Below are 576,716 nucleotides of genomic sequence, written 5' to 3' on the forward strand. Positions count from 1 at the left end.
AAGTGGAAATATCTTAGGATTACACAAAGCTTTAGCTCACAAGCTATCCAGCTCTCAGTACAATCCCTCACTGCTGCTCATAAACAGAATAAACAACACATATGCCTTCCTCTAGTCCTCCAAGCCTCCTATTTCCTTGTACAATTTCTCCTGGGTCCTCTGGCTGCCACTTGTGTGAATTCACCTCTCACACAACTCACCAAACTCAGAAATAATTGCGCAATCCTCAAGGAATGAATTCCTTCTGCATGCAAGAGATATCCTCAATGGAATATTCCTGCAATTGATAGTACACTGTCCCATCCTCTAATCTCAACTGGGTCTCTGACTGAACTGACATGCATGAGTTATTTATGAGAGAATATTCAGTTATCTGAAGTACACTAGTTACATGCATGCATGCATTAACTAACTGAACTCACAATCAGTTCCACAAACTGTTGGAACTAATCTAACTGGACTTAACTCAGTTAACTGAGCTAACTAATTACAACTCAAAGTACAACTCATTCTGATCTCCTTAATTAAGGGATAACTTCCTCAATCAAGGGGAAAACTGTTGCATGTCTTCACATAGACTTCATGTTTGATTTTCTCCAACTAATTAACTCAAGATGAGTTAATTAATTATTTTTCAAACAACTGCTAAAATCAAATTCGAATTTTAATTCTCAATTTTAGTTTAGGGACTAACTAAAATTGAAATGTATCCCGAAATTCTATTTATAGCAATGCTATTTTTAGCACTTCTATATTTAGCATTTCTTATTGCTATTTTCAATAGAAACATTTTAACTTAAGTGGCACATACCACTTCCAAATCCACTTGAACCATTCTGACCTAAGGGGGCAGAGTTATTGAAGTAGAGGTGAGGAGATAAATCTCTTTAACCAATATTGATTGTGAGGATCTCCCATACCAGATTAAAGAGTCAACCCTATTTTTGAAAATGATCCCAACTTCATATAGATTTTGTATATATGCATCCCATAACTCCGCCATTTGACCATCTAACCCTAGTGCCCCAGAACTAATCAAAATAGGATAAAGACCCAATGGATCATCTTCTACATACAACTGATGTAATTTATAGATCCCTAACTCATGGATATGGAGAATAGTCTCTTTGGGTAAGATATGATTGTCTCTAAAACCCCAGATGGGATCTAGTCCCACCACCACCATAGTGCCCGATCCAATGTCCCAATGCAGATTGCCAAGAAACCAATGTTTGAGCTTCATGATGCTGTTCCAAATATGAGAGCAATTTTTAGTAGAGCGCACCCCTTTACGTATCCATATCTATAAAGGCCATGCTTTCAAGTATTTATCATATATGATATCCTGTCAAAGCCCCATTCCAAATATTGCCTTCCAAAAGCTATTAGTAATTAGAGCCCACCCAAATGCTCTAGGTGTTTAATGCCCCAACCCCCATTATCTTTGTGCCTAGTGAGGGCCTCCAATTTCACAGGGTGTAGTTTATCTTGGCCCCGGGCCCCAGACCAAATAAATTGAACTATGATGGAATTAATGCAATTAATGACCTTTTTGTGGAAAAGGAATAATGCATCCAATATACAAAGATGCTCTATAAAATCAATTGAGTAAAAGTCAGTCTTCCACCCATGGACAACCATCAATGTGACCATGTCCTTAATCTTACCTCAAACTTATGAATGAGCCACTGCCAGTCCTTAATTCTGTATCGGTTTGGTTTCAAAGTGAAACCAAGGTATTTAAAGCCATTTTGCATATCCGATATATTAACAGAAAGGATGGAAGCAATCTTTGCAATCCTTGCTCGATCCTTCGAAGCATAAACGAGAATAGATTTTTCCTTGTTCATGTACAAACTCGAGACGTCCCCAAAATCATTTTGACCAATTAAATTTTGTTAGTTGTTGACTCTATGCTTTAGTTTACCTGATTTGATTTCCAATAGTAAACCAAAAACAATAAAACTCATATACCTAATATAAATATTTAGTATTTCAATGCAAAACTAACTTAAAAACAATAAATTTAAAAATAATATATTATTAATAATAAATAAATTACAGTCTACTTGGGGTAGCTCAAGTGGCGTCATTGTGGAATGAAGTCTCACCAAATCGAAGATCTTGGGTTCGAATCTTGTGCTACCCTCCCCTGTAGCGAAGTGAATAATGAACATGTAAACATGAAAATCAAAAAATCCCTGCATACTTAACAAAAAATAATAAATAAATTACAAATAATATTATATATCTATATCTATATATATATATATAATTTAATCAATTATAAATTAAAATAAATTTACCCTAATTAAATTATATAAAAATCCCACCATACTTACCAAAAAAATAATAAATAAATTACAAATAATATTATATATATATATAATTTAATCCATTATAAATTAAAATAAATTTACGCTAATTAAATTATATTTATTCACAATCTCTCTAACAATCTTATAAACTTTTATACTTACTACATTAATTTTTCATAAATAAAAATAATAAATGAATTTTAAAATCATAGTCAGGTTGGACGAACCACCTTGTTTATGAGACGAAGATCCTATGTCCGCACAAGGATTTAATTGCTAAAATCCAAAAATATACACATAAAAAATAAATTTATTATTTTCCAAAACATCAAAAAACTTGGTACACATGCATTTTAACTGATACCTGAACCGCCGGGATCAAACTGACGGTTTCCGCCAAAGGTTCGCAGTGACCCACCATTGCTTGTCAACAACAATCGAGTCCATTATAGTTTTATACAAAACTAATACCAAAGTCGTGAACATATATGAATGTCAGATATGTTAGAGGTGCAAGGGCGAGCATCTCGTTATTTTTCATTTATTTTGGCTGGATAAAATTTGTAATTTAGGGGAAAATGCCACAATATTCATTGGGTGAGAGCCATAGAGCGGCAGCGGCCCAAGACTTCTCCCAAATCCTTTTACATTCTCCCACAAATTTTCCTACCAAGGTGATCGAGATGACCTCCGCTCTCTCCAGTTCGCTCTACCTCGGCATAGATGTCGGCACTGGCAGTGCACGAGCAGGTTTTGTTTCTCCTTCCTATGCATTTGTCTCTCTTGGTATTAGTATGTTCGTTTTCAAATTTCAATCGACCCCAGAATTCAATTCGATGTGAATTGATTAATATGGACATAAAAATATTTTGGTGGCATCTCATCTCAGCTATAGGAAGTTATACTAAATTTTAACTGGGCAGTCATGGTTGCCTAGCCCTTCTAAGAGTATTTCGTGTGAATTGGGCCTGGCCTATTGTTGAATGCCACAAACAAATTTGGATGTTGATTCCTTCTTGTGGATTGATAGCAAAAAATGTGGTCCATAGTAGGGGGATTTAAGGTATCCCCGTCAATCCGGGTTCAATGGCTCAATTTACAGGAATTCATGCCGTAAAAATTATATAGGTATCAATTGCTGATTGGATGAACTCAGTTGGCGAGTGTAGCGTCATTGTTCAAAACAAAATTGGTTGTGTAGGAACTGTGCAAATTAGGTGTTCTCGTGATCGACTTTCAAAAGGCTTTGAGGATATATTAATAACGCCTATCATGAAATATTAATATTAAAAATGAAAATATTTGAATCAAATGGATATAAATTTTTCCTCTTAAAAATAACTTACTGAAAATTTGAGGCACTGCCTCTTTGAGGATGGTACTCAGTATAAAACATGTGACATTGACTTAGTGTGCCTGACCCCAACTGGATTACTGGCAACAACTTGGGAAAAGTGGCATCAATCAACTGTAACCCTTGTGGCTATCAAAAGAGAAGATATAAATGATATAATTGCAAACGTACACAAGAAGTTACGAGGGATATAATTGCAAAGATACACAAGAAGTTAATAATTCAACACAATCAAAATGAAAAATGATTGGTTTTCCAACTATGATATTGTCGAGTGGCATACTCATGATTGAACTTCACTGGCTAACACTACTCCAGAAAAAGCCTACTTTATTTGGGATGGCTTTTTAATTATCTGCTTCCAGTCAGCACACAACAGATTGGTAGTATGACGATCAAACGAAAAGTTGTTGAGAATGCTGGAGAAGCGTTATTGGATGAAGATCTCTCTGGGCTTTTCTATTACCCAGCTAAAAGAAAACAGAGTTGGAGTGGTTAGAGTTAGGAAGTAAGGTGAATGGTTTGTTATTTATAATGACAAGGGAATAGGGATAACCCATGCCCAAGTGGGACTCAAGTCTGGCCTGTCATCCATGCTCTTAGTTTGACACCAAACATCGAAGCTTCCTTTATCAAGTGCAAAGTGGAATTATGTTGGTTCACTCCTTTTCTTCTCAAGGTCTCTGAATGATGTTATATGAGAGAATGATTTCATTTTCTTGCTGGGACACACGAAATGAAAGAGAAACCACGCCCCCCATATAGGTTATTCAAGATTGGTGTCGTGTTATTGAGTCAAAGTTCCAGTGGAATTGCTTGTTTGTTTCCGGATAGCTTATCATCCATGATTCATGTGGACGGGTCTAGATGCTTTTGGATATTTGTTCAAATTAATGTTGCAACTTGTTATGTTCCTCTTGCATACTCAATCTTATACATTTCCACAGATGGGGACTCTCCCTTTGTGGATTTGCATTCAAAAATCTGTGATATCCCTTATTTCATAAAGTTGCTAAGTGGTGCAAATTTTTGTAATTTTTTGCATTGGAGGGAATTTTTGGCAATTTTGGACTTAGGAGATGTGGGTAAATGGGTCCCACGCTAAAAAAGGAGGCAATACGCATCCCTTAGAGAGAGAGAGTGCGGATTAGTGGGAAGTGGGGGCCACTAAGGGGGACGCATGTGCCAAGAGTATATAAGGCAAAAGGGAGGCATTTCCACACCGTCTTTTTGACTATTACACTTCAGAATTTTACCTCTCTTGGAGCTGTTCAACGCAAGGGTTGGAGCACAAGAGTTTCAGGGGAAATCTACACCAGTTTCGTAGAACTTCGAGTGTCTCCCTAGCTGGGAATTTGGGGAGTCCATTTCGGGGCTTCAGGGTGATATTTGCAAAAAATCGAACCAGTTCTGCGCACTTCCTGGGCGCAGAGTGTTGAGTTACCATGGCACTAAAAACTCTGGTTTGGGTCTAAAAATCTCAAACACAAACACACTCAAGTGCTACAACACTTCTACTTTGCACAATGAAAACAATAACAGTGAATCAACTAGTACACAATACACAAATTTTCAACCAAACATTGTTATATTACAAAGTTTTAATACAACAGTCTAGGGCTCCCGTACTAGGGATCATGGCCCTTACAATCAACCCTGATACAAGACAAATAGGGCTTGCTATCAATAACACTTATGATGACCAATCTACCTTGAAAAAAGTACAACTGACCTACTTCTGTTGGTGCACATCCACAGTCCTTTTGGTCCACGTACCTTGAATACTTCTGGTGGTCCTTTGCCTTCCAATCTGCAGCTCCTACAATCTGCCACTGTCAATGAACATAGCTCCTTTAGGTCACTAAACTTTGGCTCAATCAATTTGCCCACTAGTTGCTCCTTCTTCCTTCAAGGGCACTAGCACATAGGGTCTTCACAGTGCTGCCCACTTCTGCTTCTTTGCTGCTCCAATGAAGACCGACCTTAGGGCTTTGGAGGCTTCCCACTTCTCACTGAAGGTGGCCTTTGCAACACAGTGAACTAGGGCTCAAGCAACTAACCCTCTTGGATGCCCTTTCTTCCTTCAACGGTCGACCCTTAGAGCTCTCACCTTCCTGTCCACTAACAACTCTTGTATCCTTCACAATAGATTGCACTTAGGACTACACAAACAACTCTCTAACAACCCTCCACCTGTACACAAGCTGCTCCAAATTCTGTCCCAATCTGGACACTATCAACCTAGCAAAACATCAATCTCGGAAGGACAAATACAGTCCTTAAGTCCTTGGGTCTGTGCACTGTATCTTTAGGTTTTTCTTGGCCCTGGTTAGGGCTTCCTGACAGTCCATGTCAACCTTAAATTCAACCCTCAAAACCTCCTAAATTCCTGCGCTTTTCCTCCGCTTCAAGCTTTCTACTCCTGCGCTGTTGCTCTAGGTGATTGGGACCTAGGTTTAGCTACCTTCTAGGCCTCTCGATCCTCCAAAACAGAGATCCGTCCACCTGCAATTGCACAGAACAACCTGCGGCCTGTACAGAGAAAGAGCAGCCTATACTTGCATAGAAAACTTGCCCATAACTCATCCTTTCCACTCAGCCAGCACCCTGCCTCACTTGGCCTAGACCTGTCATAAGAAAGAGACGCCAAACAGACCTTTATCCACTTTGGCTAGTCCTCTTCGAGGTTGCGACTACCTCAGATGCTTCTCCTTTGATGTTATGCACTTGTGATGTATCAAATGAGGTCTCCATCCTCTTATATTATATGCTTATAAGGGTGCAACGACTTGCCCTCAAAGGGCACCTCTACAAGCCTAGCTGACTTGTCATGTTGTTAATTTGCCCTGCTCATATAAACAAAAGTTATTTTCCTCCATTTGACCAAGTCTTCCAAGGTTGCCTTAGTTGCCCCTTGCTCCATTAAGGGTGCCACACATGCAACAATAGTCCAATCATCAAAATAGCTCTTGGTTTCACGCCCACAACTTTGGGTGCAAAACCCACTGCTTGGGTACTTTGCCCACAATTCGCTTTTGTGGTGCCAACTCACACAAACCTCGTACCTAGGGTTGTGCAATTTGGAGTACCTCCCAAGCTACACAAATCAACACTCTCTCTTAGGGAGGGAGGTACTTCTACCACTAGGAAGTATCTCGTCATCAGCATCACTAATGGTGATACTAGCCCGACTCTTGTTGTTCACCGTTCTAGCATACCTTGTAGAATGAACTAATCCCTTCTCGGTAGTGTCTCTGCCACGAGAAGCTTCCTGCTTCTTCTTCTCTTGAAATGATTTCAGGCTATCCCATGGTTCCTTCTTACCAGTTGTAGAAGTATCCTTACTCCCTTTTGAACTTGCATACTCCCACTAGAACTTGGTTCCATATGAGCCTTAGGAACCTGCACTTGCTTCTGCTTCTCATGATCTATAGACTTTCTCGTCAGCCTGTATAGACCATGTTCCCTAACTCCGATGACCACTCCCATAGAGTTAGAGCCTTTGGGTCTGTGTCTCGCTTTCCCATCTTATAAAATCATGTCAAACCTCTTCTGCTCGATCACTGAGACATACAACACGTTATTTATGAGCTCTGATCCTAATAGTACATCCTGAACTTGCATCATCCGATCTGACTCCATCTTGAAAGGCACGATACCTGATCCTCTGATCTCTTTCTGATTCTTGTCACCCACCATTATGTGCAACTTTGAGTCCCACTTAGTTAGAGTCTTGAACACATCAAGCGGACTTGTCATATGCTTCGACGCACCACTGTCCACGTACCATGCAGTCTCGTCGATGGCACCTTCGGAGAAATTAGATACCAGAGCAAAATCTTCACTCTCCAATCTTCTTGAGAGTTCATCCAACTCAGAAGAGGTAGCAACACCTATTATCTCCTTCCTCTGATTCTTTTCATTATCTCCCTGCTTCTTTTTTGAACACTTCATCGAATAATTACCATATTCGCCACAACTAAAACACTTCAGCTTACTCATGTCCTTCTTCGGCTTGCCATTCATTCTCCTTGCGAGAGCCACGTTATCATCTTAAGTCTTCTTCTTTGTATGAAGGTCCTCGTCTTGTAGTTCCTCTTGAATGAGGTCATCCCACAACCTGTTCCAGTCAGGGAGCTTCTCTCGTGCAACAATCCCTTTGATGAAGGGCTTCCATTCTTCGGTGAACCCTTTCAAAGCAATCCTCACCATCTCAGAATCTGTAACGGTCTCACCGATGGTGGCAAGCTCATCTAGAACCTAAGACAATCTCATGAGATACGATGTCACTGCTTCACCATCCAACATCTTGGTGCTCTTCAACTTGTCCTTCAATACCAACAGCGGGTTCTCGTTCTTATTTTGGAACAGATCTTGAAGAGCCTTCCATATGTTATGGGCACTGCTCTTCCCTGACAAATGAGGTATCAAATGATCCTTGACACCACCTAGGATGATCAACCGCCCCTTCGTATCCAACTCCTCATATACTTCCAACTCCTTAGGGTCAGTCAATTTCTTGATTGCTTTGTTGGCAAAATCATAGATCTTGTTCACCATCAAGACCAACTTGATCCTTTCCTTCCAAGGACTATAGTTGGACAACCCATCCAACCTATCCTCAAATTGCAGACTAATCGACAACTTTGCCATTGCTATTAGTCCTTCAACAACAATGGAACCAACTCCCTCTTGAGCTGTACTCTGTGCTATGCACACTTTGATTCAATGGCCCTTCAAATTTGGCTCTGATACCATGTTGAGCTATGAAGACACTCAAGAATTTGGTTTGGGTCTAAAAATCTCAATCACAAACACAAGTTCAAATGCCACAACACTTCTACTTTGCACAACGGAAAACAATAGCAACGAATCAACTAGTACACAATACACAATTTTTCAACCCAACTTCGTTATATTACAAATCTTTAATACAATAGTCTAGGGCTCCTGTACCAGTGATCATGGCCCTTACAATCAACCTTGATACAAGATAACTAGGGGTTGGTATCAACAACTATGATGACCAATCTACCCTGAACAAAGTACAACTGACCTACTTTTGTTGGTGCACACCATAGTCCTTTTGGTCTACGTACCTTGAACACTTATGGCGATCCTTTTCCTTCCAATCTGCAGCTCCTATAATCTGCCACTGAACACAACTCCTTTAGGCCACTGAACTTTGGCCCAATCAGTCTGCCCACTAGCTGCTCCTTCCTTCAAGGGCACCAACACATAGGGTCTTCACACTGTTGCCCGTTTCTGCCTCTTTGCTGCTCCAATGAAGACAAACCTTAGGGCTCTTGGAGGCTGCCCACTTCTCACTGAAGATGACCTCTGCAACACAGTGAACTAGGGCTCAAAAACTAGCCCTCTTGGCTGCCCTTTCTTCCTTCAAAGGTCAACCCTTATAGCTCTCACCTTCCTGCCCACTAACAACTCTTGTAGTCCTTTACAGTAGACTGTACTTAGGGCTACACAAACAACTCTCTAACAACCCTCCACCTGTACACAAGCTGCTCCAAATTCTGTCCCAATCTGGGCACCATCAACCTAGCAAAACATCAATCTCAGAAGGGCAAATACATACCTCTAGGACATCACCTTTTGTCCTTAAATCCCTGGGCTTGTGTATTGTATCCTGACGTTTTTCTCCATCTTGGTTAGGGCTTCCTGACAGTCCACATCAACCCTAAATTCTGCCCTCAAAACCTCCTAAATTCCTGTGCCTTTCGTCCACTTCAAGCCTTCTACTCCTGTGTTGTTTCTCTAGGGGATTGCGGCGCAGGTTTAGCTACCTTCTAGGCCTCTCGATGCTCCAAAACAGAGATCCATCCACCTGCAATTGCATAGAACAATATGCGGCCTATACAGAGAAAGAACACCCTCTACTTGCACAGAAAACCTGCCCAAAACTCATCCTTTCCACTCGGCTAGCACCCTGCCTTATCTGGCCTAGACCTATCACAAGAAAGAGAAACCAAACAATTCTTTCTCCATTTCGGCTAGTCCTCTTCAAGGCTGTGGCTATCTCAAATGCTTCTCCTTTGATGTTATGCACTTGTGATGTATCAAATGAGGTCTCCATCCTCTTCTATTTATATGCTTCTAAGGTGCAATGACTTGCCCTGAAACGACACCTCTACAAGCCTAGCCGACTTGTCATCTTGTCAATTTTCCCCACTAATATAAACAAAAATTCTTTTCCTCCATTTGACCAAGTCTTCCAAGGTTGCCTTAGTTGTCCCTTGCCCCGTTAAGGGTGCCACACATGCAACAATGGTCCAATCATCAAAATAGCTCTTGGTTTCACGCCCACAACTTTGGGTGCAAAACCCACTGCTTGGGTAATTTTCCCACAAAGTGATTTGTGGTGCCAATTCACACAAACCCAATACCCAGGGCTGTGGAGTACCTCCCAAGCTACATAAATCAACACAGAGGCAGTACAAGCTAGTAGTTATCCGGCCAACTTCAGTGATTTGGGTGTGCAGAAAATTGCAGGAGCATTTCCCATCTTGAAGCCAAGATTTTGCTGTTGTTTTGTAGGGCTATTGTTGGGCCATTCTTGAGGGCTGAATTCACCTATTTCTGGCAGTGTGCGGGCCTTTCTAGGCAGAGTCTGCACATGCGTAGGAGTGGGATAGATCGAAGGGCTAAGGGGCTGAAGGATTTTGGCATTCCGGAGGGAGACTTCAATTGGTTGGGGGAATTCTTCCGTAGAGGGGTTGAGGGTTGCTTCAACAGAGAATTTCCACAATAGTGAGCACCAGTGGCCAGTTGGGCAATTCACACCACTTGGAGAGCTCCCTCACTGCTTGGAGTTGGGCCAAACCCTTTTTGGGTTTTTGTGGGTTTTTGAAGAGGAGTTTAGGGGTGGAGTCTTAGGCTGATTCCGGACAATATTTAGAGCAGAAATCATCATCTCAGTTGGCAGCTAGCAGCATATTACTCACTGGGCAGTGCACATTTCTTGTCCCGAGCTATTTCTCATCTGGGTCAGAGATATCTTTCTGGGTTTTGCACAACTTGCTTGGCAAGCCCAGGTTCTATCATTTCATCTCATTCTATGTACCCAGTTCCAGTTTATTAATAAAATTGCTCAGAGTATTTTGCTGGTGTCCCTCGTGTTCTAATTTTTGTGCCTGTGTTCTTTGTTTACTTGCTGTTCCAAGTTACTGTTTTGGTATACACTGTTAATTTTTCAATTAGGAACATTAAAAAATCATAAAGTTCTTTGTGAAAAGGGATATTCTCTTGGCTGGTGACTTCAATGCTTGGATAGGTCAATCTCAATTTTCAATGCTTTATGTAAATATCTATTTAGAATCCCTAGGATTCTATGAGATAGCAACGAAGAGCTAGGTTCGATATGTAGTCAACTTACCTTGTTATCTCACCTTGTGTCTGCCATTTGATTAGTCTAGACAAGTCTCATCATTTGGTTATCATTAGTGGTATATCTTGTTTTCCTCAATTAGGTGTCTTGTTTACCATTTACTAGTGGGGTCAATGTGGTGGATTGTATCTTCATTGATTTCTCTTTAACCAAATCTATTAGAAATTTCCAGGTATTTTTTTCTCCAACACCTTTAGTGGATGACGTTGCCATATCTTCCATGTCCCATCAGCCTATTACATACTATCTCTTATGCTAGTCATCCACAACATTCGACTTCCATCCATTTTGATCACTCCTTTGATGACATTTACATTGAGAAGCCCAATGCCTATCTCCTCCTTGCTATTCATTCTATGCAGGCCCCCATAGTGAGCATTATAACTCATTGTCATGAATCTTTAATGATACAGAATGCTACCTTCGAAGTTTTTCCATAGTGAGAGCATTATAACTCATTGTCATGAATCTTGAATGCTACAGAATGCTACCTTCGAAGTTTTTCCATATACCATCCATATCTCCAAATGTTGTACCTCTGGCCATTGTTTGCGGGATCCTTGGTAGTGTTCAGTTTGCAGAAGTCTTTCTAACTCAACAAATTTACTAGAACACATATATTTTCTAGAGTCAAAGCAACTCATAATGCTTGTCGATGTCTCTAGAGAAGAATGGAGTGTCATATACAAAGAGAAGAAGGGTTCTTAACTTCTTATTCACCAATTTAGGTTTAAAATCAAGGTGTACAGTTTATCCATAGAGATCCATTTATGTCATTGTTGACCCTAACTATTGGTTCATTCATAGTTACTGGACTTGGCTGGTTTGACTTGGAATTAGTGAGTCTACTTAACCCAACCCCCCAAAACAGATTGGTTTAGCTTGTGACTAGAAACCGCCTTGATGATTCAAACTAGGGTCGGACTGCTTTGGCTTAGCTGATTCTGTTGGTTCAATGAAAAGCTGTATAACTCGGTTGATTTCTGAAAAAGCCATTTGACTTGTCACACATAATTTCTTGTTTTCCAAGTCAAAACCATTTTTTCAGAGTTTCTCCATGGGTTTTTTGAGAAGGATTGTGCACTAGCTTACTAGGTTTTCCAAGAACATTAAGACGGGGAACATTAAAGAGGATATGCAACTTTTCCATTATAAGCATTGGAATTTTTCATGTCTAATTTAAATTTAATATAATGCATTTTTTATTATTTTTCTTGACAATCTATTTTTATTTTTTTTGGTGTTTCCTATATGTGGAGTAATTTCTGATTTTTCTAGTGAGTTTTGCTCTGTCATCAGTCAAGTTTGATGAGTGGGCCAAAACAAGTTTCTAGTTGACTTGAGTTTGGTAACTTTGCGTTCAATTATGTTTCCATTCTTTACGACATTCCTCATCTAGAGCCAACGATTTTTGAACCTAGACCCATTACAAGTTTGGTTAGTGAGACAAAATGACTGTCAAGTCAACTTCAGTTTGGTAATTTTGTGTTCAATTATGCTTCCATTCTTTATGACATTCCTCACTTGGAGCCAGCTATAATTGAACATATACTCACTCACTGTCACTTCTTTGTTGATCACATGGTCATGATGAGATAAGATAATATAATTTTATTAATGTTCAACAAAAGATCACAAAATTGGTAAAAAAAAACTAAAAAGGTACAACCAATGTTAATACAAAGTGGGAGTGACACGACATCTCATAGAACAATCAAAAAAATAAAATAATGATGATATTTAAGATCTAGGGGATGGCTCAACATAGCTAACTAAATAAAAGCTAAAACACTAAAAGAGAAAGTATAAGAGAAGTGTTGATACAATAGAAGGGCTATAGACTAAAAAGCTAAAAGAGAAAGTATAAGATAAATGTTGGTACAATAGAAGTGCTATCAACTAAATAGCTCTTTAAAGATGTCAAGGATATCTGGATTTGGTGGTCAGGTGGTCTGTAAATGGTTAGGTGTATGGCCCGTGTTAGAAGATGTAACTAAGTTCGGTCTTCATAATGATCTTTGTACTTATATCATTGTATATTTTTATGTAAGAGAAAAAGAAGAAAATGAAGAAAAATAATTTTTATTATTATTGTTTTATTAGATAGGCATGTTCATCATGCTTCTAGGATTTGTTGAGTCAAAGAGATAAAGTCCTATTTGGACCTATTGTAGAGAAAAAGGAAAAATAATTTATAAATATGTAATTTGGGTCAAAAACTGCTCTAGATGCCAAGTCGGCCCTACCCCAATGGACATGTCTCTGGACAGTATAAATAGAAGGAGAGTTGAGCTCATTTGGACACACAAAATACACACGATCTGATCTGAAATTTCACAGAACGAAGGAGGGTCGAAATCTGAAAGAACATGAGCTTGAGTTTGTGGAAGTTCTGCCTTGACGTTTCTCTTGTTGAAGATCTATTTTGATGACGAATATGCTGCTGGTCTCTTGCTGTTGATAAATTCGCTTTGAAAGAGGGTTCATGTAATGACCCACCTACAATTACAAACATAATGTGAATATTAGCATACATACGGGGCACCCATATGATAGAATATTGGAAAATATCTATGCTTAAGTTAATAAATTGATTATGGCCTAGGACAGCGTATTAGGTTCTTTGTTAGGGCAGCGTTAGGGCTTTATTAGGGCAGTGTTAGAAGCCTATCTTCATAACTGTGTTAGGCCTTCATCTCCATGCCAGCGTTAGGAGCTAGGGCATCTTCTTTAGGGCTGCATAGATCCTTTTTTTCCATGACAGCTTCTAGGGCATCTCCTCTTAGGGCAGCGTATCATCTTAAGATCTCTCCTCCCACAAAAACCCAAAGACAAGCGGAGAGGAAGAGATCACAAGAGGTGTGTGCCAAATGACTTGTAAGCCACCTCTTTTTATAGTAAAATGTTGAGGATAAATGGGGGCAATTTGGTTGTTGGCCGACCTTGATGAATTGTCGCATAACACAAATAAATTCATATCTCCATGAATACATGTCGGAATCGGATGATCTTTAGATCAATCCTACACCTCTTGACGAGAGGAATCCAAATAAATTCATATCTCCATGAATACATGTCGGAATCGGATGATCTTTAGATCAATCCTACACCTCTTGACGAGAGGAATCCAAGAAAAATATTAGCTACCATAAATAAGAAGACCGACATGGAGTTTGGTCCTAGTTGCCAATTTTAACACCTCTGCTAGCACGACTTTTCACTGGCAGAGTCGACTTGGTCTTGGAGGTCAATTTGACTTTCTAGTCTCAAATATAAATTCTTTAACATGTTACAACTTGCCCAAATGGGTCTTATACAAAAAATAACGACTTTCTTGACTCATGACAAATATGCTTTTGACTTGACAAACCCTAGGAGCATTAAATGCATGCTTGACCTATATGAGCATTCAAATGGAGCATGAAATCCATGCTAGAAAATAATATTTTTCTTTCTTCTTTTGCTTGTTACATAAGATATGCATAATGATATGAGTACAATGACAATTATGAAGACCAAAACTAGTTACATTTTCCAACACTCCCTCTTAACTAGGGAGGCATTCATAATTGTACAACCAGTACAAGGATTCTTTCAAATTGAAATATTCTCATAAGAAGAATCATATTGATTTGTCATCTTTATGTATCAATATCATAACCAACATTGTCGACATAGTAAAGCCTTAACTGACAAACTCTTCTTATATCAAAGCATGATGCTGGGAGGCTTTACGTGAGAGACCACACTACCTCTTAAGGCACATACTCCATCCAGATGTTCACTAGGTATGTCTTTTAGGACTATTCTTTTCTTGGATTTCCAATCTTCAAAGAATATTGATCCTCTTCAACCACTCTTGTCTTGGATACATGTCTAATGCTCAAAGAGTGTTGGTCTATTTCCTATTTGTGATTCTCTATCCTTAAAGAAATCTCAGATGCTTATCCAATCCTCCATTCTCCTTCCTAGTGCCTTCACTTAGACTTATAACTATTAGTCCTAGTCTAGTGCATGACACATGGAGAATATGATGTCTTTAACATCATTCCCTCTCAACCAGAGAGGAGATCCTCATTCCCTCTTGATTAGGGAATAGATCCTTGCTCCTTCTCAAACATTTAAGGAGACTTCTTACTCCCTCTCAAACATAGAGGAGATTCCTAATTTCCTTTCAATTGGGAAGTCATAACCACATGTCTTTATCAACTCTGTTTTTCATGGAGATATTCAAGTAGTAGCGGCATGCCTCCTCCTCCCCTTGGCATCTCATATATTGAGATTTTATCTTTCTGGATGTAATGGAGCCAAATCTTTTCTTCAATTTGTGACAAGGTTTAGGTCACCAACTTTCATATCACTTTCTTCTTGTCATCATTAACAAAGGCATTATATTGAGCCAATCGAAATAGAGCTTAGTCATAGCTTCCTCTAATTATGAAAGTGATATTCATTAACATTAGGTACTTCTACCTTTCAATCCCAAGATGATGTAGACTTCTTGATCACATAATCCTCCAAGGATTATCGAAGCCATCCACTCAATTCATGTATTCATTGAATTGAGTTCAAAACAAACAGTTGTAGGTTCACTAGCCTCAATTGCCATGATGCATTTCTGCAACATTTTTCTAGGTAGCAAAATCATATACTAACCAGATAACCAATACCAAAACATCAATAACATAATTACCTCATCATGATGGCCTTTTGTCAAGATATCATATTTTGCTTACTTGTTTTTTTTGAGATCTCGAACTGCTCTCCTCGACGTCCTCTAGAGAAACTCGGTCTCTATCCTTCACACCGCTTCTTCTCGGCTTTCCCTAGAAAATCTTGGTCTATAGGCTTTCACTGGTCTCCTCTAGAGAATTTCGGTCTCTATCTCGCTCACCCAGAGAATCTCGGTCTCTTAGGTTTATCCTAGAATAGAAACCCTAGTCTTCTTGATGCAACAATAGATTCTTCCTTCGATCTTCTTATGATGTCTTCGTTTCTTCTTTCTTCGTACTAGAGAGAGTATATAACCCAAGACAAACCCTAGAAGAATCCTTCCTTCGTTGACCCCAGAAGAATTCTGTCTTCACTATCCCCATAAGAAACCTTCCTTCGCTATATCCAAAAGAAACCTTCCTATCCTTTCTTCGCACCTCTGCTACTGAGCTCTTCCTCGCACTTCTTCTTGACCGAATGCTAGTCAAGTTTCTTGCCTCTATGTGAGGTTGAGTGTGGCTACTTATACACCTCTTCTCATGTCCCTTAGGCCAACATGATCTCAAGTAGGTAGGCTGACATCTTCTAGCAAGTTCTTTCTTCATTGTAGGCCGACTTGAAGAGGATAAGTGACAAGGTCTTGGAGGATACTTTACATAGAAAAATTTGACCTTTTACAAAGTGTAACATGACTTCATTACATGACAATGACTCTATCATTTTATGACTAGATGACAAATAATTCCTAAAGACTCTCAATGGGAGTTTTGACTCAAAAACAAAATCTTTTGCTCATGAGACCCATGAAGCAAGTCAATACAATAATTTTATTTTTCTTCTTTACATCTCATTACAGAAAATCAAAATTACATGTTGTTGACCACTACCGGTCAACTACCCATGCAATACCCCCCCTTTTCTTCGCAAAAAGGGGTAGCACTTGATCGACATGTCCGTGCCATTCTGCAGTCATCGACAGCTTCATCAATTTATGTTGTAAACCCAGTCTGCATGTATAAATTGTAAATAGTCTTAGCAGATATAAGTCATGCCTGTCAATTGCCTAGGTGGACCTAATTTTCTAAGTGATAATCTACGTCCCGGAAGGTTTTTCGTCTCACCGATCCATGATCGGCAGAGTTTTCCTTCAACCTAACCCCAAAACCGGGATTGATTTTGTCACTAGAATCTTAGGAGAATCCTAGTGTGTTAATCTGCTAGATTATAGGTTGTGTCGCAGAACTGGGTGGTTTATGAGGGTCTATGTCAAATGGGTTTTCCCCCTTGAGATGTAAATTGTAAAAGTCATGATGTAAAGTGTCTTGAGGGTTGGAAAATGTTGTAAATCCCCTCATGAGTCCTAAGTCCTAGGTCCTAGGTGATTTTTCCAAAGGCTAAGTTCGAGGATCCATTTAAAAATGAATTAAAAATTAAAAAAATTTGAAAATAAATAAATAAATAACTGAAAAAGAAAATAATAATAAAATAAAAATAAAAATAATAAAAAATAAAAAATAATAAAAAATTATAAAATAAAGCAAAAACCCTAAAAAATAATAAAATAATAATATTTTGAGTAAATACATGCAAAATTTCATTTTTTAATGAATTAATAATTTCGACGGATGAGATTAAGAGATGTCTTGATCCTCATCGACGGTCGAGATCATTTCGACATGGATCACTCGAACTAGCCGTTGGGATCTTTTCCTTTAAATAGGGTGCTAGGAGTCATTTGAGATCATTCGATCTGTGAGTCTGGTACTGAAGAAGCTCTCTTGCAATTTGTTTCTGGTTAATAAAAGAAGACTTTGGGGTCCAAATCTTGATGGTGTTACTCTCTGGAAGTGCTGTGAGCTGTTTTATTTTCTGCATATTTTATTTTTCAACCATTAATAATAGCTTATTGTAGAGTATTGTGAGCACAGGTATCTTGTTCACTTGCTAGGGTTTGAATGGTATTAGGGTTTCTGGAGTAATGGCAGGTATCTCCATTGCTTTCTGAGATCTAGTATTATTTTCTCTCTCTTTACTGATGGCTGAAGTGAGCTGTGCAGGAAACCCTTATTGAAGAAGATTAGCGGGTGTTTGGGGAAGTTCTCGGCTGAACCAGCCAACTCCCGCAAGCAATTTTCTTGTTGAGCCCAGCTGGTTTTGATCCTGGGTCTATCATTCAGTTTATTTTCTCCAAATTGCATGAGAGATTTTCTGAAGTTCTTCACAGTAAAATCTGAAATTTTCTGAAAATATTTCTGTTCTTATTGCTAAATCTGGCTGTCAAAAGGGGCCAAAATCTGTAAATTAATCAGCTGTTTTGGGGTTTCAAAATTTTGCTTTATACACAGGTTTAATTAGGGTTTTCAGTTTTGGTTTTAGACATATATCATTCCTTGGGTGATCTTGTCCATTTCAGGTTACAGGATTGTTAGAGATTTCTAAGGCCCTCACCCACACCTTATTTCGCCAGCGGATACAGTCCTTCCACGCTCAGCTCGAGGATCAGATGCCCTAGGGCATTACATATTGTGCTGATCTATCATTATCTGGTGAGCGACCAATAAAACAAGAACTCCTTTCGGGGTATACGCTGGTCAAGCCTGCATTACAAAATTTAGCATCCAGCTGCTAGAATTTGTACAAAGACAGTAAGAAATATTTACAGGCCAATCAGGAAAGAGAAACATCAATGCATTTTATCAATTGCTGCCATTACGTGAGCCTGTCAGAGGCTGCAACGCATACACCGAATAATCCTTAGTGATATTTTTGGGTGCATTGACTGAAAATCGTGTTCTTGTATCCAAAAGCGTTCAAGTAAATTAGCTCAGAGCATTTCGTGTGGAGGCTTTGGGTCGAATAGGTAGCATTTTTATCTGCCATATGCACTGTCGGGCCAGCGTAAGTATCCGCAGACAACAGTGAGAAATTTTCGTGCTGAAATCGTCAACAGTGGGAGCTCCGGGTTAACCAGGTAATACCTGAAATCGTGAGTATTCCGCCATATTCACCGTCGGCCCAGGTATTTACTCTGCAACGTCTCCGCATTTTATTTTATCATCACCATTTGGTCGCTGGAGGCTGCACGTCTCAGACAATGGCGTAAGGTAGAGTACGCAGACATAATGTGTGAAAGCGTCAGGTAAGAGATGCAACATTTGATAGCCTTCGACGTGATCCATTCCTCGCATTAACCAATCTCAGTCGAAATTGTTCCATCCAGGTAAGAAGATTTGATTTAAATCGAAGTCTTGCAACTCAGCATCCTCAGGTAATCTCTGAAACAGTTTTGAATGATTGATCTCCGCTGAAAATTCGTTTTACGACCATCATATTTTTGAGCCCGAGTATAGTCAGCACGCCCAGGATCGGTCCGCAGGCCCGTCGAGCGTCCCGCAGTCATCTGAAACTCACGCTGAATTTTTTTTAAGAGGCTGACGCGTTCATTCATAGCTTAGCTCTTTGTCTTAGGTTTAGGTTTTCTTTTTTGACTTCGTAGATTACTGAAAGTCGTAAGGCATATAAATAATAAAAATAAAGAGGTAGCGTTTAGTTTCTTTTTGTTTTCTTTAGTTAGGGTTTTTTTTATATATTTTGTTTAGATTCCTCTTTTTTTTTTAGATTTTATTAATAAAAGATTTCAAATTTAGATTTGATTTTTATATTGCTTTAGATTTAGAATAGACTTTAATTTAGGATTTTAAAAAGTTTGGTTTAGAAATCTAATTTCTGATTTAGTTTAATTTGATTTTATAGTTAGATTTTATTAAAAAAAAAAAAAAAAATCAAAATTTTAAAATCATAAAAATTTTCTTTTAAAGAGTAGAACTGGATTTTGTTTTTTTTTTAATAATTAAAAAAAAACATAAAAAGGCATTGTGGGAATTTTGTCAGGATTTAGTTTTTCTCAGAAAATTGTCATGCTGGAGATTTAAATTTTCAAGTTATGCACACGAATGATCATCTTGAAGATTTAGCTGCATAAATATGATATCTGGTTAATGATTTATGATTTGCGTGGTTGTTTAAAGCATTCATCTCTTCAAAATTCTCAGTTACTGGATATCGTTATTGAGCTTTGGTCATTATAAGAGCATTGTTGTTTTAACTGATATCTTGCACTGTTCTAAATTATTTGATGACAAATGATTGCTGTTCATGGTTTATATTTCTATATCATCTAACAAGTAATCGTTTTAACACCAATCTCATAAGGCACTGGTCTGCTAAATCAATTAAATCATTTTAGTGCTCATCATATCGTGTCTCCCAACCAACTGGTCGACAGTTGGTCTTCGTCTTTTCATAGGGTCTACCCCCCCTAGCCGCGGGAGACAGGCTTAAACGGAGAGATCGGGGATCAAAGTGACAGCCCCCCGATCTGAGCGTTGTCATGTCAATCTGTGCGACAACACATGTCATTATGAAGACCCAACCTAGTTACATTTTTCAACACTCCCTCTTAACTAGGTAGGCATTCATAATGGTACTTGGTCATTCTCAATCTGAAGAATTTCTCATAAGAAGAATTTGGATTGGTAACTCATTTGTATAACATCATATCAACCAACATTGTTACATAGCAAGGCCTTGACTAACAACTCCATCTCTCCATAAGATCTGAGCTTAATGTTGGCGAGACCAATGATTTATAGACACTTTCATCATTGTCTCTCTCGGAACATCCCTTACTCGGGTACTCAGGGTGTGTTCCATGAGGACTATTCTTATGTTGGACTCCCCAGCCGTCAAAGAATATCGGTCCTCCACAACTACTCTTTTATTGGATGCCCTATCTCATCCTCAAAGAGTATCGGATTACCCAATCCTCCATTCTGTCTTCCCAAGTGAAGACCAGAATGATGTGTCTATCTCTCCCTCTCAGATAGGGAGGACATAGTCCAATAAAAGAATGTACTCATTCCTACAAAAAGAATGTACCTAAGCTCCCTCTTGCCTTAGGAATTTCCAAGTTTCTTCCAAGTAAGAAACTTTCCAGGCTCCCTCTTAATTAGGGACCTACAACAACTTCTCAGGTGGATATGATGGGAGACCAATGATTTATAGACACTCTCATCATTGTCTCTCTCAGAACATCCCTTACTTGGGTACTCAAGGTGTGTTCCATGAGGACTATTCTTATCTTGGACTCCCCAACCCTCAAAGAATATCGATCCTCCACAACTACTCTTCTATTGGATGCCATATCTCATCCTCAAAGAGTATCAAATGCGAAATGATTACCCAATCCTCCATTCTGTCTTCTCAGGTGAAGACCAGAATGACGTGTTTATCTCTCCCTCTCAGATAGGGAGGACATAGTCCAATAAAAGAATGTACTCATTCCTACAAAAGGAATGTACCTAAGCTCTCTCTTGGCTTAGGAATTTCCAAGTTTCTTCCAAGTAAGAAACTTTCCAGGCTCCCTCTTAATTAGGGAACTACAACGACTTCTCAGGTGGAGATGATGAGACAACTAGCTGCTTGAAGAACTCCTATTTTCTTCGATGTCATAAATTTCTTTTGTCATGGAGTTTTCATCTTTTGGGGACTTCTACATATGGCACAAATCATCCATCACTTTCATCCATGAGTTAGTCATGTCCTCATTTCATCAGAAAGTGATCCATCAATTTTCCATCTGGCTTTGCTTCATGTCATGCTGCTTTCTTTATGCCATATTTTCCGAAAGGATCTTACATCCTTCAATATGGTCTTCTTGGAAGTCATCCACAGATCTTCCCTTTGGCAATCCTACATAAGCCCATCCAGATATTAGTTCAAAAATAAGAAATGAACACTTAAATCAAAATTACCTTTGTGATGGTCTTTCTTCATGACATCTTCCTATAGGTATCAACATCCTGCATGTAGATTGACACATCTCCTAAAGATATTCATTGTCAAGGGTCTCCATCTTTTTTCGACTCATATCAGAGTCTTCATATCTTTCTGGGAGATATTCTAGTCAATTCTTCTTGGTCGGATGAAGAATGCCTTCTACCTTTGTTACATATTTTACGATCTCTTCCTTTCTCTTCACACGTCATTCCCAGGAGCTTCTAATCAAAGTTCCGCAATTGTAGTTAGCATCATGATTCATATGAGAACATATTATGTTGATTTCATCTAGTGCGACTTATGATTTTCTGCAATCTTTCAGAGGAGGAGATCCTTTCTTCTTTTGATCATGTTTCCCAAGATGGAAATATTGATCCATATTACCTGCAACCATATGACATGACTTTCATAATATCCTATGTAAGCATACATACCTCATCTTTCCTTTCGTCATCTAGACTTCCTGTAGTAGCTTCATTTGAACGAAAGAACTTTATCCTTTAGACTTGCTTCTTCGTTATGTCATCATACCATCATCCCTTAAATCCCATGAGTTGGAATTCTTGATGAAACATTTGCTTTCTTTCTAGATCGGTGAATCCTCTGATAAGGATTCCATCAGAGAAACTTGAGGATCTTTCATATCCTCACCCAACTTATGTTTCCTCGATTATTGTATGATGATCCCAGTCGATGATGACCTCTACTTCTTTCTATAACTATTATTTCAGATTTCATTGAGGTTTCCAAGAGCCCTTATTCTTTGTAATCAATAGAATCTATTCCAGACATTCTTTCTGCTTCCCATATCAAGAGCTCTTGCTTCTAATGCTTGTATGATGATGCTATTTTCTAATCAGATGCGTCCTACCTTATTTACACTACTTCCTATCTATGTAGAAAGTACCTTCTAGTGAAGAAGATCATCTCATTCATAGTAGAGATCTTTTACTTCTTGCTTCTTAAGCTTCTTTCTCTTAGGTTCTTTCACTTCCTCAGTGATATGGGCTTCTTCCCTATCTCTCTTCTCCTTATTACATTTATGACAATCTCTTCTATAGTGCCCAAGTTCCTGACATCCATAACATCTTACCTTAGCCATGTTCTTCCTTTTCTTTTGAGGACCAAACTTTCCAAATTTCCCTTTTCTTCTTGCCATAGCAACATATGCTTGATTCTGCTCATTTGGTCCAACATCAACCTTTTCCTTTAGTTTGGTTTCTTCGATCTTACAGAGTGACCATAGATCTTGAAATGGAGTAGTCTCTTTCTTCCCATATAAACTTGAGTTGAAGTTACCCCATTCTTCCGGTAGTGTATTCAGTACCGCTGTGGTCATCTCTTTATGAGACATGACTTCTCCTAGCTCTTGTAGTTGATCTCGAATTTCTGATATCCTCATGAAGTATGAGGCTATTCCATCTTCCTTGGACATCTTTAGTTTGTAGAGTTCTTGCCTTAATGAGATTACTTCTCCTGCAGTACTTACAGAAAACAACTCTACCAATTTGTCATATATGGCTTTTGCAGTCTCCAACTTTGATACATATGGAATTAGAGAGTCTTTTATAGATTCTATAAGAATCCTCTAGGCTCTCACTTCTCCCTTCATGAATCTAGCATGTGCTTGAGTATATTCCTTTGGAGGCTGGGTTATCGACCCCTTGATGTGATCCATGACCTCATCCTCGATAAGATTTAGGCCTGTCATTTTCTTCCATGCAAGGAAATTTGCAGCCCCAACCAATTTATTGCTTTCCTTGCAAAAGACATTTTGTGATTATCAGATATAGTCATAGACTTACTTTAGAAATTGATGCTTGCTTCCTCCTTAATCTTGATGTTGATAGAGGATTTTCATTTTGAGTGATTGATGAGAGAGAGCTTGATTCATGATCCTTCTTTAGTGTTTTAGTCTTCCTTCTTTCTTGAAGATGGTTGCAAGACTCTTGTTGGTGTAGATTTCTTCGATCTAGGGTTTTGAAGATCTTGACCTTGGTAGCCCTTGAATCTGCTACGATCCTTCTTCGTGGCTTGGTGTCTTCTTGAATGCCCCTTGTTGACTTCAACACCTAAGCTCTTATACCATGTTGAGGAATCTAGGGCATGAGTAGTTAAAAGATTTCTCTGTTTGATAATTGCTTGTGATATACTTTTACTTCTTAGCTTATAGTCTTCTCTTCGTTATATTATTATTATGTTCTTTTCATCAAGACAATTACCAATATGCACAATAGAAGACAAGTGACACAGTATGTAGGCTATTCAGCCAGGGCCAAAACCTCTCACTTCTTGAGAGGAAAACCCGATCAAAATTCTTCTTATAGATCTTCAATTGACGAATACCAAGACCATGACAAAGACCCTTGACACAAGAATCCTCCCAAGAACCTTGTCACTAACCTTGATGCTCTGCCTCTTTCTTGTGTCGACTTCCTCTAGAGAAACTATCTCTATCCTTCACACTGCTTCTTCTCGGCTTCCCCTAGAAAATCTCGGTCTCTAGGCTTTCACTGGTCTCCTCTAGAGAATTTCGGTCTCTATCTCGGTCACCCAGAGAATCTCGGTCTCTTAAGTTTACCCTAGAACAAAAACCCTAGTCTCCTTGATGTAGCAATAGATTCTTCCTTCAATCTTCTTATGATGTCTTCGTTTCTTCTTTCTTTGTACTAGAGAGAGTATATAACCCAAGACAAACCCTAGAAGAATCCTTCCTTCGTTGACCCCAGAAGAATTATGTCTTCACTATCCCCAGAAAAAACCTTCCTTCGCTATACCCAGAAGAAACCTTCCTATCCTTTCTTCGCACCTCTGCTACTGAGCTCTTCCTCGCACTTCTTCTTGACCGAATGCTAGTCAAGTTTCTTGCCTCCAAGTGAGGCCGAGTGTGGCTACTTATACAACGCTTCTCATGTCCCTTAGGCCGACATGATCTCAAGTAGGTAGGATGACATCTTCTAGCAAATACCTTCTTTGTTGTAGGCTGACTTGTAGAGGATAAGTGACAAGGTCTTGGAGGATACTTTACATAGACATATTTGACCTTTTACAAAGTGTAACATGTCTTCATTACATGACAATGACTCTATCATTTTATGACTAGATGACAAATAATTCCTAAAGTCTCTCAATGGGAGTCTTGACTCGAAAACCAAATCTCTTGCTCATGAAACCCATGAAGCAAGTCAATACAATAGTTTTATTTTTCTTCTTTACATCTTATTACATAAAATCATAATTACATGTCATTATGAAGATTGAACCTAGTTCCACTTTTCAACACAAAGACGTCCTTTAATAGTAAAGAGCCTTCAAGAGAAAGATAGATGTTCTTCTTCAAGATGAAGTAGTGCACTAGAGAGCCTTCAGATTTCAGATCTTCTTCCTTCGCTTGGTCTTTCTTCTTGTTTCCTAGTCCTTCGCTCTTCTTTCTTCCTTCTTGTTATTGCAGATCGAACTTGTGAAGTGTGTCCAAATGAGTCAAACTCTCTTCCTTTATATAGCCTTCTCATGAGGTCGAATAGGCCTCTCCCAGGCCGACTTTTCACTAGCAGGGCTGACTTGGTCATAGAGGTCAATTTGATTTTCTAGACTCAAAAATAAATTCTTTTACATGTTACAGCTTGCCCAAATGGGTCTTATACAAATGATAATGACTCTCTTAACTCATGACAAATATTCTTTTAACTTGACACACCCTAGGAGCATGAAATGCATGCTTGAGCTAGTTGACCATTCAAATGGAGCATGAAACCCATGCTAAAAAATAATAGTTTTCTTTCTTCTTTTACTTGTTACATAAGATATACATAATGACATGAGTACAATGACAATTATGAAGACCGAAACTAGTTACATTTTCCAAAAAACCCTAGATTCTTCAGGGCACAAATGGACAAAAATGGGGAGGGAGTGATTGTTGTCATCACCAAGCCATTCTTTCAGGGCCTCAACGAATTCTCCTTCCCATTTTCCTTTTCTCTTGGTTATTTTTTTACTGCTGCCCAAATTTCCTTGGTGAAATGGCATTGCATTGCATTACTTCTGAGAGAATATTCCAAAAGATAATCTTACTGTGTGTTATAGGCATATTTTTAACGATGGGAAAGCTCCAGTATCCTGTTTTCTGTGGTACTCTGCACGGGTGCTTTCTTTGCTTCTTCTCCTTAAAGTTTTAGTTGGGTGAAAATGTACCTTCAATGTTCATATCTCAAAATAATTTTCATCGCTTAATATAACAAGCATAATCCGGAGGTTTGTTTAATGCAGGGATCTTTGATGAACATGGAAAACTTTTAGGTTCAGCCAGCAGTCCTTTACAGATATGGAAGGAGGGAGACTGTATAGAGGTAACGAAAGTAACAACTACACAGCTCGTGTTTCAGCATCAACATCTTTAGTACCTTTTTTCCTCTATGTAATTTAGTACTTGTTATATAATTGTGTTGAGCATGAACAACCGATAATAATTTGTTGATGTTAAAACTGTTAATCCATCTCAACTTGTATAACAAGAAAATTTGCTTGGGTTAAAATCTATAGAAATTTGTTGACAGCTAGTTGCTGATATTGTCACCCTGTCCAAATTAGCAATCATCAACAGATATATGGCATGCAGTCTGTGCAGCAACCAGAGCAGCATGCAAATTGGCAAAAGTGTCTGGTGAAAACATTTCCAGTGTGGGTTTTGCTGCTACGTGCTCTCTTGGTTTGTAATCTTTCATTTCTATTCTTGTTACATGGAAATAGGATAAGGAAAAAGAACAGGGGAAGAAAATATTCTTTTTGTTGTCCTTTTGCTTTACCCTGCAGCTGCAAATGATTTAAATAAAATAGTATTTATTCTGCATGATTTATCTTATCGGGCATTTCAAGGAGCGTTGTATTATTTTTCCTTACTTGCAGTTGCTGTGGGTGCGGATGACTCTCCTGTTACTGTTTCTTGGAGTGGTGATGCAAGACGAAACGTAATAGTTTGGATGGATCACAGAGCTGTAGAACAGGCAGACCGCATCAATGCATGCAATTCACCTGTGTTACAGTATGCTGGTGGTGCACTTTCCCCAGAAATGGAACCTCCTAAGGTATGATGCGATACAAATTACATTGAATGTTAGGAGTAGCTGCTTCACTAGTGTTTCTTCTACTCGTACACTTTCTGAACACTGAAGCTACAAAATATCATGAGGGTCAGAGTCTAATTTGCATGGGAATCTTGTGATACATTTATTAAGTGATTTTGTCTCTCTCACTAATGGTCTAGGTAGTGATATGTTTCTGAATCAGTTATCATAAGTGTATTGCTTTGCACATTGGTGTAAAATCCATGATGCTGTTGGAGTGATTCACCAAAGGGTTTTTTAATCAAAGAGGTTTATCTTTTCTTATTTGAGCCTAGAAATCAGACAAGATTATTCAATTTCTATCTTCATGAAGAGGCATTGAAGTAGTGGATAATTGGTGGATCCTGTAAACCATCATAAGGGCTTGGTAGATCCTTTCACCAATTTGAGCTAGTATATCTGGTGAATGACCTCAATCAGTTGGTCGATGGGAACACAAGGGCAATAAAAATGTGTAAAAACCCATATGCTTGGTAGAAAAGAGAGGAAGTCAAGGCATGCTGGAATTAAATGTTGGAGCTGAGTTAGGGAACAAAGAAGCAAGTTCCTCAGTAGAGTCATTGATCAGTGTGAAATGATCGTTGCACGTTTGAATGATGTCATGTGGAGGGTATCTGGGGTTTGGGGGGCTTGATTGTATGATCTTGGGGGGAGCACTGGAGTGAGAGGGTCCATTTCTCCTGACATCCAAGGCTGTGGGGTAGAAACTTTGAATGGAGGACTCATCGTTTGTCGTGACACGAAGAGTAGTATTATGCGCAGGGGGATCCTTGTGAAAATCCCTACACTGAAGGAACCCCTACTGCAGCAAATCTGAATCTACTTCTCCTACTTGATTTTTAAATTACATTCGTCAAGTTATTCTTCTGAATACTGAAGCAAATTACTTTTGCAACCTACATTAATTAAATATTTGATCTCATGAAGCAAAAAACAGAGCAAAGAACCAAATACATAGGACACACTTATTTCTGGACACAATAGTCCCCGGAAAAACCCAATGTGGGAAAACCGGTACAACAGTTCTGAGGGTTTATTATTATGCAAGAGAAATATCTGAATACAAATCTAGGATGCTCATCTAGCAATCCTTTACAGAGAAAATACTGGCGGAAAATCTGAGTGAGTTTTACCTCACTTCACCTAGTAGAATTCCCGTTGATCTGGCACAGGACTGGCTAACCTTGACTATTTCTGCGCTAGCCCTGCATTAGCCTTTCAGGCTCTGCATAAGCCTTGTGTCACCTCTTTTGCCCTCTGCGTCAGCTATCCCGACTATTCTGACAATTCCCGGCAGTTCTGGCTTCTACGCGATAGGCAACTTTTCCAGCTTTGCGCTGGCCCTTCTGGCTCTGCGTTAGGACTGCGTGGGCCCATACTGGCCCGACGTTAGCTCTCCCTGCTACTGCGCTGCTTCTCTGCAAGCTCTCTCCACCTCTCTGTCAGTATTCTTCGGAAAGTCCTCTCAGATTCTCACTACCCCTCTACTGCTGAATGATCACTTAGTTCGAATTTCTCAGCTTCCTAGCCCTAGAAATCGAACTCTAGATCAATTCATTCTCTCCGTGTGTGTTTGCAAATGAACCCCAAGCCTCCATTTTATACCTTTCCTATTGAGTCTTCAACGACCGAGATTAAGTCTCTAATCAATGACTAAGATTAAAACATGACTTGATCTGCCTTCTAGATCATTCTCACCCATATTTTGATTAATACCTATTAATATTTTAATTTCCTTAAGCTTAGACTTAGGAACTCCATTAAAAATATTAATTATCTTAATAAAATACAATCTGGGTGGAATTTCACCAAACGGTTTTTGGGTTCTTTAGAACTCACGTGCCTTAGCCTCTTCACTAATTTTCAAGGCTATAGCACTTCCGATGATACCAAAAACTAACAATCCTAACTCTCAAATCTCCTAGAGTTGATTTACCTGTTGGTTTCTGTCTTGAGATTTGGAGAGTGTTAGCCCTCATGGGTCTCAAGCAATGTTTTAAAACTCCGACTCCGACTTCGACTTTGCCAAGGGTCGACTCCGACTCCGACTCCAACTTCGACTCGGCCGAGGGTCGACTCCGACTCTGACTCCGACTCGGTATCGACTCGGTCGGCTTGGTTTCAGTGACTCGGTCGTTGTAAAAAATACATTAAATATTTATTTTTTATAAAAGCACATAATTTTAAAGATTTTCATTCATGTTTCCAAACACACAGCGTTAGAATATAGATAGAAGACAACATATGATCAAAGTAGGCTCATGAATATATCCATTATATCAAAATGGCACCCAATGCACTGTCCAATACATACACGCTGATGTTATAGAGATCAAAACAAAAACACATAACCAAGGAGGTTATAAATGGCCTCTACAACAAAAGTTTGTGACCAGTACTACTGGCTACTGCTAGAGTTGCCAACATCATTTGGCTCAGTGTTACTTGGGAGCGGGAGCGAAAGCGGGGAGCGAGAGCGAAAACGAGAGCGGGAGCGACATTTTCAGAAGCTCCCGGTTTGGGAGTGAATCCTAGAGGAGTTTGACAACCAATGTCACTAACATCAAGGTACATAGAGGGATTGGTGTTCTTGATTAAATATGAGTTCCATACCCTAATACATGACAAAATTCAATGGAAACATTGCAATCCTCCAATCTTGAAATCTTGAAAAACCGATAACTCTGCTGGATTTTGAATGAAATCTAAAATTCTACTTTCTCCATATGAAACCCAATGAGGCCGGAACCGCTCTCAAACATCCTGAGTCATTTCATGGTAATGTTAAAAATTCAAGTAAAAGGATGAAAATGAAGATTAAGGAAAATGTCACTTTTACTTTAAGAATTTAACATTACCATGAAATTTGAATAGCATATCAATACTAGGAGAGGGGAATGGACCCCAAAGACCAAAAAACCAATTAATAAAACTATTTGGAGTCCCCCACACTCAGAAAAAACATAAAAAAAATTGCATTTTTGGGGTTTACTGGCTGCATGAAGTGACCCGGTCGAGTTGATACAGACTCGGCCGACCGAACCAGTTCGACGGCCGAGTCGCAAATTTTTTTACCGGCTCGGACCAACATAGCCGATCGAACCGGTTCGACAACCGAGTCACAAATTCTTTTACCGGCTCGGACCAACTCGACCGAGTCGGTTCCGAGCCGACCGGCTTTTAAAACACTAGGACTCTCAAGGAGGTTAGTTGACTGTGGTAGGACCAAGAGGAATCCTGGATCAAGAGGAAACACAGGGTCTTCACGGGGTCATTGGATCTCTGCCTATTGGTCCTTAGTTGATTGGACAACTGGGAAGAAAGAGGTGATCCTCTTGTTGATCTTTGATTGGTTTAAGGCACAGGTTGTGATCCATGTCCAAGAATATCTCTCATGAAGAGAGCTAGGAACCTCTGGTTGGGATAGAAAAAGAAAGTGGAGACAAAGCTCCCAAAAGTTTGATAATGGTATTAATAGCGACCTCTCATATCATGATAAATAAGGCATTGGAAAATAAGATGCTCCTTTGTATTAGTCTCCTATAAGTGGCATACGTTGGTAGAGGACCTAACCACTTTATTTAGGGGTAAAAAGAGAATTCAACTATAAAGAAGATCCAAATTTAAAATGCACTTTGACTTCAAAATTATATATGGTTATGTGAGGTGTGAGGTCATCAAGAATGGCAAGTCTATGGTCAGAGAAATGTGCAATGTATCCAAGATCATTCTCGAAGCTCTTTATTACTTGTACAAAATCAATGTATTTTCATGTCAATCTTGTTGTGATAGCTAGAACATGTTTTAGTGCAAATGTTTTCCAAAATAAAATCACAAATCCCGTTAAGTAATTTGAAATTGTGTTTGGAGATACCTTTGGATCAATGTTTAGGTCACAAGAATTATTTGGAAACGCTCAGTTGATGAAGTTAAGGTATTATGATGTGATGTTGGGCTTGGCCAACTCAATGCCTTTGGGTGTGTTACCCCTTAAATTGGCATCAAGGTGGCCATATTTATTTTACTAGATTGTTCCAGCATCTGAGTAGATCCTAAACACATTTTGTGATGATGTCTGAGCCCAACATTCGTTGGGTTATTCTACTTTTTCATATAGTAGTTAGGATAACCTTGATACAATTAATGACGGGTTTGCGATTCTTGCTTTATGGGCCCATGGTATTGGGTAACCCATGGTATTTCATATGATGATGGCTATATAATAGATTGGAATACTCCATTGTAAGATGCCTCATGTTGGCTTGTAGAGGCTTATTAGGCATTCTAGTCCTGGAGTGCAAGGTGTAGGTATGAAGCTCATTGCTGAACACTCTTGTTGATGTTGAAAAATGTGTAACTAGGTTCGATCTTCATAAATATGAAATGTACTTTTGATTCTTGTATATTGTAAAATGAAAGAAAAAATTATTATTGTTATTTTTGAAGCATGGGTTTCATGCTCAAGGTCTTTTATTTTAGAGCTCAAGCACCCATTGAGTGCTTCTAGGGTTTGTCCTAGTGTTAAGAAATCAAAAGAGTCATTTTCATATGAAGAAGATCCCATCGGGCACATTGTAACTTGTAAAAATAATTATCTTGTCTTAAAAGAGTCAAAATACCCTCCAAGACCAAGTCAGTCTGGCAGCTAAGAAGTCGACCTCAATTAGGGCATTTCGTCCACCTTGGAAGCCTATATATAGGATGAGACTCGACCTCCTATGGACATCATTCATTTCCTCATCATCCAAGCGAAGGAGAAGAAGAAGGAGGCAAACTAAGAAGGAAGAAGGACAAGTGTTTGGGTTATTTCTCTCTCTCTTTCCACACATGCGAAGGAAGGGGGCTAGGGTTTTGCTGCTGCGAGATCGAACTTGGATAAATTGTAGAAAGAAGGTCGAAGGAAGGTCTATTAGGTCATCCTTAAGCCCTAGAACAAGGATAAACTCAAGTGAAGGTCAAAGGAAGCCCTAGATTTGCTCACACGCGTGGAGGCAACAATTGTTTTAGGGGCCGAAAATTTCAGACCTATAGTAGAGGCCGGAATTCTGTAGCTGGGGGTTAAAGTTGTGTAGCTGGAAGAGATTTGATTGGGTTTGACTTGGACAATGGAAGCACATCATCAAGAAGGTCAGACTTGGTCTTGGAAGGGTATTGGTCTTGGTCTAGAGGTCTTAGAATTCGTCATTTGAAGAATCTATAATAAGAGAAGAGATTTGTGGGGTTTCCTCTCAAGTGGAGAGGTTTTGGCCCTAACGTGCAAACCTATATCCTGTGTTCTTGTGTAATGTTGATCTTCTTGTTTTCATTGTTGTTTGATGATAAGAATAACATAATAATAAGAGAAGAAGCTAATAAGTAAAAAAAAGTAAATAGACATCACAAGTGGTTATAAAGTTTAAGAGAAATCATCCTAATTATAGCCCTATAGATTTCTCAACATGGATTCAGAGCTAAGATTGGCAAAGGGCATGATGAAGATCATTACATCCGTGAAGAAGTCCTTAAAGAAGTGTTCTATGGTAGCAAGTCATCTCAAGGAAGGTATCAAGGCATTGTGGAATCTCCTATTATCCATCAAGGACAATATGACCAAGACTTCTACAAAGGACGAAGGGTTATTCTCAACACTTATTGGCACATTTGAAGATGAGAATATTTGGGTAATCGACAGTGGAGCATCAAGGCATATGATAGGTGAACACAAGCAACTAAAGAACTTATCAAGAGGAAAATCCTCTTACTCCGTTGAGCTTGGTGACAAGAAGAGCTATCTTGTAAGGGGAATTGGATCAACCTCACTGGAGCTAGAGAATGGAGGAAACATTCATCTCAACAACATCCTATTTGTTCCAGGTTTGCATAAAAATCTACTTTCTGTTTCATGTCTAGAAGATAAGGGAGATAGAGTCGTTTTTATAAATGGAAAGGTTGTAGTATGGGATAAAAACTCTAGCATTGAAAATGCAAAGATCATTGGGATTCATGAAGGAAGACTCTACAAATTGCTGACTCCTCTCTCAAGCTTTGGTTCACATTGAAGTAAGTCCATGTGAACTTTTGCATAGAAGGTTTGGTCACCTTCACTACAAAATCTTACCAACTCTAAATTCAATGGTGAATGGCATCCCTGAACTCAAGGAGGATAATGAAGGAGTATGCAAGGGATGTGCATTAGGTAAAATTGTTAATAGACCATTTGGAAGCAGTGCTTCAAGGTCGAAAGAAATCTTGGATCTCATTCATTCTAATGTTTTTGGTCCTATGTCTACAAAGTCTCTTGGAGGTGATCTATATTATGTAATGTTCATTGATGACCACTCAAGGAAAACTTGGGTCTATTTGCTGAAATCCAAGGATGAAGTATTCAACAAATTTCAAGAATTCAAAGTTGAAGTAGAGAAACTTATGTTGAAAAATAGTGTATCTAGGTTCGGTCTTCATGATGACAAATCTTGTTAATTTTAGATATGTTCTATGCTAGAGCAATTTATTTCAATTTCTTTTCCACATTAGCATAAAGTAAACTACAGATAGAACATAAATATAAATCGTAGAAGACAAGCCAAGACAAGAGGACACAAGATGTGGCGCTAGCTAGGGACAAACCCCAATGTGGGGAAACCCTTGATCAATTCTTCTTTTATGTTCTTCAAAGTTCAACAGAGAAAGTGAGAGAGAGTACATTTACAATAGAAGTCAATCACTTTGACTTTTGATATCGGCATGAGATCAGTTGAAGACATATTGCTTCAACTGATTCTCTAAGGTGACTCGTTCACCTATCATAGTGCTGCATCTTGTCTATTTGCTGCACATTACCGTGTGACACCTTGATGTACTGTCACGTGTTGAACCTTGATGACTGAGTTGCTCTCATCTTCATGCTACTCGTCATGTTGCATCTTCCATTGTCTTATTCATCATCAAGCTGCCAATGCTCATGATCTCATTCATCATTATGCTGCCCATGCTCATATCATCATGCATCATTATGCTGCCCATGCTCATATCATCATGTTGCTTATTATGCTGCCCATGCTCATATCATCATGTTGCTTATTATGCTGCCCATGATCTCATACATCATGCTGCCTTCCTTTAGAGACAGATGATCCTGCTGTTTTGGCAGTTCTTGGTAGTTCCAGCGTTTTCGGCAATTTCGACATTTCCAGCATTTCCAGCTTTTCCGGCTTTTCCGGTATTTTCGGCTTTTCCGGCAGTTCCAGCTTTTCCGGCTTTTCCTTTGGATCTCTCCTCCTACTAAAACCCAAAGACAAGTAGAGAGACGAAGAGATCCAAGTGTGTGTAGAAATGACTTGAAGTCCTCTTCTATTTATACTAAAACGTAGAGGTGAATAGACATAATTGTTGGGCTTCTGAGCCTACATAAGTTGCTGGTCGACTTAACAATTTGTCCATAACATAAATAAATTTATAACTTCATAAATACTTATCTGAATCGGATGATCTTTAGATCAATCCTACACCTCTCAATGAGAGGGATCCAATAAAAATATCAACTGCCATAAATAATATGACCCACATGGAGTTTGGCCCTAGTTTCCAATTTTAACACTCCCTCTCAACTAGGGAGAACTCCATCCGCTGATCCATATATCCAACTGTACTATCTCTTCTATCAGTGCCCTGCACTGCTCTGCTCAGCTCTGCTGGCTCGGATCTGCTCTGCTGGCTTTGCTCAGCTCTGCTGGCTTTGCTAGCTCTGCTCAGCTCCGCTGGCTTTGCTGGCTCTGCTTAGCTCTGCTGGCTCTGCTATGCTTTGCTGGCTCTGCTCTGCTCAACTTAGCTCTACTGAACCACGAAGAAGAAGAATTGATCGAGAATGTGTCATACCATTTTCCACTGACCCGAAGTTAGTCTTAGAGTGTGTACCACTGGTCCCAGACCAGTCCTCAACTGACCCGAAGTCAGTGTCATAATAGGTACAACTCCTACCACTGGTCCCAGACCAGTACTTTACTGACTCGAATTCAGTCTCAGAGTATGTAACACTGGTCCCAGACCAGTCCTCAACTGACCCGAAGTTAGTGTCATAGTGGGTACAACTCCTACCACTGGTCCCAGACCAGTATCATTGATCCCAGATCAATGAAGGTCATCCTAGCATAGGGAGTACGGTAGATACAACAATGCATCCATCGGTACTACTATGGTCCCTATCGTCATTTCCCTGCTCATTAATCAGATGAGAGGTACTTCCCATGAGTCCCAGACTACATGGGTAGGATGCCTCAACAGGAGAACTTAATCAATCCTGTCCTCATAGGAGAACTAATCATCCTGCTACACAATCGCCATGGAGAACACATCATCCAGTTCTCACAGGAGAACTAATCATCCTGCTACGCAATCGTCATGGAGAACACATCATCCAGACCTCACATGAGAACTAATCATCTCGCTACACAATCGTCATGGAGAACACATCATCCAGACCTCACAGGAGAATTAATCATCTTGCTACACAATCGTCATGGAGAACACATCATCTAGACCTCACAGGAGAATTAATCATCCCGTCCCAGTGCGCACCACCAGGGGAGGGTGAGTCACCCTGTGGTCGTATGTTGCCCCAGTAAGAACCACAAGCCCCCAGAGCTCCCAGAGCTCAATGTATACAACATGTAGGACCCTTGTACAAGGGTCTCTTGACGACTCCAAGTCGTTTGGGAAAATCACAGATTTGATCTTTCCCTCGGGGCTTAGACAAAGTGTAGCGACCTATACATCATCTCATAGCGATGGAGCTTCCTTGCTCATAGACTTACCATATCCCAGATAAGGTAGTATCTGATGTCTATTTGTTGGAGCAATCGTCGAATATGGGATTCCTCAATAATCGAATCCCACCTCTGGTTGTCACAGAGAATCATAGTGGTACAAACAACTCACTTGAAGAGCTTCCCCAACCAGGTAGCTTCATATGAGATCATACTTGTAGATATGTATCCGGTCTCAGCGGTGCTTATAACAACCGACTTCTGCTTCCTGCTCATCCATGATATCGAAGCATAATCCAAAGAGAAACAACACTAAGAAGTGCTCTAGTGATCCTCCACATTGCCTGCCCAATCAACATTCGAATAATCATGCAGTTTCATATTTCCGGCAGTGTATCTCAATCCATGAGAGATTGTGCCCCAAAGACATCTCAGAAGATTCTTGGCACCAATCCAGTGAGGTTCAACCAAATATGAGCTCACCATGCTAACTGCAAAACATATGTTCGGACGGAAGTTCACCAAGAACATCAACACAAATGAGTTTATGAGATTCAGAGGCATTTCCCAAATCTGGTCCGACATCACTACCATATAACTTCTGAAAGTTAAGATCCTCGAGGTAGTCACAGGCTTGCAGTTCACCATTCCACATCTGGAATCCAACTCCCTCTTACTTCTGCAAATGAGAGGGTCTGCACCTGTTAGAAGTAGGTCGTCCTCATAAGGTGCTGGTATGAGAGGTTTATCATCCACAACCTTTGGATGGTTTGGACCCGTTTCACTCCTAGTGAATCTTAGCTTTATCAGACAGCTATCGATCCTCTCATACTATGCCCGGGGTGTTTTGCTTCAAGCCATAGAGGGCTTTCTTCCACCTGCATATGCGAGATTCCTGATTATCAATCTCAGACCCCTTGGGTTGTTCTAGACCTGTGGACCTGCTACATGAGGGGAATGGTCCCCTTGTAAGATTTTCCTTCGGTACATCTCATACATGTACTTTCATGCTCCTTTTGAATTCAGGCATCCCTGTCACCATCTGACTCACAGACCTTCGGTGCTACGTGACAATGGACATGGTCTCCAGTGGACCTCTTGCAATTTGATACAACCTTGAACTCAAAAACATCTTTGAAAATTCTATTTCCAAACACGTACCTTTCCATCAATGAGTGCCACCCTGAAACCTTTGACTTCCATTTCCGAGATGGACACCAGGTTCTTCTTGCGATCAGGTACATAAAAGTGATTCGGGGTTCCTTGCTTTCTTTGAAGAGTCGACCATTTCCTTGATGACCTGCATTACCTTTGGACACTCCTTCGCATAATGGCCGAACTTATTGCAACCAAGGCATCCGCCTTTCCTTCCACCCTTAGATCCGAACTTCCCAATGAAGTGATCTTTAGATGGGCCATCAGAAACTTCCGCTACACCATTCTGATAATATGTTCTGCTTCGACTTCACCCTTTGTGAACTTAGAAGATAGATGTGGAACCCATTGATCCTTTTGTCTTGTCCCTATTGTCTTTGGTGATTGCTCTTTCACTCTTGCTTGGGCATTGTCTTCACCTCAGCTCTGATACCATGTTAATTTTAGGTATGTTCTATGCTAGAGCAATTTATTTCAATTTCTTTTCCACATTAGCAATCACATCAGCATAAAGTAAATTGCAGATAGAACATAAATATAAATCGCAGAAGACAAGCCAAGACAAGAGGACAGAAGATGTGGTGCTAGCCAGGGCAAACCCCAATGTGGGGATACCCTTGATCAATTCTTCATTTATGTTCTTCAAAGTTCATTAGAGAAAGTGAGAGAGATAGTACATTTACAATAGAAGTCAATCACTTTGACTTTTGATATCGACATGAGATTAGTTGAAGACATATTGCTTCAACTGATTCTCTAAGGTGACTCGTTCACCTATCATAGTTTTGCATCTCATCTATTTGCTACACATTACCGTGTGACACCTTGCTGTACTGTCACATGTGTTGAACCTTGATGACTGAGCTGCTCTCATCTTCATGTTGCTCATCATGCTGCATCTTCCATTGTCTTATTCATCATCAAGCTGCACATGCTCATGATCTCATTCATCATTATGTTGCCCATGCTCATATCATCATGTATCATTATGCTGCCCATGCTCATATCATCATGCTGTTTATTATGCTGCCCATGATCTCATACATCATGCTGCCTTCCTTTGGAGACAGATGCTTCGGCAGTTTTGGCAGTTTCCGGTAGTTCCAACTTTTTTGGCAATTTCGGCTTTTCCGGCAGTTTTGGCAGTTTCTGGTAGTTCCGGCTTTTCCGGCAGTTTCGGCAGTTCCAGCTTTTCTGGCTTTTCCGGTATTTTCGGCTTTTCTGGTATTTCTGGCTTTTCTGACAGTTCTGGCTTTTCCGGCAGTTCCGAATTTTGTTGCTTTTCTGGCTTTTCCGGTATCTAGCTTTTTCGGCTTTTCTGACAATTCCGGCTTTTCCGACTTTTCCGGCAGTTCCGACTTTTCCGGCTTTTCCGACTTTTCCGGCGGTTCCGACTTTTCCGGCTTTTCCTTAGGATCTCTCCTCCTACTAAAACCCAAAGACAAGTAGAGAGAGGAAGAGATCCAAGTGTGTGTAGAAATGACTTGAAGTCTTCTTCTATTTATACTAAAACATAGAGGTTGAATAGACATGACTATTGGGCTTTTGAGCCTACATAAGTTGTTGGCCGACTTAACAATTTGCCCATAACATAAATAAATTCATAACTTCATAAATACTTATCGGAATCAGATGATCTTTAGATCAATCCTACACCTCTCAATGAGAGGGATCCAATAAATATCAACTGCCATAAATAATATGACCCACATGGAGTTTGGCCATAGTTGCCAATTTTAACATAATGTTATAATTTTGTATCAAGAATTTTTTTTATTATTACTTGAGTCATGGGTTTCATGCTCAAGAAGTTCTTGGTCTAATTATGGCTCCCATTGAGAGCCTTAGGTTTAGTCATGTAAAAAGAAGACAATCATGTATTGTTACACTTGTAAATGTAATTATTATAAGTCAAAAAGTCCTCTTAGATCATCAACGAAATCCTCCAAAATGTACCCACCGAATTGATGCAAAGAAGCCGCTTGAAATAATTTATTTAGACAATTCTAGAAGCCTCCTATTATGTCGGCCTAACCAAGGGATCACGTTGGCCTAGTGATGAGGAGGCAAGCCTATATATTGGCAATGATGATGCCTCCTCATAAGCACATTCATTCTCACTCATTCATGAAGAAAAGGCGAAATGAAGGGGTTGAAGAAGAGGTGGCCGCAGTCAATGAGGAAGTCTGTTCCCTCATCCGAGTTCATCAACAAGTCGGTTCACACATGCAACATTCTGATCTGATCTAGGGCATCACTTTGTATGAACATGTTATTTGGTTAGAAGTTCGATCTAGCAGCAGTTTGAAGGAGGAAGTCATTGCCAAGGAGATCGAGGTCATAGAAGGGCTAGAAGAGCGCTAATCCTCCTCGCATGTGTGTCACATTCTGAAGTGGATGGTTCTTTCCTCGCTGCCCTAGAACAATTACTCTTTCGGCATCACGAATTCTCATATCGAGCTCAAATCAAAGGGTTATAATATGTATGATTAGTCTACAAGAAGAGTGAGGATAAGAGAAGGCTAGATGAGCCTATCCTAAACCATATTCGCTTACTGTCATACTCTTGTTGCAAACCTACTATGTTGTTTGAAGTTGCAGAAGGAAACAACTTGTTTGGGTACATTTTGGAGGGATTGTCATTTTGATGTTGAAGGCATTCTTGAGTCAAAGTTTGGGTCTTGGAATTCATCAATAAAGATTCTATAAGAAAGAGTTTAAAGGGTTTTTCCTCTCACAATTTGGAGAGGTTTTTGCCCTAGCTTGGTGCCAATATCTTGTGTACTTGTGCATTGTTGATCTTCTTGTTTTGATAGCTGGTTGATGATAATAACACATGTTAATAATAAGAAACAGAATATAAAGAAATAATATCACAAGCAGTTATCATAGTTAAGAGAAATCAAATTATTAAATTGCCATAAATTTCTCAACATGGTATCAGAGCGAAATTCTACAAAGGGCATGAAGAAGATCACCTCCCTCGTGAAGTAATTGGCAAGCATTGGATTAGTTATGATGAGCTTCATCAATCAAAAGATCAAGCAAGTATGGATTAATCTTATCTCCAGAATCGATAGATCTACAAAAGTTGATGGCTTATTCTCTGCACTCTCTAGCACGTTTCAAGATGAAAATATCTGGGTAATCGATAGTGGAGCTTCAAGGCATATGACATGACACCATCATCAACTCAAGACTCTCTCCAAGGGATAGTCCTACTATTCTGTGGAGCTTGGTGACAACAAAAATTATCTGGTAAAAGGCATTGGATCTACCTCCATCAAGCTTGAAGACGGAAGCAACATTCATCTCAACAACATCCTTTATGTTCCAGGTCTGTGCAAAAATCTTATTTCTATTTCATCTTTAGAAGAAAAGGGTGATAGGGTTGCCTTTATAGATGGAAGAGTAGTTGTTTGGGCTAAAGATTCAAGCATTGAAAAAGCTAGAACTATTAGTGTTCGAGAAGGTAGATTATATAGATTGGCTTCTCTTGTCAATCAAGCACTTGTTCATATTGAAATTAGTCCATGCAAATTATGGCATAGAAGATTGGGTCACCTTCACTACAAAATTCTTCCAACCATAAATTCCATAGTAAATGGAATCCCGAATCTCAAGGAAGAACATGAAGTGTATGTAAGGGTCGTGCACTAGGAAAGATTGCAAAGAAACCTTTTGGACATAGCACAACTCGTGCTCAAGAGATACTTGATCTCATACACTCTAATGTTTGTGGTCCCATGACCAAATCTCTTGGAGGACATCTATACTATGTTACCTTCATAGATGATCACTCCAGGAAAACTTGGGTTTACCTTCTTAAATCCAAGGATGAAGTCTTTTCAAAATTTCAAGAATTCAAAGTTGAAGTGGAGAATCTCACGGAAAGAAAGATCAAGACTTTAAGATTTGACAACAGTGGAGAATACACTTCTAAGGAACTCATAGCCTTCTGCAAGGAGGTTGGGATTAAGAAGGAGCTCATAGTTCCATATAGCCCTGAACAAAATGGAGTAGTTGAACGGAATAATAGAGCCATAGAGCCATAGTTCATGACCAAGATCCACCAAAGTTCCTATGGGGCGAAGCAACGAAGACTTCTGTTTATATTCAAAATAGAAGTCCCCACATGTCTCTGGATAATCGAACTCCCGAAGATGCTTTCACTGGAAAGAGACCTACTGTGGACCATCTCCGAATATTTGGATGTCCAGTATATATCCACATTCCCAAGGACAAAAGGAAGAAGCTAGATCCATCTAACAAGAAGGGAATATTTGTGGGATATAGTAATTCATCCAAGGCTTACAAAAAGGAAGGACATCAAATAGAGGTAAGCCGAGATGTAATCTTTGATGAGAATATTGCATTCAAAAAGTCAAAAGATATTTCATCCGATTCCGATGAAGAAGATCTTCCTATATTTGAGGAAGAAGTCAATAAAGAAGAAGAAGATGCTCATCAAGAAGATGAAGGTCCTAGCGAACCTATCACTATCCCTGAAAAGAGGAAGAGACCTAATTGGTTGACCTCCACACTTCAAGATGCTGAAAGACACCAGGTAAGTGGAAAATTTAGAGAAAGCAAGAAACCTAAAAGGTATTCTGGGTATGCAGCCTACATGTCAAAATTGATAGAAGATGAGCCATCCACATTTGAAGAAGCTTCCAAGCACTCTGAATGGAAGTCTACCATGAATGAGGAATACCAATCTATAATGAAGAATGGTGTTTGGGAAATTGTTTCTAGATCGGAAAAAATTTTTGTGGTAACCTCGAAATGGATTTACAAGATCAAGCACGCTGCAGATGGGAGAATAGACAAATACAAAGCCAGGTTTGTGGCTAGAGGTTTCTCTCAAGAAGAAGGAATTGACTATGAAGAAACCTTTGCTCCTACAACAAGATATACAACCATTCGTTCACTGATTTCTCTGGCAACATCCATGAAGTGGAAAGTTCATCAAATGGACGTAAAGACAACATTTCTGAATGGCACCATAGATGAAGAAGTCTACATTGAGCAACCTTTGGGATTCAAAGTCAAGGATAAAGAAGGCTATGTTTGCAGGTTGAAAAAGGCTTTATATGGCCTCAAGCAAGCACCTAGAGCATGGTATGCCAGGATGGATGCTTATCTGCAAAGACTGGGCTTTATCAAAAGTTTGGCTGATCCCAACCTCTACATCAAAGTGGTAAAGGATGAACCTGTCATCATCTTACTATATGTAGATGATCTTCTACTAACAGGTGTAGAAGAACGTATTCAGGAATGCAAGAAACAGTTGACTACAAAATTCGATATGAAGGATCTGGGATCCATGCACTATTATCTGGGACTAGAAGTATGGCAAGAACCCAATGAGATTTACTTGGGTCAAGGGAAGTATGTAATTGAAATTCTCAAGAGTTTTGACATGATGGAGTGCAAGCCTATGACAACTACTATGATTACAAAGCTGAGACTGTTAAGAAACTCTGAATCTAGTCTAGTGGATCCCACAAGGTACAGGCAATTGATTGGATCCCTGATGTACTTGGTAAATACTCGGCCAGATATATGTTTTGCAATGAATGTTCTCAGTCAGTTCTAGATGGAGCCATGTCATTATCATTGGGTGGCAGCCAAGCATATACTGAGATACTTGCGAGGAACCATATATCACTGCCTAAAATATGAGAAAGGAAAAGATGTACTTTTGACGGGATTTACTGATTTCAATTGGGGAGGTAGCGAGAAGGATGGAAGAAGTACTACTAGAGGATGCTTCAGTCTAGGATCCTCGATGGTCTCTTGGATGAGCAGGAAGCAAGAGATAGTTTCCTTAAGCAGTGCTGAAGCCGAGTATGTAGCAACATGTGAAGTCAGCCAGGAAGCGGTCTGGTTGAGGAAATTGTTATCTGACTTGTTTGCAGGATCGTTGGCCCCTACAACTATCTATTGTGATAATACTAGCTGTATAAGATTGTCTGAGGACCCAGTGTTTCATGGGAAGACAAAGCACATAAATAACAAGTATCATTATATTCGGAAGCTGGTGCAAGATGGTGTGCTGAAGTTGGAGTATGTTCCCACTGATGAGCAGACTGCTGACATATTAACGAAATTGCTTCCGAACAAGAAGCTTGTGTATTTTAGAGACAAGCTTGGTTTGGTTGATATGTCATCCCTATTTGAGCGGGAAAGATAGACACTACATTTATGTCTTTCGAGAATGAAGAAGAAATGGAGGATTGAGTTATCATCTGGCATCTGACACTCTTTGAGGATGTGGTAGGGCATCCAAGATAAGAGTGGGCAAGAGGATCGATATTCTTGAGGGCTGGGAACCCAAGATAAGAATAGTCCTAGTAGGGCATACTCGGAGAACACCCGGGTGGGTATGACCCTAAGAGAGACAATGACGAGTGTGTTTATAAGTCATTGGTCTCACCAACATTGTGCTCTGATCTATTTGAGAGATAGAGCTGTTCGTCAAGGCCTTGCTATATGGAAAACAATGTTGGTTAAAATGATGCTATAACAGATGGATAAGTAATCCGACTCTTTGCTTATGAGAACTTTTGTATTGTGAATGTCCATGTACCATGTATGTATGAATACCTCCCTAGTTAAGAGGGAGTGTTGAAAAATAGTGTAACTAGGTTCGGTCTTCATGATGACAAATCTTGTAATGATGTAATTTTATATCAAGATTTTTTTTTTTTTATTATTACTTGAGTCATAGGTTTCATGCTCAAGAAGTTCTTGGTCTAGTTATGGCTCCCATTGAGAGCCTTACGTTGAGTCATGTAAAAAGAAGACAATCATGTATTGTTAAACTTGTAAATGTAATTATTATAAATCAAAAAGTCCTCCTAGATCATCAACGAAATCCTCCAAAATGTACCCACCGAATTGTTGCAAAGAGGCCGCTTAAAATAATTTATTTAGACAATTCTAGAAGCCTCCTATTATGTCGGCCTAACCAAGGGATCACGTCGGCCTAGTGATGAGGAGACAAGCTTATATATAGGCAGCGATGATGCCTCCTCATAAGCACATTCATTCTCACTCATTCATGAAGAAAAGGCAAAGTGAAGGGGTCGAAGAAGAGGTGGTCACAGTTAATGAGGAAGTCTGTTCCCTCATCCAGTTCATCAACAAGTCTGTTCACACATGCGACATTCTGATCTGATCTAGGGCATCACTTTGTATGAGCATGTTATTGGGTTAGAGGTTCGATCTAGCAGCAGTTTGAAGGAGGAAGTCATTGCCAAGGAGATCGAGGTCATAGAAGGGCTAGAAGAGCCCTAACCCTCCTCGCACGTGTGTCTGCGTTTTGAAGTGGATGGTTCTGTTCTTGCTGCCCTAGAACAGGTACTCTTTCGACGTCACAAAATCTCACATCAAGCTCAAATCAAAGGGTTATAATATGTATGATTTGTCTACAAGAAGAGCGAGGATAAGAGAAAGCTAGGTGAGCCTATCCTAAACCATATTTGCTGACTCTCATACTCTTGTTGCAGACCTACTATGTTATTTGAAGTTGCAGAAGGAAACAACTTGTTTGGGTACATTTTGGAGGGATTGTCATTTTAATGTTGAAGGCATTCTTGAGTCAAAGTTTGGGTCTTGGAATTCATCAATAAAGATTCTATAAGAAAGAGTTCAAAGGGTTTTTCCTCTCACGATTTGGAGAGGTTTTTGCCCTGGCTTGGTGCCAATATCTTGTGTACTTGTGCATTGTTGATCTTCTTGTTTTGATAGCTGGTTGATGATAATAACACATGTTAACAATAAGAAGCAGAATCTAAAGAAATAATATCACAAGTAGATATCGTAGTTAAGAGAAATCGAATTATTAAATTGCCATAAATTTCTCAACACCTTACAGAAAGGAGAATAAAGATTCTAAGATCTGACAATGGAGGAGAATACACTTCAAAGGAACTTGTAGCTTTTTGTAAGGAGGTTGTGATTAAGAGGGAGTTGATAGTACCATATAATCTCGAACAAAATGGAGTTGCTGAATGAAAGAATTGATCTATTGAAGAAAGTGTAAGAGCTGTATTACATGATCAAGACTTGCCAAAATATATGTGGGGAGAAGCAACAAAGACTGTTGTATATATTCAAAATCGAAGTCCTCATAGATCACTAGACAAAATGACTCCTAAAGAAGCATTCACTCGGAAGAAACGAAACGTGGACCCCATCTCCAAAAATTTCGCTGTCATGTCTATATTCACATTCTGAAGGATAAAAGAAAGAAGTTGGATCCTACAAGCATGAAGGGAATATTTGTTGGCTATAGTAATACTTCAAAGGCATATAGGATCTACATAAAGGAAGGACACCAAATAGAAGTAAGCTGAGATGTGATCTTTGATGAAAGTATTGCATTCAAGAAATCAAAGGACCTCCCAATGGACTCTGATGATGAAGAACTTCCAATATTTGAAGAAGAATGTACCAGGGAGGAAGAGGACTCAAATCATGAAGATGAAGGTCCCAGTGAACCAATGCAACCTGTGATCATCCCTAAAAGCAGAAAGAGACCTAATTGGTTGAAGTCTACCCTTCTAGATGTAGAAGGACATGGAGCAACCAAAGGCACATTCAGGGAAAGTAAGAAGCCCAAAAGATATTCAGGGTATGCAACCTACATGATGAAGTTAATAGAAGTTGAACCATCCACCTTTGAAGAGGTTGTCAAACATCAAGGGTGGAAAGATGCCATGAATGAAGAGTATCAATCAATAATGAAAAATGGAGTTTGGGAGATCGTACCTAGGCTCGAAGACAAATCTGTGGTAACTTCCAAGTGTCTCTACAAGATTAAACATGCAACAGATGGAAGTATTAATAAATATAGGGCAACATTTATGGCTAGGGGCTTCTTTCAACAGCAAGGCATCGATTATGAAGATACGTTTGCACCTACAACAAGGTAAAAACTATATATTTGTTGGTCTCTTTGGCAACATCAATGGGATGGAACATCCATCAAATGGATGTCAAGACAATGTTCTTGAATGGCACTATCGATGAAGAAGTCTATATAGAACAACCCTTGGGATTTGAAGTAAAATATAGAGAGACTTATGTCTGCAGGTTGAAGAAGGCATTGTATGGTCTTAAGCAGGCACGAAGGGCATGGAATGCAAAGATGGATGCATACCTACAAATATTGGGCTTCTCGAAGAGTTCTGCTGATCCAAATCTCTATATCAAGGTTGTGAAGGATGAGCCTGCAATCATTCTTCTATATGTGGATGATCTTCTCATGACAGGTGTAGAAGGTCGTATTCAAGAGTGCAAGAAATAACTAGCAACAAAATTCGTTATGAAGCATCTAGGGCTAATGCACTATTATTTGGGTTTGGAAGTTTGGGAAGGACCTCATGAGATTAATCTAGGTCAAGGAAAGTATGTGATTGAGATGCTGAAGAGGCTTGACATGATGGATTGCAAACCTATGACAACCCCTATGATCACAAACTTGAAAAAGCTAAGAAGCTTCGAATCAAGCCTGTTGGTAAATACTCGACCAAACATTTGTTTTGCAGTGAATGTTCTCAGTCAGTTCTTGGTAGAGCCTGTTATCACTCAAACTAGTAGGGGACCTAAAAGGGGTTCCTAAGAGGGTGATTGCTAGGTTAACGGCAACAGTGGAGGCTTAGCCCACTGTCACCATAACTAAGTCTCCCTGCTCTTTACGAATTTTCACCGATGGGAGGAGTCCCAGTAGTGTAGGGATCACTTGTAAAGTATATGTCAATGGATAGGTGGAAAGTGACCCTGGAAACCCTTTCCCAAGGATGGAGTGAAGAATGGAACTTGCTTGTTCTTTAAGCAAGGGACATGGTCCTCCAGGGGTAAGGGGTGAGGATTGGAGGGTTGAGGGAGAAGGAATAAGCTTATAGATGAGGTTCTCAATCCCTATAATCCTTGGGAAACTTGGATTCCCAAATGGTCCTTGACAAATAATCTTTATTGAGAAGTGGGACCACATGGGGCAAAGTGGAGCTAGTCCAGGTTCGGGGATGGAATGTAACAACCAATGATGTTCCTATCCTAGACAAGGTGAAAGGAAAGGACCAAACAAGAATATTTACTTCAAAAGGTTGAATTGATCCTGTTGAGGTCTAGCCTTGGGGATGCTTAGGCAAAATTCGATCCTAGAGCTAGGGCTTGGGATTCCCGGAGATTCTACCATTGGAATTGCCTCAAATTTGGAGGATAGGGAGGGGACCCACCAGCACAATAGCCTGTAGGAGATCAAAATTTTTCCTTGGGTCAATTCTCGAGATATTGATGCCCTAGGTGACCTAATGGGGCTAGACCTAGGAAAAAGGGGAAAAGGGTAAAAAGAGGGTTAAAATGATCACCCTTTTTGAGGGGTCAATGCCTAATTCACTTGGGGATATGGATTCAAGGATGGTGATGAGTAAGAACTTGGTTGCTTTATCAAGGAGGCTCGGAAAGTCAGCTTCATCCAATGTTGAGAGAAAGTAAAGAAAACTGCCCTTCAAGCATTTATACTTCAAAGCAAATGATGCAAGCTTGTCGAGACAAATAATCTCTAGGACATGTCATTCATATAACATTGGCCCATACATTAAATTAGCTAAAACATGCTTAATTCCACATTTCAATTATGCAACAACTAGCCCTAATTTTCACAGTATGCAACAAAAATAATAATGACGTCAAAATTTCCTTACAACGTTATAGAATATATCAAACAAACATTTAGTTTGTAAGACAAAGATCTAAGATAAGAAAAATGGCCCAAATCCATCAGTCAAAATTCATCCATTTCCGAAAAATATCCTCCAAGGAAAAAATGCGAAGTTCTCTATGATTAGAGAGATCCCAAGTCAAGTGATGTGCAAATAGAATCGGTATTGGTGACAAGCCCACCAAACTAGCTCACAAGTGTAAAAATAAGCCTCACAAGGGGCCAAATAATAATATGTACATGTCGTGGGGCCCTCCAAAGGCCTAATATTGTCATGAAGTGCCATACTGAGGAATAAATTCCGCGGAATATGATGGACAAAGGGTGGCCCCTTGTTCTCCAAGTAGTAGACCTGTGGTGCTCCCAGTGGGTTTGAGGGCACATAGATGACCCCATGGGTCTCCACATGAATCGGAGATGCCTGTAGATCCTCTGCAAACATTTGAGTGGTGGAATGAATCTTGCCATGACATCATACAAGTCCTAAGACACCTGCCAAGAGTGTGGGGCTCCTGTGGGGGCCTGCTGGGCATAATGTACCAAGCATATCACCATCATCCCAAAAGTGGATTGCTAATAGTCTCTGAGCATTGATGAAGATCCGCGGAGTGTTTTCTGCTGCGGTGGATGCCATTGGCTCTCTATGCACACCTTATATGTGCCAATGTAGACCTCGGGGGGGGGTTACGATCTCGTATAGGGAGACCAAACCCAAATTGAAACCACCTGTAATATTGCATAAGATCCAATGTGTCCCTTAGGCTTCCAATACAACCAATCATTAAAATAATTGTGTAAAAGGGTTTACAAACCATGGATAACAAAGTGGGCACTTCATAATGGCATGCCCTTCCGTAGTGGGCTTTGGCATGTGCTAGTGTCTCCAAGCTCCAAAGGGGGTTAACCAAGTAGCTTATTAGGTGGTTTCAACCCTTAAAGGGGATAATATTTCCAAGGTACATCCCTCTAATGGGGGTGGCAAGTGATAAATAAGTGGAATGGAGTAGGGAACGAGAGGGGCAATCCTGGGCTACATATTGGGGCATAGGGGTAGCTAGATAAGGGGAAGTCCACACTTGGGTATGTAATGTGTAGGAGGGAGCAATCATGGTTCATGAGGTGCCCCGACCTTGATTTCTCCACTCTTTTTTATGTGCCTTTTTTATGAATTTTCTTTAGTTAACTGCTCAGGGCTGAAAGACAAGAGTATGATTTGTAAGATATAATAGTGATTTACCCCTTTTAGGTAGGGCGGTTCATTGCCCTCCAGGGGTTGGGACAAGCATGGGTTCCTGAATGACAAAGGAAGCTCATCCAGGGCCTATGGAATTTTGATTTGGGGTAGCATTGGATGTGCTCTAGCCATGAAAACTGGTGGAGAGGCTAAAGCACATGAGATCTCCAAGACCCAGAAATGGTTTGGGCAGATTCTAACTGGTTTGGGAGATATTAAAATAATTAACACTTTTAATGGAGTTCCTAAATCTAAACTTAGGAAAAATAAAATATTAAGGGGTATTAATATAAAATTGGGTTAGAAGGGTCCAAAAGTCATGGATCAAGCCAAATCTAATCTTAGCTGTTGATTAGAGATGTAATCTCGGCCAGTGAAGGACCAACATGAAAAGTATAAGAGGAGGCTTGAGGGTCAGTTGGAAGATACACCAAAGTGATCAGTCATTCGATTTACTAGAGCGGGGTTTGCTAAGTAAAGTCGAATCAATGATTAGCAGCGAGGGGCAGTGAGTACTGGACAGAGAGGCAGAGATAGTGCTGAGAGACTAGCGCAGAGGCAGAGGCAGACGCAAAAGCTAGAGCAGACCACGTAGAGCCCAGCAGAGACAACGCAGAGGCTAGAGGGCCTGCGTCATCGACGCAGAGAGAAGTAGGAGTGACGCAGAGGGTCCCAGAGGGTGCGCAGTGCCTCAAAGGGCTGACACAGAGGGTTCTGAGGCTGACGCAATGCTTTAGTGTTGCTGGAGAGGGTTTCGTGGGGCAGGTTTTCTGAATACTTGCTTCTGAATAGAGAGGTATTATTGCTGGTTATTTTTCTCTGTCGGGTGAGCCAGTTTGGCACCCAGTTGTACTCAAGGATATACTGCATAATAATATAACCCTCAGAATTGCTGCACCGGTTTTCCTGCATTGGGTTTTTCCGGGGATGAGTTGTCCAAAAATAACAGTGTCACTTGTGTGTTTGTTTTCTTTCAACTGTTGATCTGTAGATGGTTGAGACTGTATTGTGTTTATTTCGTTATTTATATGTTTTAAATAACTTGTTCGTAATTAACAAGTACAAGAAATAAACCCGAAGAATACGGATTAAATTTCTAATGGGTAATATTTAGAAATTTGAACATGGTATCAGAGCGTGGTTGCAGATCACAGGAGAGTTGAAGGCATCAACTGAAGCAGAAATAGTTGTCCCGAGTGACAAAAGCCGTTCCTTGCAGAAAGCGACAGAAGAAGGGTTGATGCAGAGGGACTGTGTCATCAGTCCGGGCCAGAGAGAGGCCATCGCAGAGGCTGAGGAGGGCAGAAAAAGGCTCACGTAGAGACCAAAAGGGTTGACACATTTGGTTGAGGGAGTATTTTTGCCAGTGCCGGGATTGTGCAGAGCCTAGAGGTTCAATCCTTCAGTTGCTGGGGCATAAGAAGCTGTGGGTAGTTTGCGGGAGTGAAGCTGGTGGGGTATTGTGGGCAGAACAATACCTAACAGGGAAAAACCAAGGTAGAGGGAGTCGCTACCGAGGCAGATTTCTAGCCAAGAAATCCGGATCAATGTTGCAGGTGCACAAAACATCGGAGAGGTACGACTTGATGATTGGCAAGAGGATTTCTAGAAGGGAAATCGTGACTTAGAGGGAGTCTAGTAGAAAACTTCTAGGTGGGAAGTAGAGAGACTCAGCAGGAGTCGAAGAGAGAACTTCCGGAGGGAAGTAGAGAGACTCAGAGGAGTCGACAAGAAGAGCAGAGAGATGGCCATGAATGGGCTGAGGGATCAGGACAGGCTGGACGAGGCGTCCAACTTTGTGGTCTGGAAGGCCAGGATCCTGTCCATTCTAGATAGACATCGCATCAAGGCTTTCGCCTTGAGGACAGTGGCAATCCTAGTTGACCCGACCGATAATGAGAAGTACGAGGAGGCAATGACCAAGGCAAAATGCATCATCCTTGATGGGGTCAACGATCATGTGGTCCAACATATTGTCGAGAAGGAGACGACAAAGGAAATGTGGGACGCCTTGAAGAAGTTGTACCAACATACTTCCGTGCAAAGGAAGATGTTACTTGAGAATCAACTGCGGTCATACTAGATGCAGAAGGGGGAGCAGATAGTACACTTCATCGGGAGATTGAAGGAGATTCGGGACCAACTGACTTCCATAGGGGCCACGCCAGATGAGGAGATGTAGGTGAGGACCACACTGAACGCAGTCTCCGAAGAGTGGGAGACATTTGTCTAGAGCATACTGGGCAGGGTGAATCTTCTAGATTCGGAAGAATTGTGGGCAGCTCTTCGCCAAGAAGAGATCAAACAGCTGAGCAAGACGAAAAGTAGTAGCAAAGGAGTCCGGATCAAGAAGGAAGAGGAACAGGATGCGACTCTAGCATCTGCGAGAAAGAAGGAGAAGAAGAAGAAAAAGGACCTCTCTAAGGTCAAGTGCTTCAACTGTGGGGAACTGGGTCATTATGCGAACCAGTGTCCGAGGAAGAAGAACAAGGGAGAGGCGCCTGACTCTAAGGCAACACCAGTGAAGGCGGGAAAGGAGGTAGAGGAGGATGACGATTGTGCCATGAGTTCTCATGTACCTCTAGAGAAGAGGTGGGGAGACATCGAGCTGTAGTCAGGAGGACTACATGCGATGAGGGGTAGGATCCTTGAGGTACCCAACCTGTTGGATTATACCTTATTACGGGAGCCCTGAAAAGAGAGTAGCAGGACTGGCGGATGTCAAGTAGAGATGGATGCGGATGAAGCAGCGGAGAGTGCTACAGTGCAGGAGTCCCCAGGCAACGCGAGGCTAGCAGGCTGCAGCAGTGTGAGAGGCACGGAGAGTGTTGCAACAATGTAGGATGGCACAGAGAGGTTTGCAGCAGTGCGAGATGCAGGGAGTTGTTGCAGCAGTGCAAAGGCAGTAGAGGGAGCACTTGTTAGTGACAAAGAGAGCTTCAACATCGGGAGTGTTTCTAGCCTGACAGGGATGTTAGTAGTTCGGTGGATTAGTTACTTACTTCTCAGTAACTAAGTTGCAGTGCAGTAGCATTGCGCAGTAGCACGATGCAGTGTGATGAGAGGGGGTTGTCTTGTTGGGAGAAAGGACCAGCAGCAGAACGGATGCAGAGGGAGTTGTCGTACGGATGCAGTAGTGGCAGTGGTAGAGCCATGGGCCGCAGTACAGGATGTAACAGTGCAGAGGATGTTGGGCAGGGAGGCCTAGCATCAACACAGGTACCAATGTTGTATAATCAGAGTGATGCTCAGTGTGGAGTGATGCTAAGAGGGAGTGTTGATTTGGGATAGCGTCGGATGTGCTCTAGCCATGAAAATTGGTGGAGAGGTTAAAACACATGAGATCTCCAAGACCCAGAAATGGTTTGGGTAGATTCTAACTGATTTGGGAGATATTAAAATAATTAATATTTTTAATGGAGTTCCTAAGTCTAAACTTAGGAAAAATAAAATATTAATGGGTATTAATATAAAACTGGGTTAGAAGGGTCCAAAAGTCATGGATCAAGCCGAATCTAATCTTATTCGTTGATTAGAGATGTAATCTCGTCGTTGAAGGACCAACAGGAAAAGTATAAGAGGAGACTTGAGGGTCAGTTGGAAGATACACCAGAGTGATCAGTCATTCGATTTACTAGAGCAGGGTTTGCTAAGTAAAGTCGAATCAATGATCAACAGTGAGTACTGGACAGAGAGGTAGAGACAGTGCCGAGAGACTAGCGCAGAGGCAAAGAGGCAGACGCAGAAGCCAAAGCAGGCCACACAAAGCCTAGCGGAGACAACGCAGAGGCCAGAGGGCCTGCGTCATCCACACAGAGAGAAGCAGGAGTGACGTAGAGGGTCCCAGAGGGTACACAATGCCTCAGAGGGCTGATGCAGAGGGTTCTGAGGCTGACGCAGAGGCTAGGATGGCTGACACAGTGCTTCAGTCTTGTTGGAGAGGGCTTTGTGGGGCAGGTTTTCTGGATACCTGCTTCTGAATAGAGAGGTATTAATGCAGGTTATTTTTCTCTGTCGGGTGAGCCAGTTTGGCACCTAGTTGTATTCATGGACATACTGCATAATAATATAACCCTTAGAATTGTTGCATCGGTTTTCCCGCATTGGGTTTTTCTGGGGATGAGTTGTCCAAAAATAACAGTGTCACTTGTGTTTTTGTTTTCTTTTAGTTGTTGATCTGTAGATGGTTGAGGCTGTATTGTGTTTATTTCGTTATTTATATGTTTTAAATAACTTGTTCTTAATTAACAAGTAGAAGAAATAAACAAGAAGAATACAAATTAAATTTCTAATGGGTAATACTTAGAAATTTAAGCATGGAACCAGGGTGATGACCATGGATTGGGGTAGAGCTCATGTATTGGCTTTTGCCCACGTGCTAATTATTTTGCCCCGACCATCTTTTGCATTTTGTGTTACAATTTCCTGTTAAATATGGCCAATTATGCTTTTTTCTTTTTCTTTTAGCTGCTTCAACCTCCGGGGCATCATTCCAGGCCTGACCCAAGGTGGGGGGCAAGGAGATAGGGAGGCTAGCCCTATGTGGACCCGGAATGAAAATGTGGACCTAGGCGGGAGAAATGATGAATGGGGTATAGTGAGTGGAAAGGGAGTAATATATGCGGATAAAGGAGCGGGATCACGCACCCAAAGTCAGAGTTTCCCAAGTAGTACCACCCTAGAATCAAATGGTCAATAGAGGAGATCCCACAGGACTAAGATCCAAGGGTAACATCCAAAAGAGATCAAAGGGACAAGAGCACAAACTGAGCCCACCCTTTCCGCCAAATCCCCCATCAATCCATACTCATAAGTATCCATGATAAGTAAACCCAATACTCAATTACCAAATGACAAGACATACCTTTAGATTCGGGAGGCCCACCTTCAAACATACGATCAATACAAGTGGGTGAGGGACCACTTGGTTGGCTCTGGTGGCAGAGAAATGGCTCAACGAGCTAGTAGGAGGCTGGAAGGGGCTGCCAGCTGGGGTTCATCATGGAGACAAATTTTTCCTCGGGATATCATCCACGAAGTGGTGGGAAACATCTGGCTCCAATTGGGACGTGATCTCTCGAATAAGTCGACGAGGTTGCTTGAACGGGGGGTCACGAGAACTCCAACAATCTCTTGGTCACTGTAGACCTGTTATCTACGCATGTCAAAGATCAAAGCCACGGGGCAGCATGTTTTTTATGGTGTCTTATGATCACCCATGCTTAATGTCAGCACATAAACCAACAAGAAATAAAATATGCATTTTTTGTGTTTTGTTTTACTTAAATGCAATCTAATCTATCATGAGAAACATCATATGTGGTTAGTTCTAATGCAAAAATCATCATGCAATGCATCCTACCCTAACATGCATATAACAAAGCTATTATTAAGTGTAATCATAAAGTCAATGCAACCAACATATCATCAAGTCAATATAAATATGCCTACCTATATGATTACTCATGGAGTAAATCCCATAGTGAATGCAAACCCAAACACATGGAGGATGTTGAGGGTGGGAGGTGGGAAAATATGATGCCCACACATGGATGATTATGTGAGAAGAGGCAAGAAAAGGATGTAATCTAGTCCAGGAGATCTTCCCTTGCAACCAAAATATAGAGATGTCGATTACCAAGCTCATAAAATTTTGATGGATGGAAACCTCTGGCATATCACTTCCACCATTGTCCTTATTATTTACATCATGGCTTATGGCCTTTATTGGGTTATGATGGGTAGGAAAGGGAGGCCGACGAGATGGAGAAGTAGGTTGCACATGATGATTACACTGGAGAGGGGAGACTATGGAGTGATCAAAACCCTGAGGGCGCATCCAAAGAGGAAAAGTATAATCAATGAAGGGATTTTCCTTGACACTATACTCAGGAGGGGGAAAAGGCTCACATTTACTTGAGATCATATGACCAGGGGTGAAGGAATCACTTGATGAGGACTCAAGATGATGACCAATAGGAAAAAGGGAGAAAGAAGTATTGTATTCAACAGGTTGTGCTTTCCCAAAATCATAATCTAAAGGCTCAAGTGATTTGAACATAGAATCATACTTAGGAGAAGTGGGAGCCTTATCAATCTCCTTGGTATCAAAGATTGGGTATCTCCTAAAAGGAAAATTGATTACTTCCAACTACCCCTCTTTATGCAAAGGAAAATAAAGATTCTCCTTCCCAAGGGTATCAATGGGTATGTCCTAAGTCACTGAGTTCAGCGAATTTTATCCTTGGGATTCGAAATTCGCCGAACCTCAAACGATTTCAAACAAGTTCGATTATGTACGACGAACATAATGGTGAATTCAAACTCAAACACAGTGACAAATTCGAACCTGAACAAAATGCTGAATTCGAACAAAAAAAAACATTAAGAGGTAAAAAAATCAATTAAGTTTGGTTAAAAATTAAATTCGTTAAAAAAATTAAATTCGTGCTTTAGGTTTTTCGGTGGGTAAATCCCCCTGAGTTTTAACTACTCAATGCTCGACTCACGCTGACCAACGCCTGATGTAAAGTCGTCCGACGCTTGACTCACTACTCGACCCTCGCCTCACTACTCGACCCTCACTACACGGCTCGACGCTCACAGTTCACTACCTCAATCCCTCACTCAACGGCTTGACCGGTGACAACCACAAGCTACAACCTACAACCTACAACTCGATCCTCGTGCTACTGCTCAGTGCTTGGCGTCGACCCTCCTGCAGGCTCGTCGTGATTGTGTTCAAATGCTCCTTGCTTGCTGCTGCCTTCAGCCTTCAGATATTGTTTCAACATTGGATCAGGAATGACCTCCCGGTGCAGTAGGAAACAGAAGTCCATGGCTCCGAGCTCATCTGAGGCAGAGTATATGGCGGCAAGCACAACTTCGTGTGAGGCTATATGGCTTAGAAAACTGATTGTGAACCTATTCAGAAGGAATATGGAGGCGACCAGGATCATGTGTGATAATCATAGTTGCATCAAGCTCTTTGAGAATCCAGTGTTTCATGATAGGTCGAAGCATATTGATATCTGGTGTCACTTTGTCAGGGACTGTGTCCAACGAGGAGCTGTACAGTTGAGCTACACTCCTATAGGAGAATAGGTTGCAGACATCCTCACCAAGGCCCTTGGAAGGACAAAGTTTGACGACTTCAGGGAAAAGATGGGGATGGTAAAGAACCCATTTCAGTAGCAAAAATGGGAGTGATAATAGGAAGGATGCAGAGGGAGTTGCAGTGCAGATGTAGTGTTGGGAGAAAGGACCAGCAACAAGACGGATGTAGAGGGGTTTGTTGTACATATGTAGCAGTGGCGGTAGCAGAGCCATGGGCAGTAGTACAGGATGCAACAATGCAGAGGATTTTGGGCAGGGACTGATGCAGGATGATTAGGGTGATACTCAGTGAGGAGTATTACTAGAGCACAATCCTCGCTAAGAGGGAGTGTTGATTTGGGGTAGCATCGGATGTGCTATAGCGATGAAAATTGGTGGAAAGGCTAAGGCACATGAGATCTCCAATACCCAGAAAGGGTTTGGGCAGATTCTAAAAAGTTTGGGAGATATTAAAATAATTAATATGTTTAATGAAGTCCCAAGTCTAAACTTAGGGAAAATAAAATATTAATGTGAATTAATATAAAACTTTCTTAGAATGGTCCAAAAGTCATTGTTCAAGCCAGATCTTATCTTACCTGTTGATTAGGGACTTAATCTCGGCCGTTGATTTGTCAACGGGAAAATTATAAGAGGAGGCTTGAGGGTCACTTAGAGAACACACTTAGTGAGACCAGTCAGTTCAATTTCTAGAGCGGTGCTAGTTAAGAAATTGAACCAGTGGTCTCATGAGCAGTCAGGAGGCAACGAGCACAGAGCAAAGAGGCGCGATCAATCACTGGAGATTAGCGCTGAGGTAGGAGAGGCAGACGCAAAGGTAGCAGAAGACTGCGCAGTCACTAGTTGGGTTTGCGTGGGTGACGTAGAGAGGCCCAGGGCTGACACAGTCAAGCAGGGGTTGACGCAGAGGGTTTGAGAGCCACGTAGAGGTCAGCCGGGCTGACGTTGGGATTAGGAGAAGTGCTGGAGAATTATTTCTGTCTGTGGGTAAGCCAGTTTGGCACCCTGTTGTACTGAAGAATTGCTGAATATTAAAATCCTTCCTTGCTGCACCGGTTTTCCCACATTGGGTTTTTCCGGGGACTGTTGTCCAAAATATGTGTGTCAATGTGTTAATGCTTGTGCATATGTTTGTTTTTGTATTACGATATGATATCTGCAGCAGTATTTATTTTAATGTTTATTGAAGTAATTTCATAAATAACTTATTGTGGAATAAGTAGGAAAAATAAATTAGTTGTTGCAATGATAGAATTTTCACAAGGACTATATTGCTGCACATTGCAGACCTCGATCCCAACCAAACAAAGATGGGAAAATTGAGATAAAGCATGTGGTTTGTTTACCTCTTAGGACAATCCTGTTTATTATTGCTAGATTAGCTGGTAGTGCTACGTTGCATTTGGCTAACAGGTCCCAAATGCAGTATGCTTTAGAGTGCATAGAGTTGACAATATTTAACTAGAGCAAGGGAGTACTAGCAAACATGAAGGAACAACTCACCAAGGTGAAGGATGGGCGATTGAAAAACTTCGGGTATGGTTCCATTTTTATCTCATTTGCTTTGGAGCAGACTCCATTATTCCGACCACAACATATCTCACTCGAGCTTTCGGATCCCAGAATCCCACGAATGAGGCGATGGGTGGATCTCATGTCCAAACATGCAGGTCCATCTTCCATGAGTTTCACATCAGTCTTCTTCCGATGGCTGCGCATGCAACTCATTATGATCGAAGACTATCCATATGCTGGGATGGATTTCTGTGGAGACCCAGAGCTCGTGCTTCCTGATGGCGAGCGATGGGGTGCCATAGGTAAAACAAAATCATTTTGATCATTTTTTGATTTTTGAGTTTTACAATTTTTTTTGTATTTTTGTTGTATTTTTTATGTATCTGAGATTAACTATCGATTTTTACGTGCAAAAGTTGGACCTGTTGGACCAGTGGATTCATCCTATCTTCAACATGTTGGAGACCCACAACAGGCACCGGTTGGAGTACATGTTGCTACAGGGGGACGAGAGGTATTGCAGGATCTTAATGTGGCTGAGACTCTTGTAGAGGTTGAGCGACACATGGAGGGATAGACCTAGGGAATAGTTGAGAGTCGAGACTAGGGTCGATCCTATTCCTATGAGATTACAACGTCATACTATTGGTGTGCATGGTTGTATTAGCCGATTGCTGTGCAAGATGGCTCGCGCAATTGCTTGTTTTCATGAGCATCATCAGGATTAGTATACTAGGAGGCTATACAACCGTATTTTGATTGCATGTATATTTTTGATATGACAGGCTGTGTGGCCATGTGTCTTGGGCACAAGTTTTTGTAAAACCAAACTTTGATATATACAACTATCTACCTATCGGTGTTTCTTATGTGTTCTATTATCTTTTTCAATGTATGTGATGTGAATTGAATTTAATTTACATATGTTGCAAATGTCTGTCTAAAACATGATTTGCCAATGCATCTGTCAATGTATTTAGACTTCTAGAAATGTGTTGATATTGGATATAATCAAAATGTCTTTCCAGAAGGCGAACCCTTAAGAACATATGAAGCATAGTTGGACTTCTAACTGAATAGACATTAGTCAACTGTAGTACTACAAGTTGTGAGTCAAGTCTGATAACTATACGACGGATACCATGAGAAATAACATCAGACAATAGTTCGATCACTGCGCTATACTCAACGATATTATTGGTAGAGCGATTGATACAAATCCCTTGTAAACTCACTAACTTGCCACTCAGAGCATATATAGCCCATGTTGCGGAGGAAAGGTTCCAAGTACTACGACTAGCGCCATCAGCATAACCAACATATGGTTGAAGGGATGCCGACATCTGCAAACCAAATGTAAACATGATTAACAGAAACCGTAGGAAACTCCGAAGGGAATACATTGCAAACACACTCAACACACCTATATACAGTATGTACACAGTGAACTATGCAAAAATAACTTAAGCATGGTATTTTTTGAGGTACAACCCATTTCTAGGCTGCGCCAACAGAACTCCATCAAAATCAATAAGCTCGTAGGCCCCTTTAGCAAGAACACGTTTAACAATGTACGGGCCTAGCCACATTGGCTTGAACTTCCCAGATCCTAACTTATCAGACTCTTGGTCATACAACAGGACAAGGTCACCTTCCGAGAAGGCACGAGGCTTGACATTCTTATTGTATTGTGCCTTAATGCATTTCTTATGGGCCTCATTAGCCATCACGACATCACACCGGGTTTTGATCTAAGCGTGTCAGATGCAAGAGGCGCTCTTTTTCTGCGGAAGTGGCAGGGAGGTGTTCGAAAACAAGTTTTAGAGATGGAATTTCACACTCAAAAGGAAGGATTACTTCCAGACAATACACCAATTGAAATGGTGTGAATCCGGTAGCAGTCCGAACAAAGTTTCGATATGCCCACAAGGTTGCATAAAGGATAAGATGTCAATCCGATTTGTGGATCTCTATCATGCATTGAAGCATTGTTTTCAAAATTTTGTTGATTGCCTCAACTTGTCGGTTTGCTTGAGAGTAGTAAGGAGTTGAGCTTTCATGGTGGTGGCCCAACTTAGTAGTGAGTTTAGACATCATGTGATTACGGAAATGTTTCCCATGGTTTGTAACTATAGCTTATGGTACACCAAACCTTGTAATGACACGATTGAAAAGAAAAAGAGCAGCTGTTTCGCCGATGTTATTATATGTAGGCATCGCCTCGATCCACTTAGTAAAATAGTCCACTGCCATAATGATGTAGCCATGTCCCCTGTGAGGGTTACATGTCATAAAGTCAATGCTCCATTTCACGAAAGGTCCAACGACGATAACAGGTTGTAAAGGAGCTGGCGAGCATGGGTTTTACGATCGTATATATGGCAAGCATGACACTTTTGGACGACAAGGATACAATTCGTGAAACATAGTAGGCCAAAAGTAGCAACACGCAAAATCTTCTATGCGGTGGCGTAACTAGACATATGTCCACCATATGCCCCAACATGGCATTCATTTAAAGCTTTCTCAGCCTCCTCATGGGTGAGACACCTTTGAAAAATCGTATCGATACCACGACGATAAAGGGTATCACTAATCATAATATAGTTTTTAGCCTGATATTAGATACGTCGCTGGTCAGAGCAAGAGTTATCAGGCCAAAAAGTTTGGGTCTGGAGATATATGATGATGTCTCCATACCACGGGTCAGATAAATCTATCAGGAACAACGACTCGTTTGGAATAGAATTGTTAGATGTCATTTCTTTTTTGGTAGTGGGAAGGTCGCAAATCAGTTTGACAAAGACTAAGGATTTCTTCGACTTGGATTTGATGAACTCCAAATCGAACTCCTGGAGGATGAAAATCCATTTGGAGTACTTGCCCCCCAACAATTGTCGTGACAAGATGTATGTCATGGGGTTGCAATAAAAAACAACCATAGTCTTGCAAAGCAAGATATAGTGACGAAACCTTTGGACAACCTGGACAACTGCCAAAGCTAACTTTTCAACGTGAGTATATTTGATCTTGGTATCATTTAAGTTCCGACTCAAATAATAAATAGGATGTTCATTCCCTACATCGTCCTCTTGGACCAATACCATAGCGATGGTAGTAACTGCAACGGTGAGGTATAGGAAGTAATCACATTGGTAATCCGGGGGATACAACAATGATGCCTGAACCAGAACATCTTTCAAGGCATCAAACGCCTTTTGGGCAGTGTCATCCCAATGGAAGGGAACCCCTTTCTTTAACAAGTGAGTAAATCCTTTGGTCAATTCGGTGTAGTTGGGAACAAATCTCTGTAGAAAGTTAGCCTTCCCTTGGAGTTGTTGAAGCTAAAGAAGAGAGGAAGGAGTAGACAGATCTAGGATCCCTTGGACTTTAAATGGGTTAATACGAATTCCTTGCTTTGATACAACGAAGCCAAGAAGTCGACTGAAGCTTACACAAAACACACACTTGTGCGGATTGAGCCTAATGTTATAATGCTAACAACGTAAAAATATAGCCCTAAGATGCATTGGATGATCAACACGATGTTTTGAGTGAGCAGGTAGGTCATCCAAATATGGTTGTACGATGTGCTTAATGTCATGGAAGGCATAATTCATTGCCCTTTGAAAAGTTGTCCCAACATTTTTCAATCCGAAAGGGAGATTTCGATATGAAAATGTGCCCCATGGACAAATAAATGCAGTTTTATGTTGGTCCAATGGGAGAATGTTGATCTGATTGTAGCTAGAAAAGCCATCCATAAACGAAAATACTTCACTACCAGCACAATCATCAACAATTTGGTCGATAAACGGGGTAGGATAATTGTCCTTAGGACAAGCACGATTAATATCCCGGTAATCAACATACACGAATTGTTCCCTGTTTCTTCATGACAGGAACAATGTTCAACACCCAATCAGTTAGAGGTACTGGGTAGATGAAACCAACGCGTAGAAGTTTTTCAACTTCAGCCTTAATAGCAACAACCTTCTTAGGATGGACCAGACGTAGGCGTTGCCGAATTGGCTTAGCATCAGGATATGTTTTGATTTCATGTACAACAATGTTTGGGTCAATACTTAGCATCTCTTCATAAGACCAGGCGAAAACGTCTCTAAACTCCTAGAAAAGGGATTTATAGGTCTTGATCTCATCGAGAGAGCAAGATGCACCAATATGTACATTCTCAAAAATTCCGGGTTTGATCGAAATATCAAGAGGGATAGTCTCTTCAATATTTGACAAATTCTTCTCAGAATCAATATCATGGATAGATACAGAATTCACAGACATCTCAACGACATTGGGCCAATAGAGATCACTAAGATTATCCTCAGAGGAATCTGGCAAGGAGGAATGATGGTGATGGTTGTCCCATGACGCATCATCTGGCATCATGATCTCCATGATGCTCTCATCAGTAGAAAATGTACCAGAAAAAGGGATTAGAGGATGTGCCATAATCTAAGGAATGATCAACCCAATTGATCGAAGAGGAGAAATCAAAATGTGTTGCACAGGCCAAATATATGGTTTCATAGTCGAGCTCAATGGGACTGAGCGACATGCGGTCACCAAAGGTGTCAATATTAGATTCATCCGGTACTATCCAAGGATTAGATGGAGTAGTACAAGAAGATATCATGTTGACATAGGCAACCAGATTAGAGTTGTCGAGAAGGGGATGAGGAAAAGGAGGAAGTGAAAAGGTTCCCATGAGGGAAGAATCCTTAAGCAGTTCCACCTCGATATGCTAATACGGATGTGGGGTTTCTCCCAGAAGAGGGATATTTCCAGTAACTTGAGAATTGGTGGCAAAGAAAGTGAGCTGATCAATGGCTACTATATCCCCCTTATGAGGGAAAGCTATCATTATGAAATATGTTGAAACAACAACAACCATAACATAAACCTAGGTACGACCCAGTAGAAAGTTGTAATCTAAAGATTCGTCGATAACTTCGACTTCTACTAACACCGTCTTGCCACCTAATTCAACTTGTAATGAACTCAAAATTCCATAAGGCTTGAAGCCTCTTCCATCAAAGGCCTTTAGAGTAGTCGGTGACTGATTTAATTGAGGAGAACCAATGGTCTTCCAACACAAAAGTGGCATGATACAAGTTGAAGCTCCTTTGTCCACAATGGTTCGATGGATGGTCTCACTTCAAACAACAACCTGAATCATGGAAGCTAAGTCGAGGCGTATGATTCTCATGGTTAAAAACTACAAGATTAGAATATGAGGGATCAATACATCCAATTGCGGAAAGTAAAGCCTTCTTCTAGGCAGGACAATTTTGCAACACCTCGAGAGTTGACATAACTGAAGGAGCTTGAGCTAGATCCTCAACTATGTTATAATTATGAGTAGCTCTCGCACGAGGGTTGAATGCGGATTTATGGATAATGCCCTTGGGAGGCTTAATTGTCAATTCAATAGGAATCACATTTGGAGTAGGATCCAGTGGAGATGCGGTAGAACTAGCAAGTTGATCAGTAGCCTGACTAGTTGAGGGATTCAAATTACCGTAGTCTTTATTCCTGGTTGCCACCATAACGTCATTTTTTGGCTTGGTGGAGGAAAGCATCATAATCGAGGAAGAGGAAGTGGGATCCCGAGCAACCATGTTAGTCTCCTGATTAGGAAAGGGATCTGTCAACACAACAGGTGCAGTGGATGACTTAAGGAATTGATTTACTTCCGCCCAATGTGGACAGTCATGAGTGAAATGCTCCTCATTACAAATTAAACATGGATAACGAGGTTTCCACTTTTCTTCAGAAGACTGGTTATTTTGTTTGTCCTGCAGAGGATTATCTTTCTTCTTTTTACTTTGCCTTTATTCTTACATCTAGGTTGCTGAGATTTTCCTTTTGTGGATTGAACGACATTGATCTCAGAAGTAGAAGTCGCAGGAGTAGTGGAGGAGGGGTTTTGGGTAGCCACAATAGGAGTCAAACTAGATGGTTTACTCACCGACTGCTAGCTAGCAAAACCAATCACACCATCGATGACATGTGATTCTTTACCGGAAGATAGGGGAATAGTTTGTCCAAATCGTGGAGCATTGGGTATTTTATCGTAAAGCGTGCCAGATTATGTATAAACAAGATCCAAATATTGGGCACGAGCAATTACTTACTCTTCAGTCACAACTTTTCCCTTAGCAACATCTTCTGTGGTAGGTGCTAATAAAGACTTAGTGAACAATTCGACTAACAACGGATTAGGAACAAAGGTTTTAACCAAACGACGACGATGTCGCCAATCATGAATGTGATAAAAAATGTGAGTGGAATCAGATTGTTTGAAATTGGTCAAAAGTTCAGTTCCAGTCTCATATTGAATGGGTAACTGAAAATGAGTTAAGAATGTGGTCGCTAAGGCGCTAAAATTATTGAACGAAGCTCGTGGTAGTTCAATATACCATTTTGTTGTTGTACTGGTAAGTGTGTGCTAGAAAAGATGTAAATGGATAGAGTCATCATTTAGAGAGTTCGAAGAACACCATAAATGATAAGTCATAACATGTGTAGATGGGTCTTCTCCAATATTTCCATTGAACTTAGGGATATCACTGGGCAATTTCGTAGGAATAACCGACCACCAAGGAGAATGGCAAATGGGATCATTTGTAAGCCAGGTCAGATCTGGCAATTCAAGAGTTGCTACAAACGACAACTGCCTATTGAAGTCCGATGGAGGATACCCTGGGTAAGATGGGATGGCTTGAGCAACAGGTATCTGTGCTCCGAGATAGGGAGGATTCTGATAACCCGGATACACATAACCTTGCTGCCCAACTCCAGGATAACCTTGTAAAGGTTGAAATGGCTGGGTTTGGATTTGTTGACCTTGGTAAGGCATTTGAGGGATACCTTGATACGGTTGCCCTGTGGGATTTTGCATCATCCCAACATAAGGTTGGCTAGGTTGCGCCTACACCATACCATATACAGGTTGACCCACTTGGATTTGAGGAATAGCTTGACCAAGCAGTGGAGGTTGTAAGATACCTTGAAGAGGTTAGGTAAGTGGGGCCTGGGAGGCTCCAGATACTGGTAGAATAGGTTGAGTCAAAGATGCAGCCTACAAAGGTTGACTTACATTAACTTGAGCTTGAACAGGTTGAGGTATAGGTTGACAAGTAGGAATCTAAGATGTAGATGGAATAGGTTGAGAGGTTTGAACTTGATTCACAACCGAGCCAGGTTGTACGAGCAATGTAGGTTGCCAAGAATTGATGGCCATTCCTGGATGTGGAGGACTCGAATGAGTCTGAGTACTAACTTGTGATATTTGGCCAGGAGATTGGAGTATTTTGTTGAAGAATCTAGGGCACGGGGTTAATGAGATTCTTCTTTACATGATAACTATTAATGCTTAACTTGTTAACATTAGTGTGTCTTATTTTATTCATTAACTTGTGACTTCACTTATCATTTCACCGAAAATTCTTATCATCTATTTCCACTGAGGAGTGCACTGCATCAGCGATGCACCAAGGCTTGTAATGAGGAGGAGATTGAGACTTGTTTGCGAGATTTCAGGTGAGTCCAAGATGATATCAATATTGTACCCATTCGAGAGAGTGTTCCTTCAAAGTATGCGAAGTTACATACCTGCACCCATCCAAGCTTCTTCAGAGAGAAATGCGATGTATTTTTCTGTCCTTTTGCGGAGACTTTAGCTGCCTATTTATAGGTGTTGTGTCTCCATATCAAGATGACATTCCCAGTGAACCATTGTGTCTTATTTTGTGAACCGATATGACTCTTCTTTAATTTGTTTGCTAGCCGACATGACTGTGCTTTTCATTGTTTTGCTTGCTTGTCTTCAAGATGATTGTGCTGGTCTTAGAGGTGGTACCTTGTTGTTCTCAATCTGAAGAATTTCTCATAAGAAGAATCGAATTGGTAATACCATCTGTATAGCATCATATCAACCAGCATTGTCATAGTGCAAGGCCTTGACTAACAACTGCATCTCTCCACAAGACCATGAGCTACAATGCTGGCGAGACCAATGATTTATAGACACCTTCATCATTGTATCTCAAGGTACATACCCACTCGGGTGTTCAATGAGTATGACCTTCTAGGACTATTCTTATCTTGGGTTCCCAACCCTCAAAGAATATCGGTCCTCTTGCCTACTCTTATCTTGGATGCCCTACACATCCTCAAAGAGTATCGAATGCCAGATGATTACCCAACCCTCCATTCTTTCCTTCCAGGTGAAGACAAGAATGTTGTGCTTGTCATGTGTCTTCATTTCCATCCATGACCTTCACCTAGACTTATGACTGTTAATCCTGGTCTAGTGCATGACACATGGAATAGAAAAACACAACTGTCGCTCCTTTGTAATCAGGTGTGATCTAATTCAAGCTCCCTCTTGATCAGGGACCTTTCAATCATCAACAACTTCTTCGTGGGTCCTTCAACTGCTTGATCAACTTCTCTCCTTGATGTCATGAAAGTTAGTTGAGCTTCTTTCTTGTAGGGCAATAGTCATTGATCACTTTCCTCCTTAGTTTGTCATGTCATTCCTTTCTTCATGGAAAGTGGCCTTCTTGGTACATATCTGGAACCTTCTTCATCTGGCTACTTCTTTCATTTTCATGTTTCTTTCAGGAATTTCCATCTACCACATGAATGCTAGTTGTCCTTGCGCTTACAACTCTTGTTCTAGTAGCCCTGCATGAACTCATCCAGACATTATTCAAGAAATCAAGGCATAACAATAAATCAAATCATACCTTTTGAGATGGCTTTCTATCATGACATCATTTCTGTAGGTATCAACATCCTGCATACATGTTGACTCATTTCCCAAATATATATATATATTGTCAAGGGTCTCTATCTTTTCCAAACTTCCATCAGAGTCTTTGTATCTTTCTGGGAGATTTCCTAGTCAACTCTTCTTGGTCCTGGGATGTTGATTGTCTTTACCATGGTTGCATATCTTACGATCTCTTCCTTCCTCACACATTCCATTCCTAGTGGTTTTCTAATCAGAGTTATGTAATTGTAGTCAACCACCTCATATTTCATATGAGGACATATTATGTTGATTTCATCTAGTGTGACTTTATGTTTTTCTGCATCCTTTCAGAGGAGGAGATCCTTTTCCTTCGATCATGCTTCTCAAGATAGAGGTATTGATCTACAACCATATGACATGACATTATAAAACTTAAATACAAGTATACATACCTCATTTTACCTTTAGGTTGTCCAGGCTTCTTTCAACAACTTCCTTGATTGAAAGATCTTCAACCCCTTGAACTGCTCTTAGTCATCATATCATTATTCATGAATTCCACAAGTTGGAGTTTCTATTGAAACACTTGCTTCATCCCTGGATCAGTGAATCTTCTAGTGAAGATTCCATTAGAGAATCTTGAGGATCTTAAAGATCCCTATCCAACAGATGTTTTCCTTTTGTTGCATGATGAGCCTTATTTAAATGTTTGACTTCTGCAAAGTTGTTGCCTACAACTTGCCTTCTTTCATAGAAACCCTAAGATGTTGACTAAGGTATCTTACTTATCCTTGAACATTTAGTCACCCTTGTGATGATGTCACGAGATGATGTTACACCACATCCTATATTGTAGTCACATTCTATGTAGGATCTAGGAGCCCAAAAAGAGACTTATAGAGAGAGACTAACTTAAAGATTTCTGCTCCCTCTTATTCAGCTCCTTTCATCCTATCTAGTGACATGAATAATGTTCATGATTCCTCTACTAGCTTCCCTAATGCCTACCTTCATGAACTCAAAGGAGACCTTATTCAATGACTTCATTCATCTATGAGGACCATAACTATCGTCCTTATTTCATGCAAGGACCTTTTTATGAGGATTATGATTATCCTCTAGTATTTCCATTACCCTGCAAACCGAAGTCATTAAACCAAAAATTGATTAAACATGAGAGATACTTACTTGGCATGTGAAGAGGAGATCTTCACCTTGATGCTTCCTTTGCTTGAGCTGCCCATCATGAACCATATCCTTTTACCAAAAACTTCTTTAGAGACCTTCTAGCATTATGACATTTGTGATCTTGACATCACTGAAACTGCTTTATGATCTTGAGATCATCTTGACTCCTAATTCATCTTCAAGGTACTTTCGACTCCTACATTTGAACACATTGTTGTCATGCTAGAGATATTGCTATTCCACAAGTGAACTTTATCATGCTTAGTATTCCTAGGAGTGTATCAACAGACTTCTATATCGAGCATCATCCAAACTATGATGTAGATAGACTCATATTCTGATCCGAGTGCCATGCCATTGAGATCATGCTCGAAAAGTATATCACTGTGACATTGTACTTATGAGCACTGTACATACAAAGTATGTAGAGAGGCACTGTGATGTGAGCCCGAACTTGCCACCAAATAACATAGACAGAGATAGTAACTGGATTGTGTATAGAGAGACTGTCTTATTACCAAGACTGTCTTTTTCAACAATATTTTGTTTGACTGAGATCATGGTAGTAAGGAACCTGAGACTTACTCTTGTAATTTAGCATCAAAACTGAGATTATAATTTATGCCGAGACCATGAGTGCTTCAGTGATCCTTTTTATCTATGCGAGACTGTATACTCTGTCCCCACCCGAGATTTATTACTTTTGCAACTTCATTGCACTTTCACCGAAGACTTCATTATATTACTGAGGTCTTCATGAGGTCTGTAGTATGTACCTAGATCCACTGAGATAATGATTATTTCATCACACCATCATCATCATATTCATGCTTAAGCTCAGGACTGCAGAGTATGTTACTATGTGACTTTCTCCATCTGAATTGTACTGAGACTGAGTATGCTAATGTGGGATCCCCGAGATCCTTGTCATCACTGTTATGCAGAGATTGCGTTTTCCTTTCTATACCGAGACTTCCATAATACAAAGTGTTTCCTTCTTGTACCGAGACCCTTATCATGATGCTTATGCCAAGACTGTAGCCAGTTCAGCGACATCCATCTGAAACTACAGTGATGATGACCATCCGAAGTGACATCCATCTGTTCCTTGTTCGTGATTTCTGAGATATATATGAGGGTGTCACTGTGATTACCACAAAGAGGTATGCTATCCGAATTCTGTTCTTCATACGAAGTTGCAGAGAAGTCCCCCTTCACCTTTGACTGAGATTGATATTGACTTGTCTTGCTGTTGCTGGTCGAGGACTGATCTTTTAAGTGTCTCTTTTATGCCCTTCCTTAGACTGCAACCATAGCTCTGATACCATGTTCAAGAATCTAGGGCATGGGTTAATGAGATTTTTCTTTACCTGATAGCTATTCATGCTTAGCTTGTTAACATTAGTGTGGCTTCTTTTATTCATCAAATAGCTACCATAACAAAGAGACAAGAACACAATAAGTTGGCATTCTTCCAGGGCCAAAACCTCTATCTCTTGGAGAGGGAAACCCGCATAAAATTCTTCTTATAGAGATTCCAATTGACGAACACCAAGACCATGACCCTAGACTAACTAAGCCACTCCAAGACCAAGCCACCAATCCTCTTCTTCATACTGCTGAAATCATCATCTTCACTGCACCATGGAGATATACATTACTGCTGCAACATCACTGAGAATATTCCTGTACTTCCACTGAGAGACTCATCATAGCTATGAGCTTCATGGCTGCTGCATTACAACAGAGATCACATCGATCCTCTTCCTTATGAATACATCAAGATTGTGTGACTGTGATCATCGAGATAGTGACTGTGTCTATGATGTATGTAAGCTGAGACAAAGATCCTTCTTGCCGAGGGTGTATACTTGTGACTTCACTTATCATTTCACCGAAAATTCTTATCATCTCTTTCCACTGAGGAGTGGACTGCATCAGCAATGCACCGAGGCTTGTAATGAGGAGGAGACTGAGACTTATTTGCGATATTTCAAGTGAGTCTAAGATGATATCAATATTGTACTCATTCGAGAGAGTGTTCCTTCAAAGTATGCGAAGTTACAGACCTGCACTCATCCGAGCTTCTTTAGAGAGAAAAATGTGATGTATTTCTGTGTCCTTTTGCAGAGACTTTAGCTGCCTATTTATAGGTGTTGTGTCTCCATATCAAGCTGACATTTCCCAATGAACCGGTGTGTCTTATTTTGTGAACCGACATGACTCCTCTTTAATTTGTTTGCTAGCCGACGTGACTGCTTTTCATTGTTTTTCTTGCTTGTCTTCAAGATGATTGTGCTGGTCTTGGAGGGCCGTTCTTAGACATTCAGTTGACCCATATATATTACATAAATTCTCAAGAAGAGCTGATTGACTCTTTGACTTTCCTAGACCTATGGAATGAGCAAGAAACTCATTCTTATTATTTACAAAAATAATATTCCTTTCTCTTGACAGGTACAAAGATCAAAATTACTTTGACAAATACCGAACCTGGTTACACTTTTCTTCAACATATTCCAGCAACAAGTTGCTCCCCTACTGAAAGAGGAGGGGAATATTCCAGCAACTGCCCCCCGAGAGGAGGGTACCCAACATAATACAGATTGGGCTGTTGTAAGTGTCCATACCCATTGACGTATGAACCAGACTCCTACTCAATTGTAGGTTGAGATGGAGGAGAAAGCGCAGATAGTGTAGCGCTCATCAAAGAAGTGCCAAATAGGATTCCATAAGAGGATGACATGGGAGAAGTTCATGGACTAGATGTTGCACCAGAAAAGGTACCAGATAACGATTGGTAACTACGCGGGACAGATGGGCCACCATATAAATGTGTCTCTAGCGATGTTGCAAACATGGATGAAGTTGCAACATGGGTTGTCTTAGTCATAGCGGTAGATCCTGGTTGAGAAACCATAGCAGTCTCAGTCATGGTTAACTGTCCCAAAAAGGATTGCTGAGAGAAATTCACAAATGAGTTGAAAGGAGAGGAATTAGACAAAGGAGCTTGTGATGGAGTATGAGGAGAAGGGACTTGATAAAGACGAAGTCCTCTAAAATGAACAACGGTAGAAGTTTGAGGTTCTTCTTGAGGGATCTCCTCAATGCTCACAAGATCAGGTGGAAGTTGTTCACCGTCAGGTCCAAGATATATGGGTTGTGGTTTGGTCTAAGACAAAGGAAGAGAAGAAGGTCCAAAAGTAACAGGTGTAGTTAACTGAGGTACCTCAGGTTGTATAACCTCAGGATATAATGTTTCTGATTCAAGATGCTCAGTTTCAATGACCTCAGGTAATAAAATCTTAGGTGCTTCTGTTTCGACTATGTCAGACTCACCAGTAAATGAAGAAATGATCTCGGGTTCAATACTCACATGAAGAGATGATTATGAAGGAGTATTTTCAAATGGAGGACTAGAAGGAGTAGCTCCCAAAGTATTAGATTTGGTAGTTTGTGTCTTTTTGTTCTTGTGACGACGTCCAGGGGTTGCCTTAGGAGGAAGAGGAGACAATCTTCGCATCCTATGCGAACGACAGGGTTGAGGAGGTTGTTCTTCCATGTGGGTTTAATAAATTTAAAAAATTAACAACAAAACAAATAAATCAAAAAGGTTAGTCTAGGCAAAAGGGTTTACCAAGCAACTATGAACTACAATATACCACCTTGGTGTTGAATTTTTCAAGTCTATCCGTTACAAAATTAATCTGTATTTTGTTGGTTTATTTCTTCTACTTGTTTAAATTTGAACAAGTTATTCAATACTAAACACAATACAATCACAACATCTACATATCATCAATTGAAAGAAAACAAGCACACAAGTGACACCGTTATTTTTGGACAAATGTCCTCGGAAAAACCCAATGCGGGAAAACTAGTGCAACAATTCTGAGGGTTTATTTATTATGCAGTCTATTTGAGTACAACTGGGTGCCTAACTGGCTCACCTGACAGAGAAAAATACACGACAACAATACCTCTATATCCAGAAACAAGTATTCATAAAACCTATCCCACGAAACCCTCTCCGGCACAACTGAAGCTCAGTGCTGGCCCTTCTGGCCTTTGTGTCAGCCTTCTGCTGACCTGCGTCAACCCCAGGACCCTCTGCGTCAGTCCTTTGAGGCATTGTGCAGCCTCTGGGACCCAAAGCGTCACTCCAACAATCTCTGTCTGGATGACGCAGTCCCTCTGTTCTCTGCACTGTCTCTGCTGGGCTCTGCGTAGCTTGGACTAGCTGCTGCTCTCACTCTCTCTGCTTCTGCGCTGGTCTCCTAGTATTGTCTCTGCCTCTCTTCCTCGTACTCACTACCCCTCGCTGCTGATCACTGATTCAACTTTGCTAAGCAACATCGCTCTAGCAAAATGAATGACTAATCACTCTGTTGTATTCTCCAACTGACCCTCAAGCCTCCTCTTATACTTTTCCCATTGGTCCTTCAATCGCCGAGATTAAATCTCTAATCAACGGCTAAGATTAGATTTGGCTTGATCCATGACTTTTGGAACCTTCTAACCCAATTTTATATTAATACCCATTAATATTTTATTTTCCCTAAGTTTAGACTTAGGAACTCCATTAAAAATATTAATTATTTTAATATCTCCCAAACCGAGTACAATCTTTCCAAACCGTTTTTGGGTCTTCGAGATCTCATGTGCTTTAGCCTCATCACCAATTTTCATAGCTATATCACATCCGATGCTACCCCAAATCAACACTCCCTCTTAGCGAAGACTGTGCTCTAGTAATACTCACTGAGCATTACCCTGATCATCCAGCACTGGTCCTTGTGTTGATGCTAGGCCTCCCCGCCCAACATCCTCTGCATTGCTGCATCCTGTACTGTTGCCCATGGCCCTGCCACTGCTGCATCCGTACGAAAGCTCCCTTTGCATCCGTGCTACTGTTAGTCCATCCTCCCAACATTGCATTTGTACTGCTTCCCCCTCTCATCATGCTGCATCGTACCACTGCATACTACTACTACAATGCAACTTAGATATTGAGAAGTAAGTAACTGATCCACTTGACTCTGACGTCCCTGTTAGACTAGAAACACTCCCAATGCTGAAGCTCCTTCTGCCGCTAACAAGTGCTCCCCCTATTGATCTCTGTGCTGCTACAACAACTCCCTACATCTCGCATCGTTGCACACCTCTCTGTGCCATCCTACACTGGTGCAACACTCTCGTGCCTCTCACACTATTGCAGCCTGCTAGCCTCGCGCTATCCCGGGACTCCTGCACTGTAGCACTCTCTGCCGATTCATCCGCACCTGTCTCTACCCACATATGTCTGTCCTGCTACTCTCTCCTCGGGGCTCCCATAGCAAGGTATAATCCAAGAGGTTGGGTACCTCAAGGATCCTGCCCCTCATCGCCTATAGTCCTGACTACAGCTTGATGTCTCCCCACTTCTTCTTAAGTGGCACATGAGCACTCATGGCACAATCGTCATCCTCATCGACTTCTTTCTCCGCCCTCGTTGGCGTTGCTTTCGAGTCAGAAGCCTGTCCCTTACTCTTCTTCTTAGGACACTGGTTCGCATAGTGGCCCAGTTCCCCACAGTGGAAGCACTTGACCTTGGAGAGGTTCTTCTTCTTCCTCTTCTCCTGCTTTCCGCAGATGCCGCATCCTCTTCCTCCTCCTTCTTGATCCTGACCCCTTTACTGCTACTCACCGGCTTAGTCAGCCGTTTGATCTCTTCTTGACGAAGAGATGTCCACAGTTCTTCCCAATTTGGAAGACTCGTCCTGCCCAGTATGCTCTGGACACATATCTTTCAATCCTCAGAGACTGCATTAAGTGCGGTCCTTACCATTAATTCCTCATCTAGCGTGGCCCCTATGGAAGTTAGCTGGTCATGGATCTCCTTCAACCGACCGAGGAAGACATCTATCTGCTCTCCCTTCTGCATCTGGTATGACCTTAGCTGATTCTCCAGGAGCATCTTCCTTTGCACGAAAGTATGCTGGTATAATGTCTTCAAAGTGTCCCACATCTCCTTTGCCATTTCCTTCTCGGCAATATGTGGTACCACATGATCCTTGACCCCATCAAGGATGATGCACTTTGCCTTAGCCATTGCCTCCTCGTACCTTTGATTAGCTACTGGGTCCACTGGGATAGCTATCACTCTCAAGGCAAAGCCCTTGATACGATGTCTATCTAGAATGGACAAGATCCTGGCCTTCTAGACCACAAAGTTGGACACTCTGTCCAGCCTGTCCTGATCTCTCAGCCCATTCATGACCATCTCGCTGCTCTTCTTTGTCGACTCCTCCGAGTCTCTCTACTTCTCGTCTGGAAGTTCTCTTCTGCACTCCCTTTGAGTCTCGATTTCCTTCCTCGAAATGCTTCTGCCAACTGTCAAGTTTCTCCTCTTTGATCGTCTGTGCAACTGCAACACTGATCTGGATTCCTTGTCCAAAAATCAGCCTCGGCAACAACTCCCTCTACCTTGGTCTTGCCCTGTTAGGTATTGTTCTAACCATAGTAACTCACCAGCTTTGCTCCGCAAACTACCCACAACCTCCTATGCCCCAACAACTGAAGGATTGAGCCTCTTAGCTCTGCACAATCCCGACACCGGAAAAACAACTCCCTCAGCCAACTGCATCAGCCCACCTGGCCTTTGTGTGGCTCTGCGTGAGCCTGTTTCTGCCCTCCTCAGCCTTTGCGTTGCCTCTTTCTGGCCCCGACTGATGACGCAGTCCCTCTGCGTCACTCCTTCTCTATCACTCGGGACAGTTGAATCGTTGCAAATGCTCTGCTAAGCTGATGTCTTCAGTTTTTCGGTGATTTGCAACCACGCTCTGATACCATGTTGAATTTTCTAAGTCTAGCTGTTAGAAAATTAATATGTATTTTGCTGGTTTATTTCTTCTACTTGTTTAAATTCAAACAAGTAATTTAATAGATTTAAATATCGAAATAGACACAATACAGTCAGAACATCTACAAATCATCAACTAAAGAAAACAAGCACACAAGTGACACCGTTATTTTTGGACAAATGTCCCCGGAAAAACCCAATGCGGGAAAACCGGTGCAACAATTCTGAGGTTTTATTTATTATGCAGTCTATTTGACTACAACTGGGTGCCTAACCGGCTCACCTGAAAGAGAAAAATACATGGCAACAATACCTCTATATTCAGAAACAGGTATTCAGGAAACTTGTTCCACGAAACCCTCTCCAACACAACTGAAGCTCAGCGCTGGCCCTTCTGGCCTTTGCGTTAGCCATCTACTGACCTGCGTCAACCCCAGGACCCTCAGCATCGGCCCTCTGAGGCTTTGCGCAGCCTCTGGGATCCTCTGCGTCACTCCAACAGTGTTTGCATGGATGACACAGTCTCTCTGGCCTCTACGTTGTCTTTGCTGGGCTCTATGTAGCCTAGACTGGCTGCTACTCTCGCTCTCTCTGCTTCTGCGCTGGTCTCTCAGTATTGTCTCTACCTCTCTGCCTCGTACTCACTGCCCCTCGTTGCTCATCACTGATTCAACTTTGCTCAGCAACCCCGCTCTAGCAAAATGAATGACTGATCACTCTGGTGTATTCTCCAACTGACCCTCAAGCCTCCTCTTATACTTTTCTCGTTTGTCCTTCAATGGCCGAGGTTAAATCTCTAATCAACGACTAAGATTAAATTTGGCTTGATCGATGACTATTGGAACCTTCTAACCCAGTTTTATATTAATACCGAGTAATATTTCATTTTTCCTAAGTTTAGACTTAGGAACTCCATTAAAAATATTAATTATTTTAATATCTCCCAAACCGGGTACAATCTGTCCAAACCATTTCTCGGTCTCGAAGATCTCATGTGCTTTAGCCTCTCCATCAATTTTCATGGCTAGAGCACATTCAATGCTACCCGAAATCAACACTTGGAGAACCAAGGATTTACGTACAGGCAGGCAATCTCCCCGAATGCTGTGTTCGGTGTACCACAGTATACAAGGCGGTTGACTCAATTACCAAAGGTAAGGATAGCAACCTAGTGTGCAATCCCAAAATATACCCAAAAGTACGTGGAAGCAGAGTCCATGTTAGTGCTATCTAATGCGTAACCGTACGATGAGAGCGTTCCCATATACTTTTTATGTGTGGAGTGCCATTCGATATACCTGAAGATACGTGGAGAAGGTCCGATACATTTGCGTACGTGGAATGGGATATCACCCTCGGAATGCAATGCTGCCAAAAAATGACAGCTCCTATGTTTATAGACACTGGAACACGTCTCTAGCCTAGACCTCTAGATGTTTGCACTAATGTTTCAAATGCTCCTTAAGATTGATTCAACAAATTTTAAAGTTTATCTTGAATTATGTTTCGATTTCAAGGCTCACCACGAATTTCACTTGAATATCCCAAGGATGCAATCTAGCATGATAAAATGAAAAGATTATTTTCAGTGTAAATATATGTACGGGAGGGAAGAAAACAAAGAGAAATGCGACATATAAAATGCAACAAAAAAAATTGTTAAATCAATTCTCCTAATGCAACTGTTCCAATTTCCAATTTCGCACACAAAACCCTAAATACAATGCAAAGTACAAAAATAATGAGAATTTTCTTTTCAATCCTCTTAATTTCCAAATGAAATGAAAACTAAGATGCTTGCTAAATCACTAATAAGAGAAACCATACAGAATGATGACTGTAATATCAATTCTTTCAAGTAATCAATGATCAAGCAAAAGTTTTCCAATGACCTAATTGACAAGAACAAAGCAAAATCCAAACAAATTCTTATCAAAGGCTATTAAAACCAAAAGCAAACAAAGTGAAGGCTTTTCAAAGACCAAGACACACTCAGGGACAGAAGGAAAACCAGTTGGAACAAAGCAGATCAAAAAGCAAGGCAATAGAGGCAATTTTTGCATCTTATAGGGATTAGCCCAGGTGCAGAACAGGCACCAGTGCTCTGCAGTGCAGGTTCAGAGAAGGAGCAGGTGCAATGAAGCACTCTGTCTCCAGACCCGGGGTGCGCTAAAGCAAATTCGACCAAATTACGACACAAAAAGCAAATCAAGCTTAGAGAAGGGTTTTCCTAGGGTCAATCAAGGTTTGAGTGAGGCAATCAAGGTCGGTTCAAGAGGTGAAAAAAGTGCTAAGGTCAAGGAAAATACTAAGGGAAGAAAATGATCCCTAGTGGATTCGCCAATTTGTTACGAGGAATTTTCGATTGTAGGCAAAAGCAATTTCCCTAGACCTATTTTAGGAATACTTGTAAGTTTGATTCCAATTCTAGTGTGAAATCAAGTAACTAGTTGAAGGAGCATCCTTATGAGCACTGTTAATCACCCATGTGGGTAACCCCTAGGATAAAATTTTTCTCCTATTCTTTCAGCTTGCCATTCTATTATTCTCCTATCCTTGAGGCATTTCTTTCACTATCTAGGAGGGTCACAACTAGGAGGCTTTAATTGATGTTGTGTGTCGATGGTAATCCATACTCAACACTTTCCATCTCTCCCTTGTATTCACATCCCATCTTCATGTTGTTTGCTATCTACCACCAATATTTGTTCCCTATTTTCCTCATCCTTGAGCAGGGGCTTGGAAACTTTGCCCTAAGAGGTTGATGCAAAGAAAGAAAGGAAAGCACATAAGCGATAATGTTAAAATGCAAAAGATTGGCAGGAATAAATGAAAGTTCATGGACAAAAGCCCAACCAGAGCTCTACCCTCCTCATTAGCTCTCACCCAATCCTAGCTAATGCATGAGCTATTTAAATGAAAGGAACTTTGATTATCCCAACCTTAATGAGCAATCAAATGCTTCATCTTTAAGGGGTTAATGATGAATCAATCAAAGGTTGTAACCCAAGCTATGCATCTAAAAGTAAAATCGATGAAGAAAAAGGCACACAAGAGTGGTTGAAAAAACAGGTTGAGGAAAGGGGTAACTCATGCCCCACAATTGCTCTCCCTTCACATAATAAGGCTTAGTGATAATTGGATTTTCATAATTGGTACCAAAATGTGGCATTTTCCATGAAGTAAACTCCATTCCATGACATTGATCATGTTGATTTGGGGTAGCATCAAATGTGCTCTAGCCACGAAATTTAGTGGAGAGGTTGGGGCACATGAGATCTCCAATACCTAGAAAGGGTGTGGGAAAATTCTAGACAGATTAGGAGATATTAAAATAATTAATATTTTTAATGGAGTCCCTAAGTTTAAACTTAGGGAAAATAAAAGAGGAGGCTTGAGGGTCACTTGGAGATCACACCGAATGATCAGTCATTCTATTCTCTAGAGCGGGGTTTGCTAAGAGAGATAGAATTAGTGATCGAGAGAGCAACTGAGGGGCATTGAGTACAGAGGAACAAATAAGGCAGAGATTGTGTCAGGAGAGTAGCGCAACAGCCAAGGAGGGTGACATAGAGCCAGCAAGGGCTCACGTAGAGACAACCAAGTGCTGTGCAGAGCACCAGAGGGGCCAGCGTAGCTGACGCAGAGGTTCCCTGAGCTAACGCAGGGCCTTCTAGGGCTGACGCACGCCTAGAAAGGCTGACACAGGGCCAACGTGAGACGAAGAGGGGCTGACCCAATCCAGTTTGGGTAGACGCAGGGGTTGCAGGCGCAGTTTTGTGTTGAGGAGCTGCTAGAAAGATTTTCCAGGATTTCAGCCATGCTATTTCTCTTAAACTGTGAGGTATAGCTGCTAAGGAAATTCTCTGTTGGGTAGGCCAGTTTCGGCATCCAGATTGTACACTGATATTGCTTAATAAGAAAACCCTCAGATAGTTGCATTGGTTTTCCCGCATTGGGTTTTTCCGGGGACATTGGTTCAAAAATAATGGTGTCATGTGGTGTGTTTGTTCTTGTTTCTTTTAGTTGCTGATATGTAATATGTTGAACATGCACTGGTGTTTATATTCAGTATTTACTTTGTAAATAACTTGTTAAAGAAAAAATAACAAGTAGGTAGGAATAATTCAGAAAAAGTGCATGAAGGGTTTCTAACAAAGGAAAATTAGAAACTTCAACATGGTATCAAAGCGTGATTGCAGATCATAGGGGGACTAAAAGACATCAACCGAGCGGAGCAATAGCAACAGAAAATAGCTGTCCCGAGGTTATAGAAGCTGTTTCTAGTAGCGCAAAAGCCAAGGAAGTGTGATGCAGAAGAAGTCGGGAACTGCGCAAAGCCTCAAAGAGGCCAGCGTTGTTGACGTAGAGGGCTAGAGGGTTGATGCAGGGCATCCTAGGGTTGAGGTAGACCCATCCGTGGTGACACAGAGCCAGTGTGGGGCAGAGAAGGGCTGATGCAGTTCAAAGAGAGGCAGTTGCTGGAGTCTAGAAGGTTGCAGGAATATTGTATAGTGGAGCTGGTGAGGTACTGTAGTCAGAACAGTACCTGACAGAGCAGGGCCAGAGGAGTTGTTACCGAGGGTTTCTAGCCGAGGAACTTGGATCAACAGTGCAGTTGCATAAGACGATCAGAGTAGGGGGCATCACGACAAGTGACAGAAGGATTTCCAGGAGGGAAATCAAGACTCAGAGGGAGTCCAAAAGAGAACTTCCAGACGAGAAGTAGAGACTCAGAGGAGTCGATCAGAGAACTTCCAAGAGGGAAGTAGAGGAGCGTCATGGAACTTCACGGGGTAAGAGACCATGATAGACTGGACGGAGCATCGAACTTCGCAGTCTGGAAGGTCAGAATCTTATCAGTTCTTAACAGAAATCGTGTCAAGAACTTCGCCTTGAAGGTTATAGCTATCCGAGTTGACCCTAATGATAACGACTAGTACGAGGAGGTGATGGCTAGGGCCAAGTGCATTATCCTTGACGGGGTCAAGGATCATGTGGTAGCACATATAGCCAAGAAGGAAATGATAGTTGAGATGTGGGAGGCTCTCAAGAACCTGTACCAGCATACTTCTGTGCAGAGAAGAATGCTGCTTGAGAACCAGATGAGGTCGTATTAGATGAAGAAAGGTCAATCGATTGACTCCTTCCTCGGAGGAATGAATGAGATTCGAGATTAGTTGACTGCTATAGGAGTAACATCGGATCAAGAGCTTATGGTGAGGACAACCCTGAATGTTGTTTCAGAAGAGTGGGAAGTGTTTGTCCAGAGGATCCTGGGCAGAGGGACTCTCCTACCTTGGGACGAGATGTGGGCAGCTCTTCGCCAGGAAGAGATTAGACGACAGTCAAAGACAGGTAGCAGCAACAAAGGGATCAAGGTCAAGGAGGAGGAGGAGGATGTGGCCCTAGCATTTGAGGGAAAGCAGGAAAAGCGGAAGAAGAAAGATCTCTCCAAGATCAAGTGCTTCCACTATGGGGAGATGGCTCATTATGCGACCCAGTGCCCAAGGAAGAAGAGTAAGGGAGAGTCTTCTGAGACTAAGGCAGCGCCAACCCGGGCAGAGAAGGAAGTTTTGATAGACGATGATTGTGCCATGAGTGCACACACACCACTTGAGCGGAAGTGGGGAGACATCGAGCTATATTCAGGCGGACTACAAGCGATGAGGGGCAGGATCGTCGAGGTACCCAACCTCTTGGATTAGACCTTGCTACGGGAGTCCTGATGAGGAGTAGCAGGACTGGCTGAGTGGGTAGAGACGGATGCGGATGGAGCGGCAGAGAGAGCTATAGTGCAGGAGTCCCAAGACAGTGCAGAGCTAGCAGGCTGCAGCAGTGCGATACAGATAGGAGTGTTGCACCAGTGCAGGACAACACATAGAGGTGTGCAACGGTGCGAGATGTAGGAGAGTTGTTGCAGCAACGTAGAGGTCAGAGAGGGAGCACTTGTTAGCGACAGAGGGAGCTTCAGCACTAGTGGATGCTTTTAGCCCCACAAGGAGGTTAGTTGGGAGATCAGTTACTTACTTCTTAGTAACTGAGTTGCTGTGCAACAATGGGCAGCACAATGCAGCTTGATGAGAGGAGGTGTAGTGCGGATGCAGTGATGGGAGAAAGGACCAGCAACAGCATGGATGCAGAGGGAGCTGTCGTACAAATGCAGCAGTGGCAGTGGTAGAACCATGGGTGGCATTACAGGAGGCAGCAGTGCAGAGGATGTTGGGCAGGAAGGCCTAGCATCAACACAGGTACCAATGTTGGATGATCAGAGTAATACTTAGTGAGGAGTATTGCTAGAGCACAGTCCTTGCTAAGAGGGAGTGTTGATTTGGGGTAGCATCGAATGTGCTGTAGCCACGAAATTTGGTGGAGAGGTTGGGGCACATGAGATCTCCAATACCCAGAAAGGGTTTGGGCAAATTCTAAACAGATCAGGAGATATTAAAATAATTAATATTTTTAATGGAGTCCCTAAGTTTAAACTTAGGGAAAATAAAATATTAATGAGTATTAATATGAATCTGTGTTAGAGTGGTCCAAAAGACATGGATCAAGCCAGATCTAATCTTAGCCGTTGATTAGGGACTTAATCTCGGCCGTTGAATCGTCAACAGGAAAAGCATAAGAGGAGGCTTGAAGGTCACTTGGAGATCACGCCAGATGATCAGTCATTCTTTTCTCTAGAGCGGGGTTTGCTAAGAGTGATAGAAACAATGATTGGGAGAGCAGTTGAGGGGCATTAAGTACAGAGGAATAGAGAAGACAGAGATTGTGCTGGGAGAGCAGTGCAACAGCCAAGGAGGGTGACGTAGAGCCAGCGAGGGCTCACGCAGGGCCATGCAGAGGTAGCCAAGTGCTATGCAGAGCACTAGAGGGGCCAGCGTAGCTGACGTAGAGGCTCCCAGAGCTGACGTAGGGCCTCCTGGGGCTGACGCAGGCCTAGAAAGGCTGACACAGGGCCAACATGAGACAAAGAGGGGCTGATGCAGTCCAGTTTGGGTAGACACTGGGGTTGCAGAGCAGTTTTGTGCTGAGGAGCTGTTGGAAGGATTTTCTTGGGTTTCAGCCAAGAGATTTCTCTCAAACTGTGAGGTATATATGCTAAGGAAATTCTCTGTTGGGTAGGCCAGTTTCGGCACCCAGATTGTACTCTGATATTGATTAATAAGAAAACCCTCAGATAGCTGCATCGGTTCTCCCGCGTTGGGTTTTTCGGGGACATTGGTCCTAAAATAATGGTGTCATGTGGTGTGTTTGTTCTTGTTTCTTTTAGTTGCTGATCTGTAAGATGTTGAGCATGCACTGGTGTTTATTTTCAGTATTTACTTTGTAAATAACTTGTTAAAGAAAAAATAACAAGTAGGTAGGAATAAATCAGAAAAAGTGCATGAAGGGTTTCTAACTAAGGAAAATTAGAAACTTCAATGGATCACTTGCACTTGTTGATTGATGGGTTGACCTAGGAATTGTTCCTGCCCTTTGGCTTGGAAGCTTTGTGATATCCCTTCCATATCTAAGCATGATAATTTGTTTACAAATAATAAGCTAGAAAGATATTTGAATATGATGCTTGTGTAAATTACTTTGATGCCTTTATCATTAAATATGGCCCACTTGATACTCTTATGTTTCTTGCACCTTTGATGTTGATCTCACTTGATTCCATGAGTATGTGTTAGATGCTTGCTCCGAGGTATAGTTGCGATCGCTTGAGGGATTGTATGATGCTTCTTGAGCACTTCAGAGGGGACATCCAACCCCACTTAATGACTCTACTAGGCACTAGAACTAGGATGTTGGCCAATTTTTGAGGAGTGTTGACCTTGGGATGTATTCAACACTGTTGATGACACTCTCCTCTTCTTCCAGGATCTGAAACACTGCAAATCTGAGCTAGGGCATTGCTTAGAGAGCTGGTGTATCCTATAGATGATAGGATGCCCCCAAACTGACATTGCACCTTCTTGATGGATGTTTCCCTATTTTTGAGATGATTTGAGAACCTTTGGAGGGATGGTACACTTCTTTTCATGATGACGTCTTGTCGTAGCTCCTTGACAACCCTTTCATGTGGCTTGGATTGATGATGTGGGCTCATTTGATGATAACAACTTGTTGAGGGGGCCTTTCGCTTGATGATTGGATGCCATTTGAGGATGAGTATGACTTTTGGAGTGAGGAGCATCCCCTTGAGTCTTCCATGTGAAAATTCCTTGAACTATAACAACTGAGCATTATTCTCCTAACTTAACAATTTATTTGTCTTTCGTTAAATTATTAACGACAAATAGTGAATAAACCATACTGTATTTGTTCACCAAATAAAATATGTTGCGGAAATAAAACAGGAACTAAGAAATAGAGGCACACACACAATAAAATGACAATGTTATTTTGGACTAAACGTTCCTGGAAAAACCCCAAAGGGCAAATTGGTGCAACATATGAGGGTTTATGTTATTATGCATCAATTTGAGAGATTTACAACTAGTTGCCTAACTGACCAACCAATGGAAATACACTGGCAAAATATTTGGAGATAAAATATTTCCTTCTGCTATCAAATTGGCCTCCTTTGGATTGCTCGCAGTTCTTGCACTGTCCACTTGAAATGCACACTTTTGGCTGAAGGGAATTTCGTACAACTTGGAAACTGACTCTGGATGAGTTGTCCTGCATTCCTCTGTCTCTGGAATGAAATTTCTCTGCCTTCTAGACACTGATTTGGCCGCCGACTACTGAACCGATCCTCTTTTGGCAACTTGCACTGGGGTTTTTGGCTATTTGCACTAGCTGTAGCGACCCTCTTTGTAGATAATTCAACCTTCCTTCTCCTATCTCTTTGACACTGGAAAATCACCAAGAAACTCTCTGGAATTCTACTACTCCCAAATCTTTGTTGCCTCCTCTCTATGATGCTCTTTCCCTGGCTCAAACTGTGCTCTCACTGAAAGCTGCGTACTGGGTAGCTCGATCTGTGTTTCACAACTGATCACTCTGATGCTATCTCCAAGCCCTTTGACCTGCTCTTAAAATCTTGGAGTCTCAACGACCACAATTTAATCTCTATCGACCATTGAGATCAACTAGACTTCATTAATAAAAGTCTCTAGAGCAATCTCGAACATCCTTAATTAATTAACTTTAATTTACCACTTTTCCTAAGTTAGACTTCGGATATATTTTAATTATGGCAAATTAATTTAATTAAGGTGTTTCCCAAGCTTATCTCGGGAAACCTTTTCTGGGTTTTGGAGATCTCATGTTCCTTAGCCTATTAACATCATCTGAGACTAGATCACTTGTTCGATGCTACCATATCCATCAAAAATTAACAATCCATGGCACATTTTGATGAGAGACACACCTTTGGAGGATGATGTCACCTTTGGAGACATTTTAGCTCACACATGTGCTTAAAAAGGGCTTACTTTTATGTTTTATCATTGAATTAGCTTTCTTTGGGGGTCGCCTTCTAACCTGTGCAACTTGTAATAACATTTCATATTATTTTTATGGCTTTTAGTCTAATTTTGAACTAAATTGACTTGGTTGCCCTCATATAAGAAGATGGACGTCCACTTAGTTTTGGATGATTTTCACACTCACACTTGGAGTGTAGTGTGTACTAGCTTGTCCCTTTTCTCTTAGTTGCTCTGGGGCATTACATGAGCAAATTGTCTTGGGTAGGATATTGTGATTGGATGGTTCTTTCTCTTGGATGATGAATGATAATTCTATGATGATTTGTGTTAATTTAAATAATTTTTCACCAAATTATTGTTGAATTTTTTGTGGCTCTATCATCTCCTTGACAAGATTGTGGTCAAGTTTCTATTGAGGAACCTAAGTGTAGCTTCGTTCCATATCTCTCCATTTTGATTGAAGGACACTGGGGTTTGAGGAATTGAGAATCCTAAGTGTGACTTTCTGTCTATGTTTTAGATTGCGTCCATCAGTCCTTTTCCATAGATTTTATCCTTAGACTCCATTATCCCTTGATTGAGAGACACACTTGTCCATTCTCGTTTCAATCCTATAAAATAACAAAAATAAAACCCTAAGTTTTCCTTTTTATGTTTTCTATTGGTAAAGTAGGATTAGGTTACATGAAACTGTATATTGTTAAGCATCATTTATCTTGGACATGTTACCCCTCTTTCCAGTAGGGGTACCTATAGCAAATTTTCTCAACTGGGCTTAGAAAAGATACAGGTAAGACAATTGTACATGCTTCCATGGGAGAGATAATGACAACATGTGAGAAGATTACTTGACTGCTAGAAGAGAGGGAGTGCTAACTGAAACTAGAATGTAGGTGTTCTGGGACAAAATGTTGTTAAAAATGGGAGAATCCTTGTACAATGGTTTTAATGCAATAGGTTTGAACAAGAACAATTTTGGGTCTTGTTACCCACCCATGTGGGTGACCCTTAGGAGAAAACATTTTTTCCCTTTCTGTCTGGCTTGCCAGCCAACAACCCTATGTGATATATAGATAGATAGCCTCAAAGGCCCTCCATCTATCCTCTAGTCAATGCTTTGTGACATCTAGCTTACTTATTTGATGAAGGTCGACCATACATTATAAGGTACATTAACCATTTTTGTAATCAAGTTCTTTCATTTAATGTTTAAGAGCATATTCATATGAATCACAGGTTGAATTGAATGATTGATTGTTTTTGGTTGTATTCTTGTTTCCATGCTTTATGTAGGTGGTTATCCTCTGTGCCTAGTCCAGTGTGATCTTCTTTGAGGCCTTTCTTTCCATTGTCTAGGAGGGGCACAAATAGGAAGCATTGATTGATGTTGTGTGCTATGGTAATCCATGCTTATCACTTTCCATTTTTCCCTTGTTTCATATCCCAATATTTGTGTTGATTCTTATCTCTCACTAGTATTGGTTCCTCGATTTCCTCATTCTTGAGTAGGGGCTTGGAAACTTGTCCTTAGAGATTGATGCAATTGAAAGAAAATAAAAAGCATGAGGCATAAAGATAAAATGCAAAATATTGATTGGGATAATAAGAAAGTGTAGTGACAAAAGCCTAGCCTGAGCTCTACCCCTCTCATTAGCCTCTATCTAGTTCCTGGCTAATGCATGAACAAATCAAAAGAAAAGGAACTTTGGTATCCCAACCTTGATGAACTATAAATTGCTTCATTTTAAAGGGTAATAAATGCATAAATCAATCTTGTAGCCCAAGCTATGCAAGAAAAATAAAATCATTAAAGAAAAGGACTCACAAGAAGGATGGTAAAAATAGGTTGAGGAAAGGGGTAACTGAGGTCCCACCATTGATCCCTCTACACATTGTAACGCTCAAGTATGATGATATTGTTGAAGAAAGTGTAACTAGGTTCGGTCTTAATAAATGTAATTTTGATCTTTGTACTTGTAAAAGAAAAGAAATATTATTTTTGTAAATTATAAAAATGAGTTTCTTTTTCATTGCATAGGTCTAGCACATGTTAAAGTGCTATAGGAAAGTCAAAGAGTCAAAGTAAATGTTGAACACCCTTAAGGGCATGTTACACCATGTAAATTTATGTATTAGAGTCCAAGAAAGACCTCCAAGCAAAGTCACAAGCCTCCTCCATATGTCGGCCTCATAAAAAGGACTAATTCGAATCTCCAAAGACAAGTTGGCCTAAAGTGATCAAGTCGGCCCAAAAGAGGAGGACAAACCACTATATATAGGGTCACTCGTCCTCACCAAAGTGCAGCAAGTCACCTTTGAAATTAGCGAGGAAGAAGGAAGAGAAAAGGGTACGAAAAAGGACGAAGAAAGGTGTCTCTCTTACAGCGAAGGAGCGGGGATAGAAGACCGAGTTCACAAGGCATATTTCAGGCCTAATTATAGTCACATGTGCGAAGAGAAGGAGGCTCAATCTGTTGTCATAACTAACCTCCTAGTACAATCATACGAAGAGGCTTGGTTGGGCTAGAAAAAGAGTGCCAATTAGGCCTCTTTCTCAAGCGAAGGAAGAGACTCTCAAGTGAAGGTAAGAAAGCATGCAAAGATGCGATTCTTGTAGGTATCCTCCACACGTGCAAAGAAAGGGGAGACATACCATTTCTGTTCTAGATTTGCAACCATAGTGAAGAAAAGAGAACTCGGTTTGGTTAGTAACAAGGTCTTCTCCTTTATTAAGGAAGTCTCTATCTCAAGCAAAGGAAGAGAAGAAGTATATCTCTTCTAGGGCATACAAACTAGGGTTGCTGCGGTGAAATTGTCAGTTGCCGGAAGGAGGAGGATGAAGTGCTGCAAGAGGAAGTGATCTTAGGAAAGGCTTGACTTGTGCTTGGAGGATCTTCTTCTCAAGGGTCTAGGGTTTGGCATTTGTCAATTGAAGCTTCAATAAGAGAAACTTGCAGAAGGGTTTTCCTCTCTAGGAGAGAGAGGTTTTGCCCTGGCTAAGAGCCAACATCTTGTGTTCTTGTCTCTTTTGTTTTGGTAACTGTTTGATGAAGTAAGAGAACACACACTGATAATAATAAGGGAAGACTGTGGTAATAAGAAAAATAAAAAGTACTTCACAAATTACTATCATTGCTAGAAGAATCTCAATATAACTCAAATGCCCTAGATTCTTCAACAAATATTTCATAATTGTACATAGATGGTGGCATCCTTGATAAAGTAAACCCCCACCACCACCATTTACTTGGACCCGCTGATTGATGGGTCAACTTAGGAACTGTTCCTTTCCTTGAGGTTGGAAACACCTAATAGAACTGCTGGATAACCCCCTGCCATACCTAAGCATGGTAACTTCTTTACAAACCCTAAGCTAGAAAGACATTTGAAGATGATGCTTGTGTGAAGTACTCTTGTGCTTTTCGAATTAAATATGATCCACTATGATACTTTTATGGTCTCTTTACCTATGATGATAAACTCACTTGATTTTGAGGGTATGTTACAGATGTCTCCCAGACTCCCAGGTACAACTGCCATACCTTGAGGGATTGATTGAGACTTCTCTAGCTTTAACCCTACTCGATGATAATTCAGGGCATTGCAACTAGGATGTTGACCATTCAAAGAGGAGTGTTGACCTTGGGATTGATCCAACATTGATGATTACCCTCTCCTCTCCCTCTAGAGTCTATAATATTGACCAAAGAAGCTAGGACATTACCAAGAAGGATTGTGTACCCCAATGACCACAGGATGCCCCTAGGCCAACATTACACCTTTTCGATGGATGTTTCCTTGTTCATGGGCTAGTTTATGGATGATGATGAATTGGGATCCCTTTGGAAAGGATCCCATACCTTTCTTGATGATGACATCATACCCTAGCCTTATGACATCACCATAATAAGGCCTATAGTGATGACATGGGCTTGATTGATAGAGATACCTTGATGAGGAGGGTTTTGCTTGACCATTGGACTCCTTGTTGATTAGGAGATGGCTTTGATTGAGGAGCACTCATGTGACTCACCTTTACACCTATTTGATGGAGATTTTAAATTTTGGATGATGACATCACCCTTGGATGCCTTTGTACTCACACCTGTGGGGTAGGAAGAGGCTAATTGTTATGTTTTCTCATTTAAACAACTATCTTTTAGGTGGGCTTGTGACCTACTTGTAAACATTCAAAGTATTATTTTAGGGCTTTTAGTCCAATTTACCCTAAATTGAATTAGTTGTTCTCATATAAATAGAGGGAAGTCAAATTTAGGAGGATCATTGTCACACGCACATTAATTCTTTTGTGGAGTAGTGTGCACTAGCTTGCTATTTTTCTCTTGGATCCGAGATTCCGATGGATCACTAGGCTAGGAAATTGTTTTGGAGAAGATAAAATTGCATGAATGGACTTTCTTTGGATTGATGAAGCAATGCTATGGTAAATCGTGGTATCTTATTGTGAGTATTTTTCTTCTATTTTGCAAATGTTGTAGAGTTAGGGTTTCCTGAAGTCTTCATAACATTTTGAATACTGTATGGATCTAAAATCTTCCTTTGCAAGATTTGTCACCAACTATCCATCAAGGAAACTTAGAATAATACTGACCTTAAATCTCTTATTTACGAAAGTCACTAGGGTTAGATTGAGAGGCTTTCCTTTCTTTTTCTCTCCATTCAAGGTTTTCCATCTTTGACCTCGCCCTTTTGACTCGATGTACCCAATTAATTAAAGGCATTAGTCCTTGTGTGTTAATTTTTCATTTTTTTTTACCTTTTTTGTCTTTTTCATGGTAAAATACACTTAGGGTTTGGGAAAATCTGCATTAAATATCATAAAATACCTTAAAGGTTATAGTCCTAGGGTTAGGGTTTGCATCTATCAAATTGACATAGGAAAAACATAGTTTTTATGCATTTTTAGTCATAATTATAGGGCTGATGTCAAGGGTTTCCTAGCTATTTTGTGCATGTTTCAGCGATTGAAAAAAATGCTTTAATCTTTCTCTTGTTTATGTATTTAATATTCTTTGATATTTTATTGTTTATCATCACTTATAGTCTATTGTTGTCATAAATTTCCATGTTGTAAAGTATCTCTATCGCAAACCCTAATTTATAACAACAACCGTTTAATTAATGGTAGCATGTGTTTGGAATCTATTTGATCATCTCTAGGACTTATCTCAACCCTCTAGACTTAGCCATAACATCTTTGAACTCACTACCTCATTTTCACTTGGAGCCCTACCTTAGTAAATATATTTCTAGGGTGTCTAATTATTAGGTTCCTATGTGGGTAATTAGCTTAGGAATCTTTCGATTACTTAATATTTGAGATTTGTTGGGGAAGCCTCCCTTGTGGGAATAATATCCGTCCACAAAACAAGAAGGGAACAACCACTAATGTGACAGTGTTGGATGATCTCATTGTTTCCCTCGACTTAGAATGCCTAGTGAGACTTTGCACTAGGTTGCTAATTTTTTCGGTAATTGTTTTGGTGCTTGCTAGGGAAAAGTTGAGTCTTTGTCCTCGTGATCCGAAATCTATGCTTTAATTTTATTTGATGAGATCATCCCAAAGCCAAGATTAATAATTTCTCATATGGCGACTCGAAAGTCTTATTTTAGCTCAGGAACTTCTAGTCAAAGACTTAGTAAGAAAGTTAATATTCTTCCAAAAAGGAAAGTTGCCCCAAAGACTCATGTAGCCAAAAGTCTCTTCAAGAATCCCACCACCTCAACCACAATGACAAAGCCATGGCTTACAAATTCCCTCAAACCTTTGGAGATGAGCACCATTCAAAGATCTCCCAACAAAATTCTTGATCAATTTGAAGAATGGCTGCCAAAGTTCTTAGGAAATGATGTGTTTATAGTAGAAGAAAGCATTTATCTATTTCACTGGTGTGTTGATGGAAGACATATTGAAGAGGAAGATGTAGTCATGAATTTTTTTTCCCTACCTTTTGAAGGCGATGCTAAATCATGGTACCTGTTACCGCTCAAACTAGCAAGGGTCCTATAGAACAACTACTAGGTCAAGGGGCAACAATGGAGTGATAGCCCATTGTCACCTCAACTAAGGCTCCCTGCTCTTTACGGACTTTCACCGATGGGAGGAGACCCAGTATAAAGGGAATCACTAGGAAGGATGGATCAATGAATGGATAGAGAGTGATTCCCAAGGCCTATTCACAAGAGAGGCTCAAATAATTGGCTTGCTTGCTTTGAAAGCAAGGTGATTGACTCTCTAAGAAGGGCTATGGGGATACTTAGACCTAGGGTTGGTGAATAACTTTTAACAAGATGTATCCTAAACCTAAGAATCTTGAAGGAGAAATGGCTTCTATGTGACCCTTGCGGAATGTGAGTTACAAAGTTGTGGGACCACAAAGAACCCAAGTGGACCCAAACTAGGTCAAGGGTGTGGGGTTGATCATCAATAGATGGGCTTGACCAGGTTTGGGAGGAGAATAGGATCAAAGGAATAATTTTCTTTTGGAGTTTAAATGCAATGATCCAAATGAAGACACTAACCAAAGGGAACCTGTTAGCGCTTGAAATTTCACCTCAGGCTGAAAAAGGTAAACTCCAAGGCAACATCAAACCACTTAGCCTCGTAGCTAGCCCTACGGGGCAGGAGAGGGCTCTCTCCGGTCTATCTCGGCAAAGATCTTCAACGGGCAGAGATAACCAATAAAGAACACTGATTTTAGGCTAGTAAACTGATAAAAAGGTTTGATTTGGGATTTTTAGGGTTTTGGTGGAAAATTGGGGAAAGGCAATTTTGGGTGCGGGGATTGGACACAGTTTTCGCAGGGGGTTCTTTGGGGCAAGGTAGGAGACTGTATTGATGCCTTTGAAAGATTTGGATGGATGAGAATGACTGGTGAGGAGCTAAGGAGAGCAAGCAATCACCTTGAATTCTCCTTAAACAGCTGAAAACATTGATATTAAGCAAACTTAAAGGCAGAGCATAGCAACCATGAATTCTACCTTAACACTTCATTTGCCTAATTTGCAGAAGAAAAAGTAAGAAGATGATTCACATAACAAATTTACAAGTACAAAGAGAAACACACCATCAATACATGTAACCACAGGAATCCCAAAAAGAACTGCAAAACCCTGGTCTTTGCCAAAAATTTCAGAGATATAATGAGTAATACAATAGAAGCTTTTTCCCTCAAGAGTCCAACCATGAAAATGACTAAGAAAATACATAATATAGGCAAGCTAACACCTTTCCTTGCCTCTAGGGGTCGAGCTCATCATCCTAGGAGGTGTTTCAACCAATTCTAAACTGAGCACTGCAATCTAGGCAATCAAAACAACTTGCCTCTATAAGCTAGGAAACCAATTCATTCATTAAATGTTTGCTATTTCATGAATAAATCTTCTAGAAGAGATAAATAAGTGTCAAAGTATCATAAAATTACATCATTTACATCAAGGAGGATCAAAATCCACTCCAAAAAGTCAAACCTAGTCAAAATTGCGTTTTGCTGAGCTGTAGGTGCATTTATGTGAAAATAGCCTGATGCGTAGCGCCCTGAATCTCAACGCGTAGCGCGCCTTTGGGCCTGCTTTTGAGGCACTTCCCAGAGTCCAAATGAGGCAAAAGTAGGCTTGTTGGAAAGGTCTGGATGTCTACTTTCCAACCCAAGTGGAATTTTTCAATTTGGTGTCCATTTGCCCCTCCAAAATTGCAATCTCCCAAGACTGCTCCCTGTGTGTCCAAAAAGTGGCAGAAAGTCATTTTTTGCATGTTTTTTGACCTTCTGAGGGCTCAAAACTTGATGGAATCTCTTGGCAATTGCTGAGCAAGTGTATTTTTGCATGACAAATCCAAAAATGCTGAGTTTTCATGAAATGGAGTTGCCCATCTTCAGGGTAGCGCGCGGCGCGCTACGCGTTGGGGAGGAAAACCTGTTTTTTGCCCAAAAAATTCACAATTGACAAAATTTTCTCCAAATTTCTTGAAATTTGGGCTGGGAGTCCCCAATCAAGTACCATGCTCAGTCAAAGAGGCTTTGGCCAAAATTTGGAGTGGATCGGGCCTTTTCTGTCGTTTTAGTGCCTTGGCCAACCTCCTTGGATCTAGCGATTGTAATTTTGACATTTCTCTAAAACCATGACACCTGTGCAAAAAGTGAAGGAGGTTTTTCTTCCTTGGCATGTTGTGGACAAAAACCTCTCTCAGTTTTCAAAAATTCATCTTTGATTGCTCTGAAACATCTTTTGAGTGAAACTTATCCCGATGTGTGAAACAAGGAATTTTGTCGAAATGAAGCGAAATGAAGGGGATAAGAGGCTTCTAAATTCTTGGGGAAATTTTTGGAAATAGGGAGAGATGTTAGGAAGCAGGGGAAAGTGGAATCACGGAGATCGAGTGAGGGGAAGGGGTCCAAAAGGGCAAAACACAGGCCCAACCTAGAAAATTGCCAGGTTGTAGCAAGAAACTAGGGTTTGTGCGAAAATGAGGAATTTGCGGGATCTCAGAGATGGGAAGCATTTAATAAGGTACTTTAAGGATAGGGGAAGGTGTATGAACATCAGGATACAAGTTTTGTTGATGATTTGACCGTCCAAGAGAAATTGCCTTCAAAACCCTAGGAGAGGGAAATGACCTTACCTAGGCGCAACTGAAGTATGGACAAGGTGTAAAATGACTCATTAGACACTGAGATGATGATGAAAACCCTATGAATGATGATAGACTCAGCTGAATAGTGACATAGATTGGCATTTGGGCAACTTTGAAAAGAGTGAGAGCAAACCCTAGACCTAATGCCTAGTGACCAAATTTTGCTTGAAGACTCACTGAAATGACAAAATTTGACCTTGACACTTCAAAATCACTTTGTAAGAGCATATTTGATCACTGGAGGAAGGCTGGAAAGACTGACACTAACAGAACCTACGGAGAAGAATGATCCTTGAGCTAGGGCTTGCGATATCTCGGGATTTCACAGCGGGATTGAACTGAAATTTGGAGGACCCCTTAAGAAGACCCCAATGCAGTTGTGGACTAATTTTCATTGGTTTTGGATGGCTACAAATGATTTCGTGTGATGCCCTAGGAGGCCTTCTGGGGTTAGGCCTAGAATTGGGAAAAGTGAAGAAAAGAGAGGGAATTTTGACCACCAAAGGGATATGGGGATCAATGCCTTATTGCTTGGGTTTAATGGAGTCAAGATATACATAGATCGAAAATTTCGTGAGCTAAGGAGCCCTAATTGATCTTTGCTAGCTTCTCCAAGGGCAACAACTAGTTCAATTAGAAATTTATACTTCAAATTTGTCAAAGAGATGAAGTTTCGAGGCTCAAACCCTATTAGGTGCCTCTAAACATTCACCCACTCTCTTCAAGTACAACGCATGCATTAAATCACTTATTCAAGGTTCCCAGAAGAATTTCACATTTACTTTAACCCATACAAGAATAATGATAATCGTAAAATGCAGTAAACCAGTAAAATAACAAGAATGACATCAAAATTTGACTTACATGAGAGAGAGAGTATATCCATTCATCAATTTCGCATTAGAAAGAAGCTCCAAAGACAATAGCAAAAATCCAAACATCTTAGTGCATTAAGAAACTCCAAAAGGTTTACCAAGCAAAAAGTATTAAAATCTCTCAAGAGATACTAATCCAATCCAAGTGATGATGAGAGAAATGAATCACCTCTCATCTATTTATACAATCTCTAATGAGTTCAATTTTCCTAATTGGCCTAATTAAGCCCCAAACAAGCTCAATAACATAAGAATAAGCCTCTCAAGAGGGCAAAATGATCAATATAATGAGTCGTTGGGCCATTGAGAAGGCCTAATGAAGTCCAAAGTGTGCCATGATGTGAGAATGGACTCCAAACATAGTGGACAAGGGGTTGGCCCCTTGTTTTCCAAGAAAATCCTTATGGTGCTCCCAAATGGGTGTGGGGGCACAAAGACATCCTCATGGGTCTCCAAGTGGATCGAAAATTTCTATAAACCATCTGCAAGGGCCAGGATGATGACATAAGCGCTCCATTTGTCTCTTGCAGTGAGACACATCCTCATTTGGACCTTGGAACCTCTGCCAAGTGTGTGGTGCAAGTATGGAGCCAGTTGGGCATGGGGATCTAGGTGCATGATCCCCATCCAAAAGTTGGAACACGAGCGATCTCTGAAGGGTTCTGGGGATCCATGAAGTGCTCTCTGCTATGATTGAAGCCCATGGCTATCAACGCTCACCCTACAAGTGCCAATGTGGCTCTCTAGAGGGCTAGGACCCCATATAGGGAGACCAAATCCTAAATGGAGACCCATCTGCAATCCTGCATAAGATCCAATGTGTCCGCTTGCCCTCCAATACAACAAGTATAATTAAGCAAAAGAGTTTACAAATCATGGAATCAATGAGGCACTTCATGGTGTTTAATGGGCTTTGGCATGTACAAGTGTCTCCAAGCTTAATAAGAGGGTTAATGAAGGACCCTATTAGGTGGTTTCTACCATTTAAAGGGGGTGACATGTCCATGGTAGTGCATCAAATGGTAGGTGGCATTGATATAATGATGAGATGGAGTGGGGCCAATGGAAAAACTCCAAGCCACATGTTAGGGAACAAGGGTAGCCATAATAGGGGAAGCCCACACAGAGGTATATGAGTGTAGGAGGGAGAAATCATGGTACATAAGTTACCTTGACCTTTGTTTTTTCACCCTTATTCATATGCCTTTTGCCTTTTGTTGATTTTTCTTCATAACTGCTCGGGGCTCCAGGGAATGAGAGCATGATGTGTGGTATATAGTAGTAGGTACCCCCTTTTAAGGTGGGGCATTTCATTTCCCACCAGCGGCTGGGACAATCATGGGTTGCTCAATGTGGAGGGGACTCATCTAGGGCCCATAGGAACCAGGGTGATAGCCATAGATAAGGGGTAGAGCTTATGTTTGGCTTTTGCCCACGTGCTAAATTTGTATGTCCTGACCATATTCTGCATTTTGTGGTACATTTCATATTGAGAGTGGAAAAATTATGCTTTTCCTTTTCTTTTAGCTGCATCAACCTCCAGGGCATCGTTCCAGGCTCGACCCAAAGTGTGGATAAGTGGAAGGGGACGCAACCCTTTGTGGAACCAATGGACACATGTGGACCCAGATGGGAAATATGATGAATGGGGTTATAATGAGCGGGGGGAGTGATGTATATGGTATCGAGAAGCGGGACCATGCAACCAAAATCGGGATTTCCCATGTAGTGCCAGCCCTAAAGCCAATAACCAGTAAAGGAGATCCCACGGGACTAGGATACAAGGCTAACCATCAAATTGGGTAAAGGAGACAAGAGTACAAACGTAGACCACTCTTTCCGCTGAATCCCCCCACCAATCCATGCCCAAAAGTGTCCATGAAAAGTAAACAAAATTACTCAACTATACCAATGAGAAGCCATACCTTTGGGGTCGGGAGGCCCACCTTCAAACATACGATCATAACAGATGGGCGAGGGACCACATGGCTGGCTCAGGTGGCAGAGACAATGGCACATCGAGCTATCTGGTGGCTGTAAGGGGCTGTTGGCTGTTGACTGAGGACCATCTAGGATAATTTTTTTCTCCTATGCATACTACCCATAGGTGGTGGGTTATAGTTCTATATTTGCTTAATGGAGGAATTAAGAATTGGGAACATTTCGATGAAGCCATCAATAAAAGATGGGTAGTCATCAAAGATGGGAGGCAATTGATTGCTTAGTTTCAGGAAGCTAACAAGAAAGAGAATGAAAGTTTCTGGGGCATTAATCAATGGTTTGAAATTTTGGTAAATTAACTATCATCTAACTTCAAACCCAACACAGTTACAATTCTAATGCAATATGTTACTATATTTGATAAACACTCTGGCTATGTGCTTAGGGACAAGGAACCTACTAAGTGTAAACGAAGTAAAAACATTTGCTGTGAGTATTGAACATAACTGACAACCTCTAATGTAGACTCGTTCTGATCTAGAGTGGATCATTATATTGTTTTCCATCCATATTGATGCTTTTAGAGTGTAAAAAGTGGAGGAATAAGATCACATGACCATTTTTATTGGCGGGATCTAGCTTGGCAAATTGGGGTTTGAAACCTTACGGGAGGAGTACACCGCCGAATTTAGAAAGATGGCCATAATGTTGCGTATCTCTCCAAAGAACCCAAATTCACTCCTCAAGTATCTAGGGGGTCTACAAAGCCATATGTAGAAGAAAGTGATGCTGCTCAAACCTAGATAGATGGACGAGGTTTGTGTACATGCACGATACCTGGGGAAAATAGGCCAAAAGAAAGGGAAATCAAGTGGGTATAAGTGGTAGGAGTACCAAGAAGCTTCCAAGGAGAGGAACAAGGGGAAAAGGACAAGAAGACAACAACCACAACACACTAGTGCAAAGGTCCCAACAACCACTGTAACATTAAAAATCATACACAAAAGAAGTGCTGGAAGTTGCATCAACAACTCTATCTGAAGAGCAAAAAGAAAGATGCAAAGAAGAAGAACCTCATGGCCATTGATTCAAGCAACCAGGTTGAAAGCAACTTGAACATGGATGAGAAGATCGTCTATACATCACTGTAGAAGGAGGTGAATCTGAGTAGCCTTCAACAACAGGAAGAGAGCAAAAAGACCAAACTCTTCCATATAAAGATATAGGTGAAGAAGACAATGATTGATTCTTTGTTTGACTTAGGATCGCAAACAAATCTCATTGCAACATAGCTGGTCAACAAATTGGGATTCAAAGTTTGTGAGCATCCAAGCCCATATCCATTGGGATGGGTAAATAAGGATGCATAAATAAAGCTAACCAAACAATCCAAAATTAGTTTTGCTATCAATGCTGATTTTGTTATGAAGTAGAACTAGATGTAGTTCCCCTTGATGTTTGTGAAGTGGTGTTTGGAAGTCCTTATATGTAAATGCAAGATGCAATCTTCATGTAGAGAGCCAATTGGTACCGCCTCATCAAGGTGGAAAATCTTTCACTATCAACTCGCATAAGGGAAACTCCAAAATGTCGTTGGTAAGTGCAAACCAAGCCAAGAAACTAATTAGTTCTAGCAAGAAGTATGCTTTAACATTTTAAAGAGAAAATATGTTTGTAGAAGAGCAAGTGCAAAGGCATACTTGAAGGGGTGTACTAAGAAATAGAAACAACAACTAGAAGAGTTGCTATAGGAATATAGGGATGTGTTTGAGGAGCCTAAAGGGCTATCGCCCAAGAGGGAAGTGGAGCAGTAGTTCCAACTATTGCCAAAGGCCGCATTGCTAAACATTGGGCTCTATAGGCAATTCGTTATAGAAGCAAGTGAGATGAAGAAGCAATTGCAACAACGATAGGAAAATGGTGTCATTCGACTAAGTACCTCACCATGTGGGTCACCCATCATCAGTTGCAGCAAGCCAAATACTTCACCAATTTGGACTTAAGTCAGGATATCACTAGGTTCGGGTCATAGAAGAAGATACCTAGAAGACTGCATTCAAAACCAAGCAAGGTTTGTATGAGTGGTTAGTCATGTCCTTTGGCCTATGCACTGCACTAGCTACGTTTATGACATTAATGATTTATATACTATGCTCTTTTATAGATTCATTAGTTATTGTCTATTTGGATGATATACTGGTATACAATGCTACCTAGGAGGAGCACATCTCACATTTGACGCAGGTGCTAGAGACATTAGAGAAGCACCAAATATTGGTAAATCTCAATAAGTGTGAGTTTTCTTAGTAGCCTTTGGTGTACCAGGGTATGTGATAGGTGGAGGAGAGCAAAAGATATATTTTTCCAAGATGGAGGCCATCATGAAGTGGCCGGTGCCTACTAATTTTTCTAAGGTCAAGAGTTTCGTTTGGGTAGCACAACACCTAAGGAAATTCATAACTTCGTTTTCAACAATAGTAGCAGCGCTTCATGCCATAATAGCAAGTGTCAAGAGTTTCTAGTGGGGATAGAGTCAACATAGGGCCTTTGAGGAGTTAAAGAAGAAGATCAGTCAAGCACTAGTTCTGGCCTTACCGAACTTGCAACTTGCCTTCAAAGTGGAGATATATGTGAGTGGGTATGCAATGGGAGCAGTCTTGATATAGGGAGGAAGGCCTATATGCTATCATTTTAAAGTATTTCATGGCGCAGTTCTCAATTGCCCTACCTACAACAAAAATCTCTATGCCTTGGTGAGACAATAATCCACACATATGACCAACCACTACAATACTTGTAGGCCCAGAGTAAGCTACAACATTCCTTCCACAGACAAATGGGAAAACAAAAGTATTCAATATGACTTTGGTGCAACTTTTGAGGGGATACAATCAGAAGCATCCAAAGACCTAGGATGAAAATTTGGTATATATACAACACTCTTATAACAAAGCAGTCCACACTTTATTGGTAAGTCCCCATTCAAAACTTGTTTTGGATATTTGCCACCTTCACCTTTGGATATTGCAGATGGGCAACAAGGAAGAGAGAGGAAGGATCTTACAGGGGATGCCTTAAGAGCAAAAAAAATTAAGAGAAGTACAAAGCGAAGGATTATCTCTGTAAGAGGGAGAAAACTCTGAAAGGACATCTTATCAAGTACACTTTTGTTAAAATTTATTTTTATGATTTTTGTTGAAAAACATACTAGATGGATGTAGAGATAGACTTTCTCGATGAAAGAAGAAGTGTGCATAAGGGCTACCTTAGGACCTTGAGCTACATGAGGAGAAGATTAATGATTGAAGAAGAGTTCATTGGGCTTGGTATCTTTCATCAAAGTTGATCCTATATGATTTGACTCTAACATCTTGTCTGAAGGACTTATGTGTCAAAGGGAGCAGTCGTGGTAGAAAGATTTGATTCTGTTATAGATTATGAGGGAGTTGGCTGATGAATTTGATATAAAGGATTTTGTGTTTGATGGACTACTATTTGGGATTGGAAGTTTTGAATGATGGACTGTAAGTCCATGTATACTCCCATGGTGAACAATTTGAGAGATTCTGAGTCTGGGCAGTTGATTGGTTCCTTGATGTATTAGGTGTTGAAAAATGTGTAACTAGGATCGGTCTTCATTATTATGAAATGTATTCTTATATATATAAAATGAAAATGAAATTATTATTATTTTTAGAGCATGGGTTTCATGCACAAGTTCTTTTATTTTATAGGTCAAGCACCCATTGAGTGCTTTTAGGGTTTGTTCTAGGTATAAGAGTCATTGTCATATATGGAAGACCCTATGGGCACATTGTAAATTGTAAAAGAAAAATTATTTTGTCTTGAAAATGTCAAATTACCTCCAAGATCAAGTCGGCCTACATGAAGAGCCACATCCACCCTTGAAGGAAGCCTATATATAAGAGGAACTCGTCCTCCATTTGGATCATTCACTCACTCATCTCTCATATGAAGAAGGAAGAAGTAGAAGGACGAAGAAGGAAGTGCGAAGAAGAAGGACAAGAAAAGTCAAAGTGTTTTGGGTCTCTCTATTTTCTTCTGGGAGTGCGAAGTTAGGATTTCTGCATTGGGCAAGTCTATGGTTCGATTTTGAAGCAAGAAGAGCAAGAGGGCAAGCGAAGGTCTCTTGGGGTTTCCTACTAGCCCTAAGACTCAAATAAACACAAGTGAGGTCAAGGGAAGAGCAGTTAGAGGGAGATTGAAGTCTCCTAGTGAAGTAAAAGCGGTTGCTGGGGGCAGAATTTTAGATTCACTGGGAGGTCAAAGATATTGCAGCAGGGGGCCGAGGAAGACTTGATCTTGGAGGGTATTTATCTGAGTCTAGGTCATGGTATTCGTCAATTGAAAGATTAGAAAGATAAGAAGAGATTATTCGGGTTTTCCACTCAAGAGGAGGGGTTTTGGCCCTGGCTTGTAGCCTACATACTGTGTCATTGTTCTTACTGTTTTCGTAGCTGTTTGATGTATTTCACATTGAAATAAGAAAGGTTAAAGCTAATATAAAAAGCTAGCACAAGCAGTTATCAAGTTAAGAGTATTAATATATACATTGCCCTATTGAATTCTCAACATGGTATCAGAACTTTGGTTATCTAAGGGCATCATGAAGATCTTCTCTACAATGAAGAAGTTCATCAAAAGGATTGCAAGCCATCTCATGAAAAACATCAAAAGGGTATGGAGTCTCATATTATCTTCAAAGAAGGAATCAATCATAGAAAAGGATGAAGGACTCTTCTCTTCTCTCTCTGGGACATTTCAAGACGAAGACATTTGGGTAATTGATAACGATGCATCAAGGCACATGACTGGTCACTCTCACCAATTGAAGACCTTATCAAAAGGAAAATCCGCTTACTCTGTGGAACTTGGAGACAATAAGAGCTATCCCGTGAAAGACATTGGATCATCATCCATAAAGCTAGAAGATGGAAGCAACATCCACCTCAACAACATTCTGTTTGTTCCAGGTTTGCACAAAAATCTACTTTCTATTTCAAGCTTAGAAGATAAAGGAGATAGAGTAGCCTTCATTGATGGAAAGGTAGTTGTATGGGCAAAAGACTCAAGCATAGAACAAGCTAAAGTGATTGGTATCTAAGAAGGAAGGCTTTACAGATTAATATCTCCCGTAAATCATGCCCTAGTTCACACTGAGATTAGTCCATGTGAACTTTGGCATAGAAGGTTTGGTCATCTACATTTCAAAATCCTTCTAAGCCCTAAATTCCATAGTAGATGGAAACCGAATCTAAAGGAGGGTCATGAAGGTGTCTGCAAAGGATGTGCATTAGGCAAAAATACCAAGAGACCATTTGGAAGTAGTGCTTCATAGTCAAAATAAATCTTGGATCTCATTCACTCTGATGTATGTGGCCCTATGACTCCAAAATCACTTGGAGGACATCTTTATTATGTCACATTCATAGATGATCACTCAAGAAAGACCTGGGTTTACTTAATGAAAACCAAGGATGAAGTATTTATTAAATTTCAAGAATTCAAAGCTGAAGTGGAGAACCTTACAGAAAGAAGGATCAAAATACTAAGATCTGATAATGGAGGAGAATATACATCCAAGGAGATCATAGCATTTTGTAAGGACTCTGGGATTAAGAGGGAGCTGATAGTTCCATACAATCCCAAACAAAATGGAGTTACAGAAAGGAAGAACAAGTCCATTGAAGAAAGTGTAAAAGCAATGATACTCGATCAAGATCTGTCGAAATTTCTGTGGGGTGAGGCAACTAAGACAATAGTCTACATACAAAATAGATGTCCTCACAACTCTCTAGACAATAAAACTCCAGAAGAAGTGTTCATTGGGAAGAAGCCATCTGTTGATCATCTCAGAATCTTTGGATGTCCTGTGTATATTCATATACCAAAGGACAAAAGAAAGAAGCTGGATCTTTCCAGTGTGAAAGGTATATTTGTTGGGTATAGTAACTCGTCGAAAGCCTATAGAATCTATATGAAATATGGACATCACATTGAAGTTAGTCATGATGTCATATTTGATGAGAGCATAGCATTCAAGAAATCAAACGAACTTTCTATAGATTCTGATGACGAAGAACTTCCTATGTTTGAGGAAGAAGTTGACAAGGAAGAAGGATCTCACCATGATGGAGAAGGACTTACTGAACCTATTCAATCCGTGGTCACTCAAGAAACAAGGAAAATACCTAATTGGTTGAAATCTACACTACTTGATGTAGGAGGTCATGGGGTAGCTCAAGGATCATTTAGAGAAAGTAACAGACCTAAGAGATACTCAAGGTTTGCTACATACATGACAAAATAAATAGAAGCAAAACCATCCACTTTTGAAGAGGCTATAGAACATCGAGAATGGAAAGATGCCATGAATGAAGAATATCAATCTATAATGAAGAATGGAGTCTGGGAGATCGTACCTAGGCCTGAAGACAAATCTATAGTTACTTCCAAATGGATCTATAAGATCAAGCATGCAACTGATGGAAGTATAGATAAGTATAAAGCAAGATTTGTGGCAAGAGGGTTCTCTCAACTTGAAGGCATCGACTATGAAGAAACTTTTGCTCCAACAACAAGATACACCACAATTCGATCATTACTCTCTTTGGCAGCATCAATGGGATGGAACATCCACCAAATGGATGTCAAGATTGTGTTTCTGAATGACACAATAGATGAAGAAGTCTACATAGAACAACCCTTGGGATTCGAAATCAAAGATAGGAAGGCATATGTTTGCAGATTAAAGAAAGCATTATATGGCCTCAAGCAAGCACCAAGGGCATGGTATGCTAGAATGGATGCATATCTACAAAGACTAGGCTTCAAAAAAAGTTCTGCTGACTCAAACCTCTATATTAAGGTTGTAAACAATGAACTTGTAATCATTCTTATGTATGTAGATGATCTTCTCTTGATAGGTGTAGAAGGTCGAATTGAAGAATGTAAGAAGCAATTGGCAGCATAATTTGACATGAAGGATTTGGGGCTGATGCATTACTATCTGGGACTAGAAGTCTGGCAGGAATCTAATAAAGTCTATATAAGTCAAGGAAAGTATGTGATCCAAATTCTGAAGAAGTTCAACATGATGGACTATGAAGAGATGACCACTCCGATGATTACAAACTTGAAAAGAGTAAGGAGTTCTGAATCAAGCCCTGTAGATCCTTCCACATATGGACAATTGATTGGCTCATTAATGTACTTGGTGAATACTCGTCCAGACATATGTTTTGCAGTAAATATACTTTGTCAATTCCAAGTGAAGCCGAAACATGATCATTGGATAGTAGCAAAACATATCCTAAGATATCTGCAAGGAACCATCAACTACTGTCTGAAATATGATAGAAGGAATGATGTTCAATTGACTAGTTATATAGATTCTGACTGGGGAGGTAGTCAACAAGATGGAAGAAGCACTACAGGAGGATGTTTTAGTTTGGTATCATCTATGGTCTCATGGATGAGTAGAAAACAAAACATTGTTGCTTTGAGTAGTGCTGAGGCAGAATATGTTGCAGCATGTGAAGTTAGCCGGGAAGCAGTTTGGTTAAGGAAGTTGCTGTTTGACCTATTTAAAGGATCGATGAACCCTACGGTGATACATTGTGATAACACTAGTGGTATCTGTTTGTCTGAGGACCCAGTGTTTCATGGGAAGACAAATCATATTAACAACAAGTATCACTATATACAGGAGCTAGTACAAAATGATGTGGTACAACTACAATATATCTCCACTGATGAGCAGGTAGCTGACATATTGACAAAATCACTTCCAAACAAGAAGCTTGTATACTTAAGGGACAAGCTTGGTTTGGTGGATTTGTCCTCCTGGATTGAGAGGGAGGGATAGACACAACATTCTTGTCTTCACTTGGGAAGAAAGAATGGAGGGTTAGGTAACCATCTGGCATTCGATACTCATTGAGAATGTCGTAGGGCATTCAAGACAAGAGTAGTCATGGACCGATATTCTTTCAGGATTAGCTACCCAAGATAAGAATGGTCCAATGAGAGGTCATACTCTGGGAACACCTAGGTGGGGTATGTACCTTGGAGAGACAATGATGATGGTCTCTACACATCATTGGTCTCGCCAGCATTATGCTCTGATCTTGTGGAGAGATAGAGCTGTTAGTCAAGGCCTTGCTATATGACAATGTTGGTTATTATGATGCTAGACAGATGGGTTACCAATCCGACTCTTATGAGATCTCTTTAGATTGAGAATGACCATGTACCTCCTATGAATACCTCCCTATTTAAGAGGGAGTGTTGAAAAATGGGTAACTAGGATCGACCTTCATTAGTATGAAATGTATTCTTATATATATAAAATGAAAAAGAAATTATTATTATTGTTAGAGCATGGGTTTCATGGTCAAGTTTTATTTTATAGGTCAAGCACCCATTGAGTGCTTCTAGGGTTTGTCCTATGTGTAAGAGTCATTGTCATATATGGAAGACGCTACGGGCACATTGTAAATTGTAAAAGAAAAAATATTTTGTCTTGAAAATGTCAAATTACCTCCAAGATCAAGTCGGCCTACATAAGCTGTCAAGTTTGCCTACATAAAGAGCCACATCCACCCTTGAAGGAAGCCTATATATAAGAGGAACTCATCCTCCATTTGGATCATTCACTCACTCATCTCTTATACGAAGAAGGAAGAAGAAGGACAAAGAAGGACGAAGAAGGAAGTGCGAAGAAGGAGGACAAGAAAAGTCAAAGTGTTTTGGGTCTCTCTACTTTCTTCTGGGAGTGTGAAGTTAGGGTTTTTGCACTGAGCAAGTCTAAGGTTCGATTTTGAAGCAAGAAGAGAAAGAAGGTAAGCAAAGGTCTCTTGGGGTTTCCTACTAGCCCTAAGACACAAATCAAGGCAAGCGAGGTCAAGGGAAGATCAGTTAGAGGGAAGATATGGCTTGGAATGAGGCCTATGGAATTAGGATGTAGATGTCCTTTAGGGTTTGACCATGGTGATGGCAAACCTTGTGGAGTGAGGATTTGGATGTCCTCTAGGGATTGGCCAACCCTGTGAGGCTGGAATGTGGATGTTCCCTAAGGTTTGATTGTGGTGATGGCAAACCTGTAGGAGTCCATTTATCATGAAGTTGAGGTGCTGACCGGATCATGGTGATTAGTTGATATTGATGTTGTACCATAAGCTAAGTGTGCTAGCCTAGATGTTGGTACCTAGTGTATATTGATCATGTACCATAGGTTAGGTGTGCTAACCTGGATGATGGTACCTAATGGATATCGCTGATGTACCATAGGTTAGGTGTGCTAACCTGGATAATGATGCTGAGTGGATGCTATGATTCTTATAGGTCAAGAGTGTTGACTTGGATGATTATAATGTTAATGCTGTGAGTTGTGAAACCTTATTCTTAGAGAAAATATTTCAACAGAGAACATCTGGATAGTCATTATGAATACCTGCCTAGCTAAGAGGGAGTGTTGAATTTTGTAGCTATGCTTGTTCTTCATAATGTACAATTTGTACTTGTAAAGATAAAATATAAATTATACTAGTGATGAAATAAAAGTTATATTTAGCATGTTCTTCATGCTTGTGATAAAAGATAATTTATTTATTGAATTTTTAAATTTGGATTTTAGACACCACGAGACTTCAAGTAGGCCTACCTTATGATCAAGTTGGCTCTGCCCCAAGAGGCACCTATTCAGACCCCATTCAGTGCATATAAATAGACCATTTGATCTCCACTCCAAGGGCAATTCAGATCATCATAATATAACATCCTCTGTCTAGCCATACAAAGAAGTCTGAGGAGGAAATTGAAGGGATCAAGGAGCAAATTGAAGTATCTAAGGAGCAGACTTATTCTCTATGGAAAGGGCCAAGTCTTCTGTAGTAAATACTCTGTGAAAAGGACTGAAGTCTGGCATATTCTCTGTGGAAAGGGGCTGAGATTTTCTGTGACATATTCCTGTGACACAGTCCGAGTTTCCCGTGAAGAAAGACCTGTGATCTAGCCCGAGTTGTTGTGGTGTGAAGCCTGTCATCGAGTCCGAGTTGACTGTGGAATGAAGCTGTGATCAAGCCCAAGTTTCTCTGTGGTGTGACTGTAATCCAGCTCAAGATTTTCTGTGGAAGAAGAAGACTGAAACTCTGCCTTCATTACAGACCTTGACCGAGTTGCTCAAAGAGGATTTTGTGGACAAGTGAAGGAGGTTGGACTTGTCATCTTGTTGGTTGTCTTGTGGAAGCATCTTGCTGGTTAGTGTGACCATAAACATTGACTTTGATGTATCTCTAGTTGAACTGAATATTTCTCTAAGAAGAAGGTTGCTGGGTTTTTCCCCAAGTGGGTTTTCCCAGGGTAAATCTTGTCTCTTGTGTGTGCATTGTGATCTCTACTGCTTCATTGTCTCTATGGTTGAATTTCTGAATGTGTAATTGCTTAATGATACATTGGAAGTGCTAAATAAACATCTACATCATTGGAAGTAATTATCAAGTTTCAGAAGTAAGTGCTTTTATAATTTGCACTCGAGAAATCAACAAAGGGGTGAACTGTGTCATTGCGGGATTTGAACATTGGTGTGGGGAATATCACCACCTCCACTGAACCATCGAACCAAGACCCTGTTGACAGTCAACCTGGGATTTTAATGAACATCGAAAACTGTATTTTCTTGCTTTCTTTACTTTTTATAAACCAGCATTGTAACCTGTACTTTTATACCATTTTTCATGTATTCTATTGTAATTATTATAACCTTTACTTTAGACTCATTTGATGTTAATTATGAGATAAGCATTACTGTAATGTCATCACAAATTAATGTTAACGTCTTACTGAAGTAGAGATCTAGCTATTTTTATTTCAGCAAACAATTATGTATTTATGTGTTGTTCTCTTCTTCAAATTAAGTATGTTACATTTCGCATTTTTCCTACAGGAATCCTGTTTGCTGGAGTTTACAGTTTAGATAGATTACAGCATATTTTCTTTGTGTGGGGGTCTTTTAAGTTGGATTGTTTAGTTTAGATGGAGATTGATTGCATTGCAGGCATTTGTGGTTCAAACTTTATTTAATGTTCTATTCAGAATGCTAATTTTGGATATCCTTTGCCTTGGAGCATTGGTCAAACGATCAAAATATATCTTAACTATTGAATTAGTTTTGCAGCTTTTGTGGGTGAAGGAAAATTTACCAGAATCTTGGGCCATGGCATTCAGGTGGATGGACCTGACTGACTGGCTAACATACAGGTACTTAATAATGAATATTTTTCACATCTTAAAGTTTAATGCTGGGGGTTTGGTGCCTGGTTAACTTTTTCGGTTAACACAAATCATGTACAGTGGAATGCTCAGAACTACTACTACTACTTGATGAGTCATTTATAATTGCTTCTTTTTTCACTTATTGGATCATTAGGATACAATTTTAGATGATAGTCATCTTCGAAATTAATTTAATGCTTATATTGGTGTGAGTATGACGGTAGTTGCAAAATATCTACTATTAATACTATTACTACTACTACTTAATGAGTCATTTATAATTTCTTCTTTTTTCACTTATTGGATTGTTAGGATACAATTTTTAGATGATAGTCATCTTCGAAATTAATTTAATGCTTATATTGTCGTGAGTATGATGGTAGTTGCAAAATATCTACTATTAAATATGAGTATATGATCTAGCATGTGTGATTAATTGTTGGTCAGGGCCACTGAAGATGATACCCGTAGCTTATGCACGACAGTCTGCAAATGGACCTACCTAGGGCATGCTCACATGCAGCAGATGAATAGCAAGGACAGTGAAGCGATGGATGCATGTGGATGGGATGATGTTTTCTGGGAGGAAATTGGTCTAGGAGACCTTGTCGAAGGACGCTACACTAAAATAGGTATTCTCACATATATAATATCTATCTTGGAGAGTGGATACAAAGCATATTTATCCTTATTTCTACAATTTGTTTCCATTGCACAACTCTTGAATTTTCTCATCTATTTAAATTTTATAGTGAATCAACTTTTTAGTCCTGGACACTATAGCTTTTTTTCCTTTATATTATTTTTTAAAAATGTTTTTTTTTTGTGTAACAACCCAATTGAATGTTAACAAAAAGAAACCATGGATTCTCAAGTAGCTAATATGCTGCGTATAATAGTCAATGATTCTTTTGATAAAAGGAAAAAGGGACCACAGTAGACATAGAAGGTGCCCTTCATGTGACATGTGACTATTACAGTTTGTTGGTTTCTAATATGGCATGTGCCTATTACAGTGTGTTGGTTTCTAACATGGCACATGGATTTGTTACATTAGACCTAAAGTCATAAAATATAATCTAACAGCCTCCCTCAATTTTCAATGTTCACATGGAAAAAACTCGTCCAAAATATAAACGGAGTTGTCTTTAGTGCGACTTTTTGGAGTTTCCGGTGCCGGAATTCGGCGTTTAAATTTGTGGTGAAATCTTGATTTGTGTTATTTAAACTAGTTTTTTGAGTGTATATATGGATTCAACACCCTGAAAAACCCCTAGGGCACTTCTATTGTGCAGGGGTTACCCATCAAACTTGTGATTTCAATGAATTCCTGCCAGATTTTAGAGAAATTAGACCGGAATAATCCACCGGAAAAGCTTCCAAAAAGTCGCACTAAAGACAACTCGAATATAAACTTATCTGGACTAAGTGTGTCAAAAAAGAAGTCTGGAAGTCTGCCTTTGAGTTGTGAAACTAATCAACCCCTGAATATGATGATGGTGGGAGTTAATCCGTTGGAAAACCTCCAAACTTCTGTTCACAGTCTCACATCTTGATGTCTTGAGTACACTGCATGCTCCTCTCAAATGCACTCCAAAAATCAGATTTTGAACCTGCTGCAAAATAAGGGATAATACTGATTCCATATGTAACCAGCATGGCAATGCGGAATGTGAAAATTTGGATGCCCAAATTCCTACAACAGCAACTGATTACATTTCTCCTATTTGTTAATTACCGAACCAAATTATTTACTGTTTCCTACTGTAAACACTAAAACGAATACACTGCAACCTTCACCATTTAAACAAGAAACTGAACAAGAAAGAAATACACAACACGTCTACACAGTTATTTTTGGACAAATGTCCCCGGAAAAACCCAATATGGGAAAACCGGTGCAGCAGCTCTGAGGGTTTTATTATTATGCAGTAGTAATTTCTGAATACAATCTTTGGTTGCCTTCCCGACAGTCTAGTTACAAAGAATATGACTGACAGAGAGATAAGTGAGGTTACCTCACACTATCACTAGAAATTCTGGATGATCCAGCCACTGAATGAACTGCCCTTGGCTGCCTCTGCGTTAGCCTAGCGTCACACCCTCTGGGGACTGTGTCACTCCTCCCGGCTGATTGATTTGCCTCTGAGATTTTGTCTTCTTCTCTCCCGGTCTCACACCCCGACTTCCAATTACAAAAATCGATCTCCTCAACAAATTTTTGGACTTCCTCAAGGCTCTGTGCTGACTCTGCATGGCTCTGCATCAGCCACTCTGGATCTGCGTTGCCTCTGTTGGATCTCTCACTCTCTTCTCTGGTGAGTATTCTTTGACCGAGAAAGATTTCCCTCATTACAAAAGCTCACCACCGAAAATCTTTTCGGTAGCTGCTCTGCGTCAGATAATCGAACTTCTGATCTTCCCTCTGTGTTCTCCAAGTACCCGTCAAGCCTCTTCTTATGTCTTTTTGCTGGACAACCAACGACCCAAATTAACTTCTAATCAATGGCTTAGATCATTTTGGCTTGATCCTCGTCTTCTTCTAGAAGTTACACCCACAGTTAGATTAATACCCGTTAATTATTTTAATTTCCTAAGTTTAGACTTAGGGTCCCATTAAAAATAATTAATTATTTTAATAAAACTGTCTCCGGGTGGAATTTCTCAAAACAATTTCGGGGTATTGGAGAATGCATGTGTCTAAGCCTCCCTGCAAATTTTGAGAGTTAGAGCACATTTGATGCTACTAGAAATCAACACAGAAATGTTAAGTCACCAACTCTATGCACTCCAATTGACTTGTTTGCTGGATTAGAGTCAATGTTGGTTAATTATTTCAGCCCAACTACCATAGATGCAGAAGGTGATTTTACCTCCAATAAATGCCTCTTTTCTGCACCTCAGTAGCAAACTATATTAAACCTTTAAAATTAAGCCTTTGAAGTTTGTCATATGCTGTAACGATTCCTACCCACATGATTCTTACGATTCCTACCCACATGATTCTTCTTGTAAACTGCAACTCTTGTTTCTGATTTTTAATTTTTTACCACTCTTCACATCCAACCTGCTAAACCCCTAGCCAAACTGATTTCTTCCACTCACTTTTACCTTCTTTCCATCAAACTGGAGTTTAAAAGAGTTTATACCAACATGCAAATCAAGAGTGAACAAAACACAAGAAACTAGATGCCGCTTATCTCATCCTTTGGGTCTCGTAGTTACTCTTTTGTTGTCAGTCCCTGGAAGTTCATCCACATCTTCAGTCCTTCCCTTCTCCTTTATATGACCTGAATCAACACCGTTTCCTGCTTCCCTTAAATCATTTTTAGCATCCCTTGCCTCTTGTGCAACCTGCACATCATTCAATGATGTTTAGCTATCACCCTGCATTTATTCTTCTTAAAGAGCAAATGATTTTCCAGATTGAAAGCAGAAACCATCATCTATTTCAAAGGATAAGAAAACTTGATTCAGGTCTGAATTTTCATCTATTCTTACATCCCTGCTACAAACAACCTAATTTGAAGAAGGATCCAAAGGCCTAAACACTTTTGCTTTGGTTAAACTTAAAATATCCAACAAACAACTTGCTACTAGTGGCATTAAATTCACTCTTGCTTTCGTATGGAATTATCTTGTAACTATAAGCAAACCATTTTTTTTTTAAGCGGCCTACCTTTTGTTTCCTTATAGACCATGCTTGCTCAATCGTGACTCTCATCACTTATCTGGTGGGACTCCTGTTTAATAGATAGACCATTGTGTGCATTGTTTCTGCCCAATATGCGTCTGGAAGTGTTTTCCCTTGTGGTATACTCTTCATCATTTTTATCAGTATTGTTACCTCACAAACTAGCACTTTGAAAGTTACCAAAAGAGCATTGCTAACCCATGGGCAACTTGGATGGGTTATCCAATGTCACCACAACAACCCACTTCCGCTCTTTAGCTGGCTCTCCTCTGGCTAAAGTGGGGCTTCCCTAGACTAGGATTACTAGATTTTATGGTTCAATGTGAAAAATGAAGAGATAGCTTTAGTAAAACAAGTTGATAAAAGTTTACTAAATGAAATGGATGGGTGGACTGAATATTAGTGTCCTATCATTGAGAAAATGGGGTCAAGTCTCAATGGGAGGCTGTCCTAGTGAGGAGTAGTGGTAATTGATGCTGAAGTGTACAAGCTACTACAATCCATTCCCTTGCTATCCCAACTTACATATATGTAACTAGAGATTACTAATGCAGATAAACTTTAATACTTATGAAAATTATGATTATCTGGAATGAAATATATATGTGCATTTAATCACAAATAGAGAAATAATGCATTAGTAAACAACATTCCATGGATGACATAAAGGAAAAAGCAATAGGGGTACCGACTTCAAACTCCATAAGCATATGTCAAGGTTATTCCCACAATATAAAAGAGCATATGATCTACAAGACATTCTCATCCATTAATCAATCCAATCATCCTCGAAATACATCCAATAGGTGTTCAACTAAGCTCCATGGAATTTCTCCCATATCCAACCCTCCCTCAAATGGAGAGAGCAAACCCTTATATAGTTTTCAGCTCTATCTCCTCAACAATGAAGAAATATTTATTTTCCTAGATCGGTTAGTTCTCCAAGGAATACAAATAAAATATTACATTCAAACCTCTTCAGCAAATTCCTTACTCAAAATGGAAATGAGTTGTTGAGATGTACTTTCTTCTCCTAGAAGAAACAATAAAAATATTCAAGGAAAACAATACATTAATGCTATCATGTAACTATTACCCACCAAAATGTGGGTAACCCATAGGACAGCCAGCCAGCCAACAGCCCTATATCATCAATACATAACATGAAGCCAAGATCCTCAACTTGTTGTTCCGGTCAGATTTCCCTCTTCCATCTGGTGTTTCTTCTTGAAGGAAGGTGGGTCATCCATCGATAGGTACTTTAACCATTTTGCAATCATGTGCATTCACTTAATGTTTTGAGCATGCTAATATGGATCAATGGGTGAACTGAATGATTGGCTGATCTTGACTATATTTTTTTTCCTCACTTACCTGGGATGTCAGGGTTTCACCCTAGTCCAGTGGGACCTCCTCTGAGGCCTTAGGGTTTTAGGAAGGACACTATTGGGGAGGCTTTGATCGAAGTAGTATGTCCTTGATATTCCATACTTAACACTTTCCATCTTTGACATTATTCCATCTCCATTCTTTGGTTTGGTGGTCATTGGTCATGCGGATTGGCACCTTTTTATCCTCGTTCTTGAGTCTGGGTCGGAAAAACTTGCCCTGGAGGTTGATGCAACTAAAAGAATGTTAACAACATAAGAAAGCCACGATGATAGAAAAATATAAAGTGCAAAAGATGGCTGGGACATTTGATTAGCACGTGGGCAAAAGCATAGCATGACCTCTAGCCCCCTCATTAGCCATCATCTAGTTCCTTGAGTACATGATGCTCCATCTCGTGTATTGTTTCAACCCTGATGAATGATAAACTAACTCATCATTAAGGGTATTAAATGCTAAATCTCAAAAACCAAGCTTGGGCTTGTTGATTTCTGGAGCTATGGAAGGTCTTCTAGCTTTGTGTCTTAGCATGGAAAAAAGTTCGATTTTACATTTTGGGTGCTTGCATGCGAGGTGTAAGCGATTTTTGATTTCTTTCTTAAGTTTAACTTAGGAAAAGTTTAATAATTAATTATTGAGAATTATTAGGCCCAAGTCTAATGATAAGTAAGTTACTTTATTTAAGTGACTTAGACGATATAATCTCAACTGTTGATCTCAAGTGATCTTAGGATTTAATCCTAGCCATTGATCACTTAGGAAGTTAAGGTTAGGGATTTGGTCTAATGAAATCATTAAATAAACCCAATGATGAGGTGAAAGACACATTATTATTATTTTGCATTTGAGCAAGAGATTTTCTCAAGAGAGAGTCTAGACTTGATTGAGTAGGAAGAGGAGAAATTTGCTGAAGAGATTTTGAGAGAAATTTAGAGGAGTTGAATTGGAGAGAGAGGCCGAGTACAACAAGAGAAGGAAGGTGGATTTGCTGAGAGGAGGCCGAGCTTAACAGGTCGAGTCCACATGTGTGGTAGCTGCAGGCCGTGCATACATGTGTGGTAGCAAGAGTGCCATACAATAGGCCGAAAATTCTTGCAGGCCAATTTCTTCTCATTGATAGTGAATTTCTGAGGTTGATTTCAGGAGGTGTTTGAGTTACAGGTTTCCTTGCAATAATAAAATTTCTTTGTGGGTCTAACCCATATTTTCTAGATTTTAATAAAAGTAATGAAGAATTGTTTGGGTGAAGTTTCTACTATCGCATGTCTAATTTGTTAGGATATTCCGACACATAGGAAATAGTTAAGTATAAATTGGTCTAGTGTAGAGTTAGGTAAAGTGTGTTTCTTTGCTTTGTAGTTTTGTAACTTACAATTCGACGGTCACGATATGTTCTAGACATGAAGTGATCCGACGGTTCATTCTCTCCTCAGTATTACCGACACTTGATCCGTGGCTTAACATATGATTGGTCCATGATCTCTATTTAAAGAGCATGGAGGGTCATTTGTTAGGTGACTGTTCATGAGAGAGGCTTATGTAAATTTTCTTTCTTTCACATTAATAAATTGCCTAAAGTGGCCGCGTTGGCTTAGGCCGTGGACTGTTTCCCTCTTTGAGGGTTTTAACCACGTCAAGAATACTGGTGTACTGATTTGTAATCTGTTTGTGAGCGGTGTCCCTTGGTGTTCTATTTAAGGAACTTACCCTGTAAATTCCTACATGGTATCAAAGCTATTTGAGGGCTGCATCCATTGGTGATCCAAATCCGAAGTTGGTACAACTGCATCCGACTGTCATTTCCTAGATCTACTGTTTCTGACTGCTTTTAGGCTGAGAGGACTGCTATCTTGTGTTAGGAGCATTTGTTCCAGTGAGGAACCCCTTTTGTTTCACGCGAAAAGCTTTCTGGTAGCCCTAGCTACGTCATTTTTAAGATTTGGAGGTATACAATATTTATTTGCACTTTTAGTTATTTATTTCTCTGTTTATTTTGGTTTATTTATCTCTTTGTTTTTATTACCAGATCTATACCTTTCATTTCTGCGTATGCTCTTTGCCCTGCGACTCTGTGCAATCTGGGTAAATCAGAAACAGAAAGGAAGGAATTTTCTCATGCATATGCTCTTTTCCGCTGCGCCTTAGTGTGATCTTGGAAAATCAGAAACATTGAGGAAAATATTTAGTTTCCGGTGAAATCTAACTTTAAGTCATAAGGCTTGTTTTTTTTTGCATGTTCGTTCTGGGTTGTGTGTTTTTTTTTTGTTTTGTAGGCAAAAAGGGGTTTTTTCAAGTAAGCACACACTTCAAAGCTTCAATGAATTAAAAAAAATCCCCTTCCTCTTTTCTAGAAATTACTAACCTTTTAAACTAGCTCACTTGGTCCAAATTTACTTTATGAGAATATAGGTCTTTTGGGTTCAAGTCTTTCTTTTTGTTGAGTTACTTTTTCAAAGAGCACATGTAACATATGTTTAAAGTTACTTTATGTAAAAGTGTTCTCATCCATTATAAAAAGTGAGTCACTTATAATTCTAAAGTCACTTTATTTTTTATTTAAGTTACAATTTAGTGGGTAGCTCATAAAGTACTATTGTAATAGTGACCTTCACTTATTTATAAAAGTGGGTCCCATAGAGTAATCTTTTTTGAAAGTGAGCTAATTAGATTAAGTTTGGAAAGGGTTTTTTTTTTTTTGTTTTCATAAAAATATAACATTATCATTCACTTCCGAACATTCACGTACTTCGTTGGCATCTTCAACAACTTTTCTTCCAAAAATCATAACTTTATCCGGAAGCCGTTTTTTTTTAATCGGCCTAATTTTTTGAGAACTTTCTAGTGGAACACTTAGTTTTAGCATCTACAACTTCAATTTGTGTTAAAATGGAAAGTCCATGCCAAGTTATTCTTGACATTACCAAGTACTTCCAATGGTTGTCCTATATTGTGGATTTACTTAGAAGTAAGGGCCTTTATAGAATAGTCTCAGGCCAAGAGTCTAAACCTAAAGATGAAGATAAGCAAGCCAAATGGGAAAATAAGCAAGATCAAGCACGTGGGTTGATAGGGATGTCTATTTCTCCAGACTTTACATTCCATATCGCAGAACTTGATACCCTTGATAAAGCAATGAAACAACTCAATAAAATTTTTGGAATTAGAATGAAATTAGAGCCCATCAACTTGAAAATGGGTTGCTTATGTTGGATGATCTGGAATTTATCCAGGACAAAGAATTAAAGGTATTACAGACTCATGTGCAAGGATGGGCCTATGTTACTTTATGCAATGGATCGATAAGATTGCAAAATACATAGACACTGAGGTAGTTAGCGAAAACATAACAGGAAAACATGTAATGCAACAAGTTTAATAAGGAGTTCACCCAATACTCCTGGGCTACGTTTCTTGGTTCAGCTTTCAGTGGTGGCCTCTCTATTATGTTTTCAAAGCAGAGTTTCTTTACAACAGTGAGCTCAATTTGAGTCTCACTCAACAGATATGAATCAGTAGGATTTGAGTACACAAGCTCTTTTACTGGTACTTGACCTCTTCTGGTCATAGTAGTATGAGCCCAATCTGAAACTCAGACATGACAGGCCTATGCCGAGGAGCTCGCTTGAACCTCTCAAGCTTTTTTTGAGTGCACAGACTCTTTGACTCTCTCTGGCTCTGTCTGGCTCAATGTTGCCCTCATGTCAGCTCGGCTTCTTCTCTCTGTTCTCTTCTCTTAGCTTTCTGCGGCTAACTAACTCCTCTGTGTGTGTGTCTCTGTCTGTCCTCTGCTTTGTCAATTCATGGGTTTAAAGCCAATCTGCTTTCGGTCAGTTTGTTTCCGCTTCCCGGCGCTCTGGATTTCCTTCTTCTGTTCGTTCGAACTCCCTTGTTCTGTGTCATCATCACTGTGTAACGCTTCACAAGGAGGTGGCCACCTATTCTGCAACGGGTGAGTGTGTCAGGTTCCTTGGACACATTTGAACGATCATTATTTCTGTTTGCTCCAAGATGCCCACGAAACACGAATCGTCTGCCAAGTCATCGTCCACGTCGGACTTCAAATCCCATGTAATCTTGCTTTACAACCTTGTCAAATCCAGTCATTTATCGGGACGCGCCTCCGCCGTTGATCTGGGCCCCCCAAATCCTACAGTCGTCGTTCATATCGGGTGGGTAAGTAGCATGACGTTTACCCATTCGATGTGAGCGGTTCTCTCTCTCTTCCGCCGGACGTGTGTCACTTAGTGTGTGGCATTGGGCGGGACTCAGTCAAAACTGCTTACCGCCTTGAGGCCTTTTGATATCTTGCCGATTTGTGAAATCCACGGAACCGAATTTATTACTGTTCCGCATTTCATAGCCATTTCAGGTCCGGGCACTTCGGTGCTTTCCTTCATTGAGGGGGATGCCTTGCGATAATCGCGTATTAGAAACCTCCCCTGGTTTTTCCAGTTTGCGCCAGCATGCGTTACCATGGGCCAACAGTCTGCATGCTCGACCGAGGGTTCTCGTTGCTCTACGCTGATCACAATTGATCTGTCATGAGGATTCCTTCTGATAGCTTGATCTTTCTAAGACTTGAATTTGTTTGGCATAATTTGAATGAGTTTATAAAAACTTAGAGGGTGTTTAGGATCCAATTCAGATCACGACCTTCCTACTGAAAAAGCTTTTGGACCACCAAAAGATTTTTTTTAAGCATCAATCAAGTGAGGGTAATGATTCCTCACTTGCCCAATTTCTATCCATTTCGCACTGCTTGGCTTTGAACCTTTGAGTCCAATCCTGAGGTACTCAACGTCCCCTTTGCGCGTAGTTCTCACCTTCCTGTCCAGAATTGTATCTTCCTGCAATTCATTAAGATATTCAGGCAACAGATCATCAATAGAAGGCAATTGACTCTGCTCTTCGGGATCTTCAATTAATGAAGGTTCAAATAATTTCAAGCTGTTTGCATTAACAACTGAGTAGATGTGCATGTAAGCTGGTAAATCAAGGCGAAAAGCATTCTCATCAATTTTCTCAAGTATCTTGAAAGGTCCATACCTTATTGGCTTCAACTTCTTACCTTCACCTTGCATTCGGTCTTTGCTGATATACAGCCAAACTTGATCACCAACTTGGAAACTATGTTCCATCTGATGCTTGTCATGCCTTGCCTTGTACTTGGCTTGGCTCTTTTCTAGCTGTTCCTGTATTGCCTGGTGAATCTCTTGGATTTGTTCGTTGAACTTGGTTGCTTTGTCCACATCAATGTGTTCATCAACTGCTATGTCTTTACCAAAGACAAAATCCAAGGGAGACCTTGGTGTGAAACCAAAACAGGTCTCAAAAGGAAATCTCTGTGTAGAAAAATGTTTAGCTCGGTTGTAAGCATGCTGCACATAACATAAATGTTCATCCCAAAGCCTGGGATGCTTGCTGCAATAGCCTCTGAGCAACTGGATCACTGTCCTGTTGACCACTTCTGTTTGGCCATCTGTTTGCGGATGAAAAGCTGTGCTCTTCTTCACCCTGGTGTCCATCAATTCCCACAAACTTGACCAAAATTTCCAAACAAATCAGGTATCTCGATTAGATATAATGGAAGTGGGTAATCCAAAATGAACCCATACATGCTAAAAGAACAACTTTGCAATTTGTTCAGCTGTAATTTGTTTGTTACAAGGTATTAAAATACACATTTCGCTGAACCTATCCATGAGAACATATAAATAGTCATGACCTTTCCTAGATTTAGGCAGTCCTCCAACAAAGTTTGTGGAAACACTTTCCCAAGGATGAGAAGGAACGGGTAGTGGAGTGTACAAGCCAAGTTTTCTATTGTTGGGCTTGCTTTTAGCACACATGGTACACCCTCTTACATATCTAGAAACTGTCTCATTCATTTTTGGCCAATAACAAAATCTTTGCAGCTGTGCAACTGTTTTACTTACACCAAAGTGACCTGATATTAGAGAAGTGTGTGCTTCTCGAATTATCTTTACTCTTTCTGTTTGAGGAATGCATAACTTTCCCAAATGATACAAGAGTTGGTCCTTAACATGATAATCCAATTCTTCTACTTGTTTGCCATGACTTAAAGTTGCATATACATCTTTAAAATCTATATCTTGAGCATACTGTTCAATGTAGCTTTCATGCAATACTGAAGTATGCTTAAGTATAGTGGATGCATTTATGACTGGTCTGGACAACATATCTGCAACTTTATTGTGTATGCCCTTTTTATATCTGGTGACAAGATGAAACTGTTGTAGAAAACCCATCCACCTATAGTGTCTTGATTGTTGCAACTTAGTTTGTGAGTGCAAATATTGAAGTGGTTGATGGTCAGTATGTATAACTGTATCTTTGCCCATTAAATAATGTTTCGACTTTTTCACACTCTGTACTAATGCATACAATTCTTTATCATATGTGAGATAATTAACTACTGCAGAATTAAATGTCTCAGAATGATAACATATGGGTTTACCGTGCTGCAGCAACACTGCTCCCATGGCATAGTCACTGGCATCCGTTTCAATCTCAAATGGTCTTTGAAGATCGGGCAGTGCTAGTACTAGTGTTGTACTAATATTTTTTTTCAAGGTGTCGAAGGCTTTCTGCTGTTTGCCTCCCCATTGAAACACCTTGTTCAATCCTGTTAAAGCATGTAAGGGAGCTACAATTAAGGAAAAGTTAGAAATAAACTTTCTCCAATACTGTGTTGCTCCTAAGAAGCTTCTAACTTCGGTAGCAGATATGGGTTTAGGCCAGTTTACAATGACTGCAACCTTAGAGGGATCTATCTTCAATTCACCACCCCCTACAATATGACCCAAATAATTCAAACATGTTTTGCCAAATTCACATTTTGAGAGCTTAACATAAAAATTTTCTATTTTCAAAACATCTAGAGTCTGCTTAACATGCTTTAAATGTTCTTCCCATGTTTTAATGAATATAAAAATGTCATCCAAATATACAATGACAAAATCATCAAGAAAAGGTCTGAGTGCATCATTCATTACTCTCATGAAAGTAGCAGGAGCATTAGTTAAGCCAAAAGGCATAACCAACCTCTCATACAATCCATGCTTTGTTTTGAAAGCAGTCTTCCATGCATCTTGCTCTGCAACTCTGACCTGATAATAGCCACTATGCAAGTCCAACTTGGAAAAATAAATAGCTTCCTTTAATTGATCTAATAGATCATCTATGTGAGGAAGGGGATAACGATTTTTGATCGTTATCTTATTCAGTGCTCGGTAATCAATTCACATTCTCCATGAGCCATCTTTCTTTCTCACCAAGACAATTGGAGACCCACATGGTGATGTGCTAGGTTTGATGAACCCCTTCCCGAGCAGCTCCTGTACTTGCTTCTTGATTTCTGCATTCTCTAAAGCCGACAACTTGTACATTCCGATGTTAGGAAATGGAGCATCTTGCTGCAAATTAATATCATGTACTATTTCCTTTTTGGGTGGCAGACCTTTAGGTTCTTGAAATAATATATCTTATTCTGAAACAACTTTTTCTAAATAAACTTGCTATTTAGCATCACAACCCTCAAATACATTGGCTTTATCAGGTTTCTTTTCCTTTACAACCATCAGTAAAAATTGTTTGCATGAATTTACAATTCTTTTCATCTGCCTTGAGTTTATGAGAGTATAATTATTCTTGAGTTTATGAGCTCTTACAATATATTCGATTCCATATTTAACGAGTTGATACTTGTTCTCAGTTCTATAGAAAATAGCTTTTCTATCATACAAGTAAGGACTTCTTAAAACAATTCCACATATATCCAAAGGAACTATATCTAACTCAACCTCATCTACAAATGCTGACCTAAAAGAAAACCTAAGTTTACATTGTCTAGTCACTTGTAGTTGTGCTTTATCACATAACCAACCTAATGGATATGGCTTTTTGTGAGGTGTGGTTAGTAATCCCAACTTCTTTACAATTGCTTCAGAAATTAAATTTACTTGTGAGCCACTGTCAAACAAAGTATCAATCTTTTGATGCTTAGAAATAACTCGAATATGAAAAAGCTCATGTCTTTTCCTCTCATTTTCTTCATTATCAATAGATTGTGCAGAATTACTAGTAGATGCTTCAGAATTTTTACCTTTTATACCTATGGCTGCGATTGTTGTTTCATCTCCTGAGTCTGACCCCAAGTCCTTTTGAATAGCTGCAACAATCTTCTTCTTCTTGCCCTCGAACTTCTTGGGTCTCAGCTCCGAATGCAAAATCCAACAGTGTTCATCATCATGCCCATCCTTCTTACAGTGAGTGCATGAAGACTTGGTCTTTTGTACAGTATTGGCCTTCCTCTCTTTCCATTTCCGTTTTCTCTTTTCCTTGCTTTTGCTTGCCATGGGTTTTGATGATCCCCCAACTTCTAGGTTCGCATTCTTTCCTCTAGCTTCTAGATGTGTAGCTTGAATAGATACCTCATCTATGCTAGTGGGATTAAAAAGGAGAATTGTGTGCCTTAAGTAGCTGTGTAGACCACCTATATACTTCAGCAAAGTGTCAGGTGAGTGTAAAGAATTTCCGAGAATCAAAGCTCTTTTCCTAAATTCTTGAGTGTAACTTTGTACACTTTGCCCTTTTAATTGTCGTAGAGTTTGCCAGCTCATCATGGCTTGCTGCATATAGGCTAGTGGATAGAATTGCTTTTTAATTGCAGAAACAAATTCACTTCAGACAGAAAGAATCTTACCATGCTTCTTCATGTCAGCTTGTGTCCTACCTTCCCACCATACCAAGGCAGTGCCTCCAAGGCATAGGCTGGACAACTCAATCTTACTATTGTCTGAATCAATGCTCTGCACTCTGCAATAAACATCAATCTGTCTAATCCAATTATCCAGCTTCTCTGCATTCAACTCTCCATCATATATTGGTAAATCAAATTTAACATCTAATTTAATCAAAGATGTCTTCTTTTTGTTTTCAGGGCTACTAGGAGGTGTGGAAAGTTTTTATTCTTTTCCCTTGCCTTTAAGTTTAGAGTGATCATGGAGGAGAGATTCTTTTGCTCCTTTATCTCTTTTGGAGTTTGATGCATCTTCCTCTCTACCTTTCTTAAATTCTCTATACATTTCCTCTACCATGGCTCTCATGGTCATGAAACTATCCATGAACCGAGGATCTGATTCCAAGGGACTTTCTTCTGACATTTTCCTCTTAGGATAAACTCTTCCAATTTCAGGGTTAGTTTCAACCAACTCTCCTTCTCCTAATTTAAGCTTTGATCTAGTTAGCATTCAACAACAAAATCCAGCACAAGCTTGTCTAACCTTAGTAACCTAGAGCTCTGATACCACTTGATCTGGAATTTATCCAAGACAAAGAATTAAAGGTATTACAGACTCATGTGCATGGATGCGCCTATGTTACTTTATGCAATGGATCGATAAGATTGCGAAATACATAGACATTGAGGTAGTTAGCAAAAACATAACAGGAGAACATGTAATTCAACAAGTTTAATAAGGAGTTCACTCAATACTCCTGGGCTACGTCTCCTGGTCCAGCTTTCAGTGGTGGCCTCTCTATTATGTTTTCAAAGCAGAGTTTCTTTACAATAGTGAGCTCAATTTGAGTCTCACTCAACAGATATGAATCAATAGGATTTGAGTACACAGACTCTCCTTACTGGTACTTGACCTTTACTGGTCACAGCAGTATGAGCCCAATCTGAAACTCAGACATGACAGGCCTATGCCGAGGAGCTCGCTTGAACCTCTCAAGCTTTTTCTTGAGTGCACAGACTCTTTGACTCTCTCTGGCTCTGTCTGGCTTGATGTTGCCCTCAGGTCAGCTTGGCTTCTTCTCTCTGTTCTCTGCTCTTAGCTTTCTGTGGCTAACTAACTCCTCTGTGTGTGTGTCTCTATCTGTCCTCTGCTTTTGTCAGTTCATGGCTTTAAAGCCAGTCTACTTTCTGTCGGTTCATTTCCGCTTCACGGTGTTCTGGTTTTCCTTCCTCTGTCCGTTCGAACTCCCCTGTTCTGCGTCATCATCACTGTGTAACGCTTCATAGGGAGGTGGCCACCTATTCTGCAACGGGTGAGTGTGTCAGGTTCCTTGGACACATTTGAACGACCATTATTTCCATTTGCTCCAAGATGTCCGCGAAACACGAATTTGCCAACTCATCGTCCACGTCTGACTTCAAATCCCATGTAATCTTACTTTACAACCTTGTCAAATCTGGTCATTTATCGGGACGCGCCTCCGCCGTTGATCTGGGCCCCCAGATCCTACAGTCGTCGTTCATATTGGGCGGGTAAGTAGCATGACGTTTACCCATTCGATGTGAGCGGTTTTCTCTCTCTTCTGCCGGACACGTGTCACTTAGTGTGTGGCATCGGGCAGGACTCGGTCAAAACTGCTTACCGCCTCGAGGCCTTCTGATATCCTGCCGGTTTTTTGGAATCCACAGAACTGAATTTATTATTTGTCTGCATTTCATAGCCATTCCGGGTCTGGGCACTTCGGGGCTTTCCTTCACTGAGGGGGACGCCCTGCAATAATCGCATATCAGAAACCTCCCCCGTTTCTTGAATTAGCCTCTGGTTTTGCCAATTTGCGCCAACGCGCGTTACCATGGGCCAACGGTTTGCGCGCTCGACCGAGGGTCCTCTTTGCTCTGCGCTGATCACAATTGCAACTGTCACGAGGATTCCTTCTGATAGCTTGATCTTTCTAAGACTGAATTTGTTTGGCATAATTTGAACGAGTTTATGAAAACTTAGAGAGTGTTTAGGATCTAATTCAGATCATTGGACCCCAATAATTTTTCTTCCATCGAATATTTTTTGTCCAAGTTCAAGACCCTTAGACTTGTCTTGGAAGGTGTTAAGGTTAAGAAAAAAGATGGTAGCCTTATCTATTCCATTCTTACGAAGTTAGGACCAACCTACTCTGTGTTTGTTTCCACTTTCCATTTTACTAGAGTAGCCTTTATTTCTCAAGGACAAGCCTACAAGTCTCTCTCTTTCAATACCTTTTGTGATTCTTTAGTAAAAGAACAAGAAAAAGTCTTACATCTTGGTCTTCTTAATACTGGAAACTTTTCTAAGAAATCCTTAGTAGCCTAGTAGCAACCAAATTCAAGGAATCCTAAGAAGCTGTATCCTAAAAAGAATGGTCCTAAACCAAACAAGGGTCCTAAGCAATTTCAGTCTCAAAATGAAAAATCAATTCAACAAAATAATAAGGCAAATAAAAACAAAGGGAAGAAGATTGATAGACATTGCAACTTTTGTGTTCGAGATGGCCACTTAGAATTCAAATGTTCTCAGAAGATGGAAGCCTTGGAAGCAACAATAAAGAAGCATAACAACCATTTGGAGCACTCTTCAACTTCAACTTCAACTTGATCTTTAGGAATAACACTTTTTGCATGTGGTTATCAAGCATCTCTGTGTGGTTATGCACTAAATGTATCTACTTCTTCTCATTCTCATGAGTGGCTCATTGATTTTGGAGCTTCTTATCACATGGCCAAAAACAAAGCCATGTTTTCTTCTTTAAATGATTGTAACACCAAAAATATATATGTTGGTGATGATAGATCTCTTAGTGTTGTAGGGACTAGAACTATTCATCTAGAAAATGGTCAATTTAATGATGTATTATGTGTTCCTACCTTATTTGGCAACCTTCTATTTGTATATCAGATAACTCATTCAGGTGAAGGTAAAATCATTGAATTTTTATCTCATGATGTTGTAATTAAGGACCTAAGAGATTCTAGACAGATTTTAGCTACTAGCATTTCTGTTGATTCTATAAGGTTGTATATGTTTAACAACTTTGGGTCATCAACTCTTCCCTCGGTATTTGTTGCTCATAATGATGAACTTATGAAGTGAGCAAACTTTGGCATGAGCGATTTTGTCAATTAAACTATCGCTCCCTTCAAAATCTATGTAAAGAAAATATGGTGACAGGTCTTTCTATGGTATCTTACAGAGATGGTGTTTGTTCCAGATGTGTACTCGGAAAATATCATCGGGATAGTTTTGAAAAATTTGCCTCTTGGCACGCCTCAACCCCTTCACAACTTGTGCATAGTGATTTATGTGGTCTACTTCCAGTTGTTTCGTTCTCTGGCTACATGTATTTCTTAAATTTCATTGATGATTTCTCCAGACGCACTTCGGTATACTTCTTAAAACTCAAGAGTGAACTCTTTAACATGTTCTTGGCCTTTAAGGCCGTTGTTGAGAAGCAATCTAGACATCAAATTCTTAAGCTAAGATCTGATAATGGCGGAGAATATGTTAACAACAAATTCATCAACTTTTGCATTGAGCATGGAATTCAATTGCAACATACTGTTCCATATACTACACAGCAAAATGGTGTAGCTGAAAGGAAGAATCGCACCTTAAAGGAAATGGCTAATTGTATGCTTCAATCTAAAGGACTTAGTCTTAATTTTTGGGCATAAGCAATTACTGTGCAAATTACATAGTAAATCACACTCTTATTAAGGTTTTAAAGAATATCACTCCAGAAGAAGCATGGAGCTCAATTAAACTAGATGTAAGTCACTTTCGTGTTTTCGGAAGTGATGCATCGGCCCATATTTTAGATGAGAAACATAAAGCCTTAGAACTTAAGAGTGGAAAATGTATTTTTGTTGGATATTCTAAAGATGTCAAAGGATATAGACTTCTTCCACCTAAATCCAAAAATGTTATCATTAGAAGAGATGTAAAGTTTTCTGAAAATATATCGGCCTACGAGCCTAGTTCGACAGATGTGCCACCTCTCTCTATTCCTTCTACTTCTGAAAATATTTCTTCTTCAGATGATGACAGTGAGGATGACAATCCTCCCCCACCTTCTCGGGATCCTCCTTCAGTTCCTTAGCTTCCAAAATGGGTCCGCGCTACTCAGGATGCAGCAGGTGCTCTTGCAGGTGATCCTATAGATCAGCATCACATACATTCTTAGTTTGATAGAGCCTCTTCTTTACTGGCTCAGGCTTCAGTGAATTATGATCCTGACACCTTTGTAGAAGCTTCAGGCCATCCAGATTGGGATGCAGCTATGAATGAAAAATATCGTTCACTATTGGCAAATGATACATGGGACCTTGTTCCTCTTCCAAAGGGATGAACATTTGTTAGACGCAAATGGGTTTATAGAACCAAGTTTGGACCAGATGGAAAAATTGATAAACATAAAGCTCGTCTTGTTGCTCAGTGTTTTTCACAAGTTGAAGTCATTGACTATACTGAGACCTTCTCCCCTGTTGTCAAAATGAACTCTATCTGCGTTGTTCTTTCCCTTGTTACTTCTTTCAAATGGGAAGTCCATCAGATGGATGTTAAATCTGCCTTCTTGCATGGGGACTTGCATGAAGAAATCTATATAGAACAACCTCCTGGCTTTATACAAACAGACTCCAACCTTGTATGTCGGCTTAAGAAATCTCTTTATGGTCTCAAGCAAGCCCCTCGGGCTTGGTATGCCAAAATGGATAGCTTTCTTTTAGATACTGGCTTTTCTAGGTGTCATTCTGACAATACTATCTACACCAAGAAAGTGGGTAAGTCTCTTATCATTTTTGTTCTTTATGTTGATGATCTTATCCTTACTGGTAGTGATCCTAACGTTATAAACCATGTGAAGTCTAGCCTTAAAAAGAAGTTTGAAATGATGAACTTAGTATGCTTGCATTAGTTTCTTGGTCTTCAAGTCTTGCAATCCAAAGAAGGTATTTCCCTTTCCTAGTCCAAGTATGCCTGTGATCTTCTACGCCACTTTCACATGGAAGACTATAAACCAGCTCCTTCTCCCTTTCAGTCTGGAGCCAAACTTTCAGTTGCTTGTACTTCCCCTAAAGCTGATGCTACCTTATATTGTCAACTTGTAGGAAAACTTTTGTATCTGACCTATACCCGTCCTGACCTTTCCTTTTTTGTTGGCCTTATTGCTCAGTTTATGCAAAACCCACATGAAAGTCATTGGAAAGCAGCTAAAAGAATACTTCGTTATGTTCGAGGTACAGTTCAGTTTGGGATTCATTACAATGAAGAAGCATTTCTTCTATTGGTTGGTTTCACTGATTCCGATTGGGTTGGTGACCCTGATGATCAAAAGTCTACTGTAGGTTATGTCTTCATTCTTGGTTCTGGACCTATTACATGGGCTTGCAAGAAACAAAGTGCTATTTCTTTTTCTTCAGCAGAAGCAAAGTGTCATGGCGTTGTAGAAGCTAGTATAGAAGCCCTGTGGCTTCGTAAGATCTTGTCAGAGTTTGGCTTTCAGCAGTAGCATCCGACTACACTTTGGTGTGATAATCAAAGTGCCATTCAACTATGCAAAGATCCAGTCCAACATTAGTGCAACAAACACTTTGAACTACACATGCACTTCATCATAAAGCTCATTCATGACCATGTTCTTGAAGTGCAATATTGTTCAACCGATGATCAAGTTGCAGACATCTTTACAAAGGCTCTCACAGGGGCGAAGTTTACTAAACTTCAATTTATGGTTGGAGTTCAGGTAGTTGTCACTAAGGGGGGATAGGCTCTAATGTCTCCTTCCTTCTCCTATTGTGTCATATTTGTACATCCTTCAATCCTATCCCAAGTTGTTCTTAAGGGGGGATGTTAGGATATTCTGACACAGGAAATAGTTAAGTATAACTTGGTCTAGTGTAGAGTTAGGTAAAATGTGTTTCTTTACTTTGTACTTTTGTAACTTACAATATGACGGTCGCGATATGTTCTAGACATGAAGTGATCCAGTGATTCATTCTCTCCTTGATATTATTGACACTTGATCCGTGGCTTAACACCCGATTGGTCCATGATCTCTATTTAAAGAGCATGGAGGGTCATTTGTAAGATGACCGTTCGTGAGAGAAGCTTATGTAATTTTTTTTTCTTTTACATGAATAAATTGCCTGAAGTGGCTGTGTTGGCTCAGGCCGTGGACTGTTTCCCTCTTTGAGGGTTTTAACCACGTCAAGAATACTGGTGTACTGATCTGTGATTTGTTTGTGAGTGGTGTCCCTTGGTGTTCTATCTAAGAAACTTACCTTGTAAATTCCTACATAATTTCACACAATTGTTTTTTGCTAGAAATTATTTTCCAAGTTAGTATACCAACGTGTTTATTTTATCTGTAGTTTCAGAATTTATTTGAGATAAATTTTTTAAGGGTTTTGTTTAAATTGTTGAAATAAAATAGATCAAAGCTAGTGTAAAGAATTTAACATGGTATCAATGTTGACGTTTTATAGTTGCGAAAAGTGTTCTACACTGACTTTGTTTCTTAGCGCATGGAAGAAATTTGATTGCGCCTTTAGATGTTTGCTTGGTGGAGTAAGTGACTTTATTATTTCTTTCTTAAGGTTAACCTTAGGAAAAGTACAATAATTAGAGAAATTAATTATTGTGGACTATTAAGCAAAAGTTCTAAGGATAAATAAAAAATTTATTTAAGTGTCTTAGATTTAATCTCAACCATTGATCTCAAGAGAGGCTTAGGATCTAATCCCAACGATTGAGATTAGGGTTAGGGATTATTTGCTTAATGAAATGATAAAGTGAATCTAATGGAGAGGTGAATTCACCATCATACACATTTGAGAGAGTGATTTTCTGAAGAGGAGGGTGAGAGGCTCTAGTTGACTGAGGAAGATTGAGGAGGAATTGTTGGTGTCGATTTCTAAAGAAATTCAAGGGAAGCCGAGTAGGAAGAGGACCCAGTTGAGGGGCTGAGTTTTGTGGAGGGTTAGTTATTTCCTTGGGTTGATTTGATAGTTGCATAGGACGTATGATTGTTAGAGAGGGTGTGAGTAGGGGAAGAGGGCCAAGAGCACTCTAAGGAGGTTGGGTTTGTCTTGGGGAGAATTCTTGTTCAACATTTGAGTTTCTGGGCAGCCATAATTTCCCTGGGCTGGAGTTACAGTTTCCTCTTCAATTGAGTAATTTATGTGGGTCAAAACCCAATATTTTCTAGATTTAATTTTAAGTGAAGGAAAAGCCATTTGGGGAAAATTTCTACTGTTCTTGTGGCTGATTCTCTTGTGGTTTTTTCATTGCATTTTACTTGTGAAGTTAAGAAACACTAGAGTATTTATTTTCGTAGTTTATAATTTTATGTGTAAACAAATAATTTTCTAGTTATAAATAATTATTGGGTAAAATAAATGAGACTTGATATTTAAATTTAACATGGTATCAAAGCAATAAAAACATTGTGGGAGAGATTAGAGATCACAAGGTTTTTATGACAATGAATTATTTTATGGCAACATAATTTTTATTTTGCAGCAAGGGTTTTGTGGCTACTGTCTATTTGGCAATATGGCATCATCAAGTCTAAGGTATGAAGATAGGTTGGAGAGGGCTGGTAATTGTAGTCCATGGAAGGAATGTATCTCCATTGTTTTGAAGGTGAATGGCTTGTGGGAATTTGCAAGCTCAAAAATCCAGGTTCCTACAGACCTTATCCAAGCAGTCAAGCACAAGTTGAAGGATGTGAAAGCAAGGGGAATTATTTTGGATGGTGTGAAGGATCATGTGATCCCTCACATGACATGGAAGGACATGGAACATAAGATGTGGGTGGCCTTAACTAGTATATACCATAACACAAATGAGAACAAAAAAATGGTGCTAAGAGAGAAGTTGAACAACATTCGTATGAACAGATCAGACACTGTGACTTCATATATCACCAGGATCCAATGGGCTTGTGATGAGCTATTAGTCGTGGGAGAAGCTATGAGTGATTCAGAGCTAGTGCAGATAGCTTTGAAGAGTTGTGCTAAGCAATGGACCACCTTTGTGGAGGGGATCCTTGTAGAGAACAACTTCATGATTGGAGCTGGCTGTGTGATGATTTCATCTAGAAAGAAATTTGGGAGAGTTCAATAATTGGTGGAAAACGTAGGTGTGGAGGTGGGGACGAGGAACTTGCTCTTGCTGTGCAAGCTAAGAAGGCCAAGGGGAAGGCTAAGCAGAACCAGGGTGAAGGAGAATCGGTGCAAGGCAAGAAGGAGGAGGACATGAGCAAAGTTAAGTGCTTTGCATGTCACAAGTTTGGTCATTATGCTAGACAATGTCCAAACAAGAAGGAGGTCAAAGCGAAGACATCCACAACAACCATAACACAAATGGATGAGTTGGCTGAGAAGTTCAAGAAGAACTTTGCATTAGTGTCATGCCTTTTTAACATCGTTACTAGAGGGGTGTGGTTTGTGGACAGTGGAGCATGTCATCACATGACAAGATTTCATGATATCTTTGCCAATATGGCTAAGGAGAATAAAGATCTACATGTGGAGCTTGGTGATAACACCAGGTATGTAGTAGAGGGCATTGGAAGCATACATTTTTAGATGGACTCAAGGAGTATCATGAAGGTGAAGGAGGTGATGTTTGTACCAGGGTTGGAGAAGAATCTCCTTTTAGTTTCATCCATGGAGGACAGAGGACGAAAGGTCAACTCCATGAGAGGTGGAGTAGTTGTTAGGCTGAAAGGTGCTGATCCTAGTGTGAGGCGATTCATAGGGACCAGGGACAACAACCTATACTTGTTGAGAGGTTAGCTAGTGAAGGCCCTTGTTTATGATAGTGACAACCAGAGTGAGCTTTGACGTAGGAGGATGGGACACCTACACTACAAGGCTCTTCCTATGTTATGGAGGATGGTTACAGGTTTTTCGGAGATTAGGGTGGAGCAGGAGGGAGTGTGCAAAGGGTTTGTGCTCGACAAGCATGCCAAGCCAACCTTTCTTCATAGTGAGACCAGGTGCTAGGGAGTGTTGGACTTGGTGCATTTAGATATTTGTAGTCCTATGTCAGTGGAATTAATCACAAGGCCTAGCTACATTGCAACATTCATAGACGAATATTCTAGGAAGACTTGGATCTCCGGTTGGTTTCAAGAGCCCAAAGCTCTTGTGGGGAACTTGATTGGGAAGAAGGTTAAGGTATCGAGATCTGATAATGGGGGTGAGTATACCTCCAATGAGTTTTAGGATTTTTGCAGGGAGGTAGGGATCAAGAAGGAACTCATAGTGCCTTACAACCCTTAGCAGAATGGGATTGTAGAAAGGAAGAACGTGACCATAGTGGGAGCAACGAAGATAATGATCTATGATCAAGATTTGCTTATGTTTTTATGGGCAAAAGCCTGTAATACAACTATTTACTTACATAAAAGGAATCCCTATAGGGTATTGGAGGACAAGATTCCTGAGGAAATGTTTACAGGAGAGAGAACAAAGGTGAGTCATTTGTGCAACTTTGACAGTTCTGTTTATGTCCACATCCCTATAGAGAAGAGGACTATGCTGGAGCCCTGATCATAGAAGGGCATTTTTGTGGGCTACGGTGAGGTCTCAAAGGCCTATAGGGTCTACATCCAAGATAAAGGAGAGTCATTGTTAGTTGGGATGTCAGATTCGAGGAGGGTAGGACTTTTAGGAGACATTATGACATAGAGCTAGTAGGGGTAGAGGATCAGGAGCGGGAGGCTCCTAAGTTGAGCAGTGACCAACGACATCGACAATAAGGACATAGCCTATAGATCAGGAGGAGCGAGGGGCTCCTTCGAGGTCTACTAGGAGGAGGCTGAGATGGGCCGAACAAACCTTGAGGGATGCAGAGGAGCATGTGGAGGCTACTAGTAGGAATTTTAGGGAGAGTAGGCCGCCTGCTAAATTTTCTAGTTGTTTGGCCTTGATTAGAAACATTAGTGATTTTGAGCTTTCTATCTTTGAGGAGGCAATATATCAGAAGTTCTGGAGGGATGCCATGGTGGAGTATAGCTCCATCAAGAGGAACGATGTGTGGGACATAGTGTTGAGGTTGGAGGGAAAGTGTGTGGTCACTTCTCAATGGATTATATGATCAAGCATGCAATAGATGGCAGTATTGAGAAGTACAAGGGGAGGTTCGTGGCGAGAGGGTTCTCCCAAAAGGATGGAGTGGATTGCAAGGAGACCTTTGCACCTATCGTCAATTGATTCTTTGATGTATCTGATCAACACGAGGCCGAATATTTGTTTTGTTGTGAATACACTTAGCTAGTTCATTGTGGAGCCGAGGAAGGTTTATTGGGTGGCAACGAAGCATGTGTTGAGGTACTTGAGAGGTACAATGGAGTATGGACTGTGGTATGTTAGAGTTGGTGTAGTGGAGTTATAGGGCTATACAGATTTAGATTGGGCAGGGAGTGCAGTGGACATGAAGAGTGCATTTCGATGTTGTTTTAGCTTGGGATCAACGATGATCTCATGGTTTAGTAGGAAGTAGCACTTAAGGGCACTTAGCTCAAGAGAGGTTGAGTACATGGCATTGAGTAGTGAGGCCATATGGCTTTGCAAGATGCTCTGAGTGTTATTTGATCTTGAGATGGGACCCATTGTGATTCACAGTGATAATCAGAGTTGTATTAAGCTCTTTAATAATCTTGTGTTTCATGACAAGTCCAAGCATATAGAGATCATGTATCACTTCATTAGAGACATGGTCTAGGAAGCTGCTATGAGTTTGCAATACATATCTACAAGGGAGTAGGTAGTAGACATTCTTATGAAGCCTCTAGCAAAGGGGAAGTTCGTGTTCTGCAGGGACAAGCTAGAGGTGGTGGAGAATCCCTTCCTTGTTAGGAGAGAGTGTTGACGTTTTATAGCTATGAAAGGTCTTCTACATTGGCTTGGTGTCTTTAGCATGTAGGATAAATTTGATTGCCGCTTTAGATGCTTGCTTGGTGGAGTAAGTGACTTTATTATTTCTTTCCTAAGGTTAACCGTAGGAAAAGTACAATAATTAGAGTAATTAATTATTGTGGACTATTCACCAAAAGGGATAAGGATAAATAATAAAATTATTTAAGTGACTTACATTTAATCTCAATTAATGATCTCAAGAGAGGCATATGATCTAATCCTAGCCATTGGGATTATTTGCTTAATGAAATGATAAAGTGAATCTAATGGAGAGGTGCAGACACCGTCACGCACATTTGAGAGAGCGATTTTCCCAAGAGGAGGGCGAGAGGCTCTAGTTGATTGAAGAAGATTGAGGAGGAATTGCTGGGGGAGATTTCCAAAGAAATTCAAGGGAAGTCAAGCAAGAAGAGAAGGACCGAGTTAAAGGGTCGATTTATTGTGGAGGCCGAGTTATTTCCTTGGGCCGATTTGATAGGTGCACAGGTTGTATGCTTGCTAAAGAGGTTGTGAGTAGGGAGAGAGGGCCAAGAGCACTCCAAGGAGGCCGAGTTTGTCTTGGGGTTGATTCTAGTTCAACATTTGAGTTTCCGGGCAGCCATAATTTCCAGGGGGCAAGTTACAGGTTTCCCTTCAGTTGTTATTTCTCTGAGTAATTTTTTGTGGATGGAAACCCTATATTTTCTAGATTTAATATAAGTGAAGGAAGAGAGATTTGGGTCAAATTTCTGCTGTTGTTGTGTCTGATTCTCTTGTGATTTTTCTATTGCATTTCACTTGTGAAGTTAAGAAATACCAAAGTATTTATTTTCAATAGTTCAAAATTTTATTTGTGTAATAAAATAATTTTCTGGGTATAAATAATTGTTTGATAAAATAAATGAGACCTAGTATTTAAATTTTAACAATCAGAAATCTAAAAAGGAGATCATTGATTTTGACGACAATTTATTTTTGAGGGTTTTGCGGCTAAAGTAGATATGGTAATATGGCATCTTCAAATCTGAGGTATGAAGACAAGTTTGAGGGGGCTAGAAATTTTAGTCCATGGAAGGAGAGGATCACCATTATTCTTATGGCAAATTGCTTGAGGGGAATTGAAGGACAAAGATCCAAGTTCCTTCGTATGCTACCCAAGCAGCTAAACATAAGATAAAATATGTAAGAGGTAGAGGCATTTTTTTGGATGGTGTGAGGGATCATGATTTTGACGACAATTTATTTTTGAGGGTTTTGCGGCTAAAGTAGATATGGTAATATGGCATCTTCAAATCTGAGGTATGAAGACAAGTTTGAGGGGGCTAGAAATTTTAGTCCATGGAAGGAGAGGATCACCATTGTTCTTATGGCAAATTGCTTGAGGGGAATTGAAGGACAAAGATCCAAGTTCCTTCGTATGCTACCCAAGCAGCTAAACATAAGATAAAATATGTAAGAGGTAGAGGCATTTTTTTGGATGGTGTGAAGGATCATGTGATCCCTCACATAACAGGAAAGATACATCACATAAGATGTGGATGGCCTTGACCAACCTATACCAGAGTAGTAACCAGAACATAAAGATGGTGCTAAGGGAGAAGCTAAGCACCATTCACATGAATAGATTTGAGACTATGACTCCTTAACTCACAAGGATTCAATAGGTTTGTGATGAACTATTCGTTGTGGAGGAAGTTGTGGATGATTTAAAGCTTGTAAAAGTAGCTTTGAAGGGTTTTTCCAAGCAATGGACCACCTTTGTAGAGGGGATCCTTGCTAGGCAAGGAGCTTCTAGATTGGAATCAGTTGTGTGATGACTTTATGTAGAAGGAGTTTTAGGAAAGTTCAATGATTTGTGGATAGCGCAAGGGTAGAGATGAGGAGAACCTTGCACTTGCTAGGAAAGTGAAGAAGGGCAATGGAAAAACCAAGTAGAACTAAGGTGGGGGAACACCTTCGCAAGGAAAAAGTACATGAGCAAAGTTAAATGCTTTGCATGTCACAAGTTCAGTGATTATTTCACACAATGTCTAAACAAAAAGAAAGGAAAAGGGAAACTTCTATAGGAACAACAACGCAGATGGATGAGATTTTCAAGAAGTTTGAAAAGGAGTTTGCTTTAGTCTCTTGCTTTTCTGGCACCATCACTCGTGGTGTGTGGTTTGTGGACAATGGAGCTTCTCATCATATGACAGGATCTTGAGACTTCTTTACCAGCTTCGCTAAGGAGCACTGAGATCTCCATTGGAGATAATGCGAGATATGCAGTGGAGGGTCTTGGTAGCATATTGTTCCAACTGGACCTAGGGAGTCCTATGCAAGCTAAGGAGGTGTTATATGTAACTGGGTTGGAGAAGAACTTGCTCTTCGTATCAGTAATGGTGGATAGGGGACTTGAGGTCAATTTCATGGGAGATGAAATTTCTGTGAGGCCTAGAGGAGCATCTCCCAAGGAGAGGCATGTGATAGGGATTAGGAAGAGAAACTTATATGTGTTGAGAGGACAACTTGATAACGAGATTGAGGTTTGGCAGAGGAGGATGCACAATATGCTCACATGTTTATTTTATCTCGAGATAGGACCTATTGTTATACATTCTCATAACAAAGTTGCATCGAGTTTTCGGAAAATCCAGTGTTCTATGATAAGTCCAAACACATAGAGATCAGGTATCACTTCATCGGAGACATTGTCTAGAGAAGTGTTGTGAGATTGTAGTACATACCTATAGGGGAGAATATTGCAGATATTCTTAACACGCCTCTAGTGAAGGGGATGTTCGTCTATTATAGGGACAAGTTGGGGGTGGTGGAGAATCCCTTCCTACCTAGGCGGGAGTGTTGATTTGTTGCTGTGGAAGGTCTTCTTCTAGTTTTGTATCTTAGCATGGAGAAGACTTTGATTTGCCTCTTTAGGTACTTGTGTGTGAGGTGTAAGTGAGTTTTGATTTCTTTCCTAAGTTTAACTTAGGAAGAGTTCAATAATCAATTATTGGGAACTGTTAGGCCTAAGACTAATGATAATTAAGTTATTTTATTTAAGTGACTTGGACGATATAATCTCAACTGTTGATCTCAAGTGATCTTAGGATTTAATCCTAGCCATTGATCACTTAGGAAATTAGGGTTAGGGATTTGGCCTAATGAAATCATTAAATAAGCCTAATGATGAGGTGAAAGACACATTATTGTTGTTGAGCCTTTAATCAAGAGATTTTCTCAATAGAGAGGCTCAACTTGACTATGGAGGAAGAGAAATTTGCTGTTGAGATTTTGGGAGAAAATTAAGAGCTGAGTTGGAGAGAGAGAGGGCTGAGTACAACAAGGGAAGGAAGGTGAGTTTGCTAAGAGTAGGCTGAGTCCACATGTGCAACAACAACAGGTTGAGCCCACACGTGTGGCAACAACAGTCGGAGCCCACACGTGTGGCAACAATAGTCGAAGCCCACACATTTTCCAGCAACAGGCTGAGCCTGCACATATGGCAACAAGAGTACTGTAGAGCAGTCGTACAATAGGCCAAAAATTCTTGCAGGCCAATTTCTTCCATCTGACAGTGAATTTATGAGGTTGATTTTTAGAGGAGACCTAGTTATAAGTTTTCTTGCAACAATAAAATTTCTCTATGTAAAATTTTATTTGCGGGTTTAACCCATATTTTCTAGATTTAATAAAAGTGAGGAAAATTGTTTGGGTGAAGTTTCTGTTGTTGCATGTTGTTGCAGGTATGGTTTCCTGCAATTATTTATTGTTGCAAATTAATTTACTGCATTAAAATATCAATGTATTTATTTTACAACAATTTCAAAATTTATTTGCGAGAAATATTTCTAGGTTTTAAATTAATTGCCGAGATAAAATAGATCATGGCTGATATTAAAATTCTAACACTCAGGGACTGGATGGGTGACGTGGCACTATCTTTCTCTACTGTTGGGGTTCCAAGAGTGATTACAAGTCCTCCCTTGTCTAATGATAATTAAGTTATTTTATTTAAGTGACTTAGACGATATAATCTCAACTGTTGATCTCAAGTGACCTTAGTATTTAATCCTAGCCATTGATCACTTAGGAAATTGGGGTTAGGGATTTGGCTTAATGAAATCATTAAATAAGCCTAATGATGAGGTGAAAGACACATTATTGTTGTTGAGCCTTTAATCAAGAGATTTTCTCAATAGAGAGGCTCAACTTGACTATGGAGGAAGAGAAATTTGCTGTTGAGATTTTAGGAGAAAATTTAGAGCTGAGTTGGAGAGAGAGAGGGCTGAGTACAACAAGAGAAGGAAGGTGAGTTTGCTAAGAGTAGACTGAGTCCACACGTGCAACAACAACAGGTTGAGCCCACACGTGTGGCAACAATAGTCGAAGCCCACACATTTTCCAGCAACAGGCTGAGCCTGCACATATGGCAACAAGAGTACTATAGAGCAGTCGTACAATAGGCCAAAAATTCTTGCAGGCCAATTTCTTCCATCTGACAGTGAATTTATGAGGTTGATTTTTAGAGGAGACCTAGTTATAAGTTTTCTTGCGACAATAAAATTTCTCTATGTAAAATTTTCTTTGCGGGTTTAACCCATATTTTCTAGATCTAATAAAAGTGAGGAAAATTGTTTGGGTGAAGTTTCTGTTGTTGCAGGTATGGTTTCCTGCAATTATTTATTGTTGCAAATTAATTTACTGCATTAAAATATCATTGTATTTATTTTACAACAATTTCAAAATTTATTTGCGAGAAATATTTCTAGGTTTTAAATTAATTGCTGAGATAAAATAGATCATGGCTGATATTAAAATTCTAACACTCAGGGACTAGATGGGTGATGTGGCACTATCTTTCTCTACTGTTGGGGTTCCAAGAGTGATTACAAGTCCTCCCTTGTCATTGTGGGGATGACCATCATTATCTAGACTTCGAATCAAGCAATGGCTATCAAACAATGTCAAGGCCTGTCTGGGGGCATCCTGGGTCCTCTAGGCACAATATTATGTAAATCCAACATTAAGAAAGATGAGCTCAGTGTTTCAGCATCAGGGGTTATTCTGGGGTGTCAATCATCATCTAGAATCATTAAAGTTCCCATTGCTCTGCTCTGGAGGGGCAACACTGCATCTGCAAGGTCATCATTGCTCTCTGGAAGGTGCAAAATGGGTGTGCTTGGCTGTGCTATGTAGTGGAGTGATGTGATGTGCCCTCAAAGGCCTTTGCTGCTATGTGAAGAGCCACTTGGCAAAACCATCACAAGATTAAGTGAAAGCCACCAATCGTTAGGGACAATGACCATAGATGCATCATAGTGGACCATACTTAATTGTTAAGGCCATAATAACACTTTAAACTAAGGTCACCTTCAAATATCTAACTCTACAAAGTCCAATAAAAGTGTTCTCTACTTGTGTTAGGATGGCTAGATTGTCAACGCTAGTAGGTGTTTCCAACCCCTAAGGGGAGATGACATGTTCTAGGTCAACCCTTTAATCTATAGGTGCTTGTGATAATAGTGGCAATGGAGGGGAAGGACTTTAAGGCAAGGTTCCATGGCCATGGGACCAACTTATGGTGGTCCATCATCCTAAGTGTATAGATGTAAGAAGGGAGCAATCATGGAGGCATGAGTTATTCCATTCCTCAACTTGCTTTTTCTACCCATCTGGTGTGCCTTTTACTTATTTTTGATAATGCTTTGACAGGAAGCATAGCTCAAGAGCCTAGGTTGCTTTAATGATGTAGCATTTATTTACACCTTAATGATGAGTCAATTTATTGCTCATTAGGGTTGGGACATGCAAGGGTTCCTTCATTATGTGATGGAGTATCAAGTGCTTAAGGAACTAGGTGATGGCTAATGAGAGGGTTAAAGCTCAAGCTAGGCTTTTGTCCATGCGCTAATTAATGTCATGTCCATCTTTTGCATTTTAACTTTCTTTAGCTTTCATTGTGGCCATTTTATGCCTTTATAATTCTTTTAGCTGCATGAACTTCTAGGGCAAAGTTTCCGGTCCAGACTCAAGGATGAGGATAAGAGGGTGCCAATCCCAATGAACCAATGACCACAAGCCTGAAAAATGGAGATGAAATATGGGGTATAATGGGAAGCAGTAGGTATGGAATACCATGGACATGCTACTTCAATCCAAGTTTCCCAAATAGTGCCCCTCCTATAACCCTAAGGTCTCAGAAGAGGTCTTATGGGGTTAGGGTCAAATACTAACCTCCCTGGTAAAATGAGAGAACAGGTTTATAGTCAAAATCGGACAATCATCTAGGTCACCCCTTAATCCATGTTAGAATGCCCAAAGCATTAAGTAAAAGCACATGATTGGAACATGGTTAAAGTTCTTACCGAATGATGACTCGCATTCCTTCAAGAGGAATGTCGAATGGTGAGAGGTGTATGACTAGTGCAAATGATGCAGGACCATGGCATGTCATCATGTACTGAGCAATGTAGGGTTGCTGGCTGGCTGGCTGTCCAAAGGAGGAGAAAATATTTCTCCTATGGGGTTACACACTTTTTGGTGGGTAACAAGAACCATGGGATTGATGTTTTGGTATGTAGGCACTTTGGAGGCATGCCCATGATCTAGGAGCTACGTCTTGGAGTATGGACTACTTGTTGGCCCACATGACACTTACCTATGGCATTTAGAGATCATTTGGAGGATGACATCATGCTTGAGGAGGATTATCTCCCACACGTGTGGGCATTGTTGGTGTCTTTGATATGTTTTAGAACTATGAGGTTGGCTTGTATCCTCTATCTTGTGGAATGCTTAAAGTAAACTTGTGAATAGGGCTTCTTTAGTTGTATTATTGTAGAAATGAGTGGGGTAGATCTCATATAAATAGAGACCCCTTTCATTTCATTTCTTCATCATCAGACATTTGATTCTTTTTGTATTTAGGAGATAAGATAGTTTTATTAATGTCCAACGAATGACCATAAATAGGTCAATGGGACTAGGGTATAGGACGAGTACAAGTACAATGTGGGAGTGCAAATGCAATTTCTAGAAAATGCCAAAGCTAAAACTAGGAAAAAAACGAAGTTAAGAAGAATACAATAATAATAGGAAAACCTCGTGAACATATATATAGGAGATCATGTAGAATACTAAGTGAATAAGTCAAGGGCTGGAGGTCGATGATGTCAAGAATGCTCGAGTTTGATATTTGACGACAAGGGGTGCGACATTAGTGTTGGTTGGCTATCAAAGTCCTTTGCATCCAACGAGGAATTTGGTTGCACAATCCTAGGGGGATGAAGGAGCGAGGGATGTGCCTAACACTTGAGGCCAAAGGAAACAAGCTCTGTATAAGTCTCTGGCTACTCTACTGGGGCTGGGGAGGAACTCATTGGTGGGGGAGGGTGGTGCTACTTAGGAACCGTTTGGTACTAAACTCTATGACGCTATTGGCATGAGTGAACTAATGTGCTATTCGACACCTCCACAATGGTCTCGAGGGTATTGGTAAAGGTGTGGGGGGGCGGGACTGAGGGAGACCCAAGGTCTCCCCAGGTATCACTACTCTACTATCTAAATTACCCTGGCACTCAGCTTGTTACTTGTTGCTTCAATCAATCGAATCATCCTGAAAGTACGATGTGATTTTCCATATTCTCCTAGAGTAAGGCGAGGTATGTAGGATTTGAGATCTATGTCTAAATATCTCCTTGATGAAAAAGGCTAGGCATGTCTGGTCAGGATACTGGAAGGTATCATCCTTTGATCCCATAGTACATGGGGCACCAAAAAATTAGGGGCATCTCGGTCTCTGGCTCTAATAGGTGGCACACTTGGTAGACCCTATCAGATCGTGGTATATGGTGATTTTCCCCCACTTGAAGTCAATGGTACCCAACTCAAAACTGCCCTAGTGGGATCTTGAGTGAGTGCATCCAGTGCCTACGAGTATAGGGGGGGCAGATGATGAGGCCATCCTGCAGCTCCAAAAAGTGCTCTAGGTAGAAGCGCATCTTTGAGCTAAGGCTCCTTGAGGAGGATGGCCAAGTGACTTGAATGTATAATTTATAGATATCTTCTTTGATGGCCCGTGTTGGAATTTGAGTAGCAATGGATGGTATTTTTGTCATGAAGAATTTGGAAAAATTTTAATTTATTGTCTCCCAAAATTGCTCAAGTCAGCCTCCTATTATTCAGGTCGGCTGGGCCCTTTGAGGCACTTATTCAACCCCCTTGTGAAGTCTATATAATGGAGATCCCTCCTCATTTGGGTATCATCATCATCATCTCTTCATTATATCTGTTCTGCAAAGATAATAGAAGGAGAGGAAGCCGAATTTTGTGGAAGAAAGGAAGTAGGGCTTGATGGCTTGGCACTTGATCTTATGTTACTGGTTAGATGTTATCTTGATGTTTTGTTTCTGCCCAAATTGATGGACATTGAACTCTCTCTCTCATAAGGAAAGATTTCAGGTTTTCCGCTTGTGGGTTTTGCCCTGGCCATAGGGCTAAATCTCTGTGTCTCTTGCTTATTATCTCACTTTTATTACTATTACTCTATATTGTCAGTGGTTGTAATTTTTCATGTGTAATTGCTTGATGATTGGAATGCTCTAAAAGTCAAATTGAATTCTCTAAAGAAGTGAATTGTGTCATTGGAAGTAGTTACCAGATTTGAAAAATTGTAATAGGCTTCATTTCCCTAAGAAAAACAACATGGTATCAACATTGAGGAAGATTGAAGAGTAGTCTATGGAAGGATAGAGGGCCAAATTTATTGACAAAGTGATCCTTTTTGCCTCTTGCTCTAACTACCTTTGCAAATCAAGTCTTGTTTGAATTTCTGAGTTTAATTTTGGAGCTGAGATTAAGGACTATCACTTAGATCTGAGTTTTGAGAAGAATCCTAATTACTGTGGTTAATCCAAGATCAAGAGACTAAAATTATGTGAGTAATCTAATCTAAAGAGGTCTGAGTTTTGTCTTTGATTCGAGGGTCATCTCTGATCCAAACTAGAAGTGTATAGGCCTGTATGGTTCGAGCTTCTTTGGAAGACTTATTTTCGTCCCATGACAAGTATTTATGGTAAATTCAAAGTTGGAGACCAGAATTAGGTCAAGGGTATGGAGATGATCAACCAAGGAGGGGCTTGACCTAATTATGGAAGAGAAGAGGATCAAAGGACAAATGTTCTTTTGAGGATTGAATACAGTTATCCAAATGAGGACGCTAGCCAAGGGAAACCTAGGGCAAAACGGTTCTAGAGCTAGGGCTTGCTATATCTCAGGATCCCATCGTCGAAATTGCTTCAAATTTAGAGAGCCTCTAGAGGAAACCCTAGCATAGTTATGGACCAAATATCGGGGTGTTTTGATGGCTACAATGGAATTATGTGATGCCCTAGATGAGCTATTAAGGCTAGGACTAGAAAGAGAAAGAGGAGGCAAGAAATAAAAGCGTTTATCTGCTATGACAAATATCAAATAATTCACACTGTGATTTTCACAAATAAATTGCAGAAGAAAGTAGCATTGGAAACTGAGAAAATTCTAGCATGCACACATAAAAGTTAACACAGTAATTTTTAGACATATGTCCCTGGAAAAATCCAATTTGGGAAAATTGCTGCAGCAATTGAGGGTTTTATTATTTTGTAGCAGTGAAATTACCTGAGTACAATCTCGATGCTGAAATTTGCAATTCTGCAGAGAAAAATACTGGAAAAAATATACTGAGGGAAATTACCCTCACTCTGAGCAATCCCGACACTCAATTTCCACTGAAAAGAAAACCATCCAACTGGCCCTGTGTAGGCTCCGTGTCAACTTGAGGCTGTCTGCTACACGTATTGCTCGGATCATATGCTAATCAAACCGTCCTGCCTGTTGTTGATTGGGGAAATTCTTCTCCGACACTCTAGAACCTTTGCCCGACCTCTAGAATTGAAGACGTCTTCCCCACAACAAAAATCGAACTACCCTTTGAGGGGCTATGTTGCCTTTGCGGAGTCTCCTGGAGAAATCTCGACCTCTCTACAAATGCACTCGCTGGATTGTGAAATCTTCCTCCGGCTTCACTGTCTCTGCCCCTCACTGTCTCTGCTTCCTTACTGAAGCTCGAATTCTTTCAGCACTGCTGGTTCTCTAGAAAATTGAACCCTCCAAGGAAATCGAACTCTTTGTGGTTCTCACAAGTATATTCTCCATTTACCCATCTACTTCTTATAATCCTCTGTTGGAGCACCAACGACCAAGATTAGAACTTAATCAAGGGCCCAAATTAATAGCCTGTCAATCCATGTGAGTTTCTAGAGAATTCTCACCTCATCTCAATTTATACTGATTAATTAACAGTATTCCCTAAGTTTAGACTTAGGAAATATTTTAAAATCGACTAATAATCTAATTGAGCCATCTCTAGGTGGAATTTCCAAAACCAATTTCTGAGTTTTGGAGATCTCATGTGTTTTAGCCTCTCACAAAGTTTCGAGACTAGAACACCTCCGATGCTAGCAATAACTAACACTCTCTCTTAGCGAGGAAACTGTTGTAGTGCTGCAACAGTGTTGCTACGACACCCTGTCTCTGTATCACCCCTCTGTCACGCTGCTGATGTCTGCCCACTGCCCACCAACCACTGCGCAACTTTGATGCTGCATTTGTGCTATTGCTGACACTGTCATACTGGTGCTAACTCTACATCTACGCTGCAACTCCAACTAGAACTACCGCGACTGGGAAGCATCCAAAATACTGAATCAACTGTGTTCAATATGATGCATTGTCTCCTGAGCATCTGATTGCTACTAGCCACTGCACTGTCCACCAAGGAATCTGCGTTGCTGCTGACTATGCGTTGTGGCACTTTGCATTGCGCTTCCCAGCACTTGACTGCTACTAGTCTGCAACTGTCACTTTGGAATCTGACTACATCTCTGACACTGATCCATCTTGCTACTGAATACTGTGGGCCTCCGTAGCCAGTTGATGATCCATGAGGTGGACTCCTCAATGGACCCTGCCCTTCTCTGCAATCTTTGGGACTACAGATCCAAGTCGCCCCACCTCTCTCCTGGAAGTATGGCTGCAAACATGGCAAACTATTCCTCCATCACGAAGGACAGCTTGTCGATCTCAGAGGATGCTACTGCCTGGTCCTTCTGCGACTTGTCCTTCTTCTTGAGAGGACATTGCACACTGTAGTGACAGAACTCACCACACATGAAGCACTTGACCTTTGATAGGTCCTTCTTCTTCTACTCCCTCCGCCCTTGACTGAGACCTTTAGATGCTAGAGCCACATTCTCCTCCTCACTCTTTGGTCCTTTGCTGCTATTCTTGCTGATGTTACTCTTCAACAGAGCACTCCTCAACTCTTCCTATTGTAGATCAGACCACATCTTGTCCCACTTTGGTATGGTATCTCTGCCCAAGATACTCTGGACAAATACCTGCGAATCCTCTGAGACACTATTCAGTGCCAATCATACAAGCTCTGTGGGTTGGGGTTCCTCCCCAACAACTGACAATTGATCTCGGACCTCCTAAATCCGAGTGAGAAAGGTGTCTATGTTCTCGCCCTTTTGCATCCTGGTGTTCCTCAGGTTCTCCTAGATAAACGTTTTCTGTTGCTTGAAGAACACTGAAATAGCTCAGAAAGAGCATCCAACATTTCCTTGGCCGTTCCCTTGTCTACCACAGGTGAGACCAGATGATCTCGGACACCATCCTAAATCATCATCTTTGCCTTAGCCATTTCTTTCTTATACTCCTTCTACTGATCGGGGTCTTGGGGAACTATTACCACATTTTCTGTATAGGTCTTCAGGCCATGTTCATCTAGAAGGAAGGACTTCATAGCCTTCTAGATGACGTAGTTGGAGGCTCCCTCCAACCTATCCTGATCTCTGAGCCCTGTTGTGGCCATCTTTGAATCTGTTGAAAACTCCCTCTTTCCCTCTGCTTCGCTGCTAGATCTGTTATATGCACTCCCTAATGGAGTGAGAGAATTTGCACTCAGCTACTGCCAATCTGCTTGGAAAAATCAAACTTCTAAAACTCAAAGTCCCTTGAGAGAAATTTTCAATCGTGTGCGCTTTTCTCTTCCACCCGACGTTGATTTTGTTGCTTCAAAACCCTCTGTGTCTAACCAGAAATCCGCTCAAGAAAATCTGAGCTACTACTTCTCCCTCTGACTGCTGGAATCACTATTTTGGGCAAATCAATTTTTCTGCCAATTTGTGTTAAAATATGAAAGTTCTATGTAGAAAACTGAATGTACTTTGTAGAAATTTGAATGGAATTGAATGTATTTTGCAGAAAATTGAATGTACTTTGCAAAAAACTAAATTTACTTTGCATAAAATTGAATTTTCTATATTGTTGCAATTACTTAGAATGCAAATTTCTTCTTCAAAACTTTTCAGATCAACAACTGTAGGTAGAACATAAACTTAAGGATCATATGAAGACATCCAAGCACAAATATAAGACACAAAGAGTTATGTTCAATGACTTGGGCAAAACCCAAATGATTTTTCTTCTATTAGATTTCTTCAATTGTTCAATAGAGTACAGAGAGAAAGAAAAAATGAGAATGAATAAAGTCACCAATGCCTGATCAACTTGCAGCTGAAGTTCTCTTGCTCTTTGCTTGGGGATCTCCTTCTTTTGATTATATATTGTCCTTCACAGTTGCTTTAGCTCTTCCCTTGCTCTTAGTCTTCACTTGCTCTCACACTTCTCTTGCACACACTCAACATTAGCTCTCCTTCTTCACAATGAACATGTTACTCTCGACTCTCACTTGCTCTTGCTTAAATAGATGAGAAATGAGAGGAGTTACAAAACGAATTCATGCCTTGAGGCAATAATAGGAGAATCGAATTCCACGAGGGAGGAGTTACTTGAGGAGAAGTGTAATTCATCCCAAGAAACGAAAGATGTACATTTTTCTTAAGGAGTTACAATTCGAATTAGGGGGAGAGAGAGAGTTACACTTAAACATGAGAGAATATTTGGTGAGAGTTACAAATCGAATTGAATGAGGGAGTTACAAGTGCATTTAATGAGGAGTTACACTTTTGCCATACATTGAATTAGAGAGGGAGAGTTACATTCTCTTGGAGTTACTATTTTATTCCAAGAGAGAGGTTTGATTTTCCAAGTAATTGATTCTTAATTTAATTTACTTATTTCATGAGAGAATTTGTTTTAACTTTTTATTAATCCATTAAACGTGAATGACTTTAGTGTATTTTATAAATAATAGTATCATAATAATAATAATACTAGTAAGCATAAAAATATTAATTTTTGACTTGTATAATTGTTAAATTATGGTATGTTCTATGCTTAGAGCAGTGTACTTCTTTTTCTTATTATTATCCACAGATTAACAATCACATGTACATTAATTAAAGTGCAATAGAACATTAAACGATCGACAGAAAACAAGCCAAGACAAGAGACACAAGATGTGGCGGCTAGCCATGGACAAACCCCAATATGGGGAAACCCTTTGATCAAATCTTCTTTTATCTTCAATAATTCAACAAAGAGAAATAGTACAAATATCTGATTTATATCAGTAGCAGCAAACCCTAGATCAACCAAACTAGGGCAACAAACCCTAGATCGAATTTGTCAAGTCTCCACGGGTGAGTCGTTCACCGTGCACCAGTCCAAGATTTCGCCGCGCATCAGTGCAAGATTTTGCCACACACCAGTGCAAGATTTTGCCGCACATCAGTGCAAGATTTCGCCGTGCACCAGTGCAAGATTTCACCGTGCACCAGTGCAAGATTTCGCCGTGCACCAGAGAGAGAGAGAGATGTGATGATTAGTGTGTATGTCAAAATGAGGAAAAGACCTCCTGTATTTATACACAACTGTTGATGATTGAATGGATGTGATTGTTGGGCTTCTGAGCCTACATGAGTCGCTGGTCGGCTTGATAATTATTCCATAATCAAAATAAATTCATATCTCCATAAATACTTATCGGAATCGGATGATCTTTAGATCAATCCTAAACCTCTCGACGAGAGGAATCTAATAAAAATATTATCAGCCATGAATAAGATGACCCACATGGAGTTTGGCCCTAGTTGCCAATTTTAACACTCCCTCTCAACTAGGGAGAACTCCATCAACAATTCGTCTGTCGGTCGCTACTAGTCATCCATCAAATGCACTTCCCTGTATAGCTTGACCCTTGCTATACTCTGCTCTATCCTGCTTGCTCTGCTCTGTTTTGTTCTGCCCTGTTTTGATATGCTCTACTCTGCTCTGCTTTGTTCGAATTATGAAGAAGAAGAAATGATCGAGGATGTATCATACTGACTCTAGGTCAGTCTCAGAGTGTGTACCACTGGTTCCAGACCAGTGCTCAACCGACTTGAAGTCAGTGTCATAGTGGGTACAACTCCTACCATTGGTCCCAGACCAGTATCATCCTCCACTGACTCAAAGTCAGTCTTAGAGTGTGTACCACTGGTCCCAGACCAGTCTCAACCGACCCGAAGTCAGCGTCATAGTGGGTACAACTCCTACCACTAGTCCCAGACCAGTATCATTGATCCCAGATCAATGAAGGTCATCCTAGCATAGGGAGTACGGTAGATACAACGATGCATCCATCGATACTACTATGGTCCCTATCCTCATTTCCCTGCTCATTGATCAGATGAGAGGTACTTCCCATGAGTCCCAGACTGCATGGGTAGGATGCCTCGACAGGAGAACTAATCAATCCTGTCCACAAGAGAGCGAATCATCCTGTCCCACAAGAGAGCGAATCATCTTGTCCCACAAGAGAGTGAATCATCCTATCCACAGGAGAGCGAATCATCCTGTCCACAATTGCCATGGAGAACACATCATCTAGGCCTCACAGGAGAACTAATCATCCTGCTACACAATCGTCATGGAGAACACATCATCCAGACCTCATAGGAGAACTAATCATCCTGCTACATAATCGTCATGGAGAACACATCATCCAGACCTCACAGGAGAACTAATCATCCTGCTACATAGTCGCCATAGGGTATCACAGGGAAAGTTTGATTCTTTTTTATTTATTTATATTTTTATTTCTGTACACGTACACCACCTGGGGATGGTGAGTCACCCTGTGGTCATATGTCGCTCCAAGAAGTACCCCGTGCCCCCTGGAGCTCCTAGAGCTCAATACATCATACAGGACCCTCATCAGAGGGTCTTTGAACGACACCAAGTCGTTCTCGGAAAGTCAGGAATTTGACTTTTCCTAGGGGCTTTGTCAGGATGTCGGCGACCTGTTCATTTGTACCGATATGTTGGAGCCTTATTGCTCCTCGCTGCACCATATCTCGAATATAGTGGTACCTGATATCGATATGCTTAGAGCTATCATGAAATACGAGATTCTCTGATAAACGAATCCCACACTGGTTATCACACAGGATCACGGTGGTATCTAGTGTAAATCCAAACAACTCACTGAAGAGCTTCCGCAACCAGACTGCCTCACAGGAGGCCATGCTAGCAGCAATATCCTCTGCCTCAGCGGTGCTCAAAGCCACCGACTTCTGCTTTTTGCGCATCCAGGATATCGAACCAGATCCCAAGGAGAAATAGCACCCAGAAGTGCTCTTACGATCCAACACACTGCCTGCCCAATCAGCATCAGTGTATCCAAGTAGTCTGACATCTCCGGCAGTGTATTTTAGCCCATATGTAATTGTGCCACGAAGATATCTTAACAGATTCTTGGCACCAATCCAATGTATGTGATGATGTTCAACCATATGTTGACTTAATGTGTTGACTGCAAAGCATATATCTGGACGGGAGTTCACTAAGAACATTAATGCTTCGACGAGTTGCCGATACTCGGTAACATTTCGTAAAACAGGTCCAGCAGCACTACCGCTTGAAGTCAAGCTCCATCGGGGTAGTTATAGGCTTGTAGTGTACCATACCAAATCTTTCCAATATCTTCACCACATATTTTCCTTGAGATAGGAAAATTTCCCTTGGCTTCTGCCAGACCTCAAGTCCTAGGAAATAGTGCATCAATCCTAGGTCCTTCATTTCAAATTCAGAAGCCAACTCCCTCTTACATTTGTGAATGAGAGGATCTTCACCTGTTAGGAAGAGGTCATCCACATACAACACCAGTATGAGATGTTTGTTATCTTCAACCTTAAAGTAGAGGTTAGGGTCGACTTCACTCCTAGTGAATCCCAGCTTCATCAAGTAGCTGTCGATCCTCTCATACCATGCTTGGGGTGCTTGCTTCAGCCCATAGAGAGCCTTCTTCAACCTGCATACATGAGATTTTCAATCATAAATCTCAAATCCTTCGGGTTGCTCCACGTAGACCTCTTCTTTGATCGAACCATGCAAGAACGAGGTCTTGACATCCATCTGATGTAGTTTCCATCCTTGTGAAGCCGCAAGGGCTATGATCGAGCGGATGTGGTATATCTGGCAACAGGTGCAAATATCTCGTCATACTCTTTTTCTTTCGGTTGCTTGGTGTTAGCTTCTTGAGAGCTCCTCACTGTAGGAAGATTGTTCACCTTGCTGAGAGCCATATCTTTGTCAAAGGTGACATCATGACTAATCACAACTTCCCTTTGATCGGCTACATAGATTTTATAGCCCTTAGTATTTTCACAATAGCCCACAAAGATTCCTTTCTTTCCAGATGCACCCAATTTATTTTTTTTCTCTTTCGGCACATGAAAATATACAGGGCTTCCAATAATTCTAAAATGAGATATGTCAAGTTTCTTACCGGTGAACATTTCTTTAGGAGTCTTGGAACCCAATGCTTGATGAGGGCATCAGTTTTGTACATATACGGCGGTGCTTGTAGCTTCGGCCCAAAGAAACTTCGGAAGTCTTTGATCATGGAGCTTGGCACGGACAACCTCCACAATCGTATGGTTCTTCCTTTCCGCCACACCATTCTGTTCAGGAGTATATGGTGTAGTAGTATCCCTCTTAATGCCAGCCTCTTTACAAAAGTCATGAAACACGTTAGATTCATATTTAGTTTTATTATCAGTCCTTAAGATCTTGATCTTCTTTTCGGTTTGATTGTCGATCAAGGCTTGAGATGTGTCACAAGACATGACACCTAGCAGACTTCCTTCGACCTGATATAATGACTCAACTCGAAACCCAAGAGTGAAGGCATCTTTAATATTGTTTTTCCATGCACGTACCTTGCCATTGATGAAAGCCACCTTGTAACCCTTGTCTTCCATTACCGAAATGGACACCAGGTTCTTTTTGAGGTCAGGTACATATAATACATCCTTTAAGTGGATCGTATTACCTAGATTCAATTTAAGAGAGACATTGCCTACACCTTTCACGGGATATTTCATATTATCTCCAAGGACAATTTCCAGGTTAGTTTCTTTTTCTATCAGATTATGCGGAACTTCTTTGTAACCAGTGAGGTGCCTTGAGGCACCACTATCAATGAGCTAAATTCCCATTGAGTCCGAAGGAGCAGAGGTAGATAGAGCCGCTGGTAGATAATATTCATCCTGCTTATTTCTAAGAAACAAGACTTGATTTGCATCATTAACTTTAAATAAACTCACCAGTCTATTGTAGATTTCCTTGGAAGTGTTGAGGTCAGAGATGTAGGCCACCAAGCGCTTGTCGATAGAGTCTCGAATGATTTTCTTTGTTTTGACTTCACTGGTTTTCCATTTGTTCCTGGCAGCAGCGGGTGCATTTGATGGAGGCTCAACAATATTGCCTCTCACATGGTCCAAAACTCCTTGATCTTCTAAGGTTAGATCGATAGACATCTTCCATCCGTGATAGTCAGCTTTCTCACGAAGCTTATTTTCGGCAGGGAAGAGTGTTGAGGACCCCATAGTTCTTTTAGTATAACCTTGCCAATCTTCTCTACGGTGATTTCTCTTGCTCTTGCTTGGGATTTGTCTTCAACTCAGCTTTGATACCATGTTAAGTTATGGTATGTTCTATGCTTAGAGCAGTTTACTTCTTTTTCTTATTATTATCCACAAATTAGGAATCACATGTATATTAAGTAAAGTGCAGATAGAACATTAAATGATCGACAAAAAACAAGCCATGACAAGAGACACAAGATGTGGCGGCTAGCCAGGGACAAACCCCAATATGGGGAAACCCTTTGATCAAATCTTATTTTATCTTCAATAATTCAGCAGAGAGAAATAGTATAAAGATTTGATTTATATCAGCAGCAACAAACCCTAGATAAATGAAACTAGGGCAGCAAACCCTAGATCAAACTTGTCAAGTCTCCATCGGTGAGTTGTTCACCATGCACCAGTCCAAGATTTCGCCGCGCACCAGTGCAAGATTTCACCGCACACCAGTGCAAGATTTCGCCGCGCACAAGAGAGAGAGAGAGAGATGTGATGATCAGTGTGTATGTCAAAATGAGGAAAAGACTTCCTGTATTTATACACAATTGTTGATGATTGAATAGATGCGACTGTTGGGCTTCTGAGCCTACATGAGTTGTTGGTTGGCTTGATAATTATTCCATAATCAAAATAAATTCATATCTTCATAAATACTTGTCGAAATCGGATGATCTTTAGATCAATCCTACACCTCTCGACGAGAGGAATCTAATAAAAATATTATCAGCAATGAATAAGATGACCCACATGGAGTTTGGCCCTAGTTGCCAATTTTAACAATAATCATGATTGATTTGATTTTAAAGTGGGTTCCATATATCGAGATTTGGAAAATCACTTCCAAATTGAGATGTGACTTACTATTTTTGGAAAGTCATATTAGAATGGTTAGAAATGAAATTTTATTATAAGTGGTTCAAACATAATTGAAAGATATGATTTCTTCTAGGAGAAATTTATCTTTGAGCTGTCAAATTTTAACAATCCCTCTCAACTAGGGAGTAATTTCTTTCTACATCAAAGATCTCTGCTTCCTTTGATCTCTTTCATTCATCTTAGTTCAACTTTGCTCTGTAACATCTATAACAATGAAGTCACAATCTAAAGAAGAATCATCCACTTGACACAAATTTGGAAAGGAAAGGATCATCACATGTCACATAGACAAGGATTACACTCAACCAATTTTCATCTCAAAAATTAAGTGATAGAACACAAACATCACATAGACAAGACTCAAACAAGTCACACAAACAAGAATCAAACACAACCAAGTGTCAAGTGGTGGAACACTTGCATCCTAGACAAGTCACACAAACAAGTCTCACTACACCTATTGGCCATATAGGTGGCTCTTCCCACGTCCTAGACTATGGGTTAGATGCATACTGAGGCCTACTCTTGTGGCACACACTACACAAGAGGTCCCTCATCCTTAGGAGCTTTCCGACATCATTCCCTAATCTTGTGAGCTTTGACGGGGGGAAAGGCAGCTCAGTGTTATCGATTAACTGTGACTACTTCCCGGAAGGGTCACGTCCATAAGTCCAAGTTGCTCCCAAAAAACCAAGAACTTTCCTTTCGGTAAAGGTTTTGTAAGAATATCAGCGATCTGATCATCAATGGAGTTGTAATAGAGCGTCACTGCTCCTCTCTGCACCATATCCCGGATATAGTGATACTTGATCTCAATATGCTTGGACTTGTCATGAAACACAAGATTTTCTGCAAGACAAATCCCACTCTTATTGTCACAATATATAACTGTTGTGTCTGGAACTTGCTTAAATAGTTCCGCAAAAAGCTTTCTCAGCCAAATCGCCTCACAGCTAGCCATGCTAACAGTAATGTACTTAGTGCAACAAATTTCTGCTTTCTACTCATCCAAGCGACCATAGCAGATCCCAAGCTAAAGCGACACCCATAAGTGCTCTTTCTATCAGTAGAGTTACCTGCCCAATCAACATCGGTATATCCATGAAGTCTTACATTTTTAGCAGTATATTTCAATTCTAGATTGATAGTGCCATGCAATTATCTGAGTACAAGGTTTTCAGCAATCCAGTGGGCATGAAAGGATAAATCATATGCTGACTTAAAGTTTTTACAACAAAACATATGTCAGGCCTAGTGTTTACGAAAAACATCAAAGCACCAATGAACTGTTTATACTTTGTGGGATTTGCTAGACTAGGTCCTGCAACTTTTCCACATAATTTTTTAAAGTTCATTTCCATAGGAGTATGCATGGACTTACATTCTACCATAGCAAATCTTTCAAGAAGCTTAACAACATATTTTCCTTGAGAAAGATAAATTTCACCAGGTCTTTGTCAGACCTCTAGACTTAGAAAATAATGCATCAAACCAAGGTCTTTCATTTCAAATTCAAAAGCTAACTCCCTCCTACACTGGAGAATAAGTGGTTCTCCTCCTGTCAAGAATAAATCATGAACATACAATTCCAAAACCAAAGGTATACCTTGAACTGTCTTGAAGTAAAGGTTTGGGTCTGCATTGCTTTTTGTGAAACCAAGCTTTATCAAGTAGCTATCAATGCCAGCATTCCAAGCTCTTAGAGCTTGCTTCAACCCATATAAGGCTTTCTTCAGTCTGCATACATGAGTTTTCCTGTCATGCTCTTCAAAGCCTTGTGGTTGTTCCACAAATACCTCTTCCTTGAGGAAGCCATGCAAGATAGTAGTTTTCACATCTGTTTGGTGAAGAGTCCATCCCTGACTAGCATCTAAGGAAACAATGGATCGAATAGTAGTATATCGAGCTACAAGTGAAAAAATTTGATCATAATCTATTTTATCTGTCTGAGAGAAACCTCTAGCTACAAATATAGCCTTATATTTTTCAATGCTACCACCCGCACCATGTTTAATCTTAAGCAACCATTTGGAAGTGACAACAAATTTACCTTGAGGTCTAGGAACCACTTCCCAGACATCATTCTAGATGATGGATTCGTATTCTTTAGCCATGACATCTTTCCAGACTTGTTCTTTTGCAACTTCTTCAAAGGTGCATGGTTCGGCCTGAATGATGTTGCTCATAGCAACAACATACCCTTGAAACCGACTTGGCTTTTTACTTTCTCTGAACGTTCCTCCTAGGGCAGCGTGTTGTTCAACATCTTGCAAGGTATCTCACAACCATAGTGGTCTCTTTCTAGTAGGAGGATCATGTGGTGGAGGATCTAGAGGATCCATGGAGCCCATTGGATTATCAACAAGCTTATTCTCAGGTTTCGGTTCATACTTAGATGCAACTTTTTTCGTGAAAATTTCATCTATCATAGCAACTGGAAATTATTTTCCTAATTGTTAATTTATTTAACAATTTATTTGCAGTTTGCTACGACAAATATTAAATAATTTACATTGTGATTTTCACAAATAAATACCGCGAAAGAAAATAACACTAGAAATTGAGATAATCTAGCACATACAATATTAGAAATGACAATTATTTTTGGACAAATGTCCCTGGAAAGACTCAACTTGGGAAAACCAATGCAACAGATGAGGGTTTTATTATTATGCAGCAGTTAAATCTGAGTACAATCTATGGATGCCTAGTTGGTAATCCAAATAGTAAGAAAATATGACCAAAATTATCTAGGGGAATTACCCTTCTTCCACAAGCAACCCCGACACAACTTTCCTTCCGAAATCTCGTCCTCCTGGACCCTCTGCACAGTGCTTGCACAGGCCCTATTATGTCTAGCCTCTGAACTGCCTCTGATGATGCCTGTCTCTGCTGAGGAAATCGCATCTCCAACATTCTGGAACCTTTGTTTGACCTATGGAATTGAAAACGATTTTCCTTGTAGCTAAATCGAGTTGCTCTTTTGAAGAAACTGCGTAATCCTTTGCGTTGCCTCATTGGGAATAACTCAGCCTCCTTGCTGGTGCCTCTCCAGATTTGGAAAACTTCCTCCGGATCACGGTTTCTGCTCCTCATTGTCTCTGCTTCGATCTCTGGCTCTCTGACAACTGTTGCTACTCTCTGGAAATCGATCTGCCAAGGAAATCGAACTGCGCAAGTGTGTTCTCTATCAACACATTGATCCCTTTTTATATCTTCTTGTTGGTACTCCAACGACCAAGATTAAATCTTAATCAATGGCTCAGATTGTTTTTGGATCGATCTGTGTGAGTTTTTAGACTATTCTCACCTTGACTTAATTAATTATGATTAATTAACTAGTTTTCCTATGTTTAGACTTAGGAAACATAAAAAAAGATTAATGATCTAATTAAGTAATCTCTAGGTTGAATTTCCAGAAACGATTTCTAGATTTTGGAGATCTTATGCATTCTAGCCTTTCCACCAACTTTCGTGGCTAGAACACATCCGATGCTACCGAAACTAACATGTTTTTCATTAACAATTTGTCTTTCAGCAAATGGTAGGAGGAAGAGAGTTTCTTGCTTTTCTAAGAGCTGCATCTTCATCAAATGTTACGCCTCTGCTAAATTCTATAGTTCTTTGACCAGGTACATAAATTCTATAAGCTTTTGAATTATCACAATAACCTACAAATGTACCTTTCTTACCTGAAGCTTCCAGCTTGTTCCTTTTCTCTTTTGGTACAAGGAAGTATATAAGACAACCATAGATTCTCAAATGACTCACCTCAGGCCTTTTAGCAGTGAAGACTTCTTCAGGGATCTTATTGTTTAAGCCCTGATGAGGAGTTCTGTTTTGCACATAAATAATGGTATTCATAGCTTCTCCCCACAAACACTTTGGTAGATTTTGATCATGCAGCATGGCTTTGATCGCTTCCATAATTGTTCTTTTCTTCCTCTCAGCCACACCATTTTGTTGTGCATTGTATGGCATAATGGTTTCCTTCTTTATTCCAGTGTCTTTGCAAAGATCATTAAAATCATTGGAGGTGAACTCTCCCCCATTATCAGATTTGAAAGCTTTGATCAACTTCCAGTTCGATTTTCAATCAGAGCCTTGAATGTTAATTTTTACAGCTACGGTCAAATTCCACCTTGGACAACTCAAATGACAGAGATAATAATTGCATTAGATTCCTCATTTCAAGAGGACCAAAATCGACCTAAAGATCACCCAATTTGGTCAAGCGGAAGTTGAGTTATGAATTATTTTATTTGTACATGTATTATGGAATGGGTCGGCCCTAACCACAAGGGTAACTGCTTGGGCTAGCGTTAACCTCAAGTGGACCCTAAGGAAAGCCTATAAATAGAAGAGACATCAAGCTCATTTAGACACATTTGATCAAGTTATCTTCTCTTCTTTTTTGTCTTGGTTCACACATGTTCAACGAAAGGAGTTCGCGCAAGGGTCTGAAATCACAAGAGTGAGGTTCGCCCTGAGTTAGGGTTTTTTGGTTTTTGGACGCTAGCACAGAACATGAATTTTTAATCCCTGGACGCTAGCACACAATGGTTATGACAACGTCCAAAGAGCCTTGGACGCTGTCATAAAGGCTTATGGGATCGTCTAGGGCTTCAGAGGCAGATATGGAGGCGTCGGTTCTCGGACGCTCGCATAGAGTGGTCTTGAGAGCGTCCAGGTTGTCCTGGACGTATGCAGAGTAACTTGAAGGGAGCGACCAAGGTTTTTTGAGTAGATTTGATGAATTGGTCCCCAGATGCATGCACAAAATGGTATGGGATCATCTGGGCTGCCATAGTCGCTGGCACACAGTTTTTAGAGAGCATCTAGGGTTTGCTATAGACGCTTGTACAACTCTTCCTCCTTGCGTCTGAGACTCAAAGATGAGATTTTAGTATTTCAAAGTCTCCGCTCGATGATAACAGTGATTAGCAGTGTTTGGCATAGTGACATCAATATACAACATTTGACATCAGTTTGTGACAACACATTACAACCATCAGTATGAGGGTTTTTGATTTCTAGCATGATTAGATCTGTTTCATGGATATCATTATTGTTTTGTTGCATAGATAAAGTTATGGATCATTGTACTTTTTTTTGCTGCATCAGTTGATGACGATCTAAGAAAAAGAAGATTTGCAAGGGTTTTCCCCATAATGGGTTTCGCCCTGGTCTTGGACCACTCCTGGTGTCTCTATGTGTGTGCATGTTTTTCTTTTACTGTTCCTTTTATGTTCCGCTGCATTGATGATGATGACGTTGTTCTTTCTATATAATTGCGTATGATGATGAATAATGGCGTACATCTGAATAATGTAATGATGATATGGGGTGAACTTAATGTATTAATGATGAAATGAAATTTTCAAAGAAAAGAACAATGTTTCCCTATGAAAAATTAACAAATCTCTGAACATGTTAAATGCTTCCCCTTTCTTTTTCAAAAAGAATATCCATATCTTGCGAGAAAAATCATCAACAAAAATCATGAAATACAAGTAGCCACCAAGAAAAGTAACATGCATAGGTCCTCATAAATCAGGATGTATGAGTTGAAGTATCTGACTAGTTTTTGTTTTGCTTGAAGGGAATGGTCCCTTTATATGCTTTCCACTTGCACATCCTGGGCAAACTCCTTCATGATCCATTCTGATCTCAGGCATTCCAGAAACCATCTTCTTTACATGAGGCAAGGCTTTGTAGTGTAGGTGAGAAAATCTTCTGTGCCATAGCTCACACTGAAGATCAGTGTCATGTGACAGTGCAAGAATGACTTTACCATTGTCTTTGTAAAGCCCTTCACATATTGATCCAAGAGTGAAGGCTTATCTCATACTTGAGTTCAAAGGCCAGGTAGATCATTTCCATTAATAAAAACAACTTTCGTTCCTTCATCTTCTAGAGTAGATATGGATACTCCCATACTAGCCTTTGGTGTCCTTCCCGGAACTCGCATTGCCTGTTATTCTTTCTGGGCGACTCACTCCACCTTCTAGATGACCTTCTCTGGATTTGGCACATGGATAATTGACCCTGAAATTTGCATTGGCTGGATTGGCCAGCCTGCTATGGCCTTCTGTTGTTATAAATCACGACCCCCTTTCCTGTAATTGGAAAACTGGAAACCCTCTGAGAAATAAACTTGAAATTCCTTCTCGTGTGCTTTTCTCTTCATTCCCTGTGCAGATTTGTGACTGCCAACCCTTGTTGCAAATCTCTGTGCCCAGATCTACTTTGTGAATACTCTGATTTGCTCATCGAAACCCTCTCTTCGGCAAATCCACTGCCTGCTACTACTGTTTTGAGGCAAATCAAAGTTCTCCTTCACCCTGAACTGAAAGTCAATTTTCCTACCCCAACAATTCACACTGTTTGGTTGGCTTGCGTAGATCTGGAAATATTGTGCTAAGATCACCCTCTAAAACTACACAATATAACTTCCCTTGCTTCTGGCCTCAAATTTGATCAACAATTCTCTGATACCATGTGAAATTTCCACGAATTCATCAATTGTAGTTTATTCTTCTAACTTGTTAGCAGTTTATTTGTTTACGACAAATAACGATTAAATCGCTGATGAATTCTTCACAACAAAAATACGTTGCACAATTATAAATCGAGAATTGAGAAACAGAGGCGCACACACAATAAAAATGACACCAATATTTTTGGACTAAACGTCCTAAAAAAAACCTTGAAGGGAAAACCGGTGCAACAAATGAGGGTTTATTTTATTATGCAGCAAATATAGAGAATGACAACCCGAATGCCCAACTGGAAATCCTCCGACAATATATTTCAATTACAAAAATACGTTTCCCTCACAACAACTTGATTTGGCCCCCTCTAGCAAATTTGCGCTTCCTTGCTAATTCATACAACTGGATTGGAAATGCACACTATCTGCTCCAGAGAAATCGATCTGCCCTAGAAACACCTCCAAGCAAGTCATCTTGCCACATTCCGCTCCTGGATCCAATTCACTTTGCCTCTGGGTGTATATTCGGGATCTTGTACTTTGCTCTATAATCTGCACTTGCACTTCCTAGGCAACAAGGCAACTCGCACTATAGATTTTCGGGCTTCCTGCTAGATTATTCGGCGTCACTTTCCTGGATTTGGAAATTGGAAAACCATCTGAGAATTTCTCTAGAATTCTCATTGCTGCAAACCCCTGCTACTCTCTTTCCCTGGCTCGAACTTTGCCCTCACTGAAAACTACGAACTAGGTAGCTCGATTTACCTCTCGCAACTCAATCACGTTGATGCTATCTCCAATCCCTTCGACTTTGTTGACCACTAGAGTGGCACCTGAAGATTTTAAGAAGACTCCATGCCCAAGGATGTACCAAAGGCTGCTTATACCATCAAAGATCATCATATTACCAGAGTTTTTCAACTCTATTTCTTCTTCTTATAATTTTCTATTGTACTCAAATTCCACAATCCCTACGGGGACAATGTAAAAGTGATGCTAGTATGAGGAGTCGAGTCATGGAACAGGCCTAGGTAGCTCGAGACCTTGTCATCAAGTGAGTATTACTCTGGGAGGTTTTTATTCAGTGTTGCACTAATCGCCAAATAATCGCGATAATATCGTTTTATCGCAATTTTTTCAAAACAAAGATAAAATCGGGCGATAAAATCGTGGCTTTTTTTTATAGCTGATTTTTTCGAAAAAATCTCGATTTTTATCCAAAAAATCGTGGGAAAAAAGTTGTTGTTGTTATTTTTTTATTTTTATTTTTTTATAACGAGGAGGAGGTGACCCAAGCTACCCCTGTCACCAGTAGAGGACATGGTCTATCTCCTGTAGCTCGTAGGTCTTCAGCTTCTAGAGCACAACAGAGTCTACTGCCAACTCCACCGACATCTACATCTAGAGGGGCAAAGGAAATCATTAGTATTAGACTTTAGTTATTTGGTTCATTTCATTGTATATGACATTATGACTCATGATATGAGATACATTATTATATTTTTTATTGATATTTTGTGGCTGAGTTGGGACTCGGGAGTCAGGACATACTATTCAGGACATGATTCACTGTTATGTGTGATGTAGCGCTAGAAATGATATTAAACATTTTATATATTAGTTCTTTTATCATATTTATGTGTCAATGTATTTATTTTATATTGTAGATGGTTTAGATATTAAAAAAATTGAAAAAAAATGAATATTTTTGTATGTTACGATTTTTTCCCGATTATTACTGATTTTTCCTGATTTTTTCCGATTTTTTCTCCGTGCTGAAATTATTCTGATAACGATTAGTGCAACATTGGTTTTTTTCACTTGGTTAATTATCATATCCTTATGGGGACTTAATAATTAATTGAGTTTTTTTCTCCAAGCATACCCCCAAAGTCAGAGTACGACTTGATGGTGAGGCCTTGGGTGAGTCCTAGTGTCTAGGGCCATTGTATATTACCATACTAGATCACACACTTTTTTTTGTGGAATTTGATTAGGTCTAGGGTGTCATTTTTTAATTTTTAAAATTTCTCACAGAGTAGAAATTAGAATAAAATTTGTATATGAAATGTAATAAGTGATGTCTAGAAAAGTTGTATGGGGTGTGTGTGCTCAAAATTACACCTCTTACCCTCAACTTTCTACTATGACACACTATGAGGGGTAAAAAATGTGTTCTAGACTGTCAAAACCCACTTTTCCTAAGTTTAGTGGGAAATCTGGTAATAAATTAAACCAGAAATAAATTTAATTGTAGGAATTTACAGGGTAAGTTTTTGAAATAGAACACCAAAGGACACCGCTCATAAATAGATCACAGATCAATACACCATTATTCTTAACGTGGTTAAAACTCTCAAAGAGGGAAATAGTCCACGGCTTGAGCTAATGCGGCCACTTCAGGCAATTTATTAATAAAAGAAAGAAAATTTACATAAGCTTCTCTCATGAATGGTCACTCTACAAATGACCCTCCATGCTCTCTAAATCAATGTTTTAAAAAGCGGTCGGCTTGGAACCGACTCGGCCGAGTTGGTCCGAGCCAGGCCTCAATTTTGTGACTTGGACAAGTAACCGGTTCGGTCGGCTAGGTTAATACCGAGCCGGCCGAGTTGTCTAACAACTTGGTTGGCTCGGTATTAACCTGGCCGGCTCGACCAGGTCCGTATCAACCCGGCCGAGTTATGTATAGCGGCCCAAGCACCAAAAAAACTGCGTTTTTTATTTATTTTTTATTAATTGTTGATTGTAGGGGACTCCAAAGCACTTTAGTATTTGTTTTGTTGGTCTGTGGGGTCCATTCCCCTCTCCCAAACCCTATTTAATCCACTCAACCCCTCTCATTCTCTCACAACCATCTCATGCATTTGAGTGAGAATTTCAGTGAGAGTTTGTGAGGAGTTGTTGAGTTTGTTTTTGGAGCAGCAGTGAGGAGTCTTGGGCAAGCATTGTAGCTGGAGTGAGGAGCTTCTTGCGTAGCCATTTGGAGCAACATTGAGGAGTTGGTTTCTTGGAGCAAGCTTGAGGAGATAGTTTGTGTCTGGAGATATTTTTTTCACTTGTACAAATCTGTTTTTGCTTATTAAATTTTATGTGCAAATCGAAATCCTAAAGAGTGTGTTTTGTGAAAGAAATGAACATTGAATCAATGTATTTTTTTATTTTTTATTTTATTTTATTTTATTTTTATTTTTTTCATTTTCAGATTGTTTGCTTTCATTTCCAAGTCAAAAAATGGCACCTAGAGTTAAAGATGCTGCTTGGGCATATGTTGAAATAGTTGAAAGTCAAATGCATTGCAAATTTTTCCATAGGAAAATTAAGGAAGGCCCTGGGGGCATTAATAGGCTGAAACAACACTTGGCGAGGATTAGAGACCACATTACTCCATGCACCTCACTAGAAATTTGGGAGATTAGGAAGGAATTGTTAGCCAGCTTTGAGAAGTTTAAAGAAGATAAGGCTAGGCAAAAAGAGTTAGGGGCTGAAATTGGGGGGAAGAGGAATATACAAAAAATGATGGCTACCAACCTCCATTTTGATTTTGAGGGTTCTTTCTCTATCCTTTGTACTGATGCATCCAACCCCTTCTGATATGTTCCTCCCTCTTTTGAGTCTATTTAAGAAAAAGGAAAGGGTAGAATGAAAAAGGGTGATATGAATATCAAAAGTTATTTCACTCTCTCCTCTCCATCAGATGCACATGGTCCTCACGCTAGTAGAAGTTAAATGCAGCCCACTTTAGATGACCATTGGAAGAAAGAATTGAGAGAGTCTGCTTGTGATTACATAGCTAGATGGTGGTATGATGCTGATATCCCCTTCAATGCTTCCCGTTCACCATATTATGAGCCTATGTTTGATGCCATACATGCTGCTGGAAAAGGCTTCAAAGGCCTTAGTATGCATGAGCTAAGGGGGTATCGTTTGCAGAAAGAAATTTTATCCATTAATGAGTATTTGAAAGATTTCAAGGACTCATGGGTAAGAACAGGATGTACCATCATGTCAGATGATGGATGGACTAATCAAAGAAACCGTACCATCATAAACTTTCTTATCTTCTGCCCACAAGGAACCATGTTTCTAAAATTAGTTGATGCATTGATAAGGTTAAAGATGGGCAATTGTTGTTTCAGCTATTGGATCAGGTTGTTGAGGAGGTGGGGGTGGCTAATGTTGTTCAAGTCATCACAGACAATGCCTCTAACTATGTTCTTGTTGGTAAACTGTTAGAGGAAAAACACAAGACCATCTTTTGGAGCCCATGTGCTGCAAATTGCATAGACCTCATGTTGAGGATGTTGGAAAATTAGATTGGGTCAAAAACATTGTAGATCATGCCAAAAGCATAACAAAATTTATATACAATCATTCATGGATTTTGAGCCTCATGAGGAAACACACTGGGGGCAGGGATATTATTAGGCCCGCCATCACTAGATTTGCTACTCATTTTTTGACATTGCAGTGTATGCTTTCACAACATAGAAACTTGCAAAAGATGTTTTCCAGTGAAGAATGGAATCTAAGCCAGTGGTCTCACAAACTGGAAGGCAAAGAATTGAAAAAGAAAGTTAATGAAGAAATATTTTGAAGAAAGGCAGCAAAGATTGTGAAGCTTGCTAAGCCACGGGTTAAGGTGTTGCGGTTGGTGGATGGGGAAAGATTGGCTATGGGCTTCATTTATGAGGCTATGGATCAAGCAAAGGAGCAAATAAAGAGGGCATACAAGGATAAAGTGGCTAAGTATGGGCCCATTTGGGCAATCATTGATAAAAGATGGAACAATCAACTCCATCGTCCTATACATGCAGCTGGGTATTTTTTGAACCCACGGTATCATTATAAAGCTAAGGAGACGGGAGCTTTGAGGGGGGAGGATAGAGATGGATTGATTGACTGCATTGATCACATGATCTCATTGGAGTCTGATCTGCTGGAGATACACCGACAGGTCACGACCTTCACCAATGCCTCGGGTACCTTTGGGAAGAACCTAGCAAAGATTGCAAGAGAAGCAGATGAGCCAGGTAAACTAAAATTTCAATGTTCAAATTCTTAATAGTTTTTTTGTTAAATCGTTTATAATTTGAAAGTTGGATATAATTTGTAATTTTGTTGAGCTAACTCATTACACTCCTATGTTTTTTGCAGCACAATGGTGGGAGGCCTTTGGTAGCCATTGTCCTGAATTGCAGAAGTTTCCAATTTGTATTTTGAGTCAAACTTGCAGTGCTACTGGGTGTGAGCGCAATTGGTCTGTCTTTGAGAGGATTCACACAAAGAAGAGAAACCGTTTGGATAAAAAACGGTTAAATGATCTAGTCTATGTCTAATACAACCTCCAGCTCAGACGCAACCAATTGCTAAACAAAAGACCTGATTCAGATCCCATTGTGTTGGAAGACATTGATCCAACATCAGATTGGATAGTGGAGAGTCATCCAACAGATTTTGCTTCTGATGAGGATATGGATTTTGAATTGCAAACGATAACATCACTTGAACATAATGTTCAGTTGAATGCAGATCCTGATCCACTTGTACCAGCCTCAGCCTCACAGCCAGTAAGTCCTCCAGTTGCAGGCGCTACCTCTGCTCAACCATGACAGAAGCACGTATCTCGTCTATCTCAGCTTGCATCTGCTGCATAGCCTGCTAGTCCTACCACTTCTACGGTTGCAGTTGGGGATGATGATGAGGAGGAGCCATGGGGCCCCTGTTTGACTTTGATGATGATGCAAAGATTGGTCCACATGATCTTGGCTCCTCTGGTAGTAGCTACTAGCCAGTAGTACTGGTCACAATTTACTTTTTTTGTAGAGGCCATTTCTGGTCTCCTTGGTTATGTGTTTTTGTTTTGATCTCTATATCATGATTCATGATCATGTATGTATTGGACAGTGCACTGGGTGCCACTACCATTTTGATATAATGGATATATTCATGAGCCTACTTTGATCATATGTTGTCTTCCATCTATATTCTAATTTCTAATGCTGTGTGTTTGGAAACATGAATGAAAATTTTTAAAATTATGTTTTTTTATAAAAAAAATAAATATTTAATGTATTTTTTAAAATGACCGAGTCACTGAAATCGAGTCAGCCGAGTCGATACCGAGTTGGAGTTGGAGTTGACCCTCGGCTGAGTCGGTGTCGGAGTTGGAGTCGGAGTCGACCCTCGGCCGAGTTGTTGTCGGAGTCGGAGTTTTAAAACATTGCTTTAACTAGAGATCATGGACCAATCGAGTGGTAAGCCACAGATCAAGTGTCGGTGTATCGAGGAGAGAATGAACCGTCGGATCAGTTCATGTAGAACATATCGTGACCGTCAGATTGTAAGTTACAAAAGTACATAGTAAAGAAACACACTTTACCTAACTCTACACTAGACCAAGTTATACTTAACTATTTCCTATGTGTCAGAATATACTAACATCCCCCCTTAAGAACAACTTGGGATAGGATTGAAGGATGTACAAATATGACACAATAGGAGAAGGAAGGAGGCATTAGAGCCTATCTCCCCTTAGTGACAACTTTTTGAGCTCCAACCATAAATCGAAGTTTAGTAAACTTCGCTTCTGTGAGAGCCTTTGTAAAGATGTCTGCAACTTGATCATCGGTTGAACAATATTGCATTTCAAGAACATGGTCATGAATGAGCTTTCTGATGAAGTGCATGTGTAGTGCAATGTGTTTGCTGCGCTGATGTTGGTCTGGATCTTTGCATAGTTGAATGGCAGTTTGATTATCACACCAAAGTGTAGTCGGATGCTGTTGCTGAAAACCAAACTCTGACAGGATCTGATGAAGCCACAGGGCTTCCTTACTAGCTTCTATGGCGCCACGATACTCTGCTTCTGCTAAAGAAAGAGAAATGGCACTTTGTTTCTTACAAGCCCATGTAATAGGTCCAGAACCAAGAGTGAACACATAACCTGTAGTAGACTTCCGATCATCAGGGTCACCATCCCAATCAGAATCAGTGAAACCAACCAATAGAGGAGATGCTTCTACACTATAATGAATCCCAAATTGAATTGTACCTCGAACATAACGAAGTATTATTTTAGCTACTTTCCAATGACTTTCATGTGGGTTTTGCATAAATCGAGCAATAAGGCCAACAACAAAGGAAAGGTCAGGACGGGTATGGGTTAGATACAAAAGTTTTCCTACAAGTTGACGGTATAAGGTAGCATCAGCTTCAGGGGAAGTACAAGTGACTGAAAGTTGACTCCAGACTGAAAGGGAGAGGGGTCTGGCTTACAGTTTTCCATGTGAAAGTGGCATAGAAGATCACAGGCATACTTGGATTGGGAAAGGGAAATACCTTCTTTGGATTGCAAGACTTGAAGACCAAGAAAATAATGCAAGTGTCCTACGTATGTCTTTTCAAATTGCTTTTTAAGGTTAGAATTCACATCGTTTATAAGGTTGGGATCACTGCTAGTAAGGATAAGATCATCAACATAAAGAACAAGAATGATAAGAGACTTACCCACTTTTTTGGTGTAGACAGTATTGCCAGAATGACACCTAGAAAAGCCAGTATATAAAAGAAAGCTATACATTTTGGCATACCAAGCCCTAGGGGCTTGCTTTAGACGATAAAGGGATTTCTTAAGCCGACATACAAGGCTGGATTCTGTTTGTATAAAGCCAAGAGGTTGTTCCATATAGATTTATTCATGCAAGTCCCCATGCAAACAGGCAGATTTAACATCCATTTGATGAACTTCCCATTTGAAAGAGGTAGCAAGGGAAAGAACAAGGCGTATAGAGTTCATTTTGGCAATAGAGGAGAAGGGTTTAGTATAGTCAATGCTTTCAACTTGTGAAAAACCCTTAGCAACAAGACGAGCTTTATGATGGAGTTGTCTTTAGTGCGACTTTTTGGAGATTCCGGTAGCAGAATCCGGCGGAGAAAATTGAGGTTAAATCTTGATTTGTAATATTTAAAATGGTTTTTTAACTGCATATTTGGATTCAGCACCCTGAAAAACCCTTGGGACGCTTTGATTGTGCAGAAATTAGCTATCAAACTTGCGATTTCAATAAATTGCTGCCAGATTTTGACTGGAAAAACCCACCGGAAAAACTTCCAAAAAGTCTCTTTAAAGACAACTCCCTTTATGTTTATCAACGTTTCCATCTGGTCCATACTTTGTTCTGTAAACCCATTTGCGTCTAACAAGTTTTCATCCCTTTGGAAGAGGAACAAGATTCCATGTATCATTTGCCAATAATGAACGATATTTTTCATTCATAGCTGCGTCCCAATCTGGATGGCCTGAAGCTTCTGCAAAGGTGTCAGGATCATAATTCGCTGAAGCTTGAGCTAGTAAAGAAGAGGCTCTATCGAACTGAGAACGTGTATGTCGCTGATTTGTAGGATTACCTATTGCATCCCGAGTAGCATAGACCCATTTTGGAAGGTGAGGAGCTGAAGGAGGATCCTGAGAAGGTGGGGGAGGATTGTCATCCTCGCTGTTATCATCTGAAGAAGAAATATTTTCAGAAGTAGAAGGGATAGAGAGAGGTGGCACATATGCCGATCTAGGCTCGTAGGCTGATATATTTTCAGCAAACTTTACATCTCTCTAATGATAACATTTTTGGAGTTAAGTGAAATAAGTCTATATCCTTTGACATCTTCAGAATATCTAACAAAAATACATTTTTCACTCTTAGGTTCTAAGGCTTTATGTTTCTCATCTAGAATATGGGCCCATGCTTCACTTCTAAAACACGAAAGTGACTTGCATCTGGTTTAATTAAGCTCCATGCTTCTTCTGGAGTGATATTATTTAAAATCTTAGTAGGAGTGTGATTTACTATGTAATTTTCACAGTTAATTGCTTCTGCCCAAAAAGTAAGACTAAGTCCTTTAGATTGAAGCATACAATTAGCCATTTCCTTTAAGGTGCGATTCTTCCTTTCAGCGACACCATTTTGTTGTGGAGTATATGGAACAGTATGTTGCATTTGAATTCCATGCTCAGTGCAAAAGTTGATGAATTTGTTGTTGACATATTCTCTGCCATTATCAGATCTTAGCTTAAGAATTTGATATCCAAATTGTTTCTCAACAAAGGCCTTAAAGGCCAAGAACATGTTAAATACTTCGCTCTTGAGTTTTAAGAAGTATACCTAAGTGCGTTTGGAGAAATCATAAATGAAAGTTAAGAAATACTTGTAGTCAGAGAATGAAACAACTAGAAGTAGACAACATGAATCACTATGCATAAGCTGTAAAGGGGTTGAGGTGTGACAAGTGGCACGTTTTTCAAAATTATCACGATGATGTTTTTCGAGTACACATCCGAAACAAACACCATCTTTCCAAGATACCATAGGAAGACCTGTCACCATATTTTCTTTACATAGATTTTGAAGGGAGCGATAGGTAAGTGACCAAATTGCTCATGCCAAAGTTTGTTCACTTCGTCATTATGAGCAACAAATATTGAGGGAAGTGTTGATGACCCAAAGTTGTTAAACTTATACAACCTTGTAGAATCATCAGCAGTGGCAATAGCTAAAATCTATCTAGGATTTCTTAGGTCCTTAATTACAACATCATGAGGTGAAAATTCAACGATTTTACCTTCACATGAATGAGTTATCTGATATACAGATAGAAGGATGCAGGATAAGGTTGGAGGACATAATACATCATTAAATTGACCATTGTCTAGATGGATAGTTCCAGTCCCTACAACACTAAGAGATCTATTATCACCAACATATATATTTTTGGTGTTATAATCATTTAAAGAAGAAAACATGGCTTTGTTTTTGGCCATGTGATAAGAAGCTTCAGAATCAATGAGCCACTCATGAGAATGAGAAGAAGAAGATATATTTAGTTCGTAACTAGACCAAGATGCTTGGCAACCACATGTAGAAAGTGCTATTCCTGAAGATGAAGTTGAAGTTGAAGAATGCTCCAATTGGATGTTATGCTTCTTCATTGCTTCTTCCAAGGCTTCCATCATCTTAAAGCATTTGGATTCTAAGTGGCCATCTCGATTACAAAGGTTGCAATATCTATTAGTCTTCTTCCCTTTGTTTTTATTTGCCTTATCTTTTTGTTGAATTGATTTCTCATTTTGAGACTGAAATTGCTTAGGACCCTTGTTTGGTTTAGGACCATTCTTTTTAGGACACTGCTTCTTATGATTCTTTGAATGTGGTTGTTGCTGGGTAGCTAAGGCTTTCTTAGAAGAGTTTCCAAGATTAAGAAGACTAATATGTAAAAGTTTTTCTTGTTCTCTTATTAAAGAATCACAAAGGGCATCAAAGGAGGGGGATTTGTAGTTTTGTCCTTGAGAAATTAATGCTTCTCTAGTAGAATGGAAGGTGGAAACAAACACAAAGTAGGCTGGTCCAAACTTAGTATGAATGGAATAAATAAAGCTACCATCTTCTTTCTTAACCTTAACACCTTCCAAGAGAAGTCTAAGCATCTTGAACTTGGACAAAAGATCTTCAATGGAATAAAAATTATTGGGGTCCAAAGTAAGCAACTCATTTTCGAGTTGATAGACTCTAATTTAATTTTTAATTCCAAAAACTTTAGTGAACTGTTTCATTGCTTTATTAGGGGTATCAAGTTCTGCGATATGGAATCTAAGGTTTCGGGAAATAGACATCCCTATTAACCCACGTGCTTGATCTTGCTTATTTTCCCATTTGGCTGCCTTATCTTCATTTTTAGGTTTAGTTTCTTGGCCTGAGGCTATTCTGTAAAGAACTTTACTTCTAAGTAAATCCACAATGTAGGACCACCATTGGAAGTAGTTGGTGCTATCAAAAATAACTTGGTATGGACTTTCCATTTTAACAGAAACTGAAGCTGTAGATATTGAAACTAAGTGTTCCAATGGAAAGATTTTGAAAAATTAGGCTGATTAAAAAAAAACGGCTCTGAAAATGGCTTCCGGATGAAAGAAGTTATGGTTTTTTGAAGAAAAGTTGTTGAATATGCCGATGAAGTACGTGAATGTGCGGAAATGAATGATAATGTTATATTTAAAAAAATCCCCACCTTTCTAAACTTAATCTAATTAGCTCACTTTAAAAAAGATTTTATGTGACCCACTTTTATAAATATGTGAAAATCACTTTTACAATGGTACTTTATGAGCTACTCACTAAATTGTAACTTAAATAAAAGTTAAAGAGACTTTAGAATTATAAGTATCTCACTTTTTATAATGGGTGAGAACACTTTTACATAAAGCAACTTTAAAACATAAGTTACATGTGCTTTTTGAAAAAGTAACTCAGCAAAAAGAAAGACTTGAACCCAAGACCTCTATTCTCATAAAGTAGCTTTGGACCAAGTGCGCTAGTTTAAAAGGTTAGTAATTTTTGGAAAAGAGGAAGGGTTTTTTTTTCTAGTCACTGAAGCTTTGGGGTGCGTGCTTATTTGAAAAAACTCTTTTGCCTACAAAACAAAAAACCACACAACCCAACACTGACATGCAAAAAAAACCAAACCTTATGCCTTGAAGTTAGCTTTTGCCGGAAACTAAATATTTTCCTCAATGTTTCTGGTTTTCCGAGATCACACTAAGGCGCAGCGGAAAAGAGCATATGCATGATAAAAATCCTTCCTTTTTGTTTCTGATTTGCCCAGGTTGTACAGAGTCGCGAGGCAAAGAGCATACACAACAATGAAAGGTATAGATCCGGTAATAAAAAAAAAAAGCTAAATAAATCGAAATAAACAGAGAGATGAATAACTAAAACTGCAAATAAACACTGTATACCTCGAGATCTTAAAAATGATGTAGCTAGTGCTACCGAAAACCTTTTTGCGTGAAACGAAAGGTGTTCGTCCCTGGAACAGATGCTCCTAACATAATAGAACAGTCCTTTTGGCCCAAAAGCAATCCAAAACAATAGATCTAGGAAATGGCAGTGAGATGCAGTTGTATTGGCTTCGGATTTGGATCGCCAATGGATGCAGCCCTCAAACAGCTCATAGATCAATACACCAGTATTCTTGACGTGGTTAAAACCCTCAAAGAGGGAAACAGTCCACGGTCCGAGCCAACGCGGCCACTTCAGGCAATTTATTAATAAAAGAAAGAAAATTTACATAAGCTTATCTTATAAATGGTCACTCTACAAATGACCCTCCATGCTCTTTAAATAGAGATCATGTTCCAATTAGGTGTTAAGCCATGGATCAAGTGTCGGTAATACCGAGAAGAGAATGAACCATCGGATCATTTAATGTCTAGAACATATCGTGACTGTCGGATTGTAAGTTACAAAAGTATATAGTAAAGAAACACACTTTACCTAACTCTACACTAGAGCAAGTTATACTTAACTATTTCCTATGTGTCGGAATATCCTAACATTAATGGAGAGAAATAAAATGCTCCATATGACAAAATGACATGGAAATGATTTGGAAATTATTTCAAGTCAAAAGAATGAATCAAAGGACAAGTTGGAGGATGATTTGGCACCTTGCATCATAAGTACATAGCCCACTTGAGGAAATCAATTTTATTGACATAAATGCGACAACTAGTGACTTGGAAAATCGAATTTTTTGGAGATAATGCACGTGGGATATATTGGAAAGATATTGGTTGAGATATTCTTGGGACTTTGTCTCCACTTATTTTCCCTGTCCTTCACACTTGGCATCATCACCTCTACATCGAATTTGCTCAAGGAGGGACCACACAATTCCTCAAGGGATCTATGTTGAACTCATTGGAAGCATCTATATAAGGTGGCATGAAACGGTTTGTTCTTGGAGTTTGACTTGAGTTAGCTCCTTGATTTGTTCACTCTTGGATTTGCTCATGGTGTCACATATGGAATTCAATTTGCCTTGGTGTCTTTTCACTCCTCCAATTGGAATTCGATTTCCTCTCTTGGGATCTTCTCCATGGCTATTTGTCACTTGGTTGCTACATTGGGATTTGCTCCCATCTCTCTATATAATAGAACCTTGAGCTCTTATATTGTATCTTTTGTTATTAGCTATTGTGCTTGCAGAAGCGCAACTACTTTGTAAACTTTTAAAGAGCTTTAATAAAAAGATTTTAGAGGTTCATTCATGGGTGTTCTTCCTTTGGAGCATGGTGCATTGTGAGCTATTGGTATATTCTTTTATATGCTTTGAATCATTTTATTTCCATATATTCTTTTAAACTTGCTAGTGCAAAGCTATCTTGTGTTAGCGTTTGATTTGAAAGTAGGCTCTAGATATTGAGACTTCTAGTTTATTTTCAAATAAATTTCTAGAAGTTTCAATTTATTATTTGCTTATCTAAATCTATATGGACTAATGTGTGATTTGAGTATTGTAGAAGAATTTTTGTTGGATCAAGCGTGGGGAAGTCTTTGGGAGACCAACCCACTCTTGGAGCACCTCCAAAGGAACTCTCATTTGTTATATGGATTCACTTAGTTTATCTTACGAAAAATGTTTTGTTGGGATTCGTTTAGGCATAGTTTGTATGAAACAATCATTTTAAAATTTAAATCTCTTGAAATAATGCTTCATTGGTCTTAAATCTAGCTACTCGAGAGTTTTTTTCTAAACTAAACCAGGTGATGGGGTTCACTTTCATCACTTGATTTGGTTTCTTGTATATTATTTGTATTTTATTTAGTTGTTTTCATATTCTTTCTACACTGTTTTTTTATTATCTTGCAGCCGAAAGGTAGAGTGTTGGTGATAAGGGCATCAAGAAAGGATCACACAAACTCTAACATTTTTCATTGTAGGACCTCTCAACCCTCTCAAAGTTGATTTTTTGAGGAGGTCGTGGACAAAGAGGGGGGCTACCATTTGGGCAAGGCTGTGGGTGGGCACTAGAGGAGAATTAACTTGTCTTGTGTAACATTTCATTCACCACTGGAGGCAAGGCTTTGATACGTCAAGAGACATTTCACTTCTTCAATCTTGAGAGCTTTCTCATTATTCCTACTTCATTTTCTGAATTTGACTTTCAAGAAGGAGATCTAGAGCTTGAGAAACCTTATTAATTGTAAAGACTCCTCTTGAAGATTTACTTGAGACCTCTTGAAGGTTCCTCATTTTGTAACATCTAATAAAAGCTTAGTTTTTCTTGTGGGAGTTTGAGTTTTCACACAAGGCATCCATTTCTACTTTGTGCAAAAGGAGAAACATGTGGGTGGTTTGATCTTGAGCTTGTTTTCTTAGTTTTTCGTCTTGCATGCCTTAAAATTAACACAACATCACTTTCACAATCTAATTTTCTGAATTTGCTTTTGCTATTTATTTCCATTTTATGCTTTGCACTTCAAGTTTAGCTTCAAGTATAATTTTGAATTTTACCTTTTGAGCAAATTTATTTTATGCAAAGCATATCATTTCAAGTAGCAAAGTTTTTTCCCCAATTTCAAGTAGCAAAGTTGATTTAGTTATTCTAACAATTTTCTTTATATTGGCCTCACAATAGGCTCATTGTTTACATGCTCATTTATTTTATTTGCTCATTTTTGCAAGCATATGAATTGAAAACTTCATTGCTTTAGTTGTTTATTGGTTAATCATTTGTTAAAGCAATTATTTTGGAGCAATTTACAATCTCATATGTTCATGCGGCTTATGTATCTTGCATTGTCTTGAGCAATTATCCAAGGTATCTTTTTTTGGGCATATTTCCATTTACTTGAAGCAAAACATTTAGTAATCTTATTTAATTCATTTGCAAGCTAATTTCCTTTTTCAATTGAGTTTACATTTGCAATTTATGTTGAGCACCATTTCCATTATATTGAAAGCATTGCAAATTTCTATTTGGAAAACTTACTTGGATACCATATTAGGCATTTTAATATAGTTGCATCTTAACTTAATTTACCTCTAAGCATAAGCTTGGTTGAAAGATATTTCCTAGGGACCTATTTTTTCATCAACTTGAAGGGCATAGACCTTCGTATGTGGTTAATACGGTGAACTTGCAATCGTCAGAGCCACAATGTCTGCAGCGCCAAAGGCATCGGGTGTGTTGGGTAATCGAAGAAAGGTATTGTTAATATAGCCTTGGCTGTCTTTCTCCTGGGCCTCTTCCACAACTCACATAAGAGACTTGTTTCAAAACTGTTGGAAGAAAGGTCACATCTAGAATAAACATTTAGATTAAAAGTAACCAAGATAATTGCATTCAATCTTAGTGTAAATGCATTTCATGCTATAACACATTTTACTATTTTTACTTGCAAATTATTTCATGTACTTGTCATTGATGCAAATTCTTTAAATTGATGATCTTATTTATGCAAGTATCATCTTGTTTCACTTTTGCAAGTAAAGTTTAATTTTCCTTTGCAAGTTACTCTATTTTTCTTCCATACGCGCTTTTGGATTTATGAATAATTATATACTTTGAAAGCATTTCTTGAAAGAAAACTTTATATCTTGCATATAATATCATATCTTGCTAACATCTTTTGTTTGATTTGACATAGTTACTTGTGTTTCAATTTGAAGCACTTCATTTTTTGAACAATTTTTTTTTTAAGCAATATTAGAAGACACTAGTTGTATGTATGCAAATTTTTGATTCATGTGTTGATGGTTATTAAAGTTTAGTTTATTTCATATTGCTCACATTATATTTGCTCATAATCTTAAAAGTAATCCATTTCACTCTAACATCTCCTAGAAACTTCACATCCTTTCTAACTTAGTTTTCTATTTAGAGACCACCCCCCTTAGCTGACCTAGGAGAGAGCTTAAACAGAGAGAGTTGGGAATAGGTGGCAACCCCATCTCTTTAATTCACCACCAATGACACCTTGTGGGGTTAAGGGCTTTTCTCACTAACTTAGGTATGTGTGACAATCGACAAAACAATCATCAACAAATCCGCTTGTATAATCTCGTTGGAGTCTCAATGACCATGATTTAATCTCCTTGGATGGCTAAGATCAATTAGATTTCATTTCCAGAGCATTCTCGAACATCCTTAATTAACTTTAATTTACCACTTTTCATAAGTTAGACTTAGGAAATATTTTAATTATGGTAAATTAATTTAATTAAGGTGTTTCCCAAGCTTATCTCTCGAAACCTTTTTTGGGTTTTGGAGATCTTGTGTTCCTTAACCTCTTAGCATGATCTGAGATTAGAATACCTGTCTGATGTTACCACATCCATCATTAAAACTAACATTGACGACTTGGATAATTGGTGATCCAAGACTGGCTTTGACCCTAGAAGGCCAAAAGGTATTTGGCTAGTGGGACCCCAAAAGGCCTTTATCCAGTGGGTGACTAGATCCATTTGCAAAGGAGACTTGACTAGTAGGCAATCAGGTTGCTTTGCATGATACTGCTGCTAGATGCTTTCCATGTGGTTTTGGAGTAGAACATGAAGTGGATGGGTACATCAAAATAGCTAGCTCATTCAACCTTTTTCTTGGAATGGAGAAATTTTTCAACAAGAGAACATCTGAAGAAGTCAAAGAGAATACCTCCTTAGCTAAGAGGGGGTGTTGAATTGTGGTAGTTGTAGTCGGGTATTATTCAATTATAATAGCTCACAAAATCAAAAGAAAACGAAAAATATAAAATTGAATTCAAGTCAGCTCCAAAAGAGGGAAAATTAAAATATTGAAAATCAAATTTTTGCCTCCAAAAGTTCAAGCCGGCCAGCCTTAAAGCCACCAATTTGGGCTCATTCATCCACTATGTATTACCATTTGTCCTCTTCACTTGGAGCCAATTCAGATCGACAAAATCATCTGATTTTCTGTTCATCCATACGAAGGAGAGAAAAGAAAGAAGTTTGAAGTTTGACCAAGTTTGTCTAGCGTTGACCGAGCCTATGTCATCTCTGTTTTTGACTTCTGTTGACTTCGCACCTGTGGGCCACAGAGCTAATCTTTTGTGGATATTCTGGGCAGTAGACCGGAATTCTAGGGCAACAGAAGGAGGCTGAAATTTGACTTGTTCCTGGGCAGTTTGACCACAGGTTGACTGAGGTATTTATGGACAGTTTGACCAGGTTTAACCTCAATTTATTTGCTGGTTAGTTTGACCTTGTTTGACTGGGAAAATATTAGATTGTATCTCTTATTGAATTGGACAATTTCTCTAAGAAAAGGTTGCTGGGTTTTTCCCTGGTTAGGGTTTTCCTAGGGTAAAATTTGTGCCTCTTGTGTTTGGTTGTCCCTTCATGATCCCACTGCCATTATTGTTTTACAGTGGAGATTTTCTATTTATAATTGCTTAATGATGAATGTAACACAAGAAAAATTAGTTAAGTATTTGGAAGTAGTTATCAGATTAGAAATTCATGAAAACTCAACAAGCACCCCATCTAGTCTTACTTTGTCTTTCATGAAAACTTGGGCAATATATTTTGCTTTATGGGTAGATTTAACAACCACAAAGTGAACTGGTTTGCTCAACTTGTCCACTAAAACCATAATGGCGTCATGTTCCCTGGTAGTCTTTGGCAACCCAACAACAAAATCCATGGAGGTGACTTCCCACTTTCGCTTTGGCATGGGAATTGGTTGTAACAGTCCTACTAGATGCTTATATTCCACCTTTACCTGTTGGCATTCTAAGCACTTGGCTATATACTCAACCACCTCTTTCTTCATGCTTGGCCAATAATATGACTTCTTTATAGTGATTATCATCTTTTGATAGTCTGGGTGACCTCATTCCTTTAAACTTAACTTACCAGGATTCAGATACGGATATAGATTAAGATCCGCTAGACTTTTGAAGATCTAGGATCCAGATACGACAAGGATACGTCAAGTACAAAAAATATAATAATATTTTTTAAAATAAAAAGAACTACTTTTAGAGTTCAAAAACCAAATCCATTTATAAATCACAACATTTAGAATTGAAACCATTAAATATATTATAAATATGAATATTGAAACACTAAAATGATGCATCCTCCCTCATACAGAAAGATAATATCATAAATGATAATAGTAAGTACAAAAATGAGTGTGGTCGTGTTGTTTTAGCGTTCTGCCTGACTAATCGTTGTTTGTTGTTGTCTGAAACGTCTCTATCGTTGTATGAAATTGAGTAAGGTGCGGCTGAAAAACTTGTGGAATAATGCAAGCAAGGACCACTTCATTGTATTAACCACCAAACGAAACTTAAAATCTAAAAATCGCAGTAACTGAATATGCTAAATAGTCTGACTATGTAAACAATCTGAATATGTAAAATCACTTAACTTCCTGACTTTACTGTCTGACACTGAATATGCTAAACAGTCCATTTCAACCTTGATTCCTACAAAACTTGCTCTCTATTTAACAGGTACTTCTTTGTGCATCTAAGTAGCCAAGTCTTAGACTCCTGAGGGAGCATTCCAACATCCACAGACAAGATTATATAACAAACCCTGCTGAACTGAAATCATACCTCAATCTACGAAATCCTTTATTACAAAATTAAATTCAAAAAGGTTTCAATGATCAATAACCAATTGGTCATAAATTCCTTTAGACATAGAATATGGATGTTGTAGAGTATTATTTTTAAATACCCAATTCGAGAATTCATGAGAGCATTTTAAATTTGAATCAAGTTGATAGGAAAGATGCCCCAAAACCTCTGAAAATACATGAAACTCAATAATTTATGAGCTCGAAACGTTAGGAAACATAGAAGAAAACCAAAAAATATATAAGAAAAGTGATGGAATTGAACCCAATAGCAGAGAATCGGAGGTGCAAGATCCAAGATTCAAAGCTTACCTAGTCTAGATAGCTTGTTTGAACCAAACCTTTGTTGATTTCTATAGCATCGGATGTGCTCTAGCCTTGAGATTTTGCAGAGATGTTAAGATGCATGCATTCTCCAAGACCCAGAAATTGTTTGGGAAGATTCCACCTAGAGATGGTTTAATTAAAATAATTAATCAATTTTAATGTATTCCTAAGTGTAAACTTAGGAAATGTGATTAATTAAATCTGGTGCAAATTTTCTAGATAAAGACGAGGATCAACTCCCAGTTAATCTTAGCCCTTGATTATGTTTTAATCTTGGCCGTTGGTGCTCCAACGAGAGATTCTAAATTTCTAAGGAGTTTGATGGGCACTTGGAGAACACACCGAGATAGTGAGATCTAGAGATCGAATTTCTCAAGAGTAGTAGCGCTGAGTTGTCGGAGAGAGATCTAGTGATCTTCTTGTAGTGAGGGGCAGGGATAGTAGATTGGAGGGGATTTTTCCAGTTTCGGAGAGTGCAAGGCAGAGAAGGCAACGAGAGGTCCAGAGAGGTAGCGCAGCGCTTTAGAGGGAGTCTATAATTTTGCTCGGAGCAGTCGAGATCTAGTGCCAGAAGCCGAGGTGTGAGACCGAAGAGCCAGAGAGTCAAGTTCCAGTCAGCAGAACGATCAACAAGAAGGGTGACGCAGTTCCTAGAGGCTATAACAACTCAATGACTGCGTAGAGGCAGCATGGGGCTAGCCATCTAGAGCCTGAATTAGATTCAGATCGTCAGTGACAATGTGAGAATATTTCTCACAACCTCTTTGCTAGTTTATTCTCTGCATTAGATTACCAGTTTGGACATTTAAAGATTTGTACTCAGAAACTATTGCATAGTAATTAAAACCCCCAGTTGCTGCATCAGTTTTCCCACTTTGGGTTTTTCTGGGGAGGTTTGTCCAAAAACAACGTTGTATTTGTGTGTGTGTTTATTTCTCTCCTGTGCAATATTTTGTTTCCGCAGTATTTTATGTTGTGAAGGCTGCAGTAGATTTTATTTCGATGTTTACTGTGTAACACTGTAAATAACTTGATTCAGAAATTAACAAGCAGGAGAAATTTAATCAGTTTCTGTAGTAGGGAATCGGGTCACCGTTTTGTCACATGGTATCGGAGCACAGATCATAAGCCAGAGAGCTTAGAGCAGAAGAGGAGGAGGAGGTTCGAATTTTTGCGTAGGCAACAATTTGAAATCCTAGGGGCAGTGTATTTCCTTCTCCAAAAGGGTCAGGTTTTTGTGGAAATTTTACTTTTCTCAGTGAGTCGACAGAGAATAAAATTTTCCAGATCGAAGATCACTAGAGGCAGAGGGAGTAGAAGCAGTTTCCTTGTAGAGGAAATCTTTAGCTGTAATGCAGATTTTGCAGTAGTTGCTAGTGCAAATAACGTTAGGAGGAAGGAAGAGCACACACTAAGGGAATTCTTTCGTTAGGGGACTTCTAGCCAAGAAGTTCGAATTTTCCTAGCAGAGCGGTAGTAGTTGTGCGCGGAGTTTCTCACTCCAGAAGGGAGTGAAAATAGCTGGGCAACAGTTATGCAGCGGACAAGAGGAGGAGTTCGACATTTTCAGAGAGATGGCATCGGTTGGGTTGAGAGATCAAGATCGGTTGGACAAAGCCTCCAACTAAGATCTGGAAGGCTAGAATTTCCTTCGTTCTAGATGAACATGACCTCAAGACTTATATCAATAGTGTGGTAGCTGTACGCGCAGATACAGATCCATTTAAGAAATACAAGGAGATGGCGAAAGCTAAGAGGTTGATTCTTGATGGGGTTCGGGATCATGTGGTATCTCACATAGCTGGCAAAGATACTGCTCGATAGATGTGGGAAGCACTAGCTATGTTGTACGAAGGGTCTTCCAAGTAGCGAAATATGTATCTCAAGGAGAAGCTGAGGTGCACAAGGATGCAAAATGGGGAACATATAAAATCCTTCCTTACTAGGCTTTGAGATGTTTGGGATCAAATGCTTTCAGTAGGGTTAGCGCCCCAACCTACAGAGTTTGTATGATTAGCTCTGAACAACGTTTCTGAAGAATGACAAATTTTGTCTAGAGTATCCTGGGTAGAGAAAAATTGCCAGATTGGGAACATATGTGGGTTGATCTGTAGCAGGAGGAGATGAGGTGAGATCTGGTGAAGGGCACCATCAATGGTGGTAGTAGTAGTAGTGGGACAAAGCAAGTAAAGGAGGAGGAAGATGTGGTCCTCGCATCTAAGGGGCAACAGGAGCATTGTAGGAGGAAGGACATTTCCAAGTGTTGATTTGTGTTAGCTTCAGATGTGCTCTAGCCATGAAAATTGTTGGAGAGGCTAAGACACATGAGATCTCCAAGACCTAAAAATGGTTTCGGAAAATTCAACCCAGTTGGAGAGATATTAAAATAATTAATATTTTTAATGGGGTTCCTAAGTCTAAATTTAGGAAAATTAAAATATTAATGGGTATTAATATAAAACTGGATGAGAATGTTCTAAATGACATGGATCAAGCCAAATCTAATCTTAGCCGTTGATTAGGGACTTAATTTCGGCCGTTGAAGACTCAACAGCGAAGTCACAAGACACGTCTCTCAGGGTCACGTGTCCCGTATTTAGTGTGTCGGACACAAAATATGACTTAAAATGTGTGCAAAATTGTTTTTATCGTGTCCTCCAATCACGACATGTGTTTTCTGACATGGTGAAGATGTGCCCTAATGTTTTTGCCCCTTAGGACACGTGTTCCACAAAAAGTCACTCATAAATCGTGCGCATGGTTCATTTTTTTGGTTTTTTTGGGTCATTTTTCGCCGTCGAAGCTCGCTGGAGTCGTTCGTGTGTTGGAACTTGGTCATTGGTTGGTCATTGGAGTCGTTGTTGTGTTGTGTTGGAAGTTCCTTTAGCGATTCCCAACTATCAACTTCACATCGACCTGGGTCCTGCATAATAGCGTTCATGGTTTGGGGCTTAAATTTCTTGTTTTTGAGCATGTGGGACCCAGGTCAACATTTTCTTGTATTTCATATGCCCATTCCTATATAATTTGTATCAATGTATTCAAGAGCCTTTTCAGGTGTCGACAACCATTCATGATTTTAACTTTTGAAATAGCTTTCTTCATGGTCTCTATAGCTCGATTCATTTGCTTGTTCTCTAAATATCCATCCACAAACATTTTCCATGTTTCCACAAGCATTTCCCATGTTTTGAAATTTGGTTTTCCTCCTTTTTCTAAAACATGTCCAAGAAAGACTTTGCGGGTTTCCTTTTCAATCATTGATTTTGTGATATAGGTATCAATTAGTACGTTGGGCACTCTGATATCATAACTTAGGCCATCAAATTCCCACTCTTCAAAACATTTTTCGACTCCCTGCGTATCTCCAAGTTTGACCAACGAAGAAAGAATGCATATATAGCCATGTATTGTTTTAATTGCAAATTTCAATGGCTATAGAGAGATGACTTAAATATATAGGGCTCTACCTAGTTGAGTTTGTCTTGCAATTGGCCACATTTTCCAGGATGTGCAACTTGAGTAAGTGAGATTCATATACTAGTCAACAAGAAAGCTAGAATTGCCGAGAAAGAAAATATCAGTGTCTAATGTCATATGTGCAATACGCAGAATGCCCCTGTTGAGATCTTTGATTTGGTTCTCAATCTGTTTAATAAGTTAATAACATGGAGAGTCAAGAATGAACATTAAATTTTGAGCAATGAACGTCATTGATGTAGTAAATTAATGAACTAATACTATATTTCAGTAACTTAATATGGATCAGGAACTATAGTTCAGTATTATATATATAAAAAAGTGTGATTCGGTCTTGTTTCTGGGTTCGCTGTGTCTTATGTCGAATACTTGTTTTTACGTGTCCTCCGTGTCTCGTGTCCTCGTGTCATGTGACTTAGCTCAACAGGAAAAGTATAAGAAGAGGCTTGAGGGTCAGTTGAAGATACACCAAATTGATCAGTTAGTTCGATTTTCTGGAGCAGGGTTTGCTAAGAGAATCGAACCAATGATTTGTTGCAGCAAGGGGTAGTTCGGCACGAGGCCGAGAATACGTAGCAGAGAGGTAGAGATATTGCCAGAGAGACAGTGCAGAGCCTGGAGAGGCTGACGCAGAGGCAGTTTGGAGATATGCAGAGGCTGAAGAGGCTAGCGTGGGTGACGCAGAGGTTTTGAGGGCTGACGCGGAGGCCTCAGTAGCTGTGCAGAGGCTAGCAGAGCTGAAGCAGGGCCAAGAAGCAGCGTCGAGAGATTTTCGTGGGGTAGACTGAATGCTGGTGAGTTGGGAAGGGTGACACGGTCCTTGTAGAGTGACGCAGAGCAGTAGAGAAGCTTGGAGTAGTGTTGCGAACGTCGCGATGTTTTAAAAAAATCGCCCGATTTTTATGACTTTTTTTTTGTTGGTTTCCGAAAAAATTGTTGAAAATATCGCGATTCGATAAGAAAAAATCGTGAGCCTCCTGGACAACGCGTTTTGAAAGCAAATTCATGGTTTTTATTTGTCATTTTTAGCAGACAACAGATTTGTTTGAGAGTTGAGGAGGAGAGGAAGGCGACTATTAGGGCAGAGGAGGAGAAAAACAAAAGATTTTAGCATCTCAAGCAAAAGAAATTCGTGTTTGAACCAAATTTCTTCGGCAAACCGTGGTTTCCAGGTATGGGCACCAAATTTGGCCATTTCTTTTGGTTTTTTTCTTGTTTTTGCTTGGGTTTCTATAACCCATTGATTATCAATGATTTTTGAGTGGATTTGATTGTGTTTTTTTTTCATTTTTGTTGCATAGAATGGAGAGGGTTCATTTTAGTTAAAAATGCAAAAACTTGATTGTTAGATTTATTAGTTTAATTTTTTCTTGTGCTCTATTTTTTTGCATCATTTTTGGTTGGGTTTGAATGTGCATTTTTTCTATTATTGTTGGATTGGGTTGAGGTTTTTTTTGTTGTTGTTGTCAAAAATTCAATGTGTTGTGTCATATATGTTTTTTTTTTATAAATTTTTTGAACTTGCAATTCTTCTTGTGCCATAGGTTCAAGCTTCAAGTTTTAAGTTCAAACTTCATCTTACATTAAAACTCAAGAGTTCAACCAAGTTACAAACATGTCAAGGAAATTGGACCCTCTGTGGGAATTTGGTGAACCTGATGGAGGGTTTGATAGATCAAACTTGTCTTGCAAGTTGTGTGGGCATCATATAATAGGGGGGTTTATTGATTGAAGTATCACCTTGCAAAAGTCCCTGGACATGAGGTAGGGCCTTGCACCAATACAAATCCAAAAATCATCCAAAGAGCCCTCAGATCATTGGAAGAATTAGAGCAAGCCAAACTGTCAAAGTCATATTTGAGGAAGCAACTAGCAGGGAGGGTGTTAGGAGGTGAAAATGAGAGTGGCACTGGTTCTACTTCAACATCAATATCTACAACCAACCCTGTAGCTACCTCATCGTATTTTGTTCCTAGAGCTGCAACTGGTTCACAACCATCTATCTCTTCAATGCTTAAAAAAAAGGAGAAAGAAAAAGCTGACAAGTTGTTGGGCAAGTTTTTCCTTTGGAGTGATATTCCTTTCAGCGTTGCAAGGAATAATCCATTCTTCCAGCCTGCTGTTGATGTTATTGCAATTGTTGGCCCAGGGTACAAAATCCCTTCTTATGATGACTTTAGAGGCCGCATTTTTCAAGATGAACAGGTTGACTGCACCAAAGTATTGGAGGAGTTTAGGGCATCATGGGCACATACATGATGCACTGTGATGTCAGATGGTTGGACCGACCAAAAGGGGGGAAGCCTTATAAAATTCTTGGTTAATTGTCCCAAGGGGACAATGTTTATGAAATCTGTTGATGCACTTGCACATATCAAAGATGCAAAATTTTTATGTGATTCGCTGGATGTGTTTATTTTGGAGGTGGGTGCAGAACATGTTGTCCAAGTGATAATGGACAATGCTGCAAATTATGTTGCTACTGGCAAGATGCTTATGGAGAGGAATCCTACTTTATTTTGGACACTTTGTGCTGCACATTGTATTGATTTGATGTTGGAGGACATAGGGAAAATTTCCTTTGTCAAAGATATTGTTGACTCATCAAAAAACATTAGAAAATTTATATATAATCATGCATCTGTGCTTCATTTGATGAGAAAATTCACCAACAACAAGGAGTTGGTGCACCCCGCCATTACATGGTCTGCTACCTGTTTCATATCTCTTTAATCCCTCTTGAATTCTATGTGGGATGTGAAGAGAATGTTTCTTTCAGATGAGTGGCGTGCTTTGACATTTAGCCGCAAACCAGAGGGAGAGGCCATACGCAGATTAATTTCATAGCAGGAAAACTTCTGGGTGGGAGTGCAGGAGGTGTGCAACATTACTAAACTTTTGGTAAAGGTTCTTCGATTAGTTGATGGTGACAAGCTCACAGTGGGCTACTTGTATGAGGCCATGGATAAGGCTAAAGAATCCATTCGGGTTTAATATGATGATAAGGGAGGTGAGGGGTTTCAGAAACAACTCCTCCTATGGGAAGTGATTGATGAACGATGGAACAACACACTCCATCGACCCATTCATGCTGTAGGGATCTACTTGAACCCCACATTTTCTTACCCCTGTGGGTTCTTGTTTGATGCTGAGATCATGGATGGATTCTTCACCTGTGTTCAGAGGATAGTGCCATCTTCAGCAGAACGTGTAGAAATCTCCAAAGAAATGGAGATATACAAGATGGCAGGTGGCACATTTAGTTTTGAGATGGCTATGGTTGATAGGAAAACTAAAATGCGAGGTATTTTTTAGTTTGTTTCAAATTTCATTGTCTCTTCAAGTTCATAATTGACACCACTGCTGCATGGAGGGTTGAGTCCGAGAGGCCTCTCATGGAGTCTGTCAATGATTGGTTAGAGCAGGAGGTAGTGGAAGGCGTAGAGGGGGCGAAGGAGGAGGAGCAACAGGAGGAGGAGGTGACACCACCTACCCAGGCTACCCCTGCCACCAATAAAGGACGTGGTCTACCTCCTGTAGCTCTTAGTTCTTCAGCTTTTAGAGCACAACAAAGTCCACTGCCAACATCTACATCTAGAGGGAAAGAGAAAGCTATTGCATTTTCTCGTAAGAGTGGCAGAGGAAATTAATAGTATTAGTTATTTGGTTCATTTCTTGTATATGACATTATGATTCATGATATGAGATACATTATTATATTTTTTGTTGATATTTTGAGGCTGAGTTGGGACTCAGGAGTCAGGACTTGCTATTCAGGACATGATTCACTGTTATGTGTGATGTAGCACTAGAAATGATATTACACATCTTATATATTAGTTCTTTTATTATATTTGTGTCAATGTATTTATTTTATGTTGTAGATGATTTAGATATTAAAAAAATTGAAAAAAATGAATATTTTTGTATTTTTTGATTTTTTCCCGATTTTTACGATTTTTTTCTAATTTTTTCCCCTCACCGATTCGATCGTGATGTTCACAACACTAGCTTGGAGCAGGTTTCACTGTCCAGCTAAGGAGATGCAATTATTGCTGTGGTGTTGTTCATCTGGTGTCTAATCAGCTAGAATATCTGTCTTCGAGGAGAGGTATTACTGTCGAGGACATTCTCTGTTGGGTGAGCCATTTTTGGCACCCTAGTTGTATTCAGAAACTGCATAATAATAAAACCCTCATATTTGCTGCACTGGTTTTCCCACATTGGGTTTTTCCGGGGACGATTGTCCAAAAATAACGGTGTCCCTTGTGTGATTGTCTCAGTTATTTCAGTTGCTGATCTGTATATGGGTGAAGGCTGTATTTGTGTTTATTTTCAGTATTTATATTTATAAATAACTTGTTAATGAAAAGAACAAGTAGGAGAAAATAAACCAGATAATGCAATAGGGATTTTAATGTGTTAGACATAGAAATTTCAACATGGTTTCAGAGCATTGCGACCATAAGAGAACTGAAGGCACCAATAGTAATATGGAGAATTTGTAGCAATAACAGTTGTCTCGAGAGACAACTCTGTTCTAGAGCAGAAGCAACAGAGAAGAAGTGACGCAGAGGGCCTGCATCATCATTTCGAGCCAGGAGGGTGGTCAGCATAGAGGTAGAGAGGGGCAGATCAGACCTACGCAATGCCCGGTCATCTTTCTCAGCCAGGAAGGATCGACGCTGTGGCCAGGAGGAGCAGATTCTGCCGTTGCCGGGATTGCGCAGAGCTTGAAAGGCTCAGTTTCTTCAGTTGCCGGGGCTTGGGGAGCTGTGGCCAGATTGTGATTGAGACGCTGGTGGGGTGTTGTTTTTGTCGGTGTAGAACAATACCTAAGGGAACAGTGCCTAAGGGGACATTCCCTGTTGGGTGAGTGATTTCTAGCATGCTAGTTGTATTAAAAAATTGCATAATAATAAATCACTCATATCTGCTGCACTGGTTTTCCCGCATTGAGTTTTTCCAGGGATGATTGTTCAAAAATAATGGTGTCCCTTGTGTGATTGTCTCAGTTATTTCAGTTGCTAAACTGTATATGGGTTAATGCTCTATGTTTGTTTATTTTCGGTATTTATATTTATAAATAACTTGTTAATGAAAAGAACAAGTAGGAGAAAATAAACTAGATAATGCGGTAGGGATTTCTAATGTGTCAGACTTAGAAATTTCAGCATGGTATCAGAGCATTGCATACCATAGGAGAATTGAAGGCACCAACATTAATCTGGAGAATTTGTAGCAATAGTAGCTATCTCAAGAGACAACGCTGTTCCAGAGCGGAAGCAATAGAGAAGAAGTGACACAGAGGGCTTGCGTCATCATTTCGAGCCAGGAGGAGGGTTAGCGCAGAGGCAGAGGGGCAGATCAGACCTACGCAATGCCTGGTCATCTTTCTCCGCCAGGAAGGATCGACGTTGTGGCTAGGAGGAGAAGATTCTGCGTTTGCCGGGATTGCGCAGAGCTTGAAAGGCTCAGTTTCTTCAGTAGCTGGGGCTTGGGGAACTATGCACAGATTGTGATTGAGAAGTTGGTGTGGTTCTATTTTTGTCGGTGCAGAACAGTACCTAAGGGGACATTCTTTGTTGGGTGAGCCATTTCAGGCACCCTAGTTGTAGTAAAAAATTGCATAATAATAAAACCCTCATATCTGCTACACTAGTTTTCCCGCAGTGGGTTTTACCGGGGACGATTGTCCAAATATAACAGTGTCCCTTGTATGATTGTCTCAGTTATTTTAGTTACTGATCTGTATATGGGCTAAGGCTGTATTTTTGTTTATTTTCGGTATTTATATTTATAAATAACTTGTTAATGAAAAGAACAAGTAGGAGAAAATAAACTAGATAATGCAGTAGGGATTTCGAATGTGTCAAACTTAGAAATTTCAACATAGTATCAGAGCATTGCAGACCACAGGAGAATTGGAGGCACCATCATTAATCTAGAGAATTTGCAGCAGTAGCAACTGTCCCGAGAGACATCGCTATTCCAGAGCAGAAGTAGCAGAGAAGAAGTGATGCAGAGGGCTTGCGTCATCATTTCGAGCCAAGAGGAGGGTTAGCGCAAAGGCAGAGAGGGGTATATTAGACCTACGTAGTGCGCGGTCATCTTTCTCAGCCAGGAAGGATCGATGCTGTGGCCAGAAGGAGCAGATTCTGGCGTTGCTGGGATTGCGCAGAGCTTGAAAGGCTCAGTGTCTTCAGTTGCTTGGGCTTGGGGAGCTGCGAGCATATTGTGATTGAGAAGCTGGTGGGGTGCTGTTTTTGTCGGTGTAGAACAATACCTAAGGGGACAGAACCAAGGTAGAGGGAGTCGCTACCTTGACGGATTTCTAGCCAAGAAATCTAGATCTGAGTTGCAGTTGCAAGGAGGATTGGAGACTAGCGGTTTGACATTTGGCGGGACGATTTCCAACAGGGAAATCAAGACTTAGAGGGAGATTTCCAGGAGGGAAGTCGAAACTCAGAGGGAGTCCAGAAGAGGAGCGGAAATGGCAATGAACGGACTGAGAGATCAGGGCAGGTTGGATGGGGCTTCTGCTGATTTGGGGTAGCATTGGATGTGCTCTAGCCTCGAAACTTTGGTGGAGAGGCTAAGGCACATGAGATTTCCAATACTTTGAAATGGTTTGGGCATATTCTAAACAGTTTGAGAGATATTAAAATAATTAATATTTTTAATGGAGTCCCTAAGTCTAAACTTAGGGAAAATAAAATATTAATGTGAATTAATATAAAACTGTGTTAGAAGGGTCCAAAAGTCATGGATCAAGCCAGAGTCAATCTTAGATATTGATTAGAGACTTAATCTCGGCCGTTGAATTGTCAACGAGAAAAGTATAAAAGGAGGCTTGGGGGTCACTTGAAGAACACACCAAGAGATCAAGATTTTGACTTTCTGGGCTGGGATTGCTGAGAAAGTTGAGAAAGTAATCAGAGTTGCAACTAAGGGGTAGTGAATAAAGAAGTAGAGAGACAGAGATAGCACTGGGAGGATCAGCGCAGTAGCCAGAGAGAGGGACACAAAAGCAGCCAAGGGTTCACGCAGAGGCAGCTAGGGCTCACGCAGAGGCAGTTAGGAGTTGTACAGTGCCTCAGAGGGCTAGCGTGGGTGACGCAGAGGGCCAGAGGACTGACACAGGCCAAGCGAGAGTGACGCTGGGCTAACGCTGGGCCAGAGAGAAGCTGACGCAGTCCCTAGAGGCTGACGCTAGGGTTTCGTGGGGCAGATTGGAGCTGTGGAGTTGCCAGAGTGTTTATCCGGGGTTTCAGCCGAAATATCTGCTTCCGATTAGAGAGGTACTACTACCGAGATTTTTCTTTGTTGGGTGGGCCAGATTTGGGACCTAGATTGTATTCTGAAATTGTTTAATAAATCAAACCCTCAGATACCTGCACCGGTTTTCCCGCATTGGGTTTTTCCAGGGACATTAGTCCAAAAACATCGGTGTTACTTGTGTGCTTGTTTCTGTTTCTTTCAATTGATGATCTGTAATGTGTTGAGAATGTATTTGTAGTTATTTCCAATATTTACATGGTAAATAACTTGTTAATTAATAGAACAAGTAGGTAGGAATAAATCAGAAAGTACATGAAGGGTTTCTAACAGATACACTTAGAAATTCCAACAGCTTCCAACTTTGTCATCTGGAAGGCTAGGATACTGGCAGTCCTGGATTGACATTGCATCAAGGACTTTGCCTTGAGAATCGTGGCTATCTTGGTTGACCCAGCTAAAAATGAGAAGTATGAGGATGCAATGGCGAGGGCGAAGAGCATGATCCATGATGGGGTCAAAGATCATGTCATATCACATATTGCTGAAAAGAACACAACAAAGGAGATGTGGGATACTTTGACGACCTTGTATCAGGGCACTTCCGTGTAACGGAAAATGCTATTGGAGAATCAGTTGCAGTCGTATCAGATATAAAAGGGAGTGCAGATAGATTTGTTCCTTCTCAGATTGTAGGAGATTCGTGACCAACTTACTTCTATAGGGTCTACACCAGATCCGAAGTTCATGGTGAGGACCGCCCTGAATGCAGTCTCTGAGGAGTGGGAGACATTTTTCCAAAGTATTTTGAGCGAGGCTACTCTTCCAGGATGGGAGGAGATGTGGGCAGCTCTTCGTCAAGAAGAGATCAAGAGGTTGACTAAGGCGGGGAGTAGTGGCAAGGGAAGTCGAATCAAGAAAGAGGAGGAGGAGGATGCGGCTCTAGCATCCGCGGGACAACAAGGGTAGAGGAAGAAGAAGGACATCCCCAAGGTGAAGTGCTTCCATTGTGGGGAGTTGGGACATTATGTAGCCCAGTGTTGAAGGAAGAAAAACAAGGGAGAGGCTTCCGACTCCAAGGCAGCTCCAGCTAAGGTGGAGAAAGAAGTCGAGATTGATGACGACTGTGCCATAAGTGCTCATGCACGTCTAGAGAAGAGGTGGGGAGACATCGAGTTGTAGTCACAAGGACTATGTACTAGGGGCACAATCCTTGAGGTTCCCAAACTCTTGGATCATATCTGGCTATGGGGGCCCTTAACCACAGTAGCATGGTAACAGAGGTCAGGTGGAGCAAAGTGTAGTGGAGCAGCAAGGCAGTGCTTGGGTGTAGAAATATGAGGCAGTGCATTGGAGGTTGCAGCAGTGCGAGAGGCATAGAGGTGTATGCAGTAGCACAGTGGCAGCAGAGGGAGCACAAGATAGCAGCAGAGGCAACTTCAATTTCATGAGGCTTCCAGACTGACTAGGATGTCAGTATTTGGGTAGATAAGTTACTTCTCGGTCACTGAGTTGCAGTGCAACAATTAGCAGTGGCAGTGCTAGGGGTAGCATGGGAAGCATATTGAGAGGGAGATGCAGTACAGATGTAGCCGTGGCAGTGGCAGTGTCATGGGCAGCAGTACAGGAAGTAGTAGTGCAAATTGTGTGAGACAACAGGCCAAGCATCAACACAGGTACCGGTGCAAAGAATCAGTGTGATGTTTCAGTGGTGGAGCATTACTAGAGCACATTCCTCGTTAAGAGGGAGTGTTGATTTGTGGTAGCATCGGATGTGCTCTAGCCATGAAAATTGGTGGAGAGGCTAAGACACATGACATCTCCAAGACTTAGAAATGGTTTGGGGAAATTCCACCCGATTGGAGAAATATTAAAATAATTAATATTTTTGATGGGGTTCCTAAGTCTAAACTTAGGAAAGTTAAAATATTAATGGGTATTAATATAAAACTGGGTGAGAATGTTCTAAATGACATTGATCAAGCCAAATCTAATATTAGCCATTGATTAGCGACTTAATCTCGCCCGTTGAATACTCAACAGGAAAACTATAAGAGGAGGCTTGAGGGTCAGTTGGAGATACACCAAATTGATCAGTGAGTTCGATTTTCTAGAGCGAGGTTTGTTGAGAGAATCGAACCAGTGATCTATTGCAACAACGGGTAGTTCGGCACGAGGCCGAGAATACATAGCAGAGAGGCAACGATAGTGCCAGAGAGACAGCGCAAAGCTTGGAGACGCTGACACAGAGGCAACTGGGAGCTATGCAGAGGCTGAAGAAGCCAACGTGGGTGACGCAGAGGGTTTAAGCGCTGACGCAGAGAGCCAAAAGGTTGACACAGAGGCCTCAGTAGCTGTGCAAAGGCTAGCAGAGTTGATGCAGGGCCAAGAGGCAGCGCCGAGAGATTTTTGTGGGGCAGACTGAGTGCTGGTGAGCCGGGATGGGTGACATAGTCCCTACAGAGTGACGCAGAGAAGTAGAGAAGCTTGGAGCAGCTTTCGCTGTCCAGCTAAGGAGCTACCATTGTTGCTATGGGATCGTTCATTTGGTGTCTAATCAGTCGGAATATTTGTCTCCGAGGAGAGGTATTACTACTGAGGACATTCTCTGTTAGGTGAGCCATTTCTGGCAACCTAGTTGTATTCAAAAACTGTATAATAATAAAACCCTCACATCTGTTGCACTGGTTTTCCCACATTGAGTTTTTTCCGAGACGATTGTCCAAAAATAACGGTGTCCCTTGTGTGATTGTCTCAGTTATTTCAGTTGATGATCTATATATGAGTTAAGGCTGTATTTATGTTTATTTTCGGTATTTATATTTATAAATAACTTGTTAATGAAAAGAACAAGTAGGAGAAAATAAACCAGATAATGCAGTAGGGATTTCTAATGTGTCAGACTTTGAAATTTCAACACCAAGCTCAAGTGCTTCAGGTATGGCAAGCTTGGTCACTACAACACTCAATGTCCTCTCAAAAAGAAGGACAAATAGGAGAAGCAGGATCAATAGGCCACATCTGCTAAGATCGACAGGCTGTCCTCTAGATTGGAGGAAGAGTTTTCCATGATCACCGAGTTACGTCTAGGGGTGAGGTGGGGTGATTTGGAGTTGTAGCCTCAGAGAGCTACAAGATGGGAAAGATTCTTGAGGAGATCCACCTCATGAATCAATACCTTGCTATGGGAGCCCAAGACATGCAGTAGCAGGATGAATTTGTGGTAGTTGGTGTAGTTAGGTGCCAGAGTGGCAGAGGCAGTAGCTAGTGGCGGTCAGATACTAGGCAGCGCAGAGAAGAGTTGGCAATAGTGCAAGTGGCCCAACGCAGAGTTGGCAACAACACAGAGGCTTCAGTGACAACGCAAAGTTTAGCAACAGTCAGGACTCGGGTGACAGATGCATCATACTGAGCACAATTAGTTAAGTATTTTGGGTGCTTTTCTGTTGTAGTTGCAACAATAGAAGTTGGAGAAAGTTGCAGTGTAGATGCAGTGTTGGCAGCAGTTTAGTAAGGCCAACGATAACACAAATGCAACAATCAGAGTTGCGCAGTAGTTGATGGGCAACAGAGCTAGACATCAACAGTGCAACATGAGATGGTGCAGAGACAGGCTGATGCTTTAGTGGGTTGCAACAGTAGAGCACATTCCTCACTAAGAGGAAATGTTGATTTCTGTAGCATCGAATGTGCTCTAGCCTTGAGATTTTGTAGAGAGGCTAAGGCACATGCATTTTCCAAGAACCATAAATCCTTTGGGAAAGTTCCACTTAGAGATGGTTTAATTAAAATAATTAATCATTTTTAATGTATTCCCAAGTCTAAACTTAGGAAATGTGATTAATTAAAGGGTATTAATTAAATCTAGTGTGGATCTTCTAGATAAAGACGAGGATCAACTCCCAGTTAATCTTAGCCCTTGATTTTGTTTTAATCTTTGCCATTGGTGCTCCAACGAGAGATTATAAGGAGCTTGATGGGCACATGGAGAACACATCGAGATAGTGAAATCTAGAGATTGAATTTCACAAGAGTAGCAATGCTGAGTTGCTGGAGAGAGATCAAGTGATCTTCTTGAATTGAGGGATAGGGATAGTAGACCAGAGGGGATTTTTCCAGTTCCGGGGAGTACAAGGCAGAGAAGGCAACGAGAGGTTCAGAGAGGCAACACAATTCTTCAGAAGGAGTCTGTAATTTTGCGGTGAGCAGTCGAGATCTAGTGCCGGAAGCTAGGGTGTGAGACCAGAGAGCCAGAGAGTCGAGTTCCAGTCAGCAAAATGATCAACAAGAAGGGTGACGCAGTTCCTATAAGATGTGACAGCTCAGTGACAACGTAGAGGCAGTGTTGGGCTAGCCATCCAGAGCTTGGATCAGATTCGGATTGCCAGTGACAGTGTGAGAGTATTTCTCACTACCTCTTTGCCAGTTTATTCTCTGTATCAGATTGCCAGTTTGGGCATCTAAAGATTTGTACGTAGAAACTACTGCATAATAATAAAAACCCTCAGCTGCTGCACCGATTTTCCCCAATGTTGCACGACTCGTACTCATATAAGACTTGTCACGACTCTGATTCGTCGACTCGAATAAGACTCGGGAACGATCCTTATAAGACTCGTATAAGAGTCGTCAAAATACAAAAAAAACTTAAAATGTGGTAAAATTTAAGCACAAAAAAGAAACTAATGACAATTCCAATCCTTGAAAGTTATAAAAACCACAATATATGCAATAATTTATAACATCATCTCATATCTATAAAAGTACAACATAACATATTCGATTTTTGTAAGCAAAACATTTAGATATTGAATAAGAAAAGGACTCATGATTCCATAATTAAAATAAAAAATGTCAGCAAGTTCAAAATTCAAATACATATGTCATAAATGATAAATGATTGTCTCATAACAATCTTGAGTCTCATCACACATGGACGAACACGCCTAAAATAAGCCCTCGTGGAGCTAGTTGTAACATTGGAAGGTTGAAGCAATTGTGAGGTAGGTATATTTGGAGTCTCCATTTGAGATGGCAAACTAAAGAGATCCTCAGTCTCTTCATCAAGCCAACTCAAATTAGGGACTTCTCCACAACCCAATCAAACTCTAAATCAATAGTATCCAATAAAATTGGATCTGTATCCTTTGGTTGCACTTGTTTTGTGAGCATTCGAAGGTTGTAGTAGATGAAAACCAACTTCTCCAAATTCTCATGCTCCAACCTGTTTCTTTTTTTGCTGTGGATTGTGCTCAAACACTGACCAATTGCGCTCACAAGAAGAAGCACTACAGGGTTGAATTAGAACTCTGATGGCAAATTCTTGTAATTGTGGTGCCTCAGTGCCACAATCTATCCACCAATGAGCTGTAAAAAAATAACAACAAAGATTATTAGTTTGTAATGCCAAACATATAAAAGAGAACTAGCAAGATTACAAGCTAAGTTCTAACAATTTGCACTTACAAGGCATTTTCTTGTCCTTGAGACGTTAGCTTGAGCTGAATCCGAACATGCCACATGCTTCCTTGTACATATTTCGTTGTATGCTGATTTTGTCCTGAATATCTTGATCTGGGAACATCTTCTCAATGTATATCATGACACCTCTCATCACCTCGGGATCTCTTTAAATGCTAGACCCCTCATTATAAAATAAGCTTGGATTGAGTTATGCTCCTGCTGCATGCAATGGTGAATGTAGTTGCCTGTCCCACCTGGAATCAATAATTTGCTATACAGGGAGATATTTAGATTCATTTCCCTTATAGAAAGTCTTGATGGCCTCTTTGTCCCTATCCATGCCCTCATAAATATATCCCATTGCAGGTTTCTCTCCATCCATCCATATCAAGACTTTCACAAGGGGCTTAGTGAAGCTGACAATCTTAGTGACTTTGTCCCACAAACTATCAACAAAGACAGATGCTTTCATAGATATTGCTTCTGGTTTTGTGCTATCTTTCCAAAATACCCATTGCTGGCTACAAAACATTCTTCTCAAAGCTTGGTACTCATACAAAAGGCTTTGGAGGGAAAGAAAGTTTGTAGCAAACCGTGTGACAGTTGGGCGACTAAGCTCACCCTATGTGAATTCCCTCATAAGGTTCAACACCCAAGCATGATTATAAATATACTTGGTAATTTGCTTGCATTCTTGCACAACATCTTGCACCCACTCTAACTTCCCAATGTCCTCTAGCATCAAGTCTATGCAATGGACAATGCATGGAGTCCAAAAAATAGTGGGATATTTGGCACAAAGCAACCTTCCAACTGCCACATAATTTGCTACATTGTCCATAATTACTTTGACGACATTTGCAACCCCAACTTCCTCCACCACATCAACGAGCAATGAAAAAATCAAATGTGCATCTTTTACATTTGCAGATGCATCGATGGATTTTAGGAACATGGTTCCTTTTGGGAAAGCTACAACAAAATTTATTATTGTTCTACCCCTCTGATCTGTCCACCCATTAGACATAATTGTACAACCTGTAAATTTCCACGAGCTTTTAATGCTCTCCAATTTTTCCTTTACACACTCAAGCTCCTCATCTAGCTCTTTCCCCCTAAGTGCATTATAAGATGGGGCTTTGTATCCAGGGCCAACACTTGCAATGGCATCCACCATGGGCTGATAAAAATAAGACTGTGCATAGTTGAATGAAAGACTGTTATGGTACCAAAACTTCCTCATTGCTATATCTGCCTTCTTCCTCTTCTTTTCATTGAAACTGTCCAAGGTTGGTTGAGAACCTAGAGTTGTATGAGGACTGAAGAAAGAAGAGGTTATACTCCTGTTTGCCACAACACTTGAAGATGAGTTACCAATACTTGGACTTTGAAACTGTGTTTCACTCTGAGATGAAGATCTACCTATCCCAACAATCTCATCCTTCCTTTTTGCTCTCTTAGAACTTGTTTCTTTAATGGATTCCAAAGCAGCTACCATTTCAGTAGTGACTTCATCAGGGCAACTTGGACAACATACCACACCTTTCCCAGGAATTCTGGGTAGGTGGTATTCCAACCTGTTTATCCTTGCATGCATTGTCGCATTGCAATAATTGCACTTGATATTGTGGTCATTACCGACAATGATTTGTTGATCATGTTCCCATGCCGGATCATGAGACTGTTTGAAACCCTTTGGTGGCATGGTGACAAAATCTGGAAGAAAAAGAAATAGTTTTTTTTTGGTTTTGATTTTTTTTTTATTTGCAATTTTTTTTGGCTGTGTGGCTGAGTTTCTCAGCCACATAGGGCCGCTGTGTGGCTGAGAAACTCAGCCATAGTCAACCCCAAACATAAAAAAAATTTAAAAAAATTTGCAAACATAAAACATTCTAACTAGGTTCATGAAGCCTACTTGAAGCTTAGTCTGATCCGACGAAGCCTCCTTTAGCCTCCTCCAACAACGCCTTCAACCTCCTTTAGCTTCATTCTCAACATTCACACAAATTAACCAAACACTGAAATGACAAGTGAATGAGAAATGGAAGGGAGATAGGTGCTTCTAAAGCATTTTTTTCCTTCCAATTTCCCTTTCCCTCCACCTCATTTCCAAAAAAGAAAAAAAAATAAAAACAAATTCAAAATTCTGGATTGTTTGGGACTTTTCATGCCCGACGGGTCCTATACGGGTCCGATAAAGGTCTAATGGCTACCTGCGGGTTTGATACATGTAACCTAGTCTTAAGGAAAACCCGCCGGGTCTGGGTCTAGACCGCGGGTTCTATGCAGGTGACCTGGCCCAACCTTAGATCCGTCCTTATCCGCGGGTACCCATGGGTTTAATGCAGTGTTTTACAACCCGGCCGAGTCAACTCGGAAACGGCCGTTTCGAACCGAGCCAAAGCAAATTTTAATGACCCGGCCAGCAACCCGGCTCGGTTGACCGAGTCAACTATGACTCGGCCGAGTCATCCAATGACTCGGCCGAGTCATAGTTGACTCGGTCAACCCGGCCGGGTCCGTATTGACTCGGCCGAGTCAAAGAACCCACGGTTGCTCTAGGTGCCATTTGTATTATTTAGGTTTCAAATAGGTGTTCAAGAACAGTTAATAAAATAGCTGGGTATATGTACATCTATGCTCTTGCAGCCCAGGATTAGACATAGTAACTACAATCAGCCACTCAATGACTGTGATGCATTCTTGTGGCACGTATAGCTAAAGTTAATTCATGATTATGATCACCATTCTTTCAGCAGTGTAGACACAACATGTAGGATTTCACACAAGTGTAGACTTATTTAATAAAGATCTAGGCTATGAACTGTAGCATTCCTTTTACCACACAGGAATCTATTAATGCAAGCATCTTAAACTTGAATAGTGTCCATAAGCACCCTTAATGCTGAGATTAATTAGACTCGAGAGTCCATGGCACATGCATATAGAGTACTGCAATTTTCACATGATCAGATGCATATCATGAGGTCAACACATGTAATCATTTACATTTTCATCAACAATCAAAGCATTATCATAACATGAGCAATTCCAATCCCTTAAGAAAGCATACTTCACACAGTTAATTAGCATATAAACCATTCCAGAAATATAAACATGACATCCATTGCTCATATCAATTGTGGTAAACACTTATCTCAAAATATAAGCTGGGAAACTAAGTCGGGGGCTTGAAGTCTCTGCCCACCCATAGTTTGGGCTGAGTCTCTGCCCACCCATTGGGTACCATTTTGATATAATGGATTGGTTCATGAGCCTACTTTGATCATATGTTGTCTTCCATCTATATTATAATGCTGTGTGTTTGGAAACATGAATGAAAATCTTTAAAATTATGTTTAAAATATTTAAAATTATGTTTTTTTATAAAAAAAATAAATATTTAATGTATTTTTTACAACGACCGAGTCATTGAAATCGAGCCGGCCGAGTCATTACCGAGTCCGAGTCCGAGTCGGAGTCGATCCTCGGCCGAGTCCGAGTTGTAAAACATTGGTTTAATGTGAGTGGTGCTTTACTGGTTTTTCCAGGGACGTTTGTCCAAAAAAAACGATGTATTTGTGTGTGTGTTTATTTCTCTCCTGTGCAGTATTTTATGTTGTGAGGACTGCAATAGATTTTAGTTCGATGTTTTCTATGTAACACTGTAAATAACTTGATTTAGAAATTAACAAGTAGGAGAAATCTAATAGTTGCTGCGGTTGGTGTTAGAACATTATATATTACAGAGCAATGGAACACATAAAATATTGCAGAAATATAAACACAGAAAACACATAAAACAAGAGAGACACAGATATACGTGGTTCACCCAGTTCGGGCTACGTCCACGGAGAAACAACCAGTCCTTCCTTTTATATTATCCAACAAACTAAAGATATACAACTTACAGCAGATCCGCTGTAATTCCCTCTTCGCTCTCAATCTCCTCTCTCTTCCTCACTCATAATACAGATCTACATAGATGCAATACAATTCCCTCATGTATAGTGAGGGGTTGCCTTTTAGGGCAAAAAACCCTAAATTAAAGATAACTTCTACTGTCAGATCTCCGCCTAATGAACGGCCCAGATTGACTATGAAATTACAACATTTTACAAGGCAATTTTACATCTATTCTTAGCTTGGGGGGCGCTGCCCTTGATTCTTAGGAGCCACCCCCGCTTGGACCCCCCCTCCCTGCGGCGAATATTTTACGAGCGACAACATTACAAACTGGGGTCCAATGTGGCGATACAGAAGATAATCAGGCTTTACACCCAACAGTAGGGAATCGGGTCACTGATTTTTCACAAGCTTTATTATACACAAGTGGCAATCACAAATCCTGCAAGGCTGAAGTATGTATAAGTTGCACGGTAGCTAAATTTCCCTTGCAGGATCCGTTTCCCCAACACAGGATCTGTTTCCACCATGCAATTTCCGTTTCCAGCAATTTGAGATCTGCCACATGGCTGTTTCCAGCACTGATCCAGGCAGATCCGAATCCGGATCAGATCCGCGGATCTTGGACCCCCCTGTGCCGGATCTGGTAACTTAGCTTTAAACTTTTAGCTAGGCTCTGGAAATCCTCTGAAAATGCATTGTTATCATCAAAATGCTGAACTAGCATCTGTACCAAGTTAATTATTCGGCACATAGAACAGTCCTATCATGACCTAATGCCTGGTCTACGTGCATCAGCTTTCTGCAAGTGTTATCAACTCTTCCCTGGGTTGACAAGCAAACTCTGCTATAGATTGAATATGAACTCTCCAGCAATAGCTTCAATCCATCCACTACCCATCAGCAATTTCTTCTAATCACCACGGCAGCTGCTGGCAGCCACAGGCCAAGCAGGCCCCAAATCCAAAAAGGAAATGTACAGTAGCCTCATGAGAAGAGCAAACCCACTTTGAGTATGATCCCACTGCTTCAGCAATTGACTTTTGCACCCAACACATAAACCCTGTTAGCCCACCAGAGGAGATATCCTTCAAAAGCAAGTGAATTTTTTACCAAAGGGACCCCTGTGGGGAAGAGGGGTAACAGGCCCACTATCAGGCTAACCCACTATTACATATACAGTTATCCTATATATACCCCCATTAGGGTCATAACATGATATGCCTAAGTAATCAGCTATTAATAAATGGGGAGTCAGAACTGTTCATCATACTCCTCCCTTGCGTTGCATAAATACATCTAAACATTGTACCTTGTAAACATTTTATACTATTTTTTAAAATCTTATACACACACCCACACTCCCACGCACAAACACATGCTTCTTTGAACAGTTTATAACCCTGCATGATACTGGGATTTATTTGTGCATGTCTGGTGTAAGGTGGACTGACTTTTGAATGTGTATATGAAAACAATGCTGAAGATGGTTAATTATTATCAGTCTAGTGACTTTTTAATGACAAATACAGGAAGAAGTATGGCGTTTCCTGGACACCCTCTGGGTAGTGGCCTAACAGCAAGAGCTGCAAAGGCAAGCATTTAATCCTTGAAGAATAACATTAAGCTCAAGTGGTGCTGCATTGAGGTTTATTTATCAAGCTTTCAAATGTAATGTATATGAGTAATACGTGAAGGTTTTTAACCAGAGAGAGTTCTATGCATAGTTGTTCTATTACTTGGTTGTGAATATCTCTGAAGGAGGAAATGTTCCTGCAGGAACTTGGGCTGATGGAAGGAACTCCTGTTGGGACATCATTAATTGATGCCCATGCTGGAGGCATAGGAGTTATTGAAAGTGTACCATCAACGAATCTAAATTTTAAAGGTTTCGAGTATTGGAGAGATTTTCAGTTTTCACTACTTTATAAAGAATACAGTTTCTAATACAGTTGCAGAACATGTGATGGATTCATTAATAAAAATTGTAAGTTCAAAATATGCAGTTTTCTGAGGGTTTTAACTTTTTTTGATTGCTTCAGAAGATGAACTGGAAGCACTATGCCACAGAATGGTGTTAGTATGTGGTACGTCTACATGCCACATGGCGATATCTCAGAAAAAAAATTTCATTCCAGGTGTCTGGGGGCCTTTTTGGTCAGGTATTGACGAACTGTCAAGGTTTTGTTTTGTTAATTTGTTGCCAGCCTAGCGAAGATGAGAATGGTATTATGTATAGGCTATCTTGTGGCTGTTTCCTGTATGATAATTGTGTCCTGCTTGAAGCTTTTTATAATTGTCTGCACCATGTAGCAATGGTACCAGAGTTATGGCTTACTGAAGGTGGACAGAGTGCAACTGGGGCTTTATTGGATCATATGGTTGAAAATCACGCGGCGGCTCCTATTCTGGCAAACCGTGCAGCATCACAAAGTAAATGTTCTCTTACCATCTTTTGGTGTCTCATTATTTCTTTGAATTTCAGTTTTTCCTTGGAAGTTATTTTAATTGAGGAACATATAAATATAGTAATTTGTATCTTTTCTTATTTAAACAATGACACTTGTCGTTTCTTTTTCTTCTTTCTGAGTCGTGAGCATTGTGATGGCTTTAGCTGTGTGCACATAATGGAATTAAAAGCGGAACTCTGTCAGCTTATTGATATTCCTCATTGGTTGTGTTCACAGATGTCTCACTATATGAGCTACTAAATAGAACTTTAAAAACAATGGCACATGATTTACAAGCCCCATTTATTGCCTCTTTGTCAAAGGATTTACATGTGCTTCCAGACTTCCACGGCAACAGGTACCATACTTTGTCAATTAAATATTAGAAAATCCCACTTTAACTTGCAGTCTTCATTGACTGTGCAATATCTTTTTAAACCTGTGTTCAGGCAAGGTAGGATGGGGAAAACATTATGGTGTTGTGTACTGCAGGATGTTCTGTCTGTTCTAATATAGCATGCTTAAAAAACATTCCCTAAACAATATGGGTTGACAGATTCCGACACATCTATTGATTCCCAATATTCTCACCTTTTACTAATTCATCTGGGATGACTATTGTTTTTACTATTTATTCATCATCGCTGATATTCTTACTTTCGAGCGGTTCAATTTGTTTCTAAATTCATTTTTTATGATTGAGAATAAATAATTTTTTCCTTTCCTTACTATTCACTCTTTATGTTGTCACGAAAGCCTGTAAATTATAGTGAATATAGAATCATTTCCCTCTGCGGAGGGGATACATGGAGTGAAATCATTTTACTCGAAAAATTTAGGGTGAAGATAGCAAGAAGAGCTGCAGTCGCAATTGAGCTCTTCTTCTATCAACATTCAAAATAGTCCTGATGATGGATCCCTGTTGGGATTTGAAACGTTGACGAAAAATGGTTTTTACTGTGGGTTCTCCGGTTACTAAGTTACACAATATAGAATATTTTTGGATTATAATGCTCAGATACAACTCAATGCAATAAAGTCACATTATATAAGTGACTTCAATAAAAAGTCATTATGTTAGGCATTAATTTTAATAGGTGTCATTAATAAAAGGTACTTAGGTCATATATGGATTCTAGCTACCTAATTCAGATAAGATAATTTTATTAATGTTTGACAAGTGACTGCAAAAGTAAGACAATGGGACTGAAGAATGCAACTAGTTTGAATACAGTGAGGGAGGGCAAGCGGATCTCCTAGAAGATCTCAAAAATAATACAAAGAAAGAAATCTACATAGGTATATCATCATAATATATGTATAAGACCATGGCAAAGGCACTGTGATACAAAACACTAAGTGAGTTTGTCCAGATTGGAAAGGTGGACAACCCAACCCAAGAACTTGTCAAGAGAGAGATATTGAGAGAGAGACCGAATGATGAGTTCGATGATGTTAGGGTTGCCTGTTAATTTTCCACTGCTCTATGCTATCACAATTACTTAGCCCAATTCACTTCTTCAATAAGCAATCTTTTCAACAATAATTAATTTTTCCAATAATCAATAGTAACTGAGGATACATGCCTTCCCCAGTGGTATAAAGGTGCTGCAAAGAACAGTAAATGCAATGAAAATAGAAGACAATCAAAACCAATGTTACCAGACTCGGAATCAGCAATAAATCGGCGAGGCAAAAGAGCGAAGAGTTTTAATCGGATTGGGGAAAAATAAGGAAAAATCGGTGAATTCAATAATTTAAGATATACACATATTGAATTAAAAAAAATGTTTTTCATTGATATTCAATAAATCCATGTCCAAACAATGCATAATATCAATAGATGTCCAAAATATCATGAATGAATAACTATCTCATATATGATAACCCTTTTCCATGGTCTGCCTCTTCATCTGGTCTTGATGATGAACCACACTTGTTGGTTCGAGAAGCGCCGACCAAAAATTTCTCGTATGTGATTTCTACCGAAAGACTCTGCTTATCTCATATATGTTATGAGTCCAAACACGATCCAAAGTACTAGGTCTTGACTCCTAACCTGTGACTACTTCGAACTAGAAGCATCTGCTTCTAAAAGTTTATAAAATAATGCATACTAATTAGTAAAAAGGCAGTAACTGAAATCTATTGATTGCTGCTAAAATGATATGATAATGGTTTGCTACTGAAATCTCTGACCAAGCACATGCTGAAACTACAATGGAGCACACTGCACACTACACCTCTATTACACTATGACTCTATTACGTGGAGTAAATTGAAACTGAACACTACGCTTCTATTACACTACGACTCTGTTACGTGGAGTAAATTGAAACTGAAACCATGCCTCTATTACCTTCTCGACGTATGAGTTATAGGCCTCATTAGTGAGAAAAGTCAATTACAAACAGACTTTTATTTTTTAACCTAACTAAACTAAACAACAAAAAATGTGGGAACCCTAAAAGTTAAAACCCATGCCCCTCGAGTTGGTGGTTGAAAATCACCTCAGTCACCTAAATCTCAATTAATTGGTGAGTCGCAAGTGAAACTCGCGTTGACCATGAGTCAAACACGGTCAACACGAGTTTGACTCACCCATAGTTGAATCAGATCATTTGAGGGAAGAGCAAAGTTTGACTCGTGATTAATCGCGAGTGATCGGAGATTCATGTTTCACTGATCAAAACATCAACAAGAGACACCGATTTGGTCAAAGACTAGGGAAAAACCCCACAAAGGGGAAAACCTTTTGAAATCCTCCTTCTATTAGATTCTCGTAAAATGTTCAGCAGAGAGTACAGTGAGGCCAAATCCATAAACAAGAATCAAAGTCAAAGTCGACTTGTCCAACAAATCAACTAACCAATATTCAAAATATGAGCCAATTGTCAAATCTGGTAAAAGTCAACAGCAGCAGCATCAACAAGTAGTCAATGGTCAACAGTCCTCCAAATGAACTCAGTTAGTAGTCAAAGAATGTGGCCTGCTCAGCTGGTCAAAGTGCCACAAAAACAGTCCCAAAAATCTTCTTCAATCTTGGTCAAAGTCAAAGTCAAAGGCAGCTGAAACCCTAGTTGTAGGTCTGAAGTCAACCATAGTCAAAGTGCCCAGAAATTCTCGATTTTTGTGCCAAGAAATTCAGCCCTCCAAAACAATCCAAAAACCCAAGTCAAAATAAGTCAAATCATGCCCAATCTCCAAAAGTCAAACTTAGTCAAAGTGTTGGTCAAAACAAATTTCAGCGTCCTGCAATTTTCTCCTTTCTCTTGCTCGCACGTGTGAAGAAACTCCTGAAAATTTTCAGATGTATCGAACCCAAGAAGAGAAGAGAAGTGTGTGACCAATGATGTCGAAATGAGCTTGAGGTGTCATGAATTTATAAGCGTTGGGGGAGGGCTAATTAGCCTCTAGGCCAACTTGATCAATTGTGTCATTGTGGTCTTGACTTCAAAAATACACTTTCCCTTATCCAAATCCGGTGCTTCAAAGGTCAATTTTGGTCCTCTCGGAAAGAGGAATTTCGTCCAATGATTGGAATTTGTCACTAAGTTGCCAAATTAACACTCCCTCTTAGCGAGGAAGAAATTCCAACTGCATCATGTGATCATCACAAGTATCTGTCATCAAATCATGTCTCATCTCTGCTTGACTCTATCTGCTGAATGATTCTCGAATCTAAAGAAGAAGAATCATAGGAAGAGCACATCGGGATGCTATTTTAGCCTTGGATCCACCATGATATCTTGGATGAGCAGGACACAGAAATTTGTAGCTTTGAGTACCGTCGAGATAGAATATATCGTCCCATGCAAGTATCTCAAAATGTGTTTGGCAGCAACCCAATGTGCATGGAGGGGTTGAGTCATAAATTAACTCAGGTTGTTCACTACATAGCATATGTTTGGACGAGTGTTCACTAAGAACATCAGAGCCCCAATTAACTGTCTGTACTCGAATGGATTCGCCAAATCAGGTCCTGCAGCTTCTCTACATAGCTTCTTGAAATTCATTTCCATCGGTGTGGCCAGGGACTTGCATTCTATCATTCCAAATCTCTGCAACAACTTCACAACATATTTTCCTGTAAAAGGAAAATCTCACTGGGCCTTTGCCACACCTCAAGGCCTAGGAAGTATTGCATGAGTCCAAGGTCTTTCATCTCGAATTCAGAGGCCAACACTCGATCATTAGGGGCTCACTACCTATCAAAAATAGATCGTCAACATATAAAACCAAAATCAAGGGAATACCTTGGACCACCTTGAAGTAGAGGTTGGGATCGACGCTGCTTCTTGTGAATCCAAGCTTCACCAGGTAACTATCTATATGGGCGTACCATGCTTTGGGGGCTTGTTTCAAGCCATATAATGCCTTCTTCAACTTGCAAACATGTGTCTTTCGGTCCTTCACTTCAAATCCTTGTGGCTTCTCAACGTAAACTTCTTCCTGTAACATGCCATGAAGGAATGTTGTCTTCACATCCATCTGGTGAAGGGTCCATCCTTGACTTGTAGCAAGGTAAAATATTGAACGAATGGTGGTAGATCGTGCCACAAGAGCAAAGATATCATCATAATATTCTCCCTCTTTTTGAGAGAATCCTCTTGCCATGAACCTTGCCTTATATTTTTCAATGCTTCCATTAGCTGCATGTTTGATCTTGAATAGCCATTTCGAAGTCACTACAGATTTCGTTCTGATCTCGAAACGACATCCCATACATCATTCTTCATAATTGATTCATATTCTTCAATCATAGCATTCTTCCAGATTTGTTCTTTCATGGCTTCTTCAAAGGTGTGAGGCTCAACTTGAATCATATTACTCATCTCTACAACATAACCCTGATATCTGCATGGCTTCTTTCTTTCTCTAAAGGTTCCACAGGTAGTAGCATGTCTTTCAACATCTTGTAATGTGTCACAGAGCCAAAGTGGCCTCTTCCTGGTAGGGGGATCACATTGAGGAGGATCCAAAGGGTCCATGGGCTCCATGGGCTCCATGGGATCATCAAAAATATCTCTCGGATTCCGGTATCAGAGTACGTTCTAGAATATTCATATCATCACTTTCCTTCTCAGGAGGAGGAGACAGAGGAAGGTCCCTTGCTTTTCCAAGGGAAACATTTTCATCGAATGTTACAGTCCTGCTAATTTCAACCTTCCTTTGACCAAAAATATATATTCTAAATGTTTTGGAATCTTCACAATACCCAACAAACATATCTTTTCTTCCAGTGGCTTCTAGCTTGTTTCTTTTGTCTTCGGCACATGGAAATATATGGGGCAACCAAATATCTGGAGATGACTAATGTTGGGCTTGACACCTGTGAATACTTCTTCAGGAGTCTTGTTGTCCAATGCTTGATGAGGAACCCTGTTTTGAACATATACTGTTGTATTTGTTGCTTCACCCCAAAGGAACTTTGACAACTTTTGATCATGGAGCATGGCTCAAGCAACTTCCACAATAGACCTGTTCTTTCTCTCAACCACTCCATTTTGTTCGGGATTATAGGGCACAATAGTCTCCTTGATACCTTCCTTGCAAAAATCTATGAATTCATTAGAAATGTACTCTCCTCCGTTGTCGGACCTAAAGATCTTAATTTTCTTCCCTGTTTGATTTTTGACCAAAGCCTTGAAGTCCTTGAACATATCGAAGGCCTCATCCTTATGCTTCAAGTAATATATCCATGTCTTCCTTGAGAAATCATCGATGAAGGTTATGTAGTAGAGATGGCCACCAAGAGAATGTATGGGCATTGGTCCACATATGTCAGAATGAATGAGTTGGAGAATGTCATTAGCTTTATTCTTGCTAGTGGGGAATGGTCCCTGTTGTCGCACAGAATGTCTAGGCATTGCGACAAGGGCTCAGATCGGGGGCTGTCACACTGATCCCCAATCACTCCGTTTGATTTGTCTTCAAATAGCAGACTAAGGGGAGTAGACCCTATGGAAATGGAAAAAATAAAGATTAGTTGGGAACCAACCAACCTGGGAGACATAGCTAAGCAATCAATAATTGTTTTAGATTGCGCGAGATTTTAAGGATTCAAAATGATTTGAAGAAAGCGATACCAGTGCCTTGTGGAGTCAACTATCTTGTGAAGAAAATAAAGTTCAAATAAATGATGAGAATCTGTTGCTGAAAAGAATCGACTCTCATATGCAAATGCAAAATTTAAAACTATGTGAAATGCAGGGACTTGGTTAATTTTAGTTAAATGAAAGCCTAAAATTATTTATGAAATATGCCTTAAATGCTACTTAACTTAAGGCTTAGAAAGGTGGTGATCTAAATGTGAAAGCAGGTACTTATACCAACACTGCAAAATGTAAAATATGCACAAATAATAATCGAAATGCACAATGGACTGAAATGTAAAATGCTGGAATAAAACACGTTTAAATTCAAAAATTCATTTGTATGAAATACTCAATCAAGATCATTAGATGCATAAGTAAAACTAAATTAGTCCTACTTGCATAAGCATGTAAAAAACAAATGAACTTCACAAATTAAATTAAATGTTTTAAACTCAGATCACATTAATGAAATCTCAGTGTAGTAATCTGCTCTTACATCAAATATTAAAACCAACAATATATTCTAAAACAACAGTCTTATAACCATGCAATATTCAGAAATTTCTATGTATAACAACAGAAAATTTTAAATGACAAACTAATAACCACAAATTCAAAAAATTTCTGAGTTTAATTCTTTCTGATATATTGATGTATTTGATCTAAAAACTCAGAAAATTACTGAAAAAGCAATGAAATAATTTTCACAAAATAGCATGCAAAAGTTTCTGAAAGTAATTATATTTTTGAATTGTAATGCAGAGAAATGTGAAAACTAATTTGCTGCTAAATTTCAGATAACTAAAATTTTATGTCAGTATTAATCTTACTTTCAATTAGATCAATGAAAGAGGTAAGGGTTTAGAGGATGTGCACCAGTCAACCCCTAGGGGCTTGAAGACACTTGAAGATGGGCTACCAAAGTCACTGAAAATTCTCCAATGCAAATGCCAAACTCAAAATATTTTTGTTAAATTTTTTTTGGGAATTTTTTTGGAAAAAATTTAGGAAAAATTAGTGAGAGAATTTTGGTGAAAGAGGGGAGGCCATAAGGCTGAAAGGGAGGCCAAGAAAGAGGCTAGAGATGGCCAGTGCAGGGCCTCAAGGCCCTAAAATAAATTTGCCCATGATTTTCTTGAAATTTATCTTCAACCTGCAAACAAAATGGAGATGCCCTCCGGGGCTTAGATCTCTCTCCGGAATCCACAAAAATCACCTGCAATTTTCAGATCTGTTCCTGCACAAACAAAAGATAGAAAAAACCCCAAAACATGTATATACAAAAATATGAAATACCCAAAACCCCAATGAATTAAAAAATTTGATATTTAAAAATCTACAATAATATTCTACAAATATAATGATTTGTAGATCAAAGCCCTCTATTAGCCAGATTCAAACAAATTTTTGCACAATATTTAAAAATAAATTTGAAATTTTAAAGAGGCACAAGCCCAAGAGAAACCCTGCAAGTAAAATATTTTATAAAAGGACTTAAAAAAGTAAAAAGATAGTGGGCTCTTTTAGATTCTGTAAACTGAGAGTTAGTTGGTCCAGTTGAGGACTTCCCCAAATGCCCAAATTCCAAATGATAACTTCTACACACTTAAATCTGCTTGTTAGATTAATAGAGATTTAAAAAATGATCATAAAATTATCAAGAAATTAAAACAGTGCGAAACACGCATGTAGAAGAATATCGAATGAATTGATTAATCATGAGCAAGCTGAAGCTCAATAATAATACAGAGATATTTACAATAATAGAAACATCAAGTTTCTATGTAGAATATGGAAACAATCAGTTTCATCTAAGAAACTGCTAAAAGAACAAAAATAGCAATAGCTAAAAGAATGAGCATTAAATACTAAATAGGAATATTCTAATACCCTCCCTTAATGCTCAATCTATTTACAACACCAATAGACCCTCTGAATTTTACAAATTTATCAGGACCAAGAGGCTTGGTGAAAATGTTGGCGGGCTGCTCTGTTGTGGGAACATATTGCAACTGAATTGAGTCGTCTTCAACAAGCTGGCGAATGTAGTGGCAATGAGTTTCCACATGCTTCGTTCGTTCATGAAAGACTGGATTCTTGGCAAGTTTGAGCACTCCCTGATTATCACAAAACAAAGAAGTAGGCCCTGTCTGGGAAACATGCATATCTGCAAGCATACGTCGAAGCCAAACTGCCTCACAGGATGCCTTAACTGCTCCCCAATACTCTGCTTCTGTTGAGGAGAGAGCCACTGCCTGTTGCTTCTTACTAGTCCAAGTAACAGCACCAGATCCTAGACTAAACATATACCCAGCTGTAGATTTACGGTCATCAACCGAACCAGCCCAGTCAGAATCAGTGTAACCACGGAGTATAGGTTTGGAACTTCGAGTGTATAGGAGACCATAATCAGAAGTGCCACGCACATATCGTAGCACACGCTTTGTTGCTTGCCAATGATCAGCTTTAGGAGCTGACATGAAGCGGGAAATGTAGCTTACTGCAAAGCTGATGTCAGGTCTGGTAGCAGTAAGATAGATGAGATTGCCCACTAATTGCCTGAATAAAGTTTCATCCACAAGGGGAGAGGATGACTGTGCTGAAAGTTTGAGCCCTGGTTCCATAGGAGTCGTGGCCGGTTTGCAATCCTGCATTCTGAACCTGTCCACAAGATTTTTGGCATACTTAGACTAGAGAGAAAGATCTGATTTTCAGTCTGCCAAACTTCAACCCCCAGACAGTAATGAAGAAGTCCCAAGTCTGTCATCTCAAAAGTTCTGCATAAATCTTGTTTGATCCCATGGATCAAATGTGCAGAGTTGCCAGTGATGATAAGGTCATCCACATAGACAACCACAAATAAGATATCATCACGAGTATGCTTGATATACAGGTTTGCATCAGATGGGCTCCGCTGAAAACCCTGATCTGTCAGGTACTGATCAATTTTCATGTACCAAGCCTGAGGAGCTTGTTTCAATCCATAGATTGCTTTAGCTAACTGACACACTTTCTGTTCTTGACCAGCAACCTTGAATCCTGGAGGTTGCGTCATGTAGACTTCTTCTTGGAGATCACCATTTAGGAAAGCACTCTTTACATCCATCTGATGAACTTTCCAATTGAACTGAGCTGCTAGGGCAAGCACAAGCCTTATGGTACTCATCTTGGCTGTAGGAGCAAAAGTCTCCTCATAGTCAATGCCTTCCTTCTGTGAGAACCCTCGAGCCACAAGACGAGCTTTATACTTGTCTATGGTTCCATCAGCTTTGTATTTCACTTTATACACCCATTTGCAGCCTATGGGTTTTTTCTCTGCAGGAAGATCAGAAAGTGTCCATGTATGATTCTTCTGAAGACTTTGGAATTCGGCTTCCATAGCCTGTTCCCACTCAGATGTACCCTTAGCCTCTGAATAGGTTTGAGGCTCAAAAATACTGTGTAGGTTAGCCATAAGAGCAAAATTGACTGTAGACTGTTGTCTGTTCTTATGTCTAGAAGTTCTACCTTCAAGGAGCTCATCATCCCGGAGATCACCAATGGTTTTAGCCCACCATTTAGGCCGAAGAGTAGAAGAACCAATATCAGGAGTAGAGGAACCAATATCAGGAGGAGGTGGAGGAGACTCAAGAGCAATAGGAGACGCAAGAGGAGGGTTATTTTCTGGAGGAAGCTCAGATAGAGTATTATCAAATACTGATGCTACATCATCCCTCCCATCAGGTGGACCGACCGGAAGAAGAACACTGTGAGGCTGATCCTCAGAACACTGCTGAAAGAATCCTCTGTCCTCATCAAAGACTACATCCCGACTGAAGCTAAGACGACCAGTGGCTATATCTATCAGCCTATAGGCCTTGTGATGATCACTGTACCCTGTCATCATGAGTTTCTGGCTTTTGGAATCCAACTTAGAGCGCTTAGCAGCTGGAATCCAAACATATGCAACTGAGCCAAATACTTTGAGATGACTGATCTTAGGCTTACGGCCAGACCAAACCTCTTCAGGAGTCTTCCCTGTAACAGCCTGAGTGGGTGATCGGTTAAGAAGGTAAACAGCAGTAAATACTGCTTCAGCGCAGAATCTGTTTGGAACACTCCTGTGTTGTAGCCATTTCAACAACCGTGCGGTTGCGGCGCTCGACAACACTGTTCTGCTGAGGAGTGTAGGGCGCGGTTAACTGATGTTTGATGCCATGAATATCACAGAAATTGGCAAAAGCTGAAGAACAAAATTCCCCCCCATTGTCGGTCCTAAGAGTCATGATGTTACAGCCAGACTCTTTTTCAACTAAGGTTTTAAACTTCTGAAAGGTACTAAGTGCATCAGATTTATTTTTTAGAAAATACACCCACATCTTTCTACTGAAATCATCTACAATAAGTAAAAAATATTTGCAGGCAGTGATAGAAGCTGTATTCATAGGACCACAAATATCAGCATGAAGTAACTGGAGTACCTTAGATGCGCGCCAAGATTCTCCATTCTTGAATGAAGACCGATGTTGCTTTCCCGCTTGACAGGTGCCGCATACCCCCAACTGCTGAGTCTGAATATCAGGTAATCCTGACACAAGTCCCTCCCGGGAGAGCTGAGAGAGATACTGCATATTTAGATGCCCATATCGCTGATGCCAAAGAGTACTGATGGGAGAGACACGTGCTGCTAGAGCCACTTCTGGAGAGTCACCGGTGTCAAGTAGCCTATATAGACCATGGTTCTCTAGGCCAACAGCAACTGTTAGACTAGTCTCCCTGTCAATAATGGAGCACTTGTGTGCATTGAACACAACATCAAGCTGAGGAGAATTCCTCATAATCTGGCTGACAGACAGCAGAGTAATTTCCATACCAGGAACATAGTATACATTCAGAAATATGAGTGTGCGCCCACCAGACTGAATTTGAACTGTACCTCTGCCAGCTACTGTGTACTTTTCACCTCCGCCAAATACCACGGAATCACTGAAAGGTGAGAAGTCAATAAACCAGTCACGCCTGTGAGAGAAATGGCGTGATGCACTAGAATCAATGTACCATGCAGAAGAAGGAACATGATCTGAAGACCTTTTAGCCATAAAGGCGTAAAAGGCTTGATTTCCTTCTAACATCAGATTGGTGAGCGTGGCCATTTTCCCAAAGACAATACAGAAGTCCAGCAAAAAAAATATATCTCCACAGTCTAAAAAAAATAGCAATAGAGCAGATTCCACTGCTGTAGCTGTACCCTTCTTTCACAAGTCTTACACTGCTGTTTGAAGTGATTTTATTGACTATACAGCTGCCGGTTTAACACAGGCTGCAGAACAAATTCTCCACAGGCAGCCTTGAGCAAACAAATGCCAAACTTCAGAGATCAAGTAACAGGAAATAAGGGCCGAGACTCTTGCATGGCTAGGGCTACAAGATACGTTTTAAAATTCCTCTTTCAGGTGATGCCTTTTCAAATGAAGGAACCACAAATAAATTCCAAGAAAATATCAAGATGACTGTATGAGACTGATACAGAACCTTAACAAATTCTGCCTTGAACAATGCACAAAAAAATAACTCAGATCTGTACCAGATCAAAACACCAGACCAAAACACCAGATCAAAACACCAGACAAGAGGTCACATGTATCTTTATAAAATTAAAGCTGATGTGAAGAGAAAAAAATACGTAGACTGAAGCTGTCCACGCTGTTCTGGTCCCACCGCTTTAATGGAAAATGCCGTCACTAAAACTGATTTGAAGAGAAAAAATTACGTAGACTGAAGCTGTCCACGCTGTTCTGGTCCCACCGCTTCAATGGAAAATGCCGTCACTATAATCTGGAAAATGGCGTCCGTGGAAAGTAATACACGGGAGGTAATCCTTCCATCACCTGTCCGCTGCGGAGGGCGTCGAGAAACGGAGCTTCGAGGTCGGAGAACGTGTTGACGAGAATACCCGAAGCCTTGGGGAGATGGTGCTGCTGGAAAGTGCCTTCACGTGGTGCAAGCGGGGCTCAAATTTCTGGAGGATCTCGATCTGTCGAATACGTGAGCGAAAAAACGTTTTAACTTTGATTTCCGCTACCGCTTCCGGTTCTGATTCAGGCTCTCGATCGACGGATAATAATGAAGCAATCAACCCACAACAAACTCAGACACCCAGGTCCTTTCAGTGCACTAGGTATTCAAACCCATAGAAACCCTGTTGTTTTTCTCGCTCAGAGCCTGTTCGCACCCTGGACTTACATTCACGTGGAAGTCCGGAGAGATATTTCTCTCATAGCCCATCGAGAAAAGCGGACGGATTCAAGCATGGAGTGTAAAGAACGAAAGCCAAATGACAATGCAGTCTTCAGATTGTGCAAACGTGGCAAATTGAAGGATTCACCGTGAAAACGAGGGTTGAAGCCAGACCACGCCTCGCAGCGAACACTGATATGCTCAGTGGCTAGGCTTCACGGGCCACGAAATAAACAAGACTTCAAAACAGATAAACTGTTCAACCGACAAATCGACTGCTGCCCCCGGATTCGAAATGCCGGATTTTAATTTCAAGACAATTTCACGATTCCGAGCACCGCCACAAAGTTAATTCCTCATAAAATGATACTGCAGGAGAAGAATCCCTTTCTGTATCGAGATTGACGACTGTAAGCTTTTATCACAGTGAGCAAAGCCGAGGCTAAGACTCAGTGAAGGCTACCTGGCTTACAGAGGGCTCGACCTTAGAAAGGAATGAAGGAACTCAAGAGATTAGAATACGAAGAGGATAGCTGATCAAGAAATCTACAGACCCTGAGAGCAGTTTCGAAATGAACTACTGAATTTTTCAAACTATGAAAAATTATTTCGAAAAAAAAATCCCTGTGCTCTGATACCATAAAACAGTGCGAAACACGCATGTAAAAGAATATCGAATGAATTGATTAATCATGAGCAAGCTGAAGCTCAATAATAATACAGAGATATTTACAATAATAGAAACATCAAGTTTCTATGTAGAATATGGAAACAATCAGTTTCATCTCAGAAACTGCTAAAAGAATAAAAATAGCAATAGCTAAAAGAATGAGCATTAAATACTAAATAGGAATATTCTAATAGAAATAGAGATACCTGCTACTTCTATCAAATTAAAATGATATTCTAAAAAACCCAGAAATCTATGCAAGATCCTTGTACGTAGATCAATCCTCAAAGGCTATTAACCAACAACTGCAAATAAAAACAACAAAGTATTAAGAACAATATTACTACATAAATTTGAAAGAGGAACGCCACAATCTGAAACTCCAAAGTCTTTGCATTTTATTAACCAGAAAAAAGTTACAACAACTTTCTTAGAGTAGGTACACGATTCAAAAAATCGGATGCAAATAATGGAGAGAGGCCTCTCATTTATAGAAAAATTCTCTAACAGCTAGTTGGCTTGATCCTCGTCAAAACAATCTCAACTGTTGATGAAGATCAAATGATCTTTTAATCATCACCGTTGAAATAAAGTTACTTTTTGAGGAAATTCAAATTTCACTTTTAATTCCCTTTTAATTAACTCAAAAATGATTATTTTGAGTTAATTGTTGCAAAAAGTTGACTTTGACTTAACTACTATGGCCCAAGGATTCAAAATATCTTGAAATTTTCAATATTCCCTTGGTGGGGACCTCCAAAAATTAATAACTTTAAAACCCATGAATTTTAAATGTTAGAGAATTTAATTTTCCTAGGACCTTAATTAATTAAATTTCTGGCTTTAGCATTTTAATTTATTTTAGCGAAAATTTTTAATTAATTGCCTCATGAGGGGATTATTAATTTTTCCAACCCTCTAATATTTAGCCATTGTGTATAACTATGAGTGACCATGTACTAAATATGTTTGTTACATGAAATATTACATTTCTAACGCATGAAGGGGGAAACACCCGTTTGTTATAGACCCTCAATAATTACCCATTTCTGGGACACAAAATATGATCTAATAGACTAAGTGACTTGTAATAAAATAATCTAACCAAATAGTTAAAATTATTCCCAAATCACTTTTACAGAGACTCGATAAATAACACTAGGACTCATTTAAAATCTTGACGACAAAATCCTCCTTAGCTTTGGGGTGAGGTTGGGGGGAAAACTCTGCCGATCATCCGTGTTTAGAAACACACATGAATCGGTGAGACTAAAAACCTCATAGGATAAAAATCATCATCTAGAAAAATAAATTTACCTAGGTTGTTAGATACATTTGTCTTACTAGGATCATTTACATTACAAAATGCAGAATGGGTTTACAAAATTCTAGTGTACATATAGCTGATAACGATGAACCTATGGATCATTTGAGTGCTCGGACATGATGAAAATCCATGTGCAAAAAAATGTATAGCTATGGAGTAGTTGACATGGAGTGGTCAACATTTGGCTCTACTTGGGGACATGTTGCTTCATCGAAGGAATGTGAGAGTCCAAAATCTGGACCCAAAGAAAACACAAAGTGCCATAAGTAGCGTCCATCCAGTATAATCCAAAAATCATCATATAACATTATATAAAATAGAAGCTCTGTAACAATTCTACAAACACGAAATGTAAACTTAATCTAAGAACATAAATAAAATGCTAAAATGACAAGCTGTAAGGTTAGAGATACAATACAAAGAATGCCCTTGTGGCATCATATGTGTTCAATATAGTTCGTACTGAGCATCTGCCGACTTTCAGGCAGATCACTCTGATGTGCTTTGCCCAATCCTGCATATTGAAGGACTCTGACTTATCCCAATGTTGTGTTGTTCTCGGCCATCAGAGGTATCAAACCTCTTCCTTCTTCTCTTCTGCTTTGTACGTTTGCTTTCATTACGATGTGATGTTGATGATGATGTGGTCGGCACAACTTCCTCTTGATCCAAAAAACGCTCATATGGAAAATTTGGAATGTTCAAGAATTCTGTGACTTGCGCTTCTTTATTTTCATGAACCTGATCTGTTATGACTGGTGGATCAACCTTGCAAGCATCAACCTGATTCTTATCAATTTCCCTTTTATCCGGGTCACCTTCAATTAGCCACTTTTCAATGGAACAAATGACCTCCTCATAATAAGCTTGTTGCAACAGACGGGGAGGCTTATGATCTATTGACATTTCCTTGTTTTTTTCATCTTGATTGGTGGATCAACCTCGCAAGCATCAACCTGATTCTTATTAATTTTCCTTTTATTCGGATCACCTTCAATTAGCCACTTTTCAATGGAACAAATGACCTCCTCGTAATAAGATGGAGCTTGCTGCAACAGACAGGGAGGCTTATGATCTGTTGACATTTCCTTGTTTCGCTTGCTGCAGCAGACAGGGAGGCTTATGATCTGTTGACATTTCCTTGTTTCGCTTGTTGCAACAGACAGGGAGGCTTATGATCTGTTGACATTTCCTTGTTTCTTTCATCCTCTGACCCATGCTGAAATTCCTGTATCTGTATCTTTTCCATTACTTGCAACTTATTCTGAAGAGTGATCTTTTCAATTGTTATGGCATCCATCTGGTTAGAGTGTTCAACCTTCATAGCACTGACTTCCTTGGCATGGTTTTCCTCCATGGTCAATAACTTATTCTGAAGACATATCTGACCAACTTCCATATCTTTTATTACTTTGTCATTATCTGCTTTTATGGTCATCAAGCAATTTTGCATAGAGCTCATTTCTCTGTCATGATTAGCTTTCATGGTTTCCATTTCCTTAGCATGTTTTGCTCTCATGACAAGTAAACAATTTTGCATGGAAGTCCTTTCTTTGTCATGATCTGCTTCCATGGCTTCTATCCTATTTTGAAGATTGATCTGGTTAACTTCAATGTTCTGAATCATTTGTGTATAATTGAGTTGTATGTCCTTAATCATCTGAGGATGTTCATGATCTTCTATAGGCAAATGATATTCCTTACCAACAACATTAATTTGATTGCTCGTCCCTGCCATTCTACTATCTATGATTCTTTTGACAACATGGCAAGTAGCCTCTTCATGAAGAGCATCACAGGCCCTACAATAAGGTGGAGCCTCATCCAGAAGATTGGCAGACTCAAGTGGATTTGGTGGTCTTTGCTCATTAGATGGGCCTTTCTTATGCCAGGTATTATTATTATTTCTAGGTTGGAAACTCTGTGCTTGAGATCTTTCCATTTGGACCAACCTAGCCTGCATGGCACTCATTTCCTTAGCATTATTAGATATTAACTTTGTTTGATTAAGTTCCATGCTTTCAAGTTTCTGCATCAGTATTTGCATAGGGTCATCATCAGATTCATTGGATTCTTTCGATTTACTTAGACCCTCATCAAAACCTGAAATTTCAATCTTCCCAGATGCTTTCTTATCCTTTTCAATTTCCTTAGCTAAAACCTGGGCAACCTTATAATCATTAGTTTTAGCTCACCTCAACTCATAAGAAGTATCAACATCAAAGGCATCAACATAAAAATCCAAAAGAGACCTGGCAGGAGGTCTATAATCTTGAGGTAATTCTTTAATAATACCATTAAACCTCTTATTAAATTCATCTACGGTTTCATTTTCTTTCTTCTCTATGACGCTGATAGCTTTAACCAGATGTCTTTCGTCTCTTTTGTCTCCATACTTGTCCTTTAGAGGCATTAATAATTGATTCCATGCTCCTCGCTGACCACACACTCTTCTTGGATTGCAAAGTCTCCCTTTGAACCTGTAAGCTCCCTCTCGAGCTCGATTCCCTTTGGGTCTCTGGAACTTGGACCTTCTTCTCAGGGACCTGTACCTGCTTCTCTGAAGCTTGTACCTGCACCTACGCCCCCTGCTTCTCATGATCCATAGGCTTACCCGTCAGCCTATATAGACCATGCTCTCTAACTCCAAGCATGATACCAATGGAGCTAAATTCTCTGGGCCTGAGTCTTGCCTTCCCATCCTGGAACGAGACCTCAAACCCCTTCTTCTCGATTGTTGAGACAAAAATCATGCTATATCAGAGTCCTAGTACAAACAGTACATCCTGGACTCGCATCACTCGTCCTGTCTCCATTCTAAATGGCACAACTCCTGATCCTTAGATGTCCTTCGAGTCCCATTTAGCGAGAGTCTCAAAAACCTCCTGTGACCCTATCATATGTTTTGTCGCATCACTATCCATGTGCCATCCATCCTCATAGACAATACCCTGTGAGAAATGAGAGATTATAGCAAAGTCCTCGTCCTCTAATCTCCTTGTGAGATCATCTATCTCAGCAGAAGTGGTAATACCAACGACCTGCTTTCCTTTCTTCTTCTCGTCATCTCCTTTCTTCTTCATCGAACATATTGACGAAAAATGACCCATATCACTACAGTTGAAACATTTGACATTACTCAAGTTCTTCTTCTGCTTACCCTTCATTCACGTTGCAAGTGCCATGTCATCATCGAGAGTCTTCTTCTTTGGATGAAGGTCCTCGTCTCGCAACTTTTCCTGAATGACGTCGTCCCACAACTTATTCCAGTTTGGTGACTTCTCTCTGGCAACGATTCCTTTGGTGAAGGGCTTCCATTCCTCGGTGAACCCTTTCAAGGCAATCCTCACCATATCTCAATCTGAAATAGTCGCACTGATGGTAGCAAGCTCATCTTTGACTTGACACAATCTCGTTAGATACAAAGTCACACCTTCAACCTTTATCATCTTGGTGGACTTCAGCTTATCCTCCAATACCAATACCAGGTTCTTGTTCTTATTCTGGAACAAATTCTGAAGAGCCATCCACATCTCATGTGCGGTGTTATTCCTGAACAAATGAGGTATTAGGACATCCTTCACAAATCTAGGATGATCAATCTTGCCCTCATATCCAAATCCTCGTACACTTCCAGATCCTTTGGGTCAGTTGGCTTCTTGATGGCTTTCTCGGCGAACTCCCAGATCCTGTTGACCTGCAAGACCAACTTGATCCTTTCCTTCCATGGACTATAGTTGGGCAACCCCTCCACCTTGTCCTCATATCGGATACCGGCCTACAACTTCAACATTTTCACCTACAATGTGACCAACTCCCTCTTAAGATGTACTTCGCTATGCACAACTCTGATTCACTGACTTCCAAAGTAGTTTAGATACGCTCTGATACCATGTTGAATTTCCACAATTTGGGGTCTAGGTTAGAATCTTAAAATCTCTACCAAACCAAGAATCTCAACCAGAACTAATTTGCACAGTGGAAAATATAGAGCAGTAAATCACATATGCACAAGTATCACAATTTTTAACAAAATTGTACGATAATGTACAACCCAACCTTCGTTATATTAAACCAATCTGAATAATACAACAGTCTATGGTATACAAGATATAATGACAAACATGTTGCGTAGACTTGATGTTGTATCTTGTCTTGCCAGTCCTTCGCTCCCGTACTGCTCACTAGCTACCCCATAGTCCTTCAAAGGACAACACATTGAGACTCGAGGAGGGTTGCCACCTAACACTATTGGAAGTCACTTCTGCTACATGTACTCAAGCTGATCTAGTCTGCTCTCTAGTTTGGCCAAATCCCAAGCTCCAATTTGCCAGGCTAGCAGTCACTTTTGTCCATCAAAGTTTTGCACTTTCTGCACCAATCTTCACCCAACCTTCAACTCTTCTTTGTCACTTCAAGATAGCTTGTCTAGGGCTACATTGGGCTATCAACACGCTGCCCTCCACCAGACCAATGATGCCCAATACTTCATTGTAGATTCTGCTCCTAGGATGGACTTTTCACCTCCATAGAAAGTCCTCCAAATGGCACCTACAGGCTGCAATGTAAACTGATCTAAAACTGACCTACGGATCCAACGCACCTCAAAACTACTATCCAAGTCTGTGTCACTGCTGTTATGACTGTGATTGATTAAGGCATATTTGATTGCTGTAATTGCCCCTAATCAGTCACCAAAACAACCCTCCATAGCTATGGCCTACCCTTGGAGAAGTGCTAGCTCCCTTATTTGTTGTTTTTGGCATAGACAACCCTCAATCATAGTCACCGGATTCGCCGTATTTAATCTATAAAATTCGAAATTCGCCGTATTTAAAGCTCATTCGAATTTGTTCGTTCCAGTTCGCCGTATTTAATGGCGTATTCGAATTTAATGGCGTATTCGATTTTTTGTCGAATAAATTCGACATTAAAATCGATGAAATTCGTTTATATGCGTTAAAATTCGTTTTTTTCGGGTATGTGTTGCTGTTTTAGGCTTTAGCGCAGAATACATTTGTGAGACTCATAAGCGACAGAGAACTGCGTAATATTGTTTATTGTTTTTTATCTTTATAGAATTTATTAATAACGTGATGCGATTTAATTTAATAATAATGTTTTGTGGGAAATTATGTTTTGATGCAAATTTATTTATAGTATGTTTCACAGGTCAAATTTTATGGGTGTATCATTAATATTAATAAAATATTATAATAATAATGTTGGATGTATTATGAGATTTTATGGAAATTAATATTTATATAATATATCTAATAATTTTTTTATTATATATATATATATAACTAGATAAGTTAATTATTAATTATTACAGTTTATTTTTATACAAATTATAATATTATTAATATAATTTCTAATAATAAGATAGTCTTTATAAGTGTATAAATCTGCCCTCTATCTTTAATATACATTTTCTTTTTCGAATTTCTATATGTCGAATTTTATGTCGAATTTTATCGACAAAATTTGAGTTGCCGAACTTTATTCGAATTTCAAGGTCCTCGAACTCGAACTCGAACTCGAACCTGGTGACTAAGCCCTCAATACACCCTACACTTCCCTCCAAACAATTCGGAGGGCTTTCGGCCTACCCACAACAGCCTACGCTTCCCTTCACCAAGAGTTCTGCACCCATGAACACCTCCACACAGGCTGAAACAAGCTTCCCTTGTCTCATCCCTCTAGGGAGCTTCCTCGACCTCCCTTACAACAAACTCAACCCTCCAAAAGACCCCTGAAACAAGCCTCTATTACCATGATGTTCTGATCTCCTTTGCTGTGGCTAAACGAGTTCCTTTTCTTCTTGTGCATTGTACTTTTTGGATGCTCTATCACCTTCACATCGCCTTCTATTTATACCAAAGAGAAGGACTCCAAAACGTCATAATTTATGGGTTTCCAACTGTCATGAGCCTTGAAGCATCTCATGACGACCTTGACACTTATGGTGTCAACCACAAAATTAACTTCAAAAATTCATATCTATACTTCTACAACTCAGAATTGGATGATTCTCATTGCGTTAGATTCGTCTCGCTGAAAGCTATCATCCTCATCCATCACATGTAGAAATGTGCTCATGGAAATGCCCAAAACATGACTTGGTGCAAAACCCCATACTTGGGTTCCATGCCCACAAGTGACCCTTGTAGTGCTTTTCCCTCCAAACCCCGAACCCTGGGGCTTGGAGTACCTCCCAAGTTACTCAAATCAACATTCTACCACTTGATCGCCGAAGATCAAGCTGGTTGAGGATTAGTTAGTGGACATAGGGTGTGTGATCTTTACCAAGGTCATATGTGACTACAATGGACTTTGTTGTGGTAAATCGATCTCTGCTATTGTTGGTTGTGAATCATTCTTATTTTATGGATTGAGACATCATTGTTCAACAGAGATTAGATCTATTATGCAACCAGAAATTCCTCCATAATTGAGAGGGAGTGTTGAAATTGGTAGCTTCGGTCAAAATTTAATTATCAAAATAATGGAGAAAATTCATACTTATAAGTTTGACCACGTCGGCTCACATGTGTGAAAAGACACATCCTCAAACACATAAACATGGCATCATTGGACATCATTTGGAGCATCACATCACACATCAATTCGATCTGAAAATTACAGGGTACATCCACACATGCGAAGGAGTCAAAGTGGCCTTTCTTCTCTGTCGTGACCAACATATCTGTCTTTGTTTGACTTCCGTTGACTTGGGGATGTTTTTGATTTGTTTGACCAAGGGTTTTGACTGTGATTGGAGGCTGAACATTGCAGGAGGACGTTAACTTTGTTTGACTGATTATTCATCTCTGTTTCAGGCTTATTGACCTTTGTTGACCGCAAGGTTTGACTGTGACATTTCTTCGAAGATTACAGGGATTGTTGACTGAGGTTGATCGAATTTCGTCCATCCTATTTTAGAGCTTTTATAGGCCGAAATTCGGTCCTATTGTTGCAGGCAAATGCATTGACTAGATTTGACTTTCTCTCTCTCCATTGACTAGTTTTGACTTTGATTCTCTTGGATATCAAAAGGTGGACTTTGATTGGTCATTGATGTACAAATTGGATTATGTATCTCAGTTGAACATTGAATGAATATCTCCTAGAAGAAGAATTGATTTGGGTTTTCCCCCTTGTGGGGTTTTACCCTAGTCTTTGACCAAAATCTCTGTGTCATTGTGGATGGCTATCTTCTATTGTTCATTGCTATTACTGTACTTTCTATAATTGCTTAATTGTTTTGAGGTGAATGTATTTGAATGAAATATTGTTTTAAGTAATTATTACAACATAGAACTTGAGAATAACTAATAGTTTTCCCACTTACATCTCTCTTACTCTAAGAATTCTTCATTTATTTGTGACTTAAAGGGATTGATTTATTGAATCTGCTACTATAGGTAATCATCCTTCACCTGCTGCATGTAAATGTGCCCTCAAATTCTTCTTTTGAGTTCAAAAAGGTGGAAGTACTGTTTGGTGACTCATTTTAACTTCGCCTCAATATCTAAACCCTGGTCATGGCAGCCCAGATATAGGCACATTCCCATAAAGGGGTGTAGATTTCCTTAATTTAAAAGAGCCTTTGAACATCCTGTAGCTGTGGATGATGGTAATGAAGCAACCTTCCTCGTGGATGCACATGATATCCTCACAAGAAATCCACATTGACTCATCGTCAGGTCAATCAATTACGCAAAATGCTGCTGCATTAGTATCCTCCCATTTCTCCAATATGTGGTAAAAATGCATCCTAAGTCTTCCATGCGTACCTCAATATTGTCTTTAGACAATGTTGTGGGTAACAAGCCACACAACTAATGAGATAGTGTATAATTGGGAAAACTTTATATGGAAAGATTGGCATGCTGGCTATAATTCATTGCGACCAATTGATCTCGTTGAATTTAAAGACAAAGAAGAAGTTCCAAATTCGCTTATAGATTATAGGGAGAAAGAGTGGGAAATCATTAGTGGATTGTATAAGAAAATAAATTACAATGAGTTTGAGATGCTTGGACATAAGGATTGCGATGTTATGCATAATTGAAACACAATTTTTGTGGATGAAGACACTTCGAATCATGCTATTCATTTCATATCTCAAAAGTGAAAGTTGAAGTCCATTCACACTAACCAACATGCAAAGTTTTATTCATTTGAAAGTTTGGGGGCTAAGCAAAGAAGAGGATTTGATATTAGCCTTGGCCATTATACTATTGAATTTTTGTAACTATGGTCGGTCTTCATAATGTATATTTTTGGCCCTTGATGTATTTATAAGCATGTTCTTCATGCTAGAGTCAAAAAGAAAAATATTAAAAGACATGTTCTTCATGTCGGTTTTAAAAGAGAAAAATTTGAATTTTGAGCTCCAAAAAGGTGAAGTTGGCCTCCTCCTAGTCAACTTGGCCCAACTTCTTGAGGCACCCATTCGACCTCCAGAGAAACTATAGAAAGACACCATTTCACTCCACGTCTGAGCCAAGCAACTCGCATCATTTGAGGCAACTAAAGTCTAAGGTAGCGAAGGTCTAAGGCAAATACTCTATTAGGTAGCAACTCTCTGTGGAAGATCTTTGTTGAAGGACGAATTCATAATCCTTGTCGAAGTTCGAATTTTTTGTGCTGAACAAGAGTTGCAGGTCGGAAAGCATGAATGAATAAGAAGGCCGATTTTCAGTGGTGAAGAAGAGCAACAACTCAGAGTTCTATGGTAGGAGACCGAATTCTGAGGAAGGTAGAAGGCCTAAACTATTATGTGGGCCGATGACTTGACTAGGAGGATGGACTTGGTTTGACCTATCTCTGTTGAATTGAAGGATTTCTCTATTGAAAGGGTTGTTCGGTTTTTCGTCCATGTGGGTTTTCCTAGGGTACACTTTTGTTTTTGTGTGGCTGTCTCTTTATGATCCTCTAGCTTTTTGTTCCATTATTGAAGTTCTCTGTGTAATTGTTTTATGATGAACAATAAATATAAGAAAAGATCAATGTAAGACAGAATCATAAGAAACAATTATCAGTTTGGAGAACTATTGAAAAATCAACATGGTATCAAAGCATTGGGTGAAAGAGCAACCCTAATTTGAAGAAAATGAGAAGCCCTAATCCGATCCACAATCCAAATCTCTATAGAAGGGTCAAAGATAAAAAAAAGTGATTTTGTTTATTGGTGAGAACCATAACTCAGTTTTGCACTTGTGAAGGCCGAAATTCTAAGAGTTTTTGACCTTAGACCTATTGAAGGAAATGTAACTAAGTTCGGACTTCATAAATGTACTTTTGATATTTGTATTTATTCAAGAAAAGAAATATTATTTTTATAATATATGTCAATGAGTTTCTTGCTCATTGAAATAGGTCTAATACTATTTAAAGTGCTATAGGTAAGTCAAATAGTCAAAAGAATTATGTTGAAGACCTCAAGGACATGTTACACCATGTATAAATATATATTAAAGTCAAAGGGAAAACCTCCAAGCAAAGTCAAGTCTACTCCTATGCAATGGCACCATCAAGAAGCTTCTTCAAGCATACTACACCACCGTGGAAACTATCCGAAGTCTGCTCAACAAATCAACGTCCAAACAACCCTTAAAGTTGGCCTACAAACAATTGGCAAGTCGGCCTTCAAACAGTGGACAAGTCGGCCTAAATGGAGGGACAAACCTCTATATATAGAGGTTGTCCACTCCTCCATAACGCATTCAAGCAAGCTCTGAAATCAGCGAGGAGATAAGTCGAGAAAAGGAAGTTAAGGGAAGTCTAAAGGGTCTCCAAAAGTGCAGCGAAGAAAGAAGGAAACTCAACGAGGGTTAGGGACTGTTTCTAGGGCTAAGAAATAGTCACACATGCGAGGATAAGGAAGACAGATTGTGGTTTTAGCAGCAACAATATTTCAGTGCAAGATTCGTTGGTATTTGGGCTAGTCACTAGGCTCACAAGGCCTCCCAAGACAAGCGAAGAAACCCCTCTCTCTAGCGAAGGAAGAAAGCCCCTAATTCACTAAGGGTACTCTCCACACGTGAAAAACTAGGGCAACAGAACAACAAAACAATCATACACTCAAGAAGGATCTTGGTTGGTCAAAGTTTACTTGAGAAATGGATAGAAGAGGAACACCTCATCTGGAAGACTCACTCAAGGAAGGTCTATCTCTAGACAAGAATCATAGTAAGAGGACGAAGTGCTGGAAGAAGGAGGACGAAGTGTCGGAGAACAAAGTGTTGGAAGAATTGTTGGGAAATAAGGTGCAGAAAGAAGGAAGGACTTGACTTGTGCTTGGAGGATATTCTTGTTAGGGGTCTAGGGTTTGGCATTGATCAATATAAGCTTCAATAAGTGAAATTCACTGAAGGGTTTTCCACTCAAGAGGAGAAAGGTTTTGGCCCTGGCAGAGAGCCAACATCTTGTGTTCTTGTTTTTATGTTTTGGTAGCAGTTTGATGAAGTACACACATATGCACTAATAATAATAAGAAAAAGAGTAAGCTAATAAGGAAAAGTAAAAATACTCCACAAATTGTTATCAAGTAACGAAGAATCACACTACACTAATTTGTCCTAGATTCTTCAACATGGTATCAGAGCTAAGGTGACACATCAAGGAAAGGGCAACTCAAGAACACTCATCAAGGAAAAGCATCTACAAAGTTGAAGCATCAAGCCTAGAAGTCTCAATCACTTCAAGGACAAGAAGGGTCGACAATCCATCATTCATCAAGCAGGTCTATGAAGCTAGAAGAAGAGCCTTATATAGAGACACCTACAAAGAAGAGCAGGTTGAAGCAAGACCTACATCAAGCTAGAAGTCATCAATCAAATCCCATCATCAAGCAAGTCCACTTGAAGAACATCAAGTTCCTAGGAAGGCAAGCCATCAAGTCTTCAAGGAGGAAGAAAATCCATTACATTTAAAAATCTATCAAGTAAGTAAATGTCCCCTTCTGAATATACATCAATGTCTTTTTGCAAGGATAGCAATAAATTGGTAGGTGCCAATAACTTTCTTGCATAAGAGAAGAGGACTGATCTACTTCTCAAGGAGAATGAACTCCTAGAACATGTCAAAGGGAATATCACTATCCCTGCTAAGGAACAAACTCAAGCCTTAGCTAAGTACAATAAGGATGAAACAAGAGCTCAAAGGATTCTGATAGAATCGATCAAAGACTCTCTCATTTCCTATGTCTCCAAATTTGAGACATCGAAAGAAATTTATGATAAGCTAATAGAGCTATTCTCGGTATCCACAACCAGAGAAGTGATATCTCTAAGGAATGAATTATACAAGATGAAGATAACAAAGGAAGGAATAGCTCCCTACTTCATGAAAATCTATAAAATGAGAGATCAACTTCAAGAGCTTGGGGAAGTCATGTCTGACAAAGAGATGACAACTGTAGTACTCAATGCTCTACCTGAGGAGTGGGGAAACTTCACATCAAGCATATATGCCAAGAAGGAAGCAACCACTCTTAGTGAAATGTGGTCTCTATGCAGGACAGAGGAAACCAGACTCAAGGAAAAAGAAGAAGTGGGATCAAAGGAGCAAGCATTTGCTACCATGGCCAATAGAAGGAGTAAATTTGGCAAGTTTGGTCCATGGAGAACAAACAACAAATACATGTCCAAAATCCAATGTTTTGGATGCCAAGAATATGGACACTACAAAAGGAATTGTCCTAAGCTTAATAAGGACAACAACAACAAAAGAAAGAGGGAAGAAGCTCACATAACTCAAGAAGTGAAAGAAGAAGGAAAGAAGCAAAAGAAGGAAGATCCTCCTGATCTCTACTATGACTAGGTCAAACTCTTTACTTCTAGACTTCTTTCAAAGTTTTGAGTAGTATAGGAATATGTAGGAATAGAATAAAATTGCATGGCTAGAAACATCCTCTAGAATCTAGAAGCATGATGTACATAAAGTTCTAGATATTCATGAAAATGTAGCATTTATGATAAGAACAAAAATGCATGAGTAAAAATATCTTCTAGAATATAGGAGCATGGCGGATATAGCTCAAGATATTCACGTAGAATAAGCATACCTAGTATAGGACCTCATCCACAATGAAAAGAAAAATTGATCATGATTAAGAATCTTAGAAGACCTTCATCATCAAAAGAAAAGAAACATTTGCAAGGCAAGGATCTTTAAGATCCTATGATGGAATCTTCAAAAGAAGGTTCATGGATGAAAGCAGATGTCTCATTGGGAATCCCATTCATGGGATTCAAGAAAAGGATGATATGAAGGCAAGCTAAGATGAGGCAAGAAGGGCCACACCAAGGACAACCAAATGAAGGTAAGATGATCAAAGGAGAATCAAGATGAGGTAGGTATGCATCAAAGATTAAGTCATGTTATCATTTGTATATTATTGAGTCATGGAAATAGTTCTATAACATGATCAAGCATGAAAGAATCTCTTTCACCAGGAACATGCTCGAAGACTTGTACCACAATGCAATGAAGGTCAACAAAAGAATATGCTCACATAAGGAGTATAAAATTGCTGACTAAGAAGCAAAAAGAAATGCTGGCAAGTCCAGGAAGCAAGCAATGAAGGAATACTCTCACACGAAGCATAAGATGGTTGACGTATCTATCTAATAAGAAGCAAATGAAGAAAGAGATCAAGCATGTTGATGTAGGAGCATCAAATGAAATAAATTACCTTTGCCCTGACTGGTCAAAATTATTTACTAAAGAGGGTTGGACCTCTTAAATGTTCTTATTTATTATTTGTTTGTAAAAGTTATTGGAGTGCCTAGATTAGGAGTGAAGTGATAGAGTTTGTTAGCTTAGGTGTGTGTTAGGCCAATTAAATAGGGATTAGGTTGTTTGAGAAATTCGAATTTAGAGAGGAGCATTAAAAAAGAGAATAACTCATTTAAAAAAGAAGAAGCTGAATGTAGATCAGGTCAGTAAGGGCCAGAACAATTTTCTGTGAAGTGATTTTTCTTTTCATAATTGATTCAATGGAGTTTCATGGTGTATCTGATATCATCTTATGTCAAGAAATTGTTTGCTTCATTTGATCAAAAATCATTTTGCTATAGTTTAATGGTGGAATCCTGTAGATTGATATCCAGTAAATTGTGTATTTTTGGGAATTTTTAATCCAAACAAGATTGGTCTATAGATCCGCTCAATGCTATGAGTATTTTATCCTAATTGCATGTTCTCAATGATAGATCTAAAGAGTTCTTGAGTTTCCATGTTTTTTTCTTGCTTGAAATCGCTCCGAGAAAACAAAAACCTTTAGTCGCAGAAGGGTCACGTTTGAGACAGAAAGGTTGCCTAGGAACAGAAAGGTTGCGCCTGAGACAGAAAGGTTGGAGCAAATGGGTCGTCTCGTGGGTCGTGCCTGAGACATATGGGTCGTGCCATGTGATAGAAGCGTCGCACTAGCTTGCAGAAGCGTCGCTCCGGTTCAGGATTGCTTTTTAATCAACTTTTAGGAGCCCATTTCGAACTTTGATTGTTGGTTCAAGTAGCCCCGTGTGTCTACTTTCTGTTGAGTCATCAAACTCGACAAACTACCCAGGGAAAGGCCTCCAAAAATTGAATTTGGCAACCTCACTCAGAAGCACTCTGTTTGGTAAAAAAAGTTTGGAGTAAGAAGTTTCTGGGAACAGAATATTGGCGGGTCAATCTGCCATCACACGTGGAAGAACACCATGATCACCAAGAATCACTATCTGACAAGATACTTTGAAGATATCTCTTGAAAGAAGGCAGGACAACTCCGATAAAGGAAGAAAGGACCCTTGACACGTATGAAGGCCTTAGAGATATAAAAGATGCAGATAACTGATTCTACTTTACAAAGATGTCCTGATGAAGAAGCCATCCAACAAAAGAAAAAGCAATGTTGAAGCAATATCAGGATGAAGTCATAATGGGCTATTAGGTCAAATCATGTAAACGAGAAAGTACAAGGAAGCATCCATGAGAAGAATATTTTGAAGCATGGACAAGATGACAAAGGAGTAGCCAAGATGACAAGAAAATCCAATGTTTGACATGAAAACCACTTTCCACGAAGGAAGGAATGACATGACAAACCAGGAAGGAAAGGGATCGTTGGATGGTGCCCTACCTAGAAGAAGTTCGGACAAAGACTTCATGACATCAAAGAAAGGAAGGAGATCAAGCAGCTGAAGGACCCACAAAGAAGAAGTTGCTGATGAATGAACGAGTCCCTAGTTAAGAGGGAGTTCTGATAGGTCCCTGATGAAGAGGGAGTTTTGGATCACCCCTGATTACAAAGGAGTGACATTTGTGTTTTTCCATCTCATGGGTAATGCACTAGACCAGGACTAACAACTGTAAGTCTAGATGAAGGCCATGAATGGAAATTTAGACACAATATAGACACAACATTCTTGTCTTCACTTGGGAAGAAAGAATGGGAGGATTAGGTAATCATTTGGCATCCGATAGTCTTTGAGGATGTGTAGGGCATCCAAGATAAGAGTAGACAAGAGGAGCGATATTCTTTGAGGGCTGGGAACCCAAGATAAGAATAGTCCTAGAAGGTCATACTCAGAGAACACCCGGGTGGGTATGTACCTTGAGAGACAGTGATGAAGATGTCTATAAATCATTGATCTCTCCAGCATTGTAGCTGATGGTCTCGTAGAGAGATGGAGCTGTTAGTCAAAGCCTTGCATTATGACAATGCTGATGGATATGATGCTATAAGAGATGGATTTCAAATCTGGTTTCTCTTATGTGGATTCTTCAAGATTGATAATAGCCAAACACCTTGGAATATTGTATGAATACCTCCCTAGTTAAGAGGGAGTGTTGAAGGAAATGTAACTAGGTTTGGTCTTCATAAATGTACTTTTGATATTTGTATTTATTCAAGAAAAGAAATATTATATCTATAATATACGTCAATGAGTTTCTTGCTCATTGAAATAGGTCTAGCATTATTTAAAGTGCTATAGGTAAGTCAAATAGTCAAAAGAATTATGTTGAAGACCTTAGGGGCATGTTACACCATGTATAAATATACATTAAAGTCGAAGGGAAAACCTTCTAGCAAATTCAAGTCTACTCCTATGCAATGGCACCATCAAGAAGCTCCTTCAAGTATACTACACCACCATGGAAACTATCCGAAGTCTGCTCAACAAATTAGCCTCCAAACAACCCTCAAAGTCGGCTTACAAACAATTGGCAAGTTGGCTTGCAAACAGTGGACAAGTCGACCTAAATGGAGGGACAAACCTCTATATATAGAGGTTGTCCACTCCTCCATAACATATTCAAGCAAGCTTTGAAATCAGCGAGGAGATAAGTCGAGAAAAGGAAGTTAAGGGAAGTCTAAGGGGTCTCCAAAAGTGTAGCGAAGAAAGAAGGAAACTCAACGAGGGTTAGGGACTGTTTCTAGGGCTAAGAAATAGTCACACGTGCAAGGATAAGGATGACAGATTGTGGTTTTAGCAGCAACAATGTTTCATTGCAAGATTCGTTGGTATTTGGGCTAGTCACTAGGCTCACAAGGCCTCCTGAGGCAAGCAAAGAGGCCCCTCTCTCTAGCAAAGGAAGAAAGCCCCTAATTCACTAAGGGTACTCTCCACACATGAAAAACTAGGGCAGCAGAACAACAGAACAATCATACACTCAAGAAGGATCTCGGTTGGTCAAAGTTGAAGTATACTTGAGTAAGGGATAGAAGAGGAACACCTCATCTAGAAGACTCACTCAAGGAAGGTCTATCTCTAGACAAGAATCATAGTAAGAGAATGAAGTGTCGGAAGAAGGAGGACGAAGTGCTGGGAAATAAGGTGCAGAAAGAAGGAAGGACTTGACTTGTGCTTGGAGGATACTCTTGTCAGGGGTTTAGGATTTGGCATTGATCAATAGAAGCTTCAATAAGAGAAATTCACTAAAGGGTTTTCCTCTCAAGAGAAGAGAGGCTTTGGTCCTGGCAGAGAGCCAACATATTGTGTTCTTGTTTTTATGTTTTGGTAGCAGTTTAATGAAGTACACACATGCACTAATAATAATACTAAGAAGAATAAGCTAATAAAGAAAAGTAAAAATACTCCACAAATTGTTATCAAGTAACAAAGAATCACACTACATTACTTTGCCCTTGATTCTTCAACAAGACCAAGCCTCTATCTAAGCCTCAGTCCGAACTTGTTACAGAGGTCAAACAGTGTTAGGAAATATGAGAATCTGTTATGAGTGATACCCTAAAAGGTTGAAGTTCTAATCCTGTAGTAAAACGAGCCTAAAGGCTTCAGGCCTTGAATAAATCTCTAAATGTATGATCTAAATTCTCAGATCTTGTAGGCTGAATGCCTCACAAATTAATTTTAGATCAGAAGGCCAAAAATCTCAGAAGGTCTATGGATACTTGTACAAGAGGTCGAAAGATCACAAAATTAATCTTAGAAGACCAAAAGGAGAAACCTTAAGGCGAAGGTTCTCGAGAAGCCAAGTTAAAGAGGACTATTCCTCATAAAACCATGATCTGCTTTGATGTCAACTCTTGATTAGGTCAAAATAAAGGCAAAATGTCTCAGATGAAAGATTCAAGGAACTATTCTTAGAAGAAGATCCAAGTAGTCTGAAATGTTCAAAAGCCATAACCTTCTTGCATGGTAAGGGATGAATTACTATTGTGTTAAAAAGGACTTGCATTTAAAATGTGAAATTATTTGCTCAAAGTCTTAGTGCTATTGCATGAAAGTGAGAGGTCTCATAGATAATCTCAGAGGATTCGAATTACCTCAGATATGGGAAAAGACAACCTTCATTTTTATTTTTGATTTGACGTTTGTCTCCGCAATACAAATCTCATCAACAAGAAAGCAAAATCATTTTCAAAGAGAAGTCTTGAATATTTTGCTAAGCTAGCAATGTCATGAAGATCCGACCTCTTTAATCTCTGAGTTATGAAAGGAACTGTACTCACAAGAAGAGATGACAAGTTTGAGAAGAAGGACCAATGCCTCAATGTTTGTCAAAGTCTGCCCAAATTTGAAGTTTGTCATTTGAAAATATGAGATATGTATCATCATAATTTTTTTCCTAGAACTCTATGGATTCTTGTCATCTATGTAACTAGATTCGTCCTACAGGGGTTACGTGTCGTGAATACATCGAATCCAACACGATTCGTACGGATTCGTGTCCAGATATCGTGACACGTAGTGTCCGATCAGGACACGATCGAATCCGGATCGTGTCCCGATCGAACACTATGTGTCATGATTTATAGACATGAATCCGGCAAAACAACGACCCATGCGGCTTTTTATGAGGGATTTCCTCATTTCTTTTTGCACATTCTCTCATTTACTTTGTCGTGGATTTGATGTGGGTGTTTGAGAGCAAGGAGCAAAGCGTGTGGGAGCATTTTCAAGGAGATTCAAGCAAAAGGTAAGTGCATTTTCTCTGTAATATTTTTGCATTTTTATTACAACTGTTTGCAAATGCATTTATTTTAAAAATTTGTGCATTATTTATTTATTTTTTACAATATTTATGGCTCAATCAAGGGAAGCAGGGGAGGGGCAAAGGAAGGGGAATAATGTCCCCATTGGAGATGCCCCTCCTCTCCCAATTTCATTAGAGGCTGCCGCAAGTAATGTTGAGGGAAGGCTTCCTCCTCAATGTAACATTGACAAATATCTATTGTGGAAATATGTCACAAGAGAGCAATGACCAAGCAACAAGGTGAAGGGAGGAGGCAATGTGAGTTGGAAATGCAACTATTGCCACAATACTTTCATGAGCACATATTTCCGTGTGAAAGATCATTTGTTGGCTTTACCAGGTTGTGGGATTGGAGCTTGTACAAAGGTTCCTTTATCAAAGAGGAAAGAAATGGAAAGAGAGTCCAATGTTGGTATGGCAAATGTGGCTGCAAAATAAAAAAAGCCAAGAATTATGACCCCCTTCCATTCTTGAGGAAAGGTAGCAACAAATTACCATTTGAGAGTTCTAGTGCGGGACAAGCAGCAAAAAAAAAAGGCAATTTCACTTGGTCCAATGGACAAGATTTTTTAGAAGGAGAAACGGGAGGAGCTTGATGTCACCATTGGCTTTTTCTATCAAAACTTCATATCCTTCAATGTTGCATGCTCACTGTTGTCGCGCGGATTGGCACGACAACGCTCAGACCGGGGGCTGTCACTCTGATCCCCGATCCCTCCGTTTAAGCCTGTCTCCCGCGGCTAAGGGGGGTAGTCCCTGTGAGATGAGGAGACCAACTGTCGACCAGTTGGGTGGGAGACACGAGACGCGATTAAAGAGAAGCACTAAAATGGATTTAGAAATGAAAAGACCAGTGCCTTGTGAAGTTAATTTTTAATCGATTAATTATCAGATGCTGAGGAATATAGACCATGCAGAGCAAGCATTTATCATCAAAGCTCGAATGATGGAAGATATTAGTTAGAATGACGACGCTCTTATAATGACAAAAACTCAATAACGATATTCAGCCACTGAAAATTTCGAAAAAAAAGATGAATGCTTAAAACCACCATGAGAATTGTAAATTGACCAGATATCTATTTCGCATCTCGGAAAAAATTTAAATCTTCAGCATGAAAGATATATCGTGAAAGCAAATGAACCTGGCAAAAATAATTTTCCACAAAAGTTTTTATATTTTTTCGAATTTTTATAAGAAAAACGAATTTTTTTATTTTTATTATTATTATTATTATTATTATTATTTTTTTTAAAGATTTAAAATAAAATGAAAAATCTAACCATTAAAAAATTTAAAATCAAAATATGTACAAATCTAATTTAAAACATTATAAATCTAAATTCTAATTTTTTTTTTTTTTTTTTTTTTTTTTTTTTTTTGATTTTATTTTTTATATTAATGTTCAGCTATATTGAAAAAACTTTAAAATCTAAATAAATTAAAATCCTAAGAGAAAATTAACCAAAATTTAACGACTAAAAACTATCTAACGAAATCAACATCTAACATAAAATCTATTCTAAATACAAACTGCGTTTAAAATTTAAACGCATTTAAAAAAAACAAGGAAACACCCTAAACCCTAAAGCTACGGCTAAACGATATGCACATATGGTAAAAAAAAAAAAAAAAAAAAAAAAAAAAAAAAAAAAAAAAAAAAAAAACGCTGAAACGATGATCCCAGCCAAAGCAAAAATGTGACGCGGAAACCATATACCCACGACCAGGAAAAGCTAACGATTTAAAGCATGCCTGGAAACGATGATACTCAGCCACGGCTTGAAAGTAAACTTACGGAACTGATTTCGAGCCCTCGACTTACCAAAAATTAATTCAACGAAGATGCAGTTACCTGGCCCGTCCACAAAAATCACGCGTTTTGACCCAACGTATTACCTGGTATCGATTCCGCGTTTTCCATTTCTCATTGTGTGCAGATCCGTGAGCTTTCAATGGAGGAACGCAGGCTTAGCTTCGACGCATGATGTATTTGCCACACAGAAAAATTTGAAGTCGAAAATTTTTTTTTTTGTTGCTGCACCTGCGGCCTTGGACGAGTTTTCAATGGCATACGATGACAAAAGAAGGTGCAGCTGGGCGTTTTGATTGAGACTGTTTGGATCTCATCTGAGCCGCAGACCGAATCTAAACCAGCTGCCGGAGTGAGTGACGGTTGATGCCTCTGATCGAGAAATCGTTTTAAAGCTCCAGTTATCTCCACGCACTTTCTCAGATTTCTTGATTCGTTCTTGTCTTTGACAGGCCGGCAGAAAAAAAACGCGAGTATTTGCAGGTTTTGACGGTGGAGGAATGGGCAGACAGCGACCACGCCAGATTGATTTACTTGATCATTTCGACCTCAGCAATAATCGTTTTCAGTGGATATCGAAAGTATGATGCAGATGACTTTGACGTGATGACTGTGGTTTCCAGTGAAATCGATGCTGCCGGTTTGGACAAAAATAGATGAACGCTGGCTGTTAGATTTGCAGGCTTGCTGCTCCAAACTTCAATGATAAGACCCCCAAAAATTCTTCAAATACCAGCACCTGCAAAAGAAAAATAAAACCCTAATGAAGTATGCCAGAAAAGAAACTAAAAACCCTAAACCCTAAATGAAGACTGCATAAAACAAAATGTGAAACCCTAGGTCTAACAAAAAAAAAAAAAAAAATTACAGATATGGCCCCTTGACGGCCAGATTTAACAATAATTGCAGTAATGTTTTCAGTATATCAGAAATTTTGAACTTCACTGTGAGCAGAAAGAGAATTCTCTCAATGTAAAACACGAAATAAAACTTAAAAGATTAACCCAGGGCACAATCAGCTGGGCTCTGCACAGAAAAGCCTATGGGAGTCGGCTGGTTCAGCCTAGAACTTCCCCAAACGCCCACCTGTACCTTTTACCCTAAAATCTCCTGCACACCTCAAGCAAACATCAGTAAAGAGGGCAAGAAATGCTGCTAGATTTCAAGGAATAATGGAGATACCTGCCATTATTCCAGAAACCCTACAACATTCAAACCCTAGCACGTGAGCAAGATACCTGTACTCACAATACTCTGAAAACCAGCTACTATTTACTGCTGAAAACTGAAATATGCAGAAAAAAACAAACATTCTCACAGCAATTCCCGAGAGTAACACCAGCCAGTTTGAACCCCAAAGTCTTCTTTTATTAATCAGAAATCAGTTTACAAGAGAGCTTTTCAGTACAGACTCACAGATCCGATGATCTGAAATGACCCCCTAAGACCCTATATAAAGGAAATGATCCTATCGGCTAGTTCGAGTGATCCATGTAGAAATGATCTCGACCGTTGATGAGGATCAAGACATCTCTTGATCTCATCCGTCGATTTATTCACTTAAAATATTATTATTTTATTAGTTAGGGTTTTTGCTTCACTTTTTAATTTTTTATTATTTTATTATTTTTATTCATTTTTTAATTTTTTAATTCATTTTAAAATGGATCACTGAACTAAGCCCCCGGAAACATCACCTAGGACCTAGGACTTAGGACTCATGAGGGGATTTAAAACATTTCTCGACCCTCAGGACACATTACATCATGACTTTTACAAAATTACATCTCAAGGGGACAAGCCCACTTAATACAGACCCTCATAAAACACCCAGTTCTGCGACACAGCTATAATCTAGCAGATTAACATGCTAGGATTATCCTAAAGTCCTAATAACAAAATGCATCCCGGCTTTGGGGTCGGGTTTGAAGGAAAACTCTGCCGATCCATGGATCGGTGAGACTAAAAACCTCCCGGGACGCAGATCATCATTAGAAAGTTAGGTCCACCTAGGCAATTTTACATACATGACTCTGATCTGCTCAGATTATTTACAATTCATACATGCAGACTGGGTTTACAACAAAAATGATCACGCTGCTGATGATGGCAGGATGGCACGGACATGCTGATCAGGTGCTTTTCTTTCTGTCAAGAAAAGCGGGGTGCACTGCATGGGTAGTTGACCAGTAGAGGTCAACATCTGGCTCTACTTGGGGACACGTTGCTGCTTGCAGGAATGTGAGAATCCAGAATCTGCATCCATACAACACAAAAATAAGTAGCGTCCATCCCAAAACATCAGCATATACATTAAGCACAGGAAAGATAAAAGCTCTTCATTTATTAACTATCTAATAACATGAAAAATAAATCTAATCCTAAAACAGAAATGAAATGCTGAAAAGACAAGGAGTAGAGTTAGAAATACAATACAAAAAATGCCTCGCGGCATCAGATGTGTTCAATATAGTGCATACTGAGCATTTGCCTGCTTTCAGGCAAATCTGTCGGCTGCTTGTCGGATGTGCCATGTCCAATTTTGCATATGGTAGGACTCCTTCCTATCCGAAAATCAAGCTGCTCACGGCCGTCTGATGCATCAAATCTTCGTCTAATCTTCTTCCTCTTGCGCTTCTTCTTTCTGGCAGGATGAATCACTGATGACCTGAAACTTTCTGTTTCGAAACTATCAGATGAAGTGTGTAAGATATGCATGCTAAGTCTTTTTGTGTCTTGCATCTGATTTTTATCGTTTTTAAGCTTATCTGGATCACCTTCAATTATCCACCTAATGACCTCCTCATAGTAAGATGGAACTTGTTGCGGCAAATGAGAAGGCTCCTGGTTTCTCTTATCATCTGACCATTGTTGAATCTTTTGAACTTGTATTCTAATGGCATCCATCTGACTAGAGCATTCATCCCTTATAGCGCTAATTTGCATGGCATGGTTTTCTTGCATGTGATTTATTACTTTATCATTCTTTTCCTCTATGTCCATCAAGCAATGTCGCATGAAATTTATTTCTTCTTTATGATTCGCTTGCATGTCAGCCAACTGATTGTTATGATTGAATGTCATAGAGTCAATCTCCCTATCATGATCAGCTTTCATGGTCACCATATTTTCCTCTAAGACTGACATCTTGCTTTGCATGCTTCTAATTTCTGTTTCATATTTAGTTTTCATGGCCTCAATTTCCTTAGCATGCTGATTTTGCGTGTCCTCAATCTCCTTATTACGTTTTTCCAGATGGGTGCGTAAAGTTTTAACATCATTGATAAGATTAGTTTGGCTGCTTTCCATATTTTTCACCAGCATCATTAAATCTTGTATTATTTGCTTTTGCTCTTCTTTTTCATTGTCATTTGTCCCTGATTTTTCACTATCATGAACTGCAATATTTCCGGTGGATGACACATTCTGACATGATGAATCGTCTTGGGATCTTTCAGCTGGACCTCTTATCAAATCATTTTTATTCTGTTGCACCATTTTAGGGGCAGAAGGCAAGCTGTTTGGATAACAATATCTATCTTCAAAAGCACTTACAATGTCATTTAAAGAAGTAAAAGAATCCTTAGGAAAATTGTTAAACCAATTCAAAGCATCATCTTTTAAAGAAAGGACAAATAGACGCATTTTGATATCACCATGACTAAACTGAGGGGATCTGCAATATATGATCATGATGCGAATAAACAAGTCTAGATGCCTATTAGCAGCGATCGGATCACCATCTGAAAAAATAGGTAATTCAGGAATGGCCTCCTCCGGAAGATCATGGAGATGGTGAGTAAAACGACATGGTTTAAATCAGTGTTTTTAAAACCGGAACCGGTGACCGAACCGGTCCACCTAGCTAACCGGTTTACCGACCGGAACCGGTCTAACCGGGACTGGTTTGGTCTAAACGAACCGGTTTTTAAAAAATACATTAAATAATTAATTTTTAATGAAAAAAAACTATTTTTAAGATGTAAAACCATGATTCCAAGCCAATAGAGACAAAATATGCAAAGTTTGCTCATTTATATACCATGCAAAGGTGAATATATCAAAATGGCACCGAGTGCAATACATATCATCGACAAAATAGCAAAATACATAAGAAATGAGGCTCTAAATGGCCTATAGAGTCCAAAAACCATGCTGCAAGCTATGAGGCCATTGGCCTACTACAAGTCTACAGTGTACACATGATCAATCATCAAGATCATCACCACTACTAGACACATGATCATCATCAGGAGCTACATAGACATCATCTGGTTCAGAGTCTGAGGATGCCTCTGCCTCATCTGCAACATCAGTATCAATGCCACCAATGACAATAGAAGTGGACCTAGTGGAAGCACGAGTTTGTCGACCTGCACGACTAGTGCCTTCCATTGGTTCCTTGCCTTTCCTTGATGCCGCTACTGATCCTGGTTCTGATGCCGCCACATAATCTGCCTCATCCTCCGCTAAAGCCATGTCGATATCAAAATCAGCCTCAAACACAGGATCTTCAGTCTCCTCCACCCATTCTGATGTTGGATCAATATCGTCCAACACAATGGGATCTAGATCAGGTGATTTGCTCATCATTTGGTTCCTCCTCAGTCGAAGGTTGTATTGCACAAAAACAAGATCATTTAACCGTTTTTGTTCCAAACGGTTTCTCTTCTTCGTGTGTATGCGCTCAAAAACAGACCAATTGCGCTCACAACCTGAAGCACTGCAAGTTTGACTGAGGACTCTAATTGCAAACCTTTGCAATTGAGGACACTGGCCACCAAATGACTCCCACCAATGTGCTGCAAAGAAAAAGACAATAATTAGTAACTTAGTTTATAATTTGAATTGTAAAGAACGTAAACAATTTTAACTTGAAATGAAAAACAAAATGGAAATTGGAATTGCTTACCTGGTTGGTCCACATCTCTTGCCATCTTTGCCAAGTTTTTGCCAAAAGTACCACTTGCTTGATTGAAAATAGTAAGCTGTCTATGTATATCCAACTGGTCTACATGGTTAGGGACCATGCGCTCCAAGCAATCAATCAATCCAGCTCTGACCTCCCCATCATGCTGATCTCCTAGCCGATTTTTATAGTGATACCTTGGGTTCAAAAAATACCCGGCTGCATGTATAGGACGATGGAGTTGATTGTTCCATCTGTTATCAATGATCTCCCATATACGGCCATATTTAGCTAACCTGTCATTGTAAGCTGCCCGTATCTGCTCCTTTGCCTGATCCATAGCTTCATAAATGTAGCCCATGGCCAATCTTTCCCCATCCACCAACCTTAGCACCTTAACAAGGGGCTCGGTAATTTTCACAAGCTCTACAGACCTTTTCCAAAAATAAGTGTCTAACACTTTCTTTTTGGTGTCTTTTCCATCTGGTCTACGAGCCCACCGAGATTCAGACCATTCATCAGAGGAAAACATTTTCTGCAAGTTTCTATGTTGACCATTGAGACATTGCAACGTGAGGAAGTGAGTTGCAAATCTCGTAATTGCAGGCCTAACAAGCTCTTTGCCTCCAGTGTGTTTCCTCATTAGGCTCAATACCCATGAGTGGTTGTAAATGTATTTTGTAATGCACTTGGCATGCTCTACAGTGTTTTTTACCCACTCCACCTTGCCTATATCCTCAAGCATGAGGTCTATGCAATGTGCAGCACATGGAGTCCAAAATATGGTCTTATATTTGGCCTCAAGCATCTTTCCAGCAAGAACATAGTTTGAGGCATTATCAGTGATGACCTGCACAACATGCTGCTCCCCAACTTCCTGAATAATGTTATCCAAAAGCTCAAATAGAAGGCTTGCATCCTTTACCCTATCAGATGCATCAACTGATTTCAAAAACATGGTTCCTTGAGGGCAAGAAACAAGGAAATTAATGATAGTGCGGTTCTTTCCATCGGTCCATCCATCTGACATAATGGAACAACCTGTTTTGACCCATGACTCTCTAAACTCAGTCAAATACTCATCAATGGAAGATATCTCTTTTTGCAAAAGAGCTCCCCTCAAGTCATGCATACTAGGGCCTTTGAAGCCCTTTCCTGCAGCTATAACAGAGTCCCACATAGCTTGGTAATAAGGTGAGCGAGCAGCATTAAATGGGATATCTGAATCATACCACCATCTAGCAATGTATTGGTGAGAAGTTTCTTTGCATTGTTTTTTCCAATGCTGATCCAAAGTGGGTTGAGAACTTGGCTGGGAGGAAGTGGGATTAGATTTAGAAGAAGCAATGGTGGCAGAAGATGAGAAATAACTTTGGATGTTTTGTCTCTTTGGTCCTCTTGATGGTTGGCCAACTCCAACAGAAGGATGAACATAGTGAAAGGGGTCATTGGTGGAAGGGATAGAAGTGGAGTCTTGAATCTCAGAGTCATCATACCCACTCTCTTTCATGGCTTCTAATAATTCCCTCTTCCTTGCAATTTCATCTTGGATGGCCTTCTCCCTAGCCTTATCCTCATAAAATTTTTCAAGCTTGGCAATGTATTCTGCCCTAATAGGACCTAACAGTGCATTTGGTGCATCACATGGCTTTACTTGGCCTCTTACCCCAGCCAAGTGTTGTTTCAACCTAAGAATACCCCCACCTCCAATAGATTTATGGCATAATTTGCATATCATTTTTCCCTCAACTACATCACAATGAGCCCATGCACTGTCCTTTCCTTTTGGAGCCATGTTTGCTTGAAATAATAACAATTTGCAAATAAATCTGCCATTTAGAAAAAAAATTGCAGCTAAGGAACATGGAAAACCAATGATAAATGTAGGAAAAAAAATGCACATGCAAGCTAAAAAATTTGATAGCATAGAGCTAGAGAGTTCATAGGCTTATCATAGATGATAGATCATTGAAATGAGAAGTTTATAGCACAAAAAAATTAATTCATGGACAGCAGACCCAAATGAGGAATTATCAAGTGCAAATCCTTACCTGGAAATGCAAAGTAGCTCCCTTAGCCTCCTCTTGATGATGGCAACTCCACTGACAGCTACACACTATCTCCAAAATAGCTCCAACTCCAACTCCAAGATGACTACTTCAGCAAAAACTCCACACTCTCCAAGCTCACAAACAAACTCACAAACACTCACAAACACTCCAAATCAGTTGTGTGAGACAAATGAGGGTGAGAGGGGTGTCTTATAGCAATTGTGAGGGTCTTTTTGGAGGTAAAATCCCTTTCCCTCACCCCCAAAAACCCTAAACCGCCCTCAGCTGCCATAAACCGTCCGCTTTTTACCTTTACCGGCGGCCTGTCCCTAAACCGGCCGGTTTAGGACGGAACCGGCCGGTTAGCAAAAAACCGGCCGGTTAGGACCTAAACCGGCCGGTTTTTACCGGTTAGGTAAAAAATCTGGGCAAATTAGGGTGCTGACCGGGTTTTTTCACCGGTTCTGACCGGTGGGCCTCCTAACCGGCCGGTTAGGCCGGTAACCGGTCAGACCGGAACGGTTTTGAAAACTATGGTTTAAATGAATAATTCATGATGAACAATAAGGGATTAGATGGATGATAGAACTAGCTCTTTGCTCAAGAAAATCAAAAGATGAAAGAAGTGGAGTCGCCACTTGAACAATAAAACTGATTCTAAGATCCAAGAAGTAACCAACAAACAGATATGCGGGAGGCTTCTTGTCTGGGAAAAAATAAAAAATGGAGTCGCCACCCAAACAAGAAACACACCGAAGAGATGCTGCTGATATGTGATGAAAAGATGCCAAAATATTGAATCTGCCAGCTCAAATGAGAGATGAGAAGATGAGAAGATGAATGATTGTCGTTTGAAACACCGAGAACAAAGTGTCCCCGGCAACGGCGCCAAAAATGTTGGCGTTGCCGGCTCAAACGAATGATAGACAGATGAACGATGAATGATGAAAAGATGTTGAAAAACCAAGGACAGAAAAACTCTATCCCCGGCAACGGCGCCAAAAAATGTTGTCGCGCGGATTGGCACGACAACGCTCAGACCGGGGGCTGTCACTCTGATCCCCGATCCCTCCGTTTAAGCCTGTCTCCCGCGGCTAAGGGGGGTAGTCCCTGTGAGATGAGGAGACCAACTGTCGACCAGTTGGGTGGGAGACACGAGACGCGATTAAAGAGAAGCACTAAAATGGATTTAGAAATGAAAAGACCAGTGCCTTGTGGAGTTAATTTTTAATTGATTAATTATCAGATGCTGAGGAATATAGACCATGCAGAGCAAGCATTTATCATCAAAGCTCGAGTGATGCAAGATATTAGTTGGAATGACGACGCTCTTATAATGACAAAAGCTCAATAACGATATTCAGCCACTGAAAATTTCGAAAAAAAAGATGAATGCTTAAAACCACCATGAGAATCGTAAATTGACCAGATATCTATTTCGCATCTCGGAAAAAATTTAAATCTTCAGCATGAAAGATATATCGTGAAAGCAAATGAACCTGGCAAAAATAATTTTCCACAAAAGTTTTTATATTTTTTCGAATTTTTATAAGAAAAACGAATTTTTTTATTTTTTATTTTTTTTATTATTATTATTATTATTATTTTTTTTTAATTTTTTAATTCATTTTAAAATGGATCACTGAACTAAGCCCCCGGAAACATCACCTAGGACCTAGGACTTAGGACTCATGAGGGGATTTAAAACATTTCTCGACCCTCAGGACACATTACATCATGACTTTTACAAAATTACATCTCAAGGGGACAAGCCCACTTAATACAGACCCTCATAAAACACCCAGTTCTGCGACACAGCTATAATCTAGCAGATTAACATGCTAGGATTATCCTAAAGTCCTAATAACAAAATGCATCCCGGCTTTGGGGTCGGGTTTGAAGGAAAACTCTGCCGATCCATGGATCGGTGAGACTAAAAACCTCCCGGGACGCAGGTCATCATTAGAAAGTTAGGTCCACCTAGGCAATTTTACATACATGACTCTGATCTGCTCAGATTATTTACAATTCATACATGCATACTGGGTTTACAACAAAAATGATCACGCTGCTGATGATGGCAGGATGGCACGGACATGCTGATCAGGTGCTTTTCTTTCTGTCAAGAAAAGCGGGGTGCACTGCATGGGTAGTTGACCAGTAGAGGTCAACACTCACCTCTATTTATTGAGATGTGCCGAGCTTTAACTCAAGGGGCTCCATCAGGGTATGTGCCTCCTGGGTCAGAGAAGCTTAGAACCAGATTGTTGACGAAGGCAAAAAAAGAGATGGAAAAAAAGCTTGAGCCAATTAAAGCATCATGGCCAATATTTGGAGTTAGCATTGTTTCTGATGGATGGACAGATCCAACATGACACCCACTCATCAACTTCATGGTGTCTTCCTTGAATGGTCCAGTTTTCTTGAAACCAGTGGATGCACTTGGACAATACAAGGATGCACAATATACGGGTGAGTTGTTTATTAAAGTTATTGAAGATGTAGGTGTTGATTCTTGTGTGCAAATCATTACAGATAATGCACTTGTTTGCAAGGCTGCTGGCATGATTGTGGAAGCTAACTATCCACAAGTGTTTTGGACACCTTACATTGTACATTCATTGAGTTTAGCACTTAAATCTATTGCTTCTGATGTGCTTTGGATTGGTAACATTATTGAGGATACACAACATATCCGTAACTTTGTACAAAACCATATGAGTGCCCTCACTATCTACAAGGAGTACACCAATCTATCATTGTTGAAGATTGCGGATACACGATTTGATTCTTCATTCATCATGTTGAAGAGGTTGAGGGAGGTCAAGACCGCTTATGGGGCCATGGTTATTTCAGAGTTTTGGTCTTTTTGGAGAAAGACAGATCTGGTAGCCTCTAAAAGAGTAAATGACACAGTGTTAGATGATGCTCGGTGGGCGAGGGTAGATCTAGTTATTCAGATCATGGACCCTATCATTTCCTTGCTTGGATTTGCAGATACAGACCAACCCATCCTAGGAGAGATTTATGAGGGATGGGATTCCATGATTGAGTCTATGAGGAGCATTATTTTGCAGAGTGAGTGCCTCGAGTATGAGACATCATCGAAGGCCTTCTTCACCACTACACAGGATATTCTTGTCAATAGATGGGACAAGAATTGCACACCTTTATATTGTTTGGCTCACTCATTGAAAAAAAAATACTACAACCATGAGTCGCTGAATGGCGGACCTTCCTGTAGATTCCCTCCTCACATGGATGGCGAAATCTCACAAGGGAGGAAAGATGCATTTAGGCGGGTTTTTCAGGATCGAGCATCCCTTGATGAGGTGGAGGATGCCTTTGTAGAGTTTTCCATTGACATTGGTCGATTTGCAGGATATGATCTGATTAGAGTCAAGGGGACTAAGAAGCCCTATTCTTGGTGGGCAAATCATGGGGCAACAAGCCCTCCTCTACAATAGTTAGCCATGAGGCTCCTCTCTCAGGTGACTTCATCCTCTTGTTGCAAGAGGAATTAGAACACATATGGGAATTTGTATAGTGTCAAGAAGAGCAGGATTGAGCAGTCCAGGGTAGAGACAATGGTGTATGTGCACACCAACCTTCGTCTTATTTACAGGCAGATGGAAGAGTGGTTGAAGGGAAAGACAAAGATGTGGGATGTCTTCCCTGATGATATGGGTCTGGACAACAGTGTTGAGTTGGCATTGGCCAACTTGGATCTCAATGATCTAGTGCTAGAGCCTGTCAGATTTGATGATGGTGATAATATAGAGGGGTCATCCTCCACACCAACAGATGCAGAGATGACTTTGGATATAGAGGAGGAGGATGCAGCAGAGCAAAGCAGTGGTATTGGTGACCATGATAATCAGGATAGTGATGCTGATTTTGATGACGACTATGAGGATCGATGACTCATGAGTGATGAACTACCTACTGCCTTGAGGCTTGTATACTTGTAGTTGTTTTGTATTTGCTATTTGACATTTCTATTTGCCATTGGCATTGCACTATCTATGTAACACATTTTGATTGTGATGACTTAATGAGAAAACTACAGTTGCCAATATATTTATCTTACTATCTTGTCTTTTTCCTATTGGATCATTGATGAATTGAATATGTATTGCAAATCATGATTTATCATTTATGTCACAATTGTATTTGTATGTACTATGTACTATGCATAATTTTACTTTGTAAACAGTAAAACTTACATGTACATGTATCATGAATGAGAATTTGTGTAAGAAATATCTATATATATATATATATATATATATATATATATATATATATTAATAAAATAATATATAACGTATCCGAATGTCTCCTGTTTTGGCGGGTCAACGTGTTTGTGTCCGACACTCGAATCCCCGTATCCGTCGAATCCGGAATCCACCTGTCAAGTGACTTAGCTTGTCATCATAAAAGAAAAGGCCAAGCATATCTAGTTTGTATCAATGCTTGTATCTAAGCCTTGATAAAAGGTTGGACCTTTAGACCTTGATGATTGAAATATTCATCATTACAATATGGTATCAAAGAAACCTTTAAAGGACATATATGGTTATTGATGAATAGTCTTCAATCATGTCCAAGGAAACATTGGTATTATGTTATCTTGATATGACAAGAAGTAATGACAACTCTACAATTCGAGTTGTGGCTCAAAGCAAGACATAGCCACATAACAGAAATATGTGACTTTTATTCAGGTTCTAAAAGATTGAAGTGTTTCTCTTTGGAATATTGCATTATAATGCTGATTGAAGAATGGTATTTATGATAACTAGCCTTGAAATATAAAAAGGATCACCTTCAATAGCATGAGCACACTGTGATAAAAAAAGTTCGATTACAGTGGAACAAAGGCCTAGCCCCTCTTCAGTTTAGAAATCAAAGGCTCTCTCTTGATAAGGTCAAATCGTTTGCAACATGCCTATGACATAAACAACATTTTTATAGAAGAAATCTGTTTTGAGATTTTTAAAGAATTGATGACATATGTGCTGGTATGGAAGACCTTCCATTCACTGATGGTATGGGTGCTTGGATCCATTCCTTGCACATTGAAATGAAGACCAAGATTTTGTTGTTGCTGCAATGAGAAAGCAAAGTTACTTGGACCAAAGACATTCAAGTGAATGAAACATCCTTGCCTGACTGATGACAATGATGGGTTTGATCACATGAGTAAAGGGCATGTCGATTCTAGGGTTCTGACTTTTGATTATGAAATTGAAAATATAGGGTTTGTAAACCCTAGCAAGCAACAAAGCTTAGATAAGAATTCCCTAGATTTTATGGACAAAACCCCAGGATTGATGTTTCCAATGAAAGAAGAAACCCTAGCTCTTGCAAGGAAGGGATGGCATCACGCTTATGATGAGGATGAGGTTGATTTACTAGATGGATGCAAGAAGAGGGAGCTGACATTTTCATAAAGTTGTCAAAAGGTAAGTGTTTTATATCTCTCTTGTTTGATTATTACTATTGTTGTTATTTTTATTTAGTCTCTTGTCTTTTAATTCTTTGCTTGATTGTAATTGTTCTTCCATGGTCTCCTAATGAGGATTGTAGGTACATAATGAAGGCTACCAAGGCTCTAGTAGTAGATGAAAAGAATGGAAGCACAAAGCAAAGCCTGTGACAAGAGGACTTGTGTTGAGAAATATTGTCCTAGTTGGGATCTTAGCTTAGAGGCAGTAGACAAATCAACAAGATTGTCTTGATCTATGTAAAAAAGGAGTCAGTGATGACTTCCATAGTGAAGTATGCAGTAGATGGAAACTTGAGAAAAGTACCAAAAAAAAAAGCAAAGGATTACCTCAGAAAGAGGGAGAAGACTATGAAGGGACATCTTGTTAGGTGCACTTCTGTTAAAAGTTTATTATCTTTATGATTTCTGTTGACAATCACATCAGATGAATGTAGAGATCTTCTTCCTTGATGAAAAAAGAAGTGTACATAAGCGCTACCTCAAGCTTGTGAGGTACATAAAGAAGTCTTATACTTGTAAGAAAGAAGGCTTTTGTATAGACTCCTTAGAGTTGATACACTTGATTGATGGATTAAGGTTGATCCTATATGATTTGACGAAAGCATGAGAGCTCATGTGCCAGGGAGTAGCATTGGCCGAAAGACTTGTGTTAGAGGGTGCAATCGAGACTTCCTTAGAAACCCTTGTTTTAGTTTCAGAGGGAGTTGACCTATGAATTCAAAGTGAAGGACTTTTGACTAAGATAACTAATGCACTTTAATAACATCAATGGTAGAGGGAGCAACTGGGATTGCCACGGAAGGATCTGCTTCAGAAAGAATACCCAATTAGGGTAACCTGAAAGTAGCCAAGATGATGGATCAAGTGAAGGAAGCAGATCAATTTATGGTTGAGCCAAGGCACATAGCTCAATATGCATTGAAGTATGAACATGGTATAGTTGGTCATGGCACAAAAGTTATGGTTTGAGTGATGACTCAAGTAGAGAAGTACAACTGCAAGGATATATAGATTCTAACTGGGCAGGTTGTGCAGATGAAACGAAGAGTACTTCAGGAGAATGTTTCAGTTTGAGCTTTGCTACGATTTCTTGGATAATTAGGAAGGAAAAATCTGTCACACTCAGCACTGCAAACGCAGAGTATATTGTAGCCAGTGAAGTTTGTATTGAAGCCAGTGAAGCACCACCTGTATAAGGCCCGCGAGTACTAGGGGGTCTCTGGTGGGTTCTATAGCAAGCCGTGTCACTCGCATGGAACTTGCGCTTAAGACCTGGACTCGACGAGTATCTTATTAAACTCGACTACTCGTATAAGACCCGCGGGTTTGCTATAAGACCTGCATTAGGCCCTCATAAGACCCGTCAACCCTCAAAAGGCAATTTTTTATTTTATTTTTTGATTTTTGTTTTCTTTTCTTTTTTGGAAATGAGGTGGAGGGTGTTGATTTGGGATAGCATCAGATGTGCTCTAGCCATAAAAATTGGTGGAGAGGCTAAAGCACATGAGATCTCCAATACCCAGAAATGGTTTGGGCAGATTCTAAACAGTTTGGGAGATATTAAAATAATTAATATTTTTAATGGAGTCGGAAATAAAATATTAATGTGAATTAATATAGAAATGTGTTAGAAGGGTGCAAAACTCATGGATCAAGCCAGAGTTAATATTAGCCGTTGATTAGCGACTTAATCTCGGTCGTTGAATTGTCAAGGAGAAAAGTATAAAAGGAGGCTTGAGGGTCACTTGGAGAAGACACCGAGTTGATCAAGAATTCGATTTTCTGGGGCAGGGCTTGCTGAGGAAATCGAAGGGTGATCAGAGTCGCAGCTGAGGGGCAGTGAATACAGAAGAAGAGAAGCAGAGATGGTACTGGGAGCATCAGCGCAGAATCCGGGGGTGAGGGACGCAAAGCTAGCTAGAGGCCACACAGAGCCAGTCAGGGCCCACGCAGAGGCAGCCAGGAGCTACCAGTGCCAGAGAGAGCCAGCGTGAGTGACGCAAAGGCTCTAGAGGCTAAGGCAGTGCCTCCAGAGGCTGACACAAAGCGAGTTGGGGTGTCGTTGGGCTAGAGAGGCTGATGTAGTCCCTAGAGGCAGCTGCTGGAGATTTCGTTGGGCAAATTGGAGTTGAGAGCTGTGGGATTGTTCATCCGGGTTTTTAGCTGGAATATCTGTCTCCGACTGAGAGGTACTACTGCCGAGATCATTCTCTGTTTGGTGCGCTGGTTTGGCACCAGATTGTATGCTGAAATTGCTTAATAATAAAACCCTCAGATTACTGCACCGGTTTTCCTGCATTGGGTTTTTCCCGGGACATTAGTCCAAAAACAACAGTGTCACTTGTGTGCTTGTTTTTCCTTTAGTTGATGATCTGTAATGTGTTGAGCATGTACTTGTATTTATTTTTAGTATTTACATGGTAAATAACTTGTTAATTAAACTGAACAAGTAGACAGAAATAATCAGAAAGTACATGAAGGATTTCTAACAGTTAGACTTAGAAATTCCAACATGGTATCAGAGGGTGGTTGCTAATCACAGGAGAATTGAGGGCATCAGCCGAGCAGAGCAGCAGCAACAGAAACAACTGTCCCAAGTGACGGAAGTTGTTCCTAGCGGAGAAGCAGCAAGGAAGGGGTGACGCAGTGCCTGCGCCATCAAGTTTGAGTTGTGAGGAGGATCAGCGCAGTGGCAGAAGGGAGAAGATCTGAGCTACACAGTGCCTGGTCATCTTTCTCAGTCAGGAAGGATTGACGACCGTGGCCAGGAGGTGCAAGTTTTGCTAGTGCCAGGATTGCGCAAAGCCTAGAAGCTCTAACCTTCAGTTTGTTAAGGCATAGGAGGCCGTGGGTAAGTTGCGGAGTGAAGCTGGTGGGGTATTGTGGTGAGAACAATACCTAATAGGGCAAGACCAAGGAGGAGAGAGTTGCTGTTGAGGATTTCTAGCCAAGAAATCCGGATCAGTGGTGCAACTGCATTAACGATCAGAGTGGGGGCATCTCGACATTGGCAGAGGGGTTTCCAGGAGGGAAATTGAGGCTCAGAGGGAGTGACACCGAGAACTTCCAGAAGGGAAGTAGAGGAGCAACAAAATGGCAGTGAATGGGGTAAGAGACCGAGATAGACTGGATGGAGCCTCAAACTTCGTAGTCTGGAAGGCCAAAATCTTGTCCGTTCTAGACAGGAATCGTTTCAAGCACTTCGCCTTGAAGACGATAGCGATCCCAGTTGACCTGGTTGAGAACAACAAGTACGAGGAGGCAATGGTGAGGGCCAAGAGCATCATCCTTGATGGGGTCAAGGACCATGTAGTACCACATATTGCCGAAAAGGAAACAACAAATGCGATGTGGGAGGCCCTGATGAAATTGTATCAGCATACTTCCATGTAGAGGAAGATGCTACTAGAAAATCAGCTGCGGTCATACCAGATGCAGAAGGGAGAACAGATGGACACCTTCCTCAGTCGATTGAAGGAGATCCGGGATCAACTGACTTCCATAGGGGCCACGCTGGATCAAGAATTGATGGTGAGGACAACCTTAAATGCAGTCTCAGAAGACTGGGAGGTGTTTGTCTAGAGCATACTGGGTAGGTTGACCCTTCTAGATTGGGAGGAACTATGGGCGACTCTTCATCAAGAAGAGATCAGAACGCTGACCAAGGCAGGAAGCAATGGCAAGGGGGTCAAAATCTAGAAGGAGGAAGAGGAGGATGCTGCCCTAGCATCTGAGGGAAAGCAGGAGAAACGGAAGAAGAAGGACCTCTCCAAGGTCTAATGCTTCCACTGTGGTGAACTGGGTCACTATGCAAGTGAGTGTCCGAGGAAGAAGAGTAAGGGAGAGGCTTCCGAGACTAAGGCTGCGCTAGCAAGGGCAGAGAAGGAAGCGAAGACAGATGATGACTGTGCCATGAGTGCTCACACGCCACTTGAGAGGAAGTGGGCAGACATCGAGCTGTAGTCAGACAGACTAGAGGCGATGAGGGGCATGATCCTTGCGGTAAACAACCTCTTGGATTATACCTCGTTACGGGAGCCCCGAAGAGGAGTAGCAGTATTGGCGGATGTCAGTAGAGATGGATGCGGATGGAGCGACAAAGTGAGCTATAGTGCAGGATTCCAAGGACAACGTGAGGCAGTAGTGCGAGATGCATGGAGTTGTTGCAGCAATGCAGAGGTCAGAGAAGGGGCACTTGTCAGCGACAGAGGGAGTTTCAGCATCATGGGTGTCTCTAGCCTAACAGAGATGTCAGAGTTGGGGGATCAGTTACTTACTTCTCAGTAACTGAGTTGCAGTGCAGCAATTAGCAGTGGCAGTGCTATGGGCAACATGGTGCAACATGAATTGAGGGGTTGTTGTACGAATGCAGCAGTGGCAGTGGCAGGGCCATGGGCAGCAGTACATGACGCAACAATGCAGAGGATGCTGGGCATCAAGCCTAGCATCAACACAAGGACCGATGCTAGATAATCAGGGTGATGCTCAGTGAGGAGTATTACTAGAGCACAGTCCTTGCTAAGAGGGAGTGTTGATTTGAGGTAGCATTGGATGTGCTCTAGCCACGAAAATTGGTGGAGAGGCTAAAGCACATGAGATCTCCAATACCCAGAAATGGTTTGGGTAGATTCTAAACAGTTTGGGAGATATTAAAATAATTAATATTTTTAATGGAGTCCCCAGGTCTAAACTTAGGGAAAATAAAATATTAATGTGAATTAATATAAAAATGTGTTAGAAGGGTCCAAAAGTCATGGATCAAGCCAGAGTTAATGTTAGCCGTTGATTAGGGACTTAATCTCGGCTGTTGAATTGTCAAAGAGAAAATGTATAAAAGGAGGCTTGAGGGTCACTTGGAGAAGACACCGAGTTGATCAAGAATTCGATTTTCTGGGGCAGGGCTTGTTGAGGAAATTGAAGGAGTGATCAGAATTGCAGCCGAGGGGCAATGAATACAGAAGAAGAGAGGCAGAGAAGGCACCAGGAGCATCAGCGCAAAAGCCGGGAGAGAGGGACGCAAAGCCAGCTAAAGGGCAGACAGAGCCAGTCAGGGTCCACACAGAGGCAGCGAGGAGCTGCGCAGTGCCAGAGAAAGCCAGCGTGGGTGACGTAGAGGCTCTAGAGGCTGACGCAGTGCCTCCAGAGGCTGACACAAGGCGAGTTGGGCTGACGCAGGGCCAGAGAGGTTGACACAGTCCCTAGAGGCAGACGCTGGAGATTTCGTGGGGCAAATTGGAGCTGAGAGCTGTGCGATTTTTCATATGGGGTTTTAGCCGGAATATCTGTCTCCGACTGAGAGGTACTATTACTAAGATCATTCTCTGTTGGGTGAGCCGGTTTGGCACTCAGATTGTATTCTGAAACTACTTAGTAATAAAACCCTCAGATAGCTACACCGATTTTCCCGCATTGGGTTTTTCCGGGGAGATTAGTCCAAAAACAATGGTATCACTTGTGTGCTTGTTTTTCCTTCAGTTGATGATCTGTAATGTGTTGAGCATGTACTTGTATCTATTTTCAGTATTTACATGGTAAATAACTTGTTAATTAAACAAAAAAAGTAGGCAGAAATAAATTAGAGAGTACATGAAGGATTTCTAACAGTTAGACTTAGAATTCCAACAGAGGGAAAGGGAAATTGGAGGGAAGAAAATGCTTTATAAGCACCTCTCTCCCTTCCATTTGTCATTGACTTGTCATTTGAGTGTTTGGCTAATTTCTATGAGAGTGACTCCATTGCACAGTGAAGGAGTTCTTGGAGGAGGCTAAAGGAGGCTAAAGGAGGCTTCATTAGATCAGACCCAGCTTCTGGTAGGCTTCATGAACCTTGTTTGAATGTTTTCCATGTAATTTTTTTAAATTTTTTTGTATTGAATATAGTTTATTTATTTATTTTTTTTAAATTTTTTTTTCAAGTTTGCAATTTTTTTTGGGCCTGTGGTTGAGTTTCTCAACCACATAGGGGCCACTGTGTCGTTGAGAAACTTAGCCACACAAAAACCCTATGTGGCTGAGAAACTCAGCCACAGGCCCAAAAAAATTTACAAACTAAAAAAAATTTCAGAACCAAAAAAATTAAAAAAACCAAAGTAATATCATATAAATCCATGGGAACCCTACCTCCCCTGTCCCATTCGACCCAAGCAATTTCCTTTCCATCGAGACGTCCTGCAATTTGGATCTGAATACCTTCTACCTCTTCTCATTCAGCCAGTTCAATAGCTTTTTTCATTGTTTTTCTGAATGGAACTCTCTTCTCTAGCTGTAGGGCAATATACTCTGCAAGAATATTAGGTTTTCTATAGGGTTTCGCAACTTTTTCTATAGCAATGTGAAGTTTTCGGTCCACAGAATCGAGCATATTTAGTACATCGTTTCTTAATTTTTCAATTCCTTGACCCCTACCTTCTATTAACAACAAGTTGGGAAATCCAATATAGATTTTGACCTTAATCAAATTGATCTTTCTGCGAATCTCTACACGTGCAATTCCTCCATAATTCGAGGAGCTCTTTATCATATGAAATGGATTCAAGGTCCAATTATGAAAACCTTAAAATTTATTTTTTTCTTCCAGATTCTGTGACCATGCCACCAAAAGGTTCTAGAAAGTTTCATGATCTGGCATGGGCACATGGTGAACGAATCATTGCTAGTAATGTCAAGTGCAATTATTGCAATGCCACAAGGCATGCATGCATAAACAGGCTAAAATACCACCTAGCTAGAATTCCTGGGATGGTGTGGGATGTTGTCAGAATTGCGCTGATGAAGTCACTACTGAAATGGCAACTGCTTTGGAAGCAATTAAAGATGAAAGTTCTAAGAGGGCAAAAAGGAAGGATGAGATTGTTGGGATAGGTAGATCTTCATCTCAGAGTGAAACATAGATTCAAAGTCTAGGTATTTGTAACCCCTCTTCAAGTGTTGTGGCAAAGAGGAGTATAACCTCTTCTTTCTTTAGTCCTCGTAAAACTCCGGGATCTCAACCAACCTTGGATAGTTTTAATGAAAAGAAGAGGGAGGAGGAAAATATGGCAATGAGGAGGTTTTGGTACCATAAATTTTTTTCATTCAACTCTACAAAGTCTTATTTTTATCACCCCATGGTGAATTCCATTGCAAGTGTTGGTCCTAGATACAAAGCCCCATCTTATAATGCACTTAGGGGGAAAGAGCTAGATGAGGAGCTTGTGTGTCAAACAACATTGGAGAGCATTAAAAGCTCATGGAAATTTACAGTTTGTTTAATTATGTCTGATTGGTGGACAGATCAGAGGGGTAGAACAATAATAAGTTTTGTTGTAGCTTTTCCTAAAGGAGCCATGTTCCTAAAATCCATTGATGCATCTGCAAATGTAAAAGATGCACATTTGATTTTGACATTGTTGGCTGATGTGGTGGAGGAAGTTGGGGTTGCAAATGTTGTCCAAGTAATCACGGATAATGCAACAAACTATGTGGCAGCTGGAAGGTTGCTTTGTGCCAAATATCCCACCATTTTTTGGACTCCATGTGCTTCCCATTGCATAGACTTGATACTCGAGGACATTGGGAAGTTGGAATGGGTGCAAGATGTTGTGCAAGAATGCAAGCAAATTACCAAGCATATTTATAATCATGCTTGGGTGTTGAACCTTATGAGAGAATTCACACAAGGTGATCTTAGTCGCCCAACTCTCACACAATTTGCTACAAACTTTCTTTCCCTCCAAAGCCTTTTGTATGAGTACCAAGCTTTGAGAAGAATTTTTTGTAGCCAGCAATGGGTATTTTGGAAAGATAGCACAAAACCATAAGCATTGTTTGTGAAAGCATCTGTCTTTGGTGATAGTTTGTGGGACAAAGTCACTGAGATTGTCAGCGTCACTGAGCCCCTTGTGAAAGTCTTGATATTGTTGGATGGAGAGAAACCTGCAATGGGATATATTTATGAGGGCATGGACAGAGCCAAAGAGGCCATCAAGACTTTATATAAGGGAAATGAATCTAAATATCTCCCTATATGGAAAATTATTGATTCTAGGCGGGTCAAGCAACTACATTCACCATTGCATGCAACAGGAGCATATCTCAATCCAAGCTTATTCTATAATGAGGGGTCTAGCATTGAAAGAGATCCCGAGGTGATGAGAGGTGTCATGATATGTATTGAGAAGATGTTCCCAGATCAAGATATTCAGGACAAAATCAACATACAACGAGATATGTACAAGGAAGCATCTGGCATGTTTGGATTCAGCGCAAGCCAACGTCTCAAGGACAAGAAATTTCCTTGTAAGTGAAAATTGTTAGAACTTAGCTTGTAATTTTGCTAGTTCTCTTTTATATGTTCGGCATTGCAAACTGATAATCTTTGTTGTTATTTCTTTACAACTCATTGGTGGATAGATTGTGGCACTGAGGCACCAAAATTACAAGAATTCATCATCAGAGTTCCGAGTCAACCCTGCAGGGCTTCTTCTTGTGAGTGCAATTGGTTAGTGTTTGAGCACATCCACAACAAAAAGAGAAACAGGTTGGAGCATGAGAGGTTGGAGAAGTTGGTTTTCATCTACTACAACCTTCGAATGCTCACAAAACAAGTGCAACCAAATGATACAGATCCAATTTTATTGGATACTATTGATTTAGACTCTAATTGGGTTGTGGAGGAGGAGACCCCTGATTTGAGTTGGCTTTGATGAAGAGACTGCGGATCTCCCTATTTTGCCATCTGAAATGGGGACTCCAAACACACTTGCCTCCCAGTTTCTTCAACCTTCCAATGTTAGAACTAGCTCCATGAAGGCTTATTGTAGGCATAGTCGTGCATGACTGATGAGACTCAAGATTGTTATGAGACAATCGTTTATCATTTATGACTTATGTATTTGAATTTTGAACTTGCTGACATTTTTTATTTTAATTATGGAATCATGAGTCCTTTTCTTATTTAGTGTATAAATGTTTTGCTTACAAAAATCGAATATGTTATGTTGTACTTTTATAGATATGAGATGATGTTATGAATTATTGCATATGTTGTGGTTTTTATAACTTATAAGGATTGGAATTGTCATTAGTTTCTTTTTTGTGCTTAAAATTTACCACATTTGATTTTGACATTGTTGGCTGATGTGGTGGAGGAAGTTGGGGTTGCAAATGTTGTCCAAGTAATCACGGATAATGCCACAAATTATGTGGCAGCTGGAAGGTTGCTTTGTGCCAAATATCCCACCATTTTTTGGACTCCATGCGCTTCCCATTGCATAGACTTGATACTCGAGGACATTGGGAAGTTGGAATGGGTGCAAGATGTTGTGCAAGAATGCAAGCAAATTACCAAGCATATTTATAATCATGCTTGGGTGTTGAACCTTATGAGAGATTTCACACAAGGTGATCTTAGTCGCCCAACTCTCACACAATTTGCTACAAACTTTCTTTCCCTCCAAAGCCTTTTGTATGAGTACCAAGCTTTTAGAAGAATGTTTTGTAGCCAGCAATGGGTATTTTGGAAAGATAGCACAAAACCATAAGCATTGTTTGTGAAAGCATCTGTCTTTGGTGATAGTTTGTGGGACAAAGTCACTGAGATTGTCAACGTCACTGAGCCCCTTGTGAAAGTCTTGATATTGTTGGATGGAGAGAAACCTGCAATGGGATATATTTATGAGGGCATGGACAGAGCCAAAGAGGCCATCAAGACTTTCTATAAGGGAAATGAATCTAAATATCTCCCTATATGGAAAATTATTGATTCTAGGTGGGTCAAGCAACTACATTCACCATTGCATGCAACAGGAGCATATCTCAATCCAAGCTTATTCTATAATGAGGGGTCTAGCATTGAAAGAGATCCCGAGGTGATGAGAGGTGTCATGATATGCATTGAGAAGATGTTCCCAGATCAAGATATTTAGGACAAAATCAACATACAACGAGATATGTACAAGGAAGCATCTGGCATGTTTGGATTCAGTGCAAGCCAACGTCTCAAGGACAAGAAATTTCCTTGTAAGTGAAAATTGTTAGAACTTAGCTTGTAATTTTGCTAGTTCTCTTTTATATGTTCGGCATTGCAAACTGATAATCTTTGTTGTTATTTCTTTACAACTCATTGGTGGATAGATTGTGGCACTGAGGCACCAAAATTACAAGAATTCATCATCAGAGTTCCGAGTCAACCCTGCAGGGCTTCTTCTTGTGAGTGCAATTGGTTAGTGTTTGAGCACATCCACAACAAAAAGAGAAACAGGTTGGAGCATGAGAGGTTGGAGAAGTTAGTTTTCATCTACTACAACCTTCGAATGCTCACAAAACAAGTGCAACCAAATGATACAGATCCAATTTTATTGGATACTATTGATTTAGACTCTAATTGGGTTGTGGAGGAGGAGACCCCTGATTTGAGTTGGCTTTGATGAAGAGACTGCGGATCTCCCTATTTTGCCATCTCAAATGGAGACTCCAAACACACTTGCCTCCCAGTTTCTTCAACCTTCCAATGTTAGAACTAGCTCCATGAAGGCTTATTGTAGGCATAGTCGTGCATGACTGATGAGACTCAAGATTGTTATGAGACAATCGTTTATCATTTATGACATATGTATTTGAATTTTGAACTTGCTGACATTTTTTATTTTAATTATGGAATCATGAGTCCTTTTCTTATTTAGTGTATAAATGTTTTGCTTACAAAAATCGAATATGTTATGTTGTACTTTTATAGATATGAGATGATGTTATGAATTATTGCATATGTTGTGGTTTTCATAACTTGTAAGGATTGGAATTGTCATTAGTTTCTTTTTTGTGCTTAAAATTTACCATATTTTAAGCCTCCATCCTATGCGTTGAGACTGTCTGTGGTGGGTACGAATGCATGCCTCTAAGGACCACCGATTTGCCATCCAGGCCGGTGAACTCCATCTCCCGTTTCTTCCAATCAATGGTAACTCGCCCAAGGGAGTACAACCACTAGACACCCATCACCACATTGGTGTTTGGCACATCGACGACAAAGAAATGGTTTGTCATAAAGTAGTTCCCATGGCCGCCGTCAAAGCGGGCACATACTGAGTGCACTGCATGGTACGGTCACCTGGCACCAAGACTGAAAATCCCTCAAACTTGGTCGTGGTGAGGCCCCTCTTCTGAACCAACTAGGCATCTATGAAGTTATGGGTGGCCCCACTATAAACTAAGACGGACACCCGCTGCCCCTGTATCATGCCTCTGATCCTCAATGTCAGAAATTTGGGGACCTCGCATAAAGAAGCAAGGATTCCCCCGGATGGGGCAAAGGATGCCCCCCCGTGGAGGAGTTGGTCGTGGTCCCCTCTCTGTTGGACTCTCACCGTCTCCCATACCACACTCCTGCTCCACCTCCTCCTCCTGGTCACTATTTGAGAAGAACTCAAATGTGATGTGTTTTGCCAACTATGCACCGATGGCCTGGTGCCCAGGGCTCTTGACAACTAAAGCACAACTTCCTTGTATGTAATATTCTGTTGGTCCCCTTCTCTCATAGGAGAAACTCCCCACGGCTAAGCCAAGACCTGGGCTTTGATACATTTGTAATGTTCCTAACTAGGAAATTCAGTGATAAACAAAGCAAGTAGACAAACCAACAACAAGAAATGAGATACCATCACTAAACACCCATGAAAATGCTGGAAATAGAGAAATTGTGAGCCATTTTATTAAATCATCATGGGGCAAATACAACAATGAATGGAATGGTGCAGTTGGGCTTGTCTCCAAGGACAAGCGTGACAAAACCCAAGTGAGCAAATGATGATATGAGGGCTTCCCAACTGCTGCTCAAGAAGTGATCTACGCTACTCATAAAACTACATTGCCTGCTGGAAAGGATGTGCTGGAACCACTGCTTCCCTTGGTCAAAAAATTGTGAAACTTCGGCGCCCGGATCCACAACCAAAACCCACCAAAATCCAGGAAGGGTTTGTCCTAGTTCAAACCCCTGAAAATGGACCCCCAAGGAGCCCGTCCTCCTCCTCAAGCTGGCAAACTCGGCCTGTCTGAAATGTGTTGGGAAAGCTCTCCAAAACTGCCCCAAACCATTGAGATGCTATCCCTCCTAAATTTCCACCCTTCTCCAATCTAGTCTTGGTGTTGTGACTCTCTCCCTCAATACCCACGTGAGCCCAGTCTGGCCCTTTGCGCAGTCCTCCATGGCTGAGTTTTGAAATACCCAAATGTTGATTTTGTGTAGCATCGGATGTGCTCTAGCCATGAAAATTGGTGGAGAGGCTAAAGCACATGAGATCTCCAGGAATTGGAAATGGTTTGGGGAAATTCCACCCGATTAGAGAGATATTAAAATAATTAATATTTTTAATGTAGTTCTTAAGTCTAAGCTTAGGAAAATTAAAATATTAATGGGTATTAATATAAAACTAGGTGAGAGTGTTCTAAATGACATGGATCAAGCCAAATTTAATCTTAGCCGTTGATTAGGGACTTAATCTCCACTGTTGAAGACTCAACAGGAAAAGTATAAGAGGAGGCTTGAGGGTCAGTTGGAGATGCAACACGATTGATCAGTCAGTTCGATTTTCGGGAGCGGGGTTTGTTGAGAAAATTCGAACAAGTGATTTGTTGTAGCGAAGGGTGGTCGGTACATAGCAAAGAGGCAGGGATAGTGCTAGAGGGTCAACACAAAGCCTAGAGAGGCTGACGTAGAGACAGCTAGAGCTACACAGAGAAATGTTTTAAAACTCTGAATCGGACTCTGACTCGGCCGAGGATCGACTCCGACTCCGACTCCGACTCGGTATGGACTCGGTCGGCTCGATTTCAATGACTCGGTCATTGTAAAAAATACATTAAATATTTTTTTTTTTTATAAAAAAACATAATTTAAAAGATTTTAAACATAATTTTAAAGATTTTCATTCATGTTTCCAAACAAACAACATTATAATATAGATGGAAAATAAAATATGATCAAAGTAGGCTCATGAATATATCCATTTGATCAAAATGGCACCCAGTGCACTGTCCAATGGCAATACATAGTCATACATGATCAAAGATTCAAAACAAAATACACATAACCAAGGAGGCTAGAAATGGCCTCTACAACAAAAGTAAACTGTGACCAGACTCCAGTACTACTGGCTAGTAGCAACTGCCAGAGGAGCCAAGATCATGTCCATCAATCTCTGGATCATCATCAGAGTCAGACAGGGGGCCCCATGGCTCCTCCTTGTCATCATCATCTCCAACTGCAACTGTAGAAGTGGTACCACTCGCAGGCTGTGCAGCAGATGCAAGCTGAGATAGAGAAGATATACGACTGTGCTTCTGTTGTTGTTGAGCAGAGGAAGCGCGTACAACTGGAGTCCTTGCTGGCTGTGAGACTGAGGCTGGTAGTACAGGTGTATCGGGATCTGCATTCATCTGAACATCATTTTCAACTGATGCCTCGATATCTAAATCTAAATCAAGATCTTCATCAGGATCAAACTCTGCTGGATGACTCTCCACTACCCAATCTGATGTTGGATCAATGTCTTCCAACACAATGGGATCTGAATCAGGTCTTTTGTTCAGCAATTGGTTTTGTCTGAGCCGGAGGTTGTATTGGACATAGACTAGATCATTTAACCGTTTTTGATCCAAATAGTTTCTCTTCTTTGTGTGAATCCTCTCAAAGACAGACCAATTGCGCTCACACCCAGTAGCACTGCAAGTTTGACTCAAAATACGAATTGCAAACTTCTGCAATTCAGGACAATGGCCACCAAAAGCCTCCCACCATTGCGCTGCAAAAAACATAGGAGTGTAATGAGTTAGCTCAACAAAATTACAAATTATATCCAACTTTCAAATTATAAACGATTTAAATTAAAAAAAAAAAAACTAAATTATTAAGAATTTGAAAATTGAAATTTTTGTTTACCTGGCTCATTTGCTTCTCTTGCAATCTTTGCTAGGTTCTTCCCAAAGGTACCCGAGGCATTGCTGAAGGTTGTGACCTGTCGGTGTATCTCTAGCTAATCAGACTCCAATGGGATCATGCGATCAATGCAGTCAATCAGTCCATCTCTGACCTCCCCCCTCAAAGCTCCTGACTCCTTAGCTTTATAATGATACCATGGGTTGAAAAAATACTTAGCTGCATGTATAGGGCGATGGAGTTGATTGTTCCATCTTTCATCAATGATTGCCCAAATGGGCCCATACTTAGCCACTCTATCCTTGTATGCCCTCTTTATTTGCTCCTTTGCTTGATCCATAGCCTCATAAATGAAGCCCATAGGCAACCTTTCCCCATCCACCAACTGCAACACCTTAACCAGTGGCTCAGCAAGCTTTACAATCTCAGTTGCCTTTCTCCAAAAAGTTTCTTCATTAACTTTCTTTTTCAATTCTTTGCCTTTCGGTTTGTTAGACCAATTGCTTTGATTCCATTCATCATTGGAAAACATCTTTTGCAAGTTTCTATTTTGGGAAAGCATAGATTGCAATGTCAAGAAATGAGTAGCAAATCTAGTGATGGTAGGCCTAATAATATCCTTGCCCCCAGTGTGTTTCCTCATGAGGCTCAAAATCAATGAATGACTGTAGATAAATTTTGTTATTCTTTTGGCATGATCTATAGTGTTTTTGACCCAATCTAGTTTTCCAATATCCTCAAGCATGAGGTCTATGCAATGTGCAACACATGGGGTCCAAAAGATGGTATTGTGTTTTTCCTCTAACAGTTTACGAGCAAGAACATAGTTAGAGGCATTATCTGTGATGACTTGAACAACATTAGCCACCCCCACCTCCTCAACAACCTGATCCAATAGCTGAAACAACAATTTCCCATCTTTATCAGATGCATCAACTAATTTTAAAGACATGGTTCCCCATGGGTAGAAAACAAGAAATTTTATGATGGTACGATTTCTTTGATCAGTCCATCCATCTGACATGATGGTACATCTTGTTCTTGCCCATGAGTCCTTGAAATATTTCAAATACTCATTAATGGAGTCAATTTCTTTCTTCAAACAATACCCCCTTAGCTCATGCATAGTAGGGCCTTTGAAGCCTTTTCTAGCAGCATGTATGACATCAAACATAGGCTCATGATATGGTGAATGGGAAGCATTGAAGGGGATATCAACATCATACCACCATCTAGCTATGTACTCACAAGCAGTGTCCCTCAATTCTTTCTTCCAATGGTCATCTAAAGTGGGCTGCATTTGACTTTTACTAGCTTGAGGACCATGTGCATTTGATGGAGAGGAGGGAGTGAAATAAATTTTGATAGTCATATCACCCTTTTCATTCTACCCTTTCCCTTATCTTGAACAGAATCAAAAGAGGGATGAACATATTGGAAAGGGTTGGATGGATCAGTATGAGGGATAGAGGAAGAACCCTCAAAATCATAATGGGGGTTGGTAGCCATCATTTTTTGTATCTCTCTCTTCCTCCCAATTTCAGCCTCTAACTCTCTTTGCCTAGCCTTATCTTCTTTAAACTTCTCAAAGCTGGGTAACAATTGCTTCCTAATCTCCCCAATTTCTGGTGAGGTATATGGAGTAATTTGGCCTCTAATCCCCGCCAAGTGTTGTTTCAGCCTATTAATGCCCCTAGTACCTTCCTTAATTTTCCTTTGGCAAAATTTGCAATGCATTTCACTATCAACCATTTCAACATATGCCCAAGCAGGATCTCTCGCTCTAGGTGCCATTTTTTGGCTAGAAAATGAAAGCAAACAATCTAAAAAAAAAAAACATTGATTGAATGTTCATTTCTTTCACAAAAAAACACACTCTAGGCTTTCTAGATATGCACCTAAAATTTAATAAGCAAAAACGGATTTGTAGAAGTGAAAAAAAATACCTCCAGGCACAAACTGCCTCCTCAAGCTTGCTCCAAGAATCAACTCCTCAATGCTGCTCCAAATGGCTGCCCAAGAAGCTCCTCACTCCAGCTACAATGCTTGCCCAAGACTCCTCACTACTGCTCCAAAAACGAACTGAAGAACTGCTCACTAACTCTCACTGAAGTTCTCACTCAAATAACACTTAACCAATTTAGAAAACACCTTGGAGTCCCCAACAATCAGCTAAATGTTAAAAAGTTAAAAAAAATTAGAAAAATCGCTGTTTTTTTTGGGTGACTAGCCGGATTTAATGACTCAGCCGAGTAGATGCGGAAACGGCTGGGTTGATCGAGTCATGACTGACTCGGCTGAGTCATGCAATACCTTGGCTGAGTCATGCGAATTGGTATTTCTGTCGGGTCATAAAATTTTTTAGTGGCTCGGAACAACTTTTAAAATAGTGATGCAGAGGCAGCAGCAGTCACGCATACGCAGCTAGAGACTGCGCCGAGGCTGAGGGGCCTGCTTGGGTGCCACAAAAGGCTAGAGAGCTTACACAAACAGGCAGAAGGCTGACGCAGAGGGTTCCGGAGCTATGCTGAGGCTAGCAGGGCTGACGCAGAGCCTAGGAGAAGTGCCAGAAGGATTTTCTTGGGGCAGACTAGCTGAATATCTGCTTTCGAGAAGAGGTATTACTACCGTGTAATAATCTCTATTGGGTGAGCCAGTTTGGCACCCTAGTTGTACTCAAGAAATTTACATAATAATAAAACCCTTAGAACTACTACATCGGTTTTCCTGCATTGGGTTTTTCCGGGGACGATTGTCCAAAAATAATAGTGTCCCTTGTGTGTTTGTCTATTATTTCGGTTGATGATCTGTATATGGGTTGAGGCTGCATTTGTGCTTATTTTCAGTATTTATATGAATAAATAACTTGATAGGGAATAAACAAGTAGGTGAAATAAACCAGATAATGCAGTAGGAATTTCTGATGTGTCAGACTTAGAAATTTCAACACCAAATGCTACACCCACTTGCTCCAAAACTCCTCCCAAAGGTTGATCTCCTGTTGTACTCCAACTCCCCAAGTCTTTCCAGCAATTGCTGCCCCAATGAACCGTTGATCACAACTGTGTGTTCCCCTCTTTGCGTGTTCCAAAAATACGCTTTGTTGGTCTATGGGTTGAGTGAAATGGCTATGAATCTTCCCCGTGCTCCTCAAGATAATCTGAAAATGCCTTCCTAGGGTGGCACTCGTAGTTCCCCGAAGGTAAGGTTGAATCTCCCGCCTGAGAGATTTGTGGCTAAACAGCCAGTTGACTCGGCTAAGCAGCTCGAGCAAACATACAAGTGAATTTGATGTGCAAGTATGAATGAATGCTCAATTGAGGAGCTCTTCCTCCTTATAACTTCATGGGCTTCCCTTTTCCTCATGTGTATCCCTCCACAAGCCATACGATTTCCCCTCTTGTTGATTTGGGGTAGCATCGAATATGCTCTAGGCTTCAAATTTTGCAGGGTGGCTTGAGCACATTTATTCCAAGAAACCTAGAAAGTGTTTTGGGAAATTCCACGCAAAGACAATTTTATTAAAATAATTAATATTTTTAATGGACTTAGGAAAATTAAAATATTAATGGGTATTAATCTAATTGTGGGTGTAACTTCTAGAAGAAGACGAAGATCAAGCCAAAACAATCTGAGCCTTTGATTAGGAGTTTAATCTAGGTCGTTGGTTGTGCAACAAAAATATATAAGAAGGGGCTTAAGGGTCATTTGGAGAATACACCGAGAGAGATCAAGATATCAAATTTCTGAAGTGAGAAGTTCTTAGGAGGAAATTCAATTGAGAAGATTTCTTGCAGTTCAGGGGCAAGGATAGTATCCGGAGAGAGTGATTTTCTCAGCCGGAGAATCATCAGCAGAGAGATGAAGAGAGTAATCAAGCAATGGCAGCATTGAGCCAGAGGGGCTGACGCAGAGCCATTCAGAGGCAGCACAAAAGCCAAGAGAGAGTCTGAAATTTGCAGAGGGCATTCGAGTTTCAGAAGCTGGAAGCTGGGGTGTGAGACTAGGAGGTAGAAATCGAATCTCCTGGGTAGCAAATCGACCAGTCAGAGGATTGACATTGTTCCCAGAGAACTTGATGTTGGGCTGATGCAGATACTGCGCAGAGGCAGCACAGAGGCAACGAGAAAAGTCAAGGGCAATCATTCTGGGGCTGGATCAGCTAGGATTTCCAGTGATAGTGTGAGGTAATCTCACAAATATTTCTGCCAGTATTTCTCTCTCTGTAACTGAATAACCTGAGAGGTATTCAGAGATGTATTCAGAATTTGCTACTGCTTAATAATAATAAATCCTTATAATTTTTGCACTGGTTTTCCCGCATTGGGTTTTTCCGTGGACATTTGTCTAAAAATAACGATGTCAATTGTGTTGTATTTTCTTTCTTGCTCAGTCTCTTGTTCCCGCATAATATTTAATTAAGTGAAGGCTGGAGTGTATGCATTACGATATTTGTCAGAGGAAACAACAAGTAATTTGTTTAAAGGAATTCAACAAATAGGAGTAATATCGTCAGTTGTTACAGTAAGGATTCCATATGTGGAATTTCACATGGTATCAGAGTGTTTGATGTGAAATAGGAAGAGCAGATCTAGCATTGAAGCAAGGGCCAACTTGCTGCAACAAGCAGGAGTTCGAATCCCTTGAGGGAATGCGCAGTACGAGCCAAGAGGGCTATATTTTCGAGGTTGTCTCTCTCTGAGTGAGTCGACAGAGAGGTAAGACAGATGGATCGAGAATTTTCCAAGGCAGAGGGAGCCACAAAGAGCCTCAACGTGAAGCTAGAGGGACGCAGTTTCTGCTAGCTGAGTGTCGGGCAGATAAGCTGTTAGAAGGACGCAGATTGCATAGTCAGGGAATACTTCCTCAGTGGTTTCTTGCCAAGTAAACCAGTATTTCTCATTTGTTGGGCAGCAGAGGAGCAGTAGACTTACAAGCTCCATTAGGGAGTACGTAAGCCAACCTTGAAGCTATGTAGTAGGGAGAAAGAGGGAGTTGTTCCACAGTTTTTGGAGGAGATGGCAACCAGTGGCTTGAGGGATCAGGATAGATTGGACAAAGGGACAGGTTTGACCCTCTGTGCAAGTCCTCTGAGGCACTGCGCAACCTCTGGGACCCTCTACGTCAGCCCTCTGAGGCACTACGCAGCCTCTACGTGGATGACGCAATCCCTTTGGCCTCTGCACTGTCTCTGCTGGGCTCTGTGTAGCCTAGACTGACTGCTGCTCTCGCTCTCTCTGCTTCTGCGCTGGTCTACCAGTATTGTCTCTGCCTCTCTGCCTTGTACTCACTGCCCCTCACTACTGATCACTGATTCAACTTTGCTTAGCAACGTCGCTCTAGCTAAATGAATGACTAATCACTCTGGTGTATTCTCCAACTGACCCTCAAGCCTCCTATTATACTTTTCTCATTGGTCCTTCAACAACTAAGATTAAATCTCTAATCAATGGCTAAGATTAGATTTGGCTTTATCAATGACTTTTGGAACCTTCTAACCCAGTTTTATACTAATACCTATTAATATTTTATTTTTCCAAAGTTTAGGTTTAAGAACTCCATTAAAAATATTAATTATTTTAATATCTCCCAAACCGGGTACAATTTGTCCAAACCATCGCTGGGTCTTGGAGATCTCATGTGCTTTAGCCTCTCCACCAATTTTCATGGCTAGAGCACATCCAATGCTACCCCAAATCAACACTCCCTCTTAGCGAGGACTATGCTTTAGTAATACTCTTCACTGAGCATTACTTTGATCATCCGACACCGGTCCATGTGCTGATGCTAGGCCTCCCTGCCCAACATCCTTTGCACTACTGCATCCTATACTACTGCCCATGGCTCTGCCACTGCCACTATTGCATCTGTAGGGCAACTCTCTCTGCATCTGTGCTGTTGCTGGTCCATCCTCCCAACACTACATCTGCACTGCTTCCTTGTCTCATCATGTTGAATTGTGCTATTGCATACTGCTATTGCACTGCAACTCAGTTACTGAGAAGTAAGTAACTGATCCACCCAACTCTGACATCCCTGTCAGGCTAGAAACACTCCCAATGTTGAAGCTCCCTTTGCCGCTAACAAGTGCTCCCTCTACTGACCTCTGCGTTGCTGCAACAACTCCCTGCATCTCGCACCATTGCACACCTCTCTGTGCCATCTTGCACTAGTGCAACACTCTCGTGCCTCTCGCACTGTTGCAGCCTGCTAGCCTCGCGTTGTCTCGGGACTCCTGCATTGTAGCACTCTCTGTTGCTTCATCCGCATCCGTCTCTACTCACATTCGCCAGTCCTTGTACTCTCTTCTCGAGGCTCTCGTAGCAAGGTATAATCCAAGAGGTTGGGTACCTCAAGGATCTTGCCCCTCATCGCCTGTAGTCCTCCTGGCTACAGCTCGATGTCTCCCCACTTCTTCTCAAGTGGCACATGAGAACTCATGGCACAATCGCCATCCTCCTCGACTTCTTTCTACACCCTCGCTGGCGCTGCCTTCGAGTCAGAAGCCTTTCCCTTACTCTGCTTCCTAGGACACTGGTTCGCATAATGACCCAGTTCGCCATAGTGGAAGCACTTGACCTTGGAGAGGTCCTTTTTCTTCCTCTTCTCCTGTATTCTCGTAGATGCTAGAGCTACATCCTCTTCCTCTTCCTTCTTGATCCAGACTCTTTTGCTACTACTCCTTGCCTTGGTCAGCCATCTGGTCTCTTCATGACGAAGAGTCATCCACAGTTGTCCCCAATCCGGAAGACTCATCCTGCCTAGTATGATCTGGACAAACATTTCCCAATCCTCAGAGACTGCGTTAAGTGCGGTCCTCACCATCAATTCCTCATTCGGCGTTGTAACGCCTTGGAGGATCGTGTGAAGGCGCGCGCCCCTCTCGCTTGAAAATCGACTAAGTATTGGTGCGAGCACTCCATAAAACGACGAAGGCATAAGTGATAATGCGCGCGCGGTTATGGAGGGTGCTCGCCCACTTATAAGGCGGATAGGCAGCTCGCCTTATGTATTCAAGCCGACCAAGGAGCGAACCATATGTTGGGCGAGCCGACGATGGATGGAGCGATTGGTGGGCGAGTTCGATGAAGTTTGGAGGTCGGCCGTGTTAGAGTCGGTCTAGTAGCCCTCCATCAACGATCAAAGCTCTTTGCATTTGCATAAGTAGGTGTCTCATCAGTGTCATTTTCTGCATTCCATTAGGCATGCCATAACCCTGATGGAGGAGCTGGTGCCTTTGTCCCCCTCTTGGCATTGCTGGATCAAAGTCATTTCAGTCCTTAATCTCTTTCAAGCTTGTCTTGTCTTGTCTTGAGGTCAAATTCCTAGGTCTAGGGTTTTGGTCAAGTTTGTTTACAAGGTCATGTCTCTGAAGGTCAATAAGTGCTCAGCAAGCCAGAGGGATGATTTTAAAGGTGTTTCTTCGAAAATTTCTATCTTGTACAGTTAATTTTCACCTTGGATTTAAAAACCCTGTTTTTAAAGCCAAGGTCATTTTTCAAAATTTTGTAAAAAATGGTAAAATTTCAAAAGGCTTCCAAGGACAGCATGTAACCCTGGCTCCCTTGCCAAGATCCCTCAGATGCTATCCCTGTAAAAAGCATCAAAGAAAAGCATCAAATCAGTCAATTTCAGGACAAAGGAAACCAAGAAAAAGTCAAGTTTATAAAGTGTCAAAGAAAAACATTATAAAGTGGGTTTGGGCATGAAATTAATTCAAATCAAAGTTATAAAAGCCCAATCTCCCTCCATCGACCCTCATTGTGCATCCAAGTCGTTGAGCAAGTGCTTGCAAGTGATTTCGAGCTGAGTTTGTGAGCTTGACAGGCGCGCGACCCGTCAGACCAGGCGCGCGACCCGTCAGTGGCGCGCGACCCGTAGAGCGCCTTCCAGCAGTGTTAATTTCTAACGGGCGCGACCCGTCAGTGGCGCGCGACTCGTTGGGTGAGGCGCGCGACCCGTCAACGCCCTCCTTATAAAACCGCCTGCAAATTTCACCAAGGAGCCACAAAATCGCCGGATTGTGTGAGGTAGGCCCTCAAGCTTAAAAATTTGTTGCTTGTTATGGTTAAAAGAAATCATGAGTACATTTTCAAAGATCTCCATGTGCAAGAGAAAAGCTCCATGTTGCTGTAGTTTGAAATTGTAAAAGTGGCTAGGGTTTTATGCTGTTTTAAGGTATTCCCTTGTAATCATTTTTCCCCATTGCCCATTTCATTTTCCTTGTCTTCCTATGTAAATTTCCCTTTTAAATTTGTAAAGAAAAACTAAACCCTACCCCTCTTCCCTAGGAAATAAAAATCAAACCCTAATCCTACCTCTCATTATACCCATGTAAGCAAATGTATATAATGATGCATATGCAATGATTTTGCAAGGTTTTTTCCCTAAAATCCCTGTTTTATATATTTATTCCCATTTTCCCTTTAAAAGTATCCCTCCCCTAACATTCCCCTCGTGCTCCTGGTCCCCTTGAAACAGCATATAGATCAGCGTTTTGCAAGGCAGACACAGCAGTACATTTTGGCCACTTTGCTCCTTAAACAATGTCAGAAACCGAAACCTATGAGCAGAGTGATGACCAGGCATCAGCTTCAGAGATTGAGGTACAGAGGAGGCCTCATAAGGGTGGAAAGGGTGGTCATCATAAGAGAGAGGAGCCCACTTCTTTGACAGATTTACAGGCTTGTCCTATGGCAGTTTCATGTTTCCAGTATATGTCTTGTTATGAGTTTTATGAGAGGATCTCTCGGATTCAGCATCACAGAGAGTTAGCTCGCCTATTTGTTTTACATTTGCATGATGGACATGTCAACCTTGTCGGGGTGGACTTTACATTGACACCCGAGATGATTGCACAAGCCACAGGGATACCGAATGTCGGAGAGGTATGGAATAAGCGCAAGGTGTTGGACAGTGTTCATTTTGAGCCTTTCGTTAGACCAGCACTCATGAGGCACTTGACAGTTGTGTTTCCCTTCAGATTTCTCAGGAGTGAGTATGCTCCGATGATGAGGCTTATCATGCTCTATTTTACCTGCGAGGGCAGATTTTCACAGGTATATTCGTACCATATTCGCCTATTGATGCATTTCACACGGGTACGGATGATGAACATCCCTGTTTTCTTCTGCCAGAACATTGAGAGGATGGTGTCTGTGATGCAGCGGAAGAGCTCGGCACAGCAGTATAGGAGCCTTTACCATTATGGTTTGATTCAGCTTGTGGTCTTACATCAGTTGGCTCAGCAGGGAATCTCATGGGAGGAGTTTATCTCTCGTGAGCTTTTCACAGCACCGCCACCACCACATCCTGAGGTTATTCACGAGGAGGGAGGACCATCACAGCAGCATGACATCCCCGTGACTAGACATGTCAGCTTCTCACCATTGGTCACCTATCAGAGAGGCCAAAGGGCCTTATTTGCAGCAGCTCGGCGAGTACTTTCTCCACAGCATGTGGAAGGGGTCTCGCCTTCTTCATCGGCTCAGCGAGTGTTATCTCCACATAAGGTGGAAGGGGCCTCACTTTCTTCAGCAGCACAGGTATCAGAGAGAGGCAAGCAGCCCAGGATTGATGAGGGACCATTAGGTGTTCCAGATATAGAGCTTATTGATCTTGATGTCAGTTCTCCTAGCCGAGAGTCAAAGGAGATCATTCAGCACCTTAGAGCTGAAAATAATGCATTGCAGAGGAGATTAGAGGGGGCACAATGGACAATCTCATATCTAGAGCAGCGCAACAAGCAGTTGGAGGATGAGCAAGCTCTTGATGAGTTGTGGAGGATTCGTGGAGACCGCATTTTGAATAGAAGAAGACCCGGTGATCTATTGCCCGCTGAGCGAGAATCCATGCTTATCCGGCTCAATGCTCACTTGGAGAGATTGTTGGCTAAGGCCAACCAAGATAAGAAATTGTTGAGAAACATGAAGAACCATTATTGGGCGAGAATGCACGTGTGCAAGGCAAAGATGAAGATGTTTCAAAGGCGGTTGGCCAAGGCACAAAAAAGGAGAAAGAGGCCCGATCCCCTCCACATTTTGGTCGAAGCTTCCTTGAAGGAGCAAGGCACTAAATAGCTCAGCCACAGCGCAAATACCAAGAAATTTTGAACATTTTGGGTCAATTTTGGTTTTTCAGGCAATTTACAGGTTTTGTCCATTAACGGGTCTCACCCCCCGCGCGACCCTTTCTCTTGGCAACTCCATTTTGCAAAAACTCAGCATTTCCAGATTTGTCATGAAAAGTTACATATGCTCATCCATTGCCAAGAGATTTTATGAAGTTTTGGGCCTCCAGAAAGTCAAAAAACAAGCAAAAAATGACTTTCTGCCACATTTTTGAGACACAGAAAGCAGTCTTGGGAGATTGCAATTTTGGAGGGGCAAATGACTACCAAATTCAGAAATTCTAGTTGGGTTGGAAAGTAGACTCACAGACCTTTCCAACAAGCCTACTCTTGCTCAATTTGGACACCTGTAAGTGCCCCAAAAGTGCTCTCAAAGGCGCGCGACCCGTCAGGATTTGGCGCGCGACCCATCAGGCAAATTTCACAATTTTTCACTTACAGCTCATGGATTCGCCCAGCTTTTACTAGTTTTGACTTTTGATGAGATTTTTCACCCTCTTTGATGTAATTTATGTATTTTCATGTTGATGTGACACTTATTTACCTATTCTAGAAGATTCATTCATGAAATAGCTTGTATTTAATGAATGAATTGGTTTCCTAGCTTATAGAGGCAAGTTGTTTTGATTGCCTAGTTTTTAGTGCTTAGTTTAGAAGTGGTTGAAACAGCTCCTAGGATAGTGAGCTCGACCCCTAGAGGCAGGGAAAGATGTTAGACGATCTATATTATTTACTTTCTGGCTCATTTTCATGGTTGGACTCTTGAGGGAGAAGCTATCATTGTATTATTCACTATATCTCTGCAAGACCAGGGTTTTGCAGTCCTTTTTGGGATTCTTGTGGTTACATGTATTGATGGTGTCTTTCTCTATGTACTTGTAAGTGTGTTATGTGAATCATTTCCTTTCTTTCCTTCTGCACATTAGGCAAATGAAGTGTTAAAGTAGAACTCATGACTGTCATGCTCTGCTTTTAAGTTTGCTTAATTTAAATGTTTTCTACTGTTTAAGGAGAATTCAAAGTTATTGTTTGCTCTTCTTAGCTCCTCACCTGTCTTTCTCATCCATTCACCTCAATCTAAGGCATCAATACTGTCTCCTACCTCGCCCCAAAGAACCCCCTGCAGAAACTGTGTCCAATCCCCGCACCCAAAATTGCCATCTCCTCAATTTGCCACCAAAAACCCTAAAAACCCCAAATCAACCCTTTTGATCAGTTTACTAGCCTAAAATCAGTGTTACCCTATTGGTCATCTCACCAATTGAAGATTTTTACCGAGATAGACCGGAGAGAGCCCTCTCCTGCCCCGTAGGGCTAGCTACGAGGCTAAGTGGTTTGATGTTGCCTTGAGGTTTACCTTTCTCAGCCTGAGGTGAAATTTCAAGCGCTAACAGGCCGAATGGGGAGGCGACATGCCATACACGCATATAAGTAAAGGATGGACGCATGTTCATTTGGATCAACAAGCTCATCGCATTCTCTTCACACAAAGGAATTGTACACACAAGAGATGAGCACAGTCTACCGCAACTCGCACTAAGGCAATGAGCCCGCCGAGCCGGGCGTAGGGTTGTTCGTGCACGGTGGTAGGATTTGCGAAGGTTGAGTGGTGCGCACGGGCGCCCACGCCGGTATATACATTTGTATTGGGTTGAGGCTTGGGCACGGGTCGTGCACGGGTGCGCCCGCCTGCCCAACGCCAAGTTTGTGTGTATGTTATTATATTCAGTGGATTATTAAGGCAGACCGTCGTGCGCTCTTGCACGGGCGGCCGCCCACTTATATTATTAACGCCGGTGGAGCACGGCTCCCGGCCATTGTAATTCCTCTTATATAATAAAAGATCTCTTCTTTTATATTATTGTCGAGTTATTATCATTCTTATATTGTTGATGGTTTCTGCACATTAAGAATATGTAATTCATGTTTATTATGAATTGTTGAAGGCGTAGTTCGCAAAGTTAATTAACGATGGAACAAGTTATTAACTTAGGCGGTGCCGCACCCGGCCAATTTAACGAAAAAAGAATTGGGGGTGTGACAGGTGGTATCAGAGCAGCTGATCCGGGTATTGAAGCTGCTACACACCTTCACCGAAGTGAAGGTGGTATCAGAGCAGGTTCACAGGTGGTGAAGTCGTTGCTTATGACAGGTGAAGCTGATTCAGGGTTGAAGAAGCTTGATGAACAGGGAAGAGTTATGGAGAAATCGTGGATGAACAGTCTGGGTTTCGTAGACTTGATGGTTCATGGCAAGACCATTCAAGCTCTAGTGGACATGGGGGCCACTCATAACTTCATGACGACACGGTTGGAAAAAGAGGTTGCACTGATGATTTTCCCATCGAATGTGGAAGTCACGGCAGTGAACTCTAGAGCTAGTGGCGGGTTTGGTACACGAAGTACCTGTGCAGATAAAAGACTGGAAGGGTCAGTTGGACTTCACAGTGATGGAGATGAACGACTTTGATATGATACTCGGACAGGATTTCTTGAAGGGAAACAAGGCTATTGTTGTCCCCTTCTGTGATGAGGTGGTGCTGGTTGGACAGTCACAAACTTGGACTTTGCCCACTCATAGGCAAAGGAGGGAAGTCAAGGTGCAGCATGTTTCGGCACTGAGTTTGGAGAAGGCTATGAAGGAGTCAGATATGGAGACATATGCGGTGATGTTCAAGGATGTCGAAGGTGATGGAGTGGGGACGCCTGTTCCAGCTGAGATATCTGATGTGCTTACCAAATATGCAGATTTGATGCCTAATGAGCTTCGGAAGAAACTTCCACCAAGGCATGCAGTGGGCCATAGCATTGAGCTTGAGCCAGGAAAGCAACCCCCGGCTAAAGCACCTTATCGATTGTCAGGGCCTGAGTTGGAGGAACTGAAACGACAGTTAAAAGAGTTAACTGATGCAGGTTTCATCAGACCTTCAAGGTCCCCTTATGGAGCTCCGGTATTGTTCCAGAGGAAGAAGGATTCGAATGAGCTACGGATGTGCTGTGATTACCGTGCATTGAACAAGCAGACGGTAAGGAACAGGTATCCTTTGCCATTGGCTGCTGATTGCTTAAACAAGCTTGCGAAAGCCCGAGTGTTTTCCAAGCTGGACTTGAGGCATGGGTATTATCACGTGCGGGTAGCTGAAGGAGACGAAAAGAAGACCGCGATAGTAACAAGGTATGGTAGCTTTGAGTTCCTTGTTATGCCATTCGGGTTGTGCAATGCTCCTGCTACATTTTGCACTTTGATGAACGATGTTCTACGACCATACTTGGATTCGTTCGTAGTAGTATACTTGGACGATATAGTGGTGTTCAGTGACAACATGGAGGATCATAAGAAGCACTTGGCGATGGTGTTTGAGGCACTGAGGACAAATCAATTATTCTTGAAGAAGTCTAAGTGTGTGTTCGCTCAGACCGAGATTCCGTTCCTTGGACATATTGTTGGTCAAGGGTACATACGGATGGAGCCGAGCAGGGTGAAGGCGATTGAGGACTGGGTTGAACCGAAGAATGTCCATGAGATGAGGGTGTTTTTGGGCATGACCAACTACCAACGGAAGTTTGTAGAGGGGTACTCCAAGGTGACATCAGCACTGACAGACTTATTGAAGAAAGACAAGAGGTGGAGGTGGACGAGCAATTGTCAAGAGGCATTTGATGACTTGAAGAAGAGGATGATTATAGCACTGGTACTGAAGTTGCCTGACTTCGAGAGACCGTTTGAAGTGCATGCTGATGCTTCGGATTTTGCCATAGGAGGAGTTCTTATGCAGGATGGACATCTGGTGACGTATGAGAGTCGGAAGTTGTAGGATAGAGAACAGAGGTATCCGGTTCATGAGAAGGAGATGACTGCCATCATCCATTGTCTTCATGTGTGGAGGCATTACTTGATTGGGAAGCCATTTGTTGTCAAGATTGACAACGTTGCAGCAAGTTATTTTGCATCACAACCGAAGCTTTCTGCGAAGCAAGCTCGTTGGCAGGACTTCTTGGCAGTATTCGACATAACTATTGAATATAGACCGGGAAGACACAATGCGGTGGCAGATGCCCTTAGCAGGAAGGGACAACTTGCAGCATTGGAGGGAGAAGACCGGGCAGCTAGGAGTAGGAGTCGAGTTCAGATGTCAGAAGAGATGCAGAATAAGATCAAGGGAAGTGTTGAAACCGATACTTTGGCGCAGAATATAGTGAAGCAGATAAAGGAGGGGAAGACACGAAAGTTCTTTCTACGAGACGGGTTCTTGTTCTTTGGAAACCGACTCTATGTTCCAAAGTCATCTGGGCTCAGGAGGCACCTTTTGAAGGAGTGCCACGACTCGACATGGGCTGGCCACCCAGGGATGCGTCGTTCTTTGGCATTGTTGGAGAGAGTATTCTTTTGGGAGAAGATGCGGGAAGATGTAGAGGAGTATGTACATACGTGCATCATTTGTCAGCAGGACAAATCAGATACTCAAAGACAAGGAGGACTGTTGCAGCCTTTACCGATTCCTGAGAGGCCATGGATGAGTGTCTCGATGGACTTCATCACTCAGTTACCACAGGTTCATGGGTATAATGGGATTATGGTCGTGGTTGATCGTTTTTCCAAGTATGTTGTCTTTGTTCCTACAAAGATACCTTGTGGAGCCGAGCGTATTGCGGAGTTGTTCTTTAAGAACATAGTGAAGTATTGGGGGATGCCATTGAGCATTGTGTCGGATAGAGATTCGCGTTTTACAGGCAGATTTTGGACCACATTGTTCAAGCTAGTCGGGACAGAGTTGTTGATGAGTTCGATCTACCATCCGCATACAGATGGGCAGACCGAGAGGATCAACGCATTGTTGGAGGACTACTTGCGACATTATGTGACGGCTGATCAAAAGAATTGGCCCGAACTTTTGGATATTGCTCAGTTTAGCTACAATATTCAAAAGAGTTCTGCGACGGGGTATAGTCCATTTGAGTTGGTGAATGGACAGATGCTGGTTGCACCGCATACCATAGTGATGGGAGGCTTCTTGAGAAGTCCTCATGCGAAGAAGTTCATGAAGGCTTGGGAGGAGACCTTGGAGTTAGCACGGTTACGCTTGCACGATGCTGCAAGGAGGATGAAAAAGTATGCTGATCGTGGAAGACGGGAGGCACACTTCAGTGTGGGAGATATGATGTTTCTCAGGATTACTGGGGAGCAGTTCAGCCAGCCAAGGGGACGACGAGCAAACTGACATGGAAGTATGAGGGACCATTTCGAGTGAAGAAGAGAGTGGGGGAAGTTGCTTACGAGCTGGAGCTTCCACGCCATATGCACATGAAGCACCCAGTTTTTCATGTGAGTCAGTTGAAGAGATGTAGACTTGATTCAGACCATCTGGAGAGAGTTGAACCGACGAGAGGACCAGCCGGGATTGTGGACAAACTAGGACTAGAGTTGGAGAAGATTTTGAGTCTCAGAACTACAGGAGTTGGTTGCCACATGCGACGGGAATTTCTTTGCAGATGGAAGGATGCACCAGAGGAAGACAACTGGGAAACAGAGGATTCACTTTGGAGATGGAAGAACAAGATCGAGAAGTACGACAGGAAGTTGAGGAGAAGAGCAGGATTGTCGAGGGCGACAATGATTTCCAGTGGGGGAGGATGTAACGCCTTGGAGGATCGTGCGAAGGCGCGCGCCCCTCTCGCTTGAAAATCGACTAAGTATTGGTGCGAGCACTCCATAAAACGACGAAGGCATAAGTGATAATGCGCGCGCGGTTATGGAGGGCGGTCTCCCACTTATAAGGCGGACATGCAACTCGCCTTATGTATTCAAGCCGACCAAGGAGCGAACCATATGTTGGGTGAGCCGACGATGGATGGAGCGATTGGTGGGCGAGTTCGATGAAGTTTGGAGGTCGGCCGAATGGGGAGGCGACATACCATACACGCATATAAGTAAAGGATGGACGCATGTTCATTTGGATCATCAAGCTCATCGCATTCTCTTCGCACAAAGGAGTTGTGCGCACAAGAGATGAGCGCAGTCTACCGCAGCTCGCACTAAGGCAATGAGCCCGCCGAGCCGGGCGTAGGGTTGTTCGTGCACGGTGGTAGGATTTGCGAAGGTTGAGTGGTGCGCACGGGCGCCCACGCCGGTATATACATTTGTATTGGGTTGAGGCTTGGGCACGGGTCGTGCACGGGTGCGCCCGCCCGCCCAACGCCAAGTTTGTGTGTATGTTATTATATTCGGTGGATTATTAAGGCAGACCGCCGTGCGCTCTTGCACGGGCGGGCGCCCACTTATATTATTAACGCCGGTGGAGCGCGGCTCCCGGCCATTGTAATTCCTCTTATATAATAAAAGATCTCTTCTTTTATATTATTGTCGAGTTATTATCATTCTTATATTGTTGATGGTTTCCACACATTAATAATATGTAATTCATGTTTATTATGAATTGTTGAAGGCGTAGTTCGCAAAGTTAATTAACGATGGAACAAGTTATTAACTTAGGCGGTGCCGCACCCGGCCAATTTAACGAAAAAAGAATTGGGGGCGTGACAGGCGTGGTCCCTATGGAAGTTGGCTGGTCATGGATCTCCTTCAACCAACCGAGGAAGACATCTATCTGCTCTCCCTTCTGCATTTGGTATGACCTTAGCTGATTCTCTAGGAGCATCTTCCTCTGCACAGAAGTATGCTGGTACAATGTCTTCAAAGTGTCCCACATCTCCTTTGCCGTTTCCTTCTTGGCAATATGTGGTACCACATGATCTTTGACCCCATCAAGGATGATGCACTTTTCCTTAGCCATTGCCTCCTTGTACTTTTCATTAGCTACTGGGTCAACTAGGATAGCCATCACTCTTAATGTGAAGCCCTTGATACGATGTTTATCTAGAATGGACAAGATCCTGGCCTTCCAAACCACAAAGTTGGACGCTCCGTCGAACCTGTCTTGATCTTTCAGCCCATTCACAAACATCTCGTTGCTTTTTTCTGTCGACTCCTCTGAGTCTCTCTACTTCTCGTCTGTAAGTTCTCGGTTCGACTCCTCCGAGTCTCTCTACTTCCCGTCTGGCAGTTCTCTTTTGGACTCCCTCTGAGTCTCGATTTCCCTCCTGGAAATCCTTTTGCCAACTGTCAAGTTGCTCCTCTCCGATCGTCTGTGCAATTGCAACACTAATCCGGATTCCTTGGCTAGAAATCTGCCTCGGCAACAACTCCCTCTACCTTGGTCTTGCCCTCTTAGGTATTGTTCTAACCACAATACCCCACCAGCTTCGCTCCACAAACTACCCACAGCCTCCTATGCCCCATCCACTGAAGGATTGAGCCTCTTGGATCTGCACAATCCTGACACCGGCAAAACAACTCCCTTAGCCAACTGCGTCAGCCCACCTGGCCTCTGCGTGGCTCTGCGTGAGCCTGTTTCTGCCCTCCTCAACGTCTGTGCTGCCTCTCTCTGGCCCAAACTGATGACGCAGTCCCTTTGCGTCACTCCTTCCTTTATCGCTTTCTGCAGGGATCAACTCTGTCACTCGGGACAACTGAATCTGCTGCAAATGCTCTATTAAGCTGATGCCTTCAGTTTTCCTGTGATCTTCAACCACACTCTGATACCATGTTGAATTTTCTAAGTCTATCTGTTAGAAAATTAATCTGTATTCTGCTGATTTATTTCTTCTACTTGTTTAAATTCGAACAGGTTATTTAATACATTTAAATATCGAAATAAACACAATATAGTTAGATCATCAACTGAAAGAAAACAAGCACACAAGTGACACCGTTATTTTTGGACAAATGTTGCCCAATGCAGGAAAACCGATGCAACTATTTAGAGGGTTATATTTGTAGGTTTTAACCCTGTACAGAAATTACCTGCATACGAATTCTAAAACACATAAAATAAACAATGCGAGAGCATAACACATAAAACACATATACAAAGAGATTTTCCCCTGGATCCCAAAACCAGAACTACCATCTTGATTTTTCATTATGTTCTTTTCAATGTTATATTACATATTTATACATGCCGAAGCATCCAATACCATGGACTGAAAACCATCGCGTCCAAAAAACATGTGCGAAAATCATGCACAAAACCATAGGTGGGTCCGCCCAACCTAACATAGGGTCCAAAACCAAAATTTTCCGAGGCGCTGCCCCGGATCCCTTAAAGTGGGGTTACGAGTACGCCTCAAACCCCCTATGACGCTCCCCCCCACAGTCAACGCAACGAAGGGGGGGCTCCACCGCCCCTCTAACCCCCCGGTTAACTACGTGGGCTAGTCGTGGAAAGAGTATAACACAACCCAACATTCTCCCACTTGCTGTTTTCTTTGCACAAGGGGCCACAAGAGAGCTTAGTCATTTTTCCAGCCCTAAAACGCCCATTGTCTCTCTACACCAAGAGAACTTCTCAGAGCTCACAAATTTTGTCAATGCATCTGCAGTATTCTTCAAAGTGTCCACCTTTACCAGCAACACCTTTTTGTCTTCTATCATATCCCTCACAAAGTGATATTGAATATCAATGTGCTTCGTCTTTGTCCATAAAGTGGGGTTACGGGTACGCCTCAAACCCCCTGTGACCCTCCCTGCTACACAATCGGCGCAACAAAGGGGGGGCTCTGCCACCCCTCTAACCCCCTGGTTAACTACATGGCCTAGTCGTGGAAAGAATATAACACAACCCAACAATATTATTATGCAGTCTATCTGAGTACAACTAGGTGCCTAACCGGCTCACCCGACAGAGAAAAATACATGGGAGCAATACGTCTAGATCCGGAAACAGGTATTTAGAAAACTTGTCCCACGAAATCCTCTCCGACATAATTGAAGCTCCTCGTTGGCCCTTCTAGCCTCTGCATTAGCCTTCCACTGTCCTGCGTCAACCCTAGGACCCTCTACGTCAGCCCTCTAAGGTCCAGCAACCTCTGCGTGGATGACACAGTCCCTCTGGTCTCTGCGCTGTTTTTGTTGGGCTTTGTGTAGACTGGACTGGCTGCTGCTCTCGCTCTCTCGGGTTTTCCCCCATGTGGGGTTTCCTAGGGTAAACTCTTGTGTTCTTGCGTGGCTGTCTCTTTATGATCCTCTAGCTTTCTTTTTCTATTGTTGAAGTTCTATGTGTATTTGTTTTATGATGAACAATAAATGTAAGAAAAGATCAATCTAAGAAAGAATCATAAGAAACAATTATCAGTTTAGAGAATTATTGAAAAATCAACATATACATCAGGGGTTGATCCACTGCGTATGATAATCCAAGGAATTGTAGATACATGAAAGTCATATTCGATTGGAGCTATTAAAAATGCCCTTGAAACTGAGTTTCTTTTTTATAAGAGTCCATTCCTTTTTTTAGCTCCTATAGTGGTTGCAATTTTCAACATATCTGCAACAACTATTCATTTTGCACTTCAAATATCAATCAAAGGGATAAAATGTCCACAAGCTTCACATTTAATTACCTTACAAGAAAAGACGAAGCAGGGGAAATATATCTTGATTCTTGATAGATTAAATGAGTTTCATTTGAAGAAATTGAAGAAAAACTACTCGCGAAAAATGAAAATTAAATTTGCAATTTCACCACAAGATCTTTAATACATTTACTGACAAATTAAATGCACATGCACATAAAATGATACAAATATTTTTGGTCAAAGACGAGGGAAATCCCACGAGGGGAAAACCCATAAAAGATGATGCTATTTCTTCTTCAAGAAGTGATTTACAGCAGACTTTATGGGGAAAAACCTCATCATTTAATTCTCTTGCAGACCTGACTGTACTGTTGCTTTAAGTGCTGCTGATGTCACCTGTATGGATGCTGATGTCACCTGCACAACTTTTTCAATTTTTGTGCCTCATCTCCAGCAGAAAATCCACCTCTCCTCAAAAAAATTTGGCCCTCCAAGAAGTCAAAACCCTCCTCTATCTCACCTTATAAATGACTCTCCCATGAATGAGTGATTTGATCTCTTCTATTTCTCCTCATAAATGACTCTCTTATGAATGAGTGATCTGACCTCTAATCCTCAATTTGCTTTTATAGGCTCTCATAAGGAATCAATGGCTCAGATCAATTCTTAATTGATGGTTGAGATCATGGTCCATGTCATGGTCACATGGATCCCAAAAATTCACTTTATGAGAAAACAAACTTGTACTTTTTAAGAAACACACTTCTGTTTTCTTAAAGGCACACTTGTCATCTTATAAAAAAACTTCGAATTTATTTCTCATAAAATCACTTTGTGAGTCCTCTTTGCCCCTTTCACTCTAATGCAAGGCCAGTACTAAAGTGGGCATACACACTTTCCAAGGTATCAAATCTCAACAAAAATCTGTTAACAAAAAATGATTCGAGACTTCATCAGTCTTTCCCATAAAATGCTAACATTCCTTTTGGTGGGAGGTCAGTTATATTGGTTGGTGATTTGGGACAACTTCCACCGATTATGGATGAACCTGTATATGCATCTGAAGGTCTTACAAATAATTATGGAACTAGTTTATGAATCACAACAATTGTGACCCTTGATACCATTTTTGAGCAAGATGGACAAAGCAATGGGTAAAAGTGTTTTCGTCATTTGTTGATGAATGGTTAGGGGTACAATGCCAACTATAGAAAACTGGAAGTTACTTATGACTTGTTCAAATACTTCCTTGGATGCTTCCACAAAAGAGTCCTTTGATTAGGCAATACATTTGTTTGCGACAAATGATGATGTACAAAATTATAATAAATGTTCTTTAAGAAACCTAAACTGTCCCATTGCGGCTAGTGTTGCTACAAGAGGTAAACGCAACTATTCTAAGGAAACAGATGAAGTAAACTTGGAACTCTAGTTATTTGTTACAGTTGGAGCTAGGGTGATGCTTCTTGCTGCTAGACCATGCACCTATGGGCAACATTCCACTTTAGTACGTCACTAACTCTATAAATTAACATGAATGAGCTTGAAGGACCTTGGTCTGACAAAATAAGCATTGCATTAATTTGTTTAATGGGTTTCTTTTGTTAAATTTCTGTTCGAATCATGCACATGATCAAAGTAGCAATGATAGTTCTTTTTTAGTATGCTTTTAAGTTTGTTATACCTTTTGATCTTTGTGTTTCTGAAATGCAAATTTAATCATGAGTTTTCTTAAACTTATGCCAGATCTCCAGTTGCAGATCCGAAGGCAAAAGGGATGATTTGTGGCCTGACACTTGATACCAATGACAAATCATTGGCTATTTTGTATCTTTCCACAGTACAAAGCATTGCGTATGGCACACGTCACATCATTGAACATTGCAATTCTCATGGTCATAAGGCAAGTCTTAAACATTACTGGGTTTCTAACTTTATATTTTTGTCTTTCAATATGAATTCAGAGAGCAGAATCAGAAATATCGGGACAAAATTCCTGGATCTTGTGGTGTTCTCTCTCTTTTCCCTCAGAAAATGAATTGTAATTTTATTATATATAATAAAATTTCATTCTATAGATGTGAAACCACGTTTCAAAAAGTCCCTCTACAAAGAGAGCATCTGACCATAGGTCATAAAAATCTATATGCTGTTTGTTTTGATTGTTAGCTATAAATATTTATAATGTAAACTTTATGCATCTATATGAGTCTATTTTGGTAGAATGCATCTCCTATGATTGTATGATGGACTACTATTAGAAGCAATTCAACCTCTTTAGATGTCTCCCTCAATGATGGTAAATTTAATTCTAGTGAACATCTAGCTACTTGAGTTCTTGGTCAATTGTGAGCAGTAATGTGCAGACAGCTTCTTTGGCTTGGATGACTACTTGGATGACTACTTACCTATCAACTTGTCTCCACTATTCGACTTTGTTGGTTTCTTTGACTTATAGACATTAGTTGACTTGTGTGTTAATTTGGGTTTGTTCTTTGACTCTGAAAGGGATTTGTCAGACACAATGCTTTTAGATTCTTTAATCCTTCTTGGCTTCAATTGCGATAGCTTTGTTATGTGTATCCCCCAACATATTTTGTTGAATAATTCCAACTCATTTTGGATTGGCATTTGAAAGCCACCAATTTGTTTCAACCATAGATGAAAAAATTGCCTAAAAATTTGGGACATTGTAAAAAATAGTCAGTCTAAATTCCTGGAAAACATACTATGGTTTTGTAAAAATTGTGACTGTTACCGATCTAACAAGCAAGGCTGTTAAGTTCATTGCAATCTACTAAGATTGACACACATAGGACAAGAGCTCATTGTCACCTCGCACGAGTTCCCACTCTTTAAGCCCAACATCCTCTTTAGTGGCTATGGGAGGATTTCCTTAAGATGAATTCATCCAACCGAAGATAAACCAATGCCTTATATGGGGTCTTCGGTGAAGAGAGGAGTTAATTGTTTGCTGTTATACTGATTTGGAAATGTAAAATATGTAAAAAAATCGATGCAGAACAACAATATAAACCACTTGAAATAGAAGATATATAACATGCAAATTGTCAAATAGTCCAAATGAGTGAGAATTTAATATACTTATTGTTGACAACCCCGTGTCAACTACCCAATAGAAGTACACTTTTTCGCAAAGGGATTCCATCATGTTCGAACATTCAGATCATCCTAGACTCATCATCATCAACTGTCAGTTTGTCAGAGTTGTAAACCCATGATGCATAATTTTAATGTAAATGATGTTAGTAAGACCATATCAGTGTTTTTAAAACCGGAACCGGTGACCGAACCGGTCCACCTAGCTAACCGGTCTACCGACCGGAACCGGTCTAACCGGGACTGGTTTGGTCTAAACGAACCGGTTTTTAAAAAATACATTAAATAATTAATTTTTAATGAAACAAAACTATTTTTAAGATGTAAAACCATGATTCCAAGCCAATAGAGACAAAATATGCAAATTTTGCTCATTTATATACCATGCAAAGGTGAATATATCAAAATGGCACCGAGTGCAATACATATCATTGACAAAATAGCAAAATACATAAGAAATGAGGCTCTAAATGGCCTATAAAGTCCAAAAACAATGCTGCAAGCTATGAGGCCATTGGCCTACTACAAGTCTACAGTGTACACATGATCAATCATCAAGTCCATCACCACTACTAGACAGTAGACACAGGATCATCATCAGGAGCTACATAGACATCATCTGGTTCAGAGTCTGAGGATGCCTCAGCACAAGTCAGAGTAAGGTCTGAGTTACCTATGTGTTTGAGACTGAGTCGTGAAAGAAGTTCAAAGCCAGATCTCTGTAATATTGTTGTGTAATCTGAACTCTCCTAAAAGGGCCTAATCTAGGCCTTGTTGCAGATATTTTCTAGCAGAACTTGATCAAGATATTTAAAACATATTGATGACACCTTGTTGATGGACTGACGCCAGCAACCTGTGGAATAAAAGGTTCAATCACAAAGCGAAGATGCATGACAAGAATTTATTATACAGGAAAGAAGTAATGAATTAGTCATGAGAATGCAGACCTACAAAAAGATCATTGAAACAAAGCCAGAAATCAAAGTCCAAAACATATTAAAGAAGGCCCGTCGTGAAGTTTACAAACAGATTTTGAATTGCACTGTCAAGTACCTCATTTCTCTTTGAGATTTATTTTGTGCTTTTTTGAAATACAAATCATTTCATAGTTTGAAGGACTCTAAGATCTCCATGCAAAAGACATTACAATGATGGGTAGCTCAGCATCTCATAACTCACAGCCATAAATGAGTCTAACAAAATTATAAGTCTGCAAATGAAAGGTATGCATCATGGCTTGATTTACCCACAGTGACCTTAATCAATATTAAAGATTTTGCTTTGGCATCATTCTTAAAAAATTTCAAGGCTTGGAATAAAAGACATGTATCAAGAGGTTGATTTCACAAGAATATGATCAGTCAGATCATAGAACTGTCAATCTTGTTGAAGATTGGCAGCTTCGGTCAGAATTTCGTTAGCAAATTAATGGAGAAACTTAATATTTATGACTTTGGCCAAGTCAGCCTCGTAGAAGACAAGTTGGCCCCACATTTCTGACCAGCATTGACTATCTTCCTTGGATCTGTTTTGACTTGTCCATAAACCGGCCGGTTTAGGACAGAACCGGCCGGTTAGCAATAAACCGGCCGGTTCTGCCCTAAACCGGCCGGTTTTTACCGGTTAGGGCAATTTTCCGGGCAAAGGGTGCTGTAAACCGGGTTTTTTCACCGGTTCTGACCGGTGAGCCTCCCAACCGGCCGGTTAGGCCGGTAACCGGTTGGACCAGAACGGTTTTTAAAACTATGGACCATATATGTATGTAACAACCCAGGTAAGCTTATTATTTTGGAGACGAATTTCATCCTAGGTGGTTTTTCGTCTCATCGATTCATTTGTGTTTCTAAATATAGATGGTCGGCACAGTTCTTCCCTCCATTGATTCGGATTTAAACAGGTACGCAACAAATTTAACCATAAATACAGAAATACATAAGAAATAATACTTTATTTCATTAATGTAAAACACTGAAATATGCTTACAAACAGAAATGGAAATAAACTAGCTCGGGTGATGGTAGCTTATCTTTGAGGAGAGATGTGGCGGCTACATGCCTCTGAACTATCTTACAATGAGGCTCGAAGGGCTATTTATTGTTGAGAAACAATGGGAAACCCTAAACATCCAAAACCCTAACCCTAGGAGATGAAACACCAAACAATGGGCCCCGTTTTGGGTAAATTGGTACATCCACTTCCCGGGGTCGTAACTTTGGCATACGATCTCCGTTTGACGCGCACAATACCTCGCTAGAAAGATCTATCCGAGGACTACAACTTTGGGAAGAGCAACATCGGTCCATTGACACATGTTGCTCTCAAGTTTCCCAAAAAACATCGTTTAGGGCCTCAAAACGGCTCCGGAATTTTAGGACCCGAAAAAATGCCAAAAATAGTAAATTGTGCTACAAATAAGGAAACTGAAAAACTGAAAGGAACAATGGTGGCGGTCCAAGTGGAATTGGCGGGTGGCCACCAATATCCCCCTGGATCATTCCTCCCCCCTTAAGAAGCAATGGTCCCCATTGCATTGAGTTCCTCCATGAGATGAAGAAACTTCTGCTGAATTTGGTCCCTGGTGAGCCACTTGCTTCTGGTGAAGGAGTTGGCCTGCTTTGACAACTCGATACAGTTGGATCTTCTGTTGACGAGTGTGCTTGATCTGCGTGTCCATGATTTGATCAGTTGCAGCTTGTTCCATGCAATTTGGATTTAACTTTGTTGGTTTGAGCTGTTTTGCAATGTCGGATGTGTCTAGTAATGGTGGAAAGTATGGCCAAAGACGGTCCACATTGAACACTGGGTGCAAGCCAAGGAATGGGGGAATACTGAGCTCAAATGCATTGTCTCCTACAACCTTGGTAATGGTGTAAGGACCATATCGAAGTCGTATGAGTTTCCGATAGGCTCTGGTAAGGCGTTCCTTTTGCAAATGCAACTAGACTTTGTCGCCCACCTGAAACTTGTGTGGCACCCGATGTTGATCATGTCACTGCTTGTACTTGGCATTTGATTCTCAAGAATGTCGTGGACCTGCTGGCGGATATATTAGATGTGCTCAATGAATTTGTTTGCCTTATCTATTTCAGACTGGACATGAGCTGAATCTGCCTGAGTAGCTGCAAATGGCATGGCCACATCAATGGGACATAGTGGCTGGAATCCCAAGCCCACCTGAAAAGGGTTGTGGCCAGTCGAGCTGTGGAGAGCCCAGTTATAGCTGTGCTGAACATAGGGGAGGCTCTCATCCCATGTGCGTGGATGCTTTGAGTTGTACATGCGCAGAATGTGTATGATCATCCTGTTGACAACCTCTGTCTGGCCATCAGTTTGGGGATGGAAGGTTGTGGACTTAGTGAGTTTGGTGTCCAGCATCGACCAGAGATTGGACCAAAATGTACTGAGGAACCTGTTGTCTCGATCTGAGATGATAGATTGTGGGATCCCAAAGTGTACCCGCACTCATTCAAAGAAGAGTTTAGCAGTGGCTTCTGCTGTGATATTCTTCTTGTAGGCCGCCATAATGGCCATCTTTGAGAACCTGTCGACGACCACAAAAACACAGTCGTTTCCATGCTTAGTAGAAGGAAGGCCCGACATGTAATCCATGGAGATGGATTCCCAAGGTCGACTAGGGGTAGGCAACAGAGTATAGAGGCCTTGCTTCTTGATGGTCAGTTTGGCAATGGCGCAGGTAGTGCAGGATCTGATGTACTTCCCGACATCTCGTCGAAGATTCAGCGAATAAAATTATTTTTGTAGTACTACCACTGTTTTCTCGACCCCGAAATGCCCAGAAGCCCGACTGTAGTGTGCTTCCCAAATCATCTTGGCACACTCGCTTGAAGGAACACAAAGGTGACCCAGGTGGCATAACAGGGCACCCTGGAGGTGAAAATCTGGAACATGCCGACCCTCCAAGAGTGTCTGGTATGTGTGGCTGAATTTTGGGTGCTTTTGTAGAGAAGTGGCCAATCAGAAGTCTCGTGCCCACAAGAGTTGAGCACGATGGTTAACGCCATGATCGGTGGTCGACTGAGGCAATCTGCAACATTATTGGTGCTGCCCTTTTTATACTTGATATTCAAATGGAATTGTTGCAGGTGTGTGGACCACTTTTGATGGCGATCATTCTGCAACTTCCCTTGCGTCTGTATGCACTACAGGGGCCAGCGGTCTGTGTGGATGACTATTTCCTTCCCCAAAATGTAATTTATCCATTGTCGGCAAGCCTGCACAATGGAATACATCTCTTTGTCATAAGTGAGATACTTCTGGACTATGTCTGAAAGTGTCTCACTGTGATATGCCATTGGATGCCTGTGTTGAGTAAGGACTGCCCCAATGGTTGTTGCAGGTTTGGTAATGCGAGCACTGGTGCCGAGCAAAGGCGATGTTTCAACTCTGCGATTGCTTTCTATTGAGATTCAGATCAAAAGAATTTTTCTTTCACTCTTTTCTTGGTGACTTGACTCAAGGGCCAAGTGATATGAGAAAATCCCAACACGAACCTGCGGTAGAAGTTGGCATGTCCCAGAAAGCTGTGGAGCTCTGTCAGAGTGGTTGGAGATGGCCAATCCCAAATGACTTGGATCTTGGCTGGATCCGCATGCACCCCTTGTTCATCAATAATGTATCCCAGATACTGAACTTGGGTCATGCCAAAAGTGCATTTCTCCAAATTGGCACATAACTTGTGTTGCCACAGTGTTTGGACTCTGGAGAACCTGTCGGATGTGGTGGAGGTGCTCTTCCCAAATCTGGCTGAAGATCAGGATGTCATCCAAGTATACCACTACAAATGAGTTGGTGAATGGCTGCAAGATGTCATCCATTAGCCCCATGAAGGTTGCAGGAGCATTCGTCAATCCAAAAGGCATAACTAACCATTCGAAAAGGTCCTCCTTGGCTTTGAAGGCAGTCTTCCACACATTGGAGGGTTCGATTGGTACCTGGTGATATCTTGACTTCAAATCGATCTGCTAAAATATTTTGCCCCCTTTAGTTGGTCCAAAAGGTCATCAATCTGTACGATCGAGTACCTGTTTCGGACAGTGATCTTCTTCAGCGCTTGATAGTCAATACAGAGTCTTCAAGTCCCATCCTTCTTCTGTACCAACATGATCGGGCTCCCACAGAGCTATGAACTTGGTCGGATGTGACCTTTCTGCTGCAGCTCCTGAATCTGCCTCTTGATTTCATCATTCTCTAGAATGAAGCGCTGATAGATTGGTCCATTGGGCAGCGGCGCATCTGGGGTCAGATCGATGGAGTGCTTGACCTAACAGTGCAGAGGAACCCCTGCGGGGGAGGTGAAGATGTCCTCGTACTTGTCCATGACCTTGTCCATCTGTAGTTGTCGTGCGGAGGGGCCTTGTCTGGAGGTCGTGGCCACCGACTTCTTCTTTCCTTCAGGGCGTATCATCAGGAAAACAAATTTCCCGGTTTTGGAAATGAGTTTACGACATGTAACCAAAGAGATGACGGTAGGTGGTGCTACCTCCAGTATACCATACAACTTATTTCCCAAAGTAACAATAACAGCATGAGGCCTTGACTCATATACAACATGTCGCTTCCACAAGTATGGTTGGCTTAATTATATATCACAAACATCAAGGGGAGAAATGTCACACAATACCTCATCCGTGAAGGGCTTGATGTTTTATGGAAGGCGACACTGCTGGCTCACGCGAAGATCCCGTCCTTGGTGAAGCCACCCGATGGTGTATGGTTGTGGATGTGCTGTGGTCGGTAAGCCCAGCTGCTTCACGACCTCTGCCGAAATGAGGTTCTTTTGGCTCCCACTGTCGACAATGAACTGTAGCGGGGAGCCCTTTACCCACATCTGGGAATGGAAGAGGTGCTTCTCCTCCTTTGGATCTTCAGGTTCCTCCTTCTAGATCTTCGTGGTGGAAATGGTGGCATTGGGCTCCGCATCGATAATCTGCTTCCCTTTGTCATTCCCCTTATTGGGTTCTGACTCAGAGTCTGAACATGCATATGATTCCAAAGACTTTAGCTCGGCCACCAGTCACTGCTTAGCCTGACACTCACTTGTGTTTTGAGTGGAGCTCTTATGGAACTCACACCACTTTCCTGTGTCCTTTGGCTTCGCGGTGTTGTTCTTTGCTTGCGGCTTTGGTGGGTTGTTCTGTGCCACCCTGTCTTGGCTTTGTCCTTTTTGCAGCGATTTGGGGGCACCTTTCCCTTGCTTCGGATTTGCAGATCCAAAGTCTCGTTTCTTCTGTTTAAACTTCTGCTCAATCTTGATAGCGTATCGGTACGCCATGTTGAGCGAGGAGATGTCCAGGAACTCCATCTCGTCCTGGATGTACCTGTGTAGGCAGCCGCGGTATTTGAGTACCAAATGCAGCTAAGAATCCTTGATAACAAACTTTGTGCGAAGGGTATGAAAAATATTGGTAATCTCCGGCACGTCTTGGTTCCTTCCCTGTCGCAACGTGGTCCACTTTATGTATTTATCATCATAGCTTCTGACAGGGTAGTACTGCTCCTTGATGGAATTCTGGAATGAATTCCAAGTGGGTGTGACTGAAAACAATGAGGCCGTACTTTCATCCTTCTGCTTGCAGTAGGTTTCCCACCAGTCCTTGATGTGGGGGGCAGCTTTGAGAAGAGCGAAAGTAATCTTTTCTCGGCCGGAAAAATCATGAACAAAAAAATACCCTTCTGACAGATTTAACCATTTATCTACAGTGTCTTCATCTATCTAACCCTCAAATATGGGAATGTCAAAGTTAACTTGTACCTTAAAGGGTGTGGCGCTTCCAGAGTAGCTGCTGGAAGTAGATTTGTCGCCCCTGGGTAGCTGCTAAAGGATCTGGGAAAAGTTGTCTATCATCGTGTTCCTTTTTCGCTCGAGGGCCTCTTCGAGCAAGATTTTGATAGGATCTCCTGCCCCCTCGTCTTTCTTTTCATCTGCCATGGGAGGCCGTCGGGATTTGCGAGGCTGGTCTTGCAAAGGTTCGACTAGTTCAAGCCCTAACTCCTTATGTCCTGACCTCGTTGGGGACATGCAAAGGAAAACAAAGAAAGAGCAGACCGCTCTGATACCATTGATCCGGATTTAAACAGGAACACAAAAAATTACAGAGATAACCATAAATACATAGATACAACAGAAATAATACTTCATTTCATTAATGTAAAATACTGAGATATGCTTACTAACAGAAATGGAAATAAACTAGCTTGGGCAATGGTAGCTTATCTTTGAGGAGAGATGTGGCGGCTACATGCCTCTGAACTATCTTACAATGAGGCTCGAAGGGCTATTTATTGTTGAGAAACAATTGAAAACTCTAAACATCCAAAACCCTAACCCTAGGAGATGAAGTGCCAAACTATGGGCCCTGTTTTGGGTAAATTGGTACATCAATTTCCCTCGGTCGTAACTTTGGCATACGATCTCCGTTTGACGCGCACAGCACCTCCCTAGAAAGATCTATCCGATGACTACAACTTTGGGAAGAGCAACATCAGTCCATGGACCCATGTTGCTTCCAGTTTTCCCAAAAAACTTTTTTTAGGGCCTCAAAACGGCTTCGGAAGTTCAGGACCCGAAAACTGCCAAAATAGTAAATTGTGCTACAAATAAGGAAACTAAAAAGATAAAAGAAACAATGGTGGTGGTCTAAGTGGAATTGGCGGGTGGCCACCAATATCCACCTCGGTCATCCATCCTCACCCCAAAGCTACGGTCGAATTTATCGTTAAGGTCTTTTAGGTGAGTCCTAGTGTTTTAGTCGAGTCTTTTGTAAAGTGATTTGGGAATAATTTAAATTAATTGACTAAATTATTTTATTACAAATCACTTGGTCTACTAGATCATATTGAGTCACAGAATTGGGTAATAAATTGAGGGTCTATATTGAACGGGTGTTCCTCCTTTGAGGTTCGAAATGTAATTATCTTTTGTAAAAAATATTTTAGTGCATAGTCCCTCATAGTAAGACACCATGGCTAAAATATTAGAGAGTGAAAAATTATTTATCCCCTCAAGTGTCAATTAATTAAATTTTCTAGCAAAATAAATTAAATCCTAAGCCAAAAATTTAATTAATTAGAGTCAAAAATTAAAATCCTAGAGAAATAAAATTCTCGAAGTAGAAAAATTCGTGGGTATTGAAGAAATTAATTTGTGGAGGTCCCTCACCAATGAAATATTGGAAATTTCAAGAAAAATTGGACTCTTGGGCTTTGGTGGTTAAGTTAAAGTCTAAATTTTGAGGAAATTTACTCAAAATAATTAATTTTGAGCTGATAAAAAATGGTTTTTATGAGAATTTCGAAAATTCCTCACAAATAAATTTTTTTGACAATGGAGATTAAAAGATGATCAAATATCTATCAACGGTCGAGAATATTTTGAGGGGAATCAAACCAACTAGCAATTTGAAGAATTTATCTATAAATTAAGAGTCATTTGCTTCTCAAATGACAATTTTTTTTTTAGAAAGCTTTGAGTCAAGCTTTGCTACTATAATATTTTTCTGCAATTAATAAAGAATACTTTGGGGTTTATTCATGGTGGTGTTTCTCTTCAGTTCACTAACAATATTTTTTTGAATCATGTGCCTAAATGCTCTATTGAATAAAATTTTATAAGTTTTTCATCTCATCAGCTATCAGTTGGATTATCTATTTTCACATGTATGTTATTTTAGATATTGGGTTTTAGAAAAACATCATAACTTCATTGATCTAGTAGGTATCTATAGATCTTGAGGGTTTTAATGTGGATCTGGCCACTCTTGAAGCTAAAATTTTTATCTTAAGTGTGCATAGATCTAATCAGGATTCAGATCTTGGGCGTGAGGGGAAGTCTTCGATTGGACCAGCCAACTCCCAAGTCTAGAGACTTAAGAGCCCATTGTGTTAAATTTTTGAGATCTATTTGACGATTGTTTGTTTTACAGAGATCTTGATCATAACCTAAAATTAAAAATTCTTATTTACTCATATATCTGCAATAATATTATGCTTATTTGATAGATCCGGCTAATAAGAGTTTGTTTGTACTGATCTGAGAGCGGCGTTGTACTCATACTCCTCATATCCAGTAGATCTATTTATTTTCGTAAATATTTTGTATAAATCTATTAGATCTGATAATTTTGTAAATAATTGTATCTTTTAATATGTGTTTGCAGCTAGGGTTTTTGGGTTCCATTTTTAAATTTTGTATATATTAGGGATTTGGCTTTTCAATTTCTTAATTTTGTAGGTGGATTACAAAGCTAGATCTGAAGAATTGTTAAGGGTTTCAAGGGTTCCAGCCCGGGAAATTTTTAGAGGGTTTCTAGAGGTGGATCTAGGCCTAGGAAGGCAAGATCCACCCTCTATTTGTACCCGCAAGTCTAAAGCTCAAGATCTGGGAAAGGATATCAAGATTCAAGAGGGTTTATTAACCATTTGAAAATAAAATTCAATCTGAAGCAAATTTTAAATTTTGGCAAGGGCATTTGTGATTTTTTTTTTTGAATTTTCAGGCCTAGATAGCCCTTGACCCTGGCCATTTCCCTTCTTCTGCCTAACAAAACCCTTATCTGTTTCCTTAGGTTGGGCCGCAGGCCTAAAGGACCCTTCCAAGCCTTCCCTTGCCATCTCCCCGGCTTGTTTCCCCTGCTGTCTAGCCTATAGGCCTAATCTGACCAAGCTACAATCACAGACCCTCTCGCTGGCCTTATCTCTCTCTACGGCAGCCCTTAAGGGTCTCTCCTCTCCTCATCATAGGCTATAAAGGCCTTATCCCTGCCTATTGTGAGCCTTAACCTCCTCCTTGCAGCTTCAGTCCTCAACGCTGCCCCTCATTTTGAAACATGAAAACTCAGGAATCCATATATATATATATATATATATCTTTGATTAATTAATGAATGATGGTTTACAGAATGAGAGGCCCTAGCTTAAATACAACCTTGGGTGCCCCTTGGTGAATGGGCTTGCCTATTAACTAATAATTATAAATAACTAATTTTTATATAACATTGCCTTCCTCCCAAAAAATGCTTTTTCTTCAAAGCATATGTAACAACGAATGTTGTTGACGAAATGCTTCAGTCTCCCAAGAAGCTTCTTCTTCTGGTAAGTCCTTCCACTTGATCAGGTATTCATTGATTACACGAGATCAACGCTTCTTTTCCTTGGTGGATATGATACCTTTTAGCTCTAAAATGACCCTTCCTTCACCATCTAAGGATGGAAGTGTTTTTTGTGTTGATTGATGGTCACTAAGTGCCCTTTCAAGGCAGGATACATGGAAGACATTGTGGACACTACTTTTATCGGAAGGCTTAAACTATATGCAACTTGGCCGATCTTTTTGTTGATCTGGTATGGTCCATAGAACTTTGGTGCTAGTTTTAAGAACAATTGTTTGTATGGCTGGAGCTTGACAAATACCCATTCTCTAACTTCAAATTCTCTCCTGGTTCTATTTCAGTCAGCTTGCTGCTTCATATGGTTTATTTTATTATTTAAATTTTCTTTTAAAGTTTGGATGAACTTTTGGGTTTCTTCTAGTTGGTTTTTAACAACTGGTAGTTTTGTCTAGATGATAGCTAGGTATTTCCATTTTGGAGGTTCGTACCCGTACAAAGCTTGAAATGGAGTCATTTTTGCATACATGTGGTAAGTAGAATTGTACCACTATTCAGCGAGATGTAACCACTGAACCCACTTATTTTGTTTGTCTCTGGCGTAACAACGTAGGTAAGCTTCCAAACATTTATTGACAACCTCTGTTTGGCCATCTGTTTGAGGATGGTAAGCATAACTCATGTTGAGGTAGGTTCCTATATGATTGAATAATTCCTTCCAAAAATTACGCTTAAATTTGGCATCTCTATTGCTCACAATGACCTTTGAAAATTCGTGTAATTTGTAAATATTTTTGCAAAATATCTCAGCGATTTGTTTTGTTGAGTTTGATTTCTTCATTGCAATAAAGTGAGCATACTTGGTGAGTTTGTCGACTACTAAAAGAATCTTATCCTTACCATCAGATACAGGTAAACCTTCAATAAAGTCCATTGATCTTCCCATTTTTGATTCCAAATATTTAAGGGATGAAGTAATCCAAGTGTCATAATATTTTCACTTTTATTCCTTTGACAGTTATCACATTCTGCTACATATTTTTGAATATTGTGACTCCTTCCCTTCAAAAAGAATGACTAGCGTGGTAAGTTGTAGGAAATGTTGGCCAAGGGTTCGTTTCCGGTTGGAAACGAAACGAAAACATGGAAACTCGTACCGTATGGCTTGGAAACTCGTTTCCGGCCGTATTGGCCTGTATCACGCTGGGGAAACGTGGCCAGTACGGCTGGAAACGAGTTTCCAGGCCATATGACGGAGTTTCAAATTAACACTTGACGTTTTCTTTTATTTCTTTTAAATTTTTTCGCTTCTAATTTTTTATTGGGCGACTAAAATATCTTCTGGATGCTTCTATATGTCTCTCAAGTTATAAAAAGGAGGATTTTTTTGAGTGGGGCAGCCTAATGTTCAAGCCTATGGCCCTAGTGTTGATATGCAGTTCATGGTAATGTTAAATTCTTAAAGTAAAATTGACATTCTTCTTTATTTTTCATTTTCATCCTTTACTTAAATTTTTAACATTACCATGAAATGACTCGAGATGTTTGAGAGTGGTTTCCCCTCATTGGATTTCATATGGAGAAAGTAGAATTTTAGATCTCATTCAAAATTCAACAGACTTATCTGTTTTTCAAGATTTCAGGATTGGGGGGATTGCAATGTTTCCATTGGATTTTGTCATGTACTAGGGTATGGAACTTGTATTTAATCAAGAGAAGCAAGCCCTCTACGCAGGGGAGACTCCCAATAATCAAGAGCACGTAGGGTACTAGGGTATGGAATTTGTATTTAATGAAGAGCACTAAGATTGTTCGACTATGTAGGAGGAGACTCCCAATCAAGCACGAGACAAGAAATTGGAAATTTCTCGTGGCTGATTTTAGATATTGCTATTTTCATTATGTGATCATTCATGAGTAAATGTGATGTAAATTTAGAGACTAGTTTATGCATTGACAATTGGCAATTTAAGCATAATGTAATAAATTAGAATGTATCATGTATGCTTTATGATTGCACATATTTCTTAAATGTCCTAATATATATATATATATATATATATATATATATATTGCGTTTCCCCGTTTCTAAAATTTGGGGGAGTCACATTTCGTACCCGTGCTCGTTTCGGAAACTTGTACCTGTTTGTCTGTTTCGTGCAACTTAGCTAGTGTGCATTATAGTAAGTTTTAAAGTATCCTACATGTCCGGCTGATAGTGAATCATGTAACTCCTTGAGGATCTTGGTTTTAAACTTGGAGTTTGAATTCAGATAGATTCTTCCCTTGTACCATAGAATGTCGTTCTTCCATTCCCATTCTGAGTTGTGCGGAAAGGTTATTGATTATAGCGCTTGTTTCCATATCTTTTGCATATTCACTTCGAATCTCATTAAGCCATTCGGGAACAATAACTGAAACTACAAGTAGTGTCGGTTCTTCATCTTTCCTAGACAGGGCATCTGCCACTATATTGTCCTTGCCCCTTTTGTGTAATATTTCCATGGCAAAGGCAACAATTTTTTCATCCACTTTTGTTGTTCTTCGTAAAGTGTTTTTGTTGGAGGAGGCACTGGAGACTGTTATGCTCTATTCGTATGGAAAACTTGCTTCCCAAAAGGTATTGCCTCCACTTGGCTAGTGCGTGCATAATAGCAAGCATTTCTTTGTTAGTTGATTTAAGATGTTCTCATTTATTGAGTTTCCTGCTCTCAAAAGCTATTGGATTCCCATCTTGCATTAACACTGGTCCTATACCGAAACTTGAAGCATCACACTCTATGATAAATGGTTTAGATAAATCTAGAGTTGCCAATACTGGGGCATTAGACATAACTTCCTTCAAGTCTTCAAAACACTTTCCTGCTTCTTCATTCCATTGAATTGAGTTCTTCTTTAAAAGGTTTGTTAGGGGTGCGGTTATATGTGCATAGTTTTTAATAAATGTATTGTAATATCCAGTCAACCCTAACAACCCTCTTAGCTTGGATATATTAACTGGTTTGGTCCATTCCCTTATAGGCTTGATTTTATTAGGATCCACTTTTACTCCTTCATGGGATATTATGTGTCCGAGATATTCTACTTCTTGCTTCCCAAAGGTGCATTTGCACTTCTTGGCATAGAATTGATGCTCTTCCAATAGCGTAAGAAATTTCTCCAAATGTTGTTGGTTATCCTTCTAAGTTTTACTGTAAATTAAAATGTCATCAAAGAACACTAACACGAACTTCCTTAGATATGGACGGAATAACTCGTTCATAGTAGCTTAGAATGTTGCTGGTGCATTGGTTAACCCAAAAGGCATTACTTTAAATTCATGTGTTCGAAACACAGTTTTTGGTATGTCTTCCTTCAACGCTGCCTCTGTTTAGTCTGCCACAGCCTCCTTTCAGGTCTTCTCTACCTCCATAACCCTCTGTCTGTGTGTCGTCAGCCCTTAAGGGCTTTTCGAGCCTTAAACACAAACCTGGGCAGGCCTAAAAACTGTTCAGTAGTCCCTCCTTTGCTCAACGTTGCCTTTCCCAGTCATCATTGAGTCACTGTGGTATAACTTAAAAAAATTCGGTGTTTAAATTATCATTATATGGAGAAAATTTGGGAATGACTTGTATTGCAGGTGGACTCATTTAGGGAGAATTTCGTTGAAAAGTGTGACAAGAGTCTCCAAGCCCAAAAGGCTCTCTGGTTGGCATCTCAAAATCCTCACTGATTTACATTTGCGACTTACAAATATTTCATAACAGTAAAAAATTAAACATAGGGCAATCTGAAACCAACTTTGCAAATTAAAAATTTAATTGGGTTCTTGTTCTGGGCTCATTGCATGTTCTCAAGCATTACAGAGGTGTGGAATATTTTGGTTGCATAAGTATTTCTCGCTGTTGATTATCTAATTCAGGAATACAAATTTTAAACCAAAAGGAAGTAAGAATCTCAGGACTGTTTTGGTATTTGCTAGATCACGTTGCATCATAAGATTATCATTGAAATACAACCATTTTACTGCTGTCCTAAAGTTGCTCATTCATGTCATTTAGAAATCTGAAACAAAGGTGACTTCAAGTGCTTTCATCAACTTATAAGACTGTTAGCATAACAGTGGCATCAACATCACAACCTAAATCTTAGCAAAGTGATTTTGGTAGTAGGTTCTTTTGTTGGTATCTAACATCACATACTACGTCTAAAGGAAATCTGGACTAAGGATTGCAGGCTGCTGTCATAAACTTATTTCTACTTGATGTTGCTCATGAATTCGATTATGCTTCCGCTTAATGTTTTGAAGAAGTAGAACAAGTATTATGCTTTAGGACATTGCATATATCGGTTTGTTCTACAGGTGAAATTTCTACACTTAGGTTGTGACTTCTTAAACCACAAATTAGTCCCACAAGACACAGACACACTAGAAAATTGAAAAATAAAAATAAATAAATATTATACAAAATTTAATAGTATTCCATTCTTAAATTACCTAGCTTTATATGCTGAATCATTTCCATTCTCTCAAACTTGTGGTGGAGTGATCATGCCATCCATATCAACACCTCTTTGTATAGGTAATGATATCATCATGCTCCATTGACGACAACTCCTTAGGGATATCAAAAATCTTAGTGAGCCTTATTTCTAGTTTTTGTTCCTACTAAAACCATCATCTATTCCTGCAAAAGTTGACTCGATGTTATCAACTATAACGGCCCTTGCCTATTGAACAATTTGGGAGGTATTAAGCGTCGAGGAGGTGACATGTTATATATGCCACTCTGATTTGCACAAAATTTTACCACTCTGAGGTGCAACCTTTTTCAACACCATAGAATTGAGTTGCAAGACTAGTATAATCGGATTTCATGTTTTGAAAACACTCTTACATAATTACTCTCCCAAAATAATGTGGTACCTCATCATTCCATGGAGACTTTTCATACACTACAAAGAACTAACGTAAAGATATTGATATTGTGTGATATTGTGTGAGGGGATTTAAAATATTTTACTCTGCACATTTTACATTGTAGACCATTTTTTTTTAAATTAAAGATAAAGATAGCATCTTCTTTCGTTTCCACTTTCATTTATCCCATTTATCCCAGTCATGTACATTTTTCTTTCATTTGTGCATCATACAAATAAACACATCGATGCATGGCTTAACTGATTTATGTAAATCAATAAATGTGATAAAATAATGTAGAACAATCTCCAAGGCTTACCATCGATCAGGAGGGAAGTTCATTTTAGCAAAGCGACCTCCTAAGTGCCATGCAATATTGATATGTCAATGTCTGAATTGATCTTCCCATGGAGAATCAATGGGAATATTATATGAGTGGGTATATAAAGGCATATACTCTTCATGGTAAGTTCAAAAATTAAATTAAATTAATAAAAAAATACATGATTTTATATACGAGTATTTTATTAGGATATTTCTTCTCATGTAGAGCATCGTTCCCTGTATCATGTATATCGATATATATAGTTCATTACATAAATCTAAATATAAATATAAATGTGATTTTTTACTAAATCAGGTGTGATCTCAATGTGATTTTGATAGCTTAAATGCCCTTAAATCATGGTTAACCTATCTCTAATTATTTTCCTCTGAAACTATAATCTCTTACAAAAGTTGACTCAATAATATCGCCCATAACCACCCTTACATAAATCACTTTCCTTAATCTCTTTTTTTTCAAATAGGGATGAATTAGCTTTTCTTTCAACCTGCCTTTTACAATCATATTCTCTGTGGTAAATAAATGAGAACCTGCTATGATAGGCTGCTGACATCTGTTTAAAACAAAACCGAACCAAAAGGCAAAAAACTTATCGTCGTCCCGATTAATATGATAAATTCTTTCATGTACCATATAAATATATAATTCCAAATTCCAAGACATAGAGTTCATTAAGGTCAAATGCATTCACTGCTCTCACCAACCCTATATTTTCATGTACCATATAAATATATAATTCCAAATTCCAAGACATAGAGTTCATTAAGATCAAATGCATTCACTGCTCTCACCACCCCTATATTTTCATCCATGAATTTAGAATCATGCACTTTGGCCTTGAATCTGAGGCATCGCCTTTTACCAATATTTCCTCTATCAAATTCAAATTGAGGATTTCAGTCAATCGTTTACGAATGGATTAAGCAATGATCGTATAGCCTTCACTTATCATTAAAAGATCAGGTAATCTTGAAGAACACTCCCCAGTCATTTTGATTTCTAGTAGCGAATTTGTAAAGCGTCGTCATTTCAGGTTTCACTAGTTTTTTTGAAATAACATAAGTAGTTTTTCTGCTCTTTTGAAATCTGAATTTATAAGTGGTTTCAAGTACAAGACTGTTCGTGTTGGCATTTTCTTGATTAAGAAACATTGGTAGCTTTTCAAAATCTAATTGCTCCCTTCGAGATAATAGTCACTAGCATATAATTTTTTGATGGGGTAATTGCTAATGCTTTAGTTTTCTTTATTGCCATCTAATCAAAACATATTGTGGGTCATAGCCAATCATAAATCTACCTTTGAGCATCTAAAGTTTAGTTGTTGAGGAATATTGATTAAGAATATTTGCAAGAGTTTCATTGGCTGAATGTCTAAGAAAGCAAGTGTTTTATTGTTCATGGTTTTAGGATTCTTGTTTAGCGCACCATTGGAAGAGCATTAGATCTGTCTAAGTACTCTTGTTTCATTGGTTAATATCTCTCATATTGATGATTGTTCCTAAGAGATTGATTGAGTAGATTTTATTACATTTTGAGATATCTATTGTTAGCACTTTGGCATTTATTCTTATGGTTGGGATTGTCTCTTGAATATCGTTAATAAGTACTTGTTGACATAGCTCAAGATTAACCCTAAATAAAGTACTTAAAACATTAACAATCTCACTTTAAGAACCATTCTCTAATCACTCCTTACATACGATCTTAGGTTAGTATTGTGTCTCAAAACTTACCTCCAAGCCAAGGCTACTTGGGAGCGGGAGCGACATTTTCAAAAGCTCCTGGTCCAAGAGCGAATCGGGGAGCGATTTTTTATATAATATATATATTTTTAATATTTTGATGCATATATGTCAACAAAAGCATGTAGAATGATGAATTAGATATAAAAGCATAAAAACATAGATTGAACCATATAACATCAGTCATCTAGAAGTTATAATCTTCATCAACCATGTCCACAATTTAGTAACATACAACATATTGAGTCTCGTGATTCATCAATCTTAAAGTTCAAGCTTTCAAAATTCAATATATAACATTTATCATCATTGATCACCAAATTTGTACTTGTAAGCTAAGTGTAACCATTACAAGAAAGAATGTCTAACATGAAATGAAATTGTTGAATTGAGGCTTCTATGATCCATATCAAGTTTATGAGAAATTTTTCGGCGTAAATCACATGATATTTTATTTGTCAACGTGTTTCGAACCAACCAGTGTGGTTCATCGTCAGGACAATTTGAAGAATCAGATCTAGGTTGCATGTTAAATAATCAGAGCAGAACATGCAACGGCTATATTTGACCAGGCAACGACTATATTGAACAAGTAGGCTAGACCAGCTAACGGATATATTTGACTAGGAAACGGCTAGTTGGACTAGACCAAGGGATAGGAAGCGACTTTCAACTTTTACGAAGCATCATATTCATAATTCATTACCAATGAGTTATAATTGCCAACTTCAAAATTCAAACTTAAATTGTCATATATTGTTTTCAAAAAATATCATAATAAATATGAAAGAGTCGTCAGTTGTAAAAACTACTAGAAACTAGAAAAGACAAGTAGATCGATTATCTACAGCTTCCTTTTGCCATGAGAAATGTCTAATTTCTGAGCAGGTCGTGGTGGTCTTCTAGGAGTCTCCTCTCGCATAGTCGCACGACTAGAACCAGAAGGCACATGCCCTCTACGTGAGGATATATATGGAGGCGGAGGTAGCAAAGGAACAATAGTTGGAACTCGAGCATTGACACTGCTAGTGGATGGTGGGGGTGGCATGGTTATTGTTGCTTCATCATCATCTTTCAAAAGTTTTTCTTCCAATTCTTCAAGATGTATAGTGCCATCTTTCAAATTATCGTCCTCTAGGTTGTTGCAAATTTTATATGCGGGATCCTCATAAGCCTAATCACAATAATGACTCAACAACCTCAAGTTGTAGTGCGCATAAACCAAGATTTCTACCGAGTTTTCATTGAGTCTCTTTCTTCTCACATTATATATGAAGCTATCGGTGCTCCAACACCTCTCTGCAGAAGAAGTATTTACAACCTGTGAGAATTCTTTTTGCCAATTTTGGCAAAAGTCCCATGTTGCCATATGCTTCCCACCATGTGAGAGCATCAAATTTGTCTCTCTCTTCCATTGCATGCAAAGAACCAAACAAATCAGTGCAACTGAAGTATTTGCCTAATTCAAGACAAAGATTAGCACACTCCTCCTTGTCAGGTACCAACTTGTCCAATGCTTCCATATATCTTTAAGATATCTCTAGATCTGTATGGAGTTTGATCCTAACCCCTCCCCCAGGTGCAGGTTGGGCCAACCAAGATGGAGAGTAGTATTTTGGCATAAGGATATACATCAAGGCATGTAGTGGAACATTAAGATTATTCCACCGTGCACACACAAAATTGTGAATCATTGTATACAAGTTGCGATCATTTTTCTGAACAATATCTTTTATTTGCCACAACATGCTATCCAACTACTCATACACCTCCCCAATCACTAGTTTATCTGTATTTGCAAAATGAATGATGCTATAAATGGCCTTGGTGAATTGCAATACTTGCCTCACATGTGCCCAAAATAGATCATCAAGAGCAGTCTCCTCCACCTGTTCAAAACCTTGCTTGTCAACTGCATTTGGAGCCCTGTCCTTTAATACCTGCCGTTGTTGACTTGATACCATGCTAGCCAATGACTCGCTTACCTTCAAAAGGCGCCTGCAAGTGAGATGATAGCTACCAAATCTAGTCTTCGCAATCTGCAACAACTCCAATCTTAAGTGACTGCGGAAAAGCCCACGGGTATTGCTATGATTTGTAATAAATTTTACCATTTTTTGCCTCTCTTGTACAAATCACCAATCCATTTGTATTGTTGGTTTTTGTTGTTAATAATATTATGCATCAAAAAGTTCATTGTGTGAACCAAACACCCATACCAAAATATGTTGGGGTATTTATCCTCAATAATTGCTCCCATTGCCTTACAATTAGCAACATTATCAGTGATGGCTTGGATGACATTGTATGGCCCAATATGTTCAATTGTTTCAAGTAATGATTCTTCAATGTTGATGCCAGTCTTGCACTGCTCTGAATAATCATATGCTAAAAGGAAGATGGCACCAATAACAGAGACAACAAGAACACTTATCAATGGCTTGCCTTTTACATTTGTCCATCCATCAGATACAATGGACACCCCAAGCTCATCCCAAGAATTTGTCATTTTACTCAAAGAATGTGCTATTTTTGCTTTTTTGTGATCAATTCCAATGGTTCTAGCCTTGTCATACTTAGGGCTTTTGTATCCTTTGGGGGCATCATTTATGGTAGAAACCATTTCATGCCAATAAGGTGAGCAAAAAACATTGAATGGTATCCCACATGCATAGAGAAACATCGGTAAATTTTTGAATCCACATCATTCCTACATCCTTCGTTAAGGAAATCTAATATCGTTTTACACCTTAAAGAGATGTTTTTTCCTGTGCCTCCATATCCAATTCCATGGGAGGATGCTGATGGAGTTCTTTGTGCATGTGATTGTGAGCTATGTTCAAAGAAACCCTTTGATTTTTTAGATCTGCATTGGGCTTTCTCCTCTTCCCTTATGTATTCTTTGTGATGCTGACACACTTACACAAGCTTTGATTCCTATTTGTTTATCTCCATCCCATGGCACCCCCTTTCCCTGCTTCAGGCCTAGAAACATATTTCCAAAATGGGGTTTGGTCTTGTTTAGTTTTTGTTCCCTCATCATCTCTGCTCTCTTCCTCTTCACCAAGGTACTCCTCTCTAGGGTTTTCATCAAATCCACTATAACCCACTTCTTCATCCTCTTCATCATGATCAACCCTCCTTCTACTCTTCAACACCATCATAACAAAAAAGGAACCAACAACAAGAAAATGCCAAGCTATATAGCCATGATGTTTGAAGTTTTGAGTTTGCAAAAAATGGAGGAATGAGATCGGGAAATAGGGAAGAGAACATTTTTATGTAGCAATGAACATATAAAAAACAAAAATGTTAGATTAGAGTGTAGATCCTACCTCTTTGGCCTTCAATCCCAAGCTCCAATTTCCCTTGCAAGCTCCTCATGCTCTCTCCCTTGCTCTCTCCAAGCTCCAAACTCTCTCTTGCTCTCTCCAACAAAGACAAATGGCAAGTAATGGGAGGGGAGTGTTGGAGAAAATGTAACTAGGATCGGTCTTCATAAATGTAATTTTGATATTTGTACTTATTCAAGAAAAGAAAATTTATTTTGATATTATTTGTCAATGATTTTCTTGCTCATTGAAAATAGGACAAGCACATTTTGAAGTGTTTTTAGAGAGTCAAAGTCAAAATGTAATTATGATAAGACCCTTTGAGGGCATGTTACATCATGTATGACATCATACAAGGTCAAGGGAACACCTCGAAGCATGGTCAAATCCTCTCCTAGCACCAACGAAGTCTACAAGCAGCAAAACGATGAATACGAGTCAAGTTATAGTACAAACTGTAAGTCGGCCTAAATGACAGTCATGTCAGAGGGAGGGACATACCTCCATTTATAGAGGCTGTCCACTCCTCAAAAGGACATCAATCTATCTTTGAAATCTGCATACACTAGAAGGGTAAAAAGGACGAAGATAAGGGTAGAAAAAGGTAACAAGGACAACGAAGATAAGGAGGAAAAACAACGAAGTGAAGGAAGCCATTTCTGAAGCAGTATCAGCCACACGTGTGAGATCATAGAAGGCTTGACTATAGCCATAACAACCGAAAAGAATAAGTCAACATATCTCACCGTTTTGGGTGTAAAAAAGGTCTACTAGGCCTCTCTCTACAAGCAAAGAAGAAGCCCTCATATACGAAGGAAGAAGGACCAAGATCAAAGAAGATAGCACTGTTTCTAGGGCTAAGGCAACAACATGAATAGCCACATTCAAATGTATACCTAGGCCTACAAGGTATCCAAAGAAAAGCAAAGAAGCCTCTATCTATAATGAAGTAAAGAAGCCCTGATATTCTAGGGTTTCTTAACCTATAAGACAATGTGTTGGAAGACAAAGTGCCGGAAGAAGTGCAGGAAGATGTGCCGGAACTGACAGTGCAGAAAGAGGAAGGATTTGACTTATGCTTGGAGGATATCCTAGTCAAGGGTATAGGTTTTGGCCTAAGTCACCTGAAACGGGGATTAGGGACACGTAGGATTCGAGATTCGTGGTGTCGGATTCGGACACACTGACCCCTCTAAACAGGACACGTTATGACACGTTATATATTATTTTATTAAAAATATATATATATATATATATATATATATATATTTAAAAAATATACATATATATTAAAAATTAGATATTATCATATTTCTTACACAAATTTTAATTAATGATGCAAATTTATTGATTTCAAACATAGATCTTCATCTATAGCTATTAGCATGCATAGTACATACAAAATTCAAATAAATGTCAGTGGTACTGGTCACATAAATGATAAATCTATTAAAAATTTAAATCATGATTCATAATTCATAACTGAAAGACAACTTACAACTACAAGATAGTAAGATAAACACACTGACAACTGTAGTTTTCTCATTAAGTCATCAAATCAAAATGTGTTACATAGGTAGTGTTGGTGCAATGGCAATGGCAAATAGAAATAGAAAATATAAAACAACTACAGGTATACAAACCTCAAGGCATCAATCAGCATCAGAATCAGCATCATTGTCCCCATCATCATGGTCCCCACTGCTCTCCTCTACATCCTCCTACTCCTCTATATCCATAGTCGCCTTTGCATCTGCTGGTATGGAGGTTGACCCTTCTAAGTCATCAAATCTAACAGGCTCTAGCACTGGATCATTGAGATCCATGTTGGCCAATGCCAACTCAACAGTGGTGTCCAGACCCATATCATTAGGAACAGTGTTACTTGGGAGCGGGAGCGAAAGCGGGGAGCAGGAGCGAAAACGGGAGCGGGAGCGACATATTCAGAAGCTCTTGGTTTGGTGCTCTTGATTAAATACGAGTTCCATACCCTAATACATGACAAAATCCAATGGAAACATTGCGATCCCCCAATCCTAATATCTTAAAAAACTGATAAGTCTGCTGGATTTTGAATGAAATCTAAATTTCTACTTTCTCCATATGAAATCCAATGAGGCCAGAACCACTCTCAAACATCCTGAGTCATTTCATGGTAATGTTAAAAATTTAAGTAAAAGGATGAAAATGAAGATTAAGGAGAATGTCACTTTTACTTTAAGAATTTAACATTACCATGAATAGCATATCAATACTAGGGCCTAGACTTGATCATGAAGCTGCCAAAATGCTTTACTCCTTGCTCCAACAGCGCAAATCACTTGCCAAATGACAATTTTAATGAGAAAACACACCCTTTTCATTCCCGCGCTAAGCTTAGCGAGGCCTGGAAACCGGACACGTGTCCTAAAATCGCGACACGCCCTCGAACACGACGTGTCCTGTGATTTGGACACAAATCCGGACCGAATCGTGTCGGATTCGCCGGATTCGGGATTCGCAGGGGGTTTAGGACGAATCCGGTGACTTAGGTTTTGGCAGTTGTTCAAATAAGAAGCTTCAATAAGAGAAAACTTACCAAGGATTTTCCTCTCAAGAGTGGAGAGGGTCTTTCCCTGGCAGAGAGCCAAATTTCGTGTTCTTGTTATTTTGTTTTGGTAGCAGTTTGATGAAGCACACACATATGCACTAATAATAATAAGAAGAAGAATAAGGTAACAAGAAAAGTAAAAAGACTTCACAAATTGTTATCAAGTCATGGGGAATCATCACAACACTACTTTGCCCTAGATTCTCTAACATGGTATTAGAGCGTAGGTGACACATCAAGGAAATGGCAACTCAAGAACACTCGAGCATCCACAAAGTTGAAGCATCAAGCACAATCCATCATTCATTAAGGATGGCTACAAAGCTAGAAGAAGAGCCTTATATAAAGGCACCTACAAAGAAGAGCAGATCTACATCAAGCTACAAGTCTTCAAGAAAACATCAACACCAAGCAAGTCCACTTGAAGAAGGCAACTTGATGGACATCAAGATCCAGGGAAGACAAGCCATAAAGCTTTCAAGGAGGAAGCAAATCCATCAAATCTCAAAATCTATCATGTAAGTACATGTCCCCTTCTGAATATACATCATTGTCTTTTTGTAAGGAAAGCAATAAGTTGGTAGGCACCAATAACTTTCTTGCATGGAAGAAGAGCACTGATCTACTTCTCAAGGAGAATGAACTCTTAGAATATGTCAAAGGGAACATCACTATCCTTGCTAAGGAACAGACTCAATCCTTAGCCAAGTACAATAAGGATGAGACAAGAGCTCAAAGGATTCTGATAGAATCAATCAAAGACTCTCTTATTCCTTATGTCTCCAAGTTTGAGACATCGAAAGAAATTTATGATAAGCTAGTAGAGCTATTTGCGGTATCCACAACTGAAGTAGTAATATCTCTAAGAAATGAATTATACAAGATGAAGATATCAAAGGAAGGAATAGCTCCCTACTTCATGAAAATCTCTGAAATGAGAGATCAACTTCAAGATCTTGGGGAAGTCATGTCTGACAGAGAAATGAAAACTATTGTACTCAATGACCTGAGGAGTGGGGAAACTTCACATTGAGCATATATGCCAAGAAGGAAGCAACCACTCTTAGTGAAATGTGGTCTCTATGCAAAAGAGAGGAAACTAGACTTAAGGCAAAAGAAGATGTGGGATCAAAGAAGCAAGCATTTACAACCATGGCCAAAAGAAAGGGTAAATTTGGCAAATTTGGTCCATGAAGAACAAACAACAAAGACATGTCCAATATCCAATGTTTTGGATGCTAAGAATATGGACACTACAAAAGGAATTGTCATAAGCTTAAGAAGGACAACAATAACAAAAGGAAGAGGGAGGAAGCTCACATAACTCAAGAGATGAAAGAAGAAGGAAAGAAGCAAAAGAAGGAACATCCTTCGGATCTCTACTATGACTAGGTCAAAATATTTTCTTCTAGACTTCTTTTAAAGTTTTTGAGTAGATTAGGAGCATGTAGGAATAAACTAAATTGCATGGCTAGAATCACCCTCTAGAATCTAGCAGCATAATGTACGTAGAGTTCTAGACACTCATGTAGACGTAGCATTTATGATAAGAACAAAAATGCATAAGTAGAAATATCTTCTAGAATATAGGAGCATGGAAAAAATAGCTCAAGATATTCATGTAGAAGGAGCATACCTAGTATAGGACCTCATTCATGATTAAAGAAAACTTGATCATAATAAGAATCATAGAAGACCTAAATTATCAAAGGAAGGAAACATTTGCAAGGTGAGGATCTTTAAGATCCTATGATGGAATCTTCAAAATAAGGTTCGTGAACCAAGGCAGATGTCTCATTGGGAAGCCCATTCATGGGATTCAAGAAAAAGGATGATATGCAGGCAGGCTAGGATGAAGCAAGAAGGGCCACACCAAAGGTTGATCAAGGAGGATCAAGATGAGGTATGTATGCATCAAAGTTTAAGTCATGTTTTTAGTTGTATATTATTAAGTCATGGGTAAAGTTCTATAACATGATCAAGCATAAAAGAATCTCTTTCACCAAGAACATGCTCGAAGGCATGTACCACAATACAATGAAGGCCAACAAAAGAACATGCTCACATAAAGAGTGTAAGGTTGTTAACTAAGAAGCAAGAAGAAATGCTGACAAGTCCAGAAAGCAAGCAATGAAGGAATGCTTCCACAAGAAGGATTAGATGGTTGACCTATCTATCTGAGAAGAAGCAAATGAAGAAAGAGATCAAGCATGTGAAGAACACTATGATCACCAAGAATCACTATCTGACAAAATGCCTTGAAAGATATCTCCCGAAAGAAGGCAGGACAACTCTGATAAAGGAAGAAAGGACCCTTGACACCTATGAAGGCCTTGGAAATATAAAAGGTGTAGATAACTGATTCTACTCTATGAAGATGTCGTGATGAAGAAGCCATCCAACAAAAGGAAAAGCAATGTTGAAGCAATATCAGGATGAAGTCATGATGGGCTACTAGGTCAAAGCATATAACCTAGCAAGTACGATGGAGCATCCATGAGGAAAGCATTTTGAAGCATGGACAAGATGACAAAGGAGTAGCCAAGATGACAAGAAGAACCTGATAGTCACTTTCTACTAAGAAATGACATGACAAACCAAGAAGGAAAGTGATCGATGGACGATGCCCTACCGAGAAGAAGTTCGATCGAAGACTTCATGACATCAAGAAAGGAAGGAGATCAAGTAGCTGAAGGACCCACAAAGAAGAAGCTGTTGATGAAGGAAAGAGTCCCTAGTTAAGAGGGAGCTCTGACAAGTCCCTGATCAAGAGGGAGTTTTGGATCACCCCTAATTACAAAGGAGTGACAATAGTGTTTTCCATTTCATGGGTCATGCACGAGACCAGGACTAACAACTGTAAGTCTAGATGAAGACCATGAATGGAAATGTAGACACAAGATAGACACAACATTCTTGTCTTCACTTGGGAAGAAAGAATGGGAGGATTAGGTAATCATCTGGCATTAGATACTCTTTGAGGATGTGTAGGGCATCCAAGAAAAGAGTAGGCAAGAGGACCGATATTCTTTGAGGGTTGGGAACCTAGGATAAGAATAGTCCTAGAAGGTCATATCGTGAACACCCAGGTGGGTATTTACCTTGAGAGACAATGATGAAGGTGTCTATAAATCATTGGTCTCGCTAGCGTTGTGGCTCGTGGTCTCATAAAGAGATGGAGCTATTAGTCAAGGCCTTGCACTATGACAATGTTGATGAAAATGATGCTATAATAGACGGATTGCTAATCTGGTTTCTCTTATGTGAATTCTTCAAGATTAAAAATTGCCAAACACCCTGTAATATTGTATGAATACCACCCTAGTTAAGAAGGAGTGTTGGAGAAAATGTAACTAGGATCGGTTTTCATAAATGTAATTTTGATATTTGTACTTATTCAAGACAAGAAAATTTATTTTGATATTATTTGTCAATGAGTTTCTTGCTCATTGAAAATAGGACAATCACATTTTGAAGTGCTTCTAGAGAGTCAAAGTCAAAATGTAATTATGATAAGACCCTTTGAGGGCATGCTACATCATGTATGAGATCATACAAGTTTAAGGGAACACCTCCAAGCATGGTCAAATCCTCTCCTATCACCAACGAAGTCTACAAGCAGCAAACCGATGAATAAAAGTCAAATTATAGTACAAACTGCAAGTCAGCCTAAATGACAGTCATGTCGGCTGGAAAGGGAGGGACATACCTCCATTTATAGAGGTTGTACACTCCTCAAAAGGACATCAATCTATCTTTGAATTGCACATACACTAGAAGGGTAAAAAGGTCGAAGATAAGGGCAAAAAAATGTAACAAGGACAACGAAGATAAGGAGGCAACATAGCGAAGTGAAGGAAGCCATTTTTGAAGCAGTATCAGCGACACGTGCGAGGTCAAAGAAGGCTTGACTGTAGCCATAACGACTGAAAATAATAAGTCAACATATCTCACTGTTTTGGGTGTAAACAAGGGCTACTAGGCCTCTCTCTACAAGCGAAGAAGAAGCCATCATATACGGAGGAAGAAGGACCAAGATTGAAGAAGATAGGACTATTTCTAAGGCTAGAAACAGTCACACGTGCGAGGTGCAAGAAGAGTTTGACAACAGCTTAAGGCAACAATATGAATAGCGCCTCATTCAGATGTATACCTTGGCCTACAAGGTATCCAAAGGAAAGCAAAGAAGCCCTAATATTCTAGGGTTTCCTAACTTAGAAGACAAAGCGCTGGAAGATGTGCCAGAAGTGACAGTGCAGAAAGAGGAAGGATTTGACTTATTCTTGGAGGATATCCTAGTCAAGGGTCTAGGGTTTGGTAGTTGTTCAAATAAGAAGCTTCATTAAGAGAAAACTTACCAAGGGTTTTCCTCTCAATAGTGGAGAGGGTTTGTCCCTGGCAGAGAGCCAAATTTTGTGTTCATGTTATTTTGTTTTGGTAGCAGTTTGATGAAGCACACACATATGCACTAATAATAAGAAGAAGAAGAATAAGCTAACAAGAAAAGTAAAAAGACTTCATAAATTGTTATCAAGTCACGGAGAATCATCACAACGCTACTTTGCCTTAGATTCTCTAACAGGGAGAGGGCCTTTTAACCTTTTCGTCCCTCCCCTTTTGTCTCTTTCCTCCCTGTCTGTCGCCCTTCCCTCTCTATCCGTCGATCGACCCTCCCTGTGCGCTGCGCGACCCTTTTCGCTTGCCGACGGGAGCAAAATTTTAAAACAGGGAGTGGTCGAGAGCGATTGCTCTCCGATTGCTCCCTCTTTTAAATTTTCGCTCCCAAAGCAAAAGGGAGCAGTCAAAGAGTGACTGCTCCCTAAATTGCTCTCAAAAAATCAGGAAGCAATTTTTTTTTAAGGGAGCGATTTCCAGAGCACTCTTCTGAGGTCTCTCCCGAGTAGAGCGCGAATCTGGAGTGGGTTGTGGGGGGGGGGGGGGGGAGGTGACACTCCCTCACAACTAGGCTCCAAGCATAAGCTTGGTTGATAGAGAGATAGGAACACCTTTTCATCTTTGCTAGAGAAGTCTAACCTTTCTAGTATTTAAAACGGTGACCTTGCAGTCGTCAGAGCCATAGTCTCTACATCACCGAAAGCACTGAGTATGTTAAATTTCAAGGAGAGGGATCATTAATCACACCTTTGTGTGCTTCACCTTGACTTTTCTCTGCCACTTACTACAAAGTTTAGACTCAATATAGATAAACATCAAGGGATACACTTAGACTAGGCATTTAATTAAAATTAACCGAGATCTTTGCATTTCATACAGGATAGTAACGCATTAAAGCAGTAGCTGTCCATCCAGTACTTGATCTCGATTTTATAAAGCAAGAGTGTTGATTCAATAAGGCACTGGTTTCAAATATATAAATTCAATCCAATCCTTAAACTCTTGCTAGATTTAACCAAGTACTAGGCCACTCAACTGTGTCTCCTAGACTAGTTGGTTTCTAATTTGTCCTCTAGCATTTCATTTCCATAGGGTCAACCCCCCATAGCTTGTTGTTGGGAGACAATTAGAACAGAGAGGTTGGGGATTAGGGTGACAACCATCAACCCGAGTCGTTGCTGCGACGCCTATACAATTGAGTAACAACATTTTTTGGCACTGTTGCTGGGGATAGAGTTTTTCTGTCCTTGGTCCTCGCGACATTTTTCTAATCATCTAATCTTTTCTACCATTCTTTAGCCTGTCAAGAAGCACAACATTTTTTGGTGCCATTGCCCGGGACCAATTTATTGGGCCTTGGATTTGCGACAGTTGTCTTAATCACCTTCATCTTCTTATTTCTCATCTTTTCATTTATCCCGCCAATGCCACATTTTTTGGCGCCGTTACCGGTGACCAATTTAGTGGACCTTGGCTTTGCCACATCCGGCTTAATCATATTCTCATTTTCTCATCATTCCTTATATCTCTTCATCGTTTCATCACCTTATCTCTTTTCCTCTCACTAATTGTTTCATCTTTTCAATCCGCACCATCAGTACTTGGACATTTCGGTTGGTTTCTTGTTTGGGTGGAAACTCCACTTATTTATTTTTCTCAAACAAGAAGCCCTCCCTGATATTCATCTACTTCTCCTTGACTAACCTTCGGTTTTTGTCTTATCGATCTTAGAGCTAGATTCATGTTCAAGTGGTGGTTCCACTTCTTTCGTTTCTTACAAGAATTTCTGCTAGAAACTCGTTGTTTGTGGATCTCTTGATTTTCTTGAGCATGGCTCTCTCTCTCTAACATCCATTTGGCTCCTCCTTTTTCCCTTTAAGTAGGTCATCATGAATGACTTGTTCGCCCCCTGTTGTTTTACTAACATTCCTCATGATATTCCAGAAAATGCCATTAAAAAATTACCTTCTTTCATGGGTAATAATGCACTCGCTACTAGAACTCATCTCTTAAGGTTTGATTGTTGTATGAAAATATTTTGTGGCTCTGCACGATATAATCTTGAAGATGTCAAGATGCAGTTTTTTGTCCTTTCCTTGGAAGGTGATGCTAGAGATTGGTTTTGCAATTTTCTTGATGATTCTTTGATTCTTTACCAGACATCATCGATGCTTTTAAAGATAGATATGAAGATCAAAAGGGCTTGCCTTGTGCCCCTAAGAAAGATGAAAGTGATCCTGTAAAGGACCCAATTATCAAAGAAAGATTTGAAGAAAATGCGCCACATCGAAGTGTGCCTTATTGCAAAACTTGTGACCATTTTCATGATGAATCCACTTGTGTTGTTGCAAGACGAATCCGTGACAGTGGAAAAGTGGGGACAAGTTGTCAAATTGGTGTCAAATGATAAGCATCTTATCAATGAATTAAAGCAAATGGTTAAAGGCATGCAATTCAGTCAAACACAGTTGATAAAAAACATGGAACTTAATCAAGAAAAATTGATAGCAGATCACGCCAAGGATATGAGAACCTTGTACACCAAATTAGAAAAACGTGATGAGGAGCTAGAAATCATGAAGGTCAATCACTTCGATCAAGTGATCGCCATGCAAAATCATTTGATCATTGTGTTAGCAAGTCATAAAGAATAAATAAGTTCGATTCAAGTAAATTATGATAAAGTAATAAAGGACATGGAAATCAATTTCCAGAGCAGGTTGTCAACTATAGAAGAAAAACATGATGAGGTGGTAAAGATAATGAAAATTAATCACTCCGATCAGATAGCCACTATAAAGGGAAAGTATGCTCAAGAGATAGTGGCTATGAGGTCCAATATGCAGAATCATTTGATTGCCATAAAAGCAGATAATGACAAAGTAATAAAATATATGGAAGTTGGTCAGATATGTCTTCAGAATAAGTTGTTGACCATGGAGGAAAGCCATGCCAAAGAAATCAATGTTATGAAGGTTGAACACTCTAACCAGATGGATGCCATAAGAATTGAGAAGATCACTCTTCAGAATAAGCTGCAAGTAATGGAAAAGGTACATGATTTTCAGCATGGATCAGAGGATGAAAGAAACAAGGAACCTTCGACAAATCACAAGCCTCCTAGTCCGCCAAAGTAGTTCTCATCTCATTGTGAGAAGGTCAGTCGCCCCATTCAAGACAAGTCAGCTAGAAGTGCCCTCGTTGAAAAGGAAAACTGAAAGGATCATGCCTTTACATCTCCATTAACACAATATATCTAGGATAAAATTGGGCATACCTCATATTTTTCATCTGAGCAATCTCACGATCAAGAAAGAAAATCTAGGTTGGTCTTATTATTGACATCATAACCCACTGAGAAGAAAAACAAAAAGGAAAAAAGGAGAAGGAAGAGGTTTGATGTGTTTGATAACCGAGAGCAGCTTGATATTCAGATGAGCCAAAGTCCTAGCATTTTCAGAATTCAGCATGGCACATCCGAGAAACAACGCACAGACTTTTCAGAGAGTCGTCAGATGCCCAATATGCATTATGTTGAAGACACTTGATGCCATAGCGAATCCTCTATATTGTATTCTAACCCTACTCATTGTTATTTATTTTGTTAAAATAGTTTCCATTTCAACATTTTGTTTCATAGATTAAATATTACTGGTTACAGAGCTTCTATTTCATGTACTTAATGTTATGTGATGACTATTGGATTATATTTGGATGGACACTATTTATATGAACTTGTGTGTTGTTTGGGTGCAGAGTCTGGATTCTCACATTCCTTCAGTGAAACAACGTGTCCCCAAGTAGAGCCAAATGTTGACCACTCCGTGTCAACTACCCGATAACAGTACACTTTTTTGCAAAGGGATTCCATCATGTTCGAACATTCAGATCATCCTGGACTCATCATCAGTTGTTAGTTTGTCAGAGTTGTAAACCCATTTTGCATAATTTTAATGTAAATGATGCTAGTAAGACCATATATGTATATAACAACCTAGGTAAGCCTATTATTTTGGTGACGAATTTCATCTTAGGAGGTTTTTCATCTCACTGATTCATTTTTGTTTCTAAACACGGATGATCGACAAAGTTTTTCCTTCTAGCCTCACCCCAAAGCTAGGGTGGAATTTATCGTTAAGGTGTTAGGTGTGTCCTAGTGTTTTAGTCGAGTCTTTTGTAAAGTGATTTGGGAATAATTTAAGCTAATTGGCTAAATTATTTTATTACAAATCACTTGGTCTACTAGATCATATTGAGTCGCAGAATTGGGTAATAAATTGAGGGTCTATAACGAACGGGTGTTCCCCCTTTGAGGGTTGAAATGTAATTATCTTATGTAAAAAATATTTTAGTGCATGGTCCCTCATACTTAGATACCATGGCTAAAATATTAGAGAGTGGAAAAATTATTAATCCCCTCAAGTGTCAATTAATTAAATTTTCTGGCAAAATAAATTAAAATCTTAAGCCAAAAATTTAATTAATTAAAGTCAAAATTAAAATCCTAGAGAAATTAAATTCTCTAACTGGAAAAATTCGTAGGCATCAAAAAAATTAATTTTTTGAGGTCCCCCACCAAGGGAATATTGGAAATTTCAAGAAACATTAGAGCCTTGGGCCTTGGTGGTTATGTCAAAGTCAAATTTTTGAGGAAATTAACTCAAAATAATTAATTTTGAGCTAATAAAAAATGGTTTTTATGAGAAATTCGAAAATTCTTTAAAAATAAAAAATTTCGATGGTGGAGATTAAAAGATGTTCAAATATCTATCGATGGTCGAGATTATTTTGACGGGGATCGAGCCAACTAGTGGTTTGGAGAATTTATCTATAAATTAGGAGTCATTTGCTTCTCAAGTTACAATTTTTTTTTGAGAAATCTCTAAGTCACACTGTGTTACTGTAATATTTTTCTGGAAGTAATAAAGAATACTTTGGGGTTTATTCATGGTGGTGTTCCTCTTCAGTTTACTGGTAATATTTTTCTGAATCATGTGCCTAAATGCTCCATTAAATTAAATTTTATAAGTTTTTCATTTCATTAGCCATCGGTTGGATTATCTACTTTCACAGGTATCTTATATTAGGTATTGGGTTTTAGAAAAACGTTCTAACTTGATTGATCTAGCAGGTATCTCTAGATCTTGAGGGTTTTAATGTGGATCTGGCCCCCTTTGAAGCTAAAAATTTAATCTTAAGTGTGCATAGATCTAATCAGGATTCAGATCTTGGGCGTGAGGGGAAGTCTTTGGTTGGACCAACCAACTCCCAAGTCCAGAGACTTAAGAGCCAATTGTGTTAAATTTTGAGATCTATCTGACGATTTTTTGTTTTACAAAGATTTTGATCATGACTCAAAATAAAAAATTCTTATTTACTCATTTATCTCCAATCATATTGTGCTTATTCAGTAGATCTGGCTAATAAGAGTTTGTTTCTACTGATCTGGGAGCGAAGTTGTACTTATACTCCTCAAATCCAGTAGATCTATGTTTTTGTGTAAATATTTTATATAAATCTATTCGATCTGATAATTTTGTAAATCATTGTAGCTTCTAACTCTTGTTTGTAGCTGGGGTTTTTGGGGTTCTAGGTTCTATTTTTTAATTTTGAATATATTGGGGATCCAGGTTTTCAATTTTTAATTTTGCAGGTGGATTACATAGCTAGATCTGAAGAATTGCTAAGGGTTTCAAGGGTTCCAGCCCTTGGGAAATTTTTAGAGGGTTTCTAGAGGTGGATGTAGGCCTAGGAAGGCACGATCCACCCTCTATTTGTACCCCCAAGTTTAAAGCTCAAGATCTAGAAAAGGATGTAAAGATTCAAGAGGGTTTATTGACCATTTGAAAATAAAATTCAGTCTGAAGCAAATTATAAATTTTGGCAAGGGTTTTTGTGATTTTTTTTGAATTTTCAGGCCTAGATAGCCCTTGACTAGGGCCGATTCCCTTCTTCTGCCTAACACAACCCTTATCTGCTTCCTTAGGTTGGGCTGCAGGCGTAAAGGGCCTTTCCAAGCCTTCCCTTGCCATCTTCCCTGCCTTTTTCCCTTGTTGTCCAGCGTTCTGGCCTGATCTGGCCAAGCTGCAGACCCTATTTGAGCCACAAACCCTCTCGCTGGCTTTATGTTCTTAAGTGAGAAAAACTTACCTCCAAGCATAAGCTTGGTTGATAGATAGATAGGAACACCTTTTCATCTTTGCTTGAGAAGTCTAGCCTTTCTAGTATTTAAAACGACGACCTTGCAGTCGCCAGAGCCACAGTCTTTGTAGCACCGGAGGCACCGGGTATGTTAGATTTCAAGGAGAGGGATTGTTAATCACACCTTCGTGTGCTTCACCTTGACTTATCTCTGACACTTACTACAGAGTTTAGACTCAATATAGATAACGATCAAAGGAATAGTATGTTCATCTTCATCTTTCAAAGGAATGGTATGTTCTATAACATATTTTCTATAACCTTTGAGCTCATCATATGAAAAGGCTAAGGCATTGCAGTATTCAATTAACAAATCAATCAAATTTTCGTTCTCTTCTTCAGAAACCCCTTTACCTCTTTTAACCATTTTTGGATTTTTGGGAAACCAATGTTAACTTCAATGAATTCACGTAGATCCATCTTCCTATCATCATCCCTTTTGGTGGCATCATTCCTATTAAAGAGTTTTTCCATGGCCACATTTTTCCTGAAAGTGGGGTTTACCATATCTTTACCTTCGACATTAGATCCTTCTTCTTTGGAACAAGCTTGAAAATCTTCAAACTCATCGAAATGATTAGAAAAGCGAATGATTTGTTTTTCATCATCAAACACTTGCCAATGCTCAACATTATCCAGGAGTTAGGGCCTGAAAACAACTTCAATTGTGGCCTTATCCTTTATTAGGCTATCAGGAATTTGGAAGCAGCTACAACCAACTCATCAAGCTGGCCATTTTCTTCTCTAGGCATGATTTGCAGACCAAATGCATCAAACAATTCAATATCATCCCATATGACGTTTCTATTCTTCTTAAGTCTATCACCTTTACATGAAAAATACCCTTAACTTGTTTGATGACCAAATCAGAATCTCCTTTCACACTTCATGACTTTATTTTAAGATCTTTGGCTATTTCTAGGCCCATTAATAAAACTTCATACCAAACCACATTGTTAGTTGCCTCAAACTCTAACCGAAAAGCAAACTTAAAAATATGCCCTAAATGTGAAATCAAAGCAATCCCAACCCCTCTTCCTAATTTGGAGCGAGCAGCCTCTTCGAGGGGGCAACCTCCTTTACATTACACAAATGAGCAATTCTTGGATGATACAAATGAAAATACCTCCTTTCTATATATAGGAGTCTAAGGGGTTATAATATAATCAAAGCCGACATAACAATAATAATGTAAGGGCATAATACTAACAATAGAGGGCTTTTATGGGGCACAATAGTAACAATATGGGGACTACATGGGTACAACAATATAATAAGGGGGTTGTACTAATAACAATAAGGGGTTACACTAGTATTATAGGGGCCTAACATGCCCCTCTCCTTCAAAAAGTGTTGTCCTCAACGCTTTAGTAGTTCTTGATGCTTCTGTATAAAATTTTTGTCCTCCCATGTGGAATCTTCAGCGGGTTCTTCCACTTGATGAGATACTCTGAAATTGATCGATTTCGTAACTGTCGGGTTCTTGTTTCTGACTGCTTTGGGTTCGAACATGATTTTTCCTTCCTCTTCAAGTTCTGGCAATATTGTTTGAATTGGGATCTTTTGCAACTTTTGAATGAGTGGACATACTTCTTCATCCTTGCTTCGTTTATCCAATCTGGTTGAGTAATAGAAATAGTACAAAACAATGCTTCCACATCCTCATACTTTCTTGGGAGTGCATCTGCAACAAAAATTTGCTTCCCTTTTGTATAGATGATGTCAAATTCATAACCCAACATATTTGTGACCCATTTTTTCTGTTCTTCTAAAGATAATAGTTGTTCTAAAAAGTATTTAAGACTATCATGATCCATTTTTACCTTGAAGTGTCTTCCCATTTGGTAAGGTCGCCATTTCTTAAGTGCATGTAGTATTGCCAACATTTCCTTCTCATAAATAGCTTGCTTGAGATGTAGCAGTAAAAATACCCAATCACCTACATCAAAACATTTTTCACTACGATGTTGATCTACTTGTTGTTTCATTCGATTTTGTACCAAAGTGGTGTTATCCTTTAAAAGTTGGAGAACTTGTTGTTGATGCTCGATGTGATCTTTCACTGCTTGAACCTTTTTCTTCTTGATATGCCCTTCTATCTTGAGAGTTTGAGGAGTGGTAATTTCTTCCAATGCTTTACAAGATATGGTTGGATTCATTTCTTGATGCTCAATGTGATCTTTTACTTCTTGAACATTTTTCTTCTTGATATGTCCTTCTATCTTGATAGTTTGAGGAGTGGTAATTCCGGCCAATGCATTACAAGATATCGCTGTATTCATTTCTTCTTTCTTGATGTGATCTTTCACTTCTAAAACCTTTTTCTCCTTGATATGTCCTTCTATCTTGAGAGTTTGAGGAGTGATAATTCTTGCAAATGCTTTACAAGATATGGTCAGATTCATTCTTCTTTCTCTGAGGTTCGGTCCTAGCATATATCCTCTTCTTTTGATGTTTCTTGATCCTTTTCTTCCTCCTTTTCATACTTTATGTAAAATAATTTATTTTCAGCACACATTGACCTTTAGTGCATTTTTTATCACAATTGTAACAAAGCCCTTTTTCTCTTTTTTCTTCCAATTGTTGTGGTGTAACCCTTGTAGGTTGTGGAAGGCTAGGAAAAACAACCCTTCTATCTTTATAGTTGTGAGGGGTAGAATTCCTTGTTTCCATAATTTTTCTTTCCACTTTGTAACAAAGCTCTTTTTCTCTTTTTTCTTCCAATTGTTGTGGTGTTGCTCTAAAGAAGGTGTTGCTCTTTGTATTCTCATAATGTGCTATAATTTCCTCTGTGAAAATTGACCACATAACAAGTTGTTTACGAGAACAAAGCCCTTTATACCATAAAAATTGATCTTCTTCTAAATATGAAGATGCAATACATACCTTTTGTAATAATGATACACCATGTAGATCAAAATATTTCTCCATCTGTAGTATCCAATTTACCAAATCTTTGCCATCAAACTTCCTCAGCTCGTTTTTTCTTGATTTTAGGAGTTCGATCTTGAAACGACTGTAACTCTGTACTTCCGGATCTTTAAGTTATGAAATTGTGACCTGCAGTAGCCCTCTGTGTCCTCTTTCCAATGCCACCAGTTTGATCGAATTTAAATTCTCCAAGGCAGAGTTATGCACAATCTCCCAAGATGACCTGATTATAGCCCTTTCCAGAAGAGCGAACTTGTATGAAGTGCCACATGTCACTGTTTTGACCTTAGTATCTGAAAAATATACACAGGAAACTACAATCCGTCCTCTTTCTGTAACTTCTTACGAAATTTCAATCTAATGTTCGAAACAAAAGTTATGACGATTTTCCTAAGGTCACCTATTTGGAATGTAATTCAAGAGTCCGCAAAAAGGCCAACTTCCTCAGATAATATTACCGCGAATATAGTGCGAAAAGCTCTGAAATTCGGACTCGAGGTTCAGCATGATTTCATCTCAAATGGGTTTTTTTTGTTTCGCTTCTGAAACATCGCAGAAAAAAGTTATAGCGAAAATGCCACGATGACCTATTTGGAGCAGCGAAACCCTAGAATCCAAAACTCTGATACCAAATGTTATGAAACTAGCTCACAAAAAGATAGAAAAGATTGTTGAACGCCTTAGAATTCAGCCTCTTCGAGGGGGAAACCTCCTTTACATTACACAAATGAACAATTCTTGGATGATACAAATGAAAATACCTCCTTTCTGTATATGGGAGTCTAAGGGGTCATAATATAATCAGAGCCGACATAACAATAATAATGTAAGGGCATAATATTGACAATAGTGGGCTTCTATGGAGCACAATAGTAACAATATGGGGACTACATGGGTACAACAATATAATAAGGGGGTTGTACTAATAACAATAAGGGGTTACACTAGTAGTATAGGGGCCTAACAAAAAGACAACATAATTCCCCATGCTAGATTGCATTACAACAGGCTCTCTCAAAAGATCATTGGGTGGAGAGCCCCTTTTGTTGAAGAAAGTGTAACTAGGTTTGGTCTTCACAATGACTTGCAATTACAAATTTATGTAATGAAGAAGGCAAAAATAATAAAGTATATTTTTGTAATGCTTGTATCATGGGTTTCATGAGCAAGGAGTTTTATTATAGGTCAAAGACTTCTTCTTGATGTCTTTAGGAGTTTGTCATCTTGTCATAAATATAATTAAGAAAGTCATGTATATGAAGTCATGTTACACATGTGAAAGACATGTCATTTATGTAAAAGTTGCACTCCAAGACATTGTCACTATCCCTCTTGTGGTTGGCTAAAAGAAAGGTAATATTCTCCTTGTGAAGAAGTCAACTTACCTCCAAGATCTCATGTCGGCCTAGATAGCAAGGATAAGTCACTATATAAAGAGTGACTTGACCTCATCGTAGCACCAAGAATTCAGACACATCTGATCTACAACAGTGTGGATCTTAGTGCGAAGTGATAAGGGTAATACAGTGAGGAGGAAAGGCTTCAACAGTGTGTAAGTGTCTCAAAAGGTTTCGGACTAAGTCTGTCTCATCTCTACAATATTAATGAAGGACCGAAGATTGTTCTAGGACAAGTAATTCGGTTAAGGGCTATATCAAGTGCGGAACAATGCTGAAAGGAGACCAAAGTTAGGAGATTCTTGTGAACCAAAGAAAGAGATCAGTGGAGGCCGAGAAGGATTGTGTCAAGGACTGTGTTAAGGACTGCGAGATAGAGATCGAGACTCTCTAGGTGACAGTGCCATACAGTGCGAAGAAGAAGGACTAAAGTATGAATGCTAAGGAGTGCAAGAGATAGTGACAAGTGTCTTGAAGGTGAACTTGTGTCAAGTGTCTTTGTCAAGGGTCTTGGTATTCATCAATTGAAGTATCTATAAGAAGATATTTTGCGGGTTTTCCCCTCAAGAGGAGGGGTTTTAGCCCTAGCTTGGAGCCTAACTATTGTGTCACTGATGTTATTGTTTTGATAGTTGTTTGATGTATTGAACACTGTAATAATGATGAACAAAGATAATAAGTAATGACATAACACAAGCAATTATCATGTAAGAGAATTTGAATTAATCTTCGCCCTTCCTAATTCTCAACACCTTTCTGGGACCTTTTCAAATTTATCAAGATTATTACATGGTGAACATAAGAGGGGAGCTTGACATTCTATTTTATGTGAATTTTCTTGATGGGGCTTGATAGTTTATCTGACTTCACTACCCTGAGACAAATTCTTGATCATTTCCTTAATAGGCACGTCTATTCTTACATGGCTGATCCATTCCCCTAAATTGAAATCTGGATTAATCTTTAGGATATCAAGAATTTCTTCTTCGATGTCTTGTGTAGATTGCTCTTCAAGCCAATCCTCATTCTCACTTTTGACATTGCTCAAATTAAGAGTTTCAACACTATGACTATTTTTCATAACTTCTATCCAATCCTCTAAAGGCAAATGGAACTCCCTTCCGAACATATTGATTTGAGGATCAGGGGGCCTTTTCTTAGTAGGAGGATTTCTTTTTGGCCACAGATTGTTACTTCTAGGCTGCATCTTTTGCATTTGAATCATTCTAGCCTGTATATCACTCCTTTGTCTAGCATGTTCGATTTTCATTTCTTTGATTACTCGAGTTAATTCTTTAATTGAATTTGGATCTTCTTTTTTTATTTCCTTTGCTTTAGATTTAACAGGACCTCTATCAAAACTTGGGACCTCTGACTTCCTGAAGCTTTTCAATCATTTTCCAACTCTTTAGTTGTATTATGGGCAACGAGTAAGGTAACGAGCTTGGCACGTCTAATCTCATATTGAGTTTCACCATTAAAAGCTTCGAGATATTGCTCCAAAATTGTCTTGTCAGGAGGCCTATAATCTTGAGTCATATCTTTTAGAAGACCATTAAATCCTTGGTTGAATTCTTCCACCGTTTCATTTTCTCTTTTCTTTATAGTATTCAATTCTTTAACCAAGTACTTTCCTTCCCTCTTATCCCCATATTTATCTTTAAACGCATCAGTGAGGGTTCTTAAGGAGTCAAAGGCATTGTCTGCTTTATCATGAAACCAATCAAGTGCATTATCTTCCAATGACAAAACAAATAATTTCATCCTGACATCTTCATGGTTGTAGGCAGTGGAATGAGCATATCTTTGGATGAAGGAGTTGAACTTTTTTATATGAGCCTCAACGTTGATGGCATTATTTCCTTCAAAGATTAGCAACTTGCTCATAGTAGACTCATTTGGAAAATCATGAGGATATCCTTCGATGTTGGTGAAGTTGCAAGGCCTGTAAAAATCACCCATGATGTCTTGATTTACGGGATTAATGAAAAGCAAATGGAGATCAAGGAGAGCTTCCTGTCCGAGAAAATATAATTGCCCTCTAGAATGTAATTTGTTTAACTGGGCTCTTAAAACCATTTCAGGATCGGGAGCAGGGTTAACCAAACCAGTGTTGATAATATCGGTATCGGGAAAATATCGGTGAGGGTCCGGAAAATATCTTATCGGAAATATCGGCGAAAATATCGGCAAAATATCGGCAAATATCGGCAAGCATAAAAAATGCATAATATATTCATTTTTTTCAGATTTCTAAACATATAAAGCAATAACAACATGAACTAAACACATTGGCACATAAATATGAAGAAGGCATTGATATATATGATGTCAAATAGAAATGATACATCAAACTTCAAAGGCGATACCAAATCCTGCTGATCCCTGATAATTGTCCAATCAAGGACTCAAACAAAATAACATCACATATCCTGCTGATCCCTGATAGTGATAATTGTCCAATCAAGGACTCAAACAAAACAACATCACATATATAAAACTTTAAAATTATTTCATCATCATGAGTTATAAACTTATATGTAGCAAAAGTTGCAAAACAAATAAAACTAGCAGCTATCTATCTGAGACCATTGGCCTCTCCCTAGCAGCTTTCTTTCTGTCTTGTTCAGCAATTGCTTCACGAGCTTTTTGTATAACCTCTGCACTAGAAACCATACAAGGCATCACATCTGCATCATATGCAGAGAGTTTAGCCAGATGGTATTTCAATCGTGTAATCCCTCCTGACATCTTGGTCCCACACAAGTTGCATGATATATATGCCTGATTTGCCCCACCAACAGCCTCCCCATACTCCCAAAATGGGTCCAAGGCTTTTGGCATATTTGACATTTGTAGTGAACTAATTCAAACCTAGGGCACAAAAAAAACAAAAAATTGGCATTAAATGAGTATAACTATACAGTGCCCAGCAAACACTCAAGAAACTATTTTAATTTTTAAAGCAACATCTTCATGTTCAGAATTTAAACAACAAAAGCAAGCATAAAAAATGCATAATATATTCATTTTTTTTTAGATTTTTAAACATATAAAGCAATAACAACATGAAATAAACACATTGGCACATAAATATGAAGAAAACACTGATATATATGATGTCAAATAGAAATGATATATCAAAGGCGATACCAAATCGTGCTAATCCCTGATAATTGTCCATTCAAGGACTCAAATGTGGAGAACCAATACAAAATAACATCACATATAATAATAAAAGTATCTCATCATCATGAGTTACATGTAGCATAACAAATAAAACTAGCAGCTATCTATCTACTGCCCTCTCCCCCTTTTACGGGAAAACATGATGGGCTGTTTGCCAGGCCTGCCCCTAGTAGTAGAAGGCCCTGACACTGCCTCTGCACCTAATGTCAAATAATGAGTGATAGGCATGGAGCTATGCTCTCCTATATCTATAGCAGATGGTGTTGATGCTGATGCTCCCGCAGTGTCCTCCTCCTCCTGCTCCTCCTGCTCCTCCTCTAAGTGCTGCTGCTCCTCTGACTCCGAGTCCTCCTCTTGCTGCCCCTGCTCTAATGGATCATCTGCCACTGGCTCTAACCATGAAGGTGACTCCTCCAATATGGGCTCCTGAGACTCCACCCTCCACGGAGACAATACATCAATATTGTCTAAGGAAATGGCATCTGGATCCACTGGTGATTCTATTTGCCTCACTCGAAGTCGGATGTTGTAATGCACATACACCAAATCGTTGAGGCGTGCGAACTCCAACCTGTAAGAGTGTCAAAAAAAGTAATGAGTCTTGACTCTTGACTCTTGACACTTGAAGGTCATAAATTAAAAATTAAAAATTACAATAAGTGTAATTGCTCAACTGAAGGCTTGAGTTCAAAGTTATACCTGTTGCGCTTTTTGGCATGTATTTTCTCAAATACACTCCAATTGCGCTCACACCCTGAAGAGCTACATGTTTGACTCAAGATTCGTATAGCCAAATTTTGCAAATTTGGTACCCTTGCACCATAGCTTCGCCACCAAAGATCTACAACAAAATAATGAAATAAAAAATTCAAAAACTTAAAAGTTAAAAGTTAAAAGTTAAAACATAATTAAATTCAAATTTCTAATTTCTAATGAGTGATGACTTGTCACTTACGTGGCATGAAGAGGGCCCTTTCCTTAATGGCATCATCAAAGCCAAATAGGCCAACACAATCCTGATAACTCTGTATCTCGCGCTTGATTTTGCTACGAAGCTCAGAATCAGGTACCATCCTCTGAATACAGGAATGGAGCCCTTCCATCACCTCGCCATCAAAACGAAATTTGCATTTGTATGCAAATGCAGGGTTGAGGAAGAGTGCTGCTGCATGAATGGGTCGATGAAGCATCCCTGTCCACCGACTATAGATCACATCCCATAACATCATCTGCCTATTAAGGCCAGCAAAACCCTTGTCTGCATAATAGGAACGAATGGCCTCCTTGGCCCTATCCATGCCCTCATACAAATAAGGCATTGCAGGCTTCTCTCCATCCACCAATCTAAGAACCTTTGCTATAGGTTCGCTAACTGCACATGCTTCTTGTACTCCACGCCAAAATGTCTCAGAGTACACCATTTTTTCAATGGCTCTCCCATCAGGTCTCCTGCTGTATCTACAAGCACGCCAATCATCAGACACAAACATTTGCTTCAACTCGAACTGACATCGAAGCAAAGACTGAAGAGTAATAAAGGTTGTGGCAAAACGTGTGATGGCAGGACGCCACAACTCCTTGTTTCTAGTGAACCTCCTCATAAGGCTAAGAACAAAAGCATGGTTATAAATAAACTTGGGGATGCTCCTAGCCATATCAACTGCCTCCTTGATGAAGGAGAGTTTCCCCATATCCTCAAGCAACAAATCAAGACAATGCGCTGCACATGGAGTCCAGAACAATGTGGGATGCCTCTCCATAAGCATTCTGCCGGCAGACACATAATTAGCTGCATTGTCTGTTACGACTTGCACCACATTCTGCACACCAATCTCCTGAATGAACCCATCTAACAACTCACATATCGTTGCTGCATCTTTGATATGTTCTGATGCATCCAACGATTTAATAAACATGGTACCTTTAGGACAATGTACCAAGAAATTTAGAAGGGTCCTACCCTTCCTATCTGTCCAACCATCAGACATCACTGTGCATCCAGTGACTTCCCATGTCTGTTTCAACTCCGCCAATCTAGAGTTGATGTCCTGTTTTTCTGCTTGAAGAATTGGCCCCCACAACTCCTCATATGTGGCACTTTTGTACCCTGGGCCCACAACAGCAATAGCATCACACATTGGTTGCCAAAATGGATTGGTTTTTGTGATGCTGAGAGGTAAGTCGCTCCAAAAAATACACCTCCCCATGACTCTATCTGCTTCTTCCTTCTCCTTTTTTTTATAAAGCGATTTTATGCCAGGTTGTGCTCCAGCTCCTGTTCGTGGAACAAAAAATGATGACCTCGCATTCACACTAGCAGTAGCGCTAGCATGTGATGGTGTGCCAGTTGTGGAGCCCCTCCCACTAGGGCCAGTAGGGCCACTACCCTGAACATCAAAATCAGGAGAAGATATCCCAAAAGATCTACCTGCACGTTCAGCTTTGTTTCTTTCCGCCTCTTCCTTCTTTCTGTCCTTTTCTTCAATTGCCTCAAGAGCTTTTCGTATAAGCTCCGGACTAGAAACTTGACAAATGCCAACATCATGTCCAGTGAGTCTAGCAAGATGGTATTTCAGTCGTGTAACCCCACCTGTCATCTTGTCCCCACACAATTTGCATGAAAGATATGCACGATTTGTCCCACCATCAGGGATCCCATACTCCCAAAATGGGTCCAAGTTTTTTGGCATATTTGTATTTTGTAGTGGGCTAACTCAAAAGGAAACCTACAGCACCAAAAAAAATTTGGAATTAGTAACTTAATAAGTAATATATAATATTATAAGTTTTTATTAAACTTATTATATTTTTAAATTTAAAATTAAATCATATTTTTAAATTTAAATTAAATATAAAAATGAATTTTTTTAATTATTTAATTTTTATTTTGTATTTATAGGAATTTGTGAGTAAGTCTTCATTTTCACTACCATCCCAAGTTGAATTGTCCAGAGAATTTTTAAAGTATTAAATTAATAACAATAATAAAAACAAAATTTTATTTAAAATAAAATAATTCATTTTTAAAATAAAAAATTACAAATACACCTCCAAAATAAATCTATATTTATATTTTTGAGTTAAAGTTTAAATATATAGAGAGCATTAATTTTAACATAAGTCGGTAATAATAATAATAAGATTTATTTAATTTTGATTATGAATAGGTTCTACTGTCTTTTTCAATGGAGATACTTAGATTTGCAGCGCCACATATGGCGATTGCAGAAGACTTGCAGTGTCTTGACGTCTATTACTACTAACGAATCACGAAAATCCTTTTTTCTCTCGAAATCTTTAGACATGCAGCGTCACAATATCTTTTTTCTGTCGCTATCCATGTTATTTTTTTCCATGGCTATCCAAGTCAATATCCCTTATTTCTGTCCTTGAGATACACAATATTATAAGTTTTTATTAAAGACAACGATTACAGTCTTCGTGGATTCCTGACGGTTATATATATTATATATTAGTGGTAGCGGTGATTAAAACGAAAACTGGTAGTATTAATTTTTAAACGCATATGGTAGCGGATTGCAGAGACTGTAGGTACTAGGGCCACAGACAGCGTGGTATGAAGTTATGTAATATGAAGTTTGAACTATATGCAACATGAACAGAGCATAAATGATAAAACACAGTTGTAAACCAGCGTTTGTAAACCAGCGTTTGTATATACACTGCCATACAGTAAACGCAGCGGCACTGAAGAGTGTGAAGACGATGTCGGATTCAATGATTCATACCTTTTAAGTTTTCTTGGCAGCCAAACGGTAAACCCTCCTTCGCAGCACCGACCGGTTCCGTCTCACTCTCCAGCTCGCACGAAAACAAAATGACGGGCATCGAAAACTCAAAAACCATTTTATAAGTCGATACAACCCTAAACCGGCGATATTTACCCTCGTCTCGCGATATTTACTAAAATATCGCCGAAATTTCGGAATTCTCGCGCGAAATTCAAAACATGAAAATATCGCGATTTTTCGGGGGCGATATTTCGGCTCAGGGAAAATATCGCGATATTTGCGAATATCGCCGATATTTCGACGATATTATCAACACTGAACCAAACTACCAGGATTCCTTCTAGAGTAAGCTCTTGTGAATGGTTGAACAAGTGAAGTCGCCACCCAAACAGGAAAGCAACCTAAATGTCCAGGTGCTAAAGGTGCGGATGAACAACATGAGAGGATTAGTGAAAGGAAGAAAGATAAGGTGGTGAAAAGATGAAGAATCATGAAAGGAAAGTGCCAAAAAATGTTATGCCGCTTGACGAGCTAATGAATGGCGAAAGAGATTAGAAGATTATGAGGTTGATGAGAGTGTCGTCAATACTAATGCCCAATAAATTGGTCCCCGACAATGGCACCAAAAAATGTTGTTTCTCGGGTTGTACAGGCATCGCGACAATGACTCAGGGTGGGGGCTGTCACTCTAATCCTTGCCCACTATGTTCTAGCAGTCTCCCAACAACAGGCTATGGGGGGTAGACCCTATGAAGATGAGAAAATGAAAGACAAGTTGGGAACCAACTTATCCGGGAGACACAATTGAGTGGCCTAGCTACTCGGTTTAATTTAGCAAGACTTAAGGATTCGATTAGATTTAGAAATGAGACCAGTGCCTTATGGAGTCAAAATTCTTTCTTATTACAAATCAAGACCAAGTAACCAGATGGACAACTGCTGCTTAAATGATCAACTAACCTATATGAGATGCAAGTCCTAGAAACTAAGTGTAATGCAAGGATCTTGGTTAATTTTAAATTATATGCCTAGTCTAAATGGAACCTCCCTCTTAACTGTTTTGAGACCAGTCTTTAGAGTAGGTTGTGGGATGGAAGCCAATGAGAAGCAAGCAGAGGCTTGATTAACGATACCTCCTCTTGTGTTCCAACCACTCGGTGCCTTCGGTGCTGTAGAGACTATGGCTCTGACGACTGCAAGGTCACTGTGTTAATCACTAAAAAGGGTTGAATCTCTCAAGCTAGATGAGAAAGGATTGCCCTAGGAGTCTATCAACCAAGCTTATGCTTGGAGGTAAGTTATTAGTGCAAGTTAAGCCTAGAATGCTTATGCAGAGGTGATGAGTGAAATTCTTAGTTAAGATTGCCTAAGGTTTAATTACTTAAGTTTTGGTGATTCTTTAAAGACAAGATTACTTATAAATCAAATGCAATCTTACAACTAAGAAAGTACCAATTAACTTAGTGCCAATGTCAAAACCACAAGATGCCAATTACTCAAGATATTCATAAAGTTACCAAAGCTTCTTAAAATTATGAAAGAGCACAATGTTATGAATTTAACTTAGAGCAAATGTTTCAACCACAATGTCAATTAGATCTTAATGGTCAAATAACTTAGACCATCAATGAGATTAGAGATTCAAAGCTTTAGAAGTGAGTGATTTAAGTGCAATCTTTGATAATTCTTATAGCTAAGACAAGAGAAACAAATGTTAGCTTCCAATTAACCAATAACTGCAGTAGCACTTCAGAATTATCAACACTTATTAACCTTAGGACAACAGTGAACAAATCACTCTAAATCTAGGCAACAATAAACATACATGAACCAGAAATGAGTAATGAGATGCCTAATAACTTGCCAAGTGACAAACACAAGTTGATTATCCTTCTTATGATGAGTCACTCACTGTTATATCAGATCTGAAATGTTTATTACAGCAGTAAGAAAAGTAAACAAACAGTGAGCTATTGGTGCAATGACATGTGCTAAAAATTGCCAATTGCTAGAGCAAGTTTTCCAAACTGAAAATTTAAATTCTTAAGCCCTTTAAGATGTTTTATTAAGAAAATATCAGATCTGATTACTCAGTTATGCAAAGATATTCTAGCAAGCTAACAAGTGGATCTAGGCTAGATATTCAATGCCCAAGTGGCCAAAAATTTAAGAAAATTTTATTATGAAACTTTTAGGATGTTTAGACCACTTAGATGTGATTTTAAGGCTTTTAATTTACCGTTATGAATAATTTATCACAGCTATAGTAAGGCCTTGTAGATCACTTGCCTAAGTTGCCCAAAAATTTTTCAATGGAGATGCCACCTAAAATCACAAGTTTTGAGCCAATTTCTTCCTGCAAAACACACCAAGATTCAGTGAAAAAAATCAAATTCACCACAGAGATGGAAGAGAGGGCAAGGAAGAGGTCAAGATGAAGGGAAAAGGCCTAAATAGGTATGCGACTAAGGTCGAATCCCTAATAAGCCTCACTACAAGCCCAAAAGGGCTGTTGTTGGGCTTAGGAGGGACCGAAAGGCCCACTAGGGGCTGTGACCTATGGTTTCTGAAGCCCTAAGTCACTCTAAGGGAGGCCTCAAAGAGGTTGTTGCAAGCCTGAAAAGGTTGCGGCCTTAGGGAAATAGGGCACCAAAGGCAAGAGGAGGGGCCAAGAGGAGCCGCAGAGGGGAAATGAGGAAGGCCTAAAGGGAAGAAGAGAGAGTGGAGGAGGAAGGAGAGGGAAGGAGGGTCGAGGATAGGAAGCCAAGGCCTCTAGTCCTCATGGCCAGGCCTAAAAGGCCGTAAAACCCCATACACAGAGCGAGAGGAGGGAGGCGGAGGCCCTTAGGGCTTACGATTAGCCTTAAAGAGGCCGAAAATGGCTAACGGTGGGCCTAAGAGACTAACACTGGGCAAGGAGAGGAGGACGCTGGCCTTAGAGAGGCTATATCCGAGCTTAGAAGCCCCAAAACTTGAAACCCCAGTTCTGAAAATTTTGTATTCGCTTTAGATCTTTCGTTTATTGTAAACTCGTCAATGTTGGCTTTGCAAAAAAATTGAAGACTAGATCTTACCCTCAAAGGCCTAGATCTAGCTCTATTCCAACTCTTCTTGCTTGATCACATTTGCAAAAATAAATTTATAAATAACCAAACCTCAATATGTACAAAAAATTTCAAAACCGCAAAACCCCATTTAGAAAAAGAATTTACAAAATATATTATACAAAATTATTTACAAATGTACAAATACACAAGGCTTTTGAAATAATTTTTTTAGAATTTTTTTTGATAAATGGCTAAGTGTATTTCTAAGAATAGATGCAAGCTATAGCCTTAGCGAAATTAAATAAACCATATAAATATTCGGATTCCAAACAAGGTCAGCCTATGTCCACAGTTTGTGAATTTGGTGCCCAAGGACTGGGGAACCTGCAAACACTATATATTTTCTTCAAGAAATCTTGTTATTAGTGAAATTAAATAAACCATATAAATATTCGGAGTCCAAACAAGGTCAGCCTACATCCGCAGTTTGTGAACTTGGAGCCCAAAGACTGGGAAACCTGCAAACACTATATATTTTCTTCAAGAAAACTTGCTAGACATATAGCAAATTAAATCACCTAAGATAAACCCAAAATCTACCAATAGAATGATCTTATCCCCATCTAATGAAAAACAAACTTTAAAAATATTTAAGCACAATATAGGAATGCCCATACCCAACACGTACCACAAATTAGTAGACAATAAACACCATGAACTGCACCCCAAAGTCTTTATTATGATTCAAATAATGTTCCCGGCGGGACAATAGCGTTATATTAGTTTTTCTGCAAAATTTCTTTAGCCAAACATCTGATGGCTTTGACATACAAATGACTCTCTCTATATAGATGAATCTTCCAAGTGGAAAAATAGCGGCTAGTTGGCTTGGTCCTCGTCAAATTAATCTCGGTCGTTCATAAATCCTTGATGATCTTTTAATTTTTGCCGTTAAAATAATTATTTTTGAGGAATTTTCGAATTTCTCATTTAACTCTTCTTCTATTAGCTCAAAATTAATTATTTTGAGCTAATTTCCTCAAAAAATTGACTTTGACTTAACCACCAAAGTCCAAGGCTCCAATTTTTTTTGAAATTTCCAATATTCCCTTAGTGGAGGGCCTCCAAAAATTAATTCCTTTGAAACCCACGAATTTTTCCACTTGGATAATTTAATTTCTCTGGATATTTAATTTTGACTCTAATAAATTAAATTTATGGCTTAGGATTTTAATTTTTCTTTTGCCAAAAAATTTAATTAATTGACACATGAAGGGATTAATAATCTTTTTTACTCTCTAATATTTTAGCCATGGTGTCTAAGTATGAGGGACCATGCACTAAAATATTTTTTACATAATATTTTTACAATTCAACCCTCAAAGGGGGAACACCCGTTCGGTATAGACCCTCAAATTACATACCTAATTCTGCAACACAATATGATTTAGCAGACCAAGTGATTTGTAATAAAATAATTTAGCCAATTAGCTTAAATTATTCTCAAATCACGTTTACATAAGATTCGACTAAAACACTAGGACTCGTCTAGGACTTTGACGAAGAATTCCATCCTAGCTTTAGGGTGAGGTTGGAGAGAAAAATTCAGCCGACTATCCATGTTTAGAAACACAAATGAGTCAGTGAGACAAAAAACCTCCTAGGATGAAATTTTCGCCAAAATAATAGGCTTACCTAGGTTGTTACATACACAAACGGTCTTACTAGCATCATTTACGTTATAAATTTGCAGAATGGGTTTACAATGACTCAATAAACTAGTAGCTGATGGTCTGACCCTTTGAATTTTTTTTGGCATATCTGCTTCCTTGGAACTTTGACAAAAGTGTGCAATAGACCAGAACCTAGACATTCCTCCACCTATCAGGTTAGCCTCCCTTGAACACAATTTATATCATGCCATCCAAAGCTTTGGTCTTCTTATTTACTTCTGCAATTTCGGCCTATTCAGCTTCTGCAACTCTCGGCCTACTGTGATTACCTTTCTGCAACTATTCTCGGCCTGTGACTAACATTTTCGGTCCCTGCAATGATGTTATATCTTGACAGACCTCCCTCTTATGTGCTTGCATAACCTTATGTTCTTGTATGAACTGTAGATGGAAACTTCTCCTTTTACAGACTTTGACTTCTTTCTCTGTGGAAATTTCAATTCGAACACCTTGAGACACACTTCAAACTGGACGAGTTTACTTGCTATAAATAGTCGTTGGAGCCTCCACTAATAAGCCGACATGAGCAATTTGAAAGGGGTTGACTTCATATAAGGCTAGGCCGACTTGTAGACTGTTGAAGAGGCTGACTTGATGGGGGAGGAATAGGACAGTAAAATAATTTTCTTTCTTGACCTTAAGGAGCCCAAGAAGGGTCTCTTACAAAATAACTTTGACTTTGACTCAACAAAAAATCCTAGAGCACTCAATGGGTGCTTTGACCTATTGACTATTGACCCAAGCATGAAACCCATGCTTTAATAAGTCAATTTAATAATAATAAAAATTTCTTTTGACAAATATATATTACATCATGACTCAAGTACAATTATGAAGATTGACTGACACTAGTTACATTCTTCAACATAAAGTGCTCATTTCTAATTTATAATCTTAAAGAATCTAATCGAATCATGCTTTATAACCACACTTGCTTCTTAATTTCAACCAAGTTGCTAGGCCATTCAGTTGTGTCTCCTTGACTTATTAGTTCCCAACAAGTTGTTCATCATCTCATCGATAGGGACTACCCCCCTTAGCCTGCATTTTGGAGACAACTTAAAAGAAGAGGGCAGGGATCAGAGTGACAATCCCCGCCCTGAGCATTGTCGCAAAGTGAAATTTGAGCGACAACAAGAGGCAAGCAACAAACACTTTGAAAACCCTTACTTAAATCTTGAAAAAAATAGTTAGAGTGTGGAATTTTAACAAATAGGTAGACATATGGAAATAAACTCATTCCCTTTCAATCCCCAATCATTACAAAGAGAAATAAATTGAGAAAAATTGGAAATCACCACTTTATGAAGATTTTTTCACTGCTCAATGAATATTGCTAGTCATGGGATAAATGTTCCAATCTTTTGTTTTGCCAGTTGAATAATGATTTTGCCTAAAATTGAAAATTGACGATTTTTTCAACTACTATTCATATCCTCATTTACTTCTCTCATGCATGACATGTTTATATTTGTTTTCCTAATCTGATTATCAATATGCTTTGGAAAGTTGATTACAAGGTCAATTTTACTCCTCTAGTCCTTATTAGTGATGCGACTTATAGGGCAATACTATCCACCCTATGTCTGACTGCCACTAGATTACCCATAACTCACAACCTAAGTAACATGACTTTCCCCCCTTCCCCTCGCCCTTCCACCCGTCCCCCCACCCCCCTTCCCCATGTCATGATTCCTTCATGTCGTACATGACACCACTATGACATGTGGTCGACAAAACAACTCGTGTCTGGCACATGCCAATTTTGTGTCCCAATTTCATGACACGTGTCCTCGGAAAAAAGCCCTTTGCACAATTTATAGCTCATTTTTGGGCCGATTTTGCACTCATTCATTCATTGTCTTGGAGTTGTGGGAGCATTTGGACTGCAAGCAAAGGAGAGAAATTAGTTTTAGAAGAGATTCCAAGTGTAGATAAGTGGATTTTCCTTCCAAATTTTTTTTTTCTTTCTACAACAATTCGTTTTTGCTTACAATAGTCTATTTTTCTTCATATCACAACAATCATAGCTCAATCAAGGGCAACTCGAAAAGGGAAATAGAAGGGGAGGAACACCCCCACTGATAATGCTCCCTGTCTATCTTGATCTACGGTTCTAGTATCTACCCTGCTTTGTATTTACCATTGGCATTCCCACCTATAAGATCAGACAAGATAATTTCTTTAATGTGCTATGAATGACCACAAGAGTAGGTCAGTGGGATTGAAGGATACGTCCAGTACAAGTACAATGTGGGAATGCAAACATGACTCCTAGAAAATGCCAAAGCTAAATCTAAGATGAAATGAAGTAAAGGACACAACAACAAGACAACCTCATGAACATTTATATCACTAGATCAAAGGTCCCCAATGATGTAGAAGACTAGGTGAAAAAGTCTAGGGCTGGAGGTTTATGATGTCAAGAATGCTCGAGTTTGATAGCCGACAGTAAGGTGGATGATAGTGGTGCTAGCTTGCTATTGGAGTCATCTGGTTACAATAAGGTGTTTGGTTGCACGATTTTGGGAGGGATGTAGGAGCTAGGGATACTCCTAGCATCCGAGGACAAAGGAAAGAAGCCCTGGATAATTCTTTGGCTACTTTTCTAGGGCTAGGGACGAGTCCCTTGGGGGGGGTGGGCGACTCCTTGCTCTCACCCTACTGGGGAACCATTTGGAACTAATCCCTCTAATGCTCTAGGTGTAAGTGAATTGATGTATTGTTCGGCACCTCCGCAACAGTCTCAAGGATACTCGTTGGCCTTCTCACTGTTCTACTATTTGAAATACTCTAGAACTCAGCTTGTTGCTCTGAGCAGCTAGATCAATGTGAAAGTATGATGTGGTCGTCCAAATCATCCTTGAGTGAGGTGGGGTATGTAGGATCTGAGATCCGTGTCTAAATATCTCCTTGATGAAGATGGCTAGGCATCGCTAGTCAGGATATCGAAAGAAGGTAGAGGGGGATCCTCTTGAATCTCTATAGAGGTACTGGTAGCACCCTTGTATCTCCTAGAATAGGGGGCAACTAAAAATGAGGCGTTGCTCTATCTCTGGCTCTTGAAGGCGACACACTTGGCAGATCCTATTAGATCTTGGTATATGGTGGTCAATCTCCATTCGAATTCGATGAGAACCAACTTGAGCTTGGTTGCTTAAGAACCATCTAGAACTAATCCCTCTGATGCTCTTGGTGTGAATGAAATGATGTGTTGTTCGACACCTTTGCAATAGTCTCGAGGATACTAGTTGGCCTTCTCAGTGTTCTACTATTTGAAATAAACTTGAACTTAGCCTATTGCTTCTTTCTCTGATCAACCTGTAAGTATGATTTGATCGTCCGAATCATCCTCAAGCGAGGCGGGGTATGTAGGATCTGAGATCTGTCTGAATATCTCCCTGATGAAGAGGGCTAGGCATCTCTAGTTAGGATATCGAAAGAAGGTAGAGAGGGATCCTCTTGCATTTCTATAGAGGGAGTGGTAGCACCCTTTGATCTCGTAATGTAGGGGGGCACCTAAAAATGAGGTGCTTCTCTTTCGCTGGCTCCTGAAGGTGACACACCTTGCAGATCATATAGGATCTTGGTATATGGTGGGCAGTCTTCGTTCAGATTTGATGAGTACCAACCCAAAGCTTACCCAAAGGAATCCTGAGTGAGTACATCCAATGTTTGCACATGTATGGGTGGCAGACGATGATGCCATCATATAACTCTAGGAAATGCTCAAGGTAGAAGGACATCTTCAGGTCTAGGATCATTGGGGTGGAAGTCCAAGTGACCTGAATGTACAATCTATAGATATCTTCTCTTATGGACTGATTCCGTACTTGTCTAGGCAACATGAGATGGTTCGGTGCAACAAGGGAGACTCTGAAGTGGGAAAGGCTCTTTGGGGAGATGGTAAGTGTTTGGAGAAGTTGAGAAACATGTAAGAACCAACCTCGTGTCTAGCCTAAGGGGTGAGCTGAAGCGAGGGCCTTCGAGGAACAAAGTGCAAGGTAGGGGTATTGGTCCCTCTCGACAACTGAATCTTTGAAAGACTTGACTCTGTGTAGGAAAGAAACCAAGTGAAAGATTACATCAAGGCAGAAGGGGGGCCACCAAGCTCAACCTGAATAATGGGCTACGCAACTGTACATTTACATCGGATGATGTGCTCGTGAAGCAAGGTTTGGATTCTCTCCTTCTGGGCCCAGTTTGTTTGTACCAAGCTCGACCCCTAGATCATGAAGCGATAGAGGACTCTGGGTCTAATAATTGTGTCCACAAGGTAGTTTGGATGAGATGTCTTGAAACTGACTCTAAAAGCATTGTCTCTCGATAAGGGCTAGGGAACCATAGCCTTTGCTAAGTCGATGCTAGAGGGCTTGTCGCTTGCTAAAATGAGGCCTTGTGAATTGTACTCTTAGGTAGATATATGATGTGGTGATCTTGATCTCTTCCCTTGGAAGTAGAAATTCATGTCTGTAAGATTTTTCTTTGAAGCATTGAAGATCATAACCTTGGTTTTACCTAGGTTGGTTGTCAATTGTTGAAGGTCACAAAAGTTGGTTGGGGCATCGATTTGTCTCTGCAAGCCTGTTGCTACACAAACTAGCAGGCCTTGTGAAAGGGTTGCTTTGCAAGGCAAAAGCTAAGGGGCATAACAACACATGGGATAGAGGTCCACTGTCACCACAACCTAAGTCCCCTGCTCTTCTCAGATTTTCACTGATGGGAGGAGTCCTAGTAATGCTCACTTTTCGTATTATCTTCTTGATAGGTTAGAAGTGGGGAAATGAAGCTCATTCAATGGAAAGATTCAACAAAGGTGCAAGCCTTGGGAGACGCTGATAAGACTTTCCATGAAAAACCCCTTCTTGAAATGACCACACAAGACCTAGGGTTGAGAGTTATCACGAGATATATGTGCATCCAAGATCAAGGTAGGTAAGAGAAAAGACAATGTATTACTTCACCAAGTACTAAAGAATTTACCTTCAAAGAATTCCTAAGTTGAAGGATTAGCTTCTAGGGTTTCCTCTTGATGTGACAACTAGGGCATCAAAATTTATGGAGAATCCACCATGGGAGTTCCACCAAAATTTGAGGTCCTTTAGAGGAGACTCAAATAAAGAGTTCTATTCAAACAAAATTCAAAAATTCCTCCTCCAAGAGATTTCACACCAAGCCCTAGATGGCCAAGGGACAAATTTTAAGAAGAGAAAAAGAAGGAAAATTTATGGTTTAAATTTTTGCGACCACCAAGGGACTTGATTAGTGCCTAGACCATTGGGAGTATGGAGTCACGGGTGCTTATAATTGGCTAAATTGACCTTCAAGGAGGCTAAAAGAGGAAGCCCTAGTTACCCCTTTCGACAATTACCTTCTTTAGCATTATGTGATGTTCCTTATGGCATGGTTAGGATGGACCTTTAGAGTTGGGGATACACAGGTCACAGGTGCAAGTTTGCGTCATCAATGGGCCCAGGGGCTTTTGGTTGGGTTTTGAGGATTTTTTATGAGGTTCGATGACATTCGCTTGGTATATTCCATCATCCGCAAAATTTCCCTTTTGTTCTGTTGCAGTTTGATAACTTTCAAAAATTGAGTTATTAATGGGCTTGACTCAATCAATTATGCTTAAGGTGGCATTTTGGGAGGAATACTTGGCAGAACACCTTAGTGTAATAGCTCGTTGGAACCAGAACGAGAAGATCTACAAGATGGGATGGTTAGAAGTGATTTTCAGTGGCTTGAGGAGGCATGGTGGCCAATTTACCATTTTCCCACATTAAAAAGAATATTTTAATTAAGGGAAATGTGCTCAATGATTAAAATAATAATAAAATAGGAGCTTCTAGAGGGGTCCATCAGATCTATAAAAAGAGGAGGAGGAGGCCATTAGAGGACATCTTGGATTTGATATTTCTTCTTGTATGAGAGGTTGGGAACCTGATTCTCTACTTCCTTGGTAGCCCCAGGACGGAAACCCTTGGGTGATTTAGTGAGATTGGGCGAGTACCCATCTCCCCTTGGTGAATTCATCCAGAATTCACAGGAGAGCTTAGCAGTGGCAGTTCAATTCAGTTTTGGTGGAGGGCCCATGCAGCATTGGAGCAGATCCTTGAGGCTAGTTCTATCTCAGCTATATCAACTATTTTGTTATTTCAGCATGTAAAACCCCAGTTATATATTATAATAAAAGCTGAGATTATTTCTGCTCATTGTATGATTGAATTGCATGCATTCTCTTGTTCTATTTTACATGGCAATCTTCTGTAAATCGAATGGTAATTTTATGAAGAAATTTCGGTTGAATTAGTTTTATGCAAAATCTACAAAATATCCTGAAAGGGATATTACACATTAATCAATGGAATTTCACGGATTAAATGCAATCATTATCCACTAGGAACATTCTTTCTACATCATCAATGAATAACACATGCAAAACTTCCCACGATTATAATTTTGAAAGATATTCAATAAAACAAAGTGTGAATTCTTATCATGAGAACAAATTCCATGCAATAGACATTATTTGCAAGATAATTTCACCATAAAGAAACAGTTAGAAGACAATGTAGAGTATATCCATCCATCAACAATACATTAGAAGCTCCAAAAGATAGCAATAAAGATCCAAACATCAAAGTGCATCCCAAAAACATCTAAGAGTCTCCTCAAATTACAGGTCTGAGTTCTCTAATGAGGTATGCAAAAATCCCAAGAGTGATGGTGAGATCTCAAATAAGGCCTCCCAAATATATACAAGACCTATGAGGTCAAATTACAAATGAACAAGCCCCTCTAATATGTCTAAAATGCTAAGTAACCCACCCATGGTTTTAAACCGACCATGATAGCTTTTATAATTAAATTAGTCTCTCCCTCTAGCGCATGCAAGGCTAGCGTCATGCATGCGAAGAGGCCTAGAGAGGCAACATTAAGGCCTTTTGTGCTAGAACTTTGGTAGAGGGCCTAAAAAATCATGATGAAGAGGGTGACATCCTCATTATGCTGCCAAACATCTACGGGACCTTCAGCCTGGGGCTCCAAAATGGGTCTCATGGGTCTCCAAATGGTTCAAAGTCATGTCGATGCTCCATCAATCAGGGCTCAAGGATGGCACATACCCTCCCATGTCTCCCTAAGAAAGACACAACCTGCCTTGGGCCTTGATTCAACTGCCACATGTCGGGTGCATTGTGTAGCTGGTTGGGGCATCATGGTCCAAGTGCATCATCTCTCGAATAACTGGTGCAACGAACAAGCTAATAGTGGTGTTGAAGAAGCCCATGGCTCTCAATGATCACCCTACAAATGCCATCACGATCCTCTGGAGGGCTTGGATCTCGTATAGGGAGGCCAAGTCCAAGATGAAAACCCACTTGCAATCTTGTATAAGATCCAATGCATCTCCTCACCTTGATACACTATAATTCATTAGTGCAATTGAGTGAATAAGCTTGTTAATCAAGGGAAAAAATGAGACTTCATAGTGGGTTTCCCTTCCAAATTTGGGGCTTTGAGCATGTAATGGTGTTACCTCCCTGAGTAGGAGTGGCTAATAAACAACCCTATTAGGTGTTCCCAACCCCTAAAGGGAAGGACATGTCCAAGCTACATCCTTCAAGTGGTAGGTGTCACGTGGATAATGATGAGGTGGATGGGGACACAGGGGTCTCAAGGCCAAGCGACATGAGCTCAAGAGTGGTAATGATGAGGGATGTCCACATACTTGGGTGTAGGAATGTAGGAGGGAGCAATCGTGGTACATGATTTACCCCAACCTTTGTTTTTCCACCCTTCTTCATTTTCCTTTTATTGACTTTTCTTTTCTTATACTACACGAAGCTCTAGGGGATGAGAGCATGCTATGTATGATATAACAACGATCACCCCCTTAAGGTGGGGTAGTTCATTGCCCACCGGGGTTGGGAGTCGGGACATGCATGGGTTCCTTAATGATGCAGGGGGCACTCATAGCGGCCCTGGGGTGATAGCCATATGATAAGGGGTATAGCTCATGTTTGCCTTTTGCCCAAGCACTAATTCATTTTCCTAGCCATCTTTTGCATTTTGTGGTATTATTTCCTTTTGTATGTGGCCATTTATGCTTTTGTCTTTTTTTGTTGCTACATCAACCTCTAGGGCATCGTTCCAGGCTCAACCTAAACATGTGTACAAGGGGATGGGGAAACCAGAGCCATATGGACCCTGTGGTCATGTGGACCCAGAGAGGGAAGATGATGAAATAGAGCATGTAATGTGTGGAGGGGAGTGAAAAATGTGGAACAGGAAAATGAGACCATGCTACCAAGATCAAGGTTTCCCAAGTAGTGTCCCTCCTAAAGCTACAAGCCAGTAGTGGAGATCCCATGGGGCTAAGGTTGAAGATTTAACCCCCTTAGTTAAGGTAAGGGAACAATATTACAGTCAAAACCCTTCCTCCTTCCAAGTCACCCAGTAGTCCATACCCAAGTGTGCCCAAGAAAAACAAGCATAAACACCTGATTACATAATGAAAAACCATACCTTTAGGATTGGATGGCCCACCTTCAAATATACGATCTCGACAGATGGGCGAGGGTACATGATGGCTGGCTCAGGTGGCAGAGATAAAGCAACACATCAAAGCTATCAGGTGGCTCTTAGGATTGCTGCTGTCGACTGAAGGAGAATACATCAGAAAGGAAAGCTCTCCAAAGGGGCACCTCACTTTTGGTGGGCTATAAGGCCCTCAAGAGTAGATGCCAACATGACCAAGTCATCTACAAAAAGGAGCAAGGAGATTGACAAATGATGTAGAAGGAAACCATTGTTGGAAATACTGAGAGGGGGGTGAATCAGTATTTCACTTACAATTGTTGATTTGGGGTAGCATCGGATGTGCTCTAGCCACGAAAATTGGTGGAGAGGCTAAAGCACATGAGATCTCCAAGACCCATAAATGGTTTGGGCAGATTCTAACCGTTTTGGGAGATATTAAAAGAATTAATATTTTTTAATGTAGTTCCTAAGATTAAACTTAGGAAAAATAAAATATTAATGGGTATTAATATAAAATTGGGTTAAAAGGTTCCAAAAGTCATGGATCAAGCCAAATCTAATCTTAGTCATTGATTAGAGATTTAATCTTGACCGTTGAAGGACCAACAGGAAAAGTATAAGAAGAGGCTTGAGGGTCAGTTGGAGAACGCACTGATGGAGACCAGTCAGTTCGATTTCTAGAGTGGGGTTAGCTGAGAAATTCGAACTAGTGGTCTAGAGAGCAGCAGGAAGTAGCAAGTACAGAACAGAGAGTCGGGAACAACACCAGAAGACCAACACAGAGGTTGGAGAGGCAGATGTAGAGCCTCTTAGGCAGACGCAGAGGCAACAGACTGTGTAGGGCCTGCGTGGGTGACACAGAGAGGCCTAGTGCTAACACAGAGATGTAGGAGCTGACGCAAAGGGTCTGGGAGCTACGTAGAGGTCAGCTAGCTTGACGCTGAGATTGGGAGAAGTGCTGGAGAATTTTCTCTTTGTTGGGTAAGCCAGTTTCGCACCCAGTTGTACTGTAGAATTGCTGAATAATAAAATCCTCCCTTGCTACATCGGTTTTTCCACATTGGGTTTTTTCGGGGACTATTGTCCAAAATATTTGTGTCGATGTGTTGATTCTTGTGCATGTGTTTGCTTTTGTATTATGGTGTGATATCTGCCGCAGAATTTATTTTAATGTTTACTGAAAGATTTTCATAAATAACTTATTGGAAAATAAGTAGGAAAAATAAATCAGTGGTTGCAGTAATAGAATTTTCACAACAATTAGTTAATTGTAAATTTTCAGAGCATTAGTAGAAAATCAAACAAGAATAATCAACACATCATAAGAGTTGTATACGAAGTTTTTAGGTGGAAACCCTTTCGGGAGGAAAACCATTGAATGCTTTGATAATATAATCAACGAGTACAAATTTCTCAACTCCAACTTCCTAGTACTCTAGAAAAACATTCAATTTATCAGGAAGCTTCAACTCTTGAAAGGATGCTCCAACACCCTAGTTTACCAGCTCCAACTGTTAGGATGCTCCGACACCCTAGTTTTAACAACTACAGCTGATAGGATGCTCCAAAACCCTGCAAGCTCCAACTTGCCTTAGCGCTACCTTGCCACCCTAAAGTATTTTGAGGCTACAACTTGAAGGAGACTTCACTCTCCTGCCTTGCACAACCCAACCATCCCGAAAATATATAAAAAATAGAAAAATAATTTGTGGTCTTCCATACTAGGGACAATGACCCACCTACATAGATATTCAAGGAAACCCTTTATGCTAATACGAGCTTTCGATATGCAATGGATAGACAAACTTCTTCAGAACTGCTTCTAGATAACAATGCACATACTTCAATTCAAGTATTATTCTTGAGAAACACATGTACCTTTAGTCCTCTGCTACTGTTGTACCTGTAGATGACTTCAGATTTTCTAGCTGCTTGGAGTCTGAAAAAATACCATGGATGTCTTCAAAATTTTCACTCTTACTTAACCATGATTTTGATATACCTCAACAAGGATCTTAGATTTGTCTTGAAGAATCACAATTTTGTCTCTAGACAGTGGATATTTGTAGCCTTGAAATAAATATTAGAAACATTCAAAACAACTGATGCATAGGTATCCATTGTTATACATTGAGATGCCCTTGAAGTCTGTTGCTATCAAAGGATATGTCAGAGATTTTTTGTGGATGCTATTAGTCAACGATGTCACTATCTTCCTTCAGACCTCAGTTAGGTAGAAGGATCAAACTTTCTTCTGCTCAACACTAATCAACCAACCTTCTCAGAGAACAAACATCATATAGGTTTGCAATAAGCCCTGGAATGGTCTGCTACAGATCTTAAGCACAGTCTCAGATCAGGGTTGTCATGACTTCTAAAAGTGGTTTGCTTTAGATCAATCATAGAAGGTCGAAATAGGTGCCAAATGTGAAAATTTCTGAATCTAACAAATCATAAATCCTATTGCAATAAACTGATTTGCATTACCTATTTGTGTTCTTTATTTTAAGAAGTTATTTTCAGAATTATTCAGAAAATATTAATGCAAATACATTGTAGCCTACACCAATATACAGATCAAGTACTGAAAAATAAATGAGACAACCACACAAAGGACACACTTATTTTTGGACTAAACATCCCTGGAAAAACCCAATGTGGGAAAAATGATGCAGCAGATATGAGGGTTTCATTATTAGGCAAATTTCTGAATACAACTAGGGTGCCAGATCCGGCTCACCCAACAGAGAATAAACCTGGTAGAAGTACCTCTATCCGGAGACAAATATTTTGGTAGATCCAACAACTGGATGAACAAACCCCACAGGTGACTGCGCTATCCCTAGTGCTGTGCAGCGATGGTTGCTCCCAGCTTTGCGCTGGGACTACGTCACCCTCCCGATGAGCTTTCCTGGCTCAGAAATTGATCTGCTGAATTGATGCCCAATCTCCCTCACAGAAACCCCAACACTACCTCTATGTGATTGCGTTAGCTCTCCAACCTCTGCATCACCCTCCTGGAGCTGCACTGTCTCTCTTTGATGTTGTGCTGCCTCTCTACTATGTATTCTCGGCCTTGGACGAAAGTACCACTTCTGAACTGCCCCTCTATGCACTAGAAGCTCACTTAGAAATTCTCAGCAAACCACTCCCCAAAATTTCAATCTAGCTCAAGTGTTGCTCTCACTGTGTGTTTTCTCCAATTGACCTCAAGCCTTCCTTTATACTTTTCCTATTGAGAAATCAATGGCCATGATCTAATCTCTAGTCAATGGCTAAGATCAACATAGACTTGATCCTCATCACTTAGAAGCTTCTGACCCATATTTACATTAATTATTTTTAATTTCCTAAGTTTTAACTTAGGTATCATTAAAAATAATTAATTATTTGAATAACATGCACTCCAGGTGGAATTTCTCCAAACAATTTTTGGGTCTTGGAGATCTCATGTGTTCTAGCCCCTCCACAAAATTTTGGAGCTAGAGCACATCCGATGCTACCCAAAAAGCAACACTCCCTCTTAGCGAGGAATGTGCTCTAGCAATACTTCCCAGTCGAAGTACCACACTAATCCATGACATCGTTCCTTTGCGCTGCTGATGCTCAGCCTACTACCTTCATCCACTGCATTGCTGGAATCTATATTGCTGCCCATGACACTGCCACTGTCACTGCTGCATCTGTACTGCAACTCGCTCTCAATATGCTGCATCATGCTGCCCATAGCACTGGCACTAATAATTGTTGCACTACAACTCGGTTGTTGAGAAGTAAGCAACTGAAAAGCCACCCAAAGGCTCACATGCTGATCAGTTTGGATGCCCCTTTAATGCTGAAGCTACCTCTGCTGCTAATTGGTGTTGACCATCTGATGCTACTGTGTTGTCGTTGTATCCGCTCTGTGCCTTCCGCACTGCTGCAACACTCCATTGCGCTGCTTCGGACTTTGGCGCTCTAGCTCTGCCACTGTTGCTCCATCATCCCTCGTACGAACTGACTCCCGTCATTCTGCTACTGTCATTAAGGGCTTCCGTAGCCGTATGTGATCCAAGAGTTTGGGCACCTCAAGGATCCTACCCCTCTCTTCACTGTAGCTCCAACTACAATTCTATGTCGCCCCACTTATTTTCTATAGGTACATGAGCACTCATGGCGCAATCATCATCGTCCTCTTTGTCAGCTTGCACTAGAGCAGCCTTTGAGTCAGACTTCTCTTCTTTGCCTTTCTTCTTCTGAGGGCACTGCATGGCGAAACGACCCATCTCTCCACATCTGAAGCATCTGACTTTTGATATGTCCTTCTTCTTTCATTTCTGCTGCCCTTGCTGTCCTGCTAATGCAAGATCTGCATCCTCCTCTTCCTCCTTCTTGATTCTTATCCCTTTGCTGCTGCTTCCCACCTTGGTCCATCGTTTGATCTCTTCCTGTTGAAGAGCTGTCCACATCTCCTCCCAACTGGGAAGAGAAGCCCTGCCCAAGATGCTTTGGACAAAGGTTTCCCAGTCTTAAATGACTGCATTCAGTGTAGTCCTGACCATAAATTCAGCGTCTGGTGTAGCCCCTACGGAAGTTAGCTGGTCACGCATCCTTTGCAACCTGAGAAGGAAGGGATCAATTTCTTCTCCCTTCTGCATCTGAAACTGTCTCAGTTGACTCTCAAGAAACATCTTCCGCTGAACGGAAGTTCCCTTATACAATGTGGTCAAGGCTTCCCACATTTCCATTGCTGTGCCCTTCTCAGCAATATGTGGGATCGCATGATCCCTGACCCCGTCCAAGACCATGCACTTTTCTTTTCCCTGAGCCTCCTCGTACTTTTTGAGGGGATCAACATCAATCGGAACAACAACTGTCTTCAAGGCATAATACTTGATGCGATGTTTATACAAAACTGCCAGGATCCTAGCCTTCCAGATGACAAAGTTGGATGCTTCATCCAACCTGTCTTGATCCCTCAGTTCGTTAACGACCATCTTTGCTCAAATAAATGTCGAACTGGTTCTCTTCTCCCTCTTTCGCTGCTGCCCTAGCAAAAATCGGATCTGGATTTCTTTGGCACTAGAAATCCTCTAAGGAACAAGGTCCCTCTGAATTTCGATTTCCTTCACGGAAATCCTTCTGCCAACCACTATTGAACCACCCCTCTGTGATCTCTCTTTGCTACTGCTGAACACTGGATCTAGATTTCTTGGCAATAAATCTTCTGAGGAACTGATTCCCTCTACTTTGCTTCTACCCCACTATGTACTGTTCTGCAACAACAGAATCAGCACCCCACCAGCAACTCCAGATCAAATCTGCGCTGCACCCCTAGCCACAACAACTGGAAAACCGAGACTCGACAGTCTCTGCGCTAGCCCAGTAACCCCTGCACTGCCCTCTGCAACAACAATGCCACCCAATTAGGTTGACGCAGGCTCTGCGTGAGCCTTCCTTGGTAACTGTGTCACCTCTCCTCTGCTCTCTTGGCTTGAAATTATGCTGTCTCTCGGGACAGCTGTCTTCACGCACAAATTATTCCTTTGTCCTTTCGCTGATGGCTTCAATCATCCTTGATCTGCAATTGCTCTGATACCATGTGAAAACCGATGAATCTAACAAATTAGAAATCCTACTACAGTAAACTGATTTGCATTACCTACTTGTGTTCTTTATTTTAACAAGTTATTTTTAGAATTATTCAGAAAATATTAATGCACATGGACATTCCAGGTCCCCAAGCTATTCAAAATCATCCTATCCTCCCTAATCTCTTCTACTCCCATCCTATCCGTCCTCTACCGGAGTATGCCATGGCGTCAGTTTTACTGACCTGACCATTCATAAACTCTAAGGTGACAGCGTCGGCTATACCGACCTGATTCCCAGTAGGCATCCGACAGTCATCATCACACGTCTAGGGGAGCGTGATCCGCACAGTCCTCCCATGACTCCAGGGTTCGAAGGATAAACGGTGGGCAACACCTCCACCCCTCCTAGTAGGATTTAGGGTTAATACCCTATCATAGAATCACTTGGAGCTTTAATTGTTCTGAGGTTCTGTTGTTACGTAGTCATCTCGGTAACTGTGTATTACCTGCAATCAGACGCTTTTCCATGCATTCGTAAAATGTGCATCAGCATATTCAAAATAACTCACATATTATTCCCTTATGAATTCACCTATGATACTATAATACAACATATTTTTCCATATTCCATGCATGTCTTTTGACGTTCATCTAGAATGTATTCACTTCCTAATTTCTATCCCATTGATCATACTTGACAAAAATAAATAAATCCGATCTATAAATAAATGTTTTTACTTTAACAACTATAATTTAGTAAAATGAACCACATATATTGTTTTGGTATCCATGTACCAGCAGGAATTTAAACATATATTATGCCATAAAGTTTCATGTTTATCCATAATCATTCAAAATGTTTCTGAGTCTCTGATTGTAGTGAAGTAAATATATACTAAACATAGTGTAAAGTTCTTCAAAATGGACATAAATTAAGGTATCTCTGACATATGTCCTCTGTATTTTCCCAAGTTGCTGATCCAGGACTATACTTGTCCCATTGGACCTTAACTTGGTCCACCAGACGGTTCCTCAGCTGTCGAACTCTACGTTCCAGTATACGTAACGGTTCGACCGTTATGACTCCCTCGTCCGATACCTGCAATTCTTTCCACTGGAGGTTATGAGATAGATCAGCTATATAATGTCTTAATACAGAAACATGAAATACATTATGAATTCTATGCAGGTGAGGTGGCAGGGCAAGACGATAGGCAACAGGTCCAACTCTTTCCACGACTTTAAACGGTCCTATAAATCGGGGTGACAACTTTGTCCCTTTTCCGAATAGAATAGTACTTTTATTTGGTTTGATGCGGATGAAGACCTGATCCCCTACTTCATACCTCCTATCAATTCGGTGAGTATCAGCATAACTCTTTTGTCTATCCTGTGCTTCCTTTAATCGCTGTCTAATTTGTCTGACCTGAGCTTCCATTTCATGGATTAATTCTGGTCCTATTATCACTCGATCTTCTAACCTGTCCCAACTTAACGGTGTTCTGCAAGGTCTGCCATATAAAGCTTCAAATGGAGGCATCCCAATCGAACTGTGGTAACTGTTGTTGTATGCGAATTCGACTAAGGGTAAATACTTTTCCCAGTGTGATTGCTGATCCATCACATACATTCGCAGCATGTCTTCAAGTACTTGATTTACTCTTTCAGTCTACCCATCAGTCTCAGGATGGTAAGCAGTGCTTAAGTTTAGCTGAGTACCTAAGGCTGTTTGCATGCAAGTCCAGAATCTGGAAGTGAATCGCGAATCTCTATCGGATATAATCTTCTTAGGTACTCCATGAAATCTGATAATTTCATTTATGAATACTCGAGCTACGTCAGCAACATCGTAAGTATCTCTTACCGGAATGAAATGGGCGCTTTTTGTTAATTTATCCACCACTACCAGAATGGCATTGTGTCTTTGAGAAGTAAGAGGTAGTCCAGTGATAAAATCCATAGAAATGGTCTCCCATTTAGACATAGGAATGTCGTGGGGTTGTAAGAGGCCTGCTGGGTGACAATGATATGCCTTTACTTGCTGACATTCCATACATTTTGCAACAAATTGAGTGATATCTCGCTTCATGCCTGCCCAAAAGAAGAGTTTCTTGGTATCCGCATACATTTTCCCTACTCCAGGATGAGCACAATATACTGCTTTGTGGGCTTCCCCAAGGATGGTATCTCGAAGATCTTTATCATCAGGAATGTACATCCTTCCATGGAATCGTAAGATCCCATTGCTTTCTAATTCATAACCCTCAAATTTAGATTCTTTTGCCTTAATTCCCTCAAGACTTGCTCTCACCTTTAAATACCAGCTGTCTTTTATAAGACGATCCAGTACTTGTTGTCTTAAGTCCACTTTAATGGGTATGAGAGAAAATATCCGAGGTCTCCTGCTTAAGGCATCGGCTACTACATTTTCTTTTCCCTTAATGTATGATATTCCGAAGTCATATTCACTTAGGAATTCACTCCATCGCCTTTGCCTGGCATTTAAGTCTCTTTGGGTGAACAAATATTGTAGACTTTGATGGTCGCTTTTAAGTGTAAAATTTCGTCCCACTAGATAGTGTCTCCAAATCTTTAAAGCTAGCACTACAACGGCTAATTCTAAATTCTGAGTAGCATAGAGTTCTTCATGAGGTTTTAGCTTTCTGGAAGCATAAGCTATCACTCCCTTATCCTGCATCAATACTGCACCCAGCCCTTGCTTGGATGCATCAGTACATACCGTAAAGTCTTTGCCCATATCAGGGACTCTTAGGATTGGTGCACTAGTGAGTAGTCTTTTGAGTTCAGAGAATGCTTTATTACATTCCTCGGTCCATTCATACTTAACACCTTTACGCTGAAGGGTTGTGATTGGCTTTGCGATTTTGGAGAATCCCTCCACAAATCTCCGGTAATAACCGGCTAAACCCATAAAGCTTCGTATCTCATGTGCATTTTTCGGTATTGGCCATTCCATGATCGCTTTTACCTTCTCAGGATCTACTGAAATCCCTTCACCTGATATGATGTGACCCAAATAATGAATCTTTTCCTGAAAAAAAGAACACTTGGATAGTTTTCCATATAACTGACGTTCTCTAAGGCAGGACAATACTATCCGCAAATGATCTTCATGCTCTTCTTCATTCTTGGAATAGATGAGAATATCATCTAAAAAGACTTGCACAAATTTATCAAGATATTGACGAAAAATACTGTTCATAAGATTCATGAACACGGCTGGCGCATTTGTTAACCCAAATGGTACCACAGTAAATTCATAATGTCCAAAACGTGTCCGGAATGCAGTCTTAGAGATATCATTTTCAGAAATCCTTAGCTGATGATACCCTGATCGAAGATCAATTTTTGAAAAGACAGCAGCTCCTTTCATTTGATCGAAAAGATCATCGATTCGCGGCATAGGGTATTGATTCTTTACTGTAGCTCGATTCAAGTCTTGATAATCTATGCATAATCTTAAGGATCCATCTTTCTTCTTCACAAAAATTACAGGAGCGCCCCAAGGTGAGGTACTGGGCCGAATATGCCCTATATCGAGTAGTTCCTTCAACTGGATTTGCAATTCCTGAAGTTCTGGAGCTGTCATTCTATAAGGCGTTTTAGAGATCGGTTGGGTACCTGGCTTTAATTCAATAGTGAGATCCAATTCTCTTACCGGGGGTAATCCAGGTAGTTCCTTTGGAAATACATCCGGGAACTCGGCTAACACCGGATATTGTTCTAAGGATGGCCCTTTTTCTTGGCTTACTTCGTGAATTGCATAAGCCTGACAACCCTTTCTTAAACAACGCTTCACCTGCATTGCCGAAATGTAGCGTAAAGAAACTTCCCTCTTGATTCCTTGAATTTGGATTACTTCTCCCTCATCATTTATGCCAAGAATCCTTTTTCCATAACAGTCCACCCAAGCTTGGTGAGCTTCTAGCCAATCCATACTTATGATAAGATCATACATTCCTAAGCTGTGACATAGACTTTCAGTTTAGTCGAACAGACCCCTAGGTCAATTTTGCATTGATCCACACTCAAGCCCACGGTTTGGAGTTCTCCTGAGGCCATTTCCAGTTGGTGGAAATCATTTTGTCTACGAGCTGCCAACCCACATTTGTTTAATGCATATGACGAAATGAAACTATCTGTGGCACCAGTACCAAATAAGATTTTGAGTTTTATGCCATTGATAATACCTGAAGATTCCACTACAGTGGATTGATGGGCTGCTTGGTCGTGGTTGACTACTGCATGAATTCTATGATTACCTCGACTGGTTGATATCGACTCCTTCCCAGTCCTATGTAATATATTCGATGAAGCTTCTGGGCAGTCATGCTGGAAATGCGGTCCCCCACATCCCCAACAATTGAGCTGCGCTGATCCTCTTGAATCAAGGTGTGAATTTCTAGAGAACGAGCTTCGTCCTCCCATGTTGATTCCTCTCGCACTTCTTCCTCTACTGGCAGTCCCTCGCGATGCCTATGGTTTGGAGTTGGATGATTCCGCGGCTATAGTGTTTACTGCCATGGGAGCTCTTGTCCCCACATTTGGGGTAAACCTGTTACTGTAAGGTGGCCTCGAGCTACCTCCTCTGAAGAAGTTCCGGGGAGCCTTCCCTGGAAATCCTGATTGTAAAGGCCCTGCTGGCCCCATATCTTTTTTGATTCCAAGGTGCTCTTCTGCATAACGACCACATTCGACTGCCTCGGCTACTGATGAGGGTTTCCACATGCTTACTAAGGCTCTGATGCGAGGATTTAACCCAAATATGAAGCGTTCAGCTTGACGTTCATCAGAATCTAAGTAGTGAATGTATTTTACAAGTTCCATAAACCTTATCTCGTATTCTTCCACCGTTTTATTTCCCTGAATTAATGTATGGAAGGCTCTGGCTTGGTGTTGTTGAAAGTATGGAGGCAAATACTTTGCGCGGAACCTTTCCTCAAATAGTTCCCAAGGGACATTATCCGATGTAAGGTGCAACTGCTTTTCCAGATTTCCCCACCAAATCAAGGCACTTTCCTTTAGTTGAAACACGACAATTTTTGTTTTTGCTGAAGGCGAATATTCTCTTAACCTAAAGCATCGGTTCATCCCTTCCAACCATGCTTCAGCGCGTTCACCTGCTCGACCTCCTGAGAATTCTGGGAGTCTAATTTTCTGAAGCTCCCTAGAAATGTCTTCTCTCGATCTTCTTGGCTCAAAATTATTTGGTTCCGCTGAACTGGTGGCTACATGTTGAAATTCCCCTTTGGTTTTGGCCTTAGTTGATTCTTTTAATGTTTCCAATAAGGCCTCCAAAGAATTCATTATCACAGTCAACTCTGGCGCTGGGGCGATTGATGTTGATGATGGTCTTGGCGGTGACGATGGTGATGGGGATGATGATGGCGACGGTGGTGGCATTAATGGTGGTGATGCTGCCTGATCACGTCGTCGTCGCTCATACGTCTTTACCATTGTGATGGTTCCTGAACACATAATAAAATTCCGTAAAAATTTTGAGGTGGATAACCGAATTTTAACACACAATTTCCTTTTGCAACATCACATTCATAAACGGGTATAGTTTTGCTATTTTTACCCGCTAGGCGGATCTTACTAGTACCGAGGTCAAGGAGGGTGGTCTCACGACCTCCTTGTCCTAATGCAGGGTATTCTATCCTAATATGAATAATGCAAAAGTGTATGGGTATTAGCCCCTAAGGTAAGGCACCTAAAGTTTATTTACCTAACAACATCCACAAAATGAAAATGTTAGATGTCTCGTTTACAATGCACATCGGTAACATACCTGTCATATCTCAATCTGACTATTACATTTAAAGAAGGTCATATATGATTATTTTATTAGATAACCCTGAGTATGTTGACAATGATGGTAAAAAATGAGAGTCCAACAAAGAATCACGTTTTAATTTATTATTTCTAGTCGTGGTAAATTTATCTAATGCGAATGATTGAGTAGATTCTTTTATCTTCACCAATTAAGAGGTCTACTATCTATGTGACTAAATAATGTATGGGTACTTTTGTAATTTTCTTAAGATCATATATATTCTACTTTATTAATTCCTTCTATGACAAGGTTTAGTATTTAGTATTTTACTAAGTCCTCCAAAGGAAGGATGGGGAGGTGTTCTTGTACTCTAGGAGATGAATTATATTCGTTAAAATGTAAATTTAATCCAGTAAAATTAATCTGTAAAAAAATCTCAGGAACAGCAGCAAGTTACTAATGCTAAATGCCAAATTCAATGCCAAATTTCTGATTTCATCTTGCTTCAGGTGAGAGCACTTAAGATGGAATGCAACAGCATGAAGATGCATGTGTCACTGCTTTATATCAGCCCTCAGAATGTTTATGACAGTCAGTGACAAATCATGAAATGAGCCTAACCATTAATATCCAACCGATGCAATCAATTCCTTAATGGGTTATGTATTTCACGAGAGATTTTAGGGCACTTAAACGAAGATTTTACCACTGTTTAGCGCAAGAATTCCACGTTGTATGGCACAGGGATCGAGTGTGTTGAGAGTCGAGACAAAGGGAGTGAGCAAAAGAGATGCTTGTCTAGAGGGAACAAGAAGAGTTTGAACTTCATTTGTTAACTAGCGATCACATATAACTGGAACTGGGCTTGAGCATACTGAAATAGAAAGGGAGCTTCTAAAGTGAATTTAATGTTGCTTATGTAAAGGGAGTAAAGCATTTAGAGGAAGAGGGACTCAGCACATCAAGGAAAAGGATTTAAAGGATCTTCAGCTGGGTTAGAGCGTAGTGAACGAAATAAATTTAAAGTAGTGATAAAAACCTTAATGCAATATAAGAAATTTGAATCATATTATTAAAGTATTAAAGATCTTGGTACATGGAATTTTCGTTATTCCATAATTCTCATGTGCATTTTTAGCTACCTTCGTGAGATGGCTTGCATTATTATTATTATCAGTTTTTGAATTTGATGCAATGTGGAGCTTCGGTATCTCTTAAAAACCTGTTAACTTGGCCAGAAGTGATCAATTTTTTCTAGTTTGATTCACGATGATGTTGTATGACCATGATTTCAGGTAACTTAAGCACATTAATGTGAGGCTATTATATTGTAGTCAAGGTTGTTAAAGCAAAGTAATGGTCGTTTGAAGATGTTGTACACGATAATTTCTGATATATTATTCTGATTTACATTTCATTGGGTGCAGGGATCGAATCCCAGCAGCCACATCCCTTCCGGCAGGGGTTTTGACATGCGTATCCTGCCCCCGTATTTCTCTTCATAATATTACGGAAACCCAAATATCTTTGAAAAAATTATGACGCGAAGATGACAGCGTGGAGGTTGTGGTTTCAAACCCCCGCATCTCTAAAATAGCGCGTTAAGTTTATCGCTGGGCGCGTTAAGTTTATCGTTGTGGCCGTGGAGACCTGGGCTCGAATCCCAGCAGCCACATCCCTTCCGGCAGGGGTTTTGACATGAGTATCCTGCCCCCGTATTTCTTTTCATAAGATTACGGAAATCCAATATCCTTGAAAATATGATGCGAAGATGACAGCGTGATCGTAGAAGAGCTGTATCAATGCAAACTGTTAATCCCTGACTTCATTTATATAGGTTTTTACTCATTTTAATTTCTACTGAGATATTCGCAAGGGTTCAAACTTTCCTAAAAAATTTTCTTATCATTTTATTCAGGCACGGGTCGGCAGAAATCCAATTCACATGATTTCATAGTTATATATATATCCTTAGCTCCGTTCTCACAGGTCGTTGATCCTGGTCACTTTCTTCCCTGAGATTTTGCGGCCCCACAATAGGGTTACCTCAGCCACAGAGCAGCCTGAGTAATCGCATTTGGCTATGCACAGGTTAGCCGTTCTGAGAATCAATTACGGAGACACCAAATTTAATTGTGCTTTCTTCAAAGGGCGAGAATTTGCCCAGAACTGAATCTAATCACCCAAGGGATGAATAAAAGTATGAGGCAGCAATTCAAAATTATAATTTTGTCTCAGAGACACGCCAATCGCATTCTTTCAGGTGATCAAGTTAACAAGGGCGGAGTTCAGTATCGTGGCCAAGTCCATTATTCGACCGGGCCGGATTTAATTGGCACAGTTTGCAGAATCGTGCTAGACCAATTGCCATCTTAATCGTTGAGCCATATTGCGTAGTTGAAGCATATCTAAGGCTATTAAGGAGCAGCATACATTAATTTTCACGGATTGTTTCAACAGGTAATTAAGATCAAAATTTCCTGAGTCAGTTGGCAGCCATTTTCACAAGAGAGGCTGTGCTTCTCATTCTACGCAGACCCTGGTTTTTAATATGATTCTATTTTTAACTACGCTGCAGAATTTGACAGAGCAAATACATATGTTTTCGGTTATGTAGTTCCTGTGAGGTCCCAAAGGGTTTGAACACTGAGCTCTGATACCATCTGTAATGACCAAACACAGTAACTAGAATCTGAAATACAGAAAGCCTGAAGAATTTAAATTTGTACTTACCTTAACTGCTGCTGATTCTGCTACTGAACTGGTGATTCTGCTGGTGATGTCGTGGCTATTTTGATCCAATCTCCGGGAGACCAATACCACCCAACCAGACTGAGCAAACCTAGCTGCTCAATCCAGAAAGCTTCTCAACAAAAGCTCTCTGTCCCTCCGTGCCCAGAACCTCAGACGGCTTAAAGCTCTTCCAATGGATAATTATCTTCCTCCTGGTTTTCTCCTGGTGAATTTCTGCTTCTGGTTCTTTCTGCTCCTCTCTTGTTTTCCCCCCCTTCTCTCGGTTCAGGCCTCCGGTTTTATCTACGGGCCTGGCGGTGGCCGCCCTCCTACCTGCAGCCACCGCCTTCCCTCGTCCCGACACGCCTTCCACGCATTGATGCTCTCAGATCTTTTCCTGTCAAATGCGCTCTGCTATAAATGTTCAGTTGTTTTTAAGCGCCCCCTTTAAAAGGGTCCTTTATATGATTTTTGGTTTTTAGCATATAGTTTAGTTTTAAAGTGTTAATTTATATAAGTTTATAAAGTTTAATTATATATTTTATAAAATTTAATTTATATATGTTTATAAAGTTTAATTATATTTATAAAACTTAACATATTTATTATTTAAAATTCATCATATTTGTTTTATCATAAAGTTTAAAATTTTACATAGTGGATCAGTTTAGATGGGCCGTTACAGAGCTGATCAAGAAACTGAGTATGTTGTACATAGATGCCACAAGAGTAGTCCTGAGATATGCTGAAGATGAGACTCAAAAAGGACCGAAATCTTTGCCAGAAGTAAAGCTGAACCAGTGCACAAAACCTCCATGAAAAATATCTCAAATGTATGTAAATACGCCCTTACAGTGCCACAAAACTGTCTGAGAAAGGGCTGAAAGGCCTCAGAAGGAGATCTAAAACCCTTAGCGAAAAACCATAATGCAAACAAAAAAATAAAATTCAAAAGCTTCTTCAGACTAAGCCTCCTCTTAAGTTTGGGATGACTCCACAAGGACGCTGATAAGTTAAGAGATAATTTGGCATAAATTACCATGGATCATTGTCAAATGGGTTCCTTTATATAGAGGCCATGGAGGCTTCTAGGAGGAGCCGACTTAGACAGATTGGAGGGAAGTTGACTTGAATTTCAAAATTGAAATTTAATTTTGGAGCCAAAAAATATTCTTCTTGGAGGCCGACTTGACTTGGAGGCCGAATTAATCCCAAAATAAATGAATTAAAATGCCCTTGTCCATTGGGTAAGCAAGAAATGATTAGGATAGGCCCATTAATGATTTTAAAATTATTTTTTTGACATAAAGATGCCACAAACAACATGCCACATCATCTATGGGGTTTCTTGACCACAACAATGGGCTCTAATCTTGAAAGAGACGTAACTCCTCAACTGTGAGGAATTAGGAGACATATCACCTACCATTGGGATCAACATGACGAGGAGAATCAAATAACAATAATACTGACCCCAAGGACCCTAACCTTCCTTGTCATTTTTGTCATCGAAAGCAAGGCTTCTTCTAGTTGCTGCTTGGGTTGACATCAATGACAACAATGGTTCAACAACCATCCCCCTCTTGGATGTGCTTATGGAGGAAGGATCCTAGCTCATTAATGTAAATCCCGAAGAGGGTTGGCACGAGGGGACACCCTTGGTTTTACCCCAATGATACTTCGAATAAAGTTAGAAAGGCTGTGTGCCATCTTGAGGCGACCCAAAACTAACTCATATAGTCTCGTGATGGCTAACAGAAAAGGTCTTAGATATGCCAACATCCTGAAGCCTTTGGAATAATGCCTCCCTAGGCATAATTTGATTTTGATGACATAATGAGAAAAGTGCAGTTTATAGTTTTAATTTCTTGTGTTTTTCAATTTATTGTCATTGATGGAGTAGCAAGCACTAGTTGTATTAGTGAGGATTATATGACATATGTATAATGTATGATTGAATTTGTATAGTCATTATGTAAATGGTTTAGTTTCTAAATTGAATCTTTGTTTATATTTCATTTTTTGTGTAATTCACTAATTTGTTATATTTTCAAATATTTCTCACACACTCACGTGTCGTCTGTATCATGTTCTGGAGGTTGCCATGTCACGTGTCAGACACTCATATTTTCATGTCCTTCGTGTCCCATGTCATTGTGTCATGTGACTTAGCTCACAACCATAAGCAACAATGCATGTTTGGCCTCTACTAGACACTTCACCATATTGAAGTTGAATGGATATTTTTCTCAGTGACTTTTGAACAATTCTTGTTAAGAGAATTTAAAAAAAAAGTATTAAGGCATGGTGATTTGTGAAAATTTTCATGGTTTGATGGCATTGCTCAGTAAATTCTATTTTCTGGGGTTTGTAATTGTTTAACTAATCCAATGCAAGGTCAAAAAAATGAACCATAAAGAAAAATATAAATGATACGAGGATACCTACACAACTCTACAATCAGGTGCAATTTCTATGATGGCTTTCATTATATTGGATGGTCTAATGCTCCCAATGGCATTGCAGAGAATTTTTCCAGTGAAATCTGTGCTATCTTGTAAGGAGCTATATTGAACAGATATGCACATGGAATTGACTGGCAAAGAAACAATGACATTCACCAGTGGCATGTGAGCACAATCTGTCGACCCCTCAGACACAATTGAAAACCCTAAATTTTTACTGGATGGGCTTCAAGTGCCTGTCAAGTAGGCTATTAGAAAATCGTAAAGGCAAAAAGATTTTCTTGTCTTCATAATTACTTGTGATATACTTATGTTCCTATTTTACTTATATTCTTCTTTAATTTTCTTCTCATCAAGCAATCATCAAAATAAAACATGAAGATTAAGGACACCAAATATAGGCACTCAGCCAAGGCTAAAACCCCTATATAGGGGAAACCCAGTCAAACTCTTCAATTAGCAGATGTTGGCGGGAAAAGTTTCCTAAGGCAAGGGTTGAAAGCCTCAACAAAGCAGGATAAGATAATAAACAAAGAGCACTCAAAAAAGCATGCAAACATACGAATTATTAGATTTTGATTTGGAGACATACCGGGGGTCCTACATTTGAAGATGTTCCCATAGGGTCCAAACCCTCTACTTCCTCCAAGATGTGCAGACCTGCAAATCAATCACAAAAGCATATACATAATAGATAATTCAATGTGCATACATAGTAATATGTTAGATCATCATATATAAACATATAAACTATCATTCATAAGATGACAACATATATCGGGAACAAGACATGAGCTTCTTTATTGATTAACAACAGTAAGTACAAGAAAGATACAACCTGATCCAGGCCAAAGGCACCGACGAAGCCTTCCTCCAAATCCGTCCAGCCTGAGCCACGAAGACAACCTCTCTAATAGGTGCAAGTAGATGCTAGATAAGGATGTTGAGCATCTATGCAAAGGAAACCAGGGTTTCCTAGAGACTGGGAGTGCAGGAGGCTTGATCTGGGAAAAATAGAGTATAATGTCGATATCCTTCTTCTTGTATGAATTAGGCCTACCCAAGGGGTGTATATATACCACCTCAAATTGGTTATTTCATTTAGGCCATGGGCTCTTGTAGGTGGGCTCTAAGTAAAACTAGTAAACCTTGCCCAAAAAATAGCATTTTATTTTATTTTTCCATATTTTAGAAGGTATATGCGGGTATAGTATTATGGGACCCACATATGTACGCGATTTAGTATGGGAAAAGTCGTGTATGGATTTTGAGATACTGTTTTTTAGTATAAAATCAAGTGTACATAGGAACAAGGGACTGCCCAGTGCCATAAAAGAGCATCAGGTCTATAGGAGTGTTGCATGATGCTATAGCAACAAATTCAAATCAAACTTGAGACAATCCAAGACCTTAGACCAGACCAAAAGACCTTCCTCCTCCACCAAGTCAACCTTCCAAAATGATGAACGAAACACAAAAGTCAACACAGCTTCAGTTTCAGCCCTCCCGCAGCTTCAATTTCTTCGCACGTGTGAGATAGAAACAAGATAAAATGGTCTTCTTCCTTCGCTAGAGTTTCTCCTTCTCTTCTTTTCTTTTTCACATCTTTTTTTTTCTTCGAATTGTAGATCGAATTTGAGTGAGTGAGTGTCTAAATGAGGTCGAGTAGCTGCCTATTTATAGTTGTTTCTGGCTCTTGTTTGAGGCTGACTTGGAGGAGGAGGCCTAAATGACTCATTTACATCAAAATAAATTTCTTTCTTGATAAACAAAGCCCAAGAAAGGTCTATTACATAATGACGTGGACAAGGACTCTTGACATGAACCCCAGAAGCCTACAGTGGAGGCTTTGACCTATTAATCGTTGACCCAAGAATGAAACCCATGCTTTAATAAGTCAATTTATTTTATAATAAAATTTATTTATCTTTCTTTTGATAAATATTAAATACACTACATTATGACTCAAATATAATTATGAAGACCAACACTAGTTACATTCTTCAACACTCCATAACTAGGGAGGTATTCATAATTACATATATACAAAGATACATGGAAGATCTCAAAATGATATGCTCTATGAAGAATTATAGCACACGCAATGCTACAGATTAGATACCTGACCAGGGTATTCGAATCAGGTGGGACTACGGTGTGTTCGAAGCTTTTAGCCACTCTAGGTACCATCATGCTTTAGCTCTAATGCCAACCTAGGGATCTAGCTGCGCATCCAAGGTTGGGGCTCTGAGACTAATGCCACCCTCCCTACTTCAGGGTCTAGACATCATCACAGGTTGACCATATGTCCTCCCAAGCATCTTGTCGCCCCAAGATGCTTCATCTCTCCCTACCAACTAAACCAGATATATCCAACAATCCAAGCATGCTTCAAATGTTTAACCTTCTTGTGAAGATATCCTATACAATTACAATCCCAATTAGCAACAAACTTTCAAATATATATACAAGTTAACGCAAACCTTTGGGATCTTCAAATATGCTGATGCTTCTTAGGTCATCATCAAACATATCTTCGTCGAAAGCTCTAACTTCTTCAACAACACCCATCTCAGCTTCACAACTTTGTTCACAACTTTATTGATTATGAATATCCATTATTAATGCTTCAACTATTCTCTGATTGCAAACATCCTCATGGGCTTTTCATCAAATCATTCACTTCTCTTTAAGCTCCCTCTGAACTAGGGAAATATACACTTTCCTTTATCCAAGGACAAGTCCATCAACTATCTTATTCTTCTAGTCATATAAGCACTTCCTTTTGCAACAACAATTCATTGGAGAATTTAGATCTTCCTTCACATGGCGACAAGGTTATCTATCGAACTTTAATGTCATCGAGGTTCTCATAGCTCCCTCTTTCCATCGTACTCAACATCATCACCAAATTATCATCAAATATGAGGTAAGCATCTTCATCATTTTGAAGGCTATGTACCTGTAGACATTCAACAACAAGTGCAACCAAACACAAATATATATGTACAAGAGAATAAAGCATGTCATTATAATAGGAGCATAATAAATCAGATTTTAAACATTTAAGACCTAAACCTAGTTAGGTTTTATCAATCAATAAATTTATCCATTAGACTTCTTGTATCAACATTTACTAGGGTATCGTCACAGACTCTAGATTTCATCATCAAAACTAAATCATATCAATAATAAAAAATATTATGCTTCTAGATTATCATGCCCTAGAAAATCAACTACTAGGGTTTTATTACAAACCCATAGATTTCAAAAACTAAATCATGAATAACAATAATCAAGTTATCATACCAGCATTTCATTTCTAGGGTTCCGTTATTATTTTCTAGAGACTTATATCAGTCTCATACTAGGATTTTATCGTAAACCCTAGTTACAAACATCAAACTCTGAAATTAGATAGGCAACAATTTTAACCAAGCTAGGGTTTCAATTATACGGAAGCACACATACCCATAGATCAATTTCTAGGATTTTTATATTGACTATTACAAGGGTTTCGTCATAACCCCTAATATACCAAACCCTAACAAAACTAGGGTTTCTAGACATCAACAACAAACCCTAAAAGGCTAGAGGTTTATCATAACATTCCTAAACATTAAGAGAGTAGGATTTTGACAAGAGATCTAAACTTCATCAATAAACCCTAAGAATATTAGGGTTTCATCATTAGTATACCCTAAACATCAAAAGGCTATGGTTTTATAGTGAACCCTAAAGGTTAGGGTTTCACCAAAATGAGCAAACAACAATAGATAGAGTGATAAGGGTAAATTCAATCTAAAGATTAATCACCCAAACAAGAATCCTTATGATTCAAAACCTTACATAAGAGAGTTAATAGTATGAAGCAAATTTCAAAATGAAGAATATTCATACCTTCTTATTCAACAAGTTGAGTCAAAACATACCTTGAGTTGTTCTTTAACAAACCTTGTAGAGTTTCTTTTAGCAACAAGCCTAATTTCATGACACAAGTCTTTGAAGTTTCCTTCATAAACTTCGTGTAATCCTGCAAGATTTCCTACCAAGGAAAATGCAAAGAAAGGATTATGAGTATACAATACAAATAAATCTAGGTGTGTGGAGGAAATCAAATATGAAAAAGGAAACAAAGAACAATATACTTATCTTTGGTAAAATGGTGAAGGCTCCCTCTTAATCCGATCTTTTTGAGGGATATCTATAACTTATCAAAACAATTCAAGAATTTCGAACTAGACATATTAGATCAGAACATAAAAGTCAAACTTTACAAAACCTAAAATAGTGTCCTAGAAGGATATGCATGGAAAAACTTAATAGTATAAGTCTTTGACTTCAGTTTCTTCAGTCTTGTTCTTCTTTGTGTTAGTTTTTGGTAGCATCAGATGTGCTCTAGCCATGAAAATTGGTGGAGAGGCTAAGGCACATGAGTTCTAAAGAACCCAGAAACCGTTTGGTGAAATTCCACTCAGATTGTATTTTATTAAAATAATTAATATTTTTAATGGGGTTCCTAAGTCTAAACTTAGGAAAATTAAAGTATTAATGGGTATTAATCAAAATATGGGTGAGAATGATTTAGAAGGCGGATCAAGTCAAGTTTTAATCTTAGCCGTTGATTAGAGACTTAATCTCAGCCGTTGAAGTCTCAATGAGAAAAGTATAAGAAGGAGGCTTGGGGTTCATTTAGAAACACACACAAAGAGATTGAGGAAATCGATTTTCTGAGGTGAGAAGTTCTCAGGAGGGAAATCGATTGGGGAGATCTTGCAGTTGAGGGGTAGTGAGAATCTGGAAGGACTTCCTGGAGAATATGGTAGAGAGGCAGCGTAGAAGTCATGAGAGCTAACCCTAGGCCAGTCTGGGTCCACGCAGAGCTAGAAGGGCTAGCGCAGAGTAGAAAAGTTGCCTGTCACGCAGAAGTCAGAACTGCCAGAACAGCTGGAACTACCAGGAACTATCGGAACATCCGGGATAGTTGACACATAGGGAAGAAGAGGTGACGCAGAGCCTATGCAGGGCTAGCTAGTCTTGTGCCGGATCAGCCGGAATTCTGTCGAGTGAAGTGAGGTAAAACCCACTCAGATTTTCCACTAGTATTTTCTCTGTGAAGGATTGCTAGATGAACATCCTAGATTTGTATTAAGATATTTCTCCTGCATAATAATAAACCCTTAGAATTGTTGCACTGGTTTTCCCGCATTAGGTTTTTCCAGGGACTATTGTGTCCAAAAATAAATGTGTCCTATGTATCTTGTTCTTTTCTCTGTTTTCTATTTCATGAGATCAAATATTTAATTAATGTTGGCTATAAAAGTAATTTGCTTCAGTATTCAAAAGAATAACTTGGTTAATGTATATTAAAAATCAAGTAGGTGCAGTAGATTCAAATTTGCTGCAGTAGGGGTTCCTTAGAGTCTAGGAAATTTCACATGGTATCAAAGGATTTATTTTGAAACAGGAAGAGCAGATCCAGTGCTGAGTAGAGAGGTTGAAAGCTGCACTTGGTAGCAATTCGAATCCCCTTGAAGGGATTGTACAGTCGTTGTCAGGAAGTAGATCTGAGAAAATCTCTCTCTGAGTGAGACGACAGAGGTACGATTTCCAGTTCGTGAGTTTGCAGAGGCAGAGGGAGTGATGTAGAGCCTCAGCGCAGTGCTTGAAGGGCGAAGTTTCTATCGGGGTAGAAATCCGTTTGAAAAGAACGAAGACACATGGAAGGGAAATTTTCTCCTCAGAGAACTTTCCGCCAGAAAGTTTGAATTTCTCACTTGTTGAGCAGTTGAGCAGTGGTAAGCAGTGACTAGAGGAGTCAGTTCAACATTTGGGTAAGATGGCATCGCATAGGCTCAGAGATCAAGACAGTTTGGATGGTGCCTCCAACTATGTCATATGGAACGCTAGAATCTTAGTTGTTCTGGAGGAATATGATCTCGAGGCCTGCATCAAAAGTGTTGTAATTGTTCCTGCTGACAAAAATCAAAAGAAGAAGTACAAGGTCGAGCACAGGAAGGCAAAGAGGCTCATTCTCGATGGAGTTCGAGATCATGTGGTCTCACACTTGTAGGGCAAGGATACAGCCCGAGAGATGTGGGAAGCCTTGTCGTCACTGTATGAAGGCTCTTCTGAATAGCAGAAGATGTATTTGGAGTAGAAGTTGCAACGGACTTTGATGCAGAAAGGAGAATGGGTGAACCTCTATCTTCAACGTCTTCAGGACACTAGAGACCAACTTGCTGCAGTGGGGTCCACTCCTTAGCCAACCATGATGGTGAGGATAGCCCTGAATGGAGTCTCAGATGAATGGCAAGTTTTCGTCCAAAGCATATTAGGCAGAGAGAAACTACCTTCATGGGAGGAGATGTGGGCGACTCTTCAACAGGAGGAGTTAAGGAGGGACCTAGTGAAGGTCAACCTTAGTGGCAACAATGGAAGTGGCACAAAGACAAAGGAGGAGGAGAACGTAACTCTAGCATCGAAGGGACAACAAAAGCTGAAGCGAAAGGACATTACGAAGGTGAAATGTTTCAATTGTGGTGAGATGGGCCACGATGCATCCCAATGTCCTTTGAAGAAAAAGGATAAGGATGAGAAAGCGGGAGATGGGGCGATATTGAGCTGTAGTCAGGAGGACTACATGTGGGAAGGATCCTTGAGGAGTCCACCTCTTGGATCAATTCCTTGCTACAGGACCCCAAGATTCAGCAGTAGCGAGATGGACTTAGTGTCAGATGATGCAGTGGAGTGTCTGGAGGATAGATGCAGTAGCTGGGGACCAAAGAGTGATCAATGCAGAGCAAGGTTGACAGCAGTGCAGGAGTCAGCAGCAGCGCAAAAGATTCAGAGGGTTAGAGACTAATAGCAGTCAGATTCCAACATTCGTGGTATTATGCTGAACACAGTTAAGTTTAGTGATTTTGGATGTTTTTCAGTTGCTTCTCTCAACAACTGAGTTGCAGTACGAATGCAGTGTTAGCAGTGGCAGTGCTAGCAGCATAGCAGATGCAATATTTGAGAGGGAGTTGTAGTACAGATGTAGTAGTGGCAGTGGCAGTGTCATGGGCAGCCGTACAGTAGCAACAACAACACAATGTTGGTGGCAGAAATAGTGCGGAAAGGAGGTGATTTAGAAGCAGAGCAAGATGCAGTTGGGCATTGTTGCTAGAGCACTTTTCTCGCTAAGAGGGAGTGTTAGTTTTTGACAACATCGAATCTGCTCTAGCCATAAAAATTGGTGGAGAGGCTAAGGCACATGAGTTCTAAAGAATCTAGAAACCGTTTGGTGAAATTCCACCCGGATTGTATTTTATTAAAATAATTAATAATTTTAATGGGGTTCCCAAGTCTAAACTTAGGAAAATTAAAGTATTAATGGGTATTAATCAAAATATCAGTGAGAATGATCTAGAAGGCCAAGTAAAGTTTTAATCTTAGTCGTTGATTAGAGACTTAATCTCGACCATTGAAGTCTCAGCAAGAAAAGTATAAGGAGGAGGCTTAGGGTTCATTTACAAACACACACACAGAGATTGAGGAAATCGATTTTCTAAAATGAGAAGTTTTCAAGAGAGAAATTGATTGGAGAGATCTTGTAGCTAAGGGGTAGTGAGAATTCAGAAGGAGGACTTTCCGGAGAATATTGACAGAGAGGCAGAGAGAACTTGTAGAGAGGTAGCACAGAAGCCGGGAGAGCTGATGCTGGGCTAGTCTGGGCCCACGCAATTGTTGATTTGGGGTAGAATCAGATGTGCTCTAGCTACGAAATTTGGACGCTGAGGCACATGAGATCTCCAATAGCTAGAAAGGTTTTGGGCAGATTCTAAGCAGTTAAGGAGATATTAAAATTATTAATATTTTTAATGGAGTTTCGAAGTCTAAACTTAGGGAAAATAAAATATTAATGGGAATTAATATGACACTGTGTTAGAATGGTCCAAAAGACATGGATCAAGCCAAATCTAATCTTAGCCGTTGATTAGGGACTTAATCTCGGCCGTCGATATGTCAATGAAAAAGTATAAGAGGAGGCTTGAGGGTCACTTGGGGAATACACCAAAGTGATCAGTCATTCTATTCTCTAGAGCAGGGTTTGCTAAGAGAGATAGAATCAGTGATTGGGAGAGCAACTGAGGGGCATTGAGTACAGAGAAACAGAGAGGCAGAGATAGTGTTGGGATAGCAACAAAGTAGCTAGAGAGAGAGACACAGGAGCAACCAGTGCTCATGCAAAGGCAGCTAAGTGCTGCGCAGAGCACCAGAAGGGCCAGCGTAGTTGACGCAGGCCAAGATAGGCTGACACATTGCCAGCATTGGGCTAGGAGAGGCTGACGGTCCAGATTGGGCAGACGCTGGGGTTTCTGGGGCAGATTGGTGCTGAGTAGCTGCTGGAAGAATTATCCGGGGTTTCAGCCAGTAGATTTGTCAAAAACAGAGAGGTATTACTGCTAAGGAAATTCTTTGTTGGGTAGGCCAGTTTTGGCACCTAGATTGTACTCTGATATTGCTTAATAAGAAAACCCTCATAGAGCTGCATCAGTTTTCCTGCATTGGGTTTTTCTAGGGACATTAGTCCAAAAATAATGGTGTCATGTGGTGTGTTTGTTCTTGTTTCTTTTAGGTGTTGATCTGTAATATGTTGAGCATGCACTAGTGTTTATTTTCAGTATTTACATTGTAAATAACTTGTTAAGGGAAATAACAAGTAGGTAGGAATAAATCAAATAAAGTGCATGCAGGGTTTCTAACTAAGTAAACTTAGAACCTTCAACATGGTATCAGAGCATGATTGCAGATCACAGGAGGACTAAAGGACATCAGTCAAGCAGAGCAATAGCAACAGAAAACAATTGTCCCGAGATGACAGAAGTTGTTTCTAGCAACACAGAAGCCAAGGAAGTGTGACGCAGAGCCAACTAGAGCCACGCAAAAGAAGTCAAGAACCGCGCAAAGCCTTAGAGAGGCCAGCATTGTTGACGCAGAGGGCCAGAGGACTAATGCAAGGTATCCCATGGTTGATGCAAACCCATCCGGGTTGACGCAGAGCCTGCGTGAGGCAGAGGGGCTGATGCAGTTCACAGAGAGGCAGTTGCTGGGGTCTAGAAGGCTGCAAGAATATTGTAGAGTGGAGTTGGTGAGGTACTGTTGTCAAAACAGTATCTGATAGAGCAGGGCCAAAGGAGTTGTTACCGAGGGTTTCTGGCCGAGGAATCCAGATCAGAAGTGCAGCTGCACAAGTCGATCAAAGTAGGGGGCATCTCGACAAGCGGCAAAAGGATTTCTAGGAGGGAAATCAGGACTCAGAGGGAGTCTAGAAGAGAACTTCAAGACGAGAAGTAGAGATTCAGAGGAGTCGAACAGAGAACTTCTAGGAGGGAAGTAGAAGAGCATCACGGCACTACACAGAGTAAGAGACCAGGATAGACTGGACGGAGCATCGAACTTTGCAGTCTGAAGGCCATAATGTTATCAATGCTTGACAGGAATCGTGTCAAGAACTTTGCCTTGAAGGTAATAGCTATCCTAGTCGACCCCAATGATAATGACAGGTACGCAGAGGTGATGGCGAGGGCCAAGTGCATTGTCCTTGATGGGGTCAAGGATCATGTGGTACCACATATAGTCGAGAAGGAAACGACATTTGAGATGTGGGAGGCTCTCAAGAAGTTGTACCAACATACTTCTGTGCAGAGAAGAATGTTGCTCAAGAACCAGATGAGGTCGTATCAGATGAAGAAGGGTCAATCGATTGACACCTTCCTTGGAGGACTGAATGAGATCTGAGACCAATTGACTGCTATAGGAGCGACACTAGATCAGGAGCTTATGGTGAGGACAACCCTGAATGTTGTCTCAGAAGATTGGGAAGTATTTGTCCAGAGTATCCTGGGCAGAGGGACTCTCCCACCTTGGGACGAGATGTGGGCAGCTCTTCGCCAGGAAGAGATCAGATGGCAGTCAAAGACAGGTAGCAGCAGCAAAGGGATCAAGGTCAAGCAAGAGGAGGATGTGGCCCTAGCATCTGAGGGAAAGCAGGAGAAGCGGAAGAAGGAATATCTCTCCAAGATCAAGTGCTTCCATTGTGGGGAGTTGGGTCATTATGCGACCCAGTGTCCAAAGAAGAAAAGTAAGGGAGAGTCTTCCGAGACTAAGGAAGCGCCAACAAGGGCAGAGAAGGACATTTTGACAGACGATGACTGTGCCATGAGTGCACACGCACCACTTGATCGGAAGTGGGGAGACATCAAGCTGTAGTTAGGTAGACTCCAGGCGATGAGGGACAGGATCCTCGAGGTACCCAGCCTCTTCGATTAGACCTTGCTACGGGAGCCCCAACGAGGAGTAGCAGGACTGGCTGAGTAAGTAAAGACGGATGCGGATGGAGCGGCAGAGAGAGCTACAGTGCAGGATTCCCGAGACAGCGCAAGGCTAGCACGCTGCAACAGTGCGAGAGGCACAGGAGTGTTGCACCAGTGCAGGATGGCACAGAGAGGTGTGCAACGGTGCGAGATGCAGGGAGTTGTTGCAGCAGCGCAGAGGTCAGAGAGGGAGCACTTGTCAGTGGCAGAGGGAGCTTTAGCATCAGTGGGTGTCTCTAGCCCCACAGAGAGGTCAGATGGAGGATCAATTACTTCTCAATAACTAAGTTGCAGTGCAGCAGTTGGCAGCACTATGCAACATGATGAGAAGAGGTGCAGTGTGGATGCATTGCTGGGAGAAAGGACCAGTAGCAGCACGGATGCAGAGGGAGCTGTCGTGTAGATGCAGCGTTGGCAATGGCAGAACCATGGGCAGCGGTACAGGATGCAGCAGTGCAGAGGATGTTGGGCAAGAAGGCCTAACATCAGCATAGGTACCGATGTCGGATGATCAGAGTAATACTCAGTGAGGAGTATTGCTAGAGCACAGTCCTCACCAAGAGAGAGTGTTGATTTGGGGTAGCATCAGATGTGCTCTAACCATGAAATTTGGTGGAGACGTTGGGGCACATGAGATCTCCAATACCCAAAAAGGGTTTTGGGTAGATTCTAAACAGTTCAGGAGATATTAAAATAATTAATATTTTTAATGGAGTCCCTAAGTCTAAACTTAGGGAAAATAAAATATCAATGGGAATTAATATGAAACTGTGTTAGAATGGTCCAAAAGACATGGATCAAGCCAGATCTAATCTTAGCCGTTGATTAGGGACTTAATCTCCACCGTTGATATGTCTATGAGAAAGGTATAAGAGGAGGCTCGAGAGTCACTTGGAGAATACACCAGAGTGATCAGTCATTCTATTCTCTAAAGCGATGTTTGCTAATAGAGATAAAATCAGTGATCGAGAGAGCAGCTGAGGGGCATTGAGTACAGAGAGATAGAGAGGCAGAGATAGTGTCGGGATAGTAGCAGAGCAGCTAGAGAGAGAGAGATGCAGGAGCAACCAGTGCTCACGCAGGGCCACGCAAAGGCAGCTAAGTGCTGCGGATAGCACCAGAGGGGCTAGCGTAGCTAACGCAGAGGCTCAGAGAGCTGACGCATGCCAAGATAGACTGACGTAGTGCCAGCGCTGGGCTAGGAGAGGTTGACGCAATCCAGATTGGGCAGACGCTGGGGTTTCTGGGGTAGATTGGTGTTGAGTAGCTGCCGGAAGGATTATCCGGGGTTTCAGCTAGTAGAGGAAATTCTCTATTAGGTAGGTCAGTTTCGGCACCCAGACTGTACTCTGATATTGCTTAATAAGAAAACCCTCAGATAGCTGCACCGATTTTCCCGCATTGGGTTTTTCCGGGGACATTTGTCCAAAAATAATGGTGTCATGTGGTGTGTTTGTTCTTGTTTCTTTTAGTTGTTGCTCTGTAATATGTTGAGCATGCATTAGTGTTTATTTTCAATTTTTACATTGTAAATAACTTGTTAAGGAAAATAACAAGTAGGTAGGAATAAATGAGATAAAGTGCATGGAGGGTTTCTAACTAAGTAAATTTAGAAACTTCAACAGCAGTTCTGACGCAGAGCCAAAAGGGCAGCGCAGAGTAGAAAAGTTGCCTGTCATGCAGAAGCCAGAACTGCCGGAACAACTGGGATAGCTGATGTAAAGCCTACGCAGGGCCAACGCAGAGATAGCCAGGGTCTTGTGCCAGATCAGCCAGAATTTTGCCAAGTGAAGTGAGGTAAAAGTCACTCAGATTTTCCGCCATTATTTTCTTTGTAAAGGATTGCTAGATGAGCATCCTAGATTTGTATTCAAATATTTCTCCTGCATAATAATAAATCCTTAGAACTGCTGCACCGGTTTTCCCACATTGGGTTTTTCCAGGGACTATTGTGTCCAAAAATAAGTGTGTCCTATGTATGTTGTTCTTTTCTCTGTTTTCTGTCTCATGAGATCAAATATTTAATTGGTGTAGGCTGCAAAAGTAATTTGTTTCAGTATTCAGAAGAATAACTTGGTTAATGTATATTAAAAATCAAGTAGGTGAAGTAGATTTAGATTTGCTGCGGTAGGGGTTCCTTCACGTCTAGGAATTTTCACACTTTGGTGGAGCTTCATCAACAACATTTGCATGTTCTCTTTCTCTCTTCTGATTCCTTGGATTTTCAGGACAATGACTCTTGTAATATCCCATCTTATGACAATTGTAGCCTTGAATCTTTGATAGATCAACCTTCTTCTTTGGTCCTTTGAATTTCTTATATCCTCCCTTCTTCTTGTGGTTAGCAGAGTATGCGTTGGAGGTGTTGTCCTCATCTTCTTCTTTTTTATTATTTGCTAATGAGATGTGGGCTTATTCTTGACTGCAAGCATTCCAAATTTGTTCAAAGGATGGTGTGTCCTTCCAACTACTACTACTTGATGCAAAAGAGCTCCATGGTTTTGGTAGACCTAATAGTGTAACAATCACAAGTTCCTTTTCTGGTATAGCTTCATCAATGTCTTGTAGTTCATTTCTTATTTGGGAGATCCTCACAAAATATGAAGAAACAATATCATCTTTTGCCATCTTCATTGTTCTTAGTTCATTCTCGAGACTAGCTATTTGTCCAGTGTTCTTGATGGTGAATAGTTTGGAGAGAGCTTCATACATCCCTTGAGCAGTATCTATGTTGGATATGTAGGGGATTAGATTGTCCTTTACTCCATCTACTATTATTAGATTCATGGCCAAGATGTCTGTTTCAATGTATTTTTCCTTTCCTGCATCATTTGTTGGTTTCACAACTTTTCCTAGAACAAAATCCAATTCGTTGTGCTTAGCAAGGATGATATCTATCCTCTTCTTCCATGCCCTATAGTTGGAGGCTCTTGCTAGCTTATTTTCTGTTTTCATTGAGGTTGTCATAGAATTTACAATGTCTTCTTTTCTTGATATAGATAGTAGGTCATCCTCTTCTTATATGATCCTTTTCTTTGACCCTTTAAATAGATCTTCAAGCTACCTTTTCCTTTCCCCCTTTACCTTAGCTCTAATACCATGTTAGAAAAGCGTAAAGGCATAAATATTTTCTTGTCTTGATAATTACTTGTGATATATTTATGTTCTTATTTACTTTCTTTATATTCTTCTTTTATTTTCTTCTCATCAAGCAATCATCAAAATAAAACATGAAGATCAAGTACACCAAATATAGCACTCATCCAGGGCTAAAACCCCTATATAAGGAAAAACCCAGTCAAACTCCTCCACCAGCAAATTCAAATCAAACTTGAGACAATCCAACATCTTAGACCAGACCAAAAGACCTTCCTCCTCCACCAAGTCAACCTTCCAAGATGATGAACCAAACACAAAAGTCAACACTGCTTAAATCCAGCTTCAAGTCAAAATTTCAGCCCTACTACAGCCCTACAATTTCAACCCTCCTGCAGCTTCAATTTCTTCGCACATGTGAGATAGAAACAAGATAAAATGGTCTTCTTCCTTCTCTAGAGTTTCTCCTTCTTCACTTTAGGTTTTCTCCTTCTCTTCTTGCCTTTTTCGCACCTTTTTCTCTTCTTCGAATTGCAGATTGAACTTGATTGAGTGAGTGTCCAAATGAGGTCGAGTAACTGCCTATTTAAAGTTGTTTTTGGCTCCTGTTTAAGGCCGACTTATCTTCTTTAAGGCCAACTTGGTGGAGGAGGCCTAAATGACTCAATTTACATCAAAATAAATTTCTTTCTTGATAAATAAAGCCCAAGAAGGGTCTATTACATAATGACATGGACAAAGACTCTTGACATGAACCCTAGAAGCCTACAATGGAGGCTTTGACCTATTTATCATTGACCCAAGCATAAAACCCATGCTTTAATAAGTCAATTTCTTTTATAATAAAATTTCTTTTTCTTTCTTTTGACAAATACTAAACGTTATGACTAAGATATAATTATGAAGACCGACACTAGTTACATTCTTCAACATAGGATTCTCTCTTTTGCAAGCAAGTTAGTTCACAACTTTTAAAAACTAGGGGATCTGTATCGTTTAGGTGCATTGTGGATTGCCCATGCCATTTCCTGCCCATAATTTGAGTGAAGTACATTGAATTGTATACTGTGTATAGGCACCTATCCACTTTGCCACCTCATCTCACACTCCATTGTCAAACATGTTCACCAAATGGCCACCTTCTTTTGCTTTCTTTCATGCTTTCTTCAGGATAAGAGGTTCTTTATTGACTGATGGTGCAACTCTTCTTCTTTGTCTCATTTCTTTTAACTTTTTACTCTATTTTTTGCTTCATCCTCTTTAACAGGATACAACAGTTCTTGTGTGTTCAATGTGCTATCACTTCTTTTAACTCCATAACCGGTTCATGCAAAAAATGGGCCTTTGCACAACTGACACATATATTACAGAGATCATTATACAGATTGTGTGAAAATTTCTGACTATACACATCAGAAACCCCTACCGCAATTACTGGTTTAACATCTCCTATTTGTTCTTTGCATTAACAAGTTATTTAATTACATAAATATCAATGTAAAACACTATTGCATCCTACACATACATACAAATCATGAACTGAAATACACTGTGACAATCACACAAGGGACACTGTTATTTTTGGACAATCGTCCCTGGAAAAACCCAATTCGGGAAAACCGGTGCAACATATAGAGGGTTTGTATTATTAAGCAGATTCTTGAATACAACTAGGGTGCCAAATATGGCTCACTCAACAAAGAAAAACCCTGGTAGAAGTACCTATATCCGGAGACAGATATTCCGACAAATTCAACAACTGGATGATCAACCCCCACAGATGACCTGGTTGTTTCCAGTGCTGGGCAGCGATGACTGCTCCAAGCTTTGCGCAGGAACTGCATCACCTCCTCTAGGAGCTGCGTCACCCACACAGTGAGTCTCCCTTGCTCAGAAAGTCGATTTGCTTAACTGCTCCCTCTCTGCCCCACAGAGTCTCCCCAGCGCTGCCCCTAAGGGCCTGCATCAGCCCCTACGAAATTTGTGTCACCCGTGTTAGCCCCTACGGCCTCTACGTAACCCTCTTTGGGACTGCGTTGTCTCTCCCAGTGCTGCTCTGCCTCTCTGCTATGTATTCTTCAGCCTCGGACTGAAGTTCCCTTGTCGAACTGCCCCTCACTGCAACTCAGATCACTAGCTCGATTTTCTCAGCAAACCTTGTCCCAGAAAAATCGAACTCTTTGATCTTTTCGGTGTATTTCCAACTGACACTCAAGCTTCCTCTTATACTTTTCCTGTGGATGAATCAACGGTCGTGGTCTAATCTCTAATCAACGACTAAGATTAAAACATGCTTGATCCTCGTCACTTAGAAGCTTCTCACCCATATTCTTATTAATACAAATATTAATTTGTATTTTCCTAAGTTTAGACTTAGGAACTCATTAAAAGTATTAATTATTTTAATAACTCCTCATTCGGGTGGAATTTCTCCAAATGATTTCCGGGTTCTGAAGATATTATGTGTTCTAGCCCTTCCACCAAATTTCGGAGCTAGAGCACATCCGATGCTACCCAAAATCAACACTCCCTCTTCGCGAGGAATGTGCTCTAGCAATACTTCCCCATAGAAGCATGACACTGATCCACTGCATCGGTCCTCTGTGTTGTTGATGCTTGGCCTGCTGCCCTTTATCCACTTCACCGCTGCCCATGACTCTGCCACTGCCACTGCTACATTTGTACTACAGCTCCCTCTCAAAATGCTGCATCATGCTGCCCATAGCACTACCACTGCTAACTGCTACACTGTAACTCAGTTGTTCAGAAGTAAGCAACTAAAACTTCACCCAAACACTGACATGTTGGTTAGTCTAGATGCCTCGTGATGTTGAAGCTACCTTTGTTGCTAATATGTGTCGAACATCTGTTGCTACTGCGCTGCTGCAAACTGCTTTGTGCCTCTCGCACTGCTACAACATCCACTGCGTTGCCTCAGACTTTGGCACTCTAGCAATGCCACTGTCGCTCCATCACACCTCGCTCCAACCGACACCCATCATTATGCTATTGTCGTATTGAATGTGCTCTAGCCACAAATTTTGGTGGAGAGGTTGGGGCACATGAGATCTCCAATACTTAGGAAGGGTTTGGGCAGATTCTAAACAGTTTAGAAGATATTAAAATAATTAATGGAGTCCCTAAGTCTAAACTTAGGGAAATTAAAATATTAATGTGGATTAATATAAAACTGTGTTAGAATGGTCCAAAAGACATGGATCAAGCCAGATCTAATCTTAGCCGTCGATTAGGGACTTAATCTTGGTCGTTGATATGTCAACGAGAAAAGTATAAGAGGAGGCTTGAGGGTCACGTGGAGAGCATACCAGATGATCAATCATTCTATTCTCTAGAGCGGGGTTTGCTAAGAGAGATAGAATCAGTGATCGGAGTTGCAACTGAGGGGAAATGAGTACAAAGAGATAGAGAGGTAGAGATAGTACCGAGAGATCAGCGCAAGAGCCGGAGAGAGTGACGCAATAGCAGTCAGGGCTCACGCAGGGCCACGCATAGGCAGCCAGGAGTTGCGTAGTGCTTCAGAGAGGCTAGCGCTACTGACACATGGCCTTCGGAGGTTGGCGCAAGCCTATTCAAGGTGACGCAGGGCTAGCGCTGGGCAGAGAGAAGCTGACACAGTCCAAAGAGGCAGACGCTGGGGTTTCAGGGGCAGATTGAAGCTGAGGAGCTGCTGGAGGGTTTATCCGGGGTTTCAGCCGAGACATCTATCTCAGACTAAGAGGTACTACTGCCAAGGGAATTCTCTTTCGGGTAAGCCGGATTTGGCACCCAGATTGTACTTTGAAATTGCTTAATAAGAAAACCCTCAGATAGCTGCACTGGTTTTCCCACATTGGGTTTTTCTGGGGACATTGGTCAAAAAATAATAGTGTCATTTTGTGTGCTTGTTTCTGTTTCCTTTAGTTGATGATCTGTAATATGTTGAGCATGCACTAGTGTTTATTTCCAGTATTTACATTGTAAATAACTTGTTAAGTAACGGAACAAGTAGGTAGGAATAAATCAGTAAAGTGCATGAAGGGTTTCTAACTGGTAGACTTAGAAACTTCAACATGGTATCAGAGCGTGGTTGCAGATCACAGGAGAACTGAGGACATCAGCCGAGCGGAGCAATAGCAGTAGAAAACAATTGTCCCGAGTGACAGAAGTTGTTCCTAGCAGAGCAGCAATAAGGGAAGGGTGACGCAGTGCCTGCGTCATCAAGGGTGAGCCAGGAAGAGGCAGCGCAAAGGCCAAGGGAGGCAAAGGGAGGCTCACGCAGAGGGCTAGAGGGCTGTGACGTAGTTCGTTGAGGAGGTTGAGTTGCTGGTGTCGGGATTGCACAGAGCCTAGGAGCTCTCACCTTCAGATTGCTAGGGTTTAGGAGGCTGTGGGAAAGTTGCAGAGTGGAGCTGGTGGGGTATTGTAGTCAGAATAGTACCTGACAGGGCAAGGCCAAGGAGGAGGGAGTTGCTACCGAGGGTTTCTAGCCGAGAAATCCAGATCAGTGGTGCAGTTGCACAGACGATCAAAGTAGGGGGCATCTCGACATGGGCAGAGGGATTTCCAAGAGGGAAATCGAGACTTAGAGGGAGTCACATCGAGAACTTCCAGGAGGGAAGTAGAAGAGCAGCATGGTACTACACGAAGTAATAGACCAAGACAGACTGGACGGAGCCTCAAACTTCGTAGTCTGGAAGGCCAGAATCTTATTGGTACTTGATAGAAATCGTGTAAACCACTTCACCTTGAGGACGGTAGCTATCCCAGTCGACCCAGTTGAGAACGACAAGTACAAGGTGGCAATGGCAAGGGCCAAAAGTTTCATCCTTGACAGGGTCAAGGACCATGTAGTACCACACATTGCCGAGAAGAAAACGACAAATGAGATGTGGGAGGCCCTAAAGAAATTGTACCAACTAGACATTAAACGGCAAATGAGATGTGGGAGGCCTTAAAGAAATTGTACCAGCATCCTTTTGTGCAAAGAAGGATGTTACTAGAAAATTAGATGAGGTCATATCAGCTGAAGAAGGGAGAATCAATTGACATCTTCCTTGGAGGACTGAATGAGATCCGAGATCAGTTGACTTCCATAGGAGCCATGCCGGATTAGGAATTGATGCTGAGGACAACCCTGAATGCAGTCTCAGAAGACTGGGAGGTATTTCTCCAAAGTACACTGGGCAGAGGTACACTTCCACCTTGGGATGAGATGTGGGCAGCTCTTCTCCAAGAACAGATCAGACGACAAACAAAGGTAGGAAACAACAGTAAGGGAATCAGAGTCAAAAAGGAGGAGGAGGAAGATGTTGCCCTAGCATTTGAGGGAAAGCAAGAAAAGCGGAAGAAGAAGGATCTCTCCAAGATCAAGTGATTCCACTGTGGGGAGCTGGGTCATTATGCAACCCAGTGTCCAAGGAAGAAGAGTAAAGGAGAGTCTTCCGAGACTAAGGCAGCACCAGCAAGGGTAGAGAAGGAAGTGGAGATAGACGATGACTGTGCCATGAGTGCACACGCACCACTTGAGCGGAAGTGGAGAGACATCGAGTTGTAGTCAGGCAGACTACAGGCGATGAGGGGCAGGATCCTCGAGGTACCTAGCCTCCTGGATTAGACCTTGCTACGAGAGCCCCAAAGAGGAGTAGTAGGACTCGCTGATGTGTGTAGAGATGGATGCGGATGGAGCAGCAAAGAGAGCTACAGTGCAGGAGTCCCGAGACAACACGAGGCTAGCAGGTTGCAGCAGTGCGAGAGGCACGAGAGTGTTGCACTAGTGTAGGATGGCACAGAGAGGGGTGCAATGGTGCGAGATGTAGGGAGTTGTTGCAGTAGCGCAAAGGTTAGAGAGGGAGCACTTGTCAGCGGCAGAGGGAGCTTCAACATCAGGAGAGTCTCTAGCCCAGCAGAGAGGTCAGATTTGGGAGATTAGTTACTTACTTTTCAGTAACTAAGTTGTAGTGCAGTAGTGGGCAACACGATGCAGCATGATGAGAGGAGTTGCAATGCGGATGCAGTGTTGGGAGAAAGGACCAGCAGCAACACGGATGCAGAGGGAGCTATCGTACAAATGCAACAGTGGCAGTGGCAGAACCATGGCCAGTAGTACAGGATACAACAGTGTAGAGGATGGTGGGCAGCAGGCCTAGCATCAACACAAGGACCAATGCCGGATGATCAAAGTAATACTCAGTGAGGAGTATTGCTAGAGCACAGTTCTCGCTAAGAGGGAGTGTTGATTTGTGGTAGCATCGGATGTGCTCTAGCCACGAAATTTGGTGGAGAGGTTGGGGCACATGAGATCTCCAATACCTAGAAAGGGTTTGGGCATATTCTAAACAGTTTAGGAGATATTAAAATAATTAATGGAGTCCCTAAGTCTAAACTTAGGGAAATTAAAATATTAATGTGGATTAATATAACACTGTGTTAGAATGGTCCAAAAGACATGGATCAAGCCAGATCTAATCTTAGTCGTCGATTAGGGACTTAATCTCGGTCGTTGATATGTCAACGAGAAAAGTATAAGAGGAGGCTTGAGGGTCACTTGGAGAGCACACCAGATGATCAATCATTCTATTCTCTAGAGCAGGGTTTGCTAAGAGAGATAGAATCAGTGATCGGAGTTGCAGCTGAGGGGCAGTGAGTAGAGAGAGACAAAGATTGTGTCCGGAGATCAGCACAGGAGACGGAGAGAGTGATGCAGTAGTAGCCAGGGCTCACGCAGAGGCAGCCAGGAGCTACGCAGTGCTTCAGAGAGGCCACCATTGCTGACGCAGAGGGCCAGAAGGCTGACGTGGGCCTATTCAAGGTGATGCGGGGCCAACACTAGGTAGAGAGAGGCTGATGCAGTTCAAAGAGGCAGACGCTGGGGTTTCTGGTGTAGATTGAAGCTGAGGAGCTATTGGAGGGTTTATCCGGGGTTTCAGCCAGGGCATTTGTCTTAGACTGAGAGGTACTACTGCCAAGGGAATTCTTTGTCGGGTAAGTTGGATTTCGTGCCCAGATTGTACTATGAAATTGCTTAATAAGAAAACCCTCAGATAGATGCACCGATTTTCCCACATTAGGTTTTTTTGTGGACATTGGTCCAAAAATAACGGTGTCATTTTGTGTGCTTGTTTCTGTTTCCTTTAGTTGATGATCTGTAATATGTTGAGCATGCACTAGTGTTTATTTCCAGTATTTACATTGTAAATAACTTGTTAAGTAACGAAACAAGTAGGTAGGAATAAATCAGTAAAGTGCATGAAGGGTTTCTAACTGGTAGACATAGAAACTTCAACACCTTGACACTACTTCTTTCCTTGGTCAACATCCTGAGCTCTTCTTGTCAAAGAGCTGCCCACATCGCCTCCCAACTGGGGAGATTCCCTCTGCGTAAGATACTTGGGACAATTGTCTCTACATTCAAGGCAGTCCTGACCATGAACTATGGATCTAGTGTAGACCCCACGGAAGTCGACTGGTCGTGAATCCCTTGCAACCTAAGAAGGAAGGGATCTATCTCCTCTCCTTTCCGCATCTAGTATTGTCTTTATTGATTTTCTAATAGCATCTTCCGTTGCACGGAAGAGCCTTGGTACAAGGTGGTTAGGGTCTCCCATATCCCTCTTGCTGTGTCCTCAGCAATGTGAGGTACTGCATGATCTTTGACCCCATCTAGGATCATGCACTTGGCCTTTCCCTGGGCCTCGTACTTTTGTGCTGCATCAACGTCAATCAGAACAACAACCACTTTCAAGGCATAGTCCTTGGTGCGTTGTTTATCTAGGATTTCTAGGACCCTAGCCTTCCAGATGACAAAATTGGAAACTTTGTCCAATCTATCCTGATCCCTCAACCCATTCATTGCCATCTCTGCTAAAAATATAATTGGTTCTCTTCTCCCTCTCGTGCTGTCAATCTAGCAAGACTTGGATCTGGATTCCTTCAGCGCAAGAAACCCTCTAAGGAATAACTCCTCTCTAGACTCCCTCTGAGTCTTGATTTCTCTCTCGGAAATCCTCCGACCAACTATCGAAACACTCCTCTCCAATCCTCCTTTGCTGCTGCAACCCGGATCTAGATTTATTGGCTAGAAATTTATAAAGGCAATGATTCCCTCTACCTTGGTTCAGTCTCCTTATACACTATTCTGCACCAACAGAAACATCGTCCCACTAGCTCCTCAAACCGAAAATCTGCTCAGTTTCCTTAACCTCGACAACTTGAAGAATTTGAGCCCTTCAGGCTCTATGCAGACACTGCGTGGGCTGGATCAACTTCTCCTGGCCAACTACGTCAATCCTTCCTGGCTCAGAAAGATGACATGGCTCTGCGTGAGCCTGATTTGCCCCCCTCTGCCTCTGCGCTGGCCTTGACAGCTGACACAGCTACTGCGTGAGCTCCTCCCAGCTACTGCGTTACCTCCACCTGGCTCAGAGTGTTGACGCAAGCACTGCGTGAGCCTTTGCGTCACTTTCTTTGCACTGTATCACTCCTCCTTCTGCGTCTCTGGCTTTGGAACAACGCTGTCACTCAAGACAGCTGCTTTTCTGCTAAAAATTCTTTGGATTTCTTCGTTGGTGTCTTCAGCCACCTATGATCTACAATCACTCTAATACCATGTGAAAATTTCTGACTCTACACATTAGAAACCCCAACTACAATTACTAGTTTAACATCTTCTACTTGTTCTTTGCATTAACAAGTTATTTAATTACATACATATCGATGTAAAACAGTATTGCAGCCTACACATACATACAGATCATGAATTGAAATACACTGAGACAATCACACAAGGGACACCGTTATTTTTGGACAATCGTCCTTGGAAAAACCCAACTTTGGAAAACCAGTGCAGCATATAGAGGGTTTGTATTATTAAGCAGATTCTTAAATACAACTAGGGTGTCAGATATGGCTCACCCAACAGAGAAAAATCCTAGCAGAAGTATCTCTATCCATAGACAGATATTCTGGCAAATTCAGCAACTGGATGATCAACCCCCACCTCTGCGTTGGAACTGTGTCACTTCTTCTAGGAGCCACGTCACCCTCACAGTGAGCCTCCCTTGCTCAGAAAGTCAATTTGATGAACTTCTCCCTATTTTCCTCATAAAATCTCCCCAACGCTGCCTCTAAGGGCCTGTGTCAAGCCCTACGGCTTCTGCATCAGCCCCTACGACCTCTACGTCACCCTCTCTGGGACCACGCAATCTCTCCTGGTGCTGCTATGCCTCTCTGCTATGTATTCTTCGGCCTCAAACTGAAGTTCCCTTGCCGAACTGCCCCTCACTACAACTCAAATTGCTAGCTCGATTTTCTCAGCAAACCTCGCCCTAGAAAAGTCGAACTCTTTGATCCCTTCGTATCTCAAACTGACCCTCAAGCTGCCTCTTATACTTTTCCTATTGATTAATCAACGACCGTGATCTAATCTCTAATCAAAGGCTAAGATTAAAACAGGCTTGATCCTCGTCACTTAGAACCTTCTCACCCATATTCTTATTAATACACATTAATATTTTTATTTTCCTAAGTTTAGATTTAGGAACTCATAAATATTAATTATTTTAATAACTCCTCATCAAGGTGGAATTTCTCCAAACGATTTCTGGGATTTGGAGATCTTATGTGTTCTAGCCCCTCCACCAAATTCGAAGCTAGAGCACAGCCGATGCTACCCCAAATCAACTGATTGCAGGTCCAATCTCTACTCCTCTCTCCTACAATGGATCCCAAAATTGTGTCATACTCCCAAAGAGGTTAGTCACCACCAGCACCAGCACCTTTATGTTGATTTGGAGTAGCATTGGATGTGCTCTAGCCACGAAAATTGGAGAGGCTAAAGCACATGAGATCTCCAATACCCAGAAAGGGTTTGGGCAGATTCTACACAGCTTGCAAGCAGCGAGATATTAAAATAATTAATATTTTTAATGGAGTCCCTAAGTCTAAACTCAGGGAAATTAAAATATTAATGTGAATTAATATAAAACTGTGTTAGAATGGTCCAAAAGTCATGGATCAAGCCAGATCTAATCTTAGCCGTTGATTAGGGACTTAATCTCGGTCATTGATTTGTCAACGAGAAAAGTATAAGAGGAGGCTTGAGGGTCACTTGGAGAACACACCAAGAGATCAAGATTTCGACTTTCTGGGGCTGGGTTTGCTGAGAAAGTTGAAAGAGTGATTAGAGTTGCAGTTGAGGGGCAATGAATACAAAAGCAGAGAGGCAGAGATAGCACTGGGAGGATCAATGCAGTAGCCGGAGAGGGACACAGAAGCAGCCAAGGGTTCACGTAAAGCTAGCCAGGGCTCATGCAAAGCCAGCCAAGAGTTGCGCAGTGCTTCAGAGGGCCAGCATGGGTGACACAGAGGCCCAGAAGGCTGACGCAGTGGCTCAAGAGCCAAGTTACCAGGATTCGGATCCGGATATGGATACGGATCTAGATTTGGATATGGATCCACCAGTTTTTTGAAAAACCAAGATCCGGAAACTACAAGTACATGCAAAGATAAAATATTTTATAATTTTTAAAATTTAAATTTATATAAATATAAAAATAAAAATGTATACTAATTTTTTACATCCAATAAATAATTATTATATAAATAATTCCAGACTTAATATATCATTTATAAATATTAATTAAATTTATATAAAAATGAAAACCATATGTGAATTTTCAAATATATAACTCCAATATAATACTTTAAAAATAATTATTAATTTAGTTATCTTAGGATTAATATATCATTTATAAATATTTAAACATTAATTATTAGTTGTAATATTTATATTAAACAAATTATTAAAGTTATTCCAGAAAAATTATTAAAATTGATTAAAATAAAAATTTTCTTTTTAAATTTTAAAATATCTAAATAAAAAGTTACTTTTTAAACTTTAAAATATCTAAATAAAAATGGGTAATGGGTAAGATTATAATGTTCACGTCACTGCATCAAAGTTTATAATTTAAAGCTTATAATATGGTGACAAAAATAATAAAATACAGCGGAAACTCCCTAGATTATTTTGGTAAACGTTGATTCATTAATTCATTGACGCTGATTCATTATTTTGGCAGACGTTGATTCGTTTATTGACTTGCGACTGGACAGTTGAATTTCTCGTTTTGGAATTTTGTTTTGGAATTGTGTGCTGGCGTTTACCATAGATTTGTGTGTTGACGTTGACAGTGTTTTACCCTCAGAAAGAAGCTGGGTGGATCTCTGCGGATCCGGATCCGAATCCGTCTCTGATCTGGGGATCTGTGGATCCAACCATTAGGCCTGACGGATCCGGTAACATAGCTCCAGAGGCTGATGCAAGCCAAGCCGGAGCGACGTTGGGCTGACGCAGGGCCAGAGAGAGGCTGACGCAGTCCCTAGAGGTTGACGCTGGGGTTTTGTGGGACAAATTGGAGCTGTGGAGCTGTTGGAGTGTTTATCCGGGGTTTCAGCCAGAATATCTGCTTCTAAGTAGAGAGGTACTACTGCCGAGAGTTTTCTCTGTTGGGTATGCCGGATTTGGCAGCCAGATTGTATTCTGAAACTACTTAATAAATCAAACCCTTAGATAGCTGCACTAGTTTTCCCGCATTGGGTTTTTCCGGGGACATTAGTCCAAAAACAATGGTGTCACTTGTGTGCTTGTTTCTATTTCCTTCAGTTGATGATATGTAATGTGTTGAGCATGCATTTGTATTTATTTCCAGTATTTACATGGTAAATAACTTGTCAAGTAACAGAACAAGTAGGTAGGAATAAATCAGTAAAGTGCATGAAGGGTTTCTAATGTGTCATACTTAGAAATTCCAACACTTCACAAGCGTTTGAGGTCATTTCTATGGAGATATGCCAATGAATGGGAAAGGAAAGAAGTTGAGAATATGTAAAACTCTTTCTTAAAGATTTCAAACAGCTTGTAAACCTGCAAAAAAACATACTCCACCTGCATAGACACCCTGCACCTCTGAAATTATGCTCTACAATTGCAGGCTTTCAAAGTCTCCTGCACTCTTTAAGTTGCTCACAGATGAAAGCATGCTCTCCTATATTAAATTCATTCATTTTTGACATGATCTATTTTGCTCTAAGCACCTTCTCTAACAGTATAAATAATCTAATCATGTATTCAAACTACAAGCAGCATATTCACTGGGTTCTACTTATAGTTTGTTTTCACTGTTCAGGCATCATATTTCCACACTGGTATACACTTGCAGCTGCTTTCACACTTTCAGAAAAATTAGTCATCTGACAGCCTAATGAATGAGTTAGATTTCCGTTATGTAATATGTTATAGTATTGTAAAGACAGAGTTAACAATTACCACTCTTGTGCATCCGCAGATTGATACACTTTTTGCATGTGGAGGACTCTCCAAAAATTCTTTGTATGTTCAAGAGCATGCAGACATCATTGGTGAGGATTACTTCCTATATATTTCAAATGATATCAATCAGTCTTCTGAATATGTAAAAGTCATCATAAACATGATTTTAAACCTGGTTAACTTTGGTAATATGCAGGTTTCCCTGTGATATTGCCAAGAGAGAAAGAGTCAGTTCTCCTAGGTGCAGCTATCTTGGGTGCAGTTGCCGCTAAGAAGTATGCCACTCTTCATGATGCAATGAAAGCACTTAATGCACCAGGCCAGGTGACAATATAATCCTGAAATTCTCCAGCAAGGAAAGAAAATGAAACTGAAATTTGAAATAGAGCAGGAACCATATTACCCAAGCATAAAGTAGCTCAAATTTGCCAAAGCTATTTTTGTTTTGGCTTATTCAATCTGACTTTGAAAGTTCCAATTTTGGATGCTACAGTGTGGAGGAGGTGTTTTGGAATTCAATGTTCATCTTCCTATATGAGGATACCATATCTGATATTGAAAATGTGAAATGCTTACATTTCTGTTTGGCAACCAACAAGATGGGATAACTATAACTGACAATTCGTAGCAATGTTGTAGATATTGTTTAGAGGAATATATCTCCAAGGTCAGTCAAAAAACTTATCAGAAATAACAGCGAAAATAGGTAGAAATTGCAGATGTGTTGGCAAATCACATAGAATCAAGTGATTAGCCATGATTGATAACACGATAAATTTGAAGCCTAGAGCATTATGCATTTCGCCTATTATTTGGTGGAATATATTGGGAGAGTTACTAAAGCAAAATTGATTGAACTAGAATTAGAGTCTAAATCCCTACCTTTAATTGATAATTTCTCAAGGTTATAATCCTAACCGATGTTATCAGCACTGGTAGGTCTAGATTGGAACCGGCTGATCCAGACTGGTATACAAAAAATTGTTGAATGTGTTGATTTTGTGGTCTTGGAAGGTCTTTTGCATTGACTTGGTGTCTTAATATGTAGAAGTTATTTGATTGCCTCTTTAGGTGCTTGCCCGGTGGAGTAAGTGATATTATGATTTCTTTCCATAGGTTAACTTCTACGTTACCGGATCCGCTGAAGGCAAGAGGTGGAACCGCGGATCCCCGAATCCGAAACTGGTACGGATACGGATACGCTAGGATCCGTGTACGGTCAGTTAGTGACTTAGTTAATGACTATCTGCCAGCGTCTATCTGCCTGCGTATATATATAAAGATTTAAATAAAATTACGCGTGGTTTTTTAATACCATCTGCCGGCTTTTATATATATATATAGATTTCAATAAAATTATGCGTCAACATTTTTTTAATAACCTTTATATTTTCAATATAAAGATCTCTGATTTAATAAAAAAGTTTATTTAACTTTCAATCATAAAGATCTTTGATTTATATATATGAATAATAAAGTTATTTTAAATCAAACTTTTAATATAAAGATTTCCGATTTTAATTAAAAGGTTTTGATATTTATATATATGAATAATAAAGTTATTTAAAATCAAACTTTTAATATAAAGATTTCCGATTTTAATTAAAAGGTTTTGATGTTAATATATATATGATAAAGTTATTTTAATTTATTTACGTATCATAGTATATGCTTTTTGGTTTATTTTGATGTTAATATATATATAATAAAGTTATTTTAATTTATTTACGTATCATAGTTTTTAATACCATCTGATTGATATATATATATATAATAAAGTTATTTTAATTTATTTACGTATCATAATTTTTAATACTATCTGATTGATATATATATATATTATATATTATATATGCTTTTTAATACCCTCTGGCATATATATATAAAGATTTTATTAAGATTACGGGTGAAGTTTTTTAATACCATCTTCCCGTATATATATAGATAAAGATTTCAATAAAAATATGCTTCAAGTTTTGTTAACAACCTTTCAATATAAAGATTTCTGGTTTAATTAAAAAGTTTATTTTGAGGTTAATATATATGTATAATAAAATTATTTTAATTTATTTATTTTAAATCAATATGTTTTTTAAATAAGTTTATAATATAAAGATTTCTGATTTAATTAAAAAGTTTATTTGGATGTTAATATATATAATAAAGTTATTTAATTTATTTATTTTAAATCAATATATTTATGTTTAATAAATTTTATTTTAAATTTTTTATTTTTATAAATCATAACTTATATAACTTTATGTTAGGTTGTTAAAAATCAATTTTTTTTTTAATTTTTATAAATTAAAAAATATATATTTTATGTAATAACTTTATTTTAACAATTATATCAATATGTTAGCATTAATATTTATATGTTTATTTGTTTGTTAGTTTTTAAATTTCATCATTTCAGTGTTCAAATTCATAAATTATCTAATAATTTTAGTTCTAATGTTGTGATTCATGAATGGTTTTGATTTTAAACATCAAATGTATTTTCTAAAATTTTAAAAAATATTATTATATATTTTTGTACTTGCCGTATCCTCCTCGTATCCGGATCCTGCCTTTTCAAAAATGCAACGGATCCGTATCCGGATCCGGATCCGTATCTGTATCCGTATCCGAATCCTGGTAACTTAGGTTAACTTGGGAAAAATACATTAATTAATCTAATTAATTATTGTGGACTATTAGGCCAAAGTTCCAAGGATAAATAAAAAAGTTATTTGACTTAGATATAATCTCAACCGTTCACCTCAAGTGAGGCTTAGGATTTAATCCTAGCCATTGATCACTTAGGAGATTAGGGTTAAGGATTTTGGCTTATTGAAATTATAAAGTAAGCCTAAGGGGGAGGTGAAGACATATGGTTGTGGAGGAAGCGATTTTCTCTAGAGTGAGAGGCTTGACTGTATAAAATTATGGAGTGCTGTCGCCCAGCTTAGTTTTCAAGTTTTGCATGGTTTAATACCCAAACCCATCATAAGACATGTGACTGATATACATAATAATTTTTGCATTAACTTTAAACAAAAGGGCAACTCTGCCACATTCACTTTTCAGCTGATAAGAGAAGTAAACAAGCGCACACATAAAATTTTACAGTGTTTTTGGTCAACATGACCCTGGAAAAACCCACAAGGGGAAAACCAGTGCTAAAGGAGGATTTTATTTTGCTTCGTAGAAATTTCTTATAACAAAAATACAACAAGAAATTTGACTTATCTCATCCCATAAAGGAGTTCCTCTGAGATCTTCTTTTCACTGTGATCTGTACTGATATTCTTTCTTCACAGTTAGCTCTCCTCAGCGAAATTATTGGGCCTTTGTCTACTCCTTAAACTAGAATTTGGATCTCTGGACAGATATGAATATGCCTGGAAACTCGAGTTCAAACAGCAAATAATATACACAGATACTATGGCTGCCTCTTCTCTGAACTGTGACTTAAATGCCGTCTGACACAAGCCCGAAAAATGTGCTGTAGCAGCTCAGAACTCTGGAACACGTGTTGACTGCCTTCAGTACTGTTCAGAGTGCTGATACACTCATTCTAGCAGTGATACAACTCGACCTGAGCAGAGGTATGCCCTCAACCTGCGTGCTATTCAACCTCAGACTTCCTCCAACAATTTCGTGCTCTCTTTGTGACTTTAGCACAGCCTTCAAGGGAACTCGAACTGCTGGTTTTGTTCATGTTATCTCAGCTGTAATATTTCTCTTAGAGCCTCTTCCTCATTCACAAGCTCTCTTACTCTCTTCTCATTAGCTCTTATGAGAATCACTCAGAGATTTTCTCCTTTTCCCTCTTTTGTCTCTCCAAAATGTAGAGAACCCTAACCCTTAGATCTAATGGCTGCCATTAATCTCAGCCTAAGTCACCTGACACAGGGATTCGGGATTCGTAGTATTTGGGATTCGTAGTGTCGGATTCGGACACGTTGACCCCCCGGAACAGGACACGTAGGATTCGTTATATATTATTTTATTAAATATATATATATATATATATATATATATATATATATTAAAAATTAGATATTTCTTACACAAATTTTAATTAATGATACAAATTTATTGATTTCAAACATAGATCTTCATCTATAGCATGCATAGTACATACAAAATTCAAATACATGTCAGTGGTCACATAAATCATGATTCATAATTCATAAATGAAAGACAACTTACAACTGCAAGATAGTAAGATAAACACACTGACAACTGTGGTTTTCTCATTAAGTCATCAAATCAAAATGTATTACATATGTAGTGTTGGTGCAATGCCAATGGCAAATAGAAATAGAAAATATAAAACAACTACAGGTATACAAGACTCAAGGCAATGAGGCATCAATCCTCATCATCAGCATCAGAATCAGCATCAATGTCCTCATCATCATGGTCCCCACTGCTCTCTTCTGCATCCTCCTCCTCGTATCCATAGTCACCTCTGCATCTGCTGGTGTGGAGGATGACCCCTCTAAGTCATCAAATGTAACAGTGTCTAGCACTGGATCATTGAGATCCATGTTGGCCAATGCCAACTCAACACTGGTGTCCAAACCCATATCATTAGGAAAGACATCCCACATCTTTGTCTTTCCCCTCAACCACTCTTCCCTCTGCCTGTAAATAAAATGAAGGTTGGTGTGCACATACACCATTGTCTCTGACCTGGATTGCTCAAGCCTGCTCTTCTTCACACTATACAAATTCCCATATGTGCTCCAATTCCTCTCGCAACAAGAAGATGAAGTCACCTGAGAGAGGAGCCTCATGGCTAACTGCTGAAGAGGAGGGCTTGTTGCCCCATGATTTGCCCACCAAGAATAGGGCTTCTTAGCCCCCCTGTCTCTAATCACATCATAACCTCCAAATCGACCACTGCTAGTGGAAAACTCTGCAAAGGCATCCTCCACCTCATCAAGCAATGCACTATCCTGAAAAATCTGCCTGAATGCCTCTTTCCTCCCCTGTGAGATTTCACCATCCATGTGAGGAGGGAATCTGCGGGAAGGTCCACCATTCAGCCACTCATAGCTATAGTATTTGGGGTTCAATGAGTGAGCCAAACAATGTAAAGGTGTACAATTCCTGTCCCATCTGCGGACAAGAATATTCTGTATAGTATCACAGAAGGCCTCTAGTGATGTCTCATACTCAGGGCACTCACTCTATAGAATAATGCTCCTCACAGACTCAATCATGGAATCCCATCCCTCATAAACCTCTCCTAGGATGGGTTTGTCTATATTTGCAAATCGAAGCAAAGAAATGATAGGGTCCATGATCCGAATAATTAGATCTACCCTCTCCCACCAAGCATTATCTAGCACTGTGTCCTTCACTCTTTTAGAGGCTACCTGATCTATCTTTCTCCAAAAAGACCAAAACTCAAAAATAACCATGGAACCAAGAGCAATCTTGACCTCCCTCAACCTCTTCAACATCATGAATGAAGAGGCAAACCGTGTATCAGCAATCTTCAACAATGATAGATTGGTGTACTCCTTGTAGATAGTGAGGGCATTTGTATGATTTTGCACAAAGTTACGGATATGTCTTGCACAGAGTTGCGGGGGAGTGCCCCCCCCCCCTTTGAACCCGCTCCCAATCCGCGCTTCGGGCAAGAGCGGCTCGGGAGCGCGCTCCCGACAAAAAAATTTCCGCTCCCTGCCAATTTCAGAAGCGTTGTCGGGAGCGTCGCTCCTGGAGCGAAAATTATAGCCCGGGAGCGATCAGGGAGCGGTTGCTCCCAATCACTCTCGGGCTTTAAATTTTCGCTCCGGGAGTGAATCGGGCAGCGCCGGGAGCGATCCGGCAGAAAAAAAATTACGGACACCAAAAAAAATCAAATTTAAAAAAAAAAATGTTTTAAAAACCCAATGGGGCTAAAAATATTTCATTATCACTTGAATGAGTTGAGTAGAAGCTGGAGAGCAAGAGAAAAGGAGCGAGGAGCAAGCGCCGAGGAGCAAGGAGCAAGCTTGCAAAGAGGTAAGTAACTTAGTAATTTAGTTAGTTTAGTTAGTTTAATTTAGTTTATTTAGTTTATTAACTATATTTAGTAAAAAAATCATGAATCTAAATTAAATTAATTAATCTAAATAAATTAAATTAATTTGCAGATTCAAAAGCCTACAAATATCAAACATCATGGACCTGGCTATATTTCTTGGCATTTTCCTCTTCTTGGTCCCTTTTATGGTTATTATGGTGCTGGAGAGTAGGAAACGGAGGGGCCAAAATGAAGAGGGGGATGAAGAAGCTGGAGAAAGTCGAATTGATGAAAACCCCGATGAGGAGGAGCTAGAGGAGGGTGAACATGACTCTCAAAAAACTAAACAAGACCAAACCCCGTTGTGGAAATATGTTAACAGAGCTGAAACAGGGAGAGGGGGTGGAACCACTAAATTTCATTGCCCCCATTGCAACAATGATTACACAGGTTCATACACCCGTGCCAGAAGACACCTCTGCGGGAAAAGGCCATGGGATGGAGACAAACAAATAGGAATCAAAACTTGTCCAGCGGTGTCAGCAGCGGATAGAGCCAAATACATAAGGGAAGAGGAGGAAGCCCAATACAAATCAAAAAAATCAAGGGGTTTCTTTGAACCAAGCTCACAATCACAAGCACAAAGAACTCCTTCAGCATCCTCCCAAGGCAGTGGATATGGAGGCACAGGGTCATCAGGTTTAAGGCGTAGAACCATATCAGATTTCCTTGATGAGGGGTGTAGGAATGATGTGGATTCAAAGGTTTACAGGTTTCTCTATGCATGTGGGATACCATTCAATGTTCTTCGCTCACCTTATTGGCACGAAATGGTTTTTGCCATAAATGATGCCCCTAAAGGATACAAGAGCCCTGGGTATGACAAGGCAAGAACCATTGGACTTGATCATGAAAAAGCAAAAATATCACATTCTTTGAATAGAATGACAAGTTCTTGGACTGACCATGGGGTGTCCATTGTATCTGATGGATGGACAAATGTAAAAGGCAAGCCATTGATAAGTGCTCTTGCTATGTCTGTTAGTGGTGCCATCTTTCTAACTGCACATGATTACTCAGACAAGTTCAGGACCGCCATCAACATTGCAGAAGCATTACTTGAAACAATTGACCATATTGGGCCATACAATGTCATCCAAATCATCACTAATAATGTTCCTAATTGTAAGGCAGTGAGAGCAATTATTGAGGATAAATACCCCAACATATTTTGGTCTGGATGTTTGGTTCACACATTGAACCTTCTGATGCATGTTGTCAAGAACAAAAATGCACAATACAAATGGATTGGTGATTTGTACAAGAAAGGCAAACAAATGATAAAATTTATTACAAATCATAGCAATACCCATAGCCTTTTTCGCAGTCACTCGAGATTGGAGTTGTTGAAGATTGCGAAGACCAGATTTGGTAGCTATTACCTCACCTTCAGGCGCCTTTTGAAGGTAAGAGAGTCATTGGCTAGCATGGTATCAAGTCCACATTGGCAGGTATTAAAGGAAAGGGTTACAAATGCAGCTGACAGACAAGGTTTTGAACTGGTAGAGGAGGCCGCTCTTGATGGTCAGTTTTGGACAAGTGTGAGGCAAGTATTGGATTTCACCAAGCCCATTTATCACATGATTCAGTTTGCAAATACAGACAAACCAGTGATTGGCGAGGTGTATGAGCAAATGGATACCATGTTGGGGCAAATAAAAGATATTTTTCATAACAGAGATCCCAACTTGTACAAATTGATTCACGATTGTGTGTGTGAACGGTGGAATGGACTTAATCTTCCACTACATTGCTTGGCGTATATCCTTACGCCAAAATACTACTCTACAAGGATAATTTTAGGGGCGAATGTTCGCCCTTTGGCGAAATTAAAGGGTTTTAAATTTTTAGTGGGCGAATATTTTGTATCATAGTACATTTTTACAAATCACCTCAAATAGCCCACCTTATTTTAAGGGAGAGGGTAAAAAAGGTAAATTTAGCCCTTGAAATTAGGACTTACAACCTTCCTTTCGCCCATCTTCAAGAATAGGTTTTATTTAAGTGAATCCATTCGCCCATTTTCAAGAATAGGTTTTATTTAAGTGAATCCTATGGGCCAAATACCATATTTATAAAAGAGGTATGGTAAATTAATAAAAATATAAATAAATGAGAGGTATGGTAAATAAATAAAACATTTTTTATATTTACTCCATAAGTCACCTTATATACATGTAAGGGTGTAAACAAATAAAAATATAAGTGGAGGTATGGTAAATAAATAAAACATCTTTTTATACTTACTCAAAAGGTATGGTAAATAAATAAAAATATAAATAAACTAGACGTATCGTAAATAAATAAAACATCTTTTTATATTTAGTCCATAACCCTCGTTGTATTTATGAAGGCTCAAGAAAGAGGTTTTATTTAAGTGAATCCTATGGGCCAAATACCATATTTGTAAAAGAAGTATGGCAAATTAATAAAAAAATATAAATGAACGAGAGGTATGGTAAACAAATAAAACATTTTTTTATATTTACTCCATAAGTCACCTTATATTTAAGGACAATCAAAAAATGGGTTATATTTAGGTGAAACCTATGGCCAAAATACAATGGGACAAATACCATGGACTAGATTGTTATTAATACCATGCAAAAAACCATTATTAACCCTAATATTAGAATTAATAAAAATAAAAATGGCACATGGTATTGACCCATGGTATTCACCAAAATGGCACATGGTATTGACCCATGGTATTCACCTGGAATGTAGCCTATTTAAATGGGGGAATTGAAACCATGCAAAAAACCATTATTAACCCTAATATTAGAATTAATATAAATAAAAATGGCACATGGTATTGACCCATGGTATTCACCTAGAATGTAGCCTATTTAAATGGGGGAATTAAACGAGCATGTAGCCTATGCTAAGATTCAGTAGGACTTTACAAAGTTTTATTAGTTAGTGAAGGACTCGCCAAGATCTTACAAGATTTTATAATTGAGTAAAATATTCGCCATGCCTAGTGAGAGATTCGCCAAAAAATTATATATACATATTATATTATTGATAAAATCGCCTTCCATTTTTCCTATATACCATGGAGATTCGCCCATTTATTATATTTATAAATTTAGGGGGGGTTCTTAAAATTTTCCCTGCTACTCTACATCTTGGTTGGGCCAACCTGCACCAGGGGGTGGGATTAGGACCAAACCCCATTTAGATGCAGAGGTAACTAGTGGATATTTGCAAGCATTAGAAAAGTTGATACCTGACAGGGAGGAATGTGCAGCTGTGTGCCTTGAAATAGGCAAATAATTCAGTGGCACTGGTTTGTTTGGTACCTTCCATGCAATGGAAGACAGAGACGGATTTGATGCTCTCACATGGTGGGAAACATATGGCAGCCATGGACTTTTGCCAAAATTGGAAAAAATAGTTCTATCACAGGTTGTGAATACTTCTTCTGCAGAGAGGTGTTGGAGCACCTACAACTTCATACACAATGTGAAAAGAAACAGACTCAATGAAAACCGAGCAGAAAGCTTGGTTTATGTGCACTACAACTTGAGGTTGTTGAGTCATTACTGTGATCGGGCTTATGAGGATCCCACATATAAAAGTTGGGACAATCACACAAAAGATGACAATTTGGAGGATGGTATAGTGCATCTCTAAGAACTGGAAGAGGAACTTATAAGGGATGAAGATGAAGTAGCTACAACTGCAGCAGCCATGCCACCTCCACCTCCACCATCCAGTAGCAGTGCTCGAGGTTCGAGTGTTGTTCCTTTGCTGTCGCCACCTCCATCTACACCCTCACGTGGAGGGCATGTGCTTTCTAGTTCTGGTCGTCGGTCTGTGCGGGAGACTCCTAGAAGACCACCACGACCTGCGTATGCTCCTGGAGACTCTCATGGCAAGGGCCACATGTAGATTTACAGTTTACTTGTCTTTTCTAGTTTCTATTAGTTTTCATAACTGTTGAGCTTTGAGTCCTTGACTCTTGACTCTTGACTCTTTCATATCATAATGATATTTTTTGTAAACAATATATGATTGTGACAATGAAAATTTGAAGTTTGAAGTTGGCAATTATAACTCATTGGTAATGATTGTGAATTATGAATATGATGCTTCGTGAAAGACTAAAGTTATTTCATTTCATTTCATTATTCATGTTTCGTTTTATAACATTTCATTTCATGTTAACAGTTAGAAGTTAGGACTTAGAAATATCTAAGATATTACTTCTTGTAATGGTTAAACTCAGCTTACAAGTACAACTTTCGTGATCAATGATGATAAATGTTATATATTGAATTTTCAATTTTGAAAGCTTGAAGTTGAAACTTTAAGATTGAATTTGATGAATCATGATTCACGAGACTCAATATGTTGCAGTTGTAATATGTATTTTACTAACTTGTGGACATGGTTGATGAAGATTATAATTTCTAGATGATTGATGTGATATGGTTCAATGATCAATCTATGTTTTTTTATGTTTTTTATATCTAATTCATCATTCTACATGTTTTTGTTGACATATATGTATCAAAAATTAAAAAATATAAAAAATATATATATTTTTAAAAAATTGCTCCCGGATTCACTCCCAAATCGGGAGCTTTTGAAAATGGTCGCTCCCGCTCCCAAGTAACATTGGGACTCTTGCATCCTCAATAATGTTACGAATCCAAAGCACATTAGAAGCAATGGATTTCAGTGCTAAGTTCAATGAATGGACAATGCAAGGTGTCCAAAACACTTGTGGATATTTAGCTTCCACAATCATGCCAGCAGCCTTGCAAACGGGTGCATTATCTGTAATGATTTGCACACAAGAATCAACACCTACATCTTCAATAACTTTAATAAATAACTCACTAATAAATTGTGCATCCTTGTATTGTCCAAGTGTATCCACTGCTTACATGAAAATTGGACCAGTCAAGGAAGACACCATGAAGTTGATGATTGGGTGTCGTGCTGGATCTGTCCATCAATCAGAAACAATGCTAACCCCAAATGTTGGCCATGATGCTACAATAGGCTCAAGCATTTTTTGCACCTCTTTTTTTGCCTTCGTCAACAATGTGGTTCTCAACTTCTCTAACCTAGGAGCCACATACCCTGATGGAGCCCCTTGAGTTAGAGCTCGGCACATCTCAATAAATAGAGGTGAGCATGCAACATTAAATGATATGAAGTTTTGATAGAAGAAGAAGGCAATGGTGAAATCAAGCTCTTCCTGTCTCTCTTTTTGGAAAATCTTGTCCATTGGTCCAAGTGCAATTGCTCTTCTTTTTGCTGCTTGTCCCCCAATAGAACTCTCAAATGGAAATTTGGTGGTGGCTTTCCTCAAAAATGGAAGGGGGTCTTCATTCTTGGGTTTTCTTGATTTTGAAGCCACATTTTCCATACCAACAGTGGACTCTTTTTCCAATTCTTTTCTCTTTTTTAAAGGAACAGCTTTACAAGCTCCAATCCCACAACCCGGTAAAGCCAACAAATGTGCTTTCACACGGAAATATGTGCTTTTGAAAGCAATGTGACAAAAGTTTCATCTCCATTGCACATTGCCTCCTCCCTTCCCCTTGGTGCTTGTCCCATCCTCTCTTGTCACAAACAATGGATATTTATCAATGTTGTCTCTAGGTCCTCCTCTTCCCTCAACATTACTTGCAGCAGACTCTGATGATATTGGGGGCGGAGGGGCATCTCCAATGGAGACATTCTTGCCCTTCCTTAGCCCCCTAACTGCTGCCTTTGATTGAGCCATGAATACTGTAAAAGAAATGAACAAAATATGCACAAATTTGTAAACAAAAAATCATATACAAATTGTTGTAATAGAATAAGAAATACAAAAAAATGGAGCTGAAATGCACTTACCTGGTGCTTGAATCTCCTTGCCGAATGCTCTACTCCCCTAGCTCCTTGCTTCAAACCCTTCTCTCCTTGCAAACAGCGCAAACAATGCAGACCCAAATGGCAAACAGTGTGAAAGAAATGAAGAAACGGGTCCTTTTTAATCCGCGGCAGTCACTTTTCTGGGATACGAATCCTAGAATTGTGATTCGCTGGCCAATCACGGGATTCGTACAGGATTCATACGAATCCTAATAGGACACGTCAAATCCGAGTTTAGGATACGATTTTCAGGAGAATCGTATCGGACACGCAGGATTCGGGTTCACCGGGCTATATGGACAAATCTGGTTACTTAGATCTCAGCTCATTATATCAAGGGTGGAGATCATTTCCTTGTGACCCCCTTTTTAATCTGGTCCCCTTTCTATTAATGAGCCTCTGTAGTACTTTTAATGTTTTAGTACCATGGTCACTTTTTCCTCATGAAGTCACTTTTAAAATATAAAAGTCACTTTAATAATATAAAATGTACTTAGTACTTTTTCACATAGTGTGACTTTTAAAACACATGTGACTTTAATAGCTTAAAGTACCTAGTACATCTCCACATAAAAAGTACTTTAGCCCCCTTGATATTAATAAACTCATAATTGTTGAATTTTTTAAGCCTATCCATTAGAAAATTAATCTATATTCTGCTGGTTTATTTCTTCTACTTGTAAATTCTGAACAAGTTATTTAAAACATATAAATAACGAAATAAACACAATACAGTCTCAAGATCTATAGATCATCAGCTAGAAAAAAACAAACACACAAGTGACACCGTTATTTTTGGACAAATGTCCCTAGAAAAACCCAATGCGTGAAAACCGGTGCAACTATTATGAGGGTTTATTATTATGCAGTATTTCCTTGAGTACAACTAGGTGCCTAATCGGCTCACCCTATAGAGAAAAAATACACGGCAGCAATACCTCTCTATTTGGAAACAGGTATTCAGAAAACCTGTCTCACGAAACCCTCTCCAGCGACTCTGAAGCTCTGCGCTGGCCCTTCTGGCCTCTACGTCAGCCTTTTGAGGCACTGCGCAGCTTAGCGTTACTTGGGAGCGGGAGCGACATTTTCAAAAGCTCCCAGTTTGGGAGCGAATCCCGGAGTGTTATATATATATATATATATATATATATATAGATAGATAGATATATATACATATTTTTTATTTTTTATATTTTGATACATATATGTCAACAAACACATGTAGAATGATAAATTAGATATGAAAAACATAAAAGACATAGATTGAACCATATAACAACAATCATCTAGAAGTTATAATCTTCACCAGGCACGTCCACAAGTTAGTAACATAGTAGCATACAACATATTCAGTCTCATGATTCATCAATCTTAAAATTTCAAGCTTTCAAAATTCAATATATAACATTTATCATCATTGATCACCAAAGTTGTACTTGTAAGCTAAGTGTAACCATTACAACAAATAATATCTAACATGAAATGAAATGTTATAAAATGAAATGAAATGAAACAACTTTCAACTTTCATGAAGCATCATATTCATAATTCATTACTAATGAGTTATAATTGCCAACTTCAAACTTAAATTGTCATATATTGTTTAAAAAAATATCATAATAAATATGAAAGAGTCAATAGTTATAAAAACTACTAGAAACTAGAAAAGACAAGTAAATCTATTATCTATTTCTTATGCTTGGGCCTCTTGCCACCACGAGAAATGTCTAATTTTTTAGTCTTGATGGAAAATCAGGATCTTTGTCATTAATATCACCCTCTAAGCATTAATATTCAGAGGTATCTTTGTCATTACCTCTATATCTGTATAGGGATTCTTGTGATTAATATCACCCTCTAAGCATTAATATCCAGAGGTATATTTGTCATTACCTCTATATCTGTATAGGGATCTTTTTCATTAATATCACCTTCTAAGCATTAGCATAAGATAGAAAAAGCATAGCATGTCAAGTCAAGATTTTGTTTGAGGATGCGTACATTTTTAGGAGGGTCATGATAGAGGAGTTTGACAACCAATGTCACTAACATCAAGGTAGATAGAGGGATTGGTGCTTTTGATTAAATAGGAGTTCCATACCTTAATACATGACAAAATTCAATGGAAACATTGCAATCCCCCAATCTTGAAATCCTAAAAAATTGATAAGTCTGCTGTATTTTGAATGAAATCTAAATTTCTACTTTCTCCATATGAAATCCAATGAGGTCGGAACCACTCTTAAACATCCTGAGTCATTTCATGGTAATTTAAAAAATTTAAGTAAAAGGATGAAAATGAAGATTAAGGAGAACTGACCCTCAAGCCTCTTGAGTCTTCTTATACTTTTCATGTTGGTCCTTCAACGGTCGAGATTAAATCTTTAATCAATGGCTAAGATTAGATTTGGCTTGATCCATGACTTTTGGAACCTTCTAACCCAGTTTTATATTAATACCCATTAATATTTTATTTCCCCTAAGTTTAGACTTAGGAACTTATTTTAATATCTCCCAAACCGGGTACAATTTGTCCAAACCATTTCTGGGTCTTGGAGATCTCATATGCTTTAACCTCTCCACCAATTTTCATGGCTAGAGTACATCCGATGCTACCCCAAATCAACAATAATATCACTTAGACAAAAGATGATTAATGTGTCTCCCTAGGCCAAAAGGAGAAATGCCTAGGAAACACTTCCCTCTTTCCAAGGAAGGTGTTTCTCACCACTCCCATCTTGTCTCTGAAGAATACATGCTTGCCCCTTTGCAATGACTTCGTGAGAATGTCTATTACTTGTTCATTAGTGGATATATACTTAAGCTTCACAACTCCCCTCTAAACCTAGTCTTTGATGAAGTGGTATATGATCTCACTATGCTTTGGTCGGCCATGAAATACTGGATTCTCAGAGAGTTTAATACAACTCTGATTATCACTATATATCATAGTTGGTCTCAGCCTCTGGCCAAATAAAGCAAATAGCATCTTGTGAAGCCATATTGCCTTGCAACCTGGTTGACTAGTTGCCATAGACTCTGCCTCTGTGTTGCTCAATGCCACTGACCTTTGCTTCCTGCTGAACCATGACACAATTGCTGAGCCCAATGAGAAACAACACCCTGAAGTACTCTTCATGTCACTAGCAATGCCAACCCAATCTAAGTCTATGCAACCAATCAATCTGACTCCATCTCCCCTAACATAGTTCAAACATAATCCATTGTGCCCTGTAGTTACCTCAATACATGTTTCGCAACCACCCAGTGCACTCTCCTGGGATCCATCATAAATTGACTCAACGTGTTGACTGTGAAACATATATTTGGCCTAGTGTTGACCAGATACATCAAAGAACTGATTCATTGACGATGCAAGGCGGGGTTCACCAACTCAAAATCTGAAGCATGCAACTTCTTCCAGTTTGTGATCATAGGAGTAGCCATAAGCCTGCAACCCTCCATACAAAATCTCCTCAAGATATCACCTACATACCTGCTGTGACCAATGCCCATACTTCTGCCAAACCTCCAACCGCAAAATGTAATCATTAGTCTCATATTGGTCATATCAAACTATGAAGCAATATCTCTCTTGCAGCGTTGGATGAGTTTATCCTCTCTTGTAATAAACAAATCATCCACATACAGAACCAAAATGAGTGGATCGTCATAAACCATAATGAAATAGAGGTTCGAATCTACATCACTCTTCTAGAAACCCATCTGCTGCAAGTAGGTGTACCATGCCCTCGGTTCCTGCTTCAGTCCATACAAGGATTTCTTAAGCTTGCACACATGAGTTTCCCTCCCATGCACCTCAAAGCCCTATGGTTGCTCAATGTACTCCTCCTCCTGTATAACACATTGAGAAAGGTGGTCTTCACATCCATTTGGTGAATCCTCTAACCCATCTCAGCTGCTATAGAAATGACTACTCTAATGGAAGTGTAATGAGCAACTGGTGCAAATATTTCCTCATAGTCAACTACCTCTACCTATGGGAAACCTCGTGCCACAAAATGAGCTTTGAACTTCTCCACACCGCCATCCACAACATGTTTGAACTTGTAGAGCCACCTGGAAGTCACCATCGACTTCCCCTTAGGTCTCAACACTACCTCCCAAACATCATTCTTCATGATGAAGGCATACTCCACCATGGCATCCCTCTAGATCTGCTGACTAACGGCCTCCTGAGAACTAACTAGCTCTGTTTCCACAACATCTGCCACAAAGCCACCCAACCACTTTGGTGGTCTTCTCTCCCTCACTGACCACTTGGGTTTCCCCAATGCCTCCTAGGCTCCCTTCAAGGTCTCCCGAAACCATCATGGCTTCCTCTTCCCTGTAGTATTCTCCTATGGGGGTATGGGAAAATCATCAACTGGGGTCTCTCCTCCTGACAAGGAAGGCTCTGCTATAATGAGTGGAGATCCTGCAATCTGAGGTCTTACACCTAATGATCTTGCACCATGATCCTGCACTCTGTGAACCTACCACCCCTGAAGTGTTGAAAATGTAACTAGTTTCGGTCTTCATAATTGTTGTTGTACTCATTTCAGTATGTGTCCTATGTAACAAACAAAAGAAGAAAAAAAAGTTATTATAAAGCATGGGTTTCATGCTCTTTATTGATTTGCTTCTATGTAAAAGCATGTTCTTCGTGCTTCCAGGGTTTGTTAGGTCTTAGGTTTTATTGTCACAAATCAAAGGAGTCAACATCATGTTTATAAGATCGTTCCGGGCAAAATGTAGTTGTAAAAAGAATTATTTTTGAGTCTAGAAAATTCGGGAATTTCCAAAAGTACAAGTCGGCATAAAGGAGGGAATTTGACCCCCTGGAAAGGCTATATAAATGAGGAGTTCAACCTCATTTAGCACTCACTCAAGAAGTTTGATCTCTCAAGAAAGAATTCGATTTGCAGCTGGGAAGTAGGAAAAAGGAAGAGTGAAGGTCTAAGAGAAGAAAGAAGGATGAAATATCTTGTTTTTGGGCTCTATCTCTCTCACACATGCAATGTTCTAGGTTTTTTGGTGCTAAAGAAAGAGGCTGAAGTTGCAGGAGGATGAAGTGCAGTATCTTGTAGCTGGAAGGAAGAGTACCCTACCTTGAACTCGTTGACCTTGGGAAGAGTTGTCTAGCTCTAGGAAGGTCTTAGGAGGAGGCAAAATTAGGGTTTCCATAGAAGCTACAAGGTCGAAATTGCATGGTCGAAGTTGTAGGATGAGTTGCAATTTTGACGCTGGTTGATGCAAAATCAGCAAAGGACTTGTTGAACGGCTAACTTGGTACTTGGAGAAGGACTTGGTCTAGGGTTTTGGGTCTTTGTGTCTTAATTAAAGCAAATTTTATAAGAAGAGAAAAGCTTTCCAGGTTTTTCTCTTAGGGGGTTTTGCCCTGGTTGAGAGCCTAATTTTTGTGTCCTTTGTTGTTGCTATTTCATTCTTGATATTTTTTTGATGAAAAGGTCTAACTAAAGAACATAAAGGAGATTAACTAAGATTCACAGGCAATTATCAAGGTTAAGGAAAATAAGAATTGATAGCTGCCACTTTGCATTTTCCAACATGAAAAAGGTGAACCCCCTGATCTTGGTGTACCACTTGATGTTCCTAAAACCTGTGGTGTGGCCTCCTACTGAGGAACCTTCTGCTCTACCTGATTAGCCTCTAGAGACCTCCTCAAGGCCCTCTCCTAAAATCTCACATCCCGCTTTTGGAAAACTTTCCTCTGTATAGGAATATATATGATGTAGGCCCTATTGGTCTCACTGTAACCCACAACAATACCCTTCTCTGCAGTGGGCTCCAACTTTGTCCTCCTCTCCTCAAGGACGTGTGAATATGTAAGGCACCTAAAGATCCTAATGTGCCCAACCTCTGACTTCTTGCTAGTTAACACCTCCTCGTGAGTCTTGCTCCCCAAGACTCTGTGTGGGCTCCTATTCTGTAAATGCATTGCAGTGTTACACGCCTTGGCCCACAAGAAGAAAGGTAATCTTTGATCATGCAACATCGCTTTAGTTGCACCCACTATGGCCCTATTCTACCTCTCTGCCACTAGATTATGTTGGGGTTATAAGGCACAATGTACTCCCTCTTGATGGCCACACTCCTACAAAACTCCTTCATCTCTGTGGAGGTATACTCATCCCCATTATCTGATCTCAACACCTTGATCTTCTTCCCTGCCTAGTTCTCCACAAGAGCTTTAAACTCTTGGAACCTCTTGAAGACGTCATCCTTGGTCTTTAGAAAGAAAATCTAGGTCTTCTTGGAATGGTAATCAATGAATGTCACATTCGCTTAGTGATACATGAGACATAGGACCACAAACATTAAAGTGTACCAAGTCAAGGATACCTGTGACTCTGCTGTCACTGCTCGGGAAAGGTGTCTTGATGTACTTTCCTAAAGCACAACCCCGTCATGATGCACAATATTGAACTCCGATAAACTAGTAACCATCTCCCTCAACATCCTCAAAGCTCCATGGTACAAGTGGGCCATCCTCCTGTGCCATAGCTCACACAACTCACTGTTGTTGGTCTGTGCCACCAAGGCTCTAATAGGTTGAAACATAAACCTGTATAGCCTCCCACTCTGAACTCCAATAGGTCTAGCATGCTCAACACTAGATCCCCTGGGATATATCAACACCTGTCCCCTACAGAACACCACCTCATACCCCTTGTCCTCCAAGCTGGAGACTAATATCAAGTTCTTCTTTAGCCCTAGAACATAAAGAACATCTATCACTTTTAGAGGAGGTAAAGACTCCCTCTGAAATGATATTGTCCCCACTCCTGTTGCTCTGACCTTGGAGTTATCTCCAAGCACAACCTCCAAGTCAATATCATCCTCTAAGAGACTCATGAAGTGCTCTCTCACTCCATTCATATGGCAGGATGCTCCACTGTCAACAAACCACGCACGGCAGGATGTAACATGAGTGGCTAAACTCACGACCAAGGAAAACTCATCCACCTTTGTTGATAAGGAAAACTCAGTGTTAAATTTGGAAGTGAACTTGCCCACCTCCACTCAAGCTACAACTCCATGCTTTTTCTTACCCTTCTTGTTGGGACACTGAATAACATAGTGACCCATCTTCCCACAAGCAAAGCATTTCACTTTGCTCATTTCCTTCTCCTTCGCCTTTTGCTTCCCCTTCTCCTGTTTTGCTACACTAGAAGACCCCTTCTTGGCTTTCTTCTTCTTCCTTCGCCGCAAGAGCAACATTCTCCTCACCTCCCCCACCACTTTGGTTGCCTGCCTTGGCACACCTCTTGGACGAAATTTTCCCACATCCTTCTCTAGTTTGGAAAGTGCTCTTTGGCCACAATGACATGCATGAATCCATTCCATTTCTCGGTGAAACCATCTAATGCAATCTTGACCAACTGGTCCTCTGGGATAGCCTCTCCCATGGCAGCCAAATCATCCTTCACCTGTGAGATCTTGGTGAGGTATGCAGTGACATTGTTGGTCTTAGTCATCATGGTGTTTCTTAGCTTTTGCCTCAACACAATCTTCCTGTTCTCATTGGAACTTTGGTGTAATGTGACCAAAGACTCCCACATCTGATAGGCAAACCTTATCTTGGTCACATGAGGGAATAAGTGATCCTTCATGGTACCTAGAAGGATCCTCTTAGCCTTCACATTCTTCTTGTTGAAGTCCACTAACTAAGATGGATCAATAGGTGGTTGTGCAGGAGCCTCAATTATGTCCCACTCTTCAACTTCCTCCAGTAAATGCATAATCCTCTCCTTCCAGAGGCCAAAATTATCAGTCCCACTCAATCGGTCCTCTACAATGTTGCACGAAGCGGGAGCGAAGCGGAAGCGCGGAGCGCGGAAGCGTCATTTTCCAAAAATCTAGGAAGCGAAGCGTCCGCGGAAGCGTCTGCTATATATATATATTTTTTTATATTTTTTTGCATTTATACTCAAAACAAACATCCCAAATACCAAATTAATTGTAGAAGACATGAAAACATGCATATTTTTGCATAAATCAAGATAGATATGGCATCCATGATTCCATTGTAGTTACTTACTAGTACAACAATCATCTATATTCTAGCTATTACAAACATACATCAAATTTTTAAGCATATTATAAAACATAAAACATTTAAGCATATTATAAAACATAAAACATAGAGCATATTATGATTTATCTAGCAAGTGAGCAACTGTCAACATTTGTCATGTCCAAAATTCAAATAATAATGTTTACAAAATATGTCACTTGGTCACCGCCAAGCCAAAAAGGTTCAAAATTCAAATTCACAAGTCTACAAGTCTAATGAGTAATCTATGACAAAAAGAAGTAGATTGTGAATATATCTACTAATCTCTCCTCCTTCCACCACGAATAGAACGTGATGGCGGGCCTCCACGTGGTGGCAATGAAGAAGATGGTCCCTGTGTAAGTCGTGGCACTGGAACTGATGAAGAAGAACCCCCTGCTGTTGGTGTTGAACCATGGAACCTAGGAACCAAGGGACCAGATGGGGGTGGGGGTGGTGGCATATCAACACGGTCATCATCATCCTAGAATCGCTCAAAAAATTCATGCAAAAAAAAAAAAAACACTAGTTAACAAAAAAATTAAAAACATGAATTAGAGAAATGCTTTATAAGGGAAAATTGGAAAATTCATACCACAATGGACATACCTGGATAAGAGCATCCTCTAATTGCTCTAGTCGCAACACTCCATCCTCCAAATTGGGCTCCTCTGGATTCTTGTCCCAAGTCAACAAGTCTTTATTAGACTTTGCATCTTCACAGTAATGGGACAACAATCGCAAGTTGTAATGAACATAAACCAAGCTCTCTGCCCGTCTAAATTCAACCTGTTCCTTTTAACACTGTGGATGAAAGAATAAGAGCTCCAACACCTCTCTGCAGAAGAAGTGTTTACCACCTGTGATAGCACCCGCAATGCCAAACTCTGTAGAAGTGGAGTAGCCCCTCCATGCATGTTCCACCACTCAAGAGCAGAAAAATGCTCTCGATCTTGAATTGCATGCATGCTCCCAAATGGACCAGTGTTGAGCGTATAGTTGCTCACCTGTCTCCGTACCAATGCAGCCTCCTCATTATCAGGGATTAATCTACTCAATGCAGCCATATATTTTTCGTGAACCTCTCTATCTTGGTGTGGTTTTTTCCTGCTTCCTCCCCAGGTGCTGGTGTTGAAAGCCATGATGGATGATAGTATTTAGGTGTCAAAACATATGCTAATGCATGCAATGGAATATTTAGCATTTCCCATCGGTTTTTCACCTCTACACGAATATAATTGTACAAGGTGGTATCTCTAGGCTCAACAATGTCTTTAATCTGCCCCAACATGCTATCCATTTGCTCATACACCTCCCCAATTACTGGTCGATCTGAATCTGCAAACTTGATCATGTAATAAATTGGTTTGGTGAATTGCAAAACATATTTAACCTGTGACCAAAAGTAACTGTCAAGAACAGTGTCCTTGACTACATTAGCACCATTTGTGTCAGTGTTAATTTCATCCCATGTTTCAGCACACACCAGATTAGTTAAAGCTTGTCTCACCCTCACTAGCCGCCTAAAGGTGAGGTAATAACTAGCAAATCTTGTCTTTGCAATTTTAAGCAATTGCAACTTGGAGTAAGTGCCATAGAAGTAGTTTACCCTTGTATGCCCTGTGATGAATTTAATGAGCTGCTTCCCTTTCCTGTAAACCTCAGCAATCCACCCACAATTTTTGTGTTTCACAATATCATGCATCAAAAGGTTCAATGTGTGAACCAGGCACCCAGACCAAAAGATGTGTGGATGAGTACGCTCAATAATTTTTCCTACTGCCTTACAATTTGCTGCATTATCTGTGATCACTTGAACCACATTATTCGGACCAACATCTTTGATTGATTTCAATAGGAGATCTGCAATGTTTTGTGCAGTTGCACTGATGGAGGAGGAGTCATGACATGCAATAAATACTGCACCACTAGAAGAAACACCAAGAACATTTATCAAATGTTGGTTTCTAATATTTGTCCACCCATCTGATACAATGGATACCCCAGAATCCACCCACTCATGTGTAAAACGTGTCAAAGCTCTTTGAACCTTAGCTTTTTCTCTTTCTAATAACACTGTTCTAGCTTTCTCATAGTTGGGGGCCTTGTATCCTTTTGGGGCTTCATTGATGGCCTTTACCATGTCATGCCAATAGGGAGAGCGAAGCACATTGAATGGTACACCGCAAGCACAAAGAAAACGGACTATCTTTCCATCCACATCATCCCTCCCAGAAACATTAAGGAAATCCCCTATTGTTTTTCTACCTCCAGAGGTTGCAGAAGTACCATGAGGAGATGGGCAACTACCAAATTTAGAGGTTGCACTTGATTCAGAATGAGTTTTTTGTTTCTTGTTTTTTCGTTGTGCAGCCATCTCTATTTGGATGTATTTTCTTCTTTCTTCAGTTGAAATGTTTGGGCAAATTTGTACCCCCACAGAACCCTTTTTTTCATCACTGTCCAGCACCCCACAAAGATGCCTCCTCAGACGGGTATATGAACCCGTATATGGTTTTCCTCCATGACAACCATGAGGGCACACAAATTTGTAAGATCCACCACCCTTTCCCCCATCAAGTTTGGTCACATAGTTCCACAAGGGTGTTGATGTACCTTTCCCATCTTGTGCTTCAGTGTCCCCTTCAAGTTCATCCCCTTCCTCTTCAAACCCTTCCTCCTCATCATACATTGGGTCACTACTATTAGGACCAAGTTCATCCCCTTCCTCTTCCCCTCTATTCCTCACCCTTGCCATCATTAAAACCAAGAGTGGAATGATACATAGAAGCCAAAAGAACACCATCTTGGAATATGGATATAGGTGGTGGACAACCTGTAAATAAAGGAGCAAGTAGAAACAATGGGAAAGAGTAGGAGAGGGAGGAGAAAAATACAATTTTTTTTTCAAAAAAACAAGGGAGTTTGGGGTTTGAACTTACCTCTTTAGCTCTTGTAGATGAAGTCCTCCAAGCTCTTGCTCCAAGCTCCTCCTCCTTCTCCTAGCTCCTCCTTCTTCACTCCTCCAAGCTCTCCTCTCTTCTCCTCTCCTTTCCTCTCTTCTCTTCTCCTCTCCTCTCTTCTCTTCTCCAACTCTCATAAACTCAAAGTGAGAAAATGAGAAGAGAATGGGGGCTTTATTCTTTTCTAAACTCACCCTAACCTCACCCTAACCCACCCCCTCAATGCAAACTCAAGTTAACTTTTAAAAAAAATTAAAAAAAATTCAAGTTACATTGCTGCCCGCGCGGAAATTTCCGGAAGCGCGGATCCGGAGCTCGTGAAGCGTGCGCTTCCGGGCCCGAAGCGTGGCGCTTCCGGAGGCCCGAAGCGCCCTCCGAAGCGCGGATCCGGGGCAACGCAACCCATATTCCAGGAATCGTTTCAAAAAACTGGAATCGCGCTTCATAAATTTTGGAATCGCGCTTCGCCTGGAGGTTCCGGAACGCTTCCGTACGGGACGCGATTCCGGCCTAGGATCCGGGGGGGGGGGGGGGGCGATTCCTGCAACGTTGGTCCTCTATCCTCAACCCAGTAGCCATGACCCTCTCAACCAACAGAATGGAGCAAATCTGATACTAGGGAGTGTCCTCCCTCTTAACCAACAACTCTTTGGGTTTCTAACTGAGGTTTAATGACTTCTGTTCACTGAGATGGCAAAATTTTGCTTGCTGGTCTTTGTATTGGCTGATGTGAAATCTCTAGTCTGACCTCCCTCAGGCTCTGATACCATGTAGAAAATTATGAAGTGCTGTAGCCCGGCCCAGTTTTCAAGTTTTGCATCGTTTAATGCCCAAACCCATCATAAAACATGTGACTGATATACATAATAGTTTTGGACCTTGGTGTTAACTTGAAACAAAAAGGCTACTCTACCACATTCACTATTCAGCTGATAAGAGAAGTAAACAAGCACAAACATATAAAATTTTACACAGTATTTTTGGTCAACATGGCCTTGGAAAAACCCACAAGGGGAAAACCAGTGCTGAAGGAGGATGTTATTTTGCTGCTTAGAATTTTTTTACAAGAAGAAATTTGACTTATCTCATCCCGTAGAGGAGTTCCCCTGAGATCTTCTTTTCAATGTGATTTGGATTGATATTCTCTCTACATGGTCAACACTCAACGAAATTATTGGACCTCTGTTTGCTCCTTAAACTCAGGGAACTCAGATCTCTGGACAAATATAAATTTTCCTGGAAACTCGAGTTCAAACAACAAATAATATAGATATTATGGCTGCCTCTTCTCTGAACTGTGACTTAAATGCCCTCTGACACTGGCCTGAAAATTGTGTTTTAGCAACTCAAAACTGTGGAACACGTGTTGACTTCCTTGAGTATTGTTCAGACTGCTGATACACTCATTCTAGTGGTGATACAACTTGACCTGATCAGAGGTATACCCTCAACCTACGTGCTATTGAACCTCAGACTTCCTCCAACAATTCTGTGTTCTCTTTGTGACTTTAGCACAACCTACAAGGGAACTTGAATTGTTGTTTTTGTTCTTGTTATCTCAATTGTAGTATTTCTCGCAAAGCCTCTTCCTCCTTCACAAGCTCTCTTACTCTCTTCTCATTAGCTCTCATGAGAATGAATGAGAGATTTTCTCCTTTTTCCTCTTTTGTCTCTCCAAAGTGTAGAGGACCCTAACCCTTAGACCTAATCGCTGAGATTAAATCTCAGCTCATTAGATCAAGGGTGGAGATAATTTCCTTTTGACCCCCTTTTTGATGTGGTCCCCCTTCTATTAATGTGCCTCCCTAATACTTTTAATGTTTTAGTACCTTGGTCATTTTTTCCTTATAAATTCACTTTTAGAATATAAAAGTCACTTTAATAATATTAAGTATAGTTAGTATTTTTCCGCATAAAGTGACTTTTAAAACACATGTGACTTTAATAACTTAAAGTACCTAGTACATCTCTCACATAAAAAGTACTTTAGCCCCCTTGATATTATAAACTCATAATATCACTTAGACAAAAGATGATTAATGTGTCTCCATAGGCCAAAAGGAGAAATGCCTAGGAAACACCTCCTTGGTATCCTATTTTCAACATTGACTAGAGAGTAGAGTGTTGAAATTTTGAAGTTCTATGCTATAACAATTACTTATTTCAAAAACTTCTTACTGTTGCGATATTGGTTAAGCAATTGTAGATATAACATAAACCAAATGCACAATAAAAGACAACCAAGAACAAAAATATGATAGAGAATTTAGGTTCAATGACCAGGGAAAAACCCACAATGGGAAAACCCAACCAGATTCTTCTTCTATTAAATACCAATTGTTCAGCAGAGATACAAAGTACAATGAGAGATCAAGAGAATGAGTAAGTTCACCCAAATCTGAACAAGCTGTAGCATAAAGATCACTGGTAGCAACAACAGGTGCAAACACTGAATCAACGTTCCCTTCAACTGAATCAACAATAAAACATTGAAACATTGAATCAACCTTGGCTCACCAAGTCCTACTCTTACTCTCCAAGTCTCTCTCTCAGGTTTGAATTCTTCTTTCGCGATGCACAAGTAGTGAGAATGAGATGATATGAGATACATATATAGGAGGAGCAACAAATTATGGTCATAAAGAAGGAGCAATACGCATGCTTTGAGGAGTTACATGTGCCATTTAGGGAGGTACACATGGTCCGTAAACTATCGTGGATATTCCACCAGAGAGTTTGTCACAAAAGATCTGATAATATTTTATTAAAAATCCAAAATTCTACACTATTATAGTTTTATTAAACTTTAAGATTTTTAGATCTAACTGTAATTAGTGCATGCATGTGAATGAAAATCAAGAAGAATTTGGAGAATTTAAATTTACCTAGGAAATCATTTGTTAGTCGAACCATCCAACCTTTGAGTCATGTGCTAAGTGAAAAGTTCTTGTGTAATTTTTTTTCGAAGAATAAAGAAAGACTTTGGGGTTAATCTTCGTTGGTGTTACTCTTCATGGAAATACTGTAAGATGTGTCGTTTTTCATGCGTAATTTTTTTTAGCCTTTGATAATAGCTTCTAAAGAGTGATTTGAGTACAGGTATCTTGCTCAGTCACTAGGGTTTGAATAATAATCTAAATTTTGAATGTAATAGCAGGAATCTTTACTTATCTTAATTTTATTATCATTTTCTCGCTCTATTTTGATGGCTGAATTGAGTTTTGTAGGAAAGTCTTGATTTTTAGATCATCGGGCGTTCGAGGAAGTTTTCAGTTGAACCAGCCAACTCCTGATCTGTGTTTTCTGAAGAGCCCAACTTAATTTGATCTTGGGCTTATCATAAGAATTTTACTGGTGATGCATGAAGGGCTTCGAGCTAAGCACCTCCCTAAAAATCTTAAAAAATTTAATTTTTTTTTTTGATGTGCGAAATTGATAGATCTAGGAGCGGAGTTGGACTCACACTCCTTAGATCTGATAGATCTGCCATTCTTGTACATAGATCTGTAAATTATTTTTTTTGGTTTTTCCACTTGGGTTTTTCTAGGTTCTGGTTTTTATCATTGTATATATCGTTTGGGTGTTTTCTTGTTGTTGTGCAGCTACAAATCTGAAGAAGGAAATCTATGTAGAGTCTAGATCTAGGACCTAGAGGGTAAGATCTGGATCTTTGGGGTTCATCAACATCATTTTTGTAGGGATTCTATCCAGATTTTTGTAGTCCAGGGTTTTAAATTTATTTTTTTAATCTCGAGAAATTTTTTAAGGGTTTCATTTATAAATCTGAAGCAGAAGATTTTAACATTTTAATCAGAATTTCTAGGTTTTTCTGGCTACCATTTGTCTGAGTTTCTCGATCTGCCGGTTGGGCTTTCATTTCGCTGCAAAATTTTCGATTTTTTTTATAAGAAACCCTTGCTGCTAATTGATCCGCAGCGCTCTTCTCCATCCATTTGCTGCCATCGAACGTTGTTCCCTTTCTTCTCATCCTTCCCTATCACTGTCATCATTTCTCCTGCGTAGTGTTTTACGACTCCGACTCGGCCGAGGATCGACTCCGACTCCGACTCGGTAATGACTCGGCCTAGTCGATTTCAATGACTCGGTCGTTGTAAAAAATACATTAAATATTTATTTTTTTTTATAAAAAAACATAATTTTAAAGATTTTCATTCATGTTTCCAAACACATAGCATTATAATATAGATGGAAGACAACATATGATCAAAGTAGGCTCATGAACCAATCCATTATATCAAAATGGTACCCAATGGCTACATAGTCAACTGTCATACATGATCAAAGTGAAAGACTCAAAACAAAATACAAATAACCAAGGAGGCTAGAAATGGCCTCTACAACAAAAGTAAACTGTGATGCTGACCAGACTCCAATAGTAGTACTACTGGCTACTGCCAGAGGAGCCATGATCATCTCGACCAATCTCTGGATCAGACTCATCATCATCATCAGAGTCAGACAAGGGGCCCCATGCCTCCTCCTCATCATCATCGTCTCCAACTGCAACTGTAGAAGTGGTGCCAGTACCACTAGCAGATGCAAGCTGAGATAGAGTAGATATGCGGCTGCGCTTCTGTCGTGGCTGAGCAGAGGAAGCACCTACAACTGGAGTCCTACTCCTCGGAGTCCTTGCTGGCTGTGAGACTGAGGCTGGTGGATCGGGATCTGCATTCAACTGAACAGGCTGAAGTGGATGTTCCAGTTCAAGTTCATCAGGATCAAACTCTGGTGCACGACTCTCCACTACCCAATCTGATGTTGGATCAATGTCTTCCAACACAATGGGATCTGAATCAGGTCTTTTGTTCAGCAATTGGTTCCGTCTGAGCCGAAGGTTGTATTGGACAAAAACTAGATCATTCAACCGTTTTTGCTCCAAACGGTTTCTCTTCTTTGTGTGAATCCTCTCAAAGACAGACCAATTGCGCTCACACCCAGATGCACTGCAAGTTTGACTCAAAATACGAATTGCAAACTTTTGCAATTGAGGGCACTGGCCACCAAAGGCCTCCCACCATTGTGCTGCAAAAAACATAGGAATGTAATGAATTATGAGTTAGATGAAGGCTGAAGCTCAACAAAATTACAAATTATATCTAACTTTCAAATTATAAATGATTTAACAAACTTTAGTCTTTAATAAAAAAAGTAAAACTGTAAAACCATTAAGAAATTGAAAATTGAAATTTTTGTTTACCTGGCTCATCTGCTTCTCTTGCAATCTTTGCTAGGTTCTTCCCAAAGGTACCTGTTGCATTGCTGAAGGATGTGACCTGTTGATGTATCTGCAGCTGATCAGACTCCGACGGGATCATGTGTTCAATGCAATCAACCAGTCCATCTCTGACCTCCCCCCTCAAAGCTCCTGACTCCTTAGCTCTATAATGATACCGTGGGTTCAAAAAATACCCAGCTGCATGTATAGGGCGATGGAGTTGATTGTTCCATCTTTCATCAATGATTGCCCAAATGGGCACATACTTTGCCACTCTATCCTTGTATGATGTCTTTATTTGCTCCTTTGCTTGATCCATAGCCTCATAAATGAAGCTCATAGCCAACCTGTCCCCATCCACCAACCGCAACACCTTAACCAGTGGCTCAGCAAGCTTCACAATCTCTGCTGCCTTTCTCCAAAAAGTTTCATCATGGACTTTCCTTTTCAATTCTCTGCCTTCTGGTTTGTTAGACCAATTGGTTTGATTCCATTCATCACTGGAAAACATCTTTTGCAAGTTTCTATGTTGGGAAAGCATAGATTGCAATGTCAAAAAATGTGTAGCAAATCTAGTGATGGCAGGCCTAATAATATCCTTGCCTCCAGTGTGTTTCCTCATGAGACTCAAAACCAGTGTATGATTGTAGATAAATTTTGTTATGCTTTTGGCATTATCTACAGTGTTTCTGACCCAATCTAATTTTCCAATATCCTCAAGCATGAGGTCAATGCAATGTGCAGCGCATGGGGTCCAAAAGATGGTCTTGTGTTTTTCCTCTAACAGTTTACTAGCAAGAACATAGTTAGAGGCATTGTCTGTGATGATTTGAACAACATTAGCCACCCCCACATCCTCAATAACCTCATCCAATAGCTGAAACAACAAGTGGCCATCTTTTACCTTATCAGATGCATCAACTGATTTTAAAAACATGGTTCCCTGTGGGCAGAAGACAAGAAAGTTTATGATGGTACGGTTTCTTTGATCAGTCCATCCATCTGACATGATGGTACACCCTGTTCTTGCCCATGAGTCCCTGAACTCTTGCAAATACTCATTAATGGATTGAATTTCTTTCTGCAAACGAAACCCCCTTAGCTCTTGCATACTAGGGCCTTTGAAGCCTTTTCCAGCAGCATGTATGGCATCAAACATAGGCTCATAATATGGTAACGAGCAGCATTAAAGGGGATATCAGCATCATACCACCATCTAGCTATGTAGTCACAAGCAGTCTCCCTCAATTCTTTCTTCCAATGGTCATCTAAAGTGGGCTGAATATGACCTTTACTAACTTCAGGACCATGTGCATCTGATGGAGAGGAGGTAGTGAAATAACTTTTGATAGTCACATCACCCTTCATTCTACCCTTTCCCTTATCTTGAACAGAACCAAAAGAGGGAGGAACATAACGGAAAGGGTTGGATGCCTCAGTTTGAGGGATAGAGGAAGAACCCTCAAAATCATAGTGGGGGTTGGTAGCCATCATTCTTTGTATCTCCCTCTTCCTCCCAATTTCATCCTGTATCTCTTTTTGCCTAGCCTTATCTTCTTTAAATTTTTCAAAGATTTCCACCAAATTCTTTCTAATCTCCCCAATTTCATCAGAGGGACATGCAGTAATTTGGCCTTTAATCCCTGCCAAGTGTTGTTTCAGCCTATTAATCCCCCCAGGACCTGCCTTAATTTTCTTATGGCAAAACTTGCAACACATCTGACTATCAACCATTTCAACATATGCCCAAGCAGGATCTTTTGCTCTAGGTGCCATTTTTTGACTAGGAAAACAATCTGAAAATGAAAAAAAAAAAAAAAAATTGATTCAATGTTCATTTATTTGACAAAAAACACTCTCTAAGCTTTCTTGATATGCACCTAAAATTTACTAAGCAAAAACAGATTTGTAAGGGTGGAAAAAAATACCTCCAGGCACAAACTGCCTCCTCAAGCTTGCTCCAAAAATCAGCTCCTCAATGCTGCTCCAAATGGCTGCCCAAGAAGCTCCTCACTCTAGCTACAATGCTCCTCCAAGACTCCTCACTGCTGCTCCAAAACAAGCTCAAGAACTGCTCACTAATTCTCAAAGAAGACTCTCACTCAAATGCATAAGACTGCTGTGAGTGAATGAGAGCATTTGGCTGTCTTAAATAGGGTTTGGGAGGGGGAAATGGACCCCAAAAGCACTTAACAATTTACCTAAACCCTTTGGAATCCATAAACTGATTTTAACTTTACCACAAATCCAAAAAAAAAGTGAAAAAAAATCATGATTTACGCTGCCCAGCCGGTTTTCATTGACTCGGCCTGGTCAATACGGACTCGGCCTGGTTGACCGAGTCAACTATGACTCGGCCTGGTCATTGGATGACTAGGCCGAGTCATAGTTGACTCGGTCAACCGAGCCGGTTTGCTGGCCTGGTCGCAAATTTTTTTAATGGCTCGGTTTGACCCGGCCGTTTCCGAGTTGACTCGGCCTGGTTGTAAAACAATGGTTACAACAGCTAAAAAAGGGGCTGGCTCTGATACCGACAAAGGTAAAGCACCTGAATCCACTCACTATATTGAGGCACAATGTAACATTGGAGTAAATGAAGATTTGTTTAATGCTTCACTTGCTTCTTCGAAAAATGATTGGTTGCTTGATTCAGGAGCAACCTGTCATATGACTCATAGAAATTTTTTTTTTGGAGATTTCACTGACAATGTTGATGGAGCAGTATACTTTGCAGATCAATCAAAAATCAAGCCATCAGGGCTTGGCACAGTCAGGCTTAAACTGCCTGGTCTTCCAGACTTTCTTCTGGATCATGTTCTATATCTCCCACAGCTCAAGAGAAACTTGCTGTCCTTGGTCCACATCCGCCAGCAAGGTCACTCCATTCATATGTTTGATGGCAAGCTTGAGGTAAGAAAAGCATCTGACCACTCACTTGTCATGAGGGGAATAGAAGAAGAAAGACTTCTCAAACTGCAAGGAACCTCTGCTCATGCACAACATTTCTCATATATTTCTCATCATGAAGAAGGTACACTTCCATCAAGTTTATTATGGCATGCTAGATTTGGACATTTAAACTATGACAGTCTCCGCTTATTGAAGAAAAATGGTGTTTCTGGTTTGCCTACAATTCCTAGGAAACATAAGCAATGTGATGCTTGCATTCTAGGAAAGCATAGCAAACAGTGTTTTCATGATTCACATTCAAGAGCACATAGGAAGCTTGAACTCATTCATTCAGATTTATGTGGTCCAATGCCTGTTCCTTCTGCAAATGGAAATAAATATATCATGACATTTATTGATGATTACACCAGAATGTGTTGGGTTTATTTATTGAAGAACAAATCTGATGCTTTTCAAACATTCAATAATTTTCATAAATGGATTGAAAATGATGCACAATCTCATATTGGGTCTATTCGCACTGATAATGGAAAAGAATATACATCAAATGAATTTGAACACTATCTTCGCCAACATGGGATCAAACATCAAACAACTGTGCCTTATAATCCCCAACAAAATGGTGTAGCTGAAAGAATGAATAGAACAATCTTGAATATGGTACGATCCATGCTTTTCTTCAAAAATGTAAAGATAATGTTTTGGGCTGATGCTATTCTATGTGCTGCATATATAAAGAATAGATGTCCATCTAATGCTATAAGAAACAAGACTCCTTATGAATTGTGGTATGGACATGTTCCTTCGGTAAAACATCTCAGGATCTTTGGTTCCACCTGTTATGCTTTGATACCAAAGGTACATAGAAACAAACTTGGTGCTAGAAGTCGTAAGTGTATCTTCCTGGGGTATTCAAAATTTCAAACACCTCTAAAGCATACCGCCTCTATGATGAAGTAAATAAAAAGTTTGTTGTATCTAGAGATGTCATTTTTCTTGAATCATCCAAATCTGACAATGTTGTTGAGCGGCAACTTGATCGCTTGGATAGATTCGCAAAAACGAAATCATTTCAAGAATTTGATAATCAGATTCCACATCTTGAAGGGGGGATTCCTATACTAGAACACCATGTGGAATCTTCTTCTGAAGAACAATCTCCTCTGCATGAAACTCCAACAACGGATGATGCTTTAAGTGATGTAATTGATAGAATTGGGAGACTCAATCTTGATTCAGTCCCAACTCAATCAACAGAGCAGCCTGGACCATCTCAGAAAGGTCCCCCCAAAGTGGCTGACAAAGACACTTAAAAGTGTTCATCTTGATGAAATTGGAAAAACAGGAACCAGAAATTCAAACCGACAAGATGGAGGTGATGTAGATGACTCTAATTCACCTGTTGATATGGATGTTACTTATGATTGTGAATTGGACTTGTCTACATATTTTGAACCAACTTCCTTCAAAGAAGCTACTTCTCATGATGAATGGAAAGAAGTGATGCAAAAGGAGTATGATGCCCTCATAAAGAATGGCACTTGGAAGCTGGTTGATCCTCCATTTGGAACCAAATCAATTGGCTGCAAGTGGGTCTACAAGAACAAATACAAAGCTGATGGCTCACTTGACAAGCACAAAGCTAGGTTTGTGGCAAAAGGTTTTGCACAGAAGGAAGGGGTCGATTATGAGGAAACTTTTTCCCCCACAGCAAAATGGGCCACCATCCGGACACTCTTTGCACTAGCAGCTCAGAACGGTTGGAAAGTCCATCAAATGGATGTAAAAACTGCATTCTTGAATGGAGATCTAAAAGAGAATGTTTTTATGTCCCAGCCTGAAGGATTTGCTGTGAAAGGACATGAACAAAAAGTATGCAAACTTGTGAAGTCCTTGTATGGCCTCAAACAAGCACCGCAAGCCTGGTATGAAAAACTAACTAAGCATCTTCTGAAACTCAACTTCAATCATTTTGATCTTGATGATGCAACTTTATTTGTCAAGAAAGTTGGCAAAACAGTTGTATATCTTGTGGTATATGTAGATGATCTTTTAATGACAGGGAACAATGAAAGCTACATTGCATCCATAAAGAAGGAATTGGGGAAAAGTTTTGAAATGACTGATTTGGGATATGTTCATTACTATCTTGGCATTGAAGTAACCCAACATCCAAAATCCATATTTCTTTCTCAAAAGAAATACATTGGAGATTTGTTAAACAGATTTGGCATGACAGAGTGCAATCCTCTTTCTACTCCAATGGAACAAAACTTAAAGCTCACATCTATTGAAGGAAAGGAATTTGAGGATGCAACAAAATATAGACAGCTTGTAGGAAGTCTCATCTACCTCACTACTACCAGACCAGACATTTCATTTGCTGTTGGAATCCTCTCCAGGTTTATGCAAAAGCCTTGTGAGGGACATTGGTCTGCTGCAAAAAGAGTTCTAAGGTACTTGAAGGGAACTCAAGACCTTGGAATCAAGTATACACAGGTGGACGACTTCAGCTTGATTGGATACTCTGATTCAGACTTCGATGGAGACAAAGAAACTGGGGTATCTACTTCAGGATATGCTATGAGTCTTGGATCAGGAGCTGTCTCTTGGAGATCGCGCAAACAATCAGTTCCAGCAGATTCCACAACAAAAGCAGAATACGTGGCAGCAGCTGAAGCAACGAAAGAAATTGTGTGGCTCAGGAAAATTCTTGAAGATTTGCAGGTAAAACAAGTACAATCAACTCCACTCATGATTGACAACACCTCTGCAATAAAGTTGGCCAAGAATCCAAAGTTCCATGATCGTACAAAGCACATCAATACTAAATATCATCTGATCCGACATCATGTTGAGGCCAAAACAATCCATCTCCGTCATTGTTCCACAAATGAGCAAATTGCAGACATCTTCACCAAAGCACTTGGAAGAGAAAAGCTTGAAAGATTCAGAATGATGCTTGGACTCACCAACATCCCTTTAGATTAAGGGGGGGAATGTTGACACCTAATCCTCTGCGGTTGGGTGAACCTGGAATGTGAACAGTCATCAAAAGATGAACTGAGCAGTCACATTCATGTATATAACAATAGCTACCTAATGTAATAAATCGAATCAGTTTTCTAAGTTTTCTGCCAAACTGGAGTTACTCCTGGCCTGACAGTTTCTTCGTAGCACTTTGACTTGCGCAACAACAGTAGAAACCCCAACACAAAAGAGAGAGAGAGAGAGAGAGGCCCAAAACTTCGATCTTGCTTTTCTTCTCCTTTTTCGTCCTTTTCCAACTTCTATCTTGAGGAGATCAAACTTGCTTGAGTGAGTGTGCTAATGAGGTTGAGTTCCTTCTTATTTATAGGCTTTTGAGGGGTATGAATTGCTTCCTTTAGGCCGACTTGTCCACTTGTGTAGGCCGACTTGATGACAAGGTCTTGGAGGGTCTTTTGACTCTATTTTGACTCAAATAAAATTTTCTTTTCAATATGTAACATGCCCAAAAGGGTCTTTCATACATGACAATGACTCATTTGACTTGTAGACTCAATGACAAGCCCTAGAAGCACTCAATGGGTGCTTGACCTAAAAATAAATTTCCCTTGAGCATGAAACCCATGCCTCAAGAATAATAATAATAAATTTATTTTTCTCATTACATCAAATACATAAAATCATCATTACATATGTCATTATGAAGACCAAACCTAGTTACATATTTCAACGATAGTTGTATGAAGAAAAGCCAGATGTGCACTGGAAGATCACTTTCTGATGAAAAGAAGGATGACATGACTATTGGTCCAATCCTATGATTCGTTGAAGGAAAGTGATGGATGGTTGATGCCCTATGAATAAGAACTAAAAGATGAAGGCTCCATAATGAAGAAGATTAAGTTGATGACATTGAAAAGAGGAGCTCTACTAGCAACTGATAGTACCATGATCTCCACCAAAGAGTTGTTGTTGAACAAGTCCCTAGTTAAGAGGGAGCTTGGGTATATTCCTTTTATAGGAATGAGTTGGTCCTCCCTGGTTAAGAGGGAGTGACAGATATGGTTGTCTACTTCATGTGTTATGCACTAGACCAAGCCTAACCATTGTAAGTCTTAGTGAAGGACATGAGGAGAGATAGACACATCATTCTTGTCTTCATATTGTGAAGAAAGAATGGAGGATGAGGTAAGCATTTGAGATTGATTCTGATATTTTTGAAGATGTGGTAGGGAATCCAAGATGTAAGATTAATTGAAGAGGAACTTCTTGAGGATGTGTTATTCCAAGATAGGAGTTGTCCTAAAAGGACATACCCTGTGAATACCTAGGTGGGGTATGTGCCTTAAGAGACAATGATGATGGTGTATATCAGTCATTGGTCTTGCCAACATTGTGCTTTGATCTTGTGGAGAGATAGAGTTGTTATTCAAGGCCTTGCTATGTGACAATGCTAGTTGGTATGATAAGATGCTTTGGTATATGCTGATAAGATATCTTATGAGATGACCCACCAATCTGAATCTTCTTATGAGAATTCATTAGTTTGAGAATGTCCAAGTACCTTGTATGGATTATGAATACCTCCCTAGTTAAGAGGGACTGTTGAAATATGTATCTAGGTTCGATCTTCATAATGCCATATGTAATCATGATTTTATATATTTACTACTATTTATTGTAAAGAGAAAAATAAATTTATTATTGTCATTCTTGAGGCATGGGGTTTCATGCTCAAGGGAAATTTATTTCTAGGTCAAGCACCCATTGAGTGCTTCTAGGGCTTGTCTTTGAGTCAAGAAATCATAAGAGCCATTGTCATGTATGAAAGACCCTTTTGGGTGTTGTTGACCAAAACATGTCAACTACCCATAGCAATACACCCCCTCTTTTTGCAAAAGGGAGAGCACTTGATCGACGTGTTCGTGCCATTCGACTATCATCATTAGCCCAATCATATTATGTTGTAAACCCAGTCTGCATGTGTAAATTGTAAATAATCTTAGCAGATCTGAGTTATGTATGAAAATTGCCTGGGCAAACCTAATTTTCTAGTGATAATCTACGTTCCGGAAGGTTTTTTGTCTCACCGATCCATGATCGGCAGAGTTTTCCTTCAGCCTAACCCCAAAGCTGGAATGGATTTTGTCATTAGAATCTTAGGGGAGTCCTAGTGTGCTAGGTCGAGTTTATGTAAAAGTAATTTGGAGATAATTCTAACTATTTGGTTAGGTTATTACAAATTGCTTGATCTGCTAGATTATGTTTGTGTCGCAGAACTAGGTAGTTTATGAGGGTCTATGTCAAATGGGTTTTCCCCCTTGAGATGTAAAATTGTACAAGTCATGATGTAAAGTGTCTTGAGGGTTAGAAAATGTTTTATCCCCTCATAAGTCCTAGGTCCTAGGTGTTTTTTTTCCAAAGGCTAAGTTCGAGGGTCCAGTAAAAATAATAAAAAATTAAAATTAATAAAATTTAAAAATAAGTAAAAAATAAAAAATAAAATAAAATAAAATTTAAAAATAAATTAAAAATAAATAAAAATTTGAAAAAATAAAATAAAATAATAATAAGTCAAAGTTTTGAGGAAATAAATGCAAGATTTTAATTGTTTAATATATTAAAATGCATTTAAAATTTCGATGGATAAGATTAAAAGAGATTTTGGTCCTCATCGACAATCGAGATCATTTTGACATGGATCACTCGAACTAGCCATTGGGAAATTTTTATTTTAAATAGGGTGTCAAGGGTCATTTGAGATCATTCGATCTTAGAGTTGTGTGCTAAAGAAAGCTCTCTTGTAGTCATTTTTCATGTGCAATAAAGAAAGACTTTGGGGTTGAAATCTTGCTGGTGTTACTCTTCTGGAATTGTTGTAAGATGTTTTATTTTTCTGCATAAATTTATTTTCAGCCATTGATGATAGCTTGATGAAGAGTGATTTTAAACACAGGTATCTTGTTTAGTCACTAGGGTTTGAATGGTAGTTAAATTTCTGAATATGATGGCAGGTATCTCCATTACATTTGGATTTTAGTATCGTTTTCTCCTTCTTCGTTAATGGTTGATTTACGTTGTGTAGGAAATCTTTTTTTTTTGAGATTATCGGGCATTCAGGGAAGTTCTCGGCTGAATCAGTCAACTCCGGGATGCATTTTCTGAAGAGCCCAGCCAATTTTGATCCCGGGCTTATCATTAGAATTTTTGTTGTTGATGCATGAAGGGTTTTCTGAAACACCTTATCTTAAATTTAAATTTTTAAAAAAATATTTGTGGCATACTGACAAATCTAGCTACCTAGAGCTTTCAGTTTGTAATTATTGTAATTATTTAGCTGGTTTTAGGGTTTTTTTAATTTTGTTTCTTGCATATTTTGTTTCTGGGTGTTTGTTTTTGTTGTTGCAAGTTGCAGATCCGAAGGTGAGGTTCAATCTTGAAACCAGATTTAGGCCCTGGAGGGTAAGATCTGGCCTCAAAACTAGCTTTTGCAGGTGCATCGTTTTGCAGTCCAGGGTTTCAGATCTTGTCCAAATCTAGAGAAATTTTTTGGGGTTTACTAATAAATCCTGAAGCAGAATATAACATTTTAATCTGGAAATTTCAAGGTTTTATTTGGCAGCGATTTTCCATTTTGTTTACTGTCCAGCAAAATTATTTTCAAAATTCATTAAGGGTTTTGCTGCTGTGTGTTTCATTTCTCACCCTTGCTGCCCGAAATTGTCTATCTCTCCTTCTGCCACTACCCACGCCTCTCCAGAAATCGCACATCTTCTCATCATTAACTCTCATCATGGCATCTCCCTTCGTCCTCAGACCTCTGAACTCCTGTGTTCTCATTTCATTGGTTCCTTTCCATTACAACGCTCCATATTCTACGTTGTCTTCATCGTTGTTCCTAAATTGCAACGGATCCCACCCTTCACGCAGTCAGCTTCACCCTGTGCCTGCGTTTTCTTCAATCTTTATGCTGCTATTTTTCCATCTGTTCGCCATTCCACGCCTTTCTCCACACCCACGCAGCTCCTATGCTGCCATAACCTGCGTGTTGCACGTCCAGCTCTCCTTTGGTCCCTGCGTCGTCATTATTCTCCGGCTGGTAGACCTCCGTACACGACAACGACAAAGCATTTGATTCCACGCAGCCTTCAACCTGCAAAACAAGCTCTCCACGCTGCTTGCCTTAGCTCCTCTCTACGCAACCTTTTCTCTTCTCATCCGCGTACCTGCAAACAACAGCATAACCAAACATTCAATGTTTTATTGTTGTGATCTCTTTGGTTTTCATGGTTAGGGTTAATTTTATTTCATCGTAAGTTATTTGATTTCATATGTATAGTGTTGTTCCTATTTAGCTTAGGTTAGTTTGTAAATAATTCGATTTTAGTTTAGTTCTTTCATTTGTATTTAGTTAGTGTTAGATTATAATGTATATACGTTAGTTCATTTTAGTTTAGATTATTTTGATTTTAGGCTAGCTTAGATTTTTTTATTTGATTTAGATTTAGAGTTTTATATAGTAAGGTTTAGCTTTAGTTTAGTTCTTTTGTATTTATTTAGGAGTTAGAGCGCATACGATTCTTTAGGCTTAGGTTTTAGTTCTAGAGATATATTTAAGTTCAGTTTTTTTTGTTTTATTTTTTTTTTATCTTAAAATAAATCAAAATCTCATTAAAAAAAATGAAATAATAAAAAATTAAAAATTAAAAAATCCTAAAAGGTTTAAGTTTTAGATTTTAATTTTTTGGTTTCATTTTTGTTTTGATTTTAGACTTATTTAAGTTTATTTTTCTTTTGTTTAAATTTTGGTTTTAAAAATAATATAAAAAAGATATAAAAATAAATAAAAATTCCCAAAAGCATAAAAAGTTAATCCTTAGGCTTTTATTTAGAATTTTGTTTTATAGTTTAGATTTTTTATTTTCATTTAGATTTAAATTTTAGATTTTTATATTTTAGTTTTGTTTTATTTTAAGCTTAAAATTTTATCAAAATATAAAAATATTTAAAAATTAAAAAATTTTCAAAAAAGACTAATTAAAATTTGGAAATTCCTTTTAGAGTCTTTTTTTCTTTTCTTTTTTTTCTGTTGTGGTATAGTTAAATGTGCTTAAATGTTCATATCTGGAGATTAACTATTTGAATCTGGTTAGCATTTAAATTTCATGGTTGCTTAAAGTATTTGATCTTTAGAAATTTAATTGTTGGAACATTATTAAAGCATTGTGCATCCATTGAATATTTTGCATCTGGTAAAATTAATCATTGCTTGGATTATATAATGCACGTTACATGTTTGATATTTTGTAAATATTTTCAAGCAATCATTAAATTACTTCATAAGCAGTAGCAGTTAATTAATTACTTGGTTTTCATTAACTCCATAAGGCACTCGTCTTAAGCATTTAAAGATCTAATCAAATTCTAAAATCGATCAAGTGCTGGTTTTCCCCTGCTTTGTCTCCCAAGCCAGCTGGTTTCCAGTTGGTCTTCCTTTTTCCCGTAGGGTCTACCCCCCTTAGCCTGCTTCAGGGAGACGGCTTAAACGGAGAGATCGAGGATCAGGGTGACAACCCCCGGTCTGAGCATTGTCGCGCTACCTAGACAATCTGTGCAACAACAAGTGTGTTACATATTGTAAATAAAAATTCATTTGAGTCACATTAGAGTCAAAGACCCTCCAAGACCTTGTCATGGTGCCTCAAGCAAGTCAGCCTACATGAAAGATCAAGTCGGCCTCAAGGAAGCAATTTGTACACCTGGAAAGCCTATATATAAGAAGGAACTCAACCTCATTTGGACACACCTCAAGCAATTTCAATCTCCTCAAGAAAGAAGCTGGAAAAGGACGAAAATCAAGGATAAGAAAAAGAAAAGAAAGATCAAAGTTTTTGGATCTCTCTCTCTCTCTTGCATTAGGGTTTCTAAAGTTGTTAGGCAAAGTCGAAGTGTTGGAAAGTTGTTGGGCAAGTCGAAGTACCGGAAAGTTGCTAGGCAACTCAAATTGTTGGAAATTTGCTAGGGTCGAAGTTGCAAAGAAATTGTTGGGGTCAAAATTGCAGAAGAAATTGTTGGGGTCGAAGTTGCAGAATACACTGTTGGAGTCTAAGTTGTAGAAGAAACTATTGGGGTCAAAATTGATGAAGAAACTGTTGGGGTCAAAGTTGCAGAAAAAACTGCTGGGGTCGAAATTGCAGAAGAAACTGTTGGGGTCGAAGTTCCAGAAGAAACTGTTGGGGTCAAAATTGCTGAAGAAATTGCTAGGGTCAAAATTGCTGGAAAGAAAGTTCATCGAGGAGAAAGGTTGACTTGGTCTTGGAGGGGTTTTTGTCAAGGTCATAGGTCTTAGAATTCGTCGTTTGAAGATCTATAATAAGAGAAGAATTCTTGTGGGTTTTCCTCTCAAGAGGAGAGGTTTTGGCCCTGCATGATCGCCTACATCTCATGTCCTCGTCTCATTGTTCTTTATGATTTGGTAGTTGTTTAATGATAAGAACACTAAATATAATCAAGAGAAAAAAGAAGCTAATTAAGTAAAATACATCACAAGTAGTTATCAAAGTAAGAGAAATCACCTAATCTAACTGCTTTAGATTTCTCAACAAGATATATCTGTGACCATAATTGCCAACCTCTGAAACTCTGAGATATAAGCTTTTGAACTGCCAGTCTGCTTGAGTTGTGTCAACTCTCTAAAATGAATCTCCAAATCCTTCTTGTCAAAGCGCTTTATGAGTCTCTGAGTAAACTAGGAATATGAGGTGATGTTGGCATGACCCAAGGTCACTAACCCATGATAACACCACTCATGGGCTTCCCCATCCAAATGTAATGTAGCCAACTTAATGGCGTCAACCTCGGTCATTTAATGTAGCTAGAAGTAGGTATCCAGCTCTTGAACCCATGATCTAGATGAGCATTTTGATGACCCATCAAAACACGGAATAGACACTTTCCCAAGTGTCTTTTGAAGCTCATTGTTCTGTCTCATTTCCTTTTGAACACCTTTAGGATTATTCCTTATATGAAGGTTACAAAAATCTGTGAAGCTCATGGCAGCTTGGAAATCTCGTCCTAGCCTCCTATACTCCACCAAATAATCCCCAAAAGGAATATCCTCGTCATTTTGCTCCACTTGTTTAGTTGCTGCCCCATTAAGAAATTGTGCCATAGTGGGTCTGGATGACCTGCTATGTATGTGGGGGTGGTTGTGCATGGTTGTGTACATGACTAGCTTCTCCACTATTATATCCCTTTCCATTAACAATATCTTTAGTATGTTTCTCCCCCATTGGAATTTCGGTGGAATCCCCCTTGCTATCTAAGTTTCTTATCAACTCCACCATCTTCTTCTGGCCCTTAGCCAAGTCATTTAGGACTTTTTGCACGATGTTAAACTCTTGATTTCCCTTATCTCCCATGATTGTCTCCTCTTTTTCAAAGGATGCTTCTTTCCCTTTTCCTTTTTCAAGTGTTTCTTCTTCTTCTTCCCATAGTGGAGTGGGTTCTCTAACTTGATAACTTCTTCTACAAGTGACACCCCTGTAGCGGTGTTTTTTGTGAATTCTCAAACCTTTGCTCAAATCTGCCCTTCAAACCACACAGTTGTCCAAGATCATTCTCTAATACCACTATAAGATACCCTCTTGGGGATACCTTGATTTTCCCACTAAATTTTTGGGTTTTGATTTAATGTGTCATTGTGTCATTTCATCAAACAATGTGTTGGTGTATGGTTGTAGGTGCACTTTATATGATTTTACCGTTATCGGCAATATCGGGGAAAATACAAAAAACTAACGTGAAACTTGAAAAAATACAAAAATAATCTCTTTTTTTTCACTTTTTTATTCTTTTATGCAACATTAACATCAAAGAAACGCATTGTCACACAAATATGAACATAAAACTACAATATAAAATGTATGAGATGTCAAGTGGTACATCAATCATTGATAATAGATACGAAAATATGATATTTGTCCCAAGTCCTTTACATTTTTTCAAATTTTTATTCTTTTAAAGCAAACATCAACATCTAATAGACACATTGTTACACAAATCTGAAAATAAAACTACAATATGAATTGTATAAGATTTAGACACTAAAGTCTGAAATATGATATTTGTCATTTTGTCGTAACTCAGTCATAAGCTCTAACAAGATAATAGTTAAAACCTATGAAATTGGATTCGTTCTAACAGGGCTACGTGTCCGAATTCGACACAATTCGACATAAATCGTGTTCGAAAATCAGGACACTTCATGTCCGATTGGGACACGATCGAATTTGGATCGTGTCCTGATTTCCGAAAACAAATCCAGAAAAATGGGACTTGCACAGCCATAAAAGGGCGGAAATCCCTTTCCTTTGCATCATTTTCACTCATTTCTTTTGCAATAGGTGGGTTGTGGTTTTGTTGTGAGTTTGGAGCAAGGGTGTGGAGCATTCTCAAGGAGATTTAAGCAACAGGTAAGTGCATTTCCTCTCTATTTTTTTGCATTTATATTATAGCAGTTTGTATATGCATTTCTTTTACAAATTTGTGCATGTTTTGTTTATTTTTTACAGTATTCATGCCTCAATCAAGGGCAGCAGGTAAGGGGCAAAGGATGGTGAAGAATGTCCCCATTGAAGATACCCCTCCTCTCCCAATTTCATCAGATTTTGCTGCAAGTATTCCCTCTATTGCAAGTAATGTTGAGGGAATACTTCCTCCTAAAGGTAACATTAAGAAATATCCCTTGTGGAAATATGTCACAAGAGAAGATGGGCCAAGCAACAAGGTGAAGGGAGGAGGCAATGTGAATTGGAGATGAAATTTTGCCACAGTACTTTCACAAGCACATATTACTGTGTGAAAGGCCATTTGTTGGCTTTACCAGGTTGTGGAGTTGGAGCTTGTACACAAGTTCCTTTACAAAAGAGGAAAGAAGTGGAAAGAGAGTTCACTATTGGTATGGCAAATGTGGCTGCAAAATAAAAAAAAAATACAAGAATGATGACCCCATTCCATTTTTGAGGAAAGGCAGCAACAAATTCCCATTTGAGAGTTCTAGTGGGGGACAAGCAGCAAAAAGAAAGGCAATTTCAGTTGATCCAATAGACAAGATTTTTCGAAAGGAGAAACAGGAAGAGCTTGATCTCACCATTCCCTTTTTGTTCTATCAAAACTTCATATCCTTTAATGTTGCAATCTCACCTCTATTTATTGAGATGTGTTGAGCTCTAACTCTAGGGGCTCCATCATGGTATGTGCCTCCTGGTTTAGAGAAGCTTAGAACCACATTGTTGACGAAGGCAAAAAGAAGAGGTGCAAAAAATGCTTGAGCCTATTAAAGCATCATGGCCAACATTTGGGGTTAGCATTGTTTTTTATGGATGGACAGATCCAGCGCAACACCCACTCATCAACTCCATGGTGTCTTTACTTGAATGGTCCAGTTTTCTTGAAAGCAGTGGATACACTTGGCGAATACAAGGATGCACAATATATGGGTGAGTTGTTTATTGAAGTTATTGAAGATGTAGGTGTTGATTCTTGTGTGCAGATCATTATAGATAATGCACCTGTTTGCAAGGTTGTTGGCATGGTTGTGGAAGCTAAATATCCACAAGTGTTTTGGACACCTTGCATTGTCCATTCGTTGAACTTAGCACTAAAGTCCATTTCTTTTGGTGTGCTTTGGATTGGTAACATTATTGAGGATGCATGGCATATCCGTAACTTTGTACAAAACCATACATATGCCCTCACTATCTACAAGGAGTACAACAATCTATCATTGTTGAAGATTGTGGATACACGGTTTTCCTCTTCATTCATCATGTTGAAGAGGTTGAGGGAGGTCAAGACCACTCTTGAGGCCATGGTTATTTCAGAGTTTTGGTCTTTTTGGAGAAAGACAGATCAAGTAGCCTCTAAAAGAGTGAAGGACACGGTGCTAGATGATGCTTGGTGGGAGAGGGTAGATCTAATTATTCAGATCATGGACCTTATCATTTCTTTGCTTCGATTTGCTGATACAGACAAACCCATCCTAGGAGAGGTTTATGAGGGATGGGATTCCATGATTGAGTCTATGAGGAGCATTATTCTACAGAGTGAGTGCCCTAAGTATGAGACATCACCAGAGGCCTTCTGTGGTACTATACAGGATATTATTGTCAGCAGATGGGACAAGAATTGCACACCTTTACATTGTTTGGCTCACTCATTAAACCCAAAATACTGCAGCCATGAGTGGGCTGAATGGTGGACCTTCCCGCAAATTCCCTCACATGGATGGTGAAATCTCACAGGGGAGGAAACATGCATTCTGTTAGGATATTCCGACACATAGGAAATAGTTAAGTTCAACTTGGTCTAGTATAGAGGTAGGTATAGAGTTAGGTAAAGTGTGTTTCTTTACCGTTGTACATTTTGTAACTTACAATCCGACGGTCACGATATGTAGTGATCCGACGGTTCATTCTCTCCTCGGTATTACCGACACTTGATCCGTGGCTTGACACCCGATTGGTCCATGAGTTCTATTTAAAGCGCATGGAGGGTCATTGTTCGGGTAATCCGTGCATGAGAGAAGCTTATGTAAATTTTCATTCTTTGATTAATAAATTGCCTGTAGTACCCACGTTGGGACAGGCCGTGGACTGTTTCCCTCTTTGAGGGTTTTAACCACGTCAAAAATACTGGTGTATTGATCTGTGATCTGGTTGTGAGCGGTGTCCTTTTGGTATTCTTTCTGAGGAACTTACCCTGTAAATTCCTACATGGTATCAGAGCTATTTGAGGGCCGCGTCCGTTGGTGATCCAAATCTGAAGCCGGTAGAACTGCATGTGGCTGTCGTTTCCTAGATCTGTTGTTTCTGACTGCTTTCGGGCCGAAAGGACTGCTCTGTTGCGTTCAGAGCATCTGTTCCAGTGAGGAACCCCTTTCGTTTCACGCGAAAAGGTTTCTGGTAGCCCTAGCTGCGTCATTTTTCAGATCGGGAGGTATATAGTGTTTTTTTTGCAGTTTACTGTTATTTTCTCTCTGCTTATTTCGGTTTCGGTTTATTTAGCCTTTTTTTTTAACCGGATCTATACCTTTCATTTCTGCGTATGCTCTTTGCCCTGCGACTCTGTGCGATCTGGGCAAATCAGAAACAAAAAGGAAGGATTTTTCTCATGTGTATGCTCTTTTCCCTGCACCTTAGTGTGATCTCGGAAAATCAGAAACATTGAGAAAAATATTTAGTTTTTCGGCTAAAGCTAACTTTGAGATTTTTTTTAAAAATTTCTAGTTTTTTGGCTAAAGCTAACTTCGAGCCGCAAGGTTCGTTTTTCTTTGCATATTCGTGTTGGGTTTTGTGTTTTGTGTTTTGTAGGGAAAAAGAGCTTTCTCAAGGCAAGCACGCAAACCAAGGCCCCCCCCCCTCTCTCTCTCTCTCTCTCTCTCTCTCTCAAATTTTTTGTATAGATCAATTGGTTCAAAGCTATTTTAAGAGAGTAGAGGTCTTGGGTTCAAGTCTCCATTTTGTGGGGGCGGATTTTTTCATTCCCGCACATTCGCGCACTTTGTCGGCAACGTCAACAAATTTTTTTCAAAAAGCCATAACTTCTTCATCCGGAAGCCTTTTTCAGAGCCGTTTTTTTTTAAAACCGCCTATTTTTTCGAGATCTATCCATTGGAACACTTACTTTCAGCATCTTTAGCTTCAGTTTTTTTAAAAAAATGGAAAGTCCATGCCAAGTCATTCTTGACAGCACTAACTACTTCCAATGGGTAGCCTACATGGAAGATTTACTTAGAAGTAAAGGTCTCTTCAGAATAGCCACAGACCAAGAGAAGAAACCAAAAGATGAAGACAAGGCTGCAAAATGGGAAAATAGACAAGATCAAGCACGTGGTTTGATAGGGATGTCTATTTCTCCTGATCTTAGATTCCACATTGCAGACCTTGAGACTCCTCATGAAGCATTAGAAAAACTCGCTAAAGTTTTTGGGATTAAAAATGAAATTAGAGCCCATCAACTTGAAAATGAGTTGCTTACTTTGGATCCTAATAATTTTTCTTGCATTGAAGATTTCTTGTCCAAATTCAAGACCCTTAGATATCTCTTGGAAGGTGTTAAAGTTAAGAAAGAAGATGGTAACCTTATTTATTCCATCCTTACTAAGTTGGGACCAGCCTACTCTGTATTTGTTTCCACTTTCCATTCTACAAGGGAAGCTTTCATTTGTCAAGGAAAAGACTACAAGGCCCCTTCCTTTGACTCCTTTTGTGATTCCTTAATAAGAGAACAAGAAAAACTCTTACACCTTGGTCTTCTTAATCTTGGAAACTCTTCCACGAAAGCGTTAGCCGCCCAGCAACAACCAAATTCAAAGAATCCTAAGAAGTCATATCCTCAAAAGAATGGTCCTAAACCAACTCAGCCTCAAAATGAAAGATCATTTCAGAAAAATGATAAGACCAATAAAAACAAATGGAAGAAGACTGATAGACATTGTAACTTTTGTAATCGAGATGGCCACTTAGAATCTAAATGCTTTAAGAAGATGGAAGCCTTGGAAGCCACAATGAAGAAACATAACATCCATGTGGAGCCTACTTCAACTTCAACTTCCGGAATGGCACTTTCTGCATGTCGTTGTCAATCATCTCAGTTTGGTTATGCATTAAATGTATCTTCTTCTTCTTCTCATTCTCATGAGTGGCTCATTGATTCTGGAGCCTCTTATCACATGGCCAAAAACCAAGCCATGTTTTCTTCTTTAAATGATTGTAACACCAAAAATATATATGTTGGTGATGATAGATCTCTTAATGTTGTAGGGACTGGAACTGTTCATCTAGACAATGGTCAGTTTAATGATGTATTATGTGTTCCAACCTTATCCTGCAACCTTCTATCTGTCAATCAGATAACTCATTCAGGTGAAGGTAAAATTGTTGAATTTTCACCTCATGATGTTGTAATCAAGGATCTAAAAGATCCTAAACAGATTCTAGCTACTGGTCTTGCTGATGATTCCACAAGGTTGTATAAGTTTCACAACTTTGGGTCATCAAATCTTCCCTCAGTATTTGTTGCTCATAATGATGAAGTGAGCAAACTTTGGCATGAGCGATTTGGTCACTTAAACTATCGCTCCCTTCAGCATCTATGTAAAGAAAATATGGTGACAGGTCTTCCTATGGTATCTTGCAGAGATGGTGTTTGTTCCGGATGTGTACTCGGAAAACATCATCGGGACAGTTTTGACAAACGTGCCTCTTGGCACGCCTCAGCCCCTTTACAGCTTGTGCACAGTGATTTATGTGGTCCTCTTCCTGTTGCTTCATTCTCTGGCTGCAAGTACTTCTTAACTTTCATTGATGATTTCTCCAGACGCACTTGGGTATACTTCTTAAAACTCAAGAGCGAAGTATTTAACACATTTTTGGCCTTCAAAGCCTTTGTTGAAAAACAATCTGGACATCAAATTCTTAAGCTAAGAACTGATAATGGTGGAGAATATGTTAAAAACACATTCATCAACTTTTGCACCGAAAATGGAATTCAAATGCAACATACTGTTCCATACACTCCACAACAAAATGGTGTAGCTGAAAGGAAAAATCGCACCTTAAAGGAAATGGCTAATTGTATGCTGCAATCTAAAGGACTCAGTCTTAGTTTTTGGGCCGAAGCAATTAATTGTGCAAATTATATAATCAATCGCACTCCTACTAAGGTTCTAGAGAATATCACTCCAGAAGAAGCTTGGAGTTCCATTAAACCAGATGTAAGTCACTTTCGTGTGTTTGGAAGTGAAGCATGGGCCCATATTCCAGATGAAAAGCATAAAGCTTTAGAACCTAAGAGTGAGAAATGTACTTTTGTTGGATATTCTGAAGATGTAAAAGGTTATAGACTTATTCCATTTAAGTCCAAAAATGTTATCATTAGAAGAGATGTAAAATTTGATGAAAATAAATCGGCCTGCGAGCCTAGTCCGGCGGATGTGCCACCTCTTCCTATCTCTTCTACTTTTGAAAACATTTCTTCTTCAGATGATGAAAGCGAGGATGATAATCCTCCCCCACCTTCTCAGGATCCTCAACTTCCAAGATGGGTCCGTGCTACTCGGGATGCAGCAGGTGATCTTGCCGGTGATCCTACAGATCAGCGACGTACACGTTCTCAGTTTGAAAGAGCCTCTTCTTTACTGGCTCAAGCTCCAGTAAATCATGATCCTGACACTTTTGCAGAAGCTTCAGGCCATCCACATTGGGAAGCAGCTATGAATGAAGAATATCATTCATTGATGACAAATGATACATGGGATCTTGTTCCTCTACCAAAGGGACGCAAACTTGTTAGATGTAAATGGGTTTACAGAACCAAGTATGGACCAGATGGGAAAGTTGATAAACATAAAGCTCGTCTCGTTGCTAAGGGCTTTTCACAGGTTGAAGGCATTGACTACACTGAAACCTTCTCCCCTGTTGCCAAAATGAACTCTATCCGCCTTGTTCTTTCCCTTGCTGCCTCTTTAAAATGGGAAGTCCATCAGATGGATGTTAAATCTGCCTTCTTGCATGGGGACTTGCAGGAAGAAATCTATATGGAACAACCCATTGGCTTCATACAAACAGACTCCAGCCTTGTTTGTCGACTTAAGAAATCCCTTTATGGCCTCAAGCAAGCTCCTCGGGCTTGGTATGCCAAAATGGATAGCTTTCTTTTAGAATCTGGCTTTTCTAGGTGTCATTCTGACAATACTGTCTACACCAAGAAAGTGGGCAACTCTCTTATCATCCTTGTTCTTTATGTTGATGATCTTATTCTTACTGGTAGTGATCCCAACCTTATAAACCATGTGAAGTCCAGCCTTAAAAAGAAATTTGAAATGACAGACTTAGGACACTTACACTATTTTCTCGGTCTTCAAGTCTTGCAATCCAAGGAGGGTATTTTCCTTTCCCAGTCCAAGTATGCTTGTGATATTCTTCGTCATTTTCACATGGAAGACTGTAAGCCAGCCCCTTCTCCCTTTCAGTCTGGAGTCAAACTTTCAGTCTCTTGTACTTCTCCTGAAGTTGATGCTACCTTATACCGTCAACTTGTAGGAAAACTCTTGTATTTAACCCATACTCGTCCTGATCTTTCCTTTGCTGTTGGCCTTGTTGCTCGTTTTATGCAAAACCCCCGTGAAAGTCATTGGAAAGCAGCTAAAAGAATACTTCGTTATGTTCGAGGTACAGTACAGTTTGGGATTCATTACAGTGCCAAAGCAGCTCCTCTGTTAGTTGGTTTCACTGATTCTGATTGGGCTGGTGACCCTGATGATCGGAAGTCTACTGCCGGTTATGTCTTCACTCTTGGTTCAGGACCTATTACATGGGCTTGTAAGAAACAGGCTGCCATTTCTCTTTCGTCAGCAGAAGCAGAGTATCGTGGTGCCGTGGAAGCTAGTAAGGAAGCCTTGTGGCTTCGTCAGATCCTATCAGAGTTTGGCTTTGAGCAGCAGCATCCAACCACACTTTGGTGTGATAATCAAAGTGCCATTCAGCTATGCAAAGATCCAGTCCAGCATCAGCGCAGCAAACACATTGAACTACACATGCACTTCATCAGAAAGCTCATTCATGACCATGTTCTTGAAGTGCAATATTGTTCAACAGATGATCAGGTTGCAGACATCTTCACAAAGGCTCTCACAGAGGCGAAGTTCACTAAACTTCGATATATGCTTGGAGTTCAGGAAGTTGTCACTAAGGGGGGATAGGCTCTAGTGCCTCCTTCCTTCTCCTATTGTGTCATATTTGTAAATCCTTCAATCCTATCCCAAGTTGTTCTTAAGGGGGGATGTTAGGATATTCCGACACATAGGAAATAGTTAAGTTCAACTTGGTCTAGTATAGAGTTAGGTATAGAGTTAGGTAAAGTGTGTTTCTTTACCGTTGTACATTTTGTAACTTACAATCCGACGGTCACGATATGTAGTGATCCGACGGTTCATTCTCTCCTCGGTATTACTGACACTTGATCCGTGGCTTGACACCCGATTGGTCCATGAGTTCTATTTAAAGCGCATGGAGGGTCATTGTTCGGGTAATCCGTGCATGAGAAAAGCTTATGTAAATTTTCATTCTTTGATTAATAAATTGCTTGTAGTACCCACGTTGGGACAGGCCGTGGACTGTTTCCCTCTTTGAGGGTTTTAACCACGTCAAAAATACTGGTGTATTGATCTGTGATCTGGTTGTGAGCGGTGTCCTTTTGGTATTCTTTCTGAGGAACTTACCCTGTAAATTCCTACACATTCAGGCGGGTTTTTCAAGATAAAGCATTGCTTGATGAGGTGGAGGATGCATTTGCAGAGTTTTCCACTGGCACTGGTCGATTTGCAGGATATGATGTGATTAGAGACAGGGGGGCTAAGAAGCCCTATTCTTGGTGGGAAAATCATGGGGCAACAAGCCCTCCTCTACAGCAGTTAGACATGAGGCTCCTCTCTCAGGTGACTTCATCCTCTTGTTGCGAGAGGAATTGGAGCACATATGGGAATCTGTATAGTGTTAAGAAAAGCAGGCTTGAGCAATCCAGGGAAGAGACAATGGTATATGTGCACACCAACCTTCGTCTTATTTACAGGCAGAGGGAAGAGTGGGTGAAGGGAAAGACAAAGATGTGGGATGTCTTTCCTGATGACATGGGTCTGGACAACAGTGTTGAATTGGCATTGGCCAACACGGATGTGGAGGCGACTTTGGATACAAGGGAGGAGGACGCAGTGGAGGAGAGTAGTGGTGACGATGATGCTAAGGACAATGATGCTGATTTTGATGATGACTATGAGGATTGATGACTCATGAGTCATGAACTACCTATTGCCTTGAGGCGTGTATACTTGTAGTTGTTTTGTATTTTCTGTTTCTATTTGCCATTGGCATTGCACTACCTATGTAAAACATTTTGATTTTGATGACTTAATGAGAAAACTACAGCGGTCAGTGTCTTTATCTTACTATCTTGTCTTTCTCCTATTGGATCATTGATGAATTGAATATGTATTATGATTTATTATTTATGAGTTTAGAATTTATGCTTCATTGATTTATCATTTATGTGACACGTATTTGAATTTTGTATGTACTATGCATACTATAATGTTACTAACTTACTTTGTAAGCAGTAAATATTACATCTAGATAAAGATCTATGTTTGAAATCAATGAATTTGTATCATTAATGAGAATTTGTGTAAGAAATATCTAATTTTTAATATATATATATATATATATATATATATATATATATAATGTATCCAATCGTGCCCTGTTCCGGGGGGTCAATGTGTCTGAATTCGACTCTCAAATCCCCGTATCCAACAAATCCCGAATCCACGTGTCAAGTTACTTAGGTTAAAACTCAATACAAAATCACATTAAAACAAAAATAAATGTATCTCATGAGATGATCGTCACGAGGCATCTAGATTCTAGATACTATAACGATAATCCGATAATAACACTGGACTAAGGTGTGGCCAAGGATTAGGTTTCCCTCGCCCTTGAGAAGCTTGTGGTTCCCATGAATTTCCTTAGTCCTTCCCTCTAATCTCTCTTTCTAGTAGTATCAAGAATTGAGTTCTTTGCAATAGGGACAATGTCGAGGGTGCCTATAGGGCAAATATTTACATCATGCCCTGGGATTTTGGCAAGGTGGTATTTCAAGCGGGTGATTCTGCCAAACACTACCATTCCATGGAGCTTGCACCTCAGCCTTGTTCTATTATCATCCTTACATGGCTCACCAAACTCCCACTTTTGGTCGAATGACTTTGCCATTTTGTAGAGCTCTGATTAAATTTTCAAGTTTTGGACCTACCACACAAAACAAATGTGGAAATTCAAAAGAGGGTGAGAAGAGACAGACTCTAAATTTATAGTATATACTAATCTTGGAAAACAAAGGAAAGGAAGACAATTTTTTTTCTACATACCTGGAAATATGGATGTGGTATATTGGAGTAAATCTCCACTCCAAAACTGCTCAGCGGATGGCAAAGAAAACTATGGATTTTTCCTTGTTTGCTTGATGAAAAATGTTCACAAGACTCACACAACCCTCATATCTCAATCTTAGCACAAGAAAAAATGAAAATGACCTTTGGAAAACCCAAACTGCAACTTGTATTTGTGTTTTTTTGTAACAGGCCGATAATTTCCCATCTTCTTGTAATATTTTCGAAATTATTGCGATTATTTTAACAAGGTAAATTATCGTGATAATTTCTGGTGATAAAATCGGCAAAGGCTCTTTCGGCGATAATATCGCGGTTTGTGCAACACTGGTATATACACAATGCCAAGGGTTTTCAAATAAACACTTTAAATCAAAAGGATGAAACTTATGATTTATTGAGACATAAATCAGTCCATAGATATACATCTATGACAGCCACAAATCTAAGAACACAGCCCATTATTTCACTTAATGTTAATTTTAGGTATGTTCTATGCTTAGAGCAATTTACTTCAATTTTCACAGTTAGCTCAATATCTTTTCCAGATTAGCAATCACATCAACGTTAAAATAAACTGCAGAGAAAACATAAACATAAATCGCAGAAGACAAGCCAAAACAAGAGGACACAAGATGTGGCGCTAGCCAGGACAAACCCCAATGTGGGGAAACCTTTGATCAATTCTTGTTATATGTACTTCAATAGTTCAGTGGAGAGAGAGAGAGAGATAGTACATTTACAACAAAAGTCAACTCTTTGACGTATCTAGATAAGAGCATAGATCATCTCTAAGAAGATGACACATGAGATCAGTTGAAGACATGCTGCTTCAACTGATTCTCCAAAGTGACCTGCACCTATCATCGTGCTGCATCTCATCATCATGTTGCACCTCACCGTGCTGCACCATGCTACATCTCATCATGCTTCACTAATCATGATTGTACCCATCACTATACTGCTTTTCCTCTTGCTGCACTATGCTGAGCTCTTCATTGCACTATGCTGCACCCAAATACATGCTGCAATACCTTCTTGCTGCTGCCATATGTTCTTGCTGCTGTCATATGTTCATCATTACCATGTTGTACTATTGCTGCTCCATACTCTACCATGTTGCCTTCATCATGCTGCCACTCCTTTTATCACAGTGCTGCACTTTGTTACCATGCACACAACATGTTGCACTACACTTCTTTATGATGTCTGTCATGCTGTAGCAGCGTTCCACACCATGCTGCTCCAATACTGTCATATCTTATCATTTGTTGCATAGTTCATTGTTAAGAGGACTCTCTATATGCTGCACTGGAAATCATTCTAATACTGGGTGGACAGCCTTCATGTTAAGACAGTCCTACCTATCCTCACATAGCAATATCAAACTTGCTGCTCAAACTTTCATATGGTTGTAGCCTTCGATTCTCCAACAGACTTCCAAACAACCTTTGAAGGACTGCGGCATACCTTAATAGAACCCCTCCCTAACTGGGTTGCTGCCTTAGGGCATATGACAACCCTTTGCTGCCCTACGCAAGCCCAGCTGTGGTGCTATGGCCTGCGGCCTAGCACAACATTCGGTCCTCAAAACATGTCACAATCATCATGTGTTTAGCCCTCAAACTCGGCCTAACAGCTAGCTAAGATGACAGCGTTTTAGGTATGCGTTAGAAGTCTCTTTTGCTGTGATGATACGTGCGGCTAGGGAACATTTTGCATCAGCTGTAACCCTTCCCTAGATCTGTGGCTAGGGCACATTTAAGGCCTCCTCATGACAGCAGATTAGGGCATCCTTTAGGCAGCGTATTAGGGTAGATTAGGGCAGTGTATAGGAGCAGGTTTAGGCTGTGAAGGAGCCTCTTTACTGTGGCCAGATGTCCTCCCTTGGACTGCGGTTAGACCATCCTCTGCAACTAGGGCATCATCCTCTAGGACTGCGTTTTTCCCTTAGAGATTCTTCTTTCCACTAAAACCCAAAACAAGTGGAGAAGAAGAAATCTCGAGAGAGTTGTGTGTACAAATGACTTGCAAGGCACTTGTATTTATACCAAAACGTGGAGCACAAGAGGGGGCAGTTTAGTTGCTGGCCGACCTTGACGAATTGTCCCATAACACAAATAAATTCATATCTCCATGAATACTTATTGGAATCAGATGATCTTTAGATCAATCCTACGCTTCTCGATTAGAGGGATCCAAGAAAAATATCAGCTGCCATAAATAAGATGACCGACATGGAGTTTGGCCCTAGTTGCCAATTTTAACACTTAATATCCAGAGTTACAGTACTCGAAATGTATTAGGAACCTAGTGTAGATTTCAGCAGTGCAATCTCCAGCATATCTGTCCCCTTTTTGATGATGACTGACAGCCCAAATGAAGAATGCTGGCTCAGAAAATAGACCCAGAACAGCAGCTCGAATTCTGCTCTCACAAACAGCCAAAAACCCCAACAAGATGCACCATTACCCCAAATCTGGAACAGAATGCATTCAACCAGACAACGTATGGACAGTGAACTCAGCCAACCTGAATATGGAGTAGTTCGATCCCAAGGAAATAGCAGGACTTGACCCCCTTTAGTGGCTGAACACATTCCTCTTATAACAGTGACACGACCTCAGTGTTTTGGCTCTAACTCAACTCTTCTCGGCAAGAGAAACTCGGCCCTCAATAGTGACAGACTCTGCCCACACAGTGGCTGTAACTCAGCCAGCAAATAGATGAAACTCAGCCCCCTTTTTATGCAGCTCTCAGTCCACAAACAAACCAGGAAACTCGGATGTGCACTTGGGATAAATTTACTGAAGTGGCCCACTTACACAAGCAAGACATCTCATGAGGGGTCAAATATGTTCTTTGCACAGGACGTGCACTTGAGTCAAATTTACTGAAGTGGCCCTCTTACACAAGCAAGACAGCTCATGAGGGGTGAGAAATGTGCTTGGGGGGATTTGAACGGATTATGAAACACTCTCTTTTGCCGTCTAACCAGGCCCCATCGACAAACTGTCACGTTTTTAAATCCCACAAGATGGCACATACCCAAAGCATACATGTTGCACATTTATTTTTTGCATGATGGATATGCAATTCAGAGAGAATTTCTTTTATCAATTGTTTAAAACATGCCTCCATCTTTACACCTTTTTCTAATGAAAAGTAAAACTATAATTTAAGTGTAGATTCAATGTGTTGACTTCTCCTTTGCAATTTCGTCACATGATCATATCTAATAATCGGATCCTTTAATCACATTATAAGAAAACAAGTTCCTGTTGTTTCTTAAATATTTTCGTCATTACAAGGAACATGGATTTAGGAGTTCCATATATTGAAGTAAATCAGCCCAAGGACAATGCATAATAATATATTATTGATTGGTTTGCAGGTGTTCCAGCCATGCCAAGACCCCGAGGTGAAGAAATACCATGATGCAAAATACCGTATATTTCGTGCACTATATGAACAACAACTCTCTTATCGAGCAATTATAAGTGATGCTCTTAGTTAAATTAAACATTATGTTGTATCATGGACAAAACTCTCAAGTGTAATTCTCATTTGATAGCATTGTCTCATATTTGTTTTAATACGGGAATATTATGGCTTTATTTTCACTGTAAGTGGTCAGAAACGTTCCAAATCATGGATTAACTGTAACATTAGTCATTTCGTTAGCTCCACGGTGGATAGGCTTCCATTGACACCTTATGCATAGCAGAAACATTGTATTCCGAAGCGAAAATATGCAACGCAAGTAAAGAAACGAGCTGTCACTGGCTTTGTATTATAATTAAAGCTTTTGCGATGTTTTTTTGGTCTGTGTCTAACAATATATATTCCAGTGCCCTTATCATGCCCCTCAATCGATTGAGTATTGCAAGAGTTAAAGTTTCAATCATCAAATCATCTTGTTTCACCAAAAGGTTGCACTTTATAGACTTAGATGTGTTTTAAAATGGATATTGAAGTCTGAGATTGAGAAGTCGGATGAGAGAATGTACATTTGAAGGAGTTGAATTAACGCGAGGATAGAAATTGCTATTCTGATCAGATTCTTCTTTTTGGTCTCTCTTTATATTAAGGAGTTCAACAAATGATGCAAAGTTTACTATTTTATTAGTAAAATTCGGATATTCTTCATGATAATGTCAATGATATAGTGTTTATGTAGGTCATATACATATGATACAGACTGTCATGCATGCATTAGTGTATTGCAACTCAATTAAAACCGAAAAACTCTATTTTTCAATTCATGTTTCTATTTTGAAATTTCAAAGCCAGCATTATTACATTGTAGCACATGCTTTCACGAGAATAATAACGATAGTGTGAGGGAAGGAATGAATCTCTCCATGAGACCCTTGTTAACACATTTTGGGTCACCTCATATATTATATTTAAAAAAAAATCATAGAATATGTTGCAATAAACTAAAGCATCGTGTAAATTTAAGAGAAAAATCATGTAAATATCAAAATGTCACTGTCTTGGCATGTAGCATGGGCTTGGTTGAGAAATCAATTTGGGTAGAAATTAGGGTTTTGATTCCTCTTTCCTTGATAATTACTTGTGATTTTGTGTTGGTCTTTAATTCTTTATTATTTCTTCTTTCATCAAGCAATTACCAAATAATAAATGTATGGTCACAAGAACAAAAGACACAAGATGTAGGCTCTTAGTTGGGACAAAATCCCTCTGCTAAGGGAAAACCCAGTCAAACTCTTTTTCTTCTTATAGAACCAAGTCAAAATGAGACATCCAAGACCTCTTAGACCAAGACCACTTCCAATCACCAAGTCAACCCTCCGAAAGATCCTCCTTCAAATGAGTCCAAGTCTTTCAAAGTCAACGAAAGTCAACTTTATCAAAATATGATCCAATCAAGGTTTCAGCCCTCTTGAATGGGTCTACAACTCGCCCTGCAACTCGCATAGTAACTCCATAAACTTTGCATATGTGGCAGAGGTGTAAAATTATACACTGCTCTATGATGTTTCAATTACTTTAGCCCAATTCAATTCTTCAATTAACAATCTTTCATCAATAATTAATATTTCCAATCATCAACAGTAATTGAAGATAGAACAATAAATGCAATGACAAGGAAGACAATCAATACATCAACAAGACACACCAGAATTTCGGTCAATGACTAGCGAAAAACCCACTACGGGGATAACCCTTTGCAATTCTTCTTCTATTAGATTGTCATAAAAGGTTCAATAGAGAGTACAATAAGTCAATACAAAATCATCCAGCAAAATTAACCCAACAGCATTCAAAAATAGGTTCGCAACATCAATTCAGATCAAAGACAACTTTTCATGTCTGCGGTCAAATGTCAAAATGCAACCCTAGTGCCCAACCACACGGAGGAAGAGGTTTGTGTGTGGTTGAGAGCTTCCAACTGCACGAATGAGCTTACGTGCATGCGATTATAGCCGAAAATTGTTTGTGTTCAGCCTGCGGTCAAAAACCAAAAACCCTAACACATGCAAACTTCAGGCCTTGTAATCTTGGACCTGTACAAACCAAACTTCTCGACCCAGCCTCTGACCTGTGCGAACCAATCAATTAAGAAGAAAAGAAGAAGTTGTTTGATGATCTACAAACGAGCTTCAGGTCGCTTGTATTTATAGGCTTTCAAGGGTGTCTAATTTCCTGTTAAGGCCAACCTATCCTTTTGTGCATATGTGGGCTTTTCTTCAAAAATACACTTTCCCTTGACCATATTGAGTGCACTTCAATAATCAAAATTGGTCCTCTCAAAAAGAGGAATCTAGTCCCATGGCTGGAATTTGTCACTGAGTTACCAAATTAACACTTCCTCTCAGCTAGGGAGAAATTCCAACTATATCATGTAATAATCATACGTATCATGTCGTCATATCATGTCCCGTCTCTACTCAATTCTATCTGCTGAAATATTCTTGAATCTAAAGAAGAAGAATTATCAGGGAGCATTAGCTACCACCCTCTCAAGAAAATGAGGAAGGTCCTATGGGACACTTATGCCATGTCATCACATAGGGAAGCAAACATCTTCCACCCTATGTTGAGCAATAGAAGTTATAACATCGGGGGGCTAACATATTTCCAACCTATAGTATTTGATCCATCCTATTTCTCCCTGATCTTCCCTACAATGACCCTCAAGAGTCATGTGTTAGAACACCTGCATCATAGTCAGCTTGGGCAGCACACCTCCAAGCACTCTCTGAACCTATTGGCCAAATGGGGAGCAGCACTCCCAACAAGCCCAACTTGTGGGTATGATGCCAAATGGGGTATACTCAGCAAAGACCAAGAGAGGAAGCAACATCTCCAACCCTATGTGTAACCATTGAAAATTCTAAGGGTGAATTTTCACCCTCAGGCGAAATTAAGGGGTTTTAAATTTTTATTGGGCGAATTTTTAGTATCATAGTATATTATTATAATTTTCCCCAAATTTATTTTATAAAAAAATTAGGTATGGAGGTTAGTCCACCTTATTTTAAGGGAGGGGAAAAAAATTAAATTTAGCCCTTGAAATTAGGAGTTACAACTTCCATTCACCCAATGCATATGCATTTATGATAACTATTTCACCCTTCACATTTGATGTAAAATAAGTTTTTTGCTTTCATCCACCCTTGTTCCATGATAATGTGATTAATTTGGAAAAAATGGATCTCATTTTTTGGAAAAGATGGTCACAAAAGAATAACTCATCTCTATTTAAAAATTCAAGAGTCCTATTATCATGTCTATTTAAAGACTCAATCATTTTCTTGACATCTTCAAAGTTTACATTTGTTTAGTCACAACCATATGATGGTTGCTCACAAAGTTGTGGAATTTGAATTAAGAATTCAGGACTCAAGATACAGTGGTACAAGGTTGTTCACAGAATAGTGGAATTTGAATTAAAAAGTCAAGACTCAGCACATAGTAGCATAGGTAACTCTGTTTATTTGTTCTACATTCCAATTCCTCTTGTGTGCTATCCCTTATCCTCTTAAATTGTCTTTATTTTATCTCTACCCATTATATATTAAAAGCCATGATGTCAAAAAAAATGGTTTTTTATCAAGTGTGTCTAATGAGTAGTGGTTATTTGGTCTTGTGGCTTTGATTTTTTTATTTTTATTTTTCACCACAATTCAACAAAGAGGGTAGATAAGAATAAATTGAGGGGATGGTCTACTTATTTGTAATGTTTACGAAATGCAACAAATTCAAATCCATTGAATATTCAACTAAATAATTAGCGAGAGAGGAGAAAAATCTAGATCAAAAAGAAACTGAGAGGGAGAAAACCTAAATCAAAAAGATAATTGGATAAGAAATTTTATTAATAAAGAAAAAGACGGAAATACATATCTTGCTCTGTGATGTACACACAAATCTAAATTTATTGGAAAATTTTACATGATAATCAAACCAAAATAAAACTAACTATAATATCATGTTTTAATACTAACAATGCAGATGAATAACTTACTTAAAGAGTGGAGTCCATTTGTGTTGTAGGAACATTCATAATTTCATCGGATTGTAGCATGTGTAGCATGTATGATTACCGTGGAATGCAATGAATAAGGGAACATGAAAAGGGTTTTTCCATGCACTAAATTTATTGGAAAATTTTACATGATAATCAAACCAAAATAAAACTAACTATAATATCATGTTTTATTACTAACAATGCAGATGAATAACTTACTTAAAGAGTGAAGTCCATTTGTGTTGTAGGAACATTCATAATTTCATCGTATTGTAGCATGTATGATTACCGTGGAATGCAATGAATAAGGGAACATGAAAAGGGTTTTTCCATGCACTAGAGTGTTTTTCTTACTGCATACACTCAGATTCAAACTTGAAACATTCACTTGCTTTATATATACATAAGTCCAACTCTCGACTAATAAAGACAGTTTTATATCATGAAAAAATTTCGATGCTAATAATTATGTTAATTGCTTAGTAAATATAGTTAGATTAGTAAATATATTTGGTTAGTAATAAATGGTTAATTGGTTAGTAAATATATTTAGTTAGTAATTTTTTTTAACTAAATATATTTAAATTTATATTTGTATCTTCTCATATTTAATTTATTTTTCTTACTGCATACACTCATATTCAAATCATATATATATATATATATATATATATATATATATATATAAGTCCAACTCTTGACTAATAAACACATTTAGATTAATTAATATATTTGGTTTGTAGTAAATACATTTAGATTAGTAAATATATTTGACTGGTAATAAAAAATTTACCAAATATATTTAGATTTAGATTTGTATATTCTCATGTTTTGAAACATTCATTTGATATATATATATATATATATATATATAAATTCAATTCTTTACTAATAAATACAATTTAATATAATGAAAACTTGTCAATGTTAATAGTTATGTTAATTGTTTAGTAAATTTATTTGGTTAGTAATAAATGGTTAATTGGGTAATAACCAATAAATATATTTGGTTAGTAATATTTTTTTTACTAAATATATTTAAATTTAATTTTGTATCTTCTCATACTTACATTCAAATCTTGAAACATTCATTTGCTTTATATATATAAATAAGTCTAAGTCTCGACTAATAAACACAATTTTATATTATGAAAACTTGTCGATATTAATAGTTATGTTAATGGAGTTATCTATAATGACTTTTTGGAGTTTCTAGTGCTGGAATCCATCCGATTGAAAATTTTGATATGAAATCGTGATATTTATAATTTAAAATAATTTTTTGAGTGTATATATGGATTCAACAACATTAAAAACTCCTAGGGCACTTCTATTGTGCAGGACTTACCCATCAATATTGTGTTTTCAATGAACTTTGGCTAGGTTTTAGAGAAATTAAACCGGAAAATATATGAAATCCACCGGAAAAGCTTCCAAAAAGTTGCACTAAAGACAACACCTATGTTAATTGGTTGTAATTATATTTAAATTAGTAAATATATTTTGCATTTAGTTAGTAATAAAATGGTTAATTATTTAGTAAATATATTTGGTTAGTAACAATTTTTTTTACTAAATATATTTAGATTTAGATTTGTATCTTCTCATACTTAATTTATTTTTCTTATATTATGAAAACTTGTCAATGCTAATAGTTTTTTTGGTTAGTAATAAATGGTTTACTCGATATATTTAGATTTAGCTTTGTATCTTCTCATACTTAATTTATTTTCCTGAGTGCATACCCTCATATTCAAATCTTGAAACATTCATTTGCTTTATATATATAAATAAGTCCAACTCTCCACTAATAAACACAATTTTATATTATTAAAACTTGTCAATGCTAATAGTTATGTTAATTGGTTATTACATATATTTAAATTTAATTGGTTAGTAAATATATTTAGTCAGTAATATTTTTTTTACTAAAGATATTTAGAATTAGATTTTTATATTTAATTTTCTTATTGTATACGCTTAGATTCAAATCTTGAAATATTCATTTGTTTTATAAATATAAATAGATTTAGATCTGTATATTATCATAATTTATTTTTCTTACTGCCGAAACATTCATTTTCTTGATCTTGAAACATTCATTTGCTTGATATATATACGTAAGTCCAATTCTCGACTAATAAACACACTTCTATATTATAAAAACCTATTGATGCTAGTAGTTATGTTAATTGGTTAGTAAATATATTTTGTTAGTAATAAATGATTAATTGATTATTACATATATTTGGTTAGTAATAATTGTTTTACTAAATATATTTAGATTTAGATTTGTATCTTCTCATATTAATTTAGATTTAGATTTCTTTTTATTTCAACATCACACACCTTTAGGGGTGCCACTCCAAATAGTTTCTCTATTGGATGTAATCAGGCCTTTGTGGTAAAATATGATTAAACATGCAAAAAGATTTGCAAGTGTATAATAAAAACCTAAAGCAACACTACCCACGATCATTCTTTTCCCAAACATGGAAAATTAGTATATCATAGTTTAACTAAATAATTTTCTTTATTATATATGTTTCTATACATTATCAAGGAATTAAAATATTTAACAACATTTTCTAATTTTTTGGAAGATTAGCCAAGAATATGCGGTACTTTATAACCTAATGAAAAATTTGCAAGTTTTAATAAAATTTTATAATTTAGTGAAAGATCCGCCAAAAAATTATGTGTATTATATTATTGAAAAAATAGTCAATACATTTTTCTATATGTCATGGAGATTCGCCCATTAATTATACATATAAATTTGTCGGTGGGGTTTCTTAACATTTTCCTTGTGGGTAACAGATAGGGGTGATAACCTACTATCCACAGATCCCTCAACCCCAAGAGCCCTCCATCTCAATTCCTCGCACTGGGAGCTCAAACAGGTGGGAAGAGTCGGCTCAGTGTTCTGGATCAGTAATGCCTCTTATCAGGAGGGGTCACGTCCATCAGTCCAAGCTGCTCTCTGAAGACCAAGAACTTCCCTTTCGGCAAAGCCTTGGTGAGAATATATCTCGAATGTCTCGAATGAAATGATATCGGATCTCTATGTGCTTGGACTTGTCATGAAATACAGGATTCTATGCTAGATGGATCCCACTCTTGTTGTCACAATATATCATTGTAGTGTCTAGGACTTACTCAAATAGCTCTCCAAAGAGCTTCTTCAACTAAACTACTTCACATCTAGCCATGTTAGCGGCGATGTATTATGCCTTGGTAATACTCAGTGCTATGGACTTATGTTTCCTGCTCATCCAAAATATCATGGCATATCCAAGCCTAAAACAACATCCATACGTACTCTTCTTGTCGACAACGTTCCCTGCCCAGTGAGCATTGGTATATCCATAAAGTCGAACATCTCTAATAGAATATCTCAAACCAAGGGTGATCATCCCATGCAAATATCTCAAAATGTGTTTGGCGGCAATCCAATGTGCATGGAGAGGCTCGGTCATGAATTGAATCAACGTGTTCACTGCATAGTATATGTCCAGATGAGCGTTCACTAAGAACATCGGAGCCCATCAACTGTCTATACTTAGGTGGATTCACCAAATTGGGTCCTGTAGCTCCTCCACATAACTCTTGAAATTCATTTCTATCAGTGTGGGCAAGGACTTACATTTTGTCATTCCAAAACTCTCCAATAGCATCACGACTTCTTTAAAGGTGGGAGGTTTGGCTTGAATCATTGTGCTCATGGTTGCAACATATCCCTAGTACCTACATGGCTTCTTAGTTTCTCTAAAAGACCTTAGAATGGGAACACTTCTCTCATCATCCTGTAATGTGTCACAGAGCCAAGGTGGTCTCTTCCTTGCAGGAAGGTCACATGGAGGAGGATCTAAGGGGTCTAGGGCTCCATGGGATCATCAACAATGTATGTCTTAGATTCAGGCACAGAAGGACCATCTAAAAATATTCATATCATTATTCTTCTTCTTAGACGGAGGAGGAGGAAGGTCCATTTCTTTCCCAAAGGAAACATATTCATTGAACGTTACAAACCTGCTAATTTCAACCTTCCTTTGACTAGAAATATATATTCTAAATTCTTTAGAATTTTTACAATATCCAACAAACATACCTTTTCGTCCTGTGGCTTCCAGCTTGTTTCTTTTGTCCTTCATCACATGGAAATATACGGGGCAACCAAAGATACAAAGATGGCCAACATCAAGCCTGACACATGTTAATACTTTTTCGGGGGTCTTGTTGTCCAATGCTTGATGAGGCACCCTATTTTTAACATATATGACAACATTCGTTGCTTCTTCCCAAAGGAACTTCGACAACTTTTGATCATGGAGCATGGCATGAGTGACTTCTACAATGGAACGGTTCTTTCTTTCAGCTGCTCCATTTTTTTCAAGATTATAGGGCACAATCAACTCTTTCTTAATACCTTCATTCTTGTGAAAATCGATTAACTCATTCAAAATGTACTCTCCACCATTGTCAGACCTGAAGATCTTAATTTTCTTCTTTGTTTGATTTTCGGCCAAAGCTTTGAACCCCTTGAACATTTCAAAGGATTCATCCTCGTGCTTCAAATAATATATCCATGTCTTTCTTGAGAAGTCATCAATGAAAGTGATGTAGTAGATATGGCCACCAATATAATGTATAGACATTAGACTACATATGTCAGAATGAATGAGATGAAACATATCTTTTGTCTTGTTCTCGCTAGAGAGGAATGGTCCCCTTGTCTTCTTTCCATTCGCACAACTTGTACATACTCCATCATGTTGGGCTTGAACATCAAGAATACCAGAGATCAATTTATTCAATTTCAGAAGAGCATCATAATGTAGATGGGTCAATATTCGGTGCCATAGTTCGCTTAAATGATTAGTATCATGGACCAATGCTAGAAGAGGTCCACCAGTGACTATAGAATCCTTCAAATCTCGATCCCAATGTAAATGCGTCTCTCATAGAAGTTCCAACAAGTCAGGTAAGAACAGTTCCTTTGATGAATGAAACCCTCATCCCTTTGTCTTCTAAAGAAGATATTGATACCAAATTCTTCTTCAATCCTGGCACATACATCACATCATGGAGAAAAATAGATTCCCTGGAATTAAAATGAAATTTGACAGACCCAGAGCCTTTAACAAGATGAGTGGAGTTGTCTCCAAAAATAGTTTTCCAGTTTGACTCCCTCTCTACCAAATTAGAGAGAACTTCTTTATACCTTGAGAAATGATGAGTGGCCCCACTATCAACCAACCAACTATCCCATGAATCCAGAGGAGAGGAACTAGTGAGAGCATGAATAAGAATATATTTAGATTGATTAGCAACATTACTTTCATACCTGGAGTAGCTTAACTTATTTTGAGGATGGGGATCCTCTTCATGATCACTTGGAGCATCTTTTCTTGTTATTTCATCTCTTCCATTGTGATCATTCCTTTGGTCATCTCTCCTTCTTCGATCATCAAACCTGTTAGTTTTTCTTCTAGTGTTGTAGCATTGACATTTTTTCTTCTTAGGGATATCTCGAGCATGATGACCTTTCTTGTGACAATTGAAACGTTCAATGTGTGATGATTCTCTATCATTCCTTTTTGAGCTTCGAGGAGGAGGCTTCCTTGAATTTGATGGACCTCCTTTTCCTTTCTTCTTCTTGTTTTGAGTAGCGAATGCAGTGGGCTCTCCCTCTACATGCTTTTTAATCTGGCCTCTTGACATCATCCTTGATTCTTCTTAAGTGAGCTTTCCAACAATCTCATCAAATGATGGGAAGGTATTATTGTTTCTTATGGAAATAATGAAGATTTCCCAAATGGAAGGGAGACCTCTAAGAGTTACAATCACCAATTCCTTGTTAGGCATAGATTCCCCAACTCTTTGGAATTGATCTCTAATACAAGATATCCTCATAATGTAGAATTTCAAATACTCTCCTTTGTTCATCTTCATATCTTTGAATTGATCTTTCAAGGAGAGGATTTCATTCAAATTGTTGACTTCATACATGTCAACTATCTTATCATACATGTCCTTCGACTTCCTCAAATTTCCAACATATGCAAGTAAATTATCTTGTAAACCATCAAATATAATTTTCTTTTCTTTTAACTCACCTTTCTTATGCTTGTTCTTAGTAGTAGCAGAAGCATTCTATGGAGGCTCGGGTACTTTTCTTTGAATGAATTCCAAAACATCATTGTTATTAGCTATTATCTCGAACCTGATTTTCCATGCAACAAAGTTAGATGAGTCACCCAAATTTTCATGTTCCTTGAAGAAAGAGGAAGACATTGACTTGACTAGATAGGCTCCTTCAACTTTCCAAAGATGATTGCTTCAAATCTTGTCTCCTTTTGGGCTTGTCCTTCACCTTAGCTCTGATACCATGTTAAATTTCAGACTGCTCTATGTTGTTTCAATTACTTTAGCCCAATTGAATTCTTCAATTAACAATCTTTCATCAATAATTAACATTTCCAATCATCAACAATAATTGAAGATATAACAATAATGACAAATGAAACAATCAATACATGAACAAGGGACACCATAATTTTGGTAAATGACCAGGGAAAAACTCATTACCGGGAAAACACTTTGCAATTCTTCTTTATTTATTGATTAAATAAACAATTAATAGAAAATTAAATTTATTTAAATAATATAAAAAAACTCCCTTTCCTCCCCTTGTCAAATATAGTTGTTTTTCTAACTGTTAGGTTGACCTGTCTCCCTATTTAACCCTCTTCCTAGATCTGCTTCTTCGTCGTGTCCTGAAGATGAGCCACACTTGTTGGTTCGAAAGCGTCGACCAAAATCTTTAATGTGATTTCTTTCGAAAAGCCAATTTATACATTAATTCTTATTTTGTCAGATTCTCATAAAATGTTCAGTACATAGTATAATGAGCCAATAAAAAATCATCCAGCAAAATTAACCCAACAACATTCAGAAATAGGTTCTCAGCGCCAATTCAGATCAGAGACAAATTTTCATGTCTACGGTCAACTACAATCAAATGTCAAAATGCAACCCTAATGCTCAAACGCATAGAGTTAGAGGTATGTGTGCGGTTGAGAGCTTCCAACTGCACGAACAAGCCTGTGCGCCTACAGTTATAGTCGAAAATTGCTTGTGTGCAACCTACAGTCGAAGACCAAAAACCATAACACACATGCGAGCTTTGGACCCTGTAACCTCTGACCTGTACGAACCAAACTTCTCGACCCAACCTTAGACTTGTGTGAACCAATCAATGAATAATAGAAGAAAAATATGCTTGGTGATCTCCAAACAAGATTGAGATCACTTGTATTTATAGGCTTCCAAGGGTGTCTAATTTCCTGTTAGGTTTGACTCGTCCTTTTGTGCATATGTGGGATTTTATTAAAAAATACACTTTCTGTTTACCAAATTGAGCACTTCAATAGTCAAAATTGGTCCTCTTGAAATGAGAAATCTAGTCCCATGGTTGGGCTTTGTCACAAAGCTACCAAATTAATAGGAGGAGATTCAAAAACTGATATTTCTTCTCCTCCTTGACTTTTGCTATTTTGTCTTCACCTTTTCAAGTCTTTTCGTTCTCTTCTTCTTGTTTCATATCTAACTTGTGATGGATAGATGTAAAGAGTTCGAAGTCATATCAATATATAGCCTTTTCATGGGGTTGAATATCCCTCCACAAGGCTGGCTTCACATAGGCAGAGTTGACTTGGTGATGGAGGTCTTTTTGACTTACTTGACTCAAAATAATTGTTTCTTTCATGATACAAATGCCCAAGAAGGGTATTATACATATGATAAAGACTCTTTTCTATTCAAGTAAACCTTAGAAGCATGAAGATCATACTTGACCTAGTTTTAAAATAAAAGGAGCATGAAACCCATGCTTCAAAAATAATTTTATTTTTATTCTTTTTCACTTTTAAAATAAATATATAATGATATAAGTATAAGAACAATTATTGAGACTAAACATAGTCACATTTTCAACACTCCCTCTTAACTAGGGAGGTATTCATAATTGTACAAATGGTACAAGGATGACCTCAAGTTGAAATGTTCTTTGAAGAGTATCATATTGAACATATATAATGCTAGGGATCTAGATACCATCTAGGCTAATTTTCAAGGTATCAACCCATCAAGGGATCTAGGTACCATTTTGGTACTGCCAAGGTATCAACCCAACAAGGATCTAGATACCATCTAGGCTACCTTCCAAGGTACCAACCCTAATAAGGATCTAGGCATCATCTAGGCTATTTCCAAGGTACCAACCCAACAAGGATCTAGGTACCATCTAGGCTACCTGCCAAGATACCAACCCTAACAGGGATCTAGGTATCATCTAGGCTACTTACCAAGATACCAACCCTAACAAGGATCTAGGTATCATCTAGGATACATGCCAAGATACCAACCCTAAGTACCATCATACGGGTTGTTTAGCCTAAGGTACAACAACTCATCATCTCTCCCTCTCAATCAAATAGGAGATATCAACTAATCCAAGCTTGCTTCTCAAATACTCAAGCTTCTTATTGGGAAGATATTTAGTCAAAATATCAACTACTTGTTCATCTGTCGAGATATATTGTAGCTTTACGACCCCATCTTGTACCAAACTTCTAATATAATGGTACTTATTATTAATATGCTTTGTTCTAGCATGAAACACAAGGTCCTTAGTCAATGTTATGCTACTTTGGTTGTCACAAAATATCATGGTGGGATCCATCGATCCTCCAAATAGGTTTATAAGAAGCCTCCTGAGAAAAACAACTTCTTTTCTAACCTCACAAGCTGCAACATATTCAGCTTCAACACTACTCAAAGCAACAAAGTCTTGTTTTCGACTCATCCATGAGATCATAGCAGATCCCAAACTAAAGCAACCACTAGTAGTGCTTCTTCCATATGTCTCACTACCACCCCAATCAAAGTTTGTAAAGCCTGACATTAGTATCTCATTGCCATCATATTTCAAGATGTGATGAATCATCCCATGTAGACATCTCAAGATATGTTTTGCATCTATCCAATGTTCATGACGTGGCTCAAACTAAAATTGCTTGAGGACATTCACTGCATAACATATGTCAGGTTTAGTATTCACCAGGTACATTAGGGAGCCAACCAACTAATGATAGCTTGTGGGATCAACAAGGCTAGAATTTGAACTCTTCAATTTCTTCAAATTTGTGATCATGGGAGTTGTCATGGGCTTACTATCCATCATGCCAAACTTTTGCAAAATCTTGATCACATATTTTCCTTGACCAAGATATATTTCACCTAGTTTTTGCCAAACTTCCAAGCCCAAATAATAATGCATAAGCCCAAGGTCCTTCATTTCGAACTCAATTTCCAACAACTTCTTACACTCTTGAATTTGATGCTCTATACCTGTAATGAGTAAGTCATCCACATAAAATGGTATGATGGCATGTTCATTCTTGACTGCCTTGATGTAGATATTTTGATCCAGGTGGATATTGGTGGCCACCTGCCAAGTCCACCTCGACCCCCACCATTGTCTTTCTCAGCATTTTCAGTTTCCTTAATTGTAGCACAACTTACTATTTTTAGCAGTTTTTCGGGTCCTGAACTTCCGGAGCCGTTTTGAGGCCCTAAACGACGTTTTTTGGGGAATCCAGGGGAAACATGGGTCCATGGATAGATGGTTCCAACAATGATAGTGCTCGGATAGATCTTTCTAATGAGCTATTGTACGCGTCAAACGGAGATCATATGCCAAAGTTACGACCCCGGGAAGTTGGTGTACCAATTTACCCCCAAACAGGGCCCACGGTTTGGCGTTTCATCTCCTAGGGTTAGGTTTTGGAATGTTAAGGGTTTTCCATTGTCTCTCAACAATAAATAGGCCTTCGAGCCTCATTGTAACACAGTTCATAGGCATGTAGCCACCACATCTCTTCTCATAGATAAGCTACCATCGCCCTAGCTGGTTTATTTCTATTTCTAGTTGTAAGCATATTTCAGTATTTTCCATTAATGAAATGAAGTATTATTTCCGCTGCATCTTTGTGTATATGGTTATCTCTGTAATTTGTTGCGTTCCTGTTTAAATCTGGATCAGTGGTATCAGAGCAGTCTGCTTTTTCTCTGTTTTTCTTTGCATGTCCCCAACAAGGTCGGGATATAAGGAGTTAGGGCTTGAACTGGTTGAACCTTTGCAAGACCAGCCTCGCAAATCCCGACGGCCTCCCATGGCGGACGAGAAGAAAGACGAGGGGGCAGGAGATCCCATCAAAATCTTGCTCGAAGAAGCCCTCGAGCGACAACGGAACGTGATGATGGACAGCTTTGCCCAGATCCTTCAGCGGCTACCTAGAAGCAACGCATCGGCTTCCAGCAGCTACTCTGGAAATGCCACACCCTTTAAGGTACAAGTTAATTTTGAAATCCCCATATTCGAGGGTCAGATAGACGCAGATGCCGTAGATAAATGGTTAAATCTGCTAGAGGGTTATTTTTCTGTTCATGAATTTTCGAGTCGGGAAAAGATTGTTTTTGCTCTTCTCAAAGCAGCCCCCCACGTCAAGGACTGGTGGGAAACCTACTGCGAGCAGAAGGATGAAAGTACTGGCTCACTATTTTCAGCCGCACCCACCTGGGATTCGTTCCGGGATGCCATCAAGGAGCAGTACTACCCTGTCGGAAGCTATGAGGATGAATACATAAAGTGGACCACGCTGCGGCAAGGAAGGGACCAAGACGTGCTGAAGTTCACCAATCTTTTCCATACCCTTCGCACAAAGTTGGGTATCAAGGATTCGGAGCAACATTTGATACTCAAATACCGTGGCTGCCTGCACAAGTACATCCAGGAAGAAATACAATTCCTAAACATCCCCTCGCTCGGCGCAGCATACCGATATGCCGTCAAGGTCGAGCAGAAGTTTAAACAAAAGAAGCGAGACTTTGGATCTGCGAATCCGAAGCAGGGGAAAGGTGCCCCTAAACCACAGAACAAAGGACAAAGCCAAGGCGGGACAGCCCAAGACAACCAGCCGAAGCCGCAAGCAAAGAACAGTGCCGCGAAGCCGAAAAAGGACACTGGAAAATGGTGCGAGTTCCATAAGAGCTCCACTCACAACACAAGTGAGTGTCGGGCCAAGCAGTCACTGGTGGCTGAGCTAAAGGTTTCAGAATCAGACGCATGTTCCGACTCTGAGTCAGAACCCGATAAGGGGTATGAAAAAGGGAAGCAGATCATTGATGCGGATCCCAGCGCCACTGTTGCTACCGCAAAGATCCAGAAAAATGAACCCGAAGATCCAGAGGAGGAGGAGCGTCTCTTCCACTCCCAGACGTGGGTAAAGGGCTCCCCGATACAGTTCATTGTTGATAGCGGGAGTCAAAAGAACCTCATTTCGGCAGAGGTCGTGAAGCGGTTGGGCTTACCGACCACAGCACATCCACAACCATACACCATTGGGTGGCTTCACCAAGGACGAGATCTTCGCGTGAGCCAGCAGTGTCGCCTTCCATACAACATCAAGCCCTTCACGGATGAGGTATTGTGTGACATTGCTCCCCTTGAAGTTTGTGATGTATTACTAGGACAACCATACTTGTGGAAGCGACATGCTGTGTATGAATCAAGGCCCCGTGCTGTTATTATTACATTGGGAAATAAGTTGTTCAGGATACCAGAGGTAGCACCACCTGCTGCCCTCTCTTTGATTACTGCAAAACAATGCAGTAAGATCATTTCCAAAACCGGGAAATTTGTTTTCCTGATGATACGCCCTCAAGGAAAGAAGAAGACAGTGGCCGCGGCCTCCAAACGGGGTCCCTCTGCATGACAACTACAGATGGACAAGGTTGTGGAGGAGTACGAGGACATCTTCACCTCCCCGGCAGGGGTTCCTCTGCACTGTCAAGTCAAGCACTCCATTGATCTGACCCCAGGTGCGCCGCTACCCAATGGACCAATTTATCGGCGCTCCGTTCTGGAGAATGATGAAATCAAGAGGCAGATTCAGGAGCTCCTGCAGAAAGGTCACATTCGTCCGAGTTCATCGCCCTGTGGGAGCCCGATCGTGTTGGTACAGAAGAAGGATGGGACGTGGAGACTCTGTATTGACTATCGGGCGCTGAACAAGATCACTGTCCGTAATAGGTACCCGATCCCGTGGATTGATGACCTCCTAGACCAACTAAAGGGGGCGAAATATTTCATCAAGATCGATCTGAAGTCAGGATATCACCAGGTACCAATCGAACCCTCCGATGTGTGGAAGACTGCCTTCAAATCCAAGGAGGGCCTCTTCGAATGGTTGGTCATGCCCTTCGGATTGACGAATGCTCCTGCAACCTTTATGAGGCTAATGGATGACATCTTGCAGCCATTCACCAACTCCTTTGTAGTAGTATACTTGGATGACATTCTGATCTTCAGCCAGAGTTGGGAAGAGCACCTCCACCACATCCGACAGGTTCTCCAAACACTGCGGCAACACAAGCTATGTGCCAATTTGGAGAAATGCACTTTTGGCATGACCCAGGTTCAGTATCTGGGATACATCATTGATGAACAGGGGGTGCATGTCGATCCGGCCAAGATCCAAGTCATTCGGGATTGGCCCTCTCCAACCACTCTAACAGAGCTCCGCAGCTTTCTAGGTCTTGCCAACTTCTACCGCAGGTTTGTGTTGGGTTTTCTCATATTTCTTGGCCCTTGAGTCAAGTCACCAAGGGCGGGGCGAAAGCAAAATTCTTTTGGTCTGAATCTCAATAGAAGGCATTCAGGGAATTGAAGGATCGCCTCTGCACAGCACCAGTGCTCGCGTTACCAGATTTACAACAACCATTTGAGGTCGAGACAGATGCCTTTGACTATGCTATTGGGACAGTCCTTACTCAACATGGACATCCAGTGGCATATCACAGTGAAACACTTTCAGACACAGTCCGGAAGTACCCCACTTATGATAAAGAGATGTATTCCATTGTACATGCCTGCCAACAATGGAAGCATTACATTTTGGGGAAGGAAACGGTCATCCACACAGACCACCGACCTCTGCAGTTCATACAGACCCAAGGGAAATTGCAGAATGATCGCCATCAGAAGTGGTCTACATACCTGCAACAGTTTCACTTGAATATCAAGTATAAAAAGGGCAGCACCAATAATGTTGCAGATTGCCTCAGTCGGCCACCGATCATGGCGCTGACCACCGTGCTCAACTCTTGTGGGCACGAGACTGCTGATTGGCCACTTCTCTACAAAAGCGACCCAGAATTTGGCCACACATACCAGACACTCTTGGAAGGTCGGCATGTTGCAGATTTTCACCTCCAGGACGCCCTATTATGCCACCTCGGTCACCTTTGTGTTCCTTCAAGCGAGCGTGCCAAGATGATTTGGGAAGCACACTACAGTCGGGCTGCTGGGCATTTCGGGGTCGAGAAAACAGTGGTAGTACTGCAAAATTATTTCTATTGGCCAAATCTTCGACAGGATGTTGGGAAGTACATCCGATCATGTACTGCCTGTGCCATTACCAAACCGACCATTAAGAAGCACGGCCTCTATACCTCGTTGCCTACCCCTAGTCGACCTTGGGAATCCATCTCCATGGATTAAATGTCAGGCCTTCCTTCCACTAAGCATGGAAATGACTGTGTTTTTGTGGTCGTCGACAGGTTCTCAAAGATGGCCATTATGATGGCCTGCAAGAAGAATATCACAGCAGAAGCCACTGCTAAACTCTTCTTTGAGCGAGTGTGGGTGCACTTTGGGATCCCACAGTCTATCATCTCAGATCAGGACAGTCGGTTTCTCAGCACATTTTGGTCCAGTCTCTGGTCAATGCTGGACACCAAACTCACGAAGTCCACAGCCTTCCATCCTCAAACTGATGGCCAGACAGAGGTTGTCAACAGGATGATTGTGCACATTCTGCGCATGTATAACTCAAAGCATCCACGCACATGGGACGAGAGCCTCCCCTATGTTCAGCACAGCTACAACCGAGCTCTTCACAGCTCCACTGGCCATAGCCCTTTTCAGGTGGGTTTGGGATTCCAGCCACTATGCCCCATTGATGTGGCCATGCCCCTTGCAGCTACTCACATGAATTCAGCTCATGTCCAGTCCGAAACAGATAAGGCCACCAGCTTCATTGAGCGCATCCAACATATTCGCCAGCAGGTCCATGACATTCTTGAGAAATCAAATGCCAAGTACAAGCAGCAACATGATCAACACCGGGTGCCACACAAGTTTCAGGTGGGCGACAAAGTCTGGTTGCATTTGCAAAAGGAATGCCTTACTGGAGCCTATCGGAAATTGAGACCACTCCGATATGGTCCTTACACCATTACTAAGGCGATGGGAGACAATGCATTTGAGCTCAGCATTCCCCCATTCCTTGGCTTGCACCCAGTGTTCAATGTGGACCGCCTTCGGCCATACTTTCCACCATTGCTAGACACATCCGACATTGCAGAACAGCTCAAACCCACAGAATTAAATCCAGATTGCATGGAACAAGCTGCAACTGATCGGATCATGGACACACAGATCAAGAACACTCACCAACAGAATATCCAACTGTATCGAGTTGTCAAAGCAGGCCAACTCCTTCAGCAGGGCAAGTGGCTCACCAGGGAACAAGTTCAGCAGAAGTTTCCTCATCTCATGGAGGAGCTCAACGCAATGGGGACCATTGCTTCCTAAGGGGGGAGGAATGATCCAGGTGGATATTGGTGGCCACCTGCCAAGTCCACCTGGACCCCCACCATTGTCTTTCTCAGCATTTTCAGTTTCCTTAATTGTAGCACAACTTACTATTTTTAGCAGTTTTTCGGGTCCTGAACTTCCGGAGCCGTTTTGAGGCCCTAAATGACGTTTTTTGGGGAATCCAGGGGCAACATGGGTCCATGGAATGGACCATGTTGCCCATTCCAAAAATGATAGTGCTCGGATAGATCTTTCTAATGAGCTATTGTACGCGTCAAACGGAGATCATATGCCAAAGTTACGACCCCGGGAAGTTGGTGTACCAATTTACCCCCAAACGGGGCCCACAGTTTGGCGTTTCATCTCCTAGGGTTAGGTTTTGGAATGTTAAGGGTTTTCCATTGTCTCTCAACAATAAATAGGCCTTCGAGCCTCATTGTAACACAGTTCAGAGGCATGTAGCCACCACATCTCTTCTCAGAGATAAGCTACCATCGCCCTAGCTGGTTTATTTCCATTTCTAGTTGTAAGCATATTTCAGTATTTTCCATTAATGAAATGAAGTATTATTTCCGCTGCATCTTTGTGTATATGGTTATCTCTGTAATTTGTTGCGTTCCTGTTTAAATCCGGATCATATTTTCATTTGCAAAGCTCTTGACAAATCTAATTCTTAATAAATAGGCATCCATTCTTGCATACCAAGCTCTAGGAGCTTGTTTCAAGCCATATAGTGCCTTCTTCAATCTGCAGATGTGAGTTTCCCTACTATGGATCTCAAATCCTTGAGGCTACTCAATATATACTTCTTCATCTATAGTCCCATTCAAGAATGTTGTTTTGACATCTATTTGATGGATATTCCATCCCATAGTGGCAACTAAAGAAATCAAAGATCTAATAGTAGTGTACCTGGCAGTAGGAGCAAAAGTTTCTTCATAATCAATTCCTTCCTTTTGAGAGAAGCCTCTAGCTACAAATCTTGCCTTGTATTTATCAATGCTCCCATCCACTACATGTTTGATTTTATAAATCCATTTGGAAGTGACAATTGATTTGTCACTAGGTCTAGGAACAATTTCCCAAACTCCATTCTTCATAATAGATTGGTACTCTTCTTGCATTGCTTTCCTCCATTCTACATGTTCAACGACTTGTTCATAGGTGGAGGGTTCAACTTCAATAATATTTTTCATATACGTTGCATAACCATAATACCTTTTAGGTATTTTACTTTCTCTAAAGGTTCCTTTTGTTGCTCCATGACCTTCAACTTCTTGTAAAGTTGCTCTTAACCAAGTTGGCCTTTTTCGAACTTCTGGAATGATAATTTGTTGAATAGGTTCACTTGGCCCTTCAACTTCTTGATTAATAGTAGGTACTTCACTTTTTTCATGATCTTCTTCTTCTTTTTCAAAGAGAGGTACTTCTTCTTCATCAGAGTCAACAGGAATTTCGTTGGACTTTTTTTATGCAATTGTTTCATTGAAAATGACATCTTTTCTGACTTCAATATGACGGTCTTCCTTAATATAGATTTTGTAGGCCTTTTATGACGATTTATAGCCAAAATATTTTCCCTTCATGCTCATGGAGTCCAACCTCTTCCTCTTTTCTTTTGGAATGTGAATGTAAACAAGGCATCCAATGATTTGAAAATGATCTACATTAGGCTTCCTTCCTAAAAATGCTTCTTTCATAGTCATATTTTCAAGAATTCTATGTGGGATTCTATTTTGGATTTATAATGTTGTCACTACTACTTCTCCCAATAAGAATTTAGGAATACCTTGATCATGGATCATGACTTTAACGCATTCTTCAATTATCTATTCTTTCTCTCAGACACTCCATTTTGTTGAGGATCATAGGGAAATATGAGCTCCCTCTTAATACTTGCTTCCTTGCAAAAAAATATAAGTTCCTTGGAGTTGTATTCCTCACCATTGTTGGATCTTAGAGTCTCTATCTTCCTTTATGTCAAGATCTCCACTTCTACCTTGAATTCTTGGAATTTTTCAAAAACTTCATCCTTAGATTTGAGGAGATAAATCCATGTTTTCCTTGAATGATCATTAATAAATGTCACACAATATTTATGACCTCCAAGATATTTTTCTGCCATAGGTCCACATACATCAGAATGGTGAGGTCTAGTATTTCTTTAGACCTGGTATCACTACTTGTAAATGGCTTCTTCACATTTTTTCCTAAAGCACATCCCTTGCAAACTACTTCATGGTCTTCTTTCAAATTGGGGATGCCTTTCACCATTTGACTTAAAGAGGGCAATATTTTATAGTGAAAGTGGCCATACGCTCTATGCCATAGTTTAGAAGGGCTAATATCCAAATGTACAAGAGCTTAAGGAAGAGATGTTAATAACCTATACAGCCTCCTCACAAATCCCGGTAACCGTAGCTTTATCAATGCTAGAATGCTTTCCCCAAACAATAATCTTGCCATCTATAAAAGCAATTCTATCCTCTTTATATTCTAGACAAGAAATAGAAAGTAATTTTTTCTTCAAACATAGAACAAAGAGTATATTATTGAGATGAATGTTTCCACCACCTTCTAGATCCAAAGATGTAGACTCAATGCCTTTAACCAATAACTATTCTTCTCTCTAATATCCACTAAATGAGAGGTGGTTCCCTTTGATATAGTTTTTAGTTATCCACATTCTCCTATCATGTGTCTTGAGACTCCACTATCAACTTTCCACATGTTTTCATCTTCAAAAGTACTTGTGAGAGTTTAAAAGAATCCTCCATATTTGACATCTATCTTTCCATTAATGAGAGATGCTAAAGTGATCGTCCTTCAAGGATGTCTTCCTTTAAGAGAGTGCCAACAAAGTGATCTTCAAGTAGTCCTTCATTGACCTTAGCTATGAAACCATGTTGAGAAATCAATATAGGTAGAAATTATGGTTTTGGTTCCTATTTTCTTAATAATTACTTGTGATTTTATTTTTGCCTTTAATTATTTATTATTTCTTCCCTCATCAAGCAATTACCAAAGCGTAAATGTATGAAGATCACAAGAACAAAAAGCACAAGATGTAGGCTCTTAATCAGGTCAAAAGCCATCTCCTAGGGGAAAACCCAGTTAAAATCTTCTTCTTCTTATAAAACCAAGTCAAAATGATACATCCAAGACCTCTTAGACCAATACATTCTCTAATCACAAAGCCAACACTCCAAAAGATTCTCCTTCAAATGAGTCAAAGTCTCCCAAAGTCAACAAAAGTCAACTCTATCAAAATCTGATCTAGTCAAGATTTCAGCCCTCTTGAATATGTCTGCAACTTGGCTTGCAATTCTCGTCCCTACAAATCGCACAGTAGCCCAGAAACCTCGTACGTGTGAGAGAGAGAAGGCTCAAAAACTCAGATTTTTTCTTCTCCTTGAATTTTGCTCTTTTTGTTCACCTTCGCACTTGTTTTTCTCTTATTCTTGTTGCAGATCTAACTTGTGATTGATGGATGCCAAAGATGTCGAAGTCATCATCAATATATAGCACTTTCATGGGTCAACAACACATGGGCACGGTTGACTTGGTGATGGAGGTATTTTTGACTTACTTGACTCAAAATAATTTTTTCTTTCATGATACAAATGCCCAAGAAGGGTCTTATACATATGATAAGGACTCTTTTTGACTCAAGTAAACCCTAGAAGCATGAAGAACATGCTTGACCTAGTTGAAAAATAAAAAGAGCATGAAACCCATGCTTCAAAAATATTTTTCTTTTTCTTTTTTTTTTCACTTTTACAATAAATATATAATGATATAAGTATAATAACAATTATGAAGCCCGAACATAGTTACATTTTCAACAGGCTTAGTTGATCCAACGATTAGTGAGGTAGCACCCATAATTTTTAAGAATAAAAATGAAAGCTAATTGTTTTCCATTTTTTCAAAATGGAAAGGGCAGACATGAAATTATGAGTATAACCCCAAAAAATTGTTATTAAAGAAGTAATTGCATGTAGGGGAAGGGATATTTTCCATTTAATGTTTGGAACAAAGAATAAGGTAGGGAAGAGATAAAATTGTCGTGAATAGTAAATACAGAAAGAAAATTTCAAAGGGAATTTCCCACGCAACAAGATTTTACATTTTTATTATAAAGTGAATTACCAATTTTTTTCCCTTTGCTAAGGCTACTATGGTTTCCAAGTAGGATATTTGTTGAGTATCTGCAAAGTTATTGATTGATTCTAGTCATACAAATGGAGAATGGAGATTTCAAAGTACCTTAAAGCCGGGTCAAAGATATTCAAAATCCATCTCAGATTGACCCTTTTCTGAGCATTAATACCTATAAAATGTTGGTAGTAAGGAACCAAATTGTCTGCCATGCATAGCTATAGTAGAAATGCTTGAGTAGTTGACTTACGTTATAACAAAACTCTCCAAGATTCAACTACAATGGAATATGTTCTTGGTAAACAAAATATTTTAAATGGTGATCTAAAATGTGTATGAGACAACAATATGTGTTACATTGATCAGAGTGATATAAGTTCTCAACCAACAAAAGATTTTATTGAAATAGAAGGGGTGATCCTTCCTATTTTCTATGAACACAAGTTATTTGAGAGAATATCTTTTTTTTCATCCACTTTGGTGGTGGTCATATTAGCATGTTGGAGGCTTAATATATTTTCAGAGGTGTTGGCTTATGGAGCCCCTGACCATTAAACATTTCATTGCTATGCCAAAATTGATGGTGATCTTGTCCTTTTGATCATGTCTATGGTTTCTACCTGGTTCTTCAAATATGTTCATAATCCTTTAAAGCTTGAAGGATCCTTGGTCATTACTAATAATTTTTTTGTAGCAATATTATTGGTTCCTCTTCTTTAAACCTTTTTCAGAATCATTCTTTGTATCCTTGTTACTGAAAAATATAGCACTTTAATGTAAAACCCCAACAAGCACTCTAGGTGAAGGGGAAAATCGGATCATCCACCATTGTTACCTTAGTAGTTATTCCCCTATTGTTTCGTGGATAGATGTTATCCCCACAAGGGAGGTTTCCCCAATAGATATCGAAGATTAACCTAAAAATTATAAGGCTAAATACCCACCAAGGATTCTGCTAAATAAACACATCATGATAATATTCAACAAGGTAGGGCTTCAAGTGAGATGAAGTAACAAGTTCAAAGGACCTGTGGCTAAGTCTAGAGGGATAATAGTTTTGGAGATTTTCAAATATATTCCAAACACATGCTACCGTCAATTTAATGGTAACTATCTTAAATTAGGGTTTATAATAATTACAAAATTTATGACATCAATATAAAATCAACCTATAATTAATGATAAACAATAAATAATCAAAGGTTATTGAATGAGTAAACAAAGGAAAATATTATAGCAAATTTTTAATGGTTGAAAATGCATGGATAGCTATAAACCCTAGATATCAACCCTAGAAATGTGGCTAAAAATTGTGCATAAATTATATTTTTATTTCAATATAATAGTTGTAAAGCCTAACCCTAGGAATATAAAATTCAAAATTTTTTCATGCTATTAAATGCACATTTTTCCATAACATAACCCTAGTTTTCCCATTAAAAAAAAAAAGAATTTATTTTAAAGCTTGACACACAAAAGACTAGTGTCTTTATCAATATTGGGCATATGGAGTCAAAAATGGCAAGGTCATTGTACAGTGATGTGTGGTTAAGTCACATGGGCGATGCCCAGGCAGACCGAGTTCAAATCTCATTGAGTACATTGACCTGTTGTGGTGGCGGCTAGAGGGGCGGATTCCCCTTTCCCGTTGAGTCTGTTGTTGCTAAAATCATAGGAACTTAGTATAACTGATTTGCAGGTGGTTGGTTATGCTCTTGGTGTTATAGTGGCAGCGTTAAGGTTTGATCCTAGGTCTCCCCTAGATTAGGCCAAGAAGTTACCGATTCACCATGTGGTAAAAATAAAAAAATGGCAAGGTCATTGGTAGAAGACCTTGATTAGAGAAAGTTAAGAGATGACATCTCAATCTAAACCATAGCATCTGTCAATCAATTGGAGATTTAAGGTCAAGGAATGTTACATTAAGTTTCCTTGATAGATACTTAGTGACAAATTTTGCAAAGAAGATGTTAAAGCCATAAAGATTCAATATATTAAGATGAAAACTTCATAGAAACTGTAATTCTAAATCATTTGAAAAATGGAAGAAGATACTCATAATAAAATAGCACAATTCACCATAGAATCACTTCATTAATCAAAGAGAAAATCCTTCCAAGCAATAGTATTTTACCTAATATAATTCACCACCTTAGTGTTGAATAGTATGTTACCTATGAAAATGAGTGCGTGACAACAATCCTCTCCAAATTTACTTCCCTCTATTTATATGAAGGCAACCAAGTCGATTTTGGAGTAAAATTGACTAAACTCTCTAAAAGTAATAAATTATGTGATTATAAGTTAAGTGAGTCACAAGTCTACCTAAAAGATAGTTATCTCAATGGTAAAACATAACAACAAGCCTCCTTTTACCCCTCAAGTGTGAGCAAGAGGCCCTCCAAGGGTGATGTCATCCTCTAAATATGTGTATCTCTATCAAAATGTGCTATGGATGGTCAAAAGAGTGTGTGCTCCTCACTAAAAGACCATTTCATCATCAAAAGTTCCAATTATCAAGAAATACACCTCCCAATCAAGAAGTCATCATCAACCAACCCATGTCACCATTCAAAGCCTCATGAGAGTGATGTTATAAGGTTAGGGAATGATTTCATCATCCATAAATGTGTTCCATCTATTTGATTCACTATGGGTTGGCTAAGTTTGTTGATTTACCTAGGAATAGTTCTTGAAGAATGAAGGTTAAAACCCTTCTTCCTTTGGTCCACCTTGGTTCTTTTCTTGTCATCCCAAGATTTTTGGAAGGTTGGCTCATTTTTGTTGTATTTTTGTAGCTATTGCCAGTCTTCATAATTGGTTTTAGCCCTACAAATTTTTAATATATGTGGATTCCAAGTCGACCTCAAAAGAAGAAAAATTGAATTTTTGAATTTTGAATGTTTTCCTCTAAATGTAAGGTTGGTGTTAGACCCCTATAATACTAGTGATTCCCCCATTACCATTTTCATTGTATCCCTTATTGTTATTAATGTGCCCCTATTGTCCCCATATTGTTATTAGTATGCCCCATAGAAACCCACTATTGTTATTTTTGTGCACTTATGTTATTACTGTTATGTCGACTTGATTATATTGTGATCCCTTATACTCCTATATCTAGAAGGGAGGTTTAGTCATTTGTATAATCCAAGAAATTTTCATTTATGTAATGTAAAGGAAGTTGCCCCCTCGAAGAGGCTGAATTCTAAGGCGTTAATCTATCTTTTCTATCTTTTTGTGAGTTGGTTTCCTAACATTTGGTATCAGAGCTTTGGATTCTAGGGTTTCGCTACTTCAAACAGGTCATCATGGAATTTTCGCTATAACATTTTTTTGTGACGTTTCAGAAGCTAAAAAACAAAACCCATTTGATACGAAATCGTTCTGAACTTTGGGTCCGAATTTCAAATATTGTCTCGCTATAATTGCAGAGATATGATCTGAGGAAGTTAGGGTTTTTGCAGACTCCCGAATTACATTCCAAACAGGTGACCTGGGGAAAATCGTCATAACTTTTGTTTTGAGCATCAGATTGAAATTTCATAAGAAGTTTTAGAAAGAGGATGACCTATAGTTTTTCTTATATCAGTTTCAAGTACTAAGGTCAAAATAATGACATGTGGCATGCCGTACAAGTTCGCTCTACTAAACTAGTCTATAATCAGGTCACCGTGGGAGATTTGGCATAACTCTTCCTTGGAGAATCCAATTTTGATCAAACTTGTGGGGTTAGAAAGAGGACTCAAAGGGATACCACAGGACGAGATTTCAGATATTCCAAATCCGCAATTGCAGAGATACAACAGATTCAATATCGAGCTCTTACAAAGTGAAGAAAAGGTGTGTAATTTTTTTAAAATTTTTGCATAATATTGGTTTGAAAAAATAGTTTGAAGGAATTCAAAGGGAATAGTGAAGAATTATTAGCATTAATTAATGCCCCGAAGAAAGAAAATGGAAACACCTAGTAAGCAACCTAAAATCTCTAGCATGACTCGTGAAGAAGAGGAAGAAATGCAACATGATATATCCAAATTACAATACCAAGTACAACAAATTTCACTCTCACTGAAGGTAAATGAAGCCAAGATGAATGGTGTGGAAGCTAATATGAATGGCATGCAAGTTAATATGGATGGCGTGGAAGCTAATATGAATGGCATGCAAGTTAAGATGGATGGCATGGAAGCTAAGATGGATGGCATGGAAGCTAAGATGAATGGAATGGATGCTAAGATGAATGGCATGGATGATAAGATGGAAGAATTGAAGATAAATTTGAATAAGTTGCTACAAGAAATGGTCACTGATGGTGAAAGGGTAGTAAAGGAAACTCATGATGAGAACAAAAGAAATGTTAATCATGATTTCATAGACTCTAAAGTTTGATTGAAGACTCACCATGTTCCAAAAATCGATATGAGGAAGTTTGATGGCAAGGATCTCGAAACATGGATACTACAGATGGAGCAATTTTTTGATCTCCATAATGTGAAAAACACACAAAAGGTACGTATTGCAACTTTATATTTGGAACCAAATCAATTTATATGGTATCGATGGCTCTGCTCTCATAAACAAATTGTCACTCGGGCAATTTTTACGAAAGAAATGATAGCACATTATGAGGATACAAAAAGAAACACCTTTTTTAGCCAATTGATAAATCTCAAACAAAAGGGTTCAATGATGGAGCACATTGAGGACTTCCAAAAATTGAACATAAGGGTAAAAGATATTCTAGAGGAGCATAGGATTGATGTGTTCATAGGGACTTTAAAGGATAATATCCAACATGAGGTTCGCCTTTGGGAACCTGATTCATTGGAGAAGGCATTCAGGTTAGCAAGAAAAATGGAAAGCAAAATTATGGCAACCAGGAAGCCTACCACTCACAACTATAAAGATGGAAGTGTTGTTTCCCCTAGCTTCCAAAACCTACAAGGTTAACACCACAACAATTGGAAGAAAAAAGAGCAAAAGGGCTTTGTTACAGTTGTGATAGCAAATACACTAAAGGTCATAAGTGTGCTAAGAAGAAATTATTCTACATAGATTGTGAAGAGGAGGAAGAAAAGGAACAAGAAATGTCAAAAGAAGAGGATATACTCCAGGAACAAACCCTAGATAAAGAAGAAATGAATCCGACCATATCTTGTAATGCACTGGCTGGAATTACCACTCCTCAAGTTATCAAGATAGAAGGACATATCAAGAAGAAAAAGGTAATAGTGTTGATTGATTCGGGAAGTACCCATAATTTTATTCATTGTAAGATAGCAAAGGAATTGCATTGCTTCCTATATCCATCACCAGAGTGTCAAGTGACAGTTGCAAGTGGAGGAACCATAAATTTCTCTGGAAAGTGCCATAATATCAAGCTATCCATGGGAGAATATGTATTGAATATACCAATGCTTTCCATTCCAATGGGTGGTGCTGATGTTGTACTAGGAATCCAATGGCTACAATCCTTGGGTACAATAGCTTTTAATTTTCAAGAACTTTTCATGAAATTTTGTGCGGAACGAAAGGAAGTTGAATTAAGGGGTATTGCAGGGAAACCGGGAAAGATAATCAGTTCTAACGGTATGACAAAGCTTCTAAAGAAGGAACAACGAGGTGTAATTTCACAATTATGTTCGCTAGAGGTTCCCACATCGAAATCATCTATTTCTCCAGATCTCCAAAAATTCTTGGACAATCATTCCAAGGTATTTGAGACTCCTAAAGGTCTCCCACCTATTCGTGATCATGATCATGCTATTCATTTGATTCCAGGAACTGTTCCTCCAAACATCAGGCCGTACAGATATCCCTATGCCCAAAAGAGTGAAATTGAATGTATGGTTGCAGAAATGCTAGAGGCTGGTATAATTCAACCTAGTCAAAGTTCTTTCTCTACTCCAGTAGTATTGGTGCACAAGAAGGATGGATCATGGCGCATGTATCTGGATTATAGAGAGCTCAACAAGCTCACTATTAAAGATAAATTTCCCATTCCTGCCATTGATGAATTATTGGATGAATTGCATGGATCAATTTACTTCACCAAGTTGGATCTTCGTTCAAGATATCATCAAATCGGAATGAAGACTAAAGACATTCTGAAAACAACATTTAGAACTCATGAGGGTCATTATGAATTTTTGGTCATGCCTTTTGGCCTTACTAATGCACTTTCTACATTTCAATTTTTGATGAATTCCATTTTCAAAACCTTCCTTAGAAAATTTGTGTTAGTATTTTTTGATGATATACTAATCTACAGAAAATCTTGGAAGGATCATGTTGAACATGTTGACAGGGTGCTCAAACTATTGGAGGAGAAACAATTATACGCACAAAGCTCCAAATGTTTCTTTGGAGTACAAGAGGTGGAATATCTGGGTCATAGTGTATCTCATGAAGGTGCTAAGGTAGACCCTAGCAAAATTAAATCCATTAAGGAATGGAAAATCCCCACATCCATAAAGTATCTGCGAGGATTTTTCAGGTTGGCAGGGTATTATCGCAAGTTCTTTAAGAATTATGGGAGAATAGCAGCACCTCTAACAAAATTATTGAAGAAAGATGCATTTTCATGGACTCCAGAAGCAACAAAGTCCTTCGAACATCTTAAAGAGGTAATGTGCCAAGTGCCGGACTTCACAAAAATCTTTATTGTGGAATGTGATTCTTCAAGAAATGGAATTGGTGTTGTTTTAATGCAAGATGAAAGACCCATTGCTTTAGAAATTCGTCCAATCAAGGGAAAGTATTTACACAAATCTATTTATGAGAAGGAAATGTTGGCAATACTGCATGCATTTAAGAAATGGCGACCCTACCTAATGGGAAGACACTTCAAGGTAAAAATGGATCATGATAGCCTTAAATACTTTTTAGAGCAAAGATTATCCTCTGAAGAGCAACAAAAATGGGTCACAAAGATGTTGGGTTCGGACTTTGAAATCATCTACAAAAAAGGGAAGAAAAATGTTGTGGTAGATGCACTCTCAAGAAAGGACGAGGATGTGGAAGCATTATTGTGTGCCATTTCTATTATCCAACCAGATTGGATAAACGAAGCAAGGGAGGAATGGAAGAATGACAAAGAAGTGTGGGTAGTCATTCAAAAGATACAACAAGATCCCAGTACATCTGATAAATTTATCTGGAAAAATGATTTGTTATGGTAAAAAGGATGCTTTTACCTATGTAAGAATTCCCAACTCAAATAGAAGATTCTTATGGAATTGCACACTTCTCCCTTAGGAGGGCACTCAGGATTTTTAAGAACTTACCACAGGGTTATGAAGGGATTTTTTTTGGGATGGCCTTAAATTGGATATTCAAAAGTTTGTGGTGGAATGTTTGGTTTGCCAACAAAATAAAGTTGAAACAATTAAGACCCTGGGTCTATTACAACCTTTATCCATTCCAAGCCAACGTTGGGAGGAGGTTTCAATGGATTTTATCACAGGTTTACCCAAGTCTAAAGGAAAGAGTGTCATCATGGTGGTAGTTGACAGACTTACCAAGTATGCCCACTTTGGTGCATTATCATATCCATTTAAAGCTAGTACATTTTCTACCACATTTATGGAAACAATTCAAAAGCTACAAGGAAACCCAAAGATTATTGTAAGCAAAAGAGATCCCATTTTCACTGGAAATTTTTGGATAGAATTATTTTCTTATCTTGGTACTCAGTTAGCTCATAGCTCATCTTATCATCCTCAATCTGATGGGCAAACTGAGATAGTAAAAAAATGTTTGGAAGGATATCTTCGTTTCTTTGTATCTGATAAACAAACACAATGGGTCAAATGGTTGCCTCTGGCTGAATGGTGGTATAACACTTCCTTCCATATGGCAGAAAAAATGACCCCATTTATGGCACTTTATGGATATCATCCACCATCCATCACATCATATTTAACAGAAAATTCTAAGGTTCAAGTAGTGGAACATCACATCGAGCATCAACAACAAGTTCTCCAACTCTTAAAGGATAACCTCATGTTGGCGCAGAATAGAATGAAACAACAGGCAAATCAACATTGCAGCGAAAGAAGTTTTGATGTAGGTGATTGGGTATTCCTACAGCTACAACCATATAAACAAATGTCCCTCCAGCAAGCTAAGAAGGATAATAAATTATCACCAAAGTATTATGGTTTGTACAAGGTGTTGCAAAAGATTGGTACTATGGCATACAAATCGGAGCTTCCTGTAGCTTCTCGAGTGCACCTAGTTTTCCATGTTTCATGTTTAAAGAAGGTTATAGGTAATAAGCTCCCAGTTCAAACAATATTGCCAGAACTTGACGAGGAAGGAAAAATCATATTGGAACCAGAAGCAGTCACAGAAACAAGAACTCGATAGCTACAAAATCGATCAATTTCGGAGCATCTCATCAAGTGGAAGAACTTATCCACTAAAGATTCCACATGGGAGGATGAGAATTTTATACAGACGCATCTAGAACTACTCAATCATTGAGGAAAATGTTTTTCGGAAGGAGAGGGGCATGTAAAACCTCTATAATACTAGTGATTCCCCCATTACTATTGTCATTGTATCCCTTATTGTTATTATTGTGCCCCTATTGTCCCCATATTGTTATTAGTATGCCCCATAGAAACCCACTATTGTTATTTTTGTGCACTTATGTTATCACTATTATGTTGGCTTGATTATATTGTGATCCCTTAGACTCCTATATATAGAAGGGAGGTTTAGTCATTTGTATCATCAAAGAATCGTTCATTTGTGTAATGTAAAGGAGGTTGCCCCTCGAAGAGGCTGAATTCTAAGGCGTTGATCTATATTTTATATCCTTTTGTGAGCTGGTGTCCTAACAGTTGGTGTCAAGCTGGCCCTAGTGAAGGGACACACAAATTCAGCTCATTCAACACCTATATATTATCATTCGTCCTCTCCATTTGAGCATCCAATTCAAATAATTTGAGGCACAATTCAGATCAATTATGTCCACACATGGGAGATAAGAGAAGGACAAATTTGAGGAAGAATAAAAGGATGAAATCTGAGGTAGACCTAATTATCTGAGGAAGGCTGAATTTTTGAGGCACAATAGACATAAATTCTGAGGCTAATTGAGGGAACCCTGACCAAGTTTGACTTGGGTTTGGTTACTGGTAAGTTTTGACTAGAATATTCAGATTATATTCCTTGTTGAAATGAACAAATTCTCTAAGAAAAGGTTGTTGGGTTTTTTTCTTGGTTTGGGGTATTCCCAGGATAATTTTTTGTGTCTCTTGTGTTTGGTTGTCTCTACTGTCATTATTGTTTTACTGTTGATGTTTTTCTTGTATAATTACTTAATGATGAATATGGTATAATATGAATTGGTTTAAGAATCATTGGAAGTAATTATCAGTTAAGAAAATCCCTAAAAATCAACATGGTATCAGAGCTTGGGTGGAAGAATAGTCTTATACAAGCAATCATTAAAGAGGAGCCAAGTATTTAAAATTTTTGCCTTTTAGAAGCATTTATCATCTTGACTAACATCTAGAGGGAGTTTTTGTTTGTTAAAATGCAACAAAAGATACTTGGTTCATCCTTGTTGAAAATTGCAATTTTAGTGAAGCCAAGATCTACTAGTAGCGAAGTTTTGATGTCTATAGGAATAGGGTTGAAGCCCTCAGTTTTGGGCCTCAATCTATCTGTTATAGTACTAAAGGCTTTAGGATTAGAAAAGGCTGAGTTAGAGCCCAGTTTGAGTTTCAGAAGGCCAAAAGAGCTCAATATGATAGTACAGAGGCTGAGGAGCCTCAAAAGGTGGTCATTAGAGAAATTTTGAGGTAAAAAATGGGCCTTAAAAAATGTACAACCAAAATCAACTTTATAAGAACCAATAGGATTCAAGATGATGATGTGAACCATGGGGGTGTTTCACCATTTTTGGAGTAAAAAAGTAAAAAGATTTAAAAAAATCTACTTTTAAATCTTTACTCAAATTTACTCAAATTTTTACTCAAATTTTGAGCAAGAGCACTCATTGGATACGAAGGTTAATTCTCCATCTAAGGAGTACCCATGTTGCATACTTTTAATGGACCCTACTACACAAAAAATGAGGAATACATGAAAAACAGGATTCCAATTAAATATTCATGTATTGTTCATTTTTCATGTAGGAAGGTCCATCAAAAGTATGCAACATGGGTACTCCTTGGATGAAGAATTAAATTCTACATCCAACAAGTGCTCTCACTTGAAATTTGAGTAAAACCACATGTAGATAAGTTGAAAATACGAGTTGAAAAAGTAATTTTTTTTCCCTCTAAAATTTGATGATGTAATCTAATCTTATTTTATTAATTCCACTATTATTTTATAATATTCTTTAGGATGCCCATTTTAGACCTCAAAATTTCTCTAATTGAAATGATACGAAATTGCCTCAGTTTGGTCGCAGAGGGCCAAAAGGGCTAAGGGCTAATCTTAGGAAGGCTGAGAAGGCCTTGAGACTAGTAGTAGAGGACCGAGAATCCTTAGAGATGACCTCAGAAGATCCAAAGTGTCACATACTGAAATACCTCAGTCAATTGAAAATCCAACAGAGTATCTTTTGTACATGAGGTTGACTAAGATTTGTTTTGTGGTTTGTAACCTTTTGATTGTGGAAGGCATTTTACATTCAGGTCACATAAATGATACCCTCTTAAAGGATTTGTCTGATGTTTTATGGTTAATAAAGTTGAAGTGTTTTTAATATCTAGACCATTTCAAGTATCACATGAAGATTTCTTATGACTTTTCCTAGCGCAAGGATTGATATAACTAATTATATTGTTTGGATCATTCACGAATCAAGGACTCTTACCTAATATTGTCAATCAAAGCACACTACAATGTTGGGATGTTCGGACGATGAGTATGAGGCCTAGAAATATAGACCTAACACATATCAGTAAAATAAAGAGGTCACAAAGATATAATAAGTTTTCTAAAGTCTGAGGTTTTATGCCTCCTTGAATACCTGGAATGTGTGGTATGTATCATGACAATGAGTTTTTTGGATCAAAGTTTTCCTTGGAAATATTCTTAGACCTCAACTAGAGGAAATGATCACTTGTTAGCATTCAAAAGTTTTATCAATGAAGAGCAAGGATGGGCTTGGTTGAAAAGTCTATATTGAGACTTGCATCAAATTTTTTATTTTGAGCTCGATGAAGTAAGGATTGATTTTAGTATGACTTGAAGGACATAAATTCATTTTTCTCAAAGTTTAAAATATGTACAATTTATTTCATGAAATATTAAACATGACTGTGACAAAGTTTTGAAGTGTTGCTACGAAGGGATCCTTGAAGGACTCATTAAGGAAAATCATGATTTCTATTTTAATGATGAAATTAACAAGTGATAAATGATCTTCAATAGTACTTGTGCAACTATAAGAAAAAAATTATTTGTAGCATGAAAGTATTCTTGAAGTAATGGTAGTATCATAATTCTAATTATGGCATAAAAGAGAGATAAGGACGACTAAGGGAGATGGATCAAGAATATTTGGCTTTATAAATTATGATATCAATTGAAATTAGTAATTTGTGTAGGAAATTTCCTTTGATATGAGTTCAATAAAGTTTTGCTCTGAAGTTGCTGTTAGAAAATCAGAAAGGCAGAAAGATTTTCTTATACTGGATAATTACTTATGATTTTCTTGATTTCTTATTATATTTCCTTTATATCTTCTTTCCTTTTAGTTCATTAAGAAATTACCAAAGAAATAGCACATAAATCAATGGACACCAAATATAGGCACACATCCAAGGGAAAACCTAGTTAGTAATTCTTCCTTCAATAGTTTTCCTGAGATAATCCAAGACTATAGACCTTGACACAAACTTTCCTCCACACCAAGTTAGCCTTCTTCTTCCTTTGTAGATGAACCTATTTGACCTGGCAGCAAAAGTAGTAGTAGCAGCACTATGCAACACTTTCTTGGACCCAGTAACCTTGACCTTGATTTGGGGACTTCAATCTTGGCTTAAAGACTTCGATCTTGGCCCAATACAACTTCCTAAGGCAGCAACACCCAACAACAACAGCTTCGACCTATACTTTTTCTAGCAATAGCAACTAGCAGTGACATCAACAAGAGAAATTCGATCTTCCAATCTAGGGCACGAGGGAGAGAGAGAGATGCACCAAAATTGTGATTTTCCTTTCTTCTTTCACCTTGTCCAAACTTGCACTTCTTTAGCCCTCTTCCTTCACTTCGTGATTTTTCCTGCTTCCAAAGAGATATTGAACTACTTGAGATGTTCACCTCCAACTAAATTTGAACTTCTTCTTTTATAGCTTTTAGGTGAGGTCAAATAACCCTCCTTGAGGCTGACTTGATCATCTTAAGGTTGACTTGGTGTGGAGGAAACATATTTCATTTTTTACTCAATACCAAACCTTTTTACATGATTCAAAAGCCCAAGAAGGGTCTCTTTAAAATTACATTGACTCTATTAACTTAGAAGAAATCCTAGAAGTCCTCGATGGGGAATTTGACCTAAAACAAGCATGAAACCCATGCTTTAATAAGTCTTAATAATAATAATAATAATTCTTTTCTTTATTCTTCTGACAAGTACATTGCATGATGACTCAAATACATTAATCAAGACCAAACGTAGTTACATTTTCCAATAGTTGCAAGTATGCAATACCATATACCTTGTACTACACTGATATGTCTTGCATAACATTGTTGTGGGTGTGATTATATTAGCTGAGACATGATACAACAAAGTGTTGAGAATTCAATAAGGAAATGAATATGTTAATTCTCTTTAACTTGATAATTGTTTGTGTTACCTTTTTACTTATTAGCTTTGTTCCTTATTATTATAATGTGAGATACATCAAATAGCTACCAGTAAATTAAGAAAAATGACACAATATGTAGGCTGCAAGCCAGGGCCAAAACCCCTCCTCTTGAGGGGAAAACCCTTAAATCTCTTCTCTTCATATAGATCCTTCAATTGACGAATACCATGACCTAGTTACTCAGACAAATACCCTCCAATATCAAGATCAACTCGGCCTCCTACTGCAAGAACTTTGACCTCCTACTACAAATCCAAAGTTTTGTCTCCTAGCAACTATTGTTGCCCCTCTTGAAGACTTTGATCTTCTTCATATAGCCTATTCTTCCCTTTGCTTTCCTTTACTTGAGACTTAGGTATAGATATATACCCTAAGTGACTTTCGATTAACGTTTTTCTTCTCCTTCTCCCAAGATCAAACCAGAGATGACCCTTATGCAAAAAAACCATCTTTGAATTGCATGTGGGAGAGAGAACTAGCCCAAGCACTTTGACTTCCTTCAATCTCTTCTTCGTCCTTCTTCTTCGACCTCTTCTTGTCCTCTTCTTCGCATAGAATGAGTTGAGTGAATGATGACAATGGATGACAAGTTCCTCTCTATATATAAGCCTCTTTAAGGGTAGACCTGTCTCTTCAAGTAGGTCGACTTGATCTTGGAGGGGATTTCGACACTTTAAAGACAAAAAAAAATTTTCTTTACAAGATACGATGTGCCCATTGGGGTCTTCATTCTATGAAAATGACCCTTAGGCCTAGTACAAACCATAGAAGCACTCAATGGGTACTTGTAGGTTTCAACCCCATACAGAAACTACCTGCATACGAATTCTAAAAACAGAAAATAAACAATGGCGAGAGCATAACACATAAAACAAATATACATAGAGATTTCCCCCTGGATCCAAAAATCGGGACTACCAGATTGATTTTTCATTATATTACTTTCAATGTTACAATACATATATATACATGTCGAAGCATCCACAAACCCCAATCCATTAACCCTGGATTAGAACATAACCATAGTTCTCTTGAACGAATCTACAAAATACCATGGACCAAAAACCATTATGCCCAAAACCATGTGAAAAATCCATGCACAAAACCATAGGTAGGTTCGCCCACAAAATAACACAACCCAATAGTACTTGACCTATAAAATAAAAGAACTTGAGCATGAACCCATGCTCCAATAATAATTTCTTTTCATTTTAAAATTTACAAGAATACATTTCATACCTATGAAGACTGAACCTAGTTACACATTTTTCAACACTCCCTCTTAACTAGGGAGATATTCATAAGGGTACATGGTCATTCTCAATCTGAAGAGATCTCATAAAAAGAGTCGGATTGGTAACCCATCTATCTAGCATAATATTAACTAGCATTAGCAAGGCCTTGACTAATAGCTCTATCTCTTCATAAGCTCAGAGCACAATGCTCGCGAGACCAATGATTTATATACACCATCATCATTGTCTCTCAAGGTGCATACTCCACCCAGATATTCACTAAGTATGACCTTCTTTGGACAATTATTATCTTGGATAGCTAGTCCTCAAATAATATCGGTCCACGACTACTCTTGTATTGAATGCCCTACCACATTCTCAAAGAGTATTGAATGGCATATGGCTACCCAATCCTCCATTCTTTCTTCCCAAGTGAAGACAAGAATGTAGTGCCTATCTCTCCCTCTCAATTAGGGAGGAAACATCAAAAAAACCAAGCTTGTCTCTCAATTACACAAGCTACTTGTTCAGAAGTGACTTTGTCAATGTGTGAGCTACCTGCTCATCAATGGAGATATATTGTAGTTGCAACACACTATTTTTTGCTAGCTCTCGAATATAGTAATACTTGTTGTTTATATGCCTTGTCTTTCCATGAAACACTAGATCTTCAGACAAACATATACAACTGGTGTTATCACAAAGTATCATTGTAGGGTTCATCGATCCTTCAAACAGTTCGGATAGAAGCTTCCTCAACCATAATGCTTCTTTTCTTACTTCACAAGCTACAACGTATTCGATTTTAACACTACTCAAAGAAATTATCTTGTTTTCCTACTCATCCATGAGACCATTGAGGATCCCAAATCGAAAAATCCTCCTGTAGTGCTCCTTCCATCTTGTTCACTGCCTCTCCAGTTGGAATCTGTATATCTAGTTAGTTAGACATCATTCCTTCGATCATATTTCAGACATTAGTGGATGGTTCCTCACAGATATCTCAGAATATGTTTTTCTGCTATCCAATGATCATTCTTTATCTCTACTTGGAATTGACTGAGAACATTTACTACAAATCATATGTCTGGTCGATTATTCACTAAGTACATCAGTGAGCCAATAAGTTTTCTAAACTTGGAAGGATCCACAGGGATTGATTCGAAACTCCTTAGTCTCTTCAATTTTGTGATCATCAGAGTGGCCATAGATTTGTAATCCATCATGTCAAACCTCTTCAGCATCTTGATCACGTACTTTCCTTGACCCAAGTAAACTTCATCGGGTCCTTACTAGACTTCTAGTCCCAAATAGTAATGCATCATCCCATGATCCTTCATGTCAAATTATGTTGCTAGTTGCTTCTTACATTCTTCAATTTGTCCCTCTACACCTGTCAAGAGAATATCATCTACATACAAAAGAATGAATATAGATTCTTCATCTATAACCTTCATATAAAGGTTCAGATCAACAAAAAAATTTGTGAAGCCTATTCTTTGCAGGTATACATCCATTCTAGCATAACATGCCCTTGGCGCTTGCTTGAGGCCACATAATGCTTTCTTCAATCTGCAAACACATGCCTTCCTATATTTAACTTTGAATCCCAATGGTTGCTATATATAGACTTCTTCATTTATTGTTTCATTCAGGAAAACGGTCTTGACATCCATTTTGTGGATGTTTCGTCCCATTGATGCTGCCAGAAAAACTAATGAATGAATCATTATATATCTTGTTGTTGGAGCAAATGTCTCTTCGTAGTCGATGCCTTCAAGTTGAGAGAATCCCCTAGCCATGAATCTTTCCTTATGCTTATCTATACTTCCATCTTCACATGTTTGATCTTATAGATCCACTTAGAAGTTTCTAGAGATTTTTCTTTGGGCCTAGGTACGATCTCCCAAACTCCATTCTTCATATGTATTGATACTCTTCATTCATGGAATCTTTCTATTCTTGATTATTTAATCCTCTTCAAAATTGGATGGTTCTTCTTCTATTAGTTTTGTCATGTATGCAACATACCCATAATATCTCTTGGGTTTCTTGATTTCTCTAAATGATCCTTTCACAACCCCATGACCTTCTGCATCAATTAGTGTAGATTTCAACCAATTAGGTATTTTCCTTGTTTTAGGGATGACCACATGTTGAACAGGCTTGCTGTGACCTTCTTCTTCATGGTGTAATTCTTCTTCTTCCTTTTCAACTTCTTCCTCAAATACCAGAAGTTATTCATCGTCAGAGTCTATGGAAAGTTCCTTTGCTTTCTTGAAATTTATATTTTCATCAAATATGACATCACAACTAACTTCTATGTGATGTCCTTCTTTCATGTAGATCCTATAATATTTTGGTGAGTTTTTGTACCCAATAAATGTTCCCTTTATGCTTGAGGGATCCAACTTCTTTATTTTTTGCCTTTGGTATATGGATATATACAGGACACCCAAAGATACAGAGATGATCTACAAATGGCTTCTTTCTAGTGAACACTTATTCCATAGTTTTGTTGTCCAGAGATCTTTGGGGACTGTTAGCGCTTGAAACTTCACCTCAGGCTGAGAAAGGCAAACTCCAAGGCAACATCAAACCACTTAGCCTCGTAGCTAGCCCTACGGGGCAGGAGAGGGCTCTCTCCGGTCTATCTCGATATAAGATATTCAAAGGGCAAGATAACCAATAAGGAAACACTGAGTTTAGGCTAGTAAACTGATTAAAAAGGTTTGAATTGGAAGTTTTAAGATTTTGGTGGAAAGTTGGGGAAAGGCAATTTTGGGTGCGGGGATTGGACACAGTTTTTGCAGGGGGTTCTTTGGGGCAAGGTAGGAGACAGTATTGATGCCTTTGATAGAGGTGGATGGATGAGAATGATCGGTGAGGAGTTAAGGAGAGCAAGAAATAACCTTGAATTCCCCTTAAACAGTTGAAAACATTGATATTAAGCAAACTTAAAAGCAGAGCATGACAGTCATGAATTCTACTTTAACACTTCATTTGCCTAATTTGCAGAAGGAAAAGTAAGGAAATGATTCACATAACACACTTACAAGTACAAATAGAAACACACCATCAATACATGTGACCACAAGAATCCCAAAAAGGACTGCAAAACCCTGGTCTTCCTTTGCCAAAAATTGCAGAGATACAGTGAGTAATACAATAAGAGCTTCTCCCTCAAGAGTCCAACCCTCCAACCCCTGAAAATGACTAAGAAAATACATAATATAGGAAAGCTAACATCTTTCCTTGCCTCTAGGGGTCGAGCCCATCCTTCTAGGAGCTGTTTCAACCAATTCTAAACTGAGCACTAAAATCTAGGCAGTCAAAACAACTTGCCTCTATAAGCTAGGAAACCAATTCATTCATTAAATTTTTGCCTATCTTATGAATGAATCTTCTAGAAGAGATAAATAAGTGTCAAAATATCATAAAATTACATCATTTACAACAAGGAGGATGAAAATCAACTCCAAAAAGTCAAATCCAGTCAAAACTGTGTTTTGCTGAGCTGTAGGTTGAATTCCTGTGCAAACTGCCTGATGGGTCGCGCGCAATTCCTGAATGGGTCGCGCGCCTTTGGAGGCACTTCAAGGTGTCCAAATGAGGAAAAAGTGGGCTTGTGGGAAAGGTCTGGATGTCTAATTTCCAACCCAAGTGGAATTTCTGAATTTGGTGGTCATTTGCCCCTCTAAAATTGCAATCTCCCAAGACTGCTTCCTGTGTGTCAAAAAGTCATTTTTTGTTTGTTTTTTGACTTTCTAGAGGCCCAAAACTTGGTGAAATTTCTTGGTAATGGCTGAGCAAGTGTAACTTTCCATGAAAAATCCAGAAATGCTGAGTTTTTCCAAAATGGAGTTGCCAAACGAAAGGGTCGCGCGCCATTGGGGAGGAAAACCTGTGTATGGCACAAAAAATTCACAATCGACAAAATTTTCTCCAAATTTCTTGAAATTTGAGCTGAGAGTCCCCAATCAAGTACCATGCTCAGTCAAAGAGGCTTTAGCCAAAATTTGGAGTGGATCGGGCCTTTTCCGTCGTTTTAGTGCCTTGGCCAACCTCCTTGGATCTAGCGATTGTAATTTTGACATTTCTTTAAAACCATGACACCTGTGCAAAAAGTGAAAGAGGTTTTTCTTCTTTGGCATGTTGTGGACAAAACCTTCTCTCAGTTTTCCAAAATTCATCTTTGATTGCTCTGAAACAGCTTTTGAGTGCGACTTGTCCGGATGTGTGAAACAACGAATTTTGTCGAAATGGAGCGAAATGAAGGAGATAGGGGGCTTCTAAATTCTTGGGGAAATTTTTGGGAGTGGGGAGGGATGTTAAGAAGTAGGGGAAAGTGGAATCTCAGAGATTGAGCAAGGGGAAGGGGTCCAAAAGGGCAAAACACAGGCCAAACCTAGAAAATTGCCAGGTTGTAGCTAGAAACTAGGGTTTGTGCAGAAATGAGGAATTTGCGAGATATAAGGGATGGGAAATGTTTGATAAGGTACTTTAAGGATAGGGGAAGGTGTATGAACATTAGGAAACAAGTTTTGCCAATGATTTGACCGTCCACGAGAAATCGCCTTCAAAACCCTAGGAGAGAGAAATGACCTTGCCTAGGTGCAACTGAAGCATGAACAAGGTGTAAAATGACTCATTAGACACTGACATGATAATGACAACCCTATGAATGATGATAAACTCAGCTGAATGGTGACATGGACCAACATTTGGACAACTTTAGAAGGAGTGAAAGCAAACCCTAGACCTAATGCCTAGTGACCAAATTTTGCTTGAAAACTCTTTGAAATGACAAAATTTGACCTTGACACTCTGAGACCACTTTGTAAGAGCATATTTGATCACTAGAGGAAGGTTGGAAAGACTGACACTAACATTGGCTCCAATGGGGATGGTAGCTCCTTGGAGGTGCCAAGAACGACAGATCTCTGGAAGAGCTAGACAGTGCCTTCATCCATTGGGCAGTGGAGTCATAAACTCAAACTAAAATGCATGACTGAAAACTGATGACTTGACAACACAAATTGACTCTCACTCAACTAAAAACTGACTCGATACTTAAACACAACCGACAAACTAAAATGATGCTCAAGTTTGAGCTTATTCATCAAAACCTACTCTAACAGTTTCATTCATCACCTGATCAAGTGAAATGAAACAACCAATGCAACCAAGTAAGTATCACGTCTGCTGGTTGAATTCTCCACAAGTTCTCGCTTATGAACAACAAGAGAGAACTGCTGAAAGGCAACTCCCATGACAACTTGGAAACAGATCCGTTGGATGATATGAATTCTCTATCCGCCTCCAAAAACATTGCATAAGGATCATGAAATTCAAGCACACTGGAACTTAGCTCATCCAATGGATTTCTCTTCTCCTCATACCATGAATGCAAACTTTGATCCGAGCCTTGTGACAAGACCTCTGCTAAAAATGACAAAGAAACCGGCTGCCGGATCAGATTCATATCAGCACATGTTTCAAGCTCACATGTAGACAATGGAGAAAAACTTTGACTGCAAACCTCATCCAAAACATTAGCTATTGGATCATGAAAAACTTGAAAAGACTGCTGCAACCCATTTTCTATTGGTTCCATTGTGATTACATGATTGCCTACATGCTGCTCATTCTTCACTGAAGATGGACTATGCAAATTTCCCTTCAAAAACTGAAATGATTCGAAACAAAATGGTAGGGAATCATCTTGCATCATCTGAGCATATGTTCCAGCTTCCAAGTCTTTATTTGCAACTTGACAATCAAAGGCATTCGGGGGCTGCAAATCTGGATATGAAAAGTCTTGAACAAGGTTTTCATTGCCCTCAAGATGGTCTAAATCAAGACTTGCTGACATTTGATTTCTGATTGCATGGTAGTTATCTCTGATGAACTGACATGAATCAAAACAAAAAGGTAAAGATCCTTCACTTACTTCAAACTTTGCTACACTTTCCTCATCACTGTCATAGCTGATATGTGATGGCCGAACATTGTATTCGAGCTGCTGAAAATGAACTTCCTCCTCCCACAAACTAGCTGCTGATTTGTCTGCAAGATTAGCTTCTGTTTGGAGAACATAATCATCATCATACTGATCAAACTGAGGAAAATCATCGGTATAAAAGACATCATCAAGCATACATGTCATATCAACAGTTCTTTCTTCGCCAAGGTGATCTACAAAACAATCATTATCAGATGTATGATAACTAGGATAAGAAACAAAATTTTTTGGATCAGCAACTTGTTCTTCTTCAATCAGCGAGCCATGAGTTTGAAGATCATAAGCATTCCTTGCGGTGACCTTCTCTATCATCTTTTCCACTGCACTTACCAAAATGTCAAGCTTTACCTCTAGAGATGTTGATTCAGCCGGATCTATGTTTTTCATCTCTTCTTCTTTCAACCTTGCCCTTCGGATCAGCAGATGAGCCTCTACATTTACTGCACTGTTCTGCATCTCGTGAAGTGTTGCAATATCCCTTTCTCTCAGCTAAAACTCCATCTCCGGATCAAAGGCACCCGGATAGTGCAAGAGAGCAGATTTAGGAGTAGGCCTTATATCAACTGGCATTGAATAATAAACTTGGTTAAATCTGGCTGAAAACTGTTGTACTGTCTCCCCTAGCAATCTTTTCAGTTGGTTATACTCTTCTACAATCAAGAGAAGGTTCTGTCCGATCATCCACATATCGAGAAAAACTTTGACGAACTGCTGAAAATCTGAGATGCTCGCATCAGGCAAGGCTTTGAACCAACTCTTCACTTTGGCTTGCAAAGAAAGAGCAAAAAGCCTTATACTAACATCTTCTTCATCAACTTCAAAAAGATCTAGAAAATTCTCAAAATTCTGCACATGTTGCTCAGCGTTGACATTCTTACATTCACCATCAAACCTCGGCAAGTATAGATCATAGTTTTTGGGGAAAGCATGAAGAACCGAAGGTAAAACAAGAGGTTTATACCGATCTGGAATTTTACAAGGTGTATGGGTATGTACAGCAGGTATAGAATCGGTCTTGGTCTTTTGAGGTTCATCAATCTGAATATGGTTATCACAAAATTCGGAAAAAGGATCTTGATCAAGCTCAAAGGCATGCAAATCTTTGGTATTCACAATCTTCAAATGGAAAGAATCAACTACAGGTCGAGGATCTCTTCACAAACATACTATACTTTGCAAAGCCTTCTTGACATTCTTGGGAAAAGAGAAGAAATAATTTATGACAAAGAACAAAATGTCTTGGATGAAATTCCAACTTGAATACCTGATCTGTCCATGTTGTCCTTTCATGTTTTTGCTGGTCGGGATCATCCTCCAGTGGAGTCTTTGGATCTGATCTCGAAAATGATTTAGAGTCGCCAAGTGAATGATTTCAGCCTTTCAAGTGTCTAATCGTTGTCCACCATCAACAATCAGATCTGAACTTGATACATGTACTGGGGTGAAATGCAAATGAAGTGGCCGTATTCACAAGCTCACGGAGATTGACTGAAGCAGCGTTTATCTACTTGCGCTTATGCAAAGAAAAAGCGTTTTGAAGGCTACTTGGCATAACTTCAGGCTCTGTCTAAGACTTATGAAACAAACACATCAATCCACAAACAAGTTGTTCTTCCCCAGTATGGTCGCCAATATGTTAGCGCTTGAAATTTCACCTCAGGCTGAGAAAGGCAAACTCCAAGGAAACATCAAACCACTTAGCCTCGTAGCTAGCCCTACGGGGCAGGAGAGGGCTCTCTCCGGTCTATCTCGATATAAGATCTTCAAAGGGCGAGATAACCAATAAGGAAACACTGATTTTAGGCTAGTAAACTGATTAAAAAGGTTTGAATTGGAAGTTTTAAGATTTTGGTGGAAAGTTGGGGAAAGACAATTTTGGGTGCGGGGATTGGACACAGTTTTTGCAGGGGGTTCTTTGGGGCAAGGTAGGAGACAGTAATGATGCCTTTGATAGAGGTGGATGGATGAGAATGATCGGTGAGGAGTTAAGGAGAGCAAGCAATAACCTTGAATTCCCCTTAAACAGTTGAAAACATTGATATTAAGCAAACTTAAAAGCAGAGCATGACAGTCATGAATTCTACTTTAACACTTCATTTGCCTAATTTGCAGAAGGAAAAGTAAGGAAATGATTCACATAACACACTTACAAGTACAAAGAGAAACACACCATCAATACATGTGACCACAAGAATCCCAAAAAGGACTGCAAAACCCTTGTCTTCCTTTGCCAAAAATTGCAGAGATACAGTGAGTAATACAATAAGAGCTTCTCCCTCAAGAGTCCAACCCTCCAACCCCTGAAAATGACTAAGAAAATACATAATATAGGCAAGCTAACATCTTTCCTTGCCTCTAGGGGTCGAGCTCATCCTTCTAGGAGCTGTTTCAACCAATTCTAAACTGAGCACTAAAATCTAGGCAGTCAAAACAACTTGCCTCTATAAGCTAGGAAACCAATTCATTCATTAAATTTTTGCCTATCTTATGAATGAATCTTCTAGAAGAGATAAATAAGTGTCAAAATATCATAAAATTACATCATTTACAACAAGGAGGATGAAAATCAACTCCAAAAAGTCAAATCCAGTCAAAACTGCGTTTTGTTGAGCTGTAGGTTGAATTCCTGTGCAAACTGCCTGATGGGTCGCGCGCAATTCCTGAATGGGTCGCGCGCTTTGGAGGCACTTTTGAGGCACTTCCAGGTGTCCAAATGAGGCAAAAGTGGGCTTGTTGGAAAGTTCTGGATGTCTACTTTCCAACCCAAGTGGAATTTCTGAATTTGGTGGTCATTTGCCCCTCCAAAATTGCAATCTCCCAAGACTGCTTCCTGTGTGTCAAAAATGTGGCAGAAAGTCATTTTTTGCTTGTTTTTTGACTTTCTGGAGGCCCAAAACCTGGTGAAATTTCTTGGTAATGGCTGAGAAAGTGTAACTTTCCATGAAAAATCCAGAAATGCTGAGTTTTTACAAAATGGAGTTGCCAAACGAAAGGGTCGCGCGCCGTGCGCGACCCATTGGGGAGGAAAACCTGTGTATGGCACAAAAAATTCACAATCAACAAAATTTTCTCCAAATTTCTTGAAATTTGAGCTGAGAGTCCCCAATCAAGTACCATGCTCAGTCAAAGAGGCTTTAGCCAAAATTTGGAGTGGATCGGGCCTTTTCCGTCGTTTTAGTGCCTTGGCCAACCTCCTTGGATATAGCGATTGTAATTTTGACATTTCTTTAAAACCATGACACCTGTGCAAAAAGTGAAAGAGGTTTTTCTTCTTTGGCATGTTTTGGACAAAAACCTCTCTCCGTTTTCCAAAATTCATCTTTGATTGCTCTAAAACAACTTTTGAGTGTGACTTGTCCCGATGTGTGAAACAAGGAATTTTGTCGAAATGGAGCGAAATGAAGGGGATAGGGGGCTTCTAAATTCTTGGGGAAATTTTTGGGAGTGGGGAGGGATGTTAGGAAGTAGGGGAAAGTGGAATCTCAGAGATTGAGCGAGGGGAAGGGGTCCAAAAGGGCAAAACACAGGCCAAACCTAGAAAATTGCCAGGTTGTAGCTAGAAACTAGGGTTTGTGCAAAAATGAGGAATTTGCGAGATCTAAGGGATGGGAAATGTTTGATAAGGTACTTTAAGGATAGGGGAAGGTGTATGAACATCAGGAAACAAGTTTTGCCAATGATTTGACCGTCCACGAGAAATCGCCTTCAAAACCCTAGGAGAGAGAAATGACCTTGCCTAGGTGCAACTGAAGCATGAACAAGGTGTAAAATGACTCATTAGACACTGACATGATAATGAAAACCCTATGAATGATGATAAACTCAGCTGAATGGTGACATGGACCAACATTTGGAAAACTTTAGAAGGAGTGAAAGCAAACCCTAGACCTAATGCCTAGTGACCAAATTTTGCTTGAAAACTCTTTGAAATGACAAAATTTGACCTTGACACTCTGAGACCACTTTGTAAGAGCATATTTGATCACTGGAGGAAGGCTGGAAAGACTGACACTAACAGGGACTTCGATTCTAAATGTAGGCAATTGTCTTTGTGGCTTCTTCCCACAAAAACGTAGGTAGATCATGATCGTGTAACATTACTTTTACACTTTCTTCAATGGATCTATTCTTCCGTTCTGCAACTCCATTTTGCTCAGGATTATATGGGACTATCAGCTCCTTCTTAATCCCAGACTCCTTACAGAATGTTATAATAACTTTGGATATATATTCTCCTCCATTATAAGATCTTAGTATCTTGATTCTTCTTTCTGTAAGGTTCTCCACTTCAGCTTTGAATTCTCGAAATTTTGTAAATACTTTGTCCTTGGTTTTCATTAAGTAAACCTGGGTCTTTCTTGAATTATCATCTATAAATGTGAAATAATATAGATGACCTCCAAGTGATTTAGGATTCATAGGGCTACATACATTGAATTCATGCCCAATGCACATCCTTTACATACTCCTTCATGATCTTCCTTCAGATCAGGAATTCCATCTACTGTGGAGTTAGAAGGATTCTAAAATGTAGATGACCAAATATTCTATGCCAGAGTTCACACAGGCTAATTTCAATGTGAACTAGGGCTTGAGCCACATGCGATACCGGTCTGCAGAGTCTTCCTTCTCAAATACCAATGACTTTAGCTTGATCTATACTTAAGTCTTTACTCCATAAAACAACCTCTCCATCAATGAAGGCTACTCTTTCACCCTTATCTTCTAAACTTGAAATAAGTTCTTATGAAAACCTAGAACGAATAGAATGTTGTTGAGGTGAATGTTGCTTCCATCTTCCATATTTATAGATGTTGATCCAATACCTTTCATGAGATAGATCTACTTATCTCTAAGTTCCACTGAATAAGTGGATTTTCCTTTTGGTAAGGTCTTCAATCGTTTGGAATGGCCAGTCATGTGCCTTGATGCATCACCATCAATTACTCAAATGTCTTCATCTTGGAATGTGTCTGAGAGGGCCAGAAGAGACCTTCACCTTTTTCTTTTATTGATACCTTTGTTGAGGAAACTAAGAGACTCCATGCTTCCTTTATACCTTTCTTGAGATGGCTTGCAATCTTCTTGATTAAATTCTTCACTGTAGAGGAGATGTTCATGATGCCCATAGATAATGTTAGCTCTGATACCATGTTGAGAATTCAATAGGGAAATGAATATGTTAATTCTATTTAACTTGAAAACTGCTTGTGTTACCTTTTTTCTTATTAGATTTGTTCCTTATTATTATAATGTGAGATACATCAAACATATACCAAAACAATAAGAACAATGACACAATATGTTGGTTGCAAGCCAGGGAAAAAGTCCCTCCTCTTGAGGTGAAAACCCTTAAATCTCCTCTCTTCTTATAGATCCTTCACTTGACGAATATCATGACCTAGTTACGCAGACAAATATGCTATGAGATCAATATGAACTCGGCCTCCTATTGCAAGAACTTCAACCTCCTACTACATATCCGAAATTCTATCTCAGGACAATTGTTGTTTCCCCTCTTGAAGACTTTGATCTTATTCATATGGCCTCTTATTCCCTTCTCTTTCCTTTCCTTGAGACTTAGGGCTAGAGATATACCCTAAGTGACCTTTGCTTGAATTCTTTATTCTCCTTCTCCCAAGATTGAACAAGAGATGACCATTGCGTAGAAAAACCCTAGCTTTGACTTGCATGTGGGAGAGAGAACTAGCCCAACCAATTTGACTTTCTTCAACCTATTCTTCATCCTTCTTCTTTGTACTCTTCTTGTCCTCTTCTTTGCATAGAATTATTTGAGTGAGTGATTACAATTGAGGACGATTTCCTCTCTATATATAGGCCTCTTCAAGGGTGGACATGGCTCTTCAAGTAGGCTAACTTGACACCTTATAGGCTGACTTGATCTTGGAGGGCATTTCAATACTTAAAAAAAATAAAAAAATTATTTACAAGATACAATGTGCCCATTGGGGTCTTCATTCTATGAAAATGACCCTTAGATCTAGGAAAAACCCTAGAATCACTCAATGGGTGCTTGACCTATAAAATAAAATAACTTGAGCATGAAACCCGTGCTCCAATAATAATTTCTTTTCATTTTATAATTTACAAGAATACATTTCATACTTACGAAAACAGAACCTAGTTACACATTTTTCAACACAAAGCTTTATAAATATGGTAATTAAAGGATACATCTCTAACTGATCGACCAAGGAAGTTCCTCTTAAGCCAGAGGGAGCTAAGGACATTGAATGCCATAAAGACATCTTGCTTTCATGAATTATTTTGACATGACATTTTATAGGTCATTCACAAGTTTACAATGAAGAAGAGGATGAGTTCCTCATCAAGTTTTGAGACCAAATTCCTCTTGAGAATAATTGAAGTTGTCCTTGTAGTGGACAAAATTATTGCTACTACTGTTTGTTTGTTTGTCTTTTTGTTTTTTTTGCTTCTTTTTTTTTTAACAATATTCAGTGGAAAATGCATAGTTGAAATATTATGCTTGCAAGGTAAATTGAGAAATTCTGAAGTCATAAGGTTGTGAATAATTCCATAATTCCTTGCTAGTACTACTGATATAAGAAGTAGGCACTCAGTATGGTAAGGGTCAACTATATTTTCTCATGAAGACATCTCACTTTCATAAGGCAGTCTCTATTGAAGATGATGAATTTTGAATATCTGTAAACATGACTTGAATTATAGTGCTAGAGGTTGAGAACAAGCCTTACAAAGGCTATCATTAATCATGATATACTTGCTTCAACTAATATTTAATGGAATATCCTATATTTTTTATGACATGATGGATTTCATCACATATGCAGAGGCAAGAAAATTCTATGGTTTTGGGCATGGAAATAAAAATTTTATATGAAAATGCTTGTTGCAAAAGACTTGGAGTTTTGGATGTGAAAGCCCTAGATCTTGTGAATAAAACTCTAGAGCTAAACCTAGGTTGATGTTTCTGCTAAAAGAATAAACTCTATGGAAGGAAGGAAATTAATTGATGATGAATACAAGGATGAATATTTTTCCAGATGGAAGATTTTTGCAATATGGCAAGGATCAAGAGGGAGCTAAAAAATTCCCCTCAATCCTAAAAATATAAGTACCTTATATCTCTCTTCTTTTATTATTATCCTTGTTGTTAGTTAGACTCTTACCTTTGTCTCTTTTGTTGGGTTGTAATTGTTCTTCCATGGCCTCCAAGTGAGGATTGTAGGTAGATTGTGAAGGTTGCCAAGGCTCTTGTAGCAGATGGAAGTACTGAAAGAATGAAGCAAAGTGTGTGACGAGGATTCTCCATGGAGTGATTCATCTTCAAGAAGGAGAAATTGTATTAATATCTAGCATCATGTTGGAAGGTTTTGTTAGTTTGACAACGAACTTCAAATGTAGTTTAGCTTTTTAGTTATGTACAGTTTTCTTTGTAACGAATAGTTTTTAGTTATGTAACGGTAAATACATGAATATATTGAATGTCATGTAGAGGATATTGATCATCGAATAAAACAGATTCACATTTCAGTTTCTATTTCTTGGTCTTCTCTCTCATTCTGTTCTTGATGTTCTTTCTTTCTCTGCTATTAACTCAATAAGTGGTATCAGAGCCGTGATTAATCCCTGAGGACGGCTGTGGCTTGAAGAATACGCTAAGTGTGGACGGCCCTGTGGAGCGTTGAGGCTTGAAGAATCGTGGGTGATTAATCCCTGAGGACGGCAGAGTGGCTGTGCGTTGAATCCCTGCTCCTGTGGACGGTGCAGAATCCAGAATCGTTGGAGTGTGGACGGTGCAGAATCCCTGAACGACAGAGTGGCTGTGCGTTGAATCCCTGCTCCTGTGGACGGCCTGTAATCTTGAACGGTGTCACGGTGTTAGTGTTGTGAGGCGTGTTGTGAGGCTGAGGACGGCCTGTAATCTTGAACGGTGTCACGGTTGTGAGGCTGGATCTTTCGGTGAGCCTGTGGACTACGTTGTTTAATCTTGAACGGTCGGCGTTGTGAGGCTGCAATCCGGGTATTGTTTCCCTGAATCCGGCCCTGTGGACTGCGTGCGTTGAGGCTGCTGAATCTCTGAGGACGGCCTGTGGACTGCGTTGTAATCCGGGTACTGTTTTTTTTGGCAGAATTTTTTTTTTTAAAAGATAGCAGCAGAGCAGAATTTTTTAAAAGATAGCAGAGGTTGTTCAGCATTTTTTAAAGATAGCAGAGGTTGTTCAGCATTTTTAAAGATAGCAGAGGTTGTTCAGTTTTTTAAATAGCAGCAAAGGTTGTTGTTGTGGTTTTGTTTTTATAAAATTATTGAAAAACCAGAAGGGTTTGCAGAAATTTTTTTAAAAGATAGCAGCAATTCAGATTTTAAAGATAGCAGCAGTGTTGTTGTTGTTTTTTTTTTTTAAATATTGTAGAAGAACAAGTTTGCAAGAGATTTGCACGAAAATCGAAAGGGTTTGCAAGGGGTAAGTTATTTTTTTTTTAAAGCCTGAAATCCTAGGAAGGAGGGAAAATGGCCAAGATGTCGAATGCAAGATTCGAGGTGGAGAAATTCACCGGAAAGAGCAATTTTGCTCTTTGGAAACTGAAGGTTAAGGATCTGCTTGTGCAACAAGGGTTGCACAAGGCATTGGATGGGGTTACTAAGAAACCCACAACCATGACTACTTCAGACTGGGAGGACTTGGATGCCCGAGCTCTCAGTACCATCCGGCTATGTCTAGCGGATGAAGTTCTCTTCAACATCGTTGAAGAGACTACGGCGTCAGGTTTGTGGGAAAAACTTGAAAACCTTTATATGACAAAATCATTAACTAACAGAATTTATCTGAAATGACAATTATACAGTCTTCGAATGAAAGAAGGTTCAAGCGTTGCAGAACATTTGAATGTCTTTAATACACTAATTTGTCAATTAACAGATATGGAAGTAAAAATACAGGAAGAAGATAAAGCCATAACCTTGCTGTGTTCTCTGCCTGAATCATGGGATCACTTCGTAACCTCGATCAGCTTCAGCTCTGCTGATTCTTTGAAGTTTGAATCAGTCGTGGGAGCTCTTCTGTCTGAAGAGGTACGGAGGAAATCCAGCACTGATACAACTGCATCAGAAGCCATGGTCGCTAGAGGACGCTCAAAGGAAAGAGGAGACAAACCAAGGGGGTCTTCCAGGTCGAAATCGAAGGGCAAAAAGTGTAAGGCAAAATGTTGGAACTGCGGTAAAGTTGGACACTTGAGGAAGGACTGTTGGAAACGGAAGGAATCCGAAAACCTGAAGAACGAAGCAAATCAGGCTGATTCAGGTATTGTAGACGAAGTTTTATCTGCTGAAGATTTGTGTATGATAGATGAAACTTCACCTGAATGTAATGTCTCTCATAGTTTTGATAGCTGGCTGTTAGACTCTGGTGCTTCGCATCATATGTGCCCACATAGAAACTGGTTTACTTCGTACGAAAATGTAAATGGTAGTTCTGTGTTTATGGGTAACAATATGTCATGTCAGACTGTTGGGATGGGAGATATCAGGATTAAGATGTATGATAACACAGTTAGGACATTAACTAGTGTTAGACATGTGCCTGATTTGAAGAAAAATTTAATCTCTTTGGGAGTGTTGGATTCAGATGGGTATAAGTTTACAGGTCAGGATGGCGTTTTGAAAGTCTTCAAAGGTGCCCTTGTGGTTATGAAGGCAGAGAAGGTCGGGAATCTTTACAAGTTAAAAGGAAGTACTCAGGTCAGTGAAGCAGCGGTTGCGTCAGAAAAGGAAGAAGCAGGTACTCGTCTGTGGCATCAGCATTTGGGTCATATGAGTGAGAAAGGTCTTCACATACTGATGAAACGTAAATCTCTTCCCGGTCTGAAATCCTTAAATTTAGATTTCTGTAAACATTGTGTGTATGGGAAGTAGTGTAAACAGAGATTTAAAGTTGGCAATCATAATAGTAAAGATGTTTTAGACTACATTCATTCTGATCTGTGGGGGCCTTCCCCTGTTATGTCATATGGAGGTGCATTGTATTTTTTAACGTTCATTGATGATTATTCTCGTAAAGTTTGGGTCTATCTGCTAAAAAGGAAAGCTGATGTATTCAATGTCTTTAAACAATTTAAAGTAATGGTAGAGAAAAGAACAGGCAAATCTATTAAATGTCTAAGAACTGACAATGGTGGTGAGTTCACTTCTGTTGAGTTTGAACAATACTGTAAGGATGAGGGCATTGTTAGGCACAAAACTGCTGTTTATACTCCTCAGCAAAATGGTGTTGCTGAGCGTATGAATCGGACTCTTATGGAAAGAGCCAGAAGCATGATCAGCAATGCTAACTTGCAAAAGGAGTTGTGGGTGGAAGCAGTATCTACTGCTTGTTATTTAGTTAACAGATCACCCTCAGTAGCAATTGATTGTAAAATTCCTGAAGAAGTCTGGACAGGTCAGTCTTGTGACTATTCTCATTTGAGGATATTTGGCTGTGATGCTTATTCTCTGATTCCGAAAAATCAACGTTCAAAGTTAGATCCAAAGTCGAAATGTTATGTCTTTGTTGGGTATGACTATGCAGTGAAAGGATATAGGTTGTGGGATCCTACATTGCGGAAGATAGTTATTAGTAGAGATGTAACATTTGATGAATCATCTTTGTTAAAATCAAATGTTGAAAGAATTGAACAGGAACAGGTATCGTCGAGTCAACGAGTTCAGTTGGAGGCTAGATCTTTCGGTGGCAGTCGAAAGGAAGGAGAGACTTCTGGAGACAAAGGTGTTGAAGACACAAAGGAAGCCATTGAAGCTTCTGAACCAGAGCAAGTTTCTGAACCAGTTCAGCAACCAGTCGCTCTGAGAAGGTCTACAAGGGAAAGGAAAACTCCCAAAAGGTATGAAGATTCTGCTGCTTCATCTTTTGCTTTGGTTACTGAAGATGGGGAACCGTCTTGTTATCAGGAAGCGATAGATGATACAGATAGCGAGAAATGGAAAAAGGCTATGGAAGAAGAAATGGACTCCTTAGCCAAGAACAATACCTGGGATCTTGTAGAGCTTCCTGAAGGGAGAAGTGTTGTTGGATGTAAATGGGTCTTCAAGCTGAAACGGAAAGTTGATGGTAGTATTGAGAGATATAAGGCGAGACTGGTAGCAAAAGGGTATTCTCAGGTTGAAGGTATAGACTTTCATGAGATTTTTTCTCCAGTTGTAAAACTTGTTTCTATACGCACTGTGTTGGCACTAACTGCGTTGCTTAATCTTGAGTTAGAACAGTTAGATGTTAAAACAACTTTTCTACATGGTGATTTGAACGAAGAGATATATATGGAACAACCAGAAGGTTTTGTACGAGGTCGCAGCAGAAGATTAGTTTGCAAGCTCAGGAAATCATTGTATGGTCTGAGGCAGTCTCCCAGACAATGGTACAAGAAGTTTGATTCCTTCATGGTGAGCCAGAACTTTATAAGAAGTGAGTATGATCATTGTGTGTACTTCAAAATTTTCAATGGCATATTCATTATCTTAGCTTTGTATGTTGACGATATGCTTATTGCAAGCAAAAGCATGGAAGAGATCAACAGGTTAAAGGCTCAACTCTCTAGGGCGTTTGATATGAAGGATCTTGGAGCAGCAAAACATATCTTGGGCATGGAGATACACAGAGACAGGAAAAATGGTAAGCTTTGGTTATCACAGCAGAAGTATGTGGAGAAGGTACTTGAAAAGTTCTCTATGAATAATGTGAAACCTGTTAATGTTCCTTTAGCTTCCCATTTTAAGCTTTCTTCGGTTTTGAGTCCTAGAGCTGATGAAGAAAAGCAGTATATGTCTCATGTACCATATGAAAATGCAGTAGGCAACTTAATGTATGCGATGGTATCTACAAGACCTGACATTTCACATGCAGTTGGAGTTGTCAGCAGATTCATGGCAAATCCAGGTAAAGAACATTGGCAAGCAGTGAAATGGGTGCTTCGATATCTAAGAGGCACAAGAGATCATTGCATCGTCTTTAATGGTAGTGAAGGATCAGTCTGCGGATATGTAGATGCTGACTATGCAGGTGATTTGGACAAAAGAAGATCTACTACAGGTTACGTCTTTACTCTTGCAGGTGGAGCAATTAGTTGGATGTCAAAGCTTCAAGACACGGTTGCATTTTCCACTACCGAAGCTGAATATATAGCTGCTTCAGATGCCAGTAAAGAAGCAATCTGGTTAAAGGGTTTGCTCGATGAAATTGGAAGAACGCAGGAGAAAGTGAGTGTGCTTTGTGACAGTCAAAGTGCTATTCACTTGGCCACAAACCCTGCCTATCACAGCAGAACCAAGCACATTGATGTGAGATATCATTTTCTGAGACATGTGATCGATGGTGGAAAAGTAGCTCTTAAAAAGGTCCACACACGAGAAAATTGTGCAGACATATTCACAAAGCCAGTTACAGTAGAGAAGTTGCGGTGGTGTTTAGCTTCTCTTGACTTGCAGGAAAGATGATGAATGGGAAAGTTGTTGTCAAGGTGGAGTTTGTTAGTTTGACAACGAACTTCAAACGTAGTTTAGTTTTTTAGTTATGTACAGTTTTCTTTGTAACGAATAGTTTTTAGTTATGTAACGGTAAATACATGAATATATCGAATGTCATGTAGAGGATATTGATCATCGAATAAAACAGATTCACATTTCAGTTTCTATTTCTTGGTCTTCTCTCTCATTCTGTTCTTGATGTTCTTTCTTTCTCTGCTATTAACTCAATAGGTATCCAAGTTTAGAAGAAGTAGGTTAGCCAACAAATTTGAAGGACTCATGTGTAAAAAGCAACAACAGTGGAAGAAAGAATTTCCTTTGTAATAGAGGGAGAAACCAAGAGAGAAGTTATGGTAAAGTTTATGGTTGATCCAAGGCACGTGTTGAGTACAACTATTGGGATTCATGGATTCAAATTGAGGATTTATTATGATGAGCAGGAAGATGACAACACTATGAAAACAAAGTATATTGTAGTTTGTTTAACAAGTTGTGAACTAGGGTAGCTTAAGCATTGTTTGATCAAGTGCGAAGACGATTGAGGTGACAAGTCAAAGCACTTGGAATAGCGATTCTCCTATGTATTTCTATTGTTGAGGTAGTTGTTGACATTCTCACAAAACGTTTTTCCCTGAATAAAGTTGGTGTACTTTTGAGACAAGCTTGGAGTGATTGAAATTTTTTCCCTTGGTTAATGGGAGTGTTGATGTTGTAGCAGGTATAGGAGGAGATTTCTCCCTTGTTCATGTGGTTTGACTTGATAGCCATGGAGTTTGTCCCTATAAGCATCAAGGCCTTATCACTCTCCTAGTTCATGGGATTTGATCTAGAAACCTTGGTTTATGGTTGGAGAGATTGGTCTATAATAATCTAGGTCTAGATTGTTATCTTAGGTCATGGGGTTTGACCAGGAAACCATGGTTTATGGTTCGATAAATTGGCCCTTTTAGCAACAAGGCCTAGATTTCTCCCCCGATTAGTGGGGTTATGACCATATTGTCATGGGGTTTGGCTAGTGGGTTGAGATTGTGCCTGATAAAGTTGGGTAGGTATTTACCATTGAATGACATGTCACGAAATGTGAGGATGGTAAATGGGCCCTGAATTTCACCATGGGTCAGTTGGGGTTTCTAACATGTCTCCAAGTGACAGCTTGGTTAGTTAGTAACCCCAAGACTAGTGGGTGACTAGTTCCTCCTTCGACATTGATCTGGAGATGATTTCCTCATGGTTTCGTTGTTGAACATGAGGTGTATGGATTCATCAACAACTAAGCTCATTCAACCTTTTCTTGGAATAGATAATTTTTCAACAAAAGAACATCTAAGGAAGTCATTATGAATGCCTCCCTAGCTAAGAGGGAGTGTTGGATTTTTGTAGCTATGGTCGGTCTTCATAATTGGTTTTATCCCTCCAAATATTTAATAAATGATAAATATATATTTTGATTCCAAGTCAGCCTCAAAAGAAGAAAACTTGAATTTTTGAACTTTGAATTTTTGCCTCCAAATGTAAGGCTAGCTTCAAGTCAGCCCCAGTGAAAGGACACACCAATTTGGTCATTCATCACCTATATATTGGCATCAATCCTCTCCATTTGATCGTATAATTCAGATAATTTGAGACACAATTCATATCACTTATGTTTGCACGTGGGAGACAATAGAAGGATGAATCTGAGGAAGAATACAAGACGAAATCGAAGGTAGAGCTAATTCTCTAGGGAAGATCGAATTTTTTACACGCATCTGACCAAATTTCCGAGGTTGGTTGAGGGAAGCTTGACCAGGTTTGACCTAGGGTTACTATTCAGTTTGAGTGGTTTTGACTAGAATATTCAGATTTCATTCCTTGTTGAAATGGACAAATTATCTATGAAAAGGTTGTTGGGATTTTTCCCTTGGTTTGGGGTTTTCTCGGGATAAATTTTTGTGTCTCTTGTGTTTTTTTGTCTCTACTATCATTCTTGTTTTATTGTTGATGATTTTCTTGTTTAATTACTTAATGATGAATGTGGTATAAGATAAATTGGTTTAAGAATCATCAGAATTAATTATCAATTAATAAAATCTCTAAAAATCAATAGTTTTTTCCCTTCTCATAAATGTATTCTACCTTCCTCATAGCTTCATCTAAATTCATTGGTTCATCAAACTTATTTGTCACCATAAAATGGTGTCAACCACTCACAAATATATATATTCTTATCTTTTCATCCTTTATGAAATCAACCTACCTCAACAATTCTACCATAGTCTGCAATTGTCATATTTCCTAACTTGAGTTCGAAGAACTACTACATTTTCCTTCCATAATAGTGCTTGGATAAGTGTTATGTAATTGGAGGTATTTTATCATCTCAAATAACTAAGTTTTGACCTCCTCTCCCTTGTTATGCTCACCATTAAATTTAGAAGGCTTAATCTTCCTGAGCACTCCTTGCAAACTATCCAAGCCAGGTCTCCTTCTTGGTCGTCTCACTGGTGATATGCTTGGCCTACTCCTTGATTATGACAAAACATTGGTTAACTCAGTTTATTTCCTTGATGTGTGATGGTTTTTCCTATCAGCACTCCTAGAGTGCCTTGAACCTCTAACATCCTTCCCCCTAACTCGTGAATCATATTTCTTTGCCTACTTAGCATCACATCCTTGGTCCATCCTCATTTGTAATTTATTTAGGTTCTATAAAATTTGAGTGTTAATTTGTTGTTCTCTTATCAACTTTCCATTATTAGCTTTGTAGTTGAGCACCTCCATTCTGAGACTCCTCATGATCTCTTCCGTATCTTTATCCTCTGATTTGTTCCTTCCATGTGTGTTTGACTTTGTTTAAGCATTAGCCATGCTAATTTTGATACCCTTGACCTATTCTAGCTATAGGACCCCTGAGCATCTCCCATACTTATGGTCCTCATATTGGTTCTTGTTGAGAAATGTAACTAGTTTGGTCGTCATAATTATTACACCCATTTCAATATGTATCCTATGTAACAAACAAGAAAATAAGAAAGAAAATTATATTATCAAGCATTAGTTTCATGCTCATTATGGATGGTATTCTAGCTAAAATCATGTTATTCGTTCTCCTAGGATTTGTTAGGTCTTAGGATTTATCATCATGAATCAACGGAGCCAACATCATGTTTATAAAACCCTTTTAGGAAATTTTTAATTGTAAAAAGAATTAGTTTTTGAATCTAGAGAGTCTCGTATTCTCCAAAAGTACAAGTCGACCCTGGGATCATCAAGTCAGCCTAAAGGAGGAAATTTGACCCCTTGATAAGGGTATAAAAAGGAGTAGCTCAACTTCATTTGAGACACACTCACTCACAAGTTTGATCTACAAGAAAGAGTTATATCTGTGACTGGGAAAGGCAGAAGAAGGAGAGAAAAGATCTATAAGAAGTTGGAAGGATGGAATTTCTTCTTTTGGGGCTCTATCTCTCTCACTCATGTGAAATTATAGGGTTTCTAGGTTGCAAAAACAAGCCAAAGTTGTTGGTCCAAGTTGCAGCAAGACGAAGTGCAGAATTTGGTAGCTAGAAGAGGGAAAAACCTTATCTTGACCTCGTTGATCTTGGGAGAGATATACTTCTCTAAGTAGGTTTCAGTAGGAGTCTATATTAGGGTTTTCAAGAAGATACAAGGACAATGTTGTTTAGTCGAAGTTGCAGGTCCAAATTACAACAATGGAGATATATTGTAGTTGCAACACACTATTTTTTGCTAGCTCTCGAATATAGTAATACTTGTTGTTTATATGCCTTGTCTTTCCATGAAACACTAGATCTTCAGACAAACATATACAACTGGTGTTATCACAAAGTGTCATTGTAGGGTTCATCGATCCTTCAAACAGTTCGGATAGAAGCTTCCTCAACCATAATGCTTCTTTTCTTACTTCACAAGCTACAACGTATTCAATTTTAACACTACTCAAAGAAATTATCTTGTTTTCCTACTCATCCATGAGACCATTGAGGATCCCAAATCGAAAAATCCTCCTGTAGTGCTCCTTCCATCTTGTTCACTGCCTCTCCAGTTGGAATCTGTATATCTAGTTAGTTAGACATCATTCCTTCGATCATATTTCAGACATTAGTGGATGGTTCCTCACAGATATCTCAGAATATGTTTTTCTGCTATCCAATGATCATTCTTTATCTCTACTTGGAACTGACTGAGAACATTTACTACAAATCATATGTCTGGTTGATTATTCACCAAGTACATCAGTGAGCTAATAAGTTTTCTAAACTTGGAAGGATCCACAGGGATTGATTCGAAACTCCTTAGTCTCTTCAATTTTGTGATCATCAGAGTGGCCATAGATTTGTAATCCATCATGTCAAACCTCTTCAGCATCTTGATCACGTACTTTCCTTGACCCAAGTAAACTTCATCGGGTCCTTACTAGACTTCTAGTCCCAAATAGTAATGCATCATCCCATGATCCTTCATGTCAAATTATGTTGCTAGTTGCTTCTTACATTCTTCAATTTGTCCCTCTACACCTGTCAAGAGAATATCATCTACATACGGAAGAATGAATATAGATTCTTCATCTATAACCTTCATATAAAGGTTCAGATCAACAAAAAAATTTGTGAAGCCTATTCTTTGCAGGTATACATCCATTCTAGCATAACATGCCCTTGGCGCTTGCTTGAGGCCACATAATGCTTTCTTCAATCTGCAAACACATGCCTTCCTATATTTAACTTTGAATCCCAATGGTTGCTATATATAGACTTCTTCATTTATTGTTTCATTCAGGAAAACGGTCTTGACATCCATTTTGTGGATGTTTCGTCCCATTGATGCTGCCAGAAAAACTAATGAATGAATCATTATATATCTTGTTGTTGGAGCAAATGTCTCTTCGTAGTCGATGCCTTCAAGTTGAGAGAATCCCCTAGCCATGAATCTTTCCTTATGCTTATCTATACTTCCATCTTCACATGTTTGATCTTATAGATCCACTTAGAAGTTTCTAGAGATTTTTCTTTGGGCCTAGGTACGATCTCCCAGACTCCATTCTTCATATGTATTGATACTCTTCATTCATGGAATCTTTCTATTCTTGATTATTTAATCCTCTTCAAAATTGGATGGTTCTTCTTCTATTAGTTTTGTAATGTATGCAACATACCCATAATATCTCTTGGGTTTCTTGATTTCTCTAAATGATCGTTTCACAACCCCATGACCTTCTGCATCAATTAGTGTAGATTTCAACCAATTAGGTATTTTCCTTGTTTTAGGGATGACCACATGTTGAACAGGCTTGCTGTGACCTTCTTCTTCATGGTGTAATTCTTCTTCTTCCTTTTCAACTTCTTCCTCAAATACCAGAAGTTATTCATCGTCAGAGTCTATGGAAAGTTCCTTTGCTTTCTTGAAATTTATATTTTCATCAAATATGACATCACAACTAACTTCTATGTGATGTCCTTCTTTCATGTAGATCCTATAATATTTTGGTGAGTTTTTGTACCCAATAAATGTTCCCTTTATGCTTGAGGGATCCAACTTCTTTATTTTTTGCCTTTGGTATATGGATATATACACAACACCCAAAGATACAGAGATGATCTACAAATGGCTTCTTTCTAGTGAACACTTATTCCATAGTTTTGTTGTCCAGAGATCTTTGGGGACTGTTAGCACTTGAAATTTCACCTCAGGCTGAGAAAGGCAAACTCCAAGGCAACATCAAACCACTTAGCCTCGTAGCTAGCCCTACGGGGCAGGAGAGGGCTCTCTCCGGTCTATCTCGATATAAGATCTTCAAAGGGCGAGATAACCAATAAGGAAACACTGAGTTTAGGCTAGTAAACTGATTAAAAGGGTTTGAATTGGAAGTTTTAAGATTTTGGTGGAAAGTTGGGGAAAGGCAATTTTGGGTGCAGGGATTGGACACAGTTTTTGCAGGGGGTTCTTTGGGGCAAGGTAGGAGACAGTATTGATGCCTTTGATAGAGGTGGATGGATGAGAATGATCGGTGAGGAGTTAAGGAGAGCAAGCAATAACCTTGAATTCCCCTTAAACAGTTGAAAACATTGATATTAAGAAAACTTAAAAGCAGAGCATGACAGTCATGAATTCTACTTTAACACTTCATTTGCCTAATTTGCAGAAGGAAAAGTAAGGAAATGATTCACATAACACACTTACAAGTACAAAGAGAAACACACCATCAATACATGTGACCACAAGAATCCCAAAAAGGACTGCAAAACCCTGGTCTTCCTTTGCCAAAAATTGCAGAGATACAGTGAGTAATACAATAAGAGCTTCTCCCTCAAGAGTCCAACCCTCCAACCCCTGAAAATGACTAAGAAAATACATAATATAGGAAATCTAACATCTTTCCTTGCCTCTAGGGGTCGAGCTCATCCTTCTAGGAGCTGTTTCAACCAATTCTAAACTGAGCACTAAAATCTAGGCAGTCAAAACAACTTGCCTCTATAAGCTAGGAAACCAATTCATTCATTAAATTTTTGCCTATCTTATGAATGAATATTCTAGAAGAGATAAATAAGTGTCAAAATATCATAAAATTACATCATTTACAACAAGGAGGATGAAAATCAACTCCAAAAAGTCAAATCCAGTCAAAACTGCGTTTTGCTGAGCTGTAGGTTGAATTCCTGTGCAAACTGCCTGATGGGTCGCGCGCAATTCCTGAATGGGTCGCGCGCCTTTGGAGGCACTTTTGAGGCACTTCCAGGTGTCCAAATGAGGAAAAAGTGGGCTTGTGGGAAAGGTCTGGATGTCTAATTTCCAACCCAAGTGGAATTTATGAATTTGGTGGTCATTTGCCCCTCTAAAATTGCAATCTCCCAAGACTGCTTCCTGTGTGTCAAAAAGTCATTTTTTGCTTGTTTTTTGACTTTCTAGAGGCCCAAAACTTGGTGAAATTTCTTGGTAATGGCTGAGCAAGTGCAACTTTCCATGAAAAATCTAGAAATACTGAGTTTTTCCAAAATGGAGTTGCCAAATGAAAGGGTCGCGCGCCATTGGGGAGGAAAACCTGTGTATGGCACAAAAAATTCACAATCGACAAAATTTTCTCCAAATTTCTTGAAATTTGAGCTGAGAGTCCCCAATCAAGTACCATGCTCAGTCAAAGAGGCTTTAGCCAAAATTTGGAGTGGATCGGGCCTTTTCCGTCGTTTTAGTGCCTTGGCCAACCTCCTTGGATCTAGCGATTGTAATTTTGACATTTCTTTAAAACCATGACACCTGTGCAAAAAGTGAAAGAGGTTTTTCTTCTTTGGCATGTTGTGGACAAAACCCTCTCTAAGTTTTCCAAAATTCATCTTTTATTGCTCTGAAACAACTTTTGAGTGCGACTTGTCCCGATGTGTGAAACAACGAATTTTGTCGAAATGGAGCGAAATGAAGGAGATAGGGGGCTTCTAAATTCTTGGGGAAATTTTTGGGAGTGGGGAGGGATGTTAGGAAGTAGGGGAAAGTGGAATCTCAGAGATTGAGCAAGGGGAAGGGGTCCAAAAGGGCAAAACACAGGCCAAACCTAGAAAATTGCCAGGTTGTAGCTAGAAACTAGGGTTTGTGCAGAAATGAGGAATTTGCGAGATATAAGGGATGGGAAATGTTTGATAAGGTACTTTAAGGATAGGGGAAGGTGTATGAACATCAGGAAACAAGTTTTGCCAATGATTTGACCATCCACGAGAAATCGCCTTCAAAACCCTAGGAGAGAGAAATGACCTTGCCTAGGTGCAACTGAAGCATGAACAAGGTGTAAAATGACTCATTAGACACTGACATGATAATGAAAACCCTATGAATGATGATAAACTCAGCTGAATGGTGACATGGACCAACATTTGGACAACTTTAGAAGGAGTGAAAGCAAACCCTAGACCTAATGCCTAGTGACCAAATTTTGCTTGAAAACTCTTTGAAATGACAAAATTTGACCTTGACACTCTGAGAACACTTTGTAAGAGCATATTTGATCACTAGAGGAAGGTTGGAAAGACTGACACTAACATTGGCTCCAATGGGGATGGTAGCTCCTTGGAGGTGCCAAGAACGACAGATCTCTGGAAGAGCTAGACAGTGCCTTCATCCATTGGGCAATGGAGTCATAAACTCAAACTAAAATGCATGACTGAAAACTGATGACTTGACAACACAAATTGACTCTCACTCAACTAAAAACTGAATCGATACTTAAACACAACCGACAAACTAAAATGATGCTCAAGTTTGAGCTTATTCATCAAAACCTACTCTAACAGTTTCATTCATCACCTGATCAAGTGAAATGAAACAACCAATGCAACCAAGTAAGTATCACATCTGCTGGTTGAATTCTCCACAAGTTCTCGCTTATGAACAACAAGAGAGAACTGCTGAAAGGCAACTCCCATGACAACTTGGAAACAGATCCGTTGGATGATATGAATTCTCTATCCGCCTCCAAAAACATTGCATAAGGATCATGAAATTCAAGCACACTGGAACTTAGCTCATCCAATGGATTTCTCTTCTCCTCATACCATGAATGCAAACTTTGATCCGAGCCTTGTGACGAGACCTCTGCTGAAAATGACAAAGAAACCGGCTGCCGGATCAGATTCATATCAGCACATGTTTCAAGCTCACATGTAGACAATGGAGAAAAACTTTGACTGCAAACCTCATCCAAAACATCAGCTATTGGATCATGAAAAACTTGAAAAGACTGCTGCAACCCATTTTCTATTGGTTCCATTGTGATTACATGATTGCCTACATGCTGCTCATTCTTCACTGAAGATGGACTATGCAAATTTCCCTTCAAAAACTGAAATGATTCGAAACAAAATGGTAGGGAATCATCTTGCATCATCTGAGCATATGTTCCAGCTTCCAAGTCTTTATTTGCAACTTGACAATCAAAGGCATTCGGGGGCTGCAAATCTGGATATGAAAAGTCTTGAACAAGGTTTTCATTGCCCTCAAGATGGTCTAAATCAAGACTTGTTGACATTTGATTTCTGATTGCATGGTAGTTATCTCTGATGAACTGACATGAATCAAAACAAAAAGGTAAAGATCCTTCACTTACTTCAAACTTTGCTGCACTTTCCTCATCACTGTCATAGCTGATATGTGATGGCCGAACATTGTATTCGAGCTGCTGAAAATGAACTTCCTCCTCCCACAAACTAGCTGTTGATTTGTCTGCAAGATTAGCTTCTGTTTGGAGAACATAATCATCATCATACTGATCAAACTGAGGAAAATCATCTGTATAAAAGACATCATCAAGCATACATGTCATATCAACAGTTCTTTCTTCGCCAAGGTGATCTACAAAACAATCATTATCAGATGTATGATAACTAGGATAAGAAACAAAATTTTTTGGATCAGCAACTTGTTCTTCTTCAATCAGCGAGCCATGAGTTTGAAGATCATAAGCATTCCCTGCGGTGACCTTCTCTATCATCTTTTCCACTGCACTTACCAAAATGTCAAGCTTTACCTCTAGAGATGTTGATTCAGCGGGATCTATGTTTTTACTCTCTTCTTCTTTCAACCTTGCCCTTCGGATCAGCAGATGAGCCTCTACATTTACTGCACTGTTCTGCATCTCGTGAAGTGTTGCAATATCCCTTTCTCTCAGCTGAAACTCCATCTCCGGATCAAAGGCACCCGGATAGTGCAAGAGAGCAGATTTAGGAGTAGGCCTTATATCAACTGGCATTGAATAATAAACTTGGTTAAATTTGGCTGAAAACTGTTGTACTGTCTCCCCTGGCAATCTTTTCAGCTGGTTATACTCTTCTACAATCAAGAGAAGGTTCTGTCCGATCATCCACATATCGAGAAAAACTTTGACGAACTGCTGGAAATCTGAGATGCTCGCATCAGGCAAGGCTTTGAACCAACTCTTCACTTTGGCTTGCAAAGAAAGAGCAAAAAGCCTTATACTAACATCTTCTTCATCAACTTCAAAAAGATCTAGAAAATTCTCAAAATTCTGCACATGCTGCTCAGCGTTGACATTCTTACATTCACCATCAAACCTCGGCAAGTATAGATCATAGTTTTTGGGGAAAGCATGAAGAACCGAAGGTAAAACAAGAGGTTTATACCGATCTGGAATTTTACAAGGTGTATGGGTATGTACAGCAGGTATAGAATCGGTCTTGGTCTTTTGAGGTTCATCAATCTGAATATGGTTATCACAAAATTCGGAAAAAGGATCTTGATCAAGCTCAAAGGCATGCAAATCTTTGGTATTCACAATCTTCAAATGGAAAGAATCAACTACAGGTCGAGGATCTCTTCTCAAACATACTATACTTTGCAAAGCCTTCTTGACATTCTTGGGAAAAGAGAAGAAATAATTTATGACAAAGAAAAAAATGTCTTGGATGAAATTCCAACTTGAATACCTGATCTGTCCATGTTGTCCTTTCATGTTTTTGCTGGTCGGGATCATCCTCCAGTGGAGTCTTTGGATCTGATCTTGAAAATGATTTAGAGTCGCCAAGTGAATGATTTCAGCCTTTCAAGTGTCTGATCGTTGTTCACCATCAACAATCAGATCTGAACTTGATACATGTATTGGGGTGAAATGCAAATGAAGTGGCCGTATTCACAAGCTCACGGAGATTGACTGAAGCAGCGTTTATCTACTTGCGCTTATGCAAAGCAAAAGTGTTTCGAAGGCTACCTGGCATAACTTCAGGCTCTGTCTAAGACTTATGAAACAAACACATCAATCCACAAACAAGTTGTTCTTCCCCAGTATGGTCGCCAATATGTTAGTGCTTGAAATTTCACCTCAGGCTGAGAAAGGCAAACTCCAAGGAAACATCAAACCACTTAGCCTCGTAGCTAGCCCTACGGGGCAGGAGAGGGCTCTCTCCGGTCTATCTCGATATAAGATCTTCAAAGGGCGAGATAACCAATAAGGAAACACTGATTTTAGGCTAGTAAACTGATTAAAAAGGTTTGAATTGGAAGTTTTAAGATTTTGGTGGAAAGTTGGGGAAAGGCAATTTTGGGTGCGGGGATTGGACACAGTTTTTGCAGGGGGTTCTTTGGGGCAAGGTAGGAGACAGTATTGATGCCTTTGATAGAGGTGGATGGATGAGAATGATCGGTGAGGAGTTAAGGAGAGCAAGCAATAACCTTGAATTCCCCTTAAACAGTTGAAAACATTGATATTAAGCAAACTTAAAAGCAGAGCATGACAGTCATGAATTCTACTTTAACACTTCATTTGCCTAATTTGCAGAAGGAAAAGTAAGGAAATGATTGACATAACACACTTACAAGTACAAAGAGAAACACACCATCAATACATGTGACCACAAGGATCCCAAAAAGGACTGCAAAACCCTGGTCTTCCTTTGCCAAAAATTGCAGAGATACAGTGAGTAATACAATAAGAGCTTCTCCCTCAAGAGTCCAACCCTCCAACCCCTGAAAATGACTAAGAAAATACATAATATAGGCAAGCTAACATCTTTCCTTGCCTCTAGGGGTCGAGCTCATCCTCCTAGGAGCTGTTCAACCAATTCTAAACTGAGCACTAAAATCTAGGCAGTCAAAACAACTTGCCTCTATAAGCTAGGAAACCAATTCATTCATTAAATTTTTGCCTATCTTATGAATGAATCTTCTAGAAGAGATAAATAAGTGTCAAAATATCATAAAATTACATCATTTACAACAAGGAGGATGAAAATCAACTCCAAAAAGTCAAATCCAGTCAAAACTGCGTTTTGTTGAGCTGTAGGTTGAATTCCTGTGCACACTGCCTGATGGGTCGCGCGCAATTCCTGAATGGGTCGCGCGCCTTTGGAGTCACTTTTGAGGCACTTCCAAGTGTCCAAATGAGGCAAAAGTGGGCTTGTTGGAAAGTTCTGGATGTCTACTTTCCAACCCAAGTGGAATTTCTGAATTTGGTGGTCATTTGCCCCTCCAAAATTGCAATCTCCCAAGATTGCTTCCTGTGTGTCAAAAATGTGGCAGAAAGTCATTTTTTGCTTGTTTTTTGACTTTCTGGAGGCCCAAAACTTGGTGAAATTTCTTGGTAATGGCTGAGAAAGTGTAACTTTCCATGAAAAATCCAGAAATGCTGAGTTTTTCCAAAATGGAGTTGCCAAACGAAAGGGTCGCGCGCGGCGCGCGACCCATTGGGGAGGAAAACCTGTGTATGGCACAAAAAATTCACAATCGACAAAATTTTCTCCAAATTTCTTGAAATTTGAGCTGAGAGTCCCCAATCAAGTACCATGCTCAGTCAAAGAGGCTTTAGCCAAAATTTGGAGTGGATCGGGCCTTTTCCGTTGTTTTAGTGCCTTGGCCAACCTCCTTGGATATAGCGATTGTAATTTTGACATTTCTTTAAAACCATGACACCTGTGAAAAAAGTGAAAGAGGTTTTTCTTCTTTGGCATGTTTTGGAAAAAAACCTCTCTCTGGTTTCTAAAATTCATCTTTGATTGCTCTGAAACAGCTTTTGAGTGTGACTTGTCCCGATGTGTGAAACAAGGAATTTTGTCGAAATGGAGCGAAATGAAGGGCATAGGGGGCTTCTAAATTCTTGGGGAAATTTTTGGGAGTGGGGAGGGATGTTAGGAAGTAGGAGAAAGTGGAATCTCAGAGATTGAGCGAGGGGAAGGGGTCCAAAAGGGCAAAACACAGGCCAAACCTAGAAAATTGCCAGGTTGTAGCTAGAAACTAGGGTTTGTGCAAAAATGAGGAATTTGCGAGATCTAAGGGATGGGAAATGTTTGATAAGGTACTTTAAGGATAGGGGAAGGTGTATGAACATCAGGAAACAAGTTTTGCCAATGATTTGACCGTCCACGAGAAATCGCCTTCAAAACCCTAGGAGAGAGAAATGACCTTGCCTAGGTGCAACTGAAGCATGAACAAGGTGTAAAATGACTCATTAGACACTGAAATGATAATGACAACCCTATGAATGATGATAAACTCAGCTGAATGGTGACATGGACCAACATTTGGACAACTTTAGAAGGAGTGAAAGCAAACCCTAGACCTAATGCCTAGTGACCAAATTTTGCTTGAAAACTCTTTGAAATGACAAAATTTGACCTTGACACTCTGAGACCACTTTGTAAGAGCATATTTGATCACTGGAGGAAGGCTGGAAAGACTGACACTAACAGGGACTTCGATTCTAAATGTAGGCAATTGTCTTTGTGGCTTCTTCCCACAAAAACGTAGGTAGATCATGATCGTGTAACATTACTTTTACACTTTCTTCAATGGATCTATTCTTCCGTTCTGCAACTCCATTTTGCTCAGGATTATATGGGACTATCAGCTCCTTCTTAATCCCAGACTCCTTACAGAATGTTATAATAACTTTGGATATATATTCTCCTCCATTATAAGATCTTAGTATCTTGATTCTTCTTTCTGTAAGGTTCTCCACTTCAGCTTTGAATTCTCGAAATTTTGTAAATACTTTGTCCTTGGTTTTCATTAAGTAAACCTGGGTCTTTCTTGAATTATCATCTATAAATGTGAAATAATATAGATGACCTCCAAGTGATTTAGGATTCATAGGGCTACATACATTGAATTCATGCCCAATGCACATCCTTTACATACTCCTTCATGATCTTCCTTCAGATCAGGAATTCCATCTACTGTGGAGTTAGAAGGATTCTAAAATGTAGATGACCAAATATTCTATGCCAGAGTTCACACAGGCTAATTTCAATGTGAACTAGGGCTTGAGCCACATGCGATACCGCTCTGCAGAGTCTTCCTTCTCAAATACCAATGACTTTAGCTTGATCTATACTTAAGTCTTTACTCCATAAAACAACCTCTCCATCAATGAAGGTTACTCTTTCACCCTTATCTTCTAAACTTGAAATAAGTTCTTATGAAAACCTAGAACGAATAGAATGTTGTTGAGGTGAATGTTGCTTCCATCTTCCATATTTATAGATGTTGATCCAATACCTTTCACGAGATAGATCTACTTATCTCTAAGTTCCACTGAATAAGTGGATTTTCCTTTTGGTAAGGTCTTCAATCGTTTGGAATGGCCAGTCATGTGCCTTGATGCATCACCATCAATTACTCAAATGTCTTCATCTTGGAATGTGTCTGAGAGGGCCAGAAGAGACCTTCACCTTTTTCTTTTATTGATACCTTTGTTGAGGAAACTAAGAGACTCCATGCTTCCTTTATACCTTTCTTGAGATGGCTTGCAATCTTCTTGATTAAATTCTTCACTGTAGAGGAGATGTTCATGATGCCCATAGATAATGTTAGCTCTGATACCATGTTGAGAATTCAATAGGGAAATGAATATGTTAATTCTATTTAACTTGAAAACTGCTTGTGTTACCTTTTTTCTTATTAGATTCGTTCCTTATTATTATAATGTGAGATACATCAAACATATACCAAAACAATAAGAACAATGACACAATATGTTGGTTGCAAGCCAGGGAAAAAGTCCCTCCTCTTGAGGTGAAAACCCTTAAATCTCCTCTCTTCTTATAGATCCTTCACTTGACGAATATCATGACCTAGTTACGCAGACAAATACGCTATGAGATCAATATGAACTCGGCCTCCTATTGCAAGAACTTCAACCTCCTACTACATATCTGAAATTCTATCTCAGGACAATTGTTGTTTCCCCTCTTGAAGACTTTGATCTTATTCATATGGCCTCTTATTCCCTTCTCTTTCCTTTCCTTGAGACTTAGGGCTAGAGATATACCCTAAGTGACCTTTGCTTGAATTCTTTATTCTCCTTCTCGAAAGATTGAACAAGAGATGACCATTGCGTAGAAAAACCCTAGCTTTGACTTGCATGTGGGAGAGAGAACTAGCCCAACCAATTTGACTTTCTTCAACCTATTCTTCATCCTTCTTCTTTGTACGCTTCTTGTCCTCTTCTTTGCATAGAATTATTTGAGTGAGTGATTACAATTGAGGACGATTTCCTCTCTATATATAGGCCTCTTCAAGGGTGGACATGGCTCTTCAAGTAGGCTAACTTGACACCTTATAGGCTGACTTGATCTTGGAGGGCATTTCAATACTTTAAAAAAAATAAAATTATTTACAAGATACAATGTGCCCATTGGGGTCTTCATTCTATGAAAATGACCCTTAGATCTAGGAAAAACCCTAGAATCACTCAATGGGTGCTTGACCTATAAAATAAAATAACTTGAGCATGAAACCCGTGCTCCAATAATAATTTCTTTTCATTTTATAATTTACAAGAATACATTTCATACTTACGAAAACAGAACCTAGTTACACATTTTTCAACACAAAGCTTTATAAATATGGTAATTAAAGGATACATCTCTAACTGATCGACCAAGGAAGTTCCTCTTAAGCCAGAGGGAGCTAAGGACACTGAATGCCATAAAGACATCTTGCTTTCATGAATTATTTTGACATGACATTTTATAGGTCATTCACAAGTTTACAATGAAGAAGAGGATGAGTTCCTCATCAAGTTTTGAGACCAAATTCCTCTTGAGAATAATTGAAGTTGTCCTTGTAGTGGACAAAATTATTGCTACTACTGTTTGTTTGTTTGTCTTTTTGTTTTTTTGCTTCTTTTTTTTTTAACAATATTCAGTGGAAAATGCATAGTTGAAATATTATGCTTGCAAGGTAAATTGAGAAATTCTGAAGTCATAAGGTTGTGAATAATTCCATAATTCCTTGATAGTACTACTGATATAAGAAGTAGGCACTCAGTATGGTAAGGGTCAACTATATTTTCTCATGAAGACATCTCACTTTCATAAGGCAGTCTCTATTGAAGATGATGAATTTTGAATATCTGTAAACATGACTTGAATTATAGTGCTAGAGGTTGAGAACAAGCCTTACAAAGGCTATCATTAATCATGATATACTTGCTTCAACTAATATTTAATGGAATATCCTATATTTTTTATGACATGATGGATTTCATCACATATGCAGAGGCAAGAAAATTCTATGGTTTTGGGCATGGAAATAAAAATTTTATATGAAAATGCTTGTTGAAAAAGACTTGGAGTTTTGGATGTGAAAGCCCTAGATCTTGTGAATAAAACTCTAGAGCTAAACCTAGGTTGATGTTTCTGCTAAAAGAATAAACTCTATGGAAGGAAGGAAATTAATTGATGATGAATACAAGGATGAATATTTTTCTAGATGGAAGATTTTTGCAATATGGCAAGGATCAAGAGGGAGCTAAAAAATTCCCCTCAATCCTAAAAATATAAGTACCTTATATCTCTCTTCTTTTATTATTATCCTTGTTGTTAGTTAGACTCTTACCTTTGTCTCTTTTGTTGGGTTGTAATTGTTCTTCCATGGCCTCCAAGTGAGGATTGTAGGTAGATTGTGAAGGTTGCCAAGGCTCTTGTAGCAGATGGAAGTACTGAAAGAACGAAGCAAAGTGTGTGACGAGGATTCTCCATGGAGTGATTCATCTTCAAGAAGGAGAAATTGTATTAATATCTAGAATCATGTTGGAAGGTATCCAAGTTTAGAAGAAGTAGGTTAGCCAACAAATTTGAAGTACTCATGTGTAAAAATCAACAACAGTGGAAGAAAGAATTTCCTTTGTAATAGAGGGAGAAACCAAGAGAGAAGTTATGGTAAAGTTTATGGTTGATCCAAGGCACGTGTTGAGTACAACTATTGGGATTCATGGATTCAAATTGAGGATTTATTATGATGAGCAGGAAGATGACAACACTATGGAAACAAAGTATATTGTAGTTTGTTTAACAAGTTGTGAACTAGGGTAGCTTAAGCATTGTTTGATCAAGTGCGAAGACGATTGAGGTGACAAGTCAAAGCACTTGGAATAGCGATTCTCCTATGTATTTCTATCGTTGAGGTAGTTGTTGACATTCTCACAAAGCGTTTTTCCCTGAATAAAGTTGGTGTGCTTTTGAGACAAGCTTGGAGTGATTGAAAATTTTTCCCTTGGTTAATGGGAGTGTTGATGTTGTAGCAGGTATAGGAGGAGATTTCTCCCTTGTTCATGTGGTTTGACTTGATAGCCATGGAGTTTGTCCCTATAAGCATCAAGGCCTTATCACTCTCCTAGTTCATGGGATTTGATCGGGAAACCTTGGTTTATGGTTGGAGAGATTGGTCTATAATAATCTAGGCCTAGATTGTTATCTTAGGTCATGGGGTTTGACCAGGAAACCATGGTTTATGGTTCGATAAATTGGCCCTTTTAGCAACAAGGCCTAGATTTCTCCCCCGATTAGTGGGGTTATGACCATATTGTCATGGGGTTTTGCTAGTGGGTTGAGATTGTGCTTGATAAAGTTGGGTAGGTATTTACCATTGAATGACATGTCACGAAATGTGAGGATAGTAAATGGGCCCTGAATTTCACCATGGGTCAATTGGGGTTTCTAACATGTCTCCAAGTGACAGCTTGGTTAGTTAGTAACCCCAGGACTAGTGGGTGACTAGTTCCTCCTTCGACATTGATCTGGAGATGATTTCCTCATGGTTTCGTTGTTGAACATGAGGTGTATGGATTCATCAACAACTAAGCTCATTCAACCTTTTCTTGGAATAGATAATTTTTCAACAAAAGAACATCTAAGGAAGTCATTATGAATGCCTCCCTAGCTAAGAGGGAGTGTTGGATTTTTGTAGCTATGGTCGGTCTTCATAATTGGTTTTATCCCTCCAAATATTTAATAAATGATAAATATATATTTTGATTCCAAGTCGGCCTCAAAAGAAGAAAACTTGAATTTTTGAACTTTGAATTTTTGCCTCCAAATGTAAGGCTAGCTTCAAGTCAGCCCCAGTGAAAGGACACACCAATTTGGTCATTCATCACCTATATATTGGCATCAATCCTCTCCATTTGATCGTATAATTCAAATAATTTGAGACACAATTCATATCACTTATGTTTGCACGTGGGAGACAATAGAAGGATGAATATGAGGAAGAATACAAGACGAAATCGAAGGTAGAGCTAATTCTCTAGGGAAGATCGAATTTTTTACACGCATCTGACCAAATTTCTGAGGTTGGTTGAGGGAAGCTTGACCAGGTTTGACCTAGGGTTACTATTCAGTTTGAGTGGTTTTGACTAGAATATTCAGATTTCATTCCTTGTTGAAATGGACAAATTATCTATGAAAAGGTTGTTGGGATTTTTCCCTTGGTTTGGGGTTTTCTCGGGATAAATTTTTGTGTCTCTTGTGTTTTTTTGTCTCTACTATCATTCTTGTTTTATTGTTGATGATTTTCTTGTTTAATTACTTAATGATGAATGTGGTATAAGATAAATTGGTTTAAGAATCATCAGAATTAATTATCAATTAATAAAATCTCTAAAAATCAATAGTTTTTTCCCTTCTCATAAATGTATTCTACCTTCCTCATAGCTTCATCTAAATTCATTGGTTCATCAAACTTATTTGTCACCATAAAATGGTGTCAACCACTCACAAATATATATATTCTTATCTTTTCATCCTTTATGAAATCAACCTACCTCAACAATTCTACCATAGTCTGCAATTGTCATATTTCCTAACTTGAGTTCGAAGAACTACTACATTTTCCTTCCATAATAGTGCTTGGATAAGTGTTATGTAATTGGAGGTATTTTATCATCTCAAATAACTAAGTTTTGACCTCCACTCCCTTGTTATGCTCACCATTAAATTTAGAAGGCTTAATCTTCCTGAGCACTCCTTGCAAACTATCCAAGCCAGGTCTCCTTCTTGGTCGTCTCACTGGTGATATGCTTGGCCTACTCCTTGATTATGACAAAACATTGGTTAACTCAGTTTATTTCCTTGATGTGTGATGGTTTTTCCTATCAGCACTCCTAGAGTGCCTTGAACCTCTAACATCCTTCCCCCTAACTCGTGAATCATATTTCTTTGCCTAATTAGCATCACATCCTTGGTCCATCCTCATTTGTAATTTATTTAGGTTCTATAAAATTTGAGTGTTAATTTGTTGTTCTCTTATCAACTTTCCATTATTAGCTTTGTAGTTGAGCACCTCCATTCTGAGACTCCTCATGATCTCTTCCGTATCTTTATCCTCTGATTTGTTCCTTCCATGTGTGTTTGACTTTGTTTAAGCATTAGCCATGCTAATTTTGATACCCTTGACCTATTCTAGCTATAGGACCCCTGAGCATCTCCCATACTTATGGTCCTCATATTGGTTCTTGTTGAGAAATGTAACTAGTTTGGTCGTCATAATTATTATACCCATTTCAATATGTATCCTATGTAACAAACAAGAAAATAAGAAAGAAAATTATATTATCAAGCATCAGTTTCATGCTCATTATTGATGGTATTCTAGCTAAAATCATGTTATTCGTTCTCCTAGGATTTGTTAGGTCTTAGGATTTATCATCATGAGTCAACGGAGCCAACATCATGTTTATAAAACCCTTTTAGGAAATTTTTAATTGTAAAAAGAATTAGTTTTTGAATCTAGAGAGTCTCGTATTCTCCAAAAGTACAAGTCGACCCTGGGATCATCAAGTCAGCCTAAAGGAGGAAGTTTGACCCCTTGATAAGGGTATAAAAAGTAGTAGCTCAACTTCATTTGAGACACACTCACTCACAAGTTTGATCTACAAGAAAGAGTTATATCTGTGACTGGGAAAGGCAGAAGAAGGAGAGAAAAGATCTATAAGAAGTTGGAAGGATGGAATTTCTTCTTTTGGGGCTCTATCTCTCTCACTCATGTGAAATTATAGGGTTTCTAGGTTGCAAAAACAAGCCAAAGTTGTTGGTCCAAGTTGCAGCAAGACGAAGTGCAGAATTTGGTAGCTAGAAGAGGGAAAAACCTTATCTTGACCTCGTTGATCTTGGGAGAGATATACTTCTCTAAGTAGGTTTCAGTAGGAGTCTATATTAGGGTTTTCAAGAAGATACAAGGACAATGTTGTTTAGTCGAAGTTGCAGGTCAAGTGGCAGGTCCAAATTACAAGGTGTAGCAGTTTGGTGCAGAATAAAGGAAGGACTTGATAAAGGGTTGACTTGGTACTAGGAGAAGGACTTGGTCTAGGGATTATGTCTTTATATCTCATTTAAAGTAGATTCTAAGAAGAGAATATTTTTTGGTTTTCCCCTTGGAGGGGTTTTTCCCTTGTTGAGAGCCTATATTTGTGTCCTCTTTTGTTACTATTATTGTTCTTGATATTGTTTGATGAAAGATCTAACTAAAGAAGATAGACAAGATAACTAAAGATTCACAAGCACTATCAAGGTTAAATAAAATAAGATATATAGTTGTTGCTTTAAATTTTCCAACATGGTATCAGAGCTGAGGTGGACAAGGAAGAAAACTAGAAATGACACTAGAAACGATTGTTGATCAAAATAATGGAAGCTTTCCAAGCCTGAAAGAAGAAGATTACAAAATTGTCTCTTGAAGGATCTGGTTAAATGCTTGTTGGTAGAAGACCCTTCTAATATAGGGTTTCTAAATTAAATAAGATCAATACTACATCAATCTGGCAAGGAAGGTGTTGATCTCGCAAAAAATGAAGTCTATTTGTAAAGCATCAACCTTGGAAGTTGTTGTTGGAGGAATCTTAGGGAGCATCTTTCAAAGACATCATCAAGAAATCTCCAAAGACCTTGAAATAATCAAGAAGGTTAGAGACATCATCAAGGAAAATATTGGTCATCAAACAAGTAACATATTGTTACATCATGCCTAAATCTTAAATTCATATGGGTTATTTCTACAAAGAGAGCAACAATCTCACTGGGGAATCAAACCATCTAGCATGGAAGAAAAGAATTGACTTGATACTGACATAACAAGAAATAATGGAATATTTTTCTAGGGAAATTACTAAACCTGAGAAAGATAAGATACAAGAAATATAAAAATACAAGAAAGGGGAAGTAAGGATGCAAAGGACAATAGTGGAATCCATTGAAGATTCTCTTGTTCCATTTGTTGCAAATTTGAAGACTTCCAAGGCCATGTATGGCAAGCTAGTGAATTTGTATTTGGTAAGTACGACGAGTCAAAATATTTCATTAAGAAATAAGTTGTACAAAATGAATAAATCAAAGGATGAAGATGTGGCATCCTTCCTCATGAGAGTCTCGCAACTAAGAGACCATCTGCAAGGACTGTAGGAACTAGTCACTGATTCTAAAGTAACCCTATGTGATTAAATGCATTTCCATCATAATGGAGTAGCTTTGTAACAAGCATCTACTCCAAGAAGGATTCAACTCCCTTTGATGAGTTATGGGCACAACGCATATTAGAAGAATCAAGGATCAAGGGTAAATTGATATTGCATCAGATGAGAAATATCAAGCCTTTCTAGCCTGATTCAAGAACATGAAGAAAGGAAAGTTTGGTAAGTTCAAGAAGAAATACATTTACAAAGTTCAATGTTTTGGATGCAATGAATTTGGACACTTGAAGAGGGATCGTCCAAACAAGAATAACAATAAGAGAAATAAAATGAGTGAAACTCATGTAGCCAAAGTCGTGGGAGAACCTAAGAAGAAGGCGAAGAAGGAAGAATTGAAGGATCTTTACTACTAAATAAGGTTAATTTTCTATCAAGTTCTCTGAGAATATTAATCTTTCCTTTAGAATAACATGTCTTGCATAGCATCATAGAAAGAAGAATATGATAGTAGCATGTATAGAATTTAAATTATTAAGTTGATTTCATCTAGATAGATGGATAGATAGATCACTTTTGCATAATTCTCATCCATGTATTATCTAACATTATGTTAAAGGTAGTCATCTTGCTCAGGTGGATCACCATGATCCTAGAAGAAGCATCATTATGGAAGGTTCTTGGAAAAAGCACAATGACAAGGCTAGTATGCATTCCATGTAATGTGGAGTCAATACCAATAAAGGGATGAAGGAATGTAATGGGTCAGGATGCAAGCTCTTTGTGAGCTATATATAAATAGCTAGATGATCAGATGAAAACACGAGAATGCATGTTAGATATAAAACTTTGGATAAGATTCATATTTCTAGAATCTTGTGAAAATAAAGTTGGTCTTGAAATATGCTTAGGTGTATGGATATATGATACTTGAAAAGAAAAATATTTGACTTACTTAAGGATTTAAGACTTTCTCTAGAATATATATAATAATGATTAACATCTAGTATAGTCTCCGAAAGAAAAAGTTGTAACTTGGTAATCAAGTTCGATCCTTGGGCACTCTGATGCATGAAGGAAAAGACATGTGGAGATGAGGATGTTGATGGAGCGAGAAAGTCATCATGATGAGGTAAGTCTAATTTTCATTGTTATTGGTTATCTGGTTAACATATTATTTTTTCTACCTAGAAGAATGTTGCAGGAATATATGATGGTAGTTGAAGCAAGTTCAACTATATGGATGAAGGATATTGAGGGAAGCTCGATATCCGGTACCTAGAAACTATGAAGTCAAGATATAGACATATTGAGATTGAAAGGTACCAATGTGAGAAGATAACCTGGAGGTCAAAATAAGATCACTTTCAAGAAGAAGCTATGACCATCTTGAAGTTTGGGAAGTCTTAATGTAATGCCTTCATATCAAAGAAGAAAGTGATGAGCAAGAAGATTGGCCTGAAACTTGTCATAAGATCGAAAAGAGAAGGTGGCTCCATGATGCCATGAAAGAAATAAAGCTCGATGATGAAGAAGAAAGAGGGAGTCGAGCACCATGAATTGGTAATTGATACTCTTATAAGTTGTAATTATTGTGATGATGACTTCCCATATAGAAAGGAAGTATAGATCTTCTCTGATGATGAGAAGTAAAGGAGTCCCATTGTATGAGAGAAAGGTTCTATTCTCAATATTAAAGGAGAATAGGAATGTCCTCTCTGGTTGAGAGGGAGTGATGTTGAACATCACATGTGCATTCTACTCTTCAGGTAATGAAGTAAGAATGGCAGAGGATTGGATAAGCATATGTGGTTTCCTTAAGGATATAGCATCCAAGAAAAGAAATGGACTGACACTCTTTGATGATGTGAAAGGTATCCAAGAGAATAGTGGTCGAAGAGGACCAATATTCTTTGATGACTTAGGATTGGAGATACAAGGTAAGAATAGTCCTAAAAGGACATACCTTGTAGGCATCCAGATGGGGTATGTACCTTGTAGAGGTAATGTGGAATCACACGTAATGCCTCCCAACATAATGCTCTTGAATTAAGTAGAGCTTGTCTAGTTAGGCCTTAGGGACAGTGTTGGTCATGATGATGATGCTTACAGTATGGCTTATCAATCCAACTCTTGTTGAGAACTCTTTAGTTTGAGATATGTTGTTGTACTAGTTGTACAATTATGAGTACCTCCCTAGTTAAGAGAGAGTGTTGAGAAATGTAATTGGTTTCGATATTTATAATTGTTGTACTCATTTCAATATGTATTTTACGTAACAAAAAAAATTAAAAAATAAATATTATTAAATCATGGGTTTCATGCTCATTATTGATGGTCTTTTAGGTAAAAGAAAGTTTTGCGTGCTTCTAGGGTTTGTTAGGTCTTAGGAGTTATTATCATGAGTCAATGGAGTCAAAATCGTCATGTATATAAGACCCTTCCGGGAAATTTGTAATTGTAAAAAGAATTAATTTTTGAGTCTAGAGAGTCTTGGATTCTCCAAAAGTACAAGTCAGCCCTGGGATCATCAATTCAGCCTAAAGGAGGAAATTTGACCCCTTGAGAAGGCTATAAAAAGGAGCAGCTCGACTTCATTTGAGACAAACTCAATCACAAGTTTGATCTACAAGAAAGAGTTTGACCCATAACTTGGAAAGGCAAAGGAAGGAGAGAAAAGATCTAGAAGAAGCTAGAAGGATGAAATTTCTTGTTTTTGGGCTCTATCTCTCTCACTCGTGCGAAATTCTAGGGATCTGGGTTGCATAAATAGGCCGAAGTTGCAGGTCCAAGTTGCAGTAGGACAAATTCATGCATAATCTGGTACCTAGAAGAGGGAAACCCCTTACCTTAACCTCGTTTACCTTGGCAGATTTGTCTTTCTCTAAGTAGGTCGCAAGAGGAGGTTATATTAGGGTTTCCAAGAAACTGCAAGAATGAAGTTGTTAGGTCAAAGTTGCAGGTAAAGTAGTAGTGTTGTAGTTGGCAGGTCAAAGTTGCAGGGTGTAGCAGTTTGGTCCAAAATAAAGGAGGGAATTGAGAAAGGGCCTACTTAGTATTAGGAGAAGGACTTGGTCTAGGGATTGGGTTTTTGTATTTCAGTTGAAGTAGATTATAAGAAGAGAAGAGTTTATGGCTTTTCCCCTTGGAGGGGTTTTAGCCTATATTTGTGTCCTCTTTTGTTACTATTATTGTCCTTGACATTGTTTGATGAAATATATAACTAAAGAAGATAAAGAAGATAACTAAATATTCAAAAGCACTATCAAGGTTAAGGAAAATAAGATTTATAGCTTCCGCTTTACATTTTCCAACAGTTCTACCCTGTGGGTCACCTGCAACTTTCTTTTAAATTTCTAAAAATTTTCTAGTGCCAAACCAAAATTCTAGGTTGATGGATGTATTCTTCTCTTCAATATATTTTTATTGACTATTTTCTTTCCTAAATTTGAGTTTCAAGCTGAAAGTTATGACCTGTGAAAGTTTTATCCCATTAAACCAAATTTCCCCTATTTTGTCATAGTTATCTTCTATCAACCTTCTAAACAATTATCTATTAAAATTTCAAATCTATCTTTGGTTGCAAAGTTTTGAAGTAACTACATACTCTATTTTACCTAACATTGTTTCAATCATAACTTCTTCATACTGGCTTTGTTTCACAAATGTAGTATGCCATTGGAAATCTCTCTCCAAATTGTTTTATCTAAGTTGCAGTGTTCATGGATTTTTGCTACCTAAAAATGGAATTTAGGGCCTTAAAAATGACCTACAAGTGGATGATTTAAACAAAACAACTAAGTTTTTGGAAAATTTGCTAAATTTTTTGTTAGTTTAATACCCTGGACCAACAAGATCTTCCTGAAAGTATGTTTTGTGACTATTTTGAGTTATACAAACCATTTTTGTGCCCCCCTCCCCTGATTAGAAAATATTTTCCTAGGGATATTTCAATTTCTAGTTTTCATTGGACATTAACTGAATTCACATCCCTTTTCTTAAACACCCAATTCACATGAAACTATGGTTTTTTCATTTCAATCCCCACCTTAACCCCAAAGTCTACATGGGACATTCCACGTGGTTATCCCTGCTTAGCTATGCCTACATGTAGGATCAAGCTCCCACTTTCTTCCAAGATGCAAAACCTACAACCTCAAATATCTGACAGTTGAGATTACTTCAATCCAACAGTTTAGATTTGTATCGCGATAAAAAATGTGTGAGGAATAAAGAAAATTTTCACCATTGATTGATCCCTAGATGTATATCATGCACAAACAAGTGTGAAGGATAAAATGAATTTGCACCTCTAATGGATTTGATGGCCATGGCCATTCCCATCAATTTCCTAAATTGTCTATCATATTCTAACATATGTGGGGGATCAAATGAAGTCACACCCCCAATGGATTTAATGGTTAAGATTAGTTAAATCAAATGGCCTAGATTCATATTGGCCCCAAATATGCATGGGGGATAAAATGAATTTTCACTCCCAATGGATCTAAAAACTGAGATTGTTTAGATCCAACGACCTATATTTATATCGAGCCAAAACATGCATGGGGGATAAACTAAAGTTGCACCCTCGATGGATCTAAAAATTGAGATTTTTCAAATCCATGTGAAAGTTTTATTACAATTAATCTAGTAATTATTATCCTATATTTTTAATGATTATTTGTCCCAACAAATTAATTTACTACAAATACTGACTAAAAACACAACTGCAAATTTCACCAATTAAATAAACCACAAGGACTGAGAAAACCAAACACATAAAATAGACATCAATATTTTTAAACAAATTGTCCCGGGAAAAACCCTAATGTGGGGAAACCAGTTCTAGAGATGAGGGTTTTATTATTCTTCATCAAACCTGTAATTGAAAATTATTACAACTTCTTGTTGTAAACTAGCAAAAGACCAACAAATTATTTTCTTCACTTATGGAAGCTAATTCAACCTCCTAGAATATATTAAATCCCTCATAATCAATTTGACCCTTATGTACTACCTCAATTCGACCCACATGCATGTCTCAGAGAATAACTTGGCCTCCAATGGAAAATTGATCTCTACTAGCAAACTTGACTTTCTTCTTGAAAATTGACCTCTCTGGCAAATTTGTCCTCTCTCTAGCAAATTGACCTCCTTTTTTCAATTCGTACCATTGGAGAACTTTGCCGCTCTATAGAATAATATGACCTCCCTTTCTTACTAAGAAATTGAAGATCACTATGAAGAAATATCTTGGAAAAATATCACTCAACCACTTCCGAAACCCTCTACTAATGTGCCACGCTATCATTGCACTCTTACTCAATCGAATCATGTCTCTAGGATTCCTTATTGATTTCCTCTTATAATTTTTCATTGATTAATCAATGACCAAGATCTAATCACGATCAATGGCTAAGATCATATTGACTTCATCAAATCACTTTTCTAGAAGTCACTAGAGAGAAATCAACGTGGTTCAATTAATAAGCATTAATTAACCATTTTCCCTAAGTTAGACTTAGGAAAATTATAAAAAACTAGTTAATAATCTAATTAAGATATTTTCACTTAGACAAAATAAATTGTTCTTGGAGATAATTAATCCATTTGTGCTCCTAACCTCATTGACACCTCTTGAGACTAGAACACTTGTTTGAGCTACATAAACTAACACTCCCTCTTAGTGAGGAAGGTGTTTTGCATAACCCCCATCTTATCTATGAAGAAGATGAATCTCACCTTCCCCAACGCCTTTGCCAGGATGCTTACTACCTGTTAATCTATATTTATATATTGTAGTTGAGTTATTGCACGTAGTACACAATCCCTAATGAAATGATATATTATGTCTATAAGTTGGACCTGTCATGAAACATCAGATTCTCAAATAGCATGATGTAACTCCCATTATCGTAGTGTATCACTATCATCTCCACCTTCTAACAAAACAAGGCTACTAACAGCTATTGAATCCAAATGGCCTCGCATGTCACCATGTTGCTACTATATACCCTGCTTTTGTAGATATTTTTGTTATGAACTTCTACTTCTTGTTGTACCAAGAGAAAACTCTTGATCCCATCCTAAAGCAGAACCCTGAATTACTCTTTATGTCCATTATACTACCTACCCATTTTGCATCAGTATAGCCCATCAACATGATACCATACCTTGAGTATATCTTATCCCATACTCAATTTTACCTCACAAATAATTTAGCACATGCTTCATTGTTGTCCAGTGCACCCTCTTCGATTCAACCATGAATTGACTCAAATAGTTTACCACAAAGGATATATCTAACTTGGTGTTGACCAAATATATGAGAGATAATCAATTGTTTGTAAAGAATGGGTTCCACATCCTTCTCCTTGGATGTATCTACCTTCCTCCAATTGGCTATCATGGGTGTATACATGGCTATGAAATCTTCCATCCTGAATCTCCTCAAGATCTCGATGCAGTATTTCCCTTTCCCAAGGAAAATATCCCTATTTGTTTGCCACACCTCATGCCTAGAAAGTAGTGCATCAACCCCAAGTATTTCATCTTGAACTCTGTTGCAAGGTCCCTCTTGCATTATTCTATGAGCCCCAATGAACTTTTCAAGACCAAGTCATCCACATATAGGAAAAGAATTAGTACCTCACCCCCAACCATCAAATAGTATAGGTTTGTATCTGCCTCACTCTTCACGAGTCCCATCCCCTGCAAGTATATGTTTTTGTGGTCATACTACACCCTAGGAGCCTTCTTGAGCTTGTATAACACTCTCTTTAGTCTACACATGTGGGTGTCAATGTTATGTGCTACAAATCATTCTGGTTGTTCACTGTACACTTCCTTCTCCAACTCACCATTAAGGAACATTGTCTTAACATCCATATGATGTATATGACATCCCATATGTTATGAAAGTGAGATCACAACCTTGATAGAAGTATACTTTGCCACAAGAGAAAAATTCTCCCCATAGTCTATCCTCTATTTTTTAGAGAACCCCTTGGCCACAAACCTCACCTTGTATCCCATCTATCAGTATAGACACCACCTCCCAAACATCATTCTGAATTATTGAGGTATACTTCTCAACCATTGCATCCCACCACATTTTTTGTTATGAAACCTCTTGATAGTTGGAAGGATCGCTATCCATAATTTGATTCACCAATGCCATGTATCTAGTGTGCTTTTCTAGTTTTCTCCGCTCTCTCCTGCTCATCCTAAGAGTCCCCACAAAATCCTAAGAATACCTAAGTGTATATTGAATCTCTTAGTTCCTCTTGCCAACTGTAGATGGTGGAATTTAACTTTGACATCCTCTTGATGCATCTCATGAATCTATTGCATCTTTTTCTCCATACTATGTGAACACTTAGGAGCACCTATCCCTAAACTAGTTCTCATACTAGTAACAGTACACGCACTATTCCATCCTTAAACCTGTTGTTCTACCCTTGGATCTTCTGCTAGCTACTCACTTTGATCAACTATTGTTGGAAAATCTATGGAACTATGATAAGCCTTATCCTCCATGAATCAAACATCTCTCCTGACAATAATCCTCCTAGTCCCTGGAATAAATATCTTGTATTCCTTAGAGGTTTCATTGTACCCAAAAAATTACCCCTTTTCTATATTCTGATCCAAATAGGAATATGTATCCCCTGGAATGTGATAATAATCTAAGCTTCCAAATATCCTGAAGTCACTGACATTTGGATTCTTCCTTGTAAACACTTCCTCCAGTGTCATTTTAAGAAATGTCTTATTTGGGACATTTTTCTATATATCTATATATATCTATATATATTACAGTACTACATGCCTCTTCCCATAAGTATCATGGTATATCCCCATCATATAGAATGGCCCTTGCTGCCTTTGATATTGAACTATTATTTCTCTCAGCAACCCCATTCTGTTGTAGGTTGTAAGGAACCATACATTCTTGATGCCCTCCCTAGTACAAAACACCTCGAAGGATTTTCCTATGTACTTGCATCCATTATCTGACCAAAGAACCTTCACCTTCCTTCCTGCCAAATTCTCCACAAGAGCTTTGAACCCTTGGAAGTGACTAAAGACATCATTTTAACACCCTCCTCCCACATCTTCCCAAGTAACCAGACAATTGGGGTAATGTGACGAGAAGTTACTATGATATGATTCAACCTCCTAAGTCACATTAAGGAAGAAGAATCGATAGAAACACGCCACACATACCTTCAACATCATCATTACGACCCTTAGGAACCATACCGACACTTCTGGTAACCAACCCCTCGGTCCCACTAAGGTTTTAGACCTCTTTACCTCTAGACGTTCCCATGTTATGGGCCTGACAACATCTAGGAGGCTCTCGACGCTCTCATGACAAGGCATCCCAAGATCCAGGGACTATTTTTCTCAGCGTTGTACCATGACCATAAACAACCCCCCTTTTTTATTAGTGATAGCAATAGCATTAATAAATGGGGACCCTTCCAAAAAATTAAAACTTATCACTTAATAATGCTTTTTTGTTTAAAATAAAACAAGATATCAAAGTGAAATTTGCTAAAACGTGTAAATTTACCTTTTCCATACCTAAGTGCTATATGGCCGTAAAATCCAAGAAAAGATTTATAAGCAGAAACCCTCAAATATTAAGTAAGCCTTTCATAAAACCCGTTGTTCAAACAATAACATCGCATCGCAAAAAGGTCATGGTAGACATCTCTTACACAAAGAACTCCTTGAAAATGTGATCCACAAGAATGCGAGATCAAAAAGCCTTACAAACTCATCGCATATCACAGATTTCAAATTCCGCAGTGCCACTTAATGTAAAATGCCCAAATATTGCGAAATGTGATAAGCTTCTCACAAATCGCATATTGCAGCCGTCGACGAAACAATGGTTGTTAATGATAATAGGTTTTGCGATATCACGATCTGCGATATTGCGAAGCAAATCGCAAAATCACTTTATCACAAATCTAAGGGCTCAGAGTTCTATGACAGTACTTTCTGTTGTTCGATGCAAAGTTATGAGCATTAAACTTTAGCTTAACAATCCATTAGTGGTTATTTATTAAAAACGATTCGGATCAGGGTAAAAGGACCATCTCATGCAAGGTGATATCTTTGATATGATTTAAATAATTAAAAGCTTTCCCATCACCTTATTTTTGTTCGTTATTCACTATCATCCTTATCGTATCTTTGTTCTTTGCTTTCAATTTTCAAGAGCAACAGACAGAGTGTAATGGGAAAGAAAGGCAAGGCTCCTGCATCTAAAAAGTCAGAAATGACTTCGTTATTCACAGACACCAATTGTACTAAGGAAGCAGGGATATCTACCTGGGAAGCCATGTACCGACTATTAGAAGAGGAAAACCCAAGAATTATGAAGGTTACAATTACAGCAGATGGACGCGGCTCCTATGAAGCGTCCCTAACTGAGCTTGCATGCTCGTTTCTACACCGTATTGCGGCGAGGCCGAAGATACTTCCCTACACTGATATGGTTAAATGGGTCATAAATCATGTGGATATATCTGATAGAGAGTTCAAGACAGTCAGTCAACTAGTCATGGGGTCATTTACCCCAAGCAATTTGAGATGCATGTATCACTTTCCAGAACCTCAGGCTTCCTACAACAAGCAATTTGTAGAAAAATTCACCAAGGAAAACGAAGATTTGGTGGAGTGCAAAAAAAGTTGGTCTGCCAGGGAGGAACCACTAAAGAAGGATAAAAATGGTATGTACACCACTGGCTCTCTTTGCTCTCCTTATTTTTTTGCTGCCGCAATGTTGTGTAGATTGTTTGGAAGACCAGACATCAATAATTTTTCATCAGAGTGGTTACCTCTATTGGATGCGGCCACCAATGCCACCATAATGGATTGGGCCCAAATTTTATCAGATAATTTAGCCTCTGCTATTTTAGGATATTGAACTAAAAGAAGTTTTGCTCAGAGAGTTTACCCTCCATTTTTTTTAAGTGACTACGTCATGGACGCCATTTGTTTTGTCTCTGATTTTCCTATCATGGGGTGGAAATGGACAATACAAAACCCTCTTCCTATTCATGTTTATCACAAAGAACTGTGGGAATCCAATTTCATCCCACATTTCTACAAGATTTGTCATGGAGTGATGCTCCCTGTTCATAGAATGGTTTACAACAAAGATGCCCCAAGATTCTCCCCAGAAGTTGAAGTTGACATTCTCCCTGTGGGAAGGTGGTTCAGGGAGGAATTATTCACATACATCAAGGTATTTGGTAGCATTACTTGCCCCCATGTGCTTCCTTTGTATGTCCCCGACAAATTAATGGCCAAGGAAATAGCTTACTAGACCTGTGGTGTTGGGGGAATGAGAAAAGTACTCAAGGATTCTAAGAAGGCCATTTGGCCTCAATTCCCTGTAGTCTGTGGGGCTTTTGTATTATTTGATTTAGTTCATTCTTTTAAAGAGGTTGATAATATGCTATGTTTACAGCTACTAAAACTGTTCCCGGGGAGGCAGTACGATCCCTTTGGTGTTGTAAATAATTTTACCGCATCGGTTAAAATAAAAGTGTTTACCAATGAAGAAGATTCCTTTAACGATGTCTTTCTGCAGAAGAACACTTTCAGAGAGGTCTTACATATGGCACAAATTCAGATTGATCAAGAAAAACTTCAAAAGTTTAACAATTACAAAGAACAAAGGTTAAAGAAGGTCCCATTCGACAAATTGTGTATTGAACCAATAAGGGAGCCCACTCCCAATATTAGCATTAGTGGAAGTTCAGAAGAAGAAAAGTCTAAATCCAATTCCGAAAAATAATTGCCTGAAAATTCCGATGATCAGTCCAAAAGTGAAAACAGCAGAAGTGAAGGGTCAGTTAAAGATACAACTCAATCTACAGAGAAGCCTGATCAGCAGGTTTTGTCCCCAGAACAAACTGAAACTCCCACTTCCCTTCCAAAGCCAACACAGCCACTTGTAGTGGATCTAAAAAAGGAATGGGAAAATTTTAATGAGTTAATCAACACTGACGAACAGAGCGCAGAGCCACTAACAAACCTAAGAGACACAACCACTGAAATGGTGGTGGAAGAGGCTACCAATACTCAAGAGACAGTGCATATTCCTATTGCTCCATCATCCGAAATCATACTGAAAATAGATGAGATTCCTCCTCTGGATGTATTTTATAGCCCGCAACATAAGGCTATCGTCAGGAGGCAAAGGAAGAAAATAAAAATAGATGTCGTGCTCTCTCCAGAGGCTGAACCTCTGGATGTTCTGTGGAAAGACCCAACTACAGACCCATCGGAAAACCTAACTAGACTCTCTCAGATCGCAGGGGCATATGCTTCTGCAACAATTGATAAGGAAACTGAAGTTCAAATGCTATTAAAAGAAAAGGAGGATAGGATTCTATTTTTGGAACAGCAACTACAGCAGGCCAGCATCAGTCAAGAAGCAGAGATACAATTGACAAAACTCCAGCAGGACTTCCAGCAAATGCAATTGGATTATCAAAGCAGTCTAGCCAATAAAGAAGAACAATTATAAACCATGATAGGACTGCATAAGGATGATCCTAAGATTGAATAATTTATCATAGAAGCACTCGCTCTTAATGCCCAACTCTTGCAACAGGTAGAAACACTCTGCCAAAACATCTCACAATGGAATTCCCATTGCGAAAAGAGCGATAACATTACAAATCAAGTCGTAGATTTATGATTCAATTTTTAAGAAGATTTCTGAATTTTTGAGCTGGTAGAGATCAGAGGAAGGAAAAAGATTGGAATTTCCCAAAATCGATGAATCTCATAAAGAAATGTTATTTACAAAATGGGATTCCTAGCTTAAAGAAGTAGAGCAGGCGATGGAGGAAGCAGCGACAGCAGCAGACAACGTCATTGAGTGCATCAATGAAAATATGCACAAGGCAAATTTGATATCAGAGACCACTCCAGGATTCCTCCCAAAGGCACGGCAGCTTCAAACAAAGTGGAAACAAATGTTAGAAAATTATATATTACGGAGCAATGGAACACATAAAATATTGCAGAAATATAAACACAGAAAACGCATAAAACAAGAGAGACACAGATATACGTGGTTCACCCAGTTTGGGCTACGTCCATGGAGAAACAACCATTCCTTCCTTTTATATTATCCAGCAAACTGAAGAGATACAACCTATAGCAGATCCGCTGTAACACCCTCTTCACTCTCAATCTCCTCTTTATTCCTCACTCGGAATACAGATATTCATAGATGCAATGCAATTCCCTCATATATAGTGAGGGGTTGCCTTCTAGGGAAAAAAACCCTAAATTAAACATAACTTCTACCGTCAGATCATCTACCTAATGAACGGCCCAGATTGACTAGAAAATACTAGACTTTTACAAGGAAATTTTACATCTATTTTTAGCTTCGGGGACGCTGCCCCCTAACCCCCGCCGGGGGACTGCTGGCCCCCGGACCCCCGCGAGGGGGACAAGTCCCCCCCACACCCCCCCGCGTGTAGGGGTGTACAGTCTTCCTAGGGTATACATCCGGCTGAAACCTTTGAATACAGAAGATAATCAAGCTCCACACCCAACAACAAATAGCAGAGGAAAAGGCTGATTCAATTAAACAGGTTAAACTGGGACACATACTGGCAGTACCTGGTAAAACCACATAGCCAATGGATGACCCTAAAATGTCTCATAACCTTCGCTGAGAAGATAGTGACAGTGCTCACTAATTCCGTATTTGCAGGACAATTAAAAGTTGAAGTCGTCCAACCGATGCTCTTGAAGCCGATGCTGGATATTTGCAACTTAAAAGAATAGATGCATAATTTATCATAGATATAGTTTAGTTTCATATTTAGTTTATTTTTTCTTAAAATGAGGAAGGTGGTTTAAACGTCCTCATCTATTTTTGTAATATTTAATTTTAGATTTCATTAGAGTAGTATTTAAACCCCTCTCATGTATTTAGAGAGGGGCACAGAATTTTATCAAAAACAATTCTTCAGAACGTGCAATTTTCCCCCCCGCTGAGGAGGTTTTGATAAAATGAATGGAATGAGATTTATTTTTAGATGTCTGCTACTGAAATGCACTTTTTTACTCTTAGTGGATGTTGAGTTATTTGAAGATAAATCTATATTGCTGAAGCTCATGAGTAGAACCTATTACCAATGGTATTTTTATCTCCTAATAATTTTTACTTATGTGCCAAGTGATAAATTATTTTCAGTTATTGATATATGAAAGTCTAAATGTTCAGTTATCATTTGCAATTCTGTATGGTGATAACTATTCTTTTTATGCTAAGTATATGAAATAATCTTATGCAATATGTTTCTCATAATTGTTTCATCTAATTTCTTATACGAAACAATCATTTTTAATGGATTCCTTTCTCGTAGTGATTGAATGATTTTTATTATCGATTGCTGTTAGAAATTATTTTAGATCACATAAGTAAAACGTTACTCCCGGGATAATTTAAAGTTAGATGTTTTCTTTCATTAGAATAAAGCGCATATGTTAGTTAATAGATAGATTAGATTTAGAATAAGCATTGACCCCATAAACCTAAAAAGAAAAACATCATCCCGTTAGTGCACCATCATAAACAGATTTGGAAACTGGTCCCATCATCCCCAGTCGGAGCCACTATTCCAAATGGAAAAGGGCTTCTTTCAAGGTCCAGACCGGGTGGTTATCCCCCTTGTTGTAGACCTGATTTTCAGGCCTTTCAACATATTTGGCACTAGAAGGAGGGCCTGACTATGAATGGCAAGTAAATCTACATCTTCACGCCATTCTAAGAGTAAAACTCCCTCACCAACACCCTCAACTTCTCATTCGCGTTCTAAATCTTCCATCACTGAACCAGAAGTTGAAAAGAAAAATATAGAGCACATTACTGAAATCCCAAGCAAGCCAGATCATTCTTCTTCAGATCCTCCTGAGTTACAGACTTTAATTCATAAGTTACAGGGAATTTCTTTATCTCAAGAAGAATCTGAGTTTTCCCAAGGTAGTGTCACTTCTCATTTGACCCCAACTCAACGACTGACTAGAGCACAAAGCGAAAAATTAGGAATCCCACCTATTGAGTTTCCTTTACCGAGTCATAAGAAAGCTAGAAAAACACCAGTAGAATCTCAGAGTGAGGTTTTATCATCATCTTCATCTACCATCCCATCCATATCATCGCAAGTTCATTCATCCACCCCACAACTTCAGATCGTGGTTCACACTGGTACAGGAGCAACATCCTCCTCTACCCAACCACCTTCATTTACTGCAACATCTTCCACTACTCATACTCCAACAATGGCAGGAAATCCACCACCAAGGCCATGGGCTAATCCAGGAGCTGTGAACATGCCTGCACCCTTATCGCAATTACCAGCTCATCCTAAAAAATGGCTCCCTAAGTTCAATCCTGACGATGGTCTATCAGCCGAAGAGCACATAAATAACTTCATGTTGTCCATAAATTTAAATGGAGTAATGGAAGAGGATGCAGTTGTACGATTATTCCCTTATACCTTAAAAGGAGCAGTAGGGTCATGGTATTTTTCGTTACCATCACGCTCCATTAATAACTGGGATACATTTCAAGATCAGTTTTTAACAAAATTTGGAGATGACCGATCTACAGCAACTTTAATCAATGACCTCTCCAATTTGAAAGCTGAACCAAGAGAACCAATTAAGGATTTCAATTCTCGTTTCAATAAATTATTAAACAAAATACCAGCAGTGTCAAAACCTAGTAATGAAGTCCAAAATGAATGGTATATTTCTGCTTTGCCTTCAAATTCAACCATCTTTGTAGATAGAGCTGCCAAGCCAATGTTAGCTGAAAACATGAAAGAGGCAATAGCTGTAGAGAAACGTATCCTAGCAGTAGAGAAGAAAAACGTTGTAGATGAAAGAAAATCTAAAAAAGTGTCTTTTAGAGATGACCCTAAGAAAAAACAATCAAAAGACCCGTTTGACTTGGAAGGGTTACAGAAAGTCTTGAAAACCATGTCAAATGAAATGGTAGATATAAAGAAACAAGTAGCAGAAACCTCTTCCAAGAAACCTTATAAACCTTTTAAGAGAAACCCTTCAACTGATCCAAAACCTCCCAACGCTATAACAAACGCAGAATCGAAAGGGGAAGAAGAGGAAGTTTCGAATGAGGAACATACTGATGATGATGAGGTTGTAGAACTACAAGGAATGTGGGACTTCATTCTTCCGGATGAAGAAGATCAAGATGCCTTACCAGTTACTACCAAAAGTAGAAATCAACTTGATCCTCCACAATCCAGTTCTAAACAGAAAAACCCAAGCCCAACTTCTAAGGATAAAATCGCAGGTAAGAAATCCTCACCAAAGGCTACTCAGACAAACCCAGTCCAATCTGATTCAACAACTCCATCTAAAACACTTATCATTTCCAATGAAATGGAGTATAATATTGTTGAAGACATGAAGAAGACTAGGGCTAACATTACTTTTCATGAGCTGAGCAAATTAAAGCATCAACAGAAACTGCTCTTGAAAGAGCTGCATGCAGTACCTATTGTGCCTCTACCTGCTGCTGTAATCTCACAAGCTACTCATGAAATGGGAAGACCTCCAATTGGTATGTCAAATAAAGTCGATCCAAATGACATTGCTTTAATTGGAGGAAGGTCAAAATCCCATACTCCTCCATTCCTCCTTACTTTTGAAGTTTTCAATAAAAATTTGCATAACTGTTTGGTAGATTCTGGTGCTTCATCTAATATTTTGCCTAAGACAGTTTGCGCAAAGTTAAATGTCCAACCTCAGAAGTTTGCAGTACACATAGTATAGTTGGATCGGTCTCAAGTCGAAGTTATCGGTGAGCTCAATCAAGTGACCATAAGGCTTTCATTGAATCCAAAGGTATGTCAAGTCATTGATATACTTGTTTCAGATATTCCTAAGTTTTATGGATTAATTCTTAGCAGGGATTGGTCAGAAAAGCTTCACGGTTACTTTGCAACCGACTGGTCTCATATGTGGCTCCCTTACAACAGTAAACCAAATCAGATAAAGGTTGAGCAAGAAAGACACCAAAAGTATATAGTAATGGAGTTAGAAGGAGAAAATGAACCTGTAGCGTGCAAAATAATATAATTGGAAACTATTCTGTTGATTCATTTTTAAGGAATTTCAATGCTCATACTTCACCCTTTTTAGAAAATTCAGTTTTATCTCAGATAGAATTTTTTTTTCAAACAGATACTTCTAGATGCATTGATTTTGTAGATAGGCCTGTAAATAAATCTTTGTTTTGGAAATTATTTTTTGATGGTTCTAAGTCTAATGATGGAGTAGGAGCAGGTTGTATATTAATTAGTCCAAAAGGAGAGAAAACCATGCTAACCTATAGACTCGAGTTCGATTGCACAAACAATACTGTAGAATATGAAGCTCTAGTTCAAGGGTTATACAAGGCAATCGGGCTTGATATCAAATATCTACAAGTATTTGGGGATTTTGAGATTGTTATGAAGCAGGTAAGAAATACTATACATTGTCTATCAGGACACTTGAAGCATTGTCAATCGTTAGTACAATACCTGACTTCACACTTTACAGCATTCAATGTTTCATCTATTCCCAGACTCCAAAACGCTAGTGTTGACCTCCTTGATAATGTAGCTTCCAAGCTCATTCCCTCAGAAGACTATAGTCCAAACAGATTCTCAATCGAATTAATCTTTAGACCCTCCATCCTAGATAATGTTACCAACTAGAGAGTTTTTAACGATGATCCTGATATTGTAAGTTTTCTGACTTCAGAAGGCTCTTACAATAATCAGATAATTGATGAAGACCAATATGACAAGCAGCTAGAATAAGGAAGCATAACGCTATACCCAAATTTGTAGTCAAGTGGAAGACCTATATGATTTAAAGGACAAATTCAAAAGGTCCACCAATTCAAAACTTCAGAGTTCAACTCTGAGATATGAATTAGTGAATCTAGGAACTGACATAAAACCACAGAATATCAACTTAGGTCTTGGTCTAACTCCCAAGGAAAAATCAGCCTTCATTCGACTTTTGAAACAGTATAAAAATGTCTTTGCCTGGAATTACGATGACCTCAAAACTTATGACACTTCAATCATACAGCATACAATTCCGATGATCGCTGATGAAAAGCCAGTCCAGCAGAAGTTGAGGAAAATCCATCCTAATTTGGAAAACCAGATTAAGTCTGAGTTGAACAAATTACTGAAAGCCAAAATTATTTTTCCTGTTCGACATTCTAGATGGGTTTCCAACCTGGTACCAGTCAGAAAGAAAAATGGAGATATCCAGATTTGTATTGACTTTCAAAATCTCAATAAAGCTTGCCAAAAGGATAATTTTCCACTACCCCCTATGGAACAGATATTACAAGCAGTTGCAGGGTCTAAACTAATGTCCTTTTTAGATGGCTTCTCGGGGTATAACCAAGTTTTATTCCACCCGGATGATCAATTGAAGATGACATTTAGAACAAAATGGGGCACGTATGCATATCAAAAGATGCCATTTGGGCTGATTAATGCCGGTGCCACGTTTCAAAGGGCCATGGACATTACGTTTAAAGGATTAGTGAATAAGTCAGTGGTGATTTACTTAGATGACATAACAGTGTACTCTAAAAAACATAGTAGTCACCTCAGAGATTTAAAGCAAATCTTACAACGATGTCAAAAGTATGGGATCTCACTTAATCCAAAAAATTCCTTTTTTTCATTAAGTGAAGGGAAGCTTCTCGGATTCATAGTGTCTAAATCTGGAATCCATATTGATCTAGATAGGATTAAGGAGATTTATGAGATATCCTTACCCCATAACAAAAAAGCAATGCAATCCTTCCTTGGCCAGATCAATTTCGTTAAAAGATTTGTCCCCGACTTCTCAAGAATTGTGTCACCTCTCCATGCAATGATTACGAAAATTTCTCTCTTCAGATGGGATCAGGCAGAACATGAAGCGTTCAGCCTGATAAAACAAGTGATTATAAATGCCCCATCTCTAGTGACTCCAAATTTTTCTAATCCTTTTATTTTGTATACATTTTCCTCTGAGAAAGCGTATGCTGCAATACTCACACAAGCCAATCAAGACAAAGTTGAAGCCCCAATTGCCTTCTTCAGCTCAAACTTTCAAGGAGCTGAATTAAATTACTTCGATGTTCAAAAATAGGCTTATGCTATATTCAAAGCAATTAAACACTTTAGACCCTTTCTTCTCAAAAATCATACAAAAATAATAGTACCATTTCCAGTGGTAAGAAATATTTTGGTACAGAAAGACGTGGGTGAAAAGAGAGCAAATTGGGTCACAAACCTGCAAGAATATGACGCTGAAATCAAGCCAGCAAATATTGTAAAAGGTCAAGGTTTTTGCAGAATGTTGGTTGGAGCATCGCACATATCAGAAATACAGTCCCTAGACAGTGAGGTACAAATGTATGAGGTAAGCCTAAACGATACTGAATCAAGATATGCCCATATCATGTTTTACTTAAAGAATGGATATGCTCCTTCACATTTGAATCATATAAAGAAAAGAGCCCTAAGATTAAAAGCTACGCAATATCAAATTGTAAATGATGTACTCTTTAGGATGAATTATGATTATGTTCTTCTTAGATGCCTTGAGAAATCTGAAGTTGAAAAAGTATTGCAAGAACTTCATGACGGACCAGCAGGTGGACATTATGCATGTGATGTGACAGCACACAAAATCTTGCGCGCGGGCTACTATTGACCAACGTTATTTAAGGATGCACATAGCTATGTAAGAAGGTGCCAAGTTTGTCAAATTGCTGCTAGAAGACAGAGGAAACCATCATTGCCATTACAACCGGTCAACATCGATCAACCATTTGAACAATGGGGATTAGATATAATAGGTGAGATCATTCCTCACTCTTCTAAACAGCATAAGTACATCCTTATAGCTACTGATTACTTTACCAAATGGGTAGAAGCAGTTCCACTCAAGTCAGCCAACTCTGAGAGTATCATCGATTTTATAGATCAATTCATAATTACCAGGTTTGGCTTACCTTCGGCTTTAATGATTGATAATGCATCATATTTTTCTGGTAATTCTATGATTGAATTTACACTCAAAAAAGGTTTTAAACTTAAGTATTCCACCAATTATTACCCGCAAGGAAATGGGTTGGTTGAATCAACAAACAAAAACCTTATCGTAATCATTAAACGAACTATTGATCAAAATCGTAGAAATTGGCATAAGTCTTTGATGTACGCTCTTTGGGAACATCGAATAACTCAGAAAACTTCTATTGGCACTTCTCCTTTTAATTTAATTTATGGGAAAGAAGTGGTCCTCCCAACACATCTAGCTATTCCTTCTTTAGCCTTAGTTCAATTCATCGAAGAAACTCCTTCCTCATCCTTGCAACTAAGAAAATTGTAGATTCTTAAGCTAGAAGAAGAATGAGAAAAGGCCAAAATTACCCATGCGCATTATCAACAATTAGTAAAGGCTTCTTTTGATTCAAACTTGGTATCTAGAAAAGATTTTCAGCTTGGAGATTTAGTATTGAAATGGGATAAAGCCCACAAAGAGAAAGGCAAGCATACTAAATTCCAAAGGATGTGTCTTGGACCATTCCAAATTGTTGAAAACATAGGTCCTGTTAGTGTCAGTCTTTCCAGCCTTCCTCCAGTGATCAAATATGCTCTTACAAAGTGGTCTCAGAGTGTCAAGGTCAAATTTTGTCATTTCAGTGAGTCTTCAAGCAAAATTTGGTCACTAGGCATTAGGTTTAGGGTTTGCTTTCACTCTTTTCAAAGTTGCCCAAATACCAATCTATGTCACTATTCAGCTGCGTCTATCATCATTCATAGGGTTTTCATTATCATGTCAGTGTCTAATGAGTCATTTTACACCTTGTTCATGCTTCAGTTGCGCCTAGGTAAGGTCATTTCCCTCTCTTAGGGTTTTGAAGGCAATTTCTCTAAAGACGGTCAAATCATCGGAAAAACTTGTATCCTGATGTTCATACACCTTCCCCTATCCTTAAAGTACCTTATAAAATGCTTCCCATCACTGATATCCCTCAAATTCCTCGTTTTCGCGCAAACCCTAGTTTCTTGCTACAACCTGACAATTTTCTAGGTTGGACCTGTGTTTTTCCCTTTTGGACCCCTTCCCCTCACTGGATTTCTGAGATTCCACTTTCCCCTGCTTCCTAACATCCCTCCCTACTCCAAAAAATTTCCTCAAGAATTCAGAAGCCCCCTATCCCCTTCATTTCGCTTCATTTCGACAATTCCCTTGTTCCACACATCGGGATAGGTTTCACTAAAATGATGTTTCTGAGCAATAAAAGATGAATTTTGGAAAAATGAGAGAGGTTTTTGTCCACAACAGGTCAAGGAAGAAACACCTCCTTCACATTTTACACAGGTGTCATGGTTTTAGAGAAATGTCAAAAATACCGTTGCCTCAGGAGAATCGAATGCACCTCTAAAGTGACCTTGGGAAAATAAAGTTTTATCCTATCTTGGTTGGCCAAATGACTTTCTTGATGAGTCAAATGATAACTAGACACAACTATATTTCCAATGAGCTATTATGAGCTCAATTTGGAGTTGAGGAAGGCATTCAAAAGTTGACTGCAACAGCACTCTGCCTTGAGGTAGCATCATTTGGCACATTTTGACCAGTCTTGGGATATTTGATTTTTGACAAGGCAAATGAACTCCAAATTTAAAAATTCTAGTCGTATTGGAAAATAGACTCAAATACCTTTCCAAAGAGCTATCCTGCGTCTGATTTTGACACCGGGAAGGCCTCCAAAAGCCTCCTGCAAAATTCCCTATGTAGCTGGGTGCGCGCTACGCATCAGGGAGGGCGCGCTACGCGTCAGGGGCGCGCTACGCATCAACGCGATTTTCTCAGTGTAATTTTGTTCAGGCACTACGCGTCAGAGGGGCATTATGCATCAGAGGGGCACTACGCATTGGGTGAGGCGCGCTACGCGTTGGGATTTTTGCTCAGAAATTCGCCAGCAAGTGTGCAACTCCTCCTCTAACTCAGTTAAAACACAGGAAGGCTTCATGTCCATGGTTTAAAGCATCTATCATTATGCATTGATCAAAATCATAGTGATGCATTAGTTGGCACAGCAGGGCATTACTTGGGAGGATTTTATTTCTTGTGATCTTTTCACAGCGCCACAGCCACCTCCTAAGATTGTTCATGATGAGGGGGGCCTTCACATCTGTTTGACATTCCTGAGATAAAGCATGTCAGCGCTCCAGCATGTGCGACATATCAGCGAGGACACAGGGCCTTATTTGCATCTACACGACGAGTACTATCTCCACCCGGGGTGGAAGGGGTCTCGTTGACTTCATCAACATAGCGAGTGTTATCTCCACCTCGTGTGGAAGGGGCCTCGCTTTCGACAGCAGCACCGCAGGTACATGATAAGGGCGAGAAGCCCAAGGATGAGGAGAGGCCTTCAGGTGAGCCATCAAGTTTTGTTACTAGTCATGATGAGACAGCTTCATATATCAGGTATCTAGAGCAATGCAATAAACAGTTAGAGGACGAGCACGCACTTATAGAGCTGCAACGAATTCGTGAAGACCGTAGGTTGGCCCGTAAAAGACCGGGTGATTTGACACCTGTTGCGCGGCAATTTGTGCTTGAGAAGGTCAACCGACACTTGGAGGGGTTGTTGGCAAAAGCCAATAGAGACAAAGACTTGCTTCGTCACATGAAGAATCATTACTGGGCCCGCATGCATGTTTGCAAAGCGAAAATTAAGATCCTTAAGAGGCGATTGAGCAAGGCACTAAAACGGAGGAAAAGGCCCGATCCACTTCAGATTTTGGCTGAAGCCACCTTGAAGGAGTATAGTGCTCAATGTTACACCTCCAGCTCAAAATTCAGTAAATTTGGAGCAATTTTGGTCAATTTTGAATTTTTTTTGCTAAAAACAGGTTTTTGCCCTCAACGCGTAGCGCGCCGCACACTACCCTTAAGTTGGGGAGGTCCATTTCACAAAAACTCAGCATTTTTGGATTTTTCATGACAAATTACACTTGCTCAGCCACTGCCAAGACATTTCATGGAGATTTGAGCCCCCAAAAGGTCAAAAAACAAGCAAAAAATGACCTTCTGCCACTTTTTGGACACACAGGAAGCAGTCTTGGGAGATTGCAATTTTGGAGGGGCAAATGGATACCAAATTGGAAAATTCCACTTGGGTTGGAGCGTAGACATCCAGACCTTTCCAACAAGCCCACTTGTGCCTCATTTGGATGTCGGGAAGTGCCCCAAAAGTGGGCTGAAAGGCGCGCTACGCGTTGAGAAATGGCGCGCTACGCGTTGGGAAATTTGCCAGTTTTGCACCTTCAGCTCAGGAAAATGCAGCATTTGACCAGTTTTGACTTTTTGGTGGGATTTTTCATCCTCCTTGATGTAATTGATGTAATTTCATGTCGACATGACACTTTTTTACCTATTCTAGAAGATTCATTCATAAAATGGCAAAAAATTAATGAATGAATTGGTTTCCTAGCTTCTAGAGGCAAGTTGTTTTGATTGCCTAGATTGTAGTGCTCAGTTTAGAATTGGTTGAAACAGCTCCTAGAATGATGAGCTCGACCCCTAGAGGCAAGGGAATGTGTTAGCTTGCCTATATGATGTAATTTCTCAATCATTTTCAGAGGTTGGAGAGGTTGGATTCTTGAGGGATAAGCTTAGACTGTTTTACACTTTGTATCTCTGCAATTTTGGCAAAGGAAAGACCAGGGTTTTGCAGCACTATTTGGGATTCCTGTGGTTATTTGTGTTGATGGTGTGTTTCTCTCATGTACTTGTAAGTTTTTTATGTGCATCATTTTCTTACTATTCTCTTCTGCAAATTAAGTAAATTAAGTGTTAAGGTAGAATTCATGGTTTAAATGCTCTGCCTTTAAGTTTACTTAATCTCAATGTTTTCATCTGTTTAAGGAGAATTCTCGATGGTTTCTTGCTCTCCTTAGCTCCTCACCAGTCATATCCATCCATTCACTTATTTCAAAGGCATCAAGACAATCTCCTACCTTGCCCCAAAAAGACCTCTGCAAAAACTGTGTCTCATCCCCGCACCCAAAATTGACGTGCTCAATTTTCCAACGAAACCCTAAAAATTTAAAATCAAACTTTCCCCATCAGTTTACTAGCCTAAAATCAGTGTTCTTTATTGGTCATCTTAGCCCTTTGAAGACCTTTTGCCGAGATAGACCCGGAGAGAGCCCTCTCTTGTCCCCGTAGGGCTAGCTACGAGGCTAAGTGGTTTGATGTTGCCTCGAGTTTTGCCTTCCTCAGCCTAAGGCGAATTCGAACGCTAGCAGGTCCATCGACTTTCATGTTGCAAAACTTAGCAGGGAAAAGAGAGTCTTTACCTGTTAATGGGAAAATCCTTAAAAAATACTTTCCATAGAAGATGACCTCTTCTATTTTTGTAAATTATTATTTTTTAGTTTGTTTTTCTTTTTGATAATAAAACAGGTTGAAAATGTTTACCTTTGGTTTCCATGAAAAGAGTAGTGTCTCTTGTCAATTTTGCTTTTTTGCTTGTATAAGTGGAAGTGACTAGGAAACTTAATCTTTATTTTTGAAACATATGGTCAAGTGCTATAATTCTGAAAGATTTTACTTGTTCTTTTGTTTCAACTTTACAAGTTTTGATTAAAAACAACCTTAAGTAGAAGTTTGCTTCATATCAGTCATGAAAGGTATCAATAACAAGACAAATATTCTCTACAGAAAAACTACTTTTAAACTCTACAATTGTCGTCCAGAAGAACTCTTAAGGAACCACTGACTTCCTCCCCACTTTAGGAACAGTTATGCACTTTAAACTTAAAGAATAAGAGGTCTCATCAAGAGCTAGCTTATCATGATCATAAAGATTATAACTAACTGACATTTCCAAATTGCATACCAAAACAGGGTAATGGCTTGAGATTATTTCAATCAAAATACAAGGGGTCTCATCACGAGCCAACTTTTTCAGTTAAGTTATAAATCAAGTGAATGGCACTGTCAATTTTGGCCACCAAACCAAGACATTGTTCTTTAAGAATTAAAATAAAATAAAAAGCAATAAGTGTATATGAGGATTTATCTTTGAAAATTGCATGCCTCTTAAGTAGGATACTGGATCATTGCTGGGTAACAGGTAACCCTGTCGAGGCTATGGATGCCTGCTGGCAGTAGAGGCTCTACCTATGACAAATGGGTACACCTAAACTGATCTACGGAGATGTCTTTATTTTTATCTTTATAAATCAAGTAATGATTGATGTAAGTATAATGACTAACTTGGGGAAGAAGATAATCAGAATTAAGACAGTTGGAACAAGATGTTGTTGTTAGAAAATAGCACTATCTATCTTATATTTCTACAATAAAGTTTGATTTTCCAAAACCATTTCTATTTTAGAAGTTTTAGAAAATTCAAAAAACTATCAAAGATAACTGGTTCTTTCAAGTGAATCGCCAATTGTTGTGACCATCAACAACCCCCCTTTTTATTAGTGATAGAAATAACATTAATAAATGGGGACCCTTCCAAAAAATCAAAACTTAGCACTTAATAATGCTTTTTGTTTAAAATAAAACAAGATATCAAAGTGAAACTTGCTAAAACGTGTAAATTTACCTTTTCCATACCTAAGCGCTATATGGCCATAAAACCCAAGAAAAGATTTATAAGCGGAAACCCTCAAATATTAAGTAAACCTTTCATAAAACCCACTTTTCAAACAATAGCATCGCATCGCAAAAAGGTCATGGCAGACATCTCTTACACAAAGAACTCCTTGAAAATGCGATCCACAAGAATGTGAGATCACAAAGCCTTACAACCTCATCGCATATCGCAGATTTCAAATTCCGTAGCGCCACTTAATGTAAAACACCAAATATTTCGAAATGGGATAAGCTTCTTGCAAATCGCATATCGCAGCCGCCCGACGAAACAAGGGTTGTTAATGATAATAGGTTTTGCGATATCATGATCAGCAATATTCTGAAGCAAATCGCAAAATCACTTTATCGCAAATCTAAGGGCTCAGAGTTCTATGACAAAACTTTTCGTCGTTCGATGCAAAGTTATGAGCATTAAATTTTAGCTTAACAGTCCATTAGTGTTATTTATTAAAAATGATTCGGATCAGGGTAAAAGTACCATCTCATGGAAGGTGATATCTTTGATATGATTTAAAGAATTAAAAGCCTTCCCATCACCTTATTTTTGTTCGTTATTCACTATCATCCTTATCGTATCTTTATTCTCTGCTTGCAATTTTCAGGAGCAACATAGAGAACGTAATGGGAAATAAAGGCAAGGCTCCTGCATCCGAAAAGTCAGAAATGACTCTGTTATTCACAGACACCACTTGTACTAAGGAAGTAGGGATATCTACCTGGGAAGCCATGTACCGACTGTTAGAAGAGGAAAACCCGAGAATTATGAAGGTTACAGTTACAGCAGATGGACGCGGCTCCTCCGAAGCATCCCTAACTGAGCTTGCATGCTCGTTTCTACATCGTATTGCGGCGAGGCCGAAGATACTTCCCTACACTGATATGGTTAAATGGGTCATAGATCATGCAGATATATCTGATAGAGAGTTCAAGACAGCCAGTCAACTAGTCATGGGGTCATTTACCCCAAGCAATTTGAGACGCATGTATCACTTGCCAGAACCTCAGGCTTCCTACAACAAGAAATTTGTAGAAAAATTCGCCAAGGACAACAAAGATTTGGTGGAGTGCACAAAAAGTTGGTCTGCCAAGGAGGAACCACTAAAGAAGGATAAAAATGGTATGTATGCCACTGGCTCTCTTTTCTCTCCTTATTGTTTTGCCACCGCAATGTTGTGTATATTTTTTGGAAATCAAGACATCAATAAGTTTTCATCAGAGTGGTTACCTCTATTGGATGCGGCCACCAATGCCACCATAATGGATTGGGCCCAAATTTTATCAGATAATTTAGCCTCTGCTATTTTAGGATATCGAACTAAAAGAAGTTTTGCTCAGAGGGTTTACCCTCCATTCTTTTTAAGTGCCTACATCATGGACGCCATTTGTTTTGTCTCTGATTTTCCTATCATGGGTGGAAATGGACAGTACAGAACCCTCTTCCTATTCAGGTTTATCACAAAGAATTGTGGGAATCCAATTTCATCCCACATTTCTACAAGATTTGCCATGGAGTGATGCTCCCTATTCATAGAATGCTTTACAACAAAGACGCCCCAAGATTCTCCCCAGAAGTTGAAGTTGACATTCTCCCTGTGGGAAGGTGGTTCAGGGAGGAATTATTCACATACATCAAGGTATTTGGTAGCATTACTTGCCCCACGTGCTTCCTTTATATGTCCCCGACAAACTAATGGCCAGGGAAATAGCTTACCAGACCTGTGGTGTTGGAGAAATGAGCAAAGTACTCAAGGATTATAAGAAGGCCATTTGGCCTCAATTCTCTGTAGTATGCGGGGATTTTTCATTATTTGATTTAGGTCATGCTTTTAAAAAGGTTGATAATATTCTATGTTTACAGCTACCAAAACTGTTCGCAGGGAGACAGTACAATCCCTTTGGTGTTGTAAATAATTTTACCACATCGGTTAAAATAAAAGTGTTTACCAATGAAGAAGATTCCTTTAACGATGTCTTTCTGCAGAAGCACACTTTCAGAGAGGTCTTACATATGGCACAAATTCAGTTTGATCAAGAAAACCTTAAAAAGTTTAACAATTACAAAGAAAAGAGGTTAAAGAAGGTCCCATTCGACAAATTGTGTATTGAACCAATAAGGGAGCCCACTCCCAGTATTAGCATAAGTGGAAGTTCAGAAGAAGAAAAGTCTAAATCCAATTCCGAAAAAGAATTGGCTGAAAATTCCGATGATCAGTCCAAAAGTGAAAACAGCAGAAGTGAAGGGTCAATTAAAGATACACCTCAATCTATGGAGAAGCCTGATCAGCAGGTTTTGTCCCCAGAACAAACTGAAACTCCCACTTCCCTTCCAAAGCCAACAAAGCCACTTGTAGTGGATCTAGAAAAGGAATGGGAAAATTTTAATGAGTTAATCAACATTGAGGAACAGAACACAGAGCAACTGTCAAACCTAGGAGAGACAGCCACCGAAATGGTGGTGGAAGAGGCTACCAATACTCAAGAGATAGAGCATATTCCTGTTGCTCCATCATCCGAAATCATGCTGAAAATAGAGGAGATTCCTCCTCTGGATGTATTTTATAGCCCGCAACATAAGGCTGTCGTCAGGAAGCAAAGGAAGAAAAGAAAATTAGATGTCGTGCTCTCTCCAGAGGTTGAACCTCTAGATGTTATGTGGAATGACCCAACTACAGACCCAACGGAAAACCTAACTAGACTCTCTCATATCGCAGGGGCATATGCTTCTGCAACAATTGATAAGGCAACTGAAGTTCAAATGCTATTAAAAGAAAAGGAGGATAGGATTCTATTTTTAGAATAGCAACTACAGCAGGCTAGCATCAGTTAAGAAGCAGAGATACAATTCACAAAACTCCAGCAGGACTTCAGCAAATGCAATTGGATTATCAAAGCAGTCTGGCCAATAAAGAAGAACAGTTATAGACCATGATAGGCCTACCTAAGAATGATCCTAAGATTGAAGAATTTATCACAGAAGCACTCGCTCTTAATGCCCAACTCTTGCAATAGGAAGAAACACTTTGCCAAAATATCTCGCAATGGAATTCCCACTGGAAAAGAGCTATAACATTACAAATCAAGTCGTAGATTTACAACTTGACTATGATTCAATTTTTAATAATGTTTCTGACTTTTTGAGTTGGCAGAGATCAGAGAAAGGAAAAAGAGCGGAATTTCACAAAATCGATGAATCTCATAAAGAAATTTTATTTACAAAATGGGATTCCCAGCTTAAAGAAGCAGAGCAGGCGATGGAGGAAGTAGTGACAACAACAAACAACATCATTGAGTGCATCAATGAAAATCTGCACAAGGAAAATTTGATATCAGAGACCACTCCAGGATTCCTCCCAAAGGCACAGCAGCTTCAAACAAAGTGGAAACAAACAATAGAGGAAAAGGCTGAGTCAATTAAATAAGTAAACAGGTTAAACTAGGACACATACTGGCAGTACCTGGTAAAGCCACATAGCCAATGGATGACCCTAAAATGTCTCATAACCTCCGCCGAGAAGATAGTGCCAGCGCTCGCCAATTCCGTATTTGCAGGACAATTAAAAGCTGAAGTCGGCCAACCGACACTCTTGAAGCCGATGCTGGATATTTGCAACTTAAAAGAACAGATGCATAATTTATCATAGATACAGTTTAGTTTTATTTTTAGTTTATTTTTGCTTAAAATGAGGAAGGTGGTTTAAACCTCCTCATCTATTTTTGTAATATTTATTTTTAGATTTCATTAGAGTAGTATTTAAACCCCTCTCATGCATTTAGAGAGGGGTCCAAAGTTTTATCAAAAAAAATTCTTCAGAACGTGCAATTTCCCCCCACTGAGGAGGTTTTGATAAAATGAATGGAACGAGATTTATTTTTATATGAGTTTGATGTCTGCTACTGAAATGCACTTTTGTACTCTTAGTGGATGTTGAGTTATTTGAAGATAAATCTATATTGTTGAAGCTCATGAGTAGAACCTATTACCAATGGTATTTTTATCTCCTAATACTTTTTACTTATGTGCCAAGTGATAAATTATTTTCAGTTATTGATATATGAAAGTCTAAATGTTCAGTTGTCATTATTGCACTTCTGTATGGTGATAACTATTCTTTTTATGCTGAGTATATGAATAACTCTTATGCGATATGTTTCTCATAATTGTTTTGTCTAATTTCTTATACGAAACAATCATTTTTAATGGATTCCTTTCTCGTAGTGATTGAATGATTTTTATTATCAATTGCTGTTAGAAATTATTTTAGATCGCATAAGTAAAACGTTACTCCCGGGATAGTTTAAAGTTAGATGTTTTCTTTCATTAGAATAAATCGCATATGTTATTTAATAGATAGATTAGATTTAGAATAAGAATTCACCCCATAAACCTAAAAATAAAAACATCATCGCATTAGTGCACCATCATAAACAGATTGGGAAACTGGTCCCATCATCCCCAGTTGGAGCCACTATTCCAAATAGAAAAGGAGTTGCTTTCAAGGTCTGGACTAGGTGGTTATCCCCCTTGTTGTAGACCTAATTTTTGGGCCTTTCAACACATCCCTAGGATTTGAGCCACTTTTTCATGCCTAGAGCCCAGGTCACTGCCCAGAATTGAATGAAACTTTCATAACAAAAAGATGACAAGGAAACAAAGAGGCAAATGAAAATACTTGAACAAGCCCTTGACCGGACCCCAACTAGCCATGACAGACATTTCATCAAACATGTCACGAATATGTAATCTACAGGTGTAAATAACATATCTAATCATAGGGGTCGCATACTTGTCTGAGATTCGCTATGAGGCATTTTTTCCTCATCAATTTAGTTGAAGTTTCATCCATTAGGCCATAGATACGTTTTTCATTCATATACAAGCAAAAAAATGATGGCATCCATACATAGCCACCATCATAATACATATTCATAACCAGCATAATAAAAACAGAAATACAAAGGGAACCACAACCATATGATTCACATATAAACCAATATAATACTCATAGAAATACAAGGATAAATAACCTCATATTGATGATGCAAAATCTAACTGGGTATGGGACTACCATGTTCCACTTCATCGTAGAATGGCTGAGCCAATTCTCTCTTTAGTCATTCACCCACATGTCATATTCCAAGCATGAATGTGGAATCTCATAGAACACATCAATCCAAAACCATCCAGGGCTTCCAGAGGCCATCCACCTCAACCCATCAAACAATGATTCCACCTCATGGTCGGACATAAAAAAAACCATCGTCATATTGGTCTCTATCAAAGCCTTCCAAGGCTCTAGATCATTTATTCCAACCAAGGCTTCCAGGACTAGTAAATCAACCCATAGCTAATATAAGGATCCTAATCATTTTTCCAACCAAGGCTCCATGACTCGTAACTCAACCCACAACTTATTATGGGATTCCAAAGTGCTTTTCCAACGAGGTCTTCCAGGATTATTAACTCAACCCAAGCTAAGGAAACATGAGAACCAACCAGAAAAATAAAGAAATGAACCCACAATCACCATGTCTATCCAGGAAATGGCAAGGCTAGGCAAATCCATTGTCAATCCAGGCAATCCTCCATGTCAGTGGAAGATCTTGGCTAATAAACCACATGCATATGTCGTGCATTCCAAAACTAGTGAGGATAACATACATGCAACTCAGTACCTGCAACCAAAACCCGCTATAATTGTTGATTCTAATGTCCTCTTATGCTTTCATTATCTTCCTTTTACTTCTTTATCCAAAACTCCAAGTATGCCACACCTCCAAGAGTGCTCCACGAAAAATCTAAGTGTCCAAGAGTGAGAGAGAGAGAGAGAATACTGAGAGAGCTCCAAAACTGAACTGACCAAGCCTGTTCACTAATTCTCATAAGCCTTTTTATTAATGAGGCCTATATTTTCTTCATTTTCCATTATTTCCCTTCAATTTCATCCTCACATGCAACCTGTGACCTTTCACCTTCCTTTTCTCCTAATTTCCATTATTTTCATAAATAAAATGAGAAATAAATGCCCCATGCCTTTCCAAAGCCTTTGCCAATTTCTTTAGCCATAATAAACCCAATGAACACCACTAGGATGTTTTTGCCTGCTATTCAGCTTGGAATGTGTGTCCCATCAACAGTGGTTTTATATATTTTTACATGAATTTTTAACGAGGGTTGTTACATCATCCTTGGTCTTCAAGAAGTAAATACATGTCTTCTTAGAGAAATCATCAATAAAGGTTATGAAATATTCGTACCCTCTAAGGGATGTCCTTTCATCGAACCACATATCTCATAATGAACTAGATCAAGAACACCTTTGGCTCTAATATCACTCCTGGGAAAATTTCCTTAGAAAACTTCCCCAATACACATCCCTTGCACACATCATCGTGGTTCGTGCTCACCTCTAGAACACTTTGCAATGTCTCCCGAAGCAACTTAAGTTCCACGTGATGGATATGGACTATCCTCCTATGCGATATATTTCCCTGATCTCTCGTATCACAGATGCTCACTAATGCCTTTGGAGTATCCATCTACAACCTATAAAGTTTATTTCTCCTTATTCCAATCACTATGGGTGAATTCAACTCGTGGAGATTAATCATCACCTTTTTATCTCTAAAGAGTACATTTTACCTCTTATCGTGAAGAATATAAATGAAAATCAAGTTCATCTCCATTCCCGACACATGCAACATATCATAGATGGGAATTGACTTGCCTGAATCCCTCTAAAATAGAATAGTCCCTCTCCCAACTAGATTGCACTTGTACTTGTTACCCATATTGATTTGTAATCTAATTTCCTCCTCCCCTTTGTTGGAGAAGTACTCCCTAACTCCTGTCATATAAAATAACGTCCCACTGTCTATGTACCAGACACCTTATGAGGTTGAGCTAGGCAAAAAAGCTATGGGTGTGAACTCCTATTCCATCTTACAAGAAAGCTCATCTGCATCCACTGAAGTTGTCATTTTCTTATTTCCCTTCTTCTTTTCTTTCTTCCTCTATGGATAGTTGCTGACGTAGTGGCCAAATTTTTGACAACCATAGCACTTGACCTTTGAAAGTTCCTTCTTCTTGTCCCCCTTGGAGTTGAACCCTTTGTTGGATGCTTTGTTCTTTCCTACAAGAGTCACATTTTCCTTTTCTCCCTCACCCTTTTGTTTGGTGTTTTTAGCATAATTGACAAGACTCCTCCTAAGTTCTTCTTGAGTAAAATTTGACCATAGTCTTTCCCAATATAGAAGATCCTGCCTTCTTGTAATAACCTGTATGAAGACATCCCACTCCTTAGAAAACACGTTAAGGGTTGTTTATATGAGCTCATCATCATCAATATTATGACCAACACTTGTCAATTCCTCCTTGACATGTTTCACCTTGGCAAGGTAATATATAACGGTTTCACCCTTGTTTTGTTTCATGTTTTGAGGTTTCTCCCTCAGGATCAACTTCATATTTACCCTGGAATCTTGATATAGTTTACAAAATACAACCCACATATTATTTCATGTATCCACTTCTATTATGTGAGGTATGATATGGCACTTGAATCCATCTAGAATAATTCACCTTATTTTGGCATCTTCCTTCTTCTAAGCTAGGAGTTGCATTGCATCTACTGGCACGACTACAACACTAGTCGCATATTCCTTGAAACCATTCTCCTCCAAGATCAACATGATTATTTTGTATTTCCTAATGAAAAAACTTCGATGCTTCCTATAATTTGTCCTGATCCCATAAACCAACTGAAGCCATATGAAACCCTCGAAAAATAATATACGCAAATCTCCAAGTAAATTCTAGAAGAAATCAAATTGGGCTTTATAAACCCTAAATTTTCTCTAATATACCCTACATTGAGCTTCAGATTTAATATATTGTGCCTAAAATATTCTTTGATACAATGTGGAAAATCTATTATAGTTAATCTGGTAATTATTCTCCTATCTTTTAATGATTATTTTTCCCAACAAATTAATTTACTGCAAATTGAATGAAAACAGAATTGCAAACTTCACCAAGTAAATAAACCATAGTAACCGAGAAAAACAAACACATAAAGTAGACACTGATATTTTTGGACAAATTGTCCCTAGAAAAACCCCAATATGGGGAATACCAGCTTTGCAGATGAGGGTTTTATTATTCTTCAGGATATCTGTAATTGAAAATTATTACAATTACTTCTTGTAAACTGACAAAGCATTGACAAATTATTTTCTTCAATTATGCAAGCTATTTCAACATCCTGGAATTTATTCGACCCATCAAGATCAATTCAAACCTCTTGTATGACCTCAATTCAACCCACACATGTGACATGGAGAATAACTCGCCCTCCAATTGCAACTCATACCTCCTGGAGAGATAATTCGGCCTCCACTAGAAAATCAATCTCTATTATAGAAATCACCTTTCCTCTAGCAAATCGACTTCTCTAGAAAATATTTCCTCTCTCCGGAAATTCATCTTCCTCCTATCGATTTGTGCCACTATAGAAATTTGGCCCTTTGGATAATAGTATGACCTCCCTTTGTCACTAAGAAACTAAAGATCTTTGTGAGGAAATATCTCTGACAAATCTCATTCAATCACTATAGAAACTCTTTGTTGATGTCCCAAACTATGATTGTGCCCTTGCTCAATAAAATTATGTCTCCAATATTCCCCATTGACTTCTTCTTATAATCTCTCGCTAAGTAACCAACAACCAATATCTAATCATGATTGATGGCTAATATCATCTTGACTTCATCAAAGCACTTTTCTAGAAGTAACTAGAGAGATATCGACTTGTCTCAATTAATATTGACTGATTAACCATTTTCCCTAAGTTAGAATTAGGAAAATAATAATAAATTTATTAATAATCTAATCAAGACATTTTGACATAGAAAAAATAAACTACGCTTGGAGATAATTAATCCATTTGTGCTCCTAGCCTCATTGACACCTCCTGCAAGTAGACCGCCTGTCTGAGCTACATAAACAACAATCCAACAATCTAGATTCATATCTGATGTAAACATGCATAGAGGATAAACTAAAGTTGTACCCTTGATGGTGTTCAAACATGATGTTGGTCTTCCACCTGACCCCCTCAACCCACCAACTTAGCCGCCACCTGATATCACCACCTCATTACTAAGTCAAATTTATTTTCTTTCAGTCAATAATGCTCATTTTGTTGTCTATGCAAATTTAACATTTCCACCATTGAAATTTTCTCGTCACCTCATTTATTCTAAGCTTGCAACCATAAATTTAACCTTTATGTTTCTCGCCCTAGTGGATCTCATCTCGAATTGAAAATTTATCCATATTTATTCTCTATAAAAAAAGTATTAATATCGAATTGAATAATGGATCCCCACTGAGATGGGGTTTCAACTCCATGGGGTAGAAGCTTTCCCAAAACTAGGTACATGTCCAGTACCATAAGTAAACAAGGCCAAGGTACCAAACCCTAGTAGCCTTCAACCAATAGACTTGCATCCCTCATTAGCCCCACACCCAAGTAATGCACCTTCTTCTATGCAGTTGCAGTCCCTCAAGCTATGCCACTATCTCCAAGGTGTCTAACTCGAGCAGCTAGGGATGTCTCAGTGTCTTGTGGAATTAGGAGTTACTATTTCCTCCAAAGTCTCCATGCCCTTTCACTAAGGAATGTGTCCCACATGTCATAAGGTCATCCCTCATTTTCCATTAAGGTGTCTAATCCTCTTTCCCCACTCAAATATTTTGTAATTTGTGTTCCATAGTACCAACATCATTAGTTTTATGTGCATTTCATTCCTTTGACACATGGAAGCCCCAGAAGTCACTTGATGGAATTCAGTTAAAATCATTTACATTTTAATAATTATTAAATCATGCAAATCCTCCTTTTTAATCCTCCTTTTTCTTTTGACTCGGATTGTAGGGGCAATATATTTTATCAACATGCATGAAACTTCATATTTACAAAACCAAGCTCTCTAGCCTCAAAAAATACAAAAACATATGCACATGGGAACATTGGTCCCAAAATATATAAACAAACATGTATATGGGCAGGACAACCCCAAAAGTAATCCTCGACTCATTAGCCTGATTAATATGCACTAGTTCACCAACCTAACTTTTGTATGTACATATTACTTACAATATAGGGGTTGGGTTTGGGGTGTTATAGAAAGCAATCCAACAACTGGAAGGAAGATCTTAAAGGGACATTCCTAGTCATGAAGGTTCTTTCACAACCAGAGCTCCATTATTCGATGGAACAAATTATGCCTTCTTGAGGGTAAATATCAGGACTTATATAATGTCTCTTGGTTTTGACATTTGGAAATCTGTAGTGGATGTCTATAAAGCTCAAACATCTCCTTCATGTGATAAATATTGTAAGAAGGCTTGGGTAAATAATGCAAAGTACATGAAATTCCATCTTTTACAACCTATCAAGATCAGAGTTTTTGAAAGTAATTCATTGTGAATCTTCAAAGGACATTTGAAACAAACTTCAAAACAACTATGAAGGAGATGACAAGGTGAATAGGGGAAAGCATCAAACACATAGAAGATAGTTTTAGAGCTTGAAGATGAATTATGAAGAGGATATTGCAACCTACTTCCTTCATGTGCACAATGGATGAGATTGCCAATATTATCATAGGACTTGGTGAAAAAGTTAAGGAATCAGTAAGATTGTATAGAAGGTGTTGAGATCTCTCCCATTGATATTGGATGTAAAGGTCTCATATATTGAAGAAATGAAGGATCTATAAAATCTGAGGATGGATGAGCTACATGAGATTCTCAGTGGATATGAAATGGGGGCATAAAAAAGGAAATTTAACTCTAAGGGAAGCATCTTCCAAAGTTTCAAAGAATATAGAAGAACTTAAAGTCACGATTATTCCATAAATGAATCAGATGTAGAATTAACACAATTTGTGAGAAACTAAAAAGAGGATTTTGAAAATAAGAAGGTAATATACCATTCTAATGTTTTAATTGTGGTAGAATAGGGAATTTCACTACTAAATATCCACATGAAAAATGTGAGGGCAATGGTGATGAATAAGAGCTTGAAAATAGAAGCAAGTCTTATATACACAAGAGAGAACAGTATTCCAAGAAGAAATATTTTTATTCTAATGAAGATAGTAGCTTCTTAGAAGAGAGTAATGAATATACTTCAAAGAATAACCTTTTTTCATAGTCGTTGATGAAAATACTACTGACAAAGAATATGAAGGCAATTAAGAAGAGAAAACATTTTCAAAGGATGATGATATTGATGGGGAAGTAAACCTTGAAGTATAACTTGTTAGTGCCCTTGAAGAAATAGATAGACTTGAAGGTAAGTTCAAAGATGTAGGTTTTAACCCTGTACAAATAATACCTGCAAACAAATTCTTAAAACTAATAGAAAATATACAATAGTTATCACAAAAAATATACACATAATTTTCTCTTTTAACCCAAAACGGGGAAAACCAGATTGATTATTTTCGTTATATTTCTTTCAATGTTACAATACATTATATACATTTTGAAGCATTAAAAAAACCATAATCCATTAACCTTGGATTAGAATATAATTGTAGTTCCTTTGAATGGATCTACAAAACCATGGGAAAAACCACCATGTGCACAAAATTCATGGATGCAAAAACCACCCATTTTTTTTCTCAGAGCACTACCCTAAACTCGGTGTAGGGGGGCTATCATCCCCTTGTGACCCCCCAAATAAAGGGAGTTGTTATTGATATTTCTATGGAAAGCAAGCTAGAATAATTTTCTTCCACATATAAATACTTCCAATGATCAGTTATCATTAATTCCATATATCATTCATTCAATATCATTAAGCAGTTATACATAAGAAAATATCAACCAATAAACATGAAAGAGAAAAAGAAAATAACCATGAGACAATGGACACATAAATTAGGCATGAGGTCAGGGAAAAAATCACTAGGGAAAAACCCATAAATCTTTCCTCATGAAAGAGAGATTTCAATATTTATCAGTACATCAAAAACACCAATATTAAGATAATATCCAAACTAGTAACCAAGAACTGTAGATCAAGTGCCAAGCCCTCCTTCTAATTTTCGGCCACCTTTTTATGCTTCTAAATGCGTTGGATCATAAAATATTTCATCACAAGTCAATTTCCAAATGAGGAGGAGAGGTCTCCTTTATATAGCCCGTAAAGGGGGGGTCAAATGGGTGCCTCCAAGGGGCCTATTCGACTTAAAACAATAGGAGGCCAACTTAAGCAATTTATGAGGAATAAATTAAAATTAAATTTTTCTATTTCTTCACATGATGAAAATACCAACAATGGCTACTGTATTTCCAACAATTGTCACCCCTCTTGTGACCCCCCTACTACGCCAGGCGCATCAATATCTCACGTGACCCTGGTCGTACAAATAATATAACATGTACCCAAAATTCCCTAGTTCTTCTTTCCTTTTCACACAAGGGGTTGCAGGAGTTCATAGTCATCAATCTAGGGAAATAATACCCATTGTCTCTCTACACCAAGAGAACTTCCCAGTTCTCATGGACTTTGTCAATGCATCTACAAAATTTTTCAAAGTGTCCACCTTCACCAACAACACATTTTTGTCTTTGACATATCCATCACAAAGTGATATTGAATATCAATATGCTTGGTCTTTGAATGATAAGAGGGGTTCTTTTCCAATAAAATTTTACTTTGGTTGTCACAATTTATCCCTATAGCTTGTTGTACCAACCCCATGCTTGAACATAATCTTTGTAACCAAACTGCATCCTTGCTTGCATGAGTAGCTACCATGTATTCAAATTTTGTAGTTAAAAGTGACACTACAAATTGTTTCTTGCTCATCCAATTTCTCCTCCAAATAGGTTAAACACATACCCACTTGTATATATTAGATCCATATATCCAACCCATTCTGTATCAAGAAAACCACATATATCCAACAATTTCCAATCTTGGTCTTCCTTGGTAGAAAAAACCATAATCACTAGTGCCACAAAGATACTTGGAAACCCTCTTTACTGTTTTCCAATTCTCCTTCCCTGGTTTTGAAAAAAACTTGTTGAATACTCCCACTGCATGTGCAATGTCTGGTTTGGTACAAACTATTGCATACATCAAACTTCCAATTGCACTCCCATACGAAACACTAGATATGTCCTCTTCATCTTCCAGTGTCTTGGGAGATTGTACTGCAAATAAATTTACACTTACAAGAATAGGGACCTTCACCTATTTACTATATTGCATATTAAACCTATGAAATATTGTCTTGACATACTTCTTCTTATTTAACCATAGTTTCCTCTTTTGCCATTCTCTTTTAATTTCCATGCCCAAGAAACAATTTGCAACACCAAGATCCTTCATGTCAAATTTAGAGGACAATTGTGTCTTCACATCCTGGATAATTTCTTTGTTGTTTCCAATCAACAATATGTCATCCACATACAAGACCAAATAAATAACATGACCACCAATTAATTTAAAATATACACAGTGATCCACTTTTCTCTTTGTGAACCAAAGTCCCTATATGTGTGTGTGTGTGTGTGTGTGTGTGTGTGTGTTAAATTTTTGATACTACATGCTTGGTGATTTCTTTAACTCATACACAACTTTTTTAGCCTACATACCAATTCTTTCTTAACCTTCACTGCAAAGCCTTCTGGTTTCTTCATGTATATCTCTTCTTCAAGATCCCCATGTAGGAATGTTTTCTTTACGTCCATCTATTCTACCTCAAAATAAAGAGTAGCAACAACATATAAAAGTAATCTAATAGAAGCTAACTTGGCAACAAGAGAAAAGATATTGCCAAAATTGATTCTCGGCATATGGGAATAACCTATTTCTACTAACCAATCTTTGTATTTATCCACTTTATCTTCTTCATTCAACTTCTTAAACACCCATTTGCTGCCAATGGGTTTTTTCTAGTCGGTAACTCTGCCAAATCCCAAGCCTCATTCTTTACCAAGGATGCCATTTGTTCTGACCATGGAATTTTTCCAAAGTTTTCCATCCTATGAACATAATTACTCCTTAATAGTTCTAGGATCGTCATCAATAACAGATAAAGAAAAAATTTAATGGAAATCAAAGAGAGTATACCTCTCTAACAACGTTGTTTCCCAAACGGATATCCTCAAAACCAAAGTGTGTGGTTCTTCTTCTTCTGATTCTTGTTCTTTTATGGAGTATGATTCTTCATTATTCATTTCAAACTCTATCTTCTTTGGTTCCCTTTCCCTTGGTAGGATTTCTTATTTCATGATATCCTTCACTTGTCTAAATACCACATCTCGATTTTATACAACCTTTTCATTTCTGGGTTCCAAAGCTTGTAACATTTTAAACCATTTTTATACCAATAAATATGCACCTTCCATATTTACTATCCAACTTGGTTCTTTTCTCCTTTGGAACATGTACATATGTATCACAGCCAAATAACCTAACATGTGAGAGAGAGGGTTTCTTACCATTCCATACCCCATGTGGAGTCTTATCTTCCAATGTTGATGAAGGTAATATATTAACCAGGTAAGATACAACATACATTGCCTCTACCCAAAATTCTTGTCCTAACCCAACACCATTGAGCATGCTCCTTGATATTTCCATTAGTGTCCTATTCATACTTTCTGCAACTCCATTTTGTTGAGGTGTGTATGGAGTAGTATTCTATCGTGTTATACCACACTTCTTACAAAAATAGTTGAATTCCTCCCTATAGAACTCTCCGCCATTATTTGTCCTCGACACCTTACTCTTCTTCTTTGTTTGATTTTCCACCAAAGCCTTAAATTCCTTAAACTTGTCAAAGATTTCATATTTATTCTTGAGGAAATCTATCCATGTATTTCTCGAGAAGTCATATATAAATGAGACATAGGGCACATATTTACCCAGTGATGGAACCAACATAGGTCCAAACACATCACTATGCATTAACTGTAATATTCCTCCTGCCCTCTTAGCACTAGAGAAAAAACTCACTTGATTCTACTTCCCATATACACAATGTTCACAAAAATTAAAAGTCTAAAGAGAAATTAGTCATGCCTTCTACTATACCATTACCATGTACTATTTAAAGGCCCTTCTCTCCAATATGTTTGAGTCATTGATGCCACAACATAGTCTTTTCTCTAGAGACTACAAGGATTTTTGCTCCACTCTGAGGAACAATAGAACTATTGCACCCATCAATAATGATACTACCCAACAAATTGTACAAAGTTTTAATCCAAACTCCCTCGTCGATATTGATTCTCCTCAAACCATCTTGTAGGTATAGTTATCGAACATTATTTTTAAACTTGCATCATCCATCTTTCTTACAGAAATTAGATTTATGGAAAATCTTAGAATGTGGAAAACACCAAGGAATGTTGTAATCATTTGACCTATCAATTTTAACTTGACTTTTCCATGTCCTGTGATTCTGGTTTTCTTGTCATCACTTAGCAAGACATCACCACCATCATATCTCTCATACTAGCAAAACGACTCCTTATGGGAGTGATATGAAAAGATGCACCTGAGTCAATCAACCATGCCTCATTATCTACGTGTACTTGAAGAAGCCAAGTACACACCTCACCTTCATTTCAAGTGGTTTTCACCTTTGTAGAAAGAGCATCATCAAATCTATTTCCTTTCACAGTAGTTTTGGATATACAATCTTCCCTGTAGTGCCCTTGTTTTTGCATTTCTAGCATACCCTTACAAATTTTCCTAGAGATTTAGATCTCAAATTTGAGGATTTTTTTTTTTTGGGAGCATCCTCTCACAAACAAGGCATATCCATTCTATCTCTCCATATTTTTCCATCTCATCTCCTTTGACAAAAACGATGAGACTATTTCATCAAATTTTAAAGTACTTGCATTACTACCTATGGAAATAACCAAAATATCCCATGAGTTTGGTAGAGAACACAACAAACTGATGCACTTATCTTCATTTGAAATATTAATATCAACAAATAATAATTGACTTACCACAGTATTGAAGGTGTTCATATGCTTTGTCACTGAGTCTCCATCTTTCATTATCAGGTTATACAACTTCTTCTGAAGGAACAATTTATTTATTGGGGACTTATATTGATACAAAGTCCCTAAATTTTCTCACAAATCTTCTACTACAGCTTCTCCTAAAACATTCAATAATATTGAACCTGATACACACAACCATATTATGCCCTTTTGATTTTGATCCAACTTGGTCCAATCTTCTATCGACATTGCGTGTTGGGTATGTGTTATATTTTTTGCACAAGTAGTTGTTAGGGCTATTCTATTGTGTCAGGCATAGTAAGGGGTTGTAGTACCCCTACATGGAGTTCCGAGAAGTGCCCGAAATGTTTTTTTATGCAAACCCAACCATGGTTTTGTGCATGGTTTTGGGAATGATGCTTTTTCCCACAGTATTTTGTAGATCTGATCAAGGGAACTACGATTATGTTCTAATCTAGGCTATTTAATGGATTGGGGATTTATGAATGCAACATGTATATAATGTATTATAAAATTGAAAAGAATATAATGAAAAATCAATCTGGTTTTCTTGGTTTTGGGTTCTAGAAGAAAAATCTTTGTGTATACTTTATGTTCTCGCCACTGTATACTTTTCTTTAAGGAATTCATTTGCAAGTCATTTTTGTGCAGGGTTAAAAACTTCATTTTGGTATCATAGCAGTTTTGGCTTCAAGGGGACACCTTTGCAGCTACGGGGTTTTTCTTGGGCCTGTGATAGACCCTATTACAATGGGAGATCTGCATGATAGATTCTTATGGTGAAAGGAAATGGAGAACAGTGGAATGATATTGATAGAGAACTTCAATGGATAGAGTTTTGAGTTGTGGAAGTTCAAAATGGAGGATTTGTTGGTGGATAAAGATTAGTGGATCACGGTGGATCCATGTACTAAACCAACAAAAATGTTGGCAGAGTACTATACCAAGTTGGATCAGAAGGAGAAGAGCACAATATGACTATGTGTCTCAAATCACAATTAATGAATGTTTCAGGAGAAGAAATAGCACATTATAGAAATTTTGAGTTCTAAAATGGGCTTCCTAAGGAATATTATAAAATAATTGTGGAAATAATAAAATAAGATTAGATTACACCATCAAATTTTAGAGGGAAAAGAAAAAAACTAATTTTTAAACTCATATTTTCGACTTATCTCCCTATGATTTTACTCAAGTTTAGAGTGGGGGCACTCATTAGATGAAAAATTGAATTCCTCATATAAGGATTACCCAAGTTGCATAATCTTGATGGACTCTACTACACAAAAAATGAGAAATACATTAAAAAAGCATGATTGCAATCATGTTTTGTATGTATTTCTCATTTTTCATGTAGCAGGGTCCTTCAAAATTATGAAACATGGGCACTCCTTGGATGAGGAATTAAATTCCACATCCAACGAGTGCTCCCACTCAAAATTTGAGTAAAATCGTAGGGAGATAAGTTGAAAATACATGTTGAAAAGGTTTTGTTTTTTAATTTATTTATTTTTTTTTAAATCCAAAAATTGTGAATCATTCCCCATCATTGACATCATCATCTTGAATCATATTGGTTCTTATAAAATTGATTTGTGTACATTTTTGTTTTGAGGCCCATTTTCGATGTCAAAATTTATCTAATGAAGGCTTTGTGGGACAATTTAGGGGCTTTGTATCAATCTAAGTCCCTAGTGAACAAAATTTTCTTGGAGAAAAAAATGTGTAACCTAAGGATGAGGGATGAAGACTCAATGACAAAGAATCATAATTCCTTTAATACTGTGGTATGTCAGTTATTATCTGTTGATGTCAAAATTTCAGATGAAGATAAGTGAATCAGTTTTTTGTGTTCTCTACCAAACTCATGGGATAATTTGGTTGTTTCCATAGGTAGCACTGCAACTACCTTGAAATTTGATGAAATAGTCTCGTCCTTGTTGTTGGAGGAGATAATATGGAAAAACATGGATAGACAAAATAGAGATGCCTTTTCTATAAGAGGACGGTCCTAGAACATAAATAAATAAGTCCTCAAGTGGGAGATCTAAATCTAGAGGAAGATCCAAATCTTTAGGAAAATTTGTAAAGGTATGCTAGAAATGCGAAAAATAAGAGCACTACAAGAAATATATCTAATACTTCTGAGAAAGAAAAGGGATTTGATGATTCTCTTTTTACAGAGGTGAAAACCATCTCAGATGAAGGTGGGGATGTGTACTTGGCTTCTTCTTTAAATACGCATGTAGATCATGAGGCATGGTTGGTTGATTTAGGTGCATCCTATCATATGACTCCCCATAGGGAGTGGTTCTGTGAATAAAAAAAATGTGATGGCAAGTATTATTCCTAGGTGATGATAGGAAAGCCATAATCATAGGATGAGTAAATTTCAAAATGAAGCTAATAGGTGGAAGGGTTAGAACACTTCCTAGTGTTCTACATATTCTTGGATTGACCAGAAATCTAATTTATGTAAGCAATATGGATGATGTAGGTGTAAAGACAATGTTTGTGAAAGATACTTGCAATATGGTTCGAGGAGCACTGGTATTGATGAGGGGAGTTCAAGTCAGAACTTTGTACGAGCTTCTGGGAAGTATTGTTATTATTGGGTGCAATAGTTATGTCATTCTTGAAAGTGGAGAAAAAAATATTGTAGTCTCTGGTGAAAAGACTATGTTGTGGCATCAAAGACTGGGACATATTAGAGAGAAGGGCCTTTGGATACTATATGGTAATGGTGGTAGGAGGTATGTCTAATTTCTCTCTAGATTTTTATTTATGTGAACATTGTGTATATGCGAAGTAGAATCGGGTGAGTTTTCCCTATGGTGTTATGAGGGAGGAAGGAATATTAAAGATTATGCATGGTGATGTGTTTGGACTTATGTCTATTCCATCATTGGGTAAATCTGTGTACTATGTATTTTTTATAGATGACTTCTTGAGGAATACATGGATATATTTCCTCATGAAGAAATATGAGGTATTTGACGGGTTTAAAGAATTTAAGGCTCTGGTGGAAAATCAAATTGAGAAGAAGATTAAGGCATTGAGGACAGATAATGGTGGAAATTTTTGCAAGAAAGAATTGAAAGAGTTATGTAAAAAGTGTGGTATAGCATGACAAAATACTACTCCATACACACCTCAGTAAAATGGAGTTTCAGAAAGAATGACTAGGATGTTGATAGAAAATGCAAGAAGCATGCTCAGTGGCGCTAAATTATTGTACGTATTTTGGGCAGAGGCAATCGATATTGCATGTTACATGTTTAACAAATCACCTTCATCAGTGTTGGAGGATAAGACTTCACATGTGCTATGGACTGGTAAGAAACCCTCTCTCACACATCTCAGAGTATTTAGATGTGATGCATATGTACATGTTTTAAAGGAGAAAAGAACCAAGTTGGATAGTAAATTTGAAAGGTGCATCTTTATTGGGTATAAAGTTGGTTTAAAAGGTTACAAGCTTTGGAACCTAAAAACAAGGAATGTTGTGTACAATCAAGATGTGGCATATAGAGAATGAAGGATGTCATGAAACATGAAGTCCTACCAAGGGAAAAGGAACCATAGAAAATAAAGTTTGATTTGAACGGTGAAGAATCAAACTCCAGAGAAGAAAAAGAATCATAAGAAGAAGAAATACACACTCGAGTTTTGAGGAGATATGTTATGGAAATAAGGCAGTTAGAGAGGCATAGTCCATCCGATTTTTGTTCAATTTTTTCTTTATCTATTATTAATGATGATCCAAGAACTGTCAAGGAGGCAATGGATTCAGAGGATGGAAAACTCTAGAAAAAGGTCGTGATTGAAGAAATGGCAGCCTTAGAGAAAACTGTGGCTTGGGATTTGGTGGAGTTGTCAGCTGGAAGAAGAACCATTGGCATCAAATGGGTGTTTAATAAGAAGACGAATGCAGACAAAAAAGTGCAAAAATAAAATGCTTGATTAGTAGTGAAAGGTTATTTCTAGGTGTCAAGAATTGATTTTGGTGATATTTTTTCTCCTGTTGCCAAGTTAGATTCTATTAGATTACTTTTATTTGTTGTTGTTGCTTTTTATTTTCAGGTAGAACAAATGGATGTGAAGACAACATTGCTACATGGGGATCTAAAATAAGAGATCCACATGAAGCAGTCGGAAGGCTTTGCGGTGAAGGGTAAGAAAGAATTGGTGTGAAAATTAAAGAAGTCTTTGTATGTGTTAAAGCAATCACCAAGGATGTGGTATAAAAAATTTGATACATATATACAAGGACTTGGCTTCACAAGGAGAAAAGTGGATCACTATGTGTATTATAAATTACTTGGTGATCTTGTTATTTATTTGGTATTGTATGTGGATGATATGTTTTGATCAGAAATGACAGAGAAGTTATCCAAGTTGTGAAGACCCAATTTTCCTCTAAATTCGACATGAAGGATATTAAGACCATAAACTTTATTTTGGGTGTGGAAATTAAACAAGATCTATATGTCCCGTGTTCCATATGTGAGTGTAGTTGGTAGTTTGATGTATGCAGTGGTCTGTACAAGACTATAAATTTCACATGCAATGGGAGTATTGAGCAGGTTTATGTGAAAACTAGGGAAGGAGGATTGGACAACAATAAAGTGGGTTTTTAGGTATCTATGTGGCACTAGTGATTACGGTTTGTGCTACTAAGGAAGATCAATATTGGACAGAGTGTTGGACATGTGTGGCCTTGTTGATATAGAATAGGCTGGAGATATGGATTAGAGAAGATCTACAAGTGGGTATGTGTTTAACCTATTTGAAGGAGAAATCGATTGAATGAGCAAGAGAGAGTTTGTAGTGGCACTTTCAACTATATAGGTTGAATACATGGAAGCCACTCATGCAAGAAAAGGAGAATTTCGGTTGTAGAGATTGTGTTTAGGTATGGGGTCAGTACAACGATCTATAAGGATAGATTGTGACAACCAAAGCACAGTTTTCTTTGTAAAGAACCTTGCTTATCATTGAAATAAAAAGCATATCGATGTTCAGTATCACTTTGTGGAGGATATGGTTGAAGAAAAAAAGGAATTGTTGGTAAAGTTGGACACTTTGAAGAATGTGGTAAATGCATTGACAAATTTTGTGAGCACTGAGAAGTTTTCTTGGTGTAGAGAAAAAATGGGCATTGTGGCCCTAGATCATTAACTGTGTATTTTTGCAGCCCTTGTGTGCAAAGAAAACAACAAGTGGGAGAATGTTGGGTATGTGTTATATTCTTTGCACAACTATCCCTAGGGGTTGTTATGTTACGTCAGGTGCAACAGGGGGGGGTTGCAAGGGGGTTGGTAGCCCCCCTTATTGGGGGAGTTGCAAGGGAGCAGTAGCCCCTTGCATATGGTTTGGGGAAATTCCTATAATAAATAAAATTGTGAACCCACCCATGGTTTTCCGCGTGATTTTGGGCATGATGGTTTTTCCCATGGTATTTTGTAGATCATGTTAAGGGAACTATGGTTATGTTCTAATCTAGATTAACGAATTGGGAGTTTATGAATGATTAGACATGTATATAATGTATTGTAACATTGAAAGGAATATAATGAAAAATCAATCTGGTTTTCTTGGTTTTGGGTTCTAAGAGAAAAATCTATGTGTACATTTTGTGTTCTCACCATTGTATATTTTCTATTTTCTAAGAATTCATTTGCAGGTAAATTTTGTACAAGGTTAAAACCTTCATTGCCATTAGTTTAGTACATGGATCTAGAGTAATCCACTAATATTTATTCACCAACACATCCTCCTTCTTGAGCTTCTACAACTCAAAATTCTGTCAATTGAATTTCTCGATCTCTATCTTTGCATTATTTTCCATCTCGTTTCACCACAAGAACTGATCATGTAGATCTCCCACTGTAATAGGGTCTACCACATGCCTAAGAAAAACCTCTTAACCACAAAGGCTTACTCTTGAAGCCAAAACTTCTCCAATACCAAATGTAGGTTTTAATATTGTAAAAATTATACCTGCAAACAAATTCTTAAAAGTAACAAAAAAGATATAATGGAAATCACATGAAATATACACAAAGATTTATCTCTTGGAATCCAAAACCAGGAAAACTAGATTGATTTTTTTCATTATATTCCTTTCAATGTTAGAATACATTATATACATGTCAAAGCATTCAAAAACCCCCAATCCATCAACCCTATATTAGAATATAACCATAGTTCCTTTAACCATATCTAAAACACCATGGGCAAAACCACCATGTCTTCGAAAACCATGGATGCAAAAACCGCTCATTTTTGTTTGTGGGGGTGGGGCGGCCTACCCCAAACCCAATGCAAGGGCTCTACGACCCCCTACAAACCCCCCAGTAGGTGGGGGATATCTCCTCCCCTGTGACCCCCTTTGCTACGCCTCGCACATTTGTATCGCACATGAGGCTAGTTGTGCAAAGAATATAACATATACCCAACAAGAAAACAAAAGGAACTATTACAAAAATATGAGAAGAAAAAGGATCATGATCTTGATGAAAAAAAAAAATCCATCCTGACAACACAACTAGAAGAGGCAAATAGTATAAAAGAAGTAGTGAGAATTTAATTAAAAGAAAAGGAAGAAAATTGTGAGCGCTAGAAGCAAAATTTATTTCCTTAAGGAAGTAGCTAGAAAAGGAAAATGTTTAGATGAATTAAGGCTTGAAATTTGGAAAAAAAAATTGAAATATTATATGGTATTCTCAGTTTCCATAGGTCACCTTTCATCAAAACAAGTGTTGGTTACAAAGAAAAACATAATACGTCTAAGGGAGAATCAAGTACAAATCCATCAGAAAGGGAAAATGAAAAAAATCCTAAAAGTTATGATAATGTTCTCAAGAGTTCCTTCAACAATGAAAGAAACACGAGGAAAGGAGATGAAGGTGAGTAGAGAACTCATTTTTCTCACAAGATCAACAAGAATGAATTCAAAAGAACTAATCCATCAAGAAGGACTTTCACATCTTGATATCAAAATATCTTCTTTGTTTATTGTTTTTCTTGTAATAATTTTGGTCATAAAGTAAAAAATTATAGAGCTTATGTAAGAAATGATTATATGAGAAATAGAAACAAAGGATTTTATAAGATCTCTGAAGAATGGTTTTATGAGCAACAAAACTAGATGTAGATAAATGTATTTCAGATTAATCACATCATTATGATTGGGTTGACGTTTTGAAGCAACTAATGTGGTTCATCCTCGGGACAAGGTGAAAAATTCATACAATCTTCATGAATAAATAGCAGGGATGCATCATTTCCCAAGGTTAGCCGTTGAAATCTAGCCATTGGAGATTAGTTGAAAATGTAACTAAGAATTCTTAAAAAGGTTAGTTAAACTAGATTAGTTAAACTAGTTGTCTTAATCAAGACATGTTATGTATAAAAAATAAATAAATATTATTATATATAAATTATGTAGAGGGGTATGATCAAAGATCATGACCCCTCGTGGAAAGGTGTTAATGCTATATTTAAGACAAGGAATTCATTGTAAAAAAACCACCATTCATTCTATCAATTATTTATAAATATTTGCATATTCAAATTTTGTGTGTAATGTCTGCTTGGCATAGCTCAATTGGCAATGGCCGTGGAAATGAAGTCACACCAAACCGAAAGTCTTGGGTTCAAATCTTGTGTGCTACCGCCCCTAATCCGGGTGAGAAGTTGGACATGATGAAGATGTAGTCCTACCAAGCTTACAAAAAAAATTGTGTGTAATATTTGGTATTAGAGGCTTCAATGCTCTAGTCAACCCACTGCGTACATGTCCCCAACCCTCATCTGCATCACACTCAACACCAATATTTCATCTACTCCATGTCCAATCTGTCCGCGTGTAAGCTAATCAGAGTCGCAACTCTTGGACAACCACATTTCATCCCCCTTGTTTTGTTGTCATTTCCCTATTCAGTTTCTGACCTCACTGCCACTGGTCTCATGTTGTCCATTTTTATTCACCATACTATACGCCACACTGAGTTCGCCCTCCTTCCCTGTCCCCATAACCATGAGCTCCCTATCAAAACCATCCATCCCAAAAAAATTCTGACAACACTCAATTCTTCCTCTCAAATACCTCCCTGTCATGCCGATGTGTGCCACTTGATTCTAGTCATTGGAAAATTTGTCTAGCTAACACCAGAAACCCCCATCAATATCTCCCCTACCAATGTCATTTCCCCTGCTAACATCACCTTGTCCCTTGCTGGTAGATTTAAACATTAATTTTTTTATATAGTTAGTTAAATACATATATTTAATTTAGTTAAATATTTATTAATAATTATAATTATATTATTAATTAATTAATTAATACTTTAATAATATATATAATAAAAATTATAAAATAATAATAATAATAATAATAATAATAATAATAAAACCTTGAAGAAGTCAAGATGGAGCAAAATCACCACCAATTACCCGAATGAGCGAATTCAACAAGAGATTCGAATAATTCCATAACAAACTTAACCAAAATAATGAAAGATATGAGTAAAAAAAAAAAAAAACGGAGTTAAAAGATCAGCTCAACCAAAATTATAACTCCATTTGAAAGAAGCAAGAAAACCTATAGAACTTGGTCAATCAAAAGCACAAACAAGTGACTAATAATCACGATCAAGTGATGAATGATTTAATCTAGCTCATGCAATCAAGAAATGATGCATCTACCCAACAACAAGACTCTTTGAATACGTCAAACCTAGCAAGATCACCTCACACTCCCAAGTATCCACATTTATCCACCATACCAAATCCACAAATTAGTATATTGAATCATCATGATATGATGATCCCTAACCAATTTCCACCATACCCCAACCAACCAATTATCACATACCAATGAAGGGGAAAGCTTGAATTGTCAAAAGTTGATGAAAATGAGAAGCATGATGTGGCATGGTTCAACAAAATAGAGGAGTCTTTTGAAATTTACAACATCTATAACAATGATGAAAAAATTAAGCATGTATCCATGCAACTTGAAGGTGACGCATATTGAAAATATAATGAATACTGGGAGGGGGGTGAATCAATATTAGACGCATTTAATAATTGTTTAAAACTTCAAATAAATGTAGATAATACTTATTAGCAACACTAATTTATGCATGCAAATTATCTTAAATAATTTCAATGTTTACAAGTACCAACTTGAAGGAGGCTACGACCCCCTAGTTTACCAACACCTACTGGAAATAGGAACAAGCCTCCTAATTTAAAAGCTTCAACCTAAAGCCTGAAGCTACAACTCCCTTTCCTTGCATCACCCCGCCACCCTTTCTTTAATAAAGAGAATAAATACTTTCATACCAGGGATATTGGCCCTCTCACTTACACTTCAATATGGAGCTACCTTTCTCCTAAAATCCGTGCCCTTCAAGAAAAATAACTCATCCTGCAATATAGTGATGAAATACCCCAGTCCACGCTGCTTTAAGGATATTGTTCTTTTCCAAGAATTCAACTCCACAATATGGTCCTAAAAGCAGTCTAAAACAAGCCTTAAAACAAGTTTATTCTAGAAGTACAAAGACTAAATGAAAGAAAGTGTAAATACTATGGAGAAAAATGGGACCATAAACACAAATGTCTTAAAAGAAACAACACCAAGAACCTATATACGTGTGAATCAAAAAATGGCTCAGATAGTGAGGATTCAGATGAAGAGGAAGTCGAGAATACTCATGACGTTTCCCCAAATTTCAAAAATGAAGAAGAACTGCAAATATCACATGGATAGCCCAACCAAAATTATTAAAATTAAAAGCACATATCAAAAAGAATAATGTAGTGGTCTTAATATATACTAGAAATACCCATAATTTTGTAAACATGAAATTGGAAAAAATATTAAATATTTTCATATATCCAATTCCCACTATGAATGTCATGGTAGAAAATGGAAAGAAAATTGAAACTGTGGGAATTTCCACAAGGTTAAATTACAAATTCAAAGCTACAATTTAGTGTTTCAGTTTTACACTATGCCTCGGGGAGGAGTAGATGTAGTCTTAGGAATATAATGACTACCAAAATTAGGCACTTATTCCAATAATCATCAGGATCACTTTATTAACTTCAAATGGAATGTAAAAAGGTACAAATTATTTGGATTCCATCCACCCCTAATTCAAACTGTATCTTCTAAGTAGATGATGAAGTTAATTCGGAAAGGAGAACTAACCTATACGATATGATGTTATCAAATGGAATTACTATCCTTAGAAGTAATCGGTGATGAACAAGCCAAGATTCAAGAATTAATTTTAAAACACAAGGATTTATTCCATGATATCCCCTTGCAGATGCCTCCTAAAAGGGAATTTTAGCACATAATTGAAGTCAAGGCAGGGTTAAACCCTATCAACATTATGTCATATAGATATCCACATCATCGAAAAACCAAAATTGAAAGAATAGTCCAAGATCTCTTAAAATGCGGTATCATTACAAAAAGTAAAATCCCTTACACTGCGCATGTGATTCTAGTTTGGAAGAAAGACAAATTGTTCATACTATGCATAAATTACAGAGGACTAAATAAGATAAGAACTAAGAAAAAGTTCATTATCCCCTTGATAGACGAAATATTAGATAAACTTCACATAGCCATATATTTTTCAAAATTAGACCTGATATCTGAATACTACAAAATAAAAGTAAGATTAGAGGATACCTTGAAAATTGCCTTCAAAACTCATGAAGTTCATTACAAGTTTAAAGTAATTCTTTTTGGTTTAACTAATTATCCAATTACTTTCCAAGCTATTATGAATATTTTATTCTAACCATGCTTAAGGAAGTTAGTGTTAGTTTTTTTTTTAATGATATTCTTGTATATAGTAAAACAAGGAATGAACGTCTACAACACCTAAAACAAATTCTTATTGTACTAGAAAAAAAAAATTATGCAAAGATTTCGAAATTCACCTTTGGAAAAGAAGTAGAGTACCTCAAACACGTAATATCCATAGGAGTAAAGGTAGATCCCAATAAGATCAAGGAAATTAAATGATGGCCTAAACTAGTTAACATATCCAAATTAACTGGATTTTTAGGGTTGACTGGATACTACTCAAGATTTATTCGAAATTATGCCCACATAACTACCCCTCTAACAAATATTTTAAACAAAAAATTGTTCACATGGGATGATCAAGTAGAACAATGTTTTGAAGTATTAAATAAATTCTTGTCAATAACACTGGTATTATCAACTCTTGATTTTTCAAAACCTTTTGTAATTTAATGTGATGTTTTTCAGTTTGGAATAGGAGCAATATCAATGCAAGATGGCCATCCCATAACTTTTGAGAGCATGAAGCTAAATAAAAATGAGTGCTTGAAATTAATATATGATAAAGAGATGCTTGCTATTATGCATGCCCTAATTAAATGGTGATGATATCTTCTAGGAAGAAAATTCTTGATATGTACAAATCATAATAGCCTTCAGTACTTTCTACAATGAAAAACACTTTCAAAAAAGCAACAAAAATGGTTGGAGAAAATAGCCACCTTTGACTTAGAAATTTTACATAAGGGTAAATAAAATGTCACAGTTGATGTTATCTCTCAAAAAGACAAAGATCCATTGGTATTTGTAATCTCAATTCGAAATGAATACACGAAGAATCTAGAAACATGTAACCTAATCAACAATCATATTCATAACTCAAAATTCGAATGTAATAATTACTTCCTTTGGTATAAAGGACGAATCTTTCTAAGTCTAATTTCCAAATTCAAATATAAGGTTCATAAGGAGTGTCAAGACTCATTAGCAACTGGACATGTGGGATTTTTCAAAACCTACTATAATGCACATCAATCATTTTTTTGGAAAGGGATGTACAAGGACATTAAAAAATATGTGGAAGAATATGGTCAATGCTAGATAAACAAAAATGAAAATATTATGACACCAGGATTTCTCCACCCCCTACATATTCCAAACCAAAATAGGAAGAAATATTGATGGACTTCATTGATGGGCTACCCACGTCGAAGGGGAAGGAAAAAATCCCTGTGGTAGTAGATATATTCACTAAATACACACACTTCATGGGTGTAAAGTGATTAGACTCAACAAAACAAATTTCCAAAATATTTTGCAAGAATTTTTACAAATTGCATGAGTTTCCAAAGATCATTTTTAGTGACATGGATGCAAAAATTAAAGGAAATTTTTGGAGGGAGTTCTTCAAACAAATTGGGACATCCCAACATGAGCTTAGCCTACCACCCCAAACACATGGCCAAACTAAAATTGTCAATAAATGTTTGGAAGAACATCTTCATTTTTTTGTAACATACAAGGAAAAAAACAGTTCAAATGGTTACATCTAGCATAATGGTGATACAATTCCACTTATCACACTTAGCAAAAATGATGCTGGTTCAAGATATCTATGGTTATGAACCCCCTAAATGGAATGAGTAAGTCATAAATGATATTAAAATTCTAACAACAAAGGATCAATTGGAGGAGAACCAAAAGGTTTTTCAAACACTAAAGAAAACCTAAATATCTCAAGAAACGGTATGAAGTAGTAGTTTGGAAAGAGAATTTAATGAAGGATATTGGGTATATGTGAACCTTCAACCTTACAAACAACTATCATTAAAACAACAAGGCAAAAAAAAACTAGGCCCTAAGTTCTATGGCCATCTCAAGTTGTCAAGAAAATCATTCAAGTAGCTTACCTTTTAAAATTACTTGAAAAAATCTATCTCATCCATAATGTTTTCCATGTTTCATGTCTAAAAAAATGTTGGGGAAATATTAAACAACACTTCTTGAATTGAATGGCGATGGAGAAGTTGTATTAAATCGAAAGTTATCGTTTCCACCAAAGAAAAACAATTACATTCCAGAATAATTAAAGAATACCCAATCAAGTGGAAGAGCCTACTAGAAGAACATGATTCTTGGGAGATAGAATATTTTCATCAACGACATCCCTCGTTACCTATGCTTCGAGGAAAAAACATTTCTTTTGAAGGGAAGGAAATGTTATGTATAAAAGATAAATAAATATAATTATATATTAATTATGTAGAAGGGCATGAAAGGCGGGAGAAGCTAGGGATTCTTGTCGGCTCTGGTTTTGCTGCTTGCGCCTGCGGCGGTTGGGCTTGCCCCTGGTGAGGCTTCCGCCGCCCATACACCTATGCTTGGTGACTTATCTCAGCCGGGGGTTGCTGCGTCTGGGGGGTTTTGCTGATCAACGGTTCCGGTAGCCGGTGGAGCGGACAGACTTCGGCCTCTGCTACCTTCTCTCTGGCGGTTCTTTTCACCACAGCGCGGCTCTGATCTTCGTCTGCCGTCCCCGGGTTGGTGTGCCTGCTCTGCTTATATTATAAGCAGAGTTCCGGTTTCGTGCTCTGTTTTTGGGCGGCGGCGGAGTTTCTTACTTTCTCTACTGGTCTTCGGCGGATTTCGGCTCTCTCCAGACTCTCTGTTTTGAAGGACCTTCCTAGTCTGTGCTGAACCTTGGTGCGGGGGCGGGGGCTTGTTTGGCCTAGTGGGGGCGAGGTGGCCGCCCCAGCCGCCTCTGCCCCCAGACCCGAAACGCCTCTGCTCTAGCTGGGCCCTGATGGGTTCCCTAGCTGAGCTGTGGGTTTCTTTTTTTGGTTTTTCGCTGGCTTAGCTGGACAGTTATTGGAAGCATTGAGGGATCTGTGGTGTGGAGTCTGTCTCTGCACTGATTCGTGCCGTCTCTTCAATGGCTGTTTCTGGTTGGTCTTTCTTATGGCTTCTCTGGATATATGGGCGGTATTTTCCTTTGGCTACTTCACAGAAGGAGAGTTGAGGGGGTGGGGGGTGTGGCTACCCTGGCTGCCCCTTTCCATTTCGTGCCTCTCCTCTTTGTCTTGGCGGTCATTTCGAACTTTCTGCACTTTCTCCAGGAGCCATTGTTATTTTTCTGTTTATTTTGGCTTGAGATGGGTAGGGGTATCCTCCTGTTGGGGTTTACAGATCCATTCTTCTTGCTGCCCTGTTTGAGGGTATTTTGAACTACCGTTTATTTACTATTTTTATTAGCTTGTTAGGGTAGGAGTATACTATTGTTGGGGTTTACATACCCTGTTTCTGGATGCCCTGTCTGAGGGATTTATCTGCATACTTCCCTGAAGTATTGGTTATTGTAAGTGGTTTACCCACACTACAGCATATGCGTTTCAGCATCTACAACATGTAATTTTCTCAAATTAATGGAAATTACGAGTTCTTTTCTTCGGAAAAAAAATGTAGAAGGGCATGAAAAATGATCATAACCCCTTGTGGAAAGGTGCCAAGGCTATACTTAAGCCAGGTCCTTCATTGTTAAAAAAACCACCATTCATCATATCAAATATTTATACATATTTTCATATTCAAATTTTTTGTGTAAGAAGGTGGTCTTATTAGATAGAAACCATTTGATTCCTTGTTGGATCATATTGAATGTTACAAGTGCAATAATCATGGCAAAAAAACATGTGATTGTACAAGAAGCACAATAATGTTTCTTAAGCAAAGAAAAGAATAAGATATCACCTAAAACATCCTCAACCACCTAGGTAGAGTGATGTCACTCTCATAGTATTGTCTAATAGCATAATAGCACAATAATACACATATATAACATAACCAAAATCATAATAACATGTATGTGAACCATATGGAACATAAATAGGTTTGAGAAACCATCTGATAAATCCACCAAATGGTCATAGACTTTGGATGTACCACCCAGCCATATACCATGTTGCTCCAACTCTCTTAGAAATGGATCACCTTCAAGTTAGTGCCATGACTCCATAATGCCAACAAATTCCCAATCCAAGTACATTTCCAGTACCGACTATGAACAAGGACAAGGTACCAAACCCAAAAAACCTCTAACCAATAGGCTTACATCCCCCATTAGCTGAAAACCTAAGTCATGCACCCCATTCTCTACACCCACAATCCCTCAAGTTATGCCACTACCTATAGGGTGTCCATCTTAGCTAGCCAAATATGCCTCAAATCTCTATGGCTTCCAAGAGCTCCTACTTCCCTCAATAGTCTCCAAGTACCCTCCAGACCCATGAAAAGATACCTATCCCTACACATTTCCCTTCAGATCCCAAGCCTTCTTCAAGGTATCCCAAGGAGAAGTGCACTCATAACGCGCCCCACCTAGGGTCCTCAAGGTATACTTGTTAGGGATCCTCCAATTCTCCCCAGAACCAAGACCACAATTATCCCATGGAAGTATCTAATGGAAAGGGAAGATGAATTTTATCCTTTTCCCCTCCTTTTACCTTTTATTTATAATTTATGATCACATTATTTTAATATTATCCTACATTAATTTAGGAATATTATAACCATTTGTTTTAGGAAGCACATTTAGGTTCAACCACTTCACCTTTCTCCTTTGTGGAGTCCTAGCACCCCATAGTATTTTCATCCTTTGTTCTATAGTCTTGATGTTATTTATTATTACATGTATGCTTTACACGTTACATATGCCAAACTCACTAGCCCTTTATCACACAAGCTCTCTAGCCCAACTACATAAGAACCCTAACCTTAAAGCACATCAATATCCTGGCCCACCAACCTAACACATTTATAGACATAGAGGCATGTAGGCCTCAATATAACCCATCTCACAAACCTAATTAACATGTGCCTTATCAACCTAAACATCATATGTACAAATAAATTACAATTTGGGGGTCAAGTTGGGGTATTACATTCCCCTCCCCCTTAGTTAAGCATTATCTTTGGTGCATCTGGATACGTGTATAATCAGAATTTACAATAGCTACAAAAATACTATTGCATGTTCTTATCTTTCATGTACAAACTTGTAACATGACCATTGAACTTGCATGAGACTAAACCTAATCATTGGGCATATTTTTTGCAATGCAACATCTAAACCCTTTGAGGGAATTAGTGTGTCATCAATATACTTCGCTTCACCAATCACCTAAAGCTTGGTTGAAGATGCACAACAGGGAGACCCAAAAAAACTTATACCTTCTATTGTATATAATAATATATTAAAAGGAATAATTTGAAAAAATAACTTGTTTATGACTGATGAGACACAACAATGTCCCAAGGACATTCTCTGCAATGATAATATTATGTTGCAATATTTGCAAAGCACCCTGCATTATATGTAATGTTTGTGGCTTTCCAATGATGAATACTTTTATCTTTACTGCCTAAACAGAAACTACAACAACACCTTATAAACTATAGATTCTTTCACAATTGACCGAGCATATTCTTCCTTTACTTGATAAAACCAGTCTTCTTGGTATGATAACTATCTTTTCTAATGATTTGAACTCCATCCTAGAGACCACTATATCTTTCAAGGACTCTTGCTTTGCGAGTCCTAATTTTCCAATATCCATATGGATGAGATTTTAAAAGAGTATTTAATGATAATATAACATGATCACCCATCACTATAATATCTCCTTCTTGTGATGTTGGTTTGGAGGCTAATCCAATAGCTCTTTCAACTACATCCAAATTTTGTGCCCATTTTGTAGCAACTAAAATGGATTCAAAATTCATGTTTATGGAATGAAAACCATTTGACATTATCAATTATGAAGTGAACTTCTTTTTTCTCCCTTTTGTGATTGATGAGATATTTTGTATTGCTTTCCCTTGATGCCCTTAGTTACCACCTGTAGTTGCACCAAACTTAATTCCATGCTTTGCATTATTACTATTGAATAACTTTATAGCCACAAGTTTTTCTTGAAAAGTAGCAACATGTGCAACCTTTTTTACTACTTTTGCAATAGAATAAGTTGCAAATGTTGTAACAACAAACGATGCAAGCTTTCTTCATAGTCAGGACTTAGTGTAGAGTCTACTTGAGCAACTAGCTAACTCCAAATGAATTGCTTGTGCTTGAATATAGTTGATACAAAATAGGTAGCCTCTTCAACATACAATCTATCCTGATCTATGTAGATTTTTGTTTCCTAAAAAAATGACCCTATCGTTTCCCTCTTCTCTTGATATGACATGATAATAAGAAGGTGATTGTACAAATTGCATACTTAAAACTATGTTCAAGAAAGAATTTTAAATTTCAGAATCATGACTATCTTGGGAAACAACTAATGACCCCTAATTCAATACCACCTAAGATTTAGGCAAAGGTACATAACCAATAGAGGTTGGCATTGTCAACCATACAAAATTCAACCTATTAGTTTCAACATTCCCTTATAATATATGGCTCTTCCTTCAATTTTTGGGTCTCTGATCAATTCTCAATTATATTTCAATTCCCATGCCACCTTCAAACACGGTGCTAGATAAAAATGTTGGCATATTCAGATAGGGAAGTTTTGAGAGTGTGCACCTCGTAAGCACTACTAAATATTTCTCATGAATTTTTGTTGTAGAAAAGTGCCAAGATTTTTCCCATAAATTCTCCCTTTGATTGGATGAAAATAGCCACTACACACTGTAACAATATCACCAAAATTTGTTGGAATTAAGGATTCTTTAGGAAAATATCCCTTGATAAGAGATCCATACACAATAATTTATACACGTAATTGGATGTGTTTTGAATCAGTGAAAATTTGTTGAATCAACGCTGATGTTGGTACTTCTATGGTATTCAAACTAGATAAATTCCTTCCTAAAATATTACTTGATAATAGGAATTGTTTTAATAATAATTATACATAATCTAGCATGCAAGCAAGCCTTCTATCATACTCTACTTTCTTCAATCCTCAATAATGATGGTAACATTGATCTCTAGATTAAAGTATGGTCAAAATTTTCAAAATAATTTCATAATCAACTTATTATAAAATGAAAACTTCTTGTCACAAAAACATCTACAACATAATTATCCCATTTCTAAAATTATAACATGTTTAGATACATCGTCCAAGTTTTCAGCAGTAATCTAGGTCATTACACTTGTTTATTTTTCAAGTACAATGTAGACTAGTACTTATTTCTGAACATTGATAATTACTTATGATTATAATATGTCTTCTTTTAGCATTCACAACTTCTTCATCAAACAATTATACTTCATAAATTTAACCATTAACAATAGAATGAAAGAAGATATTTCAATGCACAAGAACAAGACAAAGTTTATCCTAGGAGAACCCACTAGGGACAAAAGCCCAACAATCCTTCCTTTATAGAATCAATCCAACAAGAGAGATACCAAAGTCAAGATGATATAAAATTGACCAACATGGATGACAAGATCAACCTCTCACCAAGAATCCAAGTCAACACTCACAAAACAACAAGTTTTGTAACCACAACAGTACAAAGAATTCAGCTCATTTTTCCATGGAGATGGATCACATGAGATGTCACAATTTTACAGAGATATGAACCAAATATGTTCACCCTTTTTCCACATATACATATCACAAATATTTAACCCCCCTTGCATAGAGATGAATCACAATTTTTTGTCCTTCTTGCACATAAATTAACCACATGTATTCATCATTATTGCACATAGATATATCATAGAATTTAACTTCTTCGCAAAGATAAATTTGTCCTCGAGATGCTTCTTTAATATCGTTTGTTATGCTCCTTGATTTGCTTCGTATGGCTAGAACATATTACTTTGTTATGCTTAGATCGAATTATGATAGAGAGGAGGATGAGTGACTCCAATATATAGTAATCATGAGATCGAATGGGTGCCATAAAGGGTTGAGTCGAATTGATCATTTAGAGGATTCGACTTGGTTTCTTGTGGAGGGAAAAATACAAATTGAAAACTGAAAATTATTCTTTTACAAAGGTCATGAATAACATGTCTTTCATAATTTATTTGAAATATAATATAATTTATTTTGATCATGAATAACATGCGTACAATAAGTACATAATGATGAAAATATACATTATGAATATCGACCATAGTTACAAAATTCGACACTCCCTCTTAACTAGGGAATTATTCATGATTACTGTTCAAATGTTCTAAAGTTGATAGATTCTATAAGCAAGGATCAATATTAAGATAAGCATCATAATCAATATCACCAACGTCAACATCATCATGGTTCACCATCAAATAAATATAGACATAGTCTAGGTGAAACACCAGAGACCTCATCAATTATAAACACGCTCATTCTAGAAAGAGATCAGAGCACGATGCTGGAAGGCTAAAGCCTCGAGGACCATACTCCATCCAGTGGTCAATTGAAACATGAATAATATTACTCATCAAAGACAATGCATTTTGTTGGAATCCCTCATGTCAAATTGCTTTAGACACTTTAAAACAAGACCTTTCTGAATCACCTATTTTAAGAGGACCAAATTGGTCTCTCCCATTTCACATTTTTACATATGCTTCAGATATAGATTTAGGAGCTTTCCTAGGAAAAAAAATAGCATCAAAATCCTTATGCTATCTATTAAAAAAGTAAAAATTTGACTCTTCTTGTTATAAATTAATTAATGGAGCAACGAAATACATCACATATTGCAAAAACACAAATGCATAAATGCATAAAACAAGAGAGACACATATATACATGGTTCACCCAATTTGGGCTACATCCACAAAGAAACAACAAGTCCTTCCTTGTATATTATCCAGCAGCATTAAGAGATACAAGCTACAAGAGTTCTGTTGTAATTTTCCCTTTGCTCTCACACAACCTCCTCTCTCTCTTGCTTAGAATAATAATACACAATCACAATACAATTCCCTCATATAAACCAAGGGTTGCCTTCTAGGGAAAAAAAACCTAAACAAACATAATTTCTACCATTAGATCATCCGCTTAATGAACAACCTATATTGAATACAAAATTATAATATTTTACAAGGAAAATTTTCATCTATTTTTAGCTTTGGGGGCACTGCCCCCCTGGACCCTATCGTCGCCCCACCTAATGACAATTAAATGGGTGGTGTTGTCGCCTCATTAGGAACAGGGATCCAACGTGATTGAAACAAAAACCTCTGAACAATCAGGAAGATAATCATGGTCCACAGCCAACACCTATATAGTTGTATTATATTGTAACTGAAAAGGATTTTCTTATAGTTGTTCATGCCATAAATAAATTCATACATTATCACTAGATATGACACTTTTATCTACACTGACCATTCTAATATTAGATATTTAATGGAAAAACCTATAAATAAAAGTAGGGCTACTAGATAGCTCTTGTTATTGATATTATCATATTGGATAGACTAGGAAAGGAAGATATTGTAGACTATTTCCTTTCTAGAATCCAAATGAAAATATATTAGTTCATGTATATGATATCTTTTTTGATGAACGTTTATTTGCAATTGGTACTAAAACTTTGTGGTGTACAAATATTGTGAATGTTTTTCCACAAGGAAGCTACCTCAACAATTAACAAGAAGAGAAAAACAAAATATTTTCAAACTTATTGCACCATACTCTTGGGTAGGTGGAGAAAATTTTCAAACTGGACCTATTCTAATAATTAGAAGGTGTGTAAGAGAAGATGAATTAACTACATATTAAAACCATGCCATGATGAACCATGTAGAGGAACTTTTTTTGAAATATGAACTGTGTATAAATTCCTTCTTTCTAGATATTATTGGCCTACCCTTTTCAAGGATGCCAATGAATATGTCAAAAGATATGATAGAAGTCAGAGAATGGGAAGACGATTTCAAGCAGATGAAATTCCTCTACAACCTTAGGTACTCATACAACCATTTGAAAAATGGGATCTAGACTTTGTAGGGCCAATTTTTGCAGTATATAGACAAAAAGGGCATATTATTGTTTATATAGATTATGTAACAAAATGGGTAGAAGCTAAGCCTTTAGTTTATACTACTGAAAATGTTGGTGTAAATTTTCTTTTTGGGGAAATATTCACTCATTTTGGTATTCCAAGAGAGATTTTTACAAACCAAGGTGCACAATTTACATCTAAGCTGGTCGAGAAGATCATGGAGTAGTACAAGATTAAACATTTAAAGTATTCTCCATATCACCCACAAGCCAACAGGCAAGTGGAATCAATCATAAAAAATTCCTTGAATCCATTTTGACCAAGATAGTTTAGCGATATCACAAGGACTAGCCATATAGGATTTTGGAAGCACTCTCGGCATATCAAACTACATGGAAGAACATTATGGATCACACACTATATGAACTTGTATATGGAAAGGAAATTTTGCTTCCCATAGAATTTCGAATAAAGACCTTTATAACAAAAACAATATTGGGACTAGATCTCTTAGATGCACAAAAGAAAAAGCTAGCTCAACTCAATGAATTGGATGAGATTCGAAAATATGCACTTTAAAGAACCAATGTCATCCATCAACAAAGGAAAAAATGGCATGACAATTTTATCAAGTTGAATAAATTTAAACCAGGTGATTGGGCCCTCCTATTTGATTCTTGATTTAAATATTTTAAAGGAAAGCTTCAAACACACTGGTTAGGTCCATATGAAATAGAGAAAATATATGATAATGGATCAATTCAAATAAATACTATTGATGAGGAGGGCATCTCTTTTCTTGTTAATGGGCATAGATTGAATTTTTATCATAAGCCTTTAACAAGAGAAGAATTTGTTAAAAATATTCTTCAACACTCAGAGATGGAGTTGGTGAATGGGGAAAATTATTCTCCCTCTCCTAACTCAATTTTATTTTCTTCCTTATGAAAACCAGGGTGATGGCATATATAGAAATTATATCTGAAAACCAGTCATTGGCAGATAGAATTCCCTTTCTTTTTAGCTCTTGTTCAAGAAGTTTCAATTCACTTTTTATAGCCTTCATCTTCAGCATGTAAAGCCTTTTTCAAAATTTAAATTAATAAGAAATGGATAGCGATAGCAAACAGAGCATCAAAGGATTTCGACCTAAAGGCTTTACAGTTTCCTTCAGCTCAATTTAAAAGAATTATGATCTACAACAAATCTTTTCTAGCTTTCAGTCTTTCTATAACTAGGGTCACTTTCTATAACTACTGAAAAGTCCTTAAAATTGATGGATATCCAAAATCAATTCAGATATGGATCTCATTAGTTAGAAGATTTATCAAATTTATTTCTAGAAGACATACATACGAGAATATGGAGGAGTTTCAAGATATCGACATCAAATTTTTCAACAACATCAAGAAGTTATGTTACAAGAACAAAAATTTGATTAAATTCGACCAAAGGTAACATAAGGCAACCATTTTAGTGGTTTTGATTAAGGAAAATATAAAACATAGAATATATAGACATTTGGAATTTAACCTAAACTCCAAATAGGCATAATTTAAAATCCTTGTTCATAAATATGATAACATGTGTTTCACGATTACCCACTTTGTATGATTTGTCATATATTTTAATCCATTGCATCATTGAATAAATTGTTTGGGAATTTACTTTATGATCTCATCAATGAATAATAAGGTTTAATAATTTTGTGATATGGATTTAATTTCCTATCATTATTTCAACCCGAACTCAATTTCTTCCACTTAACCAACTTTTCACTCCATTTCTATTCATTTCCTTCCATCATTCCTCCTCTACTCCATATTATCCTGAGAAAACAGGGAGAATAGAGTAGATTTGAGGACTTAGACTTCCT

At 39.2% G+C, this 576,716-nt stretch overlaps 2 protein-coding genes across 2 annotated transcripts; one reads left to right on the forward strand and one right to left on the reverse strand.

Moving 5' to 3' along the window:
- The first annotated feature begins 2,776 nt into the window (after window positions 1-2,776).
- LOC149240843 (FGGY family of carbohydrate kinase) lies at window positions 2,777-436,842 on the forward strand. Its single transcript, XM_089373849.1, has 15 exons — window positions 2,777-3,068; window positions 25,895-25,974; window positions 26,216-26,333; window positions 26,531-26,709; window positions 106,144-106,226; window positions 106,689-106,873; window positions 196,721-196,782; window positions 196,968-197,076; window positions 197,231-197,350; window positions 197,502-197,621; window positions 197,876-197,996; window positions 278,929-279,085; window positions 380,895-380,967; window positions 381,075-381,202; window positions 436,398-436,842. The coding sequence occupies exons 1-15, from the start codon at window positions 2,897-2,899 to the stop codon at window positions 436,518-436,520; spliced, it is 1,830 nt and encodes a 609-aa protein (XP_089229975.1). The 5' UTR covers window positions 2,777-2,896; the 3' UTR covers window positions 436,521-436,842.
- On the reverse strand, window positions 235,173-237,997 carry LOC149240844 (uncharacterized). Its single transcript, XM_089367377.1, has 2 exons — window positions 236,172-237,997; window positions 235,173-236,061 (listed from the first exon to the last, which is right to left on the reverse strand). The coding sequence occupies exons 1-2, from the start codon at window positions 237,961-237,963 to the stop codon at window positions 235,466-235,468; spliced, it is 2,388 nt and encodes a 795-aa protein (XP_089223503.1). The 5' UTR covers window positions 237,964-237,997; the 3' UTR covers window positions 235,173-235,465.
- Window positions 436,843-576,716: the final 139,874 nt, after the last annotated feature.

Source organism: Pinus tabuliformis, chromosome 8 (genome assembly GCF_031772625.1).
Source record: "Pinus tabuliformis cultivar Carrire ecotype Pingquan chromosome 8, CPIR1, whole genome shotgun sequence".
Classification (NCBI taxonomy): domain Eukaryota; kingdom Viridiplantae; phylum Streptophyta; class Pinopsida; order Pinales; family Pinaceae; genus Pinus; species Pinus tabuliformis.

Bases quoted from the DNA above. Each gene is read 5' to 3' on its own strand.
- LOC149240843 (XM_089373849.1), top strand. From the start codon at position 2,897: ATGCCACAATATTCATTGGGTGAGAGCCATAGAGCGGCAGCGGCCCAA. The intron at 25,975-26,215 runs GTAACGAAAGTA...TGTCCAAATTAG, and splicing joins AGGAGGGAGACTGTATAGAG to CAATCATCAACAGATATATG. The intron at 381,203-436,397 runs GTGACAATATAA...ATTGGTTTGCAG, and splicing joins CACTTAATGCACCAGGCCAG to GTGTTCCAGCCATGCCAAGA.
- LOC149240844 (XM_089367377.1), bottom strand. From the start codon at position 237,963: ATGGCTCCAAAAGGAAAGGACAGTGCATGGGCTCATTGTGATGTAGTT. The intron at 236,062-236,171 runs GTAAGCAATTCC...TTTTCTTTGCAG, and splicing joins AAGAGATGTGGACCAACCAG to CACATTGGTGGGAGTCATTT.